This window comes from Diplotaxodon limnothrissa, linkage group LG6 (genome assembly GCF_057381915.1).
Source record: "Diplotaxodon limnothrissa isolate DT_005_m linkage group LG6, D_limnothrissa_male_GT1.1, whole genome shotgun sequence".
NCBI lineage: Eukaryota > Metazoa > Chordata > Actinopteri > Cichliformes > Cichlidae > Diplotaxodon > Diplotaxodon limnothrissa.
In genome coordinates, this window is record NC_140601.1 from 14,128,769 (window position 1) to 14,705,484 (window position 576,716).

Genomic DNA, 576,716 nt, shown 5'->3' on the forward strand with positions numbered 1-576,716 from the left:
TACATCCAACACAAAAACTGCAGTCGTGGTGCTTTCGATTGTACTCAGAACTCGGAAATTCTGCCTTCTGAATAGGAAGATGTAGGTAACACCAGACTGCAGATGAGCTGCATACAGGGCTGGACTGGGACAGAAAATTGGCCCGGGCATTTTGACTAGAGACCAGCCCGCCATTATAGGAAAAATCATAAAGCCTTTGAATGAAAATAAACACTGTTGTGACATCAAAACAGTCACTGTTGTGACAGTGACTGTTTTGATGGTATATATGCATCAATCTATCAATCGTTTGTTGTAAGATTCAGATAATTATTTTTTAAAAGATAGACATTTTAAATGAGAATAAGAAAGAAAAGTATTTCTTTGTGCCCCCCATTCCCTGTTAATGCCCTACATGCCCCCTGACAACACTTTGCTAGATCCGCCCCTGCACAGTTACCAGCTGTCAGCTACCTAAAAAAGGATCCTGGGGTTATTTATCTCTCAGAAACAGTTGATAACTTCCCTTCAACTCATTCATGTCACCTAAAAGGTAAACCTGTTTCTCCATCACAGCTCTGATGATCCAGTAAGGACATCTCCTGGTTTCATCTTCATGTTTCCCTCTCACCAGATAACCAAACCATATCATGACCAGCAGCTTTTTTGCAGCTGTGGCTCCAGCAAACATCAGCTGATACTAGAAATTAATATTAAATAAATTCTAACAACAGCTGATCAAGCTTAAACGTGCTGCTGTTGTTTAGCGCGACATCCGCTGGTTTCCTCTTTCGGCGCAAAGTGAGCGATAAACAAACAAGAAAGCCGATCAGCTGATCATTGATCAGTTTTCATGATTGAAGTAGAAATGGGAGAGGGAAGGGGAGAGGATGAGAGAAGAAGAGGCAGCTGTGCAGCAAAGACACAGAATAACTCCAGCTTTGTGCCTTTTTCATTGTAGCTGAATTATGGGACAAACTGTTCCTTTTCACCTCAGTAAGAAACGCGTAATATTTTCTCTGAATACCAGACGGGACGGTTGGCAACTCTAATAACTTATGAACAAAATAAAGTTCAACATCATTAACTTCATAGCACCCACCCAGCTGTATAGAAACTCCGTCATGCTAGCTAGCACGCAGTACGGAAAAAGTCAGAATAACGAAAATAAACTCCACCTAAACTTGGTTCATATCTGACCCAGATGGACTGCAGGTCATAACTTCTTACCTGAAGTTCAGTTCACACTTGGACCGGCGGCCGCCTCGGGTCTCTTTTCCTTCTGCGTCCCCTTTCCTTCATCCACCTGCTGGCTTCCACCACTTGCTAATGTTACTGAATCTGTGGAAGCTCCGCGATAGCCACCACACGAAGTAACGAGTAACGACCCTATCTAAATCCCAGTAATGACTAACGCGTTCCTGATTTTGGCATAATAACTAGTTACCGTGCTCGTTACCACAATAATAATGTAGTTACTGTAACGCGTTACTTAATAACGCGTTAGTCCCAACACTGTGGCCCACACAATGTGCTTACACATGGCCCACATACCGCAAAGAATGACGGCCCTTTGGTAGGCCCAGATCTGGTTTGCCAGAGGTGGCCCACACATAGGCCAGCACAAGGCCAGTTGGAGACACACTGGTGGTCCTGTGCTGGCCCATGTGTGGATTACTTCTGGCAAACCTGATCTGGGCCACCAAAGGGCCGTCATTCTTTGCGGTATGTGGGCCATGTGTAAGCACATTGTGTGCAGCCACGGGCCAGTTGCAGACACACTGCTGTGTGCTGGCCCAGAACAGTTTCAGCTCTGGCCCCAGATGTCAGCCTAATGTGTACCTTAAACAAGCCATGTAATAACAACATTTGCCGGAACAACATAATGAAAAAGTAACATGTTGAAACTCCGTTCAGACAGTGAATGGCCTGATTTTTATATAGCACTTTGAGTTACTCTGCTAGATTACTGAAAGTGCTCTATACAAAGTGCCACATCCACCCAATCACACACAGTTTCTCTAAACTGAGTGCTTCCTAACTACATTCATACTCTTGACATCCAGACTGGAGGAGCCAGGGATCAAACCACTAACCTTCCGATCAGTAGGTGACCTGCTCTACCTCCTGAGCTACAGCCACCTGGTGGTAAACATGGGTAAACCCTCAGTAGGTTTTGGATAAAGTGTACGCTCACAAACCTGTCAAACCTGCATAGCAGTATATTATTGGAACATGGCATTTGGGTCTTCTAACTAAAACAGGAAAATGGGAACATAAATAGTGCCATCATTGCCAGACCTGTCCCACATCTGGTTGACCACTTACCGTGCCAGAAGTCAGCCAGCAATGCCAGCTTGACACCACATCCGGGCCAGACCTGTCTGCTATGTGGGCTGTAACTAAAGCTGGCTAATTCAAGCTACAATCACAATCATTTTCATGTGTATTTTTCCCCCTTTCGAGATATAACACGACTGGCATGTTGTACATCAGTGACAAAACTGAACTTTTAAAGGCAATTATGGCAAAACCAAGGGGCACAAAAATGAACCCTTTAAACTGCAGTTACTCAAGAGGCCACCTGAGATTCCCATCAGACTGCCATGTTAAAAAACTTCAAACTTTACAGCATTAAAAAGCATGTTTATAGCCTGGTACAGTTCTGCCTTATATTGAGATTTTCGTGACACTTCACTAACCATCTTGGAAGGGAAGTTGTGATGGTGTTGTGGCCACGGTAGGACAAAAAATTTGCTTCCATGCCACACAAACACCTATGAGTTCTCTGTTCCTCTGCCTTTAGCTTATTCACATGCATAGCCACATTCCCATTAGGCGGAACAGTGATGTCCTTCAAGATGATGGAGCAACAAAAAGATTTGCCTCCTCCTTTAAATGGATTCAGTCTAAGTTTATGAGAAAGCATCAAATTGATGGGAGACATAATTGTCAATTATTTAATGTATATTTATGACTACGACATTTAAAATTAGTGCCATTCTAAGAGTCGAAAAGGAGAATACTCGTGGGACTTCACGGCACGATCCTCTCTTCACTCGATGCTTGGCAATGGGACTTTACTAACCAGCGGCTGCCTGTGTCCATCTTTTATACTGTCGGTGGTCAAAAAACCTCTAAAGCTAGCTAATGTATTGCCACAAAGAATTCCATGGAGAATGCCAAACTGTTCACTGAATTATCAAATAAATTTTGCATTTTTTTCCCCCCCATTAGACGTTGACTGCTGCTCATTAAGTCTGAATTACAGCACACAGTCACTGTTTAGGCCAGTATGTCATGTTAAGTACCACACACAGAGATTCTGGTGTTTATAATGTGCATGAATAATACCCATTAAGAGCACAGTGCACATGGTGGTGAAGGATATAATTGTAGTGTCTTGAGCAGTTCCCAGCAGATTGCTCCCCCAAAGCTGAAATGGAAATTATGCCTTTTCTAAATGAGCTCTCTTACTGACCTCCACCGAGGAAAAACGCTTAGACCCTTTTAAACCATCGAGAACTACTTTCCAAATTACACGTGTAGCCGATGTACAATTTCCTGAAAAATGTTCTCCTTCCCTCAGACAGTTATCTGGCTAAAGAGCAGTGTGTCCCTGTACCTGCAGAGCACAGCCAGGTCAATGAGCTGCCTCCTCCTTCCGAGTCACCACAAGGATTTCTCTGTACTTCTCTGATGCTTCCTAACACATGTCTCCGAGCTCCCTCTGAACTCAACCTGTTCGTCTCACACCTTTCTGCTGAATTCTCTTCATCTCAAAGAGGCTCAAAATACCTCTTTTCTCAGCTGGACAGCCTTATGCAACATTCATGTCCACCAGATGATTCTTGGGTTTCTGCAGTCATTTATTTTTTTCGCTACCTGGAGGGAACAGTGCAGGGAAGAAAAGGGGGAGAAAAAAAACACACACAGCCGTGACATATCAACAACTGGAAAAGGTTTGACAAAGGAGTGAGTAAACACCTCCTGCAGCAAAGGACCTCCATGTGTAGTTATTGCATCGTGCAATTTTACTTTAGACTCTGGCTGTTTGCCTGCAGCTACTTTCAGGCAACAAAATGTACAGAGGAAAAACCTTTGACATTCATTTAGAGACGTGTTCCTGGGCACCTGACGACCCCGTTTGGGCCTCAACCAACTCATTCTTTGTTTTGTAGCTAAACTGCTCTCCTGAGTTTAGCAGCTAATTGCCTGTCAACCAGTGGGGCTTGTTAGAGCAGTTTATCTTTTCTTTAGTGGAAAATATCTCCCTGCTGCTCAATTTTGGTGACAGCAGAGAGACGAAACAATCAAGTTGCAAACCAAAACAAGAAGCTAAAAAGCTGCACGTGGAGCTGCGACATGAGATCAGGGTGAGGACGTAGCAGTTATGTCACTACAAGCAAAAAATGTCATTTGCAGTATTAAAGATAATTATTAGGAAATTGAGTAATCATCCATCCAGTCTATCCCAGCTGTCATAGGGGGAGAAGCAGATACACCACAGACAGGTTACCAGGCTGTCTACCACACACACTCACACCTACAGCCAATTTAGAATCTCCACCTAACACGCATGTCTGTGGACTGAGAGAGGAACCCACACGGCCAAAGACTTTCTTGCTGTGAGGCAACAGAGCTAACCAAGTAACCCTCAGGGCGTAAAATGAAAGAAAAAAATACAAAGAATTCCTAATATCTTGTAATTATCGTGTCTGCAAACTCACAACAATACAAATTAAAGCCATCTTTGAATTACCAGCTTCATTACAGAACTCACAGCTGATCCACGATCAAAATGTTTATGGACTGATTTTCTCCAATTCATTAAAAAAAAGAAAAAGAAGAAGCTTCAGTGCCAGCAAAGCTATGCCCTTAAACTCCAACAGAGGAGTGCGACAACTCCTGGGCTGAAAACAACAATTTTATGTTTTGCAGACTCAGTTTTTTCCCCCTGAGTTAATGGCGAACGGGCCCGCCGAGCCCCCCCGGACTGTGAGCAGTCGACCTGCTGAGGTGCTTGCACGGGTTGGGCCCAGTCGAAGGCTAATGGCTCCCAAAGTCACACCAGGTGAACCTGCTGAAAAATTTAAACTGCACCAAAACGGAATACCACCCCAAGCACAGAATATTGGAAAAAATGAAGCAGTGCTGAAGAGAGGGCAAGTGGGACTGTGAGTATGTGCGTGAGGGCAAGCGTGTAGGAGTGTATGATGAGTGAACATGTAGCTGCGCTGATTCTATCAGACTCTTGTCAGGTCCTGTTGGGTTTTTCTATATAAAAATGCGAGCTAGGAGACTTGTGCTTTACTTACACTTTTGGCTCTATTTCCGATCTATACATCTCACACACACGCACACACACGCACACACACACCGTCAGTCTCTTCCTGTTTTCCCCTCTACTTTTCCCCTTTTCTCACATCATTAGTCTCTGCATGTCTCTCCTTGTTCTCTCCCAGGAGCTCAGTGAGGATTTGGGCCTCCTCTCCTCCTAGACTCACCTACATCCTTTCATCCTGTTCCCTCCTCTCATGCTCCTCACTCCCCTCTCCCTCCTTTTCTTCTTCTCTCCCTCTCTCCTCACTCCTTGCTGAACCTACTTCCTGAGCCCCCAGCCCCCCCCCCCAAAAAAATAAACCCAGACACACACACACACACACACACACAGATATTACACACGGTGCACACGCATACAGAATCAAGCCCAAACCCATCTGCAGCCAGCAGCACAACATCTAATCCTTATGCTTGGGGAGGAGGGGGCCTTGCAACCATTCCTGCTCTTTATTTTTTTAGTGGTATTATTATTATATTTTTTCTGCCCAACCATTCATTTTCTTATCTCTTTTCCTCTTCAATCATTTTCTCCATCCTTTAATGCGTGCCCAGAATCCCGCTGTGAGATGCTGGGGTTTTAGGACGAGCTGGAAAGGTTTTCTCCTTTCAACCTTTGGTGCCCAGTCCAGGTCTTGTCGCTCTCGCGCTGTGAGGACGCACGCAGACAGACTGACACATTCATACCACATTTTCACTCCTCGACACACTTTCGACTGAAATAAAAGTGAAATAAGCTGCTGTGGTGTTTAGCTGGGGTGAAACCTGCAGCCTGTAATCTCTGCGTGCCACATGACTGGTGCCTGGCGATGCTGCCGCTCCTGCTGCTCTGGCTGCTGCTGCCTCCCTGTGGCCGTCAAAGCGAACTGCAACTCCTCTTCTTAATAATAATGACCATTTGATTTTTAGAGGAGTTGCATCACGACCCCCCCCCCCCCCCCCCCCACCCCCCCACCCCTCTCTCTCTCTCTCTTTCTCACACACACGCACACCACACACACATGCACACGCCACCGCCACCACCTCTGCCTCCCCTCTCCATCTACGCTGCCACCAACAACACCAACACCACCACCACCTCAACCCCTCCTCTCTGGGTTGGATAAATATTGCTGGAAGATATATAACGTGTTGCTATGGTGATCAGCTCTTGGTTTGTTTTTCTCTCTCTCTCTCGTCATGGCGTTTGTGGAAGACGGGGACATGCTGGTGCGCAAGGGAGCTCTGAAGATCTGTGGGTGCATGTGTGTGTGTATCATCATGTTTATGTTTGAGAGAGAAAGATGGAGGAGTGGGCTGAGAAGGTGTGTGTGTGTGTGTGTGTGTGTGTGTGTGTGTGTGTGTGTGTGTGTGTGTGTGTGTGTGTGTGTGTGGTGGTGGTGGTGGTGATGGGGTGCTCCTTTTGAAGAGGAGAAAACATTCACAAAAACACAGCAGACCCAAAAATAGGAGACAATCTCTCAGACCTTGTGTTTTTATGCACGCCACGCACCGCTCACCTACCGTAGCCTATGTGCACAAAACTAAGAGCCCTGACTAGCAGCCGTCTCTGGGGAGTGTTTAACCTCTCTTCCTCCTCCTCCTCTCCTTCTTCCCGGTTTCTTGCACCACCTCTCTATCTACCACCACCACCACCACCCCCTGATCTCCGGCTGATCTGTCTCCCTGGGGACACATTTGCAGTCTGCCTGATTGGCTTCTGTTTATGTGCATGTGCTAATGTGTTAATGTGCCTGTGTGTGTGTGAGGGTATGAGCATGCTGTCCTCTATCAATTAGTGCAAGCTGGTGCAGCAATTACCATCAACCCATTGTGTTTGCGCCGTGTATGTCGACGCACACGCACACACAAGGGATAACAAGTGCATCACTGATCGCCAGCTGTCTGCCATTGAAAACTCCCTAATGGTCAAGCCCACACAGACACACAATCGCTGTGACAGCCTGGACGTTTGTTTAGATGTGTGTGTGTGTGTGTGTGTGTGTGTGTGTGTGTGTGTGTGTGTGTGTGTGTGTGTGTCTCTGATGGTTCACAAGATACATACCAGCTCTCTCTTTCAGACCAGACGGCATCCTAGGAGACACCTATATGTGTGTGTTTATGTGTGTGTGTGTGTGTGTGTGAGCGCAGCCCAGATGGCCATCTTCGAGGGGTTTTTCTGGAACATTCAGGCACTTGTTGCTTCTCGTCATGTCTTTTTCTTTCACTCTCTCGTTCCCTTTCCTTCTCTCTCTCACACACACAAACACGTGCACATAAAGAGGGCTTCTTTTGAAGCGTGAAACAGCTCTGCTTCTCCTCCATGGTTCCATCAAATTGCAGCCTTTAGAGCTTTCAGATACATGATGAAACAAAAACAACCGTGTCGTGTCAGCGCAGGAAAGGAGGAACAGATATCCCAGCCGGATGCAGTGTAAGGCAGCGCCGGTGTCTATCGCGCATCTCTGTGGCGGTTGGAGTGGCAGAACAAATCAAACTTTGGTGTTTAATTGGCTGAGTCTAAAAAAGTGGGAGGTCAAGTGTTCGCTATTAATCTGGCAACTCTTTCTTTGGGACATCTGAGTCCTCCTGTTCATTCTTTGGCAGTGAATTAGTGGAGGGAGGTGGCAGGACTCAGTTTTGCAGAACAATTTTGCATGTGTGCTCAGGTCAAATAAAACTGCTGTCAGATCAGGCAGAGACAAGGAATGGAATACACAGAAAGCCTGCAGCTTTCACACGCATATGAACTTGAGTGACATCCCATTCTTAATCCATAGTTTTTAATATGATGTAATAATTAATATGAACAGCTTTAAAAAGTCTTTCCACAAGGTGTAAGAGGATGTTTATGGGAATTTTTCACCATTCTTTCAAAAGTGCATTTGTGAGGTCAGACACAATGTTGGATGAGAAGGTCTGGCTTGCAGTCTGATTCATCCCAAAGGTGTTCTGTTGGGGTGAGGTCAGGACTCTGTGCAGGCCAGTCAAGTTCTTCCATACCAAACTCACTCATCCACGTCTCCTTAGACCTTGCTTTGTGCACTGGTGCACACAGTCATGTTGGAACAGGAACCTGAATTCAAGGATTTGGATGTATGAATGAATACTTTTGGCAATATAATGTATCTGAAGATTAATGCTATAAAATGGGGAATCACTTTTACCTTTGTTATTTTAGCAGAGTAGCTGGGTTTCTCTGTTATGGGGAAGAATTCCACCCTAAATGTGCATAAAATCCATGGTGCGCCTCAAAGTTATCGATGATCGAATCAGGAGAGAGTTTACTTATTTTAGGAAAACAATGTGGGGTTTTTGTTTAAAGCAGCAGACAGTTCACCCCCTGCCTCTGCCCAGTACTAAAAATCCCTTATAAATATAAAGTTACTTTCCATCAGTCTGCATCGGGATCAATGTTCCCTCTAATTTTTCATGTGTCTGAGCGAACACACAAACTCCCTGAGCGGTCGCTTGGACCACTGTGAGCAACAGCAGACACGCCAGCATCAAATCCATCCTAGTTACATGGTTGATCAAAATAATCAAATTACAGCATTTATGTTAGACTACTTTTAATTAACTGCTTCAGCCCACTTACAATGAAAATTTAAAAAAAAATCTTGTTCATGACCTGTGTAGTATGTTAACACTATTGGAAGTAAAAAATAATAATAATAACCTGAGCTCCAATTTTGAAAACACAACTTTCTTTTCTTTTTTTTTATATAAAGCTCTGACTTGTATTATGAGTATGAGTCTGTGGTCTGTCCTGCAAAATACAGTATAATGACCAATGTTGGGCAATTAATTATATAGTTACTTCTTCAAAAAAGTAACTGAGTTATGCAAACAAGAAAGTTTTTTGCATATGTTTACCTAAAAATGCAGTTAAGTTGTTTTTTTTAAATAAAAATAAATAAACATTTCAAACTATTTACAGAATAATCAGCTGTTCTGCATCAAATCTGATGCCACACAAATTATTTGTGCCAGTCCAAAAAACAATTTCTGTCCACTATGAGATAAAGGAGAACAACAGCCTGATACCTGCAGGCCTGACAGCAGGAGATGTATCACTGCTGTAACACCTGTAACATTTAGCAGTCGCCTCATTGTTCTGACACAACAAAACTATTGACTATACTACACACTAACTACACAAGATTTGCGCTAAATGTGGCAAATCTCTCACATCTCAAAACATCACCGTCACTCCTAAAACTTCCCCCTTCCTAAACAACTAAATGCCATGTTGCCATCTCATTTGATTGGTCGACATGGTACATTTTTCGACCAATAGGAAAGGGTAGTGGTGGTGGCGAGAGGGAGGCCGGGGGGTTGGTTTTGCTTACAGGGAGAGCGCTTTCCAGCGTTTTCCTTCTAAAACGCCGTTTTTACCGTTTCTTCCCGCAGTAAATATAAACAACGACAGTATTCATGAAGAAAACCAAACATTGCATTTTTTTTATCATAACTCTGGTTTTAGTGGCCTATCAACACAATTTAAAAACTGGTATAAAGTCCATACCTTTTCCGTCTGTCCTGCTCACATCTTCAGTCGTTGTACACGTTGTCATTAATGTGGCTTCACTCCACATCAGCCACGCCGCTTTGCTAAAACACCGGTGTCGGTACATAAGGACGCTGTCATAGCCTGTGAGTCGCATTATTGGCTGGACTATGGGATAAGGTGGCATCGTTCTAATCCCATACGGGAGCAGCCAGTCACTGACTAACACTGCAAAACAGAATTGTTAAAGTTTTCATTTTAATTTCAATTCAGGTTAGATTTGTGTGTGTGTGTGCAACACAGAGTTTCTGTGAGCAGAGACCGTGCCAGCAGTTTAGAGGGAACATTGATCGGGATCCACGTACGCATAAAAATAATAGTGTAACAACAGACAAGCTTATGAAGTGAGTCAGTGGCTCTCATAACTGGGGATTTCTTATCTGTACCTGTCTCACCTGTGCTTTGCAAAGGTGAAATGCTGTCAGATTTGGTATGAATGCTGCTTGCGGGTATAAAAGTACAAAAGAAAAATAGAAAAAGTTAAGTGAAAATGGCAAAAAAACAAAAAAAACCAACCAAAAGTATAAGCACTGAGTGTTTAATGGAGATGGAACGTTAACTGCACAGAGAGAAGAGTTTGTGTGTTGATTGAAATGATGGAAGCGAGGGGAGAAGAATGTTTCATGGTTTCGATGCTGTTTATCTTGGCTGCACGAAACACAAAAAAGGCTGAAAAAAGACACACAAAACTGTATCTGTAAAGGTCTAAGCTTTAAAAAGTGTCAGATATTCACGACAGTCTGTCCGTGACAATAAGAGGAGGGTATCGATAAGGTCTTATTGATACTAATGCCTTCATTAATACTGTTTAAAGATCTGATTCTTTATCAGCTCACTTATTGATTCTTTATACAGTGTGTGTGTGCGTGCGTGTGTGCCAGTGTTTTACTATCTCCCAGTCTGTAAACACACAAAAAGCAAGACGCATGAGTGACTCAAGTTTCCGAAAGCTTTGCTGAGCCTGACATCATTAGTTTGCAGTGTGCAGCTGTCATGAAAACATGCCAGCACTGATAAAAGGAAATGATAAGCTTGGAAGTACTGGTGCCAGTGGATGGGACGATTTGGCACCGGTTCTTGATTCCCTTCCGTTGCCCTAATCTCATTTTTCCCTCGTGTTAAATGATGCCACTGTCTCTATGAACTAAGTGCATTACTACTTCTGCTCATCAGCTATGTGCAGCAGTCTGTCAGCTGCAGACTAACACAGTGAGTCACCACTAATGGCATCTTAACTGCTATAAGAGAAATAGGTTAGCCTTTGTGGTTTGTGTGTCTTTTGGTGGATTCAAAAGTGGATCAAACGTTTGTCCTTTGCAACTCTCGCACCTTTGATGCCAAATGTGGTTAAGTAACCAGGAAACCTCCAGTTTGTTTTGTTGCGGGTAGACAAACAATTTTTTAGTTCACGTAACCGATGAAACACTAGAACTCTTGTGTAAATGTAAATTTGTCTGTTACTGTGTACTTGACACACATGGAGAAATGCCAAACTGCCTTTCGGTGTTCTTGTAACAGTGACAATAAAAAGCTATTCTATTCTAGAGTGATGTTTTCTGATGTTAGAGTGAGACAAAAAGCATATTCTACATTCACTGTGTGAACTGAAAAAAAAAAAATCTAATTACCAGGTTGAGAAATATTACAAGAATAAAAAGTTGTTTTTAAACAAAAAAAATAAAATAAATCCTGCTGTTAGCCTTTTCCTTTTATTTTTCCTGGTTCCTCATCAAATGCAGCACTAGCATTGCTCACTTGCAGCTTGTTCTTCCCCTGGTATTCATATTTGTTGTTTATCTTTGTTTGCCCTTCAACACACCTCCCTGTGTGTAAATGCTGCCAATTTACAAATTTGCATGTAAGAATTTCTTCTAGATTAACGAGATTGTTTTTATTAAAACAAACTCCTGTCATGGAAGTGTCTGCTTAAAACTCTTAAAGCAGTAGCATGTAGTTTGTCACCCCCCTGTGGTGGCAACAATGAATTGCACAATGTTAACAAACCGAGGTAACCTGCTTCTGCAGACTGAGCGCAGCATTCAGATGATCCTTTATTCTTGGTATCAAATGAAAAAGGCATGAGTTAACAGAGAAGCACTGCGACAGCTAACACCTGAAAGGCTCAGGTTTCTCCACTTCGTCCTACCCTTTAGTGTTCTTTTATGACCAACAACTGAGGCATTTTATTAAAATACCACAGAAACGAGAAAAACTCCTCCTGCACTAAACACAAGGAACATAACTGTGAGAAAACTCAAACAAGTTGAACACTTGTACTGTTCTTTAATGTCAGAATTGTTATTGTACATGGACATCCTAATGGATTTGCACTCCTTTTTACAATAATGTACCACATATAACAGCACCTACATGTTATGTACACACATTACACAAGATTGTATCACAAAGCAGTGTGAAATCAGCAAAAACAAGTGCCTTGTTGACTCAACACACCCAATAGTCCATGAGCGGGCTAAAGTAAAATATCACAGCCATCGGCCCTCCACTAGCTCACAGGCAGCTGCCCCCTGTAATTTTCTAGATTTAAAGCTGAAGTCACAGGTGTGAAAGGGTTGTAAAACAAGAGACGAGTTATTGGCAACAGTCTCCCAGTTACTGTTGGGTCATATGCAAACAAAGATGCAGCCTTTGAAACACTGTTACTGCTCAGAATGCAAAAAATTTGAGAGCCTGTGTTGTATCGAGTTCTCCTGGACGCTGATATGGAAACTGTGCGTAGCGCATTTGTATTATTTGTAACGTTACAACAGGTAACAGCATGGTTAGAAAAAGAAAATGCAGAGATAAAAGACATAAGATGCATCTCACTTTCCCCACCCCGTCACCCCACTTATCTGTGTGGATATGAATGACCTGCTTCGTGATAAAACCCTTGCTTGGACTGTAAAGAGCAACTGAAGAAAAATAAAATGGGATGAATTTCATAAAAGAGAAAATTGTGAAGTGGAAACTGAATTTGCCAGAACCCTGCGTCCACAAGCGTACACACACACACGCGCACACACACTCTTTGTTGCACAAAAACCAGAGATACTGTAGCAGCTTTCTCAAAGGCGAAGACAAGTACGACACAGTAAGTGGCATTTCTGCTGTCAGATACACAAACACAGCAGCAGAATGAGATGCACACGCTGAAAAGCGTTTTGAGTTGAGCCACGCGGCAGGGAGGCAGTTTGGCCTCCCAAGGAGCCCGGATTCAGTCTGGTTTGGCGAGCACTCAAAAGAGGAGGAAGTATGCCTGAGGAAAGAGGGGAAGATAACCGCAAACTGCAGGCAACAGTCTGGTCCATCTGATCACTGAATGTGAAGCACAAAGGAGCCCGGCCAGAACCCCACCCCCCACCCCCCAAAAAAACAAAACAAAACAAAAAAAACAACAACCACCATCTCAACTGAACATTCTGCACGTCGAGAACTTCAAGTGTAACGTGTGCTTGCCTCGGTATCAGATCGACAGAGGGCTAACAAACAGGAAAGTAAATCTGCTAAAAGGAACAGAACTCTACCACTGAGAGGACGTGTGAGACAACACCAAATTTCCTGCTGAGAAAATGAGTGGGTTAAAGGAGGGGCTAAATATGTACGCTGAGAACAGTTTTTTCTTTATTTGTAGCATTGCGACTAAGGAAGATTTCAGTGGTTGGCCAAGGCGCGAGTCCCCATCGGCTGTCCAGTTGGCCACTGAGGAGCAGACAGAGGAGGGATCAGTGGTGTGGGAAGAGTTCAGAGCATCCGGTTACGTTTATGCGTGGGTGAGTCTGTGATGACATCACTACAGGGGGCAGGGCCTCGTTTACGATTGGTGGTGGAATCTAAATGGAGTGCCATCTCCTCAGCTATGAAGGTGTTGAGGTCCACATCATGAAGCCCGTTCCTACGACGACTGAGAGACTGTGCAGGGTGAGTTGGGGAACCAGGAGGACCAGAACGCACAGAGATGCTGGCCATGGCACCACTAAGGCCTGGAAAAGAAGAGATGGGGAAAAAAGAATAAGACAACTTATATGAATTCGAGCCTTGCAACTTCATAAAGCGTTCAGGTGCTTTGACTAACCATGCAGTGCGATGGCCTCTCTAAAGGGTTGCAGGTCGGTCTCCACTGAGCTGCCAGTCTCCGAAGGTGACGGTCTGCTCGCAGATACCATGGAAACTCTGGGTGGGGCGCGAGCTGTACGAGGAGGTGGAACTTTGCCACACAGGAAGCTAATGAGTTCTTCTCGTCTTATAGTTCTTCTGCGTTTTTTCGCCCATGCAATCACCTCTTTATTCCTGCGCTGATAGCCTAAGTGGATGCCCAGGTCATAGCTCCGCTGGCGGGCCTCCATACTCTCTGATGACATACAAGGATGCCTAATTTCAGTATCTCTGGACACAACAATCGCAACTTGTACATATAAAATGCTATAAAAAGGCTGAACCACATAATGGTTAACAGTATCATTTTACTTGCCTTTATACAGATTAGTGACAGCTGTGGCTGCATTTTGGAAGGGCACCCAGAGGGAGAGTCCTTGCTGTTGACATACTCGATCTGTGAATTACAAAATTATTCTTTAGCGACAAGAACAAAAGGCAGACAAACAAAAAGAAATGAGAGCTAAAAACCAAGTGAACGAACAGAAAATTAAATGAGCAATACATAAATATCTACTCTATAAACAGATGCATAACGTGTAGAAAAGGTCAAATTGCAGCAACTGGTTCGGTTTGTGGTCTGCTGGTATTTTGATTTTTATCTGAGACTTTATATAGTCCCATGGAAAAGTGTTTGTCCCCTCTTTAAAAAAAAATAAATAAAAAATGTTAAAACACCTCTCTGACAAAATGAAGTAGGCTTCAAAAGATATCAAAAAGCAACAAATGATGCCATGACTAAGGAAACTCAATAGCCAAGATATCAATGACTATGTTTCTATCAGCCTAAAAGTGGTTTCAAAAGCACTTCTAAAGGTGAATCACAATGAGATCATTATACACAAATGGAGAAAACACAGTGGTGAACCTCGCCAGGAGTGGCCGGCCTACCAATATTACTCCAGGAACGTACACACTCATCCAGGAGGTCACAAAACTACCAAGATCATCATCTAAACAATTTGGCCTAATTTGGTTCAGTTCAGGCCAGAGTTCATAATATAAACAATAAGAAAGAGTGGGCAAAATTGACACCCATGGGAGAGTTGAGGGGAAAACCACCACCTTGTGTCACATTTACCAAAAAACATCTTCATGATCCCCAAGACTTCTGAGAAAATGTTCTGTAGACTGATGAGACAATAGCTGAAACCAGCACAGAATGCCATAAAAAGAAGAGCACTGTAACAGTAAAACATGGTTGTGGTACTGTGATGTTCTGGGGCTGCTTTGCTGCTTGAGGTAGATTTTGCTGTAATTGATGGAACAATGAATTTGGTTCTCTACCAGAAAATCCTGAAGGAGAATGGATGGCAATGAGTTAATGCACTGAAGTTCAAAAAATGAGGAAAATCTGTACTCCCAGAAATCAATGGGAGATGCGACAGATGGCTGCTGTCCCATTGTCAAACAGCCAAAACAAGAAAAATATTACTTAATAATGCAGTTCTGACACCTGTGCACATTAAGGTTCATAACTGCTTTAACTGTGTAACTGGAACTTTTCTGCATCTGTGCTACAATGACTAAAGTATACTCCTTTTCTATAATGGGACGCTTTTATACCCTATTTAAGGTGAAGATGATAAACTTTTGTAACAGTTTTTACTGTCTTAACTAATGTTCCACTAACGACTGAAATTGAGGCTATGGTTCTCTTCCTACTTGTACAGATGGGGACTGAAACTAAAAATGTGCTACAAGATGGCCACCAAGTTGCTTCTAAAATGATTTTACTTTTAGTTCAGCAGGGCTGTGGTGCCATGGAGCTAAAGAATAGATACCATTTAATCTTCAAGAAACCATGGACTTTGTCACCTTTTAACATGTATGTGTCTTTGCAAACACTGACTGACGCACACAACAGGAAGTCATGATCCACATATCCATTAATAGCTTTCTGGCTACAATGGAAGACACCCTAAAGACTGAGTCAGCAGACTGGCTGATTGACCTCAGATTTGAGAAACACTGTTTGAGCATTTTCAAATTCAGTATCCACCACAATAAGTCTCAAGGCTAAAACTAAAACTCTCAAAACTATGCATATGCTTAGGATGCTTAAGTAAAATTATGTGAATATCAACAACTTGTGCGATGTTTACCTCCAGTTTTTTATTTTTAAAAGAAATGCAATGATAGTATTTTCATGACCCAAAAAATAAATGCAGTTTTCCTGACTAGAAACTCTTACATTTTTTCTGCACTGGCTGCTCATAAGTGTATTCATGTACAGGTGTGTTCCTGATTTTAGGACACACGGGGAGGAGGGTCTTGTAAACAGAAGTACCTGACCAAGCAGGATTTCTAGACAGTGGTGGACAAACATCGTAATTGTACTGGTGAAATAGAGCTCCATAAATATTGAGGATAGGACATCAAATAAATCCCATATACTGGTGATCAAGGCAATTCGAGGCAACTAAAGCATTTAACACACAAAAACCCCTGCAGGACAAATCTGAATAACTAAGGGATCACAATTTACAGCGAGTTTCTGGTCCTGATGAGAGGCTGTCAGAGCAAAAAAGACAAAAAATAAAACAAAAAATAAAACAACAACAAACAAAAAAAAAAAAAAACATATCTGGGCAGGACAAATTTTCAACAAGAACATTTATGGTAATCCTTTCGCCATTTTGTTCTGGTAATGAAAATCATTGCACCCAGAAAGAGGAAACTGAACTGCGTCTTGGTATAAAACGTCTTTTGTGTCGTTAACTTCTGGACGTCCACAACACCGCTATAATAAAATTTACGACTAAGCGTCAACAAATGTCTTGTTTTCAGTCTACCATCTCCTCCCTGTGTTTCGCCATTTTGACTAGCTGTATAACTGATAACCGGCAGACAAAACACTTTTTGTGTAAGCCATATCGTGTACATAACCGACGAACAACTGTAATAAACCCGTGACGCCCGCACCGGCAAGTTAACCCGTTATTTCGGGGACATTTTAGCGTGTCTTCTTTTCAATCCCTTAAACCAGTGAGACCTCTGACAGCTAAGGCCACCGTGAGCTACATTCAGCCTTGTTGTCCGACGCTCTGACACGGTGACCGGCTGTTAGCGGCTGCTAGCGTTAGCATGTGGTATAGTTAGCTAGCAAAAGGAACAGGGTCACGATAATCAAGACGAGAAGCGACGAAGACTCGATTTTAAACTCTGTTTGAAAGAATACACCTCCCAGTCCAACTGCAAACTACAACGGTGACAAACAACGCCGGTTGTACTTTAGAGAAAAAGCTGTGAATAGTGCCCTTTGTGTCTCTCCGCCCAGCGATAATGTTAGCTCAGGCGGCTAGCTTAGCTTGAATTCCGGCATCTTCTGTACATACCTTTGTAGAGCTGTGCTACCGCCGTGGCTGAGTTCTGAAAGAGGTGCCACAGCTTTTGCTGGCTTTGCTCGGACTCCTCTTCGTTTGGCGCATCCTGTTCCGCCTCAGCTAAGCACTGCCGTTCCCATTTCGAGAACCAGTGCTCGGGGCCGTGCTCTTGGATCTCCGCTTCTCCCTCCTCTTTCCTCTCCTCCATAGCTAACGTTAGGCGTTAGCTAATAGCTTATAAGCTAACCTTCGTGTAAAATACAGGATTTTTAATTTCCCGGCTGTGCTATACTTTTCTGTGCTATACCGGAACAATACGTCAAAGTACACAAAATAAAAGCCAGAACTGCTGTTATAGCCACATTGTAGATATTTAACACCCCACCCGTACACCCAGTGCTAAACACACAAAACTGAGGAACGCAATGACAACACCTCGGAATTTCTGGAGCTTGCCCCTCCCATTATCTCAATGTGCTGAAAATAGATTGGTAGAAACAATTTTATAGGCGGTGCTTGATGCTGAACACGAAGCCTGATTGGACGGTGACAAAAAGACAAATTGTCGGAGAAAAACAATGTTGATCCCACCCAGAAGATTTTCTATAGCCTGTTACAGTGGATTCCGTGCGTTAGGGGGCAGCCCGACCATGGAAATGTCGTACATGTAATCAGTGTGGTCAAAGGTCTAAGGACACCCTGTTTGTGCTCATACTTTTTCTTTGTTTTCGTTTTAAATTCAAGATCAGTATCAGTAGACTGAACAGTAGTCACTGAGACCAAGTAACAATCATGGTACACAAATACTCCTAAATACTCAGACTTTCTCAAACAGTAGCTCACAAAGTGTGAAGTCAGAAAACAGTACTTTTCCTAATGCTGCATTATTTATGTTACATTAGCAGAGAAACGCAGACGACGCGAGGAGGAGGACAGGCAGATACAGACTATAAATACACACACCAGGTAATCAGGAAATGGCACACAGGAGGGGACACAGCTGGAACTAATGGACATAACGAGACACAGACCTACAAAGTAAAACAGGAAACACACAGACTGTTTTACAACACAAAACTCGGGGACCCGAACAGAGCACAGAGGGAGACACAGGTAGGGATAATAAACACGACAACCAAACCCAAAGAACTAATACAAAATCAGAATAAACTAGAAAATAATAATAATAAACTCACAGCGCTGGGTCACCGACCCAGGACCATGACAGAATTTGTGCTTGCTGGCATTAATACTGCTGTCGCCTTCATGAATATGAATAATCGTACTGTGTATAAATTACCTGTATAAATAAACATGTATTAACGTATAGGTATGGTAGAATGGCTGACATCTGCAATACTTTCATAGGGGTAATCAGCATTATACTATACGCATATCACCAGCTGCCATCAAATTACTTGCATAGATTGTAATGCTCATGGGTGGAATTACTGCTGTGCTTGTGATTTTGAATGGGAGAGTTCAGTGCCACATGATCACAGTAAGCCACAACTCTTTAAGGATTGAGAGAGTCCAAAGTTCCGATGGGTAATAAGAGATATCTTTTGGTTACATTTTCACTCACCTGTATCTCCTTCAGCCTGCGCAGGTCTCTGTGCCAGACTGCTTCTCTCTTTTGAACCCAGCTTCCAGACTCTCTTTTCCTCTCTTTCTGCTAGCAACTCCATTCTTTGAACATGACTAAGGGGGAGAATAGTATCCGTGTTGATGACTACTTTCAGGACCGGGGTCCAACTGTCACATTCAGCAACCTCCTCTACTGTGTTCAAGAAACAAAGTTCTGCCGCAAGATGGGGCCCGAAAAGATCATCCTCCATGATGTGAGGTAGGACATGCTGGTTACCCGGGAGAATGTGAATGTATCTACATATACTTTTATGTGATATAACAGCTTTATTACTGTGTGGTGACCGATAACATGCTGGAACTATAGCATGTGACAGTCAACGTTTTTACGCTGGTCTCATAGAAATACTCTATGCACTTTCCACGTTGTTCTTTTTGAGCTTATACGTTGTTCTGTTGTTAATCAGGAAAAAGAGTCAAAGATGTTCTGGCAGGTTAAAAACCTGAGCCAGACTGGATTCACTCTCATTACACCTAAATATATGAGTGACAAATTCAAAAAAACAAAAAACAAAACTATAGGTGGTTTCTTTTATGCTCCTTGACTTGGATCCACTTGAGTTCATATTTATTAAGCAGTGTCACTGAATGGCTTGATGATCATGAAAATATCAATAAAATATGGCAGTTGCAATCACCAGATCCCAACTACCTAAACGCCTATGGTAGACTTTGGGTCACATTGGTCAGTATCTTTGAAAAGAATGCGGTTTACCCCTCAAGTAGATTTCTAGAGACCTAATGTGCCATGACTAAGGAATACTGAGGTGCAGTGAGTCTGTTCTAGTGACGTGTTTTGGTCTATCACCTTGCTAAGTCACTTTGTGTTGATTTTTCCTTTAATTCTTTAATGTGTACAGGTCAATCAGGCAATAAAAGTGTAAATAACATTAGTTTTCAGTTGTAGCTCTACTTTTTCAATATGCTGTAACTTAGAATGCTAAAAGTACACATGTATGTGTTTGGCCCTAGCGTTTTATTTTCATAGCATTGTCATCTTCTTTTATTTTCTGCATTTTGCAGAAAGCATTGAAAGAAATGAACAGTATAACCTCCAATGCTTGAGTAGAAAGAATGTATCTTGTGGATTATGTATTAAGGATCACTAAAGCATTGCATGACTTGCTGCAGTGGGATCATAAGACCGGGGATGAATGCCATCATGGGTGCCACAGGAAGCGGTAAAACATCGTAAGACATTTCCCTGCAAATACATAGTCAGTAGTTTATAAGCATGAACAGGCCACCCAATGATGTGTTTTGTTTTTTTTATCCTGATCGCAGACTCCTGGATGTACTTGCAGGGAGGAAAAATCCAGCTGGACTGCGTCAGGGAAATGTATTGGTGAACGGCAAAGTCGTCACGTCTGACCTGAGGCTCAGCTCTGCCTACGTGGTTCAGGTACACAGATGCAAACAGATGCATATTTTTTAACATCACACACTGGTGAGTGGTTTATCTACGTCGCCCTTTTGGTTCCAGGATGATATTCTGATGGGGACTCTGAGCGTGAGAGAGAACCTGCTTTTCAGTGCCAACTTGCGTCTGAACCCTAAGGATCACTCCACAGCAGATAAACACCAGCAAGTAAACACCATCATAGAAGACTTGGGCCTTACAGACTGTGCTGACACTAAGGTACAGAGCACCATGCACAAACTACTTTTTTTAAACTGTAGAGGAAATATCAAAAAATCTTACAGTATTTTATGCAAAATAACTTATCATTAGTGCTTTTTAAATCCTATTACTATGAGACCACAGTACCAACTAAACTGTATATAATCGCTACAAAAATACATTGAAGTTTGGTGTTTTGGTGTAACTTACATACAAGAAAAGTTACTCTCCCATTTTATTTTGAAAAATCAAACTTTATAACAGAAGTATCACTCTAGTTTGTCCTTTTTGCACATTTTAGATGCAAAGCAAGTTTTGCGTGTGTGTATTCAGATAGGTACGGAGTTTCTGCGTGGTGTATCAGGAGGGGAGAGGAAGCGGTGCAGCATTGGGATGGAGCTCATCACGTCTCCCTCTCTGCTGTTTCTGGATGAGCCGACCACTGGCTTGGATTCTAACACTGCAAACTGCATCATCGGTCTACTACACAAGTACAGCGCAGCTACTTAACTATCACTCATTACACACATACACAAAAGACACAAATAACACAAAAACGAAGCACGCTGTATAAAATTAGGTAGAGTCAAACAGCAGCGTGCTGTTCATTGCTATCTTTAGTTCACATTTACACTATGCTGGTGTTTCTGGTGTAAATGATCTCTTTATGTCACCATCTACTGCCGTCTGTGTAATAAAAATGTCCAAAAATGTATGAAGGTTGTCCAGAAGAGGCAAGACTGTGATCTTCTCCATCCACCAACCCCGATACTCCATCTTCAAACAGTTTGACCACCTCACACTGATGCATAAAGGGGAGGTGGTGTATGCAGGAGCAGCAGACCATGCCCTGATGTACTTCACAGACCTTGGTATGTAATGCATGAGTTTGTATATTTACTGTAAAAGTTGGAAGACTCTGACTGAGAATCCTATAAAAAATGATGAGCAGTTGAATACCAAAGGGAAATATACAGTATATGAGCTGCTGAATGAGGTCAGAAGTCAGGGCATGACTTAAGTCCTGTTTTATATTTATATGTTCATACTTAACTTTGTTCTACAGTGTGAAAATGATCTGAGATTATTTAGATAATCCAGCCCTGAACTGGGTTCTTGGATTCATGAATGGATGTAGCACTTCCTCAAATCCAGATTTTGTATGCTTTTAAAGTTGAATGAGGTTTTATCAGTATGTCTGTGTGTGCTTTGCACAGGCTATCAGATTGAGCCTTTCAACAATCCAGCTGACTTCTTCATGGACATCACAAATGGAGAAACAAAATCAACAGTACAATGGGACATGGCAGGTAAGTAATAATTCACAGTTAAAAAAAATGTTCTCCTACTTCGCTTCTCCAACCACCAACTACTTTTTGCTGAGAGACACACACAAAGACAACCTTCTAAAATAGACAAATCACTCTTTGTAACACCAGTTAAATATCCAAGCATGGTTTGGTGCTTCGTGAGTAAGAAAAAAAAATCAATGTTGGATAAAGTTATTGGTGAAGTTACAGTTTTAGACATGTCGGTCACAGATTGCTCCAACAGCATTTCAAAAACTATATTCTACAATGTTTTTGCTTCATAACACAACCTGCCGCATACTGGGCGGCTATAAAAGCCTCACTTATTACAAACCAAGCTCATGTTTGTGCAGCATGTTTGAACTTTGAGTTGGGAGGCAGCTAGGTTTACTTAACGTGACGTAAAGGAAGGTTTGTGTTACGTAACTAAGCACTTCTGGAGTAATTGCTCAGTTTTACATCTCCAAACCCATCTCACTTAGATTTCTTGGGTGGCTGTTATAAATCCATGTTTTTATTATGCTGTCCTTAACTTGACACCGTGATTTCCTCTCTCACCCAAGAGAATTGCAAAAACCCCTTAGCAATAAAGTATCAGCAGTCCCAGCTGTACCAGAATATGATGGAGGAGCTGGACCATGTGAACCAGAGCATTGTTGACGGGGTCACAGGTGAAGACAAGCCGGCCAACTACGCCACCTCTTTCTTCTATCAGGTGAGCAAATCGTCAGTTGCAGAGAACATTTTTTAATTTTAAAATGATAGATTATTTTCTGGTTGTTGGAAATCTCAGGTCTCATTAGTTTAATGATTAACAGAAGCAGACGTGAGTTTATTAGGTTATGTCACAGAGTTTACGAGCCAGCTGTTATCTCAGTGTGCTTGGCTGTGTGCTGATCCGACTCAGTTTTACTGTCTACTCATAAAAAATGTTGATAATTATCCTCTTTGTGTCTGTGTGTGTGGTGCATCTGTGTGTGCGTGAGCTAGATGCGTGTGGTGTGTGGCAGGACAGTGTTGAACACTCTGAGGAACCCTCAGACCTCCTACGCCCAACTGGCTCTCAACATCTTCTTTGCCATTCTTGTGGGACTCATTTATTACCAAATGCCCCTGACACTGCCCGAGGCTTTACAGAACAGGTACACAACAGTGTGCTTTGTTTAATTCAGGGTATCTGCTCCATTTTCACCTCTGTATTCCACATAATATAATTTAAAATGTTTTTAACCGTATATTGTTGTAGGGAATTATTGCAGGGCCGCTACTGTGAAGGCCACTTGGTTCCAGATAGTCAAATAGTATTTGCCTACCTCCTGATTTTCATATTTATTTGCATATTTGTCGCACTTATGTTTCCGATCGTCAAACAAATTTTAATGTTAGATGAAGATAACCCGAGTAAACACAAAATGCAGTTTTCAAATGATGATTTTATTTATTAAGGGAATAATCTATCCAAACCTACATGGCCCTGTGTGAAACAGTGATTCCCCCCTAAAACTAATAACTGGTTGTGCCACCCTTGGCAGCAAGACATGCAATCAAGCATTTGCGATAACTTCTAATGTTTGTTTTTTTTACAGTGCTATGAAGAAATTTTGGCCCACTCTTCTGCACAGAATTGTTTTAATTCAGCCACGTTGGAGCATTTTACACCGTGAGTTGTTTGAGGTTTATGGTCATGCCAAAGCATATCAATCTGATTTAAGTCCAGACTTTGACTAGACCACGCCAAAACCTTTTTTTGGCCATTCAGAGGTGGATTTTGTGGTGTGTTCTTAGTCATTGTCCTTCTGTATAACTCAAGTGTGCTCGTGAGATTCGGGGCATGAACTGATGGTGACACATTCTCCTTCAGGATGTTTCTGGTAGAGAGCAGAATTCATGTTTCCATCAATTACAGCAAGCTCCCCTGAAACAGAAAAACAGCCCCAGACCGTCACACTACCACCACCATGTTTGACTGTCAGTATAATGTTCTTGTCATGAAATACTGGGTCACTTTTATGCAGATGCAACTGGACTCAAACCTTCCAAAGAGTTCAGCGTTTGTCTCATCAATCCAGAGTATTTTTGTGGTTAGGGTTTTGTGGATAATCAAGATGTTTTTTGGTAAATGTGACACAAGCATTTATGTTCTTTGTGGTCGCTGTTTTTTTCCACTTGACTCCCCCATGGATGCCATTTTTTCCCCAGTCTCTTTCTTATTGAATCATGAAGACTGAGCTTAACTGAGACAAGTGAGACCTGCAGTTTTTTTGGATGTTCTGAGGGGCAAATCATTTTCACACAGTGTCAGGGAGGTTTAGATAGTTTATTTCCCTCTTAATAAATGAAATCCTGAATAAATGAATGAGATCGCGAATACAAGCGGCGGAAATGGGCTTCCTCCGAAGGGTGGCTGGCCTCTCTCTTAGAGATAGGGTGAGAAGTTCGGCCATTCAGAAGAGGCTCAGAATAGAGCCGCTGCTCCTCCACATCGAAAGGAGCCAGCTGAGGTGGTTCGGGCATCTAACAAGGATGCCTCCTGGGTGAGGTGTTCCGGGCATGTCCCACCGGGAGGAGGCCCCAGGGCAGGGTATCTCTCGGCTGGCCTGGGAACGCCTTGGTGTTCCCCCAGATATACTGGAGGAGGTGGCTGGGAAGAGGGAGGTCTGGGCTTCTCTGCTTGGGCTGCTGCCCTGGCGACCTGGCCCCGGATAAGCGGAAGAAAATGGATGGATGGATGGCTAAATGAAATCCTGCATTTTACATTTACTCTGCTTATATTTGTCTAATGTTAACATTTGTTTGATGACACATGTAGGTGTGACAAATAATTTTCACAGTAATGTATCATGGCTGACATGTTCTTAACTTTTTAAACCATTGTCTCTTTTGTCTTTTAATGGCAGGAGTGGAGCGTTCTTCTTCCTTATCATCAACATGGTGTTTGGGAATCTTTCTGCTGTTGAACTCTTTATAAATGAAAGGGCGATCTTCATGTGAGTGAGACATTAAGCTTATGTGTGCCCTTTAGAAGTGTGACTTGTGCTATTCTGTATTTTTCTTCAGTCAAAGCCAAAGCTGCTATATTCTTAAATCCACCATAGTTACAGAGATGATAAATCATAAAAACAAGGCATGTAGTTTTGTTTTCATAGAGGTTACACGACATTCCAAAAACAACTGGACATTGCGATTTTTATTCATTATTACTCAAGTCAGAGAAAATAGTTCATTTGTTATACAGTGTTTTCAGCTGTGGTTCACTACACATGTCTAACTATTGCACAGGGACCCCTTAAAAGAAAGAGCCTTTTACAAGAACCCAATCAGATTCCTACAACCAATAAAGCACTCTTGTGTCAGTCCAAAAGGGTCGCTGGCACCATATGTACTCTAAAACTTCTCGGCATATAATTCAGACCAGTTGTATAGCAATAAACAGAAACATACTTTGGGAAAGTTGGGTGATCCCTGCAGTTGTCTGGAAAATGCAGGGGACACCAGGAAAATGCAACAGTACTCTGAAAAGACAGAAGGGACTAGAGCAAAGGGTCTTTAATTTTTCCAGCAGAGCCAGTCATGCTCTGTTGGCTATATTTCATTTACAGTAATGCATTCACAAAGGACTACAAATAAATCCGGAGCTCTAACCCTACCTAACTCTAACATTGACCCTGAAACTGAGTCTTAGCCCTCAGACAGGCTTTTAAAGAGGTGTGAAATAAAACAAGCTGGCCTCTCACTGATTGTAATGGAGAAAACTCTCACAAGAATAGCTGTACAAGTAAACAGAATAATTTTGTTTATGTGTTTTTCCATCTTAAAGGTGACAAATGATTTCTATCACTTGCTCATATCGTTGGGAAGAGCCACTGGTGAGAAAGGTGTTACCCACCATCTGCCTGCAACACACACATTTAATTAGTGTGTCTGTTTTGTAGTCCTTAGGCTTTATGACTGCCTGCATGAGACATATTTTTTGGACATTTGTAAATTGTAACTACCGGTATGACAAAGTAATCTGGGTTATGCTCTCTCTGCGAGGACTCTGGACTAGAGCCCCGTTAAGAGAGGCAACATAACCTCATTAATACTCATCAGCTAATTCATCTTGGCTGCTGTTCGCAAGAAAACCAAACTCACATGGCAGTCATCTCAGGGGCTGGAAAAAAACAGCCAAAATGCCAAAACTGCAGTTCCTCTAGCTGCCACTTGGGGCTCTTTTCAAAAGCAAGTCAATCCCTGTAGATGTTAAAATAGACTTCACAGCAGTAATTAACATGTTTATAGTCTTGTGAAAATTAAAAAAAAATGTTTTCGAGTTTATAGATAATTGATCTCCTCGTGATATCTGTACTGGGAGTAATTGTTTTGTATAACTCACCCATTTAAATTGCACTGAGGCTTAAAGTTTGTTTTATTAAAAGCATAGCTTGTCAAATCCATTTACTGTAAAAGTTGCTGGGTGCAAGTGATAGGTGGCTGCCAGCACAGCCTGTTGTTGTCGATAGCTAACTGGACTTATAGCCAGGATGTCCTGACCAAGTGTGTGGTGTTGCTGCCTTTTAAAGCATTTTTTTTTTTTAATTCAATCATCAATGAATTAGCGTGAGCTTAATTTTAGAAGAGGTGCATGCTTATGAGTTGCATCACACTTTGATATAAAATATAGCTTAAAAAAAGTCTGTTTTTCAAATTGTCAGTGAATCTAACCCTTTTCACCCTCTCACATTGTTTTTGAGTTTGTTTTTTTCCCTGTTAATGTTTGTTGCAGTCATGAGAACTCTAGCGGCTATTACCGTACCTCCGTCTACTTCCTGTCCAAGATCTTTGCTGATCTCATCCCCAATCGCATGATTCCCATCATTGTGTTTTCAGCAATTGCCTACTACATGATGGGTAACATCATCCTTGCATGCAAGCAGACATACACATACAAAACACACATTGCGTCGTATCATGAAAGATGTTCTGATACAGTCAGTTAGTACAGAGAGGAGCTGCTGGTGTTTCATTCACATCCATGAAATGTCTTATTTAGGGCTAACTCCAAATCCACAGTGGTTTTGCAGTATGAGTGAGAGTTTGGATGCAGTAAATTAGTGAATAAGGAAACAGCCCAGTTCCTTCTGCACAGGCTGAGCCTCATCTCAAGGGTGTTCCAGGTTTGATGAATAAAATCTGGATCCCCATAATCTACTTCCTAATTAATTGAGCCGCTGTTGATTAATTTTCATTTGGAAGCTTCCATTTGATCTCACTGCCACTGTGCCAGGAGCAGCCCGCTCAATAATTTCCTGTCTTCCTGTGTGCACGTGTCCACCATTCCTTCAGGGTTGAAGCCTGCCTTTGAGACGTTCCTCTGTTTCGCTCTGACCATGTCTCTGGTCAGTCTGGCAGGAGTTGGTCTGGCCTTCCTCGTCTCAGCGAGCGTTTCTACATTTGCGATGGCAAACATCCTCATTGCTTTGCCCTTCGTCTTCATGATGGTGAGATGCTAAGACTCATATATGACATGTACAAGAGAGGAATAGGCACTTAAGAGTTTCATTCCCTCTTTATGTTTTAGGTCTTTGGTGGTTTTCTCGTCAATCTCAACGCCATGCTGAGCTGGCTCTCTTGGGTGAAATGGATCAGTATCTTCAAATATGGATTGGATGTAAGACACAGAAAGCAAGGGAGGAGGATTTGTGTGTGAGAATGAGACCACTGGGGCTGAATGTGCCTTTATGTGAAGTGAGGAGGTTGTTCAGCCTGATCTCTTTGTCTCTCTTTCTTAGGCTCTATACATTAACGAGCTGAAAGGACTGTTTTTGTACAGCAACAACACAGCGTGAGTGAAATAACGTAGCTACTGTTTAAAACTTATGCACACACTTGCACACACAGATTAAATGTGTCTTTGTGTCTTGTGCTTCAGCATCTCAGGGGAATATTTCCTGGAACAGCAAGGTATCGACTACTCCGTGTGGGGCTTCTGGAGGAACGTGGTGGCCTTGCTGGGAATCATATTTGTCTGCATGTGCCTGGCCTACGTCCAGTTGCGACGAATCAACCGCTGGAAATGATGCCCATTCATGTGTCCATAAGCAGCAAAGTATATTTCTTAGTAATTTAACAACAACAAAAAAAAAGCAACACTGGAGAGTTTTGTATAGTTCCACCAGACTGAGCTTTCTTTTACTATTATTTATTATTTCAGATCAATTTATACTGTAAAACATTACATTTAAAATCTTTTACTCACTTAAGCTCTAAAGTAGGGATGTCAGACTCATTTTACATCCCGGGTCACATGCTGCCCACATTGATGTTAAGTGGACCACACTAGTGAAATTCCTCTTTCTGTCATTGTAAAGACGTCTAACTGTCCATTTAAAGTCCCTTGGAATATCATAGAAGAAAAACAAGTGAAATTTCAATAGTATCTCAAAGTTTTTTGCATGATAAAGAAATGTTGTCAGAGTAGATGGAAGAAACCTGTCAGCACAAATAAAAAAAAAAATGTGTTAAATTAAAGAAAAATTTGGTTTAGCTCATTGCTCAGACTCTCCTGTAATTACAAAACTGAAAGTTTTTGTTAATTCTCAGAAAATATCCTATTTGTTTATTTTTTTTACATTATAAAAAAATGATATTTCTAAAGAGACAATGAAAAACATTCATTTTTTCTGTCATTTAATTCCAGGATGTTCTGTTCATCTGGACTTTGAGTTTTCAGTGGGAGAAACATGTCATTTCTTAAGAAGTCACTTGGATGAGTGAGGAAATATTTCTCCCACTGGAAACATAACCTCCAGATAAACAACTTTCTGGGATTTGCTTACCTTGATGATTGAGCTTGCATCAAGACTTTCATTTAATTGTTATATCTTATGTAATGACTTCAGTGTAAAAGTCCAAAATTACGCCCTCCTTTATGGGCTCAAATTGTGGTCATAAATAATTTGTACTTGTAAATCAGGGTGTGTGTGTGTGTGTGTGTGTGTGTGCGTGTAAAAAGATTTGTATGTGGACTTAGCCAAAAAAAACTGTGTCAAACTCTACAAGTTACAAGTACGAATTTTGACCCGATTTTTCTTCCTTTCATCTGATTGGCCAATGTCATGTCAATCACAAATGTAACTATCCAATCAGAGAACAGATGGGTTTGGCTGTCGGAGGGGGTGCTTTTTTGAACTGCAGGTCCTTGAAGGGTAATACAGTTTGAAGCTGGAGGATCTCTATAAAAATTTCTGATAGCAGCTAGGTCCCCTAACTTTCAGTAGCTGTTGAAAGGATAAAGTTGTGGTATATCAGTGGTTAGAAATACCATTATTACTTTAGGATTAGTTTAACACAAAGTCCGGGCTGACCCGGGAACATTGCTGTGAGTCGCAGTGCTCAGCATAAAGGTACTTTCACATCGGACGTAGGATGTGCTGCTAATGCTAACTAAAAGCAAAGGATCCAGAATTTGTTGCGCTGGCTGCTGAGCTCTGTAGGTATGCTATGCCACATGTATGCTAATTCATAACGAAGAAAGCTTTGTAACTATCTCCACTAGTGAAGACTGTAATTTCCAAAACACTGCAAACAAATCTTTTTTTACAGATACACAAATTCTTTTTACACATAAATCCTGATTTACAATTACAAAATATTTATGACCTCAATTTGAGCCCATACTCCTTCAACTCCTCAACCGTCCTGTGGACTGGAGTCGAGTCTTTGCCCAGCCAATGCTGGCCCTTGGCCTTATGATTAAGGGCCCTGCTCTATAGCATTAACCATCACACGTGTTGTAACATTTGACTCCCAGGTGGATAAGCTGATATACTATGCGCACTTGGTGTGTGCACGAGGAAATGTCTGACAACTGCCAAGCCAAGACCTTAAATCCGTAGAAAGCTACTTAGCGCTTTCTTAGACAGTGTTGGTTACAAAAACAAAAGTACAAATGATTTGTCTTTAAAAAGTTTTAAAGGTTTCCCTGTTTTTAACTTATTAATTTCTTTTTTTTTTTAATTGACTGCAAGTCTTACAAAACGTGATACTGATCAAATGACGGTAAAGGTGCAAACTGCTTAGCTGTGAAATTTAAAGTGAGGGCACAGAAGACTAAGGAAAAGCATTAAAAATCAAAGTAAACGCTGACTTTCCCTTTAATTACACTTCATCGGTTACTCTTCTGACATTGCATAACTGCGGATAAAGTGTCATCTTGTGCGAGATCTTTATCTTTATCTATCTTTATTAGAGACGATCCTGTGACGTGCAAATCCTCCTGAGGCTCGTGCATCACTATAGATTACACATTGCAGCAGCTGTGTTGCTCTGTGCACTGCACCTCACAGCGCATGCTCGGGCAGTCAGTGAACAGTTGTGTCTTCTCGTCCTTGCACATTTGCACCTTGTTAGAAAGCCATGTGTCAATGAAAATATATTTTCCACAAAATATTTCAGTGGATCTTAACACCCAAGGCTCAAAAACACAAAATAAAAATAAATATTTTTTTCTTCTGCATACAGCCCTTGTAGTTGTAATCCAATAGTATAAAGAGATAGCCACGACACCATCATGCTGAATGACATCACATCACATTTTTTATCCTGGAAATATGTATGGGGGAAATTTGACATTTACCATGACAACGCGCATTTAATCCCGGGCGCTCGCTCATTTCCAGTCACCTTCAGAAACTTTTCACGCTGCTCGCGCTCCGACTCAGCCTGTTCCCCGCCGTCATTGGTGCGTTTTCCAGCCCACGTAGCCACTCTGTACATTTGAGCATCACGCGCTCATCCACGCCGTAGTTCTCCTCTTCCTCGTACTCCACGTCGTCGTACTTGTGCCGCTCATTCAAAAGGGAGATTTTCAGAATTGAGTTTATGTCTCCGAGCTCAGCGTCAGTGCTGTTTTTAGCGGGGACTCTGCCGCTGTGAGAGCCGTTTCTCTGCCTTTTGGGCACGTTTTCCCTCCTGCGTCGGGACTCCGTGGCTCCTCCGGGAGCCAAGGTGGATCCACTCGCGGGATTTCTGGCGACTGAACGTTGCCGGTGTTTCTCGCTGTTTCTCCGCTGCAGCAGGAGGACAGCCTCGGGTGTGAGAGTCAGAGTGAAACGGACCTCCTGCTGATCCTTGGTTCTCACAGGCTTCACCTGTGAGTCACTCTTTACAGAAGTGTGACCAGAGTGTTTGTGCTGCTGTCTTTTAGACAGACTCTCTGAGCTGGTGACAGGAGATCTGCCTTTCTGGGATGAAGGCAGCGAGCCTTCCCTTCTGTTTGCCCCTGACACTCCTTTAATTGTTGGCAGATTACTCCTGGGCTGACTCTTCTTCCCCAGCTGTTTCAAGTTCAAAGCCAGCCTCTCCTTCACTGAGCCGCCTTTGTCTTCTTTCAAAGCTTTGGTCACAGCAGATACAGATGAAGTGTTGTTGGTGGGTCTCTCCTTCCCAGCGAGTCCTGACACAGAGCGCGTGATGGACACTGGCGGTATGAAGGGCATTTTGGCAGCGCACAGCATCAAGTAGGAGAGGAGTTCACTTTTGCTTGTGAAGTGTCGAAAGAAAAAAGAATGGACTAGGGAGGAAAGTGATTTCCTGACCGAGTTGAGATACTCTGATGCATCTTCAGCCATGCAAGGGTCAGCTGGCTGCAAGTGCGTCACTGCCTCGCGGATCCACCAGTGCTCCTCTACACAGGAATAACATTTCCTGATGCCTTATACCTGAGCTGTGAGTGGGAGGTTGTTGGCATGCTTTAAAAAAAAGAAAAAAAAGAAAAGGGCTTGTATGATGCTCATTACCCTGAGGCTCAAACATCTAAAATAAACCTACACCTCTAATCCTCTAGAGTGATTAGTGAGAGCACGTTTACTATGCACAGTACAGGTGCACATGCAGGCCTAATCCTCGCTGGATGTTTGGATGTGCAGTGAACTATGCAAACAAAGGTCACTTGAAACATTAAGCTTTTCTCCCTGCTCTGCATTTTAAATAAAACAAAGAAATAAAGCTTGAAGGATTGGCACAGAACACATTTATTTAATAGGATTCTTTCACAATTTGATTAAAACGTTTAAAATATCGAATTTTACACAACAGGAACTCGTGTGCTCTTATGTCTAAACGTGCATTTGACTCCAGCAATTGTGTGTTCACTCGCAGCACCGCTTCTTGTGCACGTGAAGAACCCGTCGACAGCGTGGACAACTGTGGTAGGCGTCCTTAAAGTGGTTTACAAAAAATGGAATCAGGCAGCAGCCGAGCACCAACCTGTGAGGCGGAAAGAACCACATGCTGATCTCTGACTTTTTAGAAATCGAATGTGTGATCGATGCTGGGATACAAAAAACAACCAGACTGAAGTGTTTAAATGCCTCTCACCCGCATAACACAAACACAAGACACACGAGCCACGCAAAAGTCCCGGCTTTAAAGGTGACCTCTGTGGTGACCCGAGTCCTGCAGGAGGGGCAGGTTGCCAGACCTGGAGAGCATCGCAGCTCAGCTTCATAGCTCACAAACTTTGCCCTGGGTGTACGTAAAGGGGCATCATACACTGTTGAGAAGAGGTTAAAAATGAATGCTGACATGCAACCTGAAGGGGATTGCTGCTAATTTTTTTTAAATGTAAAACTAAAGTAAGTAAACTAAAGTAATAAATTATTAAGCTATGTTTAAACTTAGCAGTGAGCAAAGAAAATGTGACATTACATATTCAAAATGGAGGTAGAAGAGCCTGTACCTGGTACAGCTGAGAGAATATTGTTGGGCAAGCAAACTCCTGAAGACGAGGACGAGGAAGGCGGTTGTGGTGGCTGTGCTGGTTGTGGTGGCTGTGCTGGTGGTGGTGGCTGTGCTGGTGGTGGTGGTGGTGGACAGGTGAAAGGTGAGTGGACTTTGTAGACTTTGACATCTTGATCCTCTGGAAAAATGGATACACAGTGAGGTTTTTGTTTTTTCAACCACAGGAAAACAGACTAAGCAATGCTTGAGATGAGAGGTTATTTTTACCTGGTAAGAAGTATGGCGTAGGTGCAGGAAACAGCTTATCCACATTTGATTCCATTTAAAAGGCCTGAGGGAGCGTGAGAGGGAAAACTCCTAAAATGTGCCTCCTGTGTTTGCGTCCAGCAGGGATTCATCAGCAGATGTACCAGGTGCTGTTAATTGAATTTGCCTCTGATTGGTTCAAGAAGGTATTACCCATTGTTCAATAGCGCCATGAGCATGTTAAACAGGTAGAAAGGTCTGGGGCAAACCTTCCCCCAAACAGCCATCTTGCTTAGTTTTATTCCACTGGAAATTGGTAAAAAATCAAATTTTGTTTTTTTTAAACACCAAAGATAATCTGTTCTTTATGAGTAAGACCAGATGTGCTCTATTATGCAAAATAGAGCTCCTCATTTCTTTGGATGCTTATCCTTATCAGGGTTGCAGGGAGGAGCCAATCTATGCTTTTACTGCATTAACAGTGTATTTGTGATCATTGTCATGCTGAAAAATGAAGCCTGAAAAATGCCAATCAGATACTTAACAGACTCTACTGACTTCCAACATATTAATGAGGACTTGGCCAAAAGCTTCACATTTGGACTCATCACTCCAATAAGACCTGGTGCCACTGATTTTCTGTCCAGTTCTTGTATAATTTGGCATACTTCAACCTTTTCTCTTCCTTAAGAATGACATCTTGATCAGATACTGTTTATCTGTTATAGATGGTTTTTAGGCCTACTTCTTCTTTTGTCCTTCACTTGTCCAGTTTCCTCAAACATTTTAAGAACACACTGCCTATCATGCAAAGATATGCCAATTTTTCAGCCAAGAGCTCTTTGTTAATCCTTTCTTTGGTGGAAAAATACTGAAAAAAGCCTGGAGCACTATTGCTCAAGACCACTTTAAAAAGATGACATGAAAAGCTAAATACAGAGAAACTAGGGGTGGGTCAAGAATTTTACAGTACCATAAATATTTAAAACCTGGTTTTAAAATTCCGAGTCGGTGATTCTGTGTTTTGGCAAATCAAATCAAATCACTTTTATTGTCACATCACATGTGCAGGTACATTGGTACAGCACATGTGAGTGAAATTCTTGTGTGCGAGCTTCACAAGCATTATTCACACATTATCAGACAAAACACACCATCTAAGCCTGATGAAGTCCTCTAGTCGTGTTTAATACAACACTGATACAACGGCCACAAGTCTGTGCTGTTTTGTAACCGTTTAAAGCACTCTGGGTAAAGCACCAGAGGAGCTCTTCTCGGGCTAGGAGTAACGTGAGATCTAGCGACGTGAACGAGGTTATTCACTTGAATGTAACAGCTAGCGTAATGATGCTAAGCTAGCTGTCAGCCTGGCATCCACGGGTTTTGCTGCAGAGTTTTAGCTACCGGATGCTCCCAGTCGTATCCTGCTGGCCGTCTTGACATTCCCCTCAACATTCCTGGACGAATTCGTGTCGACTGACCAGAGTCCGCGAATTCAGGTCCACTCCTAATCTAACCTTTCCCCCCGCTAGCGTGATTTAGCTCACCGGCTAACAAGAGTTCAACACTCGGGAGAACCGGACTGACGAGGTAAGTTAGCATATGGAGGCTAGTGGGATGGACAGGCTAATGGTCTAGCTGTCACCGGGAGTAAAGGCTTCTTGTACGAGGAAAAAATAATCTTAGAAAGGAGGCCTTCTGGTAAGCGTGTGGACACAGTCGTTGTCATTATATCCCTCAAAATTCCCCATCTTGCTATTAGGTCTGTGTAACACCGGCGAAATGTGAGCTAGCAATTTGATTGACTTGCTAGAAACGTTTTGCTAATGTTAATTTACCGAGGGAAGCAGCTGACCTAGTAATGGTAATATTACCGGAGCTAGCTTAGCAAGTCCGTACTGGTTTAGAAGAATGTTGTACGTCTGTTTGGGGCGAAAAAGGACTTAAGTGAAAGTCAGCTTGCTAACGTTAATTTGCCATTATTATTTAAGAGAAACTAGTAAAGAAAGCTTCTCGGTGACAGGGTTTATCTAAAGAATCCAAGCTAGCGGCTAACACGTACATTACGAGTTAGGGTGCTTTAAAAGTTAACAGTTAACTAGCTGTCCTATGTGAGCAGTGAACCAGCAGCTTCCATTATGTATGCTGTAATTTGTTTAGTTTTTAAGTCTACCGAGACATCGTTCTGGTCTCCTGCTGGCTGGGAGTGTTTGCCGTGTTTTGCTTTGCTTTGTGAGTTTTTGCTGTGTGTTTTTGCTTCGCAGAGTTCAACTTAAGGACCACACCCAAACATGTCCCTTCATCAGTTTCTGTTGGAACCCATCACCTGCCACGCATGGAACCGCGACAGGACACGTAAGGCTCTGAGACTGTAGCTATGAGAAATGCTCACTTTAACACAACACATTTCAAGGTTAAGGTCTTAAAGTCTTTGTCTTCATTGGGTGGTCAGATCACAACTACAAAGAATGCTGTTAGAGCAATTTCATCTGAACAGAGATAAGATTGACTCAGTTTATTTTGGGTAACACAGGTTGGAATTTGGCATGTATCAGAAAACTGGTCTAACTTGTTTGTTATCTGTGTGCTCATCCTGTTAACCAGCTGGTTTCTTCTGTTTTGTTTTCCTTCAGAAATTGCCATTAGTCCCAATAACCATGAAGTTCATATCTACAAGAAGAGTGGCAACCAGTGGGTTAAGACCCATGAACTGAAGGAACACAATGGCCATATAACAGGTGGTTAATCAGATGTTTTTAAGACTGATCGTTTGTTTTACTTATTTAACGTGACGTTTCAGTCCACGTCTCACCCAACATGTCAGTAAAATTAATGTTTCTGAAGAATTCTTTAATAAGTAAAACCACAGCTAAGGTGGGATTGTGTGATCCTAAAGGGGTTTCTTTTTGTCTAAGCTATTAGTAGAGTTGTTAGTGACTGCATATTGGCTGTGTTATAGGCATTGACTGGGCTCCCAAAAGTGACCGCATAGTGACATGTGGAGCAGACCGTAATGCCTATGTGTGGTCCCAGAAGGAGGGGGTATGGAAGCCCACACTGGTCATCCTCAGGATCAACAGAGCGGCCACCTTCGTCAAGTGGTCTCCATTGGAGAACAAGTTTGCAGTGGGCAGCGGTGCTCGACTCATCTCTGTCTGCTACTTTGAGTCCGAGAACGATTGGTGAGACTATTAATCCAGCAGTGGCATGATTTAAATGCATTGATGTTCTGGTGAATGTTGTGAATAATGTCTTTCTTTGAAAGTGCAGCATTTAAGTTCAGTATTGCAATTTATTTGAATTATTAGTGCATTATTTTGAACCTATACGTCCAGACCAAACTGCTTTACCTCAATTTTCACACCTGCTTTAACAGGTCAGAGCAGCCACACAGCCTGTGTGAAACGCTTATCTGAGGTGTGGCTTGAACTTTCATACAGAAGTGCGTCATCAAGAGTTGGGAGGCATGTCTCTCTCAGCAGTTATAGACTGTGAAAAATTCTGTTGGTAGCCACATTGACTTGCTACCAATATCATTACAGAAATGATACTTATCATTATAGTTATAATAACGCTACACCTGTAAATGTCATGAACACAAAAGTAGAGTTGATTTTCTTTCGTTGGCATGTTCTGATAGCATTTAAAGAAGAATGAGGGTGATACATGTGTGCTAAGCAATCACAGCACAAACCCAGTGAAGGCTATAATTATGTGAGGACGTTAACAGAGCATTAGGTGAAGGGCAGCCTTTCTCTGGTGCTCTCTACTTATCTCTGGCGCAGAGAGAGTGCAGTGCTGCAAGGAAGTCGTCATGCAAATGTAGAGGTAGGGGGTGTGGTCCAGTTTAAAACGAACTGGGAATTGAATGTCTTCACCTAGTGTAAGAGCAAAGCGTTGCATTCCAACCAGCTGATGAAGATACACTCCCAGGATTAAAGGACTTGTTTTTTTTCCTCCACCCTGTACTTATTACTTCCCTTTTATTTTTGCTGTGCCTCATAATTGATGAGTCGTTTTTTTGTTTTTGTGGGGTTTAAATATTTACATGTCCTGCTATAAAAACTTTGCTTCTTCGTGTGGTTTTAGGTGGGTTAGCAAGCACATCAAAAAGCCAGTTCGCTCCACCATCCTCAGTCTGGACTGGCATCCAAACAATGTCCTGCTGGCTGCTGGCTCATGTGACTTCAAGTGCAGGTAAAAGATGGTTCAGGAGATGAAGATTAGAGTATTGAAAACTAGCTAGGCGGCTTTGTCCGGTTTCAATTTCTGTTTTTCATGCTGTCTTCCAGCCCGCTTCCTTGCTCATCTCTCCCTCTCTGGTCTCTAGGGTGTTCTCAGCCTACATTAAAGAGGTGGAGGAGAAACCAGGCCCCACACCCTGGGGCAGCAAGATGCCATTTGGGGCTGTGCTAGCAGAATTTGGAGGAGCAGGTCTGACACCCCCCTCTGCCCCCCCCCCCCCCCCCCCCTTTTTTTTTAATTATTATTTATTTATTTATTTATTTTTAGCCTTGTCGATATTCTTTTACAGTTGCTCTGTGAACTTACCAATTTGTGTGTGTTTTGTGCCTTCTTAGGTGGAGGGGGTTGGGTCCACTCTGTCTCTTTTTCAGCTTCTGGTAACCGTCTGGCCTGGGTCAGCCATGACAGTACTGTCACAGTGGTGGACAGCTCTAAGACTGCCAGGTATGTTTAGTTGTTACCTGTATTCTTCTAAAATGCACATGGTTTACTCATTCTTTATATAAGAAGTCAGAATTAAAGCTGACTTCTTTTATTTATATATATATATATATATATATATATATATATATATATATATTATATACACAATTATATATAATGGTGTCGCCTGATAGATGTTGGGTCTGAATGTCAGCACATCTCGTGAAATTAGAGTTGTCTCCGCACCTGATTGTGGGATTTGACAGATTCACTAACGGCAATTATGCAAAAAATGTAAAAAAAAAACAACAATCATCTCAAGTGAGTAAGTTACAGAAAATAATGCAGGGGGTAAAAACACAATTTGCACTTTGAATTCTTAACATTGACCACAAAAGGGCAAATGTTGTGGCCTTTAAAGCAAACTGAGTAATGCCATAAAGAGATTACCATTGTTGCATAATCATAAAGCAGTTAGTGAAGTGAATCCATCCCAATCTCATCTGAAACAAAACCCTTTTCATTCATTTAAAATTATCCCACACTCATCGTGTTGCCAAAGGTACCCATCCCATATTTTTCTTTAATATATATGATTTTTTTTTTTCTTTAGCTACAATTAATTTTGGGGTGTTTTAAACTATAGTATTCAGTAGCCTGTGCCTGTGTTCTCTTTATCTTTTTAAGTGCAATCGAATCAGCCACTCGGACCATATTAATTTTATTTTGTTTGTGTTTAGTCCTTCACAGCTGAAGACGGAGTTCCTTCCTCTGCTCAGTGTCATTTTTATTTCAGAGAACAGTCTAGTAGCTGCGGTAAGAATAAAGCATATGGTGGCTGCATGTTCCTTTGCACAGATTTCTAGTGATCCAGGAGCGCTGTAGTAACTCTGCTGTCTCCCTCCTCAGGGTCATGACTGTTGTCCGATGCTGTTCCGTTGCGACGACGGTGGAGCGCTGACATTTGTGACAAAGCTCGACCTCCCCAAGCAGAGCATCCAGAGGAACATCTCTGCCATGGAGCGCTTCAGGAACATGGACAAGAGAGCCACCACTGAGGACCGCAATACTGCCCTGGACACACTGCACCAGAACAGCATCACGTAGGTCACCCAGAAAACTAATGCACGCATGGGTAATGCAAACATTTTAATGGTAATTTTGGAGACTATATCCTATGGTGCAGTTGAATTATATTATGAATCATATTCATTTTAACCAACACCCCATCTCCAAACTTTAGCCTGTACAAAACACAGATGGGTTTTAATGTTGGGCTCTAGTATTTTAGTTCATCAATACTAGCTTGCTGGTAAATGAGCACTTAGTGTTGAATCAATGCTGTTAGGCATCACATGTTTGAGAAAACAGATGATTTTAGGAGCTTTCCATTGTTCTGCATCCACTTCTATTATTATTATTTCTATTCTTTATACATAAAAACAGGTTTTGCAACAACCTTACATACTCTGTTTGAAAAGTATATACAGTGGGGCAAAAAAGTATTTAGTCAGCCACCGATTGTGCAGGTTCCCCCACCTAAAATGATGACAGAGGTCAGTAATTTGCACCAGAGGTACACTTCAACTGTGAGAGACAGAATGTGAAAAAAAAATCCATGAATCCACATGGTAGGATTTGTAAAGAATTTATTCGTAAATCAGGGTGGAAAATAAGTATTTGGTCAATAACAAAAATACAACTCAATACTTTGCCAACAAAGGTTATGTTACAATAACAGAGGTCAAACGTTTACTATAGGTCTTTACCAGGTTTGCACACACAGTAGCTGGTATTTTGGCCCATTCCTCCATGCAGATCTTCTCGAGAGCAGTGATGTTTTGGGGCTGTCGCCGAGCAACACGGACTTTCAACTCCCGCCACAGATTTTCTATGGGGTTGAGGTCTGGAGACTGGCTAGGCCACTCCAGGACTTTCAAATGCTTCTTACACTCCTTTGTTGCCCGGGCGGTGTGTTTTGGATCATTGTCATGTTGGAAGACCCAGCCTCGTTTCATCTTCAAAGTTCTCACTGATGGAAGGAGGTTTTGGCTCAAAATCTCACGATACATGGCCCCATTCATTCTGTCCTTAACACGGATCAGTCGTCCTGTCCCCTTGGCAGAAAAACAGCCCCATAGCATGATGTTTCCACCCCCATGCTTCACAGTAGGTATGGTGTTCTTGGGATGCAACTCAGTATTCTTCTTCCTCCAAACACGACGAGTTGAGTTTATACCAAAAAGTTCTACTTTGGTTTCATCTGACCACATGACATTCTCCCAATCCTCTGCTGTATCATCCATGTGCTCTCTGGCAAACTTCAGACGGGCCTGGACATGCACTGGCTTCAGCAGCGGAACACGTCTGGCACTGCGGGATTTGATTCCCTGCCGTTGTAGTGTGTTACTGATGGTGACCTTTGTTACTTTGGTCCCAGCTCTCTGCAGGTCATTCACCAGGTCCCCCCGTGTGGTTCTGGGATCTTTGCTCACCGTTCTCATGATCATTTTGACCCCACGGGATGAGATCTTGCGTGGAGCCCCAGATCGAGGGAGATTATCAGTGGTCTTGTATGTCTTCCATTTTCTGATGATTGCTCCCACAGTTGATTTTTTTCACACCAAGCTGCTTGCCTATTGTAGATTCACTCTTCCCAGTCTGGTGCAGGTCTACAATACTTTTCCTGGTGTCCTTCGAAAGCTCTTTGGTCTTGGCCATGGCGGAGTTTGGAGTCTGACTGTTTGAGGCTGTGGACAGGTGTCTTTTATACAGATGATGAGTTCAAACAGGTGCCATTCATACAGGTAACGAGTGGGGGACAGAAAAGCTTCTTACAGAAGACGTTACAGGTCTGTGAGAGCCAGAGATTTTCCTTGTTTGAGGTGACCAAATACTTATTTTCCACCCTGATTTACGAATAAATTCTTTACAAATCCTACCATGTGAATTCATGGATTTTTTTTTCACATTCTGTCTCTCACAGTTGAAGTGTACCTCTGGTGCAAATTACTGACCTCTGTCATCATTTTAAGTGGGGGAACTTGCACAATCGGTGGCTGACTAAATACTTTTTTGCCCCACTGTAGTCTGTGGTAATGTGCACACTTCATGTGGTTCTAGTGAGCAATCAGACATTGTGCAGACAAAATTTGGATGAGCCGTAGACACATGACTCATCACTCAAAGTAAAATGCAGAGCCATAAGCAGCTGATTTCAATTAATTCTCAGGTGATCTCTGGTGTCAGATCTGCTTAGCTTTACGTGTTTTCAAACAGGAAGCGTTTCAATCTCTAGGTCACAGGTCAGAAGTTTTATTTATGTAGTGCTTTTATTGTTTTAAGGTGTAGTTTGGCATTGCAACACTCAAATGTGACCAAGAGGACCGGCAGTAATTAGCTGATATTTTGCAATATATTCTGAGAAACAAATTTGTTTGCTTTCTTCAGTGTGATAAGATTATTCATGTTACTTTGGAAGTACAGTAAGAGCTCCAGACTTCAGTTTTGTTTTTGTTTTCCTCTAAAGAGTTTACTGCTGCAAAACTTGTAGATCAAGTCAAAGATCAGCATCTTGAATGCTGTCGTAGCAATGTTTGCACAGAATGGAATCTACTCAGTCGTAATTTGCTAACACGCCTCAGCCTGTTAGCAGGGAGTGAATGTGGTGAAAGCAGGGACTCAAAGAAAAACAGGGAAACAAGAGACACGCAAAAATAAGAAAGGCAGGTCCGATTTATATTTGAATATTGCACACAGTGTGAAATTGTGTCTGGTAAAGAGGTGTAAAACAACCAGGAAAAAACGATTAAAAGCACCTACTGAATCCATTCATGATGGTGGTGTTTTCCACCTTATATGTGATATTTCAGCCACACCCACAGACTTCCCGAAGCCTTTTTGTCACCACTACCATTTAACTAGCAGCAGATAAGCATTTTAGCAAATTTCCCACCAAGATCACAACGATAACAAAGGCTTGTCAACATCATCACCTGTGTGTTTGTTTCTTAGCCAAGTGTCTATCTATGAGGGAGACAAAAGGGATTGTCGCAAGTTCTGCACCACAGGTATCGATGGAGCAATGACCATTTGGGACTTCAAGGTAAAAATGCACAGAAACAGTGTTTTTTGTGAGTTAACTTTTTCTGAGTCTTCCATCACTAACTCTCTGTCATGTGTTTTCCTCCTCAGAGTCTAGAAGCTTCTATCCAGGGTCTCCGCATTATGTGAAGAAACCTTTTGAATGAACGGAGAGACGCTGCGGCCTCACTTCTCCCCCTTTTCCTCCCCTGCCCTCACCCCTCTTGCCCCTTTTCCGTCTCACCCCGGCCCTCCCTCCACTCCTGCCACGCAGCCAGTAACATACATACTTTATCGAGTGTCTGCTGAAGCACTGATCAGACCATAACACACTCTTGTGAGTGTGTGCTTAAACTCACTCACACACATACACTCACTACACACGCTGAGCTGACGTGTGACTTCACTGTTGATTTTTTTTTTTTCCCCCATTTTGTTTGTTTTTAAACGAAGGTTAACCAGGTGTCAAAGTGGGAAGGTCCTCTGACACGTATTAGACGTGACGTGAAATGTGTGTTTTTATGTTCTCTAACCTCCTGTACCAAAAGTTGAACACTAAAAGGTGCATTTTATCCAAAATCAGATTGTATTCCACCTCAGGCTAACCTTAACATGCTCTCGGAATAACAACATTTAGTAGACCGAAAGTAGACGTTTTACTGGAGGATAGTTCGTATTCTTCAGCGGGCGAATTTGCTTTCACTAGGACCCGGGGTTACTGATATTCTGAGTACATGTTGCGTGTTGGCTTTTGGGAGTTGTACAGAATCTGATGGTGGAGAGAGAAAGCAGCTGTCTGAACTCTGTGTGGAGTGACAGCTGGCCAACACTAGGCTCTGTAGCTCCTACACTAAAACCACACAAGATGGAGGATTTCTATGTAACTGACCATGAGTAGACATGAAATAAAGATGAAATACATTTACAGTACTCAACTCAAATGACTGTGCTCTTCCTTTGTGTATGTGGACAGATGGTAGTTTGTGTGTCAAATTACAATATGTAATCCATATTTCTGCTTGTCATAGGTTAGTGAAGGCCCAGCTAAATGCAAATCTTGGAGTTTCTGAAAAATTCTGGAACATTGTTTCTCTGTGCGGATTTTTAGTAAACAAGGTTATATCTTCTTTCTGTGTCGGCGTCACCGCAATGATTTTTAGCTCATTTAGCCGAAGGACAGACGAACAAGTTGGGCATCCCTCCACAGTTCACTAAGATTGCTACTCCTAGAGTATTCAGGTTTTACTGAAAGGTGTACGCATCGATCGCCTATTGGGTCTTTACTTAAACTGTGCTGAAGGTTTATATTTGGTCCTTTCACCAGTTTCACAGGAATCAACTTCTCATCCTAGTATTTTAGTGAAACAGGATTGAGTTGTCCTGGATATGACTGTTTTCAAGACTCCTTGAATCCTCTGTGGATTTTTAATTCTCATTGTATTCAGTGCAACAATACAATCAAATTTATCGCTTTCTTCCCCCATACTTTACCTGTTACAGTGAGCTGCAAATTGTGAAGAATCATGAGTGGGATGACGTAGTACGCCGCTGACATTCTGGGATGTGAACGCACTGAATAGTGGGTGTTATCGTGGGTCATCTTTTTCATTGTCTTTGTTGGCACTTCAAGATGACCAGATGAGATAGAAATCAAAACCTACAGTTTCCCGAAGCTGGTGCAAAAGTAAATAATGCTTCTAAGATTTCAAAAAAATCAAAGAAATATCTTTAACCTCAAAGGACCTGGGTTGTCTAGACCACAATGCTAAATATTGCTCTACAAGGGCCTGATATCCACTTACGAGTAATGTTCCCTCTAATTTTTCACGTGTCTGAGCAAACTCCCTTGGACCACTGTGAGCGACAGCAGACGTGTGCACTATGGTCACGCCAGCATCGAATCCATCCAAGTTACATGGTTTATTAAAATAATCAAATTACAGCATTTATGTTAGACTACTTTTAATTAACTGCTTTAGCCCACTTACAATGAAAATTTAAAAAAAAAAATCTTGTTCATGACCTGTGTATGTTAACACTATTGGAAGTAAAAATAACTTGAGCTCCAATTTTGAAAACACAACTTTTATATATATATATATATATATATATATATATATATATATATATATATATATATGACTTATATTGTGAATCTGTGGTCTGGGAGAGAGTCCTGTAACTCTCTCTCTCTGCAAAATACAGTATATAATGACCAATGTTGGGCAATTAATTATATAGTTCTTCAAAAAAGTAACTGAGTCTTGCAAACAACGTTTTTTGCAGCAGTTTACCTAAAAATGCAGCCAAGGCGTTTTTTTAAATAAACATTTCAAACTATTTACAGAACAATCAGCTGTTCTGCATCAAATCTGATGCCACACAAATTATTTGTGCCACTCCAAAAAACAATTTCTGTCCACTATGAGATAAAGGAGAACAACAGCCTGATACCTGCAGGCCTGACAGCAGGAGATGTATCACTGCTGTAACACCTGTAACATTCAGCAGTCGCCTCATTGTTCTGACACACACAACAAACTATTGACTACACGACACACTAACGACACAAGATTTGCGCTAAACGTGGCAAATCTCTCACATCTCAAAACACCACCGTCACTCCTAAAAAAAAAATTTTTTGTCACTCCTGAAACTTCCCCCCTCCCTAAACAACAAATGCCATGTTCTGATTGGTCGACATGGTACATTTTTCCACCAATAGGAAAGGGTGGGGGGTTTGGTATTGTTTTTGCTCACAGGTGGAGAGTGCTTTCCAGCGTTTTCCTTCTAAAACGCCGTTTTTACCGTTTCTTCCCGCAGTAAATATAAACAACCATAGTATTCAGGAAAGAACCAAACATTGCAAATATTTTTTATCATAACTCTGGTTTTCGTGGCCTATCAACACAATTTAAAAACTGGTATAAAGTCCACACTTTTCTGTCCTGCTCACATCTCCAATGGTTGTACACGTTGTCATTAACGTGGCTTCACTCCACGTCAGCCACGCCGCTTTGCTAGCTAAAACACCGGTGTCGGCGATGGACGCTGTCATAGCCTGTCAACGACGTTGATTAGCTGCGTATGTACGAATGTGAATCGCATTATTGGCTGGACTATGGGATAAGGTGGCATCGTTCTAATCCCATACTGGAGCAGCCAGTCACTCACTGACTAACACTGCAAAACAGAATTGTTAAAGTTTTAATTTTAATTTCAATTCAGGCTAGATTTTTTTTTTTGTGCGCAACGCAGATTTTTCTGCGCAGAGACCGTGCCAGCAGTGCGCAATTGCGCACGCGCGCAGCTTAGAGGGAACATTGCTTACGAGGACATTATACTCCCACTCTTCTATTGAAATTTAAAACTAATGTCGTCACATGTGGATATCAGGACCTTCTAGAGTAAAATCAGGTAAAAAGATAATTCTTTGTTTTTACATTTATCAGGTCCCAATCAGTCCAAATAGCAAAGAGAAATTAAAAATGCATGCCATGAAAGAGTTCAGGTCTTAGGAGGTTAAAGAAGGCTTCACCTGCTTCCTCATTCGCAAGGGGTCAACACGTTTTGTTTTTTTGAAACCCTTGAAAGTCTCAACCATGAAATAATTTCCAGAAAATGGACATATTTGAGCCTTCTGACAATTTAAATTGTAAACCATTCTCTATATTATCATGTGAGTCACACTGATAATATAGAGGTCTGTGCCAAATATGATGTGCTTGGTGTTAACAAGGAATTTGTGTCTCCTTCCAAGATCATGTTAATGGGTGTTTCACTCGTTAGGTGAAACTACTACCACTGTGGATCTTTAAAATATCCTTTTTACTTTCCACACATACTCACACATAATCAGTCTAACTGTAATTGTACAAGCAATTTGTTAAACGAGTTGACAGTATTTTGGCAGTATTTGAAGTCATTAAAGTCCCAAAATTAAAAAGAAAAATAATACACTGTCTCCCAATAAAGGTTGGGAAATTAAATGAAGTGTCTTATGAGTGTGTGTGAGATTTAGGCCCATTTGAAGTTCATTAACTCCAAATTGGAAACAAAAGTACCTGTGAACAGAGCAGCTCACCCGTATAAAACAAGTAAGCAGCACGGCATGAAACTCAGTCTTAACCCTAGCTTCAAGGCTCTCACTGACTGCCAGTTTTATGCTTTTCCTTTTAATCCCAAATGGAAATTATGAGGAGTAAGGAAAATCTGCTGCTGCCAAGAAAAAAGTGATTAAGGCAACGTGCTTCTTTAAAAGCTTGAAAGAAACGCTTTGACATAGCAGTTAAAGTCTAATGAATAGACGAAGTAGTAGTCCAGTCAGTGTTCAAAGAAACATTGACTGGACTTACAGTAAAAAAAGATTTCAGATCTATAAACGCAACAACAAGAGCTCCAGTGGTTTCCACACACACTGTTTGCAAGTGATTGTGCAATAAAAAGCAAATTAACTTGTTTTCATAGCTAAATGTTTGAGGTTGCACTGCAGTGATGCAACGGGGTAAAACTAGTTGGCGTGCAATCATAACAAGAAGATAAATGAAGAACAGGACACATAATGTAACTGGTAGACAAATAATAGCAAATCCAGTGTAGAGCCAACCCCTTTCTCCTCCTGATGCCACCCTCTCCTCCCTGCAGATTCCTCCCTCTTCTTTCACTTCCTCCTTTTTCTTTATGCAGACAGCCCCGTACGCCCCTCCCCCTTCTTTTCCGTGTCTTTCATGCTTTTCTTTTCTTTTTCTTTTTTTGCTTCCCCCCCTCAGATTCAGCCTCCTCCTTTGTGCATAACTTTGTATTGTGTTTATGCCCCTCCCTCTTTTACTACTTTTAACACTTTTTTTCTGTTCCTGTTTAATAATGTTAAAGTTCAATTAAAGAAAAAGTGCAGTTTTGGTCCCCCTTCTCTCACATTTCTCACGCCACGCCCATGATTTCTTTATTTCCACCCTCAGAACTGAAAAACCTGCAGAAACTTCCTGCCTGTCTCCCCTCTCTGAGCTTCACTGTACCCTCCTCCACTTCCCCCTCTGACCTCTCCTCCCCTCTCTCTCTTCAGTTCAGCTTCTCTCTCTTCCTGCACTCACTCTGTCGTTGGCGTTCGCGTTGACTGGCCAGAGTCCGCGAGCTGAACACCCTCCACTTTATTTGATCCGCTACTTTCCTCTGCTTTCTCTGCTCTTTTTTTTAAAACTCTCTCCCATCTCTTCAGCTCACCCATTCATCTCTGTCCTGCCCTCGGGGGTAAGTAGCCTAGAAAATATTTAACAGTTGACTGAGTGTGCTTAGGCACTCACTCACACACCCACCCACCCACACACACATATTTGAGTATAATGCATTTTCTGCAAAGAAATATCCAAAGCGTGCTACAGGCAATCGTGCTTCCCACACATTTGTGTTTTAGTGTTTGTAAAGTATCTGATAGAAATGAAAGAAATTTGATTTTTTTTCCCCTGGTTTCTTCCTCCAATGGTTGAGTGTCTTTTTCTCTTTTTTTGTGGGGATGTCCGTTACCTTGGACCTGCATAGTTTCTGTCATTCCTCTGAAAGTCTGGATTTCATTAACACGCTCTGAGTGAGATAAGTTTAGTGTGTTTCACCCACAAACGGAGTTTAAGTCAGTTCATTACGTATCAAACACTTTGGATCATTTCACGGTTTCATTCAATAAAAAGACTTTTACATTTCTTCGTGTACTTCAACACTTCCTGCTTTCAACATGAAATGCAACTTCTGTTTTTTTTTTTAAAGACTTGACAGCCCACCAGCCTCTGGTTCCTCTCCTACTACTTCCTGATCTCCTTCTAACATCTGATTGGTCATGGCGTACCACAGCTTCCTGCTGGAACCAATTAGCTGCCATGCCTGGAACAAAGATCGATCCCGTAAGTCTGCCCGCCCTCTCTGATTGGTCACTCTTTTGCTCTTCAGTGACTTCCAGTGGTCTCATCTTTGAGCTGAGCACAACATCATGGGTGCATATTGCTCTGACTACAGTCTGTGACAGATGGTGTAATAGCCCAAGGTTTGCGACTGGCTCCCAGGTGGGAGAAGGTATTTCCTGTTTCCTGTAACAGTGGCGGCGGCGTCTGTAGGCCTCTCTGAGTGGTTCTTACTCTCCGTTAGCTGGAGGAAACCAGAGCCTTATATGGATGTTTTTCATCAGTACTTTGGTTTCTGGGCAAAGCGGATGTAAGAGACGCTTTAACCAGGCTGTTCGAGTTTCACTCAGGTTTGCAAAATGAACAGTTTAGTCATTCTGTGAAAAAAAAAAAAAGCACACCGAAGTAAGCCACACTGCTGTTCTAGGACAAACACTGCTTCACTGACTCATCTGCTGACTAAAACATGCAGCCTTTGCTACAACGTTACAAAAAACAAAGATCGCAGGTCTTGTGCGCCTTCTATTTAAAGATGCTGTGTGTCTGTGTGCTGCCTCCAGGCTCATACATACAGTGTTTTTTTGTTTTTTTTCTCTCTTCTCATGTGCCCACTCAGCTCTTCTGTGTTACTCCCCACTGAGCAGCCCGCTGTAAAGCTTCTCGTGTCAGTCACGCTGTACTTTGTCCATGATGAATATTGTGTTCGTACGGTTGACCATCTGTGCTGATATGGTTTGAAACACAAACTTCTTTGTTTCCGCCACAGAGATTGCCCTGTGTCCCAACAACCACGAGGTCCACATCTATAAGAAAGATGGGACCAAGTGGACCAAAATCCATGAGCTAAAGGAACACAATGGGCAGGTGACAGGTGAGACACAGCAACACTAAAACTAGTTAGGGACTTTCTGACATTGCCTTGTTTCCCAAAGGGTCGGATCCGCATGTTTGTTTGGTCTTGGAAGCAGCACTGGCTTGAGACAAACTGAAGTTTGGTTTGCATGTAAGACGAACATATTAACCCCTAAACCTCAGAGCCACTACTCAAGTTCACCAATTCTGAAAGTGAAAATACAAGATTTTGTAGAATACTTTAGGTTTTTCTGTGACATCGAGCACAAGTTTCCATCATTTTTTGGGATCTGCCTAAATCGATATCAAGGAAATGGCCATCCAGCTTTCCAGTATTGCTAAATCTGTGGTTGCCTTATCCAGTGGTACAAAATAAATCAAGCTGTAGGAACATTTCCCCACCTCTATGTGATTATTAATGCTCATATTGCTTAATGTCAAGCATCAGATCAGCCATTCCCAAAGTCAAGAGTGCTGCGGCCTCCTTAAAAACCAGGAAATACCACAATCTTTAATCTTTAGTCTAATCAAAATACAAGAGGAAGTGATGTACTTCCTTGAAAATTTTATTCAAAAAACACAAAGAACACAGGCTGTTGTCTATAAATCGCTAATGCTACCCAGTCATATAGAAAGCATTTAGGCTAATGTGTGACCCACCTGCTACTGGGACACAAACTTCAAAACAAGAGCAGATAAATATATATAAATGTACATACTTGTGAGTAATTTTTACGTGAATTTCTGGTGTAACTGCAGCCCACCTGCAGTACCTTCACACTCCACCAGGGGCGACTTAGATTAGCAGAGGTGACAGCTAGCACATAGCTACCAGCTAACACCTGCCCCTATCAAAGTGCCCATGCCCATAATAATGGATTACTTTTAGCTTTAACACAAACTAAGTAAGTGAGTTATATGAAAGGTGCGGCTCAATACTTTTGTTGTAGTGTATGCTCCTTCTACTGAGACTTCACTGGTTTCACAATTTCCTGTCATTGTCTTAAGCTACTCTAATCAGCTGCTGGCTATGTAGATTGCCAGTAAGTATAAAGACATCAAAGTAGATCCCAGTCACTGCACAGTTACTTTTATCTCTTTGAAGATAAAGAAAAAAGACTCTATAGATTTTTAGTCAATTATTTATTTTGGATGCATTTGAGACGTTGATAATAGCATAGCTCTTCTTCCTTTTCTGCCTATTTGATGTAATATAGAGAAGTGAGTGGAAATGTGTTCCTGAGAGTTTTTTTAAAAAAATCTCGCAGGTATCGATTGGGCTCCGGAAAGTAACCGCATAGTTACCTGTGGAGCGGACCGTAACGCCTACGTGTGGACCCTGAAAGAGGGAACGTGGAAGCCCACCCTGGTCATCCTCAGGATCAACCGTGCCGCTCGCTGTGTGAAATGGTCACCTAAAGAGAACAAATTTGCTGTTGGCAGCGGCTCTCGTCTCATCTCCGTCTGCTATTTTGAGCAGGAAAACGACTGGTGAGCGAATTCACTAATATATGCAGAAAGCTTTATTTGAATACTAAGAAGCGCCCTTGGAGAGAGTTTAGCAACCATCTCTTGTTATCTGCAGGTGGGTGTGTAAGCACATTAAGAAGCCGATCCGCTCTACAATCCTGAGTTTGGACTGGCACCCCAACAACGCCCTTCTGGCTGCTGGATCCTGCGATTTCAAATGCAGGTATGTCACAGACAGGCTTAGCTTTCAGCTTTATTAAAATTACTTCGTGTACAGCCCAACACTGATGCTACTCCTAGATATATAAAAAAGGAAAGTCCTCATACAGTCCATGATATATGGCATGTGGGTTTCAAAATAACAATATATCTCCACCCTCACTCTCACAGAGTGTTTTCAGCCTACATAAAGGAGGTGGAGGAGAAGCCTGGGCCCACTCCCTGGGGTAGCAAGATGCCCTTTGGGGAGTTGCTCTTTGAGTCCGGAGGGTCTCCAGCAGCAGCTCAGACTTCAGGAGCAAGCGGCGGCTGGGTGCACAGCGTGTGCTTCTCGCACTCTGGCAACCGCCTGGCCTGGACCTCCCATGACTCAACTCTTTGTGTGTCCGAGGGCGGCAAGAACGGCACGTAAGTGAAGGCAGAGCAGTGTAGCTGGGCGTGTTGTGTGTTTACATTGCTTTGTGTGCTCCACTCTGACTTTTTGCTACAACTTCCACAGGTTGACCAGTCTCAGCTCGGAGACACTTCCTCTGCTGTGTGTCACCTTCATTACTGAGAACAGCTTGGTAGCAGCTGTGAGTATTCATTTATTCAGCACACACAACAGTTCCTTTAATTTAATTTAAAGTAATTTTATAATTTTATATCCCAAACTTTTCTGGCCCAGTGTCTCCATATAAATAATGTAAATAAATGAATAAATAGCGCTTTCTGGCTGTATCTATTCTAGCATCCAGAATAACAAACAAGAGTCTAGTCTCTCATATTTCCAACCTGATATTGTAATATCTCCTTTTGTATGTCTTTTCCTCTAGGGCCATGATTGTTACCCGGTGCTGTTTGTGTATGACGGTGCCAAAGGCAGCTTGACATTTGGTGGCAAACTGGATGTTCCTAAGCAGGCGGCCCAAAAGGGCATCAGCGCCAGGGAGCGTTTTCAGAACCTGGACCGTCGAGCCTCGGAGACCCAGAACACCGACAAGGACCTGAACACTCTCCACAAGAACAGCATCAGGTCAGGAGAAAACAAATGCTTCGTATCCATGAAAATTAAAACCCCCAAAAAGCGAGTGGTGATGTGTGGTTGGGTATGAGAGGGGATTTGGTTAAAGTGATATTTTTTTTAAATATAGCTATGAAAACCCTAAAACAAATGATATGTTACTACTTGGCTTTCTCACGTCTCAAACAATATTTCAGCCAAATCTCTGTGCTGGAAGGAGGAAGAAACCAGTGCACCAAATTCTGCACCACTGGTATGGATGGAGGAATGGGCATTTGGGATGTCAAGGTAACACACAGACAGACACAGACATGCAGGATTGCCAGGTATTGACTACCACAGTGATTTCACATGTCTGTCAATGTCTTTTCAGTCTCTGGAGTCTGCCATGAAGGACTTGAAGATAGTCTAAACTGAAGTTTACATTTCTCCGACCAAAGTTGCTCCCGGAGTTATGGAGAAAAACTGCTGCCTTATTACCCAAAGCTTCTTGGCCTTATTTTAATCAGGTATATTTTTTATATATGCAGGTTCAACGAGCAGACTTCAGTTCAAACAGTGTTTGCGATCTCTCTGAAGCTTTATGCTGAGCTTGTTACATTCAGTGCTGTATACAGAGGGACTGACCACATGTCTGCAAACGGTACTTAATGACTTAGATTAGAGCTCAGCCTGAGCTGACTGCTTAAAGCAGGCATTTTCTATTAATCAGAATGAAATGCTGCAATAATTGTTAAACGCTTATGCTGGTCATAATATGCATTTAATAAAAGATTACTGTTAAAGTGCTCAGTAGAATCTGGTTCGTGTGTGTGTGTGTGTGTGTTTACGTCTGTTTAAATCTGGATTAAGGACTTTGAACCTTTCAGCTCATTGTTTATTTGTCTGTACAGATGGACAACTTAAGTTCAAAGTTCGAACACTTACAGTTTTAACTGAGAAAAGTTGCTGTCTCGTGTGACGCAGATGAGATTATTTTTTTCTAACCTGGGGAAAAGCTAATATTTTGTATAAAAACAATGTTGTAATGTAATATATTATTCCATTTTTATAAAATTTACATCCTAAAACGTACTGGTTAGATAACATAATGCTTAAAATTAACGAACACAAGTTTGAAAAACCCGCCATGAGTACAAAACAGCAATTTTACAACTTCTTGGTGTTATATATCAGACAGTTTGGCGATGCCCTGCTATACTCACGTTTCATTAAAGCAATCAATTCGTTAACCTCTTCAGACCAAATGTCTTATCTCACCGAGTCTTTCAGTTAAAGCGAACAGCAAGAATTCCTGTTGCTGCTGTCGTGCCTGTAAACTGTAGGTCGAATCAGGTGGACAGAAACGTGGGATTATTACATCTGTAATGTTGAGTTTACCCATCCCTACTACTTTCAAACCCCACTGCCTAAGAGTAATGAACATTTGTATGTGAGACACAGGATCAACATGACTCCACATACTCATGTATTCAGTCCCGGTTCTTTAAAAGCACTGATGGGTTTTCAGCCAAATGCACATCTCCTCATCCACTGCAGTGTCTCACGTGATAGATCGATGCTATTAGATTGTTAATACAGGTACAATACTGTCTAAGCTGTTGCCGTTGTAGCTGCTCATCGATTGATGGGAAAACATCCTGCTGCACAAACTTACAAGTGTGTTTTGGTCTTGTTGATGTTTAAAAAAAATCTAATCAAATACTTTTTTATCTTCCTCTATAGTGCTCAAACTCTTAATTTTTTTTAAATTAACTGTGACATGAAACTCCCAGGTGTCAGCAGTGAATATTTAGCAATTAACCATACAATATATATTTATAATTAATAGTTTTCCAATAGATCAGGTGGAGCAAAAAGTATCCCTCTGAGTAAAATAAAAAAAAAGCCAAAAACAGAGAACACCTATCAGCTATCAGACCTCCTGCCTCTTCCTAAGTTCAAGCGACCTGCCAAGGTCAGGTTTGAAATGATAAAATAGTCAAGACTGAAGCATCAACGGGGGAGATATTCTGACCTGTAATGTATGTAAGGGGCTGCCAGTAAATAAATAGATAACTGAAAAACGTGTCAGTGTGAGGAGCTATTTCTGCCCCACTTGGTTCCTGTAGCATATCTCATTAATTCCGCCGCAGAAACAGAAAATTACATAAATGAGATGTTTTTATAATTACATTCAGATTCAGTAATTAAAATCTTGTATATTCAAGATATCTGGTTCTTTATTAAAAAGCGACAGTCCACATATTAGCAGCAAAAGTCTCTATGTGTCTCAAGGAAGACTGAAGACCCAGCCAGATGACATCACAGTGACGTCACGGGGTTATATTGTTCATACCTGGTAAAACGCCGCGCAGACTAGGAGCCGTAGCTCAGTGTCGCTTTAAATAATCCTCCTCTGACTCGATAATTAGATGCGTTAACGTCGTCGCCTTATTACATAATACCAGTCCCTGAGAGCGCGCCTGCGCCTCCACCTAGAGACCAAAGCAGGAACTGCAGGCACGACTTGCCTCTGAATCAGCCCCTCATCACAGAATGATGTGGCAGCCTTCAGTGATGAAGAACAGCCCCCCTCACCGAGTCGTGATGAGGTGAACCGGCGGGGAGAGAGAGAGAAAGACAGAGAGAGAGAAAGAGCGAGCAAGCATCAGCACCGACTGAGACTCATCCCCTCGTCCCCCCACTGACGCCCACACTTCCGGACTGGACCCTCTGGAGGCGGCTGGGTCGGGATGCATGCGTCTCCCAGTGCTGCTTGAGATGTGGATAAGACGACGACGGTGAAAAGGCGACGTGCTCGTTACCTTCCATTAAACCTCCTCGCTGCAGATCTGAACGCTGAACTAATCAATTATCGGCGGCCAACTCGCCCATCACTCACAGGGGGGATTCAGGCTTTGGCCACACTGTCTGTCTGCCGTCAACTGTTGCCTATTTCCTCTGTAAATGAATCTTGTAAGGTGGGTGAGCTCATTCAATATACGGTTAGAGACTGGAGATGAACAGAAAGGCTGCTTTTTGGTAGTGATGATGATGATGAGGTCCAGGATGCTCATTGGGAACCAGCTGTAAATAACTCATATGTATTTTCTGCATGTCTCATAATTAGTGATGTATCTTTTTCAAATTTCTATATTCAAGCTCAGGATTTCTTTTATTTCTTATTTTATTTTAAGCAAACACACAACCTGCCACTTCCCCCTTCTCTTCATCTTGCTACTTCTTCCTTTTTCCTCTTTCCCTGTGATCTTTGTGACACAGAGGAAAGGCCACCCCCTCCTCTTCCTCAGCCTTTTCAACTTTATTTAATATCTGGCACACAGAAGCCAACTGGATCTAGGCTGAGGCTGTCCCGAGGACAAACGAAGTAGACCAATGTTGCAACTCAGAATTATTTTCATTCTCAGCTCATGCTCTGCTAATCTGCTGACTGCTTTTATGCTATGAATCAGCTGATCATCTGTTCTGTTCGCTGTCCATTACAACTTCCACACTCTGAGTTATATGTTTAGTGGTCTTGTTTTTAGCTCCAAACCCAACCAAACTGAATTGATGTTAAAAAAATGCTTCCAAAATAGAGTCATAGGTATATATAGAGAGATACTTTATTATTATTATTATTTGCTTCAAAAAATAGGCCAACTGAGGCAATTGTGGGAGTAGTATTTGTTCCATCTCGCGAGCAGAGACTGTAATTCCCACAGCTCACACATGAAGTCATGTGTGCCACATTATGGGTTGAGGCGAAATTATCATGCTGCTTCTTTTAATCAGATATGATGTCAGTTGTCTTTTATGAGTACATCACAGCTAAATATATTTTTAGCTGTTTCACAATGCAGGGCACTTTAAGGAAGCGTGTGGTGGTTACTTTTGTTATGTAACATTTCTAGATTCATTTATTCATTCAAGCGCTGTCGAACATGTACCCGTCACAACTTCCTGCCACAGGACCCGGGCTGGCTTTTTCTAAGAAAACACCAAAACGATTAAATGATTCAATCAAGACGTCAGAGGAGCCTTAACAAAAAAAAAAACAGAATGAAATTTCCAGTGGTTTATCTTCACAGCTGTGACTAACTGCAGCTTCTCTATGTTGTGTATCAGTTTAAAAAAGAAATGTTTTTGGCCTTTGGATGTATTAGCGTGACAAGACGGGGAGTAATCTCAAAAGTTTTGAAATAGCTGATAGATCAGATTTTCCCAGCTTTTTGCAGTTAGGTTTACTAGGATATATAGCTTAAATGATCAGATTTTAATCACCATTGTGGTTCTTTAATCTATATACTGTCTAATTTAATCCAAGACCTGTTTGATTTACAGTGCTATAACAAAGAAAAACAGTTATATGGCAACTGTTTTCAGCAGTGTGTGGATGTTAACTTTATTATAGATTTACATAATAGCACAAAGACCCATGAAGTAAAGCAGTGTTAATTCATGTCCTGTGTTAACTGGACCGAGGTCTTCATGGTTCATTTAGACCACAGAGACGCAGAGATGTCACGGGGTTTCCACAGCTCTGCTCTGCCCCATGAGTGAGTCCCTCTGCCTGGCCTCTGGCCTGCTAATTATCAGCCAGCTTGATAAAGTCATTAATGACCTGACCAGGCCTGCTGGGCCTGGCACTGACACACACTTGTATGTGTGCGCACTACAGAGAGTAAGCCAGACAGTGTGAGGCCAGTGTTGGATACAGGGTGGGGAAGTCTTTTATTTGGGACAAGACGGTGTTTCTGGGCTGGGCCGGTTAGTATTAATAGCTCCTAATGAGTGTCACTCTGAAAAACAAAGCAGCAAATGGAGGAGAAAGGGAAGTGAAAGGTGCTGCCATCCTTTTTACATCATCTTTCTTTAGTTCTCCTTGTGTATATATGTTCATGAAGGATCATGAATGTCTTATCAGCATTTTGACAACAACCACGCATATACCCACAGCTGTGATATTCCTCTTTTTAGATTATTTAGAAGTATTGTTTCTGCAGCCGCATGCATGCACAGCTCCTCAGATAGACAGCATAATTAGCTGTTGGGGGCATTTCATAAAAACAAATGGATTCTTTGAGGTTCTGAGCGGTATTCCCTTTCCTTCTTTTTCATGTCTTACGACTTACAACATGTGGATGTGCACATGCTTACATTTTGTGTGTCTGCAAAGACATCATTTGCCTTCCCTGCATGTTAATTTCATCATTGGGAAGCAGAGAGGAGCCATGGTGGGGGAACGGGAGAGGGAGGAGGAAAGAGAGGCGAAGAAAGAAAGATGAAAGCAGCGAGGAGTTTTCTGTTGTAGGGAAGAGGGGAGGACAATCCCTGCCTGTGGTTTCCATGACAACAGTGACATCACTGTCAGGGTGCTACCTCCTGAACTGTTTGAGTTTCTGTACTGAGTGTTCGCAATCAAACGAACAGATCGGAGTGTGCGTGTGTATGTGAGAAAATGTGGGCATGGCTGTATGTGTGAGCCGTTTCTGAAAGAGATCAAACCTCTGCTTCAGTCGCTCTGTGGTTACCCACTGTTGCCAGGCAACGGCAGTCATGGCAACAAGTTGAAGCATGTAGTAGCGTTGCTAAGCGAAACAAGAGGGTGGGGTGGATTGTTAGCATTGAGATACAAGTGGGTTTAAATATCATACACAGTAAATATGGTCTGCAGCTTAATTCTACAAAGTCCTATTAAAGTGGACCCATTACTCTTGTTATATAAATTCTGTTGCAATGCCAGATGCTCATTACAAACATGGACAAAGCCTCAAATAATTACATTAGTGTATGTACAACAAATGTTGGCCAATAGCTCAGGCTTCAGACTGACTTTTTTTTACCCTTGATTCTGTATCATGTCAGTGAGAGTAGATAACCTAATTTGATCATCCTGACGCACTCCCAGGCTTGGCTGTTAGACTCAAAGCCCCGCCCACCTGTTGTTCAAACCTTGTGAGGAGCAGTCTATTAGAAAACAGTTGGCGTAAAGCGAGAACAGCTTGTTTCAGTCAAAGGATGAGTTAAGTGTAAGGAAAAAAGGAACATATTGAAATATGGATTATGCAAAGAGTCCAATTTTATTTTATTTTTTTAAACTGACCTTTAAGCAAGCAACATGTGCTCCATAAACCCCAGTAACATCCGAGGTATATTTCAAAACAACACCTAACAGCTTAAACTGAAATACCCATTTCTATAGAATACATATTTCATTAAATATTGCCATAAATTCAGACTGAGAATTTTTTGGAGTGTGTGTGTGAAATTTTTTTAATGCCAAATTACATGTACTGTTTCTGTTATATTTACTTATAAAGGAAAGAGTAAAGTTAATGAGTAAATAATTACAAAACAGCAATATTGCTTAAAATTCAAATTTTGCATATTTGCATAAATGACCACTAAGTCTGAACAGATCCATTTGTATGATAGAGACCTTTGGCTTCGGTTAATGAGCGACCCAGTTTGTATGTATTTTTAAGTGTAGATGTTAAGATGATGAAGCATTTAAATGTGAGCAAATGTGAAATGTGTCATTTGCATAAATGCTGCTGCCTGTAATAAAAAGAAAGGTAGCACTTTATAGTACAGCTCAGTAATAACATGATAATAGTGGTGTAATAATCAAAAATTTGTAACGCACAGTTAAAAAAACTGTCCAAAGAGCTGCACAAAACAATAAAAACTTCAAAAATAATAGTACAAGATCACAAATTTAAATGTGCCCGCAATACAAAATAACCACCACCAGTTTCAGATTATGAACCCAAGAATACCATGAAATACAGCTATGTTTTCAGATTTAAAGACGGCAATAATTGGAGCACTTGCAATGAACACAGGAAGCTGGTTCCACGATGATGGATGCAACTGAGAAAGTCCTTCCATCTGTTTGAGCCCAGAACAGAGAACACGAAGTCAGAGCTTGTCACTATATCTAAGAAAAGAGGGATTGTGTGAAGGTGAATAAGAGAAATCATATAGGTGAGTGCCTGACCAGTGAGAGCTTTAAAAACTATTTATACATCTTGAATTTAATTCTTAAATGGAAAGGGACAAAATGTAGTGAAGCCATTATGGGAATGATATGATCTAATTTCTTAGCACCAGTTAAGTCTAGATGCAGCATTTTGAAGTAACTGGAGGCAAGATAGAAACTTCTAAAGGAGACCACAATACAGCAAATTATAACAACAGGCAACAGGCTCGAATTACTTTTTCTGTGTAAGGATTAAATAGAAAATATTTGAAATATTTGACGATAAAGCTCTGTTTTGACAACAGATGACAATTTGTTTGTTAAAATGTAGCTCAGGAACCAGATTCTTCACATGAGACTTAACACAGAGAGAGAGGGGACACAGTTTATAAGGAAGAGAAAAAGAACCTCCCAATTTATAGGAACTAAGAATGAATGAATTGGCTCTTGATTTCCATTAAGGATTCAAGAAGAGGAGTTATAGAGCCAGGAAAAGTGAACCCAAAACAGACACTTGGGGGACTCCGTAAAAAATAGGAGTGAACTCAGGAGACAGGAAAGGAAGGCTCTGTGTTTAAGATGGGAATTAAATTGTTTCAAAGCCATAACTTTAATACCTGGCTTTAAATCCAGACTGGACAGGTCCCAGAAGGCCAGTGGAATTTAAAAAGAGTAATAACTGGGAGCAAACTACCTTGCTGTGTGAAAAAGGAGATAATAACCACATAATACTAACCTTCATGCATATAATTAGAAGATAATATACAATAGCCTATTGATGAGCAATGGGAAATTATCATTTTAATACACACAGGTTATCAAACTGTTAACAAAATTTTACTGTGTTGTCACTAACTGGAATTATCACCACATCATTACCACCCTAGTTATTACACTATTATATAAATTTCAGCTAAGTATTGCACAGTAAAATTGTTAATAAATGTGATCATTTGCAGGTATATGAACAATCGTGTTCCTCCTAACAAGAGATACCAGCCCACCGAATATGAGCATGCTGCCAATTGTGCCACGCATGCGGTAAATGCACACACACACACACACACACACACACACACACACACACACACACACACACACACACACAGAAAGTGATCATTAAACCCAGTGAAAATAAGAAAAATCATCATTACATAACATCAGCAGCATCATGCTCGTGTTTACAGTCAGTCCTGCCTGCCTGCCTCTTTGTGCCTCATGTTTCATTTATGCTATGAATTCATTTAGTTGTGGATAATCCCCAGCCTGCTGGGAAGCTCAGTGTTGCACTTCCAGTCAGAGGACCAATGGGAGCGGCTGTCAGCCTGGGTGTATGGGGCGGGGCTCAGCTCACTCTTCATCATCTCCACCCTCTTCCACACTGTGGCCTGGAAGAAGAGCCACTTACGGTATATACTTATATACACACACCCACATATATACATTGTAGCACAATATCTGTGATGCATTGGATTATTTTAAATATATCATTTTTAATAATGATGTTTCATATCTAAACAGTGTCACTGAGTCGTTTCTGAGCTGTTTCTGCTCCCTTTTCAGGTCTGTGGAGCAGTGTTTTCACATGTGTGACAGGATGGTGATCTATTTCTTCATCGCTGCTTCCTACGCCCCTTGGTAAACAAACTAGCCTGCTAGGCGTGTGTGGGTGTGTGTAAACTGTATATATAAGTAAGTACATTATTCAAATTTTATTTATATAGCTCATTTCAACACTTGTGGTACAAGGGGCTCTGAATATGAATAAACACACAAAAGATGATTAAAATCAACATAACAGCAACAGACATAACACAGAACCCCCAACAACCACCACCTCCAGCACATATTACAGATAGCAAATAGTGTTTCCAATAACTGGCACTCAGAGAGTGTTTGTTGAGCTAACTGCAAGGAAACTAATCCTCAGTCTGGGTCCGTTGTGAGAAAACCTATGCACCCTCCTGTTGTCAGTCATGATTAAGTTACATAGACTGTAAATAAAAGATGACATTATTATTATCTCTCCCCCCCCCTTCTTTTGTTTTTAATCAAATGTGACAAGCAAGTGGATCTGACTTAAAATTGGTGTTAACGGTGAAAACTGCTCTACGCGGTTTACAAAGCGTCCATTAGTTCTGATTGGATTTCATGTCATCAGAAGATTTTCATTTTCATCTCATTTTTATTTGGAGGCAAAAGTGTCAATACGTTTTAGCCTGGTTTTTGTCCTGTTTTGTGTTTCTGTTTTGTTTAGTTATTATCTTGTTTTTATAAGGGTGGCTGTAGCTCAGGCGGTAGAGCAGGTCATCTACTGATCGGAAGGTTGGTGGTTCGATTCCTGGCTTCCCCTAGTCTGCATGCCAAATATCCTTGGGCAAGATACTAACCCCAAATTGCTCTCCGATCCATCCATCGGAGTATGAGTGTGTGAATGCTACTTAGAAAGCACTAAGAACAATGTGCTTGTGTGAATGGGTGAATGCACAAGTTGTGTAAAGCGCTTTGAGTGCTCAGAAGAGTAGAAAAGCGCTATATAAGATCCATTTACCATAAGAAAAAAAAGGTTGGTGGTGAAAATTATTGGTCAGCGAAATTAACACTGCAAACTTAGGATCTTATCAGTGACAAGTTAGCCAAAGCATTTCCTGTTTTATGAGCTGATTGGAATAATAGTTTAAAAAATAAACATCATGCTGTATTTTAAAAGATCTGCAATTAGAAGATGAATCCATGAGATTTCGTCATGCATTGTCAAAGGTATGTGCCTTTTTTGACGTGACGCTGTGCGCCACGTTATTGTTTACATGACATTAATTTCTAAAATAGTGGATATAGACAAACTACCATTGCTGTTACTCTGACTATCTGCAGTTTTACGGCAGTTTTACGTGTGTATATCTAAGTATACACACGTAAAACAGCAATTATTGTCCCTCCATTTAGAACGACAGAGGCGTTCGAAGTTCACTCGGGCGCCTCTACATTCAACACAGACGCTGTCACAACCCAAATCCCAACGTCGGTTTTGAATAAATTTACTTTTTTGAAAATTTTTAATTTATGTACACTATATGCATTTTGTTCATTCCTAAGTTGTGATTCTATACCAATCAAAATACTGTCTTTAATAATTAACATTTGAAATGCTGAAGGCGTTTCAAAATTAGCTGCTTTTCCAGCAAAACAAAAACTTTACTGAAGTACTTAAGGTTTTGTAAGGGTACAAAACCCTGTTTAGTCTTTCCCTCCCTTTTATTTTTAGCGTTTACATGTGGACAGAGATATTTTTTCAAAACTGCATGTGTAGATGGCATTTTTTTTGATTGATTGATTGATTTTTTCAACAGGCTAAACCTGCGAGAGCTGGGTCCCTGGGCGTGTCACATGCGCTGGTTAGTTTGGGTCATGGCGTCTTTTGGAACCACCTACGTCTTCTTCTTCCATGAGAGGTCTGCTCACATATTTATTTTCTTAGTATGTCAAATATTTAAACTTCTTTTAAAATTGATTAAGCTTTTTCCAAGCTGTTATTAAGATTGCCTAACTTTACGCTCAGTAACACCCGTGCTCAGTAACCCATTGCTGTCATAGGTATAAGCTCATGGAGTTGATCTGCTACACAGTGATGGGAGTTTTTCCTGCCCTGGTCATCCTCTCAATGGTGAGGCCACTCACATTTTCTGCTGCTTGATTGGGTTTAAAATGACCCATTAAACAGTTTAAAAATAATAAACTTAATGCCTCTTCTCAGCCGGAGCAGTCCGGGTTGTGTGAGCTGCTGGTCGGCGGGGCCTGCTACTGTTTGGGGATAGTCTTCTTCAAAAGTGACGGCATTGTCCCATTCGCTCACGCTATTTGGCACATGTTTGTAGCTATGGGAGCGGCCATACATTACTACGCCATCTGGAAGTACCTCTACGCCCAGCCACCCAACCACCAGGTCCACACCTCCAGATGACATCAGCACTGACCTCACAGGAAGTAACTCCTGTTTTTGAGCGGATACGAGGGGCTGTCCACATTCAGGGGCTGCCTCATGTTGAAGGTGGGGGGATGGGGGGGGGGGGGGGGGGGGGGGTAAACATGCACTTTTCAGTGTGACAGAAACCAAAACTAATGGTGCATTCAGGTCCCTCTCATCAGTTCGAAATGTCTAACATTTCCATGTTTATCACCAAAAAGTTGCCTTCAAGCAGCCAGTGAATGAATGGGTAAAACGGGTCCAAATCCAAATTAAATCTTTTGCATCGTCTTCACACTCCTACTTTTCTAAAAAATAGCACCTTTAAAAAGCAATTTAAACTACTTTACTTTTTCTTTGAGGATAAAATAAAATCACATCAGTGTGCTGAAATAGCATAAAATAATGTAATGGAATACAGCACAGTGTGAAACACAAAGAAATACTTTAAGCCCTGTTTTAAGACAACAGTTAATTCATGCAGGTCTTGCAATTTTGCTTTGTTTTGCAGGTACTTCTCCTTGTTTAGCTTTGAATCTGGGACAGGAAGTACAGCTGGCCTAGATAATGACTGATGGAGTCAAAGATGTGAGACCTTAATGTGACAGCTTTGATTCAGTCTGAGGCAAAGCCCAGGGTGGAAAGTATTCATGAAACACTTCCCCGCTTCTTGGAAAACTCAGAAAAAAACTCATGTGTCTGTATCAGTATTTTATTCATTCAGATCTTCTGCCGTCTGAATTTTAGACAGGAAGTTAATCAACACTTTTAATTTAATTCTTACTAACCGATGACCAACTGAATCCAGTTACCTCCAGTGATGCAATACCTCCTGACGTTCTGAGCTGAGAGGGCAATCAAATGCACCATTTAGCGGTTAATTATCACGTTTGGTATACATGAAGGATAAATATGGTGAATCTGAACTTCAAGGCTGGCAGCTCCTGAACTGGGACCCCCCCCTCCCCAAGATCATTTTAGTTTTACACTTCTAACAGTATTTTCCAGGACTTTGGTTTCAGGGGTTAATCACTATTCTCGGAGATTTCTCTCTGTGCCGTGCGCGCCCAGATTTAGTGTGCAGAAGCGGAATTGAGGGCATTGTCTATTTGTCAAGAGGAAGATCACTATTAAAATTGGCAGACTCGACTCATGAGATTAATTTTAGTGTTTTTAGTTTGATTACACTAAGCAGGCTGCAACATCAGTAATTTACTATTCCCAATTCAGAGCTCTAGATAGTATTATTACTGCTATTGTTATTAGATGTGCTATCTACACCATAGTACTCTGTATGATTTTAACAATAGCTGCTTAAGTCGGTGACTTCCTGTGAAGTTTTTTAAACATGATCGTAGAGGTTTTTTTCTTTTTCTTAAGTTTAACACTCAGATATTTGTAGTTTTAGTCTTGGAGACTTTTACTCGTGTGCTTCCACATATACCAGTCGCCACACTTTCGATTTTTGAGCATAAACACTGAATTCTAATACTGTTGTCGATTAGGTTTAGTACGTGAAGATACAGTATTTATCCGAGACATACAGTACATGCCGACTTCATCTATATTTTCTTCTGATCTTCTCGTTGTGTTACTCGATCATCTTCTCAGTCTTCATCCTAAACGAATGGAAAACAGCTGATAGCTACAACATGGTTGGAGCTCAAACCACTGTCTGATTCAGCACTGCCAGAAGACTTACTGCCGTTAACCGATAGCACACTACTACCATATATGTATGTTTCACACTTGAAAGGAAACTGAAGCTATAGTATTGTTGAACAATCTGGCCCGATAATAAAGGCATCTCAGGTGCGTGTGTGTGTGTGTGTGCTCGCGCGCGTGTGCTCGCGTGTGTGTGTGTTTGCCCAAGTGTTTGTGCCTGTGTGTATCCTATACTATCTGACTACCATGAATCCAAAGCCTCTAACTGGCTGAGTCTATGTTTACACGTGAATGCATGTACCTTGAACACATCAAAATATATCTGAAACATGTATGTATTCTTAGCGTCGAGTTGTACGTGCTGCTTCGTGGTTTAAAGGACGAAGCAGAGTGTGATTAATGTGGCGAGAGGATTTTAAAAGGTCGAAGCAGCTGGTATTTAAGGGTTGTCAAAAAAAACTTTTTCATTATAGTTTCACTGCAGTATGTCGGATCATCTGGGCTTAAAAGTCCAAGGAAGCCACATTAAAAAGGACCACTGCAGCTGCTATGGTTGTTTGCAGCTCTAAGCAAATAAATGCATTTTATTTATTTATTTATTTATATGCTGGCACCTCCCCATACAGCTTCACCTGCTCACTCACAGCTGCCCCAGAAGTTTTCTGCAAGTTTTACATATATGGATTTACATAATGGATAGAAAAGATTTCAAATCTTTACACCTGGACTCTTTACCCCTTGAAAGCCCGCTAGCAGTAACCCTTAAAGCTCTTTTCTGTCATGTTTCAGGGCTGCTTATAGAACAAAATGACTGGGCGTACATCAGAAGTCAGGTCGTATCTGCCTGTGTAGCTACCTGGGAAAACCTGGAAACTGCCTGTTTGAACTATGAAATAAATGCCAGAAATTTTTAATTTTTTGAAAAAGTAGAGTTTATTGAACAATCTGACAAAAGTTTTAATTTGTATCATTTGTCAAAAAAAGCAGAAACACTGACACTGACTAAAAAAATCTCACAACAGCTGATGTATTAGATATGACACACTTAGCATTACAGGGCTAGTAGTCGTCAGAAGGTGTGAAAACTGGTCATTAAGGGCAGAGGGGAGGTCGTTTGTACTTCAATAACACTTTAAGCGACGCTGCACAACCCCCTAAATTTGCTGCAAAACTCTGCAAAAGTTTGCATTTGGAGTTAAATCCATCACTGTGATGAGCACTTATGAAATGCTGTTTATTTGCCCGTGCAAGTGTAGTAGGTCATGAGGTAACGCATAAGGTGAGCGTTACCTTTAAATGTTGAGGTCGACACACAAACCTGGATTCAGATCCAAACCGCAGCTCAGTTTTTCCTCTATCGCTCAACGTGTTTTAAGGATAAGCCTCTAACTAGTGGACAAAAACTGACAACCAGCACAAAACTGGACTGAAAACAAGTTATTTTATAATATCACCTTGTTTGTGTAGCCACTGTTGCCTCAAGACATCTAATAATCATTCTTCATTCTATACTGAAGGGTCCAAAAACAACACGATGACACCAAACCTTGAATAAAAGTGATAAAATAGTCTGAGGGTGACACAATACTTTATCATTTTGTACATTTGAGACCCTAGCATGAAGGGGAGTGCGTTTGTCGCACGGTGGATATCTTATTTAAAACTGAAACAGAGTTACTCTGGAGTATTCGTGCTCTCAGTGTTTACTCGAGTCTCTGGGATGAACCAAACAACTGAGAGAGTTTACAGTTTGTCTTGTATCCAAGCCAGGTCTGGCTGCGGTGAGATAAAGTAAAGGATTTGATGTGTGTCTTGTCTTGATTACAGTATGTGTCTCATTCAGACATACACCCCACCTGCCTTTGTAAAGATCTTTATAACAGCGTCCGCGAAGCCTCGTGGACCCTCTGTATATTATTTATAGACGCTCTGTGATTGTGGAGCTGCTGACTCTGTTCTCAGTCCTGCTGGTGTTTCCTTTCTCGTCCTACAGGACTGATTATATTATCTCACCCTTATTCTAGTTTTCATATTGGTTATTGTGTCTGTGGTGCTTTTTGTGCTGTGATAAGCCGATATGATGCCAACAATGCTTTTATCTTTTCTATTTCTCTTGTAATAAAAAAGCTTTTTTCATGCATTTTTATGTCGTTTTTTATAGTGTTTCACCTTTTTTGTAGCTCATGTAAGAAAAAAAGGTTATTTTCACAAGTAGTTTTGTTACACCAAAAACATATTACAAAATGAGCTCCAGATGTATCTAAACTACATTATAGCGACCAGTCTGTCCTTTGATCTTGTTTCATACCACTTTAATTCAATCAAGAGTCATTCTCAAGGAGACTGAAATAAATTGAGGCAGACTTATTTTATATAATTAGCCTCATATGAGGAGAGGAAATGAGACACCAGAAGAAGGGGGAAAAAAGAAGGTAAACATACAGTCACAATAAAAAACAAAGTACAGAAATTATGAGGTTTTACATGTTGATACATAATAAAAAACAATCTGGTCCACAGAAGGTCTTAAAACTAGGTAAATCCAATAAGAAAATAAAATATTTACAACACTATGCAGAAGAGTGTGAAAAAGTAAGTGCACCCATACTGCGGCTACATGAATTAAGAGGGTAAGTGGGGGCAGGTGCCGCTAATCAAATGCACCAATAGGCTGAACTCTATTCTGCTCAATAATAATTTTATCTCTTTATAATCTTATTGGTGTGGTGTGGCCCCCCACAGCAGTCCCAGTTTTCTAATGGGGTAATTTTTAAGCCCACCCCTGTACTTAACTGAACACCAGCAAGTGTGAGCATCTCTATGAAAGTAGGGGTTCTCTTACTCTGCCAGAAAGGACAGACATTAGTGATAATCTTAAGAGGAAGGAACTACTCTGGGAAGTCCATCATTCCACAGCAAGAATTTTGGCTTTTGTGTTTATTTTGTAAATAAATCATGACACTGTGCAGTATCTCATGTTGATGTTCATCTGGGGTTGTATAAGTCATTTTAAGGTAAGGATTTTAGTAAGGATTCGATCATTTCTATTATATATTATATATAGGGTGCAATACTTTCCACGACTGCAGATCTATTATCAAGACGATTACCCTATTTTATTTTTTAAGTGGAATATATAAAACCACGCGTTAAAAGACCACGTTGTTTCCTTCGGATCTACCGTTGTAGTTCGTGCTAGTGCCGCCTCTGTCCGCCAGGGGGAGTCGCCTCTACACGCTCTGGTGCCAGAGCAGGTGTAGCGAGGTGAAGCATCGCGTGTGGCTCGGCTGTTTCCGTCACGGCTCGGCAGTGAACCGCTGTGGATGTGGGAATGCGGTTGCCGGAGGCTGTGGGCATTGCTGGACACTCGGCGGAGATGTACGCACGGGATTAGGAGCCCACAGCGGCTGGCTGTCGTCCAAGTTAACGGGCTGTTTTGGGGATGTGGGTGGGACCCCCGGACGGCTGGGTGTCGCTCGGAGCAGGGGAGCTGGGTGTTCCCCCCCCCATTTATAGAGCCTGTGATTTTCCTGCACGGTAGGGGAATAAGAGAGACACCAGGAAGGATTCCCCAGCACTATGGAGCCACGCACTGCAGACAGCGTGAGTACAAACGCACAGACACCGGCAGAGCCCCCGGGGGACTGGGCTCGCCTCTGCTGGAACCACTCATCAACTTTTCCGCGACCTATTTTATTGACAGGCAGACGCGTCGCTGCTTTCTGCTCCCCGATATGTAAAAAACAGGTTTTCTTTCTCTCTCTCTTTGTTGAGCGTTGCGCAGATGTCCAAACAACATTGAGATAAATTGATAATTAATTGTGTGTAACGACCTCGCGCAGTAACACAGACGCACCTGCTGCCGTCAGAGATCGGCTGCTGTGAGTTTTCCGCGCCGCGCCTGACGGCTCATCAGCGGATTAATTTCTGAGGATCTTCTCCTGCCTTTTGTTGCCACGGCGGTTGCTACTGACGACCAGTGAATCCAAAGTCGTAAACAGACGGACCGGCTGTAAATAACGGGCTGTCACAAGTTTAGTCCTATATTATGATGTAGGCGTGGGCTTTTTCCTTAGCGCACTGCTTAAATCTGACCTTCTGCTGGTAAAGACAAGGACAACCACAAGTCTGTGTGACATGGTTACTAAATGTAACACGACCTCCTGGGTTACTAAACGCAACCCAATTTACCAGTGCGAAAAGGTATCCCCTCCCTCTGTGTGTGTTTCTTTCTGCGTGTAGGATTGAGTTAACTGCAGCCAAGTAGCCAGATTACCATGGATTAGCTGGCATTTAAAATAGTCACGTTATCCCACCAGTCCCTGCACAGTCAGCTACAACAACACCTTTTAGGTTGCCTGCCAAATGTTTCTGCAGTAAAGGAACTTAGGGTTGTAAATGGGATGCAGTTAAAACGGGTTGGATGAGGTTCTGCTTTCACCTGATGCAGCTGATTCCTGATGAGACCCCTCACTACAGGTCTAGCGGTCAAAGGAGTTCATGCAAAGGTACGAATGAAGCTGACCCACCTTAGGGGCATAGATGGGAAACAGACTTTTTAGGATGTAGGGTATTTTAAAAAGATTTGGTTGTTTGGTTGGTTGGTAGGGTAGGGGTCCTGAGGTGAAGGTCCTGAGCCACCGCTCATTTCTTTATATTTGGCTTGGAAAGGTGCAACGATTTACTGAAACGTGTTGAACAAACGTGGAAATACAGTTAGTGAAGCAAAAACACCCAGCTTTAAAGTCAATATTTGGTATGATCACCTTTATTCGTCACACAACCTGAACTCTCTTAGTTAAGCTTTCTTGTCATTTCTTCTTCAGCAATATTTCTCCAGGCTTCCTGAACGACATTCAAAGCTCTTCTTTGGAGGTCGGCTGCTTTTTGTTCTGTTTTCTGTCAAGATGATCCCCACACTGCTTCAATAATGTTGAGGTCCGGGTTCTGGGGAGGCTAATCCATGACTGAAAGTGTTCCACTGTGTGTTTTTCTATCCAAGTATGACTTTACTGCACTGATGGTGTGTTTGGGATCATTGTCATGGTATTACATGATGGATCAAAATCTGATGGTACTTTTCTGTTTTCATAATTGCATCAATTAAGACCACTTTTAAGAAAAACTGCAAAATATAAACAAAAGAGGGTTGGCTCAAGATTTTTGCACAATACTGTATATATACAAATTAAATATAAAAATAAAGAAAATCCATTTGAATAATTTAGCAGTGTTTTTAAGTGCGGGTTTTAGGCTTTCAATGTGGTGATTTGCTGCTTTACTCTGTTCTTTGTAAATTAAAAATAAATAAATTAATAAATGTGCTTCCAAGTAGTCAGCCTTAGGTCATTTATGTTCTGTGATTGTTTTATTTAGTTAGTTTATTTAGTTTTATTTAAAAAAAATTAAATGCACAAAAAAGCATTATTCTAATATACTAAAAAAACAAGTAGTTGCAGAGAGAAAACTCTGTGTGCCATATGGGTCTGTTTGCTGTGCACACTATATAATCTACACAAAAATAATCTATTAAGTGTTTATTCGTTTATTTTGTTAAACATAACAACCACTGCAGACACTGCTTGATTTTCAAAAAGGCAGTTTCATTGCAGTATTCAGTGTTCCCCTTCAGCACAGAGCCAGAGTCCTGGTCGGCCTTTTTTTTTTTTTTCAACCAAGCCATAGTCAAGAGTCTGACGTGAAAACAGCTTAGTGCTTTCAATGAAATTATTAAAAAGCTAAAAGCAGACGGTATTATTTAATCCCAGAGGACGTAGACGGGCTGTTAATGATGAATGGGATCCTTCAGCTTTGACCTGAACATCATCTGTTTTATTTTTCCAGCGTGAAAGGTGACAGTGAAATGAATTGCAGAGCATATGACAATCAGCTGTACACACTGTGCTGCTGCACATAGAGGCAAAAATACTATCTGCATCAAGGTACTCACCACACACACACACACACACACACACACACACACACACACACACACACACACACACACACACACACACACACACACAGAGTTTTGTGTTTGTTTTTGTCTTCATGGTCTGTTTACAGTGGATACATTTAGATTTTCTTTATCGTCACCAGCTACAGATATTATGTGTTTGATGTAGTTGTATGTCGAGTGTTATTGCATGTTTTTCTCATATTTATGTGCATTTAATTTGGAAATTAGGCATGCACTGATCCAGCTATTTCCATTTCAGATATTATATTGTTATCTTCCCTTCTGGTATCTTCGGATACAGTTGCTACAGATACAGATCTAATTTAGTACCAGTGTTAGATTAATAAGATGTGTTCCTCACTGTGAGGAAGACACCGGGAGCCATTCTTTTAAATGTAGGCAACCTCAAGCTCAAACAGTTTTAAGAAGTTAATAAAATGAAGAATAAAAAAAAAGGGTTTTATTATTTGCACTAGTAGCTCAGTGTGAGAGTCTTTACTGTGTACTGGTGTTATTTATGGTTACTCTAGTTTCTGCTTTTCCTGCTCCCAGTCTCACTGTGACTGCATCTCCTTCACAAGTGTGTGTGGAGCTGGTTGGTGTCAGGTGAAGTGGAACAATAGCAATCAAGTTGACAGCAATATGTCATGTTGACTGTAAGTGCAATACAAGTTTCACAGCAAGAGTTAAACTGCACTTAATGAGAGTGAGAAGTTTACTGGGAAATCTTCATGTCTGAGGCTTTTCATAAGTCACATGACCACAGTTTGCTAAAGTCAGAAACTGTAGCAAACATGCAAAGAAAACTTTGAAATGACTTTAAATTGATGCACTACTGCTGACTCGTTCCAGGATAGAATTAAAAAGAATAGACTGGCTCCTTAGAACGGGCCAGTGAACTGATATCTAGTCCAGGTTTTTGAGTCAAGATCGGCTGGATATTCGATCCAAATATCGGATCGGTGCATCCCAACGTCAAACATCTAATTCCTGTGCATCAAATTAGGAACAAAGCATCTAAAAGTGTGTGTTCTTACTCACCAGTTGTGGAGTCTGTGAAGCAAACCGCAGCATCATGTTCTACGGTTCTTCTTCTGGGGCGAGTATGTCCCTGCCGTCCAAGAGCCGCTTGAAACGTCAGAGCAGGACCTTCACACAGGTACTCACACACAAACACTCGGCATTTACAAACATACTCACAGAAGAAAGCTTCAAAACGGAGGTCAAAATAACTGATTAAAACAAATAAAGTGAAATAATAGTGGTTGCTTATTTGATGTATTGTGAACACTTAGTGTCAGTTTAGCTTATATCCCAGCTGCATTCTCCTCCGATGTGTGAAAACTCTTCATCGTGAATTTCACTTTGCTTAGAGGTCTAAAAAAATACATGCATCAAATATGATTCAGTTGGCTTTAAAAGGTTAAAAAAGAAGGCGGCTGGCCTTCTGTTTATCATGTACACCATCATATCGGGTGAGGTGCTAAAAAAGGCCTGGTTCATTACCATCACTGGAGGTTAAGGCTAAAACCATTGTGAGACCTTGTCGCCAACCCATCATGTGACCTATTGAGGTCACCTGGGATGGTATTTCAAGACTACATCGCAGGGGGCTGATAGCTGGCGTTTTGGGCCACCACCTCTGCTCAGTGATGGTCGTTCACAGTGGACATAGCTGGACTCCTTTACTCCTCTTTCAAAACCATCTGTCTTTTCGGTCCAAAAGGTGAACAGTGGCATTCTCGAAGAAGGGTCCTCTGTTCTTTAGGTGCTGGTGTACAGCTGCACTTTAAGGACAAGTGCAAAGTTTAAGGTTTAAAGGATCTCAGTGGTGAAGTCGCAAACGTGCAAGGGATAAAAATGAAGCTTTGAATGGAGAGCAAAATCTAAGAGCACCATAGATGTTAATGAGAGGACGACCTTGTAGAGGGCAACCCCCAAATCTGTAAATACAGCCTGGTTTTCTCTGCTTCATCAGTCTCTGCTTTGTACTATATAACCGAGAAATGTCTAGAAATTCTGACCAACATGGAAGAAATACACTGCATAAACTTTTAGCACATGTAAAATAAACAACTACAGAGACTTTATGCAGCACAGTTGACTACTTAAATATCTTTATTATTTTGTATTAGGAGATATTTCAGCTCTCCATTAAAAATGGGTGTGCTTTATTTTGTGACTGTGCATGCTGGCTCACTGTCGTGACTTGGCGGGGCGCTTGATGGACCTGAGCCAAAGTCACTGTGTCACCTGTGCTTCTCTTGCTATGACAAGTCACACTGCCTGCCTTAAAAACGTGTGGTGAGCACATCTTCATCCAGTGTGCTGATGAGGATGTTTATTCCTGAGATAACATAAAGCCAAAGTCATACACGTGTGTTTTTTAATAGCTTGGATAAACATGCAGATCCTTTTAAGAAGAAACTGTACATAATGCCTGTCACTGGGTGGCCCTGCAGTACATTCACTGGTTTTGTGTGTTTGCCAGGTCCTGTACCGTACGTTAAGCTACAGAGACCGTGTTCCTACAGACACTGGAACAAACACCCGAGGGGACCGGCGCTCGACCACTGAGCCTCCGGAGCGGCCGGCTGACGACCCGGCTGAACTCTCCACTCAGAGCTCGGCCCCCGGCGTGTTGAAGATTTTCGGAGACGAAATCTGCGCCGGTGCCAACTACAAGAGCGTCCTGGCCACGCCACGCTCCAGCGCGCAGGAACTTGTGAAAGAGGCACTCGAGCGCTACTCGCTCAACAAGGATGCTGCCCACTCTTATGTCCTGTGTGATGTGATCGGACGTTTCGAGGGAGGGGGCGTGATCGGTGGGGGAGAAGGAGGAGGGTGGCGGACTGAATGCTTGCGAGCGCTGGGGGACAATGAAAAGCCGCTGTTGCTCCAAGAGCTGTGGAAACCCCGAGAAGGACACGCACGTAGGTTTGAGCTGCGCAGGAGAGCAGAGGTGGAGGAACTAAACGCTAAGGAGAAGGATACGATTACGGCTGGTGAGGAAACACACAAAGATGCACAGACACACACACCCACACAGGTAGTCAAGTACACACTCAGCAGCTGGTCTAATTCCCTTCCTTTCTTAACGTGTCAAACTCAGCAGAAAAGCACAGCTCGTTAGCTCCTCTGCAGTGTGTGTGTGTGTGTGTGCGCGTTCACGAGTGCAAGCGAGGGAAGATGCAGAATAAAACCTTTTGTCATAGTTATTATCCTGATGAAGATATTGTGCCTGCATATGTTTATACGGAGGTGCTGCGAGGAGGAGGTATGTAATTTAGGTTTCTATCAGAGGCACAAACTCCTGTGCTTTTTACACAAACACACACACACAGCGCAGTGTGCAGGTGAGATGCTGGACAGCTGGTCGATTGATTGAGTGAAAGCTGAAGCCTTCAAAACCGGAGGTGTGGATGGGTGTAGGCACTCTGGTGTTTTGTAATGATGACACATTTGTACTACAGTGAAACGGTATCACTTCCTATTAAAGTACCTGCACGATGCTGTGCACACCTGGGCGAGATTCTCTCTGTTCAGTAGATTCAGGAAGCTCAGGTAAACAGCAGTTATGACTTTATATCTGCAATGCAGCACTATGAACGCTGATCCACACTGAGCTGTGTACCGTTGTTGAAACCATGATGTGACCTTTTATGCGTAATTGGTTTACTGATTGATGAAAAGTTTGCCATTTACACACTCACACGCAGCAACTGTGGGTTTTTTTGGTAGAGATGGAGCGAGTATTTTCAGCCTCACTGTCACACATAGCTGCAACACATTTCTCATGAAGCATGCCAGGGTTTACTGGTTGCTATGTCAACTTACGTGCTGGCCAGAGAGTCGCTTAGTAATCTGCATGAGGCTTGTTTATGGAGGGATGTATTACCAAAGATTAAATAGCCCATAACATTTTCTAAATGTAGGCTCTCGTGAGGAAAAAAATGGATAGTGGCAAACTATCCAACTCAGAACAACAGTCACCTCGAGGCACTTTATATTGTAAGGTAAAGACCCAGCATTATTAGAAAAGAATATCCCAACAATCACTGTGGGGAAGCACTAGGTGACAGTGGGAAGGAAGAACCCCTTTTAACAGGAAGATATCTGGAGCAGAACCAGGGAGGGACAATCTGCTGTTTCTGGTTGAAGGTGAAGGAAACGAGGAGTGTTTTAGGGTGTTTTCACACCTATAGCTCATTTACTCTGGTCCAAATCAGTTGATGGGTTTGTAAGCTTGTAGCTTGTAGTTTGTTTTCACACACAAAAAAATCCAAGTCAACTCCAAGCAAACCATGTGAAAGTATTCAATCTGCTTATTGGCCACATGGGTCTGGGGTGGAGCAACAAAAGTATATACAAGAAGAATGTCCTTTGTTCATTTAGCTACTAATTGTTAGCCGTACAGCCCCTTACACATCTGCAGTACCTTGACATATCCCTACGTACTCCTGGTACTTGGGTTGGGTGGAGGTCTGATCACGTTCACACCATAAACGAACCGCTCTGGAGTTTGTTTAGAACCACACCAAGACCGCCTTCTCCAAAGGGTCTCATGTGGTTGTTTTGATCTGCACCCGAGTGTGATCGCACCAAGAGGGAACATGAAACAGAGTGTTCAGTCTGTCTAATTTAAATTAACTAAACCCTGAAGATGTGAAAACACGCTTAAATTCAGTTCAGGGATCCTAACATTTGCTGTTCCGTCCTGTTCAGGAACTATTTTTGTCATTAATAATTTAAATGTCCAATGTTGGGCATATTTCAGAGCATTTTGGTAGTGCTGGCATCTTTGGTAGTTTAAAAAAACAGATGCGACAAGTATTATGAACAAGATTTACAAAGTAGACTTAATTTTTATTCAGTAAGACTAAAAATGAGTCACTTAGCTCATAAACTCATAAACAGGAAAGTGTTTAGAGAAGTTAAGACAGAACAGTTTTCCCACTGATATTATAGTCCTATGTCCATGTTTCATTGTGTCTGTGAGCCAGGCACATTATAAAAGGCTGACTGTCTGTATGTTAGCCCTGCGACAGATTGGCACACTATGATAGGATAGGCTCCAGCCCCTACAACCCTAAACTGAATAAGTGGAAGAGAATGGATGGATGCATGTTTTGAACCTGGACATTAAGAGCAAGCAGAGAAACTAACTAGCTTTCTAAAAAACCTATTTGGACACAAAGTTAGCAAACTCATCCTATAATCCAATTTGTCTGGTTAATCTATACAGTAGATAATTTTATGCCCTGGTGACCATTGTTTTATTTAGATAACGATTTAAAATGACTCCCCAAATATGTGCCTAGAGGGAAGACGGCTGCCTAGTGTTGAGACTTACTTCTAGAAAAGGCTTTAAAGGGATTTCAGAATGGCATGTTGTGCCTGTCTCTGGTACTGTTGGATAATTGTTTTGGTTAGTAGAGGGACGGTATTTGTGCAGACAGCAGCATAAGATCTTTAAAGCATAAGGTTGGTGGGAATTTTTTTTATTTTAATTCTAAGAAATTTAATTTTAATTAAAAACCTGAGCAAACTTTTCTGAAAGGTTAGTTTATGTGGTTGATGAGAAAAATTATTGTGCTAATAGAAGTAAACTGCAATAGTCACAGACGTATCACGGTGTACGTGGAAGTTAAATACACAGGTTTTGACTACGCTAAAAGTTGTGTCAAAGGGCGTGATTACATCTGTGTACTGGGATAAGGGGACTATAGTCTGTCCCTCACTATATAATTTCTCCATTGTCATAATGTTTTCCACTTTGTTTTGTAGGATTTTAACCAGTGAAAACTCTTTATCCCATCAAATGAAAAGCATTATATGTTCTTAGCCTTAAATGTTCTACCTGCCACGCCACTGAGGTAATCTGCAGACATGACATTTCTCTTCTGCAGCATCATCCACATGAATGGGTTTAAAGCAATGATGGCACTGGTTTAAAGGGGGATTCTTACTGTCAATGTGTTCATATAACCAACAGTGAGGTTGTGGTTGGTGACTGTACTGGCCTCAGTTCATTATATAAAAACAGTAACAGCTGAATGATAATTTTGTAAACAGTTATTTTTCACATCTTTCTTTTCATTGGCTAGTCACAGACATGACTTCTTCTTTGTAACTGTGCTTTTGACATTGAAGCTAATACTTTGAGTATATCGTTTAATAATCTGCCAGTTGAGGACCTGAGGCATTTGTTTCTCAAATTAGACTCTCTCATCTACTTGTCCTTTTGCTCAGTTGTTAACAGGGACCTCCCGGTTCGCTGTCTGTTCCGCTTAGAGCTAATTTGAGCTGTGCTGTCAAATGAGTGTTACAGTTTTTGTAAAAGCAAAACCAAATAACTTTTTGCTGATGCATCAAACACTGAACTAACCACATTTATCGCTCTTTTAATCAGCATGGTTAACATGATCTGTGAGCATTTTAAACTTAAATCTGGTAACACAGCGTGGGGCTGGAAATATAGACTGTACATAGGCTTGGGAAGCCCTATTTTGAATCCTCAGAGTTAGCACGTCATGTTGTTTTGGAGATACAGATACAGATATCAGCAAATTAGTGTTAAGCAGCATGATAATAGCATACTAGAAATTAACTCACCAACAGTGGAGCAGAGACTTGATGAGCACTGGCTCTCACGATGCAGTTGTTGTTTTTTTTGTCTTTCCCATAAAGTTTGAAAAGACAAACACAGCGGAGAGGTCTGATTGGGTCACTGGAATTGGCAGAGGTGATGCTCAGCACACGTAGTTCGGCTACACCTCCTTTTGTTGGCCAATCAAAAATCTGATTAAAAAAAATAAAAAGTTTAATCTCATTAAAGGCATTTCTGATCATTTAACGTTAAAGGTTAAATAAGAACAGCACTATTAGCTTTAAAAATGTTTAGTTAAAAACTCACAGAGCATTTGTAGTTGACCTAAAACATTTCAGCTGTAGTGTTTCCACTATACTGAGTTTTGGGAGGAGCAAATAGTCCACCGCACCTCCCACACCACCACCACTGCCGGACACCACCTTGTCTTTCTGTTTTCCCTGTTTACTCTGTTTTCTCTGGGCAGCAGTCGTGGAAACAGTAGCGTAGAGACTGACGCAAATAAAATTCACTACAGTGTTTGCTGTAAAGGAAGGTTAGATCAGCCAGTGCCACAGTGAGGCGCAGGGATTTTTATTTTGTTTCGGGATAAAGTGAACGCTCTGTGGCAAACACACACATTAGACTTTGTCTTTGGTTAAAATGAACAATTTATTGTTGGATTTGGCATTTTACAGGAGTTGTAAACAAATGAAGTACAAATTATCACCAGTGTTATTCTTTAATTAATTCTTCAGTGTTTTTGAGACATTTTTAGCTCTATATGGAAAAACGCAGCTTAATTCCCCTTTATATAGTGTCTGAGAGCAGCTTTATCAACTAACATATTAATGCACATGTTCATTTTCACACTAACCTTTTCTCAGTGGTGCTATAATGCTAACAGAATTCACAGCCCGAAGTCTTTTTTGTCTCTGTCTTTCACTCGTCTCTCTGTGTGTGAGGTGCATGCCCATGTGTGAAACTTCTCACACACACTTTTTGAAAACGAGATTGCACTTTAAAGGTACTCCAGGATTTTCAACGTGTACTTAGCACATCACGGCCAAATTATTTCACTTATCATTAGATGCGTAATAGCTGTAAAACCAGCTATAAATGTGTTACAAAGGTCTCGTGGCCTGGTTCAACTTCCCATGATACGCTACCACACCGTCCGCTTCATCCACTGCCTCCACCTATCATTATCTTTCTGATAGATTTTAAGTTTCCAGCAACTCAGTGCATGAGCTTCAGAAACAGTGCTGGTGAATTAGCCGAGCTTTGTGATGAAATATGGTTTACTGAGCTTCTCTTTAACACAGGCTTTGTGTTGGTGTAAGCCACATATGTATAAATAAATGATAAATGAAGATATTTGATCGGGCTGCACAGTTATGAACAAAATGACTGTCACGATTATTTCGATCATTATTGAGATCGTGATTATTTTCCAAGCTTATTTAACATTTCTCCTTTTTATTCAAATAAATTCAGTTTATCTCTTTACACTAAAACCTTAACACTAAATAAAGTCAGCAGGAGCGCTGCTTTCACTTTTACATTGTGCTTCATTCCTATTAATTAAAATAAGGTGTTTATTTACCTGACCTAAGTGCATCTCTGTGAAGCAAAATATAGTTCTTCACTCAGTTCAGGTTACCTGCATGATGGACGTGAATAAAACTTGTAGCAAAGTACTCGACAGGGGTGAGAGCCGTCTGTATTTCACCTGTGATGTTTTGCCACGGTATCTTGTATCTTTTGTGTTCACTACTCTTTGCATATAATTTATTTTCAGTTGCCATCACTGAATAAAATAGAATAGAATTCAACTTTATTGTCATTGCACATGTCACAAGTGCAAGGCAACGAAATGCGGTTTGGATCCATCCAGAAAGTGCTTTAGACATAATATAGATATATTACAAAATACATATTAGCAATAATATAGATATATTACAGAATGGGTCTATTATATGTATGAGGGTACAAAAATATGGGTCTATTATGGGTATGTTACAATGTACGCGATATGAAAGTATGTTATGAATATGCTATAACTATATGTACAGGCTATGAACAGGATATAAATATGAACATTATACAGAAATGTGAACTATAAAAACTATGCAGAAATATGAAATATGAACTATGCAAGTTATAAACAGTTGTAGAATTATAATTACCGTATTGTACAGAATGACTGACTCCCCCTAATTTCTAAGTATTTCCAAACGAGGTGTCTATTTTTTAGGGAGTGCTTGATTTTCTTTTACTTAGCATTTTAATAGGCGGCACATTTTCAGTATCATTCAGTCATGTTCATTTAACTGTGGGAAGTGATCAAGATTAAGATGAGTAATAATATTTCCTGATAATTAGTAATGCACTCATGATGCCTATGCTAGCTAGCCGCTTCGCTCTGTGTGCTTTTTAAAAAAAATTTCAATCCACTCATGATGTAAGTAATCATGTCTTGGCTAGAGTTTGTTTCTACCAATGAACAGTTAACAGCAGTTGTTTGCAGGCTGTGAAAACAGGGATGATTATGTTCATGCAGTGAGCAACAAGTTTTCTCTTTATTCCCCACTAAAAATTAAAAGTACCGTATCCAGGGTGCACCTTGCATCTTGTGCTCTCTAACTGGGATATCCTCCAGCATCTAGTGACCCTGAATTGGCTCATAAGGAAAATGGATGGTTAAAGAATATGCTAAAAACTCAAGTGTAACCCTGATGGTGGATGTGGAGGAATTGTTAAACCCCAATTATCATCCATCAGTGGTATACTTGATGCCATTTTTACTGGTTTTCCTCCCCTTCAGAGCCAGCAGCAGGCATCCAATTTGATATCACTGCACAGCATCTAAACAGATCAAATGTAAAGATTGAAACACGCTAAGTTTCTAATGGAAAGTGCAGCTAATTTGTCAGTGATGTGTTAGAGTAAAAAAAATCCTGTGCCTCACACCTTTAACTGTGTATCTCTCTCTCTACTAACGGCTGATGTTTCTCACTTAAAGCACAACAGACTCACTTTGCTCCACAGTGCATGTATTGTGTCTTGTGTTGTGCGGATGGCGTGTGTGTTTGGGGGTTGTTTTTTGTCCTTGGTGTGGGGGTGTTTTCTCACCTTACCCCCCTTCCTAACCCCTCCCACCCTGCTGTAGGGCCCAAAACCCCACAATTCCTGGTGGCTCTAATGGGTCGGTCTGGGCTGGGCAAACACAGGAGCTCCCCCCTGCGGTGTGGTCGAGTGGTACAGTCCAGCTCTAAAGGTGGGGACTGGCCTCAGGTAGGGTGGCTGTCAGTCATTGCCATGAAGACCACCTCTACCTGCGTTGTCACCAGTGCCACCCCCATTGCCAGTGATTTTCTCGTGTGTGGGTAAATCTGTGTGAGCCATTGCATGGCCTCAAACGTCCTCAAACTCAAGCCACGACGAGCTCAGTTCACCTTTCATCTGGTTCACTGTTGTCAGCTACATGTGCTGCTCCATCCAGCACCATTAACTTCATCTGACTTTGACTGTCTCACTCCTGCCTGGATTTGTTTTGTTGGTTTTCACTCAGCTCACACATGACGTATGCATTTGTGTTACTGAAGTCTGAGAAAATGCTTCAACCAGACCTACTCAGTTTCCCCATCTGTCAAACATACATGTTAAGAAAGTAGATACCAGGTTTAAGCACACTTTCTCCCTTTTCTCTTCCATTCTTTGCCTCTCCTTGCTCCTCTTTATTATTCTCCACCTGTTCTCCCTCTTGTCCTTCTCTCTCCCTACGTGTTCTCTGGCTTGCTGTTCATCGTAGATATTAATGCCCAGGCTCGTAAGCTCCAGAGGAACAGGGCGAAGGGGACGCTGACCCTGCCCCGATCCAGCAACTCATCCTTCTGTCGCAGCCTCAGCGAGACTAGCCTCAACCAGGTGGGGCCTCCTGCTGAAGATGATTGATTGTTAGTATTTACTGAACTGCTTATGAAGTGCATTCAATCTTAAATGTGTGCATGCACATCCGTCTGCAGCTGGGATTGGGAGAGGAGCCCAAGCGTTATTACTCCACCCTGCCAGGACCACTGAGAGGCCGAGAACGCGAGGGGACCTCCAGCAGCCGGAGAAAAGAGGAGAGCAGTCAGGGAGGAGGAGGAGGAGGGGTGAAGCACTCTCTGTACCAGTCCCCTCATCTTCTGCTGCTTCAGGGATTCAATCGGCAGGTGAGGGTACTCACAAAAATCAGACCTCTAGTGTGTCTGATTTTTGTGACCTTTTTTGCTTTCTGTGTTGCAGGACTGCCTGGTGTATCTGCTGAACAGAGAGCAGCACACGGTCGGTCAGGAGACTCCATCAGCTCGTCCCAACATCTGCCTCTTCTCCCCCGACATCCTGCCGCTCCACTGCCGCTTACGCCGAGTCCCCGCGCCCCGTCGCCACGCCAGCAACAACAACAAAGGAGAAGAGCAGGGGGAGAGTCAACGATTCTGCGTTGCAGTCGAGGCCGTGCTCAACGCCACAGTCCTGGTGAACTTTTCCCGCTGCGAGCGCTCCACCACGCTGCGGCACGGTGACCTCCTTTCCTTCGGGGCACATTACATCTTTCTGTACAAGGACCCCACAGGTTCTAAGCCACTACCCGCGCAGACCTTGGCACGCCTTCGCACGCTGGGTCAGCTTTACGATGCAGGGGCGGAGGAGGGAGAGGGCGGGGCTCAGACTTGTAAGATGTGCGGCTCCGTGCTGAAAGAGAGAGCAGCGCAGGTGTCGAGCATCCCGGCGGTCAGACGCGGTTTCAAACCTCACCTGGTGAAACCCCGCAGCGTGGGGACGTCAACAGGAGGGCCAGTTACTGTGTCAGGGGGTGATGGAGGAGGAAGAGGAGCTGGAGGAGGTCAGAAAAGGAGGCTGCAGCTGGAGTTTGACCAGGCTCATGAAGACCAGCTGCTAAACAGGATCGTGTCTCTCATAGAACCTGGAGGTCAGCAGCCTGGCTTACTGTAATATAAAGATTATCAAAGACATCAACTGAACCTTTTTTTTTTATCTGAGGTCCAGTTAAAATGATTTTCTAGCAAAAGTACCAAACTGTATTTTGTGGTTCTTTATCCACAATATGTTATATGAGACTTTTGCTGCCCAGTGATGGAAAACATTTCAGTTCAAGCTCAAAAACGTGGAGAAACTTAATTTGAATACTAATAAATTCTCAGTAGATGAACTCAGGCAGATTATTACATTACCGCCTTATTTGTGGGAGGACAAGGAGAGTATTTCATCAGCAGTTTTCGTCCTTGTCCTGCTGCGTACAGATCATTAACAGTGTCAATGCAAACATAAAAGTTTAAGACTTGAACAGCAGCTTCTGGTTTTACGATTCCTGACCACGTTACTCTTCATATGCCTTCCAGCTGAAATTAGCTTCATTGAAGCCTCTAAATTATTCAGTGTGTTTTCAATAAGTCGACCTGTGTCCTCTGCTCAGGAGATGACCACAAGCTGACACCTGCCTACCTGCTGTGCATGTGCATACAGCACTCTGCATCGACATTCCCACCTGGAAGTTTCGGAAAACTGCTGCTCAAGATCGTCCGGCGAATCCAGAGCATAGCATGGGTCAGTTTCAGCTTGTTACTCTGTCTGTGTCTCTCTGTGGTCCCTCTGGCCTCGTGTGGAGAGGAACTGGTCAGCCATGTCAGGTCAGGTGAATCGTTAAACAGGCTGCCGTATCACGTTTTATACTGTGTTACACTCCAGCCGTGCACAGTCGTCTGTTTTAACTAAACCCCTGCTATGCTTGTTATTTGGCTTTCACATAAAAAAACCTAAAGCAGAAGATTTTCACCCCCTGAGCTTTACTTTAGGCAAATACTCATTTTACCCCTCCAGACACTTCTTCGGTAGTTATTCCTAAAGGGATCAAATTTACCTTCATCTCCTCTACACTTGTTTCCCAAACAAGTCCACTTTATCCAGCATTGCATAAAGATTTGATGCCACCTTATCTGATATTTTAATACCTTACTGTGAATATTTTGTGACCTTTTTTTCCTGCACTTTGCAATAAAATGTAGGAAATTGTCCCACTGCGGTGAGAACAGCTCCCTGATGTGTCTCAGCTTATGAGTTTAGTCAGTTAGTTGTTGGACTAAAGCCACAGTCATTAAAAGAACAGTACTTCAGAGTGAAACAATGTTTCCTGAAGGTTTATGTTATATTGAAAGTGTGAAATTTATAGAGCTGTGGAGTTGCTTCAAGTGAGGTGGCCAACTGCTGCAATTACACACTGGAGGAAGCCCCAAAAATGTATTCAGTTTATGGCTGTTGGTTAAAAGGAAGGTGTGGTTTATTTCTCCCTTTTTTTGTTTAATTTGTTTTGTTTTGTTTTTTTTTTTCAATTATAATTAGGGTGATTTTATATTCAGGACAGTGGAGCATGAGGTAATTCTCAACATGTGTCACCATGGGTTTGTAAATGATAGTGGTGCTACTTCTTACTGTAGGTTAGTAAAAGCGTCATGAAGTGTGCTTCTCCTACGCACGCTTTAAAAGTTTAATGAGCCCTTAATTGTTCTGTGTGTGTGTGTGTGTGTGTGTGTGTGTGTGTGTGTGTGTGTGTGTGTGTGTGTGTGTGTGTGTGTGTGCGTGTGCGCCCTGCAGGAGAAGACAAAGGAGCTGGCGCAGAAGCAAGCTCAGCAGTAAGTATCAATTTCCAGCTCGTGTTAAAAAATAGGAAGCTGACGGTCTCATGTGCATTTTATTTTGTGTGGCTGCCTTGAGCCCTGACCTTTTATAGAGCATTGTTTTGAACTTACCAGAGACTTGGGACTCACTTATCATTCAAGACCTCCCAGAATATTTTTCTACTATGAATATATATAAACATATCCATCAAACACTCTCTTATGATCAGAAAGTACAGAAAAATTCATCATTGGCAGGGATTACGTTAACAGAGTTCTCTGTCATTAAAAGATCTTTTAACCTGCTACAAACTAGTAAGACGTCGACTGTGCTCGTGTGAGAATAGCACACTTCATAGTCTGGGAGCAATTGGTCGTCCTTTTTCTTGCCTCTTGCACGTTCTAGTCAGGCAGCTCCCTCACCTAAACCACACTGTGTTATTGTGCATAGTGAGAATGCATCTGAAGCAAACTATCTTCTGCTGTGTGCTGAATGTGAAAATGTCCGATTGGTGGCTAAGTCCTGACCCGACTGTCCAGAGGTCACGTGTGAAAGCAGTTCATGTAGGAATGTGCATGGTGTCGAGAAGCCTACCTGACTGTGTGTAACTTGTCTCTGCACGTCCAAGTAGCCAGGACCCGGCCTCGCTGTCTCTGCTCAGCATCTCAGACCTGGTCCCAGACCTGCAGACCATTTTCTTCTGGATGTCCAACTCTATCGAGATCCTCTACTTCATACAGCAAAGAGCACCAGCATACACACACAGCATAGAGACACTGCAAGGTACGCACACACATACGCAAAGTCAGAATGATGAGTGTGGAAACAACTTGGAGTCATTACTCACACTGACATACAGTAGATACTGACACAGCTACAGCCCTCCCTCTCTCTCTCCCTGTATATATCTTAAATGTGACTCCGTCTCCATCATCTGTGTCTAGGGTCAAAGGAGTCGTTGCTATCAGCGACCATATCAGCCAATGAGGAGGCTATGACAATCTTGGAAGAAGTAATCATGTACACTTTCCAGCAGTGTGTCTACTATATCACCAAGGTAATCTGTCAACACAGCAGCGATGCTATCTTCTAAATGACTAAGAAGGTTTTTGTTGTGTTTTTTAAATTGCACCGGATGAATAATAACACACCTTCGTGGGCACAAAGAATGCCCGGATGGTGTGAACTATTCTGTAATTCCGATCACCTTCATCATAATGTATTTCTGTTTTCGTGTGTTTGTGTCCAGGCTCTTTATGTGGTGTTACCGGGTCTGTTGGACTGTAATCCATTTCCAGTCGACAGCTCTGAGCCCTGCTGGAAAGGAGGCGTGGGGTTTCCTGAACCTGTGCGAAGGGTCTTGCAGGTAGGGATGTGCATAGCTTTGTATAAGTTCGGGTTTTCAAGGTCATGAGAAGTTAATTTATTAAAACGTTAAGACACCAGTGATATCTTTGTTTTCAGAGTATTTGCACATATTAAAATTATTTTTATAAAAGATGCTTGTCATGCACATTTTAGGGCTACTACCCTGCTTGGATTGCCAACATATATAGATTTAGAGGCATACAACTGAGGACAGTGACAGAATTTTTAATTTCGTGTCTCTACACCACCACAGTCTATTTTAAGTCAGGCAGTCAATATATGTGCAGACTTTGAGCTTTAATTCAGGGGTCGTAAATAGCATCCGGTCCAAAGCCAGAACTATTGCATTAAGTGTTCAGGAATTACAAACATTTTTATTCAAAAGTCTGGAAGTCTTGAACCCGTGGACATCATCACATGATGATTTCCTCTCTCTGAGATGCTCTGCCAGGCCTTTCTGTCTTCCTCCATACTTTTCTCTTCTCATCATTCTTGTGCAAATAAATCTTGGTTTCATCTGTCCAAAGAATGATGTTATCAGGCAAAGGCTTTTTGGCTTTCCTTTTCTTGAGTGTAACCAGTAATTTTTACCTTATAGTAATCGCTCTGTATTTCTATTGCTAAAGACAAATTTTGATGGTAGACCTTGACAATAATACACCTACCTCCTAGAGAGTGTTTCTGATTTGGTTGGATGTTGTGAAATTGTTTTTGTTAACCACGGAAAGAATTCTGTGATCATCCACTTTAATTGTCTTCAGTCATTTTCAGTTGGCCAAGTCATTCCTTCCTTTTAATAATTCCCCAGACTGTTGATTTTAACACTACCAAAGTTTTTGATATCTCTCTGAAAGGTTTATGTAGATTTATCAGGTTAAAGATGTCCTCCTTCTTTTGCGTTAACAACTCTTTGTACCTCATATTAAAAAATGCAACTTCAACACATGGAATCGAAACTAGATCTTGAGAGAAGAGCCCTCACCTGGCTGTATAAAACTGTATAAAATGACTGTAACCCCTAAACAGATAAGGAAATACTTAATACTTATTTAACCCCTTCTGAAAGCCTACACAATCCTATAATGATTGTAGGATTTAAAATCTATTGTGGTAGATTTTATGCATCATTGTCCAAATACTTATGAACCTAACTGTAGCTGCTTAGGTATACTGATGTATAGGAATAGAAGCTACAGCAAAGACTATGAAATCTATGGGTGTGTATGTGTGTGTGCAGGTCTTTCAGAGTGCGCAGGAGCTTCTGCAAGGCTACCAGGTTCACCCAGAGATCCAGGCTCAAATGTTTGCTTACCTCTTCTTCTTCTCCAACGTGTCACTGTTTAACCAACTGATGGACAAAGGTATAGAAAAAGCATACACACACACACACACACACTCTCTCTCTCTTTTGCATTTGCATTAGACCCTCCGGGTTCGTACAGTTGTGAAAGTATATGAGAGACACAGTGAACTAAACTGTGTCCTTGTGTCCTTGTCAGCATTTTGACAGGGGACTAACCCAGATTTGTCCTCAGTGCCCTTCTCCTATCTGCATTCTGTTTCTCCCCCTCCTCTTCCTCCTCCCCCACCTCCGTCTTGCCTTCCTTCTTTCCATCTGGCCATCAGGGGGTGAGACAAAGAAGAGTGGAGATGGGATTGGGTGGAGGCGAGAGAGAGCAGATAGAGCAGGGGAGGAGTGAAAAAGGGCGGAGTGAAGGGTAAAGGGCTGGAAGGTCGTTCGGTTGTTATGATGACTTTGCTAATAGGCTCTTACCTTTCTTTAAAAATAACAACAACAAAAACAGAAAAAAACAGTAATTTACTGCCAGCTGTGTCTGCATGTCAAGCCAGCTCCCCTCGCCCTCTCTTTATATCGTTTGTCTTACACACACGGACACATACACACACACTCAGATACATGCCATATGTCTTCATTAGCTCGTAGAGACAGGACAGATCACATGTCTGGCAAAGGCAGAAGGAGAAATACCTTTAATACATGCAGGGGCTACACCGTCCCCCATCTCATCTCCACCTCCCTCTCTGCCTTGCTGTCTGGCTTTCTCTCTGCCTCGCTCCCATTTTTGTCGCTCATTGATATTTCTCTGCTGATGGTGTCCATGGTAACAGAGAAGTGAGTTTGTAGCAGGTAACGCTGACGTTCGCACTGGGTGCTCCGCAACCCACTCACACACACATGCACACTTGTTCACATTCAGCATTCAAAAACCCTACACTCACATTGCTCAATCATACAGCCGAGGAAAGATGAACGGCGTGGCGGAGATGTTCGTTGTGCTGTAGGGAAAACTTGCTAACAAATTATAATAAATGCTGTTTGGATGGTTTGATTTTGGGGTATACACGGCATTATCACACCTTTTGCCGAGAGGTTAAGAGATGTCTGGTCAGTTTGCGATGCCTCTCATATAGATTACTGTATGCCTAGACATAAGCCTATTACAGCGGAGGGTGTGTGCGTGCATCCAAAACATATGGCAGAAGTTATGTGTGTGTGCGCGCAGTCAGCAGATAATGCTGCCAGTTCATTGTCTGCCTGAAGCTTCCTGTCATGTGCTGCTTGTAGTGATTTTGGGGGGAGACGTTCAGTTTAGGACTGTGTGTCTGTGTGTGTCCTAAAAAAGGAATTTAGGAATCCAGATCATTCCCTTGACTTTAATGTCCTTAAAAGCAAAAGTTAGACATGTTTGGTAGAAACAGAGACTGTATATTAAGGATGGAAGTATCGGTGATGTGGCTTTGAAGTGCTGTTTTAAAACTAGACTTGCTGTGATACTAGATGCCATGAGGGGGGATTTTACAGAGAAGGCAAAAACACTGCACTCTTCTATAGCAGACACGCCCAAGCCACACTCTGCTTTATCTTTGATTGTACTCAACATCTACTGTAATGTACAAAATAAAGATCACTTTGTATTAAATAAGTAGCGATTGAGCCCATAAACTTATCAGGAAAGTGTTTACTCAGAAAAAGTGAGCCGTGGGTCATTTTACAGTCTGACTTATTTTCATAACCAGACCAGTCTCCCCCTGGGATCTACACCCACCCAGGCATCCCGTGGCAGCTTTTTTATTGAATTGTGGACATTTCTGTTATAATTTTACTACATCAGTTTTTACAGCTGCCCACAGTTTGTTATCTAGCCTGTTTTAAATAGTTTTATATAGGAAGCGGACGGTTTCATTGAGACATTTCATGTATGGGTTCTGGGAAATATTAACTATTGCAGGTGCAACAGTTATTCAGTTCATCATTTCTGGTATTTGTAAGTAATGTGCCAAAAACTCTCTTACTTTTAGGTTTTATTTCTCTAATGTCAGATGCTTTAGGAAATTGTACAGGGATTTTTAGACATTTGCCTGATTACAGAAATTTCTTTACCTGTTGAAAAGTCTGTTGGATGGATCATTATAGCTCACCTGGTTGAACAGATGACCCATGTACCGAAGGCCAGAGTCTTTGCTGAAGCGTCCGGGTTTCGAGCTTGCCTCAGACTGTTTTCTGGATGTCACCCCCACCCCCCACCGTACTTTCCTGTCTGTTTTACACTCTCTTATCTAGAAAAACTGCCAATCTTTACAGTAAATGGATCGGATAAATGTCAGCCTTGGACAGTGGTGAATGGCATCTTACTTGCCTGTTGGCTCATATCAGCTATAATTTGCATTATTTAGTCAATATGGGCGTATAATGCTGATATTGGGTAATATTTGGCTGATAAAATTGTGATTGCCTTGTCATTGCAGAATTATTGCATTATATATTGCTGTGTATGTTTACTATATATAGAACTAGTATTTAGATTAATTATTGCTTGTTTTGACTTGCAGACTACAGATTAAAAAGGAGATTTTAACCACATCTGATAGATTTTTTGCACATTTGCTCTGATTATGTAAAATGTAGGTATTAAAATATTTGCAGGCTCTGAAAAAATGACACCATTGGAGCGCAGTTATTTTTCATCGTTTCTACTGAGCCCCAACTTGAGCCTTAGCTCACTTTGAGGGGGTGGAGGGGTACATACCAGAAAGTATTAAATGCATTAAAGCTGCAGTGAGGTAATGAAACAATAGGATCCCAGCTTCAAAAGTGCTAGACTTATAGTCATCGCCTGCTTAACTTGCCACAAAACTTCCTTTCAGTTCTTTGATGTGCGGGAGAGAAAAGGAAGGATTACACAAGCAGGAGCTCAGTCAGCTGAGCCCTTCTGCAGCGGTGCATTTGTATTCTGCGAGGAGTAGGCGGTTGCTGGCTGTTGCTATTGTTCCACCTACTGCAATCACAACCTAATTAAAAATTAATGTCTGTATTGCCGAACAGCACACATGCACGCAGACGTAAGATCTCAGAAGCACACATTCTGTATTTTACTCTGCCTTTCTCATGCGCACACCCTCAAATAAAAATCTACTGCAGTGTTTCTGATTAAATACTCAAAACGCTCCCTTCTGCTCGTGTGTGTGTGTATGTGTCTTTGTGCACGCAGGTCCGTCTCGGGGTTGGTTCCAGCGTTCCAAGATGCTGCAGATTCAGGCATGCTTGAGGATGGTCAGGGAGTGGGCGAGCAGGTCCGGTCTGGGACATCTGGCTGAAAAATTCTTCACCAAACTCAACAGCACAGTGTCCATATTGGCCACACACCCCCAACAGCTCACTCAGGTAACACACAGGGAAATGTCTTTTTTGTTTGTATATGATGAGCCTCACATTGCTATAAGCAATGGGGAGGGAATACGTGGGCGTAAGCAGAAAATCTTAAAATAAAAAATTAGTCTCAAGTTGTAAATGAAGTGATCGATCAGCTTGTGATGAGTGACGTCCTACAAAACCCTGCTAATAAACTTGTGACTCCCCTGACATCCTCTCATCTCTTCAAGTCTGGGATTTATTTCTGCTCTTTGTTTGCAGTTGGGGTGGCGAGCGCTGTCCAGTGAGCACCCAACTCTAAAACCAGTCCAGCTCCACCGCATTCTCACTCAGTACCAGCTCACAGCAGAGATAGGCCCCGTTCCAACATGGCAACCCAGCAGCGAGGACGAGCCGTACATATACAGAACAGGTACGTTTGTGAGCTTGTGTGAATTTTTCCGGCCAGAGACGCTGACAACATTATGACAACACGAAGCCCTCGTGTTATGAGTTGGGATTATAGGTACAATAAATACTGGTCTGAATCTCGTGAGTTGGCAGTTGGAGGCCTGTTACTGTCGTGCTAAAGGTCAATTGTGTAATGGTTTACAGGGGTTGTTGAGCAGCTTGTAGAATGAAGGAGAAGATCAAGCAAAAACAAATACACATGAATGCGAATGTGGATAAATCTGTTTTAAACCAGGACTGCTACTGATATTTGGTCGTTTAAAAATCTTATTTGTGGGCCGATATTTTTATTTCTTTCACACAAAATATTTTTTTTTTATCTGTTTTATCTATTATTTATTAGTACACACTAACGTTACATGACAGTACAGTTTAAAAATGAAAAAATGATGGTTTTATTGACACGTTGTTGTTTATATGTTTACACTTGGGTCAGCTGGTTTGTGGCATTACCATCAGAGAAGTTGCAGAGTGCCCTCTGGTTGACAAACTAAGAAACATCAACACTCTTGATGTAATTGGGAGACTTTCCCTGTTGTCTCTTTCCTTGCTGTATTTTTCATTTATTGGTGCATATAGATGCCGATATCACTATATCAGGAAATAGCTGAAATTTTTTCTTACGTGTTTGACAAGCAGCTTTATAACTAAAGGAGCAGAAATTCTCAGACAGTACTGAATCACAGTGATTTAACACAATTACTCGTTGACTTTGAAAGCACCATGCACTTATTAAGCTGTCAAAACAACATTTTTAACATTATTTCCTCTGTAAGTGTGGATACTAGCTCTGCATGAGTTTTTATGCCAGATGACCTTCCTGATGCAACCCCAGAGATTTGTCTCTTTCTGGGATTGAACTAAAAAGCTTTCACTTGTTAGGTGAATGTGTAAATCAAAAAGAAAAATAGGTTGCCTGCTCCAGTTTAGCTCCACTTTTCCCATTAACTGAGATGCAGGATGAAGGGTATCCAAAGCTATCCAAGACAAACTGATGTTCTTACGCTGCAGAAAAGGTCATGTGCAGGCGGCATCTCGACTTAAAGGCGTTTAGTCATAATCCTACAGGTGGTAGCTTTGTACCGTTGGCTCCTCAGCCAAACAGATGCACCAAACGTCCGAGTCTGAGGTATTTGACATCACATAATGAAGTAATAAAACTACCTTGGTCTAGCCTCATATTTACCTGTTAATGGGTGAACAATCTAACACTTTGTGAACTTTGGGCACTTTGTTGAGCGAGGAGAGCAGAGGAAGGGAAAGATATGCACTGATTTGTTATAAAGAAGACATAATAGTTTTTGTGCCCAACAGTTGATTTGGTTCATCTGGACGTAGCGTTTCAGTGGGAGAAATGTTTCATCACTTCTTCAGTCTCAGCTGACTGCAGGTTTCCCCAATCTTATAAACAGTACATTTGCATAATGACTGAAACTGGCACCACTGAAAGAACAATGGACTGGGAGGTCAGTTCCTTGATCATTAATATGCAAATTCTCATGACCATTGATCAATTATTTCATTATTTATAAGATTGGAGAAACCTGCAGTCAGCTGAGACTGAAGAAGTCACTTGGATGAGTGATGAAACGTTTCTCCCACTGAAAACGCTACGTCCAGATGAACCGAATCAACTTTTGGGGATACCTGGATGATTGAGCACGCATCAAGACGAAATAGTTTTTGTGATTGTTGGAAGACAAAATTGTAATTAAAAAACAAGGATTATTGATGACCTACTCATACTTCAAAGCATTTTGAGGTTTCTTGAAACCAGGATCAGAACTGGTAGATAGAAGAGAGAGTGCTAGATACACGTTGCGTAAACTTGTGTGCATTCAATACAGTTAATGCTAACTAGCAGCTAGCGCTATTTATACTAATTGTGCATTGTGTATTGAATATGTAGTCCTTCAAGACAGCAGCACAGATTTATGTTAACATCAGTGTTTGTGTTTGCAGTCGACCTCCTGGAGAGCTTTGAGAACCACCCTCCAATTGTGCTGCCCAGCTCGGGCTTCAGAGTGGACCTGGACAGCGAGTGTGTAGAAGACAGCATCTACAGACAGCTGCTCTACATCCGGCACTACCTGTGGGGGCTCCGCACCAAGACGCAAACACACACCAACACTCCCAGTGTGCAGACACACTCCAATGGAACCAACACAGCTGACTGGCCGGAAGTTCAGGTTCAGAAAGACAAACATACACACACTCAAGTGTGTACTTGAGTACACCTAGTAATCCAGGCCATGTGCCTCAGCAGCTGTGGCTGTTGAGGAGTTCCTCGTAATCCCATAAATGAAAGACAAAACCCTCTATTCCAGCCAACCCCCACACACACACACACACACACACACACACACACACACACACACACACAGAAACCTAGACATGGTTAAATCATGGTTAATCTGATTAGTCTTTAGGCTGTCTAATTAGTGGGAACGGCTGACTAGACCATAATCCCTAGTGTTACAGCACCCTCATATGTACACATACCCGCACACAGAAAAGTATGCATTTAAAAGTATGCTCACTGGAACATTAATATGTGCAATGATAATGCATTCAAATTTTAATCATCTCAAGCTGATGGGTTTTCATGCAGGAGCAAAGCTTCAGCGATGCTCTAAATATTCTCGCAGGTGAAAGAAAAAAGGAATAATTGTTATTGCTATCATCTGCATCCTCACTTTAGATGTCAGATTATCCTCTAAAGTCTGTCTGTCCCATCTCAACACAGAGGGAGCTGCTACCTCCGAGCCACAGCAGTCCCCGTTCAGGGGGTCCAGGGGACGACGGGCCAGGAGAGCCAGGAGAGGAGAGAGGAAGGGACAGACCCTCAGGCCAGTCTCACACACACAGCCTCAGACGGAACGGCACCATTCACCACCCTCGAACTGCAAATCCAGACCCGTCCTGCCTCCTGACTCCTCCCAATACCCCCTTGTACCCTGAAGGAGGAGGCGGAGGAGGGCCTGTGCCGCTCATCGGCACCAACGTTCAGACCAACGGCTGCACCGGCAGGACTGTGGCTGAATGTAAAAAGACCAATGGACTCATCACCAACGGACTGGAGGGTAGGCCACGTTATTTACAGGAGGTGGACAAAATAGCAAAAACTAATGTGCAGATTTAATTTTTTTGATAAAAACACAAATAACAAGTACCAGTGTGTAATCAGACCCCCCCCCCCCCCTTACCAAAAAAAGAACAAAGGCTTCACACAAGCTGATTTTTTTTGTACTGAATTGCATAATGCGCTTTATTATTATTTTTTATTATTTTGTCCACCCCAGATGTGCAAGTTTAAATCTTACAGTTAATTTTAGATAGTGAGCATGCATGTGTTTAAAAAAATCAGCAACATTTCAGATCTTCAGCAGTAGATACCTGCAGATATTGACAACCTCTGCTCTCGTTTCTAAGTTTCAAATCCATCCATCTCACTGCGGCAAAAACCATTATTAATTAAGGTCACAGGAATCCAGAGTTTGCTTTGGCACTACACCCTCTGCAGAACAGAATTAATGAAGAAACAGCAGATTTACATTGATCAACCATGTTACGGTCAATACCATGTCACTCAGTGACGTGTGTGTGTGTGTGTGTGTGTGTGTGTGTGTGTGTGTGTGTGTGTATTGCGGGAGGATTTGTCACAAACACTTTATTAATGTGGCATGTTGTACATTTTATTACTGCTCAGTTTAAAACGCCTTTATAGCTGCACTGAAAGGGCATGACAAAAAATGCTGATTTAAAGTGTGTGCAACAGTAGATCCCCTTCACTGTGTAGTGAGTGTGACCTCTGCAGGCAGAAGCATGTGTGTGTGGTATAGCAGCTGCACCTTTGCACATGTCTGAATATCCGCGTGTTTCTTCTGCACAGCAAGTCTTGTGTTTTTTTCCTGTTTGTCCAACCCCATAGCGAGACCCTGTGTGTGTCTGTGTGTGTTTTGTGCCTTTGGGTGTCTGTGTCCTCTGCAGGGTGTATTAGTGGGTGTGAATTCCCTTTCCCTGTATCCTCCCCCGGCGTCCCCTCCCTTCCTGATGACTTGTGTGTGGTGTTTGTAGTGGAACTGGACAAGGGACCCTACGGACTGGGCATGGGACTCATAGACGGCCTGGTAAGTAGACAAACGCATTTTTCACAATATATCGAGTTTTAGCCACGTGCTTTAAAAATGCTGGGTCACTAACATATAGTATATAGTATAAAGATTAGATCTAAGTATATAGATTAGATTATAGATAGTTTATTCATTCCCGGGGGGAAATTCACAAATTTCAGCAGTATCCACATGCACATGCTAGACATACAATAAATACTGACACTGATAACTACTACTTTTTACACATTTTAAAGTTACGTATTGCAAATAAATTAAAGTGCAAAGTAAATTAATACTTTGTATTCATATCCTTTATTTATTGTTTAAGAGCTACCTCCCTGAAAATGTCATTTTTACCCTCCTAGGACCTGGCGTGTGGACAACACATTTTGGGTTGTCTAGACCAAAATACCAAATTTTTCTCTACAAGGGCCTAATATGCACATTATACTGCCACTGTTCTCTGCCACTGTTAAAACGAATGTCCTCATATGTGGATCTCATTTTTCTTAGAAACAAAAATCAGGTATATTAAAAAAAATCAGGTAATTCTTTGTTTTTACATTCATCAGGTCCCAATCAGCCCAAATAGCAAAAAAAGAAATTTTTAAAGTTTTTAAACACTGTGGTTTTATTTTGAATGCTTACATTATTTTTACTTTGTGCACAGAAACAAAATTATTTCACAAAAACCAAAAACTACCAGGGTCAAAATTATTAGCCCATTAATTTTAACAGTCACTTGTGCATCTTTTTTGATGGATAACAGCCTGCAGTTGTTTTTGTAGTTTTCAACATGTCTCACACACGTCTCCTGAGCAATCCCAGCCCATTTTTATTTGGCTAATATCTCAAGCTCCTCCAGATTTGATGGTTTTCAATTCACTCCTCAGATTTTCCATGACATTCAAGTCAGGGTTTTATGCATGCAAGTTAATAACCTTTACTTTGGTTTCTGGAGATTATCGATTATTGTTGTTTTATAAGATAAAATCACAACCTACACCCAGTTTTGCTGCTGACTGCTTAGGTTTTCTTTCACCTTGACGCAGCTGCAGACGCACTGAAGCATCCCCACAGCATGATACCTCCATCACTGTGTTTCACTGTTGGATAGTGTTCTTTAGCTTGCACTCTTCTCCATTCTTTCTCCAAACATGACCAGAATCTCTGAGGCCAAAGAGCTTTAGTTTTATAATTCTGGTATGCATCATTTTTCACCAGGTTGATCTTAGCATACAGTCTGGCTTGCAGGTGTCTCTTCTGCAGAAGTTGAGTTTTTTTTGGTCTTCATCCTCACAGTCCAGTGACTCTAGCAGGGCTCTAGGGATTGTCTTCTTTGAGACTACAATTCCCAACTTAGCTAAGTCATTCACTTGCGTCCTGGCAGTTGTTCTAGGGTCTTTAAACACATCTCTCACTAGTTTTCTTTCCAGAGCCTTGATGCTTTCTCAAGTGACAGCTCGCTAAAGTTATTATATTGTGTGCAAATTGGAAGATAACACTCAGTTTTAACTTTATTTTACAAGCTTTGAGTATAATTCTGTTATTGTGTGCAAATTTTCCTACCTATAACAAAAGGTTGTTAACGTTAGTGTCTAGAAAAGGACCAGAAAACCAGACCAGACTAACTAGAAAAGGTTCAATGGTAGAGGTAGTGGTGCTGGGTTTTGTATACTTCTAAATATCAGTTTAAATCAGCAGTTATCAGTAGTAGTGAATGCACACAGCTTTAATGGACACCTGCCTCTGGCCAAGTACTTTCCCTGGCTGTGGCATCAATCGATTTCCTTTGCTTTCTCCATCCTGCAGCACACTCCTCTCAACGCTCCAGGCATTTACATCCGGACTCTGATTCCCGATGGACCAGCCGCCTCTGATGGCAGACTGAGGATTGGAGACCGCATCCTGGCGGTGAACGGTACCAGTCTGATAGGAGCAGACTACCAGAGGTAAGGGAGAAGTTATAGTGGAGGCGTTAAACAGAGATAAATGATACCACTGAGTTATCACTGACTTCAATGACAATGAGCAAACTTTCCACATTGCTAACCACTGCTGTCAGCCTCTTAAGCCGATTGATTACTTTGATTGGTCGAAGCTCACACAGTGATGCCATGTTATCCTCACGTTTCTGCTGAGCATCAGGTAACCAGACTCTGTCCTTCTCCCTCCGCTTCCTCCCGTTTGTGCCATTACAGCGCGGTGGATTTGATTCGTCTGGGAGGGGGTCGACTGCGTTTCCTGGTAGCCAAGTCCGACCCAGAGGTCTCGGAGAAGATCAGCGCCTCCTCCTGCTGATTACCTCGGCCTCCCAGCTAAGACATGCACAACATGCTACACCGGACTGGAGATAGGAACTAACAAGGAATACAGATGTGTGCACTGACAAACGGGATACACACACCACTCTCAGCCAAAGGAGTACCTACGCCTCATGAAATATGAATGTGAAACCCAGCGTCTGCACGGCTCAAAGCCAAGCAGATTACACTCCACGACTCCACTGAACAGCTGCCGTACCTGCTTCCCTCACGCAGACTCCTGCTGGGTTTGTATAACAGACACAGTCTTAAACCCTCGGTGACTTCAAAGGAGTCCGCAGCGAGGAAAGTTGCCTAATTAATCAGCGTTTGAGGTGGGTTAGGTCTAACCAATCAGTATGCAGTGTGAGGCGGTTTAAAGCACAGCGGATTCTCATCAGTCAAGCCCAGAGGCACGTGTGACTTTTGCCAACAGTATTTTTGAGTCGTTTCTATTAAATTCCAGATGTAAATAGCACGCTGAGATGCCTACCCAGTTCTCTGAAACAGGTAGACACAAACTGAAGATGTACTTTAGAATTTTAGAAGTATTTGCAAACAAAGTGAGCCTCAGTGAACCCCTGAATGTTTTGTAAATCCATTTGTTGTAGCGAGCAGTATCAGCGTCTACTCCACAGACGCAAGTTTGTGAACGAGTGTTGACTTTTGCACTGAAGAGTGGAAGAAAACGACAGAGGCAGTGAACTGAAAAATCACGAGTAGTACAACCTCGCTCTCCCGTTCCACCTGTGACATCGTACCTGGACTTCACCTTCGCTGGGGGAGGGGGCACTTAGTTAATAACCACTCCATGAAGACCACATGCTCCACTCCAGACTCTCAGCTGCATCCTTGCAGTGCATTTAAACTGCAGCATAAACAGCTGTTTGTAAATATTCAACATTGTCTCACACATATTATTTGGATCTTCAGAAGATGAAGTCGCCTTTGGGAACGACTCGTGTTGTTGTGGGTTTTTTGTTTTTCCTGAAATATATTTGAGACACTAAAGCCTACAGACGGAGAAAAGGGAAAGTGCAGTCATTGGTTGTAAACTTTTTTTTTGTATGTCATGGTTTGCTCAACAACATTACAAGAAAAGTGGTAGCCACCCATGCTGTTTGTGCTGGTTTTAGGTTAAAATATTGGGCTTGGATAGCTGCCTGGAATCAGATATAATTCTCTTTATTCTAATTATGCTTTGAATAAAACAAATTTAGCAGCAGCAGTTATTTTACTAGACAAAACATCCCAGCTGCCGTGGTCGTATAGTACAACATAAAGTACCTCCTGCCCCCGATCACTTTACCTTGATAGAAAAGATCAGAAGGTGAGGACGAGATGAAGAGAAGCCTGGAGCTCAGAGAGAGCTCGACTGCACTTATAAGAAACCTTTTAATGTGAAGGTGGATGTAAGCCTAGCTCTGCTGTGTAAAAACTACAAAGTCCTGAAGATGGACTACAAAAAGCACCCATGTGTCAGGTTGTTCCATGCATTTGGTGGAAAAAATGAAGTGAAATTACATTTTTGACAAATTCGGATTCAACCTGCAAAACATCGTCCTTCACCTCGTGAAGCCTGAACCATGAAGTACCTGATAGAAAAATGTTTCTTTTTTAAAACCGAAGCTACAGAAAAAAAAAGATAAATTTGGATAGTTTTAATTTGTATTGTTTTTGCTACATTTGCCATTTTTGTGTGATTTATTAGTAGTTTTTTTTTTTTAAAAATACAAAATAAAAATCAAACTGATGAGTGTATATGATACACTTGGCATTGTGGGGTTAAGAAGCAGCTTATCACAGCGGCGTGATGTTCAAAGTTCAGCCGTGCCAGTTACGGTATCACAGTGTCTATCAGTTATGAGACTGCATCGTTACATTTCCTTTCTCCTCCTAAAGGAGGCATGAAAACACCTTTGCTTTTTTATAATGTAGAGCCATGCTGACACGTCCAGATCCCGTCACTCACTCCAAATCCTTCCTCAGCAAATCCAAGTGTTGGACCACAGCATCAGCCAGTGCTACAAGGGTCACCTGACTGACCATAACCACCAATCACAGCAGGGCATCCATATCTAGCTTTACCTTACCATCTGATAATGTTTTCTAGAGTTGTAACTGGCTGGTTATTTGCACTGTGGATTTTTTTTAAGCAAAGTGTGAAACTCTGCATGAGATATTTGCCAGTTTTACTTAAACCATAGTTTTGCTGATCATTTCTGCAGTTTGAAACTTGTTGGGTGTTTTCATTGTTTTTTTCCCCAGTTTTGTTTCTTTCTTCTTCTTTTTTGCAGTAACAGTTTCCTTTTGTGCGTTTCAGGGTTTGTATGGCATTGATCTCGTGCATGTTGACCCTCTTTTGGTCATTATTTATACTGTTGACAATGACTTCAGAATAAAGATTGTTGGATACTCGAGTTTTGAATGGAACAACACCACAACACAGACTTCAAATTCATTCTTACACCCGACGGCAGACACTGTCGCACAGAAGAGCGATGACAACACAACATTTAAGTCAATGAGGAACTTTAATTTGTGCTACACATTTGAACAAATCACAAAAACAGGAACATTTAAAAATACATATACTTTTCTATTTCCAGAATGTTTACGTATTGATGACTGCTGTTTTTTTTTATACATATAGCAAAATATTTTTTCTCTCTTTCCAAAATAAGAAAAAATACCTTTGAAGAACTTTGTCATTTAGCAGATAGAGCAGCATACAATCATTATGCAACTTTTTTTAAAAATGTATTAATTTTTTTCTAATAATGTGCAACAACAATCACTGAATGCCTGATTCCCAGCTATAAACGAGGCCTGTGTGAGGGAATTTGAGTGGAGAAAAAAAATCTAAAGAGAGTGAGAATGTGAGGATTGAGCAAAGAGTGGAGGAGAGGGAAGTGTTATAGAAAAATCTAATTGTGGCAGGAATCGCCGACAGCTTGACTCCTCTTTGGAGGCTGCGAAGATGAGAGAGTGCTTGGTGAGGAGAGGTAGACTGGGCAAAAGAAGAAGAACAAAACTGTAAAATGAATTTAAGGAAACAAGAAAAAGCAACAGTGTGTGAGCCGAGAACAGTAGGTGGCAGAAGTACCAAACAGAGTGGAAAAAAAAAGAACTGTTGAAATTTGTGGTCATGTGTTGGTCCCGCCCTTCCCCTGACAAAAAACCCCCAAAAAACCTGAAACGAATCTACCAATGCAGCGCAACTGTCACCGCTGTAGTGTCGCCGATCGTCAGCTGTTAAAGCACTAAGTTACTCTAAAACAGTAAAGCCGTCTAAAGGTTAAAATAAAAGAACAAAAATGTAGAAATATTTAAGGCTTTTAAAGGATTATTACAATAATGCTTCTCTGTGCTAAGACGATCCAAAAAAAAAAGTACGCCCAGGCTGCTCCGTTTGCTTTTTTTTTTTACCGCTACTGAAACAAAAAAATTTAAAACAATCAGTTTGTCTACATTAGGTTAGCTCCACTTCAATCAACTCCATATAGTTGCCCGGTTCGCTCCTTCTCTCCCGTCCAGATGCTGCGATCTTCCTCAATCAGAGAAGCCTCGCGCCGATAAACCGCACTGGACTGAAGTGAAGCAAAAACTGCAAACTGCTGGTTTGTCATAACCTGAATTTCCTCGTATCTGTTCTCCAAAAACAACATACCTTTCTCTTTTTTTGCTTTTTGTTTGTTTGTTTTTTTCTTTTAAAGCAAAGGCAAGAAGAGAGACGTCTCACATTCTGCTCTTTAAAATGAACGTCTGCCTTTTCTCGTCTGAGACCGCTCGTTTGATGCCTTCTGTCTCGCTTTATCCTTGGAGAAGAGCCTCATGAAGAGTACAATCATATTCTTAAAGTCTCCTGGGCCTTAACAACCTAGTGTGGGTGTATGCAGCTGAGTCCTCTCTAGCCTTCTGCCCACGACTGTACGAAACGACGCGATTCGTTGACTCTTAATGCTGACGGCCCTTTCTGTGGTCGCGGGGCCGTTCGGATCTCACGTTCCCTGGTTTTACGTCAGGCAGCGACTCTAATGAGAAGCGCAGGAGAGGTGAGTTCTTTGGCCTGAGAGTGATAAGTAATGTATCTGCGATAATATCCAACATTCACGTAGTAAGAGTAGTGCTGAAATGATTTTATTATAATTAATAACCTTAAATCTGTGTATTGTCAGTGAATGATGGATTACATTTTTAAAAATTGTAATTCTAAAACTTCTTTTTTTAAATTTCAGCACAAATTCCAAAGGTTTCCTCTACTTTTGACCGAAGTGTGTGTTCTTATGAATTAATTCCCTTCTGAGAGACCGCCTGTCGGCTACAGTCGTATCAAATAAGTATAAAAGGCGACGCGTTAAGGGGGCGATAGAGAGGCTGTCCACTGGGTATCTGGTGCAAGGCCCTGAGTTTTACTGCCTAGCGTCATGGGTTTGTGATGCCATGGCAACAATGACAGGCTGCTGACCGGGTGTGGCTTGATGCTGAGCAGATTCGGGGCCGCCATCGTCCTCCATCTTTGGCCGCTTGGCCTGGGGCTCGCCTGGTTGTCCAGCTAAAGTTTCTGCACTGGGCTGTCTGCTCACCAACACCGGAGGGGAGCTAGAGGCCTGAGCAGCCAAAATCTGCAGAGGACTACTCAGACCTGAACAGGACAAAACACGAAACAAGAAAATAAGCAAAGGATAGTTTTGTCCATTTGTGAAATGGTAAATGAACTGGTTTCTACTCTAGCTGAGCACTCAAAACACGTTTTACTGGTCATGTCACACAGAACTTTCTAGCCCAAGTGCCTTATCTAACATGTGCATGCATATTAGATAAGGTGGTGAGCGGTTCAATATCTTGCTTTAAGACACTTCAACATGTATGCTGGAAAAGCCGGGGATCAAACTACTGACTGCTGATTAGTAGATGACCCGCACTGAGCCTCAAACCCCCAGCTGTGTGCTGTAAAGAGGTCGGCCTTTTTCTTGAATATAATGAAACCTTATTGTGTTTAAAGGACAAAAAATACCATCCAAAAAAAGAGTCTTACCAGATGCATTAGCAAGGCTGGTTGCTGTGACAACAGCAGCAGTGGTGTGTTTGCCATTCTGGGTAATGGGGCGAACGGGAAGTTGATGTAAACCTGGGGTCAGATTACGTGCTTCCCCGGCCTGCACCGCACTCTCCACAGTCTGGATCACTCGCTCTCTGGTCAGCTGGGCTTCTGAGGACAAAGCGTACGATTCAAACATGGGAACCCGTCAACAATCCAGCCAGATTTTGCAGTAATCAAACATTTGTCAGAATTTAGCATAATTTCCTAAATATCAGTTCACAGTATGCACCAGTTGGATGCTGTCCTGAAAATGCAGATCTTAAAAACATGACATAATGAGCAACAAAACACAATTTCACATGGATTTACACCAAACAAACCTCATCTCTTCAGGGAGAGTGATAAACGTGTCTGATTCTACAGCAAATGGAAATTAAGGTCGCGAAACTCAGAGATTTGGCTACTGTCAGCTATACGCGCTACAAGAAATATCTTGCGTTGCTGATTTGTGCAGTGAAGCTGAACAGTAAAGGTGTGACTGAGGAATAGCCCAGTATTCCCAGCACTGGACGGTAAAAACAAGGGGGCGTTAAGGATGTGAACAAGGCCACAACAGCTTTAAAGACTTGAATACACTTTCCTGTGTATCACATTACAAAGGATTGCATCACGCAGAAAAAGCATTTCAAAAATAGATTCTCTCCCACCCCCCCCAAACGGCCGTACCTCTGAGATCACTGTTGCCCTCTACTCCTCCAACAGCGCTGTACCCATTTGGAGGAACGCTGGTAACCACCCGCACCATGGTGACAGAGGGCTGAGAGGAGCTTTGGAACACATGGATGGGCTGGACTTGGCCACCGCCACCTGGAAGCAAAGCAAGGGCTTTCCCCGAGCCCGAGGACAGCGCTGTAGGGTGATGGGGAGTGGCCATGATGACAGGCTGAGCACTGACTGGGGAGCCTACGCAGAGGCAGACACAATTTACTTGATGCGTTTTAGCAAGCTTGTCATCTGCGGATCTTTGAAAGAGATTTTGTTTGCACGCTTACCTGGGGCGCTCTGAGAATACCTGTACTCAGGTACAGATGCCAGTTTGTTAGCCAGCTGTTCGTGGTGGTCGTGGGGGATAGGCGAGCCCTCCCTGCTCAGACACTCGGGAGTCTGCAGCCCGCTTGAAGGAGGAGAAAGAAGCCCCTGGTGGGTCGGGGATGCTGGAGCACTCCTAAATAACAAAATACAGAAAAAGCAGAGAAATCAAATAACTAACCAACAGACTTTTAGTAAGACATGCAGAGCTCCTCACTGTCAGCACCCTCTACTCATTCAGGCAAACCTCAGAACCACACTTACTTTGTTCTGTCCAATCAAATGATCGCAAGGAGCAGAAGCAGAGAGAAGGGAGAGAGGGTTAACTGAATCATTGTGCGTGTCTGTGTGTGCAACTTGAAGGCCACGGATGACCCACTGCAAAGCCCACCTTGATGACAGGGGTCCAAACGGGGTCCTAAAGCAGGCCACCCCTCTTTGCCGTCTCTTCCTGAAGGCCTGCTCCACCAGCTTGGCCTCGGAGGCAGAATCCAGACGCCAAAAGCTTCCTTTCCCCGGCTCGTCCTGAGAGCGGGCCACTTTCAGGAAGTAGCGGTTCAGAGACAGATTGTGTCTGATTGAGTTCTTGAAAAAGGAAAAACGTTTTGTCACTGGAAACAGAAGCATCAGTTTGAAAGAAGAGAAAGTTTCTTCCCAGCTTACTCGGGTAAAAGTTGTATTTCTAGACAAGACTACTGTACCTGCCAGCCCTTGTCTGCAGTGCGGTAGTAGGGGTAGTGTTTGGTGATGTATGCGTAGATGCCACTGAGAGTCAGCTGCTTGTCTTGGGCCGAGGAGATGGCCTGGACAATCAGCTGTGCATAGGAATAAGGTGGCTTGGACTCATCCTGGCCCAAAAAAGATAGACACGAGTCTAAATAAACATGCATTCATAATGACACACTCAGCTTTTTTTCTAAGGTTAAACATTAACAGTCGATTTCTTAGAAGCAATCAGGCCTGGATGTTTACCCGGGGACTGTCACCACCAGCTGACTCCGCTCGCTGCTCACTCCCCCCACTTCTCTGCTCAGCAATACTTCGCCTCTGCTCAGAAACAGCCTTGGCAGCATATTCGGCTGCTAACTGGAGGTCGGAGGTGATGTTGCGTCCGTAGCGATACCCCGATGACCCCGCCCCGCGCGGACTAGCTGGACAGGAGTTGGGAACACTGGGAAAGAGAGAGAAATAGAGGAAAGGGTTACCACTATGGTTTATGGCTACATGAAAAATGACCCACATAAGATGAGAGGCTTAATCTTGCAGTCAGTACAATACTTGTTTCACAGGCTTACAGTCACATTAACAACTGTAACTCAGCACACAGACAAGACAAGCCAGATTTTACCTGATAATTACATTAACTTCTCCAAGAACACGGGATTACAAAGGGATTACTATTGCAAAAAGGTAATTAGATTGCTGTTACTTTCCCGTAAGCATGCTGCATTACCAAACTGTGATTTTGTTTGTGAGAGTGTCTCATGACTATGACGTGCGAGCGTGCGACGTCCGTGGTAGCAACAGATGTGTGTAGATCAACAGTGGATAATATGGAGTGCGGGACAGAGTACAACCGTGCAGCGTAACTCTGCGTGGGAAGAAAACTTCTTTCTACCGTGAAAAATTAAACTTCAAATCTAAGCAAGCACCAAGGACGCTGCCACGGGAATGTGAAATTCACAGAGAAACCCCACATCTTCCCACTGACATGGCCACTGTGGCACCGGGCAAACCTCCACCTGCCCCACTCCTGCTAAACAGGTGAAAATTGATTAAAGAGCAACAGGACTTAGTGCTGCTGAATCTCTGATTTAGTTAAATGTTTGCTGTGTTTTACTTGCATCTATTTAAAAGAATGAGTGAAAACACAACATATTATTTTATTTTATTTTATATGATGGAATATGCAGAAAATAGGTTTAAAAATTTTAAACACATTTCTTGCATATAATTACATTTTTGCTTGATGTAATGTGCATAAAGTTAAAAGATTAAAACTGATTAAACAAATTTTTAAAAGAGACTTTTTCATTTGATTCAATTTTATATGATGGTTTATTCAGAAAAAACTGAACTGGGCTGAAAGGTCTACAGTTTTATTACCTGTTCGGGTTGTGTATCATGTTTTTAAAAGTAAAAAAGTGACAAATGATCTACATGTACTGGTCTTGTCCCAGTCTTGTTCAGTTCTGGACAGAGGTTTTCCATGTCCAGGATTATCAGTGTGATGAGGCCCCTTTCTTGCTCTGTTTGGCATCAGTGGGAATGAGGTGCTTCTACTGGCCTCTAAAAGACAGGCGCTATCATTCTGTTCCCTGTTGGCCCCTCCCACTCACAAACAGTGGTTATACGACCTCATGTCATGTCTAAAACTGGAAAAAATAAGACATTCACTCCAAAATTCTTTCAATTTTTTTTTAATTTTTCAAATTTCAAAGCATTTCAAAATCTATAAGAATTTTTCAGGTGCATTCACTTTTGTCTGTGTGCAACTCCCTCATGTCAGGTGTGGAAATACAGTGTACAGGTCTAGGGCAGTGACCTGGGTGGGAATGAATGGGATTATTTTGCAGGGACTATTATATCCGGGGAAATATTTTACTTATATATTTTTTTCTTTATTTCACCTCCCCCACTTTTTTCTTTTTAAACATTTTACAGCCTCAAGTGTTAATGACCCCAAATGTAAAAATCATCTGTAATCCTTCTCTTCTCCTTTTGTTTATATGTATAAAGGAAAAACTGTTAAAAAAAACAAACAATGTCGTTTTATTACAAGTAACTACGTAATAAAGTAACTAATTACTTTTGAAAATAAGTAATCAGTAAAGTAATGGGATTACTTTCTTGGAGAAGTAATCAGTAATTAGTAACTAATTACTATTTTCAAGTAACTTGACCAACACTGGTGTCAAGCTCATACACCGGTCATTTCCAGCAGGTGTGTGTGTGTAGACAGCAAAAATCTGACAGTTCAGTCATTTCAAGATTTTATTAGTAAATCCTTAAAACCATAATTATGTCAGAGTGCAAAATGAAGACTACACAATGTAATAGTGAGGAGTAACTAAACTGTACAGCGTGAAGGCCTGTTGAAGCATTTCTAATCTTCATTTATATTTTGCACTTAACATTTGTAAGATAAGCATTTTTTAATTTTGTTCGTTATTTACCATTTCTATGAAATTTGAATAGGACTGGAAAAACACAAAAGAATAAGAATCCACACCTCAGAGTAAAGCAAAACACACAAAAGAGAGACGTGAACTAACTGTCATGAAATGATGTCCTTGGCCACTTCATGTGGTTCCCAGTAAAACTTAAAGCAACTGTTTCATTGTCAACCCTCGCCTCAAATGATTTACAAATGTAGTGTTTACAAAATTAATTATTAATATATTATTAATTAAATTAAAGTCCAGTAATAGTTATTTTCCTATATATCCATACTGACATTTATAATGGCTAATAAACAGAAATGAAAAAGTAAAGAGGAGATGGAAGAAATACCCTTCGAGCATGCTGATGTGGTCCAGTTTTTAAACCAGAGGGCAACGTGTTTGGAAAAGCTGCAAACAACCAGCTCATTCGGGCGCAAACAAATAATCTACTCTTTGTTGTGACAATGAAACAAGTTTATTTTTCAAGTCATGTAAATATATGTGTTAGTAAAGACTCAGAAATAATTACACATGACAAATGTTAAGAAAATAAGATTAAATGTCATGTGTCAGAAAGAAAGAAAAAATATTGGCCGATATATCAGATTTCTTAAATCACCAAATATTGGTATCAGTATCAGCCTTCAGATCTTATACTGGTTGAGTCATAAAAGGCTTTGCTTTACACACAAGAACTAGATCTGAAAAAGGAAAAAAAAAAACAGAAACACACAACAATGACCATAAATACATTAATTATTAACTCGGCTTTATCTGCTGCTGTTGTGAAAGAGAGACAGAGAGCACAAGGAAATCCCAGCAACTTCTCATACAGTACACACCTGCTTCTGTTAGTAAAGTAAACAATGGTTTCTGGGAGAGTCAGTAAGCTTTGATTTGCCTCTAGCAACAAAGAGCCACGGATACAGACGGGGGGGGGAGTGTGTTTTTAGTTTGTGGCTGGAGGAACTAGGCTGCAAGCTCTGTTTTCATAAACTCAGAGCTGAAAAATGAATACGGACTAACACAAACATATTTTTGTACTTTTCGGAAGTACAAAAAATACTGAAATCTGTATCCGTCAGTCTGCTAGGACTTTGTTATTTGTGCCTCCACGGGGGAGCAAGGGTCATCTTTGCTTTCCCCCGGACACTCTTAAAACAACCATCCCCCCGCGGGCCACGTGCACGAGGCCCTGCATTACAAGAGTGCATGCTGGCAGAGAAAGGAGAGTGCAATTTTACGCTGTGCATTTAAGTTGCCAAGCAGGAAAAGTCACTCTTAGCACCCTGTAAGAGGGACCACGTGCTTTGACACAATACTCTTCCGCCATACACAGCGGTGTGTATGTACCAGGAAGGCTGGCCCGACTATGTGCCCGAAAAAGGCCACGGTGAGAGCGGCGCAGAAATGTTTGAGCGAGCGTCTTTAGTGTCTGTAGTGTGTCTGTAGTGTTTCCACGTGCGAGAGAACAGGAGCTGAGGGTTGAGTTGGAGGGGCAGGGGGCTCGGAAAAGGAAACCACTAATGGACGGGAAAACGGCCCACAAGCAAAACAATCTGCCCTCGATAGCCAATCGCAGGCCTCGAAGCGGCAGCCATCCCATATAAGGCAAGCACGCGCGCTGACATTGGTGGGGATGCATGATGCAAAGGCAGAGAGAGACCACCAGAGGGCACACACAGCTCCGTCGAACACTCACACATGACGTGTATATTTACAGAGCACAGATTTCTTTTAAACATGTGCCTTCACAGCCTATGAAACTCAAGCTTTCTCTCTCTGAGTGCAGATACAAGCACATCTTCAGCTAGAGTGCATGTCAGCAGCGCACAAGACACTACACTTTTGTTTCACAAAAAAGAAACTAACAGCTCATCTGAGAACTTTCATTGTACACCCAGCTTTGTTTTAAAACTCCTCCAACAGATCCTCCTCTCTCACTGATACCCATTTACATAAATAAGACACCGAAAAAAAGATTTTTTAAAAAGGGTTTGTATTTAATTTACTCATTTCTTTTTTATTCTTTTTGGTTACTGTCTCCTGTTTCTTTTTATACAAGTACTGTCTGCGTACTTACGCGACCTCTTCCACTACAGTACAAGCTTTAATAATTAACCAGATAATACAAGTTTTAGTCAAGTCAAGTCAAGTCAAGTTTATTTATAGAGCACATTTAAAAACAACCAAGGCTGACCAAAGTGCTGTACAGTAAATACAGATAAAAATACAATAGAACACAATTTCGTAATAACACCTTGCTGAAAAAATTTTTATTATCCGGTTAATGCAAGTAAATCAGTCTTATTGAGATATCCAAACTCTAAAGGTATGTTTTGATCAAATTTGACCAAACTAACAAAAAAGTGAAACTGAGGATACATCCTGTATATTTCTCTTTCACTGAAGTTTCGTTAGATTTCCAAGTTCATAAAATTGTTTCCGCTTCCAAGTCGATTTTTTCTTTTTGTTTTAGTTAACTATTTTATCCCCACATCTCGCTTTTAGTTTGATTTAACTATAAGAAACATGGTTGTTAACACATTCACGTTACACACCGACACCAGGAGGAGACACAAACTCTGCATCTCAGAGGTGTTCAGCTAATTTTAGAGAATCCACCATAAAACACGAGCCAAATCAAAGCGTGTGCTATAGTGACCGTTTGGGAAATAAGGGAGCAGCTAAAAGTACCTCTAATACTAATCAATACTTATTGGAAAATAAATGTTTTCTTAATTATTGGGGATTGAATGAAAAGGCGCATTGAACTAGTTTGGCAAGAATTCCTTCCAAAGAAAAACATCCTCCTGCTTTAACTGCAAATCCGGACGGCCTACTTTGCATTTATGAACGCTGCTTGAATTGATCAGCGTCCACGTGATTGTGTGTCTGGTGGCTTACCTGATGGTGCCTGTGGGTGAGGGCAGCGGAGAGCCAAACGCCCTCATGTGCTCTTCGTGCTGCTGCGCCGTGGGAATGCTGATTTTAAGAGGAGAAATTTGGGGCAGAAGCGAGCGAGCGGGAGACTGCTGCTCCCTCTCCCGGTGCTCCTCAACCTCCAGGAGTGACATGAACTGGATCTTGATTGCCGTGCTGGGAAAACGAAACATGCACCTAAAGAGCAGCAGGGAAGGGGAGGGCCACAGGACGGAGAGAAAACAAAGCAAAAAAGAGAGATGATGTCATGTTGGTTCAACCAAACAGTAAAGCATTAAAACATTAACAGATCAGCACTTCAGAGTTGTGTTTAAACCTTCTCGTCAATGACAATTTAAACATTTCCTGTGCAACTAAGTAACTGTTATTGCAGGGGGAGATGGTGAGATATGACTGAATTTGAGAAGAAGAAAAAAAACAGCTAAATGACAGGTGGTGACATTGTTTTGTCAACCAACATCTCCAAGGGCAAGAATAAACATTCAAACTCGACATCATTACACGTTTTACAGCAAAACACAAACACCCGTGCAGATCTCCCTTAATAATAAATCATAATGAGACTGCACTTCCCACGTAACTACAGGGGTTTGTTTACATTTCAAACAATATCACACCACCTCTTGTGGATAAAAACCTCGACAAAGCTCCCCAGGCCTGCACCTCCTTTTCTATTCTGCTTTTAAACAGGTCTGAACAACCTCCTCAATAAAAAGCGAGGATCAGTCACAGGTCCACGTTAGTTCAAGCCTAAACAAAGCTAATTACATGTGTGAGGGATTTGGTAAATGTTTTACAATGGAAACTTAATGATTGGTGACTGGTTGTTTCAATTTCCTCCCAACTGACTCTGGCAGCAGGGTCGTGTCTTTACTGCACCCTTTCTGATCTCACGGCAAAGATACTGAAGCCCCGTTAATTCTACAAAAGAAAGGAAATATCCACAAAGGATCAGAGTGTTGAAAGATGTTCCAGACACACCAGTCTGATAAAGAGAAAAAAAATTACATGAAGAGAGAGAGAAAAAGATGAAGCGTTCTTCCTGAAAACCGGCAGCTGTCACTGGATTCTTGAAAACACTGCTCACAGCTGTTTTGGCCTATAGTGCTCCATCCTCCAGCACCAGGTGCCCGGGCACAGATAGCACGAGGCCCTGCGGCAGCCCTGCAGAAGCTACAGCTTTTGACAGCTGAGGTAGAAAAGACGCATTCAGCAAACAAAAGGAAAAAAAAGAAAAACATCTTTCTTCTGGCCTTCAGCTCAATGTCAGACAGGCAGAGAGAAAAAACTCACAGGACAGTTCGACTCGATTTCACTAAAGTAAACAGAAAACCTGGAACAAGCTTGAGTAGTTAAACTGGACCAAGAGTTAGCTTCTTAAGCAGCAGCAGTAGTAGTCTACTGTGTGGATGCATTACTCCAGCTAGCTAATTTAGGACTTATTAAGGAGCTAAACAAATGTAAGATATGGAGGAAAATGGGGAACATGGCTACTGTCTGAAACAGGACTGTGCACTAGGGGTGGGCGATATATCGAATATACTCGATGTATCGCGAGGTTTTCCACATACGATGGTTAAAGTGGCTTTATCATAACCATCGAGTATAAGTTGCCATGCAAATAACTGTGCTGTCTGCATGCAATTCACTCAAGTTTTTTTAATCCCACACGCTGCCAATGCGCACAATTTCCTACCCGGCACACTGAGCTGAGCATAGGTGTTTATATTTCACCAGATGGAGAAAAAAATATGGTGACAGTGCGAGTTTCAGATGAGCGAGAGAAAAGACACTTCGCTGCTGTTCGGATTTCACAGGAAGGAACAAAATTCTGTAATTTGCAAAACATGCCAACTATTGTCGTAGCAGTACCACGAATTTATTCCACTGCAAAATTAAGACCGTTTTAAACTCTGCATGTGAACATCTCCCCACAGACCAAAGAAAAAGTTAAATAAACCAGCTGTGATACCTGTGACTGTTCTTGGTCATCCGTTTTTCCATAGTCACCTTCTAGACTTTTGTTTCTATAATTTGAGGAAGTCTTGTACAATTTTATGTTAAAAGCAATAAAAAATTTTTTTAAAAAAGCACCTATTTAGTTTTAGTTATGTTTTTGTTGTCTCATGAATTAGTGCTTGAGCTCCTTTTTTGTTGCTATGATCTTTTGTTTGTTAAAGGTCTAATGTTGACCACAGAAAGAGACTTACGGTCATAGTTTTGTCATTTGTGAAAACAGTGTGTGCAACTGATGGTTTAAAAAATGGTTAAAATAAAACATTTCCATTAATTTTTAATTTTTTGTATTCAAGTCAACACTGAATGGTCGCTTTGAATAAGTACACAAGTACAATTTTAGGTACTATATGGTTGAAAATGGTTTGAAGGTTAGTTAAACTTACCATGATATATATCATGTATCGTGATACAACCAAAAAATATTGCAATATCAAATTTTCCTCGCCAGCCCTGCTGTGCACTTTATAGCCAAGCTGTGGCAAACAAATGTTGTGTTCAAATAAATCTGCATAATAAATAAAGCAAGTTTGTGCTTTTTTTCAACAAAACTGTTTAATACATCATGTTTTTTCTAAAGTCTGCGAGTAATTATGTTAAATAATCTTGATCTCAATGCTGACCAAAATAATTGCGACCAATCAGTCCCAGCTTGCAGCAACAATACAGTAATTTTTCAAGATAAAAGTCAATACATGGCAGATATCACCAAATTATAAATCTATAGATTTTATTGCACATTTCAAGTGATGCTGACCACAGAGCATGATTGGTGCCCCTGTCTGCACTCTGTGCTTCTTGTCACAGAGACTTAATTGGAGGCTGACAAACTGATTATGAGATGTGACATTGGGATAAATCATTGGAATGGTATATGGAAATGTGTCCCAAAGAATAGATGACTGACATTGCAGTCAATGGCCTGCATTTGGCCTGCATTTGTATAGCGCTTTTCTAGTCCCTAAGGACCCCAAAGCGCTTCACACTACATTCAGTCATTCACCCATTCACACACACATTCACACACTGGTGATGGCAAGCTACATTGTAGCCACAGGCGCACTGACAGAGGCGAGGCTGCCGGACACTGGCGCCACCGGGCCCTCTGACCACCACCAGTAGGCAAACATGGGGTTAGTATCTTGCCCAAGGATATTTGGCATGCAGCCAGGAGGCAGCCTGGGATCGAACCACCGACCTTCTGATTAGTGGCTGACCTGCTCTGCCACCTGAGCTACAGCCACCCCAATCCATCAACTGATGCACACATGGATATAAAACAGGAAACATTATATTCAAATACATTCTGACGCCTACATTCTGATGAGATTGGAATTATTTAAAAGTTCTATGTTTGATCCATTTAATCGATTTTCATGATCTCTGGAATTAAAGATTTACTAATGCTACACTAAATTTATTTTTGTGTCAAGTTCTTACCAATATTCAACGCGGAGCAACAGACACCTTACAATTACATCAGTCCTTCAATCAGACCTAAAACACCATGTTAACACAAATAAATTCAATACAATTTGGAAATAAACTGGATATTAATTAAATAAACAGGCTTTAAGCATCAACTAATTGTTGTTTGATATTCTTTATAAATACTATGCTACCCTTCAGCCTCCGAGTAGACATACCTGTGTTATAAATGTGAAAATTCTCTGATTTTCAGAAAGGTTGACCTCTGACCTTGAAGTCAAGGTCACTGAGATTTTAACTTAACAGAGTTTTTCAGTAAATGCAACCATTGCTTTGATTTGAAAATTTTACGTTGCCTCCTATACACATACACATATATGTATATTTGGTTAATTAGCAACCAAGGCTTAATGTCTATTTGGTATAACTTTAGCAAGCACTTAGATCTGTTCAAAATGCAATCTATTATAAATTTTATCTTGATTTAACTTCTGATTTTTACCTATTTAGAATTGCAGGTTAAATATTTTCTTATGTGTTTAAGTCTCTGTGAAATGAAGATGGAGAGGAAGGTGGGGAGAGAGAGCTGGAGAAGCCATGCAGCGAAAGGCCGATGGTCAGCTAAACTGTCGAGCTTTTTCCTTCATTTTCCATACAGTCCGTGTATCTCACCTTGTTGGGTTTGTCTAATAAGCCACTTAACATTCAAGCAAAACAAAAAACAAAAAAAACCCTACAAAGGAAGTTCAACATAACCGGGCTTCTTTCATTGTGTTAGCAGACTCGACAAAACCTAAACCCCAAGATTGAGTAATTGTTACCACAACTTATTAACTTTCTCTGTTAAGAGAAGCTTTCCGCTTCAGACTCTGCATGCTGCTCATGTGAAAGAAGAAGAAGAAAAAATAATAATAATAAAAAAAATAAGGTGCATTTCACAGGTCACGTGACTTCTTCCACACACAAAAAATGATCGCTCTGAATGCTGCCTACTCCAGGGAAAACGGAAGAGAAAATGGTGATTAAAAATCTATAAAGACCATAAAAACACTACAAATAAGACAAAAACTTAATGGTGCAGAAAATTGTTAATCTTTGAATTTATCACACATAGCATTAAAATAAACCAAGGAATTATTTTATCACTGAGTGCGCTCTCAGTGCACATTATTTTTAAGGTGACGGCTGCATATCGGAGCTCTGAAACTTTAAACTGGAGCCATTTAAACGTTAGCTTACTGTGCCACAGCGTAACAATGGAGACGTGGGAATTTAGTTTGTCACAAATCAAAGTGATATTACTTTTATATATCTGGTGTGTGTTCTATGTTCCAATTCCAGTGGTGTAAAAGAGACTTGGCAGCAGATTAGAATCAAGTACAACAACATTTATACTTTTTCTGCTTCACCAAATAAATACATGCATTCCTGTGAAATGCACTGTTTGTGTTACAGTCACTGGTTTTAGTAGGTACAGCTTAACAATTTGGACATGTAACACACAGCTCGCTAAGCCATCAATTAGGGCTGCCACAAACAATTATTATTTTTGCGATTATAGAACTATCATTAGCTTACAGCTTTAAGTGTTTAAGGTATGTGCTAACTAAAAATAAAGACAAGATGATAGTTTATTGAATTTAAATGAAATTTGCAGATTGTTTCGGAGAAGTTTAATAAACGCAGCCGTCTGCTCCTTGCTATCTAAAATATAACGGGACACTGGAGTATATTCTTGAGCATCTCACACTTCTGATAATCAGCTGTCTGCTTGACGTTTATTCAGCTGTGTAAAAACTATAACTTTAATCTCAGCCAAACCGATTTACTCAGGAACAAATAAAATACTGAAAACAATAACATTTTTAAGTTATCCAAGTGACTTATATATCGTGTTTAACCTGAGTAGCGAAAGATGGCGGTGGGTTTGAAAACAATTTGCCGGGAGTCCGGTGTTCTCACGGGCTCTAGTGAGCCTTGAACCCCGGCTAGCTATCGAGCTAGTGGGTAACAGCAGTCTCTGAAAACGCGAAGCGCTTTTAAAAATATGTGGTGTCTTGATAAACTGAGCAGATATTTGAAGTTTACACAGCAACATTCCCGTCTGAAAATATGTTAAACGTTTATTTTGTGACCCAGAAAGAATAATAAGAGTAATATTAACCTCCTAACGGTGTGTTCACACCGAACGCAATGGACGCGAACAAAAACGCCCCAAACGCCCCTAATTTGACGCGCACACATTCGCGACTCAACGTGTGTCCAAGAAAAATCCATCGCGCGTGAACCGGGAATGTGGGAGGAAGTTGTGCCAGACGGTATCTTTGCAAGATGGCAGCTGTCGAGCTAGCGCTTGAAGAGAGAGTCTCCCTTCTCTATGTACTGTGGAGAGCAGAGCAGCGGCGTAAAAGACGTCCTCGCTGTACCTGGGTCCATCAGGTCCTCCAGAGGCGTGAGCAGTTTGGTGAGTTTCACCATTTGCTCCAGGAGCTGTGCCTGGATGACGGGCGATTCCAGCGATATCACCGTCTTCCCCTCGCCCAGTTTGAGGACCTGCTTTCCCGCATCAGTCCCAGAATCCCCCGCCTAGACACCAATTACAGGCACTCAATCCCACCTGCAGAGCGCCTGTCCGTCTGCCTGAGGTTAGCAAAAGTATTTAATACGGTAGTCCTTTATTATTTAATTCGATTTATGCTGTTATCAGTGTTTGCAATGATAGCATGGCTGTGGTGTCATATCAATGTATGCGCTCGGTGTTTGCTGATATCAAACTGTAGCATTAGGACCACTGAGTTAACCTTTGTAGTGATACTCACTCCTTTTTATTTAGACCTGGTTTAATTCTGGGATAGTTGAATATTTGTATATAATCACCGCAGACTGTTTTAGATTTTATCTAATATATATCATGTAATTATCCTTATAATTACAAAAGGTTTTATGTAAGATTTATGTTTTGTAATTTGGGAATTTGAATAATGTATTTTGTAACTGCAGGACACATTATACTCATTTTAAACAATTTTGTCCAGGTTCCTTGCCACCGGGGACTCCTTCAGAACCATCGCGTTCAGTTTTCGAGTTGGTGTGTTCACGGTGAGCCAGATCACCCCCCAGGTAGCGACGGCCATCTGGGACTGTCTAGTGGACGATTTCATGGCTGTGCCTTGAACTGAAGACTGGCGGTCCATCACAGAGGGATTCCAGGAGCGCTGGAACTTCCCTCTGTGCTGTGGAGCTCTGGATGGGAACCACATCCAAACAAAGGCACCCCATATATCATATAGGAGACACACACATTGATATACACTAAATATTTATTCCATTTCTTTTTTGTGGTGCCCAAATTTATGCACCTGCTTGATTTTGTTTAAACAATTATTGCACACTTTCTGTAAATCCAGTGAACTTCTTTTCACTTCTCAAATATCACTGTGTGTGTCTCCTATATGATGTATTTAACTGACATTTTTTATTGTAACAACGATTTATACAGGAAAATGATGGCTATTAACAATGTTGCCCAAACTTTTGCATCCCACTGTATTAGTATATTTTGTCATTAGTATAATATGAAATAAATTCTACATGTGTCAAGTCGTGTGCCAACGTTTGCTGTGTAGTAGAACTGAGACATTAGTCATTATAAAAATGTATTTGAAATAATATTAAAATTCTCACACAGAAATATATTTTATATATTTATGTTTAATGTAAGTATTTACAGAGAGACAGGAATAAAAACGACCAGCTGCTCTCCAGAGCAGGAACAAGGCTGAGGAGGAAATGCTCCATTGGAGACTGGTGTGGACTCTTCAGAGACTCCAGGATGGCCAGCTCCACCGCCGATGGACCGTCCTGGGACCCGTCCCTCATCTGCCTTGGAGCTGTCCTCCTCTGTGGGCCTGTAAAACAGCACAAAACAAAGAAATGAGGAGACTGCTACTAGATTTTAATTTCAAAAACCAAACAGGATATATTCAGATTGGTTGTAGACATTTAGTAAAGGTGATCACAAGGCAATCCCACCGAGTAAAAAGCTATCAGTGCTTGCTGTACATCTGATGCTACAATTGTGGTGCAGGAGCTCAGGGACTGGGGAGCCAGGAGAAGCAACTGCGGATGCTCTGCTGCAGAATCAGTTCTATCAATACAGTATTAAATGTTAACAGGTTGAATATAATAATCATAGAGTAGACAGTGGTCCCTCATTTATTGCAGCAGGGGTTCTCAGAATAACTAGCCCCTGGCCACGCACTTTATACACCGTTTTCCCCACACACATGAACATTGGTCACAGTTCTCACAATTGATTCTCAAAGTGCAAACCTTTGTAGATTGCAAAACGTAAAAGTATTATTATGCCGCGGTTTGTCTTCATCTGCCCGCCACTTTCGTGCGCCTTTTTCCCCTCGCGGTGCAGGTGTCTATTTCCGAATGAGGGTCATAGTTATGGGTGTTTTTGTGCTGTTTTTTCTATTGGACGTAATGGTTATCAAAACCAAAGGTGATAAATTTGGCAAGCGCAGGAGACACGACACGGAGCAGATTTGTCAATCAGGCTGCAGAATGCAATGCTGTACTGTGCAATAAAAAATCAGCGAAAAAGCGAAGCAGTGACGGATGAGCGGGACCACTGTGTGCTGTTTATTAATAAACAATAAAATATATTCCTAAATGACAACATGCATAAAAGCAGAACGGTATTTGTACGTCAGTGGGAAAATAGCAGTGGCTTTCTAGCTTTTGTGCGGCTTCCCCAGGTCAACAAAAACTTTAGAGAAAACTTAAGAGAAATGAATGAACTTACCAGGTTGCCCGATCTCTTCACATATCTTCCTCCAAGCTCGGTCCTTTATATTCCTGTCTCGGTACAGAAAGCAGCTGGTGTCGTACAGCTCCGGGTTGTTTGCTACCGCATTGATTAGCCTTCCCCTCCATTGAAGTATGAAGGGCTTTAGCTGGATCTGCCCCTTTGACCTAGGTCACAGCCACGTCACCAGGCTCCTGATTGGTTGTCGCGGCACGATTTGACGCTGGAGTTCAGATTTTTCCAACTCGAGCGGTAGACGTGAAACGCGCGTATGCACAAAATGCAACACAAAAACTCACGCGCGTGCTTTTATTCGTGAGTAAAACGCGCCAGACGCGCTACACTGACGCAGGTTTCACGCGTTTTGGCGACGCAAATCTGCTTCCGAATTTTCTCGGGACCCGCAATCGCGTGTCATCGCGCTTTTCCATTGACTTTACATGTAAAGCTCACGCTCCATTCGCGTCCATCGCGTTCGGTGTGAACACACCCCGAACTCTCCCACGGCATGCATTTTTAATTTCTCTTTGATATTTGGGCATATTGGGGCCGGACGAATGTAAAAACAAAGAATCACCAGATTTTATTTTTACCTTATTTTTGTCTCTAAGAAAAATGAGAGCCACATATGAGGATATTCATTTAAAATTTTGATAGAACAGTGGCAGTACAACGTCCTCGTGAGTGGATATCAGGCCCTTGTGGAGCAAAATTGAGTATTTTGGTCTAAATAACCCAAAATGTGATGTCCACATATGTGGACGCCAGGTCCTAGGAGGTTAAAACTAACTAGCTGCCGCCATTGTTGGAAACTGAGCAGGGCCGCGATGTGTCGCGCTATGAATTCTGGGACAGTTCCTTCTTCTTCGGGGTTTAACGGCAGCTGGCATTCTTCTTTGTCACTAGCAGCATGTTGCAAAAAAAAAAAAAAAACATGATTTGTTCTAATTTCTTTAGCTGAATGTATGAAAAGTGCCAAAGATAACAAAGTTTGTCTGGATATAGAATATTTTTTCAAAAACTAGGTGATCCCCAAAGATCTATCTGCAGCAGAAAGCAGTATTTGAAAGCCGTGTCGTTAAAAAAAATGTAAAAATAGGAAGAAAAATTTGCAGGATCTCAGTGATGCACAGTTGATGCATCTACTGTTCACTGAAGCCTCATTAGAAGTGGTCTCAGTGGAAGGGTGGATATCAAGAAGGCATTCTTTAAAAAAGGCAAAACTGGGAGAAAAGGGTGAGGATTGCCAAATTACAGAAGAACTAGACTTCTAAAAACAAATCAGAGGCAACAGGTCTTACGAAGTGATGAAATCAAATTTGAAATTTGAGGTTCAATCAGCGTGCATGGAGGAGGTCAGGAGGGAGATACAGCATTTAATGTCTACAGCATGGTGAAGGCTCTGTCATGGTTTGACAACAGTGTTAGAGATCTTGTTTGAAATTATGGAACTATGAACACAGAAAAGAACCATCAGATTTTGATCCACCATGCAATACCATCTGGAAAGCATCTGATTGACAGTGGCTTCATTTTTCAGCATGGCAATGATCTCAAACACATGCTAATGCAGTGTTTCATTGCGCACAATGAAACAGTCATGGACTGGCCTCCCCAGAGCTGAACCTTAATATTAATGAAGCAGTGTGGGAGCATATCGACAGAGAATGTAATAAAACAAAGCCAAAATCTAAGGAAAAGCTTTGAATGTCATGTAAGAAGCCTGGAGAAATATTCCTGAAGACTACTTAAAGAAATCAGAAGAAAACTGCCTTAGAAAACAGACTGTTTAAGAATAAAGGTGGTCATATCATGACTTTTCAAGTTGTTAAAATTGCACAAACTCAAAAACAGAGTTTCCAATTATTGAAACCTGCAAACATACATGGAAATAAATCATATGAGGCAAAAACAGCCTCATATGATTTATTTCCATGTATGTTTGCAGGTTTCAATAATTCTCAGCCCCCATTTACCATTTTCATTGGAAAACATAAACAAATGAAGGGTGCTCAAGACTTTTGCACAGTCCTGTATAAATTGATAAATTACTATACACGAGTGGCAATATGTAGCTGATAAAACACAAAACGAAAGCAAAATTAAATTTACTTTTTTAATCTAACCAATCATTTTAGTCACTTTTTAGGGAAAGTTGCACAGCATTTGTTTGCTCAAGCTTCTTACATTAAAGTGTTTGTTGCTGCTTCTGTCTTATATAAGGGTAAACTGAATTTTAGAGCAGAATTTGAAGGACTTTTTTGCTAATAGTTTAATTTTTCTTCCTTTGAGAAAATTAATTCTAATAAGCCACTATCGTTTGTTTAGATCTGCACTTAATCTAGCTCAGTCTTTTTTTTTTTTTAATTAAATGTCTTTTTGCTCAGCAGTATCATAATGAAATTAATTTGCAAATCATGACAATGCAGAGAAATTGTTGTCTTTCATATTTTAACTCGGCGCAGTTTCGCTAGCTCTGTAATCTCGAGAAAACCCTCCAGGGCCAAAGCAAACCAAGCAAACATGTCTGTGGCCTTGGCTCGCAAGTCAGTGTTTACTTCGTCATGTGCGCCTGCAGCGAGGATATCGCCCCAGTCTGCACTTCCGGTTCAATAACCGACACACCCCCAAACAGTGTTTCGAGCCAATCAGAGAAGACAAAGACACCCCCCACCCAAACACACTCATACTGCCTCCACCCTATGATTGACACATACACAAAACCGAAGATTTCCGTTTGTAAGCTTGCAACTGTACTAAACAAACCAGTGAAAGCAACGTGTGTAAACGCGACAGCTCTGCAACCGCAGTGGAAAAAAAAAAGCTACATTCCACTGTACCCGAGATATACAACAAAAAAAGAGGAAAAACGTGTTTCAAGTTTCAACATTTACCAAAAAACTCCCGTCTTCCTCGAAGAACCGTGAGATGACATGTCTGGGATGCGTTTGTTTACATTAATGTTTACGTGACACGTCGGCCAATAGTCTGAGAGCTAGTAGCGAGCATAATCACTCAGAAGCTACAAGGTGTGCTGATTCGTTTATTTTGAAAATTAGATTACTTTAAAAAGTTATTTCAAAGACAATATAACACGCCGTACTTATGCAAAAACACCAACCAGTTGCAGCACTTCGAAAGAAAAAATAATAATTTACTAACTGCTTATGCTTGTCAGCAGGCCGGGGAAATGCAGCTAGGTTTGCTAACGGCTAAAACTAGCTAGACTGATTCACTCATTCAGCGGGTTGAAGGCAAAGCTGAAGGGGTCCACTAAGAACATCCGGGCAAACTGAATATTAATTGAATATGACAACATAACATCGCTGTGAGTTACACTGGAGACCTGACAACTTATCGTGTTCCACCTTTACTGTCCAGACCTAGGCTGCCATTACTATGCAACACCAAGCCGCTCTGGTAGGGGTGTCGTGACAAACTTTGTACCCCGGACAGGATAGGTGTCCCGTTTGGCCCTGTCATCGTGGAGGTCGTTTTGTATTAATGTTCTCCCCGTCAGTGTTCAGAAATCTATTCGTGAGGCTAACGTGGGTTTACAATTGAGTCGTTTTATTGTTTGAAGTAACCGCTAGACCTCCACTGTTAATGCATAAAATAAACTTTAGTGTGAGAAGCCCTGCGACGTCCAGCCACCGTGTTATCACGGGAAGCCTGACTGCAGCGGCTAGGCTTAGCTGACCGCACTCACTCTCTGGGTAGCGGCAGTGGTGGCGCCCCTCTTCGCTGGAAGACCCCGTCCACGAATACACCGTTCTTGCCCAGGCACCGGAGGGAAAACCCACTCGCCTCGTCGTAGGTGATCTGCAGGTGCCGTCGGGAAATGAAACTCGAGTGACCCATGTTGATGTCCACGGAGCCGTGAGAAGAGTTCCGGCCTATGGTGACCGTCCTTTGGCGCATGACATACTCAAAGTCCCGGCCCTCGAGCCTGGCCAGGGCCTGCGGAGGAGTAGAAGCGAGCCGCACGGGAAGAATCCCGGCGTCTGTGCGGGCATCCATCACCGGAGGACCCAGAAGGGCGAACGAGGGCTGGTGAAAGGTGTGCGAGGTCACCGCGACGCGCACCGGGCTGCACGGAGCCGACTGTAAAGCTAGCAGGGCTCGAGCCCCGGTGTCATCCCGGTAGTCTGCCATCTTCTTTTGGAGGGTCAACACACTCGCACGCGCACACACTTAACTTCTCGCACACACAGAGTTGCAACGTGAGAGTTTTCAGCCAGGGAACTTGTTCACTCCGTGGCTGACGAACAACATGGAGTCCGGCTCAGTGGAAGAACAGGAGCGGAGTCTCCGGGAACCGGACTGGTGCTGCGTTCAGGGACACGTCGTCATAAGCTCACTTGACTGTCACACAGCAACTGAAAAGCGACAGCACACACTATGTTGGCGTACCTTAAAGTAATATCACTTTCACCTTTTCACTAAAGGTTTCAGTGAGAAATATTTAATCCGACATCATGTGACGGTTCAAACATGTGCTAAAAGATCTGTTTAGTGCTACGCATTGATCTTTTTGGTTCAACCCTCTGTGAAATGCACTAAATAACGATTTCCTTGTATTTAACGATTCCGAAATGCCCAAAGTTTAAAAAAAGAAGGAAAAAAACATTTTGCACTTGAAACTGAAAGTAATTTGTGTGATTTCTTTGCTTTGTTCCCCATTCTTTAGTTTCTAGTCTAGCCCTGTAGTCTAAAACTGTGTTTTCATTTCACTTTTTTTTTTTTTTTAAACACGATTTTTATTGGTTTATTAGGCTGTGGGTTTTTTTTTCCATTACCGTTTTTGTAATCTTACCTTTGTTTTAGGCCTGTTTATTATTTATGCCTGTTTTATCTCTATTTGTATAAACACTGACCAAAATGAAACACGGATCTCATTTGGTGCCCCAAACAATGAAACATGTAAATATATTAGTTTCATCACTTGGCATCCATACACAGAAATGTGTCTGTCTCCACAACCAAATAGGTTAATTATTTACCAATTTAGGGCACCGCTCCAAAGGTTATAGTGAAATGAGGCACAGTACTTTCAACTTCATACTGTCAAAGTGAATGAAAAACATTACTTACAGGATATTTTATTGTGCTTTAAAAACATTGCAACCAACTACTATACAGCATTACGGATTTTCCATTTCAAGAAAGGTCAAATGCAAAGTCATGGTTTTACAGTTAAGAGCTTGATTATGTCAAAATTGGATTAATAGTTTAGGGAAAGTAATCATTAGAAAATTAGCAAATATTTAGAGGTGAAAAACGTGTTGTCTCTCTTTAGAGAGGCATGGTTCCACATGAGACAGAAATTCAAACAGATTTGCTAAGAAGTGACATAATTATGCATTTTAAAAATAAACCCTTTTATTAAATAATTGTGTTACAGAAGAGACTTCTGAAACAATACATTATGAAACAATCCTTACAAACTGCTATCATCATGCATATCATTTATTTATGTAGTATATTTGAACACAGTGCAGTGTTGTTTCTTAGATTTTTTTTAAACAGTGTATTTAAAACCAAGTTGAAAATAAAAACAAAAACAAATGCAATGGAAACAAACTGCACTGCAGTTGCACAAAACGGCTAAAATAAACATTTTAGACAGCATAGCCCGAAACAAAACTCAGCAATGATTTTAAACGAAAATGGCAGTGAACGCCACACCTGGGGCCCTCTGAACGGACATGGTTCATGTGGTCACAAAAGGAAACTGGTGGTTGTGTTCAGTTTCATCACAGACTTTCTAGGATGGTCTCTTGAGATTAAAATCTAGCTCTTATTCATAACTGATCATTCTCTTTCACTTTCACGTCTTTCCTGGATTCTGGTTACGGTTAGTGCCCAAAAGACTGCACGTACTGTCTAATATAAATAAATGAAAACGATGCAATTCTCATATTAAAGCTTCTAAAACACAAAGTATATATTATTGTACATTTGGGCTAAATCCCATTTTAGTCTAATCAAGTGATATGGTTCTATAGTTTTGATGTAATGGCGCGGATTTCAGCTATTTCCAGCGTCATGTAGTCCTCCAATCCAACCTTAAGAACATTTAGTGTTTGCACTGTAGCTGGTTTGCCCGCCTCAGATTTTTTTTTTTTTTTTATCTCTAGCCTCTGTTTATAAACATGGAAAGAACAAGATGGACTAAAACCCGGAGAATGGATCAGTGAAGGGGCAAGAGCACATGAACTTAAGGGGAAAAGTGTCCACTCGAGGGCGCTGTTAGAGCAAAAACAAAAAAAGGCTATTTTACTTCAGTGCTTCATACAGATATACATTTCTTAAGGTAAAGCTTTTTTTTGTTTGTTTTAACATTTGGTAATTAATGCTCTTACACAACAGCAGAAAGCACTCTTGTGTCTTTATCCCACTCAGGTCGTCCCCATGATCTAAGAGCCTGAGTGGTTAAGAAATGGGCCTGACATTTTAAACTTCTCTTCATTGGCTCCCTTTAAACCTAGAAATCAGGTTAAAATCCACCACATGCCTGTCATTAACCTTTTTCTCCATTTTCCTCCAGAGTTTTAATTTTTTTTTCCTATTTCTTGTTTGTGGTCTCTCTGTGCCCCCGACCAGGCCCCACCCTGAGCCTTGTTCTGCTCGCTGTGTCTTCCAGGTCAAAAGAAATTTGTCCTCCACATCATCACCAAACCTTTCACTAAAGCAATTATGGGGTCTCTCTCTGGTACTGTAGGGCATTCACTTTAGGTCATATAATACCTTGAGTTGACTGTTGTTGGAAACTACATAAAATTGAATTTTAACATTTATTTTCCTAATGTGAGCAGCAAAGTGACTACATTCAGAGTTATCTGCAGCGCATAAAAATGACAGGACAGAGTAGAAGAATCTGGACATTCTTTATTGATTTTTAAAGATCAGTAAAATGGTTCATCTGTCACTCAGTTAAGAAAAAAGATGCAGAGGTACACTCTTGTACTGTTTTGGTAAAAAACTAGCATTTGCTTCTGTACACAAAAGGTTTGTAACGAGCACAATTAAGAAGAGAATCTTTCATTATCATTTTTATTTTTAGCAGGAAGGTTAAGAACGTGGCACCAGCTTCAGTTTGATTGGTCGTTTTGGTTGTAGCAGACCCTGGATGTCCAACTCAAAGGGGATCTGCAAGGAAGTGACATGTAAAATAAATGACAAATACACACAAAACTCTGCCTTCTTATTTCAGATCTCCAAACAACTTAAGGTGGAAAGCTGATGGAAAACGTAGAAATACGTAAAATCCAATTGTTTTATGAAAGTGCTGTGCCAGTTCATGGCTTTTTATCTTTGGACTGATGTACACTGTGGATGCATCGTCCACATCACTATTAAACTAGCAGTGAATAATTTTGGGACAGGGCTCTTCATACAGCATAAAAAAGGCAATGGCAGTTAGAGAAGATGATCTGGGCTCTCACCTCGGTCTCCTTACACACAGAGAAGCTGTACCTCTGGAGGATCTCCACTATTGCAAGTTTCATCACAACCAGAGCAAATCGCATCCCAATGCAGTTCCTCGGGCCTGCTCCAAAAGGCATGTAGCTGTACGGATCAATTGTCTCCTTGTTTTCCTTGCTGAACCTGAGAACACACACACACACACACAGTATATTAACAACAGAAACTGGGTTATATCCCACAGAGCTTCATTCTGCTTTGTCACATCAGACACCTTTCCGTACCTCTCAGGTTTGAATTTCTCTGGTTCAGGCCAAATCTCGGGGTCCCGGTGCATCGGCCAGGTGGGTACCATGACAACCATACCTTTTGGAATCACAAAGCCATTTATCTCCACACTGGCCTTGGCCACACGCTCCAAACGTGAAGCAATGGGGAACAATCGGAGAGACTCATTGATGACACAGTCGAGATACTCCATCTGCATTAGTTCCTGGTACTGGATGGGAGCCTGAACACAAGCACATAAACATGTCTTTCTGAGCCACTTCTTGATATCACCCACAAACTGGACTTTTGTGGAGTAGGGGTGGGTTTCAATTGTCGCTTTTCCGATTAAAATCCATTTTAGCTTGAATAACGGGATACTGATTCATTATGTCCTGAATAGATTTTAAATATACATGTACTTCGCCAGAATCACCAGAATCTCATGTTAATGTTTTCATTTCAACAACCACCAAACAGCTAAAACAGTAAATGAGAGCAGATAAACGGATTCGACACAAAGACGTAAACAGAAAGCGTGGATCCGACTCATCAGAGTCTGTGAGATGTCGGCTTTCTCACCCGACAGCAGGTACATGGACACGCGGTCAGGGCTGAAAGAGTCTGAAGCTGCAGGTTTTGTCACTTTCCAACCAAAATTCACTGAACCAGCAGCAAAAGAAGATCAAAACTAGCTTCGCATTAGATAAATATCCTCATTATTCCCTCTTACCTTTGCTGTTTTGCTTCCACCACGATAAAAATCCCACTTCCTGCAAAGCTCTCTCTTTCAGTGTATTTCAAGAACAGTTTACCATCTCAAATCTCTGTTTTCTGCATTATTCACTTGCTTACCCACCAGTCTACCGTTGTTTACAGCGCTGTTAGTCGCAGTTTTTTTAAATGACTTCTGATAAGAAAGTCTAATTTCTGCTGTTAATTCCCAAGAAATATGAAACCTTTAAAAATGATACAACAATCATTGCAAAACGCCTACCTGTGTCTCAAATAACACCTAACTTTGCACTGCTTCACTTCCGCAGCATCAGGTAATGTTCATATGTTGATTCAAGGTTTTCTTCAGTTTATGATCTACTGCAGAATATTTTTAAGGCTATCTGCTATAAAAAGCCAGGCCAGGAAAATCTACTTCATGTTTTTCTGTGTTTTATCTTTGACACAAAGGCATCTGCTGTGATGCTCACACCTCTGATGAAGTGTCACAAGTGCCAGTACTGATAAATGATCAGAGTTATAATATTTCTGACTGTCTGACGCAAAATTTACCCCCATTCAAATCGAATCAAATCGTGGATCGAATCAAATCGGAACCTTGTGAACCGAAATTGAATCTATTATAGAAATCAGTGACGACACCCAACCCTATTGTGGAGTTCTTCTGCCCTCTAGTGGTACAATTTAAAAACAGCTGTTTGGATTTCTGGTTGAGAGACAGTCTGTATGCACTATTGCAATGTAGTAATTAATCCAAGAAAATACACGAAATAAGGTCAAAGGAAATTAAATTAAAACAGCCTTGAAAAGAAATTAAAGAAAAAAACATAAAACTTCTTATAGGTAAATTTTGAGGTTTATTATGAACTTGATCATTATGCATTCAGAGGGCCCGGTGGTGCCAGTGTCCGGCAGCCTCGCCTCTGTCAGTGCGCCCCAGGGCAGCTGTGGCTACATGTAGCTTGCCATCACCAGTGTGTGAATGTGTGTGTGAATGGGTGAATGACTGAATGCAGTGTAAAGCGCTTTGGGGTCCTTAGGGACTAAGTAAAGCGCTATACAAATGCAGGCCATTTACCATTGTTAAAAGCTGACTTCTTCTTCTGTGAACTTTTTATGTTGTTTGCAAAGGAAGCTTGTGTTTATTGTGTCTTTGTGAAATGATTTTAACACCACTTTGCAGCCCTCCTTGGCTATCACAGCTCCCTGAGACAGCTGGATTAGCCCCCATCACCCCACGACCTTAAACTGGATAGAAGGAAATGGATGGATTTTCGTGTATAAATCAGGATGTGTGTTTGCATTAAAAGGGAGATGAGTCAAGCCTAAATCTGGAGTAAGGTGGGATCTCATCAAAGAAAGGTTTTTCTCACTTTAAGACTGCTATTCAGTTCCAGATGTTCTCACTTCTCACGTACCTTGTTAGGGAAGGTTGCATCCACCTCCTCCTGCAGCTTTTTCATCACCTGAGGGTTTGTTGCCAAATTGTAAGACAAGAAAGTGAGAGAGCTGCTGGTCGTTTCATAGCCAGCAAAGAGGAAAATCATTGCTTGGGAAAGGATCTCATGATCTGTCAGACCTGAGGAGGTAGGAGGGATATACACGTTAGAACAGCTTTAAGCTGGTTTTTCCATGTGTGGAGACGTGTGTCCGTGTATCACCTTTATCCTGTTTGGAATCATTATTTTGCTGAGAGTCGATCATTAGCTGGAGGAAGTCCACTCGAGTCTGGAAGTCAACAAACACAGTCTGAGAACAGCTGTGATTTTATGTCAGAACAGGTTATTGGTACAAACACAAACTCACAGCTGTACCTTTTGTTTGCTGCCCTCACGATCAATCTTGATCTTCTGTAGTGCAGCGTAAAAGAAGTCTGTCACAGATGCAGGGAAAAAGGAAAACTCAAATTTTTCCAATATGGGACCCATGAAAGGAAAGAAGGCTGAAATTAAACAAACAAGAGGACATTTATTAATGGAAGATGAAGGACAGCAGCTGCATTGATGATCTTGCATGAGCTGCAGTTATAAAAATGTAATGAATACTTTACCAACAGTGAGGAAGATGGGGTTGAAAAAGTCAAATTTCAGCATCTTTTTGATGTTCGTGACAAAAGGATCTGAGGGGTTGTTGAGAGAGTCGATGTCCACACTGAAGGCGGTGCTGGTTACCACATCCATACTGTAGGGTCCGAAAAACCTGCAAAACCACACAAACACATCAAACATGACCTTTATTATTGCAGACTTAGAAGAGATGAATCTGCGTTTTTTCTGATGTATTTAAATGAAAACAGTATGAGAGTTCTCACTCTTTCATCTCTAGAGGTTCATCTTTATCTGCTTTCTTTTTCATGCTGCTGATCAGGACGGCTGAATGCTGCTTCATGATGTCAAACATCTGAGGCACAAACAGACAAAAAACAAAAAAGTCAACCCTGAATGCAATTTCAGCAGCACAGAGGTAAAACTGTTTTTCTACATCTACATTCGGACTGAACAAAATCCTAAAGAAGGGAGCATTCATGTTAATAGATGTCTTTTTTGGCATTGTATTGTTTTCAGGGCAGAGAGGGACGTACCTCTTTCAATCTCCCAGAGGTGAAGGAGGGAGAAAGGACGCTGCGGATCCTCCTCCACTGATCATCCTCTGCAATGGACACAGCATCATACAGCGGCCCATTCAGACGGAAATTCTGCAATAACATTCAAAGCAGCTTGTGATGAGGACAGACGGTCAGATTTTTTTTTTTAAAAAGAGACTGATTGAGTCGTATAATGTCCTTACTAACCCTGCGGTTTGTGAAGAAAGAGTAACACTCCTTTATCAGGATAGTTTTTACCATGGCGGGATCAGTGATACACAACACGGGCTGACGGCCATCAAAAATGCTGTACAAACAGTGAGGGGGGATTAATAAAACAATAATTAATATGTTCATTTTTCATGTTCACACACACACACACACACACACACACACACACACACACACACACACACACACACACACACACGTAAAACTGAAGCACAGATAATAACCATATTCTATATGCATTCAGAGTCACACAAACACACACTGTAGAAAACACTACTTACCCCCACATTTTCCCATATTTCTTATAACTTTCTTCATCAAAGTTAAAAAATCCCTGGAAACAAGAGCGATACAAAAGATCTAATTATTAAACACATCATGAGCTGTTTATGACGTAGAACACTGAACAACACCAGATCACACAAAGATCAAGTGTGTAGTGTTGGCTACACGGGGGCAGTACGTGACCATAGGTCACAGTGAAAGTTAAAGAAGGTGGGGCTTATCAAATGGACTTCAACTACACCAGAGAACGATGATAACACAATTAAAAAATGTGTGTCATCTTTCAATTAGTCTACAAATCATAGAAAATAGTACTTGGATCATTATGCAAATATGACCCAGGTCAAGCTATTACCAAGACTTTGGAAAATGTAGATAAACTGAAAGAGCAACGAAGTCTGGTTCACTGATCTAACACTGTGCACACAGGCAGCGTTCAAAGTGACGTGTGGATCTGAGACATTAATATAGGGATCATACATTTGAAACAGTCCACAGTGGATACAGTATATGCAGTATATACAGTATATACAGTATATATAGTGTAAGTGTTATTGCCCACCTTTCTATATTTCAACATGGTGCCAAAAAATGGGATAGGTGAGGGCCCAGGGACTCCCAGTCTCTTAAATGTCCCATATGTCCAGCAGGAATACCTGTGAAAAACATGGAACAGGTGTAAGAGAATATTAAAGCTGCAAGCAGCGTTATGAGGGCCCTCGCACCCCATCGCGTCGAGCTACGCCCAACACCTACAACCAGCACCTCCGATCTGATGTCACATTAATGACATTCATGCATTCAACCACCAGCTAACATTTCATCTCATTCAATCATGATTATAGTCGTCCCACTAGGTGGCGTTCTAACCATTACTGACAAATGGCATAACAAACATTTCCGAGCTCGAGTCTCATCACGCCTGCGACCTTTGGGACATATTGGACATTTTGATTTTGAGTGACAGCAGATTACTGCTTTTTGGCGAGTGACTGAAACTCCACATGCCGCCATGACCACCCCGTTTCCCTGGACGTAAAAACCTTCGCAATTTAACATCACAAAGGTCTTTAGATTCCACACACTGGAGATTGGTTCAATATAATGAAATCCCTTGGAGGAGTTCGTCAAAGAACGGTGCCTGGAAAGAGGGGAAAATGTCACAAAAATTACACATTAATTTTAAAATGGCTGACTTCCTGTTGGATTTGGGATATTGCTCCAAGAGACCTTTTTGTACATCTTGATATCTCCTATACGCTTACCAGGTTTCAGACTCATACATAAAACACAGAGCTGGGGCTGATGTTTTGAAATTTTGTAGGGGGCGCTGTGGAGCCATTTTGCGCTATTCAATGAAAATGATCACATAACAACAAAGCCTTAAGCTCAATGGAGGTGTGCGCCAAATTTCAAGCCTCTATAAACTTTCCAAGCCCCTCAGAAGCCACTTCATTTTTCATGGTGAACAGCGTTGCCACCAGGGTGCGCCGTTCAGTTTAATGTCACAATTTTTGCACTAAAGCATCATCAAGGACTGATGGTGATATTCACCGCTTTTGAGGTGGCCACTATGAACCTGTGAAAATCAGTACAACAAAGTGTAAGACATGACATTTCCTGTTCCCACTAGGTGGCGCTCTTCATATTCCTGACAATGGGCACATCAATCTGTTCAGGGCGGGTGTGACATCATGCCTGTAAAGTCTGGTACTAATCAGACTGGATTTCATGGAGTTATACTAATTTGTTTCTTCATGGCGAGATATCAAAGTTCGCCATGCTGCTGAGGTCACACCCTTTCGTGAAAAGCCACAGTTTTCACTGTACCCCAAGACCAACTCCTTAAGGCTTTCCTGGAGAAATTTGAGGCTGCAGATGTCACCCATCACTATACTGTACCCCAAAGTGTAAAACATGACATTTCCTGTTCCCACTAGGTGGCGCTGTCCTTGATGTCAAATATGGCAGTTGAAATATGTTCAGGGGTGGAGCCTTATCATATGTGTTCACTTTGGTCAAGGTCAGAAAATGTATGACAAAATGAGAGGCAATAAGATTTTCATGGCGAGTCATCAAAATTCGCCGTGGCGCCACGGCCTCATGGTATTGTGAAAACTCAAAAGCTCCGCAATTTAACATGGCACAAGGGTGTAGTTGGCACTGACCAAATATGAAGGTTATGAAATCAAACCCCAAGGAGGAGTTCGTTAAAGTTCGAGGCATGGAAACGGTAAAATCAGAGCCAAAATGTCACCTTCAATCCAAAATGGCGGACTTCCTGTTGGGTTTAGGACATTGCCATAATAGACTTTTTTGTTCGACTCTGAACGTTATATAGGTGTACCGACTTTCAAACTTATAGGTCATACCCATATCGGGGGCTCGCGTTTTTAATTTTTCTAGGTGGCGCTACTGAGCTAATTTTCCCTGGCCATGTCTGAGAACATTAAAATACGTAAATTTTCACCAGACCTGACGCGTGTGCAAAATTTCATGAGTTTTCGAGCATGTTTAGGCCCTCAAAAGGCCGATTCATTTGCCGGAATAATAATAATAATAATAATAATAATAAACAGAGCAATTACAATAGGGCCTTCGCACTGTCAGTGCTCGGGCCCTAAAAAGAAGAACAAAAAGTGGAAATAGCTGAACACATCCAGTAATCTTTAAAACTTACACAAACAGCAGCGTGATGAGGGCAGCCAGCAGGGTCCACGTCTCTGCGGACAAGAAGAAGAAGTACGCCATGTCTGCCAAGTTTCTCTCTTCTCTTCTTCTGTTTTTTCTCTTCTCTCAGTGGTAACACAAGCGTCCTGACCAGAGCCTTTTATATTGTGCTGCACACACATGTTGCATGAGAAAGGGAAGTGTGTGTGAGTTTAACCAATAGCAGCAGAGAGCGTCAAGTGAATAATTAACAGAGAGAAAGACTGAGGAGCATTTACTGCGTCATAATCACGAGTAGTAGCTCTGCTGTTTGTGACCCTGCAGTTTTCAGCCCTTCATTTTTGTACTTTATGAGTTTAAAACAAACAAAAGAAGCACAACAATGCAATAAAAACAGCTGTGATTAGCATAAAGGTTTTGTTGTTTGAACTTTAATCTTATTGTATTTGGTATTTGAATGTTACAGAGCAGTCACAGTCAAGTCATTACGAACATTTTTTGGTCAAATTGTTTTATATAAACAGCTTTAAGCTTATACTGTACTCACAGAAAAAAAAACATGTCCAGGCATGTACTCACATCTGTGGGTGAAAGTTCTTGTAAATCCTTGTGATTGCTATTTGTAAAGATCGAATGATTTGTACCAAGTTCAGAAGGATACAGTGAATAATGTATAACATATCTTGGTGATAAATATGCATTTCCTGTTAACAGGTTCACTACTTAGATGACTACGAATGTGCTCAAAAGTATGGGAGGATATGGGGGTGAGTTTGTAAAACTGTCCATATAAGAGCTTGTGCGTGTTTTTAATTTATTTCTTTGTTTTTGTCAGCACAACTGGAGCCAAAGTTCCTTCAGCAATTAAAAATATTTTCCATGACAAATACCTCCCAAAATGCAGATGTGTTCTGTGTAAATGTTCAGTGTGTATGAGTTCAGGAAACCCATGCTGGCTGTGATGGATCCTGATATGCTGAAAACCATCCTGGTGAAGGAGTGCTTCACCTACTTTACCAACCGCAGGGTGAGAACACGAACATGAAATGAACACTGACTGAAACAAAACACCCAACAGTCTGTTATAGTAAAACTTTGTGGTAACTAGTAACCCTGGGATATGATTGTTTTTTGTTTTTTCCAATAAAACGATCAAAACAATCAAAATGATCAAATCATCCTGCTGGAAATACAAAATTTCAAGAAATGTTTTCGCGAGTTCCCTCAGTAACAACAGAAGCTGAAAACACTGAAAACTGTGAAAATCCTCTGCTCACATAATTTCCATCCATGTTTCAGATAAACTCTATTCATGATTATGATAAATACCACTGCACTTGAATATGACATACAGTCAAGCTTTGCTCTTTCGTACCTTTTATCGCTGGAAAAAAGTGTGATATTCGACCCAAAGGTGGTTGAAACATGCTAATGTTAGCATGTGTACATACAGCATACAACAGTAACATATCAAGCACGCTCACTTTCTGCTCTGATATGGCTCTTTAGCTTTTAAAATTATATAATAACACTTTTAACATAGCACATGTTCAAAGATGTAACAACTTACACTATCAGTCAAAAGTTTGGACACACCTTCTCATTTAATGTATTTTTATTTTTATTTTTACTACTTCCTACATTGTAGATACAAACTGAAGAAATCAGATATATGAAGAAAGATATATGGAGTTATGTAGCAAAGTCTTATATTTTAGATTCCTTAAAGTTGCCACCCTTTGCTTTGTGACAGCGCTGCAAATCCTTGGCCTTGTTTCAATGAGCTTCATGATGTGATCACCTGAAAAGGTTTTCACTTCACAGGTGTCCCCTGTCAGCATTCATTTGTGGAAATTCTTGCCTTCTTAATGGGGTTGGGACCATCAGTTGTGTCAGGTTGGTACACAGTTGACATCCCTATTTGACAACTGTTAGAATTCCTATTATAGGAAGAACCAATCAGCTAAGTAAAGAGAAACGACAGTCCATCATTACTTTAAAAACTGAAGGTCAATCGAGAACATTGCTAAAACTTTGAATATTAATGTTTCCAAGTGCAGTCGCAAAAACCATCAAGAACTACGACGAAACTGGCTCACATGAGGACCTCCCCAGGAAAGGAAGACCAAATGGTAAATGGCCTGTATTTGTATATTGCTTTTACTAGTCCCTAAGGACCCCAAAGCACTTTACACATCCAGTCACCCACCCATTCACACACTGGTGACGGCAAGCTACATTGTAGCTACAGCCGCCCTGCGGTGCACTGACAGAGGCGAGGCTGCCGGACACTGGCGCCACCGGGCCCTCTGACTACCACCAGTAGGCAACGGGTGAAGTGCCCAAGGACACAACAACCGAGACTGTCCAAGCTGGGGCTTGAACCGGCAACCTTCCAATTACAAGGCGAACTCCCAACTCTTGAGCCACGATCGCCCCCAAGAGTCACCTCTACTGCTGAAGATAAAATCATCTGAGTCACCAGCCTCAGAAATTGCAAGTTAACAGCACCTCAGATTAGAGCCCAGATAAATGCCACAAAGAGTTTCAGTAGCAGACACATCTCTACATCAACTGTTCAGAGGAGACTGTGTGAATCAGGTCTTTATGATCAAATAGCTGCTAAGAAGCCACGACTAAGGAAAAGCAACAAACACAAGAGATTTGTTTGGGCCAAGAATAACAAGGACATTAGACCAGTGGAAATCTGTGCTTTGGTCTGATGAGTCCAAATCTGAAATCTTTGGTTCCACCTGGCGTGTCTTTGTGTGACACAGAAAATGTGAACACGTGGTCTCTACATGCATGATTCCCAGCGTGAAGCATGGAGGAGGTGGTGTGATGGTACTGGTGCTTTGCTGGTAACACTCTTGGGGATTCATTCAAAATTGAAGGCACACTGAACCAGCATGACTACCACAGCATCCTGCAACAACACGCCCTCCCATCTGGTTTGCGTTTAATCGGACCATCATTTATTTTTCAACAGGACAATGACCCCAAACACACCTCCAGGCTGTGTAAGGGCTGTTTGACCAAGAAGGAGAGCGATGGCCTGGCTTCCACAGTCACCTGACCCAAACCCAGTCGAGATGGTTTGGGATGAGATGGACCTCAGAGTGAAGGCAAAAGAGCCAACAGGTGCTCAGCATCTCTGGGAACAAGACTGTTGGAAAACCATTTCAGGTGACGACCTCATGAAGCTCATCGAGAGAATGCCAAGAGTGTGCAAAGCAGTAATCAAAGCAAAGGTCGGCTACTTTGAAGAATCTAAAATATAAAACATATTTTGAGGGTTTTTTTGTTTACTATATGATTCCATACATGTTCACTCATAGTTTTGATTTGCATCTGCGAATCCTTTGCCTTATCATTGTACAAGTATTTACAGCTGTTTGCCAAACACGTGCAAACATATAACCACGACTTAAAACCACTATCTCTCTAGAACTTTCGTCTGAACGGAGATCTCTATGACGCAGTGTCTCTGGCTGAGGATGATCAGTGGAGACGGATTCGTAACATCCTCTCTCCCTCCTTCACCTCTGGCCATCTAAAAGAAGTAGGTGGAGACATATGGAGGTTACAAAAGAGTATTATTTGTCTTCACCATTGTTTCACTTGCGTTCTTTTCCTCTGTTCAAGATGTTTAGCATCATGAAGCATCATTCGCACAAACTGACAGACAGCCTGCAGTCCAAGGCGCACAATGATGAGGTCATTATTGTGAAAGAGTGAGTGATACCATCCAAGCTACGTTTGTAAAACATTAAACCTCAGATTTTCCCCCAAGATGAAAAATAAATGTGTTAGCTAAAGGAACTTGTGGGCTGATTTTGCAGCTGTGTGGAGCAAACAGTTGAAGGCCTTGAATGTGCCACTGCTGAGTACAATGTGTGCATTCCAGCTTCTTTGGATCCTACAGCATTGACGTGATGGCAAGCTGTATATTCAGTGTGGATTTTGACTCAATCAAGAACCCTTCAAATCCCTTCATCACCCACGCAAACCAGATGTTTAAATTTTCCATTCTTCTTTATATTTTTCAAGGTACTGCCTCTGTTTTGTTTTGGGGTTTTTTGTCTTATTATTAACAGATTTATTTGGTAACCAAACGTTTTGACCCATTTTTTCTTTCTCAGCATGCTTTCCAATTTTTCTTCCTCTCCTGGAGTGCCTGGGTGTCTCCTTGTTCCCCAAGTCTTCTACCGCTTTCTTAAAGTCAGTTGCGGAGAAGGTCAAAGCCGAACGCATCAGCTCGTCCCAGGTTTGGACAAACACAAGCTCGGTATCGTCATAAATATAGTCTTGTCTCGCAGCTCATCGAATGCTTAGCTACAATGAAACTTGCAGAAATCCAGTTGAGAAACCACTAACAGATGACTGAAACAATCTCACCTCATGACCTGTTTACATGTTTTAGTCACATCGTGTGACCTTGATTGTTAAATAGAAATATCCAAATATGCCTACCAAATCTCCTGTGATCTCAACATGGTGTGCCACACATGCCTCACATATAAAAAGATCACCAGAAGATGCGAGGTTTCAAATTTCCTAAAGAGAATTATTGGCGCCAATTCTTAAACTCATATTCCCTGATTTTAGTTTTATGGTAAATCATTTTTATGTGTGTGTGTTTGAGGTTCACCTTCACATGCGGGCATTGTTTCAAGTGCTTGTTCAGATATGATGTAAAAGTCATTTAATCAGATGTGTTTTCGTATGACCTGTTTTAGGCTTCAGATGATATGCTTCAGCATTTGATCAAGTGTCAGGCAGCCAGTGAAAATGACAAAGAAAAGAAGCATAAGGGTAAAAACATCACTACACATAGAGTCCCTGTGGTCACATCTATGCACATCAGATGTCTCATGCCCTCTTCTGTTGTTCCTAACAGGTCTTACTGAACACGAGATAATTTCCCAAGTGACCATGTTTGTGTTTGCTGGCTACGAGACGAGTGCCATCGCTCTTGTTTTTTTAGCGTACAGTTTGGCACGAAATCCTGAAATCATGAAACGCCTTCAAAGTGAAATAGACTCCACTTTCCCAAACAAGGTAGAATCAAAGTTTCTGATTATGGAGTTGTTTTCTTAATATTATTTGATGAAAACATTAAATCAGAGCTGTCTTTAACCAAAATTGTGATTTGTAACAACCTTATAGGGTCCAGTTGAGTATGAAGCTCTGATGCAGATGGAGTACCTGGACAGTGTGGTCAGTGAGTGTCTGAGGTAATGAGCTTTTACTTGTGCTTGCTGAAAGAATATACACTATGAGACCGCGTGGTGACAAAGAGAGAGCGTAGGAGCGTACCACAGCCAATAGGACCTGAGTCACAGGCTGTGTAAATGTGTGATCTAAGACAGTCCAGCACATACTTGCAGGTTGTGAGAGGGCATGCAAGCTGGGACATTGCACATGGATTGCACAAACACCAGCATACAAGAATAATTTAAAAAAAATTGCCACCTAGTGAAAAAACATATACTCATACCACATCAATCCAAATGCCAGTAGGAGTGCTTGTGATTGCATGCTTAGTGAAATACAGACATTTAAAAAGTATTCCCATTTTGTCAACAGGCTGTACCCCTCAATTCCACGTCTGGAACGAGTGGCTAAAGAAACTGTAAAAATCAGTGAAATCACAATCCCAAAGGGCATGCTTGTTATGGTTCCAGTCTACGCTCTGCACCGTGACCCGGAGCTGTGGCCAGAGCCAGAGGAGTTCAAACCTGACAGGTAGTTAGCAAATTAGCAAGTTAGCAATTTATCTTATCGTTCTGAAGATAAATAGCAACAATTCTGCAAAGCTACTTATCATTTACTTAAGTCATGCCAACAAGGAATTTCCAAGTACAGCCTTTCTCACTACTGGGGATTCTGAGGGATGTTGAGGGTTGTTTACTCATGCAGTCATTCACTGCCAAGATTAACCCTGTAAAACTTAAAACAACTAAATAATCCACAGAAAGTTACATTTCAAACAATTCAGTTTTTATTGAACCTTCTAAACTAATGTATTAATTCATAAATAACAGTTTGCACATTTGTTCCATAGTTTAATATCATTTTTGCTACATCTGGCATTTTTATGCAATTTCTTTCTCACAGTAGGCCTGTGTCAGGTTACTGAGGAAAAAATAAATCACACACAAAAACATGATATGCTTGGCATTACAACATTAAGCATATTTTCTTTTGTAAATATCTTTGTATTATATTTTAAAGGACATGTTATTAGGGCAGCATTTAAACACTTCTGTTATATGATTCTATTAATCAATTTAAAGCAGTCATAGCAGGCAGAAAAAATCATATAAATTGTGGGTATTTGACATATTTTTTCAATTTGTTTTACAGATTTAGTAAAGAAAACAAGCAGAACATCAACCCGTATACTTACCTTCCATTTGGGGCTGGGCCAAGGAGCTGCATGGGGACGCGATTTGCTCTGATGATGGTTAAACTGGCCATGGTGGAAGTTTTGCAGAACTTCAGCTTCTCAGTCTGCAAAGAAACAGAGGTGACTGTGTGTAAATTGCAAACTTAGCTTGACATAATTTCCTTCGTGCAATAAGAAAACAACATTTGCTGTCAAAAACTGATGTTTCTGATTTAGTGAATTTGTTCGGTCCTCAGATCCCCTTAGAGATGGATGTTGCAGGCTTTGTCTCTCCGGTTCGACCAATCAAACTAAAGCTGAAGATGTGTTCCATCAGCTCAGCAAATGTGGATCCATGTAACTAGAAAGCGCTCAGAGATTAAAATGCAAGAAAAACTCTGGGTATGAAAATACCAATTTAATATATTTTATTAATGATCATCTACTCATTTCTTGTCAGTTGGTTAGAATTTAAAAAAGCAGTGAATAATCACTAATCACTGACATGTCACATCATTAAGAAGTAATGACACAGAGTGCCTCACTAACATACAGAAAAAGGTGGAAGATTCACATAAATATTTGGAAAGAGACAACTTTTTAAAATAATTTTGTTTCTGTACATTACCATGATACATTTTAAACGAAACAACTGAGATGCAGTTGAAGGGCAGACTTTCACCTTTAATTCAGTGGGTTGAACAAAAAGATTGTGTAAAAGTGTGAGGAACTAAAGTATACTTTAACACAATCCAATCATGTCAGGAGCTCAAAAGTAATTGGACTAATTAAATAAGTGAAAATACAATGTTCATTTCTAATACTTGGTTGAAAACCCTTTGCTGGTAATGACAGCCTGAAGTCTTGAACTCTGATGCTGGGTTTCCTCTTTTTTAATGCACCACCAGGCCTTTACTGCAGCGGCTTTCGGCTGCTGTTTATTTGGTAGACTTGGATATCTCCCTGGAGAGTGTTGTTCACTTGCTGGTTGTTTTCAAGGGGTTTCTCTAGGAAATGATTCTGCGATTATCCACCACTGTTGGCTTCCGTTGATGTCCAGGTCTTTTGGTATTGCTGAGTTCATCAGTGCTTCCTTTGTTTCTCAGGATGTACCAAAGTGCAGATTTTGCCATTTCCAATATTGTAGGATTTGTCAGCTTCACAGCTTAAGGATGGCTTGTTTCACTTGCACGGAGAGCTCCTTTGACCTCATGTTGTCTCTTCACAGCAAAATCTTCCAAATGCAAGCAACACACCTCAAATCAACTCCAGACCTTTTATTTGTTTGATTGATAATGACACCACGAAGGAATTGCCCACACCTGCTCATTAAATAGCCTTTGAGTCAATTGTCCAAAACAAACAAAATCACAGATCTATAATGAAAGGGTCATGGATGAAGGCTTAATTTAAAGGCTTTAATTTTACACATGTTAAATTACTCTTTCATTGGAAAAGTGATACATAAACATATTTGGGAGACAGCATCTCTTAACTGTGAGAGCTCTAAAAAAAAGCCGAGAGAGTGGGAGGAAGAGAGTGGGTGTGGATGCTGCTTATCTTCCTGGAGGAGCATTTTTCATTTGTTTTATTCTTATTAACCCTGCTGTTCATTAATAAACTATTCTTGCAACAGACACAGCTCATCCTCCGTGGTTTTCTTTGAGTGCATTTTCCTAAGTCAACTAAACACAAGCTGATTGAGAGGCTCAAGCTTTCCAGCCCAAAGCTTTTGACACAACTCAAACAGATGACCAGAAGACACAAAGACACTTTTCCAGTGAATGAACACCCTTTTCTATTTAAATTCAAAAACTCAGGTATCTGAGCCAAAAGCCAAAATGACTATAACGTGATTACATGTAGACATGATCCACGAAATGAAGCTTATGCGTAAATTCAATAAGGAAGCTCTGTAATCAGCCATCTGGCTGTTTCCTGGGTGTTAGTCTGCTTTTCTGTTCTCTGCAGCTCTGTGACTTTCCCACGCTGTCAATCTCAGTAGCGTTATCATTACTCTGGTCCAATTCTGTCATGATGGGTGCTTGGAGTCCAACTGGCAAATACATTAATTCCCTAATCTCCATAAATCATGTTCAAATCCTCCAAGTTGATCTCTCCTTATTGAGCTGCAACAAAAAAGTGGTGGCGCTCCGAGAGGATATGAAAACAAAACACCCGAGAAGTGATGTGACGTTTGTAATCAGCTCGTTGGAGAATTAAAGGTTATAATGTAACATAATACTGTAAAGCTTTGTGGTCTAATCATGGTGTATTTTAGTTACCGGCCCCGGCTCGGACAATCTTGGTCGTTGTGTCCTTGGGCAAGACACTTCACCCGTTGCCTACTGGCTGGTGGTGGTCAGTGTTCGGCAGCCTCGCCTCTGTCAGTGCGCCCCAGGGCGGCTGTGGCTACAATGTAGCTTGCCATCACCAGTGTGTGAATGCGTGTGTGAATGGGTGGATGACTGGATGTGTAAAGTGCTTTGGGGTCCTTAGGGACTAGTAAAGCGCTATATAAATACAGGCCATTTACCAGAGAAATATGATTGTGCCCTTTTCAGATTTTATAGATTTCAGCTATTTCCAGGATCCCGTAACCTCTTATCTTGTTCATATACGACTTTGCATTTCCTCCTCTCACCCCAAACTGATCTAGCTAATGGCAGCCCTCCATGAGCTTGGAGGTTTCCACTTGTTAAAACGAAGTTTTTCTGTCCCACTGTCACCAAGTGCTTGCTTGTCTGATTATTGGGATTTTCCCCTGATTGTTGTTGTAATTTGGTGATATATAACTAAAACTGAATTGAATTGAAGTGAATTGAATTGATACATGCTTTAGACAAAAATAGAAATTGTTGATTATTCTTTACAATACGTTGTCATAAACTCTTTGCCCATACTAAACAATGACCGTCCACAAGGGCCAAATGCCTGACTGCTACGTTTTTGTCTTTACTGGATCTATGTTAACGCTTTAAAGCCTAAACCATGAAATAATTGCCAGAAAATTCAAAAAAGAAATTAAATAGAGTGTTTAGTGCACCTGCAGACAAAATAAGGTAGTACAAAAACTGACATGGTGTTTATGTACACAAGAAACATCAAGATTAAAATGAAGAAAAGTTAAGTTAAGAGGGTTAAGAACGTGGCACCAGCTTCAGTTTGATTGGTCGTTTTGGTTGTAGCAGACCCTGGATGTCCAGTTCAATGGGGATCTGCAGAGAAGTGGCATGTAGAATAAATGACAATAACACACAAAACTAACAGTCAGAGAAGATGATCTGGGCTCTCACCTCGGTCTCCTTACACACAGAGAAGCTGTACCTCTGGAGGATCTCCACTATTGCAAGTTTCATCACAACCAGAGCAAATCGCATCCCAATGCAGTTCCTCGGGCCTGCTCCAAAAGGCATGTAGCTGTACGGATCAATTGTCTCCTTGTTTTCCTTCCTGAACCTGAGAACACACACACACACACACACACACACACACACACACACACACACACACACACACACACATTATTAACAACAGAAACTGGGTTATATCCCACAGAGCTTCATTCTGCTTTGTCACATCAGACACCTTTCCGTACCTCACAGGTTTGAATTTCTCTGGTTCAGGCCAAATCTCGGGGTCCCGGTGCATCGGCCAGGTGGGTACCATGACAACCATACCTTTTGGAATCACAAAGCCATTTATCTCCACACTGGCCTTGGCCACACGCTCCAAACGTGAAGCAATGGGGAACAATCGGAGAGACTCATTGATGACACAGTCGAGATACTCCATCTGCATTAGTTCCTGGTACTGGATGGGAGCCTGAACACAAGCACATAAACATGACTGATGATAGAGACATAGTAAGAAGCTGAACCCTGTGCTGATTTTATATATGAGTACAATATATAAAATAATATAATCACCATAACACAATATTATTATAACACATTATATCTACTGTATGATTTACTTTAGTTTAGTTATGCTAGAAAGAAATATATTGTCTTATATTAAGAATTCTGTGTTGTTACCTTGTTAGGGAAGGTTGCATCCACCTCCTCCTGCAGCTTTTTCATCACCTGAGGGTTTGTTGCCAAATTGTAAGACAAGAAAGTGAGAGAGCTGCTGGTCGTTTCATAGCCAGCAAAGAGGAAAGTCATTGCTTGGGAAAGGATCTCATGATCTGTCAGACCTGAGGAGGTAGGAGGGATATACACGTTAGAACAGCTTTAAGCTGGTTTTTCCATGTGTGGAGACGTGTGTCCGTGTATCACCTTTATCCTGTTTGGAATCATTATTTTGCTGAGAGTCGATCATTAGCTGGAGGAAGTCCACTCGAGTCTGGAAGTCAACAAACACAGTCTGAGAACAGCTGTGATTTTATGTCAGAACAGGTTATTGGTACAAACACAAACTCACAGCTGTACCTTTTGTTTGCTGCCCTCACGATCAATCTTGATCTTCTGTAGTGCAGCGTAAAAGAAGTCTGTCACAGATGCAGGGAAAAAGGAAAACTCCAATTTTTCCAATATGGGACCCATGAAGGGAAAGAAGGCTGAAATTAAACAAACAAGAGGACATTTATTAATGGAAGATGAAGGACAGCAGCTGCATTGATGGACATGTTGTAGTGGTGCCCAGTTTGATCCCAGGAGGAGACACAAATCCTTTAGACTGCACCAGGAAAAAATCTGCCAAAACAAACACGCAGAGCTACAAGCCAAGGTAAACACTTGTTGAATAACGGGAGCAGTCAAAAGGAGCTTCATGTATCAAAATGAATATTTTACCAATAGTGAGGACGATGGGGCTGAAAAGGTCAAATTTCAGCATCTTTTTGATGTTCGTGACAAAAGGATCTGAGGGGTTGTTGAGAGAGTCGATGTCCACACTGAAGGCGGTGCTGGTTACCACATCCATACTGTAGGGTCCGAAAAACCTGCAAAACCACACAAACACATCAAACATGACCTTTATTATTGCAGACTTAGAAGAGATGAATCTGCGTTTTTTCTGATGTATTTAAATGAAAACGGTATGAGAGTTCTCACTCTTTCATCTCTAGAGGTTCATCTTTATCTGCTTTCTTTTTCATGCTGCTGATCAGGACAGCTGAATGCTGCTTCATGATGTCAAACATCTGAGGCACAAACAGACAAAAAACAACAACGTCAAAAATGTTGAAACCGGATGCAATTACAACAGCACAGAGTATATATTGGGACTTCCAGGCCATACTCGGCACAGATGTTTCTGTATACTATGCAGACTTGGTTATGGCGTTCCATGAATGCCCTGCCTGCTAGCATCTTGCACCCTGCCATCATGAGCTGGACTGTCTGAGGGGCATCTTTACACAGCCTGCACCTGGGGCCTTGTCTGATGTGATAGACCCCAGCCTCTATGGATCTTGTGCTCAGAGCTTGTTCCTCTGCTGCCATGATTAGTGCCTCTGTGCTGTCTTTCAGTCCAGCTTTGTCCAGCCACTGGTAGGACTTCTATCTGCCGATGGTACATACCATGCAGGAGCCTGTCCTTCCATGATGGTTCCTCGTCTTACTCCTCTTTCCCAGGTTTCTGCTCCCTGAGGTATTCACTGATGCTTCAGTAGGGGCCATCTTCCTGATGTATTCATGGCTGTTCATTGTCTCATCCTGGACTGCCTCCTTCCTTCTGCTTAGCGTACAGCCTCAGGTTGCCCGACTTGGGGTGAGTCATAGGCCTTCTTGTAATCAATCCAGGCAGTGCACAGGTTGGTCAGCCTAGTTTTGCATGATTCTTGATGAAGAAGGTGCCTAAGAAGCACAACAAGCTGCCCATACCTGAGGCCTTGCAAACTGCCAATTAAAGACTCATAGCCTTGGCTAGTGCCTTGAAGAGGTATACCAGAGATAGAAGGCAGGAGAATAAATCAGCTGTAATCCACTGAGCCATTCAAGGTGTTCTCTCAGTGGCAAGGGAACAATATGAGAACAGCCCCACCAAGGCTGGGGATGGAGCAATACTGGAAGAGCATAAAGTACTTTCAATCTACAGAGATCTACAGAGATATGCAGACTATACAGTATATTTATGTTACTTAATTTTTATCCACCACACGAGGGAGTATTATTGCCAGCATTATGTTATGCTTGGATAATGACAATAAAGAAACTTGAATCTTGATGCTATGTTTACCTTTTTAAGTGAATGCTTTTTGCTTCTTTTGTTTTTCAGCATGCAAAAAAAAAAAAAAAAAGCCAGAGGAGGCAGAGAGTGGGAGAGGGATGTACCTCTTTCAATCTCCCAGAGGTGAAGGAGGGAGAAAGGACGCTGCGGATCCTCCTCCACTGATCATCCTCTGCAACTGTCACAGCATCGTACAGCGGCCCATTCAGACGGAAATTCTGTAATAACATTCAAAGCAGCTGGTGATGAGGACAGAAGGTCAGATTTTTTTTAAAAAGAGACTGATTGAGTCGTATAATGTCCTTACTAACCCTGCGGTTTGTGAAGAAAGAGTAACACTCCTTTATCAGGATAGTTTTTATCATAGCAGGATCAGTGATACACAACACGGGCTGACGGCCATCAAAAATGCTGCGTACCACGACAGTAGAAGAAACAAGAAATAAAACAACTGAACATGCGAACAAGTGAAAGTAATACATTTTTCACTTTCACTTTCACACAGGTCTGCATGATTATTATTTACATCCATAGAAAAGCAGTCATGTACTGTAGACAACATAACTTACCCCCACATTTTCCCATATTTCTTATGACACTCTTCATCAAAGTTAAAAAATCCCTGGAAATAAGAACGAGATATACGGATGATTAATGAAACTTACCAAAAACACAGGTCACGTTTAACAAAGTAGAGACATTACAGGCATAACTGCATCAGTGACGTTAACTTCTAATGATACTGAAGTAACGTTGTGAGGTTTTCTACTTCCTGAGTTAACTAGTTAATCCAGATGTCTCAGTGGCTTTAATCAAAAGTCCGTCACAAGCTACTCAGATATTATTGCTTAAGAGTGCTTGTTGTTGTGTACAGCAGCCAGTTTGCATGTTTCATGCCATACAAATGTGTTTGACAACAGGTGCCTAACATTTAGAGGGGTCAGGGTGAAAGGGTCTTTCATAACCTGAAAATAACTGTACAAAACAACAGCTAAATAAAAAAAACTACACTATTCAAATATGATTGTAGTTGAAAAACCAATGAGCTATTGGAAGACATTGTCCTCGGTGTATACAGTGTAGGCTGGTATCGTAACCCACCTTTCTATATGCCAACATGGTGCCAAAAAATGGGATAGGTGAGGGCCCAGGGACGCCTAATCTCTTAAATGTCCCATATGTCCAGCAGGAATACCTGGAACAGGTGTAAGAGATTTAAAAAAGCAGCACAAATGGTACAAATACCTGAACACATCCAGTAATCTTTAAAACTTACACAAACAGCAGCGTGACGAGGGCAGCCAGCAGGGTCCATGTCTCTGCGGACAAGAAGAAGAAGTACCCCATGTCTGCAATGTTCCTCTCTTCTCTCAGCGATTACACAAACCTATGTGACGAGAGGCTTTTGTCTCCTGCTGCACATACCTGTTCTGTGAGTAAGGAAGGGGCGTTGGAGCCGATCCAATGGCAGGAGGAAGCATAAACAGAGACAGAGCTCGAGGAGCATTTACTGTGTATCAGTTAGTTTGATTAGCTCTGCCATGTGTAGTACTGCAGTCTTCATCATTTGTTATTGTACAGCTTGGATTAAAAAAGAAAGAAACCAGCTTGGATTAGCATATAGGTTTTTCTTCTCCTACACAAGAACTGAATGTTTTTCACATCGTAGTTTCTTCAATAAGTGTATGATTCAAACACCAAACATCAAGTCATTCAGCACGCTATCAGTCAGACTGTTTTATGTATACATGCTTAATTCCATACTGTGCTCACAGAAAAGCATGTCCAGACGTGCTCGGTGCTTTCTGTTGGTGGCAGAAAATGCTTTCACTGCTTCTTCCCAGTATGTGCTCACAGCACAGAAAGAGAAAAGAGGCTGAAGAGTTTTCTTATTCTTATTCGTACCAAGGGTAGGTGCACAGTTTTGCTAAACCAGTGACAAAGATACTTCTGAGCCCCTGAAACAAGAGCCATGAAGTGGTTACAGGAAGAGGGTGACAGATGAAGCAATTTTAAACAAGAAGCACTCCCAGAGCGCAAACCTCCACCAAGGCAGCTCACTCTCTATACAGTATTTACTTTTCAAGGACAGTACTTTATTGTCTGTATATTCATTTTGTCTCATTTGTTCTTAAAAGCACTTTAAGAAGTTTTTTTTGTGTAGTTTAATAGCAGATAAGGCAAGGATGATAGATGTTTAGTTTGATTACACAAACATCATGTAGGTTGGACGAATAACAGCTATTGATTTGGTAATAACTTTATATGAATAGCTTAAGCTTTTTATATAGCTTGTTATATAATATTATACTTCAGTGTATTTCTAACTAGGAAGCTCTTTCAATACTTTCTTTAAAGGCATATGTTGGACATTTTAGAGTCATCTTGAAATAAAGGCAAATGTAAATGTAAAAGTGAGGTCAGATATTATATATTTGGATGCGAACTATAATGTGATATTTACAATCCCAATGTACCAGGATCACTTTCTAAAAGTTGCCAATACAAAGACAGGCAGAACAATTTTAAGCAGTTTTAAAGATTAAAAAAATATTTTATGAAAGTTTGACCTTTTGACCTTAAAGAAGAGGTCAGAGGTCCAAATGTGATATTTAGAATCCTCATATACTATTCCCTGTATACACCTATATGTTGCCAATACAAACAACTGCAGTAAGAAACATAGTTTTAAATAGTTCTATATAGCATTATTATCACTTTGATGAACACTGTACTGCCTGTGTAGCTTTATTAGGTTTTATACAGTAAAGTGATATTGTGATCGAATATGCTAAATTGCACTGCATTACATCAAAAGATTTGGTTTTATATTGAAGACGATCATAACTTGTCCATTTAAAACAAAGTCTAAATCCCAAACTAGAGCCTTATGAATAAAATGGCTGAAATTTCTGAACATTTAACACAATATGCCTGTGAAAGTCCTTGAATTAAAGTACCTTGATTGTTTGATTTAACGTCAGCTATGATAGTGTACGGAGGCAAAATTAACAAATTACCCCCCCAACCCACTAGTGTTAAAAAAAATGCACCAAATTGGATATTATCTGAAAACCAATGCTTGGAATAACAAATCAAATCAAACGCAGTACCCAATGATGGTGTAACGTACAGGCTCTTTCATTTTCACCCCTTATAAATAGAACATGCTTGCGTGAGCCTACATGTTGTGTAACAGGCGGTTTAAGATGAATTGTACTGAAAGAGTGCTTCCTTCCTTAAATAAAATCATGAAAACATGTAGTAGGCAAGTCCAGATCAATGCAATAATTGCTGGTTCAACTGTGGAGCCTTGCAGAGCGTTGCTGACACGCTAACACAGATAAGTGCAAACATGTGACTCCACGTTCGCATGAAGACAGGTGTAAAGGTGAACCAGGTGAAAAGGCACCCGGAGCTCCAACAGAGGGAAAGGTTACTGTTGGGGATGAGCAGTAATCAGTGTTTTTCCTGATGTTTGTAAAGTCTGCTCTGTCCTGTGTATTTTTTGCTGAATGTAAATAAAACGTTATCGTGTAACCCTTTCACACAGTCTTTATAGCTCAGACATTTTCAGTAACACAGTGTAAACACACTCCTTGTGAACATGAAGGAAACCCTTTTGCCACACATTCGGTCGTTGCGCAAACAGCTGGCAGAGTCACAGCTGATGCCATAAATGGACAGCATGAGCGCCGATCCTGAGTCAAGGTCAGAGTGTTAAGCTCTATTTAAAAATCACCTCTCAGATGCACCCAATGACTTTAATACACAACTCTTCATCATATTTTATGTTTCAGAGTTCACAGTCTCTGGCTTGGAACTGAGTCACTTTGGCTCTTTTCATCTTTCCATATCCCAGACTTTAAAATATAATTTAAAAAATGTACATTTCAAAGTCTTTCTATGACTAGAGGCCAGCTATTTGATCCAGCTCACCAACAAGTTGTGATCAGTTGACAGTTCTGCTCCTCTCTTCACAAGAGTGTCCAAGATATACGGCGATTACACGATTCAATTACAAAATCAGAGATTAGGCTACCTGGTGTTAGGTCCACTTATGGACACCTTTATGCTCAGACTTGGTGCTCATTATGGACCAACTGTGGTTAGCACTGAAGTTCAGGAACAGAACCTCACTTGGGTTCAGACTGGGCTGTTCCTCCCAATCAAACCATTCAAGTTTCACTGTCATTCCAAAAAAGAGATGGTTTTGTATCCAGCAATGGAGTCACTGCCCAGGGCACGTTCCAGCTTGAGTTCAACCCTGTTCAGAACTCAAGCTGACAATTGAACCAAGGCCCACAATACCTGGTTTCTCCTAACCTCATACACTAGCTCAGGTTAGTGAGTTAAGTGACCCTTTGTCCCTGAAGCCAGTTTGGGAAACCTGTGATCTAACTGCTGCACATTCTACATTGCATTAAACAGCCCCTCCTCTTGATGGTTGGCCCACAGGAAAGCAGGTCCATTCAGTGGTTCCAGGCTGGGCCTCTCCTGGTGCTAAGGCCCAGCCAATTCTTCTCTTTTATTGGATAGTGTAGCAGTGAGGAAACTGGAGAGAAAGAGCGAGGAAAGGCATGCAGCAAAGGGCCACAGGTCAGACTCAAACTGCGCTGCTGCACTCCAGCCATGTGGTTACCTGTTCACCCACTGAGTTAAGTGGCACCCAGGCCGCTCAGAGCGCAGTTTGTGAGGATTACCCTTTGTGCGTGAGTTGATATCCCAGTGTTGGTGTTGTTTCTACATCATCATAATAATGTTGGTCCAAGATCAGCATAGCAACTGACCAGTGAAGTTGAAGCTGGTTGGACGGCCTGAGGATGTCATGTCTCCTTTTTTGCAGATATGATTTTTTTGCCTTCATCAAGAGATGACTTCCAGCTTGCACTTGGGAGGTTTGCAGCTTAGTGTGAAGAAGAAGTAATGAGATGTAGCATCTCCAAGTCTGAAGCCATTGTTGTAACCCAGAAAAGGGTGGTGTGCCCACTCTGGGCTTGGTATTAGTTGCTGCCCCAAGTGAAGGAGTTAAATAATCAGAGTCCTGTTTATGAGTGAGGGGAGATGCTGACAGGTAAAGACAAACTGGTGCCATGTCAGGAGTAATGCAGACAGCATACTCAGCTGTTTTTAGGAAGACAGAGCAGAGCGTGAAAGCAAAGCTGTTGATTAGTGGTCAGTCTACATTCCTCACCTATAAACTGTGAATAACAACCAAAATAATTAAGTGCAAAGAGCTTAATACCAAGGGTGTATGGGCTGGTCTTCACAGACAGGGTGAGGAGCTTTGTCATTCAGAGGGACTCAAGAGTAAAGCCAACACTCCTTGAAATAAGCCTGTTAGGGTGGTTCAGGCATCAAACTAGGAAAGACGTCCAAAACTGGGTGTTTTGGACAGGTCTTACCAGAAGAGCCCTGAGGCAGATGTAAGGCATGCTGGACAGATTACATCTCTCTTCTTGAAGAGCTGCAGGTGGTGGATGGAAAGAGAGATTGCTGAGGTTGTACTGCAGTGCCTGTGTGTGGTATACTCTGTAGCTATAAGATGTGGCACACATATTACTCTACATTACAAAATAAAGCTTTTGCCTACATTATCTTCCAACAAATCTACAAGAACAAATCAATATTGCTACAGAATATTTTAAAAAGTGGATTACACCACTCTGAGTAGATTTTAAGGGTACATTAATTTTTAGCCCATTAATTTGAAACAGGACATCCCTGAGCCCACGTGTTGTGTAACAGGCAGTTTAAAGTGACTTAAAATGTCCTTTCTTGTCATTATAAAGCCCTGAAAACAAAAGAAAAGAGCCCAGACTGAAGCAGTAAAAACCAGTTTAACAGAACCTGACACAGGTAAGCACAAGTGTGTGACTCAACATTCACATGATTGCAGGTGTAAAGGTGAACCAGGTGAAAAGGCACCCGGAGCTCCAACAGAGGGAAAGGTTACTCTCGGTCTGTGTATTTGCTTAAAAGGATTTAACAGTGAAGAAAAAACTAGATGATTTTTCTTCGTAGAATCAACTTTAACATCTAAAAGAAACTCTTTTCTTCTTTAATCTTTAATATAAAAATGTCTGCACTGCTTTATGACACTAAAGAATTTGTCCATCCCTGGATCATGAGCAATAATCAGTGTTCTTCATGATAAGATCGGTCTTGCTGTTTTTTCTTTTTGCTGAATGCAAATAAAACATTATAATGTAAGCCTTTAACACCTTTGTGGCTCAGACGCATTCAGTTACAGTGTAATTGAAATCCTCGTGAACATGAATGAAAACCTTTTGCCACACATTCAATCACTGAGCAAACAGCAGCTGACGCCGTACACAGACAGCACGAGCTCTGATCCAGAGCGTTAAGCTTCATTTAAAGTCGCTTCACAGACAAACCCATCAAACTCTGTCAAAGCTTTAATAAAAAACTCAGCGTCATGTTTTATGTGTTTCAGATGCAGATGTGAATGAGCCAGTATCAAAGATAAAAAGAGGCACGGAAGTCTCTTTCCCAGTTCCTGTCTTTTTGCTCTTTTTTCCTACTTTCTTCCTTCTTCTGTCCTTTCATTCCAATCCTCACTTTGTCCTTAGATGGTGGTTTCACAGCTTCACAGTCTCTGGCTTGGAAGTGAGTCACTTTGGCTCTTTTCATCTGTCCGTATCCCAGACCCTTCTGGTCTCTCTTCAGCACAGTAGGCACTGGCTGTTTGGGCCCCTCTCCCTGTGGCCCCAGTCCTGTTCCTGGTTTCCAGCCACAACGAACCATCATCTTGAAGCTGTTGCTGGAGGGGGGGAGGCAGTAGTAAGGCGTCGGTGGAGGGCGTCGCAGATTGAACTGATGCAGGGTGGAGGAGAGATGTGACAGCAGGCTGCTGCTGTGCTCGCTACGACACACGTCGCACCACTGAGGCTGGAGGGAACTGAGGATAGATGAAAAAAAGACAACATGAGCCCGAAAAGAAACATGAAAGAGCCACAAACTGACTTCTTCTCCAAGTGTGTGTAAACAACAGCAGAGATTTTACCTGCTGTAATCTTATCTCACTCGCGTTTGTGCTCATTCGAAATCTGACCTCACAATGTGATCCTGATGTTGGTGAATGTTGGCAAATATCACTGCTATATTATTCAGCATTATTTGATTTTTTTTATGGTAATTCACTGATTTGATTCCATGATCTCTGTGGTTAAAGTCCAGCCTTACCAGGAAGTTTGTTTAGCTCACTGCTGTGTATGCCCTCACATCTGTGAACACACCCACACAGTGAGGAGGGCAAAAGGACTGCTGTTATCATATATAGCGGCAGTGCTAAATGCACTAAGATAAACTCTTGTTGCACAATTTGACACCAATAAGCGCTAATCCTTCTCCTGACTGTAAAATGTCAAAAGTAGAAATTATGTAGTAATTTCTGCTTCACCATCACCAGAGCTCAAGCTTTTTAATACGAGATTTAAACCCAGACACGATCAACGATCCAAAAGGCACCAGGCAGCGTCTCTGTCGGATGGATTAAAACTCCTGTACCATTAAATGTTTCTCACCATAGATTTTGAATCAAGGATTTTTCATTGATCGCTTGGAAAAATTTGTGTCATTAGATTATCAATAAACAAACATCGTGTGTACCCTATTCCTCAGATATGAATGGTTTAGATAGATATTGTAAAGCCTGAATGATTTTACTGTGTGGTTATATTTAGATTAGAACTGTGTACCAATGAGAGTGTGCACACCTGCTATCAGACGGTGTGTCTCTCTTTGGTCTTCTCCCGTAGCTCAACAGCTCCTCCAACACGTCATTGTGACCAGCTGTGAAAAGAAATGAATGAGTTCAGTTCAAGGTCTTTATAGTCATCTTAAAACTTGGAGCCATGAAACTGAAAAAGACATAAAAACTCACTAAACCAACATTATGTTATTGCAAAACTAACTATGTTTTAATCTTTGTTAGTATAGTCATGTTTGACTACACTACAAGCTTTTATGGTCATCTTTATTCAGACTACAGTGGTGCATTTATGTTGCAAAACTGTCCTGAATTTTTTTAATTTCCACATTATATTGCCTTATAATAACAATTATAATAACAATAATAATAACAATAATAATAATAATAATAAATAAAAAGATTAAAACAGTAAAAGTAATGAAAATTAAACAAACAATTTCAAACAATAAGTAGTAAAAGTGAAACAGCTGAACCCACTGTGAATGAAAACGGACCTGAATTCAAAGAAAAACATCAAAATGAAATAGGAACAAATACTGAATAGAAAATCCAAAACTACAACAACACTGGCTCAGCTTCACTGCACACACAAACAGATATCGACCACTAATGATCAGATCTGAGCAAACATCTCGGAGCTGAATAACCGTCAGCTGGCACGTCACTATTTTTCCTTTCCTTAGCAACCAGTTTTGACCTGGGAGATGACTTTAGGGTTTCAACCATGTTTGTTGGTTATACCTTCCAGTGCCAGGTCTTTGGCATCCCTCCCCTTTGTGTCAACCACTCCGACCCAGGCCGCTCCGTGCTGCAGCAGAAGTCTCACAGCAGATCTTTGCCCTGACCAGCTTGCACACATTACAGCTGTCCAGAAGAAAGTATCCTGCAAGGGTGGAAAAAACAATACACTCTTTAAGCAAAATGTATCATTTCCCCCAAATGAAACAGAATCTTCATTATCATACCTGGTAGTTGATGTCGACCCCCTTTGAGAGGACCTCTTTGAGCCCAGGGATGTCTCCCTCATGGGCAAAGCGCAGTAGCCGCAGACCCAGCAGCTCCATGGTTCTTTCTGAGTGTCCAGTCTCTGATTGACTCCCTCCACTCTGGCCCCGCTGTGCTTCCACAGCTCTCACCCTCCTCATCGCTCTTCTCCTGGACTCTCTACTCTCCTGTCTAGTCTGACCTTTTGATCCATCTCCCCCTTTCTCATCTTTTGTTAAGCTTTCATAGAAACGCTTGGCCTCTTCCCCGCTGAGTCCGCTGCTTGTTTTTGAGCTGGACTGTTCCGCTTCAAAACTAAAAAGATCCTGCTCTCTGGCAGGAGTAAAGCCGAAAGCAGCCATAAGGAGTGACCGTAACTTCAGGTATCTCAGACAGGACGTTTTGTAGTTACGTGAAAGAAGCAGATCTTAAAGTCAGCGGTGTTTATATCTAACTGAGATATAAATGAGATGTTATCCAACATTGCAGTTTCCAAAAGACAGTTCACATGCTGGTACTGGATTTAGCCACATATTACATTTAACATTATACTTATAACAGGAAACTACCAGCCTCACAACGCTAGTTAGCATCAGTAGCTAAACATTAGACATACAATCGTTTCGGATTACCAACAAGATTCAGTCACCCCAAAGTCTCCTTAAAGCTCGTTTATGATGAAGATATAATATAACCTAGAGCCAAGTGTTAAACAGCCGATTACATTAAAGCTTCTCGAGTCGATTCGATAACAGGAAGCAGCTTCAAAATAATGTCCTTATTTCCGTGGAAAAACAAGTGTGAATAACAGTGAGTGCTGCCACCTACCGTCTACTCCTTTACACTGCACCCTTTGATATCTCTCAATAACTAAATATATAATTCATAAACTCAGACGTCACTGCCACCTATTAAGCCTGATGCTGCTTTCGTTTTTACTTTTTTCAGTTTATATTTTTTTCATCCTGCCTTAAAAAATTAAAAAGAATTACTGGCCTTTTATTTCACTAAAATAGTTTAACATGCTTAATGCATTCAACATACAAGTACCACATTAATACGTGAAAGTCCTTTTTTAATCTACATCAATAAAATTCGATCTATGCAACTACTGTTCACACTGTGAGAATTGCATGGTGAAAAAGGTAACTAACACCTGTGCTTCCCCCACGTGTGATGTGTGGAAATCTTCAGACGTGTATCCCTTCTAGGAGCATATCTCGGCAACTGTAGTGTAACATGTTATTTCATGTCAGGTGATTTACACTTTGCATTCAGAGGTTGTTTTGCAAACACATATAGACAGAGGTCTGATTAAAATCAATATATCATATTTTAGTCTCAGTGACTGTGTTTTGTTTTTTCCTTATGTTAACCTGGCTGTTTCCTGACTACTTCTGACAATTTTATTAACTCATTTCCTTTATGTCATCATAAATCTTCATTTGGTCTCGTCTTTCTTCCTTGCTTTCGTTTTATGCCAACAAATGCAAGCTGTATGTACTTCTTTACCTTCCACAAAAGATCAGCCCTCCACAAGAAACAAGAAAAACTCCCCAAAACAAAAACTTCATCCTATTAAATTAATTAAATATGGAAGATTTACTGCAAGAAATTAACCAAGAATTGGTACATGGCACATGTAACACACAGTTTTATTTTTTACTCCACAGAAATATACTGCCACACAATAGTCTGTTTTCAAGCTGCCCGAAATGTGGGTGATTTTCAAAAGCTATCAGGGCAGTCGGGCCTGCAGAAGCTTTGATGAAGAGGAGTCCTTTTTTTTGTAAAATAGCAGACCGGGCTGGGTAGAAGACCCCCTCCTTTGTTCTGTTTTCTGCTCGCGTACACACCTGAAAACAATAATATGCCTGTTGCCATCACTGCTCTTTACAACACGACAGCAGCAAAGTCTGACACAGTGCTGCTGCTTCATTCTCGTGAGCAGCATCAAAAACGAAGAGCACTCAGAGAGCACAACGCCCACCTGAAAGGCAACGTCTTTACTAAAACTCTATTTTATTCCATTTTATTGGTACGGCGCCACTGTGTGGTCATACTGAAAAAGTAAAAAGCGTGTTGTATAGCTCTCGCCATGTCCTTTCATATCATAGATTACTCGATATAGTTTTGATATAGCAAACCTGGGTACTCATGTTCCCCAACGCCTAGTATATTGTTGTAAAGTTTAAAACTAATCCATTAAAGATTGTGGGTAACATTAAGTTTTTCACATTTGTTGTGACCTGACCCGAATTTCACCAAAACTAAATCAGCTGCAGCCTGTTATTGGCATTTACCATCAAAACAAAATTAGAAAATATCTTGAAAACTGTGAATTCTTAACTGCTAACAAAAAGAACCAGTCACATACTCCCTCCCCCTTGAGGGAGAACTATTTTGTGTCACAGGACTTGACATCTGAAGCGAGTTTGAGTAACTAACAGATGAAACATGGAACGATGTCCATTCCTTTGTTTCTTTGGACACATCTGATGTGGTTTCACGGTCTCACAACAGGTACTGGTGAAGTGAATACGTTTTATTCTTAGGACACTTTTCCAAACACAGTTACAAAATGCTCACTTTCAGAGAAGCAAAAAGAATCAGACGTGTAAGATATGCCCACACATACAGATAAAAATGCTGAATCGCGATCGCTGAAACATTTTGGTGTCTGAGCGTTCAGTGTGTGTCGGCAGATGTGTGTGTCGAAGGCCAAAGATTTACATGCTGGTCACGAGTGTGACAGTCTGTAAGACCAGGGCGCTTTACAAAAGTGCTTCACAAGGGGGATAAATCAGGCACACGAGGGAGAGCCGTGAGCCTCAAAGAACAAACTGTCATGCAGAGCTTTTGTATTTCAAGAGTAATGATACGACTTCTTCAGTCCAGCTGTGAAACTTGCAGAAAACAGCAGAGACAAACTGTCAGGCATCTTACTGTACACACAGAAACCATTTGTGACACCAGTACTGTGGTTCTGCATGCTTTTCCCCATTAAGCAAAGTTTGGAAGCAAAAAGCAGCACATTCATGAACTTTTCAGAACAATCTAACGAGAAAACACAAATCCTGATGCGAAATGGGCTCTCTGCGTTAATTTACCGTATTTTCACGACCATAAGGCGCACTTAAAAGTCTTAGATTTTCTTCAAAAAGTACGGCGCGCCCTATAGCGCAGTGCGCCCTGTGTGTTGTAAGGAGGACGTAGTAGAGAACACCATGAGAACGCTAAAGGGTGAAGTGTGGGCGCAACCCTGAAAATGGCAACGAGACACGCTTATGAAGCACAGTTTAAACTGAAGGCCATCAGCTACGCGGAGGAACATGGAAATCGAGCAGCGGCGAGAGAATTTAAGATTAACGAATCGATGGTTCGCAAATGGAGGAAGCTGGAAAACAAGCTCCGGCAGGTCAAGAAAACGCAGCTGAGTTTCCGCGGACATAAGGCGAGGTGGCCCGAGTTGGAGGAAAGACTCGAGCGGTGGATCATCGAGCAAAGAACGAGCGGGAGAAGCGTTTCGACGGTCACCATTCGGCTAAAAGCAGTTTCACTTTCACTTTTTATGAAACGGTGCCATTTTTCCATCCGGACCAGGACTACGGTAGCGCAGCAACTTCCAGCGGATTATAAGGAAAAGCTGGCCATCTTCCGCTCCTACTGCAGCAAACACATCGGCGACAAAAACATCCAGCCCAGCCACATCACAAACATGGACGAGGTCCCGCTCACTTTTGACATCCCGGTGAGTCACACTGTGGAGAAGAAGGGGACCAGCACGGTAGCGATACGCACAACAGGGCACGAAAAGTCTTCTTTTACTGTTGTGCTTGACTGCCATGCTAATGGACAGAAACTGCCGCCTATGGTGATTTTTAAGAGAAAGACTTTGCCTAAAGAGAAGTTTCCAGCAGGAATCATCATTAAGGCAAATGAAAAGGGCTGGATGGATGAGGAAATGATGAAAGAGTGGCTGAGGGAGGTGTATGTAAGGAGACCAGGTGGTTTTTTCCACGCGTCACCATCGCTCTTAATCTGTGACTCTATGCGTGCCCATCTCACAGCCGATGTGAAAAAACTAATGAAACAAAGGAACTGTGAGCTTGCTGTCATTCCGGGAGGCCTGACAAAGGAACTCCAACCGCTGGACATCGGTGTGAACCGCCCGTTCAAAGTAAGGCTGCGAGCGGCCTGGGAGCGATGGATGACCGATGGAGACCACAGTTTCACTAAGAGTGGAAGGCAGCGCCGGGCGAGTTACGCCACAATTTGCGAATGGATTGTAGATGCTTGGGCTAACATGTCTGCTGGCACTGTTGTTCGAGCTTTCGCAAAAGCCGGCATCGTTTCCGAGGAGCCGCACGGCACGGAAAGTGACTCTGACAGTGAAGAAAGTGAACCTGGCATGTTTGATGGAGATTTAGCGCAGCTGTTCAATTCAGACACAGAGGATGAGGACTTCGATGGGTTTGATTGATGATAAAAATGTGAGTACCAAACTTTGTTTTGCTCCTGCTTTATTGTTAAATATGCACACTTGTATGCTTGTGTGTTGTTGATGATGACGATTACTGGTAATAAAAATGTGAGTAAGGTACCGAACTCAGGTTTGCTCCCGCTTTATTTTTAAATACGCATACGGTACTTGTATGCGCCCTATGGTCCAGTGCGCCTTATGTGTGTGTTAAATACAGTAAGGGCACACATAACTGAGACTGCGCCTTTTAGCACAGTGCGCCTTATGGTCGTGAAAATACGGTACAAAGTTTTTTCAGTAGTAAAGAAATGAGCATTTTTAGAAGTGGGAGTTTTCTTCTTTTTTGCTGCTTTTCTGTAATTTGTCTTTTGTCTCCAATAGGCGTCGCATTTTGGCTCAGTATATGTGCTATAAGAAAGTTATAAAGTGCTATGTTTTTAGGTTATGATAGTCATGTTTGAGTAGGTTTGCAAGACACAAGAAAAAACAAACAAACACATTAAACAGGTTATTCTCTCTCACAGCATTTAAGACAGATGAACAGCAGCTCTGTGACTGGCTTTTCATCTGTGACTCAACATCAGTTTTCACCCTCACTGTCTAATGTCAATGAACAGAATTAAATGATTTGTAAGCCACTTAGAAGTAAAGAAGTGAGGGGTTGAGTGGGCTAACTCAAGAAGATCATTAAAAGTAAGAGTCAGAATTCAGAGAAATCTCTGCATGCAATAGGCGGGGACAAAAATCATACTGGAAGGCTGTGTTTAAAGTGACATGTGAGTAGTGGAAATCCTGGCATGGGCTCATAAATCATTAATATGACCAAAAAGGCATTAATCTTGATTCTTCTGAAAAGCTCATAAAAAATGATGTCTTTCACAATATCTGCTGTATTTATACTTTGCCCATTTGTGAAGTTTGGCTTCACAAAAACCTCCAGTTAAGCACTAACAAGTCTTTACTGGGACTGCCAGAAACTGATCTGTTAGTGTTGTTCATAATCCAAACCAATTATGTTACCTCATTTTTTATGTTCATGTCAGCCTAAATTTGCCTTAGTTATGCTTGCAATACATTTTGGTTTTGTATTCTTCCTCAAATATTAGTAAGGCATCAAACTCCAACAAACATGCAAAACCACTGGTACGGTCATTTCAAAGTAACCACCAAGCCTTTGTTGTTTTCCTTTCACTGCACTTAGGGGTGGAATTTACTGATGTGTCTGTTTCTGTCCCCGGTCTGTGTAAAAGTCTGTGCACAGTGGGGGCAGGAGTACGGTCTCTCCCCTGTGTGTATCCTCATGTGAACATTTAGTTTGTCTTTGCTAATAAAGCGTTTGCTGCAGCAGGTGCACGCATACGGTTTATCTCCCGTGTGGTAGCGCTGGTGCATCTTCAGCTCTGTCATGCGGCCATAAGTTCTACCGCACTGGGGACACTCGTAACTGGGCCGAACCTCCATGTGCTGTCTGCTGTGTAGGCGCAACCCGCTGGACGACCTGAAACTCTTACTGCACTGGGAACACTGGTAAGGTTTTTCTCCTGTGTGGATGTGCACATGTAGCTTGAGGCTCGCTGCGGATGGGAAGCCGTTCCCACAGATGGAGCAGAGATGAGGTCTCTCCCCTGTGTGGATCGTCAGGTGTTTCTCCAGCTTATTCTTGTTCAGGAACGTCCTCCCGCAGACGGAGCAGGTCTGCGGCTGCTCTCCCTCGTGTGAACTCATGTGTTCCGTCAGCTCCATCAGGGTGGAGAAAGCAAAATCGCACCGAGTGCAGGAGTAGGGCCTCTCCTTCTTGAATTTCCTGTGTTTGAGGCAGTGCTGCTCTAGATCTTCCCTCTCCTCAAAGGTTTCAATACAACAGGTGCACTGGTACGGTCTTTCTTCAGTATGAGTCCGCAGGTGATACTTCAAAGCGGTTAACTGCAGAAAGACGGTGTCGCAGTGTGGACATTTAGATTCGCGCCTGTTATGGACCATTAAGTGCCTCTTATAGTGGGAAAGCTTGAGGAAGTGTTTGCGGCACAGTGCACAGTAATACTGTTCGCTTCCATGACTTTGCTCGTGCTTCTTCAGAGCATACTCAACTTTAAACTTCTTTCCACACGTGCTGCAGGAATAAGACTTCTGATGCACCGCCATGTGTACCTCCAGTTCTTCAAGACTACCAAAGGTTTCATCACACTTTGGGCAGGTCCCCTTGTTTTCTTTCACATGTACCTCCAGGTGTTTGTTGAGGTCTTCCACAAAGGCAAAGTCTGTCTGACAATCAGGGCACGTGAAACACTCCCCATTCGATGCTTTCCTATGAGTCACTATGTGCCGTTTCAAGTGATACATTCGGCGGAATTCTTTGCCGCAGTCGCCACAGACGAGGCTTCGAGGACCCGACGCGACCTTCTTGTGTAATTTAAGGTGACTCGCAAGCGCAGCCTTCTCCTTGAACTGTTTATCGCATGCGAGACATGTCAGGCCTTCGACTGCGTGGGTTTTCTTGTGCGCTCTCATATCGAGCCAGCTACTGAAACTTTTGCCACATTTAGAGCAGATGTATTTGCCCAGATTGTGCTGGTTCCTCACATGTCGGGTCATGTGGTAGGACTGGCTAAAAGTCATGGCGCAGACAGGACAGCTGAAGGGTTTCTCCTTTGTGTGTGTCCTCATGTGTCTCATGAGTTTGTTTGGCCCTCTAAAGCGTCTGTTTATGCAGATGGGACAGAAATGGCCTTTTGTTTTCGCAGTGGCGGTGGGGTTTTCTTTCGGTCTCCCTTCATCTTGAGATGGTGCTTCATCGGAATTTCCTTCTTCCATCAAAACATTCGCTTTGGATCCCATATCCTGAAAATCCCTGTTACCGAAAGCTGGATCGTCACTTGTTATTTCTTCAATCTTCACTTCGACTCTCTCGATTTGCTGAGAACTTTGTCCCTCTGTGTGGGTAGAGAAACTTTTGCTGTCTGACTCGACATGACTAGAAAACACGTCGCTGTTGGATAATTTTTCACGACATTCTGGATATGACAGAACATCTGACTTGTGCTTCCTCTTGTGACTTTTCAACTCTGCAAAGCTCTCTAAAGTTATCCCACAGGCAGTGCAGACATGCTGTCCTGCACCGTGCTGGTTCCTCAGGTGTCGGGTCATGTGGTACGACTGGCTGAAGCTCATAGAGCAGACAGGGCAGTTGAACGGTTTCTCCTTTGTGTGAGTCCTCATGTGTCTGGCAAGCTTGTGAGCGTCTCTGAAGCGGCGATCGGGGCAGATGGGACAGTAGGGACCTTTTGGTTTAGTTGAAAATGGATCAAAGTCCTCATCATTGGTGTTGTCGTCATCCTCAAAACCATCACTAGTTTTGTTGTACCTGTGCTTGTTCAGCTTGTGTAAAGATGAAGATGAGGCTCCATTTTCATTATCGCAAGTCAGATTGGTCTCACTAGTAGTCTGAGACTCTGCATCATTGTCATTATTACAGAGCTTATCATTGCTGTAGCAGTTACCTTTGGGTTTGAGTGACTGAGTTTTAGTCAAGCGCGTGTTTGTTTTTGACCTTTTTTCCCCACGGCGAGGCCTTCCTCTTTTAGCTTTTCTTTGAACCGGTGGTTCTAAGTCATCTCCAATGTCCACGCTGACTTCATGAATATCAAACAGCTGAGATCCATTTAGCAAGGTTTCCACTTCTTTACCGATAACTAACGCTGTGGTCAAAGTCAGACTTTCTCTCCCATTCAGAAGCCTCTCTCTGAGCTGTGGGTAGCTTGTTTTCTCAATCAGCTGATTCAAGAGGAGTTCATCCTTCAAGTGTCCATAACTGCAAGGCCTGAGCAGCTCTTCTAAAGCAGACACAAACTGATCTACAGTCTCTCCAGGCATCTGAGCCCTTTGGTGGAATTTAAGGCGGTGCATCTGAGTGGTGTGATCAGAGCTGAAGTAAGCTGTCAGTGTTGATATGGCTGCTGCGTAGGTGGTGTCATTTTGGATCAGTGTTGTGAAGATACGCTGCCCCTCCGGGCCAAGGCAGTTCTGTAAGAGCAGACACTTACTGGAGTCGACCAGCTCTTTTTCACTGAGTGCTTCAACATAGTGTTCGAACGCTTTGAGCCATTTAGACCAAAGCAAGGCTGGCTCACCGTGGACAGGCAAGAAAGGTGGAGGCGGGGACAGGATTATCAGCAGTGGCTCTGCAAGGGGCTCCAAAGCAGGGTCCTGTTTTATCACATCCTCATCTACCTTCACAGATACTTCACTCATTGTTAGGTTTTATGAAGTTTGCTCACAGGGGCTAATTCTTTCCTTCTCCCAGTCCAGTAAGACTTCACTCACTCTAAGACGTCACTCTGTGAACTCTGTGTTCCTGCCATCCGAGCTCATCTAGGAAAACAGTAAAATATACAAACACAAATTAGCTTCAGGCGTAGTTTCTCCACATGCAGATTATTTCACTAAAATACACGCCTCACTATAATTACAGCAGCTTAATACCACAGTCTAATAATAACTCACACATTCATTGAGGTTATTATTCATTTTGAGTTCATTTATGTTAATAAAGGAAAATAGCTTTACTTGTTGTAACTCTGACCTTAACCTTAAGCATGATTTGGGCGAAGACTAATTAGATCATCACTGTGTGCAAGTTTCACTACACTCTGACCAATAACGTAGGAGTGGCAGCGATTCTTGAGAATAATAGTTGGATGGTTCTCTGTGACTGAATTAAGTTGCATTATTGGTCGGTGGGATGAATGTGTTAGCAAGGTATGTTGAGCCTGTAGTCAGAGTTTTCTGTGTTATGCAGACGGCTCTCATTTTACTTGGCTAGATCACCATGCTGAATTTTGCATTTCTCATAAACTGGTTGAACTGGCTGTTCAGAATTTCAGTTTCAAATCAGCTAAAAATGCCACATTTTCATTGATCTTATTTGTATTTGCTTTACATGTTTTATATGTGCAGTAGAGCAGGGCGATATGGCCAAAAATATTTATCACGACATATATTTGAAAATTTGCGATAACGATATAACCGATGATATAATTGATGCGAGACAAAATACAACTCCACAACATTACTAGCGCAAAAAGACAACCTTCCATTTATTTTCACTTAAACAAGAAGCTGGTTTTTATGTACATTAAAGCTTTATAAAAATGTAACAGTGCAAATGCAAATTCCTTGCTGAAAGTTTAACCAAAAGGCATTTCCAGTAGAAATGGGCTGACATATCCTGAGCATAACCATGTATAATATCTACTGAAGTTAAAAAGAGGTGCTTTGCAACATTAAACTGCAGTGTGCAGTACGTATTTTTCGGACCATAAGGTGCAACCTTGTATTGTGGATGGATTATCTCAGTTGTTCTCCTGACTGAAGTTTGGTCCGTTTACAGCATCCTGCCATGCGATTGCATTTGTCTCTAACCATGAGGAACCTTCACGTTAACTTTTATAAGTGGAAAAGTGTTAGTGTTCGTCCTCCAGCTTCACTGTTTATGTTATGCTAACATAGCTGTGTCGCTAGCGATCAGGTAGCACATCATTATATACCAGCTAGCCCAACTTCAGTAACCCTACAAACGTCACTGCTGTTTAGTTTCCTGTCTTCATTTATGTTGGACGTGATAGCAGAGCTGTACGTTTGAATATTTCCAGAAATCTCTCAGTCAGAACATGCTATATCATGCTTAGGTAACTAGCGAAACTAGCGAGCTAACTTCCGCTAGCTTCCTGCTAACTTCTAACTCCGTTAAATGTAATACATTTTGTTTTCATGGATGCCTGGAAGTTAAACTTCATAGTTTCACCTGGTTAAGCAGCAATGCTGATCGTTTTATTAACCCTCCGGCTATCCTTTAAAAAAAAATCACACCTAATACCCTGGGGACCGTTTTCGGCCACGCCCCAAAAAATGCTATAAAAAGATTATATATTCATATTTTTTTCCACTTTAAATTAGCCAATCTTTTAAAACTACTTCTCCCTGAAATATTCATGTAAAGTTTTAATTATATTTCGGGGGTATTAACCCTTTTAATCGCAGTTTAATTACATGAGCGCACCGTTTTTTTAGCCCCAAAAAACAAAAAAACTAAATATTTTCCAAAAAAAACATTTGAAGTAATATTTGTTTGTTATTATAATTAGGCCTTTGGATGGTCCAAAGATTGGCACCAAAATTCATTTCGATCCACTTTTATTTTTTTTGCAGGAGCGCATTTCATAAAATGCACACACTATCGGTCCTAATCGACCACGCCCAAAAAAGTGCTATAAAAAATTTATATATTAATATTTTATTCCACTTTAAATTAGCCAATCTTTTAGACCTACTTCTCCTTGAAATATTCATGTCAAGTTTTAATTACATTTCGCGGATTTTAACCCTTTATATCCCGGTTTCGTCACATGAGCGCACTGCTTTTTTTGCCCCAAAAAACATAAAACTTGAATATTTTCCAAAAAAACCATTTGAGGTAATATTCAATTGTTATTATAATTAGGCCTTTAGATGGACTAAAGATTGGCACCAACATTCATTTCGATCGCCTTTTTTTTTTTTTTTCCAGGACCAGAAAATGGTCTCCAGGCGGCAAATGCTCCTCCTCTAGGCCGAAATAAGTGCATCTTGCCGGGGTAAGTCGCGACGATTACCGGGGCACGATCACCGGGGACCCCTTTTTCCAGCACACACGCCCGATACCACGTGACAACAAATACGTCATTTCCTGTTGACTAAAAAAAAAAAAAGCACCCTCTCACGGTCCTAGGGGCCGAAAATGGTCCCGCCCGATCAGCGGGCGAAGCCGCTGCTGCACGCCGGAAATGAGGCTTCATTTCCCGCAGGTCTCTCTAAGCAGCCCGCTGTTTTCCAGCAGGGGTCAAATGTGGAGCAAGGGCGCCACCCGGTGGACAAATAAAAAAATTACAACTCTAAGGCCTCTTCTACAAAACAAAAACGAAACCTAAGCCGTCACCCAGATGTTAACGGTAATAATTCTGCAGTGAAAAATAGCGTTTATAATGGAAGTCAATGGGCCGAAAACGGTCCCCAGGGTTTGAGGTGTGGGGATTTTTGCTGCTCAGCCATTTTAGGCTGATTTAAGAAATTCACACTGAAATATTAAAATTGACAGAAAAAAACTATCCTTTGGCAAATTTGGTTATATTCCACTGAACACAGTGGAAATGGCATGCATTTAAAACATGAAAGTGGCACAAAAAGGGCTCAGGATAGCCGGAGGGTTAAAGATGAAAGAATTTAGACAGTTTTTAACGCTCAGTGATGCTGCAGTGTTCGTTTGACCTGAAGCATACGGAGTTTAGGACCCAGATTACTCCCAGATTTAAGAGCATCTTAGTCCAACAAATACGACAATAACGACGGCCGCTTGCATGTTCTGCAAAAAAATGTGCTTTGTGGTGTATCTGACGGACAAACACCAAACCAGTTCCACATCACTGAAGTTGCACCATTTTTACAAACCAATTCTGGTTCATCTGTTTCACTCAACAATCGGCCATGTGCGTATGAAAACAAAGGCACTGGCGCATGCGCGTTTTACTCATATTCTATCGCGATAATTCATTTTCCTATTGTTGCCTAACATTATACCGGTATTACTGTGAACGGTATAATATGGCCCAGCACTAATGTGCAGCTTGTTAAGCTTCACCTTACTAACACCACAGGATGAAGCCCAGCTGTAATGCAAACTTCACATTGCATTGTCTGGCAAATTTACAAAAAAATCAATGTTTTTATGTTTGCTTCTACTATTTTTTTTTAACACTGCTGGAACACTTCCTCAAATAGTGTAACTACCTTTAAACTAGGTTATATTACTCTCACTTCCACCTTGCAAAAAGTAAAAGTGGCTTCTATGTTTTCTGAGTGGACTAGGCAGTGCTTAGCTGATTGAGTTTCTGTGAAACTCCCCTTTTTATTTGAGCACATGCAGATCCTAAAGTAGAAAGGCTGTGTTAATATAGAGAGATTATAACCAGCGCTGCGATACCTGCCACTGTCCAATTTGCACAAAACAGCTTCATCAGGGATTCAAACGGGCCATATTTTTATGGTAAGCCGTGGTGAGAGGCTGCTAGATGTCGATTGCAGTTGCAGTGAAGTTGCCTGTTTACCTGAATTGCACAGACCTGGAGAATGGTCAGCTGGCAAATGAATAGTGGACATGTGAAATTGGTCAAAAATAGAAATATGGTGCTGCACTGAAAACTGCCTTGTGATTGATTTGGTTGCCTGTACTTTGGAACACGTCAACCTGTCTGTAAACAATTACCAGCTGCTGACGAGCAAATGACTTCTTGTTCCAAAGTGACATCTTTTGAAACATGTTAGTTTTAGTAGTAGGGCACAAGGTGTCCTCTGCAGACAATCACTCCTCATACAGTCTGACAAACCCTGTATCGTTTAATTACTGCTTGGTACCATCGTTAATTGTGACAGCCAATTTTGATTTAGTTTTAGTCATAATCTTTTGACTAAAATCTTCTTTGAGTCTTATTCATAATTTAGGGATCTGAATTCTTTCAGCTTTAGTAGAATAAATCTAAAGTTTATTGTTTATTGTAAAAGTCTGTGGTGAGAGTTGCTCCACACGGTTTACAAAATGTCTTATTTTCCCTGATATCAAATGTGAAATGTTTCATTCTGGTCTCCTGGTCCTCTCAAGTGCTGACGTTTTGTCATGTGTTCATGAGAAACCGGGCAGCGAGGTTAAACGTGTACGTCTAACCTTGCTGCACAAGGACACTACTTCTGACTGGATGCCTTCCAAACTCCTCCCGCCTTTCTACAAAACTTAATTGGTTCTGATTGGATCTCTGGAATATTTTTATCTTGGTGTATTAGTTGATGAAAGCCCATCTATGAATCCTCACAGTGGTTAGGGTCGTGGGGGACTGGAGGTATCCCGGCTACCATACCGTGAGAGGCACTGTACATGCTGGACCGATCGAACAGCCAGAATTACTGGTCAAAGAAATTAATGCTGCTTGGTGGTTAGTGAGTGTTTAAAGACAAGTTGCCGTCTTCCAAAAAATTACTGTTTCAGCTCCTTGTCCATTATGGCCACCCTCTCTTTAAGCCAACTTTTCTGCCTCCTTCAGTGGAAAAACTTCAAGTGCTTAATTATAAAAATAAGCTGGACATTTTGTCTTTTCCACGCACATCAGAATCAAACTGATCACCTCCCTCAAAGAAATAATCGCAGTAGGTTATACCAGTATGATGGTGACTCTGGCCCCCTCAAAGTGAGTGACTGCGGCGCGGCCCTGCGACCAGCAACACGGTGCACGCGCTAACGGTTTTTAACGTCCCTCTTCCACAGCGTCAAAGGGAAGAGAAGATTTTATAGCCACAGAGAAAAGAGGAAGCACTGAAGGAAGCATGAAGGAATGGAGGAGGACGCGAAAACTCACCAAACCAAACTGGGTCACAAGTCACGGCACGGACAGACGGACGGACGCAGAGACGGCGGGGGGAGGGACCGCAGACTCAGCTCCGAGCCGCAGCCGTCAGCATCCCGGCAGCATGCTCCTCTCTGCAGGCGCGCACTTTAAAACACTCATTACATCTAAACGCTATGCTCACAACCAAAGCATGGAGTGAAAAACATAACCGCCATGTTAGCAGAGCTTCTTCCGGACACTGCCTCCCCTCTCACGGGGGTCTGTGTCAGCGCCCCACAGCGCCCTCAGCTGGCTGGAGGGGCGTATAATCCGCGACCCTTAGCCTTAACTTTAGCGGAAACAGCTGCTTTCTTCTACTAAGACCAAAGAGGTATTTTTATATTCAATACTTCATTAACGATTAACAATTTGTTGACCACTTAAAGTGTATCCCATTAAAACAATAACGTGTCTCAGTGTCTCTGTAAGGTGTTGCACATTTTCCGGATGCATCAATGGATTTGAATAAGGCAGAAGGTAAACAGGGAAGCAAGTTTAATGAAATCTCGTTTCACCTCATTTCTTCTGATTCTTTACGGTCTGAAGATTTCCATCAGTGTTAACGAATGCTTTAACTAATTAACGTTATTTATTAAAGTATTCACCTGCTGTCTGGGATTGAAACAAAAACATGGCAGCACAATCGGTGGTGGTGTGTTGTGAAGTACCTGTGGGGAATAAATGCACCGTGAGCTGCTCAAACCAGTGTTACAGACTTTTAATGAGACTTTAAAAAAAGTTTACAGTGTGCCGCACTCTTACTCAAACTGTTTCTCTCCTGTTTGAGGGATTTCTGTGCTTTGTGTGTGTTTTTCTTCGTCTCATTATTGCTGCACGCACACTTTGGGGACACAGGATCCAAACAGTGTTACTGCTGAAGGTTGAACAATATTTTAAGTATACTTCTGCATTTGGGAAGAGACAGAGGCATCAGAAACAAATGCATGCCAAAGCCTTTTATTGGTTGAACCGACTTTTAATTTGCAAATAAACCAAAAATTGCAGATTCACTGTGTTGCAGCTGTTATTAAATTAAATTAAACTTAATTTATATATTATGTGTATAATCACAACAGCAGTTCTTCAAGGCGCTTTATAATGTAAGATAGAGATCCTATGATAATATAGAGAAAACTAACAATCAGATGACCGCCTTTGAGCAAGCACTTGGCAACTGTGGGAAGGAAAAACTCCCTGCTTTACCCTATCCGATTGGGGATGATGAGAAACAGGACAAAAAAAAAAAAACACCAGGTATGTGAGGATTTCCATTTTATACTTATGTTTCACCCACTCCGATTGCATTTGACCACATAACTTTTCCTTGTAGATGAAGAGTTTTCAGGATTTCTCATAAAAGCATACTAAACTTGTCAGTGTCTTGGTAATGATCAAACAACTTTTAAAGCTGCTGTACTTTTAAGATCGTTATCCCGTTGAAAGGTCCATGTGCAGTACATTTTCAGCTTTCAGAGAAGACTAACATATCTTCAAACACTCAGCGTGTTGCAGAATTTAAGGTTAGATCAGTTACTGCAAGCTGCACAGTCCCCGAGGGAGTGAAGTAACCGGAGCATTTCCACCACCCTTACTCACAGTGGATATGACTTTCTGCTGCTTTGGCTTGCCCTAAATGTCTTCTTACTGCTGTGGTCCCCCCAAAACCAGACTGTTTTTTGTTTTTTAGTTTAAATATATGATATGTTTGCTAAGTGCGGTTGGGAATAAAATTAAAGTTTCTGACATGCACAAATCGTTAAGGTTTTATTTACATTGTAAAGTGTAAATAAATTACATTTATTTACACTACATTCACACAATTCTTTCTCTGCAGCAAAGGCTTTTCCTGACGTCCAGGTTTACACAGCAGATCCTGAAAGCAGCGTCTCAGCGCTGACATCTACGGTAATCTGAGCCTCCGACTGTAATTTCAAGGCTTTAACGGTGTGATAAATGCGGGGAACTGACTACTTTTTCTACCACTGATTGTTGGCTTTTTCAATGTAACTGAACAATTTCCAAGGGTTGTACTTGTTTTTTTTCAAAAACAAGACAATTTTCTGAAGAACATGTATTTTGATATATTAAAATTACCTTTTTGGACTTCTACCTTAAGGTTTTTAATGCGTGGCTTTAACCACCTTATACTGCAGATTTGAAAAGAGCGCAGCACGACTATAATGAATGCACTTTGCAAAAAGGCACTTCACAACACTGAATAAATCTTTAAATAAAAAAGAAAGAAAGAAAAAAAGCTTTGGCACCCCCCTTTCCTTCTTTTTAATAAAATCCCCACAAGCAAAGCATTATTCATTCCTCTGAACATGCTACATGTGAAAGCACCGCCTTAAATCGGTTTACGCAATGAAGACAATGATGCAAGGAGACACTGTTGCAACACAACGGACCACACAGACACACGGGTAAACAATGACCATTTATTCACACACTGTATGGGGCTCAGGCGTGACAGGGTGAGGCGAGGCTGTTGGCCGGCGGGGCGGGTGAGGAACCTTTAAAGTATACATGATGAGCAAAAACCTTACAGAGAAATTTTATTTGCACTTGAAGAAAAGTACAAAGTACATGTGTGGTCTGGATTGCTGCTCCTTGAGGTGATGGTGGGGCTTCATGAAGTTCAACCATACTCAGTCTGAAGGAGGAGAAACCTCTTAAACATCCCGGGCACTTGTTCCACTCTGTCAGTCACTGTGTCTTACACTAGTAAACGTCTTCTCCTCTCTCTTGTCAGTAAGTGTACGTGAATGTTCTCCAGTGCCGTTTACTTTGACTCGCACAAACATGGCCAGACTACATACAAGAGCACACGCAGTAGAAAGTAGAGTCTCCCTGTACAAAATCCATCTCACAAAATATACAAACATACGCACAGTGGCACACTTTGCTCAGCAGTGAACTACACGGACGGATGAACAAGCTTCTGAAATTAGCAACTCACACGCATGCTCGTACGCACACGTCTCACAGTGAAATTCATTTTATTTAAAAATGTAACCTCGAACAGAACAGATATGAAGTGTGTGTGTGGAGGGTGGAGAAAGCAGGGAAGGGGTCAACTCAGTGCAAGTATTATGGCTTGGGAGCACTGATAACAGGCAGTAGACGGTAAAAAAAAACATGGTTTCCATTTAGTCCACACTGTTCTCAGAAAGCACTCAGCACCCTTATTATGGATGCTGAATGCCAAAGAAGCCCTGCCACGCTCACTCTCCATCCTTTTCAAGTTAAAAACAAAAAAACAACTGTGATTATCGATTGTTTTCTTCTTCTGTGGTGGTCTTTTAAAGCTGACAGCTCCGAGTTTGTGTACGTGAACCAGCCTGTGAACAAAAGCTGCTCCGTTCTGTGCCGTCTCTTAACAACTCTCCTCAACCTTGAAGCTTCTCTCTCCCAGTGGGAGATACTGAAATGGTGCATCAGAGAGAGAGTGTGAGTGTGTGCGTTCTTGTGCACTTATGTGTAAAATACAGAAAACAGAGGATAATCTTTGTGCTGAAATCCCAGGATCCATCAGCTTGAGGTTGAATTCTCTCTTTGACAACAACACATAGTGACTAATCTAGTCATCACTCTCGGCGGAGCGTCTCTGGAATAGGCAGGAATATCAGGTGGTGAATGTGTGTTTGTGAGCACAGTGACACAGAGGCGTAAAAGAGCTGCACACACACACACACACACACCCCCGTCAACTTGGGGCCTGCGTGAACGGGGGGAGAAGGCGAGTGAGAAGTTTAAGTTTAGTCCTTCGGGGCATGAAGGGGTGATTCAACACCAGTCCGTCCCACGTCTCCTCACCTCGTCTTCTGTCTCCTTTAGTCCAAACGCACGCCAGCGCTCTCCTTTCCTTCAATACATGTGTACATGTGTGAATAGTATCTTGTGCGGATTTTGTCTCTAGAGTCAAACGAATGAGGAGAATCCCGTCACAGGCGTGCGTGACCCTGGCGGGTTGGTGTTGGGATTAACGTGCGTGTGCGCCGGCTGCCCCGTGGGTGTGTACGCGCCCCCTGTGCTGTGCTGGGTGACCACGGTCTGGTAGTAGGGTTCTGTATCTGCGGTAGCGCACTCCTCATAGCCAAAAGACGTGCCGATGCCTTTAAGCCCCTTGGGCTGCCGCTTCCAGGAGTTGTAGTAGGTGGGGTCGCTCATGTAGTGGTTAACGAAGGAGTGCTTCGGCTGCTCGTCCTCGTAGTCGCTGTCTGTCAGCTGGATACAAACCCAAACAAAGTTAGAGGTGGAAGTTTTTTAGGGAGACACAGACAGACACACAGCCTTTCAGTTAAATGATGCAGAACCAGAGGAATACTGTTTTTTTCTCTTGTCATAACCTGTCATTGGAATGACCCACAATGCAACTCTGAGATTCTGGAGTGGGACGCTAGTAGCATTTCATTTCCCTTTCAAGCCCTGGCCTCAAGCAGACGTTTTTTTTTGTACCTCTAAAGACCTATTAATGTTTTGATGTGTAAAATTGCTGCACTTCCTTGTTGAGATGGGCCCTAATAGATGCCAGTGTTTTGTAATTTGATAGCCGACACTTAGGACTCAACAGAAAAGGCTGGACTTGAACCGAGGACGCTGAGAGCACAGGCTCTTCTTCTTGGATGGCACGTTACCGAGCCCTTTGGCTAATTCAGCCTGATCAATCTGCTTTGGAGGCAGAAGTCTGGAGAGCTCACTGATTCTCACTATCATTCTTTCTTCTTATTTTAACTGGCAACCGCCAGTGCTACACCTTAGCCTCCTACGCCTTGCCTTGTTCTCGAGTTATCGCATTCACGAGGGGTAAAAACATTAGCATAGTGTTTAACACTTCCTCAATCAGACACACAGAAGAGCTGCCCTTCTTTTAACCGTGTAGATTTTTACAAACCATTACAGGGATGGAGCTGATAAGGAGTGGCAGGGAGGAAATGAATTTTCTTAAACAAGCTAATGTTCACAGATGTAAATGTAAACAGACTACACACACATTGACGAAAGCAAAGATGAAACAGGAAATTAGTGTAGTTCAGTTCAGGCTTGAACCAGACAGTTTATAGTCTGTACACAAAATGATGCCCTCTGTCCTTTAACAGAACAACACAGGAGGCATTGCAGACATGCAGAAGATGTTGTATAATGTAGACCTACAGACTTATGAAAAAGACTCAGTGCTATCCTGGAAAACTAAGGATGTAGAAGCTTGTAGAAACACCTGAGGAGCAATAACTTCAATTACTACTACTAAAGGTGTTTTTCCTGACTTTATCATCTCTGGCATCGTTGTGGAGGACTTTTGGCCTACTCTTCTTTACAACATTGCAGGAATTCATTTATGCAAAGCTCTATTTAGGTCCCACCACAGCATTTCAATCAGGTTGATATCAAGACTTTGACTGGAGCATTGCAACTCCTTGATCATTTTCTTGTTCAGTCATTCTGTAGATTTGCTGCTGTGTTTGGGATCACTGTCCCGTTGCATGACCAAGCTTTAGCTTTCAGACAGATGGCCTCACATTTGACTCCAGAATTATTTAGTATCGAGAGGAGTTCATGGTGGACTCAAGCAAGGTGCCCAGGTCCTGTGGCTGAAGAAAGCCCAAAGGATCACCTCTCTGCTGCCGTGCTTGACAGTTGGTATGAGTTGTTTGTACTAATGTGCTCCGTTTGGTCTCCACCAAACATGGTGCAGTGCATCATGGCCAAACATATCCACTGTGGTGTCGTCTGTCCAGAGGACATTGTTCCAGAAGTCTTGTTTCTTTGCTCAGATGCAACTTTTCAAACCTAAACCACGCTGCCATGTTTGTTTTGGAGACATCCTTGTGGTAACCCCTCCAAACAAAGCACACTCGTTCAGTATTTTTTCTAATTGTACTGTCATGACCATTTAACATGTAGCTCATGGATTTTTTGCAGTTTCTCTGAGCATTGCATAATCTGAGCTTGGGCAAATTTCCTGGCATGTCCACTCCTGGGAAGTGAACACCTGAATGCTCTAGACCAGCAAACTGCAAACACCTGGTTTTACAGAGGTGCTCACACTTACAGTTAATCAGGTCAAATTGATTATGCATTTAGTTTTGATGGAAGCAGTGAGGATAAACGTAGATTTTAACAGCCCTCTATGCAGTCTGTCAAAACTTTTGTACAATATAAAGTCATGATATGGAAAAATCAAGACGTCAAAGCGATTAACAAACAGCAAACATATATGAAGAAAATGAGCCAATGGAATGCTCTGTTTAAACTGTGTAACTAAGAGGAGGAGAGGCAGACAGGTAGAAAGACATACCTCTGACTCAGAGACCTCAGTGGGTTTCTCCGTGAGTGTGGTGCTCTCAGTGAGCACAGCTCCATTGTAGTTGTTGCAGATATCTTCATCAGAGTAGTGAAGTCCACCTGGACTGGGCCTTGGAGGAGACCTGGACATACACAAAGAAATGAAATCTGTCATGTTTTGATCAAATCCTGGATTGCGTCCGTGTGACAGAGGTGAGTGCTCACCTGGTCCCGTTCTTTTTCAGGAAGGAGTTCTTGGTGTTGAGCGTCCTGCTGTTAAGCTCCAGAGCTGTGAAACCTCCATTGTCCAGCGTTACAGACTCCTCTGCGGTGGACACGTGCTTCCCTAAAGACGAAAAACAAAACAAAATAGATGGAATTGGTTCAGATGAATATTAAAAATTCAAAGTGGTTCAGCACCACATATTGGGATTTCTTCTTGCACCGGGTTTATTTACAATCTCCTGTTTATTTGTTATGTATCCAGCTACCTCTCAAGCCTCCAAATAAGAAGCAAATCAAAGTGGGATGTGAATTTGGCAGACAGGCAATAACAGCACAGGAAACTTTAATCATTCACCCACCAATAAGCATAAAAATGAAGCAATAAAAGGAGACAATATCATGTTTTAAATTGAGGGAAATATTAGTGGAACACACCGAGCTGCTGCACAAAAAAATAAATAAATAGAAATCAGAAATGCAGTCTGCTGCCGCGTGACTCCAGCTTTGTATTCACTCTGATTACGGGGTCATACGCGCAGCTCTCCCTCCCCTCCTACACCACCTCCCTCACCCTGTTTGATCTGCTGCCCAGAGGTTGTGCCAGGGTTTCTGTGGCAACTCTGGCTAACAGCTGTCCTGATGTAACCTGGACACACACACACACACACCAAGTGACTGCGACACAGAGGCCCACGGGGAGGAAAACAGGAAGCGAAGCCTCTACATGCTTCAACAGAGTAACTGGGTAAACTAAGACTGCTTTGTTACTGTGGGGAGGGAGCTTGTTCTTCAGCACGTTAGTAATCATCCATGACTAAAACTCCAACCCTCCGGCTCGAGAGCTGCTGATCTCTCTCACTGACCTGTGGAAGCTGAAATATAACAGAGCAGTCCACATTTGAATATCTAACAGTGCGAGTTAGAATACTGGGCTTTCAAAATACCTGCGTCGAGAACACGTTCAATTTTCCACTTGTGAAATATATTGCATAAAAACATAAATATTAAAAATAACAAAAACCAAGACTCAACTTATGCAGGTTATTGTGTCTATTGTGCTGAAAGTCACAGGAGACATGATCTTTCCTGCTCAGTGTCATTCCACAGTCTGTTTAGTTTAGTTTTATGTCACAAGCTGTGAAATAAGCAGGCATTTGTGCAATTAAAACAAAAGTCTGCTTATTTTCTGTATTGACCTAAAGCTATGTCCCTAAATGACAAGAAATTACTGCTATTAGAGGGCTTTTTTCATTGAGGTGCTCCAGGGTGCCTCTTATCCTAAATCATCTTGGAAAGGAAACAATATTGCAAGAAGATCTAAAATCAGAATAAATGTGCAGAAGCATGCACCAACTGCAACAATAACTGGAAGATAATTTAATGAATCTGTGGACGATCCATGTGAGAAGCCTGCAGAGGCTGAGAGGAACAATCTGAGTGTGACTGAAGGCAGAAAAAACTGGATCCTTTTTATAACGAAGCTAAACAAACAAGTCTCCTTGTTGCTACACAGCTTAATGCATCCCGCTGCTCGGACACCACGAAAGCATCAGAGCCACGCACCTGTCCCGCATGCCTTGTACTTGCTGCTGTGTCCATGCAGCAGCAGCGTGAAGACCAGGACCAGGATGAGGATGAGTCCCACCAATGCCATGACCAGCAAGAACCACCACTCCTCGTAGAAGGGCCGATCCGACATCGCTGCAGGCGGAGGGACAGATATCAGGGACATGCTTTAGTCCATCTAGCAGTATCCCTCACTTTATAAATAATACTTTACTCTGTACAGAAGACTTTTCATAAATGATTTAATGCATTGAAAAATTGTGAATTATGTGCCTTGTCTCCAGCAGTGTGTGTGTGTGTGCGCGTGTGTGTGTGAGTGTGTTTACCAGCGAGAGCAGCAGAGGGTGCACTTGGCTGTCCATAACCATAGCTATTAACAGCGATGACTCTGAACTCGTAGCTGATCCCCGACCTCAGGCGCTCCAGCGGCACTGAGACAGACCTGCTGCTCGGAGGGAGAAATCGGATGAAGGAATCCCACACCCCCTCATCTACAGAGAGAGAGAGAGAGTGGGGGAAATAGAGAGAGAGTGAGAGAGAGAGTTGTGTTTTGATGGACGGGCCTTTAAATGTGATTAAACAAAATTATAAATTGTCAGATTACATTAAAGATGATAATGATGATGATAATGTGGTGATGACAGTGATCACAGTTATTACCCTTAATGAAAGGGGCATATCCGTTATTATCAGCAGCAGAATTATACCACAGTCTCGGCTCGCTCTCCTGCAGAGTGCTGAAAACTATTTCACACACACGTTCCCTTCCTTTATTACACCTCTGGTAATCTTTATTAGAAAATTGTGGCTGACTTGATTTGCACAGCAGGTCTCTGTGAATTTGTAGAAACCTGCACTCATAACGGTTCGGAGCAGTGTAGTGTTTAAGCTCGCCCTCTATTAATTAAAATAATTAGCACGGATGATAAAAAGATGCGTGTCAAATGAGTCAAGGCTGACCCGCGCGTGCCGTCTGTGTTCGTGCTCACCTGAGGGACGAGCCTCAATAGTGTATCCGGTAACAGAGGCTTCACCGACGTCTCCTTCTGACCACTGGATAGTGAGGTCAGAGGAAGTCTTGGTGATGGACATGTCCATGGGTGACCCAGGGGAGCCTGTCAAAGGGACACATTCAGTCTTGTTTATGACTTAATGCATTTTCATTTCCTGGAAACAAACCATAACACTGGTTAGTTTATTAATTTATGGAAATAAATGTGACATTACATTACACAGAATAATCTAATAACATGATCTGCAGGCTTCATTTGCCAGCAAATAATAAACTAAGACCATTGTTATCTATTACAGATTAAATTCTTCATGGGTCATATGAGTTTGAGAGGAACAGAGCGCCTGATTTTTTAATATGCATGCCATGTTTAACGCAGTCCACTTCCCTACGTCCAATCATTGAAAAGATAATTTACATGTAAATACTTAGAAGTGTGTGTTGTCATCATTTTTAAGTAAAATGCAGATTATCTACCAATTTCCCCTTCAAAGTCATTTCTTTGTGCACCTCTGGACCTCTTCCAGTAGGGCTGTTTGTTTGAGGTCCCTGTCTGACCTCAAACTTACACAATACCCACCTTTGGTCTTTTGATGTCCAAGGCTAAGACTCATACACCAAACTAGCTCAAAACAAAAGACCACGCAAAATACAGAGCTGAAGTAAACTAATTTTATTTAGTTAATAAACTAAAAAGAAAAGTGGAACAGGCACGTCAGAAATGTGGTGAGTGTGTGGGTGCAAGTAAGTGATGAAGTATCTAAAAAAAAGTTAAACAGAAAGCAAACAAAACCCGAACCAGCCAAGCCCCTGCTTGCTGTGGGAGAGAGAGAAGGTTAGCCCTCAGCCCTTTGTAAAACACTTAGCCAAGTGCTAACAAGTGTGTTGGATTTTGGGACCTGCATCTCAAACTCTACACACACCTCCTACACAAAACCAGGAGGAGAAAGTTAGGACCAGGAAGAGTTCCAGGGGTCATCACAGAAGTTGGATCAAGTCAGGAGTGTGCACAGGAACAAGCTTGTTTTTTTTGACATTTTTTTTGACATGCTAAAACCTCATCGCTCGGGGTCACACTGTTACTGTAACGTTGTACTGCAGCATCCCGAGGCATGCGGGGGAGAACATTTGGCGGAAAATACATGTACTGTGGCACATGTGAGTTTTTGTTCAGATCAACATCTTTCCTCACCCGATTTGCTGTTGACAAAGAAATAATCTCAAAGATAAAATCATCTTTTAAAACCCCTTTTTCCATTATTGCAGACATTTGAAAACTTGGAAACTGTGATGAGCACATTTTACAGATTTTTTTGACCATGTAATTTCTTTAATTGTCTCAATAACCGATCATGTACAATACACTGCAATCTCTAGCTGAATCTAACATGACTCTATACAGCCAATCATACCTTTCACAGGCTGAGCAGTGATGTTTGCCTGTATTGGTGGGCCGTAGCTGACTGTGAGAGCTTGAACACTAAAAGTGTACGTTTCTCCTTTGATCAGGTCCCGAACCTTCAGCCACCGCTGCCAACTGCCTTTCACATCAACTGTCACCAATTTAGTCACCCCTGCAGACAATCGAAGAGACGTGTCAGCACAAGAATCAACATGTACTCCTGTGAGTGTGTGCATATGTGTGTGCACACCTTGTATAGGAGAAGTGGGCTCGTAAATGACCCTGTAGCCTTCCACCTGTCCATTAGGACTGAGTGGAGCTCCCCAGGATACGTTGACACTTCCTCCCGTCACCTCAGAGAAAGACAGGAGACTCGGCTGGCTGGGAGCTGCAGACACATAAAGGATGTTAAAAAAAAAAAAGACATCAGAAAATTTGATGCTGCTTTGGTTGCAGGGACTTGAACTATCATCACTACATACCTGACGGCAGGGTCCGGGCCCCGCGGGGGTCACTGGGCGGTCCGTCTCCAGCCATGTTGAAGGCTGTCAGTGTGATCAGGTAAGATGTGTAGCTGGACAGGTTAGTGAGGTGCACACGGGTGTCCGGGACAAAAATCACCTTCACCTTCTCACTCTGGTTCTGCTGGTCTCTCTCCCAGTAGTGGATCTAAAAACGCAGAACAGGAACTCTGTCGGCATCACTTCATTTCTCATTTTCTTCTGTTTGTGATTCACAAGCTGTTGCACTTGGCTTAGTTGCACTTATCGAAATTAACTAGTAAATAAAAAATATTTGTGCTGTTATTTTTGAAAGTATCCTAATTGGACCTTTAGTACTTTAGTACAATGCTGCAGGTTGCCATACTTCAGAATTGATGTCTTTAAAAAGCTATTAGTTCAGTCACAGTAGATTGAGCAACCTCCTTGCGTGATTTATGCATTTGGCGCCTGATTGTAAGTAGTTGTGCAATCGCCTGCTGAAAGGCAACCTGTCTCCAAACAGTTGCAGTAAGTGTCAGACCGACTGCAATCACTCTCAGATAGTCCAGAGTCCATCTGTGTTGATGAATGCAACTCATCTGGGATGTATCTCAACTGACTGCACTGGTTTCATTCGGGTTATATTCCTACTTAAAAGCCAGATTGCAGAGCACGTCATTTTGCAGCAACTATGTCACTATTTGTGAAGAAATTTCTTTATTTCTAGTTTAAATCTATTTAATGTGAATTAAATAGAGCATCAGATTATTTGCTGATTGCATAAAACTGCCAACTTGACCTCATTCAATCTGGTACCATTCATTGTGTTAAGTGCACATAATTCTGGTTGTGCTGTGGTCAACCACTGTTTTCCGTGTTGTGACTGTAGCATAAACATGGATGCTTCACATTTGAGCAATTAAATCTAAACTGTGTGAGGTGCTACTGTATTATTGCACCGTATTTAATTTAGGTCTAGTTCAAAAATGTACAACACAATCCTAATGCCCTCTGTGAAGCGTTTAAAGACACTTTAAAGGTACATGGCCATTTAGCCTCATGTATTTGCAGACTCTTGGGAATAATCAATAATCATAGATGTGCCCATTAAGTTTTATGACATCAGCCAGTAATGGAGACATATAGGCTACTCTGGCAATGACTAAAATGAAACCGAACAAAGGTTACGTAACTATTGTCCCCGCACAATGTGATCAATATTAATATTAAGACCATGAGTCTTGTAGCTTATAGCATGCATACATTACATTTTAATAAAGCCAAAATTTTTGTGCAGCTGCGGTACCTTGATAAATGTGTTACTGAACTGACTTTGATGAAACTAAACATTTTTAATTTCAGGTGAGCTTCCTCTAGTGAGAAAACTCAATATACTTGCTATCTTATTACCAGAAAGCAGTGATTCAAAAGCACATCCTGTCAGAAAATCTATTCGGTGCATTAAAAACACCGTAGCGTCCGTTAGATTTACGCGCAAGTCTCGGCTGAATGTAGAATATTTCTCTAGTTAAAAAAACACTAACGGCCGATTGTATGACAGGAAATGACAGGACGTTCCCGACACATTTGCCAAATTTGACACACGACTCTGTTAATAGTGTCTTAACATTAGAAATAAAGCTACACAAGAACCTTTAAAGTGAAATGAGAAATTGCAAAGAAGCCACCATCTTTTAGATGGAATTTTTCAGCTTTAAATGGAATAATCACAAGAAACCAAATAAGGATCAGAGCACAGTTTTGCTGGAAATGAATTTATGCAGCTGAAGCATGGACATTTCTCCAACAAGCATTCAAGGACAATCAACCACCCGCGTATCTAATCATGAAGAACACTCACACTCAATGTTTCCGAAAACTGTCTCCATGCAGCTTGGTGTAAAAAGTTAAACACGGCCAGGAGCGATGCAAAGGGGGTCCATTTTGTTATTGCTCCTAATATAGACAGCACTACGGAGCACCATAAGCTATTTTTACAACTTCCAAACTTGGAGGTAGCAGCTTCCGAGTAGCACTTGAGGGCAGCATTATGCTGTGGCTGTCCTTCCACATGCTCTTAGAATAATGAGATACAGAATTACTCATCCATATGCTCAATTTAAAATCAAGATGTATTACCTCCTGCAAAAGGGGAGGGTTTCCATTTTAAAAATTTCATTTTAGAAAATAGGCAGTATCTCTCGTGGTACTTTAAAGGAATGGCTGTAAAAGGTCCAGGTCACTTTGTAATCCACTCCACTGTTGTTTAGTGGCTCTATTTTGGTATTCAGTAGGAGTGTGAGACACTTAGGATTACTCTAAAAACAATTTGAATCTGTCATGGATGAAAATGATCGGGATATTATTTGATAAGATCAAGAACCCTAAATGGATTTTCCAGCCATTTTCTTTTGTTGAAGGATGTTTAGGATGGATGGATCTTATCTTTTCCAGGCTTTGTTTCTATATCATTCCTGTTACAAATGACTGACCTATTTTTTGTGGGAATATCACGATGGATGTCGTAAGCTTGTAATTATCTTAGAAAGGAAAAAAACCAGAGAAAAATCTGAAGCCTGCAAACAAAGGACTGATTCATATTTAAAAGTTTGTCATTGATGGCCAGATTAACATTTTATAAAGTGCAACCTTTTATCTCTGCTCAGCAGGACCGGCACAGCTGGGTATTACTCATTACCCCTCGCTCATAATGTTCAATGTGATCGACAAGCTCTCTACAGCATTTCAGTCAACTAAAGGTACAATACAAAACACTTTCACATTAGAACGTCTAAAAACAACTCAACTGCTGTTCACAGTGTTTTTTTGACTTACTTGTGTACTTGCATTTCCCAAAAACATTCACAGTAAAGAGCCTGAACCTTTAAAGAACCTTTAAAGCCCATCCAGCAACAACATCTATTTGATGCATTAACAAAGCTTCCCTGCTGTTAATAATGCTACCAAGGTGCGTATCCACTGCAATGCACTGTTAGACTAATGTGTACTTCTACAAATCCATCACTGTGTTCAGCCTCAGCTGAAAGAGGAAGAAATATTTTTCTAGTAAAAAGGCTGTTTGTGGCAAAGGGAGCTGCCTGAGTGGCATCATGTCCCGTTTACTCGTGCATACTGTAAGGTTACAACAATGCTCTTCACACTCATGAAGTTTGATTGTTTAGGCCACAGGGAAAACAGCTGGTCCCCGTATGGTCTATCTGTAGCTCTTGGACAACATAATGGCTTCTATTTATTGGTTCCCTCTTAAATCCAGAAAAAAATAAAAATCCTTCTCCTCACATAAACAGACCCCACCTGATCTCAAAGACCTCGTAGTAGCGTATCACCCCAGCAGAGCACTTTGCTCTCAGATTGTTGTGGGAGGATGGAGAGTTTTCAGCTTTCAGGAATCGGGAGCCAGGAGCCTTTCTACTTTTAAGATTGTGCTTAAAACGTTTTGATAAAGCTGCCCCTGCCTGAGCCTGGTTTTGCCTGAGGTTTCTTCCTGTTAAGAGGGAGTTTTTTCTTCCCACTGTCGCCAAGTGCTTGGTCACAGGGAGGTTGTTAGATAGTTGGGGTTTTCTCTGTGAGCGCCTCGAGGTGACTGTTGTTGTATTTTGGTGCTATATAAATAAAACTGACTTGAACTGAATCAGTAAATATGATTTTTTTTCCTTTGTCACGTTAGAATTTCACTGGAAATGATGGTGAAGACCAATAACTCCCATGATCCCACACTGCGCAAGGATATCAAACTATGTCTTTTGCTAATATTTGAGCTACAACTACATACTGTGCAATTACACCGTAGCAAAAATACTTCTGCAAAGAAGTTTACCTAAAGTCCTACCTGCTCTCTGTGCTATTCATCTACCAGCGTGTTAACAGAAGTGAGAACCTATAAATTCATTAAACATTCTTTCTTTGCTCTCTTTCCTCTCATCTTAATCTCCTTAACCCCCTCTGCCTCACACTCCCCTCCCTGTGTCCATCCATCTCTGGTAGTTTAAACATATTCCCTCGATCTGCTGCTCTAATCAGGATTCTATGGGGATCACTTACACGTCTCATTCCTTCACTCTGCAAATATTACATTCCCTTCTTTCTTCTCCATTCCTACCTCTGCTCTGGCAAAAATCAATGTGTCTAAAGCAGGACAGATAACCTTGTGTTTGAAGTATTAGGAGTGAGAGGGTGGGACAGGGGAGTTGAGGGGGAGAGACGGCCAGAGGAGTGATACTCAAACCATTAAAGGATATTCAGATTCTTCCTTTAACTTAATTCTCTTGCTCTCTCTCGTGTGCCTACACGACACTTGAAGGCGCAACAGAGCAAAACCCTTCCAAGTCAAGACTAGAGAGATACTTTAAATACAGAGCCAGCTCTCTGTGCTTCTCTCTCACATGAGCACTCATGCTAAATACTTTGATGCAAGGGCAAAATTAGTCTTTGCATGTACACGCATGGTTTTCTGTGTTTGTCTGTGTGTCACCTTGTATCCTTGAATGAGTCCGTTCTGAGTCTCGAGTGGGGGCGTGTCCCAGGTCACTTCCAGGGTGGAGGGAGACACGGCGGACACTGTGATGGACTGCGGGGCCACCGATGGAGCTGCAGCAGGTGAGAATTTTCGTTAGACTCTTACTATGTGAGCCGGCAACTGTGTGTTAAGAGTGGGAAGTAGAGAAGATCTGTTCCACTCTTCCAATTAGAATGAGCCTAAGGCAGTACCTTGTTACTCTACTGTACCACACATATGCATGAACACCGGCAGTGTGCACCTGAGGCGAGAGAAAAGGCCATATCACCCCATTTCATCATCCCCCTCCAGCCTTTTCTGCCTCCCCCTCCTGCTCCGCTTGCTTATCCTCACCTCTCACTCCCCTGCTTGTGATATGTATGGCCTACCAAACTACAAACATACGCACACACACATACACACCACTTGAATATGAATACAGCAGTGGTCTGAAGGAGGGAGTGTGAGATTGTGGGAGAAATTGCAAAAATGTACCAGCGCTACTATCATAATGTGCAAATCTGTTTACCTGCATTCGTGTTTGTGGTTTATAACTGCCTTCTTGTTGTGTGTATGTGTGTGCGCGTGTGTGTATGAAAGAGAGACAAAGAAAGAGAGCGAGGATCTATTTGCACTCCTGTCTGTCAAATGGATCCATAATTTGACTCTCCAGTGAAAGATAAACAGGTTGGGGCATCGCAGCAAAACAGTTGACCTTGTGCAGGATTTCAAATGCATGTACACATACGCGCACACGCGCACACACAAAGGCCCATGCTAGGAGGAATGGACAGGACAAAGAAAAGAAAGAGGATGACAGAGAGAAAAAGAGAGAGAACAAAGGACTGGATAATAGTGATAGAAAGCAGACACACAGGAACAAATTAGGTTTTGACACTCCAGGTCTGCTCAAGCTTTTTCCACAGCTTTCAGGCATTTAATCATGAAGTCTGAAAGCACACGGAAAGCTCTGGATAAAATCATGACAGCTAATGAGCCTAAAATGTAGACAGATCCATCGACACTGCTCTGTATCTGCTGCTGACGACCACGTAACGGACGCACCGAAAGCGCAGAGGAGGCTTGTAAGTTGGGATTGTTGTTGGAACTTCCAAGGTTAGGAATGTGCTTTCTTAAAATGCTTTTAGAATTTTTATTTAAATACCCACTTAAATGGTTTGACAAGAAAATGAGCAGCCTGCGTGGAGTGAGCTCTGTTTTCACACACCTGCCTCTCCGACAGACACTTCAACTGGGTTGGAGGGTGGGCTCTCTCCGATGATATTGTAGCTTGTCATGACAATCTGATAGCGTCTGAACTTCTTCAGTTCTACAAAGAAGTGATAAACAACTTGGCATTAAAGGTATTTGCACAACACGCTTACAAAGCACATAAGTTGTTTAACGTTGGCACTAAAAAATTGCCCGGAGTTTGGTCATAAATTACTTACGTGTCAACTCAAACTCTGTGAGCGAGTCACTGCTGACCGTCTTGAAGGTGCTCTTGGCTTGGAAGGAGTAAAAGAAAGATGGATGGAAAGTGAATCAATAAAGTTTCAAGTTCAACAATAAATTCAGCAATTATAATGCAATTCAATAAAATCCCCATATTTAAGAGGGAAACGTTTGAAAGACTTTTATGCTTCGATGTGCTCGTCGGACTCATCGGACTTTGGGTGGAGGGACAATTGTGCGTCTGCCAATCTAGTCAAACAGATAATCAGTCGACCGTAAAGCACTTCGGGCTGTAGAGTGCATAATAATATTTTATTATTGCCTTGTTACAATGCAATAAGGACACCCTCGTAAGAAAAACAACTGTCCAAAGGCGGCCATTTGATCAATGTGTCCTTGCAGTGACACGTTTCATCCCAGATCTCAGCCCTGATGCATGAAACGCCTGAAAAGAATACTTTTTCCTCATATTTTCTTTTCTTTAATACTTTTTGCATCTGAATAAATTCTTTTCAAACTAAAAATGAATGCCAACCTTGCATTCCAGTATTATTAAGATCTTTTTAATCCTCTCCATTATGGCTTATTTTGTGATTTTACAAATAGCCGGAGCTGTTAATCGCTTTAATTTCTAAAATCAAGAGTTTCAAAGCATTAAACCTTCAACCAGCCATGTATGATCTAATGAATGCATGCAGCAAGCTTTCTATATCTCCACATGTTGAAGCAATGTAAAAGGGGCTGCAGTCAGATCAATACTCAGCAATTAAAAAGTCAGAGGAACAGAGTTTTATAGTTGCCAGGTCCTAAGTTTGAGATAGTATTTGTTGCTCTGTCCTGCTTTTCGTTGGATTTGGGGAAGTTTATACTTGAGCAAGCAGAACTAGTGTTTCGAGACAGCACTAGATTACCCGTTCTGTAATCTTAAAAATACAACACATCCAAATCACAGCGGGATTATACGATTTAGAGAAAAACCTGCAGCTTTGGCATGAAGAGCATGAAGCAATCAGCTCCACATTTAAGAGCCCTTTAAAAGGTTTGAGCTAAAAACTGAGTTAACTGGAAACATTAAGCCAAATCTGACAAATACATTTTCAACACATGGACCTAACATTAGCTTAATTAGCTTGCTATTAGCCATATCTAATAGGACTTCCAGTCAAGGCTGTTTGTAAAATCCATAGCTGTTAGTCAGAAAACTGTTTTTGTTACTTCCTAGTACCCTCATTGTTAAAACACATACCACATCCACAGTTTGACTTGTACTGCATACCAAATCATCCCCTTCCTGTCTCCATCTCCGCAGCAAAAGGTAAACATGCCATTATCATCACGGTAGCATCGTCGTATCAAAAGCTGCAAACGGAGGCTGCTAGTTCGGTAGTTTGGGTTGAGATGCTGAAGTTGGACAGCAGAGTGTTATAGAACATTGTGGGTGTGTATAAAAGGATGGCAATGTTGGCATCCTTGCTGGATAAATTAAATAGGATTCAGAATGTAGTTTTAATGCAATACTGGTTTGCCTAACCAGCAGAGAAAAAAAATTTAACCCACGGCGAGGCGTCCTCCAGCAACAGCCTGATAACAGACAGTCTGATGACCGGGAGGGTAAAGAGCAGTTGTTTCCTTTAGTAGCAGAAGTACTCACTTGTAATGAGGGCACTTGTGTTGTTTTTGGTTGTCTGGACTTCTGCTTCTGTGAGAGTGGAAGCGTTTGCCGGGAGCTCTCTATAATAGAGCCGGTATCCAGTCAAAACTCCATTAACGCTGTCATCGCTGGGACGCTGGAAACATACAGACACACACACAAGCACGTGTTAAAACAAACAAACAACAAAAACAATGCTACTTTCTCAAAAAGAGATTTCTAAGCTTCTGAGAACTTTCTGTGTGTGTGCTTATTTTCATTTCCTTTGTGTAGTACAGCAACAGACAGGACGCTGACAGGCTGGCAGAGCAGTATTTTATCAGCATGTCCACTTTAAGGGGCTGCTGGATTGGTCTGGCTGTAACTTGCACAGAGAAAGTGATGCTTCAGTAGGTTTGGCACTCTTGTAAAGGATGATGAAATTGCTGGTGACTTTGTTTTTTCATTGCCTCCTTCTGCTTTGACGTAAAGCCACAAGGATGAGAGAAGACATTTCCAAGTAGAAGAGGAAGAAAGACAAGGAGTGAAGTAGCCAGGCTCTATTTACCATCTTCCCCTCTTTTTTTGCCTGTGTTGTTGAATGTTACTGATAGCTGAGGGATTCTTCTGCCCTATAACATCTCTCCTGCTGGTATATACTCATTAAGAGATAAACATTTCCCCCATCTCAGGACTGTGTGTCCATCTTAGTGCCTGCTTTGCCCTTCTGCCATTTTTCCAATCTTTCTTTTCTCCTCTCTGACCTCTCCTGCTTCAATATATAACAATAATTACACCCAAGAAATAAAACACATGCAGTACAAATTAACACAGAGGCTGTAAGGGGTTTTATCCTCAAAATAAGTAAATAACGTGCACCCGAACCATATGTTTTGTTGTGCGGCTCTGTGTTTATCAGGGATTGTTGGTGTGTCAGAAGTCTGAACTTACCTTCCAGTGCACCAGCACTGAGGTAGTAGTTGTCGGCTTCACTGAGAGAATCACTGGAGGCTCATTAGGCACTGGAAAGAAAACACAGAGAGAGTGTGGAGAAGAAAAAGAAAAGTCAGACACACTGCCCATCCCCTTACATCATATAATGTTTTCAAATCCACGTAATGCACCGTCTTCCCACTTCTTTTCTCCCATACAGTGTCAGCATCCCAGTTTCTCACCGTCCTGCAAAGTGGTGGCAGCCTCCGTCTCTCTGCTGGGGACGCTGTCTCCTACGTCATTGGTGGCAACCATACGAAACTTGTAAGAAGTGAAGGGCTTCAGCCTTTAAATCCAAGTACACACATATAAGAATTATTTAAAAAAAATGTATTTTGACCAGTTTTAGCAGGAAAAGCAAGCGATACGAGATTCAACATCTTTTCAAAGGGATGAGGTAATGCAAATCTCATTGCATTTCTCCAATCCCAATTCCAATAAAGCTGGGATGCCGTGTAAAAAGTAATCTGTAATTTAAAAAAAAAAAGTTTTTAAATTTGGTGGCAGCAACAAAAAAGTTGGTACATGGCCATGTTTACCACTGTGTAGCGTCTCCTCTTCATTTAACAACAGTCTGTAAATGTCTGGGAAGTGAGGAGACCAGCTGCTGGACATTTGGGAGACGAATGTTGTTGCATCCTTGTCTGATACAGGATTCTAGCTGCCCAGCAGTCCTGAGTCTTTTTGTGTTTTTCGTGCCAGGATGCTCCAAATGTTTGCAGTTGGTTAAAGGGCTTGAGTGCAGGTGGGCATGTTTAGCATCGTGTTGTAGAAACATGCATGGCTATCCCTAAAAAAGATCTCTGGATATCTAGATATACCTTTCACTTTTCCAGACGTGCAAGTTGACAATTCCAAAGGAACTAAGGTACTTCCATATGATTTATTGCTCAGGACATCAGCCCCATGTTTACAAAATTTCTTTCAAATTTAAATTCATCCGGCCACAGAACAGTCTTCCCCGTTTTCTCAGTAATTTTAGATGAAAGTCTTTAGCCCAGACAGACAGCAGCATTTCTGGATCATGTTCACGTATAGTTTCTTATTTGTATGATAGAGCTTTAATTTGCAATTGTGAATGACAATTCATTATGAACTGTGTTCACAGACAATGATTTCTGGAAGTGTTCCCGAGCCCATGCAGTGATTTCCATGATAGCATCATTCCCATTTTTAATGCAGTGCTGCCTGAGGCCCTGAAGATCACAGGCATCCAGTAGTGATTTTGTGCCTTGTCCCTTGCACACAGATTTCTGTGTTTCAGTTTTCTGATTAACCTCTGCCCATCTTTCTCATTTCGGAGAAACTCCACCTCTCTAAAATGCTCATTTTTATACCCAATTATGTTACTGACCTGTTGCCAGTCAACCTAATTAGCTACAAAATGTTCCTCCAACTGTTTCTTTATAATTACTTACTTTTCTAGCCTTTTGTTGCCCCATGCCAACTTTTAAAATGTGTTGCTGTCATAAAATGAGATTTTTCACAAAATTGTAAAATGTTTAAAAATCCAATATGATTTCAATGTTCTTCCGTACCACACAAATAAAATACAGATTTATGAGATTTTAGAAGCAATAGCTGCATTCTGTTTTTTATTTACATCTGACACAGTTACCTAACAGGTTTTTTTTTAATATAAAACCACAGCAATGTACTCATTATTTTGCAGAAAAAACAATTTTATAAAAACTCCTACAAAAAGCCTCTTGTGTAAAACTGTAAATAGACAACTGGACATGTCGGTACAAAGCTGAATGTGACATATCTCCGCGAGGAGCCTCCTCAGGAGGAGCCCTGCCTTATGTGCATTGATCAAATGTGGCCAGCGATAACTTCTGACATGTCTCGGTGGATGCACCGACTCTTAATCCAACTCTCATGCTTTTCTGTTTACTTGAAAGATGTACCATTGCTGAGCACTGTGCCTCAATAACTCCCCTTAGCAATAGGCTCGTGCTTTAATCTCTTATTGCTTTTTGTGACAGTGGCGAGGATGCTGCTGCTGATGGCAGGAAAGCTGGCCAGAGTACCAGCAGCTCTCCTGCTGAGAAGTGGCTCACTGGGAAATAAAGAAAAATATGAGAAGACTTGTAAAATGTGACTCCTTTCGGTGTCTGTTCGGGTACAAATGCTCTGCGATATTGTAATTTAATAGAATGCTAATTTGAAAGGCAGAGATGAATAACAATTGTCAAATTTTCCTCTGCACAGAAAGACAAAATGAAAAACAAATAAGATAAGTGGAAGGCAGAAGTGTTCTTGGCTTTTCAATATAATAACTAACTAAAAGTAATTCCACTACTCCCCACATGTCTACCTGCAAGGGTTTTCCCTCGACACAGGAGATTGCACAGGGCCAGTCTGAAATCCAGCAGGTGACAGGAAAACTGCTCCAGTCTCTTGTTGTATAATTATGAGCCTGGGCCCAATGATGGACAACTAAAGGCCCTGTGGGGCTGTGGTTATCATTGGAATAGAACATCAAAGGCACCAGGCTTAAACAGGGTGGGCTAACAGCACTGGGAGGACGTTAAGGACAATGTGTGAAAGTGTGTGTTTACTGTATATGTGTGTCTGCACATCAGCCTGGGGACTTCGATGTTTTGGTTCCCAAGATGTCTTGGTGGAAAACAACAATTAAGGATAGATAAGAAGTGAGTGTGAGCGTGAGCATGTGGAGATGTAAGCTAATTCCTCCATCCGGCGCTCTAATGAGAGCGTTCAGTGATAGAATGAGCTCGAAAACAACAACAGCAGCGACCGCCATCATGGCAGATAGACTCTCCCTGAGGCAGGTTGAAAAAGACTGACGCAGACACATGGAGCGAATGCTCTTCAGCATCTCAAATAGCCCTGTGATAGCTCGTGAAGGAGCACACAAAAACAGCCACGAAGCAGGCACGAACACACACACACACAGACACCACATGCTGGTAAAGCACCATCATAGTCCTACTACTCGGACCATCAGGAAGTTGGAGTAACAATCCGGTCTGACTGCTCTCACCCGCTGCCATCACGAGGGAGTAGAGAACAGAGGGACTGAGAGAGGGGAATGTAAAAGGAAGACATGCAATAAGACTGAAGCCCTCTTGTACAGGATGAGTAGAAGAAAAAATACAAGCCTGATGGTTTTTGAAAGCATTGGCTGTTGATGGATGGAGGGAGAGGAGAGGAGGTGGTGACAGCAAGAGGGATGAAAAATTGTAAAGGAACAGAAGGGACAAAAAGCGCACGCAAACATGAAAGCTCGGAGGCAGAGCGAGTAAGAAAAAGACAGAGAGCAGCTCCTGCTGCGCCTGTGTGATTAGGTGACTGAGATCCTCCCCGTTTATGCAGTAATTATGATTACTCTGCTCTCCCTGGTGTTTTTGTTTGGTGGCATGTGTGTATGTTTATTCTCCACCAACCTTTTCTGTACTTCAGCTTCTAAACAAATAAAACTTTCCAGTCTCTATTATAATTCTCCGTTGTTTGCTTTAAATTCACAGCGTCGTCTTCTCTCTGTCCACTCCTCTCCCCCGAGGATGCATAAACATAAGATTTCTACAGATTGCTTTAATTAATTCAAGTTCAGCGTGTCATGCTAAAAACAATTTTGAATTTGGGGATCTCTAAGGAAAAAAAACTAACAAACAAAAGAGAGCCATCTATATTTTTTATTGCCATTTTCTCTAAGCCTGAGATAATCTTACTCACTCTTACTGATACTGCTGCTTTACTTTCAGTCTGACTGAAATAGCCCATGAAGGCATATTTTACTGGCTTATTAGATATATTCATTTTAATCCTTTTTCACACGTTACCCTGCTGTTTGTCCACCTCAGCCTGCTGGTACTGCAGTGTGCCACTCTCCTTATTGCTGGGTGGCTGTGAAAAATGACTCGACGGCACCTGTGACTATTCTGTTGTGACACATGGGTTTTGGTATCCCTCCAAAAAAAGAAGCTGTCTTAAACATGTCATTCCTGTCTTTGAGATCAATGTAATATTCAGCCACCAGCGTGATATTTTTTGTCGCCGCAGACTGTCACTTTCTCCGGATCAGTGACAAACACTGCAACTTGGCCAGTAGCCAGTCATGCTGACATTTGCAGTTGTGAGAGACTGTTAGAAAAATCACTTTTTCTTTTGAGTTTTTGGTGTGAAAAGTGTAATAAAAAAACAAAATATTGCACTTTAAACTGTCTATATATGAAGTGCCACAAATTCAAAGGGTGATGTATCAACCACTGCAGCTGTGCGTATGTGCATGTGTGCGTGTACCTGTCAACAGTCCAGGAGGTCATGTTATGCAGGATGTCAGCTGTGTGGGTTTTCCAGTCGCCGTTGGGCAGCTCCTTGATTTGCAGAGTAAAGTACCTCAGCGGCGAGGAGGCTGAGCCACCGGTCACCCAATGGATGCGGAGTTGGCGAGATTCAACCTCATCTTGAGGAACGGACAATTTCCTGGGTGGGAGGGGACGCTCTGTAGACACGGATAGGAGGTTTGAAGAGGCGAGATAATAACATGAGAGAGAAGGTGGAACAAGTGATGTGACAAAGATAAGAACAGTGGAACTGAAGAGGAGGCAGGCGCATGAAAAAAACGAAGCTCCATGTGCAAAGGCTTCGAATATTTCCACAGCAGCAAGTCCAACGCTTTCTTAGGCCAGAACTCAGCTGGAGGGATGAACACAATTTCTCCAAAAGAAAGAAGAGAGAGCACTTAAGAGCTCTGAAAACCACAGTCAGGATCCACATCTTAAAAGCAGTCAGTATGGCCGTGACATAAGTACACACACGCACACAAGAAGCCAGGTAAGTAAGAGAAATCGGGTTATGTAGGGCATCAGAAAATGTGATAAAAATAAAGAGTTGCCTGTCTTCTTCTTTTACAACCATGCCCTCAACTATTGTAACTGCAGAGAGTACTGTAAACATGCGCAAAGCTTTAATGTAAAGATCTTTTCTTTCATCTGCTCTGCTAAGACATGGATTTTGTCTTTGTCATGCTCATCTTTACAGTCACCATGAAATCAGTTTTCTGGGCAGACATCTAGCTGCAGGGAAATGTGGTTTCTTTGATCTTTTACCTTGATTACAGGGAACTAGTCTTTTGTATAAATGATGTTTAAGAAATAAGCCTGCTGCACACAGCAGGTCACTCAGACGCCTGGATATTTGCAGGACAAATGGAGATAAAAATGGACAATCTGCTGCAAATATTTCTGTTGCACAAGGCACGGGCAGCCCACATTTATGTAACATGTGCATCAGCGTGAAAAAGTGCTGCCATGCAAACACGTGTTTAAATGAAACAAGACAACTAACTACTGCGGCATCAAAGAAACCATTTCTCAACAGATTGCTTGTGTGTGTGCGCGTGCGTGCGTGTTTATCTGTGTCTTAGCAGTACCTGTGCAGGCACACAAACAACAACACACGGCTGGGGGCAAAACTGTCTAATTTCAGGGGCTTCGGGTTATCGATTAAGTCTGGAAATAAAAGCATTATCGATTCTCTCTGAAGTTTAATTAATCTGCACTTATTTTCTCAAAACGCACACACAACCACACACCCAGGCAGGCTCGGCTTCCTTCATTCATCCTTATCAAAAGTAATTTGATAATTTGATTTGATCTGTTTGTCTCCTTCTTCCCGCACTCCCCCTGCTCTTCGCTCCCTTCAAAATGTGACTATTCTCTGCCCTCTTTTGTCTTTCTGATACCATCTGTGTCTCCCTGTCTGTTCCCCTTTTGTTCTGCTCCACAGTTAAGATCATGTTCTGATAATAAACTCATAATTGCGAGAACAAGTTCGGACCTTTCAGCACTTGCATATTATTTCTACACGAGGGAAGGAGAGGAAACACTGGGTTTTTAGTAGAGATGGCACGATACCACTTTTTTATGTCCGATACCGATATCATAAATTTGGATATCTGCCGATACCGATATGAATTGAATTGAAATTGAATTGAATTGGAAGAATGCTTTATTGGCCATATGCAGGTTGCCTCGCAGAGGAATAGGACCCCCCCACATACACAACAAAGACATCACATGGGAATACAGTCGGAGATCGGCAGCGTTACAGAAAAAAACAGATGGTACCTTCCCAAAGGAAAAAGTACTATAGCTTACTAGGGTATATTAGACTTAACAGTTACTATATACAGTAATGGACTTCTATACATTTTATATCAGATTAAAACTTTGGGTGTAAGATTCAGATAATTATTTATTAAAAGCTAGACATTTTAAATGAGAATAAGAAGAAAAGTATGTCTTTGTGCCCCCCTTTTCCCTGTTAATGCCCCATCGGCCCCCCTGGCTAAACTTTGCTGGATCCGCCCCTGCACAGTTACCAGCCGTCAGCTAGTAGAAAAAGATCCTGGTGTAGAAAGTAATATTAAATAAATTCTAACAACAGCTTATCAAGGTTAAATGTGCTGCTGTTGTTCAGCCGCTGGTTTCCTCTTTCTGGTGCAAAGTGGGCCAAAAACAAACAAGAGAAACGGGAGTCACGACAGAAAAGCCGATCAGCTGATCATTAAGCAGTTTCATGATTGAAGTAGCAACAGGAGAGGGAGAGAGAGGCAGTTGCTCCATATATTGGTTGTTAAGCTTAACGTGGGAATGCTTTACAAACATTCAGAGATGAACTTACACACTTGCTTTACTTCCCTCTGGGATCACTTCCTCGGAGATGAAACGCTGGTTTGGTAGCGAGGCTACAAATACACACAGCTGCTCTATCACGTGAGCACACTGCTCCAACGTGCAACGGTTATGAGCTGAGTTACGCCATGTCGCAAGTTTTGTGAGGTGCTTTTTTGATATTTAATGGATCGGATTACATTTTTTATTTCTCTCCGATATCAGATCCAGTAATTTACGTCAGTATCGGACCGATACCGATACTTAATATCGGATCGGTCCATCTCTAGTTTTTAGTAGAGGAAAAAGGAAAGATGAAGGGGTTGAAGGTAGCTGAATATGCTATGTTCTCTGTTACCTTCTCAGCTCTCACGCTTTTGGGTACAAACATCAGCAACGATACATATTTCCAAAACGGTTTCTCCCTAAGGCATGCATCCACACACACGTTCACGTGCTCACCCAAAAAGCCAATTTTCTCTTTCTAGGGATTAAGTTGGTCTCTTCAATATCATCAGAAAGAAATCTCTATTAGGATATTCTGTCTATCTCACAGCAAGAATGGGGCATTATGCTACTGAAGTGGAACAGAGAACCACTGAACTCTATTCTCAAGAAATCCTGATAATGACGCTGCGGATGTTATGATATCTGATCCAATTAAAATGCACCACACAAACTGATGGCTGCGAACAGAGTATCTGACAAAATGATTCCAGGTTTCCACAAAAAATCACTTAACTGTCATATTTTAATGCTTCTGTAGCATTTCACTGCTTACTCAGTGCTGCTATGCTGACAGAGAAAACAGCAGAGACAGAGAGAGAGAGAGATCAAGGATGACATATACCAAAGTCAGTGAGCTACGTCGCAACCAAACCTATTCATGCGTTAGCCCACAGAGACACCAGAACCATTGCAACTTCATTTTTTAAGTGAAATATCACTTACTGTATTTCACTCCGGGAGAAAGCTCGTATTAGCTCTGGAGTGCTCGATCTTCAACACCATCTGCCACATCTTTCCTTCTCCATTTTCTTAATTACTGTACTGTGCAAAAGTCTCAAGCCCCCTCTCAGTTCTTTATACTTGGAAAAAGCAAAATAGATGCAATGATCTAATGAAAAACTGAGTTTGTGCAGTTTCAATGAGCTTGAAAATAAATATTTGGTATGAGCACCTTTATTCTTCAACACAGTCTGAACTCTCCAAGACAAGCTTTCTTGTCATTTCTTTACGTAGTCTTCAGGAATAGTTCTCCAGGCTTCTTGGAGGACATTCAAAGCTCTTCTTTGGATGTTTGGCTGCCGTTTATTCTTTTCTCTGTCATGATGATCTCACACTGCGTCAATAATGTTGAGGTCTGTGCTCTGGACCACAACTTCTGTTGTGTCTTTTTGTGTCATACTGAAAAATGAAGGCAGTCAGATGCTTTCCGGACTGCATTACTTGGTGGATCAAAATCTGATGATACTTTTGTGTTGATAATTTCATAAATTTTGACAAGATCTTCAATACAACAGGCTGAAAACAGCCACAAACTATAATGCGCAAGCAGGAGGTTAAGCAAAAGGTACAACAGCGAATGTCTCCAGTCAAAACACATAAAACACGGTGGAGGCAATCGCTGTTGTACCTCTCTCTTAATCTCCTGCTTGCGCATCCATGAAGACCTGAATCAGAAATTTAAATTTCCCCATTTCCCCTCCTTCAGAGTAGCTTCTTGACCTCCACCTGTCCACTGACACTGTACAGTGGGGCAAAAAAGTATTTAGTCAGCCACCGATTGTGCAAGTTCCCCCACTTAAAATGATGACAGAGGTCAGTAGTTTGCACCAGAGGTACACTTCAACTGTGAGAGACAGAATGTGAAAAAAAAATCCATGAATTCACATGGTAGGATTTGTAAAGAATTTATTCGTAAATTAGGGTGGAAAATAAGTATTTGGTCACCTCAAACAAGGAAAATCTCTGGCTCTCACAGACCTGTAACGTCTTCTGTAAGAAGCTTTTCTGTCCCCCACTCGTTACCTGTATGAATGGCACCTGTTTGAACTCATCATCTGTATAAAAGACACCTGTCCACAGCCTCAAACAGTCAGACTCCAAACTCCGCCATGGCCAAGACCAAAGAGCTTTCGAAGGACACCAGGAAAAGTATTGTAGACCTGCACCAGACTGGGAAGAGTGAATCTACAATAGGAAAGCAGCTTGGTGTGAAAAAATCAACTGTGGGAGCAATCATCAGAAAATGGAAGACATACAAGACCACTGATAATCTCCCTCGATCTGGGGCTCCACGCAAGATCTCATCCCGTGGGGTCAAAATGATCATGAGAACGGTGAGCAAAGATCCCAGAACCACACGGGGGGACCTGGTGAATGACCTGCAGAGAGCTGGGACCAAAGTAACAAAGGTCACCATCAGTAACACACTACAACGGCAGGGAATCAAATCCCGCAGTGCCAGACGTGTTCCGCTGCTGAAGCCAGTGCATGTCCAGGCCCGTCTGAAGTTTGCCAGAGAGCACATGGATGATACAGCAGAGGATTGGGAGAATGTCATGTGGTCAGATGAAACCAAAGTAGAACTTTTTGGTATAAACTCAACTCGTCGTGTTTGGAGGAAGAAGAATACTGAGTTGCATCCCAAGAACACCATACCTACTGTGAAGCATGGGGGTGGAAACATCATGCTATGGGGCTGTTTTTCTGCCAAGGGGACAGGACGACTGATCCGTGTTAAGGACAGAATGAATGGGGCCATGTATCGTGAGATTTTGAGCCACAACCTCCTTCCATCAGTGAGAACTTTGAAGATGAAACGAGGCTGAGTCTTCCAACATGACAATGATCCAAAACACACCGCCCGGGCAACAAAGGAGTGGCTCCGTAAGAAGCATTTGAAAGTCCTGGAGTGGCCTAGCCAGTCTCCAGACCTCAACCCCATAGAAAATCTGTGGCGGGAGTTGAAAGTCCGTGTTGCTCGGCGACAGCCCCAAAACATCACTGCTCTCGAGAAGATCTGCATGGAGGAATGGGCCAAAATACCAGCTACTGTGTGTGCAAACCTGGTAAAGACCTATAGTAAACGTTTGACCTCTGTTATTGCCAACAAAGGTTATGTTACAAAGTATTGAGTTGTATTTTTGTTATTGACCAAATACTTATTTTCCACCCTGATTTACAAATAAATTCTTTACAAATCCTACCATGTGGATTCATGGATTTTTTTTTCACATTCTGTCTCTCACAGTTGAAGTGTACCTCTGGTGCAAATTACTGACCTCTGTCATCATTTTAGGTGGGGGAACTTGCACAATCGGTGGCTGACTAAATACTTTTTTGCCCCACTGTATTTGATGACGCCTCAGTGAACAGTATATCTATTAACTGAGGACCGGTATGCATACGAAGGCTTTGCTTGATTTTTTCTGATTTCCTAAGGACGTGACTGTCAGATACTGTTCATCTAATGTAGACACTTTTTAGGCCTGCCACCTCTTCTATTGTTGTCCACTTTTTCAGTTATCTCCAGTTTGCACACCAAATGTGCAAGGTTTTTGAGTCTTTGTGAATCAACTTGTTGGTATGAAAATACTATTTTATGTTTGTCAAAGTGATTTATGTTTGGCTTTTTTGGTAGAATCAGCTAAAGGAAATGGAACAAATTACATATTTTAAGACAGCCTGCTGGTAACAAAGTCCTCAAAGACATAATTCAAAATGGGTTCTTTGCTAGGTCGTCTGTTCTTTGTAGGCACAACACTGGTTCATCCCTTGAGTTGGGCTCCTTTTTTTTTATCCTTGAATGATTTACAAGTCAGTGTGGTGGCTTAACAAACAAAATAACATTGCTTTGGAAATGGTCAGGTATAAGGACTAGTGTGAAAACGAGCAAGAAAGAGGCCAATGTCCAAAGAAAAACTTTGAACTTGGAGAACTGTTGCATAAACCCACTTTAGAAAATTACAACAAAATCTGACTCATTGAAAATAAATTATTAGTGAACGAGGGGTTGCTCAAAAGTCTTACACAGTACTGAAACTAATAACAATACCCAGTCACAAATCCAAAACGATATTCAAGTGTTTCTATGTTTTTACAAACCAAGTATTTGAGTTGATGATTGTAATTTTTATACAATGTTGTAATTTGTTTTTCAACAATTTTTTTGATTAATGTTTTGTTTCCTTTACAATATTATAGAAGCTGTCTTCTTCACCCTGACCTGTCTTATTTGGCTCAGCAGAACTAAAATATATATCCTGCTGCTTTTACACACACACACACACACACACACACACACACACACACACACACACACACACACACACACACACACACACACACACACACATACACACACACACAGCGATTCTCTGCGCGATCAACCTCTCACATGTTTAAGCTGCGGGAGATTTCACTTGTCATGTTTGCATAGTAAGCTAACGATTAATAAGACGATGTCAGAGGAATTGGTGCGCAAATTATCATCAGTCACCAATCAGTGCTGTCGCTCTCTATACACAGTTCGTGCGATTGCAAAGTGAAAGCAAAAAACAAGCGCAAATTCAAACGCGATTTCAATATGTCACATATTGACAGTGGCTCGCCGATGCCAATGACATAATTACCCAGCTACATTTCCGAAAGAATGCAAAAGCATTGACATATATTTTTCCTTCCTACAATAGCCCGACGGGCAGGGCAGAGATAGATTTTGGTAGCCCGACTGGAAAAATCGCTAGCCCCGGGACGTCGGGCTAGCGATTTTGCGAGCCCTGCAGCAACATGACGAGCATCACGGCACTCAAATAAGAGGAAGACAAGAACTTTATATTTGCTTCTAAATTGAAGGAAATAAAACTGCTCTTTACTTCTGTAAAAGTCAAATCACTTCAAAAGTGTGTTTTTTTTCTGGCCGTCAGTGACCAGATCATTGTGGGAAGATATATCTCTTCTGTTTCAGTGTTTGAAAGACAAAACAGTGGGGGAGGCCGAGTCCTTGCTAAACTCATACATCTCACCACAGGCACGGGCTGTCATACTCAGCGATTGACTGTGTTTCAATTTTACAATTCTTGTTGTTGTAGCAGCTTATGCTCTGTGATGAGGCCACTGGCTGCTAAAATTAGATAAAACTCTGAAAGGGAAATTAGCAGCTTTTTTTTTCATCTCTTAAAGTCAAAATTAACATAAGTGCAAAGTGCTGGTAAAAACTCTTGATCAATAGTAATTACTTTGGGTGAGGATGTAAGATTTATGGCGTTTGGTTCTGACTTTCTGGCCCTCCTTTCGCTCTCCTTTAAAAAAACGACTTCGAGCCTCATTTTCATTCTCACCTACTAAGTGTACAGTTTCCATCCGCCCACAACTGAGCACGGTGCTGTGGATGAGAAATATCCCAGCGTTGCAATCGACAGTTGGTGAGAAAGGCTAATAATCCTGTCTCACTCAACAAGCCAGTTAATTTTGGCGTGTTCAGAGAAAGGTATAAACAGACGGAGTGCCACAAATTTCTTCGGATAATCTACAATTCTGAAAAAGTAACACTTCCCTTTTTAAGTGATAACAGTTACAGTCAGGCCCAGAGGTAATGTTATGAACTCTTGATTTTCATTATACCTCTACAGGAGGGCTAATACCTGGTGGCTTCAATGCCTACATTTACTGACAAGTCCAGGGGAGTTTCTAAATGTCATTTCTTTTTGTTCTATGTCACACACCCTGAAAAGGTCATGCTTTTTATTTTGTGCTAATATTTAGTGCCCGGTAACAATGAATTCGCCATGTCCAACCACAAACTGCTTAGGGCCAAACTTTCCGCTTTCTTTTCTTGTGTCTGAACTCCCTTTCTGAGGAGCAAACATGAACTGCAATGAATTGCACCTTTAATAGCAAGTGATGCTGCAGAGATCACAAAATATGAAAATTCCACACTGCTCCTGCATAACGATTACTGTAAGAAATCTGACAACATAATTATACTGGTAAAATCATTATGGTTGTCCTCTATAATAGAGCTTTCTCACAGCAAACATTTAGAAAATTGCAGTTAAAATTAATAACATTAATCAAGCTGCTCGTGCTTACAACTTTTCCCTGTTTATTCTGGTTTATTTAAGACATTTTATTCCCTTATGCATCACTACAGGTCAATATGAACTGTATTAGAGATTATTACTTTGCTGTGCTATGAATTCCAAATTAGATGCATGATGTATGTATGGAGAGTCTGCAAGACAGAAGCTATTTTAACCGAAAAGCTTACACCCCTTTACTCTTGCCGAAACTCTCCATATATTACTTCACAGAGGAATGATTTTGCAAAGAAGCAAAATGAACAAAGTTGTTATACGGCTCCATTAGTTCTTCTTCAGAATCAGATCACACTGTTCGTGGTGCCAGAGAACACCGAGTGGAGATCTTCACAGCTTACTGTAATTTCGACTTCATTCTCAAGCTCCAAGCCGCACCATCGGTGACCCCATCAGTCGCATAGTGTTTGCTCGAACATAGCAAAAGATGTGTCCCTGTAGGTCCTTTTCATGCGGTCATTTTGACTCAGCATAAAGAAAAGCAGAGGCACTCGGGAGCTAATAGCATTCATGATGACTCTGTTCCATTAAAGAGTAAGCCCATCAGTGAGCCTGTCTGCCAAGCCCTGAAACTGTCACACACGGGGAATGGTGCCATCATTAAAGAGTATTCTAAGACCAACCTCAACAGCTCTGGATAAAAGTTTCAAACTAGCTGCACCAGCCTTCCTGCTGGGTGCAGCTGGTTTAAGTGTTAAATCACCGAGGGTCAGAAGAGACCAGATTTTCGATGGGTTGTTAAGTTTCTCCGTGTTTTTTTCCACACAAACTCAGGTCTTCCATTCTTACCGAGCAGAAGCAGTTTTGTAAGGTGTCATGGAGACAGATCAGCTATCATTACTGATACTGATGGCACCTGTAGCTGCTCTGACATCTCGGAGTATTTGGACTAAAAGAGGCCTGTCGGAAGTCTGCTTTAAAGTCATGAACTACATTTCTGGGAGCAGTGTCAGACACAGGTCATTAAGTCCACAGTGGAGACGGACAGTTTTTGTGCGTCTGCAAGTGATATATGTGAGCCAGCAGGTTGGACTCCTGCTATATTTTAAACAGGAGTGGTTAAAATTAGAGCAGTCAGATCCTGAATATGCGTGAGTGTCCTTTACCTCTGCGTTCAGTGGTAACAACCACAGCTTCCTGTCCTGCACCCCAGCCCACGGCAGTGCGAGCAATGAGTCGGAAAACGTAGCTCTGCTCAGAGGAAAGTCCTGTGACGGTGAACTGCCGAGCATTGGACCCCACCTCCACTGTAGTCCAGCGCAGAGGGTCCCTGCTGTCGAGGCGGTAGGAGATCTGGTAGCCTAGTGAGGGGCAGAAGGAAAGACAGAAGGAGGAGGAAGCTATTTGAAATCTGTGTGAAATTCTTGCGTGTGATTGTGTTCACAGAGCCCACAGGAATCAAAGAGAGCACAATATGAGGCGAAACCCCCCCCCCCCCCCCCCGCAAACATAGCTGCACAAAGCCATATCACGCAGCTTCATTTCCACAATAAAACATACAAACAAATATGTTTTTCTTCAGGTCATGAAACTACATTTGAACTCTGTTGGGATTTGATATGTGCAGCTTCTTTCCTTCATACTTACTATTTTCCAAAGACAAAGTCAGGATTTCAGAGCAGAACTCCAGTACACACTCACACATGCTCACGTTCCCCTACTCTCACAGTGTATAAACATATAACCTCTCTGTGTGTACCCTTGGCTGTGACCCATGGTGTACACGGCTCCAGTCTGTTTCTCTGTCTTATGTGCAGTAGGCCATGTAATAACACTAACATCCTTCAACACATGCACGCACGCTCAAACCACTGATCCCTGTCCAAGCTTTCCACAGGCCACTGGCCACTCACAAAGGCTCTTATTATGAAGATTGTATTGTACAGCAAATACACACTAGAAACACACAAGTGTGTGGATGTGATTAGTTCACAGTAAGACTGTCAGGATAATAATCTGCTCAGAGGCACCTAATCTGGTTGTGCGGGTGATAATCTCATCAGATAGTCTGATTAAATGTTAATGTGAATGCTGCACGTGGGAGATTACTGGATAACAGCTAGATCACAAATCCTCCTGCATCGAAACAATTGGGTCATAGCACAGCATTATGTTCTGTACCATCATTAAGCCATTGCTGCTGTCACATACTGGAGGCTAAATCTCTGTTACATTAAGTGATTGCATCACGTTAGAGAAAGCCCTTAGTCCTTTTTTCCATAAGATATAAAATGTATGATGCACTATATTTCATTATGGTTTGCATGAGCAGACTAGCAGACTGTGCATCTAATGTATACCAATTTTTTTTTTCTTTGCCTTTAGGGTTTTGAAAAGACTGGAGAGACAGAGACCGATGGTATAACACAAGCAGACTGTTTTGAAGAGCAGAGCCACAAATGGAGAAAGTGTCACCAGAAGGACACCAGTAAGAGCTGAGAGAGGTTAATTTGATTTAGAAATGCTAAAGGGGATACATGCATATTAAATAAATGATCAGTATGAAGTGAATGATTGACCTTTTGTCTGTAATAGAGTGAAGTGATTGCGTGCAGATTGTTTCTGAATTCGCGTCACTCCAGAATCAGTGTCATGTATATTCCACTGGCTTTTTTTATTTTGTGACTTCACACTCATTTTAGAAAGGGTGATCAACAGTCGACACCAGAGATAAAGGTGTCTATCAAGTCTATGCTGGAAGTGTCCAGATGACTAGTGTTCAGATATTATTGTTCCCTATGTTATTTCTGTCAGAGCATCAAACGCCCTTCTGAACAGTTTTTTTATCCATCTCTGACCAATTACACATCTGCTTCATTTTGCAAAGGCTACCAAAAGAAGGAAATACAATTGTTAGCATCTACAAGAGAAAATCACTTGATAAAAAGACTATAAAGGACTATGATGCTCTATGGTCCTTGTTGGGGAAACATCACAACACATAGTTGTTTACATTATCGTAAGATATGTGGTCTATGATGTCCGGTTCCACCTCAGCCAGGGGTTAAGGGACTGGATCACAATGCATCACGGTAGACGTTCACGCTTTGGTTCAGTGTTGTTCACTGACTGACCAAAAGATCAAGACATGTTTAAACACGGTCAGCGTCTCACTTCTCATCTCATAAACTTTCGTACACCATAGTATTTTAAGCATAGTAGAGATATACAGATTGTTTTCCTTTAGGACCCGTTGAGGGTCTTAAATGAAAAAATAATTTTTTCAGCTTCCTAGTTTTTTAAAAATTTTATTTAGCTTGGATCTATGACTGAAAGCTGAACAGAGAGAGTACCTAATAAGTTAAAATGAGGGTTTTGCAGACCGTCTCAGTTAATCTGTTGTTTAGAGCTGCATTTATACTTCTTTACATTATGTTTCATGACCCTTAAAGAAGTGCTAAATGGCAAAATTATGGATGCATTAATTAAAGTTAGAGGGAATATTGATGCCTTGATTTGCTTAACTAATTAACTTCTGCATTTTTATTGCTACTGTTCTAATTTGTGATATTCTCATAATGTTTTCTTTCTCGTGCAAAGAAAATAATCATCCATCCATCGCTGATTAAATTGCCACACTAATAAAGAGCTGGTAAAGCTTTTGCTTTTGGAGTTATGTGTTTAAAGGATCATTTCACACTAACTAATCTACAAGCCAGCACAGCTAATATAAGAGATTTTTAAAATTCAGACTGAATTTGGGCAGCAGGTAGTGATGCAATGCATGCAATGATGAGCATTTTAGAGGAAATCTTTAAATGTGTGCCTTTGTAAACTTTACAAAGAGACACACTGAAATGCAAACCAATGGGAGAATACTTTTTAGTATGCATTTTAGTACTCAGCATGTAAGTATTTGCAGTACAATTTGCACACATTTGAGTAAAATGTGTCCTCTATTTTATTACTTCAGTGTGTATGTGTGGCTGTATTATATTCATAGAAGGGTGAAAGAACAAAAATGCCTCACTGCACTGTGCCAAATTAGATTGTGCACCTTCTGTAGTCTTGTTTCTCCTCTGTCCACCTTCTGTGTCAGTCCCCCATGGGTGGAGAACCCAAGGAGAAATGAGGGAGTCATGAGGACTAAAGAAACCAGTACTCTACAGACCTTTGTATCTGCATAAACACACACAACACATGCTCAGCAAGGACACAGTAGGGCTGTATGTTTGTGTGTGTGCCTGTGTGATCGAGAGAGTGAGATTTGCCCTCCCACTCATCCTTCTGCTACAGAGTGGTGTCGCACTAAATGTCCTCCCGCTAACAATACAGTCACACATCACTCAAACTGTCCTGTTCAACTCGCTCTCCCACTGAGAGGACAAATACCACTCCTCACCCAGTTACTGCGTACACACACACACACACACACACACACACACACACACACACACACACACACACACACACACACACACACACACACCCCTGTCCCTCCTATCACCTCTATACATCTACTGTCTGCTGTCTCTCCCCTTCTGTTCTCTCTCTTTCCAGCTCAGCAGCTCACACATTTCTTTCACCTCTCCTCCTCTCCTGGAGTATTTTTCCGATTCACACCGCACGGTGATAGTGCATGAATCTGCACATTTATTTATAAATATATATAGATGGTCATATTTATTAGGAAAGGTGCCTTAAGCACCTACAGCTGTCTTTTTTCAGGTACAGACACATATACAGAGACAGCGGGAATCTTTTCCATTTTACAGTTTGTACTTGTCACAGTAGATGTGTGTGTGTGTGTGTGTGTGTGCGTGTGTGGCTGAAACTGCAAAATCATTTGCTACAAGCATGAAAAATGGATTATGATTTAAATTTTGCTTTCAAATATCTGCTCACTTGTATATGTGGGCGTTTGTTTTTATACCTAATATGATGCCGTTGGGGGATGCAGGTGGCTGCCAAACCACCCTAACGGATGACAATCGAACTTCTGGAAACACCATCCTGACAGGGGGTCCTGGGACTGGAGAGAAAAATAGAGAAAGGAGTTGGCAGCAGAATTAAAAGATATTAATACACAATTTAAGAGAAAAGCAGCAGCGGCAAGAAAAAGAGGCTCAAAAGAAGTGCTTCAGTTCGGTAATGAGAAAAAGTATCTCAGCATCTGGCTCTTATACTGTAATATGTTAGCATTATAGCACACAGATGTACGTGCATATGCTCTCCACATATACACGCCAAAACACACACAGACACACGCACACACACAAATATATACATTGAGTGAGTTTGTTACACATCTTTAAGAGGTACTTGTAAAAGACACAAAACAGAAAATGTAATTTCTTTCAGCCTCACTCGGGCTGTCGTTGTTCCTGATAAAAGCACATGTTCCACACCAGCAAATACATGTCAACGTATGTCTGTGTGTGTGTGTGTGTGTGTGTGTGTGTGCTTGTGGGTACAGTAGGTGTATGTGTAGGTTCATTATACATCGCCGGGAATTGACTTCCTCATTCTTGTTTCATCCTGAAATGAGAAAAACTTTTCAAACGTGACACCGTTTGATAGAGGAGAGCGAGTGTGTCTATGAGGGTTTCAGTCTGTGTGTGTGTGTGTGAGCAGATGTGAGTTTCTGTGCGTATGTGTGAGTGCCCAAGTGTACTTCATGATTCAGAAAAGAACAGGCCAGGTTACTGCCACCCTGAAAAGTCTGCCGTGGTTACCAGGTTGATGCAGAGGCGTGGAACACATGAAGAAAAATACCCACGGCTGGGTGATTAATGAAATCATTGATTATGTTCTTTCATGCTTCTCTAAAATGCCTTACTCGCTGTTTAGTTCAGCTGCAGCAAAGATGACACAAAGAGGGCCTTTTGTAATCAATCAATCTGTATGTAGGAGGTAAAAGTTATAACAAAAGTATCTGTAGATGAATCTGCAGAAGAATCAGAATGATCTCCTTTGTCTCACGATCACAGCAACTCTTTTATAATGCTCACTTCTCCTTTCTGTCCATGTAGATCCCTTGAAGGCCTGCGTTTGTGTTTGCCACTTTCTCTTCCCACACACCTCACATGATGGCAACAGATGACTTTATGACCTTGTAAATTCATAGCTCAGGGTTTAAGGCAAATTCACAGACTTGCCATAACCCCAAACACATAAATCTGTGCCCCCTACCAACTTATTTATTTATTTAATAAACAAACAACTTTCAAAGTTTAATAAATCTTTGTTTTGTTTTTCTAAAGTCAGCGACAAATCATGTTGAATATTCACCAAATATTGAAGAAAACAGCTTTAATTATGATTTTTGCCAGATTCAAACAGCCCAAAATATCCACATACTACAGCTACAGAGGCAGGTGCACCTTCTTCTTTTTTTTATGCAGTTGGTGTGCCACAGGGATGCGTATTAGGACTACTGCTCTTCTTCATACAGCTAGGTCAATAAGTATTTGGACAATGACACTATTTTTGAAATTCTGCATGCAACACTTTCTTTCAAGACTTTGGTGTCCCTGAGTTGGCCAGAGCATCTCTTTTTAAGATTTTACCAGATTCTAAATTTGGTAGATTTATTTTGTTTTTTCAGCCTAATGATGGCTTCCCTCGCTTTTCTACTCAATCAACATCTGATTTGGATTTCATACTGAGAGCTCCAGTGAGCTTCTACCAAAAGTAAATTCAACAATTAGAATTAACTCCACTCCACAAAACAGCAGTAAACAGTTCCTAAACTGTTACAATACTTTTGTTAAATCCCTTGAGTTGAAAGTGAAAGTCTGAACTTCAAATTCCATGTTGATTTTTTGTTTCCTACTCCACTATGGTGCTGTACAAAGTCAAACGTTAAAAAAAAATACATTTTGTGTGCTCTTACGGACAGTGCTGCAGTCTGCCTTTGATGTTGCTCAGTCTTGTTCAACTCCTCTTAAGCTGTGTTAAACACAGAAAAATCCAACTTTATGGTATTTTCAAATTGCAAAGAGTTGCCGTCTAATCTTCCTAACGTCATAACTATTAAAAGGGCTGAAACTGAAGTGTTCAGAACACATATGTATTTAGGCAATATTACAGATCATATCTTATCATATAAAATTCACACTGATAGGTCCATCTAACAAGTACAAATCTCTCTCCCTCCAGGTGTGGAAACCCTTGACTTCTGCTACTTTTACTGGACGGGCATCTGATCAGCATCTAGAAAAAGTATACTACTCTCTTTGAAGGTTTATGGATGGATGAATTTGTATGACCACAGACTTCATAATGGCAGATTTTTCCTCTTATCTGTGTATATGGCAGACAGAACTGGTTACAATGCAGGAAGTCAATTTTAAAGGACTGAGAAAACAGTGCTCTTGGTCATGGGGACTTCCTTTGAAGTTGCAGTGACATTCGCTTTAAACTGAACCTTTTTGTTCCTGATGCATTATGGATCTGGGTCTTATTTGCACTTGCTTGTGCTGTGTGTCAGTTATATGCGTGTGATTACTTGTGATTGTCTGTAAGTGATAAATCCCACTTGGACACATCGCTCTTGAATTAGTACTTACAAGATAGAAGATATGAAAACATATATTAAAAAGCTGGTGATTAGACAGGGTAAGAGAAAACTGGGTCCTACCATCTTCTTTGGTTCTTAGCAGTATGCGGTTGCTGGGTGGGCCGTCACCCATACGTGTGTATGCCAGCACCTGCAGCACATACACTGTGTATTTTTGGAGGGCCCCGAGGAGCAGCGACACACTCCCCTCTCCTTCTGCCACCTGAACACTGGGGGGACCTTCTGAGTCTTTCTTGCTGTATAAAACCTGCACAAAACAAATATATCTCACATAAAAAAGAAAAAAAAAACATACACAGAAATGAACAAACACGTCTAGCAGTCTGTTTCAATTTTGTTCAGTGTCTGTAGCCTAAACACTCCTATCTTAGATGTACATCAGGCTACTGCAATAATTATCTGAATAACAATAACAATAATATCCTATTTTTTTTTATATACAGCACAGAATGCAACACAGTTTAAAGAAATTAAGTAATAAATTCCAAAATATAATCAGTTAAGGCTACAAAACAGCAGAACATAAAAAAAGCAAATTAAAAAAACAAACAAAACAACAACCGATGTGCATCTCTGTGTAGGGTCACAGCGAGGCAAAGCTTTGTTTCCAGTGTTTAAATGTGCAGGACAAAGCACCATTATGCTTAATCAGTGTTCACGTCTCAGTCTATTGCAGGTGATTCTTTACTTAGGTGAATTTGGACATCTGATATATTTGACTTTTTATAGTTTGTGATCAAAAGGTTTTTACACTACCTGGTTTGCACTGAGCAAACATCCTGGAGATTATTTTAAGGACCCCAAATCTGTATTTTCTAAGTTATTAAGGTGACACAATATTAGTGTTCCATCCATTATCTGCTTTGCAGCACATAACTGGGTCAAAAACACATAAAGTTATTCTCGGTTCTAAAAAAAATATTTGTTTTTGTTCTTCGTTTTTCGCCTTTTCTTTTTTTTAATATTCATGAGCGTGAACATCAATACCGCACACTTAAAACCATTTGAAGGAAAATGTCACCTTAAACCCAAGTGTCTAAAAACAGAAATAGTCTTAAGGAGTGCACAGCAGGAAGCAGCAGCAACTATTCAGCATCTACTAGCACATGGAAGGTGTTAAAAAGCTGCTGCTGGCAGTCACTTCCCATCTATTAACATGTTAGGCATGCAGCTCAGTGTGATCCTTAGGAGGGCACAAGAAAACACACAGATGTGGAGTGTGATGTGCTTTGGGCATGGTGGATGACCTGGATTCCACACAGCGTTTTTCCTTTTTTTAATAGATGGCACCGGTTTATATCAGACAGTCACAGCCTATTTTCCTTTGCAGATTTATGTATTTATAACACAACCATGTCCATGGGTTTGAGGATAAATTCTCCCCCTTTTAAATCTTTGTTCTGCTGTCTTGTGTTTGGGTGGAGATTAAGAGGTGAACTCACAGCTGCTTCTATATTAGCACAAATATTTTTCTTTATTTTATTTTTTCTTTTGATGAATGTTTGAGAGGCAACTTAAAAATGCAGACAATTGCTGTGTGTTTTCCTTTTTATTTAAAAGCCAAAGCAAGTGGAGTAAATACATCACTCCAGGGTGAGCTTTGGAGTCCAAAAAAACCCTACCCCGAAAAACAGGTGCACCCACACAGGTGTGACTGCCAGTGCCAAAAGTGATGAGAAAACGAGTGCACCCTGCACTTCACTATCAACACTGTTCTTCCAGCTCTTTCTCTGAAACCTGCAGCTTATGTCAAGTATGTCTTCGATGGGGCTCACAATGAGACAGACATGTCTGCTTTTTTTTTGGGAAATATGAGAAAGGGTAAAGCTTTAATTTGGCAGATGTGGATAGACTGCGGGCTATGTATCTTTAGTGGGTGGAAAGGCTGGACTTGAATACTCATGCAGAGTCTGTAAAGCACAGTCAATCCACGAATATGCACACAAACATCCCATTTTCTTGCCTACACTGCATTTTATGTACTAAATTACAAATAAAGTAATTGCAAAACCAGCAGCCTTTGTGGATTATTGTTCGTTTTTGTGAATGAATAATCCAGCTATTGTTTCTACTACAACATCACACAAACTGCTGTTTTATGAAAGCGTATTAATCACTAAAGCCTCTCTCACATGCGTGCGTGTGATTACACGCAAATGGCCCCCAAACACACTTAGTGCAGCGGGGTGCTTTTAAAAGCATTAAAGTAGGAAGAACAAACTGGAGCAATTACAGGATGTTGCATCATGTTTAGCTTATATCAGATTGTAAGATATATATATATATATATATATATATATATGTATATATATATATGTGTGTGTGTGTGTGTGTGTGTGTGTGTGTGTGTGTGTGTGTGTGTGATGGCTGCAGGAAGTGATAATGGACTAAAGAGGTCAAGGAGGGATGCCAGGATACGACTTGCAGGTTTTATTCACCTTATATCCCAGAATGACTCCATTCTTCTGTGACTGAGGGAGAGCAGACCACATGAGCAGGATCTTGCTGGAACTCACTGCCTCGGCAGTCACATTCACTGGAGATCCAGATGGAACTAGCGAGCACACAGAGAAACACACACACACACACACCGCTCAGTGCTACTTCACTCTCTGAACCAATCTTCGATTTTATCTCAATCATCTCCTCCTCCCTCTCTCCATCAATCTTAATCTCGCTGAAACAGAGGGAGAGTGTAGAGGGCACAGAGAGGTGGCAGGATGAGAGGAGACATGGGGAGGTAATGGGAGCACTTTATTCCTCATCCATCTGCCTTCTTATACCCAGCAAATACAATATCTTACAGAGATCTCTGCTGGACACTTGCAAAGATGAAAGATGGATCAATGAGGTCTATGTTCATACCAGATTCTGTGGTCTGTGCTGCGACAGTTTGACTCCACGGTCCTGGTCCTATAGAGTTGAGGGCTTGTATCTGAACCTGGTACTGGGTAAAGGGATTTAGACCTTCTAATGTGGCCTCACTGGTGCCCCCAGTACCCTTCACATCCTCATTCCTGTTCTCCCCCTGACCGTCTGTCTTGGACACCCGCAGACGGTAGCCCACAGTCTCTGGACTGCTGTTGTACTCAGATTCTGAAAGAGGCTGGAAGGAAACAAACAGTGAGAGGAAGAGAGGCGCAGATTAGAGAGAAATACTTGTATTTATTGTTCCTGTCATGTTGCCAAGGTCATGTTGCATTCCTCCATACTTGTGCATGGAAGTACACACGAATGCAAGAAATCAGTATAAGACTCACATCACATGGAGGAAGCTGTTTTCACAACATTCTCCCAAGCAAATCTTTTATTTATTTTTTTCATCTGATTTTGCTTTTTGTTCCCATATTGACTCAAAAAATGCAGGTGAGCATGCCACAGCCCTGAACTGTAGAAGCATCACAATAATTTGTGCAACAATTTGTGAAGTGAGCATCAATCTACTTGAGGGCAGTTAATTAATTTCGGCAGCAATTAACTGACGGGATAGAGACTAAAAAAATAATGGTTAACATGCTGATACAACAAAAAAGGAAATGTGAGAAAGTTTTCAAAGGACTCTGCAGTGCTAGAAAAAAAACATACGTCCTTACTGCTTTAATAGGAATTCAGACAATAAGTATTGTATTTGATCATCAGCAAGTGTGAGCACCTCTATAAAGAGAGGTGGTTTGGCAGTTTGCTGGGCTGGAGTATTCAGGTGTTCATAACATACTACTAAATAAAAAAACAATGGCTACATCTCATGACAGTACAAATAGAAAAAGACTGTACAGGTATCTCTTGGTTGGAAGGGTTCCAGGAGAAAGACTCAGAATCAGAATCAGAATCAGAAGACTTTATTTATCCCCCAAGGGGCAATTAAAATGAACATAGCAGCACAGGTTAGGATTGAAAGCATGTGAACAAACCACAAAACTTCTGGAACAATGTCCTTTAGACAGACAACTTTAAAGTGAAGATGTATGGCCATAATGCAGAGCGCCATGTTTGGAGAACACAACACATCAGCACAAACACGTCACACGGCACCTTGTCGTTACTAAGTTACTACGAACTCCTCTGTATACCAAAGTATTTTAGAGTCAAATGTGACACCAACAGCTCCGTCCAACAGGACAATGATCCCAAGCACAGAAGCAAATCTACCATTCTAACCATTCAGAATTCCCTTGAGGTATTTCTTTCCAAAGTTAAATATTTATTGCTAGGTAAAAGTGTGTTTTTAAGTGCTGTGCTGATAAAATCTGACAAACTCAAATTTCAAATAAGCCCCAACATAGCAATCACAAGTCAGAAACTGAAGAAAGCTATTTGAAATGTGAAATCGCCAAAAACCGAAAATGTGAGCATGTTGTGAAATGTAGGAGCCCGTCACTTACGGTAACAAGCTGACTGAGAAAACAGCTCTCCACAATATGATGAACAAGTGAAAAAAAGGCATTTTTGTAGCACTCGAGAATATGGTTATTTTTGTTATTGTGTCAAAGTACATCAAAAAACCTTTTACCATTTTCTTCCCTTTGACATCCCATCTCCTGATCCTTTTCTCTCCATCTACTTCTTTTCTCCATCTTAGTCACCCTCTGTCATCTTCTTTTACTCACTTCCATTAACTTCCATTTTCATTTCCTGCGACCCTCTCTTCGTCTCCTGTCCACACTTTTTCTGTCATCTCATTCTGCCCCAGACCCACCCTTGATCATGCATTACTTCCACAACCATTACTCACTGTCCAAAGATCATGTCAGCAGAAAGTTCAGGTTGTTCACAGTATATAAGTCTGCAGCAGATTTTAACCAACACTGTACACAGCGTTTGCTCTGTGCTGTGCAACAGATAAGGAAGTGAGACACCCAGTCATTTTAAATACCCTGGTGATTTAGCTCAGCTTAGCATTTAGGAGCCATAATACAGAATGTCACATTAGCTTTATTACCCTTAATATGCAGCTTAGAATAATAGCCTTAGCTAAAACCATTGTGACGGTTCCATTACAGCAGAAAACCTAGCATAGCTGAGGCTGGGCGCTAACATGCAGGTAAAATCCCATTAGCATGCTGCACAGGTAGCCCATAGCACCTCAGTGTCTGTGTCTGATTTGACAGGCTCTTTTTCTCATTCCAACTCTTAAATGGAAAATACTCTGCTCTCCATTTGTGTTATAATAGAAGGGGGGAAGGGGGAGTGAAGGAGAGATGGAGGGAAAAGAGAGAGGGATGAAGAGCAGGAACAAGAGCAAAAACAGAAAAGACAGTGAGGAGAAAATTACATTGCAGTTTGTACAGCTAGCAGTCCACATGGTGAATGGGAAATGTGACAGATTAGTGTTAGCACTGATAACCAGGAGAGACACTGATTACAGCCTGTCAACCACTCAACCTGTTCAGTCCTGCTGCTGCAGAGTGCACGTGCACATAAATATGCACACGAGAACTAAAGTGGGAGCAAAGACACCGAGATGCAGCGCAAAGAAACAAAGGCAGTCCCAATTAACCCTCTCTGAAGGAGTGTAAAGGGGCAGAATCAGGGTGGAAGGTTTCACAGTTTACTGTGTGTCTGGTATGTGTGTTAGTACCTTCCAGCTGAATCGCAGGCTGGTCTGTGTAGCAGACAGAAGGCTCAGGTCAGAGGGGTGTGTGTCTGGGGCAGCCTGTAAGGTCTGAATCAGCCTAGAGGGGGCGCTCATGGGACTGGATCCGACGATGTTCACCTGCTGCATCCTGAACCTGGTGCGAACAGAAAGCAAAGTTACAGGAATAGTCATTGTATACAAGGTGAGCTCATTTCACATAAAGCCAGTGAAAGCAGTTTAATGTCTTTTATGCTTTTCAGAGTCAGAAAAGACAATTCTGATAATATGATATTGATCAGGGGAGCTTAATAGGCTTGGAGACAGCAATTTATAACAATCAGGCTGTGGGGGTGTGTTCGGGTTCAATACGTTTCTTCAAATATTTTCAATTCAAGTCCCATCAGCCTCAATCTGCCTCTGAGTGTAACACTAATTAGCAAATCTCGACGTGGCGTGGTAAAGTTTCTACCTGCTAAACATCATCACTGTCATTGTTTGTCGACTCTTAGGGCTCACTAATCACACAGCTGGGTGTGAGCGGCAAATGTTTTCATTTTCAAAGGTGATGGTGCAATCTGATCCAAATGTGGAAAAGAGGCTGCATCAATTATTAACAGGAGAATACAGAAACAGCAGGGGCACGAGTTGGTAATGACCAATCACAAGCCCCTCTGCTCATCTCATCCACTCCAAAAGCAGCCCCAGATAAATCAGGGAATAGAAGACAGAGGTTCATTTTCATGAAGCACCTTTAAAATAAAACAGATACGGATAAACATACATGCTTAGCAGTAGAATGAACAGACTGTGATTGGACCTGCAGGAATATTGGGCTTTGCACACAATTACTAAAGCAATTATTTGGGACTCAGTGGTTTTTCTCCACCACTCCGCTCCGCCACTTTATTAGCTACAGCTAGTGCTGGCATGGAGCCTTTTTGCCTTCATATCTGCCTTGACTCTTCATAGATTCAACGATCTGCTGGAACCATTCCTCAGACATTTTGCTCCATATTGACATGACAGCACCACACAGTTGTGGCATATTTGTCAGCTGCACATCGGTGGTGATCTGTTCTATTGAGATCTGGTGACTGTGGAGGCCATTTGAGAACAGTGATACAAGTTTACATGGCTCATTATACTGCTCAAAACAACATTAGATAGATGGGTACATTGTGGTCATAAAGGTTGGCAACAATCCTCAGGTAGGCTGTGATGTTTGAGGGGCACCATTACACCATGACCAGCAGCCTGAACCAATGACACAAGGCAGGATGTATCCATGCTTTCACACAGTTTATGCCAAATTCTGATCACACCACCTGAGTGCCACAGCAGCATCATGCATGTTGTAGCTTCAGTTTCCTGTTTTTAGCTGACAGGAGTGGCTCAAGTGTGGCATTCTGCTGTTTGACGCAAAGTGTCTGATTATTCAAACAAATCCATCTGCCCCAACCATGGCACATTCAAAGTCACTTAAATCACATTCTTCACCATTCTGATGCTCCGTTTGAACTTCAGCAGGTGATCTTGACCTTTCTACATGTCATGTTTTGTTGCCATTTGATTGGTTGATTAGATATTTAGATTATTGTCAGGGTCCTGGGTCTGAGCAACCCAGGATCCCTGAGCAGTTATGTATTATATTATTATTATTATTATTATTACTATTATTATTGTTGTGTATTTTGGTGTTGCTCCCCCTTCCCTGTGCTTGTGTATATGTGTGTGTGGGTGGCTGAGCACTTGTTTATAGGCGGCATCAGGCCTGGAGGGTGTGGCCCTGCAAGGGGACTGGCCACACCCGAAGCCACACACCTGCTGCTGATCAGGCCTCGTCGGGGGAGCTACTTAAGAGAGTCTTGGAGCTCCCACCGACGCGGGATCATTGCATGAGACTCCACGTTAGTCACCCTGTCTAAGTTTAGTCAGAAAGTGTATGCCTGCCATTTCTGAGTGTCCTGACAGCTGCGCTATTGTTTCCCGCAGGAAGAGCGTGGAAGGCACGGAGAGCAGCGAGCACACGGACTATTCACGGGAGACACGACACGGGAGTCTGGGAGAACACGGGGATTTATTGTTACGTTGTTTTCACTCTGTAAATAAACACTGTTTGTACATAGAGCACCGCGCCTGGGTCCTCCTTCCCCACTCCTTCCACGGTGTGCCATGCCATACCGTGACAATTATGGGGTAGCTGAACAGAAGGACCTAATAAAGTGGCTGGTGAGTGCACATTAAAGACCAATAAACACGAGCAGGTCTGTGTCAAAAGTATCAGTCTTTATCCAACAGAGGGGAAAATGTGGTTAATGTTATTTAAATCACATTGTAATGTCTGGTGAGTTTTTTAAGTTGCGGATGAAAGGATTCACACTGCGTCACGTGTGCATAAAGTAAGCAGGTTTTTGATTTTTGCCATCCAGTTGGTCTGAGCAGAGGGGAATACAATAATCCAATAAAACCCATCAATGGTGCTTCTGCCTCCACTATCAGAGCATCCCTTTGTTTACATTTGTGCTTTTATACTCTTAACAAAACTGGAATTTGGAATCTATGAAATTAAGATCTGACCCACTCCTGCTGCATACCAAGAGGTTTAAAATGAATGAAGCCTTGGTGGTTTAAATCAGCGAACAGTACAGATAACTTCAGGAGTTTGATCAACTACATCTGAAAAATTACATTTGTTTCTCTCACTTTTTTTGGAAATCCCTGGATTACATTGATATGTCATAATCCTTTCAGTTATGCAGCTATCAAAGTGCTGTAGTAGTGCTGTGGAAAATCATTTAAGAGACGTGTTTTGTGATTTTGGAGAGTCTGACTGTGTTCTATGATAATTCTCTGTGTCTGTGAGAAGATGTGGTCTAAGCAGATTTAGGCACAAATGAAATTTCATGCCAAAAAAGGTTCACACAAATTGAACTGTGCTGCCTAATCAGCATATAACCACACTTTCAGCTGTGCTCCTTCTTTGGGCAAACATGTTTGTCTGGTGCCAGAAAATTATCAAGCAGATGTAGATCCAAGAATACAGACTTTCAAAAACAGGCTTATTAAACCTCTATTAGCTGTGTGACCTGACAGATGAGCTGTTAGTGTGCCTGGTCACTAGTTTAATTCCCAGCTGCCCAGACTGCTGTTGCATGTCTACTCGTTTTACCACATTTGTTGGAACCACATGTGTAGCTTAGGTTGGAGCACCGAGGGAGATGGAGGTTAATTGCACATGCGCTACTTGGATTTGTCATGGATTTTAATAAATCAGATGTGCTTCAGCTAAATTTCTGGTTATATTCAAAATTTTCATTGAAAACATATCAGACATACAAATATCTCTGCTGTGGGAAGAATTTAAGGAATCAGTAGAGGCTGACTGATATGGCATTTTCAAAAGCAGTACTGTTATTAGAGGATTTGAAAGTCTCATACTTGGATACTTCGGCTGATATATTTTTCTTTCTGGCACACAAAACAGAATGGCTCCTAAGGCTAGTGGTTTACACATTTGCCAAACAAGTAAAAGATTCCTAGTTTGACCCAATGAAGGAGCCACAAATCCCTTTGTGTCAGTAAGGACATCCAGTGTAAAAATGTTACCTAATCAAACCTACCGTGTTGAACCCCTGTGAATAAGGGAGCAGCTGAAAGTAGCTTACACTAAACAAACAGATTTCTCTAACATTTGTGTATTTATTTTAGACAGTACACTTTATAAGTTAACTTGTTTTATAGATACAGCGAGGGATGACTCCTTTACGCTCTGAATGATTCGGATCAGCTGGTTGTTGTGTTAGTGGCATTCCAAACACTTGTTGCTAGCAGGGAAGTTGTACAACACCCTCTGGTGGACAAACCATCCAACATCAATGCTGATAACATGGCTGAAGGGTGTTTCTCCTGTTTTCTTTATTTTTTAAACCAGTCATTATAAATACAGATACTGACATATCAGCCAATAGCTAATACAGCGTGGCAATATCAGCCTGCTGATAAATCAGGTACATTTAGAGCTGAATAAAAACCAGGACAGGCAACTTTACCTTGCTTAGTTTTTTGCAAAAACACTAAACTCGTAAAACATTGTTTTATGTCCTGATATTAGACCCAATCCTGCAATCTTATCAAGCTGCCTGCAAGCTCACAGCAATAGAGGAGTTGCTGCTGAGTGGTTGACTGAGACCACTGGACACTGAGTGTGTGTCAGAGAGAATTACATTTACCACTCAAGGTCCAGTTGTTGTATGAACTCATAATTCATATTTTGCCAATAAAAAAGCTCTATTGGTGAGTGAAAGATACCTCCTTCTGTTAGGGGCATTTCTCTCTGAGTAATGTTAGCGTTTCTGTCCTAAACAAACCCTCTGCTTTCTTTATGCTTTTATTGGAGATGAGGACGGGGGCCAAATGCACAAGTTCCAAATATTGGGGGACACATACCCAGAAAACTACAGCTGCAAATCAAAACAAGAAAACAAACAAAAAAAACTGTACTTGCACATTTTTTAAATGTATGTCAGACATCCACATGTAACTTTACTGAAGAGGAAGCAAAACTTACTGAATGGAGCACAGATTAACAACCATTTCAGTTTTCTGTGCTCAGATCAAATTTGTCCCATCTCATATATATATGATATTTCTTTCAGTATTTTGATCTGGAACTCTCCGCCAGAGTTTGTTTAGTTGACTGATGGTGCCACGTATTCAGTCAGTAAAAGTGACATAAGAAAGCAGAGCCATTAGGGAGTATTTGTTACTTTTGTAACTTCTAAAAGAAGCCGTGCTTTTGTGTGGCTTTGAACGATAAACCGTGGGAGCGTGCAGGTTGTGTAAGAGGCTATATCTTTGAGTTTTTGTCCCTGTATTGGGAGATAGAGAGCAGGGTGTAAAGAGGGACTTAAAGCAGGGGATAAGAAATACTGACAAGTGCATCACTTCATCTAACGTCCCAATGGTGTCGCCTGTGACAACATAATCCCTGTGAGTGTACAGCGCGTGCATACACACACTGCAATCCCATTACAGATGAAGGCCGAGATACAGAGAGCAAGAGGAAGGCATGGTCAGATTGCCCGATAAATAGAGAAGATAGGCAGACAAATAGCTAGAGAAGGAGAAGGAAAGAGCGAGAGAGAGTGAGAGGGGGAAGAGTTGCTGCTGTTCAGAATGGCGATTGATCACATATACAAAATACAAGCTCCCCCTGAGGAGGGATTACAGACACTCCTCGCTGTCCTCCTCCATTTCCTCCTCTCCTCGTCTCTAATCCCTTTGTCTCGTCTTCTCTTTAATGTGTTCTGCTGCCCTTCCCACTTTCTGATCACCTCTTTTCTCCCCGTCCTCATCCTTCTCCTTCCCTCTGGCTAGTTGCAGGAGGGTAATAAGGATCTGCATGCAGCAGCTGTGAAGGTGCTGACAAACAGAAAAGTCTCAGATGGAACTGTCTCTCTGTGTGTCTGTGTGATTTATCTAACTTCTCCTGAGCCCAGCAATACAGCAGAACCTGGTGCAGAGTGAGATGTGTTTGAGGAAGCTGTTGATTATATGTGTGTGTGCAGGTGGTAGCGTGGGATATGTGTGTTTGCTGCTCACCTGTACTGAGTGAAAGGAGTGAGGTCTGGGATTTCCAGAGTGTCTGCATCTGGCTGGTTGTCTTTTTGGTACACAACTTTCCACTCCTCCTCTTTTCCATCATCCTTCACCACCTGTTGAAAAGGTAATCAGATGGAAGACAGTTTCTCTTTTGCTTGATTTGTCAATAAGAGCTGACCACAAAAGTGTGCATGCAACACAAACACAGTCACACGCACCTGTCCTTCAACTATCCACCGTGATATGGCAGTCTTGCCATCAGGACCGGGTCGAAATCTCACCGTTGCGGTCCGAGGGCTGATGTTGGAGATGACTAAGTTTGAAGGAGCACCAGGAAGTTCTGCAGATAGAAAACAGAAAAAACAGTGCTTTAGCCTATATGCAGATAGTGCTTGCAAGATACCTGTCACTGCTGCATATTATTGATAATCATGCAGATATGTAAAACATTTACTGGAAAAAAAGATTATTACATGTTCCTTTTTAATGAGAACAGAAGTCTGTGTATGGCTTTAAGATGTCTTAAATATTCACTGGCAATTTCATTAGGTATAACTTTTCGACTAGTCATTAAAACAAATATTTAGGCAGCCGATCACATGGCAGCAACTCAGTGCATTTATGCATGTAGACATGGTTAAGATGTTTACTTGATGAGTTCCAACCAAGCGTCAGAACAGGAAAGAAAAGTGATTTAAGTGGCTTTGCATATGCTATGGTTGTTTGTGCCAGACGGGCTGGTATGTGCAATTTTCCCACAGAATGATCTCTAGTGTTTAAAGAGAATGGTCTGAAAAAGAGAAAATATCCAGCAAGTTCAGCTCTCTGGGTGAAAACACCTTGTTGATACTAATGGCCATACTGCTTTGAGCTGCGAGGACGGCAACAGGAACTCATAAACCACTTGTTACAACCAAGGTATGCAGAAGAATGTACGACACGACGAACGTTAAAGCAGACGAGTTGCAGCAGAACAAGACCACACCAGGTGCCCGTTCTGGTAGCTACAGACAGAAAACTGGGGCTACAATTTGCATTGGATCAGCAAAAGTGTACAATGGAAGGAACAGGATTTGAACAGAAAGTGAATTTGGTGTAAACAACATGAAAGCATGGCTCCATCCTGCTTGTATAAACAGTTTCAGCTGCAGGTGGTGGTGCAATGGCGGGGGATATTCTCTTGGCACACTTAACCACAGCGTACCCATCTTCTGATGGCAATTTCAGCAGGAAAACACACCATGTCACAAAGCTCAAACCATCTCAAACTGGTTTATTGAACATAACAATGAGTTCACTGTTCTCAAATGGCCTCCACACTCAATTGAACAGAGTACCCCTGAGATGTGATGATGTGGAAAAGGAGATTTGTATTACAAATGTCGAGCTGAGAAATTTGTAAAAAGTTTGTGAGACTATCACAGCATGGCCCAAAATCTCCGAGGAATAGTTCACCTTATTCTGAAGGCAACCCACCGGTATTAACAAGGTGTAACTAATAAAGTGGCCAGTGGATTTAGATTTGAGGAAAGAAAACTAAAACACCTCCTACTGCAGGTGCTGCGATAACCACATAAATACACATCCAGTTAGAGACCTGTGTTTTGTCCAAACAGTAAAGGACACATGGACAAATGAATGAATTGTCCACGGCATGGAAGAAGACTGATTGTAGGATTGAAGATTCTGGATTGTAAATAAGAGCAGAATAAAAAATATATTAACACTGAAATGTTTTTATCTGCAAACAGATACAAATATGTAAAATGGCATAACTGACAAAAACATGTCTGAGAATTGCCACATGGCTAATGTGAGATAGAAAAAAAGAAGCATGAATCATGCTGCCAAGTACGAAAGCCAAAAAAATTCCTCCAGTACTTTTAATGTTTCCATGTTTGACCATACAAAAGTATGATTAAAAAGGTTGTTGTTAACTAAAGTACAAGAATCTCTGCATTTTTTTCTCTCTCAGAAGAATTCAGTCCAAATTTCCAAGGTCAATAACACAATGCAGTGAGACAGTGACACAGCACAGCAGTGGAGGTAAGATGAAGGTTTCAATATGTCCCATATAAAGTCTCTAAATGTCAAAATAGGCTGAATTCTTATGACAGTATTGTGGGAGGGCAATGACAAAAGTGAGAATCTGACTTGGTGGAGATGACCACCCCCACCTGTACACTCCAGCAGCAGCCAGTCAATCAGCAAAGTACAGAACTGCAGAGCTTATCTGACAAAATGTAGCTGGAACCTAAAGGATTTCAGTTTTGCTGTTTATTTTCTCTTCCCCCCCCCCAAAAATATCAATGATTAACTGTGGAAACATCAACTTTAAAAAGCTTTTGGCTGTGATGATAACTTGTCTCGGCAAAGCTAATTAGACAGTAATTGTCATCCCCAACTGGCAAATGCTACACACTTGAAAGCAAAGCGTGACAGTATCAATAACTGCAAGAAAGAATAATTGGAAATCAACTATTTCATCTAACAGCACAAAAGAAATTCTCTGACAATAAAAAATCACTGATGTGGCCCAAGTTTGTTCAGCGACAACAAAACACGGCTGACTAAAAGTCTAAAAAGTTGCTTCTGTCTTACTCAGAATGAGAGCCGAGCTGAATCTGGCCGACAACAACCACAAAACAACTATTATTTTCTCCCTGTGGTGAGTTTTCTTTTTTAAAACCTTGAATAAATCACAGAGGAATAATGATACGTTTTGTATGCACAATTCAAGCAGAACTAAATATTCCTATTAAAGGTTTTTACAGCTCCACCTTTCAAATGCCACACGCGCACACTCACACGTTTTATAGCTTGGAATAGACTTCTTCACTGACAGCTGTTGAATTGAACTGCCATTGGTCTGGCAGGCGGCACATATGACAACGGCTCGGAAGACGGCGTCTGAAAATCCGCTCGTTTTAATCAGGAGCTAACAGATAAAATATGTGACAGCTTGTTTCTGTTAATGAAATTGGCATAATCAAAAATCATCACAATCCACTTTGCTTCTAAATTATCTCACTCAATCAAGACCGAGCACTTTAGAGCCTCTTTTCAAACACTTCTCTCGGCTGTGTTTGCTCTGGACGGCGTGATCTGCTGTAATCCATCCAATTCTGTTGCAAGCGCCGTGTTTGCCGAACACAACAAAATACACGTTTGTAAAGCCGACGCGTTAAGCCAAATGGCGTAAATCGGACAGATTTCGAAGAATACCTGAGAGGATTCCTCATTGAAACGGGACAACAAAACAACCGTCCAACCGTTGTGGAAACAAGGCATCATTTAGTCTGGATACAGTGCGGTTCATGTGTGCACCGCAAGACAAATTACAGCTATCAGCAAACTCTGCTCTGTAAATGCACGCAGCAAACTTGTAAGGGTTATATGTGGAAATGTTGATATCAGCTGCCTCGCGCAGATGAATGACAAAACTCCATGAATATATGAATAAATAAACAAGACAAGAATCTATACTCTGTGGATCTCTCTCTTCCTCTCTCGCTCTCTCGCTGCTCATTCTTTAGTTCTTTTTCCCCACCTAATATTCAGCCCTTCGTCTTTCCTTCAGTCTTTTGCTTTCATGAATTAATGAATAACCTCCAAATCTGAACTGTCTGTATCCATCTTGCTTTCACTTTTTCTTCTTTTATTCATAAATTAGTAATCAGAAAATGTTAGGACAAAAATCCCGCTGTATGAGCTGTGTTTTTTTCTCCATTCTCCCACACTTTGCTTTCTGCCTCTGAGTCCATTTCTGAGACACTTTGGTCTTCGACTCTTTGGAGATTGGATTTTCTCATGTTTTCTGTTCTTCCCTCATTATGTTCCTCCATCTTCTTCTTTTTCCCCCTTCTTCAGTCCTGCTCTTTGATTGTCTCTTGCCCTCTCTCTTCCATTGCTGCATTTCTTCCACTTTGCCATTTGCAGTTAATCAGCGCTAATAATGATTGCAACTTGGCCTAAGTCCAAACGCACAGAACACACAGACACACACACACACAATTGCAGCTTACAATAAAGCACTCTCTGAGATGCTGTAAATGACCGGCTCTTGTGTGTGACTGTGTTTGTCGATGTGTGCGCTCGCTGTGTGGGTGATGATTCATGGATTCACAGTAACAGCTACTTATCAGCCTGAGGGAAGACAATGGCATCGCAACAGCTCATCACTCATATTTACTCGGCTCCACACACACAAACAGACACACACACCCCCAGATACACACACATGAAAAACAGTTTTTAACATCCGCTGTCACAGGCACCGGTGCGTTTATTTATTGTACCTGGTGGGACCCCGGTGGAGATGGTGGAGGATGTGACCACGCCCCGTCCTGCAGCAGTGAGCGCAGCCACTTGTATTGTGTACACGGTGGTGCAGGTGAGGCCGGTCAGCTGGTACTGCAGGGTGGAGTTGGGCAAGGAGCGTTCCTCGCGACTTGACTCCACATTCGGCACTTCCCACCACAGCATGTAACCTGCGGGGTGTAGCGCACACGCTGGGTTAATAAAGGCGCATATAGACACAAGCAGACACAAGTACACACACAAGCACGTGTGCAAAAGCGCACACACGTACAAATAATGAGAGGTGCAGAGCCATAAAGGAGGGGAGAGTACAGAAGGGGTAACTCCAGTCAAAATCCTGTCTGTCCCATCGCATCTTTGCAGTCATGCATCACACTCCACCTTCAAATGTGTGTGTGAGTGAGGCCATTTGTGTGTAAAGCCCCGGAGAGAGTGAATGGTCCCTCATCTGTCTCCCTGCTCACCAGGTGCTGGATGAAAAGCAGGTTGAGGAGAAAAGAGTAAATGTGCAAGGTGACCTTGATTGAATACCCATTTTCTCACTCCTCTGAGTGTGTATGCTGACTGGAAAGCCACTGCTCCCTGTGCTGTCGGGTTGTGGTCCTGTGGTGGAGGTGCTGGATGAATGTTGGACAACAACACAAAGACACAAACATGTAATGTAGAGTTATCGCTTAATTCACAGCAGCTTGTTGTGTTCCCCATTGACTAACAGAGCCAAGGAGGAAGTAGGGCTAAATTAATCTGGGGGAAAGTGCCTTGAGCTCTGCGATGTGCTGCACAAACAAGACCACGGGTGTTGGGAGGCGTGGGATGAGGGCATGTTCGAGACAAAAAGAGGAGACAAGCTGCAAAGGGAAAGGATTAGCTGATGATGAATCAGTTACACACAAACGTCTTCTTAGAGATGGGGGACAGTAAGAGACTAAGTGGAGGAAACTGAAGAAACTATAAAGAGAGGGGATGCTTTTATAAATTCACTTAGATTGGTCATTTGAGAAGATTACTTATCTCATCAAAAATGTGGGTAAAGGGGGGAAATTATTAAAGGCTATCTGCAGTTTTGTTTTGCTCCTTTAATTTTACTGTCATGTTGCAAAGATCTAACCGGTGATGATGCCGTCCTTATCTTCAGGTTCTGCCCAGCTGACTCTGAGCGATGTGTCCAAGATTTCAGTGAAGCTTAGACGGCGAACACGTCCAGGGGCTGAAAAACAAAACACACATACACACACGCACAGTGATGTGGATCAGGCAATTTTTGATTGCAAACAAGCACACATCTCTGTCGTACACAGCATATTACCTATGGCCTATGACTTCACAAGCCTCTTCCTAATCACATTGACCAACACACAGACACACACACATACACACACACACACAGGTGGGTGCAACCCTGCCATTTCTCATTTCATCAATCGCTCTCTAACCCCTTCTCCCTGCAGAGCGATTAAGCTATTCATCTGAGACATTCAATAACTCTCATACACTCATACTCGTGCACACACACACACACAAACACACACACAGGCGGATGCAAAAAGCTATCATCAAGCAAGAATTACACCCACCGTTAACCCTGCCGACACGCCCAGCAACCAATCAATAACTGGCCACTGCTGTGTATGTGTGTATGTGTGTACGGTACATATGGCTACTAATATCCCTTTCCCACTCAATAATTACTGGTTGGTAATAACTGCTCGTCTGCCTGCCTATAGGCTATTGTGTTTATTTGATGGAGTGATGGTGTGCATGTGCACTTGTAGCTGGGAGTTGCAGCTATTATGTTTATCCATGGAACAGTGGGCTATAAATACCACTAAGCCTGAAAACATATGAGTCAATTCCCTTTAGAAAGACACAACGTAGAGAAAAAAATAAATAAATAAAAGGGAACCGGGAGACGTCCGGGGAAACTAAGAACAAAGAAATTAAAAATGAGTGAAAGGCAACTAAGAGCCTGAAAGAAAGCAGTGAGTGCAGGTGTATTGTGTTTGCTGGGTATTGTGTACACAGCTGTGTATCACACTGATAAAAACAGCTGGACTGAACGGAGAGCTAGCTAATGCACTTTTATTATTATTCACAGGGGAGTTCTTTGTGTTGTTTGCTGGCTTTATTCACGCTGTTGCTCATGTGTTGTGTCTGTGCATGTGTGAATACTCACTGTCCTCATGCGTCTGCACCAGAGTGGGCGGGCTACGGGGACCATCTCCAGGCGTTGTGAAGCAGAGGGTAGAGCCATAGTACCAGGTGAATTTCTTGAGGCCGCTGACCAACCCTGTGTGGCGTGAACTGGGGTAGTCTGGGGTGATGGTTACTATAGTAACGTCCTCTGGAGACTGCTCTGGCCACACTAGCAGCTGTGGTAAATTAGAAAAATTGTCATTAGTGACAGCAATAATAGTCAATGAATCCAACGTAAGTCCAGCAGGTCACCCCAGAACCCGAACTGTCCATCAGAGTTATATTTCCACTATTTTTGTCATTTATTTTGACTCAGCAGCTCCAGGCTACTGGATCCATTATTGGGAGCGCATTTATGAAAGAAAACTTATTTGTACCACAGTATGGGACACAGTGGATCTTTTCAAATTAGAATGATACCCGAGAGTTTTTGTCATTAAAGTTTAAAACTGCCAAATGCTACTGGCAAATCTGACAAACAACTAAACAATAAACATGTTTTATTCTCGAGAAAAGTTATTTGCATTCCAAACAAGCATACTTTTTATTTATCAGTGTAGCACTTCTAAAGTCTTGCCAGCAGGCCGTTGTCAATCACAGCAGCATCTGAGGATATACGCTAAGTTTGATAATCAGTCTAACTAAATGCCTAATGAAAGGTTATAGTGAGACTTCATTTATATTCAGAACCCACTGCAGCCTGGCTTGCGTTATTGCTTTAACCACAAAAACAAACAGTGAAAAGCAAACACTCACATATTCATAATGAGAGATAAGCCACGGGCAACACTATGATGGGGTGCCCATATTGATAGACCCTAATGAAAAAATAAATAACTGGCTAAAATGTGGACAGAACTGAATCTGAATGCAAAGCTGCATCTGAACTGTGCTTTGTACAGATGAAACCAAAGTGGAGATGTTTGGCACGATGCCATAATTGGGAAAAATAAACCAAAAACCCCCACAGCATATCAGCACAAACACCTCAGTCATGATTTGGGATTATTCTGCAGTCACAGGACCTGAGCACCTTGCAGTCACTGAGTCCATCAACTCCTCTGTACTGTATACCAAAGTATTCTACAGTCAATTTGAGTCCATCTGTCTGACAGCTACAGCTTCACAAATCTGCAACAGAAAGGCTGAAAAAGTAAAGAACCAAGGTGTTGCAATGGCCCAGTCAAAGTCCAGAGAGCTGTCCATAAATGAATACCCACAAACCTCAATGAACTGAGGCAACGCTGTAAAGAAGAATGGACCAAACTTCTGCACAATAATGTCAGAGGCCAATAAAGTCATAGAGAAAACAATGCTGCACAAGCTGCTGTCCTGTGGTAGTACACAACTGTCCACAATGGAGTCACAAAATGTCGAACCGAAATCAAGGTGAAGACCACATTTTCAGATATGTGCAGTAATAATGACTGCTAAGTGTGGCTCTGAACGTCAACATGCCATTGAGGCCGGAGGCCTCTATATGTCAGCATTTGATGACTGAAAAAACTCTGACCTGCATGCACAATGCCTCGCTGCTCTGTTGTCTTTGTGAGCTCTGCGATGTGCTGCCTCAAAGGTTCAAGGCTTTTTTTTTTAGGTTACAGTATTTTCTCTTATAGCTACACTGTTAATTGGACAACATGCTTGTGTCTAATGTCACATCGTGCTACCAGCATCGATGCAACTTTCTCCACTCAGTTACTACTGTGCATGAACAGCACATCTGCTATTTATTCAGAGAAAATGTCTCATGCTTGTTAACCATGCTGGTTTTTGGGGTGTTGTGGATTATAGCAGCACATCCTCTTGACATTACTTACTTACATGTTTCACTTAAAACAGCACAGTGGGACAAGCTTTCCAAAAACTCACCTCTATAGCTCCGTGGATCTAAACGCATTAAGTGAAAAAGAAATCTTTCAGATTACTACAGTAAAGGATCTGCTGTGCACATTGTATCACATCTAGCTGCAACAGGACACCAGCTCAAAAAAGCTTTGCTTTTCCTCCTAAAGGGTGCACCACTGCACCCAGTGTGTCACAGTAAAACAGCATTTTCTATGTTTTCAATTATAATTCTACTGTATTATCTGCACAGTACAGTGCAGTGGAGTAAGAGTGCTGATGTGGCATCCTCGAGCTCACTTTCAAAGGGTGCTGGGATGATTGGGTTTTCTGTTGATAATGTGTGTGTGTGTGTGTGTGTGTGTGTGTGTGTGTGTGTGTGTGTGTGTGTGTGTGTGTGTGTGTGTGTGTGTGTGTAAAGGTGTGTATTTAGAAGTGGGTTGCAATGGAAATGCATATTTTTGTCGTATAGAGATGACGTGTTTGACAGACAGGAAGGAATGAGTGAAGATACTTTCAAGGACAAGTAAATAAAAGACATGAAACTCATTAGAAGTGTCTGGTTCTTTATCTGGCTGAGAGTTTTGAGCTACATTATTAAGGGCATTGTATATAGTCAGTGATCTGTGGGGGTTAGGGTGGGGTGAAATGAGATGAAGCTTTGCTTCATATCCTCTTTTAATTAATATCATTATCAACTGCCCCTCTAAGCAGCACAACACACCCAAAGAAGCACACCCACGTGCACGGCAGCACTCACAGGCTGCAGTGGCAACATCAGAGAGTAACATCCAAAAGATGGAAAGCCATATAGTATTTATCAACCAATATTCCCACTCTAAAACAGACCCAGTGACGCAAAGCTACAATGATGTGTTTTCTTTGTCATCTTAATCAGTTCCTTAGGGGTTGGCTGCTACAATGAAGTGAAAAATTAATTGCCGACCAGAACTACATAAAGATCCCTCACGATATTCAGTCATTTTCTCTCACACGTCCCCATTTCCCTGCTTCTTTATTACCATTATTATTATGATCTTCTCTCTCTCCATATTTTCTTGGCATCCACTAATATTTCCCCTTTTTTAATCCCTTCTTTTATTTTTTGCTCCATCAGTAATTTTCTTCTTCTTGGAATCGACCCCGCGCTTGACTTGGATTACGACTTGGAGTAAACAAGAACACAGGAGCAGAGAGAAGAACATGACCTCTGAGCTGAACTCCATTTCTTTTCCAAACTTCAATTATTAAAATAGTGAATAAAATATTGAGTAATCTGTTTTTCTTCATTCTGTTTTTGAGAGTCAGGTCAAAGTCAGTCATGGGAAAACTTCAGTTTGTGTAGAAACAAAACGTAAAGATAGAGGATGACATTGCACATTTAAAAGAGTTATTTGGTCCTTCAAATATTTTATGAAATATTTCATTTTAAAGAAATTTGTCAACACATCAAAAACTGACTTAAAATGTAAGAAAAAAGAATAAGCAGTGAAGCATATTCAGAGACTTACCTTGTACCCCTGGTTGATGCCATTAATGAATTGCTGAGGTGGAGGGTTCCAAGTGAATTGGATAGTAGTTGAATTTATAGCAACAACTTGGACTTCCTGCGGAGGTGCTGTGGGAACTGAAGGCAGAGACAAAAACAGGGATGCTTAACTGCAACAGGTTCACCAAGAGGAAGGTTGTGTTTTTATATAGTGAAAAAAACATTATTAAGACTTGTAGGCCCAAGCTGCAGAACTGTTCTTTTTTGTTTTGCTTTTTCTTTTTAAATAAGTGGTAGCTGTAAAAATATGAACCCGCACCACAGTTCAATGATTTATGTGGAGGCTCTGCTCATTTAATTAAAAGAAATAACTGCTAAGCTTGCAAAATAAAATGGCAAACCTATCCCTTTGTTCTTTGCTTAAAATGAACGTATTGTCTGAAAAGCTCCACTAATCTATTGTATTTTGCATATTAGTACCTTATTAATCTCTATATGAACATGTCAACTCTGCAGGCAAAGTGACAAGATTTTGGGGACCATGACGTATGTGATGATTTTCTTTTTATTCCCCCTTTAAATGCATCTGCATTAGTAAACAACGACTGGCAAACACACAGGAAGTGTTGGCCTGGATATCTGCTGGCTACAAGGAAAGCCACGAAAAATGGGCCGACGTTCCCCAGAGCTGATGGGGTTCCCTGATTGTTGTTACCTTATAGGATTGACTGAATGAGATTAGGGTGTTGATGCATTACTGGCTGACTGTGAAAAAGGATGACTCACTGGATTTGCTAGCTCACAGTATCAACGTAACACCCATTGTACTAACCCAGCAGCCCTTTCAGCCATGAACTGCCCATTACGGCATGATTTACTGATTAAAAACAGAACTGAGTTGATTAAGGAAACAAGACGCTTGATCTATATTAATATTTAACAGACAAAAGGCCCTCCTATGACTCAGTGTCACAAAACACCTTTAATTTGAAGAACTCTTCCTCTCTTTTTTAAGTGGCTCTTTCTTTCAGGCCACAAAGCTTGAACTTTTTGTTAAGTGTGTTAAGCCTTGATGACATAACATCAATAGGGCAATTTTTTAAAGCTTTGGAAATCTGCCTTCAGAGCCACGGCAGCAGTCCCCTTTACCCCTTTCTCCACTGACGCAGCTCCCAAACTAGAACTGGTTGAATGCATTTCCACCAAAAAAAGACTGACGCTGGCGCCAAAAAGCTGACACCAGCACGGCACCGCAAAATTGCTGGGCCCAGAGTCAGAACCACGTCAGTGACTGTGGGAACTTCTCCAGTGATTTGCAGCCTACAGATTCTAACTGGCATGATTTTCTTTCCCTTGAAACGGCCCCAACTTCTGCTAGCAAGGTCATGAAATAATCTATCTGAACCTGTCGAAATGAGGACTAGGTCTTAAAAGGCTCTGCACCAGCACTGTGTTCAGCAAAAAGAAGCAGCAGTGACGGGTGTTAAATCACTCGAGCTCACATTTATCTTACGTATACATATGCGTTCATCCATGAAGTATTTATAGCATTTATTTGTCACATTACTATGTATTATTTATCTCTTAAAGAGCAGAAAAAAAGCCTGCAACCGTCCATGTTGCTGACAATGTTAAATAAATTTGATCCATCTGTGTTTAAGTTTGAATACAAGTTTAAAAATGTTCTGTGCATTCAAATGAAAGCAAGATGGTGACGATTTCAAATGACAGAATCTGAAACACGCACGAGCTCGGTCGAGGCATTCATCAGCTGCCTAAGAGTGAGTCGGAGAATAAAGAGTGCAACGCGATAAGATAGAAGCTGTGGAAAATACTGTGTATACAGCAGCAGTTTTTCATATGAAATGTAGCTTATTTGTTCAAGATGGAAAAAAGAAGGCTGGCAGGAGGTAAATACTGCAAACAAGCGCAGAACATGTTTGGTTCTCACAAGCTGAATGCATTTTGCATCACCCAACACCGCCTGTGCTGTTTATTTTTTCTTCTTTCCCCTTTCTTTTGTGTCCGTGTGTGAATGGTTCTCTGCACGTAGATCTTTATTTATTTATTTATTTATCTATGTTATGTGAACTCTATTAAAACAGTTGGTCATTTAGATGGAGGGTGGGGAGCAGAGTGAATAAACATCAAAGCCAGGAACAGAGAGAAAAAGGGGTGACAGTGAGATTTGTGTGCATGCGAGCGTGTGCGCCTGTTACTGAGTGCAGATGTGTGTGTGTGTGCGCGAGTGTCTGTGGGCACATGTTATGGTGATTACACAGTAAGGGGTTTATGCTGATGCTAGAGAGCCACAGAGTGATAATGTACTGTTGCATGATGGGAATGCCCTTTACATTTTACATTTGAGCTGAAGTGGCCAGATGAAACACGCGCACCCACGCGCACAAACACAAAGTGGGTGGAAAGAGACCAAAACAAAAACTAGTGAAAAATGGTGTTGCTGGTGATGTTGCAAGGAGGGGGAACAAAGAATGAGAAAAGTTTGAGGGAGACAGAAGATTAATTGATGTTAAAGATGCTCTCTCCCTCCTTGCCATGCTGATTGTGCTCCTGGGGACTGGCTTCTAACCCCTTGCAGCTCACAGCTTCAGATAAAACACTAAACTCTTCCCTTTGGGTGAATCTTAGTATGCGTGTAAGGCTGCTTGTGAGAGAGAGAGCAATGTTATCAGAGTCTACCACAGAGTTTAGCTTCATCCTTTCAGAGACACTGAGAGAGAGAAAATGTCGAATCCATCGCAGCCACTCCCATTAAACCACATTAGAATAATTAATGAGCCTAACTCCCTTTCCTGAGTCTATAAACCTGTCCCGAACTCTTGTAATAATGACTCTGAGTTTTATGTGCGAGCGTGCATGTGTGTGTGTGTGTTTGGCCCATGTTTAATACAGATAATATACTGTTGAAATAAAAGCCAGGAAAAGACGAACACGCGTTTAAAGGAGATTTACCCCGACAACCACTTCCTCTCATCTCACTTTACAGTCTTCACTTACATTCTTCCTCATTTCATACTCTTCCTTTATTTATGTTGAGAGACTTCAAAGCGTGTTGCTCTTTCCAGCCATATTTATTAAATGTATTATATGCCATGTTTTATATTTATAGAGCAATACAGAAACTCTTTCCCCATGAATTCCCCCCAGTTCATCTCAATGTGCTCGTTGGCCAGATGGGAGATGTAGTCCCTCCAGCATGTCCTGGGTCGCCCCTAGGGTCTCCTCCCAGTCGAGTGAAGCTGGTATGCCTGCGAGGAAATGCCTCAGGCACAACAAGTCTGAACCGCATCAAACGACACCCCTCTAAGTGAGAGTGAAGCTTGTCAGGTTATGGAGAAACTTCGTTGCAGGTGCTGGTAACTGATCTCAGTCGTCTGATCCCCACCCAAAAACATTAAACAGATGAGGATGTAAGTATATATACTCACTGCCACAATACGAGGGAAACTGAAAAATACAAATGGACCTTTACTGTCAGCTTAGCTATAAAACTATAGTCCTTTTTTTATCTCTATAGTTGTGTTATTGTGAAAACAAACTGAACATTTAAGGCTTCGTTGTATTTTGGATACTGTTTATATGCTAATATCTTGTTTGTTTAATGCCATATTACAATGCATGATTTATTCAGCTTTGGTCAGATAATGCTCATGTTTGCATGTCAAGTTTCAACAGTCAGTCTCTCAGGAATAGCTTCCTTAACACTTCATTTGCAGGCGTTGCATTTAATTCGCATAGAAAGTGAACATGTGAATCCCTCGTTGTCCCCTGGATTACATAATACATAAAGTCTGCTCATAAGTCAAAGCTCATAATGTGTGATGGCTCTGATGTGAAGTCTTTTCCGGCCCGTATTTAAAGATTCACGGACCAAGGAAGAGTTCTTCTTGGGTTACTAACTCAACAGTGTCACAGTATTTTATATTTAGCAGCGTGCATATGGAGCAGTGATTAAAAACCTCTCAGAACGACTTGGTATATTTGCTTTGAGAAATAAAAGTGTGTGCATACTTACCTCCCTGCAGTGTGTACTCAGTGACAGGGCTGCTGTAGACACCCAGGCCTGCTCCTGTGTAGGCGGCCACCTGGATCTGGTACTGCGTCCAGATGATCAGATCTTTCAGCAGACAGTAGTTGGTCTCTGGGCTGCTGATGTTCTTCTCCTGGTAGTCTCCTGGCAGCCCTGCCAGACGGTACCTACACACATACACACACAGACGCACACACACATTTCAATATGTTGTTTTGCAGAAAAACAAGTTAGGAAAGTAAAGTAAATGGTATGAGTCTAACTCACACAAAAAGGCTATACAGTACATTCCTGTCCCAGTAAGTGTGACCACATAGGGAGTAAAGTATGCAATAGATTAATGTAAAAACATCAAATGTAGAACAAAAAACATAATCTTCAACCAGAAAATACTTTACATTAATATTTTACATTATTACTTATTTATGATATAATGAAATATTTTCAAGAAATCTCAAAGGTTTACCATCCAGAGAAAACCAACAAACACTGGTCACAGTTAGCTACCTCCCAAACCAGCTCAACCCAATATAGCTGCGTCACGCTAGCGTAAAAACAGGACAGCAACTTCCGTATGACTTAGGAAAAAAAAACAAACCACAGAAGATCATGGTTATCCGGTCACTGCACTGACTCCTTTTCACGTTCGGGTAGTTTCTGCATGCAGATAGAGGCAGAGACAACTTTTGATTGCGTTTGATGAGTTAGCATAACTCATGTGGCATGTGGCATGATTTGCAATAGGAGACTGAACTCGACTGGTTGTCTCCTATACAAAGAAATCCTGCTAGTTAATGTGAATTTTTGTGCATGTAGACAGCAACAGATTTTAGAGTTTCTGCTGACGTATACAGTTAATCACCGTATTATCACAAAGAGATGGCATGCAATTTCCACCTTGACCCCATTCAGCCACATACTGACTGCAGACATCTTATCTGAACATTTAAGACATGTTTTAATGACAGCGCTGGTTTGCTTCCGAATCCCATTTTGTAACCAAAATTTATAAAACAACAAAAAAACAAATGAAGTGAGAGAACTTTATTTCATTTGGTAAAACATGAGATCATTTTTAACTGTGGGGATATTATTTGCAGTTGGAAAACTGATTATTATTATGTGCAATACATGTTAAGTTTCAAATTTCAATAATGTTGTATCATGATTTAAGTAGTGGGATACTGTAACATGTATCATGGGGTATCTGGTTATTTTCCATCTCTAATACTGGACTTTCTGATACGCATGTTCAAATAAATGGAAATAAGCTATTTAGTGTACATTTAAACTTAAACTATGATTAACAATTTTCTGTTAATGTGAAGTCCTTCTACAGCTTCTTGAAGATTAAAAATCTCCAATGTTGGGTAGACATCCCTGACTAGTGCACCTCCAAGGCCTTTGCTTTAGTATATGTGATATAAACGTCCACTTAAAAGGATATATGACCCAACCAGACAGGGAGGTGTAATACCACTTTGGTACTGTACATATCTGATGGAGCTGAATGGAGTAATAATCCCCATGTCAGCGTTTTAATATGAAGCCTATTCACTGTAACAGGATATTCCTACGATTCACCGGCTGAGTCAGCGCTCTGTCACAAATACATGCTGTATACACACACGTAACATGCTCATATACACAAATACACAGACACAAAGTGAGGGGGCGCTGGAGGCCGACGGGGGATCTTTGCAGTGGAGAGGAGATAGACCCTCTCTCTCCACCTGATACAATGACACTCACACTGGGAGAGAAGGAGGAGGAGAAGGAGGGGGAGGGAATGATGTTGGAAACAAGGAGAAAGAGAGTGAGGATCTGCCAGCTGACACAACAAGGAGGAAGGAGATCCAAATGGGAGGGAAGGAGGTGGGAGCTCTGTCCTATAAAGTGGAAATGATATAGTGGGAACGTACGTGTGCGATTCCATTTTCTACTGATTTTCTGAAGTGGATGCAGATAACACAGTGAAGGAGGATAAAGACTAGATAACTTCTACTGCAATTACATGCAAATTTGTTTTAGGCAGCTGATGACGGCTTGATTACACACACTTTGTATCACATTTTGGGTAAACATCAAAAAGGAGGGATGGAGGACTAAAGGGCGGCAGGTGTGTCTGTAAAGACAGCTCTCCTGTGTCTGTCTATCAGACACACTCACACAAACAAACAATGACAGAAAGGAATAGGTATTAGTTCTTGACTTAAGCACAACACACTATAAAACTACAAGTATCACTAATGATTAACTAGTGGCAGAAATCTAATAGAATAGAGGTACCTGACTGATTTTGTCCAGCTCCAAGTGAAATTGAAAGCTGCAGAATAACCTGACTTTCTCACTTCACCTGACTTCACCCAAAGCTTTCAGGCACAGAGCTCTAAACGAACCCCCTCTCCTATGAGCCAAACATGCTCACAGAGTGTGTTCAGCAGGGTGCAATTTGGTGGTATTGTGAAAAATACTACAAAAAAAAGTCACCTTAGCCATGCCAGCGTCTACAGTCCCATGGAAGTGACCGACCTTAATATGTCAACAGCTTTTCTCCATTAGGTTAAAGTACTGTGTGACAAAGGGCTTGCATTAATGCTAATAGCCAGTGAGTGGAGCCTGAGTAGGTCCAGACTTGCATTAATGAGGACGGTGGTGCATGTAGGTACAGAAGGATGGAGCTGGATGAGGTCAAGTTCCACCCATTTGGCTCTGCGCTGAATACCACTTAGAAAATCCTCAATGTTAAGGTGAAACTAGCTGAACAAAAGTTTAGCAAAGAATTTTCTGGGGTTTATATATAAGCTATTCAACTTGTTCAGCATTATTTTGCTTATTATCAGTAAGAAACATGAAGCAGCCATTATTTGGGCGAAAGAGAGCTGTCGTATTGTGAATAAGCAAAAACAGTCAATCATGAACATGCTATGAAAAAACTTTACATTTTTATGACCTTATACTACAGCAACCACTGTTGTCCTATTCTGAGAGAGATAAAAAAAGGCCTCATCTAGACCACAATGTAACCAGAATGTTTGTGACGCAGCAGCTCATCCGGACTACAATTATGTTCTGTACAACGACGAATGTGACCTTGACCTTGAGCACAGTTTTGTTGATGACTCATTAAGCGATCATTGTGTGCAAATTTTCACTAAAATCTCCAGGAGTATAAAATGCAAGTAAAAACAAAGTACAGAGAATCCCTAAAATCTGTGCTTTTACAAAGTTTATTTTCTTTTAAATGAAGCTGGTAGGAAACAAGGATTATTTAGCAGCACAAATAATGCAAGTTCTGACAGAGAGGAGCCGTAACGAGTCGGCAGTTCATGCACAAACTGCACCAAACTCACAGGACCACCAAGTTTTGCAGAAATCCCAGTGACACTTTCTGCTGCACCCAAGAAGGGAACAAATGTACGGGCCCACTCGCTAAGTCACATGTGCAGTGTACCAGTTCTTTCTGTTACTTTCACTATCCCTACACAGCACAACAACACCCAAACACGCGCATGTTTCTGTGTGTGTTTACCTGAGTACATATCCTCTGAGGACGCCATTAAGCTGGGGCTCTGGTGGAGGCTGCCACTGGACCATTATGGACTGGTTTGTGCGCCCACTGGCCACAATATTTTTCGGAGGAGCGCTGGGTGCCTCCTCTCTTAGCATGAGCCTAACGCACACAGACAGAGAGAAAGAGAGAGAGGGACACAGAAAAATTATTATGAATCGAGTTTATTAGACATCGCGTAATGAGAATATCAGTGTCGCCGTAGAAGTGTAGGCGCAGCGTTTATCGTTATCACGGGGCGTCCAAGCAATCACTTATCATACCGTCTGCAGAGGAACACTTTATTAGGCGAGCAGGCTAATAAAAAAATTTTTTAGCAACACTGTTTCCTAAATATCTTCATCTTTTATAGTCGAGGGGGTCAGTGTGCCTCCAAATCAGTGACGGTGTTTGTCAGTGGAGATACACGGGACGGAGCTGCAACTTATTCCAGAAAATCATCTCGCAGTTTAAGCAGCTCTGATGAATTCTTATTGAATTCTGCACTCAGCTTTCTCATTGCTTGTCTCCTGGTGTATCTTCCAATTTCCTTTAATACATTTGTTTTTCATCTCTTGCTATATTGTTCATTTAAAAACAGCCAGCGTCCCACCCTAAACCTTGCCCATATATCCCTGATCTTAAAGAAGGATAAACCCGCGGATCTGTGTACATCCTACAGACCTATAAGTCTACTTAGTGTGGATTGTAAGATTCTGTCCAAAATTTTATCCAGACGTTTGGAGGAGGATCTGCCGGTTCTGATAAAGCCTGACCAGACGGGATTCGTCAAGAATAGATACTCCCGCTCCAATGTCCACCGACTCATAAATGTTGCGCAGTTCTCTCAGAACACCAATTATAGGGCTCTTGCGATCTCTTTGGATGCTGAGAAAGCATTTGATCGGGTGGAGTGGGAATATCTATTTGATGTTTTGGACAGGTTTGGTTTGGGATCTGAATTTGTCAAGTGGGTCAAACTGCTGTATGGGGCCCCAGCTGCAAGGGTCTTGGTTAATGGCTCGGTCTCGGATGTCTTCCCACTGGGTAGGGGAACGCGGCAAGGATGCCCCCTCTCTCCCCTGTTGTTTGCACTTGCTTTGGAGCCACTGGCAGAGGCTATAAGAACTGATCCTGAGATCTGTGGGGTGACCTTGTCGAATACTGAATACAGGATTTCCCTTTATGCAGATGACGTGTTGCTCTTTCTCACTAAGCCAGAAACTTCTATTCCCGCACTGACACATATCATCAACCAATTTGGCCTCTTCTCAGGGTATAAGATAAATTATGATAAATCTGAAGCTTTGCCACTGGGTGACGGGGGGAGGTGGGACGCTCCTCCTAATTTCCCTTTCAGGTGGTCGACCACGGGTTTCACATATTTAGGTATCAGGGTGTCCGCAGACACAGCGGAGTTGTACAAGTTGAACTTCAAGCCGATTGTGGCCTCAATCAAGAATGACCTCAATAGGTGGTTTGACCTCCCCCTGTCTTGGACGGGTAGAATAAGTTTAATCAAGATGAATGTGCTACCCAGAATATTATACCCCATTCAAATGTTGCCTCTCAGGATCAACAGAAAAACATTCATAGAGATTGAGGGATGTCTTTCTAAATTCATATGGCGTGGGAAGAAATCTAGACTAAAGATACAGATTTTACAACTGCCCACGGATGAGGGGGGTCAGGCACTGCCTAACTTTTTATATTACTACTGGGCTTGCCATGCACAAATAATCTCAGGGTGGTTACATTCCTTCCTTCACCGGGGCGAACCATCGGTAGATGCCTGGTGCTGTGACCCTCTCTCACCTCTTAGTCTCTTATCCACTGACCTGGCGGACCTCCCTCTTGGTGTCAGAACTAATTCCGTCTTGATGCCCACTTTAAAGGTTTGGCGTGATATTACTGCCCACGTCGGAAGAAGAGGTTTCTCTAGTGCACTGCAGCCTCTAACTAGGAATAAAGCTTTCCCCCCGGGTATTGGCATTAATATATTTGATGATTGGTATTCCAAAGGTGTAAGATTTATTTGTGATCTGTTCGAAAGGGGTAGTTTTATGGCCTTTAATCAAGTTCAAGTTAAGTATAATTTACCACAGAAACACTTCTTTGGATTCCTGCAAGTAAGGCATTATGTGAACTCCCTTAAATTTCCAGCCAATCAACCAGTTTTGAACCCTGTTGAAAGCTTTCTTCTCAAAGTTAACGAGGAAATGACTACAAAAAAGAAATTTATTTCTCTTTGTTATGGGAAATTGTTGTCTTTGAACTTTATAACCACTGATAAGGCCAGGGTTCGGTGGGAAACCGACCTCGAAGCTCAGGTTGGTGCGGAAGCATGGTCCAAAACTTTCAGATCTGCCATGAAATTGTTTCCCTGTAACAGACTAAAGGAAAGCCAGTACAGAATCTTACATAGACTACAGCGTACGCCGGAGTTCCTAAATAAAATTCACCCTCAGATTTCTGCTCTTTGTGTGAAGTGCAATACGGCTGTAGGGACCTATTACCACTGCATATGGCAATGTCCTTTAATTACTAGATTTTGGAAGAATATTGCTATAGAGCTTTGCTCTATTTTCCACCGAACGATCCCACTGAACCCTATGCTGTTCGTTCTGGGTCTATCTATAGAAGGGCTCTCTCTGTCTTCTGTACAGATGCTTTTGTTAAGTAAACTTTTACATTTGGCGAGGCGATGTGTACTGTTTCAATGGATTCAGAGACGGCCTCCTACTGTTACACAGTGGTACAGAGAACTGCTCAGGGTGCTGCCGATGGAGCGCCTCAGTGCCATCATAAAGGGCAATTGTAATGCATTCTGTAGCATATGGCAGCCTCTGCTTGATCACCTACCTCATGACCTTACTGTGCTATTACATAAAGGGGACTCGCAGTTTGTTTTTAAACACACTGATTAATGTCTGTGTTTTCCCCCCCCTTTTTTTTTTTTTTTTTTTTTTTTTTCTTTTTTTGTGCTTGGCTGTGCTGACTTGTTGATGTTCGTGTTGTTCTGACAAAATCAATAAATCATTGTTTCAAAAAAAAAACAGCCAGCGCTGCTGCTGCTGCTGGGAACGCTTAACGCATCACTTCCAGCGCACCAGAGGATTTCTCCTGGGAATGATTGAGCTGAGATTGGGTGCTTAAAACACAGTTTTCATGAACTCCGTACAAGTTGAGTTGCTGTCGTGTTTTTTGTTTTGTTTTTGTTCGGCAACTTAAAGAAACAAACATGCATTTTCTGCCTGCGTCTTGCAGTCCGGTTGTTTATATTCTGTTTTATTCCTCTCATTTTAACTTTCAGATCTTCCTACTTTAGTTGAATTTGTATTCAAACGCTCTTGTCTGGATAGCATCTATTTCACCCTCAACCCAACCACAATCCCCCGAGCAGACGAGCTACACAGTGTGACAGCAAAAGATACTTAAATCACTATTACTAGAGAATGAGCAAAGAGCTTGTCTTTTTATTTCCAGCGAGCCACTGTGATCCCGCTCTCCCTTTGCCCTCTTCTGTCTCTCCAAACCTTTTTCCCATCTTTACTTTGACATTTTGAACTACTTCTCTGTTTTTTTCTTCCCATCTGCAAACTCTCACCTTTCATCCATCATGTCCTTTGGCCTCAATTATTCTGTACTTCTATCTTTTACTCATCTCCTTCCCTCTTCTACTCTCCAATCACCCCCACCCCACCCCCGTGATTAAAGCTCCCGGCTCTCTCGCGGCTAGTAAAGCACACAGGGCTGAGCTGGTCAGCCTCTGGCTTTACAGTAAGCAGCTCAGCAAACATAATCAGAGCCATATGTGTTCACACACGCACATACAAACACTCCAAACAAATTTCTCCCAGCTTAAGACAGACTGCTACATCCGATGGTCTTTTTCCCTTCCGTGGATTATGTCTGGAGATTTACATTACCATCCCCCTCCAGCCTCCCCCTTCCTCCCTTTCCCCTCCGTGCCCCACAATCTCACTCTGAATGATTCTCTATAAGCTATCAAACCATTAGCTGTGGTATGGCTGTCTGTATTTGTGTGTCTGTGAATCAGTATGCGTCGATAAATGTGTGTTCACATCTATAAGCGTGTGTGTTTGTGTGAAAGCAGGGGTGTGAAAGCTGTTAGCTAGAGACTTGCACAGGCGGATATATAGCACAGGCCAGTGGTTTTACAGCTGTGCTTTACTTCCATTAGGTTAGGCACTGTCAGACACCAGGTGCTGTAGGGACATACACCTTCACACACACACACACACACACACACACACACACACACACACACACACACACACACACACACACACACACACACACACACACACACACACACACACACTTATAGGCTAATGGGCCTTGTGTGAATGAGATGGGCATTAGGGTAGCTGTCTGGAAATGGAGAATACAACTACGCCACAGCTTTTGACTGAAATTGATGGTGCACATTAATACACATCCATGAACTCACGCTATACAAACAAGCCGCACACCCGTACTGTACTGAACAGAGCCACTCAATCACTGTTTGATTGCAGATAAAACACACAAACGCACACTGACACACTTTCCCTCGATGGCAGAAACTTCCCGTGAACTGCCTTAATTCCCGTCCAGCCATTAAAAGTAAATATTTCACGGAGTGGGTTCATCGTGAGGACATCAACCTCACACAGGAGATTAAATGCAGTATACATTACTGTTTGTTACCCCCATCCAACGCGCTCGTGCACAACAACACATCTATGAAACACTCATGCATATATGCGCTGCAAGTGAACAAATGAAATCCCAAACTTAACACAGTGTGACACAGTTTCCATGTCCCTCATCGCTATGAAAAAAGTGTGTGTGTGTGTGTGTGTGTGTGTGTGTGTGGGGGGGACATCTTCTGGAGGAAATGTGTGAGTGGAGGAGGAGGAGGAGAGAGAGTGACGGGGGGCATTTTGAGAGTCCCTTTGCAGTGGGAATTAGGAAAAGTTTCTATCTGTGTCATTCTCCACAGTTTAATGCCTGCTGGCTTTCTCTTTAAATACATGCTCGCGCTTAAATTTAATGGTGTTACTGGGATGTTGAGCGTGGCCCCATTCCAACTTGATCGGCCAGGAGTGAAAAGGAGTGCTATTAAACAGAGAGCAGCGGAAATCCAAAGAGAGAAACCAGGTATCACACGACTGGGTGCAAAGCTGCTGAATAGATTAGCTTATTTTTGTCTTGTTTGACACTTTAATTCTTGTCTCCTTTAAATGTTGTGCTGCATTGCTGGAGGTTAAAAATGGCGAAGGGTGATGCACTAAAGAGACTCAGTCAGGGAAACAGAGATACTTCTGCGTATTCTCACAATGAATCAACGCCAGCTACGGCTCACATTTGCTACTGCATATGTGTTTTATGCTTGTCATTTCATATTATGTTCTGATCAATGGCACCATTTTTACTCTATACCAGCAATAATGCTTCAAAATAAATCTAATGTGGCAGCAGATGCTCTTTCAATGGTGCAGAGCAGACCTTAAAAGACAAACTGTTTTAAAAAATATATGCAAGAATATTAAAAAGACAACAGGATGTGGGGAGGTAGACTACTGACTGGATCAAAAGCCAAAGGATTATTTAACACTGCCTTCTTCAGGCAGTTAGTGACAGCATTCAGTCATACGCCGCTTTAACGTTAGCGCTCATCCTCACTTTGTGCTCAACTAACTAAAAAAACGCCGCTGGCCAAAGTTTCTCATCACGGGCTGGATTCTCTTGAAGCCTGAAAACAGAGGGGCCCAGAGGACGTGCGAGAGTCCGACTCCCTCCCAGATGGCTTTAATTAGAATATGCTGAAAGAGTTTTATGGATTTGTTGCCCTGTGATGCTAAAAAACGTTCTAGCCTCAGGTTCTTGTAAACAAATATTCAGGCCAGGCCAGAAGTGAAAGTTGCAGAAACACATAAACACGCGGAGTAGTTCTGAGAAACGATTCACTAATGATTTGATAATTAAAGGAATATTAACGAGCAATTCTCCCGTAATTCCGAACTGAAGAATGTACAGTTTAGAACATTATGATAAAACACCAGTGAACAGAGGAGACACTTTATTAATGAATAATTAGTTCATAATTTAGCTCTGTGACAGCGAGGAAAAGATTTTCTCCATGAGTGGCTCCTCCTGATTGACTCTGATCCAGCCGCTAAGTGGTACAGACTACTAACTCCTCATTCATTGCTCATTACTTAATCATTAATTACTTTTTCGTGCAACCCTAAGTTATGTGACATGTCATACTGAGCAGTTCAGCCTCATTACTTTGCAGATGCTCATGAACTATCATTACCTACTAGGATAGTTTTAGGTGCAAAATGATGGTCAAAGCCAGCATGATAGAGTCCGTAATGTCTAAAGTGTGTGTCTAACATCAATCATGGGGGAAAAATATTATAAATATATCTGAAGGTCAAGCTGAAGATAAAGAAATGAAAGCATAAAACATCAAATACTCCTGTAACTGTTAATAGCTGCTTTTAGCACTTTGTGGTCCTCACTTTTTCATTTTAACCTCTTGTTAGCAGTCACAAAACTCACACCATCTGAAGGCCACAGCAGCAATACCTATTAAGCTCTATGGAAATAAAGGCTGACCTCTTATGTTCAAGGTTAATTATGTAGTTATTCTAACAAAGAGTGAAAAAAAAAAGAAACAGTTTTTAGTGTTTAGTGAAGTTCAAGACAGACATCCAAATACTAAAGCAGTTCTCTTAGATAAAACCAAAGAACTTTATCTCCTACTGTGCTTCAGTTTCTATTCACCTTGCACTGGCTGTTAGAATTTATATATAATACAGCGTTTTTTTCACATCTACCATATTGATCTTGCATATTCAATTAGCCTCTGATGTTACACTTTACTTTGCTATTTGGGATTTTTTTAAAAGGGTATATGACAGGACATTTGTTATTTTAAGGTATTTCAATTCAGATTTAACCTGGATTTTGTTTTTTACCTGTTTCTGGAAAGATGTTTGCAAGCACATGTCTAAGAATGGTCACAACAACAGTCTTGCAAACTATGAGAAGAAATAGTGATAAAAGTGCACCAATTGTTAAGGAGTTGAGGCTGATTGAAATCAGATATCAACCACATTAAACTGAGATCACTGTTACCAGCCCACGTTAAACCTTCTTCAGCCTTTAGTGCATTCCTGTTACATTTTCCTGTTACATAGATTTGCCTGAAGAAAAAGCCTGAACCATTTCTGCTGTCTTCCATATAATAAGTTAAAATGTCGATCTATATGTCTTCATTTCTTCCTGAAGCTCCAAAAGCATAATCCGTATGCGTGACAAACAAGAATGGGACAGAGGAAAGCATTTTATCACACACCCAAGTCTGATGTCTTTTGGTTCTGACTAAAAAAAAGGAGTGAAGGCAAAATGAACTGAAATAAGATGCTTTAAAGTGCTGATGATGCCTGGAGTTCCAGGCATTTATGTATAATCTGTCTTTCCTCTGCTAATGCTTCCTCTTTAAAGATGGTAATGATGTGAGTGCAGGTCATGCATGAATAAGTCTGCGCATGTGTTACACTCCAGATTGCATAATTAGGAATCTTCAAGAGTATTTTTCATTCAGAGGTAATGTTTTTCAGCTTTGATCAGCTTCATTCCTATACTTTTAGTTTCTCTCACACTACACCCCGTCGCTACAGTACTCTTGATAAGGGAAATTTAAAAGAAAAGAAAAGCAATGTAATGACGAGGCAAGACTGAGAGAAAGAAACAAAAAATATTTACGACTTGATGCTGTTCTGATAAGGACTGTAATCAAAAAGACGCAAACAAAATGAGAGACAGCAGAAGCAGCTTGAAGTTCAAATTTTAATTAGGGCTTTTCTGTCATCGATATTACGAGCGATTTCTTTCCCCGATCTTTATCGCTCACTCTGTCCACATTACTGCTCTTTGTCATGCTTCTGCTTGGGTGCTCAGTGCTCCTGCAGGACATTGTGCTATGCCTAACTGTGTGTTATGTTCATCACACACCTTGGCATCTCTGACTGTGTGCGTCTTATCCCAGTGAACCAGTGAGTCAAGCAGATGAAAAGGAAAGTGTGTGTGTACGTATGAGATGAACAACGAGGACGAGATGCAGCCATCTGCTCTGATACACTGAGCAGAGATAACTTGTCTTAATGCCAGAATTTCACTTAGGGAGACTCCAATCTATTGACCGGACCCTCTAACAACCAACTCTGGACTAAAGACTAGGAAGCAGAAAGGAGAAAAGAAGGAAGAGAGAAACAGGAAGAAGACGAGTAATGACAAACAAGCACAACAGGAGAATTTACTGAGCAAGAGTTTGAAAAAAAGGAAACCACAGGAAGAAAAGATTGGAAGAGGAGCAGAGATAAGAGAAGAACATCGAGCTGAAAAGAGGCAAAGTGAAAGCAGACTTGTCTGAGGTTTGTGGATGTGCGATGGCAGCGCTCATAGCTGCTGTGACTGCCGAGTGTATTTGGCAGAACAACAACTGGCATCTGTCTGTGGTCAGTCTCTTCAGTAAGACAAAACCATGTTTGCATGCGTATGTGTTTGCCTACTTCATAATGCAGCATTGCATCTGTTGTATTATGTGCATGACTTAGAGACTTGGTATATCTGCGCAGTTAGAGGCAAAATCCTTAAGAGGCCTGCCACACCTCCACTAACCCTGTTTCACTGTATACAGTGCACCAGTGCTAAGGCATCATAATTACCCCCATTAGCGTTTTCCCTTGGGATAAACATGCAAACACACACAGACACACACATGCGTGCACAAGCAAACACCATAAATCTGCGCAGCCCTCTATTTGTTTTTCATTCTAAATCACACCTTTCATGCACACACATACAAATAGCAGCTTATTTAATCATTTTACCCCTTAGTTCAATATGTGCAATAGAAAGTGATGAAGACACACAAACACACACACAACCACACACAAACTTGGATATCTACAGCATGAATGTGATGAATATAAATTGCTCATTGCAAAGAAAATGGATTCTAAACAAAAAGGGATGCTCTCTTCATCCACGCCTTGTTATCCCTGTTTCATCCTCATTTCGAGTCCCATGTTCCCACTCATGTTCCCCCACAATGTAACTCACAAATTCTTAGATACACAACCTAGACCGTGGGGATGCAGGCACTATGTCTTTTGAAAGGTTGCATTTTATTCATTCTCAGCTTTTGTAAAGTAGCGTGATCAGTGTCTATTACACAGACATGAAATGATATTTTTTTACACAAATAATTGCATGTTCTGCACAAAAAATGGTCTTGTGCTTTTTAGAAAACATCGGTGAAATTCTTGTTTGGGGTCACAACGTATGTAACGCATGTTTAATAAAGCCGGGAGTAGTAAGTGTGTTACTCGGACACCTCGCTCCGTCTCTAAATGTACATTAGTCGCTCTTACCTCTGCGTCTCGGCGCTGTACTGACCCCTGCCCACTTGATTGACAGCACAGAGTCTAAACTGGTAGGTTCTGGCAGGTGTGAGCCCGCCCACTGATACCTTGGTCACTGCAGGATCAACCTCTGATAGGTAGACCTTCCATGGCGAGTCTAGAGACAAGACACAGAGATTAAAGGCCGATAATATCTGGCGCAGGCAGGACAAACAGAGACACAGGGACACTCAGGAGCTATATATCAAATGGAAAGAGGGGAGAAACAGATAAGAGGCAAAGTAAAGGAAACAGGGGGTAAGCTGGAGAGAATTATAAAGGAGAGAAGTAGCATATGATGCAACAAGAAGGAAAGGAAGAGAAGGATTAATAAAAAAGCGCAGATGCTGCTTCATATTGTTGCCAGCTTATCTCTCAGTCTTCCTGCTGAAGATACCACAGACAGATGCACTATTATCTCTATTATCACCCCAGCCACATGTATCTGTGCAAGCGAGACTGATAGCGTGCATGTGCCATTTTAAGCACGCCCAGGGTATTAGAGCCATTGTCTGACATGAAAACACATTGTAGTTACAGTGGCCCATTTACTACAATACAACAACAACAAAAAAATCTAATATATAACAGAGAGAGTGGATAATCAGTGTGCAGAAAACTCTAATCCATTCCTCACTGTCTGGATTCATCCGTCACTAAACTCGACCAGACGTTCAGGTTCTCTCCATTCCTCATCTTTCTCTTTATCGCTCCCTCTTATTTTCCAAACTTTTCTTCTCCGCTCCCATGGCAATGCTTCTGTTTTTATAGATGCAGCAGAGCAGCTGGTTAATGGTGACAGCACAAAGCTTTAAGTCACATTGGCGGTGCCGCTACAAAAATGATCAGAATAAGGATCAGTTCAGCTTTTAGAGTCATGTGCCAAGTGCTTGGCTGTCTATGTTACATTCACTGCCCGATCCCCTTAGCCTACATCAGGAGTGAGCGGCTCAACAGCCAATCTCCCTCCACTTTGTTTCTCCTGTCAGTCTATTCCTCAACACCTCTTCCCTATCTCTCTATAATTTGATAGAGAGCCAGCCTGCTGTTACAACATCTGTACTGGAGAGTGGGTGTGAGAGAGAGAGAGGGAGAGAGAGAGAGCGAGAGAGTGGGAGAGAGAGGCTAAAGGAGGCAGGGAAAATAAGAGTTTGTTTATAGTGGATCTGCATGTACGCTTACGCAGCAACACCATTCTCCATATGCCAGTCTCTTGTAAATGAGTGCACGTCAGTGCTTGGTAGACAGAGAGTGAACAGATGTTCGCCGTTCAGGAACTATAAAGTATGCCCAGGGACGGACATACACATACATACTGTTCTCTGAGAGCTCCAGCACGTAGTACAGAAGAGGGGAGTTCCCGTCGAAAGGGCGTAGCCAGGACAGGAGAACGGAGCGGGAGTCTGAATCATTGAGGCGAGCCGTCAGGGAGCGAGGAGAATGTGGAAGCTCACTGAATATACAGACAAAAAAATAAATAAAAAATAACATCAGAAACTGTTTCAATTTCATCTGTCTATCAATTCAATCTGAGGCTAAACTTAACATAAAGAATGAAGACAAGGAAATAGTTAGGCTTTATCAAAGGTAGCAAAGGTAAAGTTACTGTATCTGCACATATAAAGCTGATTGTAAATATTAACAAGGTTACATCAAGCTTAAACTAGACAATGAAAGCTATAAATATGAAGTATTTATAAAATCATTCATTAGACAGAACCAAAGACTTAACTCATGGTTTTGGCCCATATGAGGCATCCATGCTTGTTTGATATTTTGGCTCTATTGTATCAAGACAAATGCACAGGAACATGAAAATTTGGAACCTCAGAATTACAATAACTTCAGTGTGAATCCAGACATTTGGCTAGACTGTTTCCTGGCTGCAAGCAATTGCCAGCTAGATTTCAAAAAGCCATTGCTCCCAGTCTATAAATAAACCTGCAACTCCATTTCAAGCAGAGCCACTTTAGTTCAAGGAAAATTGTTATTTCCCTCAGCAGTAATTTATATATGACAGTATGGCTCTGTTTTGGGACCTTTCCTCGTGTATATGTGGGAAGCCTGAGGGAGAAACATCAGCAAACCCAGAGCGTTAAACAGAGCTCACGTCAACAGTAACAGATATGAAGTGATTACACCCTCAGTCACACAGGCCTAGAGACTTGTCAGTGACCATATGGCAACCACTGGACACTAGGGAAAAACCTGTATTCCCCAAACGGTTCCAAGTGGTTGCTAAAAGTCACTTTGAAATCAAATGTTAAAGCCTCATCAATACAGGCCTAGAGACTGGTCAGTGACTTCCTAGAAACCACTGGTTGTTATGGAAAAGAGTCCATTCTGCAACTGATTGCCAAGTGGTTGCTGGAAGTTACCAGCATGAAATTAGTTGTAAAAATGCTGAACCAAATATCTCCATGGAACTGCTTTGGTCGCTAGCAGGTTGCTGCAGTTGCCAGTAGTTTGCATGGAAGATGCTGACGTGTCTGCCAGCACTCACCAACTACTTACTAAGTGGTTGTGAAACACCATGTTCGCCTTCAAAGTCAAAGTTAAAATGTGCTGGTTGAACAACCTGGTCTCCATTTCCAGTTGCCGTACTTGGGAGAGTAAATGGCAATTGCCTGCAGTCAAGCCAGTGTCTTACATGCAAACTACAGGCAAAAGTAAAGTAAAGTGTGCGTGTTAGTCCCCATAGGTAAATAGTTCCTCTGCATTTAACCCATTCACCCAGTGAAGCAGTGGGCAGCCACCAATGCAGCGCCCGGGGAGCAGTGTGTAGGGATGGTACCTTGCTCAGGGGTACCTCAGGGTAGCAGGTAGCAGTGGAGTCGAACCCCCGACCTTCCGATCATGGGGCCACCACTCTACCTACTGAGCTATCCCTGCCCCTATCCCTGCAATCACCTCGGTCTGATAGCGACTAAGGCAATCACAATCTCCATATTATTTTAGGGTCTTTACCTTACAATATAAAGCACCATGAAGTGGCTTGTATTGCGATTTGAAATGAATCTTTTAGGTTTATGCAACCATCCAGTCTCTAGGCCTATGTGACTAGGGCCTAAGTTAGACACAGCATGAATGGTGGCTCTGGGGTGAAAATGGGTTGCAAAGCTGCTTCCATAGGAAGCAGCAACCGTACGCAGATCAAAGCAACTAAAATAAGCCTCCCCTCTATATTCTTTTGCTTAACCATACACTCATTTGAACCAACCCTTACTGCTTATACACTTATTACACTATTTTTACATCTTAGGCAAATGAGACACAGCCTCAAAGAGCTTTATACTGAACTTTGGATCTGCTGGTAAAATCAGGTTATTTTTTTGACTAGGACATAATAGAATTTTCTCCTATTTCGGGTCTTTCTTGCAAGCTAGGGTCCCAAAATATTTATTGTTGCTTCAAATTTGCCACCAAGACCCAAGACGGGGACTGAATTTACTTATTTAACTTTTGCAAAGAAGGGAATACATGCTTTTTTTCAGACTGTCACACTTTTCCTTAATATCCACATCTTGACAAAATGTGTCCTGATTGCTTATGTATCATTTGCATCTCATAAACGCGTCTGTGACAATATGCAGACTGTTCAGTAGACAGATATTTGGTTTCCTGTGTTCTGTTATTCTATTAAATATGTGAGGTGCCATACTGCTAGCACTGACACCCAGGCTAGATCTTGGGTCTGAGCCAGGATCAGTTCCAGTGGGTGAAATCTTTTAAATATGGCGCTGCCTTGCATATATTTACTCTGTACGTGCACTGCATCACTGCGTCTCATCACATCTATTAAAAAACACATTTTCCACACATTTTCTCATCCCTGCCCTGTTAATAACAAAGAAAGCAATACAGGTATTTTCATGAAAGCAACATAGAAATCCACATATTTGATTACACCAATCTTAGCGTATCGTAACTCTTTTTGTAGACTGTGGGCTTGAAGGAGGAAAAGGAGAGAACAGCAAATCCTAGTATCACTACATATGAAGGCTGCAGGTGCTGGTAGAAATATTGAGACAACATAAAAGAACAAAATAAATATATTTACACTGAAACTATAATAAAAGAGAGAGTCCCCTGTGTATAGAATAGCTGTATCTCATATTCATAAGCTTATTAATTATTTCTAAGCTATGGACAACATAGCTTTCAAAGATATGTTGTCCAAGAGCTCTGCTTCGACAGCCTGCAAGGTCCTATTAAGGGCATCAGATAACAGGGTTTGAAAACATTTGCCTTGCTTCCTTTTTCCCTTATGAGCAACTTTGCAGTTTAACATTTAAGCACAGAAACAAAGGGAACTAGAGGAGATGTGGGAGAGGAATAAGACATACTGTAATGTTGTGAGAGGAAGAGGAGGAGCACACCAAGAAATAGGAAGGACACCAATGAATGAAGCTAGGAGGGAGCAAGGGGAAATGAGAATGATGTTTTCTTCTCCGAGCTGACACGATCATATTAATTAATGGATGAGCTTAGAGAACATTAGAGCAAGTACCTTCACACCGTCCTTACAAATCACAAACACACACATAGGCACAGACACACACTCACAGACACATGAATGGGTCTTACGGGAGTTGAACCAATAACCCGCTGGTAATTAGTCTGTCTCCTCAGCCGCCAGCGTCTGTTAGCCCCTGTGACCCATTGATACTGAGCTAACGAGAATGTCAGTCACACATGTGGATACACGCAGCTGCGCACGCATACACCACGCTCAGAAACACGGGTGTATAGAAATCCCATCCAGGCCAGTATGTTTTTGCACAGCAATAAACACAGATTTGCTCTCTCCCTCTGCGTCTGACATGCATAACCTCTTGTCTCTCTATAATTTAGAAGGATGTGGACTCATGTTCATTCTCTTTCCTACCCGGCAATTATATTAATATATCATAAGTGCCTTTTAGAAATGTATTATTTAAGTGCCTATTAATATACAAATACCACTACCTGTTCTCTTAGTGGCTGTAATAAGGCTGAGTGGGTCGGAGCGTGGGATACACGCTGATATGTGTGTGTGTGTGTGTGTGTGTGTGTGTGTGTGTGCATGCATGTGTGTGTGATATGTTTTAATCTGAGCATACCGGACACACAAAGTGATGTGTGGAGTCTGCACAGGTATGTACACAAACATACCTGTGCAGCATACCATACATGCTGCACACTCACTGATGTATTATCAGTGAGTGTGCAGCATGTATAAAGAACATAACATTTAGGGGTATCTAATAACAACTAGTGTCTTTAGACTTTCAATGGCATGTACAGAGTATTTGATTTAGAGGCTCTGACCCTGCACTGAACACGGCTATTACTAGACCCAAGCAACTGTCTTATTAGACATGAAACAAGTTGACAACAATCATTTCTTTATGTTTGGCAGTGTACCAAATTACCCATCTGCTGCGTCGCCTAAATTGCACCTTGTATAGTCAGTCTTTTTTGTAAAATGCTGTACCATAAGGCGTACGTCCTGTCAGTCTCATCAGTAATTTGAATCAACCAGATTGCTCGCTATGGATAGACTGCTCCCTCAGGTTTTTAGACACTGTTACATCAAAATCGTTGCTGCGTCAAATCCTGAGGAAGGAAACCGCTGCTGCCAGAAGATAATGATTTATTCACAGTTTACTCAAATAGAGTTATCACAGAAAATTTAAGATCATCAGACTATCCTGAGGTGTAGGGTAAGTTAAAATATATTTATTATGTGCTTCTGAATTTAATAAAGAAACCCAATTCGAATTAAAAGAGAAGAATAGTGCTATTTTCTTGTCAGTGTATTAAACATGAAACTAAAGCAAGCAGCCTGTTAATATAACTCAACACAATGCTTGCAAAGAGGAAAATCCGTAGCCTGTAGCTCACGTATATTTTATTAGTTTACCTTACATTATCTGTTATAAAAACCCAACAAGTGCCTTTTATTTGTTTAAAGATTTTCAAGGATGGCACATTTGCAGAATGCTTCGATTACTCCAGCAAGTCAAATGGATGCAGCCTTGTTATGCTTCCTTTGTGTTTTATACAATTTAGTAGAGTTGTTGTAGTCAGTGTTACTTATTCAGTGGTATAACGCTGTTCTTTATCCTCTAATGTGCAGATTAGGTGGAAATAAAACTGTCTGTATTTTATATCGTAGTAAAATAAAATCCTACTCTAGGCTAATGATAAGTTTTAGGAGACCTATTGCATTTCAGCATCCCCCAAGTGTCTGTTTTTCAAAAAGCCCAAGGCTGTTTACTTGGCCTTGCAGGTTTTTGCTGTTAATGGCTAAATTTGTGGCCATTCTTAAGGGTGGAAAAGTCAAACAATGACCTAAAACAGAAGAGGGTTAAATATTGCAGAAGGTATTTCTTCCCTGAACTCACATGACTTCCAGGCGTGCGGGGCGGGAGTCATTGCCAGCTTGTGATGTCACAGTGCAGGTGTAATCCCCGATATCACCTGACCACGTCTGGCTAATAGTGAGAAGGCCTTGGCGTACAGACACGCGCCCCCCACTGGTCGGAAGAACCGGCATGCCGCTTCGCTCCCATTTATAGCTGCAACAGAGGAAGAATTTGGGTGCTTCAAAACTCAAACACAATAGTTTACAAAACTGTCAAACACGGCAGAGAATCAGACTTGGTATTCATGTATGTACCGTCATTTTTTCGCACTATAAGGCGCACTTAAAATCCTTTAATTTTCTCAGAAATCGACAGTGCGGTTTATAATCCGGTGCGCCTTATGTATGAATTCTGGTTGTGCTTACTGACCTCGAACTGATTTTATGTGGTACATGACGCTCAAAAATCGGTGAACGTTTTTTTAGTACACCTTTAGTAAGCTACGAAGCCTGATGGATTGACTTGATGGATTGTCGGAGCATTACAGGTACCGTAGCCAGGAGCCTTGCGAAGTTAGCAGGAAATTAGCTCGCTAGTTTCCACCTAAACATGATATAGCATGTTCTGACTGAGAGATTTCTGAAAAAATGTAAATGTACAGCTTTGCTATCACTTTCAACTTAAATGAAGACAAAAAAACTAAACAGCAGTGACCTTTGTAGGGCTACTGAAGTTAGACTAGCTGGTATATAATCACCGCAATGTTCTGCTATGTGATCGCTAGTGACACAGCTATGTTAGAATAACATTAGCACAGGGAAGCTGGAGGATTAACTTTTTTCCACTCGATAAAAGTTAACACGAGGGTTTCCGATGATTAGGGACAGATGCAACTGCATGGCAGGATGCTGTAAATGGACCAAACTTCAGTCAGGAGAACAACTGAGGTAATCCATCCACAATACCAGGTTAGTCATTAATATGGAATAGAGCAGCAAGAAGAATGAATTCAGTAAAGTTTGACTTATCTGACTGTTTTGATTCGCTTAATGCGCCTTATAATCTGGTGCACTTTATGGCCCAAAAAATACAGTAGTAAACAGTCAAAGGAGATTGCAAAGAAAAGCGTCTGGACGTCTTTAAGTTGCTTGAAGACGTTTCACCTCTCATCCGAGAAGCTTCTTCAGTTCTAAGGTCAAATGGTGGAGAGTCCCAGATATAAACCTGACAAAAGGACCCCTGATGATCCTCTAATCGCCTGAGCCATTAGAGGATCATCAGGGGGTCCTTTTGTCCCTCTGTGGGGGGAAACTCCCACTAGGTTTATATCTGGGACTCTCCACCATTTGACCTTAGAACTGAAGAAGCTTCTCGGATGAGAGGTGAAACGTCTTCAAGCAACTTAAAGAAGTCCAGACGCTTTTCTTTGCAAGCTCCTTTGACTACGATGACCTGGATGACTGAGAACCTTTACAGACACAGTAGTAAACACTGAGGAACAGTTACCTGATACTGATTCTGGGGTCGTGTGTAGCGTCACACTTGAGAGTAGCAGTGGTTCCTTTGATAACACGCTGGTCTGTTGGAGGCACAGAAATGACTGTGCGATCTGGAAAGAGCAGAGAGGTGGGATACATTCTGAGGCTTAAATTAAATACAATTACAGTTTTTGCTCGTTGCTTGAACACTATAAACCCATGCTTAGACTAAAGTAACACAACTTGAAGCTTTTGTTACCATACCCCAAACACATGTACCCATACCTTAAACAAAAGTGCTGCTTTGCACTCTGGTTGCAATTATGCAACACACTTACTCCTTTATGCAACACACATGGTCCTGCATACTACACTCTATTTCATACATAAGACACTTCGTTCAAAAATGAAATTTCAGGGTGCCATTTGGAAAACACATGTATCCAAAATACAAAACACATCGGGTAATTGCAACCACTCAAATATACACCTGAAGGCACTTACTTGCAAAACTGAACACCAATTAGCCAACCACAAAAAGCCCTCAGTTTAGCCAATTCAAGAACTTTGCAAGCATGGATGGAGGGAGAGCAAGAGGAAGAGGAGGAGGAGGTCAAAGAGGCCATGCACGGACCCATATTTCTGATGATATAAGAGCAACTTTGGTGGACCATGTCATCAACCACGGCCTGACTATGAGGGAAGCTGGGCAGAGAGTCCACCCACATCTAAGCCGCTTCACAGTGGCATCTGTAATAAGAAAATTCCGACTAGAAAACAGGTCTGTCTTCATCTCACTGCCTTCTACTCTACTCAGATGGTTTTCATAGTACTGTTCTACAGTTACCATATCAAGTGTACAGGGTATTGCAGGGTGCTAATGCTCCTTTTGCAGCCAAAGTGGTAGTTTCTGTGAAACATACCATGATTACTTATATTGAAGTACAGTGTTGTACAGTGGATGATACAGTATATACAGTGAAGTACTGTAAGAAAAATAAGCAAACCGATGACAATATGTGGTTGTATTTCTCTAGAATGACTCGAAGACCTTCTGGGGGAGGACGCCAACGCCTGTTCACACAACGGCAGGAACTTGCTGTTGTGGACCTAGTGAGGGCAGACAATGCCATCCGTCTCCACCAGCTACGACGGAAAATACTTGCAGACAGGCGAGTGTTCAGCAACATAGACCATGTGAGCATCACCACCATCAGACGCATCTTGGGTAAACACAGCATCACCATGAAGCAGCTCTACAGAGTCCCATTCGAGAGGAACAGTGACAGGGTCAAAGGACTTCGAGCTGAATATGTACGGGTACGTGTAACTGTCCCTTACATTTACAATAGAGTATTGGTGAAGTCCAGTAGCAGCTGAATATGTACCATATCAGTACCACATGGATCCATTCTGAGAGCTACACAGGTACCTGTGTGATGGGGTGAGGGTGCTGTATGTGTAGCACTGTAGTACAGTGATATGTTCCCCTTTTTTTCAGAGAATCTTGGCCATGGATGGAGCTGCACAGCCTCATGAATACATTTTCACTGATGAAGCTGGATTCGACCTGAGCAAAACAAGACGACGGGGTCGTAATGTAATTGGCCAAAGGGCAATTGTGCACGTCCCAGGGCAGCGCGGGGGAAACATCACATTATGTGCCGCCATATGCCTTCGAGGGCTTCTGCACCATCATGCAATACTAGGTCCATACAATAGCCAACACATACTCACATTTCTAGATGCTCTCCATGATATAGTTGTACAGAACAGACCAGATCAGCCCAGGTTTGTGGTGATATGGGATAATGTCAGTTTCCATCGGGCTGCTCTGGTCCAGGCCTGGTTCTCCAACCAAAGTCAACTTGAAGTGGTATGCTTGCCCCCTTACTCACCATTTTTAAACCCTATAGAGGAATTTTTTTCGGCTTGGAGATGGCGTGTATATGACCGCCAACTACATGCCCGCATGCCTCTTCTGCAGGCAATGGAACAGGCCTGCGGCGACATTCAGGTGACAGCAATCCATGGATGGTTTTGACATGGAAGAGGATATTTTCCCCGGTGCCCAGCGGGAGAAGACATTGCTTGCGATGTTGATGAGGTCCTGTGGCCAGACCCCAACAGACGGCGGGATCCATGAGCCCACGTATGCACAATTGTCATGATTTTTTGTTTACAGTATAGTGTTTTTTCTATTACTGTATTATGGGGTTTTTTTTGTTTTGGTTTTTTTTTTGCTTTATCTGAATTCATGGTACTGCAATGTACAATATTGAGTAGGTCTATTTGCTTTTTTGGTTGTTTGCAAATGTGTCTCCTGAAAATATGCCTTCTGAATGAACAATGGAAATCAAAGACTGCAGTGCTTTATATAAAGTAGACTAGTGTGTTCCTCCTGCTCTGTAAGTGTTTGCATATGATGCAAGTATGTGTCATTTTGTCAACAGAGTTACATTTTTACAAAGGAATGTTAGGTTTTGATAGCAGAGTTTAGGTTTTGAGAGTAGAGTTTCAATTTGGTGCAGATGTGAATGGTATATTTCCCAGTGTTGTGTCATGTTTACTTGTGTTTAGGGTTTTGGCACAATGAGCAAAGTTTTGCAAAATGTGTTCAGGCAACGGGCAAAAACTGTAATACACACCTGTTGAATCACACTACAAGGCACGGCCCTGTATAAAATGTGTACATTTAAATGTTCCTCAACAGTAACGAGATATGAATTAGTTTACAAGAAGATAAACAACACACAAGCGTGCACGCACCCACACCTACGCACATTATAACGCTGTGGAAAACAGCTGAGTATCAAATTACTGGTGCTTTGCTCCACTCAGGTGTTGCATATGATTTAGAGAGAGAAAAGTGGCGCTGGTGTAAAAACAAATGCACATGCAGAGTGGAGAGCATCTGTTATGTCCCTAACTCAGTCACCATGCACTTGTGATGTGACCGTGTCTCCAATAAATTGAAGGGTATACGTTTTACATTTATATCACAGCTCAACTGAAGTAAGGATCTGACAGTGTGTGTAATTGAACCCTGTTTAATCTAAAGCTGCCAGAACATATATTTATATGTATGCAAAAAAAATAAAATAAAAAAATCAGCCAAGCAATTGGTTTATTGGCTAATCAATCATCCTCTTGCTTGGCAAATCCAATGATTAGTTCAGTCAGCCAACTGCATCAATAACCAATCACTGAGCTGCTCACTAAACTGAACTAATACTATTGGACAGGTATGGATAAACTAGTGTTCCATGTCTGTTTTTGTCTGTTTAGGAAATGTATATTGAACGGTTTAATGTGCATTTGTTTGTGTGTCCGTGCATGTGTCTTACTCCACACGGTGAGCGTAGCTGTGGCGTTGATGGTTCCCTCCATGTTGGAGGCGATGCAGGTGTATTCTCCTGAATCCTGGAAGCTGACTGGCTGAACCTGCAGACCACCTGACTGCAACAGCGTGAACCTGGGAACCTGGACAGAGCCGCTGGCTAAGACCTGCGATCCTATGGAGGGACAAAATAATAAATTAGCCTCGAGGTGGAGAAAAGTCAGCACATTTTAATTACAAATATATTATGTCAGTGCGTGTGTGTGTCTCAGTGTGGGGTGTCTCAGTCTTGGAGCTTCATTGCTACCTTTCCTCCAGGTAATAGCAGGTTTTGGAGCTCCGTTCGTCTGGCAGGTAAACAAGGCTGTGTTGCCATCAGTCACTGTTTGGTCAGAGGGAGGTGATGCAAATGTGGGGGGCACACCTGAAACACACAGAGGGAGCACGAGAGAGCAGAAGGCAGAGCAATGAACATTAGAGGACACTGTGGATAAGGAGAAAAGAGAAAGACTTGAGCTACAGGATGAAAGTGTTTACCTGAGCACAACTGCACCCTCTCTGATCAATGGACGCTTTATTCACTACGTGTCTGTGCATAAATGTGGATGGCTCCATGGAGACTTTTAATTATAGCATAATTCTCACTAAACCGAATGTAACTTTCTAGCCTGATACATATTAAAAACCATTACGTCAAAGTAGAGGGATCAAATTAATAATAATGATAATAAAAAAAATATATACTGGCGGCTCCCCTCAGCCTCCTAGTAGATTCATTTGACCTCTGACCTTAAAGGTCACTAAGATTTGATCTTTATTAGATACACCTGTGGTATAAATTGAAAATCCTACGTCATCTCATTTGTACTATGTTCACAAATTTCCTCACATAGTGGGATCACAACAATACCTTTAAGTATTTACGGACTCTTATTGTCTAGTCATTTGACCAAAACAGAGAACACGCCCACACAGGACATGCTTTTAGTCAAATACATGTTATTAACTGTACATGTTATCATCTGTACAGATATGGTCCAAAGACAGAGGTTGGCAGCATTTCAGGTGTATAACACAGCTGGCAGTTTCTGGATGTTTGCAGGATTCAAAACCTATTAAGCTTTCCCTTATTTATTCTGATATATATTATTGTCATAGTTGTATATGGACAAACTTTAATATATCAAACCTGTGAGCTAAAAGCTCAGCATTCATACTGCTTTGCATACTTAGTTTCCAGCATTTTGTTTCTAGTCTTGACCTGTGATATGTCAGTGAGAGAACATATCCTTGGTATGGTAATCTTAGCCCCACCGCTCTGGCTGTGAGAACAGCAGCCGCATCCACATGGTGTTCAAACCTTTTGTTTACAAGTCAATCACAAGAAAGCTGGCAAGGGAAGAGAGCAAAAACAGGTTGTTTCAGACAGAGGATGAACTGAGGGGCTAAAAGGAAGGCTCAATCGTCTACTGTCTTTTCGGGGAACCCAAGAATGGTAACAATTTTACCTTGAGTTTCATGAAGCTCGATTGATTCCCCCCAAAAAATAATCTAGAAACAAAACAATGCTGAATTCCAGCGCTAGTAGTGAAGGTAGAAAAAGTCAAAGAAAGTGACAATAAAAAAGAAAAAGCTGGTACAGAAGTGAAGTGATACAAGAGTGAATAGAGAGTCAGAATTCAAGGCTGATGTAGGTTTGTCTATTCATGCTTCCATTCTTGTGTGTATGCATCAGAGAAACTCACTGGAGACAAAGAGCTGTGTCTGTGCTTGAGCCTCTCCAGCAGGGTTGCGAGCAAAGCACTGGAATATTCCTCCGTCTCCCGGCTGCACCCTGCGCACAGTCAGCCCGTTTGCTGCGCTGACCTTGTAGCGAGGATTGGCCAGTTTGGAAAGAGGCACCGTGTCCTTATACCACTCAATCCTGGGCTGAGGCACACCTACATATATGAATGCACATGGCACACAAAAGCACAGTGTAAGAACATTTTTCAGTTTTCTTACAGTTTTTGCCCGTTGCTTGAACACTATAAACCCATGCTTAGACTAAAGTAACACAACGTGAAGCTGTTGTTACCATACCTCAAACACATGTACCCCTACCTTAAACAAAAGCGCTGCTTTGCACCCCAGTACCAATTATGCAACACACCTACTCCCTCATGCAACACACATGGTCCTGCATGCTACACTCTATTTCATACATAAGACACTTCGCTCACAAAATGAAATCTCAGGGTGCCATTCGGAAAACACATGTATCCAAAATACAAAACACATCGGGTAATTGCAACCACTCAAATACACACCTGAAGGCACCTACTTGCAAAACCGAACACCAATTAGCCAACTACAAAAAGCCCTCAGCGTAGCCATTCCAAGAACTTTGCAAGCATGGATGGAGGGAGAGCAAGAGGATATTTACCCCGGTGCCTAGCGGGAGAGGACATTGCTTGCGATGTTGATGAGGTCCTGTGGCCAGACCCCAACAGACGGCGGGATCCATGAGCCCATTTATGCACAATTGTCATGGTTTTTTGTGTTTACAGTATAGTGTTTTTTCTATTGCAGTACTATTGTGTTGTTGTTGTTTTATTTGCTGTACCTGTATTCATGGTACTGCAATGTACAGTATTGAGTAGGTCTATTTGCGTTTATGGTTGTTTGGAAATGTGTCTCCTGTAAATGTGCCTTCTGAATAAACAATGGGAATCAAGGACTGCAGTGTTTTATGTAAAGAAGACTAGTGTGTTCCCCCTGATCTGTAAGTGTTTGCATATGATGCAAGTATGTGTCATTTTGTCAACAGAGTTACATTTTGACAAAGGAATGTTAGGTTTTGACAGCAGAGTTTAGGTTTTGGGAGTAGAGTTCCAATTTGGCACAGATGTGAATAGTATATTTCCCAGTGTTGTGTCATGTGTACTTGTGTGTACAGTTTTGGCACAGCGAGCGGGGTTTTGCAAAATGTGTTCAAGCAGTGGGCAAAAACTGTAATAAGCAGCTAGCTGACCTCGCTGCTGAGCAAACCACTCCAACTCCCACTAAAACACACACACACATACACTCATTTCAACAATCTTTCTTCTCTTTTATCCAATCTCTCTCTCTATAAATATGCATGTAGGCATAATGACCGCTAATAATATATTGATTGGACGGTGTGGGTGGTAGGGTAAGGGTGGCAGAAGGGTCCAGAAAACACTCTGAATAAAAGATGTGGGCAGCACATCGAAGAGCTACACTATCAGCACCCACCTGTCTGACAGACATGCCAAATATGACAGGCAGGGGGCTCATGCAATTACTCTGTCTCAAACCCTTCACACCAGTGTGTGTGTGTGTGTGTGTTTGTGGCTGTTAGAGCGAGCGATGAATTCCACACCGTTTCTCACTCTGTTGGTGTCAAGCTTTCACAGACACGCGTGACGTATTTTTCACCCCCTCCTCGTCTCACTCACTCTGTCACCGTGCGCTCTTTTCTCCTTCCCTCATCTCTCCTCTTAGCCTCCATCCCTCTCTCCATAGCCTGAGGCCCCTGCTATTTAATTACACTGCCACTGTATCAGATTACTGAGGAGGAACATAAACTCACTCAGTGTGTGTGTATGTGTGTGTGTGAGAGAGAGAGAGAGAGAGAGAGAGAGGGAGCGAGAGAGAGAAAGGGGAGGGTGTTGCAGTTTTTAGAGCTGTATCTAGCCCGGCTCATATAAGTGTTTTCATGTAATCCATTTAAAGACAAGAGTCATGAACAAGTGCAATTTTCAGGCTCGGTGTCAGCATACCAGCGTGCGCTCACAATGGTAAAGTGTCATTGTTCATGAAGCCTTCAAACTAAGGCACACACATATCCAATGATGCCAAACCCCTGCTAGCAGAGTCACCTTGACACAACTGCAACAGCAAACAGCAGGACAAGAGCTGCAAATCTCAACATTTGACTTGTAAAGTTGACATAGAAGAAATGAATGGGATGGCACAGTGCTCCCCCTGTGGCTGCATTGGTTCTCACCGTGTGGTCTGGTGGCCTCCCACAGTCTGGAGACTTACACGTTACAGTAACTGGTGATAGTAAAGTAAATGTGTGTGGATGGTTATCTGCAGTGTTGCATGTAATGCATTCCCGAGCAACGCAGTGCTTTTTATAGTTCAATGTAATGTGCGAGACAGTTTTAGTGAAGTTACATTTTTCAGTAGTGCAGTGTCGTAACAAGTTACTGTACTAAACTCACTAATTTTATACAGTTACAACCATGTTGTTGCTTATATTCTTCAGTTACTGGCAAGAGAGGTGCATGGAAAGAAAAAAAATAACAAACATGCCTTTTTCTTACTCCACTTGTGCTACAATCGACTGACTTTGGTTCATGTGCAGGGAGGAGGAAAATGGTAAAGCAGAGTACAACATGTGAGGAGTGGAGATATGGACATTGCTTTTATCTTTAATCCATGAAAGGACAAGAACACAATGGTAAAGTGCAACCTGCACCCAGGAGTGGTAACACAACTTCAGCTCTTTGGAAACATCTGCACAGACAGCATGCTAACACAAAGCTAGTGAAGAACCGAGAGTGATGTTAATGCTGAGTGTCTGGCAGCCCAGCAGCCAGAACTTCAACAGGTAAAAAACACAATGATGAGCAGTCAAGCTGGCAGCTTTGTAGCCTTGATGTCTATTCACACCTGTTTCTACAGTACAATTACTGTGGTGATCACTTTGAAGTCTCTCCGAGCTGGTTTTTCAAATTTGCATTGTGTTGCCAGTTTTCTGCTCATACATAAACACTAAAAGAACACATTGTTTTTTATAAGATAAGATGTACAAGGTCCTAAACCCTAAGGTTATTATTGTTAATTGAGTAACAGTGCATTTCACATGTAATGGAGCAATGCAAAAGTAATATAATGAGTAGTCTAACAAATTACTTTCTCCAGCAAATAATTAAGTAACATACTGCATTACTTTAACAAAAGGAAAGAAGAACATCGAATAATTACTTTATTCACTAACAATCCCAACACTGGTTATGTGCCTGTGGTTGCTTAAATAGCAAAAAGCAATTATTAGTCTGTAAACAGAATTAAAAACAGTCCAAAATGTGAAGTAACACAAAGTGCAAACTAACAATAATCAAAAACACCAAACACTAGCATTATAGTAAAATCTAAAAGAAACCCCAAAGACACTGAATAGAAATATAACGTACTAAAAGAAAACTCCACAACAACACATGACGTAGAACCATCACATCCTCTCTCTCGCTTAGTGTCCGTCACCCAAAGTTAAAGAAGCAGTTAAGGTGAGACACTAAGTGCTAAACATGTTTTGCTCAGTCTCATTTTGAGTCTTTTTTCAGAGAAAACGATGTTAGTGCAAATTAATACATTACTAATAATATAATATCTAATTTTGACATTTAAACGTCACATTTAGGAAAACCTGTAATACTGACATAACATGTGGACAAAAGTATTGGGTCACACCTCTTAATCTTTGAATTCAGGTATTTTTAGTCTCGTTGCCACAGGTGTATGAAATCAAGCACTCAGCCATGCACTCCATTTACAATCAGTTATGAAAGAATTGGTCGTTCTAAAGAGCTTAAAAACTTTGAGCATGTGATGGCTGCCACTGGTTAAACAAGTCAGTTAGGGAAATTTCCTTCCTCCTAGATTCTCCAACTCTAAGCAGTATTATTGCAATGTGGAGGCGCTCAGGAGCCACAGCAATTCAGCCATGGCGGGGTCACCGAGTGCTGAGGTGGGTAAAGGCTCCAACACTCTGCTGACTCAATCACTGCAATGCCCCAAACTTCCTCTGACATTAACATCAGCACAAAAACTGTGTGCTGGGAGCTTCATGCATTTCCATGGCCGAGCAGCCATACAGTGTGCACCGAACAGTTCCTCCTGTCTATATCCTGAAGCTTTTTCTGAGGTATTTGTTCTCAGTCTTTATTTATTCATAGCTTTATTTATACGACAGTTTATTCCTACAAATATAGTGGAATTTGACAATTATTAGCTGTCTGGTGGGAGTATTTTCTGGTTTATGAAGTCATAAAAAGAGATTTTTTAAATCCCTTTGGTAAAAAACTCTTTGACTCTCATATATCAACAAAATGAAACAACAACTTGGTTTATCCAGTGTTCAGATTTGAGGTCTGGAAAATTATGCAAATACACACATATTTAGAGACATAATGCATTATTAGCATATCCAAACATAACATTTCAGAAAGTAACACAACTATTGAGCTGGGGAAGTTTGATGGAACCAAGTTAAACATTAGTGAGTTAAAGAATAATTAAAACTCCGACGTGTGAGTATGCATCAGCTCTACGACTCATGTGGTGGCACGCACAAGCAGCCTGTGAGACTCAGCACACTTTAAGTGGCTGCTGGATCATTGAATGCATGTGGAATAGCCTCCCCTGACACTTTTCAGGAATTTAGAAACTTTATCAAAATAATTTTCATTGTTTGTTTTATTTCATTTTCACACAGCAGTAAAGGGGCAGGGGAGGTTTGATGAAGTGTGAATCTAGACAATGACTGAGACAATACTGAGTGTTGACTAACAAGACTGAGACTAACGCTATTATCGTTTTAAGGAGAGTGCCTAATGGAAGTGTTACATGTTCCATGTAATAATCTGAGTCACCCCAGTGAGAATGCTGGTCTTCATCTTCTCATTTCACACTTCAGTTTAAAATTCCACTATTTATTTCCTGTCTGTTTCTACTGCGCGTTGTTGTATTTTATCGACAAAGCAAGCTTTCCCTCGCAGACAGCTGGACGTCAGCTTCAAAGAAACAAAGTGACACCTAGCTTTTTGACCCAACTTCCATCATGGTTATTATAAACAGGTATAAAAATTAGCCCCCCCCCCCCACCAAAAATAAGGCTTATTACAAACTTAGATTCTACAACTTTATACATACAACTATTTATCTCATGCATACCTGCAGCCAGGCATGGGATCTCCGCATTCCTGTCGAGCTCTCCAAAGATCTTACTTTTTGGCTGAGCGGTCAGAGAGGGCGGTTCTGCAAAGAAAAAAAAAATTGTAATAACACCAAGTCATTAAACAGCTACTAACAAGCTCTCAATTTAGGCAAATAAATAAATAAAAGGCTGAAAATGAAAATGTAACAGACAAATTTACAGTTTGCCCACTCCAAGTATTTATTCCTTAATAGAGGAGACTTGTAATGGAGCACCGCAGAATAGAAATGGTTCCCCTCTTGGCACTGAGTAACTTAAGTGCCAGTGGAAGGCAGGATTTTGTGTCTATATGCTCTGTGAAATGGCTTCCATACACAGCCACAAAAAAACACATTCGGGGAAGGTCCCAAGGGGCACAATCCTCCTCTTTCTTTCTTAAACAGTTCCATTTTGCTGCCAATGACTGCTCCATCCAAACATCTTCACCAGCACTGCTCTAAGTGCTGACAGCAGTGGTGAGAATAAACAAAAACCTTGAATGTAAATATATGCTTGCATATATATAATATTCTAATACATTTTACTTGCTATAAAAGAAGTTACCTACTGCTGCACAGACTCCATTCCTCAGTTTTTAAGCACTTGTTAATATTTACAAAGAGATGACAGCTGAGTCTGTGAGTCCACACAATGGTAGCAATTGTTCACCAGAGAATGACTGAGGAAAATGAAATGTCCAGTGTATGACTTAAATAATAAATGTGTATTTTGGCTTTTGCAACAATATACCTCTTATTGAAAAAGGAGAATTTTAATAAAAGTTTCATTTGTGTGCTTTCCCCCCCGATAGGTTTAAGGTAATAACATGCAAACAATAAGGTTTTTAAAACTCTGCTGTCCCTCTAAGACTATTGAAAATCCCCTTTTTATCCCACAATATTTTCTTTTCTTTGCATCGTATTTCCGTGGACTGCATTTTCACTTATTGCCATCACTACCATGCAGGAGTTCTGTAAACGTCAGGACTTTCCATCACGTGACACAAGTCCGTTTTTGTTTTTTACTTGATCTTTCAGTTGGCGCATGGTTACGTTTAGTCACCAGAACTACTTTTTTTATAAAAGATCACAGATCATGTTAAAGACCTTTTCACAACATTCACCATATTTTAGAACCCACGCGTCATCCTATTTTCTTTGTTACCACACTCCTAAAAAGAGAACACTTGATTTCACTGCATCTAATTCGGATGTTGCAGAGCCTTTATTGAGAGCACGCTGCATAAAAGCGCACTGCTGAATGGAAGCTGGCGAGTTAAAATGCAGTCCCAACCTGGAGTACATGTGTGGCTGAAAGTGAGACCACCCTCACATCTAAACAGCAGACTGAAGAGAAAACACAAAGTTCTTTTTAGTTCTTCCAGGCAACTTTTAAACCCACATATGTGCATCACCTATCTTTACTATGTACTGTGCAGTTTTGCCTGATTTTTGACAAAAGAAAGAGGAAAGCGTGCAGTGAAGAGCGAACGGGAAAACAAGAGATGAATAACAGCCATATGGTGTGACGCTGATAACATAGCTGCATTATTCTCCTTCAGTCAGGTGAGTGCAAGAACCTAGATGCCAAAACACAACAAAACACATTTAAGAGTGTTTGGGTGGCTGGTTTTAGGGATTTGAGCTTTTGTGGATTCCCTGATGTCTGCCTGCAAAACAAAGACAGAAAACAACAGCAGATATATTGTTTTTTGCACCGCAAGTCGTTTGTACAGTATACAACACAAGGATGCAGTATCATACATATTCCGATTAGAGGATCGGGGCAGAAAAGAAATGAAATTGAATAATGAATGCCTTTGAGGCTGTCTCTTTCTTTCAAATAGACACATACACTATTCTGTTTAGGAATCCCTTTTATTGCATCAAGGTCTGTTGAGCCCATAGCAGAAAAAGAGGATCAGTACCAATGTATTCGTCAGTCACTTCTTTTCTGATACATATGAATGCATGCAGGCGTTTTCCCTGCCAGGCAGGCCTTAATGGTCCTGCCGGCCTAATGAGGAAAGATAACTAAGAAAAAGGATTATGAGGGGGCACAGAACGAGAATAAGTAGGGTATAAATATTCAGGCAGGTCTTCTGAATATTCTGTGGGCGTAGGTAGTCGGTGCTCTCTGCTTAGGTGCTCTTTCGCACAGACAATCACAGCAGAGTAAAAAGATGCTAAGAAACTAGAGGAGAGAAGATTCGGCTCATCAATCACATGCTCCCTGCTCGCGTGTATGTTGTTTTCTATTACACGCACACACGCAGAAGACAGGAGTGGCTTGCTACAAGAGTGCTCTTGTTTGAGTGCTTTCAGCGTCCTCTTATTGATTCGTGACTCCAGGGAGAGGGGCTAATTGAGCTGCCGGGCAAACAGGCATATGTGGCCACGGTGCCATTTTGTGAATGTGTGTAAGCATGAAGTGCACACATGCATGTTTTTGTGAGAACACGTGGGTGAGTTTGTGTGTACATGAATCCAACAGCTGTTTGTGACTACAATGGACAATTTAATGGTGAATGTGGACAACAGATTCAGCTCGAGCAGTGCTGTAGCTGACAGTGAAGTAAGAATAAATGGAGGAATAAACAGTGCCCGGAGCAACAAATGTACTAGGGAAGACAAGAGCGAGGCTAAAGCAGAAATTAATCACATGTTGAGGGCATTAGTGGACCTACCCAGGACAATCATGGATAATTTTGTTAGGCAGTGTGTGTACTTGTATTACTTATGTTATGAGGACATAAATGTCTTTACACAATAACACTGTGGGGACTCGCCTCCCTTTTTGGGGCAAAAGTCCCCTAAACATAGAGTTAGGCCTAAATATTCAGTTATTTAAGTTGTACTTTCGATATAATAAATAAGAGCTTAAGGTTCAATCTTCAGTTCAAGGGGCTGAACAAAAACATTGCGTTAACTGCGGAGAAACTACAGCAATTTTCATAAACAATCCCAGAGTTTCAGGCGCTCAAATGAACTAGACAAATTAACACATTCATAAATAAAATGAACATTTTCGACACTTTGTGGAGAATCTTTCACAGACAATGACTGTCTGGCGTGTGGAACTCATGGATATCAGAGAACAATGGGCAACCTTTGTGAGGATTATCCTGGCCTCTGCTGCATCCCTCTCTTCAGTGTTGTTTGTTCTCCCTGCCATTAGTCTTTTATCAGCAAAGTGAAATGCAGCTCAAGCGAGCTGAAATCAGTGCAAAATAATTTGCTTCCTGACCTAAAAACAAATAACGCTGGTTTGCTTTTACAGTATGCTGTGCCTCACTTTTCAAAGCACCGTCTAATACATATGAATGTAATCTCTACACAGTTCATCAGACTTCTAACATGTCTCAGTGACACTGGGAACATGCGTTCATGTGCATCACACAGATAATTTCACATGCTTCAAATTACAAAGTGGAAATTATTCTTCACCGTGGAAAGGATTCTGTGATCATCCACCACAGGCATCGTCTGTGGATGTCCGGTCATTTTACTTCAACAGTGTGTTTTTTTCTTCTAGGAATATACCAGACTGTTTGTGAACATTTGGAAAGTCCTGCTGTTTCTGCTCTTTTGGATGGGTTTATTTTCTTTTTATGAATGGCCTGTCTCACTTACATTTAGAATTCATTATGGGTTCACAGAAAAAGCTTCCAAATGCAATGCAAAATCTCCTTACTAATATGACAAAATAATGCATTTCCATGAAGCATCTTTTGAGTCTAATTACACTTAAGCCCCTGAAAATAGGGGACTGTGTATAAAATTGTCATTATCCCTCAACAGTTAATGCAGTATTTCAGTTCAATCCTTGGAATTAAAGCTGAGTTTTCACACTAAATCAAATTTGTCAAATTCATCGACTGCAACCTGACTATGTCATTTACAAACAGCTTTAAAAAATGTCAAACATATATGGAACTAATGGTAAATAACACAATCAACTCAACCCAACTTGTTTTTCGATTTAGGATAAGTGACGAGGATATGAATGTAAGTCAGTGTAATGTCATTTGAAGTGAAATGATGGAAATCTGAATGTGAGTGTGTCTGTGGGTGACTAAGTGACTGCTTTTTTCTTCTTACCCATTACAGTGAGGTGCGCTTTTGTCTCCACGGGTTTGGCAGTGCTGTTGCTAAACGACGCTTCACAAACATATAAGCCTGTGTCAGAAGAGGTGGGGGCAGGAATAATGAGCCGTTGCCCACTGGAAAGCCGACGCCCATCACGCTTCCACGACATCAGAAGGCGGTCCACTGGTCTAAGAGGAGAAGAGAAAGGAGGAGAGGAGAGGAGAGGAGAGGAGAAAAAGAATGAGCAGAACTGGGTGGCAGAAGGCAATTACAACATATTAAATCCATCAGTTTATTTGTCAATGAGGCAGGAAATGAATGATGACAGTCTATATCAGAGCAGTCAGCTCTACTCAGCATGAAGGAGCTTCAGTCAGTTACTCTAAATGTTGGGAAAGGAAATGGGTTTTCGTGTAAAATGAAATTTTGTTTTGGATAAACAACACGGGGAAAAAAAAACATTCTTTTGTGCATGTGCATTTATGCAAGACAGCAATGTAGCAGCATATTCTCAAGTCATAATAGTGCAGCTCATTTTTTCCCTTTTTCCAACAATATATTTCTTATGTTGTGCAGTGAACATGGACCCGATTTAGCATGACAACAGCTACTAATGTAATCAGCATCTGGAACTGTTCTTAAAATGCATTTTGCGAAGGACCGCTCAAAAGCTCAGGTAGGAGACAGGAAGCTATGAATTTCAACCAAAATGTAGTGATGCGAATATAAACACAAATACTCATTAACAAAATCAGATGAAAAACCATAGCTGCATTTGAACAACAAGATAGATGATGTTAGTGTCCAGTTTCTTCACTGTAACATTCACAATTAGTACATTTTACAAGTAGTACAGCAGGAATCATGACACAAACAACAGGAGCAGAAATTAAAGAGACAACAACGACAACAAAACGATTCATAAGCAAAGCTGGGTGTAAAATACATCTGCAGAATACTTTATATTAGAGATCATTAGCATTACAATGTTAGTATTAATGTTTATTGGATTTTTCCAACATTTCTTTGCCTTTTTTATTCTACTAGCAGTCATACTGTTGGTGGCAGTAGATGAAACTAACAAAGAACTTTATTAACAAGTCACAAAGCGAATGAAAAGAAGGCCAGTAAGTCAACCATGTTTGCATTCAATGCCTGGATGAATTTGAGACACAGTCTGAAGAGGTTAACGAACCAGAGGTTAACCAGAAGAACTTGTAGTATAGAGCAGCGGTCCCCAACCTTTTTTGCACCACGGACCGGTTCATGCCCGACAATATTTTCACGGACCGACCTTTAAGGTGTCGCGGATAAATACAACAAACTAAAACTAGTACTGGTACTGAAAAAAAGAAGATTTATTCATAACACACGTGAAAAGACCCAGGAAAACCGAGTTAACGATCAAAACGATAACAAAATAACGCTGAAAACCGATAAAAACCCTGAAAACCATACATTTCACACCTGAGCCTCTACTCTCGCGGCCCGGTACCAAACGACTCACGGACCGGTACCGGACCGAGGCCCGGGGGTTGGGGACCGCTGGTATAGAGAACAAATGTAGTGCTCGACCGACACATTTCGGCTCACAGCCTTCATCAGGGTCATCACGCATAATGGCTGCATCTGTTCAGACGACTTTTTTCTCCAAGCACCTTGGAAGTAAGTGAAGTTGTGCCAAAAACCTTTACTTGGTTTGAATTTGAGGTACACAAATCGCTTCTGCCATATGCAGTGACAGACTGTTTTGGACAGAAATCCACTCATTTGGTCGATGACATGGTCATATAAAACTCGTAGCAAAGTTTTTCTGGTGGAATCTGTTATTTTAGATGCCGTCCAAGTGTAAATAAAACACAACGAGCACTTTTTGTCAATCACATTCCAAATGTGAAGTGAAGACAAACCTGAATTTAAAGGCACCTAACCAGCAGATATGGAAAACATTTGAATATTTGCCGACTCGGTGGTTTCTGTCCCTTATAAAGAGTGAAAAGCAGATTTTAAAACTCTTCCTATTAGGTCTGCTGGGACTGGGCTTCCAATCAGCTTCTAATCATTTCAGCACTTTAGCAGGACAGCGCTATAACTCACTGATGATTAATGGAGGTGGATAGCCAATGCTTTTGGAATTTAGCACTACTTTAGATTTCATTGCTCAAACTCCTATTTCTCCCAGATATTGTATAGTATAGTTTCTCTCTTTCAGTTGTTTCCTGGGTACAAGTCTATCTCTCTGGTGTGAGAATTTCAGTGGGTACATCTCTGATAGCAGAAATAGTCACTAGGCTTTCTCTACGTTTTCAGAGCAGGCAATAAAACAAAACGAAGAAAACAAAAACCTCAAAACACACTTATTAGTGTTGAATTAAATATCACTTTTCTAATAGCTTATTAGACTGAGATGGTTCCTCTGCTGTTTTGTAAAAGCTACTGTAGCTACATTCCAGGTATCCATTATGTGTAATAGTCACTTGATTTTTTTATACCTTGAGTGCTACCCAGTGGTCAAGTGCCGGTCAAGTGCAGCAGAAAAACATTTAAAGGGGCTCTCACAAAACAGAGCAGCCAGCCTAGGTCAGACTTAATAACAAAACCTGACAAAACCCTTGTACAAACAGAACAAAAGTAGGGAAAAAATATCACCTGTTGAGTCCAGAAAACTCATCATTCTGACTGGCTGTGCTCTTATCTGGTCATTATAGCCTCAGTGGCACTTTTCTTTTTTTCCTATTAATGTTGGACTCATAGGAAAACCTGCTTCTGAGTGAATATAACAGAAGATTATAATATAAGCATAAAAATACATTCTCATCACATATTCCAGGAGGAAAGTATGACTACCTAGATTCACTTAATAATTCTTTAAGCAATTTAAACTAACTGAATTGATGCTTTGCACTTAAAGAACTGACATAAATGATGTATTCCATGCCTATGAGTTCAGTGTTTGTATTGTAATACCTACTCTGAACTTCTTAAATACTGTCCCTGACAAATATTACCCATAATACAATACAATTAAAAAAAAGAAACTAATCAAAACTAAACTAAAATAATGGCTAGGATAATCAGTCGTTCAGGTAATTATTGTAAGCTGTGTGAGCTGGGTGACCCAATGTGAGTAATTTAAGTGAGAGGGGAACATTTGCTGAGCTACAAGTTTCCGAGGTGTCCTCTAAGTGACCTGGAAGAAAACAGTTTAGCAAAAGAAACCGTTCACCCTCTGCAGGCATGTTTGTATGTGCACGTCTGTATGCATGTATAAGGAGTTTACCTAGCATTAGCAATGCACTCCAGTATAGCTTCATTTCCAGCCACCACTGTTGTGTCTTTTGGACCAATCACGATAGCTGGAACCACTGGTTCTGACTCGGGATCTGCAACAGAAAGAGAAAAAAAAACGAGAGGCGGGTTAGCTCATAAACCGTAGACAGCAGCATGATCTCAAACACAGATCTCAATGGTCTTCCACATACGCACACCTCTACACTCTGACACTGTCCACTCAGTGTCGTACTATACCCAACTTTGTGTAGCAAACATGACTACACAAAGCTAGTCATCACAGTTTCCACAGTTTTAGTTCACATGATTGTGAAAACTAAGCACAGCCCACGATTCAGTAGTTTGCAGAACCACCAAGTAATAACTTTGTGTATGAGATTGTCAGTCTCTCACGTTACTCTGGAGGAATTTTCTGTGCCTGGCATCATTGTCCTGTTTGACGCAATTTTGTCTAAATTCAATGCAGTTTTGTTTACATTCTGTTAAAAAGCATAGTTTACACTGGCTGAATCAATACAGAGAAAGCACAGATGCTGCATCGTCTGGATGAGCAGAAAGAGTGACTGCATCATACCCACTGCGCAACATCTCCAACTGGACAGTGTCTGCTCATAATGAAGACAGTAACAGAGATTGAATGAATGGCAATGAAATTTGAGGTGTGAGAATATAGATGTGACTGAGAAAAGACTAAAAGTTCTGATAATACTTTCTTTCGGTTTCTAAACAACTGTGTCCTCTTATCTCAAACATATTTTCAGTCATACACACACAGTGTAACTCGCTCTTATAAACAACAGCGTTCTTTCTGTCTGAACCACACTATCCAGTATATAATGATGTATTGGAGATAGCATGGCAATGTGTCTGAGTTACAATTATACTTCTCAGAAAAAATAAGTACACTAGTGTGAGTATATGAAGAATGATTTATTGCCCAAATGGTATGTGGGAGACTGTGGTGTACGTGCAAGATTATGATTTTGTGTGTGTGCGAGAAAGTATGATTTATGGCCTGAATGGCCTCTCATAAGAAGAGAATGCCTTAGAATTGTTATCAGTTTGAAAAGTATAACATTTGTTCAGAATATAGCAAAAAAAACAGACAAACAGAAAAACTTATGTCAGTGTTTTAAAGATTTTGTGAAGCCTATACGTTACTGTTATGGCTCTGTAAGAGTGTGTGTGTGTGTGTGTGTGTGTGTGTGTGTGTGTGTGTGTGTGTGTGTGTGTGTGTGTGTGTGTGTGAACTTCCCTTGGTTCCCAGTGCATCGACTATATAACTGATGAATATGTAGATTTTCAAAAGGGTGGGGGGTGCGGGGGGTAGTAGAGTGTAAATTAACAGACTAGTTCTGATAGGGGTTGGTCGGGGTAGAAGGAAAGGAGGGGGCATAGAGGGGAGGTGAGAAGCAGCTTTGATCTTCCCTTTGAAGGGAACGAGGAAAAGGTGGTAATTGACTACCTGCTCTTTATTCCCCCCTCTCATTCTCCCTCTTCTCCTTTTTTTTTTAAAATCAGAGAGAAAGCGCTGAAAAGTCATATCCCGCTGTCACACGGACCTGTAATAAGACATGCGGTGGGAAGACAGGCGAGCGATGGCACAAACAGATACACACACACACACACACACACACAGATACACACACACACTTGAGCGCCTTGACACCAACACTCAGTGAGTGGAGGCTGAGTCATTAATGTAGAAGATAAGTAAAGTGACACCAAAAGAAAGGTAGAATAGACAGATGGAAGCAATCGCGGAGGTCTCTATCACTCTTACTTTCTTCGTTGAACACATTGAAAGGTCTGGGCTCAGAAAAAAGAAGATGGCTTAACAGGAGTGGGTGGAAGACGCAAAGAGGCTGAGCGACGATGGGCAGGCCGAGGTAGAAGCAGATGGAACAAGGGTATAGTGTCCATTAGCTGTCCAGTGCAGGAAGATGGGGTCAGAGAGGGAGTAGTAACCATCAGCGGACCTTAACAGCAGCAACAAGGCCACAAGTAATGAATGGAAGGGGATGTGAACCCAACCTATTAACCTAGCCTGTGCGTCTGGGGGGAGCAGACCGACAAATCAGGACAGCAAGAACACTGGCATGGCAAGGGAGACAAAAACAAAAAACAAAAAGGGCTTTGAGGAGGGAGACCGGGTATATATGCAGATGGGGAAAAAGTGAGGGGGGACCGCAGATGGTCTTTTCCTTCCTGGAGTGACAGACATGATGGAAGAAATAGAGGGGGAAGCAAAATGCCATACGGTTGTGTGATCCTCGCTCTTCTCTTCTCTCTGTCAGCGTGTCTAACATGCTCTTTCTCTGGGGAAATCTCTTATCATTTCATCTCGTCTGGATCTCTTGTTCCCCACCGCCTATCCTCCCTCCCTTATTCCCTATCATCCTCTTATCTTTGCCTTTTAGTTGTTTAAACTGGGATTATTAAATTAATCTTCTTCAACTTAAACAAGGACAGATATTCAAACTGGCAGAGCGCATTATTATACATGCGCATTTAAGCTGTGGCAGCTAAAAGGCTCGCTCTAAAGATTCAACAAACAGAGTCCAGAAAGTTTAATCTAACTCTATTGGATTCCTCATTTAGCAAATGAGAAACACCATGTGGCAGAGGCAGGGAAAGCAGGAGTGATGGAGGGAGGGCTCGCAGGACGGGTTGCTGCAGAATGGAGCAATATCAGAACAACAACTTGGGGCTAAAAAGCTTCATTATAGAAAGAGGAATGATAAAAAAGAAGAGCTGTTGAAGCAAAAAAAACGAAAGAAAAAGCGGTAACAGAGAGGGAAAAAAACATAAATCTTGTGAGCTTCCTCCAAGTGTATGTGCACATGGTTCTGGGTATAATTTAGCACCAAAGAGGCATTGCAATGTTACAATGCTCTCGTCAGCGCAATCATTGCTGATTGACAGCAAAGTGCTGCTGAGGTGACACAGCTGTGCTAGGATTGGAAGTGTGTGTGTCAGATGGAAGCAGAAAAAAATCCTAAATTAAATCAAGGATCGGAAAGATATATATATATATATATATATATATATATATATATATATATATATATATATATATATATATATAAAAAGAGGGCTAGTAAAAGGATCGGTGCGGCTTTAGGGCAAAAAAAAAGATAGCGACTGATAAATGGAGAATGAACGAGACAGGGAGAGAAAGATGAAAAGCTATTCTATCCTCAGATTACAATGTAATCCCTCTTTGAATGGATTCCCTCAGATTACAGCTTGTTCTTCTATTAAATCTGTCAGTCACTGCAAACTCCCAACAGTGTCGGTGAGTCAGCTGGGATATATATATGAGTGTGTGTGTGTGTGTGTGTTTGCGCGTATTTGTGAGCATGATCTTTCTATGACTGGAGATCTGTACGCTTTAAGCCTTTCAGACAAATCTCTGCAGAGACCTCGAGTGCAGGGAGGGATTGGTTGAGGACTGAGCACACACATCTCTCTTTACGTACACACACGTGCAAAAATCCACACAGGAGGAAGCTGGTATTAGCTGGCTGTGTATTAATAGAGTTGTCAGATACGTGTCTGCATGGTTCACAGCCAACTAACACATATCACACTTTGAGTACACACACAAGTGAGGCAAAAAAGTTTGAGAAAAAATAGTGCGATGTCGAAAGAGGAAGCACGAATTTGGAGGGAGAAATGAAATGGAGGGACAGTGGAAATGAGAGGTTAAAAAAATAAAGAGCTTTTAAAGTATTTTGTAGGATACACAGAGAGGAGAAGGTGATCATTTGCTGATCTCCCTGGGGAATGCTGCGTGTGTGTGTGAGAGTGGGGTGAGTGTTTGTGCGTGTCACTGCGCTCATTAATGCTGCATGCTGACAGCTAAGTGTCATCATCTGACTACACTCGCCTTAGAATGCCAATAGAAAACCACAAGCCAAGACATGCCACACACACGCACGCACACTGTGCCACACCACACCAAGAGCTGGAGATCCAAGCCCCAAGGGGAGACAGACAAAGGATGGGATGCAGTGAGAGGACAGAGAAAGATGCCCGATTTTAAATATTCATCTCTTCCTTCAGCTGCCAAAGCTTCTATCTATCTTTGTCATCACTCTGTGCAAGTGATGAAAGCAGGAGATGGAAAGATGGGAAAGAAATGGAGGAGGTAGGTGAGGAAACAGGAAACACACAGCAGTAATGGTGAGGCAGCAGCAGGAGTTAGGCTCTGGGGAGTACTCAATAACTATTTGATTAATTTTTAGTATTTTTTTAGCAGCTTGACAAAACCAAATATGACATAATGAGGTAACATTTCATCATCTCTATAGTGAAATAAGCGTGTGTGCAACGGCTTCACGCCTGCAAACTTTTTTGAGCACACCGGAGGAAAAGATAGATGAATTTTTTTTTCACCCATTAACCTTTGACAAAATGTTAATTGCACACACACACCTGCAAACAGTTACAACACTAAAAAGACAACGTGCACAAATGGAATTATACAAGTATGTGCTGATGAAGAAACAGTAGCATGAGTTTAGCAGAGAAAATGTTGCCAAAATGAAGCAAAGCCAGCGAGTTACAGTGCTGTGAAAAAGTATTTGCCCCCTTCCTGACACATCTGTCACACTTATGTTTCAGATTATCAAACAAATTTTAATATTAGACAAAAAAAATAACCAGAGTTAAAACAAAAAGCTGTTTTTAAATTTCATTTATTAAAAGAAAAAAGCTATCCGACCCCACCTAGACCGGTATGAAAAAGTAATTGCCCCCCCATTGTTAAATTATGAATTTCATGATTAACCACATTTGTTAAAAAAAGCCAAGTTCAATTTCACTAGTCACACCCAGGCCTGATTACTGCTAGACCTGCAGAATCAAGAAGGAACTTAAATAGAATCTGTCTGACAAAGTGAAGTACAAAGTCATTGGGAACTATCAGTCTAGAAACTGTTACAAAGTCATTTCTAAGGCTTAAGGGCTCCAGTGAACCACGATGAGAGCCAATGGTGAACTAGTGTACCAATATAACTCCAAGAGCGCACCAACAACTCATCCAGGAGGTCACTAAAAAACTCAGAACATTTTGTGAAAAACTGCAGGCCTCACTTGTCTCAGTTTAGGTCAGAGTTCACGATTCAACAATAAGAAAGTGAGTGAGGAAAAACGACATCAACGGGAGACTCAAGAAGAAAACCACTGTGGACCAAAATAAACACAAAGGCTAATCTGACTTTTGCCAGAAAATATTCTTGATGACCTTCAGGCTTTTGGTAAAATCTTCTGTGGATTGACGAGACAAACGCTAAACTTTTTCTGTCCCGTTACATCTGGTGTAAAACTAACACAACACTTACTAAAAAGATCAATCAAACATGTTGGTGGTAGTGTGATGGTCTGAGACTTTTGCTGCATTTCGTCACTCATCCAAGTGACTTCTTCAGTCTCAGCTGACGGCACGTTTCCCCAACATTACAAACAGTACATTTGCACAATGACTGAAACCAGCCCACTGAATGAACAATGGGCTGTGAGGTCAGTTAGTTGATCATTAATATGCATACTGTCATGCCCATTGATCAACAATTACTTATCAAAGCCCACTGAGCAAAGACCATTCTGACCATTGGTCAGACCATTGGTTCATGCCCTGATGCCCCCAGAACAATGACCCAAAACACTACACCAAGTCCACACACAAATGGCTCAAAACCAAAATAAATGGTTTTAGAGTCGCCTAGTGAAAGTCTGGCTCTAAATCAGATTGAGACAAGTTGTTTTTTTAAAACCTCTCCAATGTGGCTGAATTAACATAAATTCTGCAAACCAAATTCCCGTGAAAGACCCATTGCCAGTTATCACAAACACTTCATGCGACGAAGGGTGGTGCAACCAGTTATTAGGCTTGACAGGCAAATACTGATCCAGATAGGTTTGGATAGGTTTTTTCCTTTAGAAAATGAGAAAAATTAAAAATTCTTTAATGATCTATAATGCGTACATGTGACAAATGTTTAAAAAAAGACCCTTTTTGAAAATCGGGAAGCTGGCAAATACTTTTACACAGCACTGTATAATCAAATCAGTGTACTTAAGAGCTCTGCTCACGATCAGCATTTTAAAAGTACCACTTTCACTCCTGCAAACACCTGCAGCGTGTGAGTCAACACTTTCCTCAGATTGGAAGTTACTGTCGTCACTACCACCTTCCCGCAGAGCTGAATGCGGCACCTCCTTGTGAGTCCTAGCACCCTGAAACCTTGACATCAAATATCAATGACGCAGTCTATACTCACATTAAAAATAAAACTCCACCCCATATGATCTGCCTCACTAAACTTCCATTAAACAATGCAAAGCCTTAGAAAAGCCATTTATAACTGTATATGCACCATAGTGATAATGTCAGGCAGTTGCAGCAAATTGGCAGAAGTGATTCAATTACAAATGTAGTGAAGCTAAAGTTGTAGTCCTTCTTCAGCCTTGTTATGTATTTGAGAGTGGCACTAAAGATAGTGGTGGGGTGGATAAATAAGATAGATAACGCGTTACTAGAGGCTAACGGGTGTTTCTCCTAATTTTTGCCACGAATTTTGGAAGAATAAGTCCAAATGAAGATTGTTTTAAAAACCGCACATCTTATTTCTGCAGTGGAAACATTAAGGATAACGAGCCATATGTTGGGTTTGTTTAAAAACAACAAAATGGCATTACATCCAACTGAAAATCAGAGCAGGCACCCTGTTACAGGCAGACTTTATAGGCCTCTGCTAAATGTAAATGTTTTACTAACAGAGCCTGAGAGAACTGGGTTTTAGTTCATTTATGATTTACTTTTTTTGTTATGATTTTCTGGACTTCTTATTGAAGAAGAATCAGTTTTATATCAAAATAAAAGAAAACTATCGTACTTAAACATAAGCTACTTGATTAAAACTTGGCTCTAACTAACATGGTGGTGGCAGATTTTATTTAAAATGTTAACATTATATGTTGTTGAATATTCAAGCATTTATATAAATTTAGCTATTACTAACATTTTACCACATTAAACAAAGTTGATTTCACCAGCTCTAATTTAAGAGAAAAATATTATTTCCTGAAACCTGAAAAAGTATATTTCAGGATAAAGGCACAAATTACTTCTATACCCCACCCTGCGTTTCTTATTAAATTGGAGCAGTGCTATACAGGCAGCTGCACTAGTTATTATTTTCTACGTATCATTTTTTCTTGACCTGTGAGGGGAGTCATTTGTCTTCAGCATCTCTGAATAGCCCATAAAACACGCACATAGATTCAGGGTTGGAAAAATGAAGTCGATCCATAAGTGCCCTTCACATAAAATCTGCATTTTATGTGAAGGCCACCAGATGGCGATAGCTATGGTTGCAAAAACACACAGTGCTGTAGAAGTCTATGAGAAAACGGCTTTCTGACTTGACCTCTGTAAACATTTTTCTGCTGAAGAGGTCTCACTAGTTTGGGGTCACATAGAATCAAAAAGGAACAATAAGTCTGTTTTGAAAATCTTGGTCATGCTACGCATCAAAATATGAAACAATAGCTTACTGGCTAACAAACTGTTATTCATAAAGTAATTAGCCAATGAATGTGTGGTCTTTTCGAGCCACAGTGGAGAGTCTCCTCTCAAGGCCGATATATGCTGCTCCTTTCAGCTTCCAAAGAATTGCAAAGGATCTTTTTAGATTCCCACGTCCATTTAACTGTTAGAAAGCTAATGCTAGCCCGGTGATAGTGCATATCTTAACTTGATTGTTGCGTATGTCATCACAGAATTGCAACATTTTTTTAGTGTTGGTAGCAGACAGAATGGACAATCTCTATTAAAATTAACTGAGTTGATGACCTTGAAATTAAAAGATGTTGAGTTCTAAGTTTTGTAGCCATGAAGCAGAAAACAGTGAGATTTTAGTGGGGAAACATCCCTTACAGTTTGTTCTCATCACTTCAACCAGTGTGGCTTCAGTGAGCAGCTCTTAGCTCTCAACTTCTGGAGAGAGGAAAGGATCAAGGCAACATTTGTCTCTGTTTAGACAGACAGAGCAAGGAAGATAATGCAAATGCAAATGGCTTCTTTACCTGTTGACCCGCGGTTTTTCTTGCCAACTGTCCGTCAGCCACAGAGAATGAGATGAAAAGAAGTTGGAGAAAAAGAGGGATAGGAAGTAAGAGAAATGGGAGACATTTAATTTAGATTTCAAGTATTTACTTGGGGTGCAGCAAAAAAAAAAAGCAATTCACCAAATACACATTAAAAGAAGCAAAAGAAAATTCAAGCTTTCACAAGTCAGCAGAGTCTCAGCGATTTGGAGGCATACTGGATAAAGAGGCTCAAGATGAGGGAGGAGAAAAAACACACAAAGGAGGAAAAACCATACACACAAAAGGCAAGAAACAGAGAAATGGATGACGAGGAGAAACAGACAGCAAGAAAGGGAAGGCTATGTTATCATGGAGTCCAGAGGAAGACAAGCTGTTTGCAGCCCATCCATCAACTGCCAGCTACCAAATTTTGTGTCTCTCAGTCTTTTCTTCTCCCCCTCTATCTTTCGCCTTCTGCCTTTCTCCCTCTATTTGTCATAAGTCTGGATGTAGCAGGAGTGTAAGCTGTGAGAAAATGATGGAATTGACATTCTACTGGCAGAAAATCTACATTCACTATTCATCTATCAATACACTACCCCTTCACGCTTCTATTCAGCCGCTCAGCCACTCACTCAACTTTACAATACTGGGAGTGTGTGTGTGTGTGTGTGTGTGTGTGTGTGTGTGTGTGTGTGTGTGTGTGTGTGTGTGTGTGTGTGCGCAGTGAAAAATGTATGTCAGAGGCTTAATTTAGATTCTGATGCAAAGTTCGCTCAGCCTGTGCGTAGGGTGAGCACACACACACACACACACAGAGTCTATAGCACAAGTGACAAAGAGTGAGCAAGCAGCTCATGAGGGTGAAAAAACGCTTCCTAAAACAAACTGAGGGAAAAACTTTAGAAGGATAAGCTGTTCAAAAGTTTTCAGCATTTCTTGTGGAAATAAGATAAATCGGTGGTCGGCTATCGCCAGGTATTAAATGTCAAAACTTGTTCCTATGAACTGAAATGCATCCATAAGACAAATTTGCTTCTTTTTGGGCCTTTTTTAGTGGCACAATATCTTTTAAGACTGATGCTTGTTGTGATGACACTCTCCACCTCTTGTGACAGCTGTGTTCAGTATTGGAGAGGAGGCGTGCTTTGTCTGCAACACTGGAAACACCTGTGAGCTGTGTCGAGCGGCTCTCTTTTCACCAGCTAAATCACCATGGTAACTTATGCTCAACAGATAACCTGGTTGGGACTAGGTTATGTTTCGAGTTTTAATCCCTGGTTCAGAGTGAGATGCTTCGCTCGCGTTTCCTGAGACGGCTCGTAGTTGGCCACACCAAGGCGATTCCCATAGTCAAACACTCATCTCTGCTATCAAAGAACCAGGGACTATGTGAAGTAACCCAGTGTTTTGTCGAGCCAGCTGACACTGTGCCTGTGTTGAATTTCCTTCATCCTATACCCGTCTGCTTTGTGACATGAAATCAGGCGAAGGGCCACAGAGGACTAAGGAGGGCTGGATACTCAAGGCTAGAATTGCTCGTATAAACTGATCACATGTGATGTTGCTGTGTTTGCATTTTGTGCTCTGCGGTCACAGCTGACTGTTCAAAACTGTGGGCGTACTTTACTTCATTTAATGATAATGCAGCTAAATGCTATACACTGCATTTTAAAAAGTAGCGTCTTCTAAAGAGCACAACAGCAGCAACCTAAACATGAAGATGAAACCAGGAGACGTCCTTACTGGATCATCAGAGCTGAACAGGTGATGGAGAAACAGGTTTACCTTTTAGGTCACATGAGTGAGTTGAAGGGAAGTTATGAACTGTTTCTGAGAGACAAATAACACCAGGATCCTTTTTCTACGTAGCTGACAGCTGGTAACTGTGCAGGGGCGGGTCTAGCAAAGTGTTGCCAGGGGGCCAGGTAGGGCATTAACAGGGAGAGGGGGGCACAAGGAAATACTTTTCTTTCTTATTCTCATTTAAAATGTCTAGCTTTTAAAAAATTATTATCTGAATCTTACAACAAACGACTAATAGATTGATGCATTTATACCATCAGAACAGTGTACATCACTGTCACAACAGCGTTTGTTTTCATTCAAAGGCTTTATGATTGTTCCTATAATGGTGGGCCGGTCAGTCAAAATGCCCGGTCCGATTTTTTGTCCCAGTCCAGCCCTGTATGCAGCTCATCTGCAGTCTGGTGTTGCCTACATCTTCCTATTCGAAAGGCAGAATTTCCGAGTTCTGAGTACAATCAAAGCACCACGACTGCAGTTTTTGTGTTGGATGTAAAAAGCGCACATGACGCTGTGACGTAGGCTAGAATCATGGCAGCAGTCAATGACGGTCCAGGCGTGGGATTTCTCTCGTGGAAATGTGCACATTATTTTTTCCTTTCTATTGGTAGGTGGCACAGTGCACTTGTGGCAAGTAAGCAAGCTAGAAGACTGGCAATCTTGCTGGGTATCCAGTTACGGAAGCAACACATTAACAAGAGAAGTCTGAGTAAAACCAAGGTTTACTTTGAAAATAACGAGTAACTTGAAGTAACTGAGTTACCGTATTTCCCGGACTACAAAGCGCACCTAAATATTAGCCGCACAAGCTAAAATCAGGGGGAAATCCTGTTTTGTACATACATTAGCCGCACCTGACTAAAAGCCGCAGGTGTTTCAATGTTGACTTATCATATGTAAGAGAATATGCACAAAGGGAATTGTCAGGAAAGAGATGGCTGTTTGGAGACATCACTTTTATTAATATTTTGAAAAACAAGTTATGGGTACATATTTGCACATGTAGTACATAACAGTAGCCTACAGCACACCAGAAAAATAGATTCGGACTACCTTTTAGGCTCAGGTGCAGTGACACAGCTTTAACAAGAAGAAAAGTCAGTCATTCACCACCATCTTTCTCTTCTTCCTGCGCACTAAAACCACCAAAGTCCTCTCCTCCAATGTCGGAAACGAACAGGCTCAGGATGGCTTCGTCATCCACTCTCCGCTTCTCTCCTTCGTTGTCACTTTCAAAACCAAAGAAATCCTCATTGTCAGTGTCAGAGTCGAACACCCTCAGAAGGGCCGTGGCGGTGTCCTCCTCACCATCATGCAGCAGTCCAGCCCTTCAAAATCCGTTGGTGATCGTGGATGTTTTCACACTTTTCCACGCTGTCAGAATCCACCGGTGGAGTTGGGCATAACTTGCTTTTCGCAAGTTTATCGCCGCTCGTCATCCACGCCTCCCGCTGAACGCGTACCGCTACTTTGAAGTTTGTTTTTCGCGCTACTTCGTACGGCACTACGTTGCCTGGCGGACGGACATGTGACTAACATACCACTCTTGAACCCCGATCCTTCCGCCACGCAACGTAGTGCCGTACAACAGCGGAACACACAAAACAAATCGTCTTACGATATCACAAAAATCATGGAAAATCCATAGAAAAGCCGCAGGGTTCAAAGCTTGTGCAAAAAGTAGCGGCTTATAGCCCGACAATTACGGTACTTTTGATAGAAGTAACTAGTAATTTAAAGTAACTTACCCAACACTGCAGAGCACAGATACTCTGTTAACGTATGCAGTCTGTATTTTTTTTCCCAATTTTCCCCACGTCACTGCTTTGTTGGCAGCAGCTGAGTTGGTTTCAGTATGCGTGTAATCTCTTTAAATTTTTTCTATTATTATAGTTTTATCTTTCTTTGTAAAATCAGACGCACTGCTGCCAGTAGACTAATTCATGTTTGTGGGTAGTCAGAAGATTAACGCTACCTCTTTTACGTGAACGTGTTTGTAGCCAGATTGATAAACCATGGGTTTACTTATCGAGTTGATAACTATGTTTGTCTCAGCGCTTAGCCTGATTGCCAGTGTGCCGGTGAGTGATGCCAGATAATGAAAAGATATCCTTGAGATGTTGAACTTTCTTCTTAGTGCACAGCTCTGATCAGTGCAGATGACATTTTTAGTACTAGCACTTTACTGTGCAGTCTAAACCTTCACGAGTAAAAGCCATTAAGTGTCTTTTATCACATCACCTGTGCAACAGGCTTAACTATGTAGAAAAAATAAAGCTTAACCCGCTTGTATCCACTGCTAGTATATGCAAAAAATACAGTACACTTGCTAGGATGATAATTTTTTTTAAGAACAAGCTAATGATAAATCAAAGTAGTGCTATTTGCCACATATCTGCAAATCTGGTCTATCTTTGGGAAGTTATGGTACAGTCACATTAGGGGAAATGATGGTCAGAGACCACAGCACAACCAAAATTATTGCAACAGTGTAAATTGAACTTGCAAGCTTGTTGTCTTTGAAATGGCTGCTTGAAAAGCAGAGACCAGGTCTGTGACCACTTACAGTCAATAACTGACTTAAAAGAAAAATTGGCGCATCGAGACAGCAATAAAACAACAATAAGAAGGAGTCATTTTGCAATTAGTTTGTGACTAAATCGTGTCACGTTGGCAAATACATGCAAACTGCAAAAATCACGAATCCAGTGACACGTGTTGCAAGTCGGTTGCTGTCTACATACACAGATATTCACGTTAAGTCCAGACAGGCGGTTGAGGGTGGTGCATGATTAAAATTTCAGTGCAATCACTGAGGAAACAATAATTTTTCCTACTCACAAGGAAGCTGCTATCCTGTTTTTACTCTAGTGTGAGCGAGGCATTAGCTACAGGCTGTGTGAGCAATCACCTCTCTCTGTAGTAGGACATCTGCAGGCATGTCTCAGTTAATGAAGGCTCTCTGTCTAAACAGAACTCAGCTTCATTAATGTGATTAGTAACGCCTGTATTTAACTAGTATACAGTGTCAAAATGGCTGCTTTGAAATGGATTTATCTATAAACTACATATGCCATAATACCAACAGAACTGAGTTCACCTATAAGCAGTTTTAAACAAAGCTGAACGTTTGTGAGGACATGGTTTAGTAGTGCTGTTTTAGACAAATTGCAAGGTGTACGATTTAAATTGCACACAGAGCATATATCATGTTTTCAATACAAATCTCAAGAATTGCTTCTTGAGATTTGTATTGAACGGCAGTCCTTTTAAAACAGAAAGTAAAGGACAAAATGTTCTACACTATTCCTAACACACTCAAACATGGCTTTTTAAGTGGAGAACAGTTTGTGCTGTCAAGTAGCAGTATTACTAAATCTATTATTTTGGAGAGTCTAACGGGGTGACAGCACACACATGCGGGCTTGCACAAACATGGAACACACACACAAATGCAAACAGACACACAGACAAACAGGAACATGCAGGATTTGGTCTGAGGGCACACACTCCTGCATGTGAATTCAAATGATGTGTCATTCTGAGTCATCTTCAGTTTCCAACAGGAACACAGAAACAATGAGGACATCAGGGGACAACAGACGGAGAGGAAGACCAAAAGACTGTGTTTGTGTGTGTGCGTGTGTTCACGACACAACAAAGCATCTGACGTTCATAGCACTTTTTTTCCCCCCGCTGCTTTCCCAATCTCTCTTTGTGTTTCAGAACCCTGTGAAATGCCTTGGATCATTCATTGTCTTAATCGATGTGCATTGCACTACTGAGATAATTACTGTAGCACAGGTGGCTCCTGTCATTTTCTGCCTTTATATCCAACATCAGCATCATGGTTGATATTAATCTTATTAAAACAGTTTGAGGTCATGTGAAAATATTAGTTTGTGCCTAAGTACGCCTCGACCTTGGGGAGGATTTGTATTCATTAATTCACTGTTGTGTATTCGCCTGCCTGAAGGACCCATAAACAAGCGGAGGTCACCGTGTCCTCTGTGAGTGGTAGCAAATTGTGCACATGGATGTCGCTGCACATGAGGGTGTCTACAGTATGGGTTTGTGTACAAGAGGTAATAATTACAGTATCTGCTTCCTGTGCCTGCTATTCAGTACAACAATCCTGTGTGCTTGGTATGTGCGTAATGTGTGACTGTTTTAGCTTTCTGGATGACCTGGTGTGCTGGTACTGAACCTTCAGTCCCAAGCTCAGGGTCACCTATTTGCTGCAACACCCCGAAACCCTCCATGACTCACCCCAACCTCTCATAACCCTTTATCACATAAAATGCCCCAGTGGGCCTTTCTTCTTTCCCTCCATCTACATACAACAAGACAACCCTTGCCCCTCGGTGACAATCTATTCCCCGGCTCAGCTTCGCTTTGTTCCCCCCGCATCCACCCACATCGACATCCACTGTCACATTTCCCCAAGCAAAAGAATACTTTTTTAGCAGTGCGTTTGGGTCTTTTCTTTCCCTCCCTTGGCTGCTTAAAAACCCAAAGTTCAACCTCAAAAACCCTTACCATTCCAATTTACCCTGTCAATCTCACTCCCTTTTCTCTCTGTTCCTTCTTCCTGCTCCGAAACACACACGTGCTAACACACATACGTGCACAGCCACAAACACACACCTATTTGAAATTCATATCAGCAGCGATACAAATGCAACGCTCCAACTTCCAATACTGATACATTTACAGGGAGAAGCACAGGGACCCGTCTCGACACACAAACACGTGTGCGCACAAGCATGTAAAATAATAAGCTTGCTGGAGCGTTGACCTCAGGGCAATTCCTGATGGACCCAGATGTTAAAATATGCTTTCTTTTCTTATACCGAGTTGTGCGTCTGTCTCTGAAAATCTAAGAAGAATTTGTGGAGACCTATCATTGATACACAGCATGTAAACAGCCGTGAGCAGGTTTACATAACAAAGTTTGGTTTTCATACAACCTTTACTCTCTTTATTTGAGCAAAATCCTGTCACTGGATCCGATTCTCCTTCCCTCTATAAATGTGGACTCTGGCAAGGTTACATCTTCCTGCTGTCTGCCTGTCTGTACCAAACACCAGCACCAGTTGACCTTTCCAATTTACCATGTCAATCATGCGCGAACACACACCCACACACACAGCCCAGTCTCTCATACACGTTCAGGTAAAAGTTGGTGTCAATCACCCTTGCGTGGACTCCCAAATGTCACAAGGTTTTGACATTCACTTTGCCGACAGTCTGAAAGGAAAAGAAGGGTTTGCTTATCCGTCTGTACAACCACTTTTTTCATTTAATGACAAATTAATTTCCACTCCTCGCTGTTCCCATTACATTAGACTTTTCAGGTTTCTTCGTGCCCAAACCCTCGTTAAACATTACCTCTTATCGCCTCAAAAGGCGCGGAAATGAATGAAAATGTGCCAATGAAACTGATAAAACAAACATCCAACCAGAAAAATAAAGTGATAACAAGAAAAATGTAAAACAGAAAACAAAACATGTAGCATATAATGAAAAGGGGAGATAGATGTGGCTTCATATTGTGAGCTTAATGACAGCATAACAAACAGATTCATAGAGGAGTGCTTGCTTCTGCAAGTTTTCTCCTCTGACAGGAGAAAGAGAATAAAACAAGGAGCCTCTGATCCCGTGAGAGAAAAGGAAGAATATTAAAAGACAAGTGAGAGATGAAAGGCGAGTGGTCGGATAGGGCAAAAGTTGACGTGAAAAGTTGTTGCTGTAATATGGCACAGCTTTGTGTTCTCCTGTCCTGTGCCAACCACCCTAGGGCGAGATGGAGAACGGATCACAGGAGAGACAAACAAGAAATGCCTTGCTACTAAATCAGGTTGTTTCCTCCTTCTTTTCTTCATCCAGAAAGCTGCAGGGCGACCTGCTATCTCACACTGCTTCATTGTCACCCCATCTTCGTCTTTATCCACCCTTCTCCCATTGCCCTTCTGTCACACAGAGTTGAGGAACTGTGAGTAAGAGGCCCTTGGCATAAGTAAATAAGGTTCATATGCAAGAGGATACTATTCCAGCTCACCATTCACTACTCCAGTGAGTGAGGGGACGTGGCCTTGAGGAAAAGAGGACAGATCGGCGGAGGGGAACATGTACTGGCATTTCCTTGGGTACTCCCTTAAAGCTAAAACACTTGCAGCAGAATGAAACTATACAAGTCCCAATTTGGATTGTCCCAAAGGTGTTAAAGTCAAAAATGAAAATCACTTGTTCGTAGTCAAAACAGTTGTACCTACATACTGTGAGAGATGCCCAGTGACAGTTGTTATAGAGCACCAACAGGGTGTAAGGGCTCCTTCACTGCTGGTTTCCTGACCTGTTAGTGCTTAGGCCAAATACACTTTATTGTTAGCATTGTATGATTCACCAGACATCCAAGTCATCAAAGGACATGCCCATAAGCCTATAGCATACAGCCTGATACACAGCACACCTTCATTAGAGCCATTCAGCATGAAGTACCTTACTGGCAAAGTCTGAATACGTCTTTAATAGTTTTTTTTTAACTTGTATTCCATTCACGTAGAGTCCTTACAGTGACACTGTTTCATCCAATTTAGTTCAAAGGCATGAATCAAATAACCACAATCCCATCAGATATCAGAATTCACACAGCACCACAGGTACATACATTAATATCTGAATATGAATATGCAGAATTAATAAGCAAAGGATGAGGTTTTTGGTACCGACAGCTTTCTGGGGTGGATTTTATATATTAGACATATTAGGCTGGCCTGTAGGGTTTGCCAGTCTTAATTGTGCTCATAGATTAGTCCAATGCAATCAGTCTGTTTCAGAAAAATAAAGATTGATTAATTTAAGTCAATAAAATTACTTTAACCCCCCAAAATTACTTTTAAGCCTCAAGGAGGTGACTAGCAGTGATGTGGTGACCAGAGACCCTAAAAGCCAATGAAATTTAAGGGATGACAGGCTAAATAATTATTGGCATCATGGGTTAGTTTAAATTAAAAAAACAAAACAACAACAGAAGGGTACCACTAATCTGCATATAGGGAGTTGTTAAATATATTCGGAGTTAGGTAAGCAACCAGAGACTGAAATGTCCCCTGGAGCAACCATTGGCTTTATAAGGGGATATTATTTAATTCAATGTTATTTACATAACATGAATTCGCAACAACAGTTGGTTCAAGGCACTTTATACTGTAAGACCCTGCGGTATTAGAAAGAAACCCCAACAACCACACAACCCATGATGAGCAAGCACTTGGCGACAGCGGGAAGAAAAACTCCCTCTAAACACAAAGAAACCTCAGGCAGGACCAGGGTCAGGGAGGGCAGAGAAGGGAGTGAGAGGAAAGAGAAGCAAGCAGAGATATCATAATAAACATAAATAACACCTCCTTTGGGTGGTGGCACTCACCAACAAAAGAAGAAAAAAATGTAGGTCAAAATTTTGTTGTTTGCTAACATTGTTTTGTTAGACCATACCATCTAAAAAAACAGTGTCCAATACACGAAACAGGAAAAGTTGGGTTAGATATGTTATCCTGTATCTAGATACTGTATCTGCCCCAAGAGATCTGAATTATTGGGTGCTGTCTCCAGAAGCTAAGTTGCATGCTGACTGATGAGGGGGAAATAAATTGCTAAAGAAGCTAAGAAGCTCAATGTCTGTATTGAAATGGTGAAAAAGTTTTTCATAACGGCAGCAATTTACAGTGTCTCCCTGAAAATAATTTCAGGATAACAATCAGGATTACTGAAAGATAAAGACGGTTACTACCAATCATACTTTGGACAACTGAATAATAGTGAAGGCAACTTACTGAGCAATAGTTATAGCAGTCACATTATGCAGGCCCCTGAGTAGCAGATCATAAATTCTCAAGTTTGCTTGCAATTTTCTACTGCAATCCACATGAAAAAGTGAAAGACAGCTGTGGGGAGTCATTAAATTTAGATGATATGAGATTAAAACAAACATCATCAGTAATGTGTGTTCTGGCTATTAGTTTGTAAAATGCCAGAAAATACTACAAAATGTCGATTAATGTTCTCCAGAGCCCAAGGTTACCATTAAAAACATCTTTTTTTTTTCTTCAAAACCTCCAAACAGTCATTTTTGAGTGATTCAGCCAGAAAAAAGAGCAAATGCATTTATGAAGCTATTTTTTTCATACCAATTAAATCTTCAAGCACAAGAAACAGAAGTGATACAATAATTATCACTGAGTGTCTCACCTGCAAATGTTACCTGCTTTCCTAAGTGTACACTGCACCTCATTCAGCTGTACCTCTTATGAAAATGCAAACGAAGACACATTAAACTGTTCTGCTTGTCGACCTCTTGCAGCAACAAAGAAAAGTGGAGCTTATTTTTATAGGAGACCGACTCTGTGCCTGCGTGTATAAGCACAGGATTGTGTGCCTCTGTCGTCATGTCTTGGAATATATATAAAACTATCCCTCAAAGGGCCAAGAACAGTTAAGAGTCTATGTCTGATTAATGGTTTAATTGATTAAGTGGCTCAGAGATTGATTGGTTGGCCTGGCTATAACAGCTTCATTAGAACAGTGATAGATCAGTGCGATCTGGCTGCAGCTGTTCCGCCTGGCTCCGGACAGCTCGGCCTGGTAATGGACATCATCCGTCTGTCTCTGCACCACAATATGTCCGCATGCACACACTGCTGTCTGTGACTGTGTACGTGTGTAGTACATGTGAAGGCTGCACACATCTCCCCTTTTCTTCAATCACTCCAAACAAGCAGACAGGGGAGGAGGGAGTGGCGGGGAGGTAAGTCGGGATGAGGAGGAAGGAGGGGAAGGGCGGAAACTATTTTTGGATTAAAGGCCCTGTTGATCTATTCCTGTTTTCAGCATCCCCTCTCAATCTTCAACTTTTACACTCTGCCTCTCTTTCTTCCTTCCTATCCATCTGTATCGTCCTCAAAGCTTTGCTAGTTTTGCACTTGCTCGTTGCGCGCCTTTCTCTCTCTGGTACACAATCCTTTTCTGTCCACGTGTCTTCTCTGTTCAGTCTCATCTCACTTCTCTTTATCTCTCCTTCGTTCACTAATTCTTTGCAAGTACCCTGCTCGCTCAGAAACCCAGATAAAAACACTGTTAAGTCTACAATTTTCGCAGGCACGCACACTCGTGGTGTGTGAATTACTAAACAGATGTGAAGGGTGGCGGTACCTCAGTGAGTATTTAACGAATGCAGACGACACTTAAAAAGCACCGCCCGCACATTCAGGTCACGGTGTCAGCTGAACACATGGTAGCTAATGAACAAATGAGGTAATTGATGTGACTTTAGGTATTCGTACATGCAAATTTGTCCATTGTATAACCATAAAACACTATGGAGTCCATCACTGACAAAGCTGCACGATGTCTTTAGAATATTTAAGGTCAGCTTAAGCTCCATCCTATGATGATTATACAGACTCAACCACCAGCTCTAGAAAAATGAAGTAATTTAATCTGTTTGGTCAACAGCTGCTTCCAAAAACCTAAAGAACGAGCTGGCAAATCATCAAAGCTGTTTCTCTGTACGCTCTTAAAGTTACTCACTGATGAAAGCAAATACTGTCTAATATGGTTCTAGACAGTAACACTACAACTACTCAACTTCAGTATATTGTCAGGTTCAAATGTTTTTAGACAGAAACACAGCTTTTGTAATTTTGCCTCTGTACACATCACAGTGAATTTTAAATAAGCCAATACATATGTGACTAAAATGCAGACTTTCAGCATTAATTCACGGTGCTGACTTAAAGTTCAACACATCTACAGAGCCTTTATTTAATCAACTTGTTAACTGCTTGTTATTCAAATGTGACCATTTGTATAAAAATGACTGTAATCCTGAAACTTTATATTATTATTTACAATTGTGGCAGTTTCACAGGGCAGAGGGTCCAACAAATATATGTTAGACCGTCAACAGTAACTCAGGAATAAAGACTAGAAACAAGAACTAGCATTTGACATATGGAAGGACACTCAAAGCAAGTTCAAATTAAGTTCAAGCTGGTCACTATATTTAAAGTTAACTTTAAAACTAACCATTCGGGACATTGCCTCTCTTAATGAAGGTGCTCATATAAAAATCCTGATGCAAACAGCTGGAATTACAAGAGGTAGCAATTCGCCTGGCTTTTACAAACAATATTTTATTCTATGCTGTCAAATTAAAGATCATGTTTAGTTGGAGAAATGTGCTGTTGGCTAGGAGACAGCCATTTCTGTGTTCATGCCAACAGGGCTGAGAGATTACTAGCAGAAGGCTCGACCTGTTGGGCTTTACCTGTGTTTACCAGATCGTTTAAATGAAAAAGATGAAACTTTTATCGTACTTATTTGTTACAATCATTAATAATAATCTGCTCTTTTCTCCTACCAATAAGCACCAGTGTTTTGTGTTTTTCTTGGGGATTCAGCATGTGAACAGGAGCCAACACTTTAGTTTTTTTAAGAATCTGCTTTATAACCTAAGGCACAAGCAAAATGAATCATTTTTTCTCTGAACTTCCATACAATATAAATGCCATGACAGAAAATGTTATCCATATTTCTCATACCTACAAACACACACAGACGAAACACAAGTCAAACAACGAATACGACACACTCACCTGTTTGCCCCGTTCAATCGACTGAGCGTATTTCCCTTCCTCAGCACCTCATCATCTCTCCTTCCATTTACCCATCTTTTATCTTTCTCCTCTCCCTCCAATCTAATCTTTCCTCTGCCGCCTACCCCATCATTCACCAGCTCTGTTTCCCCACTTAATGTCTCTTTTTCTCTTCCACATCTATTCTTTCAAATTAACATCTGCTGACTGGCATGCTACTCCAATAACCTTTTACACCCAGCAAGAAGCACTGACACACAGAGACAATCAGCATGTTTGGATTCACAATAATATTTCATTTATATTCAGGATCCTGTGAAAACAGTTTATGAAAACCCTGAATATAGTCAGTATGTGCTGATACAAGCTGGCATGTGAACAGTATATCCCGCTGGTTCGCTCAGTTTGGAGTCATTGAGCCTCACGCTTTTTCACGCAGTGATGAGTATCAAAAAGAAAGCACAACTACCGAACACTGTGGGAAAACTTTACAATGTCTGTCTGCATCTGTGCACATTCAACATGAGGCCTTAACTCGAATAAAGCACTTATTAAAAAAATAAATGTTCATGCACACACAGCGACTGACGGGATCACAAAAACCAACAGAGATTATGCTGCTTATCTGCATGTACAGTCGCTGTAAAAAGAACAGTACTATGTATGGAGCATTCAAGTGAGTGTTAATAGAATGTCAAGGAGGAAAGAAATCAGCAGTGATCTTAGAGAAGCAATTGTTGCTGCCCATCAACCTGGGAATGGTTATAAGGTAATTTCCAAACAGTTTCAAGTCCATCATTCTACAGTGTGAAAAGAGTTTGTGGAAAACATTCAAGATTGTTGCCAATTTTCTCAGCAAATTCACTCCAAATTCAGACCGTGCAATGCTCAGAGAAACTGGAAAACATCCAAGAGCTACATCTCAGACTCTACAGGCCTCAGTTAGCGTGTTAAATGTTAAAGTTCATGACAGTACAATTAGAAAAAGACTGAACGAGTGTGGCTTGTTTGGAAGTGTTGCCAGGAGAAAGCCTCTCCTCTCTAAAAAGAACATGGCAGCACAGATTAAGTTCATTAAGTTTAATCTGAACAAACCACAAGACTTCTGGAACAATGTCCTTTGGACAGACGAGACATGAACTCCTCTGTATACCAAAGTATTGTAAAGTCAAATGTGAGGCCATCTGTCCAACAGCTAAAGCTTGGACAAAATTGGGTCAGTGAGGCAGTGAGGACAGTGAGGCAGAATGGCTGAAAAAGAAAAGCATCAAGGTGTTGCAATGGTCCAGTCAAAGTCCAGACCTCACCTAACTCATATGCTGTGGTGGGACCTTAAGAGACCTGTCCCTAAATAAACATCAATAAACTGAAGAAAATTTGCAAAGAGGAGTAGTTTTATAAACTGATCTGTAAAACCTTGAAAGTGAAAGAGGGTCACTCTATTTTCACTTCACTGTATCTGTGCTCATGCGCAGCAGTGCACAAATCTGATTCTGATACTGGATAAATAGCTGGATCTAAATGGACTGCTATATGGGCCTGATCTATTCAATACGGTTCTATTATTCTGCGTTTTCATCTGTATGTCATGTGATGCTAGGCCCTTCCATAAGATGAGCTCATAGATTTGGCATAGTGAGCAGTCAGCAGTTTGCATTTCACACTCGCCACGCCATGTTTGCTTATTTACAGTAGTTTGTAACCTAATTATGATTTAACAACAAAAGATGGCGACGTCAACGATGCTTTTCTCAGTCAACTCCCTCCTCTCCCCTCTCTGTCTCTCTCCTTTTTTCATTTTGTTTGGTTAGTGTTTGCACATGGTGACATAAACTTACAGTAACAATGTGTGATCAGCTCGAGTAATGTTATCTTCAGCTGTCTATTGTCTGCTCTGCTCTGTGTGTGTGCGCGCAGAAGGGCACACACAGTGAAACAAAGAGCAGAGGAAAGGAGCACAACTGGAAATGTCAGCATGCATTTTTACATTTTTATATAGCCGGTTATTTTTTTCAAGGCAATGTTGTTGTTCCTTACAGGTGGAATAACGATTCCCAGTCTCTTCCTTACAGTGAGTAATGCAACTTAATTGAATACTGGCATCAGAACTGTACTTGAAATCAGCCAATAACCAAAGCCAGAGTGTCTGTATCGGCATCTGGACTGAGATCGTCAGCTCACTTAATTTCCTTGAGGGAGACCGTACACTCACACAGTATTTGTCCAGCTAGTCAAACTCAATAGTACCTCTGCTACATTTCCACCTATTTTCTCCAAAATAACAATAATTCCTCCATTCCCTCATGTTGCCTGTTCTATTAACACTGCTGCACTTGTTCTACAATTTAACAAAGAAAATTGTTCCGTCTGCTTCATTCTTGCTCCAAGATACACACACAGACACACAACAAAAACCCCAACACACACACAGGCTAAGCCAAAGTGAGTCGCTGTCACAACAAACCCCTGAAATCATAACTCATCGCATTACGACAACCTTTCTGCACCCAATTGTCCCCAATAAAATCAAAAGCTATCTGCTAAGAGCTAATGTTAGCAGAGCATAAAACACAGTCATTTATTTTTTATATGATTATGTCAACATCTTAATCACTTAAACATCTTCTTAATCCATGTTGGAAGATATATAAAACTATTTTAAAAAGGCACGACTGGGTCCACTGGGCCCCTTCTTAGACTACTCTGGCTAAAGCACTGGGCACTTAAAGACAAACACACCTACAGTAAATCTAAGTGCTGTCTTGCAGTAAACATGGTAGGCAGAAACCGGCATCACACTTTAAGTTTTAGAGCTTCTGCTCGCTCCTGTTTGTTGACCTCTTTACCTCCAGTATCTGCTTGTTCATTGATTCTTAAAAACTTCTCACATCCAGCGTCTGTGACCTTTTGTCTGTTTGCTTAGTCACTGGACACCTCGCTCACTACTTACTTCTGCTGCCTTCCTCTGTGTCTATTGACTATTTTATTAGGAAGAGGGTTTAAAGACCGTATGAGTGGGTGTGCATCTGGAAAATGCTACGTCAAAGCTGTATACACAGGCATCCATTCTAATCAGTGCCATCATGCTGTAAAACAAGCTTGCAATTAAATCCACAACTAGGTGGAACAAGTAGAGCACAGTTGTTTGTTGTACTGACACAGTCTATGACTCAGTTTCCTGTCCATCCTTCAATCACTCCATCTCTCTGTCTGTACACTTGGGTTTTAATTATAGAAGCACAGAGAAGCCTCATTATGTAGAGAGAGAGTGAGGGAGAGAGAGTAAGAGAAGGGACTGAGAGAGAGAGAGAAATAAGAGGGACAACAGAGGAACCAGACAGAGACGGGATGGGGATCAGGAGAGAGAAATCTGATCCCTTCGCAACTGAAATGTTTCAAATAATAATTCCAGACACAAACTGTCAAAGCAGGAATTCACCAAAAAGCAACAATTCATTAGCCGAGCCTCTTTATCAAAACCACTGAGTATTAGTGCCTATTTGTATGATTATGCATGTGCACGTTACACATCTGTAGACATCAAATTACCTTTCAATACAAACGAGACCATTGTAGTCCTAATACGTCCTCACACAAGGTTAGAGATTTCAAATTAACCCAGCAGGGACATGGTAATAAATCTGTATAAAAGTGTTCAAAGAATAATATGTACAGCATGGTGGTACCCTTACATCAAGGTTTATATGCTAATAAATGGTTCTATAATTCTGTAAAGTGACCTTCAGGATGGTTATCTGGTAATATCTCAGTGCCACTGGACAGTATGGTGCTTTTTGATGAGGGTGAAACTGCTATAACAGACAAACCAGTCAGAGCAACCTAGAAACAACAGTGCATATTGAGGCACGGTTGAGTTATGAATACCTGCTGATAGTAATCTAAGGGTACTGGGGATATCTTGAAACATCCAAAAGAACTCATCCTCACAACCTAAGTGTGCCAAATCCCAAAGATTGCCTTCTGGAGTCATTCTGGATTAACTTTAACATCAAACTCTATATTTTTCGCAAGGTTAATTATAATGTTTTAGCTCATCAATGTATAGCTATTAATCTAGCATGTCACTCTCAACCAAAATATTAACTCTAGTAACTGTTTAATTACATAATTTCCTTAAGAATTATTAAAGTATTCTGATTCTGATAAAAAGTAGAGTGACTGATGAATTCTATACCAATTTCACTCTACAACTACAACTGAAACAAATTTCCTCCAGCGCATTAAATATGCTGTCTGATATTCGGGTGCAATCACAGACGGTCACAAAGAGGGAAAAAAGTTATTTGGCATTTAAGTGTGAACGCAAGGTCTGAAGCCCATGTGGTACTCCCTTTTGTCTCCATTAAAAAAACCCTTCAAATCAGACATCATGCTGTACCTGTTTGCCTCAAACCAAAGGCAAAATAATAAGACCAAAATAAGAGTCAGTGCCTGATGAAGGCTGACTCCTGGAAAGCTTCTACAAAGCCAGACCGAGGACATGGACACAAGGTACTAGATGCTGTGTATCAAAAATCAGAACATGAATATGTTGTTTCTTCTTCTAGTCTACACAGCAAGCACCACCACCAGAGTTTTCCTGCACAGAGCAATACTTTTTGGGAAAAAAGAGAGCTAAAAGAAAAAATAACCATTGTTATAATACATATTTAAACCAGTTTTGTGGTTTTTATTGACTTAAGCCTAAGGGATTTCATTATTGGTCAGAAGAAAATACACAAATTTCTATCATAGACACCAGAGTCATTGGCGGCTATTTACAATTACCATTGGATTCAGACTATAAAATGCACATTTTAGCTTATCTGCATACGATCTGTTCACTATCTGCACACCATCGAGCCTCCATTTCTCTATATAAGAAATAGGTTCAGCTTGAGGTAAAGTGGAGAAAGTCATGATGTTATAAGACATGTTGCAAGAGAGAAGCCTGTAGAGCTAAGGTAAAAAAGACAGAATAAAGTCCGACTGAAGAAACTGAAACAACAGCACATGAGGAGGAAGCAACAAAAGGTGCAGCGTTCCAATTTTTTCCACAGAAGTGACACAGTTAAAAAAGCGAGGCTTGGGCTGAAATAACACAGAGTGCTGAATACTCTTTCCCCTGTGACATTCACTGTGGTTCAATAAAGAAAAGAGAGAGAAAGAAAACAAATGGTTTTAAATCAAACATCATATAAAAATCTAGAAGCCATATGAAAAATAAGAAAAAGAAACATCTTGTGAGCCCAAAATGAGAAACACTCCAATGATTGAAAAACATCCATGTTGTCCAGCATCGATGATAAAGTGCCAAAAAATTAGACTGTAAGTGATGATATCCAGCATTCTTTAATGAATGATTAAAGATGTGAGTAAATTAACCAAGACAGCCAGGTCTTCTTTATTTGTTTGTATTTTTGATGTGAGGGACTTCTAAGTTTGTTTTGTAGCATAAAAGTAAATTCAGGTGTGAAAATAGTGATAAATCACAGATTTGTGCAAGCACACTGTTTGTGAATGAGGCCCACTGCCTTCACTACATGTGAACTGATAACGCTTAAGTGTGTAGCCAAGCCTCAGAGGCTCACTCTGAAGAGGAAACTGCACCAAATCACAAAAAAACACTGAAAGTGTCATTTCTACTGTCATTCTAAAACCCGCGATTAAAAAACTAGTGTATATATTTGATAAGTGAGTGATCTGAAGATAATAAACGCATCATCAACCGGCACAACAAGTTGGCTCTGATTGTGGTTAAACACACACGCACACACTACACGCCACCGCCTTCCAGCACTTAACTTGCTATAATTATTACAACACCATCTTATACAAAACCAAATTAAAATTTTCCCATTTATCTGAGAACTGCTGCTGTTGCCAATTATAATCCGCTCTAAAAAGATTCTCCATACAGGAAGTCTTCTGTTGGCTAACAGGAGGGGAAAAAAAGAAAGAAAGAAAAAACCTGTGAAATCTTTGAGCCATTTTTATTTAGTTGCTAAGTAAAGTATACTAGCAGCTGCTTCCAAAATTGCCATATTTTCTGCCAGTAATTAATTAAGAGCAGTCATTTGTGTGGGAGAAGAAGACAGCACATATTGGTGTCACTGTTCACTGCGTACACCTGTGCTTGTATCACAGGATGGTGGGTTGTGGCTAAATAGAGTCCAATTTGGCTTTCGTTTTGATTTTTCAGAGGTCACCAGCCAAACAGTCTGACAGAGAGTCGCTACCCCCCACAAGTCTGCCTGTATTCGCCTTGCACTCATTTGACTAAAATCGCCTGGGATATATTCCCTAACCGACGCTAGAAGCTGCAGTCGAAAGCGCGCAGAGGCAGCTTGTGGCACGGATCATTACGCTGCCACCCCGGTTAGAGTGGTTTCCATGGCGTTCCCTGAAGCCTATCAAGGCATGATGCAGCAAAATGCAAAACACCTTGAGCTCATGATGAGAGCTGCAGCAGCCTCACAGCACACAGGGACAGAGGGGATTCTCTGATCTTTCTCTTAAGATTTTAAATGAGGGCTAGCAGGTCTGCGACATTATGACGCGCTTAAAACACGCACTTGCGCACACACACAAACCACTTCACCTTACAAAAACACAAATACACACTCGGGGACTCCAGGGACACAAAAATGCCTCCAATTAGACGCGCCACAGAGCAACCGGGATGGTACTTGGAGCAAACACACACATGCGCGGCTGCTCAGAAACAGTACAGTAGCACACGTGCACAGAAAGACACGCAGCAGGCTCTCGTTTAAGAGTCAGTGATGTGGAAAGGAAACATCTGGATGAGAAGGAACATGATTACAGAAAGAAACAAATGACACAAAGACACACCCCCTACACAAAAATAACAACACAAATGTCACTGTGCACACACACTTACACAAGCATTAAATGCTTCAAACCCTCATTTCTTAAAAGCTTTTTTAAAGTGACAGTAACTTTTCTGTCATGTGCCATATGCTCTTTTAAAAGTCCTCACTTTTCTCTCACCTCTTCTCCTCTTTCTACTTTCCCAAATGATACTCTGACTGTATATGCAGCTGTGTGTGTGTGTGTGTGTGTGTGTGTGTGTGTGTGTGTGTGTGTGTGTGTGTGTGTGTCTCTCTCTCTCTCTCAAACCCTGTTTGATGGAGGAAGGAGAAAAGAGGATAAATGGTAGAAACGGAGTGATGTAAAACGGCAGACACCAGAGGAGGCTTCAACAGGAGACGTAATCAAACTCAGACAGATTTTTTTCCTTCCAATCACCAAGCCAAGGTAATCAAACTCAGACTCATACACCCTCTATAATACACACATACAATGAATGATTAAGGCTGTGAAGGGGTATTTCTCACACACACACACACACACACCAACCCAAGCTCCCATCTGCTTCACATCACGGCTTTGTCTTGTCCCCTGTCTTGGAGGTTGCTCTTCTCTATTCGTGCTCTATTCAGCCACATTACAGTACACAGTACCTGAGAGAATCCTTGTTCTTTATTCAGCTGAATCAGTAACACAAATCATAACTGTGCAGAACTCTGAGGCTTCAAAGAAAAAAATGGAAATTTGCAAACAAATCTTTCCAGCTTCTTTGTGATGCAGAGATCATAATTCTGGAAACTTGTCTGGACACTGCAATAACTTCTGCTACTATAGTACTGCTACTACAGAGGTGTAGTACTGTATGAGGGGCATTTTTAAGGTGACTCCAAACATTCTATGCATAGAGATTGGTTCACTTACGTGCTTTTGCAGGATGCTTTGTCAAGTCTGAGCTTTGCAGTGAGTGATGGCACCAAGGTCGTGTCAGCTTGGAATTGGAGACACAGGCTTTCAACTTATAAGTCAAAGCCTGGTCTTTTGGAGTGGACAGATTTAGAATTAGAAAGAGAATTTACAAGCCAGACTGGGTCTAATGAAAAGATACTATCAATTTCTTTAAGAGACTAAAAGTCAGGACATCTTGGTCTCGACGACTGCATTGATTTTTTTTTTCTAATCTATGTCTTGCAACTCTCCCAACTTTATTCAAGCGAAGCCCTGAATAACCGGAGCACTCTATTTAAGTGAAGCACTCTGTATGCATGTGATATTCTACGCTATTTTTTGCATTTAAGCAATTATTAACAAGTGTGACATTACTGCCTTTTTTATAGAGCAGATAAAGGCAGCTGATCAACTATTGAGCCCAAAGCTGAGATACCATTTAAAGCGCTACAGTAATTATATCAGCATGTACTGCACGTGTCTGCGCCCTTCCCCTTCTTTGTTATCCTGCACTTTTCTTCTCTCTTATAAACTCTGCATACCCTCCTTGCTCCCCAAAATCCTATCTACAAAATCCATACATGTGAGATCAAATGTTTGTTTTTTTTATTATTTATTTTTTAATCTCACCATGTCTAAAATCTGGTGCCATTCCTGTTTCTTTGCGCTGCAAAGGGGCCGTCAAGGCATGTCGAGTGTTCCTGTGCACGTGCATGTTGTCATGTCTGTGTATGTGAGCGTGTGTGTGTGAGTCTCCCAACGGTGAGTGCACTCTTTGGGGACGCTGTGCTGCTCTAATGGTCTGATGTACAAATCTACAAAGACCTCGGCTGCTATGAAATGAGCAGAAGCACAGAGACATGCGTACTCTCTTCTGGGAAACAGGGAAATAGACTGCTGTTCTGACTGACAGCCTATGTGTAAGCGTGCGTGTGTGTGTGTGTGTGTGTGTGTGTGTGTGTGTGTGTGTGTGTGTGTGTGTGTGTGTGTGTGTGTATTAAACAGAAAGGGATAGGTAGTGATGACTGCAGGTATGCATGAAGCTCAAATAATTGAAGTAGGAGCGCTGATCTCCTGCCTCTAACAGAGATGCCCTGAGGCCATTAGTGTTCATGTTCTCTCTAATGCAAACATACACAAGTACACAATGAATCAAGCGTGTGTACGTTGTAAATAATAAAGCAGAGCCACTCAATAGAGCCTGACCCCGCCTCCCTGGAGTGACTGTAGAGATGAGAATGTGCTGTACTGAATGGATATTGACGTGCCACGCGCTCCTTTATGAAATTCAACCTCTGTCAATCTGTCAAGTTCAGTCCACGGCGATAACTGACTGAAAATGTCGTCTCTAACACCATATGTTGTCGGCGGCGATAAAAAGCTCCAGGAGCTGTTTATTTTAGAGGCAGGCTGTACTTCCAGTGATTACAGTGTCTGACCTCTCACCAAGCTGTTGAGCTGCTATCAATTGTGGCTGTTCCAGCTCGACCACGGATGACAGTTACTGCTTTTTATTTTCAGCAGTCTAGGCCACACTTACAGGACAGTGGTCAGGGACATGCAGATAATGGATCTGTCAAGTAGGTAGGGCATGCAGCTGGTTGTCTGACACTTTCCTCGGCCCTTGCAGGCTTTGCGGATTAGCAAAAAGAATTTGAGTGTTGGTCGTGCCACAGCATGAATGTGACAGAAAGGTTTTACGAATGTGACAATATCTTAACTTTTCATGCCTGTTCTTGTGTCTGTGTGTGTGTGTCTGTGTACGTGTGTGAGTGCAGGGCACACACTTTCATCAACAGCAGTCCTGACATGAACAGGTTGTTGGTCATATCCTCAGTCTACACCCACGTCTCACTTCATTAAGTCTTTCTGTCTCTACCAGTCCTTTTTCTCCCTCGTTCTTGTCTGTTGAGCACAATGCTTGAATCAAAGAAAGAAAGGGGAGAATAGAAAATAGGTACCTCATTTATTCTGCTGAATTTATGAAGAGAAAGACAACATTTTTAGAAATATGACTGACAGCTATGAACTTCTGCCTTCAGATCCTCTACAGGCTGCCTAATGGAAAGAGAAGAGAAGAGAGGGGGTGACAGGAAATGAAGGGAAGCGACAGAACAGGAAATGTAAAGGAAGAGGTGGGAAAATAAGAACAAAGTGGTGGAAGACATGAACGAAAACACCATTTGCGAGAGTTCATTCACATGTTCTCTTGTGTCAGTTAACTAGGTTAAGTGTTAAACACTTTATTGACTTAAATTGATCTTTTTTCTCCTTCAAATTTCCTGACAACAACCCTCGACTCATCTGTGTCATTAACAGGCCCAGTCTCCTTCTCTCTGTGGCTATAATCAGTGGCATCTGTGTGCATTCAATAGCTACATAGTGTTCAAAACTATGCTTAACACCTTTTCTATTTCCAAAACCAACCAAGTGATCAATGTGATGCTTAATGTCAAAAAACAGCCCTGAGAAAAAGCAAATACATGAATAAAGATCTGGTATTTCCATGTTTCCTTGCTCACGCTCTCTTTTTCACACCCTGCACGATTTGCAACATTTTACCTCTTTGGTTTGTCCCTGTTTTTATCAAATTCCATGATCTTCTATTTCTTCCCTGTCTCAATAACAAATAACTGAAATATGCTTTTATATAGAAAAAGGCATTTACCCAGAAAATGTTTATTGTAGAAAACACAGTTTTCAACAGAAACACACAAACACACACGCACACACACACAACCATGCATGCATAGCTGTTATGGCCGAAGACTGATCAGTGAAACCTAACTATACCCTTACTATTTCTAAAAACGCCCACGGGAGCACTTCACACTGACAGCTGTAGTGTGTGTGTGCGCAGTTGTGACAAAGGATGCCAAAGGATACAACCCTGTAAAGAGAATCTAATTAAAACTCTATACAGCCACGAGGGACAGAGGGCTCCCTCCCTCCCTCTCGCTTTCATTTAACCATGGTGAACACTTCAAGTGAAGGACTGTTAGACAGTAGAGTCAATCCTCCGGCCTCCAAGGAGAAGAGATAGAGAGAGAGGCATACAGCAATAAAGTGATTCAGCGATAAAGGCCACGACAGAGACGGGAACACACAGAGAGGCTAAAATCCATCAAACTTTGCAGTTCTTCTGACTGAAGCCTGTTTCCGGAGAAATGAACAAAGAGCTGCTTGTCATTCACAACAGTGAACAACACACAATAAGTGCATGCTGTTTTTACAAGTAAAAGCACATTCAAAGCTTGCAGACTCAATGAAATGACTTGATCAACCACAAAGATCTAACTCTTTTAGTTTTTGACAGTCAAGTTTTTTGACAGGAAGCAAAAAGCTCAGAATAACAAGAAAGCATAGTACAGTAGAGTATACAACACAACTAACACTTCTCATGTTTCAAGGAAACACACACATGAACATCAACCAAGGGGAGGAAAAAGCATTTAAAGTAGGAAGATCATGGATAGGGAGGTATGGGAACCCGTACACATTACATGTCATCTAAAGACCCAAAGCCAATGCATGTTTCTTTAAAGTCACTCACCAGACACTTTATTAGGTACACCTCACTAGTACTGGGTTCGACCTTGTTCTGCCGTAACTGTTCCTGACATAGACTCAACAAGTTGCTGGAACCTTTGGTCTTTGGAGATTTTGGTCCATATTGACATAACAGCATCACACAGTTGCTTCAGATTAGTTGGCTGCACATCCATGATGTGAATCTCCTGTTTCACTACATCCCAAAGATGCTCTACTGGACTGATCTGAAACACTATCTGGTGAGTGTGGAGGCCATTTCTGTACAGTGAACTTATTGTTATGTTCAAGAAACCAGTTTGAGTTGACATGGAGCGTGATTCTGCTGGAAGCAGCCATCAGATGATGGGTATACTGTGGTCATAAGGCATAAGGGGTCCTCAACAGTACTCAGGCTGTGGTGTTTAAATGATCTAGTTGGTACTAAGGGGCCAAAGTGTGCCAAAAAGATTTCACCCACGCCACCAGCCAGAACTGTTGAAACAAGGCAAAATGGATCCATATTTTCACGTTGTTTACATCAAGATATGAACCTATTAAATGACAATCACAAGACAAATTGAGACTCATGAAATGAGCAAAAAATTTCTAATTTTCTGTTGTCCAGTATTGCTCATCCCACATTTAGCCTCACTTTCCTCAGTTCCTGTTATTAGCTACTGCAGTAACCAATCTGCTTCAAGGTTTGCATCTTGTGCATTCAGAGATGCTCTTCTGCATACATTGGTTGTAACAAGTGGTTATTTGAGTTATTGTTGCTTTCCTATCAGCTTGAAGCAGTCTGGCTGTCCTTCCTTAACTTCTGACATTAACCCAGAGAAATTCTGCTCAATTAATAGTTTAAGTCTTTTCTCTGTCAGTCCCAGTAGATCAGCAGTTCCTGAAATTCTGAGACCGGCCAATCTGGCACCAACATTCAAAGTCAGTTAACTCACGTTTCTTCACCGTTCTGATGCTCCATTTGTGCTTCAGCAGGTTATCTACACCATGACTACATGCCTAAATGCACTGAATTAGTGTTGTGGTTGGCTAAATAGATATTTGCATTAATGAGCGGTTGAACAACAAAGTGGCTGGTGAGTGTAGTACACACTGTATGACTTTATGTGACTGAGACAGATTTCCTTTCGGACCAAAAACTGGCAACACTCTAAATTTTCAAAGCTTTAAGTCCATCAAATATCTTATCAAATTATGTCTCACTTGCTTGTTGATATGGCAAAGGCCAAAACAGAGATCTATTATTGGTTCCTGATCTCTCTACAAGCTGGTTCCTCCCTACTAGATGTAAGACATTAAAAAATCACTCTGTGATGCCGAGTTTATTTGTTGTTGAGCTTCACCATGTGAGTGGTGATGCTTCTCTAATAAAACTCCTGCCGGCTGCATTATGGTAATTTTTGGTTGCTGGAATCTCTAATTTGAGATTTTAATAATCAAATCAATAATTCAAGCATCTCTACTTAATGATGAGCCAAGACCTCCAGCATTTTAGTTTGCAAATAATGTGTGCACAAGTATGTTGTTTCTGTGATGTGTCAGATATGTTTTTAATCATCTCTTTATGTCTTTTGCAGCTCATTTTCAGGTTTAGTAATTAGCCCGACACTCAAAACTGTCTTCTCTATCAATCAAAGGGAGTTATGTTCTGTAAAAGGGATTCAGATTTATCCACACAACAACCACAGAAGACCACAGAAAACCTAATGAAGCCCCACCCCAACAGAAAAATATTTGAGGGACAGAAATATGCTGGATGGTTTGACTGTAAACCAAACTAATGCTAATACTGAGCATAGTGTTTACCAGATGGGCTGTTTGCACTGTTATTAAATACCAATTTAACACTTTTTTTATTTATTTTTACCTGAGATGCTCAGGTAGACAGCAGGACTCGTCACAGTCTCGCCGGTCAGCTCGTTCACCGCCTCTACATGATAACGTCCGGCGTCCGTTGCAGCGGTTGCCAAGACAACCAGCTGATTGTCCAAAGTGATTGTTCTGCAAGGAACAAACAAGACACACAGAGAACAAGAGTTTAGAAAACACAACAATGCACTCCCAAAGCAAAACATGCCTCCTTCCAGCACTGCTCCGTCTCAGACGGGAACACTGCTCAAACTAAGACTCTGTCAAGAGAAGAGTATTTGGTACATGGATCATTTGGAATTCATAATGGGGGAGGGAAACATTGAATACAAGCATCAGAAAGGAAAGAGGATTCAGAGAGCTTAAATAAATCTCTCCTCCTGTCTCAGACTGATATGTAGCTCATTTTGTGTATCTTTCATTCTTTTTGCCACTCTCACTGTTTGTGTATTGTCTTCTGTTCCTCCTTCTTCATACTGATCCATCCTCATTTCCCCGCATAGCAGCGGCAATCAATATGCCACAAACATGGAACGTGCTGGTACACAAGCACACACGATCACAAGCACGCAAAATCTAAAAGCGTTCTTACTTGAGCATACAGAGACTCACAAAGAGATTTTGCGTTGCCGTTGACTTTCAGGAGATCATAATGGGAAGAACTGACTTTGGAGGGTGATGTTGTGGGAGAGATGCTAACAGAAAATATTTTTGTTGCACTCAGATTTCGAAGGCGTTTGAACTCGTCTGTCTGGCAACAGATGCCGCCAAGCAGGAAACACAGGATGATGTTTTTAGTGATGCTACTGGTGTTTTCAGCATGTCAGAGGATGGAAACTTCCCCCCAAACAAAAATATTCAGAGAGCCCGACAATGAAATGAAATCAATAAGATCAAAGCAAGAATAGAGCGCAGTAAAGTTAGATGACTGTCTGTTGTTATTAAACAGTCAGCTTGTTTCTGTAGAGCCTGTGCTGTACAAATACTTCACTGCATTTAAAAAACAGTAGAAAAACAAAAGAAGCTATAACTGTGAACACTGGTTGCTTGAATACTTTATGTATAAGAAGAAGGGCAGTGCTTACATGTGAAAATTAGCCTCTGTCTGTGTGCTTGTAAGATATGTGTATTTTTCTGTGGCCATTGTTCAGCAGTGCTGAACTGGCAGCAGTGAATGTGCCCAAAACTCAATCGGCACATTGCCAACTGGAACACAAAACAAAACATGCCACTTATGACAACCTAAATCGATACTATATGAGAGCCAAAGAGGGAAATAAACACAAATATAAGTGCCTCTCATAACTACCAAAAGCGCACCTCTTGAAACCTTCCATCTTCTTTCTCCAAACTGTAAACACAAAACCCAATTTTGAAACTAAATACATAAAACCACTCACTCCTCAGGCAAAATCAAACATAATCTCCCCCCAAACTGCTTTATCGTGCTCAAACATGTTTAAAGATCATACACACAGCGAGTGTTAAATAAAAACACTACAGAGCAGTTTTTGCAAACTACATCAAAAATGGGCATGTAGCACCAGAGAAAACCAAACTTCATAAAATAAATGCATTTCTACAAAAACCACACAAATTCTTTTTCTGTAAAATAAATTGAATATTGAAAACTGTTAAGCGCTACAAGCAATAAAATTCCAACATCTCCACCATCATGGGCAAGACCGAGGAGCTGTCAAAGGACATCAGGGACAATATTGATGTCCTTGTGCAAGTCTACCTACAAGAACATCATCGAGAAGCTTAGAGAAAGAAGGTGACAACTGCTGGTGCGATTATTCGGAAATGGAAGAAATTTAAAATCAATCACCTCACATGGAAGTGAGGATGATCATGAGGAAGTTGGTGGATCGACCCAAAACTACACAGGAGGAGCTTGTTAATGATCTGAAGGCAGTTGGCACAGTCACCAAGAACGCCATTGGTAACATGCAATGACATAATGGATTGAAATCTTGCAGCAGGGTCCCCCAGCTCAAGAAGGCACGTGTACAGCTCCTTCTTAAGTTTGCCAGTGAACATCTAAATGATTTAGAGAAGGCTTGGGAGAAAGTGCTAAGGGCAGATGAAACCAAAATGGAGCTCTTTGGCATCAACTCAACCCACTGTGTTTGGAGGGAGAGAAATCCTGAGTATGGCCCAAAGAACACCACCCCACAGTCAAGCACGGAGGTGGAAACGTTACACTTTTGTTTTTCTGCTAATGCTACAACACGACTTCACCAGCAAATGGTGAAGTTGTATCATAAAATGTTGGACATGAAACTCCTTCGTTCAGCCAGACCACTGAAGACCCATCTTCAGTGGTCTTCCAGCATGACAGTGACCCAAAACATGCAGCAAAAGTAACACAGGAGTGGCTAAAGAAGAAGCACATTGAGATCACGGAGTGGCCTAGCCAGTCTCCCGACTTCAATCCTATAGATAATCTGTGGAGAGAGCTACACCTCCGAGTCATTTCTGTGAGTTTCTGTAAAGATGAGTGAGCCAAAATCCCTCCTAACCTGTTGACCAACTACAAGGAACATCTTACCGCTATGCTTATTCCACTTAGTGACATGCAAATCAATTTATAACATTCATGTAATGTGTTTTTTTCTGGATTTGTGATTGATGTTCTTTCTCCCTCTCTCTCCCCATTAAAATGAAACTACCATAAAAATTAGAGGTTTTTCGTATCTTTGGAAGCAAGAAAACTTCCAAAATTCATCAGGGGATCACATAATGATTTCACCCACTGTATAATGCAAGTGAAATGCATATTAAAACACTCTGTAAATGTAACTCCAAGTCTACAAGTGATTCCTTCGGCACCAGCTTCACATCTCTGTGCTATATCAATCCAGAGGGCACACACACTGGCCTGATCTCTGATCCTGCCTTAAAGGATACTCCGTACACTTGCTTTATCTGCACCCAGGATCTGGTGAATGGTAGAAAGGCTCACATTGATTCTTTCAAAACTGACATGTTTTGAAAGCTTTGTTCTAAACGTCCATGCTGACATAAAAAAGCCCCCTGCCTCGTGCTATTGGGAAATCACAGATGTTACCTGTTTTTTCCACTGGGGGCCACATATAATTTTCTGTCCTGCTTCCCGTTCCATGAACTCAAACGTGATCTATCACAATAACTAAATTTCATCTGAAATTACTCTTCTCAGCCGTGCTTTTCTCCTCCTTGTCCTCATCCAGCACCTCCTACACACAACGTTCCTCCTCTGCCTCTCAGATTGCTTCTATCACTGGTGGTACAGCGTCTGCCCTCAACTCTCTGTGCAGCCTGTTCACTCTGAACTCACATAAATAGGTTACATTACATCACATTAATAACTTTGCACAGTTGCACTCAAACAACAACAGGTGTGGCGTAATTGTGTTCAACTTCTTCCCCGTGAGGTTATCGGAGATCAGTTTCTACTGGTCAAATACAGCTGAACTGAGGAAGAAGGCAACTACAAAGTGGCTCAAGAACAACACAATTTGGTAGAATTACTTCCTTTTTTCTAAAAGAGCTTCAAAAACACCACATGGGGTTGGAAAGACTTGAGTTACATGTTCTGAACATTGTGTTTTCAACTTCTTGAAGTGTGTAATGACTGCACAGTAGGGTTATTATGACTGAGCAAGTTTTGAGTAAGTACTTTGGAAATTGGATTTTCGTTTTCAGAAAATAGCAAAAGGTTCAAGAGACGCATCTAAGCAATTGTGAAAAACTGAACATTTCTCGTCTCACACTGAGGAGTAATTGCCAATTGACTCATCATTTGATGCTGTAAAAATCAGAAAAGTGTAACTTGATTTGCACAAGTTGATTGAAAGCACACTGTAGTGTCATTGCCAGCGAACTAAAAGAAGACTGAAGATGTTGCCGCTTGATAAGGAAACATTCAGCATCATTAATTCACTATGCTGCTACGTATTAAATAGCAGATGAAACACAAACAGTGTGATTATCAGGATTCACAGCTTAGTCCTCAATAACACAGGCGTAACAACCAGCTGGCAACCCTATGGCAACCACCAATCACTAGGGAAAAATGTGTATTCCCTGACCAGCTGGTTAGTGGTTGTTGGAGGCTTGCTGTTGCTATGTGAACTCTGTTGGAAAGACCAAAAACCTCCTTGTGATTGCTTTGGGTGATTGCTTTGGTTACTAGCAAACCAGAAAGGAAGCCCATTCACCTTGAAAGTAAATGTTGTGCCTTACTACTGAAACCAACATGTTTCAAAAGACACACCTTCTACTTTAAAGATGAATGGTCTCTGTTCCCGGCATGCATTGAACTTATCACAGTTTTACTACTTCTCAGAGAGCAGATGTTGTGTTTGTGTTTCAGTTTCACAGCGACTACCAGCAACCACTAGCATAAATGTTGGGGAGTACTCATTTTTCTCTAGCAACTAGTGGTGGGGCCAGGGGGTTGCCAACCTGTCTCTAGGCCTGTGTGACCGGGGCCTTAAAGATGGCTGTGTTGATGCACTCATTAACATTTAAACATGGAGGTGCTGGTGTAGCTCACCAGGTTGAGCAGGCAACCCCATAAGCCATAAAGCTATTGCAGAGCCCTGGGATCAAATCTGCCCTAAGGCTATTTACTTTGTGCCTTTCCCAGCTTTCTTCCCTTCTGTCTTATCTCAAAAGGGACAGGGGGGGGGAGTTTCTTTATCGTATATCCAGTGATGAAGTACAAAGAAGTGCTTGAATGTGCAAGAAAGAAATATAGGAACTGCTAACTGAAATATTTATTGAAAGGAGTGGTGAGTCATGGGATCACATGGAGTTGTTCGACGATTCTCCGACAAACACACTCAAACCGAGGCAGAATTCCTCAGGTCTAAATTTATTCAGCGTGATTTCCCAGGAGAACAACTTCAAGAGCCAGAGCCTCAACCCCGACACTGACACTTTATTTGTGTGAGCGTATGTCAATGTGTGCCGGTTGGATTTTGTGTGCATATCACTCACTGAAAAAAGGAGGCTTTAACCAAACCTTTCTTCTCTTCTTTCTCACTTATTTCAACGCAGGGATGAATTCTGCATCTTCACTAGGGATGGGTATCGAAAACCGGTTCTTGTTGAGAACCGGTTCCCACTGTTTCAATTCCTTGGAATTGTTTGCCATTTTTGCAAACGATTCCCTTATCGATTCCAGTCGCCCCGAATGACGTCACCACGTTGCGGAGCATCATTTACCTGGCAGGAAACATGGCGCCTAAGTGGCTCAAACGCTCAAAAGTTTGATTATACTTTATGAGAACCGATGACAACAGGGCAACTTGCAAAGTAGATATTTCATTTAAGGGAGGAAACACTACGAATATGCAAAAGCATTTGCTCACAAAACACGCGATGACACGCATTTTTAATTCCGCTCCGGACTCGTGACTCTCAACCCAGCAGCAGCAGTAACGTTTGCACGTCCTCTCCCGTTAATGCGGCAGGTAAATAATCAACTAACAGTGCATATTATGTTAGCGCAATCTGCCTTATTACAAGACCTGCCATTACTGTACATGTAGGTGACCATGGTGAGAGAGACTGGCAGTTCTCGCTGCAGTCTACCGGTAGCGTCTCCTTTCAGGCCAGGATAGACTAATGTCACCGAGCAGTGTCTAAGTTTGTGGTCAAAGGCTTGCACCCATTTGCCACAGCAGATGCCCCCGATTTTTGGTAAGTGAATGTGTTTAATTGTAGGCAGGGACATTACTGGATATTCTTGTGTAATTGCCACAGAACAATTTATGTTATACTTTGTTATTGCTACAGAAGAATGTTGCAGCTTTAAGGCAGGGATGACTCCTGGAGTTGCTTTCTCACTGCATATGCTTTATTTCACAATCAGATCGATTCGATAACAAAAACATACAGCAGCTCCTCTCCTACTCCTAGCCCTTCGCTGCGGTGGAAAAAAGAACGACTTCAATCCCCTTCAAGGAACATACGTACAAAATAGTTTTCCTGATACACCAATGGGGCGTTCAATGCCATCTTGTAAATATGAGTACTCTGGCAGAGTAACAGTTCAAATGAAAAATACACCAGAGCAAACAAAAAAAGAAGTGTGGGGTACCTTTGAACCAATGAACAAAGTATAACAATTTATACTTTTTAACATAACCCGACCCCGTCAATATGTGATATGTCTCACAAGAATATTTATTTTATTATTTTACATTTACAATTTTTTTTTCCTGGGGACCCTGTGACACCCCATTGAAGAGCCGTAGGCTGGATCTCTCAAGATCTCACTGTTGGGTTTGTAAGGCCATGTTACTCCTAAATTTCTATCTTGTTCAAAGAGAAGATATAAAACAAAGCTCTGAGCTAATCGACCTTAGTGTGCTCCTTTTTAAAAAAAAAAAAAAAGAATCGATAAGAGAATCGATAAAGAATCGAATCGTTAAACAGAATCGAAAATGGAATCGGAATCGTTAAAATCTTATCAATACCCATCCCTAATCTTCACCTAGCTCCGTAATGTAATTTATAGCTGTTAAGCTCATTAAGTGCACTGACCCGCCCATTTCATCACATCTGTTTTACCCAGCACATGCTGATTAATAGACAGAGAGGGCTGGCTTCTACTCGCCTACAGTGTCTGAGGTAGGAGAGAGCCTGGGAGGTTCGAGGGAATCTAAATTCACCAATTTAACAAAGACAAAGACGCTCAGTGGGCGTCAGAGCTGAATTTAGACCAATTAAGATCTAAGCATTTGTTGAGTTAAAAGAATTTCTTTATGGAGTATCTTTTGTTTCCCATTCACAAATGCCATCATATGTACTATTTACATGTGAAGCTGTATGCCATGACATTGGCTGACGGCTTGTTCCATTTAATCCAAATTGGCAGGACTTCCATTTCTCATTACATCTCCGCATGGAAAATTCATATCATAAAAAGAAGAAAAAACGAAGTACAAAATGAAATGCCAATAAGAATAAGAAGTCAGGCGACAGAAATTAGAGGACCATAATTCAAAAAAATAATAAAATGTCAGTGCTAGTTCCCAATACCTGGAGGGTGGCTACACAGCCTCATCTTAAGAGTGACAATACAGTCAGAAACATGCACCAGCATACAGATAGATATGTAGAAGTTTAGGAGTGACCTCTTATTCTGAATATATACGTTCAGATTTATTATGACATGTGACTTTCGGGTCTCTTTTAGGTCTGCATTTAATTAAACTGGACAAAATTGTTCGGGCTTTTAATTAAACACAAACCCAGTTGTAAAACTGTGCATGACTCTGCATGCTTATGTCTGTGAGAGAGAGAGTTTTTCCCAAGGCAGAAAAAATTAAATACAGCAATCAGCTACATCCCATCCCATCTTCTTTCCTTTCTGAATCACAGCATCCCATCATTTTTTTTCTCTTTGTACCCCCACTCCACACGCGCGCGCGCACGCACACACACACACACACACACACACACACACACACACACACACACACACACACACACACAATAAAACAAATAAATAACAACCTCTGTGACTCATTCCTTCAAATCCCATTTCCATTCTCACTCAGATTACAATCTGCACATTTCTCTCTTGGTTTCTTTCAATTTTCTTTGTATTTTATTTCTGGCTGTCTCTCTCTCTCACAGAGAGATTCCCCCCCCAATCACTTCATATAACTGTCCTGCTTTACCCTCCCCTCTCTCTCCTCTGACTTCTCTGAACCGAAGCGCCGTGCCAGATTGGTCTTTCATTTAAGTGTACTGCCCCAAGACTTAATAAACACTCATGGGTGACCGCAATGCAACACTGGCTGCTTTACACACACACACACACACACACACACACACACACACACACACACACACACACACACACACACACACAAGCACGCACACGCATACACACCAAACTGTGAAAAGAGCTAATTAGCACACACGTCGCAGGCCAGGGGATGAGTGAGCGAGTGCGTGAATGTGTGTATTTTTGATCTGTGTGTGAGCATGTGTGCCAGGTCCATGGACTGAGTCGCCTGCCCTCCTCCTCTATCCCTGATAAGCAGCGTGCCACCTTCTTAAACCACAATGCTTCTGACACACAGCAGCCTTGTGTGGAGAAGTGTGGCAGCAGTGCAGAAGGAGGAGGACACTACACTGTAAACCGAGTCCAGACAGCAGGTAGGGTTTTTTGGCAGCTTTGTCTGCAAAGCTAGTGCCAGCCAGCCACCCACATATTACACCTCATACATACACACACCTACTCAAACAGGCAGGCGCACAGTTGGGACCATTCACTGTGCCTCTCAGCCGTTTGAACTGAATATTTACTCTGGTGTTCAAGTCAGCGGACACATGAATATGTTCTCTGTGAGACTGATTGATAGTTAACGTACACAGGTTCGTGTATGCTGAGGGCAACCTTATGTGCGCCTATATAAATTTTTCTACTTGTCTTTTTAGCTGGGGATTTTGTTGCTACACACTTTACTTTGGGGTGAAGTATTCAGATTTTTTAAGCATTCCTGCCCTCAGAATTGCCTGTCAAATTGAGTTGTGGTGTTGTTCTCTATCCCAAAGTAATTGGTAACAATAAAACCCAGCTCCACCGAGTGCACTGTTTTGAATCTATAGAGGAGGGGAAAGCTTCTGTACCATATTCATCCAATATACGCTACGACAGCATTTATTTTTGGCTTGTGTTTTTCTTTGTCTGCACAACTTGAAATAAAAGCTGACATAAGAACTAAAGCCAATAAACAATCCTGGCATAATGACATCCTAATTAGTAAAAGTGTTATTTGGGGGATTTTGTCTCAAAACATACAGTATTATGAAAAAGTCTTGACCCACCTCTCAATTCATTATATTTTGCTTCCAAGGAGCCAAACTCTTGTAATGTTTTTAAATGCAGTGCTTTACTAAAACATGTGCTAGCATACATGGAAATAGAAGAGTATACAAGGCAAAAACAGAGCACACTTAGTTTGAAAGGAATATTTAGTATGACCACCTTTATTCTTCAACACAGCTTGAATGCACAGAGACTCAGAGTGAACACAAAACTGGTAGTTAACTACTTTTCATGCAGTGCCTGGCAGCCAGCTCCTGTTGTGATGCTTTGGGGCAAATTGGACCCAAAGATAGGCTGAAAGTCTAGGATAGTATAAGACGCTGTAAATGATGGTAATGTAAGTGTAGCAAGCGAGAAAGTTAGGAATGATCCAGATGGTGAAATGAGAAAAGAAACAAGACAACTAAACTTTCCTACAGCAGTTACGCACAATATGACAGATCTGTTTTGAGTTTGTTTTTTAATGGGATTAACTGAGTTAAGACAGAGAACTGGACCACTGCCAGTAGTTCTTGACATTCTGTTTCCAGCAGCTTGACAGTGAGTGCTTTAGTGATTTCCAATGCACAGCTTAAATGAACCTATTGTCACCACAGCCTGGGGTTGGAGATTTGTTTTACACTATATTTGCTGAACACACTTTAATCCTTTTGCTCAAATGGAATGGTTCAAAAGTTTCCTAAAAAAAGAAACCTTTGCTTAAGTTTCAGATTATGACAACAAGGGAGAAACCTACAGGTTGAATATAGATATATTATTTTTCTTGTTTAAAAAGTCAGACTTTATCTATGTGAAACTCAACAAGTAAACACACATTTATTTCTCTGCCACAGCGGTAAAGTGAAGCGTTAAAGTCGCCAAATCACACTCAAACTGTCATAATGTGCTCAGTGGAAAAAGAAGCTATTCCATCAACATTCAAAACAGATATCTGAATTTTTGACCGACAGTTCTTTCAAACACAACGTCATAACAGAAAAGAAATTGCAGTTTCTGATTTAGATTTTTCTAAAGCCTGTTTAAATTCAGATTAAAGACAAACATGGTAAAAATCAAAGTATGAAACCATCCATCCTTGTTCTTCGACATCCAATTCAGGGTCAGGGGGCAGGAGTTTGTCCCAACTGCCATTGGGCAAGAGGCGGGGTAAATCCAGGACAGGTCGCCGGCCTGTCGCAGGGCTAACACAGAGACAGACGACCATTTACACTGATGTTCACACCTATGGCCATTTTAGAATCACAGCTTAACCTAACCCGATTAACCAAAACATGTCATGAAACGCTGTGAGGAAGACGTTTTAATACTTCTTGATCCATCAAATCAGTTAGTCCAAAATCCAAAAGACAAGAAGGAGTCCAAACAACTAGAACATGCTTAGGAGACTAGGAAGCAGAAAAAAAGGATACACAGTAACAAAAATGACATGATAAATCACAAGGAGAGACTCATATGCATAAGATAGAAAGAGGTGGGGAACACAGCTGAAACTACTCAGAGACAATGAGACGAGGGAGTAAAAAAAATGCAAAGCACTAGAGACAAAAGCCTATCAAAATAAAATGGGAGGTAAACCCGTAACTTAACATGGAAGAAGGCATGATAGGGTTAAATAAGAAACACAGAGGGAAATGGATGAAAATGTGATTCATATGAAAGGGAAAGTATATACAGAAACACAAGCATCAAAAGGAATCATGAACTCTCAAAGGAGAAACTTAAACATGAATCCTTTTCAAAACTAAAAGAAAACACAACTCATAAATAAAAAAAATCTAAAACGAGGATCCAAGACCTCAGGGACCATGACAAAACACATATGTAGCTAAAAGCTATTTATATACTATATATATACGTAGGTGTATATACCACTAAGATATCTGTTTTAACAAAGTAAAAACTGTGACTTTAATGATATTACAAGTCTCTTATTGGATCTAACACTTCAGTTACTCAAAGATAACAGGGTGATCCAGCTGTGTTCAACAAGAAGACGGGCATGCATGCAACAAGACCCATTACGTACGCTTTGGCAGTTGCTCTAAAGTCGTTCTAAATAAATTCCCCCAAACACTTAAAACATTAAATGTCTGCTACTCCTGTATCTCGTAATCAAGGGGAAAACAAAGCATTTACAAAACAACAAATCTCTATAATAAGCTTGTTGGAACTGAACCAAATGGAAAGAAATAATGGAAGGCGGCTGCTGATGCATTAAAAATGTGCATCAACTATTTACAAGGCCTGGATTTAGTCTATCTCAATTTAAATCAAAGCCAAACCATTTTGGACTACATTAAAATGATAAAAGGCTAACGTTCACATTTATTAAAAGGCACCCGTAGGGTACACCCAGAGCCACACAGTCAGACCTGCATGCGAGCCACCTCCTACAGGACCCTTACAAATTATGTGGCCTAAATTATGTGAAGACATTCAAGAGCAACTTGCAGGTTAAATTTTTTTCTCTATTCATATATAATATTTCTTAGAAATTAATATTTTAAAAGTTACTCTTTTTTCGCTTGACATAAAGGCTGAAATTCAGATCAAAAAGTGTGCATTTTAAGCAGTGCTTCAAAAACACTTTCGGGGGGAGTGGCCTTTTTTTGCTTAGTGCTCGTTTGCAGTAGCAGGCGTCATAGTGAGCCTGAGCAGTAGCAAATTAGTGAGTTTGTGTTTTTTGCTAGCTTCATCATAGTGAATTATTGTATGTACAGGTTGCACAAACTCAAACCTTGCAGGACATTGACTCCGCTGGTTTCCTGACAAGAAGAGGAAGGGAGCTTGTTTTCATCCCTGGGTGTTTTGTGCAGGTGAAGCGGCGGGACATCACTGCTGCATCTGTCACGTAAAACGCGGCTGTGTGCAGCACTCATTTTAAATGGGAGGATTCCTGGAGATATGATGGAGTTCATGATGGGATTTCAAATAGAAAACTGTCTGACAGTGATACTGGGTGTGACTTCTTAACCTTTAGCAGCAGCTCCTCATGAGTGCCAATGGGAGCATTAGCGGCCTTGTCAACTTAGCTGGTATCACCATTTTAATGATGGGAAGCAGTTCTAATGCTAATTAGCATTTGCTTACAGTTTTGGATAAATTAGCACTTCATTAGGTTTAATTGGTAGCTTCAGTTTTATAGTAGTTGAACTCAGGCATAAAAAAAACCTTTCCTGTTGACTTGTTTGTCCCACATCCACCAAAGCGTCTCTCTCAACAACGAGGTGTCAGGTGACAAGTTCGATAGCGGCTGATCTTCATGTTAGTTTCTTACAGTATTTTTTAGTAAAGCAAGATTACCTTTAGTTTCCAAAATACCTTCCACTGTTGTCCTCATGCCACAAATTTCTCTTTAATCCTCATCTGTTCCTGTTCAGTTCTTTAAATAACAAATACGTAAGGATGTCGTCAGTCATATGTGTACTATGGACTTATGATTTATGGAGGCATGAGTCACCTTTCAGGACCTTTCACAATTTTTTTCACAAAGTTCAAAGCACATTATGGTCTCTTGAGGCATCCCTGTGTGCTGTGGTACCCTCAGGGAAACAGTATCTTACACTGGAGGCATCCCATCTCAGTGGAACTAAACAGAGCCCCAGCAAATATTAGGAGAAGATATTAGAGTTGTATGAAAGCTAATATAAACAGAGGCACTAATTCTCACAACAAACGCTGTGTATTCAAGGAGTAAGCACACTCATCAAAGCTGGGGGAGAACATGTCAGGGCACAATTGATTCATCTGAGGAGGTGATCAGTCACACCGTGGATTTGCTTTCTGAATCACAGAGGCACAAAAGAAACGAGTTTAATACACAGTGGTTGCTTAAGTGACATCAACTGTTGCAAATGCTAATCTCACTAAAAGGCAGGAGGAAAATGTGAATGGGTTTTTGCTTTTCCACTCACATTCTCCACAATTCTATTTGATAGATGGTAAATGAACTGCAACATACAGTGGGGGGAAACCATTGATTTAGTGAAATAAGTATTTGAGCCATACAGCCCAGCATCTTGCCCAAGCATACTTCAATATGCAGAGTGCAGCAGCTAGAGATCCAACCACTGACCTTCCAATTAGTAGACATGAGACCCAAAGCTACTTTAAAGTGGGACCACTAGGCTCTTTAAAAGAACAGTAAATACCCCAGCTACAAACCAGTTTTTTGGTAGGAACTAAACAGTCCCAGACCAAATGTAGATTTAAGTATGTGATGTAAACACCCCTAGTCATATATTTTACAACCCAACTGCCACCACATTCAAAACTTTATTAAAATTTCACCCTACACTGCATTAATAACTCAAAAAACTCAATTTGAAGGTATTCTCCGTCACTGTGGTGACTATGCTAATAAATCTTAATGCATTTTCCACTCAAAGAAATACAGCCTGTACATGTGACTGCACATGAGACCAATAAAGACAGGGAGAATGAGAAAGAGGGAAAAAAGAAAGAAAGATGGTAGAGGTTACAACAGTAATGAACACTAATGTGTTTGTGAGAGATTTTAACAGCCCCTTCACTGACTCAGAAAACATTCCCCTACCTTCCGCCCTACACACTCTGCAGCTCTGTGACTTGTAATTAACGCAGTGCCTAAATCACAGGCTTGTATCCTCAATCACCTTTACAGTTTCTTCAAACGGTCAAACGGACACAGAAAGAAAGACCTTTCTGTGGTCACTCACTGGCTTGGCTGGCTGCCACTGCCACTGTAGGTCCTCCATAAAATACACACACAGGCACATGCCCACACACACATAATCGAGCATCCTTGAGCACACACAGCCTAGGGCCTTCAGTCTGAAAGTAATTGGTGTGTGTGTGTGCGCGTGTGTGAGAAAGAGAGAGAGAGCGAGAGAGGGCTGTGGGACAGGCTGTGTTTGTTTAATGTCCCTTGGCATGGCCGGAGGGACAGGCAGAGAGAAGTGGGTAAAGGCAACGGTACAGGAAAGGAAAGCTGAGCAGGCCAAGGGTGAGATGGAAGCAGGAAGAGAGGGATGAGGCTAGATGCTGAGCAAACAGAGGAAGGAGGCTTTTCTCCACTCTGTGTTTGTTCAGCTACACGAGCTCCATGACTCGCTTCCTTTCTACCTCTGCTTTACGTCTGCCTCTTAGTCATTCGCGCACACATACAGGCTGTTCTTCACATGCATGCATGGGACAAGCATTCGTCTGTCTTACCAGGTCGTGCGTTAAAGCTACACTACAAGACCACATGTTCTCACAAGGAGACTGGATGGATGGTAACAACTCCTTTTGTGTGCTGGTGTGCGTGTGTGCAGCTGAGTGTTGTAGTCCCATTAGGTGGATGGATCTCTAGACGAATGGCTATTATCCTAATTAGCACTAATTATGTCTGCTACCAATTAACCACACAACTGGCGAGGACTTCTTTCCCCGTGTTTCTGTCTCGCTCCTTCTGTCTTCCTCTCAACTGGAGGAACACACCTCATTCTCAGTCTCCCTCTCTCTGCTCAGCTGCAGATATGGGCTGAGCAGAGGGCTGATAATAACCACACTTGTTGATAATGAGACATCATTTTCTAATTGTGGTTCGTGTGAACATTTGAACTTGTCAGTAAAGAGCATGACTCGAGCCTCTGTGATTTTATGCCTTTACAACACAGAACTCACTTTGTGACACAGGACATTCTTTGCTATTACTTTTCACAGTTTGATGCTTGCTAGTTTGCACCCTGTGCCCTGCATACAGACCTGCCTAACCGAAGTAGCTTCATATATTATGATACAGTTCATTTGACACGCTGACATTTGTAGAAACATTTTTCATGTTTTCCTAAATCAACGAATCAAGAAAATGATGAGTTGGTTGCAGTCCTAATTAACCACCTAAAATTAAGTTAATTTGTCAGAATGATGCAGAAATTGTGTAAAATGGTCTCTAATTTAATTTAATGACCCATAGCACCCTAATACAAGATTTAATCATAAAGACTCCACCCAAAAATAAAACCCATACCTGTCTTCTTACACGTCATGTCCTTGGGCAGTGGCTAATGTTTTCAGATCTCTCCCTGGAAGTTCTGACCACTTACACTTGTGTGTCTGTGACACACAACAGTGCAGTGATTCCTCAGTTTCTTTTTTCAATTTCAGCTCCAGTCAAAGTTTCAGGGAGCCACATCTGGTGATTTGAGCTGGTGTTGAGCAAAGATTATTGGTGTTGCAGACAATGACACGTGTGGTTTCAGGTTGTTTCTGACCAATGATCCTTCAGACACCTCAGTTTGTTACAGCCAAACTCTGCACTGACAACCTGACCCTGGACAAAGTTGTGGTTCAGAAGGACATTAAGAGTTTACGTGGTCACAGCGGGATGGTAAGTGGGCTGGCTCTTATGTAGCACTTTTCTAATCTGCTTAAACACTCAAAGCCCTATATTCAAGGAGCCACTGAGGGTTCAATGTCTGCCCAAAGGATACTTTGGCACACAGACTGAAGCAGCCAGGGATCAAACCAAGAACCTTTCAATAGGTAGATGGCATGCTCTCCCTTCCTGAGCCACAGTCACCCCACCTCAAGTCCACAGAGGGATCGAGAATTAGCAACCGTGCTGAAACTGTGGTCTGGAGGTGCATAAGGACGCAATCTTGAAGGAGAGATTGGTCAAATTTTAGGTTTTACTAGACTCTAACTCTGGTCGATGTTAAGTGAAATTACTACAGAAACACAACCTGCTTTAAATTGTAATTGATATGGTGAGCGTATAAATATGGGCACACGGGGTCACAGTGGTACTTTATAAAAATACGGGAACATATTACTGTAGACAAATTGCTTCTGTAGCTTTAAAGGTCAGTAGTAATAGTGCTGCGTAAACAAGCTTAATGTCCCTGGTTGATTATTGACCACCTTGGCCAGGAATGGGCAGCATGCATGTGTGAAAGTATATTTCAGCCCTCACCTTTAATTTCAAACCTTTTATTTTGTCTTAAACTCCATACTTAGGTGGTCCACATGAAAAGTGTATGTCAAAAGGTTAAAAAAACCCCAAAAAAAACGAAGGTATGTGAAAGACGATTTTATGATATTTACAGGGGGGCATTATTTATACATAAATTCATGCAAGAAAGGTCCTAAATTGCAGTGTGCCTCTTGCTAAATGCTAGCCACCTGCTCTGCCCCAACTGCACCCACTCAGGTGAAAGCATTTGTTTGGCGAACAGAAATTGCTGTAACAGGTGCAAGTGCAAATGGACAGAAAAATTAAAAGCCTTTATGGGACTGACTAATTATGTGCATGAGCTCGTTGGTGAGTACTGGAGTTCATATACCAATGTAGATTTCAGTTGTATGTGTGAGCTCATAATTATCCCGTAAGGAAAGGTGATAATGATGAAAAGAAACCCTGTGGCACGGAGCAAGAGGGAAAGCAGAGTTTGGTGCAATAAGAATGGATAGCTACGTGTTTGAACAAAAAACAGGGGACCTTGGGTCAGCATTTTAAACAGTGTGAACGCATTTATTTCTTGACATAAGCCCCCAAGTCATAGACGCAAAACTCCCACGTGAATACATGAGCAAAGAGGTTATGGCACGGAAAGCGAGAATGTAATTTCCCAAGAGCAGGAAGTTCTAAAATGTAGCCTTTATTTGTCTGTGAGAGAAAGGAAACTTGTGACCTTCTGCTTATTGATCCGGCTCTCTGATCTTGAGGATATAATCTTTAGGCCCTGATATTAACCAGTCAATCAGCATTATGTCCTTTTTCTTTTTTTTTGTCCAGCTCTCCTCAGGGTGTTTGGCTTAAGAAATCTGACAATACATCTACAGTGTGAAAGAAAGAAAGGTGTTAATTGAAAACAGTGCACTTCCAACCTTTTATGCATTTCTTTAATTTCTTCCATTGTCTCTCCAAGCAGTAATAACCTGCAAGCTTTTTACAAGAGTGTCAAAACCAAACTTTAATCAGTCACCCCTCAGTGCACTGAGGAGTCTTTCACTCTCTCTCTCCCTCACTCATTCTCCCCTTTGGTTTCCCTCCCTCTGTTTTGTCGATAGGTTAAAAACTCTTCCTAATGACAGATATGGATGTGAGTGTATGCCTGTGTGCACACGGGGTGTGGGTGTGTATGAGCCTGTGCGTGTACAGTCTGGTCAGTGATGGATGTGTGTGTGGCAGGTAATTAAAAGTGTGATTAGTGGGTAATTAAAAGAGGTCTCTGTCTTTAGAATATTTAACAACTTTGGACAGAGGACACACTAATACACACACATGCACACACACACAGGCTGGCAGGTGGAAGTGTGTTGGTTCAGACTGCATTGGGGGAATAATAATGGTTCGTGAAAAGATATAGGATGTAGGAAGGGAGACACAAATGAGGGGGAAAAGAAGATAAAGAGAGGTGGAGAAAAAAAGGAAAGTAGACAAAAGACACTGCACCTTTCATGAATACACATCTGTAGAATTAATCACCATCAGCATGAGCCACACAGGTTTGGACACACATGCACACACAGACACACGCATTTCCACACACCCTCCCCCTCTCTGTGTCCATCTTTGAATGATCAGCTCAGACAGAAGCAGATGCTCTCTGGCAGACAGAAAATAGATGAGCAGAGAATCACTAAAACCTAGGCCTGCACACAAACACACGCACGTATATATACACACACGGGAACAATGGAGTTGGAGTGCAAAAAGCCACCCTTTGTGTAAAGTAATACAGCTCAATTTACACCTGATATTAAAATGAGATCGCAGGCGACGCTTATTAACAGGTATCCGAATGTGTTGACATTTCTCAGAGTTTCCAGAGACCAACAAAATGTGGGAAGAGACTGTTCCCCTTCTCTCTTTCGTCTCTCCACACTTTATAAAGTGTGTCTCTAAATGAGCCATTCAGTTTGCATCTGGTTATGACATCAAACTGGATGAGCACAGTCATGACGAGTAAACAGACACACCTGAGTGGCACACACCTGACCAGTTCATTTCAAAGCAGCTGCAGTCTGTCACTGTTTCAGTCTTTCTTTCTGCTAATGCTAACTCAATGACTGTCATGGCAACATCCCCACAACATGAGGAAGATCTCAGCAATTTATACAGCTCATGTGGGTAACATTACCATTAGCGTTAAGCATATGCACACAGGCCTGAGTGATCTGAAAATTGTAATCAGAAGAAGTGAAAATACTAATTTAACAATTAATAACCACTGAGTATGGCTTACTGTGTTTTTATGTCACATTATGTCCTTCACTCCAAGCTATGCTTTTCATTAGCCATATACCATATGTCTGTTTGGTTTCCTCTGTGCTCACTTCACAGGGTTTAAACACAGCTAAAAAGGGCATGGCCAGCAGCAGCTCACTCGGATTTAAACCTACATGCTTTGTAGAGAAGTATTAGGGGTGAAATATGCTTACCGGTTACTTTGTTAAGTAGAGCTGTTCAACTGCTTGTTAATGCAAACATCTAATCAGTGAAGACAGCCTGCTGAAGTTCAAATTGAGCATCAGTTTGAGGTAGAAAGGTGATTTAATAGGTGACTTTGAACAGGGCATGATAATTGGTGTATTTCAGAATCTTCTGATCTGCTGGGATTTTTCACGCACAGCCATCCCTAGGGTTTACAGAGAATGGTCTGAAAAGGAGAAAATATCTAGTGATCAAGACGTTCTCTGAGGGAAAAAAAGCCTAGTTGAGGAGAAGAATGGCCAGACTGCTTTGAGCTACTAGGAATGTAACAGTAATTCAAATAACCACTCATTACAACCAAGGTATGCAGAAGAACACCTCAATGCATAACATGTAAATCTTTGATGCAGCAGGCTAAAGCGGCAGAAGACCACTTGAGTGCCACTCCTGTCACCTAAGACCAGGAAACTGTGGATGAAATTTGACTACAGTTCACATGGGATCACTAAAATTAGGCAATAGAAGATTTAAAAAATATTGCCTGATGTGATGAGTCTCAACTTCTGCTGCAATAATAAGACGACAGGCTCAGAAATTGGCATAAACAACATGAAAGCATTGATCCATCCTGCCCTGAATCAATGATTATGTTTGCTTGGCACACTTTGGACCTATTAGTACAATTTAGGATCAGTTAAACACAGTCTCTCAGTTTTGTTGCTAACATGTCCATCCCTTTGTGACCACAGCGTCTACATCTTCTGATGGCTGCCTCCGGCAGGATAACGCACCATGTCACAAAGCTCAGAGTTCACTCAAATGGCCTCCTCGGTCATCAGATCTCAAACAAGTAGAGCGCCTTTGGGATGTGATGGAACAAGACTTTTACATTGTGGATATGCAGCCAACAAATCTGCAGCAACTGTGTGATGTTATCACGTCTGATAAAATGTCTGATGTTACCAGCAGCTTATTGAATCCATGCCATGAAGAATTAAGGAACTTCTGAAGGCAAAAGGAGCCATGACCCAGAACCCAGTACAAGAAAGGAGTGTTCCTTTGTTAAAACTTGCTTTGAACTAAATGCTAACTTTAGAACTGGGACCAAAAACAGTTCTAAAATTCTGATTTTATCTGGTATAATTTTTATCTTTCCCATATTCAAAATTTTAGTTAGCTAATATATGCAAATTAACATCAAGCACTGCAGCTGAGACTGATGGCAAAGTCATTAGTTTTGCCAGTATGTCGCAAACAAAACAAAGTATTCGGAGAAATGGAATATTTCCCCGATAGACACTTGATATTAACGTTCTCATTGTTCATTTGGATGTAGCCTTGAAAATACGTTCCCCTTTAAAGAATATGTATATTTAAAAAAAAATATGTATATTTTTTAAAGAGGACAGCAGATTCTACGTTATAGTTCAGTGTATTTCAGTGTGTATTTCAGCTCGGCTAAAAACAAACATGATAGTTTGGGGGGTAATTTGAAGCAATATAAAACAGCATGTTTGCTTTCCATTTGGGAGCGGGTTGTGTTTCACAGGAGGCGCATGAAATGACAGACAGGTAGTATTTCCACACAGAAAAAGTGTCTGCGGCTGCTGTGAATCCTACTAGTGTACCCTGATCATGCAGAGAGCCTCTGTGAAACTGAGAGCAGGGCGAACTTCACAATGAGTCATGATGGTTGTACACCGCGAGTACCTCTTCACAAATCTGAACACACAGTACGAACAGCATACATATACTGCAGATTACTGTGGCTGAAATAAAAAAAACAACTGTTTTGTAAATTCAGTCACAGATCTATGGCAATGTTTGGTGCATGTGTTTACACCTTGAATTAGCATATGTTCTGCTTTACCTAGACCTTCAGATCCAGATGGCATTTTAATACTGTAAACAACACTCTAATAGGGCTTGTTACAGTACATAAAGTATTAGTTTAATAGTACTGGGGAAAAAAGAAACTGTGATTTGTTTGATATGATTAAACTATTTTAAAGGAAAATAAAATAAGAGCAGTTAACAGTTACATAGTTTGCAATTGCAAAGCAATCATCTGTGTCGGACTCCTGCAGTTTAGGAAGCTTTTTGTTCTTAGCCCTCCTCATCTTCGTTTCCCTCCCTCTCCCTCCCTTCAGTGTACAAGGCAGAGTAAGCCTCTGTCATTTGGGAAAGTCATTAAGCAGAGCCTCGGAGTTAATGTCTTTTCTATTTTCTGCTTTTAAAAAGTTTTCTTAGTACCTCGGTTATTTGAGAAATGTGACTGGAAGAAGACGGCAAATTTGGAGCACACTTCAAAGTAAGCGACCCAAGTTAAGGACAGATGAGGGGAATCTCTAATTCACCTGACACAGACACCGAGGCTGCTATCTCAGCAAACAACGCATACGTCTGACTGCTGGCTGGGATCTGCAAATAATGGCACTATTGACTCAAAATATCTCTTATTCTACATCAAGATAGGAGAGAAAATGCATTTTATTAGAAACATAACATTTTACCTCGTGGCACATGTGCAAGTCTGCTTCTAGCCTCCAGACTTGGAAAGCACATCAATGGTTTTAAACACAGCGACAACAAATTGCTTTTGGCAGAATAAGCGATGAATATTCATAGTTCGACAGCAGGCCCTAAAGTGCTGTCTTCATAATGCAATTCTTTCTGACTGTACCTTGACAATGAATAATATCACCAGAAAATGCAATGCAATTAAAGCAACCCCTTGTTCCCCATCTCCCATTGCCACACGTGTCACTCCCCCACCCCCATGCAGTACAGTGATAACATTAAAAATTAACCAAGCCATCTTGTTTCTTTACTGCAACATTTATGGGTAATAGTGTACTAGTGGAACCAATTTGCCTATGGACTTTTTTTTAACCATCAGCCAGTCTTTTTGTACCGTATGAGTAAACACTGGTCCTAAATTGGGCGCATAAAGAGAAGCTGATATCAGTTATAAAGTGGCGACAGACTAATTGTCATTAAGTCTGTGGTTAGAAAATCCTTCCTCCAATTATTTACACGGCTGATTGCAAATGTGGACAGATGATTAGCTGCAGCAGGCACATGTATGCTTTATGTAAATAAAAATAATCAGGGGATGCATTTTTCCACCATGCTCAAACACACAGAGCAAGAGCAAAGGCAGTTTTTATGTTATTTTTCTTGGCCACTAAAAGAAAATCATTAAAAAAATCTGCAAATGTTTGGTACCTGGCACCAAATAGCACTAAAAGACATGTTTGAACTGTGTTGGTACGCTGATTAGACACCTCAGCACAATTATGATACTTTTTGTACAAAACTGTGCTTATAAAAAAAACAACAACCTTGCTTTGACATCTTCCTATCATGCAGTTTTCATCATCATCATCATCATCATCATCATCATCATCATCGTTTATTTATATAGCACTTTAAAAACACACAAGGGTGACCAAAGTGCTGAACAATAGAAACATAATAGATACCATAAGAATAATAAATACGATAAAATAATAAACATAGCGAAAACAATAAAATACAAGTAAATACAAGTCAGTCAACCACTGAGTCAAAAGCCAGTGAATAAAAATGCGTTTTCAATCTGGACTTAAAAATCAGCACTGATGTCGATTGCCTAATGTGAAGAGGAAGATTATTCCAAAGCTTAGGGGCCACGATAGAGATCGCTCGGTCTCCTCTCAGTTTCAGCCGTGATTTGGGGACTGAGAGCAACAGCTGCTCAGCTGACCGGAGCGAACAAGTGGGGACATAGGGCTTCAGCAAATCAGACAGATACGCAGGTGCCAGACCATTTAAAGATTTAAAAACCAATAAAAGAACTGTAAAATGAATCCTAAATTCAATTGGAAGCCAGTGCAGGGAGGCCAGGACCGGAGTAATGTGCTCAAATTTCCTTTTACCAGATAAAAACCGTGCCGCAGCATTCTGTACTAGAGATGGCACGATACCACTTTTTTATGTCCGATACCGATACCGATATCATAAATTTGGATATCTGCCGATACCGATATGAATCCGATATAGTGTTTTTTAATCAACAAAACTGTTTTTTAAATATCTTGCTGCATTTTGTATAAGTTCATACTCAAGTTTAAAACAACAACTACACTAAAGCTATTCTGTTATACCTGTATGCAAAAAAAATTTTCATAGTTCAGCAATACTGATCAATCTAATAAACTTAAACCTACACCATCCTCCCTATTCTGGTATTTTAAAGAGTACTTAGCATAAATATTAAGCAACCTAACTAATAGGGTTCCAACTCCCAGCAACAACAAAAATAAATAAATAAAAAATAGGGAACCACCCCTCACGCTCCACCTCATGATGCTTAATCGACGTAATCAACCTTAATTTGATGCAGTGTGAAAAAAAAAAAAGCACAGAAATCAATTATTTTTCAAGAAATATTAAATAGATTCAACATCTTTCTTCAACAAAATTGCAGACTGCACAGATGGTACCTTCCCAAAGGAAAAAGTACTATAGCTTACTAGGGTATATATATTAGACTTAATAGTTACTATATACAGTAATTGACTTCTATTCATTTTACATCAAATTAAAACTTTGGGTGTCAGATAATTATTTATTAAAAGCTCGACATTTTAAATGAGAATAAGAAAGAAAAGTATGTCTTTGTGCCCCCTTTTCCCTGTTAATGCCCTATCGGCCCCCCTGGCTAAACTTTGCTAGATCCGCCCCTGCACAGTTACCAGCGTCAGCTACGTAGAAAAAGATCCTCGAGTAGAAATTAATATTAAATACATTCTAACAATAGCTGATCAAGCTTAAACGTGCTGCTGTTGTTCAGCCGCTGGTTTCCTCTTTCTGGTGCAAAGTGGGCCAAAAGCAAACTAGAGACACAGACTCGCGACAGAAAAGCCGATCAGCTGATCATTAAGCAGTTTCATGATTGAAGTAGCAGCAGGAGAGGCAGTCGCTCCATATATCGCTTGTTAAGCTTAACGCAGGAATGCTTTACAAACATTCAGAGATGGACTTACACACTTGCTTTACTTCTCTCGGGATAACTTTGTCGGAGATGAAATGCCGGGTTGCTAGCGAAGCTCCACATGCTATCCAGACCACCAACAGGTCCCGCATGCCACAGCCGCTCTATCACGTGGTGCATACTGCTCCGACGTGCTAACGTTCTGAGGTGAGTTACGGCGTGTTGCAAGTTTTGTGAGGTGCTTTCGTGATATTTAATGGATCGGATTACATTTTTTATTTTTCTCCGATATCCGATCCAGTAATTTAGGTCAGTATCGGACCGATACCGATACGTAATATCGGATCGGTCCATCTCTATTCTGTACTAGTTGCAGGCGTGTCAGAGTGCCCAGTCCAACCCCTATTAAAAGGGAGTTGCAATAATCCAAGCGTGAGGTTATAAAAGCGTGGATAACAGTCTCCAAGTCACGCCTTGAAAGAAAAGGTTTAACCTTCGACAGACGCCTGAGTTGATAGAATGACGATTTCACCACCCCATTCACGTGACCATCAAAGGTAAGTGCAGAGTCGATTTTTAACCCAAGATTGATAATCGAGCTCTTCAGGTGAGGGGTCAGAGCAGCAAGGTCAACATCAGGGATGTCAGAGGAACGATTCGGGCCAAACAGAATTGCTTTCGTTTTACGTTCATTAAAATTTAAAAGGTTTTGAGCCATCCATGACTTAACATCACTAAGGCAATCAAGCAGGAGTCTAATTGGGGAAGTATCAGAATGACTGAAAGGAAAATAAAGCTGGCAATCATCAGCATATAGATGAAATGAAACTTTGTGTTTACGAAAGATCGCACCCAGTGGCAGGAGATACAATGCAAACAGTAATGGCCCAAGAATAGATCCCTGTGGTACACCCCATGGCAGAGGGGCCACAGAGGACGATGACGAGCCCAACTTAACACAGAAGCTCCTGTTTGAGAGATTTGATTTTATCCACAGGAGTGCCAAGCCAGAAATGCCCACACAAAGCTGTAATCCAGAGATCAGCAGGTCGTGATCCACTGTGTCAAATGCAGCAGTCATATCTAGTAGTATAAGCACTACATGTTTACCACAGTCTGTCGCTACCAGGATATCGTTCATAACCTTTATGAGAGCTGTCTCTGTGCTATGAAACGGCTTAAAGCCGGACTGAAAAACTTCAAACATTTGAGAGTTGTTTAGATAATCTATCAGCTGAGTGTGAGCAACCTTTTCCAAGATCTTACTCAGAAAAGGAAGTTTAGAGATGGGTCTAAAGTTTGACATTACTGAAATATCTGAGCCTGGCTTCTTAAGTAAGGGGTGAATAACTGCATGCTTAAACCCGCTTGGTACTTGACCTGACAAGAGGCTGGTATTAATTAGGTTCAGAATATGTGGTCCAACAGTAGGAAACACTTTTTTTAGGAAACGGGGATGAGCGACATCATTCGGAGAACCACATAGGTTAGCAGTTAACACAAGCTTCTCTAGTTCAGGTAGAACAATTGGTTGGAAAGCAAAAAGCAAATTTAAACAGGGAACATGCACAGCCGGGCCAACAGAAGATAAAGTGGAGGGTCTCAAACTGGCAACCTTATCCACAAGGAAATTAAGAAACTTATTACACATAACCTCAGAAGATTGCAAAAGAACATGATCCTCTGAATTCAGTACAGAATTAATGGTATTATACAGAACATGAGGGTTATGTGAATTAACAGCAATAGGTTGTGAAAAATAGGAGTTTTTGGCGGTCTGTATTGCCCTCTGATAAGCTTTCATGAAAGAGACACACACAGATCTCTCCAAAACAACACTTGGACAGTTATGTGTGTGAACATTTCTAGGCTGTATCTGACAGTGGAGCATTTGAAAACCCAACTCACACAAAGAGAGAATGGATGCTAAACGGTCTTTAACCTGACAGCAAACTAAGTCCAGGTGATGTCTGATTGTGTCTATTTGAGAACAGGGGCCCGTTCTTCGTACGTCGCTTACTACATCCAAGATCAAATGACACATCCAAGATCAAATCATCGCGCTAACCGTGAGCTCGCTAATCCGGTTCCCCGAACACACCTGCTGTTGACGATTACTACAGCTGGACGCAGGAATGTGACATCACTGGGTGTCGTAAAAGGGGCTACGCATCGATAGTAGAAACATTGATCGGCAACCCGCTGATTGGTCGGCGAAAATGTCCAAGGGGCGTGCTCGGTATTTTCCGGCAGCAGAGCAAGAACTCATGAGTGAGGGATTTCAGGAGTTTCAGAGTTTAATTAAAACGCAAGAGAAAACTGCAAAGGCTGCAAAAGCAAGGAGAGAGGGCTGGCAGAAAGTTGCTGACAAATCAAACTCGTAGGTAATTTAATAATAATAATAATAATGGATTGGGTTTATATAGCGCTTTCCAAGGCACCCAAAGCGCTTTACGATACCACTATTCATTCACTCCCACATTCACACACTGGTGGAGGCAGCTACGGTTGTAGCCAGGCTGCCATATCGCGCCATCGGCCCCTCTGGCCAACACCAGTAGGCGGTAGGGTAGATCTATCATATGACACTATATTGTCCAATATCATATGGCATTATATTATATTATAATATGTTATATTATATCCCCTTTCACATTAGAGCCACAACAGGACCCACAAGAACATGGGAACAAGTAAAAGTGGAATACAGGAGTATTCTACAGAATGGTAATATTTATCTCTTAGATTGCTTTGCGTCTCTTGGCAAGGTAATACTGGCCTGTAATACTCTGTTAGTTTGTTCATAACAGCAACCAAGAAAAGGGCAGAGGAAAAAAAGACAGGTGGTGGTCCTGCACCCCCTCGTCAACAAGTTGGTTAAGTGAATAATACCCTCACGGGAATATCGATATCTCTCTATGAGCACACTGTCGCGCTGAGCTAAAGGATCCTGTCTGTCCCGCAATATACGCTGAATTCTGAGGACTCTCCTTATCAATCTTGCACCTTCCGCAATGGGTTGGTCGCGTAAACGGACAGGACATGGCTGCGACAGGCTTCCCAAATCCACCTTCGCTTTTATAGCCGTGGTCTCTCATCTTGATTACACGAAGTAATTTACAATTACTACTCTGAAATATGAATTACATCTGTAATAATCACATACATGTAATAGAATGTTAATAGTACATTTCCCTTTTTTAGGAAATGACCTGTATGTATCTGTGTGACATCAATAAAAGGATCAAGTGCTGCATTATCTTTAGTTACATTGATAATATTTATTTATGGTGAAACAGTGGAAAAATATCGCTGTTGCTTTCGTATAAATGAAGCGGACATACCTGCGTGGCCGCGATCTAATCCTGTTTACATAAAGTAAACCTGCTCCCGAGCAGGTTTACGCTTACGGCTCTGTTGCTATGACAGCAAGTCCCGGATGAGCTTCGGGGAACCGACTGATCCAGGATCACGCGAAATCGTCAACAATCTAATCCGGCTAACCTACTTAGCGAGGTACGAAGAACGGGCCCCTGAGCAGGTAATAGCTGAGCATGGATCGTGTCGTTTGGACAATGACCCATTTTTCTGTCATTTTGATTGCACCACCAATCAATGATCAGTATGTGACTGAAAAGCAGACTTTTAGCTTTAATTCAAGAGGTTTAAGAAAACTGTGGCATTAACTGTTTAAGAATTACAGCTATTTTTATACACAGTACCCCATTTTCAAAGTAACTGGAAAATCGAACATAAGGACTGTTTTTGATATTTGGAAGAAAATCCTTTGTAGTCAACGACTGCCTGAAGTCTAGAAACCCTGGACATCCTCAAATGCTATGTTTCCTCCCTCGAGATCCTCTACCAGTCTTTACTGTAGCTGCCTTCAGGTGCTGCTTGCTCGTGGGTCTTTCTTTATTCAGTTTGGTATTTAATAACTGAAAACTATGCTCTGTTGGGTTGAGATCATGTGACTATATTAGCCACTAAAGAAAATCCAATTTCTTCACCTTGAGAAACTCATGAGTTGCTTTTGCAGTACACTTTGGATCATTATTCATTTGAACTGTGTGTGAATATGAGCAGAGAATATAGCCCTATACGCTTCAAAATTCATCCCCCTCCTTCTATCCGCACTCACATCACTGGTGACTAGGGATGGGTATTGAAACCCCTGTTTCAATTCCTTGGAATTGTTTGCCATTTTTGCAAACGATTCCCTTATCGATTCCAGTCGCCCCGAATGACGTCACCACGTTGCGGAGCGTCATTTATCTGGCAGGAAACACGGCGCCTAAGCGGCTCAAACCCTCAAAGGTTTGGTTATACTTTACGAGAACGGATGACAACAGGGCAACTTGCAATACTTGCAAAGTAGATATTTCATTTAAGGGAGGAAACACGACGAATATGCAAAAGCATTTGCTCACAAAACACGTGATGACCTTAAATGAATGTCATGTTTTTAATTCCGCTCCGGACTCGTGAATCTCAACCCAGCAGCAGCAGCAGTAACGTTTGCACGTCCTCTCCCGTTAATGCGGCAGGTAAATAATCAACTAACAGTGCATATTATGTTAGCGCGATCTGCCTTATTACAAAACCTGCCATTACTGTGCATTTAGGTGACCATGATGAGAGAGACAGAGTCTGGCTCAGATGCTGGCAGTTCTCGCTGCAGTCTACCGGTAGCATCTCCTTTCAGGCCAGGATAGACGAATGTCACCGAGCAGTTACTAAGTTTGTGGTAAAAGGTTTGCACCCATTTACCACAGCAGATACCCCAATTTTCGGTAAGTGAATGTGTTTAATTGTAGGCAGGGACATTACTGGATATTCTCGTGTAATGTATAGTTTTTCATATTTATATCCTGTTCATATCCTGTACATAGCTTGTACTCACTACAGCCTGTACATACTTATAGTTATAGAATATTCACAACATACTTCATACCGTGTACATTATAACATACCATAATAGACCCATTTCTGTAATATACTCACATATCTATATTATTGCTAATATATATTGTAATATATCTATATCACTAAAGCACTTCTGGATGGATGCAAACTGCATTTCGTTGCCCTGTACCTGTGCATGTGCAATGACAATAAAGTTGAATTCTATTCTATTCTATTCTAATTGCTACAGAATAATTTATGTTATACTTTGTTATTGCGACAGAAGAATATTTATTTTATTATTTTACATTTACAATTTTTTTTCCCCGGGGACCCTGTGACATCCCATTGAAGAGCCGTAGGCTGGATCTCTTAAGATCTCAGTGTTGGGTTTGTAAGGCCATGTTACTCCTAAATTTCTATCTTGTTCAAGGAGAAGATGTAAAACAAAGTTCTAAGCTATGCGACCTTAGTGTTCTCCTTTTTTAGAAATAAGAATTGATAAGAGAATCGATAACGAATCGAATCATTAAACAGAATCGAAAATGGAATCGGAATCGTGAAAATCTTATCAATACACATCCCTACTGGTGACCCAGTTCCACCGGCAGCGATACATACACGTATCGTAAAACACTGCCACCACCATGTTTGAGAGATAACGTGATATGCTTTAGATTATTAGCTGTTTCACTCTTTCTCCATAATTCTTTCTAATTATTATAGTGGTAAAGGCTAGTCTTGGTTTCATCTGTCAAGACATTTTCCAGAATTGCGCAGGCTCTTTTGGCTTTCCTGTTCTTGAGCGTAACCAGTGGTTCACACCTTATTGTAAAACCTTTGTAGTCATAAAGGCATCTCTTGATGGTAGATCTACGATTCCCTTTTAATGTTCTTGGCTGGATATTGTGAAATTGTTTGTCTTAACAGTGGACATAATTATGTAATCATCCACTTCAGCTGTCCTCTGCTTCCTCCTTTATAAAATGCACCATATCGTTGATCTGGCCACTCCAAAAGTTTTTGGTCTTCTCCTGATAGGTTTATTTTGTTTAATTCCTTTTCCTCCCTTACTTCCATTAACATCTCTTCAGACCTCATATTGACAGTTCCAACGAAAAGCTATCTAATGCAAAACTTTTACCTGCTTGATATGTCATGAAATAATGAGGGAACAGACCTCCGTGGCCCTGAAAAGCTTGTCAGTCAATTGACAAATTACTTTTGAGCCTCTGAAAAATGGGGACTGTGTATAAAAATAGCTTTAATTTGGTGGTAACACTTAATGCATTACTTTACCATACTACCAAGGCAGTTCCCTCATTTAAACCACACAGAGTATTTCCAGAAGTAAGAACATTTCTAAATTGCACTATTCCCTGCTGTGTGTGCTACATGTGAGAAAAGAACAACTTCAGACAATGTCCCGCCTCTATTCTCCTGCCATTGCCTGGAATACATGTAAAGTCAGTCAGCAAAAAAAACACCCAGCACGCCCCTGCGGGCGGTTTATCCTTCAAGCTCGGGTCCTCTACCAGAGGCCTGGGAGCTTGAGGGTCCTGCGCAGTATCTTAGCTGTTCCCAGGACTGCGCTCTTCTGGACAGAGATCTCCGATGTTGTTCCCGGGATCTGCTGGAGCCACTCGCCTAGCTTGGGAGTCACCGCACCTAGTGCTCCGATTACCACGGGGACCACCGTTACCTTCACCCTCCACATCCTCTCGAGCTCTTCTCTGAGCCCTTGGTATTTCTCCAGCTTCTCGTGTTCCTTCTTCCTGATATTGCTGTCATTCGGAACCGCTACATCGATCACTACGGCCGTCTTCTTCTGTTTGTCTACCACCACTATGTCCGGTTGGTTAGCCACCACCATTTTGTCCGCCTGTATCTGGAAGTCCCACAGGATCTTAGCTCGGTCATTCTCCACCACCCTTGGGGGCATCTCCCATTTTGACCTCGGGACTTCCAGGTTATACTCGGCACAGATGTTCCTGTACACTATGCCGGCCACTTGGTTATGGCGTTCCATGTATGCCTTGCCTGCTAGCATCTTGCACCCTGCTGTTATGTGCTGGATTGTCTCTGGGGCATCTTTACACAGCCTGCACCTGGGGTCTTGCCTGGTGTGATAGACCCCAGCCTCTATGGATCTTGTGCTCAGAGCTTGTTCTTGTGCTGCCATGATTAATGCCTTTGTGCTGTCTTTCAGTCCAGCTTTGTCCAGCCACTGGTAGGATTTCTGGATATCAGCCACCTCCTCTATCTGCCGGTGGTACATACCGTGCAGGGGCCTGTCCTTCCATGATGGTTCCTCGTCTCCCTCCTCTTTCTTGGGTTTCTGCTGCCTGAGGTATTCACTGAGCACTCGGTCAGTTGGGGCCATCTTCCCAATGTATTCTGAGATGTTCGTTGTCTCATCCTGGACTGTGGTGCTGACACTCACCAGTCCCCGGCCCCCTTCCTTCCACTTAGCGTACAGCCTCAGGGTGCTGGACTTGGGGTGAAACCCTCCATGCATGGTAAGGAGCTTTCTTGTCTTTATGTCAGTGGCTTCTATCTCCTCCTTTGGCCAGCCTATTACCCCAGCAGGGTACCTGATCACGGGCAGGGCGTACGTGTTGATGGCCCGGATCTTGTTCTTACCATTCAGCTGACTCCTCAGGACTTGCCTGACCCTCTGCAGGTACTTGGTGGTTGCAGCTTTTCTAGCGGCCTCTTCATGGTTCCCATTCGCCTGCGGGATCCCCAAGTACTTGTAACTGTCCTCTATGTCTGCAATGTTGCCTTCTGGTAGTTCAATCCCCTCAGTTCTGATAATGATCTCACTGAGGGGGTTCAGGCCTATGCAGAACAGCAGTGGGGACAGAGCATCTCCTTGGTAGATCCCGCACTTGATGGTGACTTGTGTTATGGGCTTGGAGTTGGCCTCTAGTGTTGTACGCCACATCCCCATTGAGTTCCTGATGAAGGCTCTTAGGGTCCCATTGATCTTGTACAATTCTAGGCATTCCAGTATCCAGCTGTGGGGCATTGAGTCATAGGCCTTCTTGTAATCAATCCAGGCAGTGCACAGGTTGGTCAGTCTGGTCTTGCAGTCTCAGCTGATTGTTCTGTCTACCAGTAGCTGGTGTTTTGCGCCTCTGGTATTCTTGCCAATTCCTTTCTGTGTCCCGCTCATGTATTGACCCATGTGCCTGTTCATCTTAGCCGATATGATGCCTGACAGGAGCTTCCATGTAGTACTGAGGCAGGTTATTGGTCGGTAGTTGGAGGGGACCGGTCCCTTCTTGGGGTCCTTGGGGATCAGGACCGTCCGGCCTTCAGTTAGCCATTCCGGGTGTCTCTCGTTAACTAGCAGCTGGTTCATTTGTGCTGCCAGACGCTCGTGGAGTGCAGTCAGCTTCTTCGGCCAGTAGGCGTGAACCATGTCGGGCCCTGGTGCTGTCCAACTCTTCATACTGGAGACCCTTTCTTGGATATCTGCCACTGTGATGGTTACTGGACCCTGTTCAGGGAGGTCGCTGTGGTCTGCCCTCAGATCCTCTAGCCACTGAGCATTGCCGTTATGGGTTGCATCCTTCTCCCATATGCTCTTCCAGTATTGCTCCGTCTCCAGCCTTGGTGGATATATATATATATATATATATATATATATATATATATATATATATATATATATATATATATATATATGGCTGCTCGATTATGGCAAAAATGATAATCACGATTATTTTCACTGAAATTGAGATCTCGATTATTTGACGATATTTATTTAACCCTTTAAGACCTACTATAGAACCAAGTCCGCCAGAGCTTATATTATATTTTTACATGTTGTAGTGCCATTTGTGGGAGCATTTCAATTTGCTATGCAACTGTTATAGCCCATATTTTAATAATATGTATGCATTAAGTCCATAGTAACTACATTAATTGCAAAAAAGTGCAATAAACTACAAAAAAAATTGAAAATCATTTTTGTTTTTTTTTTTTACATATATTTCTACTTGGAGAAATTTAAGAGGTTTATCCTTCAAAACTTTAAATACAAAAAAGTTCCAAAAAATAGTTTACAACAACAGGAAATTTATTTTGGGTGTCTTCATAGTTTTATTTTGGAGATACACCAATTTTTATATACTGCAGGAAAAACAAAAAAAAACAATCCTATGATGCAAATTTGCAAAGAAAACAGCATGTGCATCAAAATAAACTATTTCCAGCAGTGCAATTCGAGTTCTAAGCATCCCAGCAACTATTCAGAAAAGTCAAACATGACCAGTATAGGTTTTTAAGGCCTACAAGTAAAAAAAACTACAATTTCCGCGAAAATGACGTCACTTCCGGTTTTGGGCAGGAAATGGCGGACATGCGACAGTTCGCGCTGACGTCTGTTTAACTGTGGGAAGTGTTACGAACAGCTGATCAGATCGGCAAAGCGTGTTTCTGGAATATTATGTTTTTGTTCCTGCAAGAGCTTTTTATGCAATTTTTGCAAAGCTTTATGTGGAAGGAAACCGTGACCGAGGACAAGCTGATGGCATCAGATGTAAGTACAACTCCTCCGGGTTATTGCGCTAGCTTACACGGTTCCGGTTCTACGGGGATTTAAAAATAGTTACACAAAACGGAGCATGCTGCTCTGACCGGCTTTAAAGGGTTAACAATGACTTTAAAAAATAATATAAAATAGTGTGCAACACCACTGAAGTTGTTTTTAACCTCTCTTTTCAACCAACAGCAGTCACTCTCCTCTCCAAATAACTTCTGCTTAGCTTTCCGAGCTTCCCTCGGGTCCTCTTAATCAGCGGTCTCCAACCTTTTTTGCGCCACGGACGGTTTATGCGCGACAATATTTTCACGGACCGGCCTTTAAGGTGTCGCGGATAAATGAGGGAGGGGCTAATAATCGGCTCAGTCATTTTTAATGATCGTTGAAAGCCCAGATCGTAATCGTGATTAAAATTCGATTAATTGAGCAGCCATATATATATATATATATATATATATATGTGTGTGTGTGTGTGTGTGTGTGTTATAATAATAACCGTGTACACATAATGTGCTTAAAATAGATATTTTAGGTGACTCAAGAAGACTTCTGCTTATATCATCTACATGATACATGAGTGTCATTTGGTGACCTGAAGTTCTTAAGAAACGCCAGTGACTGAGTCACCGATCAGCTGCAGTTGATGATTCGAGAGAGAGCCTGGGTGCAATCTGCAAGAATAGCACAGCCACTTCATTTTTGGTATTCACATATCTTGACATGACAACTGAATTTGTTGGAATTCTTTATAGTAAATATTGAATTTTGTTCAAAAGCATTTTAACCACATTGAAATCATCTGAAATGACACAGCTGTCCTCAGGAGGAGTCCTGAGTACAAAACCAAACAAATTATGAGTCACAATGTTTTCTTTTTAATAAAGAAATATTTACATTTTTCTGTGTTGGCACTTATATATAATTATACATAGAAATATCTTACAATCTTATTTCTGTATATGCATATTCGCAGGATTTTATCCCAGGGGCATATCCATTAAAAAATCAGCGTCTACCATGCTTGTCTACTTGCAAATTTATACCTAGCCCTCATCAGTACAGCTCCACACAAAGTGATCTGTTACCTCTGCCTGTCTCTAAATCAAACCCCAATCTCCCTCAACACATTAAAAATCAGGCCTGAACTGACCTATAATCACATACAGGCTCAGACCTGCTGCTGAGGTATGAAGACGGAAGCTGAGGCCGCACAGTAGTCATGGTGCAAACAACGGCAAGAGGTAATAAAGAAATAATAAAAATAAATGGAAACACGGAGATGGAGCAGATTGCAGAGGCGGAAGCAGCCTTCATGTTTATGGATTATGTTCAGGCGTGTTTCCCTCTGCTCAGACCAACAACGTAACACTCGCATCTCTATGAAACCTTGCACACCTGGCACAGCAAGGACACCTTCATTAATTACTTAAACCTCCAGATATTACACAAGGATTTAATGATAAGTGACCCTGTGTTTTTCACTATACTAACAGAAGGGTGTTGCTAATAAAGTAGCTACTAGCAGTCATTTTAAAACAACCTCAGTTCTTCAGCGAGTCCACACAATGCTGGAAACAACTCTCTGAGATTCTGCTCCATTTTTATGCGACTGCGTCTCATAGTTTCTGCACTTTCACGCTGTTAATCTCCTGTTATACGTGTGTATCACAACCCAAAGATTTGCCACTCATACCTGGTAACTGAAGAGAAGACCACTGAACTCATTGCATATTCATGAAACCAGGCTGAGATGACCTCTGTTATGACATTTATGCTAGAAGAAGTCATTCTGGAAAATGTAACTGCATAACCATTTGCTGTAAATGGTCAATTCATTGCTTCAGACATTGTTGGACGCGGTAGGCCCATTAGCTCTGCAGGTAAATAATCACTTGTAAGCCAAGCAAACATCTGGGGCTGAAAAATGATGCCAACAGAGAAGTGCCAAAAAGTTTCCTCTAACGGTCACTTGAAGTTGGCTCCAAAAGTTAGTTATTTCCCATAGAGCCCCACGTTACAAAGCATGTTTACAGCTCGATACAAAAAGGGGTTTTTGCTTCTATTGTTAGTCTTCCCATTTTTATAACTCATCTGGTAAGGTGTTAAATTAGGACCACAGCTGCTTTGATTAACAGGTGTGCTTCCATTTATGGATACACCTTGCCAGCCTTGCTAGTCCTAGCTGATGACTCGACCCTCTTGTTGAAATTGAGCACAAATTAAGCGGGCTGAGCTGGTTGGATTCTGGTTATATTCCTGTAAAACAGGAAGCTGAGCTCAGTGTAAATGTCAATTTCTGTTGATTTACAGAGTTAATTACTGTATTATTAGAAACATATTAAACGTAACTGCCAACTGACTATCTCATTTTGCAGCAACAAAATAAATGAAGTGAGATAACTTAAAAGTTTAACTTGGCAAAAAATGTTTTGATCGTTATTGGGATAACATATTGTGAGGTGTCTGGTGAGTCCCATCTCTTATGGCCCAGTCCACATGTTTTAAACAGTATATGTTTTAGGCATTGACTCTCTAAACAATCTAAAAATACCTTGTTACTGAAATATTACCAATCCAAAATGACCTCTGCTGGAATCTATAAAGAATAAAATCTACCCATGAATTCCCTTTAAAGATTTTTAGCCTCATAAGAGAAGGAGCTGATATTTTATCTGTGAAGTGGGATCAACAAACACCAATAGAAGCGGGGGGCAGAGTGAAACAGACTGAAAATGAGAAACAAAACAAAGACAGAATAACAGGGAAAAAATATATGTTGTACTGAAGAGAGTGGTAAAATACTGAAGTGGAAATGGAAGAGTTTACAGTAGAGAATTTTCATTTTGTTATTTGCCGCCACATTAGAGGACCAAAGGAGCAATTCAATTATGGAAGTGGAAGGAAAGACGAAAGGGAAAAAGAAGAGAGCAGGAGGAAAAGGAGGAGAGAGCTAAATTGGAAAATATCAAGTTCAGGCAGGCATCAAAGAAAGAGGCCCTATTGTTTTATGTTCTGTCTTTTATCTTCTTCTCTAACATTAATCAGCGTAGAGATTTTCACATTTTCCTATCATGCAGTGGTTTATCTTTTAACCAATGTCATTAACTGCCATTAGTGACAGCACAACTATTAACTTTAACACAACCTCTTGTCTTTGTTTCCTTATGTACAGTTTATATTTCCTATTGTACCATTTCAGAAGTCAATGAACTGTAATGACTGCAATTACTCTTGACAAGCCTTATTTGAGCTGTCAATTAACAGAGCAGGGTTATTGTAATTCCTGAAAGAGGACAGCAGCATGGCTCCCAAAAGGAAAACAAGACCAAATGCCTTTTATCGACCTAATCATTTCTGGGAAGTTGCCTCACTAATACATAACATTATCACACATGAATCAAATGTAGGCAGAAATTACACAGCAAATGAAGACATACATGAAGCCCTCATGTCAGGCGAGGCAGACTGGTGAGCTTAGATACTATAACCATCTTTTTCTGTTGCTAAATTTGCTTTAAATGTCTGATTAGATTTTGTGTATATTTTGGATTAATTTGCACAGTGCAGAGATTATGCAGTGAATTCCCCTCAGTGTCTCTGCACACACACACACACACACACACACAGTAGTATTCTAGCATAATCAGATTTCTGGAACACGTGGGCTACTTCTGTGCACATGTGAACAGTATTTGGGGGCTCTCACCGTGACACGACCAACTCTGTCATCACGAGAGTTTTTAGGTTGAGCCAAATTGTGAATTCTGTGTGAGATGGTGCCCCACCCTGCAATCGTGTGAGTTCGTAATGTCGCCAGGATCAAGGTGTGAGTGGGTTTTGAATCGCCAGGAAAGGGATCTATAGGTGGCCTTTAAACCACCACCTCTGTTCAAAGGTTGTCATCCCATGTGCACAAAGACGACATCCTTTACTCCGTTCTTGAAGCATCTAGCGGTTCAAAATGTGACAGTGGGATCCTCGAAAGAGTGTCCTTCCTCTTTTAAGCTACGCCTCATCCTGATGAGCTGGCACTACTATGCTGCACCATGTGTCTAGGAAGAATACTCCTGTGAGATTTCCTTACACATCAGAGAACCAACTTCACCCCTGATTTCCATCCTGTTAAATCTTTGCTTCATTTAGACCTTAGAACACATATGCATCAACACTACAATGAGCGGGTGGAGGGAGGTTTGGAGTCTTCTCCCACCCCCATTCTCTGCGGCCTGCTGGAGCGGGAGGGCTAGTAGGAGGAGTTGGCCGTCCGACTGCGGTCTGGGGTGTGGGGCCTCCCTGCTGCTGCGGAGTCGGGGTGGTCTGCCTCTCCCCACCGCAGGGAAAAGGGTAACACCACCTGGGTCTGGGTGCAATTCCCCCCTCCAGGGGCAAGGGTACCTAGACCCGGTTTGTAAAGTACGCTTGGGGAGTGTGATTGTGTGTACAGCGTCTCTTTATGTCTGTCTCCACGTTGGTTGAGTGTGGAGTGAGTGCATATGAGAGCATGAGGGTGGGAATGGATGTTTGTGTCTGTGTGTGCCTGTATGTCTGTGTCTATATGTCAGGTTGGGTATCAGACGCCACCTCTCTGGGGACACCTCAGGCCCTCCAAGGTTTGGAGGCCTATCTCCACCCACCACCACTTCCCCTGCCGGTGGCGGACTCCCTCAGGTGTCGGTGTGTTGGTGGTTCTTTGTGTCTGGGGGTGGGCGTCCGGGTACACACCGGCTCACTCCTTGGCGGCCGCTTGTCGGGGCCTGGGGCCTGGGGCTCGCTCGGGCCCCTTTGGAGGTGGGGTGCCCCCGGCCTCTCGGCCTAGGGCTCGGTCACTCAGGCGCAGCTGGGGGCCGGCGGAGCTCACGGGCGCGTCACTGCAACCCCCCCTGGCTTCTGCTCCGCGGCTGCTGAGTGAGCCCTCATCTGGGACTCTCCTCAGCTCTTACTGGAACAGTGGCGCGGCTGCCCCTCTGTTGGTCTTCCATGGTCTCTTGTGTTCTGGGGGCCTCTGGATGTCTGGAGTTTTGATCTCCTCCATACCCGCTTCACACCCTGGAGGCCCCCCCACACTCCCTAGCAGATCATTACATGGAGAAACCTTTGGAATGCAAGCATGCTGATCCACACAGGTATGCACACATGGGTATTCACAGACGCGGACTAAAGCTTTCTTGGCTGCTGCCTCAAAGCACACTGTGCGCTGTCTATCTTGCGTGCTGCACAATATCGTTTATTACTTAGTAAATACTGATATCTATGACTAGCTAGTTTATTGTGATGGTGCTTTGTTTTCTCTATTATTATGTTGCTCTTTGTTGTTTGCTGTCTCCTCTGTTTGTTTGTTTGTTTGTTTTTTTTTTCTCCATACAGGTGACCCAGGAGTTTTTTTTTGTTTTTTTTTTGTCTCTCTTCCCCCCCCTTCTCACCGTCTCTTCTCCCCTTGGGTTTTCTTTCTTTCTCTCCCCCTCTCTCTCTCATTCATTCCCCCTGTCCTATTTATTAAAAAAAAAAAAAAAAAAAAAAAAAAAAAAAAAAAAAGACAAAGGATGAACTGAAGCTCTGCCATCACGTAATGTCGCATACTGCTGTTTCTGATGTCATTTAAAAAAAAAAAAAAAAAAAAAAAAAAAAAAAAAATCTTTGCTTCATTACCACATACTTCAAATAGAACAAGGGTTTATCCAGGCAAAAGCATACATGTACCATGGCTTCCCCAGGTTCCCACATAGCAACAAACATCCACAGAGTATAAGTGAAAAGTAAAGCTCTAAGCTCTTTCAGAGGGATAGTACTTTTCCAGTGCATCAGGTATGTGGATGACACCTCAACATCAAAACCCAAGATGTAGAACATCTATTCACAGAAAAATCAACTTCATTGAGGATGACACCAGGATAACAGAAGAACAGGTATGCCTTGACTGTGCAGCTATCATTGAAGAGGATGGTATTCTATACACTGACACCAAAGCTCTTGTGACCCTAACAACTCACATGATGACAGGATGGATCAATGATTCTCAGGACCACCTCCAAAGGGACAACACCACTGGGGTTTAAGTACCTGCAACTCTCCATCAGCAGTTAAAATAAAGTAACCTCTTGGATGAGAGGTCAACTCATTTAAGGCTACCATGGATGGATGACTGGATGACTGAAGTTACACGAACATTACACACTGCTCAAAAAAAAAATTAAGGAACATTTTTAAATAATAGTATAGCACGACATCAATAAAACCTCTGGGATATTGATGTGGTCAGTTAATTAACAGAGGGGGTTATTTTTCCTCCTCGTCTTTTCTGACTGCATTTGGTTGTGGTCAGTGTCACTACTGGTAGCACGAGGCGATACCTGGACTCTACAGAGGTTGCTCAGGTAGTCCAGCCCCTTTAGGATAGCACATCAATACGTGCCATTGACAGAATGTTTACTGTCTCTCCCAGCACAGGCTCAACAGCGTGGTAGAAGTTCAGGAGACAGGCAATTTCTCTAGGACAGCTGGACAGGGCTGTAGAACAGGGGTGTCAAACTCAGATACACAGTGGGCCAAAATTCAAAACTGGAACAAAGTCGCGGGCTAACGTTAATATTTATTGAAATATATTTATTGCTCCAGATATAAGAATGAATCTTTTCTTATGGACTCAAACACGTTTTGCTGAAAAGCTGAATATGGAACAAGCAAAGCTTAATACTAAACAATATATATATTAGCGGAAGCAAATGGATGGATGGATGGATGGATTGGATTTATATAGCGCTTTTCAAGGCACCCAAAGCGCTTTACAATGCCACCGGCGACCTTCCGGTTACAGATATGCTTCCTGAGCCACAGTCGCCCCCAACATATCCAGCATGATTTTTTCTCCATTGAGACACGATGTGTTCTCAGAGTGTTCCTTTTTTTTCTTTCTTTCTTTGAGCAGTGTATAAGGTTTCAGAAAGTCTAATAAACCCACTCTAAATTTGGGAGATGAATAAAGTTTCTCAGTGCTCCATATAAACATTAAAATAAGAAAGTACAAGAACTTGGATAAGACTCACAACTGTACTTGCTCTGTAAGAAAGTTTATGTAATAAAAAATTAAATGAAAGCTTTAACAAAGACTGACAAAAAGAGGATTGTAGAATACAGTATATGCGTAAATGCAGAAAAAATTTGGCACATGGCTCGTCGTAGTGCTGCCACATGTCTTTAAATCCTACATGTCTGGGATGTCTTTGTAATCCCAAAAGTAACTAAATCATATCATTGAGAAGAAAGTCACATACAGTATCTAAGCTTCTGGTGGCTCCAGAGATTAAGTTCCAGACACAATGGATTGAGTTGAGCTTAAACTCTTTACTCCATATTCATTTCCTGCAAGCTTTTTTTTTTTATTCATGTCTTCTTCTTCTTCTTCTCCTCAGCCACTTTGATGCTTCCTTTTGCACGCCGTGAGAAATGCACTCATTAACAACTGCGGCGCTACTGTCGTGGATGGAAGACCTTTCAAATGGCCGGTTGCATTTTTCAACATGTGGTGGGATCTAAGGCTACGTGTCTTTTAAGTCTCCCTCCAAATGATGCTCTTTTCCTCTTGATCTTGCTGTTTGCCTCATCCATACACATGAATATGTGTGCACGCTCTCACACACAAACACACACAACATCTGCTTGCAAAGTTCAGACACCGAGAAAGTTCCTTCTGTTCAGACCTCTGCTGATTATGTGTGCGTACGTGTGTGCGTGCGACGGAGAGCGGTGAAATAATGAATCGTTCCTTCTGTTAGAGTAGTGTTTGACAAATTAAAATGAATGAATTTTCAGAAACGCTCACACTCACACATACCCCACCACGGCGTATGGCAGCTTAGGCCAGGTATAAGGAGAAATAGTTCCCATAAGGCCCAGTTCTGACACTGATGGCTTGTGACATCACTGCTCTCCACACCGCTCAACTCCCCAGCAACAAGAAGCTGAAATATTCACTGTCCTTCCTGGCATGCTTCTGCATAGATCACTGCCTTTATTTGATCAATCCGGGCTTCATGTGTCCCTGATGGAAAAAGAAAGGCGAATTCTAATTCTCCTCGTCCAGCCCGTCCTCTTGAAGCTGCCGGCTATCAGAATCATTTCACGTCCATCTGCCACAGGCCACAGAGCTAATTAAAAACAGCAGCTCTCTCCTCTCGACCTGGGCAGCAGGTCACAGCTCAAATATATATCAGTGTCTGCGGCGCTGAGGTGGGAGCACTGTCCCCAAGTTGTTTTTTAACTGCTGCTGGACAGCTGAGAGAGAAAAAAAAGTCTGAAGTTTAGAGCCCGTTTAAAAATAGGAGGATGAGGGCAGGAAAAACATTTTGCAAGGAGAGGGAGAGGGGTGGGACATCAGAGAGATGGCAGAGCAGCATGGAGTGGAGATGGGGAGGACAGGGAGTGGGGGCTCCATTAGATTAGAGCAGAGTGTGTGGGAAGTGACAGCTTGTAAGTTCTTTGCTGGCCAGTATTTTGAGGCTAGGGAGTTTGGGAATGTTCATAGACAGGATGTGTGTGTGTGTGTGTGTGTGTGTGTGTGTGTGTGTGTGTGTGTGTGTGTGTGTGTGTGTGTGTGTGTGTGTTGGATATGCAGAGTGGTGTGTGTGTGTGTGTGTGTGTGTGTGTGTGTGTGTGTGTGTGTGTGTGTGTTTGTGTGTGTTGGATATGCAGAGTGGGGTTAGGGGCAGGCACATGGACATAAATTGAGAGCAGGGGAGAGGTAAAGAGACAGACAGTGAGATGGGGCTGGGGACTCTGGGAGTGATGCATATCGGATCAATAAACTTCATAAACGAAATCATCAACTTGGTCACCACGAAGACAGCCAACCGCCAGGCACCATCTGGCCCCGTCTCACCGGACCGCAGGATCAGCCAGCGTAACCTCACACACACACACCGTTACACACGTAGGGCTGTGCAAATATTCACTGCACTCACTCTGACACACATGAGCGCACACAGAGACGCTTGTGCCAGGTAGACGCAACTGAGATTGGTCTGAAGAGACAGATTTTCAGTGTGCGTGTGTGTGTGTGCGTGTGTGTGCGTGTGAGTGTGTGTGTGTGTTCGTGCACGCACCACAGCCGTTAAGCAGTTTATTCAGAAACAGAGGTTTATGAGTTCTGTATAACACTATATCCTGTAGCATGATAATGACCATAAAAGAGGCAAAGAGTGAGAGAAGGGCAGCCAACTGAGGGAACAAAGCAATATGAAGAATAATTTAGAGGCAGAAAAGTAGGAGGACAGACATGGAGCAGGGAGGTGAGAGGGGGAAAGAGTGTCTTGTAGAGACAGGAGGGGAGCTGTGAAGAAAGGTGCAAATTAGTCTTTTCTATGAGGGTTCAAAGGAAGTGTTATGCATGAATCTTCATCTCAGTATGTGAATGTGGGCTGCAAGCAAATCAGAATATTTCAATTCACAATGCAGAGCTGAATGTTTTTATCCAGATTATATTAATACCTGATAATGGCGTGGAGAGATCCACTTTTCCTAGTCACATTATAGGCGACTCTGTTTTGGAAGAGCAGGAACACCAGAAACCCATGAAATGATTCGAATGAAAACGTTGCAATTTTATTTAAAATATTTCTGTTTACAAAATATTTCACCATGCTCAGACTTTGCAAAGGGGCAGAACTAGCTGTCATTTTTATGTTGTTTCCATGGATACAGATACTGGTGCGAAAACCTTGAATTTGAGACTCTTCGCTCCCAAGGTTCACACCAATCAGATCTTCTCCGCCCAAACAAAGTGCCAACACAACTGCTCCCAAGGGTGTACCCACCTCTTAATAGGAATAAACAAATACATCTTATCAGTGAACAGGGAGAAGAGTCTCTATAATTTGTGTTTTTACTACTTGTACTGCATAGTTATCACAGAGAACTGTGCTTTATAATGGTGAAAGATATCCGGTTCAAGTCCAGCAGGAGACAAACCCAACCACAGGGATTCACAAGCTGGTGTACTCCTAGTGCCAGACCCAGGCCAGGAAAAATGCGAGGGTTGAATCAGGAAGGGCATCTGGCCTAAAATCGGTGCCAAATCAAACATGTGGATCCATCCGTTGTGGTGACCTCTTGGGAAATAAGGGAGCGGCCTACTGTGCTTCTGTAAGGTTCAGAGGAGTGTGGATTTGTTGCTTTGTGGATATAGGTTTTTGCTAAAGATCTATTAAGCAACCAGGACAGAAATATAAGTGATAATTTATGTTCAGTGGTATCATTACATGGCTGTAATACGAGAGCGCTGGCCCGCCTATTCTAAGTTGACCGCTATGGTCTGTGCACTGGAGAGTTTTTCTATAACAGTTAAGATTACCTACTGCTAGAATAAAGTACCAGGAAAGTGTTCAGACTTTATTTCATTTTACGTGTTCAGCTGAAATCAGTCCACTTATGTCCATTATTCAAGGTTGAGCTAAATCATTCATCACTGAATATAAATGAGGTTATGATTTAATATGATGTTTCGCTCCCAGGGTGCCTCCCTCCTCATCCTGTGTGTGTCGAGGCGCACAAACGTAGCCCCGCTGTTCTGTCTCAGCCAGCACACAATTAACAATTAGCGTCATAGCAGGTGGACAGTGCTACATGAAACGAGCACAGCATTACATTGTACCAAATCCCTGACCCATTGCTGCTGCTGGCTCAAACAACTTTTCTAGCTAAAACCCTGCAATCATCACAAGAAACCATATGTTTTTCGCTCAATTTACAAAAAAACACAATCACAAAAACATGTCTAAGTGACACAATGAGTGTATTTTATCTAGATTATGTGTTTCTATTTTAGAGCTGCTACATGTGTAAATAAATGAAAACATGTTACTCTGTCTCACTTCCACGGCTTGTCTTTTGTCCTGTCTCCCTCCCCTCATCCCCAAACAGTCATGGCAGATGGCTGGCCCTCTCTAAGCTTGGTTGTTGCTAATTCTTTCCTGTTTAAAATGAGCTTTTCCTTCCCACTGTCTCCAAGTGTTTGCTTATACAGTGGTGCCTGATTGTATTAGTATAGAGCTTTTTACACTAATATATAAATATAGAGCAACTTGAGGTGACTGTTGTTGTGATTTGGCGCTACATTAATAACATTTAATTGAATTGAACTGATCATGATTTAAGAAAAACCTTTGTTTCATAGCCCTGTATCTGTTAAAACAGACTGCTGGCCAAAGTCAGGCAGCTAGCTAGCACCAGGAATGTCCTGGGCATTGGTTACAGTGTATTTTGGCTAGCTCAGCTGCCAATAAATGCTCTAAGCCTGTTATCATCTGTTAACTTAGCAAAAAGACTGATTGTCTCTCTTTTTTTATTTTACTATTCTGATCCACCGCTATACTAGAGGAGTCAAAAACTGCATCAGATGAAAAAAAAAGAAAAAAAAAGATGAATCTCTAGAGTTTCTACTGGTTTCTCTGTTTCTCATATCTAACTCTCTCGAGGACTGGAGAGACTGCTGTCAGCATCCAAGACAGATAACTGAGATAGAAACTATTCATACCAAATTATTAGAGGCAACACACCTCATTCCATCTTTATAAGATTGGAATATGGTCTAAATAAAATGCCTCCTACATTGAGTGCCAAGCTTTTGCCATTTGAAAAAGCACAGCGGCTTGTTATTAACAGAATGCCACTTACATTGTATTTCATATAAATGCCTTAATTTCTTATTACTTTAGTGAAGGCAGTCTGGAATTCAGTGCAAACTGTGTCTGCAATAAATAGCTGAGGAAACTCGTGAATTTTATGGGTTTTCCTGGTAATAAAATGTCTTGACTGTGCATTTTAGGACAGAAAGTTTTATCAGTTTTTCCCCCCTCAACTTAATCAAGATAAATGGCAAAGAGTAATGGAGCCACTGGAGCTACTTCAGCGACATATACCATTTCCAATACTGGCCACTGTAATCTCTGTGTTGACTGCTCAGCTGAGTATACCTGCCAAACTTGGAACTGTATTTCAAACACTGCAGCCCATTTGGATATAATGGAACAGAAAAGTAATAAAAGACAAAACAAGGATAACCCCCCCCCCCACACACACACACACACACACACACACACAAAATGCAATCACGAGTCATTACAATAATTACAAAGTGAATAAAAAATTGTTCCTGTGATCCAAGAAACTGGAAATATATTGTATCACCTGAAGCAGGTACGGTTAAAACCATGACAACCATATTTTCGGAATCAATTATCACCACATATATATATAAACCACCTGAAGCTTCTTCATTTTTGATATACTGTAAGTGCACCACAAATGTGCTGTATAAAGTGAAATACAATGTGCTATAAAAAGAGCTGTTTTAACATCATCTGTAACCATGTACCGTTTACACTGGTAAACAGTTTACATCATCATCATCATCCCCACTGTAGAGATCATTCTGGATGATGTGACCTCCAACTCTAACCATAGTCAGGTGTCCACACATTCCTTCTGGCTTTGACCATTTTGACATCTGCAGGCTCTGTATTGGCCTCAGGCTTGTGGATATGATAAAATCGGGCAGCCGATTATTCACTGTCACATCACATTGTTTAAATGCTCTGCTAACCTACTGCTGCAACTGTTACATCAGTGCTTACTCTACGATCCAAGCACCCACCTCAGCTTCACCTTAGGCTTTTACTATTAATTATATATTTCCCTCTATTGGTGTACTGTAGGCTATGGAGCTTCCAGAATATATCCAGGCATTAATATAGTACTTAACCTTTGTGTCAGGAGCAGTTCTGACAAAAAGGTTGATACTTTAAAGCTTTTCATTGCTGTCAGGGTTGATTTACAGTAGATGGATATTAGAATCCAAATTTAAATGTATACTCCGCATATGCTAGCAGGCTTTTAAAGTCACCATGGAGTCACATGTCAGATCTTATAAACCAGCTCTTTTCAGGGTTAATGTGAGGATACATCCTCCACAGCAGGTCTGTGGGACTAGAATTGGACTCATTAATGTCCCAACGAGCACTTGAGATGTTACTAAAGGTCATGAAGCTGGTATGTAGAGAAAGAGGTGCCTGGGGTCGTTGTGTGCTTTTGTTTCAAAGTTAGTTCAGAAATTGATGAAAAACATAATAGTGGCAGTAGCAACATAAGGAGAAGTGATAAAAGCTCTGTCCAATTTTAAGATCAACACCTATACAGATATTTGGTGATTTAACAATCAAATATTCTGATATCTGATAACAGCCAATGTTGTTTTCTTTCAGACACACAAACCAAATAATCGAATTTGCCTTATATTTGATATCTACAGTTATTTATTTGCTTGTTATTAACTTATTTCCTCTCTGCCAGACTCTGCTTGTATCATCTTGTTGTTATGTTTGTGTGTTGTCAACAGGGAAGTTGCAGAGTACCCTCTGTTGGACAAATTATCCAGTATCAACACTCATAACATGAATGTTATGAGCTAATATCAGCTGAACATATCAGCCTGCTGATAAATTGGTCAGGCTCTAATAAAGCTGAGAAAATCTCTACCGCTGATTCCCTATTGCTAATTTTAAAGGTTAAATCCTCCTCGCACAGTAGCTAGTGTTTTTAAGATTGCAGATCGTTTTTCTTCACTGTTTACCGGCACGCCAATAAAACCTGCTTAAATGTGGTTGGTTGGTAGCGCTAAGATATAAGCAAACACAAAAGAAAAGTTTCAGGCACTAACAATCTTGTCCCCTGGCCACAGATGCTCCATATCTACTGCAGATGTATTTTTATTGAAATAATCACGGAATAATCTGTAACTATAACAAGGGCTCCTCTTTGTTTTTTTATTTTCGTGTACAGCAGCAGGGAGCACACTTCAGCAGGGATGCTTTGACTGAAAACACCTTCATGCAGATAGTGTCGTGTGCAGCAAAATAATTGCAGTCCACTATCATTAAGCCACTCTCAATAAAGCCCCATTAACTTAACAGGAGTACATTATCCTAGTTCGTCCAAATTAAAAGCAAATTCAAACTTGATGTGAACCAGAAACAAAAGCAACGCGCCCCCCCCCCCCCCCCCCCCCCCCCCCAAAGTTAAAAAAAAAAAAAAAAACCCTGTTTATATAACCTGAATCCACATAGCATTCTGAAAAGCTCTTTGGAGGTGGTGTCTGTCGTTAAAGGGGTGAAAAAGTTGCTGTCTGACCGTTTACGTGTACAGCAAGGCCACTGACAATTTCATTCAATAACACACTGGGGAGCAGTTAGTGGTCTTAATGGGGAGTTAGTTATCTCAGAGTGCAAGCAGAGACTAATAAAATCACTGAAGGTCTCCATCTCAACAGCTATTGTCACAGAGGAGCCGATTCAAAAAGGTGCATATCCCAAATTAATTTAAAATGCTGCCTGAATCTATATCACACCACTCTGCAAACCAAAAGCACACTACCATCCCTGTGCTTAGCTTATGAGCATTTTTTCAAAAGAGTGACACTTACAGGATATCTGCAGCAACTAAGAAATAATATGCAAATTGTCAGCATTTCAAAAAGAGCTGGAGAATAACATCAAACAAAAAGACTGTGAAGCACAGCTTACACAACACAGGGACCCTCATATCTCTGCTGTACAATTAATATAAAAGAATATCTCCCATGCACCTAAAATTACTTAATAACCTTGTAGATTTGATTCACTGAAAAGCCCGCTTTATCTTCTCTTGATAATGTCCTGTGTCTCTTCTTATGAAAAGGGTCAGTTATCTAAATAGCTTATTATTCATAGCAATTGACATGCGAGGATTAAAAGAACTTTTGTGCTTCTGCAGAACACTAATTAATACACCACTGTGGGATAAGAACTGTAAAATTAAAATTTTATCTCAGGCGGTATTTTGTTAGACACACTTTGTGCTCGAGACTGCAAAAGACACCATACAAACACAAGTGCGTGCTCAAGACACAAAGCAAAAGGGTAAAAGAAACACCTACATTCGGTTGTTGGGGATTATCTTGTGTCCATCTTTGTACCATGTGACCAATGGTTGAGGAAACGAAGCAAGGGGAGGAGGGTTGATGAGGGCTGCTCGGCCCTGAGTCACCGTCTTTCTCTGCTCTTCGGCCAAGAAGTTACCCAGAACTTGAGGAAAAGAGAGAAGGATGAAGAGTATGAAGATCAACACCAATGCATCACAATACATTTACTGCACAATCAGATATGCCGGTGTTGGTGTTGTCCCTACATCATCATAAAACTGTTGATGTAGAATCAGTATTGGAACTGACCAATCACGCTGTCTTCACAGTCAGTTAGCATTAGCCAAGATGCTATCTAATGCTTTTTTAAACCATCACTGTTTCAATATTTGTAAGATTGTAAGAATTGAGCAAAGCTGAAGCTTGTTAAGTTTTAATTGTGCACAAAACAACATCTTCAATTGTTTTACTCAGTTTACTTTAAACCAGCGTGTGTGTCCGTGTATGCTGTGTGTACTTACAGGCCACCTGCACCTCCGTTCTCCTGTGTATTACTGCTCCCATCCTGTTCCTCACCATACACTGATACAGTCCAGCATCAGTCCTCTTCAGGGACGGCATAGACAACCTAAAGATGGACACATGGAGAGGAAGACTATAAGGGTAGGTTTTTCTTCTCAAAGCTGTAAATAAAAATAAAACTGGGAGTGATGTCTGGAGACCAACAAGACAGAAGGGAACGAAGGTGGAGGTCTGGTTGTCCATATGCGTGCACTCTTGTGTAATTCCCTTTCATGTCCTTGATCTCAGAAAATGGATTGGGCCTAAGGTTGTAAAAGTTTCCAGATAACAGAAGGCAGAGAGAGCATATGCACAGTTTGTGTACATGTATGTGTGTCTGTTTGCATCTGTGTGCCGCGTATGAAAAGGTTTTTGATGTTTGCGAGGTCTTTTTTTTTCTGAGAAGGATTGTTAATGGGGTTTTAATGGACTGTGCTTCACTAATGGGAAGCTTGGCATAGGATCTAGGTTGGTACCATGCTGGACAAATACACACACACACACACACACACACACACACACACACACACACACACACACACACACACACACACACACACACACATTCCGCACAAACCGGATAGACATAGCAAAACCGGACATCGCTTTGGGGCTCATTACGAATACCAGGACAGCCAAGTATTTAACTCCCAGGCTGTCAGTGCATGCTGCCAACATACACAAACCCGCAGACACAAATACACACATGTACATCAAAGACTCACAAACCCAACTCCATTTGAATCAGGAACGACACATTACACAGCAGCTCTGATCCTAAAACAGATTTTGATATTGGACACTTTCTACCACCAATCTATCTCCCTCTCTCTCTGGTCAGCTACATTTTCAACAGCCGTGTGCAGCGGAAACACCATGTGTTTTAAGTTCCAACAAGTTGTTAGATTTCTGTCATCTACCACTATATTTAGATACAGATATATATATAGACAATGCAGTAATTTCCTAGTCAGTTTCTCTGACAAGCTTAGCGTTAAATGTGATTGACTGATTCAAGAAATAAAAATCGATTTTGTTTTGTGTAATACTGTGATGAGAGACTGCACAAAAGAAGAAGGTAAATGTAGGACGGTAGTCATTTTACATTAAATCTGAAGTTCGTCAGACCAGAAATTATTAATATTTATGTGTTTTCAACAGGTTTATATTATTCTAAAACTATACAGCACGTAACTGAGACAAGTATTGGCTTGAGGGAAAAAACACATGCATTGTGAGAAATAAGTTTGTCAGCCAAGCATGTTATACAGTTTTGAAGACAATGCAGTAGCCTTGTCATAAGTGTCCCTGAAAACAAAGCAAACGCTGCTGCCTTCTTTTTTTTTGAGAGTCTAACTTGTCTTAGTGATGTTTTTATTCCAACTCACAATGTGCAAAAAGTGGCAGGCTACTGCCGTTGAACTGACAATGATAAAAGAAGCCGGAGCTGAAGCTTCCATTAATGTAAATCATTGTCACTTACTGTGCATCTGAATTCTCCACTGACCAGCGCTTTAAACTAAGATAAAGGATGAAGAAAAATAAAATATAGAGGATTTTACTATGTGGAAGCCCAAAGCATGTTTCTGAGTTTATGTAAAACTAAGTGGATCTGTGAGACCCGTATTAACTGTAAACATGACCAAAAATCACAGCAAAGCACTGCTATCGAGCACTGCTTGGTCCCGCTCCTGTAGCAGCAGCATGCACAAAGCTGCAGGCCGTCCAATTTGCTGAAAATGGTTTATATATCAATGGCAGAAAGGTGCTATTGCTATATAGCACATCAGGATCTAGTGAGGTTCAATATCTCATCCCACACTATATGTCTTCATTTAACTGAGAATAAAATATGTAAATGAGCATATATAAAGTTGCAAAGGTAGAACACTAAAATCAGGCTTAGCAGATGGCCACATCCTGACACACACACACACACACACGCACACACACTCATATTCACTGCAGCTTGCCAATTCAGCATAGCCTCACCAAACTAAAGTAGCCAGAACGCTGAGAGCAGTCCAGAGCCACACTGCACCTCCTGGCTCGAACAACGACTGCCTACAAAACTGCTGGCTCAACCTCTCCCTCCCTCAGTGTGTATGCATTCCCAAGATTCCCTCCATTTCTGAATGATGTGAAAAACAATTTTGTTTCACAGCTGCAGTTTTGCCGAGAGGAACTGCTTAGTTCTTACCAACCAACACACACAGGGACAGAGAGAGAGGGGGCACAGGAGGAGGAGGAGAAGAAAAGGTACAGGGCAAAAAGCAAAGAAACAGCACAGACATATTGATTGGATCCCCTCCTCTTTACCCACACCATATACATATTTATGGTGCTAATGTAATTATTAATCTCACTTTGGCTCTGCTGTCCGAATGCTCTGACCTCTACACACACTCCATCTCTAACGGGAACAGCTCTTACTCTGCAGATGTTTGTATATGAAAGGAAGGGTACGAGAGAGACATATACACTTAAAGACAATGAGAAGATTCACGACAGAAAGTCTGACATAATAACTAGGCAGTGGGTGCTAACTGACCTGTACTGTGGCGTCCAGTCAGTGATGTTGCTGTTGTTGAGAGTCCAGCGGTACTGCAGAGGCCAGCTGCCTCCAGCCAGGCAGGTCAGCACCAGTCTGTTTCCCTCTAACACCACCTGCTGCCCTTGTCCACCCCCTCGTAGGTAGGGAGCCACTTCTGACGGACAGAGACACAGAAAGGAAAATGTGTTATTTGTGGTGTTTGAAATAGTCTGCTTTAGTCACTCTGAGACAACATTTCTGCTGTATTCATACACCACAGAAATCACGGCCTTTGCACAATAAGTTGAAAACAAAAAAACAAGTCTTCTCTTATTTTATTGAGAAGAGTTTCAGACTGGAATCAGAAAATTCTGTAATAATGGTTTTAGGTGCCATTTTGCAAATGTCAAATCAGATATGAAAACTCATTTCAGGCTTAGAAGAAAACATCTGACATCAAAGCAATAGGAAAAAAACTGCTACTCCATCTACAGCTGCTTTATTTATATTTATATTTTTCCTGCGAGACTGTCTAGAGAGCCCTCACCCTATTAGTGACGCCTGTCAAAGCTTTTTTATACAGACACACATACCAGTTTTTTTCCACAAAACTGTACTTCAGCATTTCAGAAAACCTACCAATTTTAAATAAACAACTAATATCTCAGATCAAACTGCATAATAAGTTGTAACACTGATTTTAAGACAGACCAAGAGAAAATGTGTCCCAACAGATGCTTAGCACAGGTAGGAGATGTGATGCCTGTCCATACACTTAGACCTTTTGTTTCCTGTGTAAGCTCAAACGGCTGAACTGAGCGCATGGCGGCATGCATGAGTGCTCCAACACATCCTATTTCGCAGCATTGATGTGCATCAACGGTCCAGAAAAGCAGCAATTCTATCACATTTACTCCCTGGAAAGGCACCACGTAACTTGACTACTTCTTCTGAATGCAAACAACATCTGCTGTTTGTTACTTAAAGCATATCAAATTCCAGCATAGACTGCACAAAGACAAAGGTCAGGCTTCACAGACGCTTTTAACCCTTATGCTAAAAATTAGATTGAGCATCCTGTTCGTCAGATGCAGTGTAATGTGGAATTGATCAGACTAAAAGGTACAGATGTTGCGATGATTAAATTGTTCCCTCAAGCTTGTCTGATTCTGTCAGGAGTCTTTTGACCAATGAGCATGCCTGCAGTATAAACATGCTTTCACTGTAATGGTAATCCTGGGTTCTTCACCTCCACATTTAGCTTTTTCCATCCTGACAGAGAGCATTTTCCCTTTCACCACATGTATTGTGCTCCTGAACAGCCAAGTTTCCAAGCACAGATACTGTACAATAGCGCATTGTACAGACACTCACAGTGCCCAAGCTGAATCTTATGATAAGCCTGTTGAAATCACTTGGCCTGGCTTGCAAGGTGCAGCTGCTGAATGGCTCAGCTGCTGTCCAAGCAATGCCATCCACTCTTTAACTTTCTACTCAGGTGTGAGGACCTGGCTCACTGTCACACAGCATAGGGGCATCAAGGCTAAATAGGCTGTCCAAAGCCACTTGCTGCTGGACTGCATGTGCCGAGGCCTGGATCCACTCAACAAAAATTAGCATCTGGGTTTGGACTGAACAGGAGATTCACACATGCATACACACGCATCCGTTTGAGTGGAAGCCTATCTTCTAGCGACAGTAAATATGGACAGGTTCATAACTCTTAACGCTCCCCCTTTCCCCTCCTGCCGTCCACTAGATCTTCTGTCCTCCCTGTCGTTTCAGCTTCCTCAGTTCTGTATCACTTCCACCCCTCTCACTTCATCTCCACTGTCTGCATTTCCTCCCTTATTCCCTCTGGATGTCTCAGGGCCACTTTTCCCCCTCCTCTTCTCTTCCACTTTCCACTGTTTCACCCTCTCCCTCTCTCTTTTAGATTGATAGCTGCCTGCTCTGTGCACAAAAGGGAAGTGTTCCTGCTAGGACAGATTTATATGGGAGTGTGTGTGTGTGTGTGTGTGTGTGTGTGTGAGAGAGAGAGAGAGAGAGAGAGAGAGAGAGAGTGCGAGCGCATGTGGGCATAAGGATTTATTTGGAATATTCTGTTTCTACAGACGATGGCTGCCAATGCAGACTCCAATGTCATACTGCTGACCAGCACTATAATTCACAGCTGCATGCCTCAGAGAGTGAGGGAGAGACAGAGAGGGAGAGGAAGACAGAGAAAGAATACAAGTTTGCTTCTACTGCTACCTTGGGAGTGAGAACTTTTTGGGAAGGTGAGGACATTTTGGCCAGTCCTCACATCCCTTTAAAAGGGCTGTTTGAAAAAAACAAAAGAACAAAAAAAACAACAACCTAAAAATGTTTCTATTGACATTTTAAACACAGTGTTCCAGCTATGTTTAGTGTTGTGGTTGTCATTTACTTTAGGCAGACATAGACATCGTTGTTTTACCCGGATACAAATGCTACATAAATAAAATTGGGCTTTGGCCTCCTTCCAAGGGAAAATCACCTGAATTGTATCATTATATCAGATTTTTGTTAGAGGAGGGTTTCATTTGTCAATCATAATATACATTTTTGGATAACACATGCACAGAACGAACAGAACAGAGCTTCTGTTAAGTAAGGGAACACAGACATACAGCATTAACAAGGGCAGACAAATCATGCTTTGTGCATAGTTACCTAAAAACACACACAAACACACACACACACTCAACCCTCGTCAAAAAAGTCTGTTTCGAATATATAGTCCAGTACTATATATGAAAAATGTGTGTAGCTACCATGATATTAACCTCTGCTTCATGGAACCACGCATGATGAGTAAATATGAATGAGAACTCGAGGGGCACTGCATGTACACTGGCCAGTAACTTGTCAAAGCAGACCATGCCTTCTCTGTCTTTTTGGTTTAGAGAGGGACAATAATTTGTCAAATTACCATCACGATAATTTGAGCGAGTATGACAGTTGACAAGTAGCCTTGTCATAAGTGTCCTTGAAAAGTGCATCAGAGTTTGTTGCATAACTGCTGACCAGGTAGGCGACCACGTCCACTGTCAAAAGCACCAACAGTGGGCACATGAGGATCAGAACTGGACCACAGAGAATTTAAAGGTGGCCTGGTCTAATGAATCATGTTTCCTTTTACATTACATAAAAGATGTAAAAGGGGCGTGTGCATTACTCACCTGAGGAACACATGGCACCAGGATCCACTATCGGAAGGATTCAAGGTAGCAGAGGCTAGGGCTGCTCGATTATGGCAAAAATGATAATCACGATTATTTTCACTGAAATTGAGATCTCGATTATTTGACGATATTTATTTAACCCTTTAAGATCTACCATAGAACCAAGTCCGCCAGAGCTTATATTATTTTTTTACATGCTGTAGTGCCATTTTTGGGAGCATTTCAAGTTGCTATACAGCAATACAACTGTTATAGCCCATATTTTAATAATATGTATGCATTAAGTCCATAGTAATTACATTAATTGCAAAAAAGTGCAATAAACTACAAAAAAATTGAAAATTGTTTTTGGTTTTTTTACATATATTTCTACTTGGGGAAATTTAAGAGGCTTATCCCTCAAAACTTTAAATACAAAAAAGTTACAAAAAATAGTTTCCCACCACAGGAAATTTATTTTGAGTGTCTTCATAGTTTTATTTTGGAGATACAGCAATTTTTATATACTGCAGGAAAAACAAAAAACAATCCTATGATGCAAATTTGCAAAGAAAACAGCAGGTGCATCAAAACAAACTATTTCCAGCAGTGCAATTCGAGTTGTAAGCATCCCAGCAACTATTCAGAAAAGTATAGAGTCAAACATGACTTATAAAAACACCAGTATAGGCTTTTAAGGCCTACAAGTAAAAAACTACATTTTCCGCGAAAATGAAGTCACTTCCGGTTTCGGACAGGAAATGGTGGACATGCGATAGTTCCGCTGACGTCTGTTTCAATGTGGGAAGTGTTACGAACAGCTGATCGGATCGGCAAAGCGAGTTTCTAGTTTCTAAGATGTAAGTACAACTCCTCCAGTTTCATATGCAAAACAAATTATTGCGCTAGCTTACGCAGTTCCGGTTCTACAGGGATTTAAAGGGTTAACAATAACAATGTATTGAATAATGACTTTAAAAAATAATATAAAATAGTGTGCAAATACTGATAACAGTGCAAATGTTTGCAATATAAAAAATAAATGAAAAATGTAAACATCTATGTTTAGTGAACTTTGCAGTGTTGCTCTGTGGTGCAGCTACCACACTGTAGCAAAGTTTACACACTATGTCTACTTGAGCCACGTCTGACTCCGCGAACCCACAATGTTTCCACACCACTGAAGTTTTTTTTACCTCTTTTTTCAACCAGCGGCAGTCACTCTCCTCTCCAAATAACTTCTGCTTAGCTTTCCGAGCTTCCCTTGGGTCCTCTTAATTGTTGTGATGCGTGTTCGAAATGCAGAGAGGTGCGCTCGATTTGCCACACGGAGCAGCGCGAGAGTAAAGCACGAGGGAGGGGCTAATAATCGGCTCAGTCATTTTTAATGATCATTTAAAGCCCAGATCGTAATCGTGATTAAAATTCGATTAATTGAGCAGCCCTAGCAGAGGCAGTGTGATGCTTTGGACAATGTTCTGTTGGGAAACCTTGTGTCCTGCTATACATGTGGATGCTACTTTGACACTAAACATTGTTCCAGACAACGGACACATTTTCATGGAAACTATTGCCTGATCGATGTGGCCCGAGCCCTGCTACAAAAACAAAGGTTCAGGAATGGTTTGAGGACCACAACAACAAGTCTGAGGTCTTAAGATCTTAATCCAGTCGAGTATCTGTGGGATGTACAAAGAAGTCCAATCCATAGAGGACCCAAATCACATCTTACAAGACTCAAACTATCTGTTGCTAACATCTTGTTGCAGATACCGCAGCACACCTTCAGGGGTCAAGGCTGTTTTTACAGTAAAAAGAGGACCAAAAAGATATTATTCAGGTGGTCAGAATCTTATGTCTGATCAGTGTAAATTTAATCAGAAAACTGTCAAATCAAGAGAGTTGATCACCGTATTCCTATATACTCCAACCAAGCTTGTTTTTAGAGAGGAGGCACCCCTTGCTGTCAAAAGAAAGAGGGTGGGTTTAATGCACTTTCTAGAGTCTATAGTGCCAGGTAAGGTCAGGGAGGGGGCATAACTAATGCATAATGTCAACTAATGTCCCCATGAAAACTGTGTTCGTGTTAAGTGAGAGAGCAGCCTTAAAAGCTTGACACAACCCTCAGCTACAATGGCTGCTTCGTATGCCAGTGTGGATGTTTTGCACCATTACACTCATCCACCACTTCGTTCATACATCACGCGTTGCGTCCACTCCAAAGCCCAGCCTGAGGCACTCCCCTCCTTGTCACTCCTTAAGCCCTTTCTTTTCCTTTAAAGGCAGCCCATGAGAAACTACAGATAGACAGAGAACACTCTGTAGAGAACACTCCGAACACCCTTCTGAGATGAGTAAGGTCAGCTAACAGCATGTTTCAATCACTGGCGTTGTCTGTCTCTCTCTCTCCCCCACACTGTCTGTCTCTCTGTCACTCAATCTCAACATGTCAGCCTCTCTCTCCCCCCGCAGTCTTCCCCATTTCTGACCTGTCTGTCTTTCTCAGAAGCTGCACTATCCAGCCACCTATCATCCTCCCTTTGTTCCTCCCTCTTTCACTTGTTGCCCCCTGGTCCATCTCTGTCAAAGAGTGCGGCAGCTCAAGGTCTCCTCTTTCTTTCTCTTCAGGAGGATCGTTGCCTAACAGAGAGGTTGGCCTTCAAATGTGACAGGAGAGCCAAGAAGCACACATGCACACTTTTTTTTTTCCTTCCTGACGCATCCCGCGCACACATCCACTCTCAGGCTGGTCTTATGAAGCTGCTTAGGCAGATTCTAGGGAGGAATTCAATTTGCCGGGAAGATGAGCGCTGCGATAAAGAAGAGAGAGAGGAGAGGAGGATGAAAGGACAGGAGGAGGAGAAGACCAGGGTTGTGGCTTCGGGGCTGATGGTCCACCATGATCCTGCTCTCTCTACTCTCCTCTTCACCTCTGAATTTTTATAGCACGGAGCAAATGTGCGGTGGAAATTAGCCCTTAAATGGCTTGTCCTTTAGAAACGGGCAAGAAAAAAAAAAGATTATTATTACACAGTGTTAAATAACCCTGAATTTTACTGCAACAGCTGTGGTTAGATGTGAAATCCTCTCTACGTGGGGTCAAGATTCTGCAAAACAGTAAGAGAACGGCTAAAAATGTTGGTTTCTTCGTGTGGAAAGTTTGACAGGTGGTCAGAAAAGCTCTTCACGATGCCATTGTGCATTCAGATGCAAGGAAACTGTCAGGGTCCCTGTGCCTACCCGGTCGGCTCAGTACGGCTACATATGTTTTGTATTCCTTTTTTTTATTTTTTTTTCCTGCTCTCTCCTTTCCCCTCTTTCCCTCCTCCCTCTGCCTGGGCGGAGCTCACCTGCGGGCTCCTGCCCTTGGCCCACGCACCTGTGGCTCATCACGAGTGATCCAGCTCCTTTATAAGACGGCAGCCCTGTGTTTCTCGTCGCTGGACCGTTGCCGACCCTCATTCCCTGGACCTACCCCTGTGTTACCCGAGTGAGTGGAGTGTGAGGAGGAGTGGACGGAGAGTGTGCGAGTGTGAAGAGGAGTGGACGGAGAGTGTGCGTGTCTTTCCCGTTCGTGTGTGGACCCCCGGAGCCCGGCTTTCCCCTCACTTTTGTAAATAATCACCTGGTGCATCATAATAAAGACTCTTGTGCTTTCAAGACCTAGAGCCTGCGCGTGAGTCCGTTCAGTCCCGTTGTGACAGAAACCCTGTGGCGCTAGTGTACATCGCAGCCTCGGCACGAGAAAATGAGAACGCTTGGATGAAACAAAGCTGAGGATTTCATTTCTGCCTGCTTAATTATTGCATATGAGTGTGTGAGTGCATTTACAGTGCTGGTGTGCATGTGTGTGTGAGTGTGTCAGGTCAGAATTAGGGTTCGCTCACTCCAGAAAAATCACTTTATCTTCATAGAGCTGAACCCCTACTGTGAGACAGGGCCGGCAGAGCTGACTATAGTCTATGAATACTGATTTACTGGTAGGCTATATTGCTCTCTCTCTCTCTCTCTCTCTCTCTCTCTCTCTCTCACACACACACACACACACACACACACACACACACACACACACACACCCTTTGCCATGCCTTTTTGACGCATGAGGGGAAGAAATAACTAAATCAGTCTCTTTTTTTAAGAGTAATTTTTGTATGCATATGTAAGTACAAGCTGCATGGCTAAGCATTTTTTCCCCTTCACGGCAACAGCAGTCTATTTGATTACGGGGTGCGAATGAGTTCTATTCCTTTTTAATCTAATAAGTCTGCCTGCGCTTGTTTCAACAGGCATTTAAAAGCACTTAATTGGACTGACAGTGTGTGAGGCGAGAGGAAGAATTATGAGTTGAGTTTTTGGCATGTTGCTACGAGTCGGAAAAGGGTCGAAAAAAAGGGGCTAATTAATTGAACAACATAACGTGAAAGGGCTGAGAAATGAGATATGATCCCTCCCGTCAAGCGACTCGGGTGAAAACACACGTGTGTAACCGAATTTTGAAACTACAAAACTTAAGGTTTGTCACTGATGAGCCCGTACCTCACAAAGCTTAAAGACATTAGCATTAGTGCAACTCAGGAAGACTAGACAGCCTCTCACTGACAGTCAGCGAGGAGCGCATATTGCGCTAATGAGCGAAAACAGGGATCAACACACTGGATAACAGCCAGCGTATGATTAGAGTTACATCATTAGGCAAACTCCCATAGGAGCCCCGATTTTTAAATGGTCCATCAAAACTGAAACATCCAGACAATGTGAGAACGAGCTAAAATGGTGGAATAAGGCAAAACCAACAGTAAATTCTACAGAGCGCTCGAGGTGAGTGAACCTCACAAGAGTGAGGTGAATATCAGGTGAGCTGCGGCTCTGACCCGAAAGCTGATGAACTGGGTTATAATATAATTCTCCCTCGTGGCCTACTGGACTTTTTAAAATCATTTTCACGTTCCTCCTGGTGAATGATGTTGACAGCACTGATCCCACATGTAAAAATCCAACACGTTTAAAATCATTTTAATGAGAACGACGAGCAGCAGCTGGATCAAAAGGCAAACGATTAGACTCATTAAACGCCACACACTGTAGGATTTTATCTCCTAAATGTCAACAGCGGCCGGCTGTGGTCCCATCAGTTTGGAGGCCCAAATCACACCCAGAATCATGACGGCCCCAGACAGCTACAGACATATTCACACAATCTTAAGAGAAAACTTAAGTTAAGCAGAAAACACCTGCTGTCTTTGATGATGATGAAATCAAAGTGGCTCTGACGCTAATCCACGGGGCTGGAGCTCACCCACTGATCCCAGCAGGCTTTAGCTGAACTATTAGATGGAGAGTACACAGGGAGCTGAGCGACCACAGACAAGAAGTACTACTCCTGGACATAAAACAGCAGAGAAGCGTGCACAAGAGAGGAAAATGTTTACCCTGCTTCATCTGCTGTAAGATGGAGCAGAGCATACAGGATGTGAGCGAGGAACTTTGATCAGGAGTTTAACTCGTGACTTTTCAAGTTGGCAGCCGCTTTAATTGACTACTGAATGTCAAACTACCTACAAGAACAAAGCATCTCTCACTGAAGACATAACATTCTCCCTAACCTCTCTTTCTGCAAAAGACAGCCAATCACGACTCCCTCCCCCAAGCCCCTTTCTTGCCTGCTCCAATCATGTTTTTCTACAAGCTTTGACTGATAGCTGTCTGTGAAGAGCTGGCAGATGACTGACTGATCCTGATGTGCTGATTGGCAGATGTCAGACCAGCAGGCACGATGCAGACGCCAACACGTGCACGTACACATACACATGCAATGGCATACGAGTCGAGGAACAGTCGAGTCTCGAGTTCAAAGTCGACGCGCTTGACTTTGCTTGTGAGAGTGTTTGCTCCTCGGTGTCAAAACCACTAATAGCATGATGTGCTGAGAGGTACAACCTCTACAACAAAAGCATGTCAAGGAGAACGATTCAAAGTTGAGATTTTTCTGTCTGGTTTCGCTAATGATGCTGGTACAGTGGCTGGTGAAGGGAAGGCAATGCGCAGACTGCATCGGCTTTGGTTATATGCCAGTTTGATTTGTGCCCATTTAGTGATTGGCCATTGTGTAACTCTGTTTCTCATAATCAAGACTGTTGTGTTAACCAAAACTGTGCCTGAGCAGTCGATTACAAAATGTCAGTTTATTGCTTTTTGTGGCATTTAATAATGTCAGCGTAAGCATGTGAGTATATGCCCATGCATTTGTATGCATATGTCTCTATAGGACAACCAGCTGAAATGTCAGCTCTGAACACAGTGCACTGTAATTGAAAGAGACTGTTCTGTGCAAACAGCTACTTTGGTACAGAAGAAAAGGCACCTTACGCCACTGGAAGTACGAGTGGATGTAGGCACTCTCAACCTCGCATGCATGGGGTCATGCAGATCCATATGGGGGCGGCTGGGGGGGTAATAAATGGGGCAGAAAAGATGCAGCATAGAAGTGGGAGGTGGAGCGGTGGTGTGTTGGGGGAAAGGGGTGGGGTTGGAGGGGTTAGGGTAATCAGGTGGAAGAGACTATGATCAGTGACATTTAAGAGGTGGGCCACGCTGCAGGGCACATCTGCTAAGACACACACGCACCAAAACACACACATACACAAACAACTGTCAGCTCCTATTTTCTGATGAGCAGACAGGCGGACAGGAGGAGCAAGGAGGTGAATGGGAGCGTTGGGAGGGAGTGAAATAAATACCTCCCACAGAGACAACATCATCCTCTTTCTCTCTGAAGAAAGTTGAGCACACAAGGAACCGTGAAAACACCTCAGTCCTTTTGAATCACACAAAAAATAGCACAGATGATAATTATTCCTTTGTTTCTGCAATTTTTCTTTTATCCCCGGGCCTCACTCTCCCCCTACTGTTTCCTCAGCACTTTACACCCCCTCATTAAAAACATTTGTTTTTCTGCAGGTGGAAAGCAAACTCTTATTTACAGACAATAACAATCAATCAGACTCAACTGCCAAAGGAAGACGACGTGGAGTGGTGTGTGCACCACTTGTACCACCATGGTATAAGTGCTATATAATGGAGTCACGAGTGGACGTAAAACCAGTTTGTTCCTGAAACTGTCCGACACGATCACCGCATCACCTTCCCATCACCGCCACCGGGCTTCACGCACACACTTGACCCAAATCTACATTGATATTGAGAGATTTTCACAAACGCGACTGCATTCAGACGTGATAGTCTGACAACATGACTCCAGGCTTCATCTCTCTCACCCCACACATCACACTTTGATACACACACACACACACACCTCCAAACACACACACACACACACACACACACACACACACACACACACACACACACACACACAGAATAGGAAAGAGAACCTAAAAAAGGTAAATTGAGGTCTTCAGAGAAAATAAAGCACTGAAAATCACGCGAAACTTCTTCCATTCTTGCTTCTCCTGATCGTATCCTGTCTGACAGCTGCCACTGTCCTGACCTTGGGCAATGTGGGCTACATGGTTTTTGAAGTGATTGACGAATTGTATCCTTTCATTCATTATTGAAGGCGGAGATCAAAACCACAGCACCTGGGATATCACCGTGACAGCCCGGCAGACCAGACAGAGGTAAAGAGGGGAGGGAGCAGGAGGAGGACGAGAGAGAGGGAGAAGGTCATCTAAGCAAAGAAGTGCAGGTGAGAAGTAAGGGGTGAGGGAGGCGAAAGTTGCAAGGAGCTGGGCAGAAGAAAGGCCTGGCATCTTAAACAGCAGCATAATATTTTTGTTTCACTCTGCACCCTCTTCTTTGATTCAACCTTTACAGCAGAGATCTTGTCCCTGTGTGTGTGTGTGTGTGTGTGTGTGTGTGTGTGTGTGTGTGTGTGTGTGTGGGCACGTGTGTGGACCCTTGCTCACCAAACATGTAACAACTAAAGAAAAATATTAAGTGCAAAAGTGTGTAACACTTTTTTTCCTTTTAATTGTTTTATAGTCATGCAAGCCTAAAGACCATTTGGCAACTCTTTGGAAACCACTGGTTGCTAGGGAAATTCCTTAACCGGCTGCCTGCTGTTGGGTAGGAATTGTTTGCATCGAAGTACATACTTCTGCACCAAAAACCTTGTGAGGTTGCTTTGGTAAGTAGCAGATAGCAGCAGTCACTTGCAGTTTATAAACTATGAGTGACAGTAGAAATCTGCTAGAGACCAAAGCAATCCCAAGGAGGTTTTTAGTGTAGCACGCTGTTTGTGACTGATTTCACCCAGCGACTGCCAGCAAACACTCACCAACCAGAATGCACATTTTTCCCTTAGTAACTGGAGATTGCTCAGGAGCTGCAGACCAGTCTCTACACCTGTGTAACTAAGATCTAACTTATGTAAAACTCTGCAAACCATTCATCTTTCTTTCAAGTGAAAGGTCACTAGAGGAAAAAAGATCATATTCAGAAAGTGTCTTATCTTTGAATTCTGAGCTGATCATCTAAATATTTTAGGATACTGGCTACTTTGAAATGCCATCCTAAAAACCTGGCAGTTTAACACCTATTCCAGATTTAATATATGATTTTAACCATTCTTCATTACTGCTTTATGACCTCTAAGAATTATCGATGACCCTAACCACGCTAACGAGACATCATGGTGTAAATGACGTGCAGAGACGTGAAAGAAATCCAGGGAGTAGGTGAGTTTAAAATAGGCTGCCAGATGACTCTGTGCAGGCGTGACTAATTTGTAACTGTGTAATATTTTCCAACACCGAAAGTGAAATAACAAAGCGTGCCCTCACACCTGAAAAGTCAAAAGCGCGTCTGACGTCAACCCGAAAGGTTGCAAACTAATTCCTTCTGGAAACCGCCAGCCTCAGAGCCAGAGATGAGTAATTTACTCTTGTGCCAAAAAAGAAATTTAGGCATGACCGGCAGCGGGTCTCCAGCGTCCATCCTCAACACCCGCACTGAACTTTGCGCCACAGTCAACACTGCTTCATCTCACTTTCCAGACTTTCTATCAAATCTGCCTTCATCGGTCTCCACCTCTAGCCTCTTTTCATCTCTACCCAGCAGCATCGATTTTGAGCTGGACTGAAGCATAGCTCTCTATTCTAAAGGACTACATGTTATGTCCTCTGGCAATGCCATTTAAACGTCACCTGAGTGGGCGTTGGGGAAAAAAAAGAAAAGAAAATGAAAGGAAAGAAAAAAGATCTTCGAGTTTCACTTTTCCAACCTGCTTTTCTGACAAACTCATTCACTGTCTTTGACCCGCTGCCCTGTTTCTCACACATTTTAGCTAATTCGTTGTTGTTAGGTACGTGGGAGGTGTTTCGTGATGTGTGTGTGCCCGCTTTCTGCGTTTATGTCTGTGTGACTCCATACGCTCTGCAAATTCAAGAATGTGTGTGAAAGTGATGTTTACTTCCTCCTTTCCACAGCGACAACATCTGCCACCAACTGCAACACACACCATGTCTTCCTCGTCTCCCTCGTTCTCCCAGCTTTCTTCCCTCCTTCCCTCCCTCTTCCTCCCCAGACAAGGGCAGCTTAGTGACACGCCATTTGAAGGGCAGACTGCGTCTAGGTAAACACTCTTCTTACATTCTTACAGACTCAAATTAATTCAATAACACTGGCAAATGTCCTTGCCAAGATACGATATGACTTTCTGTTCTGAGTGTTTACTTACTTCTACATTCTTACACATATGCGAGAGCTTAAACATAACCACAGTTGGACACAAAAGGTCAGACACAAACCTATCTGAGCACAGATGTTTCCAGTAATAGCAAACAAATGCACTGATAATGACTAAGAAAGCGCAGACGGAGAGGTTTGAGGCATATGTGCTCATTGTTTGCCGGATAATTCAGTGTTTAGCGAGTGGAGTGGGGTATTTTTAGATGTCTTCTGGGTAGAAATTTAAGAGATGCTCGTGAGCATAGTCTTAGGAGATGGTTGTTCAAAATAACTTTAATCATTTTGCTGTCTCAAACTCTCTTTGAGACGAACTTGAGTTGCTCTTGTTTGCAGAGACACTTATTTTTCACCAAAAGAGTCTTAAACAGCAGTCGCCATCCCAGTTTAACGAGCAGGGTGGTGAGCGAGTCAGTCACTGCTCACTCCTAGTTTGAAACAAATAAAAGTTATGGATGGCTGAAGTATGTTAGTCACAGTGTTAGTTTGGGGAATCACTAAGAAATTTACAATATGCTGCCCAAGACAACAATGATACTGTAGCAAAGGGATTGTGAGATACTCAACAGTAAAAGACAATCATGAACAGTTTGATTTTTTTTCACCTTAAGATGAAGAAAATCTCTAAAATATAGTCAAGAAGTCATGAGCCAGTGACTCTGAAACGTGGTGGCTGGAGGTGTTGCACTTAGACAGCAACCATTTGCTAACTGACTGGGGAATACACATTGTTCCCATATTTTCTCCTCATCAGATGGTCCCAGGGTGTTTAACTCGTCTCTAGGTCCTTGTGATTCAGGTCTTAAGTAAAACTAGTACTGATATTAGGTGCCAGTGTATTGATAACATATTCCATTACAGTACATTGACATTTCACAAGTTTCCACCGGAGATTGTGGATCTTTCGGTACTGGACTCGAAAGAAAAACAAAAATAATATGTACATCCTCATTGTGAAGGACAGGACAGCAGTCTTTGACACATAATGGAAAGAGACAAGCCAGCTCATTCAAACTCTGCATAACCTGACTTCATGTATGGGTGGATGCACACTGTGTTGTTATTTGTGCGTCTGTCAGTGTATGACTTAGTGATTTAGTAATTTGTACTTAGGCCAAAGTTGTAGTTTAATTAAAGTATATAGAAATCATAGTTGGTTATGTATCTTGTTTAAGAAATGCATAACATTAGATTTTACCATCAATATGGAGTCTTATTGGCTTATTCTTACAGCAATAGCTAAAAAAAACTCAAATATTGACAGTCAATAAAAAAGACAAAAGAAAAAAGTGTAAAATGAAAAAGAAATATTTACATTAGGACAAATGGTCTCATGCATGGCGTGTGGAGTCATTGTATGATTTATACACATGTTTTTAGTTATTACTAAATACTCCAGCATCGGCACTACTTTGTGTTTAAGCTCTAAATGTTGGCTGGCCAATTGACCAGGACCTTATGAGCAATACAGCAAGGCCGACTTAACTCACTGTTTTGTGAGTGTACACATCAGATATGTTTTATCAAATTCACACAGTGTATTAGATACTTCTCCGGCTTGATCTTGCCCATCACCCAAATTCCATCTAGGCAAATCCTGCCAGTACTACAGAGAACAGGTTCCCCATGCAGAAAAGAGCTGTAGCTAGGAGCCGAGAACATACGAAGGAGATTAAAAAAAAAAAAAAAGCCCAATTATTAAAGCTTCCCCCTGTGGATTACGACAGATACCACACCTCCTTTTTCAAATACTCGCGTTACGGCCGAGGGACGAGACAGTGAAAGAGAGAGATGTTTGAAAACTTCAAAGCTAGTCAGGGATTCAAAGTTCAGAGTTTCATCTCCCTGAGTCCTCTTGCAATTTGTAAGTCAATGCAGTACGTGTGTATGTGTGTGAGACTGTGTGCACCCAGTCATAAGCGTGTGAGTGTTTGCAGAAAGAGCAAAGATTGTGCAGGTAGCTTGCACTTCATCTACGAGCTTACGAATGTTAAAAGTTGTTACAGAAAATAGAAATATAGAGACATGACAAGCAGTCATTCATATTGGCACTCTTCCAGCTCAGCTGAGCTCCAGATAAAAAGGACAAGTGATTTCAGGTGAGTACATACACCGCTGCTCACCTTACTCGCTCTCTTTCCCTCTCACTCCATTTAAAGCCCTCTTGCATTTCTTCGATTTCTCCTCCTCCTCCTCTTCGAGCCCTACCCTCCCTTTTCTCTTTGATTCTGCTCCCTAGCACGCTGCCCCATCGTCTCCATCTCACCCTCTCCCTCCCCTCTGTCTCATTCTTTTTGCTCCCATGCTGTCACTTAGCATTGCGGCCGATGATTGAGCGGCCCATCACGGCCCCCACGCAGTCAGCACTTTTATTCATTCACTCCTTCATTTCAATCTTCTCACCTCTCTTGATTTCTTTCCTTTTATTATCTCTATCTGCTTTTATGGATATGATGACAAATGTTGAGCGCAAAGAAATGTGCAGCGCAGGTGCAAAGGCATCAACAAGTGCGCTGCTGTTCCTTGGTAGCAAATGCTTAACATCCACAGACACAGCTGATCAATCAGCGTGTACAGAGAAGAAATTGGCGTAGGTCAGGACCTGCTTTTCCTTTACTCTACTGATGAGATAAACAATCATCCTCTCTCTCTCTCCATCTCCCCCTCTCTCGCTCTCCGTAGCGGTGACAGCACACGCCTGAATTAAACGTGACACTCTCGTTAATCCACATTCAGTCAGCCACTGCATCTCCTGAGCACGCCAATCCAGGTACACAGACCTGAGCCAGGAGAGCTCATGAATAGCTAATGGAAAAGACACAACAACGTTCCGACTCTCAGAAAATGGTCTGTACGCCATCAGCCTCACTACTGGCTACAGGTCTTGGAGAGAAGAGGGAGAGATTGATCAAACCTAAAAGGGTGAAAGAGTGAATGCGATACGTCTTTGGTAGAAAGCCTAAATGAGAGACTGTGCTTGTGTGTGTGTGTGTTTTTGGGCGAGAAAGAGAAGCAATTTGCAAATGTGTAAGAGAAAGAGAAGAAGAGAAATGAAAGATATTATATGAAGTTATTGGAAAGCAGAAGAAAAAGCCATTTCAAACACAGAACATCTGCCAGTCTGGCTCAAATCCTTTTTGGCACTCATGATAAACATATATGATAACCAAACACATGAAAAAGTACTCACTTTCAGAGAAACACAAGTACTCCACAAGTGCTCTGTGGTTTGTGTGTAAGACCAGCAATGATCTCTTAGCTTGTAGGGGAAATGTGTGGCCTAAGAACAGTGTCACCTGAAGCCATCTGTCATAATCACTTGCCTCCTTTTGCTAATCTCACCTTCTTTGTAGCTCTTTTTCTGCAGCCTACATGGAGCCCGTACGGCAGGAGTAAAACATGTCCAGCAGTGCTTTAGTAGACAAAAAAACTCAACTGGAATCATGGAACAGGGAGATCTGCATATTATTTCTAGATTAACTAAATCAACCGCAGTACACTGAGTGCACTCTACCTGCTATCTTTATTAGCCTAAATAAATCATAGATAACCATAAAAGCTTCTATTTGCAGCATATGAAATCTTTTTAGCATCATTATTTTCTAATGAAAAGATAACAGACTCAGAGCCAGCCAGCCTGCACTTCCCCATACTGTTATGGTTTCCAGAAATAGAACTATATTGACTGGTGATCCCAGCACAAGAGCTACTCAAGAACATTGCTAAAGAACTCATGTCTGGAGAAATAAATCAGACAATTCATCAGTTCACACTCATTGTCGCACGTTTGGTCGTACAATTTTACATTCTGATGAAAGTCGAGACTTCACATGAAGCTCAGTGCCGGTGCAACTGCTGCTAGTGGTGCTCAGTGAAGCCATCGATGTTGCCTCTGCGTGAGCCCGCCTTTACAAAATGATTATTAGATCAAACGCATTTAGTGCGATCATTATCAGAGTTTGCACATCACAAAGTCTCAAGCTGAACACAAAAAGTTAGAAAAATCCTAACACACATGAGCAAGCTAGCCATTTTTAGGGACTACGTCATGGTCGGTGCTCAAAACAACATGTTTTTCCACAGGTAGTCTGTTCCTCTGACAACAAAGCATAAATGGCTTATTCGTGGAAGGCTATTTATGTGGCACTTTTCTCCTTATGAATGTAGTGCCAGCGACTCTCCAGCCAATGACATGTGAGTCAGATAAGAGCATATCCATCCAGCAGTCCAGAATTTTCCATTCGTTGGTCGAGACGTCAGCTCGGGCACAGATTTAACAGGCCTCATTGACTAAATAAAAACAAGGCAATTTGACAAGAGAAGTCAATGCGTGTTTATGAAAGAGTCTTCCAAGAGGTAGTTATAACTAGCAGGAACTTGGATCTATAAAGACAAACAATAACAAATTGCCAGCTGTGCAACAGAGTGACACTCGTTTTGTTAAACAGTGACAGTGACACATCAACACGCACAAGGAGGTGATTTTTCTTTTTTAAGTGATGAGGTATTTTAAGTAAATCAGCATCTGAGGGTTGTGTGAGTGAGACGGTAATAAAGGGTAGATGCTTATTCAAGGGAGACGGCAAACATACACAATGACAGCACAAGCAGTGCTACAACTGGTACCATTACTGGGGCCTCTTTGCATACAAACTCCAAATATCACTTTGATAAAGTCTGGGTCTAATTAATCAAGCTAATCAGCAGGGGAGCTGGCAGCTAGTCCTCCCTTCTCTGCAGTCTCTCTCCCAGGCTGGGGCTCTGCAGCAATCTACTCACTGTAGAGAGAGAGAGAGAGAGACTAAAGGCTCTGGATGTTTTCTTGCATATTAAAAACTTCTCTACTACAAGTGAAGCGAAACTGAGAACATTGTAGAAAAATACTTTTAATTTTTACTTTATGCATTATGTAGATGTTGTAGATGGCACTGCAGAAGAATGACTGAACATGGCTCAGATTTCTTTTAGCCTTTCAATTAGTTTCTATAAGAAAAGGCTGCTCAAGTTCAAAAATCCACTTCACAAAAATAATGCAGGACCAGGCCTTGTGCAAAACTTTGGCACTTGAGCAAACGCACAAAGCCATGAAAATATACTATTGTACTACTTGTCTCGTCTTTTTTAAAATATTTATGTGAAATAAATCACGTGTCGCAAAGACTTTACTGGCACTTTTAATACTTTTCACTACAGATTTTTAGTGATAAAAATCTTCTGTATAGTTACTTATTTTTAGAGCCTGCCTTGAAGGATTACATTGTAATATTACATCCACTTTTAAGCAAGACAGCACAATGAACAAAAAACTGACGCTTTATTTATTTCAAATGCATACCGCTTTATTTCAAAGTAAATAAGGAAGGCTTTTATAGCATTATGTAATCATGGTCAATCTTTTTTGTGTGTGTCATGCCTTCAAAATAATCTAAAATAACTATTTTACGAGTCCTGAATGCTGAATAATGGATCCGGAAAATTCACATAATCACATCACTTAGTCCATGACTGTAAAATGTAGTGATACAAAAAGAGCTGCATAATTACTGTCATTTCAGTCCCCTGTGGTATACATACCGCAGTGCAATTTGGAATAGTGATGGACAGGGTAGTTTCACTTTGATCTGCTTAATATGTGTAAGCTGGAGGGCGTGAAAGTGAAGCAGCAGTTCAAATAATAACAGAAGATTTCTGATATGAAGTAAAGTGAACCTCTCCTCATACGACCCCTGACTATGAACTACATTATGCTGCTAAAAGCACTACACATGGTTGCAATGCACATGGCTGTAGCCTTTTCTCAGAGGTCAAACATGACCAAATGTTTCATTAAAAAAAGATTACGCTGTTACACGTGTAAAATGATGAGGGGAAAAGAAAAACACACCACGCAGCAGCACTTTCTCTCTTAAAAAGACTCGATGACGAGTCACACCACCTCGGCACTGCTAAAACTTTTAGCAAACCTTCACGTCTGCTGGGATCCTTTCAGCAGATGGTGGCATATACAACAGGAATGTCACAATCAGTCTCTGTGTGGGTGCTAAAGGCATAACTATGGTGACAGGGACAATGTTTCCATCCTGCAAGAACCAGACAAATTCAGCAGCTCCTCAAATAATTTCCTTAGCAAGATTTACACAATTTCAACCTGCTATTCAGTCACGTACAGATTACTGAAAGACGGTATGTCAAAGAGAGACAAAGGTTGGTATATTTCAGAGAGTGAGAGGGGTGTAACTCTATAACTAGCTAGGTGCTATCTGCATATGACTGGCTTTTCTGAAATAATGTTTAGACCTCCATATATATATATATATATATATATATATATATATATATATATATATATATAAGTGGAAAAAGGAAAGTAATGTTACAATCCATTGCAATCAGGTGCTAACAGAGCAGCTGCTGGTCTAAATGCAGTCTGCATGCTAAAGGGAGATACTACCAAAATAAGTAGAGCCTATACAGCACAGAGCTGGGGTGGGTACAAAGGGTGTGTGTATTTGGTTAAAAATTATATTTATATAAATTCACTGGTTATTGGAAATATGTGAAAAGGAGGAAAATGTGGAAGCAGGGAAAATAAAAAAATCAATTTAGAAAACACACACACACACACACACAGACACACACACAGAAAAAGCATCAACCCTAATGAGCTGCGATAATTCATTTTCTTTGGTTAGTGCCTATGATACAACCAAACTGTGATCATTAAGACCTGATATTGCAGCTGATGGATATTAATAGGAGGCATCACTTTATGGCGACCTGTGATTACAACAAATCAGTTGTCTTTGATTACATTGTTAATAGGGCTGGGTCACTGATTTCTAGAATCGATTCGATTCCGATTCACAAGGTCCTGAATTGATTTGATCCACGACTCGATTTAATTCAATTCAATTCGATTTAAATCTGGGAAATTTTGCCTCAGACAGTCAGAAATATTATAATTCAGATCAGTACATTTACATATTTTTGTATCTATAAAAAGGAAGCTGACACTTTCCAGACTTTATCAAAGGTGTGAGCATCACAGCAGAGGCCTTTGTGTCAAAGTAGCTGAAGATAAAACACAGAAAAACATGAAGGTGATTTTCCTGGCCTGGGGTTTTATAAAAATATTCTGCAGTAGATCAAAAACGAAATAAAGTCATTAATCAACATATGAACATTACCTCTGAAGTTACAGAGGTTTTATTAGAGACACGGCTAAGCGTTTTGCATTTTGCATAATTTTAAAAAGTTTAAATTTATTCAGAAGCCTATTGAACAGCAGAAATTAGGCTTTCTTTTCGGAAGTAAGTAAAAGGGAAAAAAACAGTGGCCGACAGCGCTGTAAACAATGATAGACTTGTACATAACAAGCAAGCGAATAATGCAGAAAACAGATTTTTAGACTGGAAACTGTTCTTGAAGTACACTGAGAGAGCAAGAGAGAGAGAGCTGTTATGAAGCGTGGTGGAGGCAAAACAGCAAAAGTCAGAGGGAGTCCATGACGATGTTTATGTGAAGCGTAGTTTGGATCTCCTTTTGCTGCTGGTTCGGTCAATATTGTTTGGAGAGAGATAAAACTAACAGCTTTGGAATCAGCGCAAAAAGGGCCTAAACACAAAGCGCGGACCCGCCGAAACATCAGAATCAGCGAGCTGTCGGCTTTCAGCCCCGACCGTGTCCGTGCTGTCGGGTGAGAAAGGCGACATCTCACTGATTCTGATCTGCGGGTCCGCGCTTTGTGTTTACGTCTTTGTGCAGAATCCGTGTTCCTGCTCTCATTTACTGTTTTAGCTGGTTGGTGGTTCTTGAAATTTTGTGAGGTTTCACCAGAGATTCTGGCGTTTCGGGCAAAATAAATTAATATTAAAAAAATCGATTCGGGATTTTAATGAATCGATATCACGTTATCCAAGCTAGAATCGATTTTAATCAATAAATCGATTATCAAAACCCACCCTTAATTGTTAATACATGAGGAAAAATGTGGAGCTTGGTGAGTCACACCTTTGTACATTTAGATGGGATAGTAAATTATACTATGTGAAATAATGTTAAATAAGTTGTTCTTGAACAGTCAAACTTATTAAGCGCTCAGCTCTCTGCATGTGATTTAGATCACAGGTATTTGGTTCTGGTTGTGACTTTGCAGGAAAGGACCCATGAATGACTCTGCTGTGGCATCACTTCCTTTAAGCTGAGACACATCGTGTTTGTTAAAGAGTCTGCCAGTGCCTAAGAGAGGCAGCTAAGAAACCAGCAGCAAATATTGATTATTTCAATTTCAGCACAGTGGTGCAGTGAATAGCCCTGTCACCTCACGGCAGGAAGGTCCTGTATTGAAATCCACCAGCCAGCTGGGCCCTGTCGGCGTAGAGTTTTGCATGCTCACTCTGTGGTTAACTGGTGATTTTAAATGGGCGTCGGCATGAATGTGAGGGTGAATGGCTGTCTCTCTGTGTCAGCCCTGCAACAAACAGGTGATCTGCAATCAGTTTATTTGAATTGCAGCAGTTAGTATAATTATAAAAAGTTAAGTGAGATAATTCATGTTTATAAGGATTCATCTTTAATGTAGCTTAGCTCGTAGTTTGGCATCATACAGGAATTAAGGAGTTGTAAGTAAAGTTCCCTCCAGCACCCCGGATCAAATAGACCACTAGACTTGGAGGGAGTGTTTGATATATTATGTGAGGAGCGAGAAGAATACATGTATTACATGATGCAGCATATCTCGCGTTGACTGCCTAAATTCGCTACTAGGCTTTGCCACACATTTGTCAGAATACTTCTATTGATCTGTAAATGTTTGAGAATAAACTTGTACATCAGACCTAAGAATATTGAAATATATTTCACAGATTTCTTTTGAACGCTGGCTGTAGTGTAAAAAAAAAAAAAACATTGTAGAGAGTGAAATAATATAAGGATTAGAGCAGTCGTAGGCAGCACTCCTGTGGTCACCACAGGATAAGATGGCCAGCGGTGCTGTGACCTACGCTCAGCAGGTCCCTGAGCAGCAATATCCCCTGGCCGCCCCTCGGGACAGCCGGGCAAAGACGGGTAATAAGCTGCAATCTTACCGTGAATGCTGGTGTGCAGGGCAAGACAGAGATAGATAGTACAGTTGAAATATGTCTTGGAAAAACACACACACGAACACAAACCCACACGCACACAAACACACCAAGACACCTTGTGGACTGCGCACACAAGCACAATTTGTTAAAGCTGTACTGCGAGGATGTACTGCTGAGTACAGCCTAATTGGAACATTCATTACTGTTACACTGAATTACAGCATTGTGCCTGATTCCACTGTATTGATCCTTGAAATGTGTTCGAGGTTGTGTGCACACCCACAGGTCGTGTGTGTGTGTGTGTATTCCACGCACGTTTTTATGGCCACATCGCAATCGCTAAACAGATACTTCTCAGTCCTTTGATCTGACTCTTGACTTTGACCTTTTAGACTGCTTTCAATCAGCTCCTCTGACTGGCTGACAGACAAAGCCACTGATCGGAGTCTCTCTCTCACACACCCCCTTATACATATATAAACACACACATGCTTAGTGACAGGCCCTGTCTCCAGCTGACAGGGTTTTATATCAGCAGGGACATCAAACCACCCACACCCAGCATCCCTCCCGCCTGACCCTACGACCATGCCATGATGAGGGATGGGACAGTCTGCTCTGTGACAGTTCCACTCATGCAGTGACATACGTACACACACAGCAATTGAACACAAATGATAAGGCTCCAGTTAATGTATGCCTGCGTCGTGTGCATGTGTGTGTGCATATCACAGGAAAACATGCCTCAACTTGTGTGTGTGTGTGTGTGTGTGTGTGTGTGTGTGTGTGTGTGTGTGTGTGTGTGTGTGGCAGCCTCTTAACTGAAGGCTTTGTAAAACTCTTGTTCATCATAACTGTGATGTTCTAGCCCGAGGGCTTAGCGGCATAAAGCAATTTCCCTCTCGTTACACCAGGCGTATATTAACCTCCAGAAACTGTCACACACACAAATACAGACCCACACACGCACATGCACTGCTCTCTTGCCATTTATCTGTCGTGTCAAGTTTAGCAGGGACTATTCTCTTGAGTAGGTTATTTATAATATGGCTGTGTACTTCCTTACCAGCTTGCTAGTCTACTGAGTAAAAGCTGTCTCCCACTGTAGGCTTTGTGACGGCTGCTCCTGAACAGTTTGGGAATGCTAAGTCAGACTGACTTGAGAGGTAGTCAGAGGCAGAGTCAAACCACCTCTCTGGGCTGTCACGACTACCTCTGCAGGTTTGCTGTGCCCATCCAAATTAATGAAAAATTACTGCATGAGTCAGTGGAATGTAAAACATCGGTGCAGGTAGTGCTGTGCCTCCATGATAATAGCTTTAAAACTGAATGAAAAAATGAATACATGGCTGTGCTAATAAAATGAGTGCTATGCACTCCAATATCCTCAGCTTATTAGGAGAACAAGTACAGGCAGCGAAAGCAATGCAAAGCAGCCTTACTAAAATCTAAATAACAGGGAAAATGTTTCTGTCCTAACACCAGCTGGTTTTAAATGATAGCCTCTCTCTAAAGCTAAGATAAATAAAGGCCTAACATAATGATCACATTTTATATTAAAGTTAAAGAAATTCTGATTTCGTTTTCTTGTTTTACACACAATTTGGATTGAGTGAAGAGACCTTCATTCGACCCACTGCCAGTTTTAGTTAAAGAGGTCTAGTATACCCTGGACTGTGACTGCTTCAAATCAGTTCACTACAGCTGCAAAACCAGTTTATATGTGCAAATTCATGCCATCCACACTTTCATGAAGAACTGCTCTCATTTACACACTTGCCCTTTTTTATCCGTCTCAGCATGTGTTGCCTTTATCCACCCCCCAGGAACTATGAAGAAGAGTTTATCTAATTCCAGCTAACATATACCCTTCCACAATGCCCACTTCTCCTGCCTTTTACCTTGGCTTTCTTAGTCACTCTTGCATCTAACATTATCTGTCTTCAGAGGGTTTTCTTCTTTTGTATTTATCTCCATCATTACTCAGCATCACCCGTTTCATTCCCCCACCGTCTTCCTCCTGTCCATCATGTGTCTTTTCTTTTACTATCAGCTTGTTAGGTCTGACATAGTGATTCATTTCCAGGTCCACCCGCTCTTTCCGTTCCCATAAGCAAAAGAACAACAACAACAAAAACTAAACCACACTGACACACTGCTAAAAGTTACTACAAATTCATTTAACTCCAATAAAGTAAACAGTGCCACCCTAATAAAAAGAGTTTGCACTAGGCTAGGTTAACATTTGACAACAATATGCTACACACACACACGCATTTTGTTTTTAAAATTGCATCTTACTTGTTGCTTTTATATAAAACCTTTTACATAAAAGCAACAGATAAGATGTTAGAAGCACTTTTATTACCAGACTGAGATTCTTTAGGCTGTTCCCTTATTCCCCAAGCAGTGGCCAGTGCAGATGGATCTGCATATTTGATTTTCCTGATGTGCTCCTCTCATTTATCAGTGCTTGTGATCTGCACTGGGACCATACTAGCTTATAAGCTGATCTGTTAGTGATCAATATAAAAGAAAAGAAAAAATTTTCTGGTACTCTGTATCAGCAGACACAGATACAAAAATACTGCTATGACATCAGAATTTGAAAAAGATGATTTGGTGCATTTCTATTTGTTATTAATTGTTGGACAGGTGCTGTTTCCCATTCTATGCTGCAGGAGAATAAAGTGAGAGAAGAGCGACAAGCGCTGTACATCATGCAATTTCTAACTATAGTCTATTTTGTTTATTAGATCAATATATTTTTAAACATCACCAGTGTTGGTGAAGTTAGGCTGGCTGACATGGTGATCTGCCACTCTGTGGCTAGCTTAGAGGTTAACCTCAATTAAAGAAGCTTTAAGTAATCTCTTCTAAAATATTGAATGAATATTAAAGTGGTTTCAAATAAAGTGCACACTGAGTGTCAGTCAATGAGGTACAAAACCTGTGGGAGCCTGATTGGAAGCCGTGAAGAAGTGCCATCACGCTGCATAAAGAAAACAGTGAAAACGGACAAAACTGCAGCAAGTGTCTCAAACGACAACAAACACAACACAAGGACAGACTTTAGCACATTAAAAAGTTGTGGAGCGTAGAGCCTTGGATCCAGAATCAGGAATGATACGTTCTCGCTTAACAAGCGGATAGATGGGAATGTGGAATTCAAGCCTGGAATTTAAAAAGAGCAGCAAACGGCAAACAAGCATGATGAAGAACAAGCAGCAGAAGTAGAAGAGTGGGGCGGTGAGAAGCAATTAAGGCAAAACCTGCAGGGAGAGTATAAATATAAAACACACAATAATGAAGAACTTCTCAGGGAAAAAGTTAGAAGAGAAAAAAAGTGCATGGTTAGGAGCAGAGAGAGTGTGAAAATTTGAGAGCAGGTAGAATAAGGAGACTTGACCACAATTGGACAGCCACTCAGCAGGTTTCCACAGTAACGCAGCCACATCCACTAAATAAAAAAGTCGAGCCAACAGGAATAAACTTTTAATTAGAGGGCAGTTAAGTCTGAATGCATGACTGTGTGTGTCTACCTTTGCATTCACCAGTTGTGTGTTTGATTATGTGCAAGTGATTTTTGTATCTTTATCAACAGAAACTGATGTGTCTGCTTCATAGAGATCAGCTTTAGGTCTCTGATGTCAGTGCATCACCTCTCTGATATTGCTAAATGTAAGTATGAATTACTAATAATTATCAATCCAGGATAAATAATTGAAAATGCGTATTAAGAAAAATACAAAGAATTTGCTGGTTTAGATTGTGAGATTTTAAAATTTAATGTCATTATAAAAGAAATGTGGGGACATTTTGCACTGCTAGGTGAACAAAACAAACAATCTCACGAGATGCAGACAAAGCTCATAAACACAAAGATCTCCCATTGTTCATGACCTTAATAAAAACACCAACAACAAGCATTCTTACCTTTGCCAAGAGAGGAAATTTCTGTGTTTTCTTACAGTAATACATTATATAGTAAATATAAAGCCCTGAGATAGACAGGTAACCTGTCAGAGGTTACATGCAAGGATAGCTGGGATACGTTTAAGTTGGACGAGCACTTATTAAAAATAATGGATTATATTTACATTACAGCATATTTGTTGTCTTTGAGGTTTTGGACTGATATCCATAAACATCAGATGTGTTAGAAACAACAAAGCACAAAGTAAAGATGTCACTTAATTGAAATAACTGGCAGTTTAATCACCAATGAATGAATAAGTCAGGATGTCAAGATTTCCCTGGATTTCTACTTTTGGTTCCTCCACCTTTTAAATGCAGGAAGCAGGAAATTAGGTGTCTGTAACTGTTTTAGCTCAAGTAACACCTGGTGCGACTTCCTCCAGACACACGAACGCCACATCTTCGCCAGGTTCCTCCAGCCAGCCAACCATCTGAGGTCAGTGACCAGACACCCCTTAAAAGATCAACACCAGCGCTCTCAGTGGTCAAATGCCGAACGTTTTGATTCAGGAAACACTGTGACCTTTTCCTCCTCTACCTCTCCACTCCTTCCTCCTTTCTCTCCTCCTCTGATCCATTCATCACGCAGACATGCTGTGGTTTTTGACTCATGCTCAGTGTCACTGGAGCAGCCTATCTGAGTGGAAGAGGAGGCAGATAAAGAAAGGTGAAAAACCAAAACAAGAGAGTCGAGGCAGACGGATGGCACGAGCAGTCAGATAACACAGACAAACATGTGCTGAATACGTGAGACCTTAAACGACAGCTTGCGCGTCCTCCTTTGTTATCCTTTGGCTTGTCTTGTGTTAGCTCAGTGCAGCTGCCTTCTTCATTAATTTAAAGGCTACCTTAATTTATTTTATATGAAACTGGAGGATGTTTGTGTTGGCTTTTTTTATTCTATTATTCTGAAAAGTCCAAAATATGGTGGCAGCTCCGCGCTGGTGAAATAAATCCCAGAAAAAAAACAGCAAATTCTTACTCTGTGCAACCAAATGTGTGAAATCTCAAACTGCTTTTTATGTGTTTGTTTGTGTCTGCTGCATGCCATGCATACTCTCATTGGAGAAAAATTTAATTTCCAGCAAGTCCTATGTGACTCATTCAACCCTGCACCAATGAATTTCCTCTGCCAGCTCGTGTGTGTATGTGTGTGTGTGTTAAGATTCCAATTTGCTGTGATATCTGACAGCACCTCTCTAATTCCCACAGAAGGCCGAGTAGTGGGTAGGAGGGAATTACTACTGTTACATACCCGCCAACTGATTACCTATCGACTGGTCTAAACAGTCTGGCAAAGCCTCACTATTCCTGCATGTGTATGTGTGTGTGTATATGAACAGGGCTGCATGAGACAGAGTTATCTGTGACAATCTAATTCTTCCTGTCCTACAATCCTTATCTCTGTTTCTTTTAGACATAAACAAACACACACAAACACTAAAACGCAATCAGACCCAGACATTTAGCGATGTGGTTTTATTGGAAGTGATTGGCCCGCCAGCGCTAGCGCCACAGCAATCAATACAATGAAAAGGGGATGACATCACAGAGGGTGATGATTCCAGGTTAAACACTTATCGGTCCAATCAGCTGCCCACCTGACACCGGTGACCTTTTGACTAATAGCCAAGGCGGCGTTGGTGCTAGACCCCAAAGAGAGAAACTAGTAGTCTGCAGCAAGCACAAACATCTTCCTTTGTGGCAGCAAATAATGGCACGTTTATTAAAAAGTCATTTTACCTCAAAAGATAATAACCCGAAATAGTTTCAACTTCTGCATGAATATAAGACTGCCTCTTAAAATTTTAATACGCCAATGGTACACTACAGGCACAAAAGGGATAATAGCTTTTATGAGAAGAAGAAATTGATTTTATATTGAATCTGACCTGTGGGACTGCAAGGAGGTTAGTAACAACGACAAATGCGCTTGTGGCAGAGGTGCGTATATATCGTGCCCGTGAATCCTTCACGTCTCACGACTCCATCTCTTTTCCAACATGATATTTACTTTGCTCTTGGTTGCTCTTGGCTGACCAGGACAGACTGACTGGCCTTGTGCAAAATTACTCCCTCTTTACTATGTTGTGCACTTTATCTACCTTACAATATTTCATCCGTGTGTGGGTGTAATTCGCTCAGAAATGTCAGTGGCAAACTTTGGGAATGTGCACAACTTTCTTTTCACAACCTCACTACAGAAACCTAATGTGGAATATAACACTAGGGGACAGAATTAGACAAAATGTCACAATATAATGGTTATTTATTAGTGCTTAAAATCTGCTGTTCAGTATGGGGGGGATCTCATGAGTACAACTGTATAGGTAGTAATGAATGTAGGGACCAGCATGCCTGTGCATTGGTCCTACACAGAGCTTATGCACAGCTTTGCAGACTGTTATCTACATATTGTAGATGTGACTGGAGGGAGGTGTCGCAAACAACCAGTCTGTCAGCTACTTTTACTCTCACTCCTTCAGCCAGTCACAGAGAAAGCCAAAGTTATAACAAAGAGCTGAATGAATGCAAGTGTTAAAAACAATGACAAGAGTCCACTTTTGTGCTTCTCATGCTGACATTTGATGATTTTTTTTTTTTGCACTTCCCTTCCTACATGGTGAACTCCACTATTGCTCCCGTTCCCATATAGGCCCAGTTTCCTTTTTTCTATTTTGGAAGACTACTGCACACAAGCAGTCCTCCAAGAAGCCTGTGTGTGGTTCTCCACTCTATACAGCCAAGATACCTACGCAAACAGACACAAATACAGTACCATGAATCCATGAATCCACCATTGGCTGTGTTGTAGAAAAATGCTGTGATCGTCTCTCCTTTAAGATTTCTTTCTGTGCTGTGATTCCAAATTAAACATGCACATGATGTGTTCAACAGCCATAGTGTTCACTTAAAAAAGGTTCGTTTTTCAGCCTGCTCTAAAATGAAATGTATCGGCTTCATGCTGTGAAGGGCGACTTTACAGAGTAATTGTTCCAGTGACACAGTCACACTATAACAAAACTTTCAGTGCTATGCTCTTATAAAACTATTACAGAGCAGAAGAAACTGGAAATGGGCGTAATAATTTATGATATAAAAGTTGGTCTGCAGTGGAAACTATATTATTCTTTTGCAATAAAGGTTGTAAAATTGAGGAATGTATTTTTTAGGGCTTAATCTTGAAGCAAACCTGCCACACTGGTAATCTAGCATAATGGAGAATACAGCGTTTGAACATGTGTTTACTATCCTCAGTGATAGATACAAAACCAACCACACACATTCAGGATATGTTTTTCATTTGATTATTAATAATTGTTCTACAAAGTCTTAGCTGTCAGGGGAAAGAGAACGGAATCAGTCTAATTTAGTCCACCAAAAAAAGCGTGTTGTGCTTTTTTCCAAAACATAGAGGTTAGGGTTTGGAGATATGGTTGGGTTACGTTAAACTTTAGAGTGTTAAACCTAAAAAAGTAGCTCTGGTGTATGAACCTAACCAAAGAGAGAGTTAAAAGAAAAGTAAGTGTAAAAATAAAATGACAATATAGCCACACGACTACACAAAAACCCATCTCCCAGGAGAAAGACCTTTTGATTCCATGCTACGCTTGTCTTAAAATCCACAAGGAAAAGGAAAGTTGGCAGCCACATGATGTCAATGCAGACTACATATGTGCATGGAAGGGCGGTGAGGTCACACAACAACACCGTGCTGCCAAATATATCTATCTGCAATAAATTCTTGCAGATGGAGACAGCCTTCTTTTGGCTGTGGTGAAAAGTACATTTTGATGTGGAACAGCAAATTTTTATATGAAGCTACGACTTTAAAATCTTTCTTGCAGATCTGTAAATGTAAATGTTAGTGTGGAGAGGGAACTCAGTTGCTAATTTCTTCCTTGTAAACAGGAAAAGGGGAATGCTCTAACACTGGAAACATACCACCTTTCCTGGAAATATGAGCTTTTCACTGCAAAAATGCATAAAAATGCTTGTAATGTAGTGAGAATTGGCTGCCAGCACAGTAAACAACAACTACCAAAAACAATAAAGTACTTAAACTTTCACGTTCTGATGAGTGTACAGTCAAAATTACAGGGTATGAAGACAAGAGTAACAAAGTGAAGAAAGAGCACCACTTTCCTTCCAGCCTCGCTTCCAGGAAATAACACTACATGCATAGTAATTGACGCCATATGACACGGCACGAAAAGCTGGGAATAACGGTTAAAGACGTAACAAGACAAGTCAAGTCTTCGAGTCCGGCTTCACTCAGTTTACACTGAAGCCACTGACATCAATTTGACGCCTTAACCCCACTCGACGCTTCATGTCTGGGCAGGTTTGAGACTGTCAAAGACAAAAATATTAAGAAGAATAATAATAATGGCAGAAAAGGAGAAAAAAACAAGCAGTCGATTCAAAAACATTACTGAAATTGGATGAATGAAAAAAATATTTAAGGAAATGAATACAACCAAAAAAAAGAGACAGGCAGAAACAAACAAGGGGGCAGATTTGAATAGGGAGAAAGATGTGCATTAGCAAACAGTGAATTAACAGGAGCAAAAGCTCTTCCATTTCTCTGATTGTAGTACCCATTATGAGCATTCCCCTAACACAAAAACACACAATTTATTACAGCATTAGCATTTAGTGCTAAATGGACTGATAAACTGCACAAAAGAAGGAAGAGAAAAGCGAAGGGACGGCCAAGCAAACACTACTCCATCCTCGAAGAGCGTGGGCGCTGTGACCAGAGAGACGCAGGGAGACAGAGAGAGGCAGGGGGGGAGAGAGGGAGCAAAAGGCAGAGGTGGAGGCCAGACAAACAGGGCGCTTTTAAAAGGTTAAAAAAAAATAAACCTTTCATTCTGAAGTCATCTCTCACGCACACACAACTGTGTCCAAGCAGAGACACAAACGCACGCGCCCCCTCGATTCAATCAAAGCAGCTGCCATTACGCTGGCAACACGCAATGAATCATGGGATTGATGATGCGCCCTTGCAAGGGGACAAGTAATTTCTACTGGCCGGAAGATGAAGGGAGGAAGGAATGGATGTAAGGGAGTGAGGGAAAGATAAAAAAGAGGAAGAGGAGAGTTAAGAGAATGGGCCTGGAGTGTGCCTTTTATTTATTTATTTATTTTTTGCTGCCTCCAGTCGCGCCCTCATCGACCCGCTAACAAGAACGCAGAACAATGAATGGCAGTAAAGACAAGCAACGGGAAAGGGTGGTGTATGAGACTCATCCTAGAGGAGAGCTCCATACATCATTCACAGCCCTCCTCCAACAGGCTGTATGTTTGTGAGTGTGTGTTTGGTACAGAGGGGATGTACAACTCTGAACAAAAAGACAAACTCTCCCTGTCTTAGTCTCGGCGCCGACTCCTTTTTCTGCAGAGAGAGAAATGAAAATTCAACACAGCGCCATTGAATCCTCTTATATATTCAGACCAATATCTCCCAATTTCACACAAGCAAGAGGGGTGTGCACGCAAGCATGCATTCAGCAACCCACACACACACACACACACACACACACACACACACACACACACACACACACACACACACAGGTAGGTATTAAACCCTTTTTCCTTCAATCCCAGAGAGCAGACCTGTACCTTCTCCTGCGGATTAGTGTGAGAGAAGAGCGGTGAGAATGATGGGACTGAATCAATGAGGAAGACAGAGGCGAAGGAAGAGGAAAGGTAACCGTTACAAGGAAGCAGAAAGAGACAGGTGGAAAAAGGAGAAGGAAAGATTGAGAATAAGCAAATGGGAGAGCCAGAGAAAGAGCTCCAGGAGAGAGGGGGGAAAAGAAGCTCAAAACATGTATTGAAAAACAGGCTGCATAGACAGATGTGACACAGAAAATGAGTCACACAAAACTGAAAGAACCCCTCCTGGTGCCATGATGTGTGTCTCGGACCGTAGCTGCTGATTCTTTTCATTACAGAAAACCCATCAGTTATTTAGTCAGTTTAAAAATTAATCATTTTATCTGAAACGTCAAAAATGCTGGATAAATGTTCTTCACAAGTTCCCAGAGCAAAAAGTGATTACTACAGACCGCTAAATTAGTCTGACCAGCACCCAAAACGAGATTAAGGGATAAATCCATTTTATTTCTACTAAGCATATTTCTATTAATGTGGCCATTACACATCCGTGCTAACTTTGCACTCTCCAGAGAGTCAAAAAATCTTCTGTATGAGTGATGTGAAGTATCTGCAGCGTCCCAGACACTGTGATTTTTACATTAATTATTTTAAACTTTTAAACTTTAAATCGAACCTTGACAGTCCATTTTTCTACCAGTAAGGGAGCGCATCCATCCGCAAACACCAGGTCATGTTTCTTTGGGTAGGGCCCCAGTCACGAAGGCCTAGAGATCAGACAAAACCTCTGGCAACTTGAAAAAGTGTAACGCAAACTGGAAAAAGAGGCTGTTCACGTTTGAAGTAACAGTTGTAACCTTTGAAGCATGTTGGCTAGCAAGATAAGGTCTCTATGCCTGTGTTACTGGAGCTTTAGTTTAACCACTCGCCAACCAGTCAGGAAAAAACAAATTTTTACTGGGCAGGCGATGGCTGCCACGTAGTTGCCAACCAGTGTCTAGGCCTGACTGTGGACGGAGGTTTAGCTCATTGACCGTTACAGTGTAAATGGTGTCAGCTGTAATGTGTTGAGAACTTTAGCACATAGACAAATATGGGACAATGCACAGACAATGGAGGCAAAGGCAGAAACGCAATGAACCACAAAAAACGTTTGCCAATACTTCTTCCATATTCACGGGAACACAAGAGTCCGCTTGGGTCAGAGTGTGCAAGCAAAAAATGATTCCTCTTCTTCAAAGTCCACAGATTTTGGAAATTATTATCTGTCCATGGGTTTGGGGTGGCCAGAAATTTATATCACAATATTTTAAGGAAATTCATGATAACAATATATCTGACAATGTATTAAAAAAATACTGAACTCACAGGCAGCAGCGTATTTTAATGGAAACAAAATAAAGCACAATTTCCATCTTTTTCCAGTGATCTGCTTTCATAGATGACAGACTACTTAATTCAAAGTATGAATCTATTAAAACAAGGTGCCATCAGCAGCAGTATAGTAATGTCGTAGTAATGACAGCATTCTTAGCCACACAGCACAAATCAAATATAAGCACAAAAGAAGTGCTTAGTATTGATGCTTAGACTTTTACTTTAGGTTCACACATCACCAGTTGTGTCTCCTCGCATGCCTTCACCTTGTTGTACTCCACAATGTATTTTAGCCTTAAGTAGTGAGGCAGGTTTGCTGCTTTCATGTTTTGCAGGAATAGTTTTCTTATTTATTTTGCATATGTTTTGCATATTTTGCATCGTGGTTTGTTGGATGTTGCTGAAGTGCTCACATTTTACTAAATGGTCACTGGAGGCTGACGTGTCTTATCATTTTGTGGGAAAGGGAACATAAATGCATGACGGCGCTACAATTTACAATTGACAATATGATACAGCACATCCCTACTACAGGTGACAGTAATCAAGTTACAAAATATGAATTGTGACTTTAAGAAACAACAGAATGACATGCTGGAGACAGTTTTTCTCCGAAAAAATCACCTGGAAAAAAAGGACAATAGCAATCAAATCAATCAATCAGATCTCTCTAAGTAAAAGCACAGCACTGAGAAAGTGACGGTCTTTGTTGTATATCTAGTTTACTACATCTCAGCAAAACACCCCTATCCACCACCTCACCAGAGTTACTGTAGTTTTCCATTTTGACTTTTTGTTTTTCATTCTGTTCAGTTTCATCTAATTTCAGAAATGGGTTTGCTTGTTTCAGTTAAGTATTTATTGTCTGAAAATGTTTAGTTTTAAATTATTAGTTTCTGTGTAAGTTTGACTCATTTGAGATTAATATTGTACAAAGTTAATATGCCAGAGGCAAGGTTCAGTGTAGAAAGTCAGCTACAACAAAAACACAGAACTTTTAGAAAACAGTTGACTCACAGTCTTGTAGACAGGATCTCAAAAACATGCCCAAATACTAAAACTAATGATATTTCAACTATATATTTATTTTATTTCGTTAGCTTTCCAGGGGCACCACAGTAGCCCAGTGGTTAGCATTGTTGCATCACAGCAAGAAAGGCCCTGGCCAGACGGTGGATTCGATGTGTAGTGTGTCTCCCCACGTCTGCGTGGGTTCTCTTCAGGTACTTCGGCTTCCCACCGCAGGCCAAAGACATCTAGTTAGTTGGGGTTAGGTTAACTGGTGATTCTAAATTACCCATAGGCATGAATGTGAGTGTGAATAGAAACTGTGATGTCACCAACTGATTCAGGCCTCTGCCTTATGATTCCTAATACATGTAAAAAGGTTGTTGCATTGGGTATCAGTTTAGCTCAGTGTGTGAGCAGGCAACCACATACCACATGGCTAAAACGCAATGGCTTGGGTTCAAGTCTGACCCGTTGCCTTTTGCTGCATGTCTTCCCTTCTCTTTCTCCCTGATTTCCTGTCGATTTCAACTTACTATCCAATAAAAATCAAAAGAATATTAAAACTAAAAGCTTAGTGTGCTTGGATAATGAGTCTGGTAATTTTCAAGCTGTTCCTTAGTTTATACATTAAAGTATATATGTTGAGTTTTATGTACTCAACATTCTGAGGAATAAAATTGTGCACATATTTCATTTTTTATTTTGCACTTTTTACACGACATTCCTGCACTGACAAATATCATAAGGCTTAAGATCCTTTTGTTTTAGTCATGTTATCATTCTTCCAGTCATTTCAGTTTATGAAAAAAACCCACCATCACGGAGACTCCTGAAGCAATTAATATTGCCGCTAAGTTTGGGGCTTTCGTTTAAATCTTAATAAGCTCAATAGTCCTGTAAGGTGTATGGGGCACATGGTCGCATACAATAACTTTTACCTGGTACAGCTAATATCAGCTATATTTAAGGGAAACAGATAACACTGAAACAAACTGAATCTTTTAAATACCCTCAGGTTTGTCCAATTTCATCGTACAAATGCCCTAAAAAATGAACAAACTCACCTGACTACTACCGTTTTGACACAGCTATCCTCTTGTCCTGAATCAAAAAACTGTTCCCAATATTCCAAAAAGGTAATCTGTCATGCCCGTGCTTTTCCATCCTCACACCCACACACACCAATACTCAGTGAATAATGTAGACGATGAGAGCTCTCTACTCTCCCTGTCCAGTAATGCACCTTTCATAAAACCCACACACACTCTTCTGCCAAAGTAGTACACAATGCACTTGAAAATACACAACCAGTCACTTTCACACATACAGGTGTCAGTTGTGTCTGAGTACCAGAGCTCTCTGTGTGGTCCAAATAAAGATTACGCCAGTATAAACACTGCTCTCACTGATGGCTGCTATAATTTTCTGCAAACGTTTGGCGTGCTCACCAGCAAGCAGCAAAAGTCAATACTAATTGCCATTAACATAATGACTGTAAATGAACATTTGGGTCTCCAGGGTTTATGATGCCAGTAAAGCAAAAATGCTTAAGAAACCATCCTACAATCTCAATTTTCCATGAAAATATCTAATTAGTGAGCTAACATCACTGAAAAGCCTCTCAGAATATTTCAAAAATTCTTCTGGCCCCAATTTTGGGAGGATGCAAATGAAGCAAAGTGCCAGTGAAGTGACAATTCTGTTGGCATTCTGGGCTGGAGAGCTCCAATTCACACTACGTCATGCAATGTCATCTTGAGCCATGACACACTAATCAGTTCAAATTGGGTTGCACAGAACAGTTTCAGTGGCAGAAATTATACTCGTACCTCTGCTTACAAATTTCATTTCAGTGCTCAAGTTTTTTTTCAAAACGACCATGTTTTTGCATAATCGTGGACGTACACAAAATTAATATTCTGGTCCTGATGGAGAAAAAACTTGAACTCCCAAAAGAGTTCAGGTTAAACTCTGGAGTGAGCTGACTTTTCACACTTTCACTGATGACTCAATCTGCTGTACAGTCCATGCACTGCACTCAGAGTAGTCAAAAGGCCACAATGTACACACAGCCAGAGGTTGTAGTTACACAATGCTACCCTGCTGTAACTACACACTATTCACATGGTTTTAAAAGTCGTGCAAAACAGAGAGAAGGAAAATGCAAACGAACTGCTGAGCTTCTCTCGCTATCTGTCAAAGACGTTTTTTTGTAAAAATCGATGTGTGGACAAACTGTACAGTGTCTCTGCTTTAAATGGCATTTTCATCCTCATCTGACAGCCACAACAGCTGCAGAATGTATAATACGAAGACCTCTTATTTTGGTTAAAAATATCTTTCAGCTGTCAGGATGAAGGGTGACAGGTAAGTGCTGCATTTGTAGTCTATAACTGGAAGTATATACTTCAACTCTCCAAACTGTGTTGTTACATATTCACTTTGAGTGAACTTCTTCCCCCCCCAAGTCCTTCTTTGCACACCACACTGATTAAATTTTAAGCTCCGTCTTACACAAAACTTTCCAAGTTTATGCAATGCAACTGCTAATCTAGCCATAAAGGTGACAAGAATATGAATAATGTCATCCTGCAAACATAACTGCTGCAGTAGTTTGCAAGGCTCAGATCCCAAGTTCTGTCTTCACATAAAATTACTGAGCTATGTCAAGACCACCCACTCCTATCACTCCTCATATCCTCACTGACGGCAGGATTTGCAGCAGTAGCGTGTGTCATCTGCTGCGTTAAAGAGTCGCCTTTCCAGCAAATGTGTATTGCGCAAAATAACAGGGAAGGAGTTGAGTGGCTAAGATTGTGGCTAGCCTCTAAACACACTTTTGTATGATATACAATATTCTTTATCTTCCAATCCTTTTTGGAAATTCAGCTCAGCCGTGCTGCTGTCAATGATCAAATTTACACTGAGTTGGGAAAAAAAATTAAAAAGGCACTTTTCAGAGTTATGTAACCTCTGAGAACACTTTCACTGTCAAAAATGCTTTTTCGTGATGCTTTTATTACACACAATTCTACTCTACAAAGATCAACCCGACATGATTACATGAAAGCTGTAAAATTGGACAGTTCTCTCTAAGTAAACTGGAAAGGGCCTGTACGGCTACATCAAACCCAACTTCTACTTTTATGTGAAAGGGCTTCACAATTATGACCAAAGTAATAATCACAATTACCATGCTGATGCTGTGATCACACTTATAAATCGTGTTTATGACTCTTTGTGAACTAGCCAGTTGGGAAGCAGAGGGCACAGATTGAACAAAGTATTTGATCACAGGACAGCGGGGACACGTGTCACTTAATAGTCAGCGGTCATAACTGCACAGCAATGCAGGCAGAAGCTCTTTAACTATTGTAATTTATACCCGGTGCTCAGAATTACTCTGGATGTTCCCTAATTGATGATATGCCAAGATTTTATGGTTGGTAATTTAAAGTAAAACTGTGATATATAGTTTACGGCCAGTGTATATTCTCGGGCACAACACTGCTGTACACAAGTCCTTGAAATGTGTGTGTCCCCTTAGCTCAGTACTAAGAAAAATACAACTCACCTAAGGGAGAAGATCCACCGGCACAGCACCCGCACAAAGCCGCGGAGATGGAGGGAAAGCAGGGAAGAAAAGTGGAGAAAAAATGGAGAAAGAGAATTAGCCTTATTACACTCATATATTCCAAGTACAAATGTAGTGAGGAAAATGTTTTCCTCTGGAGGGGTGTTGGAAAATGATGCTCGAAAGAAAAGATGGCTCGAAATATGACACAAGAGACAGAAATACAGGCAAAATGAGCAACCACTCTGGATTTGTGGGCTTGTATATGAATGCAACACTGCAAGCATGACTGTCTCCTTCCCGGCCGTACACATAAACAAATAAAAAAAAAGAGTTGTAAAATGTTAGTAGCAAAATGTTTTTTATAGCCTGAAACAGTCTGAGGGTCGACTGCTATAGCTCATCAGCAATGGAGAGGAGAGGAGGGGAGAGGAGAGCAATAGTCTCTCAGTTTCTCACATGTTGCCATAGTTCTTCTTGTGATGGGAGTGTGTGCCAGAGAGTTTTTGAATTCTGAATCTCTCAGTTAGTCAGAAAGGGAAAGATCAAAGTCCAGTTTCCTCGCTTATCAGAGCTGCCTATCAGACACTATCCTCCAGCTACAAACACTCTGCTGCGTCTTTCTTTTACCCGTTTTTTTATATATATATAAACAGGAAAGGAAGGAGACACACTGTGAAAGTTATAGTAGGACCGGAAATAAGAAGGAAAAATGCTGCGTGAGCCTGCATGAGAGTGCACGGGCTGCGAGCCGCGGGATCTGGGGTTGCCATTTGAGTCTGGGCTTGGCAATCTGCCAAGGCATATCTCACACACAAAACGAGCTGGAAAATAACACACGGGGAGAAGCGCTGGGTCACACACAAAATGGCAACAGGGGTTTAAATCAACTGAGGTAGTAAGAGGAAGGAAAAAAAGCTAAATTTAGGAAAGCCATACAGATATACAGCCTATATTTCCACTGTATCAGCCTCCCACAATGCATAGGATAAATGAGCCAATCACTGAATAGTGGTCCTCCCACAGGTTCAAAGAAATCAGGAGTATTATCCTGCATCCATATTGTGTGAATGTATGCGTGGCCATCCCTGCTTAGTTGGGGTGAGTGAGAAACCCGAGTCAAACTGTGCTGTGCAGCTCTATCAAGTGTAGCTGTCCAGAGGTGGGAGTCATCAGACACCCCTCCCTATGATTCTCCCAATACTTCACCCAAATATGATATTGCTGCAGTTTTTAACATTTTGCAATATGTTAAGTATTGTAATCACATATATTGCTATTTATCATCGTCTTTTAATGCAAATTATGCCTTCAGAGAAAAGCTTATACTCTTATAATGTTATCTCTCCTGAGTTTCTTTGTTTTGGGGGGTTTTGGTGCAAAAAGTGTACCGTCACAGCAACACTCTCACTAAAAGCTGCAATAAATGCTGCCATAAGACGGAGTCAGTCTGAAATCCATCTGCTATCAGTCTGCAATTAAACGGGGTCAAGCTGGCAGTTACCATGCAGTCTGTCTCTGATCAGCTAGTCCTTCCTTTTATTTATTAGATTTGCTAGAAGTTCCTTCGATGTGATTAGAAAGGCACATAAAAGTGATCAGATGGAGCCCTCCCTCTTTCTACATCTCTCAGTTATAGACGTGTACATTTAGAGCACACATACCAAAATAAAACTCTACTTATAAATTTCTCGCCCACCCTAACCTTCTGCCTCCATCTATTTTTCCACTCTCAATTGTTAAATGACTGTCTGTCTCGCCCCTCTGCACCTCCTCTCCCCTCCTGCAGCCTGAGCACACCAAAGAGAAGTGTTGAAAGCAAAAACCCTATTGTTGTTGTCGTCAGAGCTGCTTGGAACTGGAAGCCTGTCATGAGGTCTCCACCACAATGGTCTTTGTAGTTGTCAGAGAGACTTAAACACTGTCTTTAGTGCTGTCACACAAAAATGCACGCACACACAACCGCGCACAATCACTATAATTGAGGCACAGCTCTGGACTCCTTCAGTTCACATCTGTATGGGGGGTGCGCGCATGACGGTGCAGTAATATCCTATTCGTCTCGGGATAAGTGAGGACAGCGGTGCTAAAACAGCTCATTTTGTGGCTGTGCAGCCTTAAAGAGGTGTTATAATGAGACATAACTAGTTATGGCAGCTCATTTTCTATGCTCTTCCATACCACATGGACACAGTCAAACAGTCACTTGCTCACACAACCATCTACACACACATACACACTCTAGTGGCCAAGGTTATCACTGAATAAAAGTACTGTGTGACAGGGGAGATGTATTTGCCCCGAATTGCTGTCTGCACCATCACTAATCTCTCATGCTGAATAAAAGGCTCGCAGCAACACACATGGGACACTCGCAAACATGCATTTAAACAGACACGCACACACAGACACACCTGTCAGAGACCACAATGGCAACCCCCGCAGGGAAACCTCATAATACCATGCACCAGGTCAGTTGGCCAGGAAAGTAGAAAGAAACAGATGGGGCAGGGAAAAGGGGAATGATGAAGGAGGAAGGGTTGGGTGAGCAACAGGTAAGGGAGGGAGGGAGAGGTGCTGGGTGCGGAGTGGACGCAGAGGAGGATGATAATTTGAAAGAAGGACAAAGACAGATTGTTACGAGAAGGGCCGAAGGGAAAATTAAGATGAGAGAATGGAGGAGGTGCAGCTGGGTGAATAGAGGCAGTGAAAGGAGGTAAGAGAAAGATGGGTGAGGGGGTAAGGGAAAGGAGCAAGAGGTGAGGAGGTGGGAGAGGCAAGAAGAAGATGAGGTCATAGCCTTTGAGACAGCTAATGAAGACGGTGAAGGCAGGGGGAAGCAGGAGGCACTGGGTAGGGGAATGGCCCATCTGCTGCCCATCCCACTGGGACTTCACAATCACCTCCCTGGATCCCATTTCTCACTTATACAACCGTTAACAAGGAGAGCGAGGGAAAGAGAAAGAGTGTTCAGCTACACAAGAAAATCCCCAAACTCTCAAAATACAAAAAAAGAAAAGAGGCAGTCAAAATTTGAAGTGCATAATTAGAGTTGAATTAATGTATCAAACGCCATAAACCAGAAAATAAATTAAAACGTGGCAATAAAACAAGCCTCCATTCATCTGTGGCGCTTCATGTGCACAGCATCAAAATGTATCCTTAGTAGTCAGGCTTCGCGAGACAAATGGTGGGTTTTCCAGGGAAACTGGTAAGCATGGTCATGAGTTTGCATAATCAGTTGGCAGACGACGCTGTGCTGTTCTGCAGCTGGATCGGAGGATAAACTATGAGCAGAGTTTTTTATCCGCAGGCGTAGAGCTGGGCGATATGAGATTTTTTCATATCACGATATGTTTTTTTCATTTCATTTCATAAGCCAAATAACTATATTTGTAAGATTTAAATGTGCCGTTGCTCACAAGTAAAATGTGAAATAATCAGCAGCTTGTTTTTATTTAAATATTTATTTCCCATAATAAGTTCAACAGGGTAGATGTACTTAAGGAACATGAGACTTTTTCAGATAAATAAAGGCAAATATTGCAAACTACACAAAAGGCAGCCGCTAAAGCGTTTAAGTTTCAAAATAGAACAAACGAAACAGACTAAATTGTCAATTCCACTTAGAAACAAAATATTAATTCTAAAAATAAATCTTAGTTTGTTTTACAGAAGAACAGACAAAACTGACTAACTTTTGTCAATATCAAATAAACTGAGAACTAAAAGGAAATTCTCAATCTCTCCTTGTTGTATAGCTTAGCCTTTCAAACAGTTTTAACAGTTACTTTAGTCTGACAAAAGCCGAATGACGAATTAGCGCTTCCAGTCAGAGACTGAGGCTACGTCCACACGTACACGGGTATTTTTGAAAACGGAGATTTTCCGTTTTCGTTTTAAAAAATAATCCCGTCCACACGTAAAGGCAGAAATGAAGGAAAACGCTGCTATGAACATGCCAAAGCAGCAGGTGGCGCTAGATTCCTAACCGTGCAGAAATGTTGGCCAATCAGAAGTCTAGAAGCCTCGGTGGGAAAAAGTAAACAAAGCTGGGGCATAGAAGCAGAACCGAGTCGTATGTGTGGAGGGACAGTAACTGTGTGTATATGTAAGCATTTAAACACTGCAGAGAGTAGAATTAACAGTAACAGTATTGTAGAAATTCATTTCACCGAAACAATAACGTGGCACACAGTGTGACGCATGCACCAGTTTATTGTATTTCCAGACTTGCTTTCGGCACATTTACAGTGCACGCTACTCTGTTTTTTGTCAGACTTGAAATAGCCGAAATACCTTCACACTACGGAACTTCTATGGCTCTTCCGTTCGACAATCTCTCCGGCATTGGAACCATCATCTGTTTTCTCTTCGGTCACGCTCGGTTGATTTTTCTAGTCGGCACACTCATTTCCTCCATTACGCGCTGGCTCCATTACCCGCTGGCTGTTTCCCAAACAAACACACGTGCGGCTTGGCACTTGTGCTGTACGTAACAAGTCACGCGACGTGACGCTGCGGCTGTGATTGGTTCGGCTCTGCGCTGCTTAATTTGGATTGGCTGACCTTTTTTTTTTTTTTTTTTTTAAGAGGACAAGAGCGGCGAGGTCTATCGCGATAGCTTAATTTCTCTATCGAGTAAAAGTTATATCGCGATACATATCGTTATCGTTCTATCGCCCAGCTCTACGCAGGCGTATATGTTGGCGCCTCCGCTCTGCCAATGCTGTGGTCTTCCTGAAATTAGTAAGGACCTTGAGTGCTTGATGTTTTTTAGGGGGGGTTTTCCTGTTTTTGTTTCTTTCTTTTTTTTTGTTTAACCTCTATTCCTCCCTTGCCTTTTTTAGGAGGTAAACAACTAAATGCCATATTACACAGTGCAAAGATCCTTAGGATAAGACTAATGAGTCTGTATCACGGAACTGCTATTGGAAGCAATTTTCCACAAAGTAGTTGCAGTAGTAGTTGTTTTTTGCTTGGTTTTTTTTGTTTGTTTGTTTTTTGTTTTGTTTTTTTTGTTTTTGTTTTTGTTTTGTTTGTTTGTTTTTTGGGGGGGGGGGGGGTTCATAAATAAAATTGCTTTAGAAACTTCTCTTTTCACTTTAATGCTGAAAACTAAACCAGTAAGACAAAAATGTGGTCAATTGCTTTATGTGTGTCCATAAAAAGGCTCTTAATTGTTAAGTGTTAATAAGCAGCGGTGTTTCATGAATAGGTAATTTTGTGCCCTCATAGTGCAGAGAAACGTTCTCTTTACCTGTGCAGCCAACTTTTAAAGGTAGTAAAAGGCAATGACAAAAAACATCACATAGTACTTTGCCAAGAAAAGCATTTTATGAGTCCTATTTCTGTTCCTCAAAGGAGATCACTTAAGACAGAACTTTCTAGCTAGGCAAACAACATTTCACGAGCTGTTCCATATAGTGAGAAGAAACTGTAGGTGAGAGATATTTAGGAAGAAAGGTAGCTCCTTAAAAGAAACCCACTTCAAAACATATTAAGGCAACACTCCAACATCTCAAGGTAAAGTATTTTTTTAGTTGCTGTAAATGGACAATGGTGTCTTGTCCATGTCCAACTTTATGGGCTCTTCTCTTTCTGTTTTTCATAAGTGTAATGAACAGTTTGAGGGTTTGGGAGCCTGAGGCTAAATATCACTTCTGTTACATCATAATTTAGATACAAAACAACAAGAAACAGGTAATGGATATGTTTTTCAGGATCAAAAACCTTATGACAGACCATTAACATAGTAAGACATTGATTACAGTCAAATTGAAATGTGCAACAGCTTACATGTTACAGTATTTGTTCTGAAAATCATTTGTTCTGCATTCTGCTTTGAGTAAAATTTCTTCAGTTTTGATCTGGCTATGAATTATGCATTTTCGACATAATTTGGTTCGAGTAGCTGTCATGAAGCAGAAACCTGCTGGATGAAGGAGTAACAGTCAGTATTCACAGCCTGTAGATGTTATGCTCTGCCCTCATGTATCAGAATTCCCCCTGTACTCTCCTGAGTTAACTTAAAAAACACGAACACGGTTCTTCTCCTTCACCTTAGCTTGTTCAATGACTATTTTCAGTTACAGACAGCTAATTAAGAACCCAGATATAGCACATCGGGCAGCATGTGAATGTATCTACATATGTCATTTAAGTGTGGTTAAATGTGGTCATTAATATACTGCAAGTTTGTTAATTTGCCTCTCATTTTCTACGGTGTTAGACAGACTCAGCGCCCCAGCCACCAGAGATAAGAAGAAGCCATTCTGACCTTTTATTCTCCCACTTAGCTTTACCAAACTATCAAACAGAATTGCAGCAGTACGTGCATTCAGTATGGTTTGGCTAGAATCTCGGGTCGGTACATCCTGTGAGCCAATTTATTTTTATTTATAACTGCACCTAAGCCGAATAAAAAGAAACAAAATGTTGTTGCCATTTTCCACTGTTCTTGGAAGTAATAGGGTTTTGTTTTGGGTTTTTTTTACAAAAATATAAGGAGATTAGAAAAGTATGTGTGCACATAATGTTTTTAAATAAAGACTTCACAAATCTTATCTTATCGTCACTATCCTGCTGATGCATTTCCGTCACTTTCTAGAACTTTATCTTTTAATTAGCAACATAAGTGTTTGATTAGCCCCGCTTAACCTGCAGGAGGTTGTGAAGGTTCCTGTAATGTGTTTTACTAGCACAGAGGAAATAAATTCATGAAGAGCAGACCGAAAATCGACTGTCACCGATGATAAGCTCCGTTGACTAAGAGAGAAACTCACTCTTACTCTGTGGGAATTCCAAAACTGATCCTCCCCACTGCTGGCTTTAATTATTTATTTCAGTTAATTAGGAATATGTTGCACTTGTCCTAATGGACATTGTTTTGTTTTATTTCATTTAGATTTGAGAGTAAACAGCTCAGAGTCTTTTCTAATTGACAGTATGCAGCCTTAAAGTGCTGTAACTTCTGCTTTAGAAATAATGGTCAATTAAACACTTGAATATTTTTCATGTTTTGAAATATAAATGAAAATAAAAACATTGTGCATGTGTTTCTTCTGCTGCACATAACAACCATGACTTCGAAACAAAGGTTCATACACAAATGTGAAATTGGTTTTCATTTACACCCCTCCTCTTAAAAACCTTTTTAACAAACACTCTCTAACATTATTTACAATGCAAACGGGAATGACTAAATGTGAGTTCAGTTGGATTTTAATACATAAATGAGTTAAAGTGATCTTTTAAAAGCTTGTTTAAATGATCTTTTTTTGCCTTTATTACTATTATTAGCACTGCACAGAAACATTTACCTTATCTCACGTGCAGGTCTGGCACAAATAAATGCACCAGTCAGGTTATTAAAAAATAAATAAATAAATAAATAGTTAAGTATTAAGTATTAAGGTTACTTTCTTTAATAATTGAAACGTACACAATAATCTGACAAGTAGGTCTGATGTTAATACTGGAGTTAGTGGTGAAGATTAGCTATTATTATTATTAGTACACGCCCATGCTACAGGATAGTTGTCACAATGGAAAAATCCATTTACCGTATTTTTCGGATCATAAAGTGCACGGGATTATAAGTCACATTAAGCGAAACAAAACAGTCAGATAAGTCAAACTTTACTCAACTCATTCTTCTTGATTCCTCCACTTCCGTACCATTGTTCATTAATGTTGAATTTTCTCGCAGCTGCTCTATTCCCATGATGTTGCAGTATATTAATAACTAACCTCCTATTGTGGATGGATATTCTCAGTTGTTCTCCTGACTGAAGTTTGGTCCGTTTACAGCATCCTGCCATGCGATTGCATTTGTCCCTAACCATGTTAGGGAACCCTCACGTTAACTTTTATCAAGTGGAAAAAAGTTAGCATTCATCCTCCAGTTTCATTGTTTATGTTATGCTAACATAGCTGTGCAGCTAGCGATCGCCAAGTACATCATTATATACCAGCTAGTTCAACTTCAGTAACCCTACAAACGTCCCTGCTGTTTAGTTTTCTGTCTTCATTTATGTTGGAAGTGATAGCAGAGCTGTACATTTTCATTTTTTCAGAAATCTCTCAGTCAGAACATGGTATGTCATGTTTAGGTCGAAACTAGCGAGCTAACTTACTGCTAACTTCTAACTTCTTTAAATTTAATAAATTCTATTTTCATGGATGCCTGGATGTTAAACTTAATTGTTACACCTAGTAAAGCAGCAATGCTGATCATTTTATTAAAGATGAAATAATTTAGACACTTTTTAACTCTCAGTGATGCAGCAGTGTTCGTTTGACTTTGGGACCTGAAGCGGATGGAGTTTTGGACCCAGATTACTCCGAATCTGCGAGGCTCCTGACTACAGTAGCCGGTGCGGCTTCGTAGCTTACCAAAGCCGGACTAAAACGGTTCAAGGTCAGTAAGCACAACCAGAATTCATACATAAGGCGCACTGGATTAGAAGGCGCACTGTCAATTTTTGAGAAAATTAAAGAATTTTACGTGTGCCTTATAGTGTGGAAAATACGGTACATGTATGATTAAGGTACCATGTTACAGGGAGAGGTGTACTACTACACACATCAGCTCTAGCATATAAATCTACTTTTAGACCACTGCTAAATAAAATGATTATGATGCTAATAAATAAGGTGGAAAATTGATAAGAACCACCACTCATTTTACCCTGTTGTATGTGTTTGCTAGGCAACATGATGGTATGATAATACCTGATATAGATGAGAACCTTCAGCGGCCTAAAATGTAACTATGTGACAACTTTGGTTGCGTGGCTCCTAGCTCTGTACGAGTTTGCAGACAGACATAGATTTAGTGTATTATATTCTTTTTAAATAACATATGTAAACACAGGGGAAAGACTGAAATTAACCTTAACCGATGTGTTTGCATGCAACTTCTTGTGATCAAATATCAACTGAACAATCCAGGACACGTCATTGTATTCTACTGATAAGAGAAGAAGCCATTCCATTTATTTGTCCATAGAAAGTCAGCCCTTCTTCAACCACTAATGCTGTATTACTTTTGAGCTTTTAGCTTTATGTGCACTGAAATCCCGCATTAGTGTGAATGCTAGTCATAAACATAATAAAAGTTTTTAAAAGAAAACACATTAGTGTGTACGCACCCTGAGAAACATAAAAGGGAACTGTTACACCCCTAATAGCCAGTGGCACCAGGACAAAAACAATGCAAGTTATTTTCCACATGAATGGCTAAATCAGGATATAATGTGTAACACAAAGGGTCGGTGCATAAAATATCCCCTCAAACAGACACCTTTCACAAAGACCCCAGATGACAGAGCTCAGGAGCTCACATTTCCCGTCAATCCCACATCCCTCCCACCCTGTTCTTCTCTGTGCTACCCCATCACCCTCTCCTTTATAGGAAAACCAGATGAAATATAATGAATAAAGTTGTGTTTAAAAGCTTGTTTATCTGCGGAGCAACTAACTGGTGCAGGACACAAACATACACAAACAAACATCGCTTCACTCTCACTACATTCCTCAGTTTTTTTACCCCTCTCTCTCTTTTCTCTCTCTTTCTAATGAGGCATAAAGTGAAAAACTCTGTACCCATCACAGAAGTAAACACATATTTTCTCCTTTTTGCACTCCAACACTGCACGGAAAAATAAAACTCTCCAGCAGCTTTCCAGCATCTTGTGTGGAAGCACTTTCTCGCCTTTGCTTTCTTTTTTTTGTGTATGTCACAGCCTCATTTCTCTGCCTCTGATAGCTCAGACAGACAGAAGGAGTGACAATGCCATTAGACAGTGTCAGCATCGTGACATCTTCCTCAGACCACATTTTTCTCATGCCATGCAATCCACACTGCTGCACATGCAGACAGTCACGCACGCCACCACATCAAATTCCCCAAACCACAATTTTCCTGGAGCCCGAGGAAAGCGTGAGGTTGTCGAGCACAGAGCAGTTTTTCCCTAAAGGAATGTGACTGGCCTGTTTGGTGGGTCGTGTATGTGTGATGGTTATTGCTACAGTGTAGTCTGACAACACACAAGTGAACATACTCACATGGGGCTGAGAAAAGGACCAAGCAGTGCTCTGGATGGGAGCACACATGAGCTGAAAAGAGTTTGACATTAAACACATGCGCAAGCACACACACAAACTACGTAACAGTCATGGAAAAAGCTCTGGCAGCGCGCACAAACTCTGCCACTGAAACGCTGGAGAGACGTTTAAAAGAGTATATATGAGACAGATTGTGATGGGTGAGGTTGTGGGGGTGAGGGGAAGGTGGAGGCATGAAAGCATGAAATAAGGACGGGAGGCGGAGAAAGTGCCTTGCTGTCATTGAAACAAATGTAAATACCATGCACGACACTCATGCTATACTACTCCACATGGAGGCACAACCCGCGGCACAAACGCCCATTTCAACGAGCATATATGTGAGTATACAGGAGTGTGTCTGTATACCAGCAAGTGTGTGTATGTGTGCACTGCCATAATGTGAATCTTATCACGCTGAATTATGCTGACTTGCAGCTCTTAGGAAGTTTAACACATTCAAACCAACAGGGAGCTATTTCTGCTATTCAATAGGCTGTCTGTGGCTGTATTGTCTGTTCCTCTGTGTGTGTGGGAGTATGCAATATGTGTGTGTAAAGCTATCAAACGAGTCTAAGGGTGGGAAAAAGAAGTAGATAGTGGAATATAATGGAAGACAGATGTAGATGATATATGCAGCAATAAGGAGACAAAGCAAATGATGGAGATGATAGGCAGGAATAAGTTGCCAAGAATGGCCAAGTCTGTCAATGAGGTGCTATTGATGACAACATTCTGTCAGCAGACAGAGAATGGCATATGATATGATGTGATATGATGGCACGCAGGTTTTGGGTCAGCATCAAGCTGATGATTATCCCACCACCACACCCAGACACTGCTCACACACAATCACACAGATGCATGTACAGTTAAATCTATCATCTTTGGACAATGACACATTTCTTTGTAATTTTGCCTCTGTACACCACCACATTAGATTTTAAATTGAACAATCAAGACATGACTGAAGATCAGACTGCCAGCTTTAATTCAACAAAGCATTGCATTAACTGTAGAGGAAGCCATTTCTTTGGGACATTTATATATGCTTCCCCCCATTTTCAGAGGCTCAAAAGTAATTGGGCACAGTAACATAATTTTAAATAAAAGGACTGATTACTGGGTAAGATGAAAATAAGTAAGATAAAAATCTTTATAAAAATCTTTTGCCTACAGTCTGGAAACCATAGACATCACCAAATGCTGTGTTTCACTTGAGATGTACAGCTGTTCCTTATTCATGGGTATTTCTGCATTCAGTTTTATCTTCAGCGTCTCTTCTTCCTCAGAAGACTTAGAGACTTCCATCTGCCACTGAAGGTGCTCAAGAACTTTTACTCCTGCACCATTGAGAGCATCCTGACGGGAACCATCTGCACCTGGTTTGGGAACAGCACCAAGCAAGACAGACGAGATCTGCAAAGAGTTGTGCGCTCGGCCGAACGCATCATTCAATCAGAGCTCCCTGACCTGCTGTCCATCTACACCAAGCGGTGCAAGACCAAAGCTAGGAAGATTATGATGGACCTCTCCCATCCCAACAATGAACTCTTCTCACTGTTGAGGTCTCGGAAGCGCTTCCGCTCCCTTAAGGCCAAAACAGAGAGAATGAGGAGGAGCTTCTTCCCCCAGGCTATTCGGGCCCTGAACCAGGTGTAGGACTGGACTCTCACACACATCACAGAACCACACACACTCTGGTTTTTCTTCATGCACACTTCCTATAATTTATAATCTCTTTCTGCTATTTGCACATTTTTACTGTAAATTAAGTTAAATCTGTAAATTTTGTAATAACCTGTAAATTGTAAATACTGTAAAACCACTGTCATTTAATGGTCGGGCATTGCATTGCACAGCTACAAGCATTTCACCTCATGTCATGTCATGTGTGTGTGACAAATAAAATTTGAATTTGAATTTGAGTAACTAAAAAAGGGATATTCTACTGGGTTCAATTCAGGTAACTTGCTTTGGCGTTGAAGAATATCCATATTTCAACTGGGAGCCATACATGCCCATGCAACAACATTGCCTCCACCATGTTTGCTCATTGTTGGTATGACTTTGGATTATGAGCCATTTCTCTCCTTCTCTGTACTTTCCTTCCCATGACTCTGGTACAAGTTAATACAAGTTCATCTTGTTTTCATCAGTCCAAAGATTTATTTTTCCCAGAACGGTGCAATCTCTTTTAGATGTTCTGGCAAAGTCTAATCTGTCCTTCTTGTTCTTGAGTGTAAACAGAGGTTTGTACATTGTCGTACAACTTTTGTATTTCCATTCATGAAACCGTCTCTTGTAAATAATGACAGGCCTACCTACTCCAGAGTGTTCTCAACTTGATTAAAGGACTTGAAGTTGTCTGTCAAGTACCATCTACTTCAGTTGTCTTCTGTGGTCTTTTGGGCCTTTTGGTGCTGCTGAGCTGGCTACTACATTCATTGGTTTTAAGAACAAACCAGATTTTGAATTTGTCCACTGCTAACATTTTTGCAATCTCTCTGATAGGCTAAATAACCTTCAGTTGCATGCAACACCTGAAATGAACTCCAGATATGTTTTGTGCTTAATTTGCCAGGACTACCAATGGAATAGGCATTACTTAACAATAATAATACTTAAGCGTTATTATGGCCAAGTATTGTTGTTAAGTATTATTTGAGCCTCTCAAAAAACTGGGGGAGTGTGCATAAAAATTGCCATAATTCCTAAACAGTTAATGCAATACTTTTGTTAAACCCACTGAGTTAAAGCTGAAAGTCTGCACTTCAATCTCATATTGACTGAAAACCAAGATCCAACACTTAAGATTTCAGAACACACAGCATGATGAATTCAAAAATGTGTTATTGAATACAAGGATGTGTATGTGCTTTAATTTGTAGTCTGCAACTGCTCTGTACTGATGTAGGTGTGTTCATGTTTCGAGGAAGTTAAAGACATGGAGGGTAAGGGGAACTATGCAAATAATTTAAAAGGTCTTACATGCATATGCATACTAATAAAGAGGTGGTCAAAAGTGTATCCAGCATGTGATGGATGAAGGAGCCAATGCAGCTGATTTTGCAGGAGATAAGTAGATGAAGTCTGTTCACTGAGATCTACATAAAATGCCAACCAGTTACAGCACCTCACACACACACACACACACTTGAAGTTGAGTGTCTTCTGCTTGTCAGAGGCTACTTCATGATGTAATGATAGGTTAGACAAAGGAAAGTGCAAAGGGTGGGTCTGAAGAAGAGAAATGGCAGTGAAAAGGTAAGGAGGGACTTGTTGGTGCTTTGAGTCTTTTCTTAGGTAAAAGTACTCAGAGGAGTTGAGAGACTGATTGAGGGAGCCTGTATGCAGGTAAATTTGTATGTGTACTTTTTCACTTGGGTGGCAGTGTGCAGTCCCCGCCGTGTGCTTTGAATCATTGAGGTTAGAGGTCATTACTAAGAGATGGAGCAGAAGCAGAGGTGCTAAAATGACCACTCTGTCCTCTTGCTCCATCTTCGTCTCTACCCGTCCAAAGTGAATGTTTTTAAATCATTAAGGTTAAAGAAATGGACTCCAGTGGTCACAAAGCGTAAAATGACCAGTGGACCGCTGCTCCTTTGCATTCTTTGCTGACAGGTGTGAACCACCTTTCTAAAGCTACTATTTTGGTTTGACAGAAGCACTTTAGCTTGCAGTTCAACAGAGCTGGAAAACAGGCAAGAAAACTGATGAGCAGATATGGAGGGTAAAGAAACAGACCTAAAAAGAGGCAGTCAAAGGATGAAAAGAATAAGTTCAGTCAGTTCAGTTAAATTTGTGAAAATGAGTGCATCTTTCTTTTCTTAGAAACGACGCTTCAAACCGCTGTCTACGATATCATCAAAAGCCGAGGCGTAGAGATGCTTCATTGAGAGTAAATAAAAGGGCAGGCATTTCGGATGATGGGAAAGCACTGAGGGTGATCCTCTGCAGATGTGGGCACATTTTTTTCATAAGAGCTCTTGAGAAGCATAAACAAGCATGCAGCAGGCTTACAAATCTCTCTGTGATACATTTCACTTAGGGAGGAAGGAAAGGCATTTGAATGACAGTGATGGATTGGATATTTCAATGCTTCCGTACACTGTAGCTTCACAATATGTCTCAATATCAAAGCAGTAAATATGCCGATCAAAATACAAAAATACATTAATAGCTGCTGAACTAAGTTGTAATGCCTTCTAACAGCCTTCACTGGAGCATGACACGAGCTACAACACCAATGATGTCTCAGACCACAGCCATTTTCATACTTACACTTTACTTTCATATTAACTACTTACACTCTATGATACCTTTAGTTAATAAGTAATTACATTTGATGGGCAGGTTAATGGATATTATTGTTGAATGAGTTAATTTCTCGTGGGCTCCAGCCTGGTGGCAATGGAGGGGCAGCATGGAGATGACTTGCTCAGTAACAACAAAATAATGACATGTTACGACCCACCTACACCTGCAACTCATGGTTTTTCCTTTTCATCTATGTAATGCGATCATGGTGCAGGCATAAAGTTGGAATGTAGTACTCCAGTAGCTAGCTACAGCAAAGGAGCAACCAGGCATAGTGGAATTGGCTCGGTTTGTCCCCAGTATACCGTTTTTGCTATCTTCTGACCACTACTCATGCTAGGACTTTCACCTAGGACGGAACTTTCTCCAGGACCCAGGTCAGATTGACTACTTTTTCTTTTCAAATCGATAGGGCATTGTCTATTTATCTATTGCTATTACGCGCTCAGCTGTCGGATGACTTTTACGTAATTTTGTAAAATTTCCTCGTCTTCTTCCGTTTTACTGGCAGTTGGCAACACATTTAATTTGGGCAGGTAGTTGTACTGCCCTCTAGTGGAAGAGAATGTAATTGTTCTGCCTCTTACTCACAATGTACCAAGAGGGTACCAGTCAGGTGAAACCAGATAATCTTCCGCGGCATACCTGATCATTTAGTGGTTGGGAAACAATGATCTAGGGTATTGTTACTAGGTCACATCAAGAGTAGCAGACATTAATTCATATTTCAGACAAGGTGGTGATTAGATTCCCTCACTGATTTCTACCTATATACTAGCGTTATAGTATCTACTTATACCTTGTTCAAATCAGTTGGCTAATTCCACAAAGAGCAGTAAATATCAGAGTAGCAGCACAGATCAGCTAATCAGCAAAATCCCCCTGTCTGGCATCTCTGTACACTTTCCTATGACTTTATAAACTAAAAGTTGGAGCATTATCCAAGAATTTATTCATTGACTAGTGGACTTTCTTAATTACAAGTTGTTAGCTGGTTGGCGTGCAGTTACAGTTTTGTGTGATGATGGGCGCACACACTTGCCAAATCTCCCTGTCTGTGACTTTTTCTAGACACTATTTCTATCACGGCTGGTATTAATTTGATATATTTAAAAATGTTTTGCTTTACCTTGCAAACGTACCGTATGTCGCCTGCTTCTGTTGGTTCTGTTAAAAAGAGGTCCTCACACATCAAATCTGTTATTTCTATCAACAAATGCTGAACAAAAAGTAATAATAAAACACATTTAGTCTGTTAAGTCCCCAACAGAGGTGTCTGTCTGACATAAATGTAAAAACAGTGGCTGTCTTTTTATGCATTCATCAGAAGTGCCGTAAAAGGTGAACTTCCTTATTGAAAAACATTTTAGTAGATGTGAGAATTTTCCTTAAAGATGTTTCCTTGAGGCTATACTGCCAGTTGCTGTTCGGTGTTCACAGGCTCGTGGTAATTGGGGCGATTCATTTGGCTGTGTGCTTTATGCATTTTATCAATCCGAGCGGGTGACATCATAAAGTAGATCTTGCAGCGCTTTCTCAGTTCCAGTATCAGCTTGTGAATTTTTCCCCCGGCTCTTGACACATTCTTTTTTCTTCACAAGTGAGAGAATTATCACTGCTTGAGGGCTGCATTTTGTTCTGTAACGGGACTTTTCACATGAAAGCTTAAATAAGTGCACTAGACTCAGACTTTTATCACATCGCTGTCAAATGAAAGATTTAGATTTAGAAATTGCACATGAAACATTTTGATTGGTTTGGAAAATGTATACACTTGTCTACATAACTGTAAGCCAGCACAAACTGGTGACATCTTTAAATTAAAGAGGTGGCAATATGTTTGTATTACAATTCATGGCTGAATGCGATTAGTCCAGCTAATGTGACAGTCATATTTATTTTAAATCTGCCATCTCCGGAGGCTTCTGTCGTGTTTCCGGGGCCTGATCTAATTTGGTGATCAGAGCTAATCACTCGCTCAATAACAATTTGGCAGAAGCTAAAATAGTGTGGGTACATGACATCATCGTCAACTTTCAAGGGCAAGTGGTAGGTGCAGCCTTGTGACGCTAAGCCTGTGGCATTCAACAAAGATGTGTCATTATGTGTACACTGTTGGTGCCTTCTTGTCATTCATTCTTATTACTATTAGTTCTGTCTTTTATTAACTCACTAATAAATACCAGTTCAGTAACTTTATATTACTGGAAATAGTCGGAAAAGAAATGTTTAATAAGAGCCTAGAGGCAACCGTATGGTACGTTATGTACGATACACTTAAAGAGTAATCCCTATTCTCTTCATGTCAGTCAGCATTATAGTTTTTTTTTAATTTAACTACGGTATTGGATCAATATCAAGTCTGCACTGACTTATTTCTACTAAGCACTAGTGTGAAAATGCAAAAATAATTATACAATATTGCAGTTATAAGTACTCACTGGGTACTTGTGGGTTGAAACATCAAGATGTTATGATCCCATCAATAGGTGAGCTCTAGTTTGCTATATTTAAACATCCTTAACACACTGTAAAGACCCCCAAGTGGTTTGACCTGTGAAAGACACTACAAAGGATTTTTTTCAAATTGTTATAATGCTTGGATTTTACGAATGAGGGAATCTAAGATAAGATACAGCAAGAGAGAGTTAGTGCAGGAATAGAGGAAGTAATCTGGTGGTTCCCTCAGATATGGTAATTCATGCTAATCTCCATTCACATGCTTAATCTCTTAATTGCTTTAATTGATATAAAAGAAGGTTGAAGCTTTGCTGATATGTCAAGAGCCTGCCTTCCATCCTGCCTGAAGCACACATGAATACATACATTCAGCTGTATTTATATGTGCAACATACAGCCACCCAACCCTGTCAGAGCAATGAAGTTTTCTGGGCAGAGATCCTGAATGCTATACATCCAGTGCTGTGCACAGCAATATGATGACACACACATGAATACAAACAGATTCAGACTTTCACCAAGCAAATCCCTGTATTGTGCAGCCATATTTAAAGAGAAGAATAAAGGAGAAAAAAATATTGAACTACAGAAAGTCCACAGTGTTAACAAAAGGGTTTTCCGTTTCACTTCCTCACTGTCTGTAACTTTTTATCCTTTGCTTTATGGGTCAGGTTGTATTTATGTGTGTAACGAAAGGGTGCGAGAAAGCAGTAAACAAATGCACGTTGAGGGTTTTTCCATATAATTTGGTGAGACAAAGACTGTTATTGTACTCCACTATCATTTTGACTTAAGGCCTACATCTCTTAGTTCAAACATTTTAACACACAAACACACACACACAGTACCACACACCATAAGCCAAAAATACATCTCTCAAGGTTTTCAGTTTTGAAAAACGGGATTGGATGCAGTGAGATAAAAACATTACCATATACTTAAAACACAATACATGCACAGGCTACAAAAAGATACGTACACAGTGCCTGTGCTCTCTCTGCTCTACCCAGAGAGTAGCAACGTTAGTGAGAGAATACACAAACATAACAAAACACACACACACTGAACAACCTTTCACAAAAGAAAGACGACAAACGAGACTACCCATGACCCCGTTATCTCATTTGTTTTCCGCTTTTTCATAGTTGCACAATCACATCCTAGTCCCTGAAGAGAGGGGAGTTCTCCCACATCTAGGAACAGAGACAGAGTGAGATAAAGCTGCAGCTTTAACATCGCAGCTACAGGGAAACAGTGGAGGTGTGAGCTGACGTGGATTTGTTTTTTTTAGACCAACTGATGTGGAATGACAGAGGACTATCTGGGAGACGGAGAAGGTAGGAGGTGGTTAAGTACCCACAGTGACCTAGAGGTCAACGGCACAGCTAGGCTGTTGACCAACCATTTAATATCATATAAATCACCTACTCTGTGTGTGTGTGTGTGTGTGTGTGTGTGTGCATGTGTGTGCATGTGTGTCTAGGTGGGTGACAGTGATCTATCTGTCCTATGATGAATCCATCCTGAGCACGTGACCTACAGATTAAATCACCTCTACAGGGAAACTGATTACCCTTTTCCAGCAAAGAGGGCAGAAAATACACAAACACACACATACACACTCTCGCACACAAACACACACTAACGTACGTCATCTGTCGTACTAAGAAGGTCGGATATTGGTCACTGACCTCTGAACTTGACCATCAGTTACATGGACAAGGTGATGATTTACCCCCGCCCTCCTCGCTGTGAGTGTGTGTGTGTGTGTGTGTGTGTGTGTGTGTGTGTGTGTGTCATAATAGCCCCCTCCTTTCTCTTGCTCATAAATTACTTGTCAACTGCAGAACAGATCGAAGGAGAGAGAAGGAAGGTGGCAGAGACTGAAGAGAAGCTTTTATGCCTCCTTTTGAGGCGTCAAAAAGGCTCAACTGTGACAACAGCATCGGAGTGCGGGATTAATTAAAAACACAAACAGAATTAATTAGTATACTACAGGTAAACATCAAAAAGGTTCCTGTCATACAGATACACCCAGCTTCATAATACAACAATCAAATAGCTACAATAATTAATGTGCTGCCAAGACAATAAAAAGACACAATAGTGATTGTTGTTCAATCACCACGGGAGGAGAAAATGAGAAGAATGAGTAATATAGAAAAAGAGAAAAAATTATCATTTCATAGAAATAATAAGAGCCAATGAGATGATAGAGAAGAATAGTGGCTGTTTGAGAGACAAAGGTGGGATCTTATGGTCCGAGTCCCATAAGTCTGGTTATTCAGCAAAGAAGCGAGGACAGAGTAGGAGGAGAGCGCCCGAGAAGGAAAGAGGATTAATGTGTCTGACAGTCAAAAGAGAAGAGACAGAATACAAGTCCCAGGATAACACCCACCATAATGCCACAGATTATTACCAACACAGTACTGCACTAAAGCTCTCTCGCAGACACACACCCTCAAAAACATGTGTAAAACCAAGGTGCACTTTGCACCGTTCTCCCTGTGTCTGCATGTGTTCACCTTCAGGTGTGCTGGCTTCCTCCCACAGTTCAAAATATGCATATAATGTTATGTGGTGATTCTAAATTGGCTATTTAGAATCACCAGCAGAGCTGTTCCTTTTATAGAGAAGTCTTAGCTGACAGGTAACTGTGGCTGATCAGAATCTGCCAGGCATCATAAAACAGGACCTCTTCCTTGTGTGTGCTGTTAATAATGAATATTCTGCCAATATTCTGCTTTGCGTGAGGTACAGTCCACACAATTTCTTGTGAATTAGTTGCAGTGAGTGAAATTCTAAAGTTTTATTAGTGTGTTGGTGAACACAGTTACAGTTTTTGAATGCAGCTTGCTAACCAAGCTTTCTATTGTAAGCTTATGAATTAGCACTCCACCTTTTCACCCATATAAAGTAACTTCTGGCTCCAAAAATCCAACATGGCAGCAGCTAAAAACTCAAAATCCAGTAAGTGACTTCATAGTAGTAACATCCAGTTTTGATATTGTGTATGATAGTCATAAAAACCCATGGTGAGAATGAATGTTTGCCTGTCCGTGTTAACCCTGTGAATGGTGGCCTATCTAGAGGCTTCATAATGCAATGGATGGATGGATGGATGGATGGATGGATGGATGGATGGATGGATGGATGGATGGAAAGGCTATGAGGTTTGTAAAACTGCCTAGAGCATTAAAAGACTCGGAAAGCAGAGATGTTAAACATCCATAAATTAATCAGAAACAATGACACAGTCACCCATCTGCTGTGACAGCACTGGACTGACCAATCACCTAACCTGCAATGGTACCTGTGCAAAATCAACTATAATAGTCCATATTACTAGTAAGACCTGTGTGTTGGAACAGTGTGATTTATGAAGCTGTTATTACTGCCCAGTTGAGCTGCTAATGTTTCCTAATGAGGCATAGCCTCCAACTCAGCACAATGGACTAAGTAACAGAAGATTGGAGCAAATGTTGCACCTCTGTGGAGAAACAGAAACAAATGATTAAACCGAGCTGATGAACACCCATCTGCTGATGAGGCATAGGCAAAAGATAAAAATGTCAACAAAAAAAATCAAGTGCCAGCTTCATTGTTTTCCCATATATATTCACCTATAAAACACTTTACCACTGATAATAAGGCACAGCCACTCTCGTACCTTTGTGCTCCAAATTCTGCATCATCTGAATTCATATGACATCTGCCATGACACCATGACCTCTGTGAGCCAGAGGATGTTAAATAGGGCTGGGCCATATTATACCGTTCACGGTAATACCGGTACAATGCTAGGCAACGATAAGAAAATGAAATATCGCGATAGAATATGGGTAAAACATGCATGCGCAGTGCCGAAAAAGCACGGCGGTAATGGAGAATGAGAAGGGGGAAAGCAGATTGTTGAGTGAAACGGATGAACCAGAATTAGTTTGTAAAAATGGTGCAACTTAACTGGTTTGGTGTTTGTCCGTCAGATACACAACAAAGCACATTTTTTGTAGAACATACAAGCAGCCGTTGTTATTGCCGTATTTGTCGGACTAAGGTGCTCGTAAATCTGGGAGTAATCTGGGTCCTAAACTCCGTCTGTTTCAGGTCCCAAAGTCAAACAAACATCACTGAGAGTTAAAAACTGTCTAAATTCTTCCATCTTTAATAAAACAATCAGCGTTGTTGCTTTACCAGGTGTAACTATGAAGTTTAACATCCAGGTATCCATGAAAACAGAATTCATTACATTTAACAGAGTTAGAAGTTGGCAGGAAGTTAGCAGAAGTTAGCTCGCTAGTTACCTAAGCATGATATTGCATGTTCTGACTGAGAAATTTCTGAAAAAAATCAAACGTACAGCTCTGCTATCACTTCCAACATAAATGAAGACAGGAAGCTACACAGCAGTGACGTTTGTAGGTAGGGCTGCTCGATTATGGCAAAAATGATAATCACGATTATTTTCACTGAAATTGAGATCACGATTATTTGACGATATTTATTTAACCCTTTAAGATCTACCATAGAACCAAGTCCGCCAGAGCTTATATTATTTTTTTTACATGTTGTAGTGCCATTTGTGGGAGCATTTCAAGTTGCTATACATCAATACAACTGTTATAGCCCATATTTTAAAAATATGTATGTATTAAGTCCATAGTAACTACATTAATTGCAAAAAAGTGCAATAAACTACAAAAAAATTGAAAATCGTTTTTGTGTTTTTTTTACATATATTTCTTCTTGGAGAAATTTAAGAGGTTTATCCCTCAAAACTTTAAATACAAAAAAATTGCAAAAAAAAGTTTACAACAACAGGAAATTTATTTTGAGTGTCTTCATAGTTTTATTTTGGAGATACAGCAATTTTTATATACTGCAGGAAAAACAAAAAAACAATCCTATGATGCAAATTTGCAAAGAAAACAGCATGTGCATCAAAATAAACTATTTCCAGCAGTGCAATTCGAGTTCTAAGCATCCCAGAAACTATTCAGAAAAGTCAAACATGACTTATAAAAACACCAGTATAGGCTTTTAAGGCCTACAAGTAAAAAACTACATTTCCGCGAAAATGACGCCACTTCCGGTTTCGGGCAGGAAATGCGATAGTTCGCGTTGACATCTTTTTCAATGTGGGAAGTGTTACGAACAGCTGATCGGATCGGCAAAGCTTCTGGAATATTATGTTTTTGTTCCTGCAAGCGCTTTTTATGCAATTTTTGCAAAGCTATATGTGGAAGGAAACCGTGACCGAGGACAAGCTGATGGCATAAGATGTAAGTACAACTCCTCTGGTTTCATATGGAAAAAAATTTATTGTGCTAGCTTAGCGGTTCAGGTTCTACAGGGATTTAAAAATAGTTACACAAAACGGAGCGTGCTGCTCTGACCGGCTTTAAAGGGTTAACAATAACAATGTATTGAATAATGATTTTAAAAAATAATATAAAATAGTGTGCAAATACTGATAACAGTGCGAATGTTTGCAATATAAGAAATAAATGAAAAATGTAAACATCTATGTTTAGTGAACTTTGCAGTGTTGCTCTGTGGTGCAGCTACTACACCATAGCAAAGTTTACACACTGTGTCTTCTTGATCCACGTCTGACTCCGCGAACCCACAATGTTTCCACACCACTGAAGTTTTTTTTCCTCCCTTTTCAACCAACGGCAGTCACACTCCTCTCCAAATAACTTCTGCTTAGCTTTCCGAGCTTCCCTCGGGTCCTCTTAATTGTTGTGACACGTGTTCGAAATGCAGAGCGGTGCGCTCGATTTGCCACACGGAGCAGCGCGAGAGTAAAGCATGAGGGAGGGGCTAATAATCGGCTCAGTCATTTTTAATGATCATTGAAAGCCCAGATTGGACCGAACTTCAGTCAGGAGAACACCTGAGATAATCCTTCTACAATATGAGGTTAGTCATTAATATACTGTAACAACATGGGAATAGAGCAGCTGTGATAGAATACAGTATTAATGAATCAATGGCACAGAAGTGGAGGAAGCAAGAAGAATGAGTTGAATAAAGTTTGATTTATCTGACTGTTTTGTTTCGCTTAATGTACCTTATAATCCCGTGCACCTTATGGTCCGAAAAATACATATTTGACTTTTTTTATTTGGCACACTGCAGTTTAATGTAGCAAAGCACCTCTTTTTAACTTCAGTGGATATTATACATGGTTATGCTCAGGATATGTCAGCCCATTTCTACTGGAAATGCCTTTTGGTTAAACTTTCAGCAAGGAATTGCATTTGCACTGTTAAATGTTTATATAGCTTTAATGCATATAAAAAAAACAGCTGCTTGTTTAAGTAAAATAAATGGATGGATTTTTTTGCGCTAGTAAAGTTGTGGAGTTGTATTTTGTCTCGCAGAAATTATATCGTCAGTTATATCGTTATCGCAAATTTTCAAATATATATCGTGATATATATTTTTGGCCATATCGCCCTGCCCTAATGTTAAATCAAACCTGTTTTGGTTTCACTATTGCTTTTAATCATAAATAGTGTTGCATGTATCTAGTTAGGCTGCCTGGAAAGACTCTGACTGTTATTGTTATGTGTAAAAATGGGTAAATCCTGCTAAATGTGGGAACTTATGCTGGTGTGGGTTTATGAGTCAAACATCATAAGTAATATACTGCAAATCCCAACAGGCCAAAAAAACAACAGCCAAGGGTTTTACTTTTCATAGTTACCTCAACAGCTGTAAAAATCATAGAGCTGATATTAACTTTGCAACAGTCAGAATGCCTGATAGATGGACAGATAAAAGCCAGAGACAGGTGGAGAGAGTAGGAGAAGAAGGGGATCAGAAAGACTGAGGCACTAGTCGGAGAAATGGGGACCTGAATCACTCAGGCATCAAATGGTCTGTCTGAATTAATCCTGACCATCACACTTTCCCTGTCACACACACACACACCTCCCTGTCTATGCCCTGCAGCAACAGATGCTAGCAGACAGAGAGGCTTCCTCTACCTCTTCGTCTTTGAATCACGCTCTCTGGTTCCATTTTTCTGTCTCCTCTATCTTTGTTGTTCCTCTCGACTGCAAGATAAAATGCCAGTCATCCTTCGCTCTAGTTGTAAACAACAAATGAGGGTGCAATAGTGTAAGGGGAGACCAATGGGCAGCAGGGTTAGGAGAAGGAGAGAGAGAAGGGCTAAAAGAGAGAGAAAGGCAGCGGCTATTTGATAGTGTCAGCTGTATAGAGGAGATACAGACAGGCCATTCATCTCAATGGATCAGATAGCGGTCCCCCTGGAGTGTGTGCGTGTATGCACACACACACACACAGACATGCATGAACACCAAGGAGGGGAGAGAGACAAGCTGAAAATACATAGGCACAAACTGCCTGCACTCACAAAGCAACATACGATTAAAACTATAAAAAGCACCCTAGGGCTGCAAGGTGTGGACCTATAGCCTACTAAAGAGTTGTAGGAGAGAGACTGAAAAATGGGCGAATTTCACAGCTTTTCATGAGAGTGCGGGTATTCATCTCCATCTTCGCAGCAAGCCATGTGCGAGGGCAAGCTGGAGAGAGAGACAGAGAGAAAGAAGAACAGACAGAGAGAGAACGTGAGAGACAGAGAAAGTCTGAAAGCCTCTGTATGAATCACAGTTTTCAATTTCACATCACGGGGGAGTCAGGGTGTGTGCGTAAGTAGCCAAGCTCTTTTAAACTCTCTAACATTTACTAGCTATCTAAACCTCGGCACACACAGAACGAGGCCATTGTAGAACTGTCATCCATAACAGCTGGTCTCCTGTGGTGAGTTTATAATGACTATGAAGGATGTTGAGGCAGAGTAAAAATCGCAGCTCTCCATGCTACGTTCAGCCAATATCTAATTAGGCTTGCTTCCCTGACCCTGCCAGACTGCTACCGATCTATTGTGTTCTCAGCACTCATATTTTCCGTTTTACTTCAGTATGCACTTAATCTGCAGCTGTGTGTGTGACAAACAATCACATTTCTAAAAATGAAGGGAGGAAAAAAATTCAGTACGGAGACACCAAGCATTTTTTAGATTTTTAATTTCACCTCCTAAAGCAACATTTAGAGCTCTCTACGTGTCTGAAGGTGGTCCTTAAGAAAAGCAAATTAATGTTTCCCTGCTTAATGAACAAGAAGAGCAAACATACATACAGTATAAAGGGCTGGTTTGGGGGCCGGTGGTTTTCTGAGAACAATGTGTGACTGCATTATACCTCATCTAATGTATTCACTTTATTCTATTACTAACTCAGCTTCCTAGTATTCCTCTATCATTGGTACTAACAACCAATATCACCATGCCTTCTGTTTTTGTCTCACAGATGTATATCGAAGCCAGGCATGTGACAATGTAATATTCCCCCCGTTTGACATCTGGTCGCCACTGTTGTCTCATTGTTAAATTGATTAATTACAGTCAGTTTACAGTTTCCCAGTAACATGATGGCACAGCATCTGGTTCACAGGTTGAGTGGAGAACAGCATATTCTTTGACAGTGGAAGGCTTTGAAAATATTTTGAAAGGTACCAGAATGCACTGATGATGAGCGTTTAGCTGATTAGTACCGTAATTGTCGGGCTATAAGCCGCTACTTTTTGCACAAGCTTTGAACCCTGCGGCTTTTAGTCAGGTGCTGCTTTTCTATGGATTGTCCATGATTTTTGTCATATCGTAAGACGATTTGTTTTATTTGTTCCGCTGTTGTACGGCACTACGTTGCCTGGCGGAAGGGCATGTGATCAGACACACAGTATCGGGGTTCAAGAGTGGTATGTTGGTCATATGTCCATCCGCCAGGTAACATAGTGTCGTACAAGTAGCGCTACGCGTTCAGCAGGAGGTGTGGATGATGAGCGGCGATAAACATGCGAAAAGCAAGTTATGCTCAACTCCACCGGTGGAATCTGACAGCGTGGAAAAGTGTGAAAACATCCATGATCACCAACGGATTTCGAAGGGCTGGAGGGTGTTCGACTCTGACACTGACAACGAGGATTTGTTTGGTTTTGAAAGTGACAACGAAGGAAAGAAGCTGAGAGTGGATGACGAAGCCATCCTGAGCCTGTTCGTATCCGACACTGGAGAAGAGGACTTTGGTGGTTTTAATGCGCAGGAAGATGGTGGTGAATGACTGACTTTTCTTCTTGTTAAAGCCGTGTCACTGCACCTGAGCCTAAAAGGTAGGCCGAATCTATTTTTCTGGTGTGCTGTAGGTTATTGTTATGTACTACATTTTAGGGGTGCAACGATACACAAAATTCACGGTTCGGTTCGATACTTTGGTGTCACAGTTCGATATTTTTTCGATACAAAAAAAATGTTCATGCCTTTTTAATTTGTCATTTATTAAATTTTCACGGCACATTCCGCACCACATCTCTGTGTGTTCATCATTTGTTTGAAGCCAGCTCACCTCCTGCAACTACTTTTCCGACAATACGTGCTTCTTTTGTGGTTCGGACTCCTGACATTTCTTTGGAGGTGGAGGAACATCACAGCAATTGCTTAAAGGAGCTTCTCCAACATCTTTAAGAGTTCTAAACAAATGTCTGTCCTCCTCCTGAAAATCTTATGTACGCAAACACGCGTTGCAACTTCTTATCTTGTTTATCTTTTTTATTTTGACAGCGAATGCGCACCTGCGGACCACTTATGTGCACCCCTGGTTATTTAGCTCGTCATATTGCAGCCACAGAAATTCTTTTGTCCATGAAACCATAAAGCTGCACTTTCTTTTTGCCTTATAGTCTGATTTGTCATAACTTTTCCGTTTTGTGGTAAGCTTTTCTTTGGCTGTCACTTCTTCACCCTGACCTGTCTTATTTGGCTCAGCAGAACTAAAATATATATCCTGCTGCTTTTACACACACACTCACATAAGCTCAGCGATTCTCTGCGCGATCAACCTCTCACATGTTTAAGCTGCGGGAGATTTCACTTGTCATGTTTGCATAGTAAGCTAACGATTGATAAGACGATGTCAGAGGAATTGGTGCACAAATTATCATCAGTCACCAATCAGTGCTGTCGCTCTCTATACACAGTTCGCGCAATTGCAAAGTGAAAGCAAAAAACAAGCGCAACTTCAAACGCGATTTCAATATGTCACATATTGACAGTGGCTCGCCGATGCCAATGACATAATTACCCAGCTACATTTCCAAAAGAATGCAAAAGCATTGACATATATATTTCCTTCCTACAATAGCCCAACGGGCAGGGCAGAGATAGATTTTGGTAGCCCGACTGGAAAAATCTCTAGCCCCGGGACGTCAGGCTAGCGATTTTGCGAGCCCTGTATCTGATTGAGGAGTCACTCATCTTTGGAAAAGAGAGTTTATTACAGAGAAATGGCTCTTTCCAAAATAAAAGCTATACTATACGCTTCTTCTGGGCTATATTCTCAGCAGCATATTAAACATATCAGGTCCCCATATGGAGAATCATGTGCTAACGGCTGTCTAAATGACTCGGGTAAAGTTTGTAGCATGCATGCTTGTTGTTTTTGTCTGCTTCCACTTGTCTTTGCACTAGGATGATGTCGGAGTAAATGTGCAGTCATATTTGTTGTGTTCCCACTAGTGCTGTCAGCGTTAATCTCGTTGAAATGACCTTAACGCCACGACACGGCAAATCTCCATTAACGAGCTACCGCGGATCACCCCGTGCGTGGGGCTGGATGGCCAACACGTTAATGAGCTAACTGCGCTAACACACTAGCTCCCACCCATGTAATTGAGCATTGCGTGGCACATCCAACATAGTGTTTTACTTTAGTCCATGACGCGCTTACCTTCAGGGTCATACGTCACATGAAAACCAAAATAGTTCCAAACGCCACATCTGAATGAGGGTGGGGGAGGTTCAATTTGCCATGTTGCAAGGGGAGCTTAACTTCTGTCTCGCTAGCTTGCCCTGCCCTCAGTGAATCTGCGTTCGACTACTCCGCCTAGGCTGCACTGTTGAGCGCAGATCCGCTGAGCGCTCAACACAGACAGCATCGTCAGAAGGAAAGTTGATAAAATAAATTAAAAATTTTGTATTGTTCGATACATATGCGTACCAAACCGAAAGCACTGTATCGAACGGTTCAATATCGATACGAGTATCGTTGCACCCCTACTACATTTGTTATTCATTTATGAAGCACAGTACATGTTTCTTACTTGTAATTACCGCTACTTGTACATATACCTAAAAAGTTATGCAAATATGTACCCATAACTTGTTTTTCAAAATATTAATAAAAGGGGTGTGTCTCCAAACAGCCATCTCTTTCCTGACAATTCCCTTTGTGCATATTCTCTTACATATGATAAGTCAACATTGAAACACCTGCGGCTTTTAGTCAGGTGCGGCTAATGTATGTACAAAACAGGATTTCCCCCTGATTTTAGCTTGTGCGGCTGATATTCAGGTGCACTTTGTAGTCCGGGAAATACAGTAATTTAAATAATGAAATCTGTAGATAAGGGACATGATTTTTGGTGCTAGAAGCTTTCTAATTTCTGCAGGCAGGTAAAAAGTCCATGTGCAAAGAAAAATAAGGGATTTGTTAATTCAAATGCAATCTCAAAGCAATCAGCTATCACGTGATAACAGCTGAAATTTAACTCTTTTATTAGAAACACTGTCTCAACCAGTTCTGCCGAAAATCTCCCACAACCAGCCTGCAGATGGGCAGGGGTCACTATGAAAAGGTAAAGAGGGCTGTGCACATAAAGGAGAACCACATCTGTCTTCAATTCAATTCAATTCAATTCAATTTTATTTATATAGCGCCAAATCACAACAAAAGTCGCCTCAAGGCGCTTCATAGATACAGAGAAAAACCCAACAATCATATGACCCCCTATGAGCAAGCACTTTGGCGACAGTGGGAAGGAAAAACTCCCTTTTAACAGGAAGAAACCTCCGGCAGAACCAGGCTCAGGGAGGGGCGGCCATCTGCTGCGACCGGTTGGGGTGAGAGAAGGAAGACAGGATAAAGACATGCTGTGGAAGAGAGACAGAGGTTAATAACAGATATGATTCAATGCAGAGAGGTCTATTAATACATAGTGAGTGAGAAAGGTGACTGGAAAGGAAAAACTCAATGCATCATGGGAATCCCCCGGCAGCCTACATCTATTGCAGCATAACAAAGGGAGGATTCAGGGTCACCTGGTCCAGCCCTAACTATATGCTTTAGAAAAAAGGAAAGTTTTAAGCCTAATCTTAAAAGTAGAGATAGTGTCTGTCTCCCGAATCCAAACTGGAAGCTGGTTCCACAGAAGAGGGGCCTGAAAACTGAAGGCTCTCCCTCCCATTCTACTTTTAAATACTCTAGGAACAACAAGTAGGCCTGCAGAGCGAGAGCGGAGCGCTCTAATAGGGTGATATGGTACTACAAGGTCATTAAGATAAGATGGGGCCTGATTATTTAAGACCTTGTATGTGAGGAGCAGGATTTTGAATTCAATTCTGGATTTAACAGGAAGCCAATGAAGGGAAGCCAAAACAGGAGAAATATGCTCTCTCTTTCTAGTCCCTGTCAGGACTCTTGCTGCAGCATTTTGGATTAGCTGAAGGCTTTTCAGTGAGTTTTTTGGACATCCTGATAATAATGAATTACAGTAGTCCAGCCTGGAAGTAATAAATGCATGAACTAGTTTTTCAGCGTCACTCTGAGACAGGATATTTCTAATTTTAGAGATGTTGCGCAAATGGAAGAAAGCAGTCTTACATATTTGTTTAATATGTGCGTTGAAGGACATGTCCTGGTCAAAAATGACTCCAAGGTTCCTCACCGCGTTACTGGAGGCCAAGGTAATGCCATCCAGAGTAAGAATCTGATTAGATACCATATTTCTAAGATTTTCAGGGCCGAGTACAATAACCTCAGTTTTATCTGAATTAAGAAGCAGAAAGTTAGCGGCCATCCAGGTCTTTATGTCTTTAAGACATTCCTGCAGTTTAACTAATTGGTGTGTGTTATCTGGCTTCATGGACAGATAGAGCTGGGTGTCATCTGCATAGCAGTGAAAATGTATGCTATGTCTTCTAATGATACTGCCTAAGGGAAGCATGTATAATGTAAACAGAATTGGTCCTAGCACTGAACCCTGTGGAACTCCATAATTAACCTCAGTGTGTGAAGAGGACTCTCCATTTACATGCACGAATTGGAGTCTATTAGATAGATATGATACAAACCACTGCAGCGCAGTACTTGTAATACCTACAGCATGTTCTAATCGCTCTAATAGGATATTATGATCAACAGTATCGAACGCTGCACTGAGGTCTAGCAGGACAAGCACAGAGATGAGTCCACTGTCAGAGGCCATAAGAAGATCATTTGTAACCTTCACTAAAGCTGTTTCTGTGCTGTGCTGAGCTCTGAAACCTGACTGAAACTCTTCAAATAAACCATTCCTCTGCAGATGATCTGTTAGCTGTTTGACAACTACTCTTTCAAGGATTTTTGATATGAAAGGAAGGTTGGAGATTGGCCTATAATTAGCTAAGACTGCTGGGTCTAGAGATGGCTTTTTGAGTAAAGGTTTAACTACAGCCAGCTTGAAGGCCTGTGGTACATAGCCGATTATTAGAGATAGGTTGATCATATTTAAGATCGAAGAATTAATTAATGGCAGGACTTCTTTGAGCAGTTTTGTAGGAATGGGGTCTAAAAGACACGTTGATGGTTTGGAGGAAGTAATTATTGAAGTTAACTCAGAAAGATCAATTGGAGAAAAAGAGTCTAACTTAATATCAATGGTACTAAGAGTAGCTGTAGATAATATTACATCTGTGGGATGATTATTGGTAATTTTTTCTCTAATGATAAAAATTTTATTTGTGAAGAAGTTCATGAAGTCATTACTAGTTAACGTTAAAGGGATGGTTGGCTCAAAAGAGCTCTGACTTTTTGTCAGCCTGGCTACAGTGCTGAAGAGAAACCTAGGGTTGTTCTTATTTTCTTCAATCAGTGATGAATAGTAAGATGTTCTGGCTTTGCGGAGGGCTTTCTTATAAAGCAGCAAACTATTTCTCCAGGCTAAATGATGATCCTCTAGATTTGTGACACGCCATTTCCTCTCCAGATTACGAGTCATCTGCTTTAGGGTACGTGTTTCAGAATTATACCACGGAGTCAGGTACTTCTGATTTGAGGCCTTAGTTTTCACAGGAGCTACAGTATCCAGAGTCGTACGTAGTGAGGAGGTGAAATTATTAACAAGATAATCGACCTCTGTTGGGGTAGCGTTCAGATAGCTGCTTTGCTCTGTGTTGGTACAGGGCATTGGAGATGATAACAGTGGGTGGATTATATTCTTAAACTTAGTTACAGTGCTTTCAGAAAGACATCTACTTTGATAAAGTCTACTCTTCACCGCTGTGTAATCAATTATTGTAAAAGTAAATGTTATCAGGAAATGATCAGACAGGAGAGGGTTTTCAGGAAACACTGTTAAATGTTCAGGTTCGATGCCATATGTTAAAACAAGATCTAGAGTGTGATTAAAGTGGTGGGTGGGTTCTTTTACATTTTGAGAGAAACCAATTGAGTCTAATAACAGATTAAATGCCATGTTGAGGCTGTCATTTTTAGCATCTACATGGATGTTAAAATCACCCACAATAATTATTTTATCTGAGCTCAGAACTAAATTAGATATAAAGTCTGAGAAATCAGACAGAAACTCTGTGTAAGGCCCAGGTGGACGATAGATGATAACAAGTAAGACTGGTTTCTGAGTTTCACAGCTGGGGTGGACAATGTTAAGCATCAGGCTTTCAAATGAATTAAAAGTCTGTCTTGGTCTTTCATTAATTAATAGGCTGGTGTGAAAAATTGCTGCCACACCGCCCCCTCGGCCTGTGCTTCGAGATTTCTGGTAGTTAGAATGGCTCGGGGGTGTTGATTCATTTAAACTAACATAATCATCCTGCTGCAACCAGGTTTCTGTAAGGCAGAGTAAATCAATTTGTTGATCAATTATTAAGTCATGTACTAACAGAGACTTGGAGGAGAGAGACCTAATATTTAATAATCCACATTTCACTGTTTTACTCTTTGGTTCAGATGTGGATACTTTATTGTTCTTTCTTTGTAATTGTTTATGTTTAAGTTGTTTGTTGCTGGTTTTTAGTTTGTTTTTTGTCTGTTTGGGAGCTGACACAGTCTCTATGGAGATGGGTTTTTGGGGGGGTAGCAGGAGGAGAGAAGCTGCAGAGAAGCGTGTAAGACTGCAACTCTGCTTCCTGGTCCCAACTCTGGATAGTCATATTTTGGGGGGTTTAATAAATTTGTCCATATTTCTAGAAATGAGAGCTGCTCCATCCAAAGTGGGATGGATGCCGTCTCTCCTAACAAGACCAGGTTTCCTCCAGAAGGTTTGCCAATTATCTATGAAGCCCACATCGTTTCTGGGACACCACTCAGACAGCCAGCAATTTAAGGAGAACATGCGGCTAAACATGTCACTCCTGGTCTGATTGGGGAGGGGACCAGAGAAAACTACTTCACTGACAAATAATAATTACAAATCATTTCCATAACTTACAAATCCAGTGTTGTTATTTCAATAATGCCTCTGAAAAGGTTACAACAAATTAGATGAATTCAGTAATTGTTGGCAACAAATAAAATTTTTTATCAATAATGCCTTTGTAGCAGGGTGGAAAATCCTGCCATTTTTGCTTTTTTCCAACAGTCATCAGCTATATAAGCCGTTTTATTAAAAGGTCAGGTAGGGTAGTGGAACCGCCCACCTGATCATACAGGGTAAGACGTCGCCAAAGCCTTTTTTTGGCCATCCGTTCTGAAGATGCCCAGCTGCAAGAGTTTGAGAAAGTGCTGGAGGCACTGAGATGCTTTGGTTGCTATGATAGGGGGTATCACTTGTGCTCCAAGTACCTGACTGTTTCTTATCAGATGGACCCATGCCAAGCAAAAAGATTCCTCCAAGCAGTATTTTTCATATTACGATTGTGGTTATTCACTGTGTCATCTGGTACACACAGTATTACATATTATATTCAGAGACCAGCAGTAATAACTTTCTGTTCAGTACCCCGCCCCACTCTCTACAGTTGTCTCCTGGAGAAAAGTAGCACTTGCAGTATTTTACCTGTAAGTGAACATCTTTTTAACTATCCATCCATCTGGATGCATGTCTTTGGACTCTGGGAGGAAGACAGAGTACCCGAAGAGAACCCACACAGACATGGTGAAAACATGCAAACTCCACACAGGAGATTAAAATCCCGAACCATCTAGCTGTGAGGTAACCACTGCTGCATTTTTGCCAAAAACTTTTTATCATTGCACTATAACCCAATTCAATACGCAACTGAAAAAACAGCAGAAAAATGTCTTGGTGGTTTTAACGAATTGTCTTAAAGACTTGTCTTTAAAACCACTAAATGGACTACAAATACTATTTTTATATAGTATTTTTATGAGATTCCAATTAGCTGCTATATATCACCAGCAGCTACTCGTCCTGGAGTCCCCTAACATCATGGCAACAGGATGGTGTTTGGGTTTTATGAAAACGGAGGAGCTGGAGAGCACACTGTAGAGACTCATGCTCACTTCCCTTCGACATACTTCAACTTGTCTGCTCTGTGATAAAAAAAAAGATATTGGTGGTCAAATTCATATTCCCAGGAAAGTTTAGTGCTTGAAGCCAAATGGTCTATCTGATCTAAGAGGCATGTAGTGTCAGGACTCTGTGCTGTGAAGTGGCAGAGCAATTCCTCTGAGCAAGGGGACAATCCCCTCAAGAGTACAGTACAGGTATGAGGTTCACACCTAACACTAATCACGCACAGCCTAGAATATGAAAGTATTTTAAAGAGTTATGACCGCAATACACGTGTCATGCTGTGTTTGTGTTTAGAGCTAGCAAGATGAGCAACCAGGCTTAGCGCCTGTTATTCCTTCATCCGCCCTAAATCTCTTCCTACTTCTCTCTCCCCTCTCTCCACTCATCTTTTAGTCTCATCTTCCAACTTGACTTATTCATCCCAAATCCCGCCTCAGCTTCTTGGGGGAAAAGCCTTGGCTCAGACAACACTACCATGGCTCTTTTTGTACATCAGCGTTTCTTTCCATTATGCTCACCTCTCGCTGCCTATCAAGTATACTTTGCCAATACAAAAAAAAACAAAGCTGAAAGGCTGTGAAAACAAAAGTACTAACTGATTGCAGAGTAGGAGCACAAAAAAGACATGAGAGGGTTATTAAAAAGAGTTTTTCAGAGGCCAACATGATGATAGGATCTGCGACTAAAAACTGTTGCTTAGCACATGAAAAATAGTGTGCTTATTTTAAAATTTGCACAAGAATATAGAGAAGCACATGCAAAAAAAAGTAAGCTGATCAGTAAAAAACAAAATCCAGACTGACAAGAAAACAATAGTAGGACTTTTTTTTTTTTTCTCCAACCATGATATTCTGGGTTCCCCATGTGTGTGTATGTGTATGTGTGTGTGTGTGTGTGTGTGGGTGGGTGGGTGCAGAGCCTCTGTGATCAGGTCTAAAGCTGTATGTAAGAGATAGACCAAGTCATTAGTGAATTCTGCCTCTAAAGACCCTCATAATACCTTGGCCAGGGGTTAGACTATGTGCGTGTGTATTTGTGTGTGCAAGCATCTTCATGCATGTGCCATTGTAATCCCAACCCTTTACCAGGGAGAACACCGGAAACTGTACCGCTCAGTAGCCGCTGTACCTCAAACTAAGTTAAATAACTTTTGAGTCAACAATGCAACAAGCCTGGTCTGACATAAATTGAAATGAATGCCCTGCATCACTGCATTATTGGAAAACCTATTGTACTGATACAATATTTCAACTGCCCGCAGTAATCTGATACAAGTTATGTAAGAAGGTTTGAGGTTCACATTTCCCCCGCCTCGCAAGTAATCGCAAGAAGAATGATGGAAACAGTAAAAGGATAGAGGGGCAGGGGTTATGGGCTCATAATGTATCAGCGGACTTTTTGATCAGCGTTTAGTAGGATTAACAGACCTCTAGATCAATATAACTGCTAATAGACGCATTGATCTGCATCTACTACAGCCTCACATTCTGACTCGCTTGCACACATCCTTTCCTACTCACCAATCCACATACATGTAAATGCACTCTCAAGAGGGCTTATATGCACACATACAATAACAATGACCATAAAAAGCAGTAAAAGTTACTGATAACAATGGATATTGGAATGTAAGAACCGGCCCCTTACATGGTGTGATACCACGAAACTCCTTTACTTTAAAATACACACACACATGCACACGCACCACTATCTATACTGCCAATTAGTCCTCCAATAAAACCGTCCACTACCAGAGAGAGAACCATAAAGTACAGTGTTACAGCTAATGAACTCTAAAGCTAGGATATGCAGATAAATGCACATTCACTTACACACAAATATATACACACACACACACACACACATACTGAAATGCACACTAGAAATATGCCGAGCATTTGCAACTAGAAATGTAAATGAACATATCCAATAAACACTCGCACACACACGCACTCATTTTCATCCAAAGTATTCTGGACTCCTTGGTAAAGAACAAACAAATGCTGCACGGTTTGAATAAACAAATTAAAATGATTGCAGGGTGGACTGGGAGTAGATACAACACTTAGCTAATTACCCTGTCTGTGTCTGACTTCTTAGCTAGACCTTCTCTGAAATAAACACACCCAGATACATTTTTTTTTTATCCCTTTAAAACAACAAAGGCCTGTATAAAGTGTCCCTTAAAGGCAAAACTGAATAAGGCAAAACTGAAAGAAATAATGCAAGAAGACATACAAGTGCAAACATTATGCTTTTTGCCACTACACAGGGGTTCATAGAGAATAAATAGATAGAGAAGCTCTACCTCAGCTCTCGCCTTTTAAAGAAAAGCTTTATCTACACCTGGCTTCCTTCTGAAGCTGTTTTTTTAAGAGGACTAGGGAATAAAAACAGGCTGAATACAATTCAATTCAGCACCTGACAAAAACAACACACGTAGACATGAACATGCACGCACACCCTGCGCAATCCATCTCACACACAGTCAAGAAATAGCTCCCAATCACATACCTCTCCACTGATTTGATGCAGAGAAAAAGCAATTTATTAAGCCGCCTCTTAGGAGCGAGACTCAAACTAAACTCCTATGCTGGCCTACTTAGACACACACACACACAGAGTACAAGGAGAGAAAGTCCCTTACTTCTTACCAATACACTCATTTACACCTTCATAGAAATGCAGACTCCAATAAGGCATAAAAAGCTCCCAGAAGAGCATCATCAGTAATCTAGCTACTAATGGAACTTGCAGTCCATTACTTGATATGATTCAGCGTGACACTAACAACTGATTCCTGACCCTTTAAACGTACACCAGCTGGCCCACGTTTGGCTCCATTCCTACAGCCAACAGGAGACGCAGACAGTTTCTCATGACAAATTCGAAACCTTTCACTGAACTCTTTCATCCTTTCTAAGCAATTTAAAAAGCACATCCACCAACCAGAGAAGAGGACTTAGAAATTAGCCTGGATCTAATGAAACAAAGGTGTGCGTCTCTGGTGTGTACCAATATGTTAATTTAGGGATTAAATTGAAAGCCGGTGAAAGAAAAGTGTGAGCTACTGCTTGTGCGAAGGTGTGAATGTGAGAGACACAGTGGGAAGGAAAGCCAGATTGTGACGAAAGCAGTGAAGCAAAGAGACAAAAGCCCAAATCTGGTCTGATCCCCCTATATTAGTTTGAAATACTGCACAGGATCTTATTAACACACATACACACAGCTCAGCACTTAACTAGAACAAACAAACAGCCTTTGTGGAGACTCCTGTAGTCTGATATCATGTTGGATTCATTAGTTGACTCATGCAACCGGCACAAAATCCTGTAGCAATTAACATCTGACACACACAGCTGACCAAATTATACATACATGCCTGTATGGATACAAACATTTTCACTTTCGCTTCATCAGTATAGAAAGACGCAGACACACTCATGGAAAGAAACTTCAAATTTCACTCCACTAATACAGACTCAGTATTTACAACCTGCCTGAAAAAAAACACCAAAACAAAACATGGCCCGCTTAATTAGATTAAACAAGCGAGTGTGCGCCTGCTTTAGTGTGCACGCATACGTGTGCTCGTTTACATGTGTGGAACAACAGGTGAGGCAGGAAGACAGCTCTTAGACAGAAGGGGACAGACGGAGAGAGGGAGAGGAGGAAAGAGAGAGACTAGACCTTCATTCTGTATTCAGGGAGGTGGTGTAAATCGTTAGCTAAATAAATTAGAGCCTTGCGGCTGTGGATATCACACTGCCATATGTCAGAGAGAGAGAGAGAGAGAGAGAGAGAGGAAAAGGAAGAGGGCGAAAACACTGGTGGAAAGGAAGAGAGAAAAATCTGTTTGCTGCAGCGAGAGTGAATAAATACATACGAATAGCAACAGAAACAGATGTGGCCCCAGCTAAGAGAAAGTGTCGGGGATGGAGGAGAAGGAGGGGAAAGGGTGATGAGAGGACAGGACAGGAGCTAATCCAGTAGAGTTGAACTGAGACCAGAGTTAAGCACATATGAGCTTGTACTCTGCCCTGGGCCTGTGGAGCTCTCAGACACACACACACACACACACACACACACACACACACACACACACACAGTAAGAGAGAGATTAATAAATCACTAAAAAGCATTTGGATCTATATAAAGTGGTCGTTGAAACACTGGATGATGTCATCAGTGACTTGGCTTAGGAGACTACAAATTTAACTGTTAGAACTACAAAACCCCTAACCTACAGCTTTAGAGACCTTGGAAAGTCTTGCCACCGCTTAATCTACATTGGTGGCCACTTCATTGATTTCACTGTAGACAATGTATTTTGAGCCAATATAGACGTTTTAAATTTGGATGAATTTTGGTTTTAGATTTTTTAACAGTTCACATCATAGTTTAGGAATTAGCTCTCTGTTTCAATTAGCAGAGATCTTTTGGAAGAACTGAAAACTATTTACAGACAGAATTCAACGAATACGCTGTCTCCCAGTGTCTGGTTGCTGGTGGTAGTGAAGATGAAGATTTAGATTTTAAGGGGGCTTTGAGTGACCAGGGTGATGTGGAGCTGGGAGGAGGTGGGTTGCATGAATGACAGTCGAGACTAGACCAGAGTAACAATGTCAGTATAGAGTTTGACATCGTGAGAAAGAGGAAGTGATGTAAAGAAAAGACAGATGAGCATTAACAGATTTTCCTTAAATTCCTTACACACAAGCTTAATTTGTACAAATAGCTGCTCTGCATAGACAGCTATGAACTTTAGCTTAAACTCCTTAAGCAGACTAGCCTGTTAGCATTCATTTGCATAGGTATCTCGCAGTCCCCCCCAAAAAACAACACAAGTACCCTGCAAGTGATGAAAATGATGGTTCAAAACGTTACCCCCAGAAGGGTTGAAGATGAAGAAAACACATCAAAGATCAAGAAAGGAGCAAGAAAAACACAAACTTATTTTCACTTCGCTCTTTGTGTCTTTTGACTTCAGCTCTCTCCATAGTAGACTGAAGGACCAACAACAGCACCAACAAGAACAATTTAAGGAGTGGTTGCTCCATGTATTGGACACTGCCGCCTGGAGACAGTACCCAGCAACAACACATAGATGATGATCTGCAAAGGTGTCCACGGTGTTGGGTTTCTATTAATTATTTGAGTTTTATTTTCTGTTTATCCTTCCTTGTGTCTCTTAATCGTTTCCTTTCCTCTGTGTCTGTCTTCCTCTATTGTTCCTCTGGTCTCGTCTCTGTTCTCAGTTGTTGTCTCATCCTGCTGTATTTTGGGAATCGATCTTCTTTGTACATCTCTTGTAGTTTTACTTCCCATCTTTGTCTTCCTGCCTTTTGAATGCCCTCACTGTTACCCGTGTCATTACCAATTAGTCTTGAGTGTATACATAGTCTTCCTCTGGTTTGATCGCTTGTTTATCTGTTGTTTTTTAAGTGTTTCTCTTTTTGCTCCTTATCCTTTGTTCCTCGCGCCTGCTTTTCTGTTTCGGATTCCTTATTAAAAACATTTTGACTTTATTTATCTCACAAGTTTTCAATTACTTTAATTTACATTTAATTTAATTTTCTTTTTGTTCTTTAAACCTGCTTTGGGTCCTCTGTATTCCAGTCCTAAAGTTGAAGTAAAATATAGTGTAATCAGATTTAAATGCATCAGTAGGCAAATTTGCAATTCATTTTGTGTAAACCTTAAATTCATTCAGTTCAGGAATCCGGCTAGCCATTATCTCTACAGGAAAAAGTCAAGAACAGTCCTTTCTCCTGCATGTTTTGATAGGAATGGTGTGCACAGAAATGACGAGCCATTTCCAGACATGTGCATTTTCACGTTGTGTGTATGCAAAGTGACTGTGATGTATGCAGCTCTAAACCAAAAATAAGTTTTTAGTCATTTGAATTAGTAAATAACCGAAAACAGATTTGTGGTGGTCAGTGGTCTTAATGTGTCAGACCACCATAAATGTGTTCTGGGGGAACACAACCAAGTAAACTTTAAGGATGGAAAAGGATGAACTGAAAATCTGCTCATGTAACATGAAGCTTCCTGGTTGAGGGTGAGCCTGCCCTGTATACACTACACTCGGGAAACTTTGAGGGAAACTTCTTCCGGAGTTTAGACATAATGTCTCGGTTCTCTTTTAAAATGTTGTTAAAGCAAATTCAGAAAGATGTAAAATGAAATCTGAGATTAGTCAACATTAAAAGAAATTAGTCTGAACTGGCCCATCACATCGCCAAAGTTATTTTAAATTATTACAATTTTAATTAAAGGAATAACTACCCACTCCCGCTGGAAAACATTTTTCTGTTTTCTCAGGACATTTTCAGCCAAATTAACCGCCATGCATGCAAATGCATTCGCAGCAGTTCTTTGTTGAGGTTACGGCACTTGTACTCTGCATTTCTTACCTTGACTTCCCTTATTTTCATTCTGTGTCTGTATTAACTACAAGGACACCACAATCAAGCAGACACGCATACGCTGACGCTTTCAGACACACTAACAGCAGCGCAGCATTCTAGAGGGGATTAAACAGCTTAGACATTGATTAGACACACCTGAACCCAGGAGGAAAGGAGGGACCGACAGCAGAGGAGGCGAAAGAAGAGGAAACAGAGGGTGGCAGTGAATGTGAGGCGTCTAAAAGCATGTTGGAAAATGAGAGAACAGAGTAAAGGGTGGGGAAAACAGGCCTAGTCGGGGAGGGTGGAAGGGATGTCAGGGTGTAAATGTCTCAGAACATGTCCTCTAGGATGGAGTGAGTGGTACGAGGAGATGGATGGAGGGGAGCAGGGTGCAAATGCTGTCTGCGCACACTGCCAAAGAGGTTTTAACACTCCTGTCTGTAGCCAAGGTGTGAAGACAGGCACTCTCATAGATATTCCCTTCTCCCAATATATACACCCTCACAACCCAAACCTCAGAATAGACCCTTTCTATAACAATCAAAATTCTACCCACAAACCATATGTACATGAAAAGACCAGCATACAGCCTGAAGTGAATGATGCATATCCGTGTCTATTTATAAAGTCCTGCTGCCTACACTGGATTGCAACACAAAGCAGCGTTCTCCCTCTGCTTTCAGATCTCTTGACTCTTCCATCAACCACTTGCTCCTGCGTGAATATAGGAAAAAGTTTTAAATGAAACCAAGTTTCTCCTTCTTTCTGTTCCCTTAAAACATGTTGTGGAATGCAATTTTCTACATGGCAAGAAGGAAGAGTTCAAACAGACAGTGCAGTCTTGAGGGTTTATTAAAACCTTCTTTCTAGCAAATATGGAATAAATAATTGCCATCCTATTAGGAAATTAATGGCTGCGACGGAAAAGCAAAGTTCTCCATGTATTATTCCTTTTTAATGCATGGGGGGGGGGAACACTGGAAAGTTTTTTGTTTTGCTTTTCCCCCCCAAGATTCTTTCCTGTTTTTTGCTGCTTCTTATTTTCACACTTTCCTGTGAGACTTCTTTTAAATTGCAGAGAGAAGAAATGATCAACCGTTTCCCTTTTTCCTAACAACTTACTAAGAGACACACAAACTCACATATCCACACACGTACCCAGACAGAGACAGCAGAGTAATATTAAGATTATACAGTCCGACATAAATGGGCCAAAATGAATTAATTCTTCATAGATACCCCAACTGCGAGCAGCTGGTAAACACCGCAAAGTTACTGAGAGCAGATGTACTTAAAAAAATAAACATAAATATTCGTTCACTGGAGGCGTAATCACACATTCATACGCACACAGATACAAACATGCTACCGTGACCTAATTTGTTTAAGCATATTTACAGTTGGTCAGCTACAAGGCCCCCATCTACTCCTTCATGCTTCTACCTCTACATCAGGGAAAGGAAAACTACGGCTAATGTACTTATAATCTGATTATATGATTATATAACCGCTGCTGTTAATCTAACACACACTCTCTGAGCCTTTCTCTAGGATGATCAGTGATTTATGTCTTTAAAAGGAAGTATAAAACCAAAAGCAATGAGTGAAACGAACTGTGAGATTAAACTAACCCTCCTCCACGACTTTCTTTCTCCCTCCTGCTCTCTTTTCCCCTCCTCTCTAAATTATCTGAGAGCTGTAATTAAAAAGTGCTCTCTGGTTCTTGCACTGTGCTAACAAGCAGGCCAAAATGCACACATGGATACACACAAATCCAGACTAAATTAAAGATAGTTAAAGCTTGACTAATCATCTGAGTCAGTGCCATAACGAGTGGTGTGAGAGGAACACAATATTGTACAATCTGTAAAGTAAAACAAAGTAGTGTAATTAACTGTAGTAAATCTAGGAAAGCCCCACCTGGAGAAGCGAAAAACAAGGCTTTCCCCCCCCCTGCCTGCCTGTTATTTTTACCAGGCGTGTTTAGCCAAAAATGCCAACGGGTCCAGTCGGATGCACTGAAGACTAGCCACTCTGCTTGTTCACAGCTGCTGGAAAGCACCTCATGCGAGCACACTTCTAACCCTGCATGTAACTGCAGAGACCAAATCGCACCAATACCAATCCTTCTTTCTCCACAGCAGCCCAGGTTGTCAGTGGTGGGTCATTTCAGCTGACATTGGAAATAATGGGTTTTCCCCCTGTGCAGAAACCCATGAAATACTGCAGCAAATTCTGTATACAGATCGCAAGTGCCCAGAAATGTACAGTTTACATATCTTTGCTTTTCTTCTTTCAAAAGAATGTTTGTAGCACGAAACAGAGTGAAAATCGACAGCTCTGAGATGCAGTTAGGACGGCCTTTTAACCTCCTGGTCGCCGCACCATTCATGTCTATATGTCTAAAACTATGAGTTCTCAAGTTGGATCTTCAGTACTACAGCAACATGTAGGAACCAAAGTGCCGCATGAAACCAAGCACACACAAGGAAAAGATGAAGATGTGATATCACAGTGGCATTGCTCCCGTAATGAGAAAGTACAGCTCTGGGGTGTTTTTGTAGTGTGCATAAAGTGAGATTTACTATCATCCTTAAGTGTAAAATCCACACTTCAATAAAAATCCTTGTAAACCCTGTTTACTCACCAACAGATCAGAGCTGCTTTCTATTTCACCAGATATCTCTCTTCATGATTTAAAATTATTACATGATTAGCCAGTACTAAAATCAGAAAAACAGTTTTGGGAGTATCAGACATCAAAGAAATCATTTAGCCCTGGGAGATATGAAACTAACCAGATGCTGCTTTGCCCTCCAGTCTAATCACGTATCAGTCCGCAATCACACTGATCAGCTGAACAAACAAACCAGGATCAAACAGAGAGCAAAGCTCTTCAGACAAAGGTTCATATTGCTGGTTAAGTTGCATGTCTTCAGTCTTACCTGTCATTATACAATTTCTAACACCTGCATGGATTAGCTGTTGTCCTGTTGAGCATTTACTGCCAACCAGAAGGTACACCCTACCTGACTCCGAGCCCCCTCTGGAGGCACATTAAAACTCAATTTTTTCAGGCCCATCACTCATTCTTATTTATTTTCCTTTCAAAGTTTCGAACTGTCCTCTATGAGAGCAGACAATCCAATCCCAGGTCTAATTATAAGCATCAAGAGAGAACATTGGGCTCTTATGATATGTCTGTCATCAGAAATGTTAAATTGCATTGCAGAGAGCCCAAATTATTTCCTCGTGCACAGCTCACTCAAAAAACCCCACAAAAAACACAAAAAACTGTGAAACTGGCTGCTGACTTTTTTTTTTCACTTAAAGCTTGCCCAGCTTAACAATAAGTCTTAACAATAAGACCTGCCTAAGCTTAAATGCCCAATCTAAAATTTTAGCAAATAAGGACTTCTTAGCAAATACTCCCCACTGATCTTCCTGACCTAGTTTGTGTTTTTGTCTGTGGGTTGCTGTTGAGTGGGCAAAGGGAGGGATTTACAGTATTAGAGCAAAAATGGCACACTTATGACAGTCTTCTCTTAATCTTACTATTGTCTCTTCCTAATCAATTTGGGGATGGCAGAGCTCTTTTCTCATTTTTGACAAGCTGCAGAAAGACTGTAGTGGTCAATAGATGCGGGTGGGCAGAGTAGGGACCCGGGCTGCATCCAGTAAGTGCACTCACCAACAATTAACAACAACATGAACACAAAACAATTAAAAGTTTTAAAGAAAAGACCGTTTCAAGGATGAACATCTGCACTCCTAATGGAGACACTTAAAGTGTAAACTCTAGCATTTAAAGAGAGAACACCATTTAAACAGTCCATTGTGTTTAGTATGAGTACAGCAGTACTAATTTGGCTTGTGTACCTGGTGTGTAACGTTTTTATAACACCTAAATTCATTCAAGAGCAAATCACACACGTTAATGTTGCATGTCAAATAAAACAACTTCTGTAGTGTGAAGTATTCAGAAGTATGTGTCACATCTCAAACAAAGTAATTGATCTTTTTCTTCAAGCAACCCACTCAGCGGTGACCCTTAAGTAGGAATTGAGACTGTCTTTTAATATCCAAACAATCATTGAGATATAGGTAAAAAAAATAAAACACTATTTCTTTTGTCAAAAACATATATTTATCATTGTTAGGCCTGCAACAGACAGTCTAGGATGTTGCAGGAAGTCCTCTCACCCTGTGCCAGCTGGGATACCCTTCAACCCCCCTCCCCTCCCCAAGCCTGAATTGGATTAGCCGAAGTAAATTGATGGACAGATGGATATCCATGCCTGAATGGAGCAGTGTTTAGGAAATGTTTAGCATTTTAGCAAGTTAATTCACCAAGCTCTTGTCTTAGATTATGAACGATATAATACAGTATTAAGTGAATTTTATGCCTGGGTCTTTGGATAAGAGTAAGTATGTGAGAGTACTGTGTGTGGGCCTGCAACAGAATAAAAGTTCCAGGCTGAGAAACATTAGGACAAGGCTTATACCCAGCTTATAGAAATCTAATATGTCATCGCTTCTGCTGCTATGGGTTTAAGGTTTTGATAGCCTGCTTGTTTTAATTTTGCGTGTGTGTATGTGTGTGTGTTCTCTCTGCAGAGGATCAGATAAATGTATTGATGCAGCCCATATCTACACAAAGGTTCTCGAACAGATGCAGCAACCGTCTGCACAAAAGTCACAGACGAAAGAAAAAACCCGTTCACGTGAGCACATTCTCTCATACACAGGAGAGCTTAAGCTTTAAAAGTTTCATACTTAACACCATCTTCACACACATAAACACACAGCACAAGGTGTGTACAAATTTCCTTATCAAATTACACGGGCTTCAGTGCTTTAGTTAATATATAAAAAAGTGAGACCAGTAAGTCACCACCATTGGGCTGTTTTGAGAGCTGTGAGCAGGCTAATGAAAAGCGCAAAGAAGATGGAGACTTATTCTGGTCTGATTAATGTGTTTTCCTCAATGCCAATTAAACACTGATTACACAAATTAACAACTCTGGGCTACCATAATCACTAAGTGCTCACACAGGGACCGGTGCTGATAGAATGGGCTACAAACACACACACACACACACACACACACACACACACACACACACACACACACACACACACACACACACACACACACACAGCTGTAAGGCACCACACCCCATTTGTCCTTCTATCCTTGCCCAAAGCCCTGTCAAATGCTGCCAGGCCTGGCAGTTGTTATAACCTAATGCTTTTAGCTGCATGTCGTCCAAGATAGAGTTACGGACCACATTCACCAACCACCCTCTCTTGTGACTCACTCATTTTTTTTCCCCTCTCAAACACACACAAGAGGAAAAAAAGACGTCACCCGAAGCCACGCAAGAGTGCACATACATTGGGCCTTACACAGACAGCTGGTGCCAAAGGGTGCAGTTAGTGGATCTCCCCTCTGGGATGGGGCTGCCACCCACTTTCCCTTGTATGGAGCCAGATGGAAAGAAGGACATCAAGAAGGGAGATTAAAAGGAAGGAAATGGGGACAGGAGATGGAAAGGGGGAGGCAAGTGACAGGACAAAAGAGGGTAGCGGGAGAATTATATGAAAAAAAAAAGTTTCTGCAGAGTGAAAGTAATGTGAGTCCACAGGGCTGGTGGGGGTGGGGGTGGGTTACAATATGGAAAGACACAGTCAGTCCAGGAGCGGTGAGAGGGCATGAGGAACAGCAGGAAAGAGAAAAGGGAAAATGAGAAGTTATTCAAATGTCCTTAAAATCTAGAAACTAGTGGAAGTGTAAACCACAAATGCTCGCAAACACGTTTAACCTCTCTCTCACACATGTTGCCACATTTTAGACAGATGTGTGCGTTTGTTCTGACAGAAAAATTAATGCAACTTCTATTGTGCTAACATGTGAAAAATCACTGACCACTAAACTTGCATCTTGCTCAGTCAGCGAATAAACCTGTTTTTGGTTAGTGGGTGTTTTGTTCACTTAGCTTTTTTGTGTGCCTGTGTGCTTAAGTGCAACACAATGCACTGTTTCAGCAGAACTGCACTGCATAAAATTGAAAAACAAAAGAAATAAAACAGTTTTTTCATTCAAGTATACCTACAGTGTATCAGTATATATATACCCTTATGTGTGTATGCTGAGCTGCATATCTGTGTATGTGTGTCTGTATATTTGACAGCAGCTGTAATCTGCTTACAACCGGTTTATTTGTGAGCTATCTTAATTTTTGGGCTACATTAGCTCAGTATGTTTCTCTTTGCACTGAGTCTCTGGAACAGGAAAAAAAGAACCTAAACAAATGCAACTAAATAGAAAATACAAATACAGTATTGTTACTTCCCCAACAAACAAAATGTATCCAGCCTCCCTCCTTCTCACTCACTATTCTTTTATGATAATATAGGTTTTTGTTGACTGTCTGCTTTGCTTGTGTGACTGTGAATCTGAGCTTGTGTGAAAAGACAAAAAGGACCAGCTGTTTCATTATACAAGCGTAATACATCCATGAGTCCAGCTAATTTGATTCAGAGCAGGCACAAACAGGATGCCGTGAAAACAGAAAGAAAAAAGCAATGCGGGGGATAGAGGTGTGCCTGATTAGCCAACTCGGCTATTAAATGTTACTAACCTACTTAGTCGGCACCAGAAATACTGAAACTAACTAAAAAATTATTCATATCGTTTTAATGTGCAGCACTGATTAACACTCAGTTATCAAAGTTATTATTTTTTCAACCCTAACCTTTGAATTAAAATGTGTGATTTAGTTTGTTTTTGTTCATCCTGGCAATCATAAAGCAAAGACAATGTGTCATGATCCTGGGTCCTTCTGACCCAGCGTTTTGTGTTTTCTCTTCGCGATTTTGGTTCTGTTCTTCCTCTGGTTAGTGTTTACTCTGTTCTGCCCGTGTGTTCCTGTATCTAGTCCGCGTTTCTTAGTTTGTGTCCTTTCATGTGTAAGTTCCTGTTTTATTGTGAAGGTCTGTGTCTTATGTGAGTGTTTTCAGTTTGCCTCCCTAGTCTCGTCATGTTAATTACTCCCAGCTGTGTTCCCACCTGTATGTAATCTCCCTGTGTTCTCTGAGTGTATTTAAGTTGTGTCTTCTGTCATAGTAGTTGCTGGTTCGTCTGTGTTGTTTCCCCTCGGTCTCCCTGTATGTATTTCCCCGGACCTCCCTGCACCGTCATTCTTGGTTTGTGTTGTTAGTTTACCCAGTTTAGGTTTCAGTTTCATGTTCCTAGCACCTTTGTTGTTTGCATTTTTGTTGTTAATAAACCCTCACCTGCACCAGAGCTGCCGCCTTTCGGTCCTATATATATTCCACACGGCTTGCCCCTGCAAACCGTGACAGAACGAACCAGCCACCATGGACCCAGCGGCAGTAAATCCGTCCGAGGAGCTCCAGGACGACATCACATACAATGTGGAGATCCTTCTCAGCCTATGGCTGGAACATCCCCCGGAAGAGCTTCGCCGCGCAGCAGAAGACCGGCTGCAACGGCTCTTTTCCGGCCTGCCATGGCTATTGGACTCGCTTCCTCCGACCATGCAGGCTTTTCTCCGGCTCACACCGCACCTTCTCTCTGCCACTCCTGCCTCGCTGCCCGACTCGCCGGATGTGATCTTGCCCGGCCCGTCGGAGCCGTCTGCGGGGAGGAGACGCCAATCGCGCCGCAAGCGCGCCACCCCACAGCTGGACGTTCGGACTTCTAATTCGCCGGCTGTGCCACTCTCAGCCACTCCTGCCTCGCTGCCCGACTCGCCGGATGTGATCTTGCCCGGCCCGTCGGAGCCGTCTGCGGGGAGGAGACGCCAATCGCGCCGCAAGCGCGCCACACCACAGCTGGACGTTTGGACTTCTAATTCGCCGGCTGTGGTGAGTGAGGACTGTTTTCCATTTGCGGACTGTATGACGGTTCATTCAGGGGCGGTGTTCTGTGCGGCAGATGACTTTGTGAACAGCATATCACCTCCCCCGCAGCCACTCTCAGCCCAGTTAGCTCCCGCGCAGCCACCCTCAGTTCAGTCTCCAGTGCCACCCTCAGTTCAGTCTCCTGTGCCACCCTCAGTTCAGTCTCCTGTGCCACCCTCAGTTCAGTCTCCTGTGCCACCCTCAGTTCAGTCTCCAGTAGCTCCAGTGCCGCCTGTAGCGCAGGCCCCAGTAGCTCCAGTGCCGCCTGTAGCGCAGGCCCCAGTAGCTCCAGTGCCGCCTGTAGCGCAGGCCCCAGTAGCTCCAGTGCCGCCTGTAGCGCAGGCCCCAGTAGCTCCAGTGCCGCCTGTAGCGCAGGCCCCAGTAGCTCCAGTGCCGCCTGTAGCGCAGGCCCCAGTAGCTCCAGTGCCGCCTGTAGCGCAGGCCCCAGTAGCTCCAGTGCCGCCTGTAGCGCAGGCCCCAGTAGCTCCAGTGCCGCCTGTAGCGCAGGCCCCAGTAGCTCTGGCTCCAGTATCATCGGCTTCACTCATTCACTCCGTGCAGGGAGAAAGTTTAATTTCACCTCAAGGTGCTTTTCCTGGTTCAGCCGCCATTGGCACTGTTTGCCGCTCCAGGGCTTCCCCAGAGGCTAGGTCCCAGTCCTCAGCTGATTCTGGACCCCTGGAGTTTAAGCAGCCACCTGAGAAGTGCCCCGTGTCAGTGCTGTCTGAGCAGGGCCAGTGCTCAGCACAGCACCCATTTCCTTCATGTCTGCCAGTGGACTCCATGCCTGCGGGCTTTGTGATGGCTTCTGCTGGAGGGTCCAAGGGGCCCGTCCAGCCTTCGTCTCGTGTCTCCGCTGGAGGATCCGAGGGACCGCTCCAGCCTTCGTCTCGTGTCTCCGCTGGAGGGTCCGACGGACCGCTCCGGTCTTCGTTTCCTGTTTCCGCTGGAGGGTCCAAGGGACCGCTCCGGCCTTTGTCTCCTGTTTCTGCTGGGGGGCCCGAGGAGCCCGTCCAGCAGCCTTCCTCGTCAGCTGGTGGTTCCGAAGAACCACACCAGCCTCATGCCTCGTCGGCTGGAGGGTCCGAGGGGCCCGTTCAACCTCCTGTCTCCGCTGGAGGGCCCGAGGAGCCTGTCCAGCCGCCACCTGCGGCCGCTTCGGCGTCGCCTGGTCCGGCCTCATCAGAGTCTTCATCCTCGTCTGGTCCGGCCTCATCAGAGTCTTCATCCTCGTCTGGTCCGGCCTCATCAGAGTCTTCATCCTCGCCTGGTCCTGCCTCATCAGAGTCTTCATCCTCGCCTGGTCCTGCGGCCTCTGCTTCTGCTACGCCTGGTCCAGCTGCATCCGCCTGTGCTTCCGCTACGCCTGGTCCAGCTGCATCCGCCTGTGCTTCCGCTACGCCTGGTCCAGCTGCCTCCGCCTGTGCTTCCGCTACGCCTGGTCCAGCTGCCTCCGCCTGTGCTTCCGCTACGCCTGGTCCAGCTGCCTCTGCCTGTGCTTCCGTTACGCCTGGTCCAGCTGCCTCTGCCTGTGCTTCCGTTACGCCTGGTCCAGCTGCCTCTGCCTGTGCTTCCGTTACGCCTGGTCCAGCTGCCTCTGCCTGTGCTTCCGTTACGCCTGGTCCAGCTGCCTCTGCCTGTGCTTCCGTTACGCCTGGTCCAGCTGCCTCTGCCTCTGCTTCCGTTACGCCTGGTCCAGCTGCCTCTGCGTCTGCTACGCCTGGTCCTGCCTCTGCTTCAGCGTCGCCTGGTCCTGTGCCCTCCAAGCCTCGGCCGGTGCGCCTGACACTTGGGCGCCGCCGCTGCCTTCCGCACGGCCGGCCCCCGGACCGCCATCGCCTGAGTGGCCGCCGTTGCCTTCCGCACGGCCGGCCCCCGGACCGCCATCGCCTGAGTGGCCGCCGTTGCCTTCCGCACGGCCGGCCCCCGGACCGCCATCGCCTGAGTGGCCGCCGTTGCCGTCCGCACGGCCGGCCTCCCGAACTGTATCCACGTCGCCGCCGTTGCCGTCCGCACGGTCGGCCCCCTGAACTGTTTTGGACTCCTGTGCTGTCGGCCCCCTGAACACTTCTGTTTTGGACTCTGTTTTTTTCCTGTGTTTTGGTGTGCTTCGTTTCTTTTGGTTTTGGGCTCGTTTTTTGTTTTTGTCTTTTGGCCTTCTGGTGCTCCGGTTTTGTTTTGCTTCGGGCCCTCCTTCCTGGGTCCCCCGCCGCCCGCCCTGGTCGGGTTGTTTTCTGTTTTTTCTGGCTGTTTTGTTTCTTGTTGGGCTGTCTGGAGCCAGCCTTTGAGGGGGGGGTACTGTCATGATCCTGGGTCCTTCTGACCCAGCGTTTTGTGTTTTCTCTTCGCGATTTTGGTTCTGTTCTTCCTCTGGTTAGTGTTTACTCTGTTCTGCCCGTGTGTTCCTGTATCTAGTCCGCGTTTCTTAGTTTGTGTCCTTTCATGTGTAAGTTCCTGTTTTATTGTGAAGGTCTGTGTCTTATGTGAGTGTTTTCAGTTTGCCTCCCTAGTCTCGTCATGTTAATTACTCCCAGCTGTGTTCCCACCTGTATGTAATCTCCCTGTGTTCTCTGAGTGTATTTAAGTTGTGTCTTCTGTCATAGTAGTTGCTGGTTCGTCTGTGTTGTTTCCCCTCGGTCTCCCTGTATGTATTTCCCCGGACCTCCCTGCACCGTCATTCTTGGTTTGTGTTGTTAGTTTACCCAGTTTAGGTTTCAGTTTCATGTTCCTAGCACCTTTGTTGTTTGCATTTTTGTTGTTAATAAACCCTCACCTGCACCAGAGCTGCCGCCTTTCGGTCCTATATATATTCCACATGGCTTGCCCCTGCAAACCGTGACACAATGACCCTCCAAACTTTTTCACATTTTTTGACAAAAGATCTGTTTTATCTTTGTCCTAAACATAACGTCGTGGTTCAGAGGTGGTAGTGTATTGGGGGTCCGTTTGCATCAGTGGACCACCTGTGTGCCATAAGCAAACGTGGTTGTGTCTGTTTATCTGAGAGAGTTAACTGTTTTTTCACAGTCAAAACCTGTCATAAATATTGTATTCACCTCTCAAAGTGAACTTTTTGTACTAATGTTTAGCTTTTTGGTGAATCACCTGTCATCTGAATAAACAGGCTCTCCTCCACACAGTCCTCATTTATAAAGTATTTTACAAACATGAACATTACAGCTAACGGATGGATTTTCCCATGTCAGTGCAGCTAGCCAAACAATGAAGAATCACTCACTGCTAAAAAGTACACAGTATATCCTCGGCTTTAACATAAAACTTCTTATTGTGGCCAGGGGCAGCACAAAAGTGACTCCCTTAAACTATTTTTTAGTTTTAGTCTTCTTATTTTCCCCTGAGTTATTGGTTCTGTTACTAGTTAGTTAACACAAACTAAGTCTAAGTCTTACCAACATACCAACACAGTGACATAACGTTCTATACTGACAGAAGACTTTAAACACTTATTTCTTAAATCCAGCTACACAGACAGTGTTACCTCTATGTCAGTTTTTGAGAGCAGGGCTCCATGATGTAAATCAGCCTTTATACATTTAGTGTTTCATTTCCACTTCAGCTAAATTCAAACATCTGTAGATTACTGTAGTGAACATGAGACACCAGTCACAGGCCCTCTGTGAAATAACAAGCTATTATAGTCACAAATGAATCAACAGCCTGGGACTTGCACACATCGCAAGTTAATGCAACCTTTTGTGCTGTCCTCAAGCTTTCTTGTAAAGTTAAATATAAGAACCAGTCTATTTACCATTTGCCAGTTCTGTGTAGAGCCTGTGTACGACCTTATCCGTGAAAAAAACATCCCAACAGTGTCTCATACCTGGGTTTCAATGTCTTGACCACGCAGCAAAAGCCCTAGTTTTCCAGAAAGCTCCATAGAAGCCGATATTTGCACATAAAATAGTTGACGGATTCTGTTATTTTATTACAGTCAAGTTAAGTGTGTCCTTTGCTGGCTGGGTTATCATGCCAACTGATTTATCGTTACCTTTCTATCCTCGGCTAACATTAATTCATGACAGTGGCATGTGAGTTAAGCGCCCATATTCATAGTATTCCTAGAGTCTTTTGATCTCTTATACTGTACCGTAATAATCCCAAATCCCAAGTGTGATATCCATCTCTCGTCTCATCCTTGTTAAAATTACAAAATAAGTCCAAACATTTGATGTAAAGTTGTTGAATGCTGTCTCATCTTTATTTTACCAACTTCTTCCCGCACGCTAACCATCACATCTGCTGACCTCACGAGGGTAGCAAACAAATATGACATCATGTATGCATGCAGTGATATTCAAGCATCAAAGTGCCACATATTTCTCTTGAATTCAAAATATAAATTAGGTGTTGAAAAATAATTTCATGAAAGGTTTCAAGTGGCTCTAAAATATGCACAAAATATTTGTTAGGACAACGTTTCACCTTGCACTTAAAACTGTGCTCAATTTTGACTCTTTCCTGAGTGTTTTCTTATTATTAGACTATTTGATTATTCCAAATTTTCTCCTTTTTAATTGAGAACGGAAATTAGTCAACAGGCGCATCCCTAATGGAGAGAGAGAAACAAAGAGGCAGAGAGAATTGAGATAGGGAGGAGCTGAAGGCTACAAAACTCTTTCAGCCATGATTGAGTTGGGTGTGTTGAAAGCAGCTGGTTTAAAAGTCAATTCGCATACACAAATAAACAGACACACTGCAATTATCTATACACCTGATGTACAAAAATGCTCTGATAAAGGAGGTACGCACACAGCCCACACACAGAGTTTGATGAGCTATAGACATCCTAATAAGTCACTGTGTCAGATAAAATGACTATCAAAGCACATAATCAAGTACATTTTGCCAAGAACTAGACTTGAACAGTAAATTCCAAGGCAAAAAACAAACACATGCACACACAAAAACAAACACACACACACACACACACACACACACACACACACACACACACACACACACACACACACACACACACACACAAGCAATATTCAAGGTGTGTCTGCTGGGCATGAGAGGCTGCTCACAAATGATGGTGGCTGTAATCAGCAAAATGTTTGCCTAGAGCAGTGGAATGACATTTAGAACAGTGGATTATTGGAGCAAAACCCACACGCTGGACGACCATTTCATGCTGCGTCTGACATAAATACTGTCATCATGTTGTTTGTAATTGAAGCCTGCTCTCTTATTTGCTGATGCTCTTCCTGCCTTGGCCTTTCCATGTATGCACACTGACTATCTCCATATAGTTACTGCTGACTAGACAATATTACTCACATAGACAGTATAAAAGATGGACGGATCTACCATGACACCAACAATAGTTTGTGAAGCCCTGTGTTTGGGTCACTGACATCACTATCTTGGTGTTTTGAATCTGATACAATGAGAGAAGGGTTGACATAAATGTGAAACAACATGGTCATTAGCTAACGACTTGTCAATACCAAGGAGCACACCCTGGATAAACATCCTGTCTGGAACACAGTGACAAAAATGTACGAAATGGACTGAATATTTTACTCAATATGACCTGAAATGAGTGACTGAGCCCATAAAATCATCAGAAAAGTTTTTACAGAGGTCACATCCAATAAACGTTTATCCAAACAGAAATCTTTTTGTAGCCACAGCTATAGACTCCTAAAGGTCATTGAAAGAATCCAGGTTTAATGCACTTCCACATCAGTTTCACTCTCCGTACCCAGAAGCTACATCCATCTTTTATACTGTGTATGCTTATCTAATTACTGTTAACTGAATCTCACTGCCACAAAATTCATTATTTTTGGCATTTTAAGTGTAATTGGGAAATCGAACATGCTCTTCATCAAAGAAATAGATTATAAGATTGTGGTGTTAATGGCAAATTTGTCAACATGTGCTACTTTGCCTTTGAAACAGCTCTGCCCTCTCACTGACTGTGAATGCTTTCCTCTGTGGCATGACAGCCTTCAGAGGTGATGTTTTGGTGATGTTGTACTAAATCAGAGTGGTGACTACAGGCAGTGGAGAGGCTGGATCAGAGCCAGTGTGGATTTTTTTTTTTCATTTAATTTATTCCATCAGGAACTGGTTAAAAAATGAAATACTTATAATTGTAAAAATGCTATATAATCAAACAGGCGAATAACAGGTTAGTAATGCCCATCGCTCTGTCTTCCATGTTCACTAAAGCCAATGACATATATGCCTGTATATTTTCCTGATTGGTGAATTACTGTCCCAGGTCTTGTCTAAACTCTAACAGAGACTAACATATTGTGGGCAATAACAGTCACATTGTCCATAAAAAAATAAAGACAAAACTGCAGTAAATGAGAAGAATTCAGCAGGGACTGCAGTGAATCATGATTTGATACAAAGATTTAAAACCTGACTAATTGCACACTTTTGTTGAAGCCCGTTTGTAGCTGAACGGCTTCATGAGTTATTGTATCAAAACCTCTCTTATAAAATCAATTTAGCCCTATGAGACACTCCTAACAACAATGACATGCTGACCTCTAATTTCTTGCAATGAGAGGGAACCTGTACGTTTCGCAAAGTTTTTGTAATGCATACCCAGTGCACTATGAGATGTAGGACCAGGAAGAGTACATCATTAAAAGGAGGGCTGGAGTATCAGCTGAAGCCGGTCTGAGCATCAATAAGAGCCACATCAGCAACAGACAATTTAATGGCGAGAAAAGAGTCAGTTAGGCCAGCTTGTTTGAGGTTAAAAATTGAGTCACGTAGCAGACTAACATGAATATTATTGTATTACAGCCCAAATATTTAACAGAGAGCAACACAAATATGCTTTCAGTAGAAAATAATGCCCATTTTAAAGTAAATTTACATTTCATAAGCCATCCAATCTCCCCTCCTATGAAGCAATATTAGAAGCAAATTGCATTAATGCACTTTGGCAACAGCAACGACTGAACTGAGAGTCGAACTAACATCTTGAATATAACTGTCTGTGGCCTAAAGTTTAATTAAATTAGCTAAATAAATGCTTTTTTACACTCTTACTGTAAATATATATCACAGTATAGTATGACAGATTGTATATGAAGGGATCCTAACTACAGGTTCCAAGTCTAATTTAATGGCTGCTTGTGAACTCTTTACAGAACACAACTGATTACAGCTAATAACCTTATATATAACGACAACAATGAGGAGCATGCAGAGCAGTCTGTGAAGTGAATTAGTGGAATCATATGGAAGAGGATTAGAAAAAAATGCACAAATATAATTCAGTTTAAAAAACAGAAGCCGTTTAATAATTATATATATATATATATATATATATATATATATATATATATATATATATATATATATATATATATATATATATATATATATATCTATATATATATATATATATAGATATATATATAGATATATATATATAGATATATATATATATAGATATATATATATACACACACACACATGTGTGTGTGTCTGTGTGTGTGTATATATATATATATACACACACACACACATGTGTGTATATATATATATATATATACACACACACGTGTGTGTGTCTGTGTGTGTGTTGGCTTTGTTACTCCTCCTTTTCAAATGAAATAAGTAAGCATTTCAGGTTTTGGTAGGGTTTTTGCCATGTGAATATGATTGCTTTCAATAATTTTGTGTTTATTTGGTTTTTAAGTACATTAAAAACCAAATAAACTTAAGTTAATTAAGACTTGATTGATTGATTGATTGATTAATTGATATAATGAAACTGACTGTGTTCGAAACTTTCGATTGCATGCACCTAAACACATAAGATGCAGAAGTATCCATACAAATCAACCAATAAACTGGATCCCCACACACTGTAAACAAATCGCTCCTCCTGGTATCATCTTTCATAAAACTGGTCCTCTCAAGTCAATCGCTTCATTTACGGTCTTTTGTATCCAAAGTGATCCGTTTGATGAATTTTGTGTCTTTTTTAATAGAGAAGATAATTAAACGTAAAATTCATTAAAGATTGTTATTTTGCTGTCATATGAAAGCGGCACAAGATGCATGGTGTAATCTGGTGAGGGCTTGCATGAAAAATGCATTTTTACTTAACCATTAGTGTAGTGGCAGTTAAGCCTTCTCCTGCATTTTCAGACTGCAGTACCAACGTGCAAGTTTTTTCCCATAATTCTTCATAAATAATTAGTATTTTCTTGTTGTTCTTCCACAACTGTTACTTTCTACCGCAAACTGGGTATAAGGCACTCACGTCCCCCAAAAAACCACTTCTACAGGTATTGCATGAATCTGATGCTTGACATTGCAATCACATTTCTGCTGCACTCACAAGCGTTCAAAGGTAAATGTCATGTCCAGCGGAGTGATGTGATGACAGGTTGGAAGTGCACCCGGCCATACAAAACAATGAGTGGCACTGTTGTCTGCCATGAACATTCTGCTGAGTCAAGCACAACCACCATAGACAACACAGCTGAGCCTCCAGGTTGGGATATAACTCAAGATGACTGAGGTTGTGTGTGAGTGTCTGCATGTGAGAGGCTGCGTATGTGTGTGTGTGGCTGCGTGTAGTGTGTTTGTTCAGCACAGGAGCTCAGCACAGGGCACTATTGAAAGTTTTGCATCAACAGGCAAACAAGATAATTAATTTCTCTCTTTCGCTCGAATGCTTTCATTTTATTTTCATTTGTTTGCCTTTCTCTCCTTCTACTCCCACATTCACAAAATAAAGTGAATCCTGTGAGAGACGACTTGTGGCTCAGTGCACACAAATTCATTTTACTATAGGATAACAAAATGTCTCTGAGAATGGTGTTGTGTTTGTGTGCGGGCCTGTGTATGCACTTAATGAGATGAATGTGTGCGCACCTCCCCTTCCCAATTACAGTGAGTGGAGAAGAGAAATAAGTGGTAGAAAGGAAAGAAAGATGTAAGGCAGGGCAGGGATAGAAGACAAGAGTGATGGGCAACGATTGGAGAGAAAGATGAAGTGAGTGAGAGATGAATTTAAAAATTAGATAAAGGAAGTCTGTTAGCCAACTATTTTCCCACGTCTTAGTCTTTTATTTGAGGAGCTCACTTCATCTGTCTTGACTAAGAATCTTTGATTATCTCTATCTCAGTTTCTCAGCAGACTTTTCTCATCTATCTCTCTACTCCAGTGACCCCCATAACTGACTCTTCTCCCTCTTTTTTACTTTCGTTTTGAATTACTTTTCTCCTCTTGATTACATTTCTTCACATCAGCATATCTTCTCATCCATCTTTGTCCATTTATTTCCTAATCCATCAATCAAAACTACATTTTTTATCGCTTTTTCAGGTTTATTGCTTTTCCCCCGCTTTTTTTATATTACAACCTGATTCCTATCTACTCAACCCCAAGTCAATCAAAACATTGATTTCATCAACCAACATAGGAAAAGTACATACAGGAAGACATTACTAAACAGCAGAAGCAATTCATTTCACAATCCAGCACTAGTCAGCATCAAAAACATGACCACAGTACTTCTGTACTACAAGTGATGGCACAAATCCACTCCAGTTGCAGAAAAGTGGGCCCATGTGAAGCAATCTAGTTTGTAAAACCTCTTATGGTGATCTACCCCAGCTGATAGAAAACAGATACAGAGGATGATTCGCTACTCAGAGAACCAATGTGGTTAAAAACTAAATGTATCAGTTGGCCAATATGCAAAAACATAAATATCTAATATCATCTAATCATTAAATAAAGTCATTATAGCTCATAAGCAGTGCCAAAGGCAGAGGAAAAGGTGGGTTTACCCCAGAACTGCCCACCAGTCTTGAAATTAAAGACACATGAACACTGTTGTTATTTCATCATAATTAATAATGAGACAACAGCAGGCACAGCAGGGTGTTGATGTGTGCACATGTGCATGTAGTAAATGCAAGCCACAAGTTTTTTATTCTGGCCACACAATTCTGCCACACTGATTCTCTCACACAAACACACACTTCTGTAGTGCGAGCCAAGTCTCTATAATGCTGGTTGGCTCTTCACAGAGGTATGCCCACCTCTACTTGGATCAAAGGACTGAGCTAAAAACCTCTGGCCAGACACACTCTCTCTCATATGCACACACACCCACCAACACACACACAGAGTATAGTACTTCCTGCCTGTTCCTGAATGAGATCAAAAAGGGTCTCTTTTGCTCTGAGCCTATAGCATAAATCACCATAAGCAAACGAGTGTCCAGGAACACACACGCGCACACACAAAGCCACCCTCATAAGCACCTGTGGCAGATCAAACGCGTCAAGCTAAGAACACACACCTGCAGCAGGGGCAAAGCCCTTACACTGAACGAGTAAATCATGCTGCTCTCATAAAAACAGCAACGTACACTCCCGCATTTGTGCTCGACCAAGCCTGACCTCAGTAATATTCCATGACTATGCAAAGATCCTATTCAAATAGCTCGTGCTGGCCCCATCACAACGAAAAGGCACATGCAAACAAATAAAGAGTCTCATCCAGGTAGGTTTAGTGCAGGAAGCCCAGGAAAGAGGGCCCTTGATCATCTTGCACTGAACAATCATTCTATATCACTCCACACCCTGTGGAGGCTACAGTTAAAGTGGCTTCGCTTAAAGAAAAAAGTGTAGAAAAGTAAGACGGGGGGAAGAAAAGACGCAGTGAGAGATAAACAGAAAGTGCAGAGAAAAAGAGACAGCCTCGGGTATGATACACTGGATGGTTGCCCGCTTGAATCCCAGTACTGACTGAAACCATCTGGATGAGGCAAAAAAAGTCACTGTCTCCACCTCACAGTGAGACTGCTGTTAAGCCTTCGACTAATCTAGTGCCGCCACTAAATGACTGGCAGTACAAGTCTAGGATTTTAAAGGCATTTCCCAGGTATTGGGAAGGAGGCTGTGTGTGTGTGTGTGTGTGTGTGTGTGTGTGTGTGTGCGCGCGCGCGTGCGTGCGTGTATGTGTGTGTGTGTGTGTGTGTCTGCTGTGTCTCTAGCCACCTGCTATTTTAGCTCCACCAGTTGTTCCTGTAAAGCGAAATCTGTTCCTAGATTGCTTTTTGTAACTCACTGGGAAACCTGAAATCTGTGATGATTCGGTGTCATTTTAAGGAAGTAAGTTTTAGTTACTTCATATTCTCATCATACATTGATGTTTCAGTCAAATATCAAAAAGGAGATTTTCTGTTTTTTGCTGTTTGTATATACATGTATGGAGAAATACAGTATGTGTATATTTAAGTTTCTATGTGGAAAACTCCTACACAGCATGCAACACTTTGGCCGCTATAGCTGCAATATTACAGACTTACACTGACTACTAACAAATTACAGTAATCTACTGTAAAGTAGCACTAAAACAAGGACGTACGCTATAGCATGTACCCTAGTCAGAAGAAAACCACTTTACATAAAATTGAACAAATGCCTATTCTTCCATATTATTAATTAACTGGTAGGAGGTTTGTAAAGTTTCTCTCGGTAGATGTAGGCTTCCAGTACTTCTACTGAACTGTTTTTCCTGTAAATGGGTCACTGTTTTGTTTATCTCGTGCACGTAGGTGATGCAACACAGTACTAAAAGGGGTTTCACACTCTTCCACATTTCAAAATGTGGAGGAAACGTGCTATAATATACTAAACAATATCCAAGAACAACAAGGAAATATAAGACTGAAAGCTAGTAAACATGGATGTAGACAATACTGGCTTCAAATACTAGGAAACTGACTTAACAAGTGCTGATTTAACACTGATCTAACAACCTCAGCAACTGCTAGTTATATATTTTTTTGTCATTCTCATTTATGACTATATATTTCTTAAAATACAAGAATCATTTTGGTCACATTTTGGTCATGACAGTTTAGTTTTGGTGGTGCTTGCTCCTAACCTGATTTTCAAGTTTCAAATAAAAGACAAACGGTGGTGGGAAGCAGTTTATGCAAAAATGAAAGAAGTCGTTTTCATATCATACTCAGTAACTAAAATAAACAAAGCTCAAATGATATTCTTCTGAACAGCACAAGAAGGATCTCTTTGCTGCTTTGCAATTTTTAATTAAATGATGAAATGATGAAACTTCTCCTTCTGAGTTCTTCTTCAGATCTACCAAGAAAGAAAAAAAAACAACAACCTGGAGAAAATAATCTGCTAACTAGCTACAGTCACACTTGAAATATGGTGGTAAATAAAATGTCACAGGGTCATACTTGGTACAGCTATGAAATATGCAGCAAACAACTTTCAGTGCTAATATACAAAATAGGTTTCACAAACATTTTTCCATGTGAAACCCATCTAATTATTGCCCTGATTAGAGGCTAATCCTTATGCGCCTGTCTGTGGTGCTTTTTAGAGGCACTCAGCTGTACATAACTTTGCAGTGATTACTGTTATCACAGGGTTCAAAGTGCGTAATACCATTAAAACCCATAAAATGGACTACATATGACGAAGCTATCACAGCGGCTTTCACTTATTAGTTCTTGTTTCATCATCGTCTGGCTGCAGCTTATTGTAAAGCACTGAAAAAGGACATAACGTTTCTCATATATGGGTTATCGAAAAAGAATAAGCTGTGAGATGCTCACACAAACAAGAATGTACTGTGTCAGTTTACTTCTTGACATTTTTAAATATATATTCCCAAAGCTTCATAATTGACAAGGTGTTTTGTGTTTTTTTATTTTTTGTCTGGTACCTTTAGCTTCCCTGCTTTTCACATCTTTCTTAATAAGATTTTGTAGAGAGAAAACACCCAAAGGTCTCAAAAGGAACAATCAGCCGAGATTACATTCCACAAAAAATACAAACAACTCAGTCAGAAAATGCTTATTCATTTATTAAAAAGAAAAAACTGAAATGTTTCAGCTCAGTGTTGAAGGCTCTACTGAGCACCAGAGCAATATAGTATTGCTCTGGTATTATTAATGACAATGTCAAAAACAGGCTGTTAATATGAACCTCGGCTTATTTAAGTACCATACTATGTTGATCGTAGTGTTTGTTCTCAAACTCCTCCTAAACAACTGGTTCAATCTTAATTAAGCCTAGGCTATAGACTACCAAAGGTAACAAAATGTTTAACATCTATTCCGTGATTCATTAAAATATTTGCTCCAAATAAAAACTATTATTTTTTTCTGCCAGTTCACAAACATATGTAGTTTTTGAACCAAATGCAAAATTTGTATATTCATATGCACGTTACACGTACATTTTAACAGTCATGAGTAGGGATGGGTACCGGTGTCCGGTGCCATCATGGCACCGGTTCTGACATAAACGGTAGTAACCAGACCGAAAAGCAGCGCACATTTCGGTGCTTTATTTCGGTGCTTTTTTTTCCTGAGCTGTGATACACTTCTAGCCAATCATTTTACGTTTCTGAGGATAGTAGGCGGGTCCAGGTACGTGCAGAGCAGAGCTACAGATTAAAAATGCCCAAGGCGAAGTGGTCAAAAGTCTGGCTGTACTTCACAGCAAAATATACAAACTCAGCAGCCTGCAACAAGTGCTTTAAGCTGATACTGTGATACTGTCAAAGGAGGTAACACCTCAAATCCGATGAAACACCTGGCGACGCATAGCGTTTTTTTAAAAGCCCAGAAATGCGCCGTATGATAGCTTGCTGCGAGACCTCACACCGAGCACATCTACTGCGGGTGTGGTGCCTGTTATCGGACCCGGAGTTAGCAATATCCCCCAAAAACCCGAAGAGGAGAGTCCTGGCCCCTAGCCCTGCCAGTGTAGCAGAAATGATGACGGATGATGATGGCAGCAGCAGCCGTTCTTCTCTGCGTGAGTAGCTTAATGTTGTTCCTGTGTAATTTACGTTGAGTAGGCTAACCACGTTATTACATTAATGCATGTAAGGTGAACTAGCAAACCTCATCATAGCTACATGCGGCTGTCTTCCTGTTTGATGGCAGATACTCCCTTCACCCTGGCCAAAAAGGCTAAAATGACCAAAGAAAAAGTGGAAAACAGTTAAACATGAGAGGTTTTGGACAAAGTTTGTGTTTTTTCCATTGATTAAGCACTGCTTCCAGCCAAGAGTGATACCATATATGCCCCATAGCTGCAGAAAAGGCTAACATTGTTATCTTTTTACAAAAAACCAGCTGAGCATGAGAGGTTTTTGGACCAATTTTGTGTTCTCCATTCTTTAAGCACCGGTTTGAGCACCGTTTGAGCACCGGCACCGTTTCAAAAGTACCGATTTGGCACCGGTATCGGATAAAACCTAAACGATACTCATCCCTAGTCATGAGTAGAGTTTAACTTTTAACACTTGGCTAGCTGTATTTCCTATCTGTTGTGCCTTTACCATTCTACACAGTTAACTGAGAGTGAAATCATAATCATCTGTAGCAGTAATTTAGTAGTATGTTATTACTACTAAATTACTGCTAGTTATTTAGGGTTATGATTTATAGGCATATCAACATTTACAAATAGTCAGCCCCATTTTAATAATTGTTAGTTAAGTGTCATTAAGTGTCATTAAGTCATTAATGTAACTACCAGCGAATGCTGTTTGCCATGAATTAGGCAGCTAATACTGCCTGTATTTAGTTACTTTCCATTATACAATAAATATATAGAGTACAAGAGGAAGACTAAAAAACATATATATTTATTATTCTTTCGTTAAATTTTTATAAACAACCATTTTTTTCATCTCACAATATACAGTGGTTCAAAGAACAACAAGATAAATTAACCATACATGTCTGACAATGAGCAAACAAGAGCTGCAGGCCCACTAGTTGGTCTAAAATTACCTCTTACTTGCATCTGACCATCAAGTAGAACTATATAGACGGAGCTGTTTTTTTGTTCACCTCGTGAATATCAATGCAAAGTCTGCTGTTCACTCTATGTCGATTCCTTTTTCTGGTACCAACTCCTGCAAACACCTGTTTCTTTAGCAGCTTAACAGTGATGAACTGTAACGAGATCCTTCACAAAGTAAAAGTACCACCTTCAGAATACTAAAACAAAAGTTCAGCATTAAGTAGAATAGAAAAACAGACCTGTCAGCATTATGGCTGTACCTAACAACTCAATTACTCTGGTGCTTATTTGTTAATTTACTGACTTCAGTAACTGTTTACCATAAATAAATAAATCACACCTTATACATTATGATTTTGTCAAAGAATATTGCAGAATATTGCGAAATCAGACTCAAGACCATATGCCACAGTTTGTGAGGTCTTACCAAGCTGCTATGCAAGCACTGTCACTCCTCACCACTGACAATAACTCTCCTTGACAGCAACTGCTAATAGCCATTTTGGTTTCCCAATAGCCAGAGGTCGCATTATATTAGTGTGTAACTGGCAATAATGTGCACAGCAACCACTAGAAAGTCTTGCTTTGACTCTTTGTGGCTTGATCTCAATTAGATCCTTACCAAATTTGAACAATGCATTATTAATTAATTACCTTTGGACACAGCTATAGCCCTAAGGCAAACCGCTCAAAACCTGAATTTAGAGGTCACTGTCCTATTTAATTCCAATAACAAGTGTTTAACATTAAAGCCAAATGTCAGACGCTCCACTATACAACATAAAAAATCATTTTCAGGTTCAGACCAGGAGAAGAATTTCCCTCCTGACAGTGAGCTGATTTGGTTCCTCTATGCAGCAGCTGTTCAGCAAACCTGCCTGTCCCTCACTATGCTCTCTGTTGGGTGGATGTCACATATTAAAGTTGTGACTACCCAGGCATAATATTGGATTTTAACATATTTATATGGGCTGCAGAAAGACAAAATAACTATATATGAAATATTTCCTATGCATGTTTTCAACATAGCCTGTTAAAAAAAGAGTATTTGTGATTAATAGTACAACTTACCTGTTCCATGTTGAATTTATTCAGATTTATGAACAGATTTATCAAATTATCAGTATTGCTGGTAATTTCTTTTTCACTGAAGAAAAACAACAGGAATCATAGACAGATGTGATGAGCTACCCGCACCGAGCATCTTTAAACAATAAAGCTGCAATTAACAATCATCCTCCTTACTGATCATTAACTAACAGTTTCAATATTTTGGTTATATAATACCAACTAACTGAGAAAAAATGTTCATCAGAGTTACAGCCATATCATTTAACACAGGGAGGTCACACCAATGTCTTGTGGTATGGTGTCAAACAGTCTGGAGTTGACCTTGAAGTATATGTAAAGGTAAATATTAAAATACTTAGATCTAGCAAGTTTCATTAGGTTTCATTAGGTTGGGCAAGTCCAAAGCTCAGGCTCCAAAAACTAAGTGCACAGTCCTTGAAGGCTATTGATGTAGCACTTTTCCCCTGATTAAAGAAACACTGCTGATTGTCTGACCAACGAGACTTTGGTCAAATGAGAGTGTATCGACCAAACAATCGTCCAATGTGCCAGTCAGCCCTGACGTACAGCCCTTAAACTTACACAATTCACTGTATGTGAATAGGAAATCTCCACAGGGGGACACACACTACATGTATGAGTTGACACTTAATAAATTAGCAGTTAAGATAACAAGCAGCACTTGAGAGTGCATGCATGAACAAGAACTTCTCTGTCTTGTTGTCGGCCAATCAATCTCTGTGTCTTTTGCTTCGTTACGATTACCACCAACTGTGCATGTTTTGCAGTCATTATGCTTCATTTCGATAAATTGCTTGAGAAATAGAAAAAAAATACTAGATAAGGTTTCCGTGCGATGTCCTCCAACTCCTCGAACACATACACAGAGTGGATCAATAGCAGCCTCCTCCCCCATCTTACATAATAAACACCAAGGCCTAAACAGCAAAACAGCTTCCATTCCACCTGTGCGGCCTGCAGCAATAGATTATTTTATCCTCGTGGAGAGAGAGAGACAGAAGGAAGAGAGAATCCAACACCAAAAAGAAGACGAACGATACTGGAAGAACAAACACCAAAAAAACGAAAAGCAAAAAGAAGCAAAACAGACAGGACGCCAGAGAGAGAGAGACAGAGAGTGAGAAAAACCACATTCTACCCCGCTTGGTTCACATTTCAAAGCTCTGAAGGATGTTTTTGAGGTAAAACTCCAGCAAAATGCATCTTTTCACAAAGACAAAATACCATTCTGACTGGGCAGAAGCACAAACTGAGCAGAAAGAGAAAAACGCACAACGCCTCTGGCAATTATATCTGCGCCTTATCCTATATGTTGACTGTTTTATACCTTTAACTCTCCACATTCATAGTAGAACTGTAGTAGAGTAGGGATCATGGCATGACTGAGCTCTTTACAACAACCTCATTGACTCACCAAAAAAGAGCCATATTAGCGCTCATGTGGGTTTATGTGTGTGCGCTTTTGAACAAAAAAGCTAGAAAAGATGTACTTTACTTTTATACACACACACACACACACACACACACACACACAGACTAACACACAGGTGATTATCTTCCTTTAGGGAACTTTTGTTGTTTCTTTTAAACTGCCACCTCTTCGGCTTTGAGAAAGAAACACTTAGGCGTGATAGAGGGTTAGCATCAGTCTAACACACATACACACACACAAAAACAATGTGCACGGGCAGCAACACATACTGTATGTACTCTGTAGTCCTGTCAAGACCAGAATCTCTTTCACATACCAAGCATGCACACAGAAACAGTTAGATACACACACAAACTCTCTTGCAGTCCAACACACACACACACACACATACAGCGAACAAAGTGTCAGGTGGCAGTGGAAACGTGGTGATTTGTTCCTCCTGACAGACAGGAAATAAGGGAGTCGACCAGGGACCTCACTTCCTCTAACACCTGACTAACCTGACATCTATCAGACAACCCCCCATACACACATGTATTCACACTGTCCAATGTTTGGTCTACTCTAAAACACACACACACACACACACAGATTCACCATCCCCCCAGAATTCAAATGTGGCATTAAATACTTGTGAGCAGAGAAAGAACATGTGCATAACAAGCATTACATGTACATTTTAAATTGTATCAAAATCCCCAGGTTGCAAGCTAAAGTAATGAAAGGTGCAATAACACCTCTGGTAACAAACAGCCTCTAATACAAATTGCTTCTACTGTTCTTAAAATATTGCTTTTTTTTTCTTAGCTCCAAGCAAAGGTTGCCACAGAAATGTGAGACCATCAGTGGAAGATGATGAAAATTGGAAAATAACGGCATAATATTGGTGATGCTGTCACTAGAGTAAAAAAATAATAAAATAAATTAAAAAACATGAATAGCGAGTGCAGCACTGACAATGATCATCATTTAGATGAGCCTTCTAATCTACCCTCTCCTCATTACTCCAAGGTTAAGCAAATTTCCACGTCCGCTTTTGCTGTTTGACACTGATGAGAGGGAAGGACTTTAGTGTGTACTTGAGGATGGAAGTTTGTGCATCAAACTGCATGCTAATCTATTTGATTTGGGTTTTGACATCATGCTCTGAACCTTCCCAGCCCACAGCCCACCATATAATGTCCTATCTCTGACCTCAATTCACTTAAGCATGCCCAGTGGACCAATCAGCACCAAGTACCGGCTTAGCAGAGCCAATGGCATGTGTCATATCAAACCTAATCACACACTGATAGATCCACTAAGTGGGTCAGCTTTGTGGTGAAAGTCTTTTCCCGGCATAGGACGAAGGAAGCAGCTTCAAAGTTCATGGTTAGAAGGAAAACTTTTGCGTTCCACTTTATTTTTTATACTTGAGAGAAGAGCAGTGGTTTAACAGCTGGCATGCTGGAGTCAGATTTAAGCCTGGAAAGGCTGTATTTTTCACACTATATTGAACCAACAATGCTTTTATAGGTCCAGTTTAATTATATATCTGTTTTTTGATATATGATACATACATTTTTTCTACTCTGGGATATACTTAAAATAGTTATCTCAGGCACACAGCTCTGGTTGCAAGCACAGCAGCTGCTTTTCAAGCCTTTTATTTACAGGAGGCAGCCAATGAGGGAGGGTGGCCGTAAAGGGAAGCGAGCTAAAACAGCTTGTTTTGGACAGATGATGAGCGGCTGAGGCGTTTCACCAAGATAAATAAGGATTATTTTGAACTGTGATTCATAAAACACTACACCCACTAGTATGGAGCTGCTAGCATAACAGCTCTGCGTTCAATTTAGGCTTCTTAAAGACCACTGGCATTGTATACATCAGACCTTCCCAAAGTGTGGGGCCCGCCCCCTAAGGGGGGCGCAGAGCCATGGTTGGGGGGGGGCGCGGTATGAAAAGGAAAAAAACAAAACGCTTGGACACTGCTAGCACGGGGCGCCCACAAAAACGCAAAACAGGAGATGAAGCATAGCTGAACATGTTTCCAATCCAACTTCATTCTAAGCCAAAGACTATAAAATATGGTGAAGCATATCGTCCCTTTGGTTTCACGTGCACAAGTGCCGAGGTAGGTCTCCCCTGCAAAATTGATTTTCCCTTCGTTGGGAGCACGCGCTGGGCTCTTCAAATCACGGACAAACAGTATCCCACAGTTGTTTATGTTTTTAAACCCATTTTGCACAGAGAGGAATTTTTTTTTAAAAATGTATTGATAGCAATGTTGAATTTTATTACACAGGAAAAAAAAACAACTACACGTAAAATAATCACACCGTGACGCCTCTGCCTTTGTAAATGGATGGACAGTAAATGTAAAACCTGAGGATAGTCAGATTAACAGTAACAGTATTTTGTCTCTATCTGCCATTCTGCAATTCCTCTCATGTAAACAATAACGTGGCGCACAGCATGACGTGAAAAAAGGCACATACCTTTGACGTTGCGTGACGAACTCTGTATTCCTCGTCCACATGTAAACGCAAAAAAGGAGTTTTAAAAAATCTCAGTTTTGGTGATTCCAAACGCTGTTTACGTGTGGACAAAACAGTTGCTTTTCCAAAAATACCCGTGTAGATTCGGAGGTAGCGTAAAAGAGTTAGTAGTTTATTTTATCATTATGTCTTTTATTGCAGATTACTTGTATTTGCTTAATTGTTTACTAAATGTTTGAGGTGTGAAATAAACCGCAATGGAGCAAAATATGGGGGTGTGTGGTTGGAGGATGTGTTAGTGCGTGTGTGTGCAAGCGCAGGGGGGTTTGGGGGGGCAGGAACATTTTTCATGTAAAACAAAGGAGGCCCAGCAAAAAAAGTTTGGGAACCACTGGTATACATTAACGTGTCTTGTACACGTGAACTCCTGCACATTTTCAAACTTTATTCGGCAGTGGTCATGAGTGGTTTGGGTTTGGTATAGAACCTAAAAAAAAAGGCTGCTTTTAGAAAAACCAAGAAATCGTTTTTCATCACTGAACAGCTATATTAAAGATAGTAAAGCCTTCTGGACTCCCTCTGTTATTGATGTAGAATATGATTAACATTTGGAAACACTGCGCATGTGACCTATCCTTGACTTCACCAGAATATACGTAAAGTCTACAATGAGGCTCTGTCTGGATCCATGCTGGAAATGTGAATCAGTCAAACAGCTGTGGAGCAGAACCCACTCCGTGACAGGGAGGCAGAGGTTGGAGGGTGAGGGGGGGGATGAGTTATGAATAAAGAAGGGAGGGTGGAGAGGTGAGCAGATGAGAGATGGAGGTGGGGGTGGGTTGATGGGGGGACAGTAAAATGCTGCCGTCACTTAAACTCTAAAATGAAAGATCGATGAGCTTATTTAAATGTGCTCCCAGAGACGCGAGTTGGCTCATATAAACCCCCTCGCATTTATGAGGACGGGTGTGGGCATCGATTGGCGGAGAGAAGAGAGAGAGTGAAAAGGGGAGAGGGGCAGGGGTGGAGGGAGTGGGTTGTAAGGAGGGGGGGAGGGGATGGGGGAGATCAGGAGGATCAACCTTGGCTCATGAATTTCATCCTTTTCCTCCTAAAATAAAACGTCCTGATAAATGCTGGGGATAAAGGGGTCGGAACCTGGAAAATCTACAGTCTTCGATTGGCCGCCTGGCACAGCTTATCAAATCAATAAACCCGCACCACCACCACCCTACCCCTTCACCACAACCAGCCTCATCACCAATCTGTTTCACTAATTTCCAATTCACCCCCTTCCACCCCTTAAACCCAGACAGCTGAAAGGGACTGCTGGGCTTGATGGTGGGAAAATTGGGGGGTGTGGTAACTTGGGTGCTGGTGGTGAGACCTTGACATTAATAGGAGGACAGAAGGAGCTGACTCTGCAGCCGCTGGCAGGAGGGAGGGAGGGAGGGAGGGAGAGACCAAGGGAGGGAGGAAGATGGGAGAGTGTGACAACTGGGGAAAGAAGGGAGAGGAGAGCAACTTTTGACATGCACAGAGGTGTTGTCATACCGTCATCATTGATTGAACTGCAGGCAAGGCTTTGTGAGTGACAAGCACGGTGCGCCGCATTCTTCCTCCAAGCCAGCACCGTTTTCTTTTCACCCCTTTTCCTCACCACTCCCTTCTCTCCTTCCTCTACTCCTTCTTACACCACCTCCTTGCCCTCTCAGCCACACTCTTGACTTTCTCACCCTCCCCGCTCCCCTTCTTCACACTCATGCGGGCACTTTTCTTGCACTTAAACCGCTTGCACATATCCTCCATACGTTCACAAATAGCACACCCCCACACTTCTCTTTCACATACACACACACGCAGACATTCCTAAGACCCCCACCTCTCCTCCTCCTCCTCATTACCCCAAACTCTCAGCCTTACGTTCTGCCCACCACACCATCTGTGATCAAGAGAAAAACTGCATGTCAACACCAGCCTGACCTTTTCCATGCTTTTGTTTCCCCACTCTCACATCCTCCTATGAGGTACATTAAAAAAAAAAATCACATTCATAGCACAACCACTGCAGTTTCTTTCCACTGTGGCGACAAAAGAAAACAACAATAACATATAAATACTTAGAACAAGGCAACCAACCATTTCCACCTTTGGTAAGGGATCAATATCTCATCATATCTGTCTCCTTTCCTGTTGCCATATTCAACAATTACTCCACTCAGCACGCAGCTACAAGTCTCATACTAATCCGGACACCTGCCTAAGCAACAGGGTCAACGCCAAAATGGGATACGGCTTAAATGAACACACTGTGTGAGGCTGCATGTTTGTGTGTGTGTGTGTGTGTATCTACATGTTTGTGCATTTGTGTGTTTCTGTGCCAAATCAAGAGCTGTAGTTAAGCAGGTCACTGCATAAAAGGGGGATTATCAGTGCCTGGAAACTGTAACACTAAGACACCCCCCCATTCACACACACACACACATCCTCAATAACTTAATCCTGCGATTTATAGTATGAATAGAAACAATAATAATAATAACAATAATAATAATTAATACACGCACTGCACAAAATACCTAGCCTTTTCTGTCTCTGAACACAAGAATATAATTACCCCCATAAAACCACCCTCTCTTTTCCTCTCCTGCAGATATGGATTAGAACTCCACCAAGTGATAAACTTAATATGTTAAATCACTGTTTTTGCAGTTTAGGGTCTTTATGTCTTCTTGCTCCTGTTCAGCATGATTGCAGTGACAAAGGGGTCTGACAAAGGGGTGTTTATTAAGACAATAGATTTTCTGCTTACATCAACTATGAAAAAAACTAAAGAACCCGCATTAAAAATCTAATGAGAAACATTCTTATTTGCTCTGCATCATCTGTCATTTGAGAGTTCAGCTCATACCTTGGCCGTGCAACATGTGGCAGTTGCTGCCGAGAAGGAGCAGGAGAAATAGAGGCAGACACCGGCTCACTCTCCGGGTCGTCACGGTTCCCATCACCATCTTCTCCCGGCTCCTTGCAGCGGGTCCCTCCACACGCTCCGGAGATCCCGGACAGCTAATTCCCGGCTTCATCCTGCGGGAAAAGGCTCCGCTTCTCTCGCTTTGCTTCTGCAACTCTCAGTCTCTCTCTGCCCTGCGCACGAATGAGAAGAACTGCGAATGGGTGGCGGAGGTGCTGGTGGCGGGGGCAGGCTTCAGTTCTGCCCTTCCCGGGGTAAAGCTGTCACTGCTGACAAACTCCCAACTCTCACTCCGCAACTAGGCAGGCTGTGGGGGTAAGGAGGCTCGGTTAACAGGCAGACTGACTTTCCCTCACTTGTCCGGGGCTTCACGATGTACCGGAGCCGTGATCTCTTAACTGCAGCGGCTGCGGAGTCCGTGTCTTTCCACGACCTGTGATAGTCTACCTCATTTCCATCTGGATTGATCCGACCATCGAGTTAATACATTAGAGTGTGTGTGTGTGTGTGTGTGTGTGTGTGTGTGTGTGTGTGTGTGTGTGTGTGTGTGTGTGTGTGTGTGTGTGTGTTTAGACTTATCGGCTTATTCTCTGCTATCGACTTCAAATCCGCGCTTGTTTTGATGTCTTCACCGGGGATTTGTCCCGCGGGTCATTTAGCCGTTTACACGGCGGTCGCATTAACAGAGAAGCGATAAAACACCTAAGTTATCCATCCGTAGTCTGCCCGTATGGCTGCATGCTCTAAAAATCAATCCAGTAATTGATTCGGTGAATTCCCTTGGATTTAGTCAGCAAACAAAGTGTGGAAAGGGCACCCGAGTCTCTTTCTAAGAGACTCTGTTATCTGAGCAAAACTTAAGATAACAGATATCCAATTTGACACGTTAAACTCGAATGTCCGTGGGTCGAAACTGTGTCCACTCTTCTCCCTCGCACACAAGGACACTCTTTGCCCGCGCGCATACGCCACACAGTCCGGCTAACTTGTGTGGTAATGCGCCGCGGCTCGGATTACTCGGAAAAATGAGACAACAGGTTCACAAAAATAATGGGATTTCAAGTTTCTCGGCAACAACCGAGACTTTTCTCCACCTTAGTACGGGTGCACTGCCGTGGAGGCGCTGCTGCGAGACACCAAAGTGGCAGGTTTTAAGTGAAAGACCAGCCGCTCAGAGCCAGACGGTAACGTTACTCTCGCTGCTGCTACTGCGACACTGGAGCCTTTCGCTGTTTTATCCAGAGTCTTCAACGGTCCCCCCGCGAGCTCGCACGAGCCCGGGAAAAAGCAATACTTCAAATATATGTTTGTTTGTTTTTTATCGCTGTCCATACGTACTCACGAGAGTTTCTATCCTCAGTTTGCGGCGTTTTGTTTTCACCTCGCTGGTTTCTTCCGTGTCGGAACCCTGTTGAGGCTTTGGGAGCCGACTGGGGCGATGCGTCTCCCTCCACTGAACACCTGCCACCCTCCTCTCCTCCGCACAGACTTGGGGGAGAGAGAGTGAGGGCTGTTGGTTAGACTTATCCGAGCAGCTCCTGCGCACCTACTCTTTTATGAGCGCAAACTTATATTGACATTAGTTTGAAATTACTTTTTCACAGCGTTAGCCTCTCTCTTAATCTCTCCGGTAATCTATCCCAAACTCAAAAACTAAACTTCCATTCACTATCATCCGTCGCTGCTGATTGGGAGAGCTCACGGTTCCCGCTGTTCCTATTGGACAGTCCGAACCGAGGGGAGGGACGCACATCCAGCACCCCCAAACATCCCTGCCACACTCACAGATAGACACACACACACGCATATACAAATATATGCAGGTTTTCGCTCTAAACATTTAGTATTTAGTGATTTTATATTATTAGTTTCTTTTTATTACTTATTAGGGAATTTATATAAATGGCTGGGGAGGACTGCAAATGAGAAGGAGCCGCCCAGGGGATTTTTTTTCACCTTGCTAACTTCAAAGGAATTTCGCTATATATTATTTGACAAAAGAGGAGCTCTCAGAAGCACTGCTGGCGGTGCAGCTACATGCACATCACAAAATAACTGCCTGGAGCTATATCTTAGCACTAATGATAACCTAGTTTCGTCCATGGTGAGGGTCATTAAATGGCACATTAATATTAAAGCCTACAACACAGTGACCTTATCTTTTATTGCCTCAATAAATCCTCAGAGACAGACTTTCCATCCCCCGAGTGTCCAAATAGTGTTCCTGCATTGTCAGGTTGTCCCCAATGAGCTCTCCCCTAGAACCTACGCATCGGCTCACTCATTTATCTTTCCATCCAGATTAATTTGGCAATTGTCATCTAATTTTGTTTCCAGTAAAGCGGTTATAATGCTGAATTTAGTCTCCATCAGTAGCTTAATCTGCAGTGCTGAGACTCAGATTTTGTGCTGCATTTCACATTAAAATGCCAAAATTCATACTAATTTATCTGCAGAAGTGGTTTCAACCCCCAAAATGTATTCTTAAAAAGCCAGTTTATGTAACACGAGTTTATAGTCGCTTCTTCACTTAAACTTTTTTTCCTTCTGCCCATAGAAATAGCATCAGGAGAGCAGTGAGAGTGAGCCAAAACAGTATAGCTGTGGTAATGGAGAGGTACAGATTAACTGTGGGTTCACCAGCACAAGCAAACCTCCTTTTGAAATTGTCATTTGACACTTTGTTATGATAAACAAAGAAACTAATTATTACTACTTTAAGTGTAATAATCCGGTTACATTTTATATTACACTTTAAGTATGAAGGGTAATATAGAGGGATTTGCTTTTCGTCCCATTGAATGTCAGTCATTCACTCATTCATTCCATCAGTGCAGATGAGTCACTTCATTTCAGTAACAAATCTTGGTCTCTGGTTGCCACATCACTGCTAGTTTCTTCCGGTTTGTAGTCCACTTTAGAAGCCCAAATCACTATCCTGCCGAACACCCAAAAGTGTGTGAAATGACAGTCCTCTTTGCATGAAGGAGCTCTAAAGCTTTTCTGGCAGCTTGTACTGACTTTACACCTAACCTGGCATAGTAGCAACAGTAAGGCCTTTAACTACTACTTGGCTGTACATGAGGAAAAAAATTAGAACAGCTCCCCTGTGAAATCTTCAATTCTTTCTTCTAAGTTTACAAGGTGCTTAAAAATTCCCCTGCTGCACACCTGGATGACCTGTTGCACACCAATTGGTCGTTGCATCTTTGGATCTCACCTTCCTCATCCGCCCCCTCAGATCTCCAACGATCTCCACACCAGGCAGGCGGCAACATGTTTATAGATAGTGACATACTGCTCTCACATTTTGGATGTCTGCCAGTTGCTATGATACCATCACCATTTTCACAACCTTCAAGCCCGCTCAGACACAGTTATGGCTTTTGTCTCTCTCTGATGCGGTTACTTTCATTTGTTTTTAGGCATGAGTTTTTTCAAGCAGCCTTCCACGTCACATTGTCTGTTGCCCTTGAATTTGAGCAAGTTTTTTATATTTTGATTGAAGTATATTAACATGCTTCAAATATGGTGATCCCCCGGCTCCCCACTCACCTCTGACCTCCACTTTCATTTAAGACAAGTTCTGACTTCTTTCAGATCTCCAGCGCTATTCCTGTGCAAGCCCATACTTTTAACTTTTACAGTCTTCGACTATCTGTCCTGTTTCAGCCGAGGTGGGTCATGGATATTGCAGTAATGCTGTTTGAATGAACGTAAGAAGCATTTTAACATGTTTGGCTGCAGGGAAAATATTCTCCAGAACTGATCCGAATCATAAAGTGAAAGAAGGATAGAAAAAAAAAGAACCTGTAAAAGAAAATCTTTGAGGTAATAAGTTGTTTATATTTTTTATCCTCTGGTGTATCAGCCTGAATTTTATTTGACACAAATCTTGTAAAAAAAATAAATAAATAAATAAATAAATAAAGGAAAGAAAAGAAAATAAGGATTTTGAAGAAAACTTTCAAAATTATTTTCAGTTGTTCAGTTAAGATACATCCATTAATTACTAACAGCTACTCGTAAAAAGGAGCAACTCGCCCACAAGCTACAAACCATAAAAACAAGACTTAATGGGATGGTGATATTTGCAGGCGATCCAGCACCGAGCATTGTACCTGCAATGAATCTCTACTCAAGAAGTAAGTGCTAAGTCTATCTATCTATCACCTATCTATAACCCACGGCAGCAATAAATAATATTTTTATGCACATAAATGTGACCACACAGAGACACACACACCACGCATGCACACACATTTATCTGGTGCACAGACTTGAGTGCTCACAGGTTTTAATTCTGGAGCCAATTTAGCTTCCAATTACCTGGGTATCCAGTACAATTACCACTGCATTTTCTACCCTCAATCTATCTATTGCTCCCTATCACCAAAGCATCCTGTTACAGCTTCTCACCCAGGGAGAAACACATATGATTACAAACACGCACGACACCCTCCCACAAGTTTATGCACACAATATTCATCGTGTAAGGTCACCTAACCTGCAATGTGCACAGACATCTATCTCAAGACATCAAGCTACAGCTGCTCTGCAAAACTCGTGTACACTTCACTTCACCTAGTCACTCCCTTCCTAACATCCACCCAAATACACACACATACACAGTCACACTGAGGTGGCGAGGTGTCCTCCACTGAGGTCTGTGATAGGGACTGAAAGATGACACCAATCTCTGTTGTTCTCTCAGAGGCAAACATTGGGAGGGTCCCCTGTCTCTTTAACACCTGCTTGACAGGGCTAATGACTTCAGTCCCAGCAATCAACGCAGTGGTGTGTGCGCACGCCCGTACCCAAATAGAAAGGCACATACAAGCGCACGCTGAGCTAATGAGCGGTTCCCTGCAGCTCAAGCTGCCACGGTAGAGAGAGATAATGTCAATATTAACTGACCTGTCATAGCAGTGGAGTGCTGGGAGGATGCACACAATGGCAAAGTGGCTGCAGACAGAGACTTTAAAGCTTAGCTGCGGGACACTGACTAACAGCATCAATTGGTTATTCTTGTTGCTTTTAGAGCACTTGTTCCCATCATGACAAAGGTTTTTTGTGTGTGTTTGTGTGTCTGTGTTGTTTTTCCTAAACTGCTATTTCACCAAAATGTAATTGCTGCAGGTTGCTGGATATGAATACAGCTTTATCACAGCTCGTGTGCCACACCCAGTCTGTATTTACATCAATATTACATAGAGCCTCTGTTGAGCACAGAGACATAAAAGGCTAGTGGTCCCTTTGTGTTGAGTCTTCTACTGTAATGTAATGGCAAGGCCAATTTTCAGATAAAGAAGCTCAGCGATTGTGAAGTGAGTTACTGCCTAGTATGTTCATTGTTGCTTGTGTGCTTGCTTTCATTTGTGCACAGGAATCCTCCAGTATCCTTTTCACTGGCCCTTTTTCTTCTGCTTTCTCTTATTTTTGCCACATTTGTGCGAAAAATAATTACAGAGGAAGACACAACATTAAAAGCTAATAAGCCGAATGACTAGAAGTTCACTTTTTTCTAATTGAATTCACTCATAATGGCCACGCTGGCTGCTTCCACAGCCTCTCTATGTGTGGTTTACAGTTTAGTTTCACTGTAGCCCAGGGTGATGCTGTATTCTTGTATTTCAAGCAGACGGAAACCTGATTCTCTCAAACTAGTAGCTCCACCTGTTATCCAAGCTATCTCCTGGGGCAAAACAAGAGGGTGAGGGTGCACCGAGAAGAATAAGCAGGAATGAGGGTGAGCTCAGGATAGCAGGAAGCCTTTCATGTGAAAAAAAGAAAAGGGAGCGGGTAAGGAAATGAAGAGGGAATTGTAAGGAGTTGGGTCACACCTGTTGAGGACTCAAAGAGACAGGGAGGGATATGAGGATAAGTGTAAAACCAGTGGGAGAAAGGGAGGATCGCTGTGGAGAGGGATCACTTTTTAGTGAGTGGAGCAGATAGAAAGGGGTGTGAAAATCACACTCTGGGCTTTCAGGAGTCTTTTATGGAACAAGAATGAAGGAAAGTAAGTGAGAAAGCAGAGCGAGGGTGGCTATTGAAGGAAGAAAAGGGAAAAATATAACCAACCATTTCAGGGTCACCGTATGGACCGGGCAGAGAGAAATCCAAAACGAAAAGCTCATGCTGTGTGCAAGTGGATGAGTGTGCAGGTCTATGATTTTTTTTGTTTGCTTTAGTTTCTTTGTGCATGTGTATGTTTGAGCTCTTAGCTCCTGCTGTGTATCATCCCTGTAGCAACAAAGCGGACGGTTGATCTGGAGCTGGCTTTGTTTCGTGTCAACCAGCTCCTCATGTGTCCGGCCTCACCGCAAGGCCTCGCAGCTGGCCTCAGAGAGCTGCAGTGCATACTTTTGGGATCGCACTCTGAAGCTCTTCCCAGTGCACCTGTAATCACACACAATTATCCAGCATCACACTGTGGTGGAGGAGCAGGCAGAGTGGACATAGTGTACGCCCATGAACTGCACATAAAAGGAAAGCAAACAAAAGGGGAACAGAAAACACGACTCAGACTGTTCTCATAATGTAAAAGGCAAAATCACAGAATCATAAACAACCACTTAATTGGAATTGGCGTGCTTCCGCATTCGTAGACATGCAAGAGCGTGTATTCATGTACATAGTGTTGCACACAGGGATGCCTGAAGGCACTCACTCCACGCTCTTCCACGTGGTGTGGACCGTTACAGAGATCTTAAGAGAGAGTGATGCCATACCCTGAGGGAACCACACCATGAACTTTAATTTCCCACTTTTCCATCCAGCAGTTTCTCTCTTTCTCTTGCCTTCTCTCTACTTCACAGCCCTTTACTTGTCCTCCTCCACACTCTCTTCTTTCCTTATATTTGTTCAATTTCATCTTGATGCAAAATTATTATTTTTTCCTCCTTCTGGCAGCGACAAACCTAGAAAGTAATTCCTTATTTCACTACTTGTTCCTTCCCTCGTCTACATTTTGGGTTAATTTGGCCTAATTTATCATTTAATCAGATACATTACATCATATTAAATTTAAAGAAAAAATCCAACTCAGTTGAATTCACTTCAATTCAAATGGATGTTTTTCTTGAAACAACTGATTTCACAATAACCCACAGCAACTCCTCGCCAACCAGTCATTAAATAGTCTTTTTGTGGTGACAAATGGTTGCTAGGGGGTTGCAGACCGGTCTCTAGGCCCATGTGACCGAGGTCTTATACAGCCCCAGTTAACAACAGAAGTCATCTCAAGGCACTTTATTTAGCAAGGGAAAGATTCTGCTATATTAGAGCCAGAACTCCAGGAATCCAACCAATCGAGCACTTGGTGATGGTGGGGACAAAGAACTCTCTTTTAACAGGAAGATGCCTGTGGTAGAATCAAGCTCAGAAACGACAAAGAGCTTGAACCCGGGGAATCAAAGGTTTCTTTTGAAAGGTCTTTAAAAATGATTGGGCCTGATCATTAATACATTTGTATCCAAAGAGAAGGATTTTAAAATGATTTGCAATTTCTAAGGTAGCCAGTGAAGAGATGCTGATGTGGGAGAAACATGAGCTTTCTTTCTAGTCCCTGTTAGTACTCTTGCAGTGGGAAGTTGAATCAATTGAAAGGTTTTAGGGAACTTTATCAAGGAATTACAGTAGTGCTGTTATCCAGGAGGCTTCCTAGGAACTATTTCAGCTGGCTCATTCCAAACACTCTAACTCTGAGCGTCTCCCAAATTACCAAACACTGTTCCAGGCCTCCTCACAATGTTGTGAGGGCCTGCCACTGAAAGCAGCCCCACAAAATCCAGAGATTTAATTCTCTGAGGTTTAACTCATGATCAGTAATGACTCCAACCCTAGCTCCAAACCCTAGCCCTAACTTGGGGTTGTTATATTCAAAATCTTGACATAAAGCTTGTCAAAAATCTTCCACATTTGATTCAGGAGATCCTCAACCTTCCAGCACCCGGCTGTATTGCACATGCTGGGAAAACACTGCTTTTCCCAGCATGTGCAATTAGAGTCATCAGAGTCATGCGCCATGGCCTCAACCACTTGTACATGAGAGTTATTGCTTCCACAACTGCCAAAGTCACTCTGCTTAGCCTGCCAGTATGTGTCAGCTGCCCCCGGAGTCCCACAACCTCACCAAGTTAGGACTATTAATGAGGTGAAATCAGAAAAAAAAAATTCTGAAGGTCATGTCATTTTTGCTGTTTTGGTTTCAACAAAGTATTTTGAATTCAAAACAGATATAACTGTTCTCAGACAGAAGTTCCTCAGTTCCTGACCTTTAATAGTGGATCCACGTCCATCCGTTTCACAGCTATTAATTTGCTTAGTGTTAATTACTGTGCAGGGCATGCTTTCATTAGACCGGATCATTATATTGCTTTACCTTTGTTTGTCTTCAGTCAATACGGTGCCACACAAATAGTAGCTCTAAAACACTCCAGCATCAAGTTTTACAGCTGATCAATATGTATATTTGAACGCTAACAGAAAATGACACGCTCACTGTGGTGACTGCCAAAAGCGGTACAATCAGAAAATACAAACCTGGGCTTGCTATACAAAATGTTATTGCTACAAAGGATTAAGTGACCACTCTAATTTAAAAAACAAAAAACAAAAAATCTATTCACATATAAATCTGGTACAAAGAGAAAAGTCTTTCAGCAAAACCACTGTGACTGACATGCTCAGAGAAACATTTAAGATGTGTTTGTTATGTACTTAAGGGAAGAATTTGACATTTTGAGAAATATGTTTTGCATATAGAGAGCAGATGAGATGATACCTCTGTTATGTTTGCATGCTGCTGTGAACAGGTGGTCTGCCTGGCTTGGCTTGAAGAAGGGAAAATGTGGAGCTATGTATGCTCTGTTAAAATTACAAGATATTTTCACCAGGCAGTCAAAAATTACACTATTTGACCCATTATATCTTGTTTAATCAAAACCATACAGACCCATGCTCACTGTTTGTAGTTTTTAGTGCTAAGCTAAGCTAAGCTTAAATGGTTTGACCACAAAATAGGATCAGTCTCCTCTTTTAAGTTTTCAAAAGAATGTGCAGAAGTGTATTTCATGGAATGTTGTTTCATCTAAACACAGCACCTGTGTGTGTGTGTGTGTGTGTGTGTGTGTGTGTGTGTGTGTGTGTGTGTGTGTGTGTGTGTGTGCGCGCGCGCGCGTGTGTGTGTACGGCTTTGTGTGTCAGAGAGCCCGCGTTGTGCTTTTCTTTAACCATCATTCATGTCATGCATGAAGGCATGACTCCAGGGTTGCGCCACACAGTGAACATGTATGCACCTGGCTGAGCTGGTCACTGGGGCGTGTACACCCCTGACATGCTTGCTACATGCACATCTGTCACAGATGCACATCACAGCATCTTGTCACCCTCCCACATCTCATGCTTCTGCCCTCCATGTGTGTCTCTGCTACTCTACTGAAACAGACAAGCTGCCATCACTGCAGTTGTCAAGAAAAAAAATCAAAATCATGTCAGAGACCCAACAAAGTGAACAATGCAGACGAACCTTACGTGATGTGTGTGAGTCCATGGAAGCCATCGAGACAAGTCCTGAAATTGTCCATTATACTGTAAGGTATTCAGTACATTCTCTATGCAGTCCCTAAATACAGGTTGCACAGCATCTTCTTTCAGTGTTCAAAAAAAGAGGACCTTTTGTATACCTTTCAGCAGCAACAAAGGGAAGATGAGACTGACACATGTAGGTCCTATTCTTAAGGTGTGGATTTGAATGAAGCACAAGGACGGGGAATTGTGAGAAAAGGGTGAAAAGTACAGGTGAGAATATCTTCATCTTCTTTCCTCCTCTGCCTCTCGTCTCCCACAAGAACGCAGATCCACACTGCCCCCATCAGGCACGGAAATTCTCCATCCGTCTCAGTGAAAAAGAGCAGAAAGTGTTATCAAAAAGCACAAATGTGAGGTCTTTAAATTTTGGGTCCAGGCAGAGACCTGCATACTCCGCTCTTCTATTAATCAAAGTCTTGGGAGAAAAATGACTGAAGCGGACAGATTTTTGTGTGTGTGGAAGCGTCCGTGTGTATGTGTGGTGGACTTTCAGCTTTTAGCCAGGTCACAGGAACTAATCAGACCCGCCTGCTCAGCAGATGACCTGACTCCTGAAGATCACCATGTGTGGGATTGCTGGCTGATGGCTGAAGTGGATTTCCCACGCAGCTTCGCGCTTTTTATTTTACATATACACACACATGCACAAACACACACATCTAAATTCCCTGCCAACCGCAGCTGAACACCTGCCCTCTCACCCGGGAGGAAATTTGATTGGTTCAGGATTTTTTTTTCTTTCTTACAAGCATTTAGGTTTAACATGCAGCTGGAGCACACAAGCCCATGTGTGCATGCATGCGTGTGTTTGCATGTAAGTGGTCTCAGCTGCACTGTTTGAGAATCAATTCAGCTGAAAACACTTTTATCCTTCTTATACTTGCTTTTGCAGTCAGCATCTCAGTCCCCCTCCTAACACGTTAGCATCTTATCTTTATACATCGAGGAACCTGGGCCCTGATAGATTCCAGCTTAGCCGTCTGATCAAATTTTTCAGCAGTTGCTTAAATCCGAAAATCTTAAATCTAACAGGTCTTTGTCAATATTTCTTCCTCCAAAAATATATGTTGATCTTCCAGATCACATCACAGCATCACCAAAGGCACAAATCCAAGATGTATGTGTGCACAAAAGCAGGAGCTGGGAAGCTTGAAGGCTGCCGATCAAGCATACACGTTTGACTTGACTTGTGCTCTGCATATCTTTGTTTCACCGACTGCACTCAAAATATCCAAAAATATGCAAAAATAATCCCCAACCTTCACATAAAGGCCAAACACACAACATGGCCTTAATTTCCAGCACAAGGTTAAGAGTGTTGACTTGACGTGTCAGATTAGAATGAAAGGGCAAGCAGGGATCAGGTCTAATAATGAGCTCACTAAGAAAACTGGGTTTTGTCTATACCTTTGCCAATCCACATGAATATGGTTGATATAAGCTTTTCATCTTCCAGGAATGTTTAGCTCAAGAATAACAGCCTCTAAAAAAGGGAAAAAAGACACTACTTTGTCTTCATCTGAGACAAAACAGACAAACAGCCATAAAGCAAAAACAGATATGCAAGTGGTGAATGGTTAAGTGGCTTTTCTGTGTGGAGTTTATGTGTCCTGCCTGTCTTTGTGTGAGCTGTCTCTGGGTGCTCTTGTGTGTTCGGTTAATTGGTGACTCTGAATTGGCCGTACGGGAGCTTGAATGGTTGCCTGGCTCTCTGTGTTAGCCCTGTAATGGACTGCCGTCTGGTCTGGGGGTAAACACTGCTTCTCCTCCAACATCCGTCGATCACACATCTTAAAGTTTAAAATCCAAAAGTACTTCACCCATCAAGTGCTATTCAACAATGAAAAAACATGACAGACTCAGTTTCTCAGTTGAGCCAAAAGGTAAGAACGTGAATTCAGTAAGCTTCTCTCCAGATGTGTGTGACAGCTGGCCGTAGTACTACATCTGACACTGCAGGCTCATGGCTAGCATGCTCAAAAGGCTGATAATTGCACTATCCATATTGCAGTTTGTTGCTCACGTATGCAGATAAGGTTGTTTAGTTTGCCAAAATACAGTAGCACGTGTAGGCAACAGGTGTGCTGCTTCTCGAGAAAATGTAAATACAATTTTTTATGGTGTTATAAATACAATTGCATCTGATTATGCTGTCACCAAAATCCATGTTGAAGTTATCTTTGGCTTTATGTGCCCATCCAATAAACATTATTATCTTACTTGATTTTTTTACAATCTGCATACAGAGCTAAGTTAAACTAAAGTACAAGTATTGTGTCACAATTCATAGAATCAATCAAAAGAATAAAAAAAAACCACATATTGAGGACAGTTTCAAAGAGTTTCCTGGAGTTAGAGGAGAGCTCTGTCTAACATGACAGTAGATGTTTAGCTAGCTTCAAATCTCTTCACTCCAAAGGCACCAGATGCACAATTTCAGTCTCTGCAAACTCTTTGTGCCCTGTAGCTTGGGCTGCACTAATAAAATACTTCGTAACACTTTACCGCAAAGATTAACTTTGCATTGATTTTAACTGACACTTTACTTCTCAGATGACAAGTAAGCACAAAGCAAAGAACACTGGGGGAAAAAAACCACCGCCACGTATTCTCATTTATTCAGACTTTGCTTTTAATTTGTCACAACTGCATAGATCAGCATGCGTTGTTATTGTTGTCATTGTGTTGGCTCACCATGACAAAACCCCCGCAAAGTTATGTAAGTACCAAATTTTAAAGGCTAGGTTTTGTAATTGGGTATCCTTTACGTTATTTCATAACATAGTGACCATGTCATCTGGAATTTATTACCATTGATCACGCTGTCTGTTTAAGGGCTACTGTATTCTGTCTTAACGTTTTTTCCTCTGCCTTCAGACCATTCCTCTGCCATGCATCTGGCTGTGATGTATGGTGCTACAGCATATATTAGAAAGTGTCATGGGGAAGTGATGGAGGGCACGTTTGGATGATTAATCAAACAGTGCTACGGATTTAAAACCACTGACGCCAGAGGCAAGAAAAGGACATCTGATTTAACCCCGTGTTTATATGTGGACTGCAGGGAGGCAACTGCAAATTACATTCATGTGTTTATTATAAACCAAATAAGATGAATTTTGCAAAAGGTGCAATGGTTAGAGTTACTTTAATTATCACTCCAAAGCTGGGGGCAGAACCCCTCCACTGGTCACAAACAACCTTGACTCAGCGAAAATGGGTTTTATTGGGACTGCATTAATATTATTATTATTGATGAAAAAGATATATGCTGACAGACCAAATGCACAACTCAAAGATGTTAACTATGGATGTGTTAATAAGCAACATTTTGCTTACAGGTTCAGCTTTTGTGAGAATTATGCCCATTAATGTAGCTAATGTTGCTTTAGGGGTCACGCCAACTTTGCACTTTCCTCCTACAAAGCGATGTAGGCTGTGGACAGCTTATATAAGAGCGACTAGCATCCAGTTTTCAGTTTTTACACAAATCATTTTTAAACATTTCTTTGTAAGTCTAAAAAAAAACAACATATACAGTCACATGAAAACAAAAGTCCTTTGAATACACAAGACCAAAGTGGAGATGTTTGGCCATAATGCACAGCTCCAAATTTGTGGAAAACTAAACACAGTATATGAACACAAACATCCCATACCAATGACCAAGCACTGGATGGATGATAATCTTGGTTTGTTTTGCAGGACCAGGCACATTGGAGTCTGCATACTAAAGTTCCTGTAGAGTCAAACCTCAATGAACTGAATCAACTCTCTAAAGAAGAGTGGGCCAAAATTTCTCCACAAAGATGTAAGAGACTGATAAAGCCATACAGAGCACTGTTAAGTCATTGCTGCTAAAGGTGGTTCTACAAGCTACACAATAGTGGCGTGTGCGTAGTTTTTTGTGAACAGGAAACCCGTCTTTGTCATGGTCCTGGGCCATGTTGGCCCAGTATTCTTGGTTTTCGTGTGTTTTGTATTTTGTTCTTTATTTATGCCGTGGTTCCTAGGTTCTGTTAAGATGTTCCTTATTTGATTACCCTCTGTGTATCTGTGAACCCTCGTTTCCCATCCTTGTGTTTTATTCCATGTTTTCCCCAGCCCGTTATGTCTGTGCTCTCCCCATGCTCTCTCTCCTCCTGTCTGAACCTCTGTGTAGTTCCTGTTTTACTTTGACAGTCTCCCGTCAGTGTTGCGTTTGCTCCTGCCGTGTCTTGTTGTGATTATCAGTGTCACCTGTGTTCCCCGTGTGCTCCCACATCCCTCATTAACCCTCTGTGTATTTATGTCTGCGTCTCCCTAAGTTCTGTGTCGCGTTCTCCCTCATCCATGGCCGTGTGTTTCTCTGTGTAACATGTTATAGTTTCCAGTTTAGTTTGTATGGTTTGTCTGTCCAGCAATAAAGCTGTTTTTTGAGGTAATTCCTGCCTCCGTGAGTTTGCGATTGGGTCCTCATCCAGCCTGCACACAGCCGCAACCATGACAGTCTTGTTCACATGTCTATTTAAAATTGTCTTTTTGGGGTAAAATCGACAGTCAAAATGCGACGGGAGTTTTCAATTCTGAAGACGGTTTCAGATGTCGACTATATTTGAACTTGAGAACACTGACGAGGAGCTAAATAAAACTGAACACACAGACACGGAGGATGGAAGCAGCAGCACAAAGACAACAAGACACAGAAAAACTGCTGCTGTGCTCAGCTCTCTGCTGCTGACTGAAGAAGAAATCTTTTTCTTCAAAAAGTGGGACCTGTTGATGCCAGGAAAAACTCACCGTGTCCATGGATGAACCATTGTGATAAACATCGCTGAGAAGATGTTTCACATCCACAAGAGCAACTGGAAGAAAAGACTCAGACCAAGCAATCACTAATGGTCAGCTCTCATAGTTCAAGCAAAAGCAAAGCAAGTAGAAAGTCCTTTTATGTAACGGTCATTTGCTACAAGCTTTTCAGCGCGAACGCACAATAAATTTCAAGCTCACATGTCTCCTCAGACAAGGCCAACTCTCTAGTATGCAATTGAAAAGAGAGATTTGGATCTACAGAATTAAACAAGCTATTCTTTTGCTATAGCACATTTTCAACTCAAGGTAGTTTCGATATTGTTTTGCTAAAACCACAGCTCGTACACAACGGCACAGAGGCTGACAAGCTGAGATCAGTTGTCTCATGTCCGTGTTTACTTTCATTTAGAGGGGAAAACAAACACTTAAATGATTTACATATTTCATCTTCTTGGGAAAAAACCCCGCAGGGAGCTCGTGCTTTCCCAACATTTCATGAAAAAGGTGGAGTGTAAAGTTATCAAGGCAGTTAAACCCACAAAAGCCACATCAATGGGCTACGAACCAGGACGAGATGCACTATAATTATACTCTAAGCTAATGAGATTTCAGTGTTGTGTTCTCAACTTGTTAGAGCAGGTTTATAAAGACAGGGCCCCCGAAAGAAGCACCGCATACGATTATGTTTTCTGACTCTTTCTCTCCTTTTTTTAATGTCATAAAATTAATATTTCTCTTTCTGATAAAAAGGGGAAAAATGGGACTGTCCTACATACAGTTTTCTCTTTGTCTCGTCTCCTAAAATGGAAAATACAAAAGAAAAAAACCCCGTTACATACATCACTTCTCAACATTTAATCAAGTTGTACCTCTAAATGCACATCCCTCTTATGCTTGTTCCTCCCCCGCCTCCCCACCCCAGCACACACCATCTTATCCCTTTGTTTTCTTTTTCTTTTTCTTTTCCCATTTAGCTATATCTTCTGTTTGATGTAATGAAGAGCTTTTCGTGTTTCTCCCATTGTGCGTATGCCGTATTTGTGCGCGCTCAGTTTGTGTGTGTATGTGTGTGTCTGTGTACGAAAGGAACTTCTTGCCTCCAGGGAGAGGTAGCGTGCTGACAGAGATTAGTTTACATCATCCCCTTTTCAATCTTCTCTCTGTTTCTGCAGCATTGTGCCCTCTGTTGCAACACGCACACCACACAACACAAACAGAATACACACTCGGAGTAGCGAGAGAGACACGACCAGTGGCGTGGGATTTACTATACATCCCTCCATTCATATTTCCTCGTCATCTCATGCCCCCGATAAAGCGTAACAGATGAAATCCCCCCAGTTAAGGAATTTACGCCTCCAGAGGAGAAAAAAAACTACTGCAGAAGGAAATAACAACTGGAAGGATGCAGTGAGAGAGAAATGGGGAAGGCGAGTGGGGGAAAAAAGGGAGCAGAAAGGTTTTTAAGGCGACGCCAAATGAGACAACCAAGAGCGGCCCTGCTAACTTTTATGCAGTTGTACCATTGTGTTGTGTCAGCGCACAGAGGTGTAGTTTGTGCGTTTGATTCTGCTGTTTGTCTATATAGTTTTGAGATGGCTCAAATCAAACGTGTAGAGTGTGTGTCTGTGCGACTCCCAACCTCAAATCCAGCGTGTGCATATGTCAATGGCAGGCTTCACCTTTGCTCGAGGCGCCTTGTCATGCCGTGTGTGTGTTGAAACATTAACAAGTGTGGCTAAAACAAAAACAGATGGGAGCAGGCAGAGTTTGGTTTTGTTGATTAGCTGTCAAAAGCAATTGATCTCTGATTAGCTGATTGATCATGTTAGCTGCAGCCCTTGCAGAACAACTTTTTACTGATGCTTTTTCCCCCTCCAAGTCCAACAGTTTCACACACAAAATTGCTATGAATGCATCCTCTTTTTTAAAAAAAATTGAGACATTTTCCACACACTGTCAATGCTTCAAGTGGAAGAAAACAGCTCCCTCAAAAAGGTTGCCTAGCTTTTTTAAAAAAGATTCTTTTATTCTAGTCTCTGACCCTTTATACCTCTGAGCTCACAACCCCCCTTTTCACAATATACACAAAAAGTAAAAGTGAGGATGCTTTTAAGATTGATGCCACAAATCGGCGTTGCTTATCTGTGAACTTCATATAAAGCACTGCAAACAAACAAACAAACAAGTAAACAACAAAAACTAAAATCAATTTTTCATGCTTTTTTTTTTTTTTTTGGAAAAACAACCTTTCCTTTTGAAAACAGCATCATTACTTCAGGTACCCTGCACGGCTTTCAGAGATATAGTGTAGGATGGTTTGTTTTAAGCTTGTTGGGGAAGTTGCCACAGTTGCTCTGTGGTTTTAGCTTGTCTGAGTTGCTTCTGTCTCCTCATGTAATCCCAGTCTGAATCCATGACGCTGGCATCGGTGGCATCGGGGCTCTGTGGGGCCGTACCATCTGCTGTGGGCCTACTTCTTCTTCTCATAGCTCAACTTCCAGATCTTTATGACTCTGACTGTATGTTTGGGGTTGCAGGGCTGCTGCAGAGTAAATTCTGGACGGCTCAAATGCCTCCCTGATGTCACTGTGTGATCTAAATATGTGAAGGGTGCAGACGCAAAACCTCTTAAGTCTGTCGGACATTTTTTTGTTTTTGTTGGTTTTTATGAGACTCCTATGGTTTGGTTCAGGAAGTTAATTTTAATTGCAATAAAAAAAGGTTCTCAGTGAATGAAATGTCTTATTAATATAAACTGGTTGTCTTTAGCAGTAAGTCCTCGTGCGGTCCATTTCTTTTAGGAAATTGTTACAAAATCATTAAGGATGAAACTGGAACCATTAAAAAAGATTAAAGCAGAACGCAAAATGAAACACCGAACAACCCGATCAGTGTTTTCATTGCATCACATGAAATGACAGCACGCTTTATTGCTAAACAGCGACAGAACAATCAGTAAACGATAAACCAGACATATTATAGAATAACGACATCATACACCAGGCTCAAGATAATTAAGACAAATATAAAATTATATAAGGGATCAAAAATAAATACATAAATTAATAATTAAGGCAGCAAGTACATTGTGGTAACAACTTAAACAAAGTGATAAATGGGACGTAACCACTTCTGATTGGTGGTGCTGTGGATGTGGTGGCATATAGACGTTTCTGCCAGTAAGCTGTGTTCTGGATGAGGTTCAGTGACGTTTAGTGAGGTGAAGGCATTTGATTGTCCTACACTACACACTCACAGCTTTCGCTTGATATCACTGTTTCATTTTTCCCCGAGATGGCATGTACTGGCCTTTTGCATCTGAACTCTTCACATATAGCATTCAGTGGGCAGCGCTCGCGGGTTTCCATAGCATGTGCATGCAAAACATCAAAAGCTTTAAATCTGAGGGTGAAAACGAGGGCAGAGAAGGGCAGAGATGATAAGAGATGATACACTGCTACGGTAACACTAGGGAAAACAGTGGTTTGAGACTGTGTACAACCAAAAATTAGTCTGACAGTGTGCAGTAAACGTGTTGCTTTTGAAATGGTTGCTTTGAATTTTATCTCTGCCTTTAATGTGGCAGCTGACTGGGAGTGGTCACAGACCTGGTTCCTCTCTTCAGTCTCTTTTCTGGTAATGCAGCAATTGACTGTGATAAACTGGTTAAAATTGCAAAACTGTTGCCATCTATTCAGTTCAGTTCAGTTCAATTCAATTCAATTTTATTTATACAGTGCCAAATCACTACAACAGTCTCCTCAAGGCGGTTTATATTGTAAGGTGGACCATACAATAATACATATGGAGTAAAACCCAACAATCATATGACCCCCAATGAGCAAGCACTTCGGCGACAGTGGGAAGGAAAAACTCTCTTTTAACAGGAAGAAACCTCCGGCAGAACCAGGGCTCAGGGAGGGGCGGGGCCATCTGCTGCGACTGGTTGGGGTGAGAGAAGGAAGACAGGAAGGAGAGTCAGAGATTAATCTAAATACACAGTCCATATCTGAAACAGAAATTAAGAAATTTCTTCACAAACAGCGATCTAATAACTTGGAATAGGCGAGCTGGTCCACTGTGTGGATGTCCTAAGCCTGAAATGGACATGGATCATGAAGTTGTGGTAACATCTGGGGGAGATGGTATATTTAAAGCCAACAAGTTGCAACTGACCAAAGAAGGTATAAGACACATACCAGGCTCCTTCAGGTAAGATTAAGGTAGGTGGCTGATATGTATTTACATGGAAATGTGTTAGCAACGTCTTTTAAAACTTTTGTTTTCACATTAGCATAAACTGAAGTATCGCCAGCTGCTGGTACTGCACCTTACATCAACTTACTGCAAGTACTGCATGCGTGTCTATTTCACGCTTGGGAGAGGCGTGATATCAGTTTACATAGTCGCAAGTTACAAGACTGCAACCAGTTGGAGCCAGTGGAGCTGACTCCCCTACTGGAAAGCCACATCACAGAGGAGTTGTGCCACTTATATGTCAATTATTTGCACATCTTCACCAATCTGTCTGAGAGTGATTACACTCAGTGCAAGTCAGACCGGGAGAAGCTGGAGACACGTTGTGCCCCAGCAAGTAACCTAAAAGTAGTTGCCACAACTGTTTGCAAAAAATCACCCTGCAGGGACTGACTTTACCTGGTTGCTAGAAGGTTGCCACCTTATTTTTACTCTACTGTGACAGAAGAGATGTACTACAAAAATATAACTGTGTTCAGTTTTAACAATCTTTGAATGCTGTTTTCCCAAAATAATATCACTCTCTCTTTCTCTGAGCCAGAAATCTGCCCTACACCAAAATCTGCAGTTTATTCCAGTCTATATACTGAAGCTTTTTAGGGATTTCAGGGATTTGTTCATATATCATTCATAACCTAGTTTATAAAACACTTTATCCCTTAAATCATGGAGATGTGCAGTTTTTCTGGTTGTTTAAAGAATTTCATGATTATAAACATATCTCTGTAGAGTTCCTCTGTAAAAACTTTCGACTGTCATGTTTTAACAAAAGCTTGTATGAATGTCAGATTTCCTCTTCGGAAATGTGAGGTAATACAAATCAGTACACATTTATTTCATTTAATTAAATAATAGCTAATATAGATATTTAGAATGAGAATTTTGTAATACAAAATGCATTGGTGTAATAAAAAAAGTTCTTAATAGTTTTTTAGATTAGATTAGATTAGATAGAACTTTATTAATCCCTCGGGAGGGTTCCTCTGGGAAATTCGATTTCCAAAAAAGCACAGCACCGACAGAAGTTACAGAGTTACAGAATATTACACACACATATATATAAATACAGAGACAATATAAATAAAATATACGAAGGGGATAAATAGAATAAATAGGAATAAAAAATAAAAATACAAGTGAATTGCACATTTCAAGTATTGAGGTCTATTGCACTGTTGACTATTTACAAAAGTATTGCACAAAAGGTATTGCACAGTGAGGTGAAGAGGCACTACAGCTTAGTTGTTCCCCCCTCCTTTGTCCTCCTGTTTCCCCTCCCTCTCCCCTCCAGAGAGGAGTTAAACAGTTTGATGGCGTGTGGGACAAAGGAGTTTTTAAGTCTGTTAGTTCTTGTCTTTGGGAGAAGCAACCTGTCACTGAACAGACTCTTCTGGTTGTTAATGGCCGTGTGCAGAGGATGCCCAGCATTGTCCATAATGTCCATCAGTTTCTTTAATGTCCTTTTCTCTGCCACTGTCACCAGAGTGTCCAGCTTCATGCCGACCACAGAGCTAGCCCTCCTGATCAGTTTCTCCAGCCTGTATCTGTTAGTATCTGTTTATATCTATTAGTTTATATTACAGAATATCGAATTAAACATGGATGAATCAGACATGCAAGTTCAACCAAAGGCACCACGAAAAGAAAGCTGAGAATCGTGGTTTGTGACGAGTCAGGGTAACCCAGGAGCCATGAGAAATGAAACCTCAGTACTTTTAAGACCCACACAGGCCAGTTATGGACAGGGGATTTAGCAAGTGTGAGCAGGAATTTCTTAGCTATTATTTAGCAGGTTTCCTGTCTTTTTTCCTGCTTGTGCAGCTCCTGCACGTGTATCTACACTCGCTTGCTCATTTGTGGCTGCAGGGAGACAGTATCACAGAAAAATGTGGAGAAAAAGATGTGACTTTTTAGCTGATAGCTTTCCCCCACTCACATCTGACAGTCTTTCATCCTTTTTGTCTTGTGGAAAAGAAGAAAAGAAAAAAAGGAGGACAGAAAAAAGTGGTTTGAAAACACTTAGAGCATAAAGTTAACCTCTGAACAGCTTGTTCTAGTGGGGTGGAATGGGCTCATGCTGGGGGTCAGTGTGAGGAAAAAATACCTAATTGGGATTCACACCAGCAGCAGTAACAGTGGAGTCCATTACAGGAATTGAACTGACCCCATTATAGCTCAACACACATGAAGAAGCCACTTTATGAAGGTTTAGGGATCAACAAGAGTCCCATTTTTGTTACCTGTGTTGCGGTTTTTGAGTGTCAGCTTTCATCTGATTAAAGCATCTCCATACTGTAAGTCAGGTCAGTCAAGTTACTTCTGCAACACATTTAAAAAACAACAATGTTCATAATCCATGTTTGTGACTGGCCTACTTTGTGGTTTATATTTCTCAGAGTAACTTGTGCAAGGATTCCCAGAGGCATAGTAAAATTCCAATTTTAGACTTTAAACCAGTCATAAAAAGAGGACGTTAATGGGCAGGGGTAGGCGAGAAATTTCAAACAGGAGAAAGTGCAACATTAACTAAGCATGCACGAGGAACAAAGAAAACAATGAACAGGAAAAAACTCGGAAAACACAAGAGAATGGCTAGACAGTTTACAACTTCATTTACAAAGACAATCTGGCAGTTGGGGAGTGCAAAGCAGGAGCCATATATAGCAGAATGATTACCTAATTGAACACAAGTGTGGTAATAAAAAGCCAGGAAATAGAACAGAGGCTGGAAGTCCAACTAACTCAAGTACTCAAGTGTAATGATTCACACTAAATGCAAAGTGAAGTTTCACCTTGTGCTAATCGTGTGAATACCCGCGCTAAAAACCCACAAATACTCTCTTCTAGCAGCCAGCAGGAACAGCAACAGGAGTACGGCTGATAACTCAACTTACATAAACTCATTTTCACAACTTATCATTAAGGCATACAATATCTCTCTCTTTTCTCCAAGCACCCCCCTTTTTTTCCAAGCTTAATCATACATTTCCAGGTGCCATCAGTAACCTCTGTTTTGGTTTGGTGGCTTCCAGAGAATCCACAGGCTTTTGAAGCATCCAAGCTTGTGAGTTTTTTTTGCAAAGATTCGCCTCGTTGCCTACACTTTATGGATGTGCCCTGCAAAACGTAAGTTCCACATTTGGTCTCAGAAGTCAAAATAATACAGAAAGGGAGAGAAATCAAAATCATGAAACCTTTTTTCATGTCTTTGTGACTTACCTAAAATAAAATAAAAAAAGGTTAGCAGTGATTTCACGCTTACTAAACTTCACCAGAACCGGAGACATTCAGAAACAGCCAATATCACTCCTTCCAATGCCCATGTAGTATAATTGCGTGGTAGCACAGACACAAATAAGGTGCACAGCAGAAGTCTTTAAACTGCTTTATGCAGACTTTTCTTTCTCTAGTTTCATGAGAGAAGACCTGATGGGGGATTACAACAAAGGATTTAGTTTGGCAAATATACAACTAATTAACTTCCATCTTTGGTACTTACTATCCAACCCTTTTTGGTGTTTTTGGTGGAGTTGTTTCAGGTTTATGCCCATTTTGTATTGTGCTGCTGAAATGTTTTGCACCACACTAAGAGGTCTTGCGCTCCTATAAACGTGGCTTCTGTCAGATTTCGAAGTTGTCGTGTGGATTCAAAGTGTGAAAGGCCAACACATTAAATGATGTAGCTGTCGTTAAGGTGACGTGTTAAAAGCAAATATAGCAGCCGAGCAGCTGATAATTTCAGAGGCTGGGGAAAAAGGCTGTTTCACAAAGATAGCAGGGGAGAAAAGAAAGCAAATTATAGACAACCTGAGGATATGGACTGTGGGTGGGGATTATTGATCTCTGTTGAGAGGCATACAGCTCTTTTAATTTTAAACTTCAGCCTGAAACGCGGTCACAAATGTTTGTGAGATAGAGCGGGATAAAACACTTCAGCCAAAAGACAATTAAATTATATAATGATTGAAATTAGTTTAAAAAAACTCTTTAATGATCTGAGAGAGGAGATGATCAATCGCAGAGCGCAGTCCACTCCCGACACGCACACAGGCACGCAGCTGATTATCCCAAATGTGTCCAAAGAGCCCAGGCTCGTCATAAAGTAGCCTGTATGAACGTGTCTTTTAACAAAAGCAGATTTAGCGCGTGTGTGTGTGTGCCACTCAGGCCTTTCAGGTTGTGACAAAAGCCCTGTGGATATGTACACCGCTCGTGCACTTTCACAGCAAAAGAGTGGTAATGGAACAGAGGTGACTTTATTCCACCTTCTCCGGCTGATCAAAGCCTCTTTCTCCCCTCTTCCTCGTTTAAATCCCCGGTCCTACTCTTCCCGCAAGTCTGTTTTCAGTCCTTTCTCTTTATCCCTTCTCTAATCACCATTCCTTCTCTTAGACCTGGAGCGGTTGCATACATATTTAATATCTCTGTTTCCAGAGACATAATAGAGTGGCATTTAACGATAATTAGAACTTGAATCAAAAGTCAAACGAGGTGTCTTTCTTACTCGTGTGGCCTCATCGCACAATCCAGAATATTAAACATTACTGTAGCGCCCGTGTTCTGTGTTAAGAACTAGGAAAAATACTTTTTAGAGTACGTAGCACGCAAAGCCCAAAAAGGATCGTTAGAGCACTGTGTCACGCTAATTAGTCTCACATCCTCAAAACAAGCAAATAATGAAAAGGAGTAATCAAATATTAAAAGGACAGGACAATCTGAATTTCTGTTACTCAAACTTTCTGACCATGTGGACAGAGGCGGAGCCAGACATTTGAAACACCCGGGGCTTAGCCCAAAGAGTAGTATGCATGTGGGATTTTTTTTTTTTTTTTTTTGGGGGGGGGGGTGTAGAAATGACTAAAAGATTAATAGGCTCTGTTCAAAAAAGAATGACTTCATATAGGGAAAAATATATATCACATGTGCAGGACACCTTAAACTAGTTTTTTAATTAAGCAGCAAGGCAGAACAAGGTCAGGGCTGTATCAAGACACGAGGACTAAACCCCAATTCAACCAGACCCAGAACTGATCCAGAATTAAAACAGGACTACAACAGTTCAAAATCAGGACTACTGAGGACTTAACCAAGACAGAACCAGAATCAGAACTAGATGATAGCACTAAAAATCATCATAGACCTGCACTACACTTATTTTTTAATTCTACCAAAGTCCACTATTTAGATTGAGAAAAGTTTATATAATTATTTAGCCTTGTTGTGCAAACAAGCCTGCAGAACTTAATAAATACAGAATTTGAAAAATAACAAACCTAAAAAGAAACACTAGGTACGAGATACATGAGGACCTATGATACGGTGATACTTTTGGTAAACAACCATTTGACTAACATGTGTGTCTCACCTGCTCTTGTTCATCTGTTCTGTCCTCGTTCTCCTCTCTCTCCCTCTTTGTGCTGACAATCATCAAATATACAGTTGAAACCAGATATTTACTCTTCAGATAAAAACACTTTTTTAATTGTAACATCAAATCAGACTAAATGTTTATTTTTTTAGATTGATAAATATAAAAACATATTTGTTAACTTTAAGAGTAAAGAGAGAAACTATCTGTATTTCTTAATTGCAAATGGCACCAAATTGTATTCAAAATTGAGCCACACTTATGGAGCTCCACAGTTCTTTTCCTGGTGTTTTGGCTGATATCTCTTGATTTTCCCATGTCAAAGAAACAGGCTCTGTGTTTTGCCTTATATGCATCCACAGCTGTGCCACCAATTTACTCACATGGACTCTACTAACCTATCAGAAGCTTCTTCAGCTCAGAATGGAATCGTCTGGAGTTTTCTTATTAATTAACAATAAATTTAGTGTACATGTACTCCTAAATTTGATGAAAGTGATAAAAATAGCTCGGTCTCTCTTTATTCTGAAATTTAACTAATTCAAAATATATTTCAATATTTATCTAAAACAAAAATTTACTCTAAATTGATGTTGTACAGTAAAAATGTTTTATGTTTTCTCCCTAAAGTGTATGTAAATATCTGGTTACAAATGTGAATATCCTGCTGTGTACTGAAATCCCTCTTGTTTTGCATAGAAATATACTGAACAACATACAAAGCATAATATATAAAATAACATTTACCTGAGTTTTTTCTTTGAAAGAACCCTCGAATGTCCATTCTTATGTTTCAGTACATAACTGAAACCGATTTAGTCGGGGAGGGTAAGAACTGAAAATATGAAATAAACACACGTAAGCTAAGACTCTCTAAAAAAAAAATAGCATTTGTTCGGCTTTTCATTTTGCCATTTGTTGATTCACTTGAAGAGCAAGTAACGTAATATTGGTCAAGTGATCATTTCATATCAATCTTTCGTGATGCACCGTCATATTTACATTATTTGTACGGTACGAATGATTTGCTTTGGTACCTGGTCAAACTTAAGCTCTCCTTAGTATGGCTGGCTCCGTCTCTCCAACAGCGCACTCACGGGCAGCAGCTGCCCCGCCCCCTCGCTCAGTCGCTTAGTGCCTGAGCTTGGATCATACCAATATCAGGGGGGGATTCACGCACAGTCGTAAATTCCCACAGTGTGCACTATGTGCTTCGAATATTGTGTGTACTTTTTGTTTTATACAGTTGTCAGCCAGGCATCTAACTATGAAAAAATTACACTCCAAAATACCCCGGGCTTCTGACAAAACAACCCGGGCTTAAGCCCCGTAAGCCACCCCCACGCTCCGCCCCTGCATGTGGATCATTTCAACTGCTCCTTGATGCAAACTCAGAGCATTTAGTTATGTAGACATGCTTAAAATGAACCACCAATAGTCAGCTTCAAACAGACCGTTCACACTCCCAAGCCGTAATATACCAACGATTTGTCACGTCCTGACCTTCCACATTAGTGATGTGCGATACCACTGATTTCCTTTCCGATCCCATACCAAATAATATTCAGGGTGGTATCGACGATACTGATCCGATACCGATACTTTGTGCAAAAATGTATTTTATTTAATGTACCTCAAATTATAGTTTCATAATGATTACAGGACATCACATTACTTGTTCTTATCACTTAATAATGCAGAATTCATCATATAGAAATAAAGAACCTGAAGTTGTGAGCTATTTGAACACCTTGCCTGCCTGCAGCACTAAAGGACTCCGTGAGAGATGTCTGTCTCGCCCTAGCAGCACCTGTCCCTGTCCCTCTCCTCCTCTTCAGTTCGCCTTAACATACGCTCATCATATTCTGAGATATGATTTACTCTGAGGTGTTTGACAAATTTGTGGTGTTGCCACAACACCTCACTTTCTTGCCACATGTATCGCAAACCACGTCTCGGCTGTTTGTGGATGTAAAATACGTCCGCACATGACTCCAATTACGCTCAGCCATTGTTGTGAGTGCGCATGCCAAGGGGCTGCCACATTTATACAGCCATATTTCGCACATGACTATGAAAGGTGGAAGAGGAAGTAGTTCCTTCCAATTGTAGACAATCCGAATGATATAGTTTCTTTCCACTGTGTTCCTGTTAATGGTAAACTACAAATTTACCCTAAATTACTAAAATATCGATATTTTAATGTGAGAATCGATTCTAGAACATAAATGATTGGTATCGGAGGAATCGATATTTCAGTATCGATCCGCACATCACTATTCCACATTCCTGTGCTACACACCGAGTTGTAGATGAAATCCAGTAGAACGACGGTCCTGTTGTAATAGACGTATTCTAGCCCCAACCCTAATCTTATCCCTAACCCTAACCACCTATTTAATGACGTTAAATAGTGTTTTCCAAAGCATTTAAGTAAAATAAACGTACACGTGTAGATTCATTCCAAACGGTTCTCATATTTCCTCATTTTTCAAATCTCGTGATATAGGGACGTGTTGGGTGCCCGGAAGTGTAATATACTGACGATCTGTCACCTAGCGTAAAATGTTACGCTTTGGAAGTGAGAACGCGTTGCATCAGAATAGGGAAGAGAGGTGATTTAAGTGACTTTGTTACTAAAATCACACTTTGAACGTGGTTAAAACGCCGCCTTCTTCTTCCTCCAAAAGTCCTAGGTCTTTTGTAAACACGTGACTCATCTATAACATCTAATATCTGATCTCAGATCTTTCTGTATAGCACTTAAGAGACTTAACAGTAACAGTGATTATTTTTACTGGCATAACCAAATTTGCCAAAGTAATCTATATATTCTTTCCCAGCACAGGCCTTCCCCAGTTCCAGCTGGGAGGCTGCCAACAAGAAAGCACACCACCAGAATCATACTGACCAATCAATAAAATACTGCCAGTCTCTGTGTGTACTATTATTCTCTCACCATTACATTGTCGACAAATAATCAGGGCGCAAATCTGTTTTTTCCTGTGAGTACTAAAGACGACCTTCATTACAATCCTCCTCAAAGTGGCTGTGCAATAAAGTTTAAAAGAAAAAGGTCATAGAAATAATTTTAAAGAAAGCCCCACACACATCAGTGCAGTGTGATTTCTTCCCACCATCTCACACATTTTTTTTCACTTCAGCTCATGCTCCTCTGATCTCAAACATTTTCTCTTATTCAAACGTGTTTGGGTCTGGCTCTCTTATCATTTTGCCTTCAGCTTCAAGGCAGCAGAGCAGCTTCTCGAGTTCTCCGGTGACCAGATGAAGTTCACACAGAGTCCCCTCCCTCCTTTTTATTAAAGTATCCTTCCAGAGCAGTCAAAATGTTCCCTGCGTCATAGATCTCCACAGCGTCTGCAGTGAAGACTAAATACAGAGAAAATGACATTGAAGTCTGCCTGTCAACAGCTGCTGTAAGACACAATTTTGTGGGCAAACACAAATCTGTAAGTGCAAGGAAAGAGCTGAAGTTCAAAATGAAACCAAAGGATTGTTTTGGTTTCATGGTTAGGTATTGTAGTGCTGCTGTAAGCTATCTGAACACTCAAAGTTATTTATACAACTTGCCTTACAACCACTTTTTCTATGCAAATGCTTTCTAAATATCATTTCCACGTGTAACCCGTGTATTTGTTACGCCTGCTGTTCTGCGTTGTGTTTTGGTTTTGAAGCAAGAGGCAGGAGACAGTGTCGAATCTTTGGCTCTTTACTGCACATCTGCAACACAGAGACACATGTTCGATCCGTGCATGTCACGCGACTGCCCGTAACCCTCTCCTCCGGCCATGCTGAAAGGAGCTGTCTCCTTAATGTACATTAATGTAACGAACCAAATACAACAAATTATTTCAAACCATTGACTTAAACTCTCAAAAAACAAAAAGCACAAAATAAACAATGTGTCACTAAAAAACATCAAAACAACTTATAAGAACAATAAATGAAAGACTGCATCTCCAAAACATAAAAACATCTCCATACCTGCAACACAGAGACACATGTTCGATCCGTGCGTGTCACGCGACTGCTCGTAACCCTCTCCTGACGAAGAAAGAAAAAGGTGCATGCTGTTACACAAAAGGAGAGACTGACGCGAGTAAACTCTCAAGCCGCTAGCGATACGGACTAGCTTAGCATGCTAGCATATTAGCCGAGTTCTCGGCTATAACTCATTATAATTGTGTATTAATGAACTCGTCCTCCACAAAACTTATCCCAAATGAGTCTCTTAACGATAAACAAAAACGCGGCGGTACGGCCGTATTCACACTGAAGCTTGGGATCCGAACAAACTTTGATTAACAGAGAGCAACGTGGCAGTGACTTACCTCCGGCCATGCTGAAAGGAGCTGTGACCGGGGCACACATGCACGCGCCTACGTCACCACGCAGCGCACACACGCACATGAACGCACACAGACCGAACACACAGATAGGAGAGTGAGATGCAAAAAAATGACATATTTATTCCAAAAAAAAGAAAGTATTTTGGGTGAAATTCACAAGTGTTTAACACATATGTTACATTCACCCCCCCTGAATTTCACCAAAATCACTACACATCTGAATGGTACTGCAGTACCAAGAGGCACAACGACGCTGAACTACCATCACCTCCGGAACAGGTAACCCAAGGATCTTATCCCATAGTTCAGTTAAAAACTATCCATAAATGGATTAAAAGAAGTTGGATAGGTTGATCAGGCCTCCAACCCTTTCAGAACACAAAGGTGCAGCCTACACCTCATCAAACGTGGTCCCATAAAAACGCCCAGGGTGGGTGTCATGATGCCTCAAGCAAGTACAACACATTCATAATACGCAATGGGATAACCCAAAAAAAACAGTCTATGTCAGAGGCCGAGCCTCCCGTGGCGGTAACAGGCCCCATGTAATAGGCTTCTGGACCATGTTTTCTATCAGCCTGTTGACTGACTTTACCACCCGACCTGCTCTGGTAACCACTCTGCTTCGAACATTGGCATGGTCAGAGTCATGTCTTGGCAAGTTGGATGGCTGCTCAGTATACGGCTGACCAGAGGTCTGATTGATGTCTGAACCAGAAACAGGAACAGTCTGCGGAACAACAGCGTCCCCATGACAGGCACCTGGAACAGAATCTGTGCCAGACTGTGTCGAATCAGAGGTAGCGGAACAGTCAACCGGAGTAGGAAGAGCAAAGTGCTGGGCCTGACCAGCAGGGCTTGCTGGAATGTCCGTTGTGCAAGTCTGAGAATCAGGTGGGGCATTGTCCACATCCGCACCATCACATGAACCATGCTGACGATCCGTGGACTGTGAGGCATGCTCTCCTGCCGCGGAATCCACATCCACTCCATGGCTCAAATCCGAAAGGACCCACAAAGAAGTCCTTGCTGCGGTAGACTCTGTCCCTAGACTGCCAGGGTCCTCCAGATCCCCATCAGCACTGAGATCCCCCTCACTGGAGAAAACGTCTAAGGACTGACTTCCCAACGAATCCTGGACAGGAAGGAAACTCACGTCCAACAGAAGGTTTCTGTGTACAACCTTACTCTGGCCTGAAGAGTCACTGATCCTGTAAATGTGGGTCCTGGGATGCCTCTCCACAACAGTGTAAACCTGAGGCTCCCACTTGTCTGCAAGTTTCTTCCTGCCCCGCTCGCCTTTATTGGCAAGCAGGACGCGATCCCCAACGTTCAGAGACACACCTTTGATTTTCTTGTTGTATTGACGAGCCTGGTGCTCCTGCTCATTGCTGGTGTGCTCCTGGGCGATCCTGGCAGCCTCAGACAAGTACGACAGAAGAAGCTTGGAGTAGCCGTTAAAGTCCACCACAATGGGATCATGCAAAACAGACTTGAACATAACGTCGACCGGTAGTCGTGGGACACGGCCGAACATCAAATAGAATGGGGCATATCCAGTAGTCTCGTGAACAGTTGCATTATAAGCAAAGGTCAATGTCTGAATCTGCTGCGGCCATTCCTGTTTGGCTCTGAGAGGGAGAGCTCGCAGCATGTTGCCAAGTGTGCGGTTGAACCGCTCCGTGCCCCCATTCCCCATAGGGTGATAAGCTGTAGTGTGAGACTTGGCAACGCCCGAAATCTGCAGAAGCTCAGAAAATAGTTCACTCTCAAAGCTGGGACCTTGGTCTGAGTGAATACGCTCAGGGAAACCATATACACAAAAAACACAGTCCCACAACTTTCTGGCAACCTGCTTGGCAGTCTGATTCCTGCACGGGAAAGCAAAGGCCATTTTCGTGAAGTGGTCAGTTGCCACAAGCACATCAACAGAGCGCTTCTTTTTGTCCTCTGCTGACCAAAAGTCAATGCAGATGAGCTCCATGGGAACAGAGGTCTTAATGCTCTCTAATGGGGCTCGTGCTGCAGGCTCTGGAGTCTTGGCAAGTATGCACCTTCCACAGCACCGAACATGCTCCTTCACATCCCTCTCCATATTGGGCCAGAAAAAACGTTGCCTTGCTAGGTGGAGGGTGCGAACTTGACCCTGGTGCCCTGCCAAATCATGGACACCTTTCAAGGCCTGCACCCGTAAATTCACTGGCAACACCAACTGGAGTCTCTTTGCTTTGCTCACAGGGTCTCTCGTCTCCCTGTAGAGAATGCCATCTCGAACCTTGAGCCTCTCCCAGTGCTTCAATAGGGCCAGTGCCCTGGAATCCATATCATGTCTCTCACGCCTGGAAGGGCGCCTCCTGCGGGCTACAAGCGGCAGGACAGCGGAGATGATGGGATCCTGAAGTTGGTGGTCCTCCAGCTCATATAAGGTAAGTGATGGCAGTACATCATTGCCAACTGGCTGCAACTGCTGAACAAGGTGGAGAATGGAGGCAGCTCTATTCTCCGCAGCGGTTTCCCAGTAATCATGGTGAGCCAAGGTAGCCGTGACTTCCGACGAACTGTAGAAATCTTCTGAGGCCAGAGCTGGAACAGGTTGTTGGACAACCCGAATATTTTGGACACCAAACCTGAAAGCGTCCTGCACCTCATGAGCCGCCGCACCTTCTGCATTCCGCACCAAGTGCTCGTAGGGCTCTTGAAGCAAGCGCCCACCAATAGGTTGATAGGTGAAGGGGTCACGACTAAGTGCATCTGCTACAACATTCTTTCGACCTGGGATGTACCTCAAATCAAAGTCGTAGGATGACAGCTTGGCCACCCACCTTTGTTCATAAGCGTCCAGCTTGGGTTTGGTCAATACATGAACGAGCGGGTTGTTGTCAGTCCACACTGTGAACTTGTGCCCCATCAACCAGTGGCTGAACTTTTCAGAGATGCTCCACTTTAGGGCCATGAACTCAAGGCGATGGGCTGGGTATCTCTGCTGTGACCTGCTTAGCGCCTTGCTCGCGAAAGCAATAGGGCGTGCCTTATCCCCGTCGATAGGCAATTGTGACAGAACCGCTCCCAGTCCATCCAGAGAAGCATCCACAGACAAAATGAACGGTCGTGAAAAGTCAGGATGAGCCAACACGGCACAGTTAAGGAGGTCGTCCTTCAGTTTATGAAAGGCCTTGTCACATGCAGGGCTCCAATCTGCAGCAGTCAACTTTCTGAACATGCCAGCACCCCTCCCAGCGTGACTAGTCCGTCCCTTCCTCTTCTGACCAGCCGTCAGAGCAAACAGAGGCTTGGCAATGGCTGAGCAACCAGGGATGAAGCACTGATAGAAAAAGACCATTCCTAGAAAGGACTTAATCCTCTTCACAGAAGGAGTGCAACCATCCTTCTCCATTAGAGCCTCCCTTGGCATCTTGGAAACCACTTCCACCTTAGCTGGGTCCACAGCCACTCCGGTCTGGTCGATGACATGGCCCAGAAACCTGACTGACTTCCGCAGCAGATGACACTTCTTTGGACCCAACTTGAGATTGTTGTCTCTCAACCTTTGAAAAACAGCTCGGAGCCGGCACAGGGCTTCCTCTTCAGTGGGAGCAAAGACCAGGAGGTCATCCAAGTAGCAGAGCAGACTGGTGAAGTTGAGGTCACCAAAGATGTTCAGCATCATGCGCATGAATGAAGCTGGGCTATTGCAAAGCCCTTGTGGCATCCGATTGTATTCGTAGAGGCCAACAGGCGTCGTGAAAGCGGTGTACTTCTTATCCTCCTCACACATTGGGATGTTGTAAAACCCAGAGGTTAAGTCCATCGTGCTGAAGAAGGCATTGCCCCCAAGCGCGGCAAGGCAATCCGCTTGGTGAGGGAGTGGATGCGCATCCTTAAGAGTCCGCGCATTCAACCACCTGAAGTCTGTACAAATCCGCAATCCGCCATCCTTTTTCCAGACCATGACGAGGGGGGATGCATACTCGCTGATGGATTTACGAATAATCCCTTTCTCCTCCATGTCAGTGAGTACCTGCCTTAGTTGTTGGTAATGAGCAGGGGGTACTCTTCTGTAAGGCATACGGAATGGGCGTTCATCAGTCAGGTGGATCCGATGTACAAAGCGTCTAGCTTCGCCACAGTCAAGCGGGTGTCTAGAGAAGATGTCCTCATACTGCTCAATTAGCTCAACGAGCTCTCTCTTTGATTGTAAGCTGGCATGGCATGAGTCAATGTCAAGATCACCCAAACCTAGGGAGCACAACCTGTCATTCAAGTCGGCCTCAGTAGTAGCTGGCCCACTGGCTGGTACCTGGGCCATACTCGCCATCTTGCAGGAGTCCTGCTGGAAATCAAGGTCCTCCACCGCAAGGCAAGATGAAACAACAGCAACCCTCGAGTTGCGTTTCAAGGTCAGTGGTTTTGAGGAGAGATTGGTCATCTTCAATGGCACCCACCGATCACCCCACATGGATGTGATCACCCGGCCAACAAGAACGTCTCTCGGCCCAGACCCAGAGGTGCACGGTTCCACGATGATCGTGCTGCCTGGAGAGACTGGCACATTGCTGGGTAGCCTGCCCCATACCAGATGTTCACACCGTGGGAGTAGTGTCACAGCACGAGGCAGTTTCACAGTGCCAATTTTGTCGGGAACCTCCTCACCCCTCCATCTGGTGGTGCACGACATCATGTCCAAGAAGTGCTCATAGTCAAGAAGCGAGTGCTTGCTTCCCACAGACACAAGCTTCCAATAGTCATCAGAATGTTTCATAACTCGCATCAGGTACTTGAGAACGTTGGAGCCAATGATGAGCTCATCACGCTGGCCCGACACTACCAAAACTGGTACAATGCATTTCACACCGTGCACAGTAAGTGTCAAGTCATAAACGCACTTTGGGTGGGTCTGCTTCCCACCACAGCCAACCAGCACAATCCGTTCGGCCGACTGCGGTCCACTCACAAGAGCCCCAGCCTCTCTAAGTGACTTCTCGGCCTCTTCACTCATAGTGCAAGCCATAGACCCGGAATCCATCATGCCCCTCAAGTTAACCTTGTCATTCACTGCAACTTGGGTGTAGAACAATTCACTAAATGTGGGCACTACTGCTGGTCCCTGAACCACGACACGGTACCCCTCTGGCATTGTTGAACAGGTGTTGACATAAAGAATTTCGAGATCCGATTCATCATGATTGAGGGTATTAGGTTCTTCCCCCACACTGCCCCTCTCCAAATGTGGGTGATTCAGTTTTCCGAAGGCCAACCCTGCCTCGCGACAGCCCCGGCCTCCCGTCCCTCACGACGACTGTGACAGTCCTTTTTCCAATGACCAGGAGCAAAACATGCAAGACAGAGATTCTCTCTCCTGCAGTGCATGTGAGTGGAATGACCAGTGTTGCCACAGACCTGACAATTCTTCTTAAGAAAGGGCCCGCGGGTAAGACGCTGCGAAGGTGTAGATGCAGGGGCTGCAGTCTGCACATTCTGACATGCAATCACGCGATCCAAGAGGCTGATCAGAGCGCGCATGCCAGTCACATCAAAAGCTTGGGTGTCAGTCGAACCAAGCTCGCAACCAACTGACCGCTGACTAGGTTGAGTGGTCACAGTGTATGTTGGTGACTGTTGGAACTGAGGAGTAGGCGTAGGCACCGGACAAGAAGACACTGATGTCCCAGAAGGATAGGTCGTCGAAACATCAGCTAGAACAGGAGTGAAGCAAGTTGCTGTGGGCGAAAGCTGACAAGCGAGGTTTGAGGCTGCTGCTGTAGGCTGAGACTGCAAGGCGACACTGGCCTGACCAGGCTGTGGCGCCATCGCTTCTTGAGGCACAACAGAGCAGTTGTGGCCAACCTCTCTCCTCTGTGAGGTGTGGGAACTGCCCTGACTGCGTGCCCTGAGTTCACGCTGGAAGCTATCAATGCGTTCTTGAACCTCGGTGGTTGTCCACTCCTCAGCTGCTTTGATGCTGAGCCTGTTCGAGAGGATGGGGTCGGGGCAATACTTGATGAACATCATCGAGACCTCACGCCCTGGGTCCTCAACATTACGCCCCTGCCTACGCAAGCACTCGTCAGCAGCGTCAATAGCATTGTTTAGCCTTATCCAATATTCCATCACTCCCTCATGTTGTAATGGTTTGGTGTTATAGAAGTCAGCCATAGGCATAGAGGAGTAAGTCAATACGCTAAAGTGCTGTTTCAGAATGTCAAATATCAATTCAGGAACCTGGACATGGTCAAGTGAGGGGTTGTGACGTAGGGTGACCCTCACTACATCCTTAGCCTTCCCCATCAACCTAGCCAATATGTCACGTGATCGCTGGTCTGTTGGTGTGTTGCGTTTTACAAAGTACATTTCCATCATCTCGACCCATTCATGAATGGAAAATTTATCACTGCCATCACCCCTGAAAACTGGTGGCTCCTTGACGTCTGATTGCAAGACCAGTTTCACCCCAGACAAATTTAGCTCAGGGGGTCCCTGCTCAGCCTTAGAGCTTTCAATAGGCATACTGCTCCCCTTATCACCTTGCAGCTGGGCTACGATGGACTGACCAATCTGATTGGCCAAGTCTGAGATGAGTGTACTCAACTCAGCGCTGCCAGCTGTCTGCGGGGTCTGAATGTCACAGGGGGGAACCTGGAGACGAGTGGAACAAAACTTGGGAGCAAATGACACACCAACTTTAGGTGTCTGAGCCCCATCCCCAAGAAACCACCCTCGCCCCAAACCAACATTAGAGGAAACCTCCTCATCAGGAACACCAGTTGCCTCCGAACCAGATGCTGGCTCCATAATGATGAATAAAGCACAATCACAAGAAACAAAATTCCAAATAGTGCAACTGAACGAACGCAAACACAGTATTCTTAACTAACACTTAATGTTATTCAGGATGAGAATTGAGCAGATTAAATGTCCAAGCTCATTCAAAAAGTCCCACACAAGTTAGGAAAAGCAACCAACTTGGAACGAGGGCAATTGTGAAGAGCTCCCCACGGTGATCGAGATGACGTCGATGCTTGATGAATCCAAAGGGTCACGGCACCAATGTAACCCGTGTATTTGTTACGCCTGCTGTTCTGCGTTGTGTTTTGGTTTTGAAGCAAGAGGCAGGAGACAGTGTCGAATCTTTGGCTCTTTACTGCACATCTGCAACACAGAGACACATGTTCGATCCGTGCATGTCACGCGACTGCCCGTAACCCTCTCCTCCGGCCATGCTGAAAGGAGCTGTCTCCTTAATGTACATTAATGTAACGAACCAAATACAACAAATTATTTCAAACCATTGACTTAAACTCTCAAAAAACAAAAAGCACAAAATAAACAATGTGTCACTAAAAAACATCAAAACAACTTATAAGAACAATAAATGAAAGACTGCATCTCCAAAACATAAAAACATCTCCATACCTGCAACACAGAGACACATGTTCGATCCGTGCGTGTCACGCGACTGCTCGTAACCCTCTCCTGACGAAGAAAGAAAAAGGTGCATGCTGTTACACAAAAGGAGAGACTGACGCGAGTAAACTCTCAAGCCGCTAGCGATACGGACTAGCTTAGCATGCTAGCATATTAGCCGAGTTCTCGGCTATAACTCATTATAATTGTGTATTAATGAACTCGTCCTCCACAAAACTTATCCCAAATGAGTCTCTTAACGATAAACAAAAACGCGGCGGTACGGCCGTATTCACACTGAAGCTTGGGATCCGAACAAACTTTGATTAACAGAGAGCAACGTGGCAGTGACTTACCTCCGGCCATGCTGAAAGGAGCTGTGACCGGGGCACACATGCACGCGCCTACGTCACCACGCAGCGCACACACGCACATGAACGCACACAGACCGAACACACAGATAGGAGAGTGAGATGCAAAAAAATGACATATTTATTCCAAAAAAAAGAAAGTATTTTGGGTGAAATTCACAAGTGTTTAACACATATGTTACACACGCATTCACACAGCGATGGATGCATCAGAGAGCTACTTGGGATATTTGGCATGCAGACTGGAGTAACCAGGGATCAAACAATCAACCTTCCGATTAGCAGATGACGTGCTCTACCTCCTGAACTAGAGCCAGGCCAAAGTGACTGCATGTTAAAATTAATAGGTTAGGACGTGGGAATGAATGGTACAAGCGCTACTAGCAACACCACCACCCCCATGACAGTTAAATAGACAGTTAGGGAAATAGATGGGGACGTTGGAGAGGGCTTTTTGAAAAGAATTATCTTTTCTAACACAGCTTATTGCTGGAAAAAAAAGTGAGAACCTCTGCTGTAACCCGAAAAAATGTTTTATTTTATTAATCAGATTCCAGACATGATTTCTCAGAGCATCTCAAAAACCCTCACTGCTGCAAATATATCTTTCCTATTGTTTGGTTTAGGCACTAAATGGACTTGGTAATTGCTGCTGTTTATTTCCTATTGGAGTAATTTTATTGTTTCTCTCAGCCATAAAGAATGATGCAACAAACAAAACCCTCAGGCTGTGCTTTTATCAGCAAACTTCCCTTTTCACTGTAGCTCGTTGATAATCGTACATTTTCGTGATTTGTAATCTCGGGCAATTTGTTCCATTAAAAAAGATAAAAGGGAAACTTCTTTCTAAAACCTCAATTGAAACAGTTTCTGCTGTTTTTTTATGCTCTCACATCCATAGTCAGTCCACAAGACACTTCCTTCTCATTCTATCTGATAGGTGTTTTAGGGCTTATTCACTTGCAACCATTGCAGCCTATGGTAAAAAAAACGTGCATTCCCTGGTTGGTTGTTGGAGGCTGATAGCAGTCGTGAGGTAAACGTGGTCACAAACACGTATATAGTGACCTAGTCGCTTTGGTTGCTAGTAGTTTGCTAGCAGAAGAGGTTGCAACTTACTAGTGTCCTTGTGGCTTTTACTTGGAAGGTGAAGATTCCAAGTATGAACATTACTTTTATTTTTACTGCACAAAAAGACAAGAGTGTGATGTTAAAGTAGTAAATGCATTCAGTACACACACAGAAACAATCTCATTATCCTGCTAACATAACGTTAGATCTTTGCTAGCATCTAGCATGCTAACACAAAGCTAACTAAAAACCACAGCCCTGGACTTCAACATGTAACAAAGGCAGGGATAAGTAGTGAGGCTTGTAGCCTCCATTTCTACCTGTTCAGGTTTTTAAAGTAGAATCACTGTTGTGATCACTTTGAAGTCTCTTTAGACTGGTTTTCTTCTTCATTTTGTGTTGTTGGCTTTGTGTAAACACTAGAAGAAAGTTTGTGTGTGTCCACATTAGGACAGGGATTCGTGTTGTGTGTGTGGGTTTGGGACTGTAGCCTTATGTTTTTATTGTTAACTGGTAATTATAGGAAATGTGTTGCTGGCCATTTCTCTGGTAATTAAGTCATTACTTTTAAGAAAATTAATGAGTAATGTGTAACACATTTTTTTAGTAATATTTCCAGCACTGGCAAATGTGGGTCTCCAGGGGGTCGTAGACCTTAGGCCTTTTTGCTTTTAGTCTGTGCAGGGGACAATCAGCTACTGCCACTTGTTTTCGTATTTAACTACTGAAACTGCCAACAATTTGGGCAATAAAAGTACTCTTTTTTTCCTTGCCTTGTCTTTATCTTTTTCTTTCTATAAATACCTTTATTTCACCAAACTATATTTTTCCCAATGTAGTTTTTCTGTATTTCACCCACTTTAAGTGTGAAATAATTGCTAGTTTGCAAAGTTCTGCTTTTAGAGTACCCCATTAAGGACTAGTTTTATCTCACGACAGTGCTACACTGCGGTTGCATTAGCAGCAAATTAATGACGTAATCCAGAAGGAATGTTTCCAAACAGGATATTTCAGTCGCTCCACTGTTGCCTGTTCATTATTTCCACAAGTTATAATTCAATGTTAAAAAAAAGAAGAGAGAAATTTACAGCAGGGCACTGCTAAGTAAACAACTTTGTGCTGAGGAGAGAAAGACAAGAGCAGTTACTCAAAGGTAGTGCTTTGGCCTGAAAATAACTCACACTAAACTTTGCATATTCACTCACACTTTTCAAAGGTTCACTCAACAATGGCAACAGGACAATTCACATGCTTATTTTGGTAAACAGTGCACCGATAATGACTGTGACTCTGACAATAGCTCGGAGCTATATCTTTCATAATTGCTGCTGTGTTACTTTCATCGCTATTTAATCTTTTTTTTATTAAAAGAAGCAGAGATTTAAAAAATTATAGCTTTGAGTTTATAAACTTCAATTCAAAGACTGCGTTGGTGTTGGTTGAATAGTTCAAATCGGTCCCCAAAAACACACGAGGCATATACAGTGTTGAATAAGACCTCTGAATTGATGTTTTAGAGGATGTATGTAATTCCATAGCTGAGGGACAATAATCACACCACAGAGTAATAAATATAGTTTAAAATTTCATCACGCACACGAAACACACATACCCATTACACACGGCCGCACATACACAACACATGCCAGCACCCACCATTTATATTCCACTTCTCTCTTAAACAACACGGCCGTTCATTAAAGAACTTCTAACCTCCTCGCGCAGAGATAAAGGGTAATTACATAGCTATCGTCAATTCAAACGTCTCTTATTTCACTGAGCGCAGGGACCATAGATAAGGCTGCTTAATTAACTTAAGTGCGTCTGCTCCATCACCTCTCACACAGGAACCCTCTCGCTGCTGATGGGAGTGCCGAAAAGGCTCGATTATACAGACGTATTCAATCATCTCTATTGTCACATTGGGTCAGTTTCACAGTTTCACAAGTTTAGAGTTCAGCTTGTTCACTGAATACTTCTCCCTGTCGTGTGGAATAGAGCGGGAGCAAAGAGTATGTGGAAATGGCATTCGGCGCTTAAGTGGAGTCAGCGGGGGAATTGCAAAAAAGTACCTTAAGTTAATACAGGAAATCTGATTTTTTTGAGGAAAAAAGACAGATTCTATCTTCTATGAGGATTTGTTTCTTACTTTTATCAGATCTGTGGACACTGAAATGTGATTTGAGCTGCCAGGTTTGACATACAGTAGCTTAAGCTGCATTAATGTTGCATAACTCAGTACTGATCACCCGAGGGATCAGGCAAGAAGCGCAGTCAGCTTCCCTGCAGTGACTGTGGTAGTCCTCAGTTTAAGAGCATTTCAGCCCACATTGGTTTGCTTCTACTAAAAGGTTTGCACTATTGTAGTTCCTTGTTTACTTGTGATTTCAGCACGAGTAAAATGATTTTGATTGTTGTTTGTTAACCCGCTTATTAAATTTTACCACCGTAACAAGGCTCAATTTCTTCCTTCAAACATTAAAGACTGCAAGGTCACAGTTGGTGATTTTGTTCCATTTCAACTTTAATAAACAGAAAGCAACTTGGCTCAGTCTTACTACAGATCAAAGTGTTGTGATTTAACCACCAGAGCTGGCAGACTTAAAAATGCAGAATACAAGACAGTGAGGCAGACTTCAAGGGATTTTTATGTGTATAAAAAAAAGCATAAAAAATGTGAAAACATGTTTCTCTGAAGGCAAAGGAAGCTGAGACTGATTAGACAGAGGCCAGTGGAGAGCGAGGAGCCAGGTAAGTTGTTGACTGATGCGGATCCGAAGAGTTGGCAGGTAGCGTACACAAGAGAACCAAAAGAGCAAGAGGAATCACAACAGGTACAAGAAAACATGAGTGGAGCTTTAACATTGCTTCCACTATGACTGCTGCGAGAATCTGGCTGAGTGAAAGACTCAGTATTTTAAATCCACACCAGCTGGATTTATTCTCCAGACGCCATCGATTCATACACTGACCAGCAAGCTGATTAGATACACGGGTCACCTGCTCATTAATGCGAATATCTACTCAGCCAATCACAGGGCAGTAGCCCAGTGCATTTAATCATATAAACGTGGTCAAGATGGCCTGCTGAAGTTAAACGTTTGCATTAGAATGGGGAAGAAATGTGATTTGAAGGAATCTGAATGTGGCAAAGTTTTTAGTGCCAGGCTGGCTGGTCAAAATATTTCAGAAACTGCTGATCTGCAAGGATTTTTTTTAACACAGCCGTCTCTAGAAAGATCACAAAATAGAGAACGTATCCAGCAAGTGGCCATAAATATGTCTTGTTGATGCCACAAGTTGGAGTAGAGTGGCTAGATTGCTTCAACCTGATAGGAAGACAATACAATTACTCATTTATACACATTCATGTGCATGTACGGTATGTGTTTTCAGTAATTCCTTTGTGGGCTCCACCTTAAAAAGATTTTTTGATCTCAGTGAGATTTCCTTAATAAATAAAGTCATAACTAGACTCCTACATTAGAATGTAAACACAATATTAAATTTCCAGGGTAGTTTCTCGTCCTCTGTGATGTTGAGAAAGTGTTTTCAGTTCTGTAGGATTAGAGAGCAGGGATATAACCTCGGAAAGTTAGACATGCACATGACGAACGTTTCTTTCATTTGTCTTACCCTGTCACCTTCCAAACGTCCACCACAAATCAATGCAAGAATTCAACAGGCATTGTGGTTTTCATTGTAATTCAGGGTCAAAGCTTAGTTCAGTTAAACATGAGCCTCAAATCCAGGCTGGACACACCTGTTTCCTCCAAAGGAAGCAATGGACTTAGTGATAGATGAAGCCAGCCTAGCTCTTCGTCTCTGTTACCAAGTTAAATTAAGCTAACTGCCCGCAGTGAGATTAATTATTTTATCTTTTCATTTCACTATCAGAAAATAAATAAATAAGCGGTCATCTTTCAAAACTGCTTCAGCAACTGTTAGAATAAACTGAACGAATAACATCTTACACGCTTACCGGCTAAAAGAGGCCGTTAGTCAGAATGAAACAAAATGAAAAGAATCAACATGTGAGTCGAGGCCAAGGACATGCAAAAGTGGAAAAAGCACGAGACTATGCTAACAAAACACTTGATGAAAAAGGTACATAAAGTTATGAAGCTATTTTCAGAAAACAAAAATTGTGAAAAAAGCAATAACAACATCGGAGAGAAATGGAACAAAAAGAAAAATCCAGTTTGTAGCGGCTCCTCATGTTTACTATAAAAAGAAGTGAAAATGTCATTTTGTCTCTTCACAGAAGCAATCAAAAAGTCCATAATGAGTTAGTCTGGGTGTTTCGCAAAGTGTTTTTATTATGTCCTCGAGTATTATACTAATGCAGACAAGATAATAAAAAACAAACAAACCACTGCTTACCTAACTAGTCAATTGACTGTTCACATGAAGGTCAAAAACATGCTATCTCAAACTAAGGGATAAAGGAATAAAGGACCTTCATACAAACTGGGAAACTATTGCTAAACACATCATGGATTTAAAATGTTTCTTAAACAGCTCCTGTTACTTGTAAATTGCTATGTTTATAGCAATTTACAAGGGCCATGTAATTGTCCAAAATGTCTTGGTACACTGAAGCATTAAGAGATCCTTTAGTTCCCAACTTTATAGTTGGGATAATGCAGTCAGACAAGTACTGCCGAACCCAGACTTGTTCATCGGATTGCCAGACAGAGAAGGGTGATTTGTCAATCCAGAGAACACGGCTCCAATGCTCTAGTGTCCAGTTTGGTACCGGGCCTCGAGAGTTAAGGCTCGGGTGTGAAATTTATGGTTTTTATGTTTGTTTGTTTTTTATTGTTTTCATCGTTAACTCGGTTTCACTGGGTCTTTTCCTGTGTGTTACGAATAAATCTTCTTTCTTTTGGTATCGGTACTGGTTTTATTTTGTTGTATTTATCCACGAGACCTTAAAGGCCAGTCCGTGAAAATATTGTCGGACATAAACCGGTCCGTGGTGCAAAAAAGGTTGGGGACCGCTGCTTTACACCACTGCATCAGGCACTTTTCTTTGGACTTGGTGATGTGAGGTTTGGATGCAGCTACTCAGCCATGGAAACTCATTCCATGAAGCTCTCTACACACTGTTCTTGGGTTAATCTGAAGGCCATGTGAAGTTTGGAGGTCTGTAGCAATGAAGTCTGTAGAAAGTTGGTGTCCTCTGCGCATTATACAGCTCAGCATTCGCTGATCTCGCTTTGTGATTTTACGTGGCCTACCACTTTGTTGTACGGTGCTGTCATTCCCAATCACTTCCACTTTGTTATAATACCGCTTACAGCTGACTGTGGAATATTTAGGAGCGAGAAAATTTCATGACTGAACTTGTACAGGTGGCATCCTATCACACCCTGCTGGAATTTACTGAGCTCCTGAGAGCGAGCCATTGGTTCACACATTTTTATAGAAGCAGTCTGCATGCCTAGGTACTTGATTTTATACACCTCTGGTCATGGAAGTTATTGGAACACCTGAATTCGGTGATTTGGATGTGTAAGTGAATACTTTTGGACTGCAAGAGCTGCGAGAATCACTCAGAGTGCCAGATTGCAGATCTTGGAATGAGCGAGCCAGAGCAAGGTGCAGTGCAACACGAAGACAATCTAGACATCCATGTGTGCGCTGTTACTGCTGTGCACAGGGTTTTCATCTCTTAGTAAATTTCCCAGAAAAACATCACATCAATCCCAGCGATTCAGTTTCATGTGCCTGAAGTAATGATGTGGCCATGGGAGTAAAAAACAAAAAGCAGAGACGCCATTTGATAATAGTCTTTCCCTAATTAAGTTTCTCAGTCATGTGAAGCACGCCCTGGTTTTCTTTAGTGAATCAAATTTTGAATCTTTTCTAACAATTCCCTTTGTGTTAACAGTCCCTTTGTATTCTTTTAATTTTACATCGTTCTGTCTGCACTTTTAAGGAACAAGCGGGACGGCAGATGCCCTCGCTCGGTTTCATTCATTCTGATTCAACTCGTCTTTTCTCCTCCCTGCTGTCACCCCATTTCTTAGCATCTTAATATGCACCTTCTGTCCTTCCATTATTCATCGCGCATATCACCGGTCCCACTCAAGCTCTGCCTCCTGCCTTTCTCATTTCCTCGTCCCTCCTTCGCTTGTTACCTTTCTCGATTCAGAAGAAATAACCGCAGCTCTCGTCCCGTATTCGCCGCACCTTCCCTCCATCGCGTTGTTTACCTGCCCTCCCACTTTAACTTTTTTCCCTCCTTTAATCCCCCTTTCATCTTTTTCTCAACACACCATGCACCTGCCTCCGCCCTTCAGCCGTTCTGCCTTCTGTTTTCCGCCCCCTTACTTCCGTCTCATACTTAATCTTCACTCAGCCTTTCCCCTGTCTCCACATCCGACCCTCTATCTCTTCCCTACCAGCATTCTTCTTCTCATCCTCCCACACTCAACCATCCATTAGAAACTGTGTGTGTGTGTGTGTTTCTCTTTGTTTTCACATGTGCAAATTTGTGTGTCTGTGTGTGTGTGCTTTCTCTCCAGGGCAAGATGTTCATTACGGTGCGGAGGTTAGAATGATGACGGTGGTAATAAAGATAAAAAGTCGTCAGAAAGATACTGATCAAACATCTCTCAGAGGCAGCGTGTGTGCATGCATGTGCGGTACGAATATGTGCTTATATACACTATGCGTGTGTGTGTCCTCTGTGCCATGTTGCTTAAGGCCGTATATTCCCCCCCGAAAGGACACGTTTTAGAGCGGCCTCGTTTTAAGGTCCCTCAAAATTTACAGAACAGAGGAGTTTGCGATTTTTGTTTAGTGAGCACTGCTGTTAATTGGAGTTGCTCCAGGCTGTCCTCAGGCTATTGGGAAGTGTGTATGAACGTGTAACTGCGTGTTTGCCTCCATATGTGTGTATTTCAGCGTAGTTGATACTAGGACACGAGACATAAGGTTTATAATCCTCCACAGGGGGGGCAGAGGAGGGGGAAATCAGCAGCGCCACTGCCACCACTGCTTACAAGCAAAAATGATGGCAATGTTGGGACGCTTTCAGGAGTGGACATTAAATTAGGTTGCAGGAATAAAGCACAAAATAAAAAAACAAAAAGAGCAGGGTGAAACAACATGAACAGCAGTGAGCAAAAGAAGCAGACAAAATGATGGCTTGAACTCATGCCAGGTGATGAATAATTTGTATGCATTGTTGCTTTGTTGCTTGATGACAGTTTTGGTTTTTTTTTGTCTGTGTGTGTTCATAAGAGTGCGTCGGCAGTGAAGCTATTAAGATCTTCAAAGTCCCATTGTTAGGCTTTGCATTTGTAGCAGGGTTCATGTTGCATTTGTAGCCACAGGAATAAAAATAAAGTGGAAGAAAAAAGGACACTCTGTAATATAGCCAAAGAGGGTTGATGAAATGTTTATACTGTGGATGGTCCAGTGGATGAAATACCTGAGAGTAAATATTCTTCTCCCTATGAAATAGGGTTCGTGTTCACCCTGTGCCTTCAGATGGACACACACACACACACACGCACGCTTTATTATCTTTAAATAAATTCTAAGTGTTGTTTCCCTGTTACTTGCGCTCCTTTGGTCCAATAGTCAGTGAAAATGACAGCGTAAGACTGCAGAATTTGTTTTACTCATCCATCCCCAAGACTGTAATGAATTAGGTAGACAAAGATTTCATTTACTCCATTCCTTTTTTATATTTTACTTCAAATTGATTCGATGCTGAGAATTGGCCTTTGTGTGTGTGTGTGTGTGTGTGTTAATAATTATTGCTTGCCATCAGCAGGCAGATTCACAAAGGAGCCGAGCTAGGTCTTATAATTCTGCGGAAGAAAATTCCTCAAAATTTAGTTGTACACTCAACATCACCAGCCACTTTGTTAGGTACTAGTTAATGCAACCTTCTGGTCAGGCAGTCTAGAGTATGGATCTGTGTATTTGGGCATCATTATGAAGACAACCTGCTGAATATTAAGCAAAGAAGGTGGGCTGGGATGAAAGGTGAGTGAAGTGAATTTGAAGAAAATTCCAATGTCAGCAAGCCGAGAATATACTAAGATACAAACCTCAGCCCGCCACCTCTCACCATGAGCAATTATAGACTGAGACTCAGGCTCCTTCCCCACCAGAGAGGTGATATTCCATGTCCGGGAATAGGTCCGCAAAGTTCTCCGCCCTTGGCTCCCACCTGGCACATATTGAACCCAACCCCTACAGTGCCTCCTGTGGTTGGTGGGCTTACAGGAGGGGAGGGTGGGCTCATGTTCTTTTTTTGGCTAGTGCCAAGCCAGGCCCCATAGGCCCCACGGACTATGCCCTTGGGCATCCTCCCCAGGCCTGGCACCAGTGCGGGGCTCCATTAACCCTATCCCAGGCAGGGTGAACAGTTTGTCTAGGTCTTTCTCTCATAGGGATCTTTTGAGTGAGTGGTAGTTCTCTGAGTAAAAATGATTTGTTGATGCCAGAGATCAGAGGAGAATGGCCAGGCTGCTTTGAGCTGAGAGGAACGTAACTCAAATAACCGCTCTTTAAAATCAAAGTATCCAGAAGAGCTTCTCTGAACACACAACACATTAAACCTTAAAGCTGATGGACTGCAGAGCTGCAGAAGAGCACACCAGCTGTGCTGCTTAAAATTCACACTGGCTCACTAAAATGGAAAATAGAAGATTGGAAATATATTGTCAGTCTCAGTTTCTGCTGTGCCATTTGACTGGTATAAAGCATGGATCCATCCTGCCTTGCTTTGGAGGATGGTGGGATATATTTTTTTTGGTACACATTAGTACCAATTGAAAAACACCACAGCCTACCTGAGCATTGTTACGCCGGCTCTTCATGACCACAGTGTACCTATGTTCTGATGGTTTCTTCTGGGAGGATAATACATATGTCACAAAGTTCAATAATCTCAAGTTGGTTTCACGTCACTCAGACTCAAGCATGACAGTGAGTCCTCTATACTCAGATGGCTTCCACAGTCACCAGATCTCAATCCAATAAAGTGCCTTTGGGATGTGCTGGAACATGAGATTGACATCACGGATGTGCATTGATGCTATCATGTCAACATGGACCAAGGTCTTTGATTAATGTTTTCAGCAGCTTATAAATTTATGCCATCAAGAAAACGAGGTCCAACATGTTACTAGAAAGGTGTAGCTAATAAAAATACCTCTTAGGAATGTGTGTTTTTATAAGATTACTTTGGTTTAGTCAGTATTAATATAAAGGTTATTGAAGAAGGATTTTTACTTAAAGAGATGATCACTCAAAAACAGCAACAAGCTAACAGTTCATTTCTTGTATTCTACAGGGTGGGCCATTTATATGGATACAACATAATAATAATGGGAATGGTTGGTGATATCAAAGTCCTGTTTGTTATCACCATTTAGAAGTCAGCCATCTTGGATACAACTTTTGTTCTTTCAATAGGTTTCAACGTAACTTTATTCTTTCATGAGTTAGTTACAAGTTTCTCTTTGTTCACAGCGGATTGAAATTGTGTTGATATCTGGGGAACGCAGTAACCGGGTCATTGCAGATTTCAATGCAAGACACCCTACGAGACCACCCATCTCCCATGCTACAGTTAGCAAACTGCTTGCTACATTTCGTGAAACTGGTTCAGTGTTGGATTTGCCAAAATGTGGATGCAAGAAAACTGTCACTAATGAAGAAACATCAGTGGCTGTCCTAGCTTCATTCAGCAAGAGCCCACAGCGTAGCACTCGCTGGAGAGTGGCATTAATCGAACATCCCTTCGGTGGATATTTGCTACTCACAAATGGCTCCCTTACAAACTCCAGCTACTGCAGCATCTCAACGAGGATGACCCAGATCAGCGCACAGAATTTGCAGAATGGACAAAACAAAAATTGGAACAGGACCCTCAGTTCACGCAGAAGATTTAGTTCAGTGATGAGGCAAACTTTTATGTGAATGGTGAAGTTAACAAACAAAACCACCGCTGTAAGAGCCAATTAAAGGTTAATTTTATTGGTACTGGTAAAATGATTAGAGGAGAAATATATATGTTTGATGTTAAGAATATAATTCTAGTTGATTTTAAAATACTGTTTGTTAAATGTATAGAATAGAGAAGTGCAACATTCTAAAGCGCTTTTTAGTATTTTGAGCTTCCGGCGCACTGTAGTTACGTAGTTGAGGAGTTGGATAAGCTGGAAGCGACACAGTTTTTTGACCAAGTCTTGCCATGTAAACTAAAAGTGTCAATAAACATATTGTTTGCAAGAAGGATACTTGGACTTGCTCGCGTTTCAATGCATGTTGCCGGACTGACTCCTAACGGCGGTACAGAAGAGTGAAATAGGGACGGAGTGCCGCCGCTACAACCGCTATTGGTCTGACACTTACCCACATTGGATGGATCCCTCCAAGACTGTTGGAACAACAAAAGTGATGGTTTGGTGTGGTATATGGGGTACAACGATAGCGGGTCCATTCTTCATCAATGGAAACCTCAAGGCCACTGGATATTTGAAATTGCTACATGATGATGTGTTTCCCTCTTTATGCACTGAAGCTGGCACATTCTGACTATTCTTCCCATCCCATGCAAGGACACCTGGATTGGCTGGAGGACTGTTTACTTAGCCTGATAGGCCGAAGGACACTGTCTCAGCTGAACTATGGACACGCACACACATACACTTACACTGATAGGCACTCACTCATCCCCCCTCCCTTTCCAACGCCTTCGATGCTTGTTTCCTGCGAGGGAACACGGCGGGTCTGTGTGCCGCGCTGGAATGGTAGCGCTGTGCAGGGCGGCTGCTGTGTTCGCTTCGGATTACTCCTCACCCCCCACCCACCCCTGTAGCTTGTCATGTCTTCATAATGTTGTGCTGTGGACATTTATGTGCTCTTTGTGCAGAGGAGTTTTTTTTGTTTCCTGTTGTCATGCTGACCTACCATGGAAGCACAGCATGAGTAGGGGTCTCTTTTTTTCCTCTTGTACTTTCCCCACTGTAGTGTACATTTCAATGTTTTTTTCTCTGATTCTACCAATCTCCGACCTGTATCCCCATGTAATAAGTTTGATGTGTCACATGGCCCTCTTCCTATTGACAAAACACAAGTTGCATCCAAGATGGCCGACTTCTAAATGGCCACCATGGTCACCACCCATCTTGAGGGTTTTACCCCCTCACATATACTAATGTGCCACAAACAGGACTTTAATATCACCAACCATTCCCATGTTATTATGGTGTATCCATATAAATGGCCCACCCTGTAGTTCATTTGTGTGCATCATTGTGTTGCTTTTCTGCATCAGTCTATAGACAAATAGAAAAACAGAGTGGAATACATGGCAGCAGGTATCCTGTTTTGCTTTAAAAAATTTATTCTCTCATAAATGAACTTTTCTCATTGATTATGTTCCCCCCTGTGTCAAAACACATACAGGTACGAGTTCATTTTGTTTTGTTTTTGAGTCTTTTGTTTTGGGAGGTACTGCAGCCTAACCTCTTTAAATTTGCACGTAGCACCCAGGTGTCACTTTATTATTAACTAATAAACCCAGACTTCATATCTTATAGCATGTTTTGAGAAACTTTGAGGTCATTTTCTGGACTTTGTGCATTTTTTAAACATGCCACACACAAAAAGTGTCATTTCTGGAGTTTGTTGGGGCCCTAGGCCTGCCGTTCATCAACAGCAGTAATCTGACACCAACCACACCAGTCATAAAATAGGAGGTAAAACATTACTCCAGAAATGGCAGAGATCATGTTTATTTCAATACCAACACCCAAGACCAAGTAGAGCCAGGTTGTGGAACATTAACACACTAACTACTAGCATCTACATTCTTTCAGCCTGCTCGCTACGCTAACAAGTCAACTGATGATGTCATGAATCTTCACTTGATTTGAAATGTAACTGTTAAATATCAAAATGAATAAATTAATGTGATGCTGCTGGACTTTACATTAATTAGCCACACTTATGACTAGACTGGCCATATTTACCGTAGTAATTTAACATTAGATTCAATCACTATTATCTGCTCCACTTACCACGCTGGCTTTTTTTTCTCCACTTCTACTTTTTTTCAAATTTTCTTTTTCACTCCTAGAAGGATAACTCCTCTTCATTTTCACTGCTTTTGTTTGCTTTTGTTGTTGTTATTAGGTTTCTTTGAATCATGCACACCATGCAGCAGGAGTGTGTCAGATGGGGCACACTTACCGGGGGTTTATACCTCTGTGTTAAAGCTACGCCTTAGCTTAATTGCACCTTAGAACACACATGCATCAACACTACAATGAGCGGGTGGAGGGAGGTTTGGAGTCTTCTCTCACCCCCGTTCTCTGCGGCCTTCTAGAGCGGGGGGGCTAAGAGGAGTTGGCCGTCCGACTGCGGTCTGGAGTGTGGGGCCTCCCTGCTGCTGCAGAGTCGGGGCGGTCTGCCTCTCCCCACCGCAGGGAAAAGGGTAACACCACCTGGGTCTGGGTGCGGTTCCCCCCTCCAGGGGCAAGGGTACCTAGACCCGGTTCGTAGAGTACGCTTGGGGAGTGTGATCGTGTGTACAGCGTCTCTTTATGTCTGTCTCCACGTTGGTTGAGTGTGGAGTAAGTGCATATGAGAGCATGAGGGTGGGAATGGATGTTTGTGTCTGTGTGTGCCTGTATGTCTGTGTCTATATGTCAGGTTGGGTATCAGACGCCACCTCTCTGGGGACATCTTAGGCCCTCCAAGGTTTGGAGGCCTATCTCCACCCACCACCACTTCCCCTGCCAGTGGCGGACTCCCTCGGGTGTCGGTGCGTTGGTGGTTCTTTGTGTCTGGGGGTGGGCGTCCGGGTACACACCGGCTCACTCCTTGGCGGCCGCTTATCGGGGCCTGGAGCCTGGGGCTCGCTCGGGCCACTTCGGAGGTGGGGTGCCCCCGGCCTCTCGGCCTGGGGCTCGGTCACTCAGGCACAGCTGGCTGCTGGCGGAGCTCACGGGCGCGTCACTGCAACTCCCCCTGACTTCTGCTCCGCGGCTGCTGAGTGAGCCCTCATCTGGGACTCTCCTCAGCTCTTACTGGGACAGTGGCGCGGCTGCCCCTCTGTTGGTCTTCCTTGGTCTCTTGTGTTCTGGGGGCCTCTGGATGTCTGGAGTTTTGATCTCCTCCATACCTGCTTCATACCCTGGAGGACGGGGCTGTGGCTCCCCACACTCCCTAGCAGATCGTTACATGGAGAAACCTTTGGAATGCAAGCATGCTGATCCACACAGGTATGCACACAGGTGTACACACGGGTATTCACAGACGCGGACTACAGCTTTCTTGGCTGCTGCCTCAAAGCACATTGTGCGCTGTCTATCTTGCGTGCTGCACAATATCGTTTATTATTTAGTATCTACTGATATCTACTGCTAGCTAGTTTATTGTGATGGTGCCGTTTTTTTAATTATGTTGCTCTTTGTTGTTTGCTTTCTCTTCTGTTTTTTTTCTCCATACAGGTGACCCAGGTGTTTTGTTTTGTTTTTTTGGGGGTTTTTTCTTTCTTCCCCCCCTTCTCACCGTCTCTTCTCCCCTTTGGTTTTCTTTCTCTCCCCCTCTTTCTTTCATTCTTTCTCCCTGTCCTATCCCCCAGTCATGTCTGTCCCGTTTGTAGCAACTGAAAATAAAATTAATTCATAATTATAATAAAGGTCAATCAAATGGACCAATATGGCAAGGCCATGATGATCCACTTGGTAAAATAAATCCGCTTGGCATCTTTCTTGGCCTTAAGACAACAATTCTGATGGCTAAAGATCCAAACGGGACAAAAAAAAAAAAAAGCTACGCCTTAGCTACGACATAACCTGCCTGCTGGAACCTCCCTGGAAATGTAACTACACATTGTGTTGAAGCCTTTGGCTGATTTTGACTTCTGCTGTGAATCTTTGCATAACCTACTTAACCGGTTGACATTGTTGCTGACATTTATGCTTGTGCTGGTGCATAGTGTGTTTACCATGTGGTTGTGCCCTAGTGTTTTATATGCAGTGTCAGCCAATAGAAAACAAATAAAATGCTCTGACTTTGTTTGGTCTTGGGGGCCTGCACTTTGTTGTGGCCAGTTTTTAGGCATTGAGTCTTTCTATTTCCTGTGTGTTCCTTCACATCCATTCTGATAGTTTTAGTAATCCCCCTTCACTAATTTGAGGAGACTTGTGTGCAATGTTCCCTCTAAGCTGCGCGCGTGCGCAATTGCGCACTGCTGGCACGGTCTCTGCGTACAGAAAATCTGCGTTGCACACAAAAAAAAAAATCTAACCTGAATTGAAATTAAAATTAAAACTTTAACAATTCTGTTTTGCAGTGTTAGTCAGTGAGTGACTGGCTGCTCCCGTATGGGATTAGAACGATGCCACCTTATCCCATAGTCAGGCCAAAAATGCGATTCACATTCGTATATACGCAGCTAATCAACGTCGCTGACAGGCTATGACCGCCTGTGAGCAAAAACAAAACCAAAAAAACCCCACCCTTTCCTATTGGTCGAAAATGTACCATGCCGACCAATCAAAAAATGATATGGCAACATGGCATTGGGAGTAAGTTTTAGGAGTGACGGTGTTGTTTTGAGATGTGAGACATTTACAACGTTTAGCGCAAATCTTGTGTAGTTAGCATGTAGTGTAGTCAATAGTTTTGTTGTGTGTGTCAGAACAATGAGGCGACTGCTGAATGTTACAGGTGTTACAGCAGTGATACATCTCCTGCTGTCAGGCCTGCAGGTATCAGGCTGTTGTTCTCCTTTATCTCATAGTGGACAGAAATTGTTTTTTGGAGTGGCACAAATAATTTGTGTGGCATCAGATTTGATGCAGAACAGCTGATTGTTCTGTAAATAGTTTGAAATGTTTATTTTAAAAAACGCCTTGGCTTCATTTTTAGGTAAACTGCTGCAACAAACATTGTTGTTTGCAAAACTCAGTTACTTTTTTTGAAGAAGTAACTATATAATTAATTGCCCAACATTGGTCATTATATACTGTATTTTGCAGACAGAGAGTTACAGGACAGTCCACAGGCTCATACTCATAATACAAGTCAGAGCTTTATAAAAAAAAAAAAAATTTGTTTTTTACTTCCAATAGTGTTAACATCCTACACAGGTCATGAACAAGATTTTTTTTTTTTAAATTTTCATTGTAAGTGGGCTGAAACACTTAATTAAAAGTAGTTTAACATAAATGCTGTAATTGGATTATTTTAATAAACCATGTAACTTGGATGGATTCGATGCTGTCACACGTCTGCTGTTGCTCACAGTGGTCCAAGGGACCGCTCAGGTAGTTTGTGTGTTCGCTCAGACACACAAAAAATTAGAGGGAACATTGCTTGTGAGTACTAATGATATGTTATTGTTATTTCTTATATTGAGATGATGATTGTTATTCTGTCACTTATAAATTCTGTCACTGATATCCCCATGCTGGTCTTGTTCGTACTCCATTGTATTGGTCCAGGATCAACTAATAAAAAAACAACATTAGTAACTTAAATTTGGCAAACAGCTGATAATATATTTTGTTATATTTTATAATTTAATAAATAAAATGCTTGAATTGCTAACCTTTTTTTTTTTAAGAAGACCATTTTAGATAAACAAGAGCATTTCTTCTTTTTCCCCCACTTTGCAAAACTATGACATCACAGCAACATGATTGGTCAGTTGTAATATAGATCATGGGCCAACATTATTATGATCACACAGGAAAAAACCATATCTGGGATATCAGACCTGAATTTAAACACTGGGCCAAAAAGTAGCCAGAAACACAGAGGAGGAGTGGATGGTGTTGCACGAGTCAGTCGCAATAGTTTTGAGCACAACGAGTAGTTACATTTATAGCTACTGCATAAAGCCACATATCGTTTCGCCTGTTAAGTACTGTAGATTCCTCCTGTGCCTTTTTGCCAACTTTTACTGCACTTTTTAATTTATCAATGAGAGACTAACAATCATTGTCTCCATATAAGGACTCACGTATGCCACCAAATTCCTAGAGGGAGGCTGCTGAAACTATCTGACTGGATGTGAGGATACATGCAAAGAAGCGGAAAAACCTGAGGAGGAAATATGTTTGCCTATGAGAAAATAAAAGTAAAACACAAAAACACAACAAAGTGGAAACCCAGGAGTGGAATAACCCCAGCATTTTAATAGTTTCTATCATTGCATGAATTAGGGCTGCTCAATTAATCGAATTTTAATCACGATTACGATCTGGGCTTTCAACGATCATTAAAAATGACTGAGCCGATTATTAGCCCCTCCCTCATTTATCCGCGACACCTTAAAGGCCGGTCCGTGAAAATATTGTCGGGCATAAACCGGTCCGTGGCGCAAAAAAGGTTGGAGACCGCTGATTAAGAGGACCCGAGGGAAGCTCGGAAAGCTAAGCAGAAGTTATTTGGAGAGTGACTGCCGTTGGTTGAAAAGAGAGTTTAAAAAAAAAAACTTCAGTGGTGTTGCACACTATTTTATATTATTTTTTTAAAGTCATTGTTAACCCTTTAAAGCCGGTCAGAGCTGCATGCTCCGTTTTGCGTAACTATTTTTAAATCCCTGTAGAACCTGAACCGTGTAAGCTAGCGCAATAATTTGTTTTGCATATGAAACCGGAGGAGTTGTACTTACATCTGATGCCATCAGCTTGTCCTCGGTCACGGTTTCGTTCCACATATAGCTTTGCAAAAATTGCATAAAAAGCGCTTGCAGCAACAAAAACATAATATTCCAGAAACACGCTTTGCCGTTCCTGTCAGCTGCTCGTAACACTTCCCACAGTGAAATGATGCACATGCTGTTTTCTTTGCAAATTTGCATCATAGGATTGTTTTTTGTTTTTCCTGCAGTATATAAAAATTGCTGTATCTCCAAAATAAAACTATGAAGACACTCAAAATAAATTTCCTGTTGTTGTAAACTATTTTTTGCAACTTTATTGTATTTAAAGTTTTGAGGGATAAACCTCTTAAATTTCTCCAAGTAGAAATATATGTAAACAAAACAAAAGCGATTTTCAATTTTTTTTGTAGTTTATTGCACTTTTTTGCAATTTATGTAATTACTATGGACTTAATGCATACATATTATTAAAATATGGGCTATAACAGTTGTATTGATGTATAGCAACTTGAAATGCTCCCACAAATGGCACTACAGCATGTAAAAAAATAATATAACCTCTGGTGGACTTGGTTCTATAGTAGGTCTTAAAGGGTTAAATAAATATCGTCAAATAATCGTGATCTCAATTTCAGTGAAAATAATCGTGATTATCATTTTTGCCATAATCGAGCAGCCCTAGCATGAATGGTGGTAACAAAGTCAGCCACTTTGGTTACACTGTAAGCTGTTAGGGAGGACGTGTCGCTCTAACTGTCGTTACAAATTTTGCATATTGCCACTGCTGTAATTTAAAGTTTGTCAGCCCTCAGGAGGTCCATGACTGGCCTGGGGCCCCAAGCAGTGTAAATATATCAGTGTTTGAGGAACCATGTTGGCTACATTTCTGTGAACATACCTTAACATTAGCAAAGCACAAAACCTCTAGACAAAAAAGACATCGGCTTAAACCTTACTTGGTTTTAAGTCTTGTCCTCTTCTTTTTCCTCGTCAGCCTTCGAAATGATATTCACATTGTGGGAATGAAAAAAGACCGATGCTTAGGGAAAAAATTCTGTTGTTCAGAAAGGTCATTTCTTTCTTTATCGGGTGAGTGGGGAGATATATGCATTTGTGGCACACTGAATGAGATCAAATCTATTCCTATGGTACTAAGCAAGAAAGGAAGGGGAAGAAGAGGGTGGGATTATTTTTTTTATATATACAGTGACCAAAAACTAGACATACTACAGTGTTGCTACACTGTAGCAAGTGTTGCATGTGCGCACTGCATGTGTAACTGCACCTAATAAAATGGCAAGCAGACATATTTAAACAGATATGTGCTTTGAACGAAAAGTACATTTTAGCATAACTCCGAGGCTGTCAAACACAGCGAGTCATTTTAGAAAAGAAAAGCGGCAAACTTCCCCCTGAGAGTTATTGAAATCTGTCAAATGACCTGATGTTACAAATCACAGTTTTCCCCAGACTTATAGGGAAAATGCATCAAACCTTCTCATACCTCATCAGCACGCACCCCGTTAGGCTACTAAAAAATGTTGCAGAGCATAACCCAGCAGGAGACAGAGTGACAACAGAATAGGCATAATTTATAATAACATAATAGCTGTTCTGATTGTATGATTGGCAATCACATAAACGAGCCTCGCTATCCCCCCCTGCAGGTTTACGGTAAGTCGACTAATCAAAACAGATGTAATCAACAACAGAGAGACAGCGGATGAATGGATATCTATCATGACATTAGGCGGCTTTATTGATTACAAATGCAGGAACAAAGCTCAGGAGAAAAGACCCACACTGAGAGATGTCTGGGAAGTTTTCTGGTGGCGAAGTTTTACTTGAAAAGTGTCTTTTATCTGCATTTCACTTGCATCATGCTGTCACGCTGCTCTACAATGGATTTCTTCCTGTATGATTGTGATGATTATGATGATTGCCGGTTGTGCAAAATAGTGAGCCTTGAAAGAAGGCCTTACTCTTTGATTCAGGAGTTCAAAGCCAGGCGTTAACGCTCACGTTTCTGTATTATTGATGATTTTTCCCCCTTGTCTATTTATCTTTGTTGTACTGCTACCTCGGTGTTTGGCCGTTATTTCAAGCATGGGGATAATGAGTCACAGAACAATAACCACGAAATAAGCCGTGAAGTACCTATGACTCCTTTAAAAAAATATAGTGAAGCGTTTTTGTTTGCTGGTGTGTTGTTTTGTGCATTACAGTCTGCTTAAACCATGCAACAAACCTTAAATGGAAGAGGGGCAATGACTGATCAGTGAATTATCGGTGAAATTTGAGCTGAAAGGTCAAACACGTTGTTGAACATTTACTTACAAGGAAAAATGTGTTGGTCATGTCGGGTTCAGTTAATGTAAAAGAAAAAAAATAACAGTTTTATCTAAAATGAAAGCATCAAGTCTGGAATTTTCCTCAAACATAAAGAAAAAACTTAATATTTGTGTGAAACAGAAGAAGAAGCAACAGCAAGAGAATCCTGCTGTAAAAGAGACGATTGCTGAAGGCATATTAATTTGAAAAATATAGAGTGCACTGTTGTAGCAGCAAATTGGTTTATATTACAAACACACCACAAAATAGACGTGAAGTAGATGAAGAAGAAAAATATATACATGCAAGCTACTAAACTACAAAATTAAGAAAAAAGACTAACAAACATATATAATTAAAACCACATCCATTAAGCGCTCTACTGACTGTGGAGGCTTTGGATGCGTCTGACTACAGCTTTTTGACACGGCGTGTTATCTTACGGGAAGCAGAAGATGGGCTCACTGCTTGCTAAGGGATGGACATGGTCAGCAGCAAGACTCAAGTAAGCTGTGGTGTTTAGGTGATGCTCAGTTGGTACTAATGGGACCAAAGTGTGCCAGGAAAATATCCCCCACACCATTACAGCACCAGCTGGACCTGTTAATAGAAGACACGATGGATCCATGATGAAGGGCCATCTGCTTCAAGCTTTGTGTTCAGAGATGCTCTTCTGCATACCTTGGTTGCAGTGAGTGATTATGTGATTCTATTGGCTCAAGGAAGCCTGGCCATTCTCCTCTGATGTCATGATCCTGGGCCATGTTGGCCCAGCATTCTTATTTTTCATGTATTTTTGTATTTTGTTCTTTATTTAGGCCACGGTTCCTGGGTTGCTCTGTTAAGTTGTTCCTTATTTGATTTCCCCCTTGTGACTTTTACCCCCTGTGTGCCCCTCTGTATCTGTGAGCCGTCGTCTCCCCTCCTTGTGTTTTATTCCATGTTTCCCCAGCCCACTATGCCTGTGCTCTCCTGTCTGTACTTCCTGTTTTACTTTGACAGTCTCTCGTCAGTGTTACTCCTGCCGTGTCTTGTTATGATTATCTGTGTCAGCTGTGTTTCCCGTGTGCTCCCACTTCCCTCGTTAACCCTCTGTGCATTTATGTGCATGTCTCCCTCAGTTCGGTGTCGCGTCGCCAATGTCTCCTCCCCAAACCTGTGTGCTTTTCTGTGTTCCCTCGGTCCTCAGTTAGCATTCCCAGTTTAGTTCTGTTTCTTTGTGAAGCCTGCAATCAAGCAGCGATTTTGAGTTCAGCTTTTTGTCTCCGTGAGTTTTGCGTTTGGGTCCTCATCTGCCTCCACACAGCCAGTTCATGACATCTGACCTCTGACACCAACAAAGCTCACTCACTGGATGTTTTCTCTTTTTCAGAGCATTCCCTGTAAACACTAGAGATGGTTCAACTTCAGCTGGTCGTCTTGGCCATGTCTAAGTCATTAAATGTGCTTTTGTTAAATGAGTCTTTGCATTGTAGACATTTGGATTACCGATTGGTGTACCTAATGAAATGAGTGGTTATCATTGAATTTACTGGTCTTCTGAGGACATGACCCGTGAAACGTATCATCATTGTAAATAGTCGACGTGACAAACCTTATAGCACATCCATCAGATACAGAAAAACACTATCATTCATTTGGATTTGGTCTTCCCTCCACCCAAGGCTAAAAATCTCTTTTTATCTGTGTTTACAGTCTCCACCAACTCCTGAGAGAAACAACTGCTCTTTATCGACGAGAAGGTGATTATGTATTTAATAAACAGTCCATAAAAATGATTACATCGTTTATTACACCATGTTTATGTTGTTAGTAGATTTAACTTTAAGTATGCAGGTGTTGTGTATTATTTTTCATTTATTCATTTGCAAACATCTATACAGAATGTCCTCCAGGGGCCACACAGGCATAATCAATGTCAATGAAACAAAATCCAGTGAATAAATGATGATGAATACTGCACATATCCTTAATTATATTATAAGCTGTTTTTTAAATGCTCGTATAGAGTTCATAACCTCACATTCACATCATGTGAATGTGAGGTTAAAGAGTATTTAAAATAAAGACCAGTAAATGTTAAACTATTAGCTGTAACTTTATGTTCAATTATTTCTTTTCTCACAGGCATTACATGCTCATAAATGTGCACACACACATGGATCCTGACAGTTTATCATCTTACCAATCACCACTGCCCATTATGAGGAGATTTATCTGTTTTCATGTGTCAGGTTTCTAGCATGATGCATTAAAAAAAACAATATTTTGTTAAATCAATAAGATATATTTCTGCAGCCAGAGTGTCCGTCTGCACTACTGGCAAACACATATATCACATTTGTAACGGATTATATTGAATTAACCTTGGTCCTCTGGGACTGACTGGTATTAATGGAAAAAAACAAGTCTTGATTTATTTCTGAGAGTGTTTCCCATGTGCTGTGGTAAAGGCAAAGCCATAAGAGAAAGGAGAGGTCAGGTAGCCTCTATCAGTGATGGACTGCAGTGATTGTGTTTGTAAAGAGGCATCTAATTATCCCCACGACCTTCCTGTGTTTTTCAGAAGCAGAGGCAGTGAGGATGGTGGAAGAGCTGTATAAAGAACTGATGTAGAAACGTGATGTCAGGGGTTCGGCCATCATTGTGTGAGTACTTTGAAATCGGACCTCAAGAGATGGCTCTGACTGAGAAACAGAAGCATATGCTTACATGACAAGGCTAATGTATAAAAAGCAAATTGTATATACATTTATGAGAAAACTGCCATTGACTCCACTCATTCAGTTTTGCTCAAATTAGGGGAGGCTTCAGTAGCTGCTAGCCAATAACCTTGCAGTGTCGCTGGGTTTCACAGTTGGATCCACCCTGCCTGATGGTGACAGCCAAATTTCTCAGCTTGGTGGTTCATCGTTGTACTTCACTAATAAGTGAGTTACACCATAATAATAATGGTTTGCATTTATATAGCGCTTTTCGAGACCCTCAAAGCGCTTTACAATTCCACTATTCATTCACTCTCACATTCACACACTGGTGGAGGCAGCTACAGTTGTAGCCACAGCTGCAGACTGACAGAAGCGAGGCTGCCATATCACACCATCGGCCCCTCTGGCCATCACCAGTAGGTGGTAGGTGAAGTGTCTTGCCCAAGGACACAACGACCAAGACAGACAGAGCTGAGGATTGAACTGGCAACCTTCTGGTTACAAGATGAGGTGCCGAACCCCTTGAACCATGGTGGCCACATCCATCTTTCATATACAGTGTGTTTGGTTCTGCTGGAGGTTTCTTCCTGTTTAAAGCATGTTTTTCCTTCCTTTCCGTCATGAAATACTTGCTCATAGGGATTGTCTCGTTGGCGTGTGCTCTGTATTATTGTAGGGTCTTTACCTTACATAATAAAGCAGGTTGAGGTGACTGTAGTCATGATTTGATGTCAATTCAAAATTGAAAGTCTGTTTGCAAATACATGACTGACAGTAATTAGAAAATGTACAGGATCAAGTCTCTTCTGCAATGGCAGTAACTCAGTGCATTTAAGTATGTGGACATAGCACGCTTATTGTAGTGTCTTTGTCTTACAATATAAAGCACATTGAAGTGACTGTTACTGTGACTGTGAGCTATAGAAATAAAAAATTGAAAGGAATTAAAAATGGTTTAATGAGTTCAAGTAGAAAGAATTTCACGTGGCATTTGGTGGTGCATCATGGCAGTTGTTTGTTGAACACGCTCCTTTGACTGACCACCGCGTCACAGAGAGGGTGGGAGCAATAGTCCAGTGTTGCCTGTAACTTGGATGCAATCTTCCTGCTTGAGATTCGGTTTGTTGAGTTTGCTATTGTTCGCTACCTCAGCACTGGGCACCACAGACTCATTAAAAATCCTGAGCATTGTCTAGTGTATTTTGAAAGACTTCAGTCACATAATAAAATAGAGAGGGAACTGGGCACCTTGGGGAGGGAAACAAGGGTCACTGGTGGTCTGGACACCAATTACCGGGTCCTCATGCCACCAAATCACAACCCAGTAAATCAATTTTGGGAGGTGGTTGATTGCACGATTGACATCATGAATGTGTAGCCAACAAATCTGCATCAACTGCTGTTCATTTTCCAGCTCAGGTCCCTTGCTGCATGTCATCCCTTTTTCCTTCCAGTTCCTCCTGTCTCCTCAGCTGTCACTATCTAATAAATACTTAAAAAAACCCTTGTCCTTTTCATATTAAAAGGCTGCTGACTTTCTGATAGTGCATATTAAATCTCTCGAGTCACTGAAACTTTTCTTGCATGCAAAACTTGCTCTCTAAGTTAAGTGGTGTATTTCTCCTTTCAGAGGGTTTGAAAAATGTCATGTAGCAGTTTGCTGGAAAGCAATTTAGAAGCTTTAGGAGCAAGCCAGACCTGAAACCTTCCAATTCCTCACAAATAAAAGCATGTGAGGCTCATTGAGGCTTCTGTTTGGACAGTACCGGCAGTGTTAGTGGTTTATTGCTGCAATTGTAATCTGCTATCAACTGATTTTGGAGTGATACATCTATGCGGAGAGCCTATAAAATCTTTAATGTTGCTTTCTGACCACTGTTTCAATCACACCGCCACACATACACACACAAGCACGCACATAGAGACACGTGCACACTGAGGCCAGCCCAGAGAAGATTACTTTTCCTTTACTGTGGAAATCAATGAGAGCACTCCATTGCTCAATTTAATGCCCACACCTTCCCAACAAACTCAGAAACACACACATACACACACCTGTAGATGATAGTACAGGGTAGGTAGGGTTCCTTGTGATTGTGTGTAAGAAAGTGGATTGGAAATATTCTATTGCCCCCCTCTGGTGACAACAGACACTGAGAGGATTAATTTATTTTCTCTCGCCCTACCTCACGTACACACATGCCATATTTCTCTCGCTATGCTTTTTCTCTTATTTAAAACAATCCCTCTGCCTCATATTTACCAAAGTATTCCTTCTGGCTCTCCATATCTAGCTGTTTTATTCACTTCTCTCACTCTCTGCACTCTCCCTGGGAGTGTATAGCAGGTCATTTCGTACTCTGAAGTCACTGCAGGTCACTGTTGAGTCTTGAGTATGTGTGTGTGTGTGTGTGTGTCAGAAGCAGTGAGCCAGAGTAATGGGTTTGTTCAGCCGTCCGTTGCAGTTGTTTTGCCACTGAATGATCCTGCAAACTGGTCAGAATCACCAATTGCACACGCACGCGCACACGCACGCACACACACAAAAATTTATTGGGCAGCTTTGAATACAAACTCACGCTGAAGCAGAAGAAGCATATCCAATTTTCCCTTACTGTGGTTCCTTCACGGGTGTAGAAATTTACATTTTCGTCAGATGTTGAGAACATCTGATGTGGTGTGTCAGGGCAGATATTTACAGGGTCTTGTCCATCTGTGATGAAAAGAAAAAAACAAGCAGTGACACGATCTGAAAACTGATACACGAGCGGTAAAGTGGCTAGAGCCACTTGAAAGGCGACTTTTGTTTGTGGCATTTTCATCAGCGACTGGAAACTATGTCGTGGAGTGAGCAAGTGTCAGCTTTTATCTGGCAACTTGTCCATTAGCGGGAGTGAATCACGAGTATATGTCAGCTCGTGTTTGTTAGTCTCGGCGTAATGTTTTTTGAGATCGTTATCACCTTCTGAAAACACTTCCCGAGGTACCTGGGGATTCTCAGTCTCCTCACATTTATATGCAACAGCGAATACAGTCATGTTGCAAAAATAGGTACATCCAATTGAACGCTGGATGCAAACACTGTTGCCCTTTCTGAAACACAGAGAGGAGATAATGTTAAAGAAAAACTGGAACGTCTGACCCCTGCAGAGAGGGGATTGGGTGGCTCTGTCTGGTTCCATTTTACTTGTGTTGATCTGTTTCTTTCGACCTTCTTTGTCTTATGATGAAATGTTTCTGTCCTGATGGGAGTGGTCTCTGTAGGGATCACTAAATGGTTCTTTTACAATCACTGCCAATGTACGCTGAAGCTATTTTGGGAGTATGTCGTGACCAGAATCCCTGGTTTTTCCTTTAATTTGCCACTTGTCTGTTTTTGAGCAAGCTCACATTTGGTGCTCTTTCAGTCAGTGTCCACTGAACTGTATAATGATGAAATACCTGCACAACAGCCAAAAGAAATATTCAACAAAACTTTAATGATCATGTGCTATTTTATCCAACCCAGAAACAAGGCAAAGCGTGTAATAGACACGCCTCTTTGTCGGATAGTTATTTACATCGTTGTCTCCTGCCCGTGTGTGTGTGTTTGATGTTGAGACAGGTGGACCAATCACTGGCTCAGCTTTCAGCTCGAAAGCCTCACATTATCTTCATGCAGAATTTATGGTTGGATCAATTACTGCAGGCCGCCGAGTCCCTGAAGCAGTGAAGTAACTCCAACATTTTCATCGCTTTGATTCACAGCTGGCATGAGCTTGCACTGCTGAAAAGCTGTCTGTGGCCGAACTTTCATGTTTGAATTTGATTTTCATTACAGACGAGTGGTTTTTTTTTTTCCCTTTTAATAATTTGTAGATTGTTTTAAATTCCAGACTCAATATGCTTTTTTAGTTTTTGTAGACTTAGTAGAGCTCTTCTAAGACCTTGGTTTGACAATATTAAACATGTTATTAAAAAAAACCCCAAACCAATTCTAAGTATCATTTCTTGGACTACTGTATTAATAGGTAATGTTTCAGGTGGATCAAATATGTCTTCAAATGTAACAAGTTTATTCTAGGAGCGGTTCGGCAGGGAATGAGAGACCGACGCGTATCGACTCAAAGTTTTCATCAGGGTCCCTGAAGACTTCGAGATGATGCGCACAGCTCTCTCTTTTCCTGAGGAATTGTTCCTAGAATAAACTTGATACAAAAAGATGGAGTGCCTCAGCAAACCTTTTTTTGTGGTATTGAGCTTGCTTCTGCCCCACTGAAAAACACCTGACAGATGAGCCTTTAGAGCTTCGTAGGGCCTGAACTCTGATGGCTCAGATGCCTCAGATCCCTGGTGTTCCTGCACTCTGCACATCCACCCATTCAGCCCAACCACTGGAACTACAGCTCCAACAGAACCCGCAAATGAAGCTCTTCAAGCGTCTGAAAGAAAGGCTCTCAACGACTGTTGTGTGTCATCGCATAACTAGAACAGACTTTCATCATAAAAATATTTCTGAAGACACGCTTGGCAGGGTACACCATGTACATGTTGTTTGTGTGTAAAAGGTTTGTGCTACTGCTAAAGTACAGGTTGTGCTGTTAAAATGAATAGTTGATGGATCTGAAGGGGGATTTTAATTTTAACTAAGTTGCTGTGCACTGAGCATGCCGTTGGTTTTAGTTTGTTTCAGTAACACAGAAACTGTGTTTCTGTCGCTCCTACGGCTTATCCTTCATAAGAATTTCAAATGAAAAGTTGTTGCCATTGCTAGCACGCCACGGTAATGAGTCTGTCATCTCTCAGTTTCTTGGTATCTGCACGCTGACATGCTCATATTAGATGAGACCGAGACCAATCAATGACAGCGTGAGACGATACATACAGACAGACAGCCGTTCACATTCGCACCGACACCTCGGGGCAGTTTATAGTCCAGTTAATCTAACTACAGTCAGCTGACTTCAGTTTGTTTGGAGGGAGAAGTAAAAGCTGTTGAGCGGTCTGCAACTTTTGAGCAGTGAATAAATTAATATTCATTTACATTTTATTGCACAAAAGGAGGCAAAATCAGGACGGAAGCAACTGTCCACTACTGATAAAACAACAATAACTCTCCGCACTGTGCAAACACAGCATGCTAATGGTAAACCCTATAAAACTGTGTGCTGCTGGAGGCTGCACAGCCAAACACTCCATTTCTACCTGTAAGGATGAATATAATGTGAACATACAGCAGCATGGAAACAGTACCTCCTCCTGAAAGAAGAAGACTCATTTCTGTTACAAAGACTCTGCGATCAGTGGCTTCATGTTGATATTTATCTATAAACATATTATTTTTTCTGTTGTTGTTAACATTTGATGATGCATAACTCTAGCTATATTTTTCTCCCAGAATTATTTCCTCTTATTTACCAATGGGCTGTGTATGAGGGCAGCGAGACAGTGGTGAGTTGTGGTGACGGATGGGTTCCAGGTGGGGGTGGGATTACATCAGGGATCAGCTCTGAGTCACTTCCTGTTTGCAGACAGACAGACAGGTTGGCAGATGAGGCCAGGCAGGAGTCTCTGTGGACTTTGAAGTTTGCAGACAGCGTGATCTGTAGTGTGAATAGGGAGCAGGTGGAAGAGAGTCTGGAGAGGTGGAGGTATGCCCTGAAGAAAAGAGGAAAGAAACTCAGTATGTGAAGACAGAATATATGTGTGTGTGAATGAGAGAGACGCAGGTCTAACAGTATAAACTACAAGCAGTAGAGATAATGAAGGTGGATACGTTAAAACCCTGGGGTCAATCATCCAAAGCAGCAGACAGTGCCCAGGAGAGGTGCAGAAGAGAGTGTAGGCAGGGTGGAGTGAGTGTCAGGGTTTATTTGTGACAGAAGGACAGCAGCGAGAGTGAAAGGCTTACGGGATGGTAGTGAGCCCTGCGATGATGCATGGTCTGGAGATGGTGGCAATGACAAGAAGACAGGAGGCGGAGTATAAGATGTTAAGATTTTCATTGAGAGTGACCAGAATGGAGAGGAGAGGGACAGTGCATCAGAGGGACATCTTAGGCTGAGTAATTTGGAGACAAAGTTAGAGAGGCAAGGCTGAGATGATTTGGATGTGTACAGAGGAGAGTGGACACATTAGACAAAGGATACTGAAGGTGGAGATACCAGGCAGGAGTAAAAGTGTTTTTTTGGGGCACATTTTCTCCAAATTTGATGTTGTGATAATGTGCGTTCCTCATAAGAACAGACGTGTGCGAGACTATGGCACAAGGTTTAACTTGAACTTACAATTGCAAGATGATGGTGTCCGAAATTCCAAAACAGAAGCTTTCAAATAGTCGTCCACAACCCAGCAGGTAATATCACAGTGACTGTAAACGATACTTCCATCTTTTACTTCGAGTCTTAAGTGTCGAGCAGATAAAGTGGGATTTTAGTAGCTTTGTGTCTGAAAACAAGTGTAACATCCAATAAAAGCACTGATCTCAAACAGCAAAGTTTTGGGCTGAAGATATAATCTGCAGATTTAAGTAAATACTGTCATTATTTTAGCCACAAAGAAACCTGACCTGAAAATCTCCATGACCTGCTAAACTTGTAGAGACAACTAATTATTAAAACTCTGGCCCGGCCCATCTTAGTAGTCAATGTAATCCCATCAGCTTGAGACACATGAATACCTTAAAGGTATTTATAGTCACACTAAGCTCCGGAGGAAAAAAACTTGTTTTTATCACAGAACGCTGTCTCTATAGCTACTGTCATTTCATTAACTCTCCACTGATACCAGCACCTTCATTCTCTTTGCACAGCACCTTATTTAACCCCGAGGGCCGCTCATCAGTCACAACACTTCCTCAGTAATGATCCCCAATCACTGCAGAGTGGCTTCACAAAACTAGCATAATGCCAAGAAAAAGATTTTAATTGTCCGAGGCAGTAAATGACATTTGGAACAAAAAAAGCTTTTAGACCTTTAAGTTTGGTGTGTGGGTAAAACGACATTACAAAGCTGCTGGAGTCTTAATTAGTTTTTAATTTGGTCAAGGTTATCAGACCAACAGATTTATATTATTGTCTGCTGCTAATTACATTTCATTCATTTTACTGTGCATCTGTACTGCTGCTGTGTCTGTCCGTGATGATTTTTTTGGGTGCCAGCATTTGAAAACCTGATGGAATATGGAGGGTATTACATTTGCAGTGTGTGTCTGCGTGTGTGCGTTAGAGAGAGAGACAGAGAGGAAGAGAGAGAGAGAGGAAGGTGGGGTGAGTCAGTGTGAAAGCCTGTCTATGGAGGTGTCTTCGACTTGTTTGCCTCTGATGTAGATGAGTAGGTGTTACATTAAAGACATTCCCTGCTTCACTCACTCTGTCTCTGAGCTCCACTCAAACATGTCACAACATATTACATCTCTGCCTCTTCTGTGTGTGTGTGTGTGTGTGTGTGTGTGTGTGTGTGTGTGTGTGTGTGTGAAAAACAGAACATGTGAAAGCCTTTTTGCAGCTTGATCTTTAGGGGGGAAAAAATCAGGAAGACACACATGAACAAAGAGAAAAGCATTTTGACAGTTTTTTGCCTGATCATGAGCACATCCAGTGGCCACAGACGAAAAGTGAAGATGCTTCTCCAAAATGACACAGAACATAAAGATTTCAAAAGAATTCAGACCAAAAGTGGAGATAAAAGTGATGATGATGATGGGACTGAGCTGGGAGAGTCGTGTCCTTGGTTGGGTGACTACCTTGAGTCGGGCTGCAATCTTCACCTTTAGTTCAGTAGAAACAGGTGTTTGAGCGTCATGTAGTTAAGTTGCTCTTCTACCTGCACTGGCTCATCACATCCATGCTGCTCACTGTTGTTCACACTGTGCTGCTCCCTCTGGATCTCCAGCTTTGGTAGTCCTTTTCTTCTATTGCTGTTATAGCAATGAGCTACCATGAGTTTGTTGGACAAGTCTTCTGCTTGTTTTCTAGTTCCATGAGTTGCATAAAACCTCTCTCATTGGATCGACTGATATAGCTGCATTTCATTGATGATCTGTCCTTGTCCATATAAGCCTGGTTGCCATCAGTATCCAGTCTTTAAGCTGTTTCTGGTTCCAAACTCTGCTTCAGGTCCCAAAGTCAAACGAACACTGCGACATCACTGGGAGTTACAAAGTGTCTAAATTCTTTCATCTTTAATAAAATGATCAGTGTGACTCCTCTACCAGGTGTAACAATTAAGTTTAATGTCCAGGCATCCATGAAAACAGAATTTATGAAATTTAACGGAGTTTAAAGTTAGCAGGGAGTTAGCTCGCTAGTTTCCACCTAAACATGATATAGCATGTTCTGACTGAGAGATTTCTGAAAAATTAAAACTTACAACTCTGCTATCACTTCCAACATAAACAAAGAACGAAAACTAAACAATAATGACGTTTGTAGGGTTACTGAAATTGGGCTAGCTGGAATATTATGATGTTCTACGTGGTGACTAGCTACAGAGCTAGCATAATATATGGTTAGCATAAATACATTAGCAAAGTGAAGGTGGAAGGTGAACGCTTTTTTCCACTTAATAAAGGTTAACGTGAGGGTTCCCGATGGTTACGGACAAATGCAATCACATGGCAGGATGCTGTAAACAGACCAAACTTCAGTCAGGAGAACAACTGAGATAATCCATCCTCAATACGAGGTTAATCATTAATATACTGCTGCATGGGCTGGGCTGTAGTTTTTAAAAAGTGACCTTTAAAACGTGCTGCCCCAACAGCTGACGTTTACTTTACCAGGTGATATCCAAGCTGGTGTGGTTTTGGTTGTGTGTCTTTCACTCATGTTCACAGAATTTGTTATCCAGTGGTTGCAAACAGCATCACAAAAACATCCGAGTCTTTTAAAATTGTAATTGGCTGTTGAAAGACTCATACATTTGTACAGCTGATTATTGTGGGTGACAGGCAAATTGCAGATTGCAGTTGTTAAAACACACCAAACTACAGAATTGCATTCAAATGTGCACCGCTTCCACCCGAATGAGATATGTCTGGACTACTTGGGAAGCTTGCCTAAAGCTCAATCAGGAGGCAGAATATTTGATTCCTAAAGCCCCAAACACTATTAAGATAATGTGTAGTGACTGCTCAAGGTGGTCTGCCTCATTTCTGCAGACCAGTGCAAATGTGCACAGCTGAAAAGCCATCGCCATCACCATGGCCAAAACGGGCTCTAAATCATGTGATGTGCTCAGAGCTTCAAACAGAACATGTGTACTTGAACAAATTTAAGTGACATGTTCTCCCTTCTCATGTGGTACTTGCAGAGCAGAGCTAAGTAGGAGTGACAGATTTTTTAAAAAAGGGGGAAAAAGGTACCACCATGGCAGGGATAAGCACAAATGCTAAATATATAGGAGCTTATATTTGATTTCCATGTGAGGGCAATGTTGTTTTTTTCTTTTCTTTTTTTCTTAAAAACTTTTGCAATTTGGGATATGTGAGTTATTTTCTGACTGAAGGTTACTTTTTTTTAAATGCCAACAAACTTCAGTGACATTTTCTGGAATGTTGGGATAATGAACACGAATACGGTTTTGATGCAAGTTCACATCCAGTAGAGCCAAAATGGTTTCTGACTACAAAGCGCCTCCAGTTTTGACATGCAACAGCTGAACTGACATGTATCGTAAGACATATTTACCAGAGTGGGCCACAGCTACATAGATTTTTATTAATTTTAATGTTTTGGAAAGCATCTTTCCCAAAGCCTCGTATCTATGAAACATTTTTGGAGTACATCATACACTTAAATGAGGTTTCTCTTTAGCAGAACAAACATGAATCCTTTTAAAAAATTGCTTTGAGGCCAGATCAACAGTTTTAATTAATGTTTGTATCGTAATGAATATGAATTCATGGGTTGCAGCAATTTTCACTTCTTTATTACAATAAGCTACTGAACACAGAAAACTTCATCAATAATTGGTAAGTCATCTTAGAACTAGAGCAGATGAGCGATTTGTGGTGAAGAGCAGAGTTTGAGTTCAGGTGTATATTTTCTGTGGCTTCAAAAAACTGAGTGAATGGATTTGACTTCTTTCTTCTTATTTCTCTTGCAGCTGGAAGAGGGAGGATTAGTGTGCAAGCAGCCAGAGGAATCCAACGAGTGATGGAGCGGTGGAGAGTGTGCAAGTGGGGGAGTCTTGTTAAGCAGTAGTTAGTTTGTCTTGTTTCCAGGTAAAAAGTGACCTGCTTGAGCCTTGCAAGTAAGAACTGCAACAAATCAAACAGGTTCTTTAGGTGAAATCTGTGAAAACATTCTTCTTGTATTTACAAGATCAGAGTCAAGAATTTTCATTAGCAACCAATTTTCAGCTACAAGCCTACAGGAGACAACTACTGGAGATGTAATTGATTATATTACACTCTTTTTAAAAATGCCATAGTTAATCACACATCAAACATTGTTTTAAATCCTGGGATACTCTAAGCGGTAACTGTCTGTGTTACAGGCGGAGTCTTTCCTGTAAAGGAGACACAGGTCCAATGTTGTGGAGAAGAGAGGAACTCCCCCGCTCTGCTCTGTGTGTGCACCAGTGAGTGGGAGTAAAAGAGTTTCATGCACTCATGAGAGAGGTTCATAGTTTGGGGGGGGGGCATAAAACAGTTTCACACGTTATTTGCGGTGTTATTGCTGCTATGATGTCATATGATGACAGCATGGAATGACACACTGGTTGACTAAGACACTGGGAGTTGAGAAAAGTGAATAAAAATAATACAAATGAGAAGATATTTCAGCAAAACTAAATGTTTAGAATGTAAGCTTTGCCACGTTACTGCAAGCTAACCAGTGTAGCCTCCAATAAACTGGTATTTTCATGCAGTCTTTGAAAACCAACATTTATGTACTTTATTTTTTACAACTTGGAAAAAAATAATTTAGCAATGCACCATGTATAGATCCAATATCTGATTTAAAAACTCTAAAAGAAATGATGATATTACATTACATTTAAAAGTCCAGTTTATAGAATGGCACTCGCTGAGCAGCTCTTTCCCCTTTGAAAAGAATCTGTCATTTCTTTCTTTCTCCATCATCATCCTTTTATTTTTCAGTCCTTGGGAAATACAGCAGCTGTACTTAGAGCTCACAGATTTGTGAAAAACTACTGAGAAACCATTTGTGTTGAGCAGTTTGAAAAATTTGTCCATCCATTCATTCTCTTCTGCTTATCAGGGTCACGTGGTGGGAAGGGGTGGGGGTGGGGGGGGGGCTGGAGCCTATCCCAGCTATCATAGGTTGAGATAAAAAAATATCACTCTTCTGTGGCTAGCTAGATGCTCATGTACCACAACTGCAATTTTACATGACGCAGCATGAACGCATCGCAGGGATGCGACGAAAAAAGGACGTGCTGAGGGTTTAAGTGGGCCATGGTAGGTCAGGTGAGCAGCATGTATATAAAGCAAACATATCTCATTCAGGAATAAAATGCATTAACCTGCCTATGAGATTTAAATGCTCATTCATATCATTGCTGATACTGACGGAGCCAGTGTGGAGTCCTGTCTTGAAATAAGCGGTCCATTGCTGCTCTCCAACTCTGAAATGTTTCTGTAAAGTCAGCTAGGCTAATAGCAGCTGAGATGAAGTTTTTGTATTTCTATTTCATATTTTGAAGAAGCACCTTCAGCTCAGCACGAAGGGGTTAAATATACAAGCTTGGTCATGGTCATGCGACCGAGGTGATGGTAGCAACATCAGCTTATTAATCAGGCACGTCAGTTAATTATGCAGGAACAGTCAACACACCCTGAGGTAAATGTACAGTAGGCCACAAACCATCTGGAAAAAATAACCACCATGCATGCACCAAAGGCAAAGAGGAGTTCCTTTTCTGTAAAACAGATGAACACTCAGCTGGTCAACCCTCCAGCACTCGGCTGTCCCTGCATTTCATGTTATTAACCCCCCTCGTGAGTGTTCTTAATTGAACCGTGCTTGCTATCATTCATCCAGTCATCTTTTCAGTGTTCCAGGTTGACACAGCCGAGACGACCTGAGTTGCTGTTGATGTTCATCCGAACAGCAGTCTGCAAGCGTGTAAACTACTGTTAGCCAGTGTAGCAGAACGCTGTTAGACCAGCGTGTGCAAGGCGGAGGACAGTGCAAATCTTCAGTGATGGATGGCAGCTGTAAATCTGGCAGTGGAAACATTTACATGCAAATAATAGCATCTGTCTGCAGGCTACTCACGCATGAGATGCATAAGCACGCAAATCATTATAAAGTATGCAAACACAAGACTACACACAAACAAAGGAGAAAAACCATGGGGAGAGATGTGAAACTACACACACACACGCACACAGCAGAGGTAATGAGATGATGTATGAGAGCTTTTAAGCCCCTGTCCAGAGCCTCCTTTACTTCACTCTCCACTGGTCTTTCTTTCCAGCTCTCTGTGTGCATCTCTCTCCCTTTTTTTTTTGTCTCTCGATGATTATTCGGCCCCTCTCTCTCTCTGACTGTTGCTCAAACATGATGTATTTGCTTATACTCGGTTAACGCAAAAAAGATGGACAGAAACTGCTTTTGATCAGTTTAGAATAATAAGGCTGAAAAAGAAAGAAAGCACCCTTTGTCTGTAGTTTTCACATTGCTTTTTTCCCCACTATGATGTTGAATCCGGGAAGAAACTGGTTCCAGGATTACAGCTATGAACTCATTTTATACTGTTTCATAAGTTCGGCCACGATAAGTGAAAACATGTGATGAGGAGAGGTGAAGTTTACCTTTTCTATTCTAGCAATTAAAAAAGGAATGCAGCCACATGTTGGTGTTTGTTTCAAGTCTTGATTTCGGCAATATATCCATTGCTGTCAATTCTTTTCATTTGGAAACAGAAGTGACCAAGACTTCTTGGACGGTCATATTATCCAATTGCTATCCAAGACTTAGAAGCACACTTAGAAATGGAGACAGTGTTGAGAGGTTTATTTACAAAACATGAGAAGAATCTGAGCCAAAGGAGTGCTTAGGGTAACTTCAACAAAGTAATGATTGAAACTGTACGATTCAGCATAGACTGGATGAGATGCACTGGTGGGTGATGAGCTGATGGAGTGCAGTGATCCCAGTGGAGACACACCGGGAGGACTTCACAGGGTTTGCTCACTCACACTCACACCAGAGAAACATGGCAGGAAGCGTGAGAGATGGTGAGAAAAGGGAGGAGAGAAATACACTGGGGGCAACTACCAACCATGTCATGTAATAATGATTAACTTTAAGCCCTGGTACATTCTCTTCTGCTTATCAGGGTCGCGGGGTGGGGAGGGAGGCTGGAGCCAATCCCAACTATCATGGATGAGTTATAAAATGTCACCAAAATGTATTGCTTTATTACGAATTGAGCCATAGAAACTAAACTTGCTTTTGCACTGCGCAGTATACATGTTTATTCTGACAGCCTCAAGTCATCTGAGGAAAGCAGTTCTTGAAACATGGCTTCCTCTATTTTTTTATCCCCCAGGGCTTGTTCCCATCCTTTGAGCTACACGTGATTTAATAAGACATGTCATGAGCTTATGTGATCGAAATAACTAAAATATCAGATACTTCCGAATTATCAGTAAAAAATATTTTTCTTGGACAAAAGAGATGTGACTTATTCATGTCTCGGCCAGTCATTCAGAGCATTTTAAAGGAGAAAAGAATTCTTCGGTTGAAAGGAAATGTTCAAATATAAAGTCATATTCAGCCTCCGATGAGGTTTACGGTGAATTTGAGAGGTCACGAGCCAACAAGCGAGCTGTGAACCGTGTGTTAGACCACCAGCTTAAACGATTAAAGGCTTTTGATGCGTGAAGACGCTGTGCCTCTCCGCCTTTGGACTGCAAAAAGAATCCCATAAATTTCATATCTTTTGTAATCAATGCTGTTTAGAAGGCATGTGTTGAATGGTTACCTTGGCAATCTCAGTGAATTACCATTTCTTATTCATTTACTTATTCAGCCTGACATTGTGTTCTTTTTAGCTGAGGCTCTGACATAACCACTTGATGAGCTTTAGCACAGCCGCTGCAGTTATTATCATTTCAATCAAATGATGAACTTGAAAGTTTCTTCTTGTTACATTTATTAAAGAAGTCAATAGAAGCTTTATCGTCTGTACGGTCTGGCACACAGCCACCTGGTGTCAACCCTGTGTCAGTTTCATTCACACAGGTATGCTCTTCTATTTACAATAGATCGCACAAATTGTTGATACCTCTTTTTCTCAGACTTTCACTAGTCCTAATGTTTTTTTTATCATTTAAAAGCAAGTTAGAACTGTTCGCTGTTGTCATAGCTCATATTTGACTTTTGCTTTCACTGCATGTCTTTGTTGTGGCACCAAAAGCTTCCTTGAGTTTATGAGAAGATCATCCACATTACAGCATTATAGTAGGCGAACACTGCAACTTACCCAAGTGCTTAAACTAACAAGTCGTCCTAAGCAAGCGCTTATAAACTCAACTAACCTAGCACCAGGTCGGATCCCTTTTGCCTTCAGAACTGCCTTAATTGTTCATGACATTGATTCAACAAGGTCTTCCACTCCACTACATCCCCAAGGCACTCTAAGAGAAATCTGGTGACTGTGGAGAACATTTAGAGTGAATTCATTGTTATGTTTTTTTTAGTGTGAGGACTGTCTAAGTCTGCGGAAGTCTGTGTGGGAGTGAGAAGGAGTGGGAACTGAGTATAAACAAAAAGTGAGCCGTTTATTACGGCTGATAAAACATGAATACAAAATAAAGCAAATAGGGGCGTAAACTAAACTAAAACCTAAACTGGAAAAACTAGTCTATGATAACTGTGACAAAAAGGACGTGAACATGATTCAGGGCAGGAGCATTTGAGAAACTATAAGGAAAAACCATGAAGTATGAAGATGACCATAGCCGAATCATGAAGTACCTGAGCTTGACATAACATGGCGGGGGGAAAACAGATGATCTGACAAAGACTGAACGAAAACACACGGACTAAATGCACACATGAGGTGATCAGGGGAAGTGGAAACATATGGGGAAACAGCTGACTGTAATTAACATACAAAACACGTTGAACATGGAAATGCCTGACTCTTCAAAATAAAACAGGAAACATTGAGAGACGTGACAACACAAGAGTGACAATAAGGAACAAACAGATAGGGCTGGGTATCGTCACTGATTTCTAGAATCGATTCGATTCCATTCGATTTGAATGGAGGAAATTTTGCCTCAGACAGTCAGGATCTGATCACTTACATGTCCATATTTTTATATCTATAAAAACAAAGTTGACACTTGTGAGACTTTATCAAAGATGTAAGCATGACGTGTCTGAGGATAAAACACAGAAAAACATGAAGGCGACTTTCCTGGCCTGGGATTTTATAGCAGATGACCTTAAAAATATTCTGCAGTAGATCAAAAGTGAAAGAAAACCACTAATCAACATATGAACATTACCTGATGCTGCTGAAGTGAAGCAGAGCAAAGTTACAGAGGTTTTATTAGAGACACAGCTAAGCGTTTTGCAATTTTTGTATAATTTTAAGAAGTTTACATTTGTTCAGTAGCCTGTTGAACAGCAGAGATGAGGCTCTCTTTTCGAAAGTAAGTGAAAGAAAAAGAAACAGCAGCCGGCAGCGCTGTAAAGAACAGTAGACTTGTTCGTAATAAGCAAGCGATGGTGTGATTTTATCGTGGTGGAAGCAAAACAGCAAAAGTCAGAGGGAATTCATGACGATATTTATGTGAAGCGTAGTTTGGATCTTCTTTGGCTGCTGGTTGAGTCAATATTGTTTGGAGAGGTAAAAAGGGCATAAACACAAAGCTCAGACCCGCCGAAACATCAGAATCAGCAAGCTTTATTGATTACTTATTTGCAAAAGTAATTAGTTACATTTTAAAAACATGATTTGCAACCTGAATAGGTAATAAAGCAATTAATCTTTCAGCATAATCCATCATATAAAGTGTAATCAAATGAAAAAGTCTCTTTTTAAAACTTTTAAATTATATGCAACATTCACTGACTGGAAGAAATTTGTTTAACATTTAAACCTATTTTCTGCACATTCCAGCACCTATGCATATTCTGCTTTATTTATAAAATAAAATATTTTTTTGTGTTTACACTCACTCTTTCAACTAGATGCAAGTAAAACACAGCAGAAAAATCAAAAATCAAATCAAAAAGACTCAGCAGTCCTGTTGCTCTATTTTCACCTGTATAACAGGAGTAGGGTAGGCGGAGGTTTGCCCTGGTGCAGGTGTGCCGCAGTGGTCATGTCAGTGGAAGGATGCGGGAGTTTCTCTATGAATTTCACATTCCCGTGGCAACGCACTCGGTGCTTGCTTGGAACTTTAGGGGTTTTTTTCGCTGTAAAAAGATGTTTTCTTCCCACGCAGTGAACAGCGGACGCTAATGTTTTTGTCACTTTTTACGGAATCAAACTCAAAGTAAGGTCAGTACTTCCACGCTTTAAACGCTGCACGCTCATACTCTCTCCCGCACTCGTTATATTATCCATTGTTGATCTGCACACAGCTGTTGTCACGAACGTCGCACTCACTTACGTCATTGTCATGAGACACTCTCGCAAACGAAATCACGGTTTAGTAACGCAGTAACGCAGCGTGCTTAGGGAAAAGTAACAGTAATCTAATTACCTTTTTTTGCAATACTAATCCATTACTTTACTCGTTACTCAAAAAAAGTAATCGGATTACAGTAACTTGTAACAAGAAAAGACTTATAAACCAGGAGTTGTAGAAGAAACAAAAACTAGAATGAAACTCAACTAAATCCTAACCAATAATAACAACAACACACGAGCTAAGATATTTCAAATACAATATAAGAAACTGCTGGGTCACAGAACCAGCTCCTGACAAGGACAGATAATATAAAACAAATACTCTCATTGGTTTAAGTACATTTTTAGGAATGTGTGTTTTTACCTGCCATTAAGCAACGTCCTACTTTGCAGGTATTTATTCATTTGCACAAACCTGTAATCCCCCCATCTAATCCATGAAAATATGTGAATGCACTCAGTACAAATACATATATGCTCCAATAATTTCTGCTCATGCATTCACAGACGAGCTTGCATCGACTAAAAGCCACGCGCACTCTCCACTTTCTGCATTAAACCTCCTTTAACAAATCCTCCACCTCCTTCATTCTCAACAGCCCGCAGAGCCCTCTCTCATGTCCGATGAATGGACTCCTCCGAGGAGCAGTTTTACCTCCAGCCTCTGCTAAAGAGCTCTCTCGGAGACTCTTGTCTTTGTCGAGGCATCTAAATTGTACACGCATACACACATTTTTTGCTGTTTGCAAAGCAATCTTGCACATCTATAACCAGCAACCTTCTGTCCAATTAGATCTCTCCCTGTCTTACTGTGTATAATTCCAGTTGATGGTTGCTCCTTCTTTCTGCTTTGCATATAAATTGCTAAACATGGTTTCATGATGTCTGTCTAACCGCACTGCTCGAACGCTGCAAACAGTCACAGATGATGGAGCAACAGAGCATAAAAAGAATACAAGATGTAGAATAAACACACACTGCTGTATGTGTGCGAGTGTGCGTCTGATTCTGCAGCAGAGATTTTGTGATTCCTAACAAAGGTTTTGCCGAACAAATCTCTCCAGTTTTTTCAGTCCACCACATGCTCTTCAATATAACAATCAATGCCACTAATTCACCTTTTTGCTGATGAGTTGGGGACGGTAAAGGTCTTCTTTGCAGAAATGTAACAATTCTTTCAACAAGGGGCACAACAATAGAAACCCAATCATGTTTCAGAAGGTGATATTTACTGTGATTACAAGCGAGGGTGACATGAACAGGGTTTTTTTCGTCAGTGAAATAACCTCTTGTTGTAGAAAAGGTCACCGTTCGTGTCTTGGTACTGTGCCTGTGTTTCAGTGGAGACTAAGAAAGTGTTAAGTTTATAGTTTGTTTGTTTTTCCTGCAGAGACCTAGGAGACGGTAACAGATTACTTTTCTTTTTCCAGTTCAGTGTTTTTAGAAGTTCTTTTTCTAGTTAACATTTGCAAACTTTCGTCATTTGAGCTCATTAATGATTCCAGCAGTTCTGCCAGCATTAAAATGTTGGTAGTCGATGTTTGAACTCACAAGCAGGAGAGGTTAAAGGAGCTTGACTGAGTCTGACTTCAAGGTCGGCAAAGGGCGCTCAATCGGTGAAGCCAAACACACTCGAGAACGAGCAAAAACAACAAGAGCAGGAAAAAAAAGGCTGGCGAAAGCAGGAAGCCTAACAAAAGCAGAGAGTCTGACACAACGGCTGCAGGGACAGGATTTACAGTGAAATTACAATGAGAGAGAAGCTGGTACGACTCAGCGGTCATGTAGTGTGTTTTACACCAACTACAGGGCCTGTGAAAAATCTTTTTTCACAGGTACAGGAGGTCTTCCTGTTCTTGCTGCAGGAAGACGTGACAGCAGAATGGGAACAAACTGAGGCTGCCGTGAAGATCGGGAGGCTGGAACAGGTGAAAGTCAGAGTCATCTTAAAAGTTAACTGCTTCGCATTTAAGGCAGAAACACACGAGCGGCACCGTGCTGCTTATTTAACTCTTCACCAGAAAGTAAATAATGAATGAGAATGTAAATGGAGCTGCCTGAATCAGCTATAAAAATATAAAGAAAGAAATGCCTCAATAAATAATTCAAATGTCAATATATTCACCAACAGTTTAAAAATTATATGTGGGCATGATTTCAGTTTTTTTAAATGCATAAAATATGGCATTACTTGAAATTTCAGTTTATTAACTAATTCTCCTGTTATGGTTCTCTACTATTCAATTATTAGCACCATTTAATAATGTAAATATGGTTACTTATAATTGCATTCTCCACAAGCATTTATATCTATCTCTGTATTTTCTAATTACATTTCTTTTGGGATTATGCTGTTTTATGAAAATGAAGGAGCTGCCTTTCAAAGTGTGTCCTCGTGCCTGTCAGTGATCGATGCGAGGCCCACATCTGGGAAAACTGCCCCCAGGCTTGAGCTCACTAAAGAACTGAGACACTAATGCATATTTTATACTTCTTCAAATTTGGGTCATGACTTACGATGTAATCAGAAACTACTTTTAACCCTACGCTGTAACCTTGTATGTAACCTGAGAAATGCAACTGCATGCATCCTGCAATGACTTGAATAGTGTGAAAGGTGGTGTTATAGGGTCATGTTAGGATGTAGATTTCCCACAGAAATCTGGAAAAATGTGTTTTCTCTCAGTGGCTGGTAAGTAGTTGGTGGAGTGTGGCTGTTGCAAAGTGGGTGCTAAACCAGAAACTGCCTTGTGCTGGCTTTGACCACCAGCAGGTTGTCCCTGAAACCAGGACTTTTGAAAGGGCACAGCTTTTACTTTGAAGGTAAACTCTCCATTTCCGCTTAGCAAGTTATTGCAGCCAAGTCGGAGTCTTCCATCCAAACTAGAGGCAGCCGCATCAATCTGCTGTAGGCTGAAGCACTCAGAAGCAGGTTATCAGTGTTTGGCTGTAGTTAGTTTTATGGGTGATTTTCAAAAGCTGCACAGTTCTCTAAACACTCGCACAGTCGAGAAAATCAGGTTTTAAATATTCTCCTCCACAGAAATACATATGGAACAGGGTCAGACGTAAAACCTCTGAGTTCCCACCGCTTACACACACTCTTTCCACTGTGCTCTCTTAGTGTATATTAATTACACGTTAATATGTAATTACATGTATTTCTATATATTCAGAATGATGTATATGTTTTTTTCTTCTTTTAAACATGACACTTTTGATCCTCATTAATTCTCAGAATTTAGTCCCGCGTGGCTTCTCCCAGTGCTCATGTCTGGTGCAGCTTGCGTTTTCAAGGCTTAAATCCCTCAGTAATTTCATTACTCGTTATATTTCTGTCATTTTTATTCATCTTCTTGTACTGTTTAACTCTGCCAAGTACTAAGGTTCTGTTTTATTGCATGCAAGCTGTTTTTATTGTTGTTGTTGTTTTTTAATTATTAACAGTTTAATGTGTCTTTCATACCTCAAATTGCTAACCATTTCAGCAACGCATAGCTGAAGAACACACACAGGGGCACGTAATTACTCATAAAAGCAAAGCTGTTTACTCCAAAAAGACTAAATATCAAGAGCTTCTTTAGTGAAGAGACAAACCCACACAGAGACGTCCACACATACAGATACAAACATACAGCTTCAATAATTAAGTGGCTGATCACAGAAAATTGAAAGAATAATCTCTTTGCTAGTTACTGTTGACACAGTCGTGAACATGAAAGCCAGGATGCGTGTGCGCACAAGCACGCACACGCACAGAGGGAGAGAATGATGTTTTCATGCCTTTTTTTTCTGCTTTCACCCTCTCGTTTTCATGCTGTTTTATTCAGACTCATCAAGAATTCTGTCAGAAGTTGTTTTTGAAGACTTTGGCTTAGTACCATGCTCCCTTGTCCTGGTTTTGTTGATATTTTTCTTTCTAAATGTTAATAACATGCATATGTGTACGACTGCGCATTCGCCTCTTTGTGTGCGTGCATTTGTGTGTGTGTGTGTGTGTGTTCGGAGGAGTCCTTGGGGTGGTGTTTACATATAAAGCCGGAAGCTGCCCGACAACAGTCACCACAATGTCCCAGCACTAATTAACTAATTAAAACACAAACAGGGAAAAACAGGAGCGGACGTACTGACAGACAGTGAGTCGCAGCCAGCTGAATGTGTGCAGGGTGACCTGACAGTCAGAACTGCTCCGCTCCTCTCCTTTAATCTACCTTGATTTCTGAATGTGTGATTGTACACTGGAAAAACAATTGAACTTCTCATCATCCTGCGTCCCTTTCCAAAAAGGCCTGTCATCGGGTTATTTCATAGGAAATCCTGTGAATGAATCACTGAAACTGTCCTGTTACTGTCATTACAGTTTACGACCATTCAGCTTTCCCCTTCTGCAACCTCACCATGACCTGTGTCACAGCTAAAGAGCTCATTCCCTTTAAATCTGGCGGAAGCAGGGTTGATGCCAAAAATAAATTTATCCAATAAGAGCTTCTGCATCTTCTTTGCACTGGGGCAACTTTCCTGACTAAACACTATACACTAATGTTTTTTATGCTCCATTTTATAGGCAAGTGGGGTAAACTGTTCTGGGACCGATAACGCTGTAAGTAACTGAAATTGTTGCAAACTGTCTGGATAATGTCAGACTGTACGCCTTTGTGATTCCTCTGATGCAGTTCTGTCCACGAACCACTGATTCAGTCTCCATCGACAAGATTAAACCCCCAAAAACTCATGATGAATGGGTAACATTATTGGTCCTGTGATTAGATCACTTATTCATGAAAGACATTCAAGTTTGCTGACAGTGGCGAAAAATGAAAAACTTCAACTTGTCAGCAATAAAATGCACCACTGCCCAGCTGTGGTTATCTTGCCCATTGTCCATATTATTATTAAAGTTACTCAAGAATGTTAAGGCAAAGTCTTTTACAAACACAGTCATGTCTTTTTTAACTTTCAAACCAGCGACGGGGGACCTTCCTTTTGTTTTATATTGAAGTCCTCACAGTTCTCAGTTTTCTTGTTTGTCTCTCATGATAGAAAATCCATCCAGTGTGTCCTGTGTTTACAGCTGTGTGGGGAAAAAAGCAAAATCAGTTTAAGGATGTAACATAAAAATCACCCAGTCTTTATCAGTTCTTAAAATTAGATCAATACAACCTGAGGTGAACAAGAAAACATAACATATTACACAGCGTTGTCATTCGTTTATAAAACCAAAATACACCCCATGATTAGCACTAAGTTGAAGTAATAATTTTCTGTACAACTTCATCAGTTTCTCATGTTGTGTCATGGTCCTGGGTCGGTGACCCAGCGCTTTTAGTTTGTTATCATTTTCTAGATGATTGTTTAAGTTCTGTGTTATTTTCGATCTGCCTCTGAGTCTGCGTCTGTATCTGTCTGTCTATGGTGTCTCCCCATCTGTTTGTGAATCTGTCTGTTTAGTTCAATGTCTTGTCTGGTTCCATGTATCTGAGTTTCCTGTTTTATTGTGAAGGTCCGTGTCATATGTGAGTGTTCAGTTTACGTTTCCCCTGTCCCGTCAGCCCAGATTCCTCCCAGCTGTGTTGCCCTCCTGTCTCTCATCCCCTGATTACTGGTATGTGTATTTAAGCCCTGTGTGTTCTCCTGCCTGTTGCCGGTTCGTCTGTGTTCCTCCGTGTCAGTCTGTGTAACTCCGTGTCAGTCTGTTACCCTGTGTTCCACGGTGTCCTGTTCCTCGTCTGCGTCTCTCTGCTATTCATCATCCGTTGTCATATGCTCCCAGGTCTGTTATTTTTAGTTCTCCCAGTTTAGGTGTCTTTAGTTGTTTGTTATGCCCCACTGTTTGTTTGCCACTACACCTCTGTAAATAAAACCACCGGTATCTCATCCACTGCCTGCATCTTGGGTCCTCCTTCTAAATCCACACGGCTCGCCTCGGCAGCCGTGACAGTACGAACCGGCCACTATGGACCCAGCAGCATTCAACCCGCCCAAGGAGCTCCGGGAGGACATTGTTTACTCCGTGGACAAATTAATCAACGCGTGGCTGGAGCACGAGGGGAGAGAATTTCGCCAAGCCGTGGCTAATCGGCTACAGCGCTTGGTTTCTGGTCTCCCCTGGCTGCTCAGCTCACTTCACCCGCTCGCACAGAATTTCATTCTGAATGGACTCCGTCTTCACCCCCCGGCTGCTACCACCCACCCTGCAGCTCATGCTTCACTGCCCAGTCCGACAGAGGATGTTCTGCCCGGCCCGTCAACCCAGCCTTCGAGGGGGAAACGGCGCTCACGCTGCCGACGCTCCTCGCCACAGTCGGACCTGGGGATTTCCGAGCAGCCAGCTGTGGTGAGTGGACAGGACAGTATTATTGGTCTGAACTGTGGGACCGTTTACTCAGGGGTGATGTTCTGTACGGCACAGGACAAAAACTGTTTATCGCCAGAAGCTCAGTTAGCCGCCCGGCCAGAAGCTCAGTTAGCCGCCCGGCCAGAAGCTCAGTTAGCCGCCCGGCCAGAAGCTCAGTTAGCCGCCCGGCCAGAAGCCCAGTCGCCACCTCCGCCACATTCAGCCTCACAATACATAGCTCAATTACAGTCACAGCCAGACTTATTACAAACCCTGTTACAATCCATGGCCCAGTCAGTAGCCCGGTTAGCAGAAGAATCATTAGCTTTATCCTCAGTTCAGCCTCCTGTTCAGCAGTCACCAGCCCTGCATCCTGTGTCAGTTGCTCCACCACCTGTTCAGCCATCACCTTCACCTACTCCTCCTGTACAGCAAGCCATGTCAGTCCAACCCATAACGGACAGTTCAACAACTCCGTACTCTAAGCAGAGAGACAAACCCAAGAACAATGTCAACATTCCTCAAAGGCTGGCCAGTTCTGAGACTGAGATGCACTCCAGGGCCTCCCCAGAGGCTGGGTTTCAGCCCCCATCAGACTCTGGACCCCTGGAGTTTAAGAAGCCAGCTGAGGACTGCACCCAGCTGTCGCTGCCTGAGCAGGGTCAATGCTCTGCGCAGCTGCAGGCCGCTATGTGTTTGCCAGAGGCCCGTGTGCCTGCTGGTCCTGTTCTGTCCCTGCCAGAGGCCCGTGTGCCTGCTGGTCCTGTTCTGTCCCTGCCAGAGGCCCGTGTGCCTGCTGGTCCTGTTGCGTTCCTGCCAGAGGCCCGTGTGCCTGCTGGTTCTGTTGCGTTCCTGCCAGAGGCCCGTGTGCCTGCTGGTTCTGTTGCGTTCCTGCCAGAGGCCCGGGTGCCTGCTGGTTCTGTTGTGTTCCTGCCAGAGGTCTCCGCACCTGCTGGTTCTGTTCTGTGTGTGCCAGGGGCTCCAGTGCCCACTGGTTCTGAGACTGTTTTTGCTGGGGGGCCCGAGGAGCCCGTCCAGCCTTCTGCCTCGTCAGCTGGGGGGCCCGAGGAGCCCGTCCAGCCATCTGCCTCGTCAGCTGGGGGGCCCGAGGAGCCCGTCCAGCCTTCTGCCTCGTCAGCTGGGGGGCCCGAGGAGCCCGTCCAGCCATCTGCCTCGTCAGCTGGGGGGCCCGAGGAGCCCGTCCAGCCATCTGCCTCGTCAGCTGGGGGGCCCGAGGAGCCCGTCCAGCCATCAGCTGCAGTCTCATCACCAGCTGCAGTCTCATCACCAGCTGCAGTCTCATCACCCTCGCCTGCTGCAGTCTCATCACCCTCGCCTGCTGCAGCTTCATCACCCTCGCCTGCTGCAGCTTCATCACCCTCGCCTGCTGCAGCTTCATCATCCTCGCTTGCTGCGGCCTCAGAGTCTTCGGCCTCGCCTGGTCCGGTTCCAGCATCCTCATCAGCATCGCCTGGTCCGGCTTCTGCTTCAGCATCGCCTGGTCCAGCCACTGCTTCATCCTCGTCTGGTCCGGCTCCAGCATCCTCATCAGCTTCGCCTGGTCCGGCTCCAGCATCCTCATCAGCTGCTTCGCCTGGTCCGGCTTCTGCTTCAGCATCCTCATCAGCTGCTTCGCCTGGTCCGGCTTCTGCTTCAGCATCCTCATCAGCTGCTTCGCCTGGTCCGGCTTCCGCTTCAGCATCCTCATCAGCTGCTTCGCCTGGTCCGGCTTCCGCTTCAGCATCCTCATCAGCTGCTTCGCCTGCTCCGGCCTCCGCTTCAGCATCCTCATCAGCTGCTTCGCCTGGTCTGGCCTCCGCTTCAGCATCTGCTTCAGCCTCTTCGCCTGGTCCGGCCTCCGCTTCAGCATCTGCTTCAGCCTCTTCGCCTGGTCCGGCCTCCGCTTCTGCTTCAGCCTCTTCGCCTGGTCCGGCCTCCCCTTCTGCTTCAGCCTCGTCTGGTCCAGCCTCCGCATCCTCATCATCCTCGTCTGGTCAAGCCTCCGTGTCTTCATCCTCTTCAGCGTCGCCTGGTCCAACTTCAGCTTCAGCATCAGCATCGCCTGGTCCAGCTTCCGCTTCAGCGTCCTCATCAGCTTCGTCTGGTCCAGCCTCCGCTTCCGCCCCGTCTGGTCCAGCCTCCGCTTCGCCTGGGGCTGCAGGGGCCACGCAGCCTTCAGGTCCCCTACTACCACCTCCACATCGTCGGTCATCTGCCAGGCCGCTTGTTGGGCATCTCCGCCACCGTGGACGCCCTCCTGAACGCTGCCACTGCCTTCCGCGTGGCCGGCCTCCGGACTTGTTTCCACGCCGCCGTTGCCGTCCGCACAGTCGGCCCCCAGAACTGTTTCCACGCCACCGTTGCCGTCCGCACGGTCGGCCCCCAGAACTGTTTCCACGCCACTGCCTACTGCGTGGCCGGCATCCGGACCTGCCCCGTTGCCATTCGCATGGTCGGCCTCCTGAACTTGACCATCTGGGCCTTTTTGGACTCTGTCCCTCCGTCCTGGGCCCCCTCCGCCCGCCCTGGTCGGGTTGTTTTCTGTTTTATTTTGGTCCGTTTTTTCGTTTCTGCTGGGCTGTCTGGTGCCAGCCCTTGAGGGGGGGGGGGTACTGTCATGGTCCTGGGTCGGTGACCCAGCGCTTTTAGTTTGTTATCATTTTCTAGATGATTGTTTAAGTTCTGTGTTATTTTCGATCTGCCTCTGAGTCTGCGTCTGTATCTGTCTGTCTGTGGTGTCTCCCCATCTGTTTGTGAATCTGTCTGTTTAGTTCAATGTCTTGTCTGGTTCCATGTATCTGAGTTTCCTGTTTTATTGTGAAGGTCCGTGTCATATGTGAGTGTTCAGTTTACGTTTCCCCTGTCCCGTCAGCCCAGATTCCTCCCAGCTGTGTTGCCCTCCTGTCTCTCATCCCCTGATTACTGGTATGTGTATTTAAGCCCTGTGTGTTCTCCTGCCTGTTGCCGGTTCGTCTGTGTTCCTCCGTGTCAGTCTGTGTAACTCCGTGTCAGTCTGTTACCCTGTGTTCCACGGTGTCCTGTTCCTCGTCTGCGTCTCTCTGCTATTCATCATCCGTTGTCATATGCTCCCAGGTCTGTTATTTTTAGTTCTCCCAGTTTAGGTGTCTTTAGTTGTTTGTTATGCCCCACTGTTTGTTTGCCACTACACCTCTGTAAATAAAACCACCGGTATCTCATCCACTGCCTGCATCTTGGGTCCTCCTTCTAAATCCACACGGCTCGCCTCGGCAGCCGTGACATGTTGTTGTGGAGGAATTTTGGTCCACTCGTCTTTATAACGAAGACACATGCAGACCATCCACCTCACACCAGAAAGTCCGTTTGTAATGAAGTTTAAATGTTTTGTTTGTCTTTCAGGGTTTTGAAGTTTGGAGGATTCTGATGATGAAGATGAGTCCGAAACCTAGAAAGACTTTTAGTAATTTGTAGATTACCCCCAAGGGGAAGTATACCCACACGATATTCTGCTCACTACAATTGCTGGTTGCAAAAAACAACACGATCTTTCACCCTCAGATCCCAAATAAGCCAGATCATATGGCACCTGCTGCTCAAAGACTGGCAAAGGTTCAAGATGACTTAAATATTGCTGCGGGAAGAACCAACAAATCCAGAAAATTACAATGATGTGATCCTACAAGGCTCCACATCAAGTTCAGGCCAAGGATAAAACGCTCCCGATATCTGAGGTTCACGTCTCCCTTTTGAAACTCAGTTAATGATCGAGGTTCAGGCCCATGAGGAATCCTCTTCTGAAATTCTATTCATAATATTGCTAATTGGTTCAATTAGCAATACTAAAGAGAAATTGGAAGACTTTTGCACCAAGAAGAAAAAGTAGAAAGAAAAACAGCTTCTTCTGAATACTCTTAAAAACTGTGCTGTTGCTGCTTAAGTACCACAAAAACTGATTGTCTTTAAGATAACTAAAAACAGATAAATATATTTATATAACACTAAAAATAGTACTACAGCAAAGATAAAATTGGGAAACGATGCATGTTTCATGTTTTCTCTTTCCTCACCTCGAAGCGCTCACACCAGATGGCTGCTCATTAATTTGTTTCTGTGTTAAAATAAAACAACATGTTATTTAAACAATGACAACTTCCATATATAAATATATGGATAAAAGTCATAAAATACACTTCAACAATTTCCTGGAAACATTCCTGACAGATTTTGGTTTATTGACACGACAGCATCACACAGTTATTTTGTCAGCTGAACATACCTGATGTCAATCTCCTGTTCCACCACATCCCAAAGTTGGTGCTTGGAGACTATTTGAGTACAGAGAGCTCACTGCCATGTTCAAGAAACCAATCTCAGATTATATGCCACTCAAAGAAGCCATCACAAGATGGTTACAGATGGATCCATGCTTTCATGCAGTAAATTCTGATCCAGTCATCCAAATGTTGCAGCAGACTCTTCATTCTCTGTTAACCCTATAGATGGTTGCATGGGGCCAGCCTGTCTGGCACCAACAACCAAGCCATATCTAATTGTAAAACACTTATACTGAATTTTCATTTTGAACTTCTGCTGACAATCTCAACCATGTCTACATGCCTAAATATACTGACCTGCTGCCTGTCGTGAATGGCTCAATTTTAAAAATTGTTGTCATTTTTTTTTATGTTTGAATTTTGTTATGGTTATTATGTAAAGCATTTTGCCCTCAGGAGCTCAGTGAATTCCAGTGTGCTACTGTGATAGGATGCCACCAATGTGGAAAGTCCAGTCATGAAATTTCCTTGGTACTAAATATTCCACTATCAACTGTTAGTGGTATTAGAACAAAGTGGGAACAACTCAGCCATGAGTAAAATCACAGAGCGGGGTCAGCGGACGCTGAGGCACGTAGTGCGTGGAGGTCACCAGCTTTCTGCAGAGTCAATCACTACAGAGCCCCAAACTGTGGCCCTGTGATCAGCTCAAGAACAGAGTTTAGAGAGCTTCATGGAATGGGTTTCCATGGCCAGCAGCTGCACCCAAGTATTACATCACAAAGCATCATGTAAAACGTCAGATGCAGTTTTGTAAAGCACGCCACCACTGGGCTCTAGAGCAGTGGAGATATTCCCTGGAGAGAGGAATCGCACTTCTCCGTCTGTCAATCCACTGGACAAGTTTTGCAGTTTCCAGGACAACGGTACGTGTCTGACTGCTTTGTGCCGAGTGTAAAGTTTGGCGGGAAGGGTGGATTATGGTGTGGAGTTGTTTTTCAGGAGTTGGGCTTCTAGTCCTAGTGAAACCAGCTCTTATTACTTCAGCATACCAAGACATGTTCCCAACTTTGTGAGAACAGTTTGGGGATGGCCCCTTCCTGTTCCAACATGACTGAGCACCAGCACACAAAGCAAGGTCCATAAAGACGTTGATGAGCAAGTTTGGTGAAGAAGAACTCGACTGACCTGCACAGAGTAGAACACTTTTGGGGTGAATTAGAGCGGAGACTGCAAGTCAGGCCTTCAAATCCAACATCAGTGTCTGACCTCACAAATGCACTTCTGGAAGAATTGACAAAAATTCCCATAAAGACCCTCTCAAACCTTGTGGAAAGCTTTCCCAAAATAGTTGTAGTCGTTACAGCTGCGAAGGTTTAGCTGACATCACATTAAACCCTATTGATGTCAGCCAAGGTCAGATGTGTGTGAAGGCAGATAAGTAAAAACTGTTAGCTACATGACTTGATTCTGTAATTAAAGCTTCGAAATAGGTCTAATTGTTAAATAAAAAGCCAGCCATGTGTGTGTGAGTGTGTGTGTGTGTCCATGACATTTTTCTTCATCTTATCCGCTGTTTACATTTGTTGGCAAGTCACTGCAAAGCACTCGCTCTATGTCCCTTGTGGAAAAATGACAGTCAACAGTCTTTCCCACTTAACCTCAATGATGTGTTATACATACAGATATGAGCCAAGGATTCAATGCATCTGAAAAAGTTCGACTTCCTCTTTTGCAGCAAGATTTCAAAGCTAGCCCGCATTTATGTCTGGAGAGCTACGTTTATCTCAGAAGATTATCTTTAAAGACCAGCCTGAACCTTGAGTTCAAGATCAACCTGATGATCCTCAAGTGCATCTTTGTATTTCCAGCAAAACACTTTTAGTTACTTTACACATCGATTTCAGGTTCAGGGTCAAAAGTGCCCGATGCAGTTATTCACTTCTATATTTTCTAAATCACTAAACGCATTAACAATTATTCCGTGTGCCTTTCAGGTCTCAAACATTTTCAGCCCTGATATCTCTCAGGTATTCATGCATGGATATGTCTGTTTATGTGTGCGTAGTCTAGTAGGCGACACACACAAATAATAGACATCTGGGTCAGGGACTGGGTGTGTTTTGGTTACTGCAGGTCACCCAGACAGTTGCATTGTGTGTGTTCGGTCATGCAGGAAAGCTGAAGCCTTTGCAGAGCAGACAGGGGAAACAGGTCATATATGTGTTTATACGTGGCACACAGTTCCACACAAACATGCAGACATGCACTGAAAGCCCCTACAATGCACACAAAGAGCGCTCTTACATTGTTATTAAAGTTGGATATTAGGCTGTCAGGGATGAAGAATTTGCAGGAGGAAACAGATTTTTTTTCAAGCTCTCTCAAAAATGAAAATGTCAGAGCTCTTAATGAAAACAAATCCTGTCGAGCTGAATTCATACAAATATAACGCCACATAACATAGTGTACTTAGAGAGTAAAACACACAAAGGGATACACATGCAGAAGAACAGCAAGACGCCACATTAGTTTGCCACTTTTCTTTACGCTAATGGACACAGTGGAAGCAAAAGTAAAATTTACATAAAATCTGGTATTTTTTTGTAAAATGTCATTGGGAAATAACGCAGCACAATTCTTCTGGTGAAAAGTCAGCTTCTTTGTTTATCACCGCTCACATATCAATCATCAGGGAAACACATTTCAATGTCTTCATTTCTGTCCACAAACAAAATGATGAGATGTTTTCTCTCCAAGCTCACATGTTGACTAGGAAACATACAATACATCGAAAGAAAGGTTTATGCTTTAAGTCACCGAAACAAAAGCGGATACAGTTTCACATTGATACTATTGTGTTTTGCACTTTTTCTTGTCTTTCAACACAATCTTTGACAGTTTACTTTCGTGATGGACTTTTGTCTCAAGATGTCACAATAGTCAAAAGAAATCAAGCCTTGTTACAGAAAAACTCTAATTATAATGATACATTTAATAAGTAATTCCTATAATGAGCTGCAGCAGCTGCAGTGTTATGGAGGTCCTGGGGGTCCAGACCCTCTTCCAAAAAGATCACTCTGCTCCGCTCAGCTGGATTCTAATAACACATTTTTACAATTATGATCAAAGTTGCACTAGACTACAGTTTGGTGATGAAAAGTTTGGTAATTACCGGTAATCACCAGTAAGTTATTGTCACAGCCAAACTTGTGCTAACCAGTCTGTTAACAATAGCTTGGCGCTCTGCAGCAACTGCAGTGGAACGAATGAGAAGAACTTGGAACTGTGGGCCTGTGCAAGTCAAATATATCCTTTTGAACTAATAAGAGGTCATTTGTCAGCTTGTGCAGCTTTGAAGCGTGAGAACTGCAAAACAAATTGAAATGTTTTGAGGATGTTGTGCGCTAAAAGTCAGTGACCCAAACTGTACAATGGCTTGCAGTGCATCTTTGTAATCTCCTGTTTTGAAGACCAAGCTTGTAAGCACAACAACACTCAAATGTTTTGTGGGGGTTTTTTGTTTCTTTTTAATTATTATTATGAAATTAGTCAGCCAGTCACAAGACACGAGAAGAGATAGAAAGCAAAAATGATCCCTTATGAACACACACTTGGCTACAGTGGGAGGAAAGGGAAAATTCTATGCTGTCAGTCCAGGACAGTCTCATAAAAGAGATTCTTCTTAATCTCAGGAGTTTCGCTTCCTCATTAAAAATAAAGGTTAATAAAAACAACAAAATGAAAGAACCCCCCGGCAGAATCTGGCTTAGAGAGGTGGCCGTCTGCTCAGCATTTGGAGTGAGGGCAAAGAGATGAGAGAAAAGGAGACCACAGAGAAATGAGACAGTACTGGACTTATCTTGGAAATATGGGTGCTGGATCTTTACTGTGTCGTGAACAAGAGAAGAACCACAGCTGATGCCTGCTTCTCCAGATGGCCGTGAAGGGATTAAAATAATTGTCAATATTCATCTTGTAGTTATTTTATGCCAGGTTCCCAGAAAACAACTTTTTGGCTTCATCTGACATTGAACACTTTTGATAATCCTTCATCAGTAATTTTATATGACAGAGTTTTCTTGATTCTTAAATATGATGTCATACTTTGAATGCAATGACTGATGAACATCTATAGCATTATTATTATTGTGATACCTGAATATTTAATTCTGAAGCAGCTTTCCATTGTGTGGGTTACGTTCTGGTACTTGTTTTAAATCGATTAATGTCTGTTTAATGCATAGTTAGGAATTCTTGTTAAGGTCTGATAAAAAAAAAAATGTAATCAGTCTTTTTTACATTTTAAAGTACTGTCAGTGTTTGTACTATATATAAATATATGTATCTAGTTAAATGGAAGAAAGAAGGTCTTGTGGGAAATACTAGAAATAACCACTTTAGTCGCAGCAGGTTGGAGATGCATGTTGATGTTTAAGATGTTAGTGATAATACAGAATAAAGACAACACTTTTACTCCTTCATGTTGTTGAAAACCTCTGTACACTAGACGTGCACTGATCGTCCAGTCAGCCTCCAGCAATTACACAGGTGACCTGGCCGGTCAGCTATCCAGTTAAAAGCTGGTCTATATCATGTATGCACACACCTACATAGCAGCGCAGGCAGGCTGCCACAGCCACCTGCTAAAACAGGTTAGCGTGGAAGCTCCTCGCTATGAGTGAAGAAGTAAAATTCGCCAAAAAGCAAACCGCAGGAGGCTCAGCATGGAAACATTCAAACCTAATCAGACATTTAAATCTCCTTCACCAAACTAAACATGGATACAAGCTAACAAAGGCAAAGTGGCTAACAGCCTCGGTATGAGCAACGAATCAAAGTAAACATGAGGAAAATTATAGAAATGAGTGAAAAAGAGAAAATTGTCAGTGTCCTGTTATCTGGTGAATTTATTAGCATACTGGGAAATATGTATATAAAATTTAATTTCATTATTTTTTTAATCTCATTCCAGTAGCAGAGCGCTTTAGTTTTAGCTCTTTCAGAGAGAGAATGTGTGACTTACCAAAGTTTGGGGGAAATTGCGAAGCTTAATAATTTCTTTATTACAGAAATAATATTTTGTGCATCAAAAATGAAGAAAAGTTCATTTTTGCTAATACATGCTGTCAGTTATTGTTCTTGGAGAGAAATTTGTAATCAGCAAAAAAATAAAATAAAATGAGAAGTTAAAATTGGCCAAGAAAATTGTGATCGGTGTGTCTCAACCATCCTTCCTGACTTCCACTCTAAGAGGTTAAAAAATGTCAGCGCTTCCACTTTACCTCTGAAAAAATCAGCCATTATTTAAACAATGACCAGAGGCTTAAACAATAATGCAGGTGCTATTTCATTTGTCCGGCCTTTTCTTGTGTATTTGATAGTAAGGTAAAGGAAAAGGAATTCCCCATAAAGAGAAAATACACGCACAGCAACATACACTGCAAAAGGATTTACACTGATCTAAATATCAGACACACGCGCTCACATAGAGCATCCGATATCTGAGTTGTAATCCAGGATTAGCCAGATTAAGATCTCTAGCTATGTGTGTGTCAAACAATTATCGCCAGAAGGGCCTGTTTGCAGAAACGAAAAGATAAACACATCAACAGGCAGAGAGTGACAGCTTCAAGAGAGTGACTGTGAAGAAGAACAAATTATCTGTTCTTATTCTCTTAAAATGTCAGTGTTTACTTTATAAGGCTGACAGAGAAGGAGGAGTGGAAGCAGAAACTTAATGAAACTAAAGAAAAAGAGGGCAAGGTTAGTACGTGTCGGCTGACAGAACCTGGATGAATGACAAAGCCTTGTAATTAATAAAGTCAAAGGATAATCAGGGGGCAGCATGCGCGTGCACTTGGAAACACAAGCTTCATTCACACTGCTTCACACACACACACAGACATGTATACGACGGGGAGCATATCGCTCCACACAGCCAAGGACCAGAGGCGGCTGTGGAGTGATCGAGTAGCTGAGAACAAATATAAAGTGAGCGAGCGCCTAATGAACATTTTAAATGAGAACATTCCTGTGAAAATATGATAACCCTCCCGCCTCACCCACTGTGTCCCTCCCCTCTCCCTTCAAGCTCTAATGCCAATACTTCTTCAACCTCTGCTGACCCTCCCCTCCCCTCTTCCTCCTCCTCCTCTGTGTATGTCCTGCGCACTATAAACATTGCGTTATTTTAATTAGGATCTGTACACTCCAACACTTTAATTTTCTCGTCCTTATTTTCCCCAGAAATCTCACTTTTATTAGCTATCAAACCATTCCAGGCCAAACTCATAATTACATACTCTCAGGGGGGGATGTGTGTATGTGTGCATGTGTTGGGGTTTATATGAGCTTGCGAGGACCTGTGAGGAAATGTAAGGAGACAAAAATCTTGCTGATCTTCGCAAAGTAAACAGGATATTTTAAAGATCAATGCATGAGACCCTCAGGTTTGTATTACAAGTTTACATTTAAGACTGCTAAGGGGAAAATCAAAGAGGCAGTGAAATGCTCTCAAATGCATAATATGCATGTATATAGAGAGTGTGTGTGTGTGTACTTGTATTATGGAAATTATGTGGTCCTGCCTCCTCTTTTAGGGACAAACTGTCCCCATAAAGTAAATTATTACATTTTAGAACAAAAACCTAGTTTAAGGTTAAATTCAAGTCAGATTATGGTTTAGATTTAGGTCAGGGTAAAGGCTAGATTTAGAAGAGTTGTAGTTATGGTTGTGGTAAGCCTGAAGGAAATGAAAATAAGTCAAGGTAAGGTCCTCAGAAGTGATAGAAACATATCTGCGTGTGTGTGTGTGTGTGTGTGTGTGTGTGTGTGTGTGTGTGTGTGTGTGTGTGTGTGTGTGTGTGTGTGTGTGTGTGTGTGTGTGTGAGCGTGTGTGACAGGAGGTTTTTCCTCTTTATAAATTCATTGTTTGGGCAAATCTTAAAGCGAAGGGTTATGTTATTTACCTGTGGTAATTGGTTTTCCCAAATGGCAGTTTTCCTCATTACACACACACACACAGACATTCACATTCACGCACATACACACAGTAATAAAGGGTAAGACAGCGATGATGCCATTTCAAATAGTGAAAGCTCAAAGTCAACACACATAGTGAGCACACATATACACACAGCTATTCAGTCATACGTGTGTGTGTGTGTGTAGCCAGCAGTGTTTTAGTGAAACAGTGATGATCTTAGTGTAGAATAGCATAGTGAGAGAACTAATCAAACACACAGGCTACCCAGCAGTGTCACAAATACATCCATTACACAAAATCCTGATATTTGTACTCCTCATGGCCTGAGGTGAATACTAACTGAGAAAAGTGTGTGTGTCTGTGTCAGGAGAGAGCTGCTCTGATGCCACCACATGAAAATAAAACTGTCATTTTCCTCACAGCCATAATAACAGCATTAGTAAATTACTGAACAAATGGTTCCACAGCTGGATTGGGACCACACCGCTGGAAAGCAACTCCAAACTGTAGCATGTATAGTTTATCCAAACTGAAATCTGGATAAAGATACCTTTGAAGGCGAAGCTACATGGGGACTAATGCCACTCTCGTCCAACATCAACAAAAAGTTAACTCAACAAAAGCAATTAAACAATTCAAAGACCACCATCTTTATAAATGGTTGCCTCAATGACAAATACCTCAAGTACTTAACAAAAAACATTTAAGAATTGCAGCTAAACATTTAGCAAACCACTAACGAAGTTATGCATGAAAATCTACCAATAAGTTTAAATATCCCAAATGAGCCCTCTCTTTGTAAGAAACTGTCTCAAAGTAGGAAACAAAGAGAGAGTCCACAAAATAGGTTTAGTAAAATAAAAGATAACGTATTAAACCTAAACTAACCAAGACGTCAGCACCAGAGAAGGTTGATGTCAGGTGGAGAAGAAGAAAATGAAAATACAGAGCTGTTCATCTGAGCTAGGTTTTAGAGTCTGAAAGGCCCAGGTGAATTACACTAACTGATGACCTTCATGTATCGGTATCTCAGTTTCAGCTTTCAGTTTTATTTGTCATAACGTAATAGCGTAATTGTATCAGCCAGTTCGGATCAGTAAGGATATGCTGGAACTTTCTTGAGGAATGGGAGCAGCACCACACAACTGGACCACCTGAGTTTGTCATTCATGTTGTATATGACTTAATCGGTATCATGTTTTCAGCATGTGACAGAGCCTTACTTCAAGCTATAACTTTCTGCCACTGGAAACAGAATTATTTTTCACTGCGGTGGGCCTGAATAAATTACAATTCATGCTGTAGCCTCTGTTTATATAAAATGCTTCACCTCTGTCCAGACACTGGCATGATCTCCCATTTCTTCCCGCATCACAGAGTTTCTGTACAGCAGTGCCTCTTAGGTTTTCGTCGCTGTGAGAAGACTTTTCTCTGCCTCTTCCCACATCCTGGATAACATCTGTGACAGCTGGTTTACTCCCAAGGGAACAGATATATACCAACCTGTCTGTAGCAGCCGCTGACCCTGGGCTGCAGGGATATGGTGTTTGCACCAGGCAAACTTTTGCTCGTTTTTTGAGAGATGCTACGAGACAGAAGGGATTCCCTTCCTCCACAGATAAAGTGACCTATTACTACTTTTTCTGTCTCTCAAAAATGGCAATTTTTGTTCTTTGTAGTTGCTATGGTGCAATACTTTTCTTCATTCTCATCACATTTTGGGATGAACGAGCTAAATTTGAAATACAGATACCCCTCCTTCCCCCTGTATCTGTACAGCAACTGAATATTGTACCAGCCCTTGTTCAATAAACCCTTTGGATTGTGTGGATTTAGTGTTGCAGAATATTTTCAGATGCACTTCGGGTCTTCAGGTGAAATTGGGAGGTGATGGTATGCTATTTTCCTGCCCTTCTAATCTCTTTCACAATGCTTCTGAAAATATTAACAGCTGATTTAAATGCATCAAATACCATAAACAGCTAACCCGAGGCTTAGCCAGATAACAAGGCTAAAGCCCAGGGTAGTTTTCAGTGCTGTAGCTCTTTCCTTTGCAATAGTTGTCCATTTGGATCCAAAACCCTGTCTCAAGACTGTGTTGTTAACATTCTTCTTAACAGTTTATGTTTTTTTCACCACTAAATTATGTATGCCTGAGAGGGTTCCTTTCTGATCGTCTCTCATTTTGTTAGGTTAGCTGTCATGTAAGCAGGCCTGCAGGTTAGCACTGAAGGTTTATTTTCTTTATCTTGTTTCGAAGACCAAGTTTTAATGATTTAATGAAGTGTAGCTTAAAACACCTGTAATTCAAAGTAACACATGTACAGTAAAGAGTGTGAAGTCGGTGACTTTATGTCATCAATCATGAAGAGACTCATGCTGAAACACATTATTTGGTTCGATAAACTATAGGGAACAATTTCTATCATATGCAAGAAAGTCTACACGACTGTGAGGGAAATATCAAACAAGCATTGCACATGTGCTATCCTGAAGAGACTTTAAAAAAAAAGATTTATTTAAAAAAAGCTTGTGATTTAAGTCTGACTGCTGCAGAGATGCTCACCATTCAGGAAAATCTTCAATCTGCTTTGTGCATAATAAAGCCTTCTACATAACTTGAAAAGTGAAAAATGCCTCGGTCTGAAGAAGAAAATAGAAAAGAGCAAAATTACCTAAAGTACAACCTTTTCCTTGAAAGACCAGCTTGTATGAGACCCTTAATAAACCAATTTAATATTGGAGGCTCCGCAGACACACTGAGTGGATCAGGATGAAAGCGGCTATGTGGATGATGAAATAAACTCCACTTTGTACAAAATCTATCAAATATGAATCCTTCAAAGATTGTGATTCAGAAGATTTACTAATTAAATGACATGAGAATTACTGCAGAATTCATTTTCACACAATTTATCTTTCGTTTTTCGAAGCTGAAAGTCCACCAATTCAGCTAGAGACAAGATGGCGAATGCGTGGCTTTGATGGCTCTTGTCACACTTCTTTGAAGGAGAAAATTAGGAAGCGTTAACTCTACTCAGCCTCGCTCACTCTTGCCCAGAAGACAAGGCAATAAAGCGGCATCAAAAAGGAGCATGATGTTGATTTCACAAAGTCGCGCTTTAGTCCCACTGAGTTTACTCCAGTCTATCAATTCAATCAAGGCACGCTGCCTTAATGCCTCGGGTGGAAAATGGAAATACTCTGGCTTGCAGACATTGAAGAGCTGGCAGGTGTCGAAGTTTTCAGATACCTGGTATTAATGCAAAGAGTCAGCCAGAGTCGTGGCTCCTGTGTGAACAATAAATGGGCCGCACCTGCTGGCAGCTTGAAAAAGATTGAATTATTAGCAACAAGTATATATATAGGGGTCAGACTCTGTAGTAACTGCCTAAAAAAAGCTTTGTATTACTAGAAACACTTTTTCTAAAGTAAATAATGATTATTTTATAAGCTGAATATGTTTTTGTAACTTAAATGTCAAAAGGGGTTTGTTGTCTAAAGAGGTCATTTGACTTTGAAGTACATATTATTGTACTCCATTATAGCATTTTAATGAGTCAAAACTCAGCATACACAGGGTTTCCTGTGGCTTTCTGTATGGTTATGATACCATGTCAGGGGGTTGTTTTGAGCTCTTATAATAAAGTTTTGTTATATTTATTCATAAATTAAATTTGTGAATAAATTTTTATGTGCAATCAAAGGGTGGTGGCGGGTGGTACTTTGACAATCCCAGGATCTTGTCTTTGCTTTTTTGCAGATGATGTGGTTCTGTTTGCTTCATTGAACAATGGTCTCCAACTTGCATTGGGGGGATCTGCTGCTGAGAGTGATGCAGCTGGGATGAGAATTAGCATATTTTAATTTGAGGCCACGGAGGAGACCAAGTATTTCAGGGTCTTGCTTACAGATGATATGAGAGTGTATTGAGTACAGAGTGTGCTGTAATGCTGATTGTGTGCAAGTCTGATGTGGTAAAGGGAGAGCTGAGTATGAAAGTGAGTCTCTTGACTTTCTGGTAAATCTGTGGTCTCACCTATGACCAAAAGTTGCTAATAGAAATGAGCTTCATCCAAAGAGTATCGAGGCTTTTTCTTAGAGAAAGGGTGAGGAGCTCGGTCATTCAGGAGAGGGTCCATCTCAAAAGGAGCCAGTTGAGGAGGGTTGGATGTCTGACTGTGATTCTTTCCCACACTTTCTAGGTGAAGTGTTTAAGGCATGTCCAACCAAAGATGTTGCTTAGATGGCTTGGGAACACCTCAGTGTACTCCCTGAAGGAGGTGGCTGAGGAAAATGGATGAATGGATGGAAATGAGCTTGTTTTGCAGCCACGGGACCTGGAAACCTTGCAGTCGTTGACTGGACCATGAACACACTGTATACAAAGAGTCAAAAGTGAGGCCATCTGTCTGACAGTTAAAGCTTGGCTAAAATTGGGTCATGCAACAGGAAAATGATCCCAAACAGGGCAGCAAATTCACAACAGAATGACTGAAAATAGCAGAGGAATCTGAGGACATCTGGTGGCTGCATGAAGAATGTCATAAATTAGAAGTACTTGGAGCATGGCAACTAAAAGATTCATGTGGATAAACTGCTGGCTGTGAAGTCTTTGGACGGCTTGTGTTACTGCCCAGCAGAACCTTGTTGCGCTGTTGTCACTCTAATCCCAGATCTCAGATACTAACATGGTTTTGTGAATGATACGGTGGAAAAAAATACACCAAAAATGTCAAACGTATGCAAAATTAGGTGTGTAAGCGGGTGTAATGCACCAGCCCTAGAAGTTGCAAAACGCCGTACACTGCCATTCAACCCACTGTGCCTCCTCTCGCTGACATCGAGGAGCGAGCACAGCTTTGCCATTAGAGAGGGAAGAAGAGAAGCCTGTTGCACTGTGGCCCCGTCAATCACTGCTTACAGCTACATTTGGCATTGCAGTCAGGTACAAAAAGTGTGTTTTGTGCCAAACTACCTCAAGTCAGACAGGCATCCAGACAGTGTACCTGAATAACAATATTTCATCAGAGTAAAGTGGGAATAACAGGGAACAGGATGTGGGGAGTAAACATAGTTCAGGATGGAGCTGCAGTCGTGTTGTTATGTCTTACAACAAAAAAGCAACATACGTCTTCAAGGTTCTCCTCTACCTCTCCTCCTACCTCCCCTGTTCTTCAGCTGTAGCAACTCCTTCCTCCTCCTTCTTCTCCTCCACGCACACACCAAACACACACACACCACTCAACGTGCCCTTCCAGATTCATTAGCATATAAATAACTCGTAAAACACAAAACACACACACAAGGCAGCGGTGCCATCACACACATGCCATTTGCGGTGGTGTTAAGAGGTGAATGTGGAATATTAGTGGGTATGAGCAGACTCTGGTGTCCATTAGTATGTGTTGGTGTGTGCGCGCGTGTGTGTGTGAGAGAGTGAGCGTTGTGCCAAACCTGATGAAAAGGCTTTTAGGCTAATTACATGTGTGTTGCTATCTGTATGAATTTTAATCTTGCGCTGACATCTTTCTCTCTCGCTCTTTTTCTCATACACACAAATAAAATGTGTAGACACACACAGCTCTAGGTCAGTACTCTGCTGCAGATGTGCTTTAAATTAGGGAGACATTTTAATAGAATAACTTCTATTAACATGTGTCCATGTGTGCACAGTGACGTCTTCCACAACTCCAAACCCAACAGCTGAGTGAATAAAGACCACACGTTACCCACACAGCCTCTGATACCTTGTTTGCTGACCATGCATTTTATTTGGCCCCTCTTCCTTCCTCTACTGTTTAAATTGAGGGATAAAAGGGGGATTTTGAAGTGAGGAATGACTGGATTTTTAAAAAAAATATTGTTTTTAAAATCTGATCTAACAGTGCCCTCTGTCCAGAGGAAGTTAGAACTGCAACAGGACATTTCCACGTGAAAAAGTGTTCCTTACATTTTCAAACAGCTTCTATCTCAAATCAAAGGCACAGAGCCCATTTTTATCCCCTCAAAAGTAGATTGCAATCAGTGCAGTATTAAGTGCTGTCTTCTTTTGAAGTTGCAACAAAGGCAGATAAGTAGACAGCCTATGACATTTGATACGAGGAAATATGAAGATAAAAATGTAAGACGATATAGATTTGGGTTATTACGATAGCCTTGATTCCAGGTTCATGGACCAAAAGACTAAAGAAGAAATACCATTAGACACTGTAATGAAGCCCAAGCAGCATGTAAAAGAGAAGCATGGATCATAACAACAAACCACTAGATGTGTTTGCATAGTGGATCAAAGAGGATGTCAAGTAAATAGAACTTTTCTATTTGCAAACTCAAAAACAACCTTTTTATGCTTCACTTTTGCTTTTCTGTGCGAGGCTGTTACTACAACATGGGCTCATTTGGTCACACTTAAAAGCAGGATAATGGATGGGCAAATTAGATTCACTTTCAGCTTAATAATTTTCGTGCACTGGCTTTGAAAATTCTAATTGTTTCTGCCATTAATCATTTGGCAAATTCTTGGTTTCTCTTTATTCCTTTTTTTAAAACTAAAAATCCACTGGCAAGATATTTCAGATAATTCTCCTGCTCATGCTTTCAGAAAGTATGAATCATATGAATGCCCTTGAGTTAGGTTAGCATGTAGAAATCACATGATCCAAAAATCATGTGATTTCTATCCCATTAATCCCATTTAATCAGAGGTTTGTGTGTCACAGATATAGAGAGCATGAACATGGATGTCATCACCCTTTGGTTTTGAACTGTATTTAGAAGTCGGGCTACCCGTCCTGATGCAACCCTAATGGGATTTATTTCTCCTCCCAAAACTGAACCGGAGATCTTTCCTTGTTTGAAATTTATTTAAAAAGAAATTCCAAAAGGCTCCAACTGCACACGCACAGCACAGGCTTAGCAGACTCAGATTTGCTCCATCCATCTGATTACATGGCCACAGACCTAACTAAATCATCCAGGTAGATGGGTTATTAAGTCATTTGTTGTGATGAGAGGATAAACTTTCCATAGAGAACAAATGTGCTTTAAATGTGCTTTAAACCTGCACATTTTAACATAGGAGTCAATGAGGCTTGACTCCCTTTTAGAGTCTGCTTCAAGTGGCCACTTGAGGAACTGCAAGTTAAAATGTATTGTCCTCCAATGTCCTCATAAACTGTAATATAATTTTACATGCAAATATGGTAAACTGACTTGACTTGACTTGACAAAACTGCAATGTGAACCAATGTCTTCTATACTGATATCAGTGTGTTGAACTAACAATGCTTTTGCCTGCTTCACAACCTCAATTTCATCACATTTTTACAATTTCAAGTGTAATATTCAATTTGTAATAATCGCTCAGTTATGTCAGCAAACAGCTGTCTGTGTCTATTTCAACATCTAACTGAGTTTCAGCATTCGTGTCCTTTGAAGGCATCTGAAATGAGTAAAGACTGAGCACATTTTTGGATTTCCTTAAATCTTTACAAACTATATAAATAAAGATGGATTTGCTTTGAAGTCAGCCAAGCAAAATGTTTCATAGGAGAGAATGTATGATGCTTTATGGGCTGTAAAACCATGATACTGTGTCCCAGTAAGATTTGGATGAGGAGATACCAGTCCAAATTAAAACAACACAAATGAAATCAAATTTAAACTGTGGCTGCGAACGCTATCAGCTCGTCCAAATGGACTCTCTCTGTTGGACCTCACTCCTCCTCGCAGTCCACCCCCACCTCCGCGTTTGCTGCTTCGTCCAGCTGGCTGGTTTCGGCTGAGTCCACTTCCTTTTGACTCGCATCACCGTCTTGGTAACGGCGGACAGTTGGTGGGCAGAAAGACGTCTCCAACGATGCTGGAGGTCCGCAGACCCAACTGGCGTGTGTGTGAGAGAGATTATTCTTGTAGGGAAACTAGCCCTGAAACAACCTGGATCCCGTGGATGATTAGACTCAGACAAGCTGGCAGGGACACTGTGGAGCAGAGGGTCTCCTGTTGGTTTGGCTGAGTGAAAGGCTTGGCCTGGCTGGTCCAGGCATGGATGCTACGCTTTGGCTTGCTCAACAGAGAAGAAGTGAAAGAGTGGAGAGAGTGAATGAGGAGAAGGCATGCAGCCCGAGGAAGTGTGCTGAAGACAAAGGCAGGCTGTCTTGTAACTACTTTTATTAAACTACACTTTGTAGCCCCAGTCTTCTCTGCATGCCGACTTCATTCTTCATTACTTCATTCTCTCCCAGTAAATGACACAGATTTGGACTACATCAGTTTGCACAGGTTAAGCTGTAGGCTAATTAGTTTAACATTTAAACTAGTTTGTGTTGTATTTACATGTCTTGTTTGATTTTTCAACATATAATGGTACCGTACTTTAACTCTGATTTGACATATCACAACAATATTTCCATTTAAATTGTTATATAACAACACAGTGTCACAGTCCAAATTGCATACCTCCTCTTTTTTCAGTTTTCCAGTGTAGTCAGGCTTGCAGATGTATTTTAATTTCCACCCATTTTCATCCACTCATCCAATTCAGGGTCATGGTGGGCTGGCGCATATTCCAGCTGTCGTGGGTACACCCTGGAGAGCTTGTCAGTCTGTCGCAGGCAGATAACCATTCACACTAACACCTTCGGCCAATGCAGAATCACCAATAAGTCTAACAAGCACTCTTTGCACTATGGAAGGAAGCCAGAGTACCCACACAGGTCCACACAGAAAAGTCCCAGTGTGGATCTGAACCCAGAACCTTTTTTGCACCACACTGCAGATTTCTACCAAAATAAAAGTCTGGTAATCCACAGGAGATGTTCTGTGCAGTCTGCATGTTCTCCCCATGTCTCTGAGAGCAAAAGGGAATAGGGGACCCTAACTCTTGGCTGCTACTCAAATCTTGTGGTTTAATGTGTTTAAATGAGGCAAAATCTGTTAATCTGTTTAGAGGCATCAGGGTCTGGTCCTGCAGGTCTTGAGTTTGAATCCACTGTCTGGCCAGCACCTTGTCATGCATGTTAAGTTAATTAGTGATTCTCAATTAGCTGTACATGCAAATGTGAGCATGAATGAGTCCTTTGGTGGACTGGCAACCTGTCCTGGGTGTATCCCACTCTCACTCCATGACAGCTGGGGTATGCCACACACCTCTCATCCTGTAACCCTAAACAGAATAAGAAGTAAAGAAAATAGAGGGATGGCCTGGTTTACACATATAGTAAGAAGTTAAATTGGTAATATCCAGCACCTGGAATGTGTCCAACTCAATTACACACAGTGTAGAAAAATGCAAGTTTGTCTGCTTGCTGTGTTTGTTTGAAATTCCACTGATCACTAAACACGTGGTCAGATTTTGAGGCTTTTGGGAAAATATTTAGATCAAAATTGTAAAAACTGCGAGCTTCATAAAGACGTGAAAGTTAAATAAAATAAATTATTGGAAATGGAAAGCTAAAAGGATGAGCTTTATGATGCACTGCAGCAATATGGATAAAAATCAGTGTCAGTAAAGACCGATTTCTGGTCTGAGCTATAACTGACAAATTACAGACCACGAATCGGAAATCTGATTGGACTAATTCAACTAAAGAAAATGGTTTGAATATCTCAAGATGGATCTAAGCTGCATCAGCTCAGAAATATCATGAGACTACTTCAAACTAATGCACTAAACTTAATTGTTTTCAATCATTTTAAACATTTTGATTAGCCAGTGTGACTTTCTTTCAGGATTTGGGAGCGAACATTTGAAAAGAGAAAATGTGTAGCTGTATAAAACTACAGATCATCTTGGTGTGTGCGATCACACAAGCCACAGTATTCCTTGGCAACACTCCAACTCAAGAGTATTCAGTAATCATTAATACCTCATTACATGTTAACATGAGTACTCAATACTTAGTGCAGCATTCAGTGTCCTTTTTGTGAAGGTAGCTTGCAGTGTTGCAATGTTATTTTACATCGTGAGCCACTTACAACCCACTTTGATCTTAAGTGGGCTGGACCAGTGAAACTCACCTGTTTGTCAGCGTAAAGAAATTTAACTACACATTTAATCCTATATTTAATTAAAGAAAAAGAAGTGCAGTTTTTCTACATGATACAGAAATGCTTCAGCAGTAAATGAAAGACATCTGTCAGCACGACTCTTCAGCTTAAATTCTGAAAAACAAACATGTAAAAAGACAGAGAGGGTTCTGGTATCCGATTGCCCAGACTGTCTGGCAGTGAAAAAACATTCACTTTCTGTCATTTAACTCTTTACCTGTTACTTATTTACTTCAGTGTCGTATGAATTTCCACTGCTGAGGACTTCAGGAGAAAAGCTGCAAAATTTATGAAAACACAGTCCCCCAGCATGCCAGATTGGAGCCTTTGGTGGGCTGATTCTGGCCCCCATGCCTTATGTTTGACACCCCTGATCTAGTACTCAAACTGCCTCTGTCTCATATTTTTTGCTAAACTAATGCCTGCAGACCCACGCTCACAAACATCATCAGCTATGCCACAAAGGTAAATTGGACTTTTGTACCTCCTGCTTCATGCACACTTAAAAATTAAACAGGGTGTGCAACAGGGGTATAAAGTGCCGAGCCAATAGCCCCTTGGGTGCCCCACTTTACTCAGTGCTAATGGGCCACAGGTATCTTTGACCTTGGCCTGTAAACCTTTGTGACCACATGTAAAGTCTGTGTGACGCTGACAATAAACCATCCACAAACAGAGCTGTAAAAGTGCTCAAACCGAGCAGGACCACATTTCCCAGTGATGACGCACATACACACACACAGCAGGAGAAAGCATCACCAGCAGCGCTAAATGTTTCTGTTTTCCTTCTATATGTATTTCCTTCCGTCTGCTAGCGCCCCCTGTCGGGAATTATCAGTAACTCTCAGCAGTCTGGCCGTCCCAGCGCCGCCCGCAGGAGCTTCCAAGTTCACAAACCGCTGGCTGTGTTTGGATAGTTTGGATAGCTGTCCCACGGAGTCAGATACCACAGCCTCAGCGTTGTTACAGTTGTTGTGCTTTGGATGAACACACGGACTCCAGGTCAACTTTCTGTTTTTGTTTTCGGGCCTCTAACATTTGAGCGTTTAAACTTTCTTTTGTTGCTTTCTGGCTTTGTTTCTGTGTCCAGAGTGATTTCTGTGGATGGCGAGGTCTAACCAAGATGGACACGGGCTGTCTGCCGGTTGAAGACTAGATAACGGCTTCTCAAACTAAATGTAGACTTTATTTTTTTACGCGTGTTTATCGTGTTTATCCGTGAAATTTGTAGTCGCACCATTTCCATCCCGGGGGTGGGGGATCAAAATCCTATAATGAACATTTTCCCACTGGAGTTTCGGTAAACTTTTCCCACGACTCGCCATGTCGGGAGTGGTCCGCACCCTGAGCCGCTGTCTGCTCCCGGCCGAGGCCAGCCGGGACCCTGTCGGCAGCAAGGAGAGGAGCCGGGAGAGAGACGCGGCGCAAGAGCGGGAGGCGAGGCGCAGGAGTCGGGAGATAGACGCGATGATCGCCCGGGAGAGGAGAGCCATTCGGCGGCTGGTGAAGATCCTCCTGCTCGGGGCCGGGGAGAGCGGAAAGTCCACATTCCTCAAACAGATGCGCATCATTAACGGGCAGGAGTTTGATCAGAAGGCACTTCTGGATTTCCGGGACACAATCTATGAGAATATACTGAAGGTAAAGACGTGGCTCGAGGGGGCCTTCATCCTCCACATATCTAATGTTTGCCGTGTTTGTTAAACATCCAAATCGTGTTTTATATCTGAGAAGGACAACAGTGAGGGGGCATTTTGAAAGTTTTCACAAGTAATTGACACTTTAGGTCACTGTGGCTCTAACTATTCAGATTTTTTGAATGAGTTGCTTATGTCTTAGCTTTTATAATAAATCTGATTGATTTTTATTTTTTTAAGACAGCCAAAACATTTTCTGAGGAAAATCAAGATGATGGGAACAATTTATATCTGCAGGCCTGGGCCATTAGCGACTAAGGTTCACACACTTATTTAAACACACACAGAGGTCTGTTGACATAGTGCATATTTTTATCCTGAAGTGAGTCTATGTGTGTGTGTGCGTCCTGTCCCTTTGTTTGCTGTCATGGCTGGGCCTCCTTCACCAGCTAACAATACCAGACTATTCCTGAGGGATGAGCACATCCGTCCTGAGTGCCACACAGCCCAGACGAGGATGATAAGAGCCTGCACTTCTGCACAGACAAGACAGTATTCAGTACCCTCCCCCAAACACAAGTATACAGTGACCGTCCTGTCTCGGGCCAGATCAAGAACACAATCTTCCCACACACCACATACTTTACCAGCAGCCAAACTCCGGAAAACACACACAATGCGCGATGTGTAGGAGCTGATAGGCCAGGCCAAAACTACCAGCTATTACCCCGCTTAAAACATCTGTAATTCCCTCACCAGCGCTGCAGTCATTCGTCATGTAAAGTATATAAAGAGCGAATGTTAGTATTAGGGTTGTAAGTGGAAGTTATTTTCATTAATGATTAATCGTTTCTGTTTTATCCCTCTGTTCAGTGTCTGCTCTTTTCCCCGTCTTTTTGGATGCGGCTTTTTCTTTGCAAATCTGCACAGAAGGCCACGATCCTGGAGTGACCTCACCACTGCAAGAAAAAAAAAGCTTCTGGTTGAGAAGTGATGCACTCTTGCTCAGTTGCAGATTCAGTGCTGTTTGCTGAAGAGAGTAGCACACGTGGTTGTAAAATCTGGAGTTTATTGGAGGTTCATGCAGGCAAATTGGGTGATGCTCCGCATACTCGACGTTTATGGCTTCTTTAATCAGCACAAGCTGTGCTAACATAATTGGAAAACGGTTTTCCCGATGATCAATCAGCCCTGTAACGTGATAAACGTTCACTGGGCGACACAATGTGCCACTGAAGGACTGATGGCTGCTGGAAAAAGGCCTTTGAGCATCTATGTAGATGATACAACAGCAATAATAACGAATTTATCATCAGTGGTTGAATTAATGAGCGTTAAAATCATATCTGGATAATTTGGTGTTGGAAAACGAGGACATTTTGAAGCAATCCCAGCTTAACCGAACTTAAAAAAAGTTAATCCTACATGATGTGTGTGCATCCTACATGATGTGCCTTCTTTGAGTTTGGACGCCGCTGTTTGGATTTCCCACATCACAAAGGAATAACAGCCAATCGTGTGCTAGATGCGGTTGTTGGTGGAAGATCAGTGTCACCTACCAGGTGTAGCGGGGAACCCCCTGTCTTATGGGAACCTATTGATGAAGAGTGAGAGAGCAAAGTGGGAAAGGAAGGAAAGAAGGGCGGATAAAGCTGAAAGAGAATGCACAGGTGTGCTGCACAATTAGGCCTGCAGAAATAAACAGCGGAGAGGTGGAGTTCAGATGCGGTCTGAGTGATTATCTTGTCAAGCGGTGGATAAATCTGTGGTTTAACCATTGTCAGAGGTGAACCAAACAAACAAAAAACCCCTCTGATCTAAGTTAGCCTTAACTAGCAAGTAAATGATCACTGAGTCATTTTGGACTTTTGAGGTGCATTTCTTTATCACAATAGAAGATAAATACCAGCAATAAAAAAGAGCTAATTTTTCTAAACTGAGCATGTGATGGCTGCTCCCTTCTCTTATCTCTGGTAGCTTTTATCTCTCATTGCCTTTCTTGAATTTCTTTGAAGTATTCGCCTGCTTTTTCTCTCTCTCTTTTTTTCTTCTTTTTTGGCTCGTTTGGTTCACAGCAGATATTTTGGCACCGGCTGCCCGCTCATGTGTTGTGTTTTGTGGCTGGTGTTGATGTCACTTGCAGTCCCATCGTTCACTGGGGCTCCGTGGGCTCAGAAGGCAGGCGTCGCTTTAGAGGAGGAGGAGGTCAGTGCAGTTCGCGGGGTGGACTGCATTAACGCAGGAAAGAGAGCCGCTTTTCAATACAACATTTATAAATGAAACTGAACCCTGCCAGCTCCAGCCATCTGCCGGAGGCAACTGCTACTAACGCTGCTGACCACGCCATGACTGTGAGAAGCCCATCAGCTCAGACATCAGATTTTAATGTTTTTTCGCCCCGTGTGGTCAGATACTGAGGGCCAGTAACACATAAAATGAGCTTTTCAATCAAAGTCTGTTACTCATTTAAATTTGTGCGTCCTGTGGCGTTGCCCTCTACGGCTGGGGAGGAGGTGAAGTTTGGTTGGAGTTAACAGGAAGCAGAAGATTCAAATACTAAATCCCCATATATCCTATGTAAAAAAATCTTCTGAGCTGTTTTTTTCCTTTTCTTGTCTTATTGATATTTCCTCCGTCTACTCTATGTAGCTGTTTTTACACGTGGATGTCAGGCGAATGAAGTAAGGATATTGTACACTCGGAGTCTGCTTCACATTCAGTCTGACTATCTGTTTGCTTCAGGCTGCCTGAGCAGCGCGTGCAGGGCCCGCAGCAAAGTACGACCACTCCTTCGCTGTGAATTCGCTAGACTGCTTCCTGCATAAATTTAACCTGGGAATTATTTAACTTGATCGCCCAGACTTTGTGCTGCCGAGCTGGGAGGATTTTACATTTTCACCTCTTTAAGGTATAGCTTGGAAAAGTTCAGGGGTGCCAGTGCATGTGTGGAAGTATCCTATGTCAGTCACATAAGGAAGTTGTCCGGTCAAAAACTGGGTCATAGTTGTGGGAAGTATGCAACCTGCACTTCCTGGGAAGTAAAGCGAATGTTGTTTATGGCCTTTGTGCATGCATATGTTCAAATGTTTATAACCAGATAATCAGTGATAAACTAGAATTACTCTGAATCAGTTTACAACAAGAGTTACAACATCCATGCAACACCTGTCCATCCATCCACCTTTCCTTCCACTTATCCAGTTTCTGGTCAGTGGGGGGAAGGTAGTGGTTGGAACCATTCACACTCGTAATTACACCTACGGCCAATTTAGAATTGCAAATTAACCTAACCCAGGGAGAACCAACACAAGCACAGGGAGATAACTCCACAGAGGTCCCAGCTGGTGGATTTGAACCTGGGGCCTCCTCGCTGTGAGGCAGCAGTGCCAGCCATCTGTCTGTCATTTCTGTGTAATTACCAACATGTTCAGACTCATAACAGTAAGCAAACCTGACTTCCAGTGTTTAGCCCTACCTTTGTTCCCCTTTTTCTAGCTGAGATTCACAGTAACCCATGAGCGGCAGACCAGAAATGCACACAAGCTGACGTCATCTGAACGTCCGGATAACGCACAAGCTAGTTCTCGTTAGAGAATGTGTGCAGTCCTCTGGTACTGACCTCTTAGATCGGCCAAAGCAAAGGCAACGTCAGTCATCTGAATTCTTCGGAGGCTTTGAAACTGAGCCGCACATAACTGACTTGCTACGGGCAGACAGTGACAGGCTGATCGGCATGGAAGCAGACAGTGGAGTAAACATGCGGGCACTCAGGAAGAGACGCAGACAGGAATATGGAGGATTATGATACAAATGAGGCAGATTAGTAAATTGATAAGGCTCGTGTCATGAGTCGATGTGACTCACTCAAAGCTCACACGGTCATTCTGCTTTGGGAAGTTCGCTGCGTCCACGCTGGTAGTGGGTCTGCATGTTCGTCACATTAATGCAGCATGTGTGTTTGTGTGTGTCTTTGTTTTAAGCACCACTGTGGGATTTCCTCACTTGTTTAGGTTCACATCCATCTCACTCATTCCTAAAAACAAAAACAGCATTTCTGAACAAAAAGTCTGAACAGGCTCAGACTTGAAATCACTCCACAACACTGAGTCACAGAGGGCAGCCAAGTCAGACTGCACACACACGCGCACATGAAATAGACATACATTGTAGATACATTAGTCAAACCTTCTTTTCACTCTTTGCATTTGCCTTTTTCTTTGTTATAGCCATGTTCAAAAGCGTGGGTGGTGGGGGCTCTCTCTCTTTGACTTCCTGGTTTTCACATGTTATTTGTAAAGACGACGCTGAGCCGGGTCAGGAGATGTTGATGTTGTGGGTGTGTAAAAGCCTCTTCAGTGTGAGATTAAGCAATACAAATAAATTTGACTATTGCAAAAGATTCAGATGGGTCATGAGTCATTGACAGACACACACAGAGCACACGTACTTTGACCCCTGAGACACTCTTAAATTATTCACAGCAGAGTCATTGTAACGATCCATAGAACAGATGAGCAACAACTCTTTAATAATTCAGCCGCTCTGGACTTGGAGATGCTGTGAAATACGCCTCACATTTGCAGTGAGTTAGTAAGAGCCGGTGAGGGTGTAATGGATCGGCGCGAGCTCACCGATTCAAAAATCAAAGGTTTTTATAGCTAACTTACATTTTTGGTGATGCTCGCAGTTGTTCACAAGAATTGGCTGGAGAGAGAGAGAGAGAGAAAAAAGAAGTATATATTTATAGTTGCTGTGTGAAGCGGGCGTAAATGCTGCATCATCACTTCCAGAAAGTTACAGCCCACCTCAATCTGACATCTGGAGTAGCTGTTCAAGAGACTAGATGGCGGAAATAGAAAAAAGTAGAACTGAAGGAGGAATATTCAGTCTCAGGAAGAGACCTCCCACACAGATCCCACATGGTTCTCCTCAAAAAACCACCAGCAGCCACACGTGTATGCGTTCAGAGTGTGACTTAAATGCATGAGTTTCAGCGTTAAAGTTACTCCATGTTTACGAGGAATGCTAGACTCATTTTTTTCCTCCCATCTGTGTGGTAAGAAAAATATCTGCGACATTAAGACAGGCGGCTGCTCTTCTTGTGTGTGTCTGCAGGGCATGCGTGTGCTGGTGGATGCCCGCGACAAGCTGGGTATCAGCTGGCAGAGCTGTGAAAATGAGAAGCAGGGCATGCTGGTGATGTCGTGGGAGGGCCGCGTAGGCGCTTCGGGGGTCGAGCCCAGTGAGTTCCAGCTGTACGTAATGGCGCTGAGCGCGCTCTGGGCGGACGCCGGCATACAGGAGGCCTACACGAGACGCTCCGAGTTCCAGCTGGTGAGTAGACATTATTCTCAGTCCTTTTAATATCCTCCCACGCCCCTACGAACTTTCATCACTAACCACCTGAGACATCCAAAAGTGGTAATTTTAACTGGATGATGTTTAACCCTTGTAATTATATGAAAGTGATTATTGCTATAGAAACTCTGCAAGATGCAGTAAAGTCAGTCTGTGCTTTTCATGGCAACAAGCTGCAGTACTCTGAGGTGGTGAGAGGGTGCAAAGCAAGAAGGGAGGGCAAGGTGCTCGTGTGCCAGTGCTGCAGAAAATGAGCACTTAAATCAAAGCGTTGTTTGGAATATTCAGCTTTATTATCATCTGAGCAATTTAGTATGACTTTTCTGCTCGAGTGCTTTTTCATGTGCTTTCAGTTGCAACATATGATGCCAGGGCATGCACCGATGTAGCTGCTATTGTGTTTGTTATAGTTAAACCAAAGCAAATCACCAGTGAAACAAACTGTTATCCTACTTGTACTCTTTTCCCCTGCTTTACACACATATGTGGATGTTTTTTAGATTAGCTGAACCATTGCAAAATATTTCCCTGATCCTTTTTGCTGCTGCAGAAATCTCCCGTGTGGTGCAGATACCCCTCTTTGGGATTTTGTAGACTTAAAGAAAAACAATGTATATAGACGCAAACTCTTTGTAACCGTTTAAAAGGGCATTTCACTCAAAAAGTGTTTGTTGTCTTTTGTAAACCCAGTCAATAGAAAAAGAAGAGCAAAGGTTCAAAATGTTTTACTCGTTCAGCAGTCTAAGGCAGAAGCTTCCAACCTTTACACATATCAGAGGCCTATGAGTGTGCACTGAAGATGCTCGTGTTTCTGTCAGTGATAGTTACAGTGCTGTAAAAAGTATTTGTCCCCTTCCAGATTCGTTAATTGTTGTCACACTTATATGTTTCAGATCATCAAGCAAATTTTAATATTAGACAAAGATGACCCAAGCAAATACAAAATGCAGGCGGGCAGCGTCGGCACCTAAGTTAGGAGCGATAACTCTTCAACAAGGCGACGTAGGAGCTTCAAATTGATGTTATAGGTGCATCTACTAAAAATCTTTTCTTCTGACCTCAAGGTTAGAGTAAGCTTTCTGAAAATCTTGTGCGTGTGATAGCTTGAAAACAAGACAACGTAGGATTTTGAAATTGATACCATAGGTGTGTCTACTGGATAAGGGGTAGTATAAGGAAGAGGACTCCTTACTACATTTATTTATATTATATTATCTGTATAGCACTTTAGAGCACACCTTCAACTTTATTAAAATCACCTTATCAAGCCCTTTTTTTTAGCATTGCACTTTAAGCATGGATTTGCACAGTAAAACATTTGCACACAATAAGTTTAATTATTTATTGACTATTTATTGGGAATTTTAAAATCATTTGGTAGCCTTGTTTCAGATCCAGCACTGCTGCTCCTCATCAAGGAATGTGGTGGTTGTCTGTCAGGAGAGAAGAATGGTGATTGAGATTGAGATTAAGGTTTACCAGTAAGGAAAACTAATGCAAATGTGTGTGTGGGAAATCTAGGAATAAAAGTGGTGCAAAAAAGTGTCTGTAAGATATGATTACCCACCTTTCCGGGAACGACCATTGGTAAAGCGAGTGTGGTGAATCTTTTCGTGCTTGGGTTTTTGGGTTTTTTTTAGAATATTGGGTTTGGTGTAAAATTAAAGTGTGAAATATTTATTAATATGAAAACGTGATATGTATTTATTTATTCTAATTGATATATTGTATACTGTGGTGGAAGGTTGGGATTTAAGAATTTACCTGAGAGTGGAAGAATGGTTTAGTCTGTGACAGCTGAACATATTTAAGGCTGCCGGTTGTCATTAGAGGGTTGATTGTGCTGTGAAGAAGCTCGACGAGTGAATTGTTGTAAGGAGAGCTGTATAGCAAATAAGTACTTTTTGTTCCACTACACTTGCCTTGGTCCATCTCACTGTTTCCAGCCGCTAAGGGCTGCCCTGTTACAGGTAGCACTGGCAGGATTTTTAAATGATGATTTCATATTATGAAAGGAAAGTAGCGACCCAAACCTACTTGGCCCTGTGTGAAAAACAGTTTTTGAAAGTTGAGTTTCATTATTGACATCCAGGTCTGATAACTGCCAGACCCGTTGAATTTTTAAAAATCACTTAAATAGAATCTGCCGGACAAAGTGAAGTAAAGTCACTGACATCTGTCCATCACAAAGGGTTACAAAGTCTGAGGCTTTGGGACTCCAGTGACTACAGCGAGAAAATTTGGAGCAGTGGTGAACCTTCCCAGGAGTCACTAGCCTACTGAAGTGAGAGTGCATAGATGACTCATCCATCAGGTCACACAAGAGCCAATAACGATGTCTAAAGAACTGCGTGCTTCATATGAGTCAGTTAAGGTCAGAGTTCACGATTCTATTGGGAAAACACTCTGTGGACTGACGAGACAAAAGCTGAACCTTTTGTGTCCTGTTACATGTGCTGTAAAACTAACACAGCAGGTCATAAAAACATCATCATAGCTACAGTCAAACATGGTGGTGGTAGTGTGACGGTCTGGGGCTGCTTTGCTGCTTCAGGACGACTTGCTGTAAGTGATGGAAACATGAATTCTGCTTTTTACCAGAAAATCCCGAAGAAGAATATCCGAACATCAGTTCAAGAGACCTTGGGTTATGCAGCAGGACAATGATCTAAAACGTCTCCAGCAAGTCCACCTCTGAATGGCTCAGAAAAAACAACATGGTTTTGGAGTGGCCTCGTCAAAGTCTGGATTTATATCAAACTGAGATGTTGAGGCGTGACCTTAAACAGGCCGTTCATGCTCGAAAACCCTCGAATGTTGCTGAATTGAAACAATTATGCAAACAAAATTAAAATTCCTCCACAGTGATTTGAAAGTCATTTCCAGTTATTATAAACACTTGTTTGCAATTCTTGCTGCCAAGCGTGGCGCAACCAGTTATTAAGTTTAGGGGGCAATCACTTTTTCACATAGGCTGGGATAGATTTTTCCCTTAGTAAGTGAAATCATGTTTTAAAAACAGCATTTTGTATTTCCTCGGGTTATCTTTGGCTAAAATGAACATGTGTTTGATGATCTGAAACATTGAAGTGTTACTAATATGAAAAAAAAATAAGAAATCTGGAAGTGGGCTGATACTTTCCCACGGCACTCTACAATGTCCAGTTCTTCATTAGTGTTATTTTCTAGTTTCTTCTGTACACTTCCCACCTTATAATACTTAACATGATTTATGTGGTATTATGTAAAGAAATATATGAATATACTGAAATCTCTGACACAGTGTAGTCTGGGGTTTTTTGTTGTTTAAACCAGATAAACTGGCTTTAAGCTTTGGCCAAAGAAAATGTCAAGTAAAATAACGTCTGACCTTTCTGTTAAAGAAGCAGCTTAAATGACTTTTGAGGACGTATCTTTGATATCTAACATCCAAAGTGAACATTTCTTTGAATATCTACAGCTCTGGAGTTTGGTCTCTTCAGTTCCTGAGCTTAACAAAATATTACCAGGAATTGCAACACTAATGGTTTGATTTCATTAGTGTTCTCTTGGCTTTCATCTGGCTTCCATGAAACCTCAATATCGCAGCTTGATGCATGAGGGTCAGATTAAGAAAAGGATATTTCAAAAATAATAACTGGAACAGCTCTGACACAAACAGCTACCGCTAATTTAAGAGCTACTTTGATGTAACTGGTTGTATGTGAACTGATGTAACCCGCTCTCATATTGGAAGAATGTAACAGTAATGTGTCCGACGCATGTTTTAAATGTAACGCAATACGGGGAACGTTTATTCTTGCATTGTACTTGGCGGTGTGACAAAAAGGGGTTGGTGAGCTGAACAATGAAATTATGATAACTTGGCTTCTAAATAATCCTCCAGAGTCCAAGACGGCATTCGAATGCATTGTGTCCAGATCTCAGTTCTCAAACTGAAGGATGTACATGTTATTTTGCTATATCGAGAGCAAAACAAATCATTGCTTTTAACTGCAAAACTCGAGCACGAATTTCCTGGTAGACACCTCGGGAAGATGATTATTCGGGTTAAAGCCGCGGTAACCCCCAGAATCGGTGGGAGACGTGTTTAAAAGGTTGTTGTAATGGTGTGCCTTTCTTCTTGAAGGTGCCGCTGGCTTCTGAGGCTGTAATTGTCACATTGTTTATAATGATTTTGTAAGAGTAAGGGAGATGCTAAGAGAGAGCGCGAGAGAGAAAGAGGGGCTGTTGTTTTACTAAAGCTTGTTGTAAACTTGTAGTGTGTGTATATACTGCATAACAATGCAATAAAACACAAAAACGATAAAGCCGTAATAATGCAGTACATTGTCCAGCTCAGATATATTAGTTTCCCTTTTTGCTTTTTAGCCCAGTTCATCATCTTCAGCTCTCTTGGGTGAGAATGCATTTAATTAACAGGCTTTAACTTTTCCATAAACTATAAACAGCGATCAGCCACCGCAAAGCCACGGGTCTAATAGTGTTGATTTCCGTACACTGTTGACGCAGCTGACCTGCTGGAGCTTGGACACGTCCTCTGTGGTCCTGAGCAGCGGGATGTGAGCAGTGGATCCTTTGGCTGCCGGGGCCTTCCTGGATCACATTTTTCCTGTTGCATTGTGTAGATGCTCACTTGCATTGGGATAATTGGGACGGGGATCATTATCGTCTCATGTGTGATTTGTA

At 41.7% G+C, this 576,716-nt stretch overlaps 16 protein-coding genes across 25 annotated transcripts in view; 7 read left to right on the plus strand and 9 right to left on the minus strand.

Moving 5' to 3' along the window:
• Positions 1 to 12,162: 12,162 nt before the first annotated feature.
• On the minus strand, positions 12,163 to 17,752 carry hapstr1b (HUWE1 associated protein modifying stress responses b). The gene is made up of 4 exons (XM_085355711.1): positions 17,362 to 17,752; positions 14,340 to 14,420; positions 13,944 to 14,219; positions 12,163 to 13,851 (listed from the first exon to the last, which is right to left on the minus strand). The coding sequence occupies exons 1-4, from the start codon at positions 17,555 to 17,557 to the stop codon at positions 13,613 to 13,615; spliced, it is 792 nt and encodes a 263-aa protein (XP_085211837.1). The 5' UTR covers positions 17,558 to 17,752; the 3' UTR covers positions 12,163 to 13,612.
• Positions 17,753 to 18,225: 473 nt separating this feature from the next.
• abcg2b (ATP-binding cassette, sub-family G (WHITE), member 2b) lies at positions 18,226 to 28,401 on the plus strand. Of its 3 annotated transcripts, none has more exons than XM_085356824.1 (16): positions 18,226 to 18,462; positions 19,029 to 19,195; positions 20,128 to 20,187; positions 20,281 to 20,398; positions 20,480 to 20,635; positions 20,951 to 21,108; positions 21,338 to 21,489; positions 21,835 to 21,927; positions 22,491 to 22,642; positions 22,918 to 23,069; positions 24,825 to 24,914; positions 26,693 to 26,817; positions 27,253 to 27,407; positions 27,488 to 27,577; positions 27,699 to 27,751; positions 27,839 to 28,401. In XM_085356824.1, exons 1-16 carry the CDS (start codon positions 18,226 to 18,228, stop codon positions 27,984 to 27,986), a joined length of 2,106 nt encoding a protein of 701 aa, XP_085212950.1. In that variant the 3' UTR covers positions 27,987 to 28,401. The 3 variants fall into 3 exon arrangements, with proteins under 3 accessions (XP_085212950.1, XP_085212952.1, XP_085212951.1); XM_085356826.1 differs by lacking the exon at positions 18,226 to 18,462 and adding an exon at positions 18,772 to 18,897; XM_085356825.1 differs by lacking the exon at positions 18,226 to 18,462 and having other exon boundaries at positions 18,924 to 19,195.
• A 2,192-nt stretch (positions 28,402 to 30,593) lies between these two features.
• On the minus strand, positions 30,594 to 31,538 carry LOC146630276 (uncharacterized). Its single transcript, XM_085355712.1, has one exon. The coding sequence runs from the start codon at positions 31,536 to 31,538 to the stop codon at positions 30,594 to 30,596; it is 945 nt and encodes a 314-aa protein (XP_085211838.1).
• A 519-nt stretch (positions 31,539 to 32,057) lies between these two features.
• LOC146630277 (lipopolysaccharide-induced tumor necrosis factor-alpha factor homolog) lies at positions 32,058 to 32,971 on the minus strand. Of its 2 annotated transcripts, XM_085355715.1 has the most exons (5): positions 32,917 to 32,971; positions 32,783 to 32,827; positions 32,648 to 32,725; positions 32,287 to 32,461; positions 32,058 to 32,175 (listed from the first exon to the last, which is right to left on the minus strand). In XM_085355715.1, the coding sequence occupies exons 1-5, from the start codon at positions 32,969 to 32,971 to the stop codon at positions 32,058 to 32,060; spliced, it is 471 nt and encodes a 156-aa protein (XP_085211841.1). The 2 variants fall into 2 exon arrangements, with proteins under 2 accessions (XP_085211841.1, XP_085211840.1); XM_085355714.1 differs by having other exon boundaries at positions 32,648 to 32,827.
• A 1,196-nt stretch (positions 32,972 to 34,167) lies between these two features.
• Positions 34,168 to 42,574, plus strand: arpc1a (actin related protein 2/3 complex, subunit 1A). Of its 2 annotated transcripts, none has more exons than XM_085355716.1 (11): positions 34,168 to 34,485; positions 35,160 to 35,250; positions 35,529 to 35,633; positions 35,855 to 36,077; positions 36,985 to 37,092; positions 37,226 to 37,329; positions 37,476 to 37,584; positions 38,304 to 38,379; positions 38,473 to 38,666; positions 41,578 to 41,668; positions 41,758 to 42,574. In XM_085355716.1, exons 2-11 carry the CDS (start codon positions 35,187 to 35,189, stop codon positions 41,794 to 41,796), a joined length of 1,113 nt encoding a protein of 370 aa, XP_085211842.1. In that variant the 5' UTR covers positions 34,168 to 34,485; positions 35,160 to 35,186; the 3' UTR covers positions 41,797 to 42,574. The 2 variants fall into 2 exon arrangements, with proteins under 2 accessions (XP_085211842.1, XP_085211843.1); XM_085355717.1 differs by lacking the exon at positions 34,168 to 34,485 and adding an exon at positions 34,492 to 34,596.
• A 2,406-nt stretch (positions 42,575 to 44,980) lies between these two features.
• Positions 44,981 to 51,865, plus strand: arpc1b (actin related protein 2/3 complex, subunit 1B). 2 transcript variants are annotated; one of them, XM_085355719.1, is made up of 10 exons: positions 44,981 to 45,063; positions 47,404 to 47,537; positions 48,301 to 48,405; positions 49,655 to 49,877; positions 49,972 to 50,079; positions 50,247 to 50,483; positions 50,575 to 50,650; positions 50,891 to 51,090; positions 51,276 to 51,366; positions 51,452 to 51,865. In XM_085355719.1, the coding sequence occupies exons 2-10, from the start codon at positions 47,474 to 47,476 to the stop codon at positions 51,488 to 51,490; spliced, it is 1,143 nt and encodes a 380-aa protein (XP_085211845.1). In that variant the 5' UTR covers positions 44,981 to 45,063; positions 47,404 to 47,473; the 3' UTR covers positions 51,491 to 51,865. The 2 variants fall into 2 exon arrangements, with proteins under 2 accessions (XP_085211845.1, XP_085211844.1); XM_085355718.1 differs by lacking the exon at positions 44,981 to 45,063 and adding an exon at positions 46,667 to 46,893.
• Positions 51,866 to 54,027: 2,162 nt separating this feature from the next.
• LOC146630280 (monocyte to macrophage differentiation factor 2-like) lies at positions 54,028 to 62,006 on the plus strand. Its single transcript, XM_085355720.1, has 7 exons — positions 54,028 to 54,041; positions 59,005 to 59,086; positions 59,294 to 59,454; positions 59,609 to 59,683; positions 61,396 to 61,497; positions 61,640 to 61,709; positions 61,800 to 62,006. The coding sequence occupies exons 1-7, from the start codon at positions 54,028 to 54,030 to the stop codon at positions 62,004 to 62,006; spliced, it is 711 nt and encodes a 236-aa protein (XP_085211846.1).
• Positions 62,007 to 70,687: 8,681 nt separating this feature from the next.
• On the plus strand, positions 70,688 to 95,867 carry radil (Ras association and DIL domains). 3 transcript variants are annotated; one of them, XM_085355721.1, is made up of 19 exons: positions 70,688 to 70,792; positions 72,125 to 72,638; positions 79,395 to 79,502; positions 80,037 to 80,152; positions 80,251 to 80,439; positions 80,513 to 81,197; positions 81,702 to 81,832; positions 82,877 to 82,914; positions 83,529 to 83,683; positions 83,845 to 83,957; positions 84,150 to 84,266; positions 85,506 to 85,629; positions 88,780 to 88,952; positions 89,202 to 89,352; positions 91,353 to 91,579; positions 92,137 to 92,473; positions 93,381 to 93,520; positions 95,318 to 95,457; positions 95,707 to 95,867. In XM_085355721.1, the coding sequence occupies exons 1-19, from the start codon at positions 70,709 to 70,711 to the stop codon at positions 95,804 to 95,806; spliced, it is 3,642 nt and encodes a 1,213-aa protein (XP_085211847.1). In that variant the 5' UTR covers positions 70,688 to 70,708; the 3' UTR covers positions 95,807 to 95,867. The 3 variants fall into 3 exon arrangements, with proteins under 3 accessions (XP_085211847.1, XP_085211848.1, XP_085211849.1); XM_085355722.1 differs by having other exon boundaries at positions 83,532 to 83,683; XM_085355723.1 differs by lacking the exon at positions 79,395 to 79,502 and having other exon boundaries at positions 83,532 to 83,683.
• A 2,640-nt stretch (positions 95,868 to 98,507) lies between these two features.
• Positions 98,508 to 120,585, minus strand: foxk1 (forkhead box K1). 2 transcript variants are annotated; one of them, XM_085356833.1, is made up of 9 exons: positions 120,018 to 120,585; positions 108,013 to 108,225; positions 102,914 to 103,112; positions 102,643 to 102,789; positions 102,333 to 102,526; positions 101,905 to 102,077; positions 101,579 to 101,815; positions 100,847 to 101,017; positions 98,508 to 100,453 (listed from the first exon to the last, which is right to left on the minus strand). In XM_085356833.1, exons 1-9 carry the CDS (start codon positions 120,461 to 120,463, stop codon positions 100,221 to 100,223), a joined length of 2,013 nt encoding a protein of 670 aa, XP_085212959.1. In that variant the 5' UTR covers positions 120,464 to 120,585; the 3' UTR covers positions 98,508 to 100,220. The 2 variants fall into 2 exon arrangements, with proteins under 2 accessions (XP_085212959.1, XP_085212958.1); XM_085356832.1 differs by having other exon boundaries at positions 100,847 to 101,020.
• A 2,609-nt stretch (positions 120,586 to 123,194) lies between these two features.
• Positions 123,195 to 130,657, minus strand: LOC146630283 (cytochrome P450 3A40). The gene is made up of 13 exons (XM_085356834.1): positions 130,519 to 130,657; positions 128,401 to 128,494; positions 127,835 to 127,887; positions 127,530 to 127,629; positions 127,320 to 127,433; positions 127,050 to 127,138; positions 126,789 to 126,937; positions 126,553 to 126,680; positions 126,400 to 126,466; positions 126,157 to 126,317; positions 124,021 to 124,247; positions 123,757 to 123,919; positions 123,195 to 123,460 (listed from the first exon to the last, which is right to left on the minus strand). Exons 1-13 carry the CDS (start codon positions 130,587 to 130,589, stop codon positions 123,383 to 123,385), a joined length of 1,494 nt encoding a protein of 497 aa, XP_085212960.1. The 5' UTR covers positions 130,590 to 130,657; the 3' UTR covers positions 123,195 to 123,382.
• Positions 130,658 to 131,077: 420 nt separating this feature from the next.
• On the plus strand, positions 131,078 to 137,264 carry LOC146630284 (cytochrome P450 3A30-like). The gene is made up of 13 exons (XM_085356563.1): positions 131,078 to 131,107; positions 131,223 to 131,275; positions 131,436 to 131,535; positions 133,957 to 134,070; positions 134,154 to 134,242; positions 134,416 to 134,558; positions 134,651 to 134,775; positions 135,248 to 135,323; positions 135,409 to 135,569; positions 135,678 to 135,745; positions 136,098 to 136,256; positions 136,878 to 137,040; positions 137,157 to 137,264. Exons 1-13 carry the CDS (start codon positions 131,078 to 131,080, stop codon positions 137,262 to 137,264), a joined length of 1,389 nt encoding a protein of 462 aa, XP_085212689.1.
• A 2,775-nt stretch (positions 137,265 to 140,039) lies between these two features.
• Positions 140,040 to 144,435, minus strand: LOC146630285 (cytochrome P450 3A40-like). The gene is made up of 13 exons (XM_085355724.1): positions 144,350 to 144,435; positions 144,175 to 144,268; positions 143,643 to 143,695; positions 143,385 to 143,484; positions 143,178 to 143,291; positions 141,957 to 142,045; positions 141,696 to 141,844; positions 141,333 to 141,460; positions 141,180 to 141,246; positions 140,937 to 141,097; positions 140,498 to 140,724; positions 140,196 to 140,358; positions 140,040 to 140,117 (listed from the first exon to the last, which is right to left on the minus strand). The coding sequence occupies exons 1-13, from the start codon at positions 144,418 to 144,420 to the stop codon at positions 140,040 to 140,042; spliced, it is 1,494 nt and encodes a 497-aa protein (XP_085211850.1). The 5' UTR covers positions 144,421 to 144,435.
• Positions 144,436 to 149,515: 5,080 nt separating this feature from the next.
• Positions 149,516 to 152,371, minus strand: gpank1 (G patch domain and ankyrin repeats 1). The gene is made up of 4 exons (XM_085355725.1): positions 151,774 to 152,371; positions 151,550 to 151,691; positions 150,813 to 150,888; positions 149,516 to 149,995 (listed from the first exon to the last, which is right to left on the minus strand). The coding sequence occupies exons 1-4, from the start codon at positions 152,152 to 152,154 to the stop codon at positions 149,554 to 149,556; spliced, it is 1,041 nt and encodes a 346-aa protein (XP_085211851.1). The 5' UTR covers positions 152,155 to 152,371; the 3' UTR covers positions 149,516 to 149,553.
• A 4,207-nt stretch (positions 152,372 to 156,578) lies between these two features.
• LOC146630287 (uncharacterized) lies at positions 156,579 to 165,921 on the minus strand. The gene is made up of 2 exons (XM_085355727.1): positions 165,710 to 165,921; positions 156,579 to 160,643 (listed from the first exon to the last, which is right to left on the minus strand). Exon 2 carries the CDS (start codon positions 160,521 to 160,523, stop codon positions 157,473 to 157,475), a length of 3,051 nt encoding a protein of 1,016 aa, XP_085211853.1. The 5' UTR covers positions 160,524 to 160,643; positions 165,710 to 165,921; the 3' UTR covers positions 156,579 to 157,472.
• Positions 165,922 to 169,660: 3,739 nt separating this feature from the next.
• Positions 169,661 to 461,992, minus strand: LOC146630288 (protein sidekick-1-like). Of its 2 annotated transcripts, XM_085355728.1 has the most exons (46): positions 461,821 to 461,992; positions 353,702 to 353,858; positions 351,111 to 351,217; positions 350,605 to 350,752; positions 302,970 to 303,103; positions 277,311 to 277,337; positions 269,206 to 269,308; positions 265,938 to 266,113; positions 261,816 to 261,899; positions 256,595 to 256,789; positions 255,157 to 255,273; positions 254,857 to 255,024; positions 251,538 to 251,640; positions 250,071 to 250,244; positions 244,998 to 245,134; positions 243,652 to 243,799; positions 234,179 to 234,319; positions 230,632 to 230,813; positions 226,618 to 226,733; positions 223,242 to 223,437; positions 222,177 to 222,275; positions 221,047 to 221,238; positions 216,967 to 217,088; positions 216,749 to 216,861; positions 211,151 to 211,301; positions 208,438 to 208,678; positions 208,011 to 208,126; positions 205,633 to 205,819; positions 202,924 to 203,022; positions 199,157 to 199,351; positions 189,575 to 189,776; positions 185,488 to 185,591; positions 185,264 to 185,334; positions 184,334 to 184,469; positions 182,679 to 182,735; positions 182,456 to 182,557; positions 181,204 to 181,319; positions 176,712 to 176,898; positions 176,480 to 176,617; positions 176,240 to 176,401; positions 174,805 to 174,930; positions 174,142 to 174,306; positions 173,813 to 173,950; positions 172,250 to 172,370; positions 172,038 to 172,167; positions 169,661 to 169,966 (listed from the first exon to the last, which is right to left on the minus strand). In XM_085355728.1, exons 1-46 carry the CDS (start codon positions 461,990 to 461,992, stop codon positions 169,661 to 169,663), a joined length of 6,561 nt encoding a protein of 2,186 aa, XP_085211854.1. The 2 variants fall into 2 exon arrangements, with proteins under 2 accessions (XP_085211854.1, XP_085211855.1); XM_085355729.1 differs by lacking the exon at positions 277,311 to 277,337.
• Positions 461,993 to 565,953: 103,961 nt separating this feature from the next.
• Positions 565,954 to 576,716, plus strand: part of gna12a (guanine nucleotide binding protein (G protein) alpha 12a) — a 26,252-nt gene continuing 15,489 nt past the window's right edge. The window contains exons 1-2 of the mRNA XM_085356836.1: positions 565,954 to 566,673; positions 571,785 to 572,003. Coding sequence (XP_085212962.1) covers positions 566,356 to 566,673; positions 571,785 to 572,003 — 537 coding nt within the window. The 5' untranslated portion in view covers positions 565,954 to 566,355. The remainder of the gene's footprint in view (positions 566,674 to 571,784; positions 572,004 to 576,716) is intronic.

Excerpts from the sequence above, each read along its gene's own strand:
- LOC146630288 (XM_085355728.1), bottom strand. The coding sequence starts at position 461,992 with ATGAAGCCGGGAATTAGCTGTCCGGGATCTCCGGAGCGTGTGGAGGGA. Across the intron at positions 208,127-208,437 it reads AGCACAGACCACAGAATCTG|TTCCATCTGGATCTCCAGTG; the intron begins GTATGAACATAG and ends TGTGCTCGCTAG. Across the intron at positions 181,320-182,455 it reads AGTGTCTGTCGGAGAGGCAG|CTCCATCGGTGGCCCCGCAG; the intron begins GTGTGTGAAAAC and ends CACCTGCTGCAG.
- LOC146630276 (XM_085355712.1), bottom strand. The coding sequence starts at position 31,538 with ATGGCTGAAGATGCATCAGAGTATCTCAACTCGGTCAGGAAATCACTT.
- LOC146630283 (XM_085356834.1), bottom strand. The coding sequence starts at position 130,589 with ATGGCGTACTTCTTCTTCTTGTCCGCAGAGACGTGGACCCTGCTGGCT. Across the intron at positions 127,630-127,834 it reads AAATATGGGAAAATGTGGGG|CATTTTTGATGGCCGTCAGC; the intron begins GTAAGTAGTGTT and ends CTGTTTGTACAG. Across the intron at positions 126,681-126,788 it reads CCCCATCTTCCTCACTGTTG|CCTTCTTTCCTTTCATGGGT; the intron begins GTAAAGTATTCA and ends GTTTAATTTCAG.
- LOC146630284 (XM_085356563.1), top strand. The coding sequence starts at position 131,078 with ATGTACTCACATCTGTGGGTGAAAGTTCTT. Across the intron at positions 134,071-134,153 it reads CCTCTGGCCATCTAAAAGAA|ATGTTTAGCATCATGAAGCA; the intron begins GTAGGTGGAGAC and ends CCTCTGTTCAAG. Across the intron at positions 135,324-135,408 it reads CAAAGAAAAGAAGCATAAGG|GTCTTACTGAACACGAGATA; the intron begins GTAAAAACATCA and ends TGTTCCTAACAG.
- arpc1a (XM_085355716.1), top strand. The coding sequence starts at position 35,187 with ATGTCCCTTCATCAGTTTCTGTTGGAACCCATCACCTGCCACGCATGG. Across the intron at positions 38,380-38,472 it reads AGAACAGTCTAGTAGCTGCG|GGTCATGACTGTTGTCCGAT; the intron begins GTAAGAATAAAG and ends CTCCCTCCTCAG. Across the intron at positions 38,667-41,577 it reads CTGCACCAGAACAGCATCAC|CCAAGTGTCTATCTATGAGG; the intron begins GTAGGTCACCCA and ends TTTGTTTCTTAG.
- hapstr1b (XM_085355711.1), bottom strand. The coding sequence starts at position 17,557 with ATGGAGGAGAGGAAAGAGGAGGGAGAAGCGGAGATCCAAGAGCACGGC. Across the intron at positions 14,220-14,339 it reads TGTCACTAATCTGTATAAAG|AGAGTATGGAGGCCCGCCAG; the intron begins GCAAGTAAAATG and ends GTATGTCATCAG. Across the intron at positions 13,852-13,943 it reads AGAGGCCATCGCACTGCATG|GCCTTAGTGGTGCCATGGCC; the intron begins GTTAGTCAAAGC and ends CTTCTTTTCCAG.
- arpc1b (XM_085355719.1), top strand. The coding sequence starts at position 47,474 with ATGGCGTACCACAGCTTCCTGCTGGAACCAATTAGCTGCCATGCCTGG. Across the intron at positions 48,406-49,654 it reads ACACAATGGGCAGGTGACAG|GTATCGATTGGGCTCCGGAA; the intron begins GTGAGACACAGC and ends AAAATCTCGCAG. Across the intron at positions 51,367-51,451 it reads TGGGCATTTGGGATGTCAAG|TCTCTGGAGTCTGCCATGAA; the intron begins GTAACACACAGA and ends ATGTCTTTTCAG.
- LOC146630287 (XM_085355727.1), bottom strand. The coding sequence starts at position 160,523 with ATGAGTGAAGTATCTGTGAAGGTAGATGAGGATGTGATAAAACAGGAC.
- foxk1 (XM_085356832.1), bottom strand. The coding sequence starts at position 120,463 with ATGGCAGACTACCGGGATGACACCGGGGCTCGAGCCCTGCTAGCTTTA. Across the intron at positions 103,113-108,012 it reads TCACCCACAGGCACCATCAG|TGTTCCCAACTCCTGTCCAG; the intron begins GTAAGCCACCAG and ends TCTCTTTCCCAG. Across the intron at positions 102,527-102,642 it reads CTGCAGACAAGGGCTGGCAG|AACTCAATCAGACACAATCT; the intron begins GTACAGTAGTCT and ends TCCTTTTTCAAG.
- radil (XM_085355721.1), top strand. The coding sequence starts at position 70,709 with ATGTTCTACGGTTCTTCTTCTGGGGCGAGTATGTCCCTGCCGTCCAAG. Across the intron at positions 79,503-80,036 it reads GGTACAGTCCAGCTCTAAAG|ATATTAATGCCCAGGCTCGT; the intron begins GTGGGGACTGGC and ends TGTTCATCGTAG. Across the intron at positions 80,153-80,250 it reads GCGAGACTAGCCTCAACCAG|CTGGGATTGGGAGAGGAGCC; the intron begins GTGGGGCCTCCT and ends ATCCGTCTGCAG.
- gpank1 (XM_085355725.1), bottom strand. The coding sequence starts at position 152,154 with ATGGCTGCTTTCGGCTTTACTCCTGCCAGAGAGCAGGATCTTTTTAGT. Across the intron at positions 151,692-151,773 it reads GGGTCGACATCAACTACCAG|GATACTTTCTTCTGGACAGC; the intron begins GTATGATAATGA and ends CCACCCTTGCAG. Across the intron at positions 150,889-151,549 it reads CAAAGACCTGGCACTGGAAG|CTGGTCACAATGACGTGTTG; the intron begins GTATAACCAACA and ends TTCTTTTCACAG.
- LOC146630277 (XM_085355714.1), bottom strand. The coding sequence starts at position 32,971 with ATGGAATCAAATGTGGATAAGCTGTTTCCTGCACCTACGCCATACTTC. Across the intron at positions 32,462-32,647 it reads TATTCTCTCAGCTGTACCAG|TGTATGATGCCCCTTTACGT; the intron begins GTACAGGCTCTT and ends TCTTCTCAACAG. Across the intron at positions 32,176-32,286 it reads CTTGTGTTTGTGTTATGCGG|GTTGGTGCTCGGCTGCTGCC; the intron begins GTGAGAGGCATT and ends TCCGCCTCACAG.
- abcg2b (XM_085356824.1), top strand. The coding sequence starts at position 18,226 with ATGCTGCATTATTTATGTTACATTAGCAGAGAAACGCAGACGACGCGA. Across the intron at positions 21,928-22,490 it reads AGTACAATGGGACATGGCAG|AGAATTGCAAAAACCCCTTA; the intron begins GTAAGTAATAAT and ends CTCTCACCCAAG. Across the intron at positions 27,578-27,698 it reads TCTTCAAATATGGATTGGAT|GCTCTATACATTAACGAGCT; the intron begins GTAAGACACAGA and ends TCTCTTTCTTAG.
- LOC146630280 (XM_085355720.1), top strand. Across the intron at positions 59,684-61,395 it reads GCTGCTTCCTACGCCCCTTG|GCTAAACCTGCGAGAGCTGG; the intron begins GTAAACAAACTA and ends TTTTTTCAACAG. Across the intron at positions 61,498-61,639 it reads GTCTTCTTCTTCCATGAGAG|GTATAAGCTCATGGAGTTGA; the intron begins GTCTGCTCACAT and ends TTGCTGTCATAG.
- LOC146630285 (XM_085355724.1), bottom strand. The coding sequence starts at position 144,420 with ATGGGGTACTTCTTCTTCTTGTCCGCAGAGACATGGACCCTGCTGGCT. Across the intron at positions 141,098-141,179 it reads TGATTCCAAACAGGATAAAG|GTCTGACAGATCATGAGATC; the intron begins GTGATACACGGA and ends CTACCTCCTCAG. Across the intron at positions 140,359-140,497 it reads GAGAAATTCAAACCTGTGAG|GTTCAGGAAGGAAAACAAGG; the intron begins GTACGGAAAGGT and ends GTGTGTTCTCAG.